The following is a 576,716-nucleotide window of genomic DNA, read 5'->3' as shown; positions in this document are numbered from 1 at the left end:
GTGTTTCCTGAGTTCTGTGACCTGCTCTAACAAATTAAACAAACCTGAGGAGGGCATCATGGGAACCTCAGATATGTAGCTGATCTATCAGATACACAGGTGATAACCTGGACATGTGATTGGCATCTGAAGTGGAGTAGAAAGGATCTTATAGGACTGAGCTCTTCATCTGTGGGTCTGATGTTATCTTGGAGTAGATAGTATCATAATGAGTTAAATTGTAGCACACCCAGCTGGTGTCTCAGAGAATTGCTTGGTGGGAGGAAAACACTACACATTGGCTGACCAGAGTGTCAGAAATCAAACATTTTGTGTGAAAGTTAAGGAGACATACAGGAGGAAAGACTGTTGCGGTTTTTTTTCTAATATACAAAGTTTATATTCAAAGGCAGGCCAGGGAACACATTAGGTAATTATGACCAACTGACATATAGACATCATAAAATATTAGGTCTTCTTTCTCCCGTTGTCTTCCCTTCTATATGAATAATTATTTTTAAAAAGACATAAGAAATAGGAAACCTGTGAAAATTCAGTTTGATAAAATATTTAAAATAAATTTTTGTTGTAACTTTATTACAAAAAGTGCATTTTTATGTTAAAATTTAGAAAAACTAAACAACAAAAAAAGAAAATTACACACAATCTTACCATTCAGGTAACTAATAGTATACGTAGGCATCTTGCAGTTTTTCTATGTTTTTCATTGAATATTCTTAAACCTAGTCCTAAAGAGACTCCCTCTCTTTCTGTTCTCTCTCTGTACCTCTGACACTACCATAAGAAGAACAGGTTCAGGCTAGCATGCTGTTCTAAGGCAAATGAGAAATGTGTGGAGCAGAGCTGTTCCAGCCAATCCAGGGACCTACAATGATGCACAAAAGCATGAGTGATAATAAATGATTTCTGTTTGGGGGTGATTTGTTATGCAGCAATAGCTAACAGATACAAAGTACATATATATGCGTGTCAGTGAGTATATGTATGCATATACATACACACACATATATTTACATATACAAATACATATATATTTAACAAAATCAGAAGCACAATGTCCTTTAACCTGTTTTTTCCAGTTATTATATGATCACACTTACCTCAAGTACAAATAAATAATTATTTTCATTTTTGTCTTACTGCTAGAACATGAGGTCTGCAAAAGCAGATATCACTGTACACCAGTTCCTGGCCAGGGTCTGGCCCACAGTAAGAAATAAACAGGTATGTACAGACTAAACTAAAATTGTTTATAATATCATTTTACTTATCACATTCTATTCCATTGTTTATATGTATATATTATGCTATTTCTAGTAAGCCTTCTATTTTAATTTTTGTTGAAATTTTTCTACAGACTTAGCGGTAAGTCTCCATGAGCATTTATAATCATTTCCTTAAGAAAAATTCTTAGAAATAGAATTTTGGAGCCGACTTTAAAGGACTGCTATTTAAATTAATTATTTATCAACATTTTAGCAATCCCAATTTCGCAAAAGATTTTTCTTTCTTTTTACTCTAGTTTACTTAATCCATAATGTGGCCTTTCTATATTAAGGTGAGACAAACAGTGGTCACAGATTGTGCTTAGTGCAAGAGAAGTTTAAAAATGGGCATTTTCCCCCTTAAAAAAAATTAAGCTACAATCACTTCCTATTCTAGCATTTTCTCTTTTCTGATTTTAGACTTCCTTTCATGTCCAGTTAGTAAAGGTCTATTGCAGTTCTCCTGTGTGTGGGGCACTTCTCCCCTCAATCTCTTTTTTAAAACAGTGCCCCTCCTCCTCTCTTTCACACTCAAGCCAATACATGGAGTAGCAGAGTGCAGAGAAGATTAAAAACAGTTTGAAATTCCAATGATAGCACTTCTGAAAGCCAGGAGAGTGGCAATCTTACCTGCCTAAGGACACACTTCCATTGTATGGCTTGAGGGGACCTTTCATTGTTTTTCGGTTTGGACAGGTTTTAATGCTAAGACCAAGGAGTTGACTAGCAGGGCAGAGAACAGCTTACCGACTGTAAGAGAAGGTGGGCATGCTCTTGCAGACGGACTTACACCCACCATTATATTGAGAATAACCTTTCCGATGGGCCCTATTGAACCTAGACTTCTTCCTTCCTCATCTTAGGGATCATTCTACAATACAGACTTCAGTGAACACAGACACTTGCTTTCCCACTTTCTGTGTCATACCTGTTCAAAGCATAACAGACTTGTCAATCCATGGTAATGTTATTCCCACATCCTGCTAAACACTATATTTATTATCAAACATAAATGATGGTAGGCTGACAGATTTTTTTCATACAGACACTAGATTTTAACTATACCCAATCTACTTTAATTGATGTGTATTTCTATAGTTTAAAAAACTTTTGTTGCTTGTTTTCGAAATGTGACTAATTCCTATTTAAATGTGGATATTATGTTCAGTTCAGGGCTGCAGCTAAGGAAATATAATCAGAAGAGTTCATTTTACCTTGAAATAAGTATATGGTTTGCAAAGATCAGGAAAGAAAAAGAGGGGGTGGATTTCTTTTAGTTTCGAGTAACTGTAATTTTGGCCCACTCCTGATATCAGAATTGTCTTGGACTGATTTGAATATAACCCTTTTTAACAGGGTTGAAACATTTTCTCCAGGATCAGAATTTGATTCTGTACTTAGAATAAAAGCTGAAAGGGTTTCCAACTATGCCCCACCTCTAACACACCCCCACAAAGAAGGCCATGGCTTGTCACTCTTGTGTAAAGTTGAGCTTGTAAGCACCCTAATTCAAACCAAAATTACAGTTGGAAGTACCATGTTTCAGTAAGGATTTTCCCATTTATCCACAAACTTCAATTTAATAAAAAACGTCACTAGATTTTGAAACAAATTAGAAGGGGAAAATGAAAAATAATACTCTTTATTTAGGTTGGAAAGATTGGAGACATGATTCAGAGCCTACCATCAGCCACCCCCCACCAAAAAAAAGACACACACAAAAAAAGACTAGATTTATACATATATTTAAAATGATATGAATAATTGGGCAATTATTCAGATATTTGGCTTGAAATATCCAGACATACTACATAAAAGTGTTTTGGTACTTTTGGGCTTGAATTATTGATGTAATTGGACCAATTCACTATTTCACTTTGCCTCTGTAAGTATAGCAGTACCTTAATTATAGCCTAATTTACAGGGTTTCTTTTCCTCCACAGACACTTTACAAATAGTGGATTGCAAATCAGGAGGCCTGAGCTAGATTCTCTTTCACCCTTATTAGCCATGTGACCTTGGACAAGCCACTTTCCCTCCTGGGTCTGTGTCTTCATCTAGATTAAGACTATAATGTATACCCCTACATACTTCATGAAGTTGAGAAAAAGCTAAATAACAATAGGAAGAGATAGCTTTATTGGTCACACATGACTTTATTTAATTTTCACAACAATCATAATTGTGTAGAAGAAGTGATTTTTATAGAAATTAAGAACATTGCTAAAGTCGCACAGCTAGAATTGCACAGAGCACAGACTCAGACCCCAGACTTGGATTCTAATGTACATGTTATATGGTCTCTCTAATGAGATAAACTCTTGCACATACAGAAAGGATTGTTTTTCATATGATTCCAGTAAGTGCAGTGAACCAAGCAACCCACAATGAGTTGAAAAAACTTCCATACCAGTGGGTATTTAAAATTTATGGATTTTTCACCTTTTTTTCAGCAATGATTCTAGGACACTTGAACAAATGGCTCTTAACAGTGTCGCTGTTAGGGCTGTAGCCATATGGTCGTGAAGGACATGTGAAACCTGTTAGCTTTGGCACCATCATCAATAATAACTTTGCCATTTCCCTCAGCTTGAGAATCAGTCCCTGGGGTTGGATTTGCTAACACCAGCATGAGGTCCCTTATCTAATCAGAGCTAGTCCTAGCCATATTTCAGTGCATTTGACAAGAAATGATGTAATGGTCTTAGTTGAAAATGAGATATGCGTTTGACATTTGAATATCACACAGTAATATGATTGTCAACTGAATTGCCAATAATAGGTTTAGTAAAAGCATAGTTTAAAATAGGGTAATGGTTTTTCTCTAGAGCTTTTTCTCCTGGTCACCGTGTTACTTACCCATGCACATGCATATATGTGTTGACACACTTATACACTCACTTATCTATGAAATAATAATGATATGCTTGTGAAAACAACCAGGTTGCGTCTGTTTTAAGTATGGAGAAGTCACTATTTTTCCACACTCAAGATTTTCCCACAAACTGATGAAAAAAATAAGAAATCATCCTGTTTGGTTTCCAGCAGTGAGAATTTCCCCATATGTTCAGCATCACTTTTCCCTTTAAATATTTTGAAAGTAACAAAATAGTACATTCCATTCTCTGCAAATTTCTAACAAACTTTCTTATCACAGATAATGATTTTGAGTTAATTAACCATATTCTACATAAAATATGCAGAATAGGCTAACTCCCACTTGAATAGCTTTAAAAGAAAAAAATATTTGCACTAATAGAAGGAATATTTGACCTTTCTAGAAATAATAGGTAAGATATAATATATAGCACAACTCCATGCAATATAGAAATGCTACATATAGGTTAATTTTACATTAAACTATTGCTATAAAAACTGCAAACGGAGGTCAATCTTTGACAGATCTAAAAATACAACCATGTGGATCAAATTTTCCAGTCATAGCTTCATCTCTGTAGATTTTCTTTCATTTGTAAAAATCTTGCTGTTTCTGCAGAGGAACTGATTAGACTGTCTACTTTAGTGCTGAGCAATGTATTTCTGAAAATGAGCTTCAGCCTACAACAATGCAGTCTATTTGCTGTGTGTTTTTTTTTAATCTGTCCAAGACCAGCTTTTAGGCCTTACATTTCAGATTTGACAATTTGCCGTCGGCATAAACTCTCTCTTAGTGGCAGCTCCTTGAATTTTCACATAAATAGTATTCCAGTTGAGAACTGTCTTTATATAGCCATGCCATTGGAACATACATTTTTAAGCCTCTTCAAAGCATTAACATACATTTTCATGTATTGCTCTCACTGATTTTGGCTTCTGCCTCAGAAAAAGAGAATACAGGGTGTCCCCCCAAAATGTATACACACTTTAACGGCTGATAGCTCAATTTTGAAAATGAAGTGAATTTTAATAAACACCACCTTTATCATTATTCGAAGTGTGTGTATACATTTTGGGGGGAACACTCTATATTACTCACTTTCACCTCAACTCATAAATGAATGTTTTAGAACAATTTAGCTTGAAGATGAAGCAGTCCTTGGAATATCTTACAAAAATGTTTCAGGGAAAGTTGTTACTATCAAGGATTCAGTTTCTCTGTAGGACCACAGTCACACCTCAGGGCTTTGTTTATCTGGGCCATTAGTTCAGCAAGTTAAAGCTCTAGTAATGCTAAGACGCTATTGGGAAAAGGTTTTAACTAAAAAATATATTTTGTCCCATACTATCATTAAATAATGAAATGTCCTAAATAGGTACATTTTCTATATAATTGAAGCCTATTCCATTAAGTATCCAAACTTTTTATGTTTAGAATTACGTTTTGATAGAATTTTTTCCTAAAAATTCCTGCTTCAACTGGAGGCCAAATGTAATAGATGGTAATTGCTGTATCTCGCTGGTTTATAATTTCCTTGCTTGGTCCGTCAGGGGTCATTTTGATTCTATGTGAACGCTTTCTCACGGAAACAACTGATTGTCTCTTTGTTAGACACCTGACCTAAACTAAGCAGGCAGAGTCCTTAACAATGATTTTCAAATAGGACTAAACCAAGGTGTGGTCCCTGGAATTTAGAGTGATGGGAACCACAGGAGGTAATGCCATTTATTCACAACATGGAGAAAGCTGGTCTGCAATAGGAGACGAAATGAGAGAGGCCAAGAACTATAGAAAGACAAAAGATGGAAAGAAGACTTCCTGGAACAGGTCAATTGCTTTGTTCACTTATTTCTGAGGCTTAGCTGGACCTCTGTCCTTCCTGTGGTTAGAAAAGTAGCCTTCTGATAAGTTTCCCTTATTGTCTAAGCTGGTTCCATTAGAATTTCTGGCACTTGAAATCAAATGATAATTATGACTTTAAGACATACCTGTATAGTACACAGCTGATTCAGGCAAACTTTTCAACTCCATCGCAGAATACATTAGAGGATTTTTATTTAAACCTCAGTCAATGCGATTTTTTGAAGGAATGAAACAATTCATGAAATTTTTTTTCTTAAAAATGGCGATGGCATTGATCTTACACATAGCAGACTCAAAACGTATTTTCTTGATGAAGTGGAGCTTGTAAACTAAAGTGAATTTCAGTTGTTATACCCTTATAATTCAGTGACACATTCAAGAGCTTTTTGAAATAGAAGAGGCTGTTTGTACCCACACTAAATAGCCCCAGGCAGCGGTGCTTTGGAAGATATTGGATCTGATTTAAAAGGAAGCTCTGTCATTCTTTCATTGACTAGTTTCTGGCTCTCATCCCCTGCTAGAAAGAGGTGGTTTGAGAAACAATGTGGCCATTACAAGTAGAGAGATTTGACTTGGGTAGATTATTTCAATATCAAAACTTATCTCTCCTCTTACAAAATTGACTTAATAATAAACTTTTTCTACAGAATAAATTAGGTAATATATGTAAAGCACATATTAGGAATTCTATAAATATTAGGTCATTTTTGGCAACTATGTCTCCCTACTTCTAATTTATTATTCATAAGTTATCCTGGGCTAGGAAGACAAATCTAAAGATGTGAAATCTGAAGGTCTGATAGTGATTAAAGGGGGCTCAGTTTTAAAAATCACTTTAAAGATAATTTATTTAAAGTTTACTTAACTAAGAACTACTTAACCATACTGAGTACTCTCTACAAAGGTTTTCCACCCTACTCCAAAGGATGCATATTTGTTCATTCCACTCTTAGTTATGATTATTAGAAAGTTCTACTTACATTGAGCTTACTGCATGCTGGAATTGGTTCCACCCATCATTGCTATATTAGTGGAAGTATGTATGTTTCTATATAATGGCAATTCAGATAATTGAAGGATACGGTCTTGTACCCAAACCTGAGTTAAAAATGTCTATTCATTTTACTTGATCTTCTCAATAGCATTCAGTTTATCATTTGTGAGCTAACGTGAAGAAGACACATTAGTGTGTTTTCTGAGTCATTTGGAGTAGAATAAGATTCCTCTTAGAACAGCCCCAGATTTTACTTCTGATAACTAAGCAGATAGCTTTCAAATAGAAAGATGTTTGTATTCTGAATTAGATTATAATTATGAACCTAAGCTACAGCCTGGTGTTCTTCCCATCAATTAGTAAGGAAATATTTTTCACTAACAATCAATGCTCAATCTAGTCTCTTTTTATTTTCCCATAAATATATACCTATGTACCAATTATAAACCCTTTATCTTGCCCATTTTTGAAACTAAATATTTGCATCTTTCTGTGATTTTTCAAGATTACCACATGATTCTATCATCTCAGTTATAAGTGCTTTTGTACATTGAGCTGAACTTATTTAGGGCATGTAGAATACTAGGTGTTCTTGTAATCATGATTGTCATTTTGATCTAACTCTAATCAGTTCTAATCTTATTCTATATATTTCAGTCTGAAAAACTTTCTACTTTCAGAGAATTGCTTTCTCTATGTCATTTATAAAAATTGTTCCAAGTAGAGATCCAATATTTTCTTGATTGCTTTTCTCTCAATATCACTGAAAACTGAAAAACTATTTGATACTGTGTGTGTGTGTGTGTGTGTGTGTGTGTGTGTATTAAAGGTAAGGTCATTTAGAACTTTAATCCAAATCACCAGTGTGAGAGTTTAAACTAATTGTGAAGGTTTAGAAGAAATAGTCCCTGCAAAAGACCACCCTCAAGATTGATAATTTGCTAGAAGAGTCTCAGAACTCATGGAAAGTGATCATACTCATGGTTATGGCTTATTACAAGAAAATGATACAGATTAAAATTGACCAAGTTAAGAATGGCATAGGGCAGAGTCCAGGAAAACTATCTCAATTGGAGCTTCCATTGTCTTCTTCGAGTGGAATCTAGATGTGTTACCTTTCTGGCACCAATGTTTGACAATACACACGCAGTAATGCCAACCAGGGAAGCTCACTAGACACCAGATACGCCAGCGTTGTGATCTTATACTTTCCAGACTACAGAACTGCGAGAAAGAAATGTTTATTCTTTAAGCCTTCCAGTCTAGGCTATTCTGTTCTAGAGGCCCAAGCAAAGGCATTTATCATTTGCTTCCACAGAATCTGATGTGAATATTTGTGAAGTAAATTAATGTATGTATAAAACTTCCTGTATTTACTAGGTTCTTACTAATTTCCTACATTGGACTTTCCTTATGTGCCCTTATCATTTTTCATGTGTTCTTAGAAACTCAGCTCATTTTACATAAAGCCAGCTTTCTATCTTCTCTTGTGAAATCAGAAGCCCAGGAAGAGTCCTGAATGGCAACATTTGTTAGAGCTGATGAGTAGCTATCCTCTTAAGACTAGACAATGTCCCCAAGTTCATCACATTGTACTTCCTGCTATCTGTTTTTGTGGTGGCCGTCTCTTTCTGATAAAAATGAGTTAGTGACCCCCTCATATGACAAGGGATTCTAACATATTTTAAGGCTCCAGAGATAGTCTTGCTGGGGTAATAATGAATAATAATCCACTTAGAAAAACAAAATGGGAAAAGAAAATGCATTTTAAAAAAGATATAAAAATTATGCCTAAAAATAAACTCTGGTATATTGAGAATATCTACATAAATGTAAAATTTTACTGAGAAACATACAGTTGGGTTTGATTATGTATAGAAATATGTCATGTTCCTGGATGCAAATATTATAAATGTGTCAGTCTCCTCAAATAAATGTACAAATTTAAAGCAATTCTGACAAAATGGATTCTAAAGCTCCTAGAGTGAAAATAAGTGAAAATAAGAAAAAAAAGTTATGAAAGAATGAACAGAGAACGAGCTTTCAAAATTAGATATCATGTTATTAAATCTAAAATAATGACTCTGGCTGGTACTAGTGTAAGAACAAGTGGATTAATGGAAAGTATAGGAAACTGAGAAAGTGACTCAAGACACATTCATCACTTTACTCAACCCAACTGTTGCTGGTCAGAAAATATTCTATGATGCAAATTTGAAATTTATGCCACATTTGAACGAACATAATGTATTGCTTTGCATTTAAAAGTCAAGTACCAAGTAAGTAGAATGAATTAGTAACCCAGGAAGACCAGAGAGAACATGTTTACTAATATGATAAAGAACTTATTTTAATTAGTGGCAAATAATGGTTTAATCAATGGGAAGTGGGATAGCATAATTTGTTTATTAATTGGAAAATATCAAGCTTTCTGTCTACCTCACAATACTTATTTAAAAACTGCAGATGGATTAAAATTTTAAAAAGGACATTGTTTTCAAAGTCATAAAATACGAAAGTATAGTAGAAAATGTATATGAAAATGAAATACTATTCTAGTAAAATATTATAAATAAAATAATATTGTTAAACATAATTTAAAAATAACAAAAATATAGAGCAACTGTTTTTATTTATGAAGAATTTTATAAATTAATAAGGTTCATTAATAAAAGGAAAATTGAGAAACTCACAGGCAACTCATCATACAATATATAAGCAATATTAAAAAAGTCTACATTACAAAGAATCAAAGCATGCATATTAAAATATTAATAAGAAATGATTTTTCAGATGTTACATTGGCAAACATGAAAAATGATAATATTCAGTATTGGCAACAGTGGTGGGAAATGCAGAGAGTCATAAATTATTTTTAGAAATGTAAGATAACACAGCTTTTTAGAGAGCAATATGAATATGATGTAACAAAAATCTAAAAAATATTCACACATAAGAGCCAGCAAGTTCACTTGTAGGAATGTACTCTAAGAAAACAATTTGAGATATTAAAAAAGATTTATGCTCATTTTTGTCCTTTGTAACATTGTTTATGCTGTCATAATAATATTCAGCAATAGAAGTATGGTTAAATAAATTATGGTCAGTGAATGAATTCTATATAACCATGAGAAAGTAAGTTGGACAAGTAGAGTATAACCAGAGTTTAATTTAAAATATACTTATAATTACACATTTATAAAAATAGAAACATTACCAGAAGTAAATACACAAAATATTAACAGTAACAGAATTTATTTTTTATACTTTGCCATGTTTCTCAAATTTTTACATTTCTTCTTTAATTTATAACAAATGATAAATAAATAAATACTATGCAAAAAAGTAAAACAAAAACCAATGAAGTGAAATTATCTTATAGCCTCACCTCATCCCATTCATTTTTCTAGAAGTAACTATGTATATGTGTGTATCTCTGAAGACTTTTTTGTATTAAGCACATGCTATTGCAATCAGAGGTAAAGGCTATTTTAATGAGTATTTATTCAAGCAGAAGAGAATATTCTTTCTCCCATATGCATACATCTAAATATTAAAGGCAGTCACTATGACAAGCCATATAATGATATAGGGAAACCATATAATGGACTGAAGCCATATGATGATATCGAGAAAGTTGTCATTTTGCATTATTGTCAGATAAATCACTAACCTTGACTATTCCTATCTCTCCACTCCTTAAAATAAACTTTCTTGGTTGTCACCAAACACACTCAGCACCTAATAAAATGCTCTAGCAGAGGTAGAGAGCGTGTCACAATTCTAACAATAACCGTGCCCGTTAGCAGGGAGAAGATGTATTCCCAGTCTTTGGACTATTGCCCTGAGTACAACAAACTTTTTACATAACTTTTGACTTGCTTTTAAAGAGAAGAAACACACTGCACGGAAACTGAGGCCTCGTTCCCGCCTTGCGAGGAGGAAGAGGCAGAGCACAGACGGAGGGTAGAGCGGTGGTGGGTCGTGCTGAGTGGCCTGTCACAAAACTCCACCGCAGGCGCTTGCGAACACCACATGTCCACAGGGTTTTGTAAATTAAAGAATGAGTGAGAAATGAGAAGATTACTATAATGAAAAAGCAACCGATGATACTTTCAAATTGACCCTTATAAAGGGCAGACTTGCCACAAGGAGTACTTGAACTATGAGATAGAAAGCTAAGCACGTGGCTCAGAATCTAATTTTGAAAGATGTGATTAACCCGTACATGTTTGTTAATGAGGGGAGAAAGCAGAATCCTTTACTTATTTAACCTTTATTGAGTGTTTTTAATGTAAAATGCACTGTGTTAGGTTGTGGGGGGTCTGGTCAGGAAGACAGAAAGTTCTTTGCCCTGGCAGAGCTTGAGGTCTAGGCGGGGATACAGGTTTAACGATTTCCAAAAACTTTTACCCTGGTAAATGCTATTACCGGGGTTCTGGGTGCTATGGAAACACAAGAAAAGTAAAATAGTGAGCAGAGGAAGTGATGTCTTAGGTAAAAACTACAGGTTAAGTAAGAAACAGGTAGTTTGGTGAGGTTGGGTCAAGAGGCATGTTGACTGAGGAGAAAATGTTCCAGAGGGAGATTTCTGTCTGTCCCACAGGTGAAACGAAACAGGCCACATTGTGAGAACTGGAGACAATTCTCTGTGGCAGCAGAGGCCAAAGATAGAATTGCAGAGTTAAGGTGGTGAGTGGCCCTACAGACCCATGTAAAGCAATTAGAACATAATCCTAGGGGCAGTGCGATGCCACTGGTGGGGCCTATGACAGATGAGATTTGGAGTTAGATGCCTGGGACTGAGAGAGGCTGGCTGGGGGGCTGCCTCTCTATGTTGCTCTCCAAGGGGAAATCAAGTGGTCTCCAGTGAAGGGAGGCAGTGCCGACGGAGAGAAGCAGAGACATTTCAGAGGGAGAAAAGTCAGGACTGAGTTGATTGCGGATTGCTGAGGTAATACTGTACTCAAGGGTAAAGCTCCGTGTTCTGGCTTTGGTATGTAGTAAAGAGATAGAAAACAGCGAATAAATAAGCAAACGTAGCATGAATGGAAAATTGTGATAATTTGAAATCGGATAAGTTGAATTTGAAGAGTTTCTGAGACATCCAAATTACAAAAATCTGAGATATACAGAAGGCAGTTGTATATAGAGGCATGGGAAAGAGGCATTACAAAGGAGGTAATAAGAAAATATATGGGTCAAATAATTGATTTAGAAAACCAACCTTTTCTTCTCCAATCACTAGTGTGCATATTGTAAATAAGAGAAACGAAATATTCTTTTAATTAGCTCTGTTGAGGTATAATTTATATACAATAAAATTAACCAAATTTGGATGTACAATTTGATGATTTTAATAAATTATACAGTTGTGTAACCACCATCAAAATCCTGATATAGAACACTGCCCTCACTCCCAAAGATTTGCCATAGCCCTTTGTTCTTACACGATCCCCCCCACCCCCCAGAGCCTGATGACCACTGATTTGTTCTGCTTGTGTCACTATATTTTTGCCTTTTATAGAATTTCATATAAATCATACCATACGGAGTATGTATCTGGCTTATTGCAATTTGCTTTTGAGAATTGTTCTTATTGTTGTGTTTGTTTTTTTCATTTCTGTGTAGTATTCTATTATGTGGATATACCACAACTTGTTTATCCATTCACCAGGGGATAACACTGGATCATTTCCAAATTTTACTGGTATTCATAAGGTTGTTATAAACTTTTAAGAACAAAACTTTATGTGAACATATGTTTTCATTTCTTTTGGATAAATATATAGGAGTAGAATTGTTGGGTTGTATACATATGAATGTTCTAGTTGTTCCACATCCTTCCGTATACATACTTTTCAAATTTAGCCACTCTAGTGTGTGATATTTCACTGTGGTTTTAATTTGCCTTTTATAAATCTTTTTTGCTAATTTAATTTTTCTTTTTTGTCTTGTTGAGTTGTAAGAATTCTTTACATATTTTTAATAGAGAGCCTTTATTTAAAAATTCTGCATCTATTTCCTCCCATTCTGTGGCTTGCTTTTCATTTTTTAAACAGTGTCTCTTGAAGCATAAACATTTTTTATTTTGCTCAAATAAAATTTATTTATTTTCTTTAATGGTTTATGCTTCTTGTGTTCCATCCAAGAAATATTTTCCTGACCCAAGGTCACAAATAATTTCTCTCTTATTTTCTTGTTAATGTTTATAGTTTCACCTCTGAACACTTAAGTCTATTATTCATTTCAAGCAAATATTTTTCTGTATGGTGTGAAATAAAGGTCTAGGTTTATTTTTCCCCCATGTGGATATCCAATTTTTATAGCACAATTTGTTTAAAACACTATCCTACTTCCCATTGAGTTGCCTTAGTACCTTTGTCAAAAATCATTCAAGCAATGTGTATAAATGTATTCATTTATGGACTCTATTTGTCTATCTGTGCAACAATCCTTGATTACTGTAGTTTCTTAATAAATGTTAAAATCAGGTAATGCAAGTCCTCAAGTTTTGCACTTGTTTTGGTTGCTCTACATAATTTCATTTTTCATACATATTTTAAAACCAGCTTATAAATTTCTAGCAAAGCAAAATGTGCTTGTGCAATCTTAAATTGAGATTTAGTTGTATCTACAGATCAATTTGTTGATAATTGATATCTTAACAATATTTAGTCTTCTGATCCATAAGCATGGTACATATCTCCATTTACTTAGCTCTTCCTAATTTTTCCTCAGGAATATTTAGCAGATTTCAGTGTACAGAAATTGTTTTGATTAATTTATACCTAAATTTTCATACTATTTGATAATAGTGTAAATAGGATGATTTTTTAATTTCAATTACTAAATATTCATTGTTAGTATGTAGAAATGGGATACATTTTTATTTATTTACCTTGCTAAACTCACTTTTTTGTTTGAATACACTTTTGTAAATTCCTTAGGTTTTTCTTTCTAGCCTATGTACATTTTCCTTTCCAAACTACCTGCCTTCTTTTTCTTTTATTGCCTTGCTGTGCTGTCTAGAATCTACAATATGACACTGAATATTGAATAAAAGGAACGGAGGGAAATATTTGCCTTGTTTTCAATATTTGTATGAAGATAACTATGTGTTTTCCGTTGATTCCTCTTACCAGGTTGAGGAAGTTTTTTTTCTATTCCCAGTCTCCTGAGAGTTTTTTTTTTAATCATGATAACATTTGAATTTTATCAAACATAAAAATATTTTATTAAATATATTTCTGCAGTAATTGAGTTGATCATATGTTGTTGTTTTATAGTATTTAAGTATAATGAATCTCTTTGATTGATTTTAAAAGATTGACCAAATTTCCACTCTTTGGTTAAAAACTGCATGGTCATAATTATATCTCATATATATTACTGGATTTCATTTGCTAAAATATTGTTAGGATGTTCATGAGGCTTATTGGTTTCTAATTTGTTTAATATTGCTTTTGTTTTTATATCAGGGTGATATTTACCTTATAAAATAAGACAAAAAGTATTTCTTCTTCAAATTTTTGGAAGAGTTTTTGTAGAATTGAGAGTCCTTCTTTATATTTTTTAGAATTTACCAGTAACGCTATCTGACACTGGAGATTTTTTGTTTAATTGAGTATGTTTTGTTTTCTTAGGGAAGATTTTAATTATGCATTGAAATTTTTTAAACAAATGTAGGGTTAGTCAGGTTATTTGTTAGTTTTTGAGTGAGCTTTTGTAATTTACATTAAAGGAATTTGTTTGTTTCATCTAAGTTCTCAAATTGATTGGCATAAAGTTTTTTTATTTTGGTTTTGCTTTTTAATGTCAGTAGAATCTGTCATATGTCCTCTCTTTTATTCCTGATATGGGTAATTAGTGTATTATCTCTTTTTTTTCTGATCAGTTTGGCAAGACATTTGCTAACTTTATTATTCTTTTCAAAAATATGAATTTACTTTACTGATTTTCTTTTTTTCTGTTCCCTCAATGATTTCTGCTTTTATCATTTTCATCCCCCACTTCTATTTACTTTGTGCCTAATTTACTCTTCTGTATTTGGTTTCTTAAAGTGAGGCTCAGATCATTTATTATAGATCTTTATTTGTAATGTAAGCATTTAAAGTTTTAAATTTTCTTCTAAGCACTGCTTTAGCTACATACCACAAATTCTGATATGTATTTCAATTTCCACATAATCAAAATATTTTCTAATTTCTCTTGTAATTATTTTTACACTCATGTGTCTTTTTAAATTTTCTATTATTTTGAGACTTTATGGGTATTGTTTTTGATTTCTGAGTTTTGTTTTTAATAGTAGAAACACCATATTATTTCAATACTTTTAAATTTATTAAAACTTAGAATATGACCTGTCTTGGTGAATGCTGCGTGCATATTTTTAAAAGTGTGTTCTGTTGTTTTTGGATGGTGTGTTCTATAAATGTAAAATGAACCATTGTTGGTAGTGGTATTTGAGTAACACTCTTAATTTTTCTATAATACTACTATTTTTTTTTGGTCCATTTCTGTGAATTCCTAATAAAGAGTGTGGAAATCCCCAGCCATAATAATAGATTTACTATATATCTTGTCAGGATTTTTCTTCAGTTACTGCCATGTAAGTTGAAGCTTTGTTACTGGGTGCTTACACATTTAGAAATGTTTTGTCCTCTTGATGAACTGATCCCTTTACCAGCCATCCCCCTTATTCCGAAGTCTATTTGCTTGATATTAGTATGGGCACTTCATGTTTTTTATTTTGGCTTTATGCTCTATCTTTTTTATCCTTTAACTTTTAACTTATCTCTGTATTTATATTTGTGATGGTTAATTTTATGTGTCAACTTGACGAGGCCACCGGGGGCCTGGATAAGTGGTTAAACATTATTCTGAATGTGCATGAAGGGTGTTTTTGGGGAGGCTGAGTAAAGCTGGTTGCCCTCTCCAATATGCGTGGGTCTTATCCAGTGAATGGAGTCCTGAACAGACAAAAAGGGAGATTAGGGGAAATTCACTCTTTTTGACTATTTTTGAGCTAGGACATTGGTTTTCTCTTGTACTTGAAGTGGAGGTGACACCATCGGGTCTCCTGGTTCTTAGGCTTTCAGACTCAGACTGGAACTATACCATCTTCGGTCCCTGGCTAGTTCATTCCCACCACCAATTATGAGCCTTCTCATGGTTTTGCCGTTTTATTGTATTATAAGATCTTGCCACTCGGGCTGGTGGGAACACAAACTACTTTCAGGCCAGTGTGAGCTTCAGGAGCTGTTCTGCCTACTCCTTCCTGGTGGTTGTTTCTCTGAACTTAGATCATTTTCCCGGTATGCACTGATTAGCACTCAGCCAAAAATGGAGGGTATCTTCTGCAAATCTTTGGAACTCTCTGTGCAGCAACCTGAAGCTCCCTCTTTCCAGTATTCTACACCTAAATTCTAGTTGCCTTGGCTTCCCTGGATTATTTTCTCTGTTTCTTCATGTCAGAGAGACTATAAGACACATTTTGGATTTTTACCCTCTGATTTGCAGCCTGAAAACTGCCTTCAGGCATTAAATTGGTACAACAAGGTTCACTTTGTTTTTCTTCTCTCAAAGATTCTAGTCCTGTGCTTGTGATGCCTATTTTTCAATGTTTGAAAACTGTGTGTGTATATATGTAATTCCCACCCCCACAGTTTTCTAGGTGTTTAAGATGGGAGGGTAAATGGTAAATCTGGGTCTGTGGCTCCATCTTGACTGCAAGTGTAAATCAATATACATTTATTTTTATGATGGAAAGTTAAGTTTTTTAAAACAAATAATCATCTACTAAATGAATTAAACTAAACAAGTTACCTAACTGATCAAAACCTCAATTTCTTTACACATACAATATTAATAATAATGCCTGCCTTATTGATGGTTAGATTGTAATTAGAATCCAATGTGACATAGGAAGCTTTTTGTAAACTAATAAGCTATGTGCAAATGACAATATTAAGGGTTGTGGTGGGGATGGGGGGATGGAAATGATGATTATTTCACCTCTATAACTATTCAAATACTAAAACTGTGTTCTAGAAAGATGTACTTACAAAAATCCTGTGAATAGTAGTAATAACATGTACTCTGGGTCAAGTTGGTTTTAAGCAATCAGGAATGTATTTGTTCATTAACTGGGAAGGCCAAGTGGAAGGCCAAGCCCAGCTAAATCCAGCGTTCCAATATTGCCAGTGTTCTCCCCCTCTCTTTATGTCTTTAGCTCTCTTGCCTCTGTTCTGCTTCCTTCTCAGACTTTCTCCAGGTGGCAGCAAGATGGTTGTTGGCAACTCTACCTCATATTCCAATAGCTTGGCAAAATGAGTAGACAGAATGAGTCTTTCAACAATCGTTCTGGCAGAGAATTTCTGACTCTTGTTTGGGTTATTTTCCCTTTTCTGAACCAATCACTGTGACTTGGAGAAAGTGATATTCTAATTGGCCAGGTATCTGAGATCAGGGACATTTTATTGGATGCTAGAAAGTCAAAGCTCAATAGGCTATGATCTTTGATCTTTCAGAGCTAGTAAAGTATTTACAGGGCACGATGAGTCACAAAGGAAAGTATGGTCAGTCCTACTCAGCTAGTGATCAGGGAGAAGGCCACAATATGTTTTCTATGTTTTGATACTTTCTTTAGCATCCTTGCTTGCTACTATAATATGCTGTGCTACTTTGCTATGTGGATTAATAAGAAACAGGCAACAGGCATGAAAGCAAGCTTTGACAAAAAAATCTTCACAGTAACAGAAAAACACTAAATCACTGCCTATATAAATTACAGGAATATAAGCAATACTAGCATTGACCCACCTCTGTCTTCTCTCCTCTTTATATAAAATATACTTAAGTGTTATTTTTTAAATACTATACGACATTGGTATTTTTATTTGTGCCTAAATCCCATACCAGACAGTTAACTTCTTAAAGGCAGAGAAAGACCATGCCTTTTTATCTTTACACTCTCATGAGTCCTAGGACAGTACCTTACCCACATTAGGATCTCAATGAATTATTTGTTGAATGAATAAAAAAGTGAATAGGTAGCTAATTATTTATGGTGTGTGAGGTATCATTCCAAGTGCTTTACATATATTTGCTCATGCTATCCTCCCCACAATTCTATGAGATACATTCTCCTTATTTCTCATTTTACAAATGAGAAAATTCATGTACAGAGAGACTGTTACTTGCACAAAAGCTTCTTAGAACTAAGTTTAAAACCCAGGAAACCGAATTCCAGACTGCTCTGGCTGCTGCCTTTTTTAAAAATAAAGTTATTGAAATACTTTTTAAAAAGTAGGAGACCAAAAAAAAATTAATCTTGTACATTTTAATAATTAACAGCCATTGGCCAGCTATGAAGGAAATAGAAAGATTATACTTGGCTTAGAAATTGTCAAAGCACAAGAGTGTTATCCATTAACTGGATGAGTCAAATGATGATGCAAGGAAAACCCTTCAATGGTGAGCTAAGGCGATCACCTGAGTGATTGTTAGTATTGTATGAGAACTTAGAAAGGATTGTCTCTCTGTTCTTAAGTGGTCATGTAGAAATAGAATTAAGTGACAGGTTGCTTCAACTCTTGGTGATGCTAAGAAACCACATTCTGAGTTTACTAGACAACAAATTACTTGACTCATACAATAAAGCTTAATAACCTCAACTCTTGTAGAGAAAACCCAAGTCTTTAACAATAACAACAGCAGCAGCAGCAGATAAACATAGGATCACCACTAGAGCATCTTAGGGCCCTTCTTTTCAACTGTATTTAGAGATTTTTATTGTTTACCTCTGTGATGTGCAATTATTGCTACTTACCTTAACTTGTATGTTTCAATAACTTGGGAAAGGTAGCAATCAATCATGGATGACTCCAAGAAAATTTTTAACTTAAAGAAAGTTTGATTCTGTCACTTCTTTTGTAAAAAAAAAAAAGTTTATTGAATTTATTGGAGTGGCATTGGTTAATTAAATTATGTAGGTTTCAAGAGTACAATTCTGTAATGCATCATCTGTCTATTGTACTGTGTGTTCACCACCCCAAGTCACGTCTCCTTCCAGCACCATTTACCCCCCTTCACCCTCCTCTACCTCCTTCACCCCCTTCCCTCTGCTAATCCCCATACTGTTGTCTGCGTCTATGAGGTTTTGTTTTATTTTTTATTTTGCTTAATCCCTTTAGTCTCCCTTTCTTTGAGTACACTTTTATCTCTGTGTAACTAAAACCCAAGCTTAAAGTAGCTTAAACAATAATAAAATTATTTTACTCATGTCATTCTCTCTTCCTTTGTGGTTTGATAACTTTCTTTTGTGTTATGGTTAGATTTCTTCCCCATTTTCTTCTGTGTATTTACCATATTTTTTTCCTTTGTGGTTACTGTGAGGTTCACATATAACAGCCTATATATGTAACAGTCCATTTTAAGTTGATAGCCATGTAAATTTGAACACATTCTAAAGCTTTACAGTTTTACTGCCCACCCAAGTTGTATACTTTATGACACTTTTTGCTTCTTTTTTTTCTGAATCCCTTAAATAATTATTGTAATTTTAGTTAATTTTACTACTTTTGTCTTTTAACCTTCAAATCTGCTTTATAAGAGATTGTTCTACTACCTTTACTATATATTTACCTTTTTCATTGTTTTTTTTTTTTTACCTTCATATGTTTTCTTATTATAAATTGATGCCATTTCCTTTCAGCTAAGTAAGTCTCTTTAACATTTCTTATAAGGCCAGTTTAGTGGTGATAAACTCCTTTAGCTTTTGCTTATCTGGAAAACTCTTAATTAATTTCTTCTATTTCAAATGATTACCTTGAAGGTAGAGCATTATTGATCATAAGTTTTTCCTTCCGGTCTGTAAAGTTTCTTCTGAAAATATTCTAATAGCTGCTAACAGGGTTTTCCTTGTACTTGAAAAATTGTTTATTTCTTCTAGCTTTTAAGATTCTCTCATTATCCTAACATTTACCATTTTAATTATAATTGTCTTGGTTAGAATCTCTTTGGGTTCATACCATTTGGAACTCTCTGGGCTTTCTGGACCTGAATGTTGGTATTCTTCCCTATATTACGGTAGTTTTCAGCCATTATTACTTCAAAAAATTTGTCCGGCCTTTTCTCTCTCTTCTTCTGGGACCTCTATGGTACAGGTCCCAGGGGTTGGGGTGCCAGGTTTAGGATACCAACCCCTCGCTCCTCCAGGAGAGGCACCACCCTGGTAAAATCTCTCTCTATTGTGAGACCATGTTTCTGCCTCTCCTACCTGTCTCAATGTGGACCTTTCACCCTTTGTTGAAGAGAGCAGTTCATCTAGTCTTCAGATCACTTCCATATGTAGCTGTAAATTTGGTGTGTCTGGGAGGAAAAAGTGACTTCAGAAAACTTTAGTGAAGAAGCTGAAATAGGTTTCAGGGGATATAAAGTGCCAGATTAGGCACCAGTCTTCTTTTTGGTGGGGGTGAAAGATGATGTCAGCAAAAATTATACAACCATCGCCATACAATTTAATGGCTATAAGTTTTATATAGTTACTCAGTTTATTGTCACCAAAGAGTTTGAGCCTATTTTTTAGTGAAAAAGCAGACTTTCCTGTGGTATTCAAGATTTATTTTAATAGTGATCTTCCAACTACTAGTGATTTGAATCATTGAGACATTAGTTAGGATGCCTATCAGTTTGTTGTAGGGAATTGTGTTTGTCCTATTATTAACAAATAACTTTTAGTTATTTGTTCAACAACCTTGTGATATACATAAATGATGACTACACCGTTCCTAATGACAAATCGTTAGGTCAGGGTTGAACATTTTCTTATTGAGTCAAGAACGTATTTTGAAAGCATTTTTCCTTATGCAAAGAAATGTACAACTAACAATTAAAATAAGTGACTTTACTAGGTTTATTTAAAAACACAATGCACAATTTTATTTCCTAGAAGTCTTCAGTATATCTCTTCTTATGTATCATTAGCTATGGTGGACAAAAAAGGGACACATACTAAACCTAACAAGATCACGGAGGCCTGCATGGTGAGCCTTATGAACCCAGAGACCAAAGTAACCACACAGGGTGGACTGAACTTAAAATTTTCGAATTAAAAGTGGGTTATGGTGGGTAGTCACATCTTAGGCCCAGTGCAACCTAGTGTCTCATTGTCTCTGAAACTCTCTCCAGTCCAGGTGTTTCCATAAAAGTCATAAATGGAAATAACTAATCATGTATATTTGGCATTAGCACTTAGGTTCACAAACAAACAAATGGGATTATTAAAATGGTATGTTTATCCAGGGTTAAAAAAGTAGCAATGATTAGATTAAAGTGTAAAAAGGGAGAGAAGTACTGTAAACCCATTCTAAAGACATTGTAGGGGAGCAAAATTTGCCACCCCAAAATGTGTCTCTTTAACATGAGAATTATTTCAGGCTGTTTATTTTTTAATATCTTTTTAAAATTTATTTTAGATAAAGAGGAAAGGAGAGAGAGAGAGAGAGAGAGAGAGAGAGAGAAAGAAACATCAATCCGCTGCTTCTTGCACCCCCCCCCCCCCGTGGGGATATGCCCTGACCGGGAATCAAACCTGGAATGTTTCGGCGCATAGGATGACACTCAACCAACTGAGTCACACTGGCTAGAGCAGGCTGCTTATTTTTAAGAAACCAGATACTCAGAAATTTTTTCTTTTTTCCTCCCCCTTTAACTGCCTATAAGAATTAAGACAGAGAGACTGTTCCAGAAAGAGCTACCCCCAGAGATAACTGCAATGGTCATAAGCGAGGTGTGGTGGACTGGGTCTGCTTATTCCAAGTCCTTTCTGTGTCCCTTTATCTCTGCATGGAATGGCAAACATTAGGTAAATAAACACTCTTCCCACCTCCCTGTAAATTGTCTTCCTCCCCTTTGATGTCTCAGACCACTACCTCCTTCTTCTTAGCTCAAGATGGCATATAAGCCCCAATTGCCTGATTGCCTGTGTGTCTCATATTCTTATGGGACCCTCAAAAGCACATAATTAAATTTATTTTTCTCCTGTTAATCTGTTTTATGTTAATTTGATTATTAGACCAGCCAAAGAAGCTAGAGGGTATTGTGAATTTTATAAAATAAATATTATAAAATATAAAAATATAAAATTTTATAAAATAAAAAGTATTATAAAAAATAAAAATGTAAAATGTAAATACACATAAAGTACAAAATATATAAACTATATAAACTATAAAATAAAATATAAATAAGTAAAAATGTTTGATGTTCTAAACTGTTTATAATTTTGAATCTATATCAACTTATATCTGTGATGTCTTTTTTTAAGAAATAAAGGAAGAATTTTATATTTCCAGGAAAGAAAAATCCTTTAACCAAGAGTCAAGTGCTTCAGACTATCAATCAATGGTGTCAGCAGCTATGGGAAATTCATAAGAATTAGAACATATAGTCCTTGCTCTCAAAAGTTTATAACTTAATGAGGAAGAAAATAATTAGGCATTTGAACTCATGGGAAAGCAGTAATAAAGTAAGTCACATTTTGTGAAAATGTTTACTAATTCCAAGGTGGCTTTTTAAAATCTAAAGTAATTCTGCCATGATTGTTTTACTTGCTTAATTATAAACATGAACTACACCAGGATATTCTTGAGCTTGAGTATTTTATTTAATAGTTACTTTCTAATATTTATTTCCTCTCTTGAGGCTAAGTATTAATCCCATACCTAGCCACCAGGGCAACCTTAGAAGTCTTGGAGACTTAAGAGGAAAATTTTTAGAATATTTTATACGCACTTGGCTTTTGAGATCCCCTTTGTTTAACCTTTGTTCCTATTGTGAGCAAAGGTCAAATATAACTATTCTGAACTTCTCATTAGGATTTGTCCTGTCTTTGACATTTTCCTTTAAATGTAAGTTGCTCTTAAAAGACTTGCAAAGAATATTTGTCTTACACCATGCCCTGTCCTCCAAAAGTTTTCTTTTTCAAAGGAAAAAAGGAAAGGAAAAATAAGAGAAGCCAGCAAGAATGAATAAGGTGAGCGCTTTGAAAAGGGTGAAAAGTCTGTTTTTTTTAGATGAGAAAGAAAAAAGAAAAGTTATTTGCTCTTCTTTCCAGGTCACATGAAGCCCAGAGCTCACGGTGGTGGTGAAAAAAGAATAAAGAACTTCTGGTTCTCCATCCTGTGCTCCAACCACTAGACTGCCATTTCCTGCTTAGTTTTCAGAAATATATTTTATCGAACCTAAACTTGTTTGATATATAGAATGAATTTAATAAACTTAAGAGTCATATAAAAATAAAATATGATTTATCAGTCAAAAGAATTTCCTGACCAAGGGCATTACCTTAGGAACATACCCCAAACCACACCATTTCTCCAAAGGTGCCTTTTAAAAATTCCTGACCTCCCACCACTACTGCTCTCGTGGATTTTTTCCTGTTTTAGCAGCACTCTCTTATTCCATCAAATAGCTTTCAGTGGCATTATTTATTTGGGTAAAAACAACAGGCGTGGAGATGAGGGACTCATCGATTCCAACTTAGAAAGAAAAATGACTGAAATTATCTGGTTCAGGAGTTTCTTTTTCACTTCATAAAACATCCCAAACATTCATCACAGATCAGCCTTCTGATTGCATTTCAACGTGACCATTGTGTTTGTCAGTTCAAATAACTTTCACAGCCCTGTGTCTGTTTGTCTGAAGCTGCTGGCGGTGGCTTGAGTTTCACCCCTTGGTCTTCTAACTTTAGCATGAGAAGCGGGGCTTCCCCACCACTCCCCCCCGGCTGCTCCATTTCCCTGTTCCTGGCAGTCAGAAGGGGAGGGGTTGGGGCTCAAGTGCATAGTGGTAGGTTTGGGGGGAGCAGGAAATGTGCCTCTAGACTGATCTGAGAACCTTGGATGGGAAATTCTGAACAAGACGGGCAACATCAGGACAGAGTGAGAAAAGCACTGGTCTGGAAGTGATGTCAGTGATCGAGTGATTACTTAGCCTCTCTAACCCTCAATCCTCTCCATTCATTAAAAACAACCACAACAATAACACAGAAGCAATAATGCCCACCCTATTTACCTCACTGGTGTAGTGTGGTGATCGAATTTCATGATGTAAGGCAAAATCTTTTAAAACTCTTAAGCCCTTCACAGATGATCAGCTTTCATTAACACAGATTCCCTGAACAATATGAAATAGTTTGCCCCAAGACTGACACTGTGGAGTTAGCTTCCTTGGATATAGTTACATGGTCCCATTTTTCTCCCAACTCTACCCTACACCAGTTACCTGTAAAGGTGGCACTTGAGAGCAATGTCTACCTCCCTACACTGCATTTCTGGATTAAAACAAAAACACATTTGTTAACCTTTCCTTCTTACTTCATTTTTTTAATCTGTGAAGCTTTTTGGGATAGTTTGGATCCTGGATCACTCTTTTTATAGAGATGCCAAGGTGTTTCTTTCATAACAAAAGAATCAAGACATCTGTGGATGACTCGCTTAAGGTAGTCACTGGCAACCTCTTTTCCGTTTCTGGGTTGGCTCATTGTTTACCTAATTGCCAGTAATAATATTTCATTGTGTAAAAAATGTTGGCACCAGGGGCCCAGGTTCCAGTTTATTGATGGTTCAGAGTTTATGAATTGATGCCCTCAGCAGGTTGCTGCCCTGATGAATGGCAATTACTGTGGCTCCCACAGAGGCAATTGTAGCCAGAGCATTTACTCCTTTCAAATAATTGCCCTGAGAAGCTGAACAGGTAATTGTAACATCTGAAAACCATGCTTTTGGCTCAGAATCAAAGAGTATTAATTTCCATAACAGACGTGTTTTGGAATGACCCAAAAGAGTTGTTAAAAAATGGTCTCCAGAGTGTTTAATTTTAAGATGAATTGGGGAAATCTTAGCAAGCCTCCCCTCCCTAATGCAAATTAAAATGTTGTAATGACACCCAGGTAAGAGTTAGGAGTGTGCACCTTTTTGAAGTTGTAATATCCTATGGTGATAGGTTGATCTTAGACTTTATACCTACCATCACCTCTCCTTAAAATGCTTTAAGCACCCTACTCCAGCCAGGCTAATCTACCCATTAACCCCTGAAATGTAGTGGGTTCCTTCTCATCCCCCTTCTCTTTAATGCCATTTACTAAATGCATGCAATAAAAAATGACAAACAGTAAAATATTTGAAATACAATTTAATTTTGCACTATGATTTAGTTGAGCCTAATTACCAAAGGCCATTCAATTTAGATAATGCTAAAATTTTAGATCTATGAGTATCTTCTACAGAAGCAAAAGATTACCAAAGTTAGACCTTCTACTCTATTTATTTTGGTGCCACAGGAGAAATAGAAAAGAGACACATGGCATAGCTTCTTTGCTTAAACTTTAATTTGGGGGAAAATATTGAACAAAATGGGAAAGAAATATAAACAGACCAGTCCTTCATGTTTTGTGCTTTTTTGGGGGTGGGTTGGTGAGAAAGTAGTATCAAAAATGATGTAAGTATAAAGCAACAGCTACAACTTGGAGGTCTTTTGTGCAAAATAAGGGTCAGAAATCAGAGATGACATTGCAAAAAAAGGAAGAAAACAAGAACAAAAAAAAAACTTTCAAAATACATAGGAGTGGTAGAAAGATCACAAACTAGTTTTAAATTCTGGAATAGTTCATGTTTAAACATTTATTTTTCTTGAATTATTGGAAATAAGTCTAGTGTGCTGAAAAAAGTCAGTTATGCTCTTCTGAAAGGCAATCTGAGCATCATCATTCAAAAGTGCCAGGGTTTCAAAAGTGTTTTGGTATCATGCTATTTCAGACTGATTATAATGCCAAGAGGAATGGCTAGGAGACTTCAGACTGAATTATGAGTCAGTTGAGAAATACTCAACAATTAGAACAAAAACTATAAAAAAGAGATTATGAACTAAAACTTTGAATATGGGTAAAATTAAATAGAAAGTAATTCTATAAGCACACACAAACACATGCACAGCTAGAAGGATCTAAAGGACACCCAGATAAAGATATAGTTATCCATGCTACCACAGACATAAATTATCTTAATCTTCATTTACCTTAAATATTCAGTACTCAAGAGTTTCCTCCTTACTTAATCGTGACCTTGTTCTTCTAATTAGATTATTGGGACCAAGGATTTTATAGGCGCATAGAACCAGACATAAATTTTAGAGAGCATGTGTTCCAGAGGCCAGCCTTGAAGGAGATAAATATCTGAACCAAGGATGACAAACAGGTTTTAATTTAAAGGTTATTTCTAATCCATTTGTAGTTGACTGGGTAGAGCACAGTGTGTTGAGGTGAATTCTGAGGCTGACTCTTGGTCCAAGAAGGAGTGCTAAGTGTAATTGGTAATGTGGGTGGGGAAATAATTTTACCTCTACTCTGCTAGGTTCTATTGCTGAGTCCCCCTTGCAATAAAGGACAGATTAGCAACAGAAAAATAAACAGAAGTTTAATAACATGTATATCTCATGTACACATGGGAGATACCCAGGAAAACTAAGTAAAACTCTCCCCCAAATGGCCCAAGCCACCACTTTAAATACTGTCTTCAGCTAAAGAAAAACAAAACAAGACTGTGTGTGTGGGATGGGAGAGCCAGTAATGAGAGGTTATCAGAAAAAGCATAACAAGCAAGGATAAGGTTGTTATACTGATTTAATTTAGGTACCATCTCTTTTGATTAGAATTTTTTGTGATTTAGAGTCATCCTTCTCTTCCTGGTACAGAGAGGGAGACAATAGTGTGAATGGAGATTTGTTACACAAAAGGGTAAATTGGACTGTTTTTAGAGTTTCTCCTGTATCTGATTTCTCTTAAAAAAATCAGCTGAATAATCCTTATAACAAAGAAGCATACTTTGGGGTGGCACAGGATCATCTTCCATGATGTCATGCAAGAAGCTTCTCTGGTCTAAATTGCTCAGGCTTAGTAATGAGAGCCCAGACACATAGTAGGGTGAATCTTGTCCTGAAAGCCATGCCCTGGTCCTCAGTCTAAATTATTTAGGTATAAGGAAGGTAGCATACAATACAGATACAGTTAATAGGTATTCTGGATTATAATTACATTATATATATATATATATATATATATATATATATATATATATATATATATTTAACTTGTAATTTCTTTTGCCAAAATTGTCTGACATATTACGGGTTTTAAAAATTGGTTTCTACATCCTGAGGAAACCTAAAAGCTTTCATACCACAAGCTTTAGCCCTTCATTTTTCTTTTTAAGAGTCATGTACTTTAGTGAACTGTGTATCACGTCAATGGCTATTCTTTACCCCATGCACTTGCTATTCAGGTGGCTAAAAATAGCCTAAGGCCTCTGCCTTGTTCATCATTTTTTTTCCATAACTACCTCTGCCCAACACTCAGTTAAGCCATGCAATGTAAATGGTGGTTATAATCATTTATCCTAACTACAAAGTATTTATACCTAATAACCACACAGCATACATAATAAGAGTTGTTCCTATTAAAATAGTGTCCAATTCATCTTGTTTTATGCTTTATACGTTCACAACAATGAACTCTGTTGTTTCCAGCTTCTTTTTCTAAAGAGGCTCACATCTTTGGCATAGTCTTCTGCAACAATTTAAAAACTCAGAGGATGTTGAAATCCTACTTTGATTTTCTTGACCCTGAACTATTGTTGCCCTGTTCCAATGGCCTGTTCACTCCTTCTCTGTGTCATTTCTTTGCTCTTTCCCTTCTACCTCAGCCCTAATGCATCTGTTCATAAATTCAGCAAATGTTCATTGATAATTACCTTTAACCAGTTGACTCATATGTGCAGACACTGTAGTAGGCATATTTTTATACTTTCTCTTGTTCTTCATTGCAATCAAAAGTGCTCAGCATTTCTATCTGCATTGTATGGTGGAGGAAACTGAGGATCAGAGATGTTAACTAACTTGTTCAACATCACACAATTAGGGAACACCCAGATTGGGATTGTAATTTATTTATTTTATTTTTTTAAATATATCTTTGTTGATTTCAGAGAGAGGAAGGAAGAGAGAGAGAGAGAAACATCAATGATGAGAGAGTCATTAATCAGCTGCCTCCTGCAGGCCCCTGACTGGAGATCAAGCCCACAACCTGGCACGTGCCCTGACCGGGAATCGAACCACCATCTCCTGGATCCTAGGCTGACCCTCAACTGCTGAGCCATGCCCAACAGGGCGGGACTGTAATTTAGCAATCATCTTTCCAGTGATCCTCTTTCACTTCCATATCACTGCTTAAATATTGTGGCATCTATAATGACACACAAGACATTATCCAAAATTTTGGAACTTAAAAATTAGAAAAATACCTAATTCATTATCTACCTATTCCATGTCCTTTATCTATTCTATCACGTGGTCCCATATTGTCCTCCATCACCACTGCCAATAACCTGGTTCTGCCCCATGTGACTTCACAGTTGGGACCAAAAGCCTCTTCATTAACACCCTAGACAGCATTGTATTATTTCTTCATGTAATCTGCATGCAGATTTTTTTTTCTACTGGAAGACCATGAGTGCTACTTTAGTTGATTTCTTGGGAATCAATTAAGTGGGTTATAAAGGCAAGTATGTAATTTAGAGTTTATTCCACATACCATAGATTAGTTGCTATCGTATCCATTCATTCAATAAGTAATATTTGGATATGTAGCCCTTATTAGCTTCTATCAAAGAGATAAAGAAGAATCATATTTGGCCCTTTTGGTCAGGATGCTTTTGGAGAAAAGTGAGAACCTAGAGCCCAGGCACCAAGAGCTATGTTACAAAGTAAACTATGGTTCTGCAAATGAAAGATGAAGACTAAGAGTTCATGAAAGAAAACAGCTGAATCAATCAAGAATCGTGAGGGAAGGGGCAGCATCTGGGGTAGAGCTTGAGAGGACAGGTTTTGGGCTTTTGGAAATGAGAGCAGAGGCTGAGAACACAGTGTCAATACATGGCCAGTGGAGCTGTATCGACGGCTGAAATGTCCTTGCTGGGGCACGGAGCACCTTCTGCTCTGGGACATGCTGGTGGAGGTCTGCACTGCTCTCTTTGGCTTTGTAACACGCTTAACTCACCAAACTCTGCTTGTTGTTTCTGGGGTTCCCTCAAAATGAAAATGTTCTCATTTCTTTTTTTTTTTAAACCACACCTAAGGCCTTTTCTACACTCTGGAAAGTTTGATTCTATTTGGTCTAGTTAAGGTGGCTATCATTTCTTGTGCCAATTGTTTCCTAATTGGATTATATTCCCTTCAAGGCCAGGAAAGTAGTCTTTCAAATTTCACAGAAAACAGAGCCTAGAGCTGAGCACACAGCGGGCAGTCAATAAACACTGACTGATTTATTGGGTCTTTAGCTAAGAATGAATGAAACTGTCCACAGAAAATGAGTTTGAAACATGTTAAATGACTATTTCAGATTTTCCCCAAATTGTTAGGTATGGAAAAAAACCTAAAAATCCTTTTTAAGAAAGGACACGATCAAAAAATTCGTGGTACACTCTGTTTCTGTTAAAGATGTTTCTTCACTCAGAAACACTTACGCTGTCTGGGTACTGTGGTATGTATCTAGCTTTGAAGATCTATCTGAGACAAATAGGAAAGAAAGGGAAAAAAATCTTAGTCATTTCCATTTAAAGCAAGCTTATATTGAAATGATTCATACCTCATTACCTACTCAGATTGGTTCATATGCTTTTTGACCAGAATTATTTTCACACATATAAATACATGTATTTTATTTCCCCCCATTGAAATTCAACTTCATTTATTGATGCCAAATTATCAGCAGGCTGAAATTCAGAATCTAAAACTGCTGAGTAATTTATACAAATTCTGTTATTTAAATTTTCTATGGGATCACCCTGCAGAATTAAACTCAGCCTGTTAAAAGAATAACCTATGGGGGGTGGGGAGAACTGTGAGAAAAGATGAGAACCGAAATTATGTACATCCATCTTAAATATATAGTATCTGAGCTGATAGTGCAACTGGAAAGTTTCATGAGTCTTATTATCTAAGAATGAAGAATGTTGTTTCTTTCTCTGACTTACACTTGGTCTGACATTGATTGCTGTTGCCTCCTGAGTTAGAAGGTGTGCAGTCCCCCCAGAGAATGATTACCTCTTGCTTTCCAACCTAGTAATCTGCTAAATATTTTCTCATCTAAAAGTTTTACAAACTACATGTTTAGTTTTCAGTTTCTCCTATCATGATTTATATTTTCATGCATATTTTCTGTTTTCCACTTTCAACTGTAACTTTTCTAATGGCAAAAGCTGGCACCTTCCTTTCCCCAATTTTCTCTGTCACAGTCTTTTGAACAAGGTTTGAAGAAAACAGTAGAGAATGAGATATAGCAACACAATCTATCTTTTAAAATGTATTTCTAATGAAAGTGATAGTTAATGGTTTTATAACTACTGACTTAGTCAAACATCTCAAACCATGGTCTGTCTAGAAGTGTGGCCCAGGACAAGATCAGACTACAATATATGGGCACAAATTCTGGGTAATGCTAGGAATGCCTACTATAGAACATACTCTGTTCAGCTGTTGGAAATACACATCCAGATGTTGGGTTTATGCCTGCATCAAAAATGCTCAATGGGTTAGGGTTATTTTGTTGTTGAAGAATACGTCTTTCAGTTAAATAAGTTCAATTCCATCTCCTGAAAACTCTATGTATGTGCTCCAAATTTTTTGACAGAGTGCTGTTCCCATGGTATAACCACATGAACCAAATCTGAAGTGTGGTGCCCACTCAGAGTTCCCCCCAAAACATAGTTATTTTGAGCCAAAGCAATCTTGCTGAACCATCGATTCCTAGCACTGTTCTTTTATACTTTCTATTTAACCTTGCAATTTTGTGGCAACTGCCTTTGCCCTCAGGCTCTTTATTCAAGAAGACACACATTAGTGGGAATATACTTTTTTTCTCACACACTTTGGTGACCACATTTAGTGAAATTAAATATACAAAAAATTGCTGGTAGTCAAGGGGCCTTAAAATGTTTTGAGATGATGCTAAACACATGTACATGCAATTCAACTTTTATATCATGAACTTAGTGCCAAATAAAGCATCTATTTGTGAGAAATACTTTTTAGATATTCTAATAAAAGAGTATATTTTACATATAAAATTATTAATTTGGCTATATATGGTGAAGGGAAAGACTTCATTAAGGAAATGTCACGAAAGCTGGATATTAAAGAATAAACAAGATTTTTCTGGAGGAAGTGGCTGGGCAGTTTAGTCAAAGGGATGTCATGAGCAAAATAAGTTCAGAGTGAACGTCTCCAAATCAAAAGGGTTCTGTTAGTTACACTGTATAAACGATGGGATAAGAGTTGAGGAAAAACACTAATAAATAAAAAGTGGTCTCCAACATTATAGTATAGTGGAAAAAACAATTTAAATAACTCAATTACAAAAATATAAACAGAATGAGTGAGCACTCATCTAACAAAGGTGAAAATTATTTTGGGGCTATAGAGAAGGGAGAGAACAGGGCAATTGATGTAGGAAGCGTTCTCAGATAAAATGGAACTCGAGCTAGCCTTTGAAAAGATGTGTAAGAAAGTGAGGGGGGATCCGGAGGAAAGAGCACTTCTGGGAGAGGGAAGTATGAGAGTGAACTGGAGCAGGGAGAGAATGTGGATAGACTAGAGCAGATGGCATTGCCACAGAAAGTGGGGCTCTTTGGTTGCCAGGAGGAGGTAATGACAGTGAAAGCTGGAATGGCAGAATTGTTCGAATCATGGATTGAGGATCTTTGACATTGGGATAGTGTCATGATTTGATTGGTGTCTTGGGTTCATCAGAATAGCCAAGGTTAGAGATTTGGGGGAGTCTGCCATAAAGAAGGATTAGTTAGAATTGAGTTTAATGTGAGGACATATGCCTGAAGACAGAGTTTGGGAAAGTCCTTCATACAAAGAGAAGGAAGGAACAGAGAAATCAGAAAAGAAGTTAAGAATAGGGCTGCACAGAGACGAAGAGTAATATCTTGTGCATCAAATTTTCATTCTTTTCTTTGAAAACACATTCAGACACATGGCCAGGGACTTTGTGGCACTTAGGTCTGTTAGACCTCAGCAAAGACCCGGAATATATGCTAAGCAACTATTTGAAGTGTTGGGATGCTGTAGGACTCCTCAACATATTCACCATGTGATTCAACCCAAAGTTCATTTATTCTATGAATCTAGAGAATTGTCGCCCTCCAAAAACTCACTATGCATAATTTAGTAACTAAAGCAGTTGTAGATTTTTGATATTTCCTTTTAGTTTCATCAATTTTGCTTTTACTAAGTAGAAATAAATTTAGAATTTTGAACAAAAAGAAATTCTTATTTTAGATCTGGCAATGATTCCTATAGTAAAGTCTATTTAATGTCTGATATTAGTACAGTAGTCTTCCCTTAAGTACAGGGGATACCTTCCAAGACACCCAGTGAATGTCTGAAACCGCAGATAGTACTGAACATGTGCTATGCTTTTTCCTATACATACATACATTTTCATTTTAAGGAAGCACTTAATGGCTTCTCTTGAGCATATCCAAATTGCCAGCATCACTACTCTTGCACTTTGGGGCTGTTATTTAGCATAATAAAGGTTACTTGAGCATAAGCATGCAATACCTTGACAGTTGAAATAATGACTGAGATGGCTACTAAGTGACAGTAGTAACTGGGCAGTAGCTTGTAAGTGTGGATACTCTTACAAGGGATGATTAATGTAAAAATATGATTTATAAAACAGAAAAATAAAGCCAAAAAGATGGCTTGAGATTTCATCATGCTACTCAGAATGGCACACAATTTAAAACATATGAATTGTTTATTTTTGATATTTTTATTTAATATTTTTGGACTATAGTTGACTGCAGGTAAAAAATTGTGGAAAGCCAAACCACAAATAAGAGGTGACTACTTGAACAGTCACACCAGATTTTTATGGCTTATGCTTTGCAAGATATGTCTTCCTGCCTTTAAATTTTTTTAAAAAAATATATCTTTATTGATTTCAGAGAGAGGAAAGGAGAGGGAGAGAGAGATAGAAATATCAATGATGAGAGAGCCATTGATCGGCTGCCTCCTGCACGCCCCCTGCTGGATCAAGCCCACAACCCGGGCATGTGCCCTGACCAGGAATCAAACCCCAATGGCCCGGATCCCAGGTCAATGCTCAACCGGTGAGCCACACCTGGCCCAGCCCTCCTTTAAATTTTGAACTTTTTAAATATTTAAAATGTGCCTCTTAAAAATAAGATTTTATTTTTGCTTTTCTTAAAATAGTTGGATATTTGTGTTTTATTGTAGCATTTATTTTACTTTTTAATATATTTGATTTTAAATCTCTCATCTAGCTATTGTTTTCTGTTTGTTCCAAAATTTCTGCATTCCTTCATCTTTCTTCTCTTTTAGTAGCTTAATTGTGCATTTTTATATTTTTTTGTTGGTTACCCTAGATATTAAACAACCGTGGTAGTGATTTTTATAATCTAATATTAATTGGCATTTTTTCACATTTTTCAAACAATGCAAGGACTTAGGATACCTTTATTTCATTTATTATTCTCATGCCTTTGATGTTGTTGTTGCCACATATTTTAATTCTACGTGTTTTAAATTCAATAAAACATTATCTTTATTATTTTAATTAGTTGTCAATATTTATTTAGAATAGTCCTTATATTTACTCTTACCATTTCTTTCCACATTTCTATTCGTTACTCTGGGGTCATTTTTCCTCTGCCTGAGAAAATCCCTCCAGAATTTCCATTAGTATGGGTCTGTTGGTGCTACATTCTCTCAGGTTTTGCTTGTCAAAAATGTCATTTTTTTGGTTTTTTGTTTTTTTTTTTTAATATATCTTTATTGATTTTGGAAAGAGGAAGGGAGAGGGAGGGAGAGAGAAACATCAATGATGAGACAGTCATTGATCGGTTGCCTCCTGCACGCCCTGGGCTGGGGATCGAGCCCGCCACCCTGGCATGTGCCCTGACTGGGAATCGAACTGCGAGCTCCTGGATCCTACATCGATGCTTAACTGCTGAGCCACACCTGGCCAGGCTGCATTTGTTTTTGAAGAATATTTTCACAAGGTATAGAATTTTTGGTTGGTAGTTATTTTCTTTCAACCCTTTGAAAATATCATTTAATTTGACTTCTAATCTTTATCATTGGCTGTTAGTATTAATGTCACTAACTTGTGGGGAATATGTTTATTTTCTTTGCATTATTATTTTTTAAAAATTTATCTTTATTGTTGAAAGAATTACAGATGTTCCCTTTTTCTCTTTGAATTATTTTAAGATATTCTCTTTATTTTGTGTTGGGGTTTCACTGTGATGGATCTAAGTGTTGTTTCTCTATATTGATTCTATTTGGAGTTCATAGTACTTTTGACTGACTAATGACATTTGTGTTAGGATTTAGAAAATTTTCTTTCCTTTTAGGACTCCAATTACAATTATGATAATTTTGTGTTTCCCACCCCATATTTTAAATGCCTTTTATGTTATTTTTCTGTTTTATAAATCATATTTTTGCTCTCCATACTTCAATCTGGATATAGCTTTTTCCCCCTGATCTGTCAGTTCAATAATTCCCTCCTCAGATGCATCTAAGTTGAAATTAACTTCATTTATTGTGTTTCTAATTTTGATTATATTTTTCGTGTGTGTGTGTGTGTGTGTGTGTATGGCTTTTAATTCTATGCTGAAATCATCTTATTTAATTTATTGAATATATTAATTATGGTTATTTTATTTTTTATTTATTATTATTAATTTGAGAGAGGGAGAGAGACTTTGATTTGTTGTTCCCCTTATTTATGCATTTATTGGTTGATCCTTGTATGTGGATCGAATCCACAACCTTGCCTTATTGGGATAATAACTAGTATACCTAGGTTCTTCGGAGTTGGTTCCTCTTGTCTTTTTGTTTTTTCAAATCTCTTTCTCTCTTTTGGGGTCATGCTAAGGTAGGGGCAGATAATTTTAATCCAATCAAATAAGCTCTAGTCTTTGTTAAGGCCAGTCTAATTCTAATTTATCCCAACACTTAAAGTGTAGCTTTTGGGGGTGTCCCAACTGAAAGACTGGTGTTTTTTCTAGGGATCATTGTTGGTGAGCCTTAAACTCCAATTTTTAGTACCCAGCCTTACAGAGAATCTGTTTAACCACTGAGCCTCTTAGCTTCTGCTTGTGAATCAGCAAATAGTAGGAAAAAATGTTGCAGGACAATGGGCTCACCTTTTACCTCTCTATACTTCCTTTATTTTAGAAATTTTGATCTTTGTTATCCTCACTGCCTTAATAGCTCCCTGATTCCTAAACGCAGAAATTATCTAGCTAGCTAGCTACTGAAATAGAGAGGTGTAGTTGTGTAGTATGTGTGTCTATGTGTTAACTTAGTTTTTCCTATTTTTAGTGGGAGGGTTCATCTAGAATAAGCGAGGTCGTCATTACCAGAAGATCCAAATGCCTAATATAAAATCTTAAACACTCCCTTTGTTTAATTAAAAATGATTCTCTAAAAATAACTTACAGGAAATCTTGACCTGCAATCCTGAACATGAAATTGTGTTCATAGAATTGGTTGCTAAAAACAAAAATAAAAAAGAAAGCAAGGGAGTGAGGGAGAAGACAGAGTTTTGTCAGATAAATTGAAGGCAGAGAAAGAGGAAGATGAAGAAAAAGAGGAGATGCCCAAGCAGAGTTGAGACAACAAATCATTACAGATCTCCACGTAGACTTTATTCTGAATCTGCTTTTTTGTTTTTCTGAATTGTTTACATCATCTTTCTCACCTCTGTCATTTCTTGTCACTTTATTCAACGTACCTGAAAAGTCCATGGCCAACCCAGTTACTGGATGCAACCCACTGTCCTTTATTAAGATTCTTTGTTGGCCTACGGATCTAAGGCATACACTGCCAGCACTTCTTGCATGTATTCCAGCTGGGAGTGGGACTGAACTCTCTCCTTTTTCCTCCCCCACCTCTGACCCTCTTTCAGGCCTTTCTTAGTGTTCCTGGCCATCTGCCTGACATCCAGAGTTGCCTGCATTCTGACAAGACAGACTGGTTCACCTAACTTCAGAACAACATCGGAGGTGCCAGCACAAAGTAGACCAGATCCACCATCCAAAATACCCCTCCATGGTTATTCCAAACCCAGGACGAAGCCAGGAATTGTTCCAAAAATATATCACTATATTTTGGCCTGAGTGTCACTTCCCCACTTGGCAAGCTAGGGCTAGAGAATTTGGAACAGAGATTTCCTTTTAGGCTCTTTTATATTCTCTCCTTTCAGATATACATCTTTTACTTGTCCCATCTCCAATATGACACAGTTGCCCCAGATTTTACAATTTTTTATAGCACATCAGAAAGGAGTGAAAGCTGTACATTTTGTCTCCTACCTTCTTCCAAAGAATTTCAGCCAAACTGTTTATTTCATACTAAATAAATACTTTCCAGTGAATAAATGATCAACAAAATGAATATTTGTTGTATGTTTGTACTTTCATATCATGGTTCACAGAGCTCCCTAAATATAAGTGTTTCCCCCTTTTCTTAACTTAGTGCAATCACACCCATTCTTTGGGGTCCCCTAAAATCCTGAAGCCTCTGCTCACTATCCCCCTCTGCTTGATGTTTTTTGTGAATACCTATTAAAGCAGATACTTTTTTGTGTATATTATATCATATATCACATAATATAATTTCATTGGTTTGTTCCCCTTCTTATTTTTAAATTAAATTTATTGGGGTAACTGTTTAATAACATTACATAAATTTCAGGTATATAATTTTATAATACAACATCTCTATACTCCATTGCGTGCTCATCACCCAAGGTCTAGTCTTCTTCCTCACCACATGTTTGACCACCTTTATTCTTCTCATCTTCCCCTCACTGCCCAGCCTCTCTGGTAGCCACCATTCTGTTTGTATCGATGTTTTTGTTTGTTTTATTTGCTTGTTTGTTGCTTCCTGCTGTATATCCCACATATGAGTGAAATCACATGGCCCTTGTTCTTTTCCATCTGACTTATTTCACTTTCAAAATCCATCCAGGTTTTTGCAAATGGTAACATTTTGTCTTTTTCATGGCTGAGTAGTATTCCATTGCATGTATGTACCACATCTTCTTTTCCAATCATCTGTCAAGGCAAATTTAAGTTGTTTCCATGTCTTGACCCCGTGCATAATGTAAACAGGTACATTTTTACTACTCATTGTGATGAATCAAAACTTTCTTTAATTAGCAGAGAAACCATTATATGTAAAGACACCTTGCCTTCAGAAATGAACGGGAAGCTCCTTTGAGGCAGGAAAAACATCCTTTTCTTGTAATACCTATGTCAAACCCATGTTTAGCTTGCAAAGGATTTTCATCTATTGTCTCCCTTAATTCTCAAAGACCAAAGTAATTCAAAATAGTGGCCTTATTCCAATTTTAAAAATAATGAGCCTGAACTATTGGGAGAATGATGATTTCTTCAAGGTCATATCATTGCTAAGTAAAGAAGCCAGGATTGGACTAAACATTCTTTCTCTAAAGTCTGTAACATTTCTACTGTAGCATACAGTTTTCCACTTTTAAAAAGACTCTTCAGCCTCCAGCAAAGTCATTCACAAGTTATAAGGACTCCACAAAGAATGAATAAGTGAATAGATGCATGCTTTGTTCAATTTACCATTGATATATCTATTTAGAAATAAACCGATTGATATTTGCTTCAAAGTAAAAGAAGAATTTCTCTGAGAGAATAGAATCCATACATAAAAATGTGAGCATTGATCAGTGTAAGAAATGACTGGCAAGAAGGAAAAGGTCAAGGACCATGTGATATCATTCCAATGTGGGATATAAAACCAAAGCAACAAATACAACAAGCCAGACAAACATACAAACAAAACCTCACAGACACAGACAATAGCATGGTTGGTGGTCACCAGAGTGAAAGGGGGATGGGCAGGAGGTAGAGGAGAACACAGGGTGTCAACTATATGGTGATGGAAGGAGACGACTTTGGGCGGGGAACTTCCAACGCAATATACAGATGATGTGCAGCGGGGCCTTGGTTTTCGAACGTCTCCGTTGAGGAACATTTCAGGTTACGAAGGCAGAAAACCTGGCAGTAAATGCTTCGGTTTTCGAACCCGCCTCTGAAGTCGAACAGGCCACGCGGCCTCTGCTGAGGGCAAGACCCTGAGGCCCAGCTGCGGGCTGTGGGTCCCTCAGTTTTGCAGCGTTTCAGAGCTCGAAGGGGCTTCCAGAGCGGATCACATTCGAAAACCGAGGGACCACTGTATTATAGAATTGTGCACTTGAAATCTATATAATTTTATTGCCTAAGGTCACGCTAATAAATTTAATAAAATTATAAAAATAAAAAAGAAAGAAATGTTTAAAATTAAAAAGAAGAAATAACTAGCAACAACCAAAGGTCTTAATGCAAAAAATGGGTTCCCTGGTGCTGTGCCAATGTCTCTCAGTTTTGAATTAGGCTGCTCTCAGACTTGAGTAAATGGCTCATTTACGAAGAGGCCTCATTTTGATCTTGTGCCTTAATTTAATCTTATCTTATTTAGACACTAATAGACCCTCTCTTGTGCATGTCACACTTCTAGACATCCAGAACACAGGCAGACAACACAGTCAGACTGACCACATGAGCACCTTCCCTGACCCAGTTCTCTTGGAGATGCTGTGAGGCATTCTGAGTAAAATCATATTGTGGGGTGGGGGAGTGGAGGGGGTGTTGTTTTTGCAGGTTGAGACCAGATCTTCTAGGAACTGCCTTCTCCAGTTCTTGGAAGGTTTTGCAAATGTTAGATTACCTGTACATTGCCTTTCTGACATGTCAGTAGAGATTGCAAAGTATTATCACCACCATTAATGTACTCTTCTGACCAAGAAAAGGTATCCTTTAAAAAAAATGAGAAAAGAGAGAGAAATCTTAATGATAGGTTCTTGAAGGTTATCAGCATTACTGTAAATTAGCTTTTGTGCTAGAACAGCCTGTTTGGTGCCAGGAGCAATTCAAAAGCTTTACAATACAAAACGGTGAGGTTTTCATACAATGCAGTCTAGACAGAAATTGTGTGACAGTACATTCAAACCATTATTGTAAAGTTAAGAAACCAAATAAAACGAGGGATGCAAAATTACTTTTAATTACTTTTTGGTGCCAGATCCCGCCCCCCCTAAGCTAAGCTCTTTTTTACATTATTTCTTCTGTCTCAGAAGATTTTTTTCAAGTAACTACCCTGGCCACCGGCAGTGATTTAAAACACAAGGGTTTTGGTTGCAGTTTTACTTGTGCCCAAATTCAGATTGGCCATCAAATCCTCAGCTCAGGTCTGCCACTGCCAGTTCTTCAATATACCTGTGTTGGGGAATTTAGGCCCACACCCTGCCAAGACCAGGGCCAGTGGTTTCATAAGTTGGCAGGCAGAGCGCTGCTGAGAGTCAGGACAGTGTCCTAGCAACCAAATGACTCACCCCTTAAATCATCTCATTATTCTCTTACCCTAAATTGGGAGAAAGCTCATAATTTCCTTCCAATATATTTTCCTGCCACAATTTAGTTTCTCTTTTAATTATATGCAGGAAGAGAGGCTTTCATTGTGGTGGTGTCTTTCTTTTTCTTACCATTTTGCATCTTTTAAATTGGAATACATTCTTCATGAATATATATGTCTATATACATACACACATAAATTAAAACTTCATCTGTTGCTTCCTTTAATCTCTATATTTTTAAAATATACATTTTTTTTCTGTTAGTTTAGGACCAGTTCCAACTTCCAATCCCCAATTTAGATTACATGCTCTGAAACTAACTCCAAACATTTACTGAGTTTGAAGGTCACAGTGCTATTGATTGATTTCTAGTTATAATGTATGTTGTCCTAACATGAGTTGTGCTTTTTTTTTCTTTTCCCTATAACTTTGGGCTGAGTCCAAAAATGCAAGGATCAAAGCATCTGGACTTGTTGCTTTCATGTTTGGCATATAAAGGGGCTGGCAGTCACCAATGTGGTCTTGGCTGGGCCCTACTTGTTTTCATTCTCTGATGTGAAACAGTTGGGAATCACAGACCCTCCAACAGCTAGAGTGGACTCAATAAAAATTGGCTTAATCTGCCAAGCATTTGGAAGTGCCAGTCTCCACAGTTTTTCAGCAGTTATTGGCCATGACATGTTTCTTTCTTTCTTTCTTTTTTAAGGAAAGAATTTGCTGTGAAATTAGTTTTGAGATCAACATTTGAAATAGGGAAACTATTCATCACAATAAACTGACTTTATCATCTTGATCTCATTTAATTCATTATTTTACATGTTTCATTGTTCTTATGTGATGGCTCCTTTTATCCATTTGCCTGTTTCTCATGAAAATCAAACATGAAATATAACAAATAATGGAGAAAGCTTAAACATGTGACAATTCTATCTAAAGTTTACTAATTTAAAAAAGTTATCTAGTCATCGTAATGTTTGAAGTTACTTAGATGTAAAACATCCCATATTATATAATTGAAATTTGATTCCAGTGAAAAATAGTGAACATATTGTTAAGCAGTATCATATATGTGAACATCTATTTTGATCAGGTGAGAAACTCTTCAAGTAGATTTTTATTACACTAAACTCTGGGGAAGTGCTGTTCTTTACATTGAACTTTATTACTATGAATAATATTTTTAAAAAGATAAAATTGTTAGCTAAAGATTATAGTTTCATCATTTAGAAATTTCATTGGCTTTCAAGATAGCTTTTATATTTATCACCATTTTACCTTTCTCTACTACCTTATTTTCTGCCCAAAAATGTTGTAGTTAACATACATTTTAGATGGGTTGTTAAGATCTTCCAAGAGAAGGCTGTACCACAGTAAACTTAATAGCATTGAGGATGGGGGTAGGAAGCAAAGTTATATTTGCAGTTAAACTAGAGCTCTAATTTGAATTTGAATGTCTACTCTAGCCATTGCAATTAGAAAAAAGGAAGAACTGATAAGTTTAAAAATTGGAAAGGAAGAAAATTATCATTATTTGCTAATTTTTGTTTACTTATCTGAAAAATTAAAGAAAATAAATTAAACATTTCACAAAAAGTAAATACATTTGGTAAGTTTGTTGGGGAAATGTTAATATTTCAAAATCATGTATAAAAACAATGGCAAGTTAAGACATAAAATGGACATCCTTTTTACAATAATAATAATAGCAACCAAAAGTGAAATATAGAAGAATATATTAACAAAACTGCATAAGCTCTACAGAAAGAAAATCATAAAATGCTACTGAAGAAACAAAATAAGATTTTTTCTTAAGCTATATGTTTAATGCTAAATTTATAACAAAAGGATAATTTTGGGAAATAGACATTCTGTTTCTAATGTTTATTGAAAAAATATACAAGCAAGAAGAGCAAGAACAATTCTGAAAAATGAAGATCATGAGAGACCAAGCCCAATGTTAAATCAAATTATAATGTGACAGTAATTAAAACAGTGTGATGCTGGCACATGACCTGACAGGTTGATTATAAGAATAGATCATAAAGGCCAAAACCAGACTCAGATATGGATAGGCATTTAGTATAGGATAAAAATGGAATTAACAATTAGTAATGGGGATGATTCTTTTCTAGAATATGTTGGAACAACTGAGTAAACATCTGGGAGAAAATGAAATTGAATCCTTACCTCACATGAAATACCAGAATGAATTCCAAAATGGATCAAACATTTAAAACCATAGGAGAATATTTTTATAATCTGAATGGGCAGGATTTTTTCAAGAAGATGTGAATCTAGAAGCCATTAAATAAAGTCAATAAATACAATTGTATAAATTTAAAAGTACTCTGCATGGATTTAAAAAAGTGAAATGTAATTTTTTTTAAAAAAGAATCAACATATAAAAATAAATTTTTTCTTAATATTTGAATATTTCCATTGAATAGGTAAAAGTGAGCTCAATGAAATTTGGGCAAAGAATTTCAAAGACTGCAGACAAAGAAAAGTAAATGGCTTTATAACAAAAAGATTTTATAATCTTATTTATAATGACAATTTTAAATTAAAACTTTATAAGTATATCTTTTATTTTTCTGTTTAGAAAACAAAATCTAAAAATTTGATATAGTACATTAATAAGAATGTGGAGAAACCTTCTTTTTCATAAAATGATGTCAATAAACTGGAACAATTTGTATGACAAACAATTTGGCAACACCTAAATTTTTAATAATTATTTAACCCTCACCTGAGGATATATTAACTGATTTATAGAGAGAGAGGAAAAGAGAGAGAGATCCATGTGAGAAAGAAACACTGACCAGTTGCTTCGCGTACATGCCCCGACCAGAGAGCCAACCTTCAGCCTGGGCATGTGCCCTGCCTGGGGATCAAACCTGCAACCTTCTGGTGCACAGGACGACGCTCCAGCCACCTGAACCACCCGGCCAGGGCAACAGTCAAACTTTTTATTTTATTTTATTTATTTATTTATTTATTTTTTTAAATATATTTTTATTGACTTCAGAGAGAGGAAAGGAAAGGGAGAGAGAGAGAGAGAAACATCAATGATGAGAGAGTCATTGATCGGCTGCAGCCCGCAACCTGGGCAGGTGCCCTGACAGGGAATCGAACCCTGATCGCCTGGATTATAGAATAATCCTATTATAGAATTATCTTTAATGGGAGTATTAAAACAATCTAACTGGACTTTTTAATGAGAGATAAAATAAATGATCCTATATCTACAAAGTAGAATATTATGCTGCTGTTAAAAGGATGAAGCATACATTAAGGATTTTATTTTTCTGACATAAAAGCTGTACGGTGCTACTACAGTGACACCCTTATAACAAAGACCTTTCTTGCTTTCTCTCACTGCTTCTCACCATGTGGTTTGCCACCTACTTATTGCAAGATGGTTGTTCCATTTCCAACATCTTGCTGCTATTCCAGGCAGAAGGAAGCGGAACTGTGCATTTTGTACCCTCCAAAGAACACTCCCCAAGGCCCCAGCTATCAGCTTCTGCTTTCTTCTCACTGCACAGAGCTGTATTAAAGAGCTGTCCAAATGGAGGGTACCTTCAAAATATTGTACCTTTCACCCAGAGCAGGGTGGGCTTCCGTTATAAGGGGAGATGGTTGGGGACTGGGTAAGAGAGAATGTGTGTGCGTGTGCATGTGTGTGTACACTTATTTACATAGTGGTATCTACGAGGAGTAATGAGGAACAAGTGGTTTTAGTTTTCTCTCAGAAGGAAAACTGAGGATTCTAGATGAAAGTAAAGATGTCCTTTGTACTATATAATCTTTTTGAATCTTTAAATTTTATATGGCATGAATATATTACTTAGTACAAATTTTAACTTAAAATTATACCTCCTTTTAAAATTTTTAATGAAATTCTTCAAAATTTCTAATTCACATAATTTCCATAATTAAAGGCTTTAATTTCAAAAAGGTAACTTCTACCATACAATTTGCACCGTTATAAAAGTCTATCAGCCTTTTCATAGACAGGTGTATTTAGGTTAAATCTTCATTTTTGTCACTTATGGGTAGAGCAAATTAATTGTAATTTATCTACGATTTCATTTTCTCATGCACTACACGAGGATAAAGTTATTGGTGGAGATGGAAGATGATTTGACTTTGGGGGGTGGGCACACAGAGCAATATGCAGATGATGTATCATAGAAATGTACACTTGAAACCTATATTACCCTATTAAACAATGTCACCCCAATAAATTTAATAAAATAAAAAAAGTTAGTGTTAGAACATTAAACTAGATAATGTATGTAATGCATTTAACATTGTTCCAGGCACAAGAGTGGGTGTTTCATAAATGGTACCTACTATTTCTACTATATTATAATAATTATCATTCCTGAGAGCATTCATATGAGGCTGTGTACTTTCTCTCTAAATAGCATTAAAAGGTTGGCCAGTTCAGAAATAGTTTAGTTACAGGAGACCTGCAATAAAAAAACATAGCCTATATTATGTCTTAACCACTGTCTAAGAGCATCATAGTTTTTACAAGCTTTGTATCATGTGATATGAGCAGTTAAGTCACTAGGCTCAATTATGCAAAATAGATATATCCTCTAGGTTGAATACTATTAATGTTTGGTTCTGGACATGGCAAGTGACCAATCAGTCTTAAAAACATTTCTGGCAGGTTAAAAGGAAATTAAATTTTCTGACACCCTAACTATCAGTGGCAATTTGTTGTAAAACTAACTTTCCAAAAAAATCAAAATGAGTCAAAATACAGAAAGGTGGCAGTTACCATAAATGAGAGGCATATTTGAAAAGTGAACAAAAGGCAGTAAAACATATTTGCTCTTTAACATTCATGGTGAGCCCAAATTCTGAATTGCACTATTGGCATATGTCCCACAACTCAAATGTAATGTTATAACTGAAAAAAAAAAAAAGAAAGGAAAAAAAAAAAGCCTAAAGGTCTCCATCAAGCTATTAATGTTTTTGTAAACGAAAGACCAAAGCCATTTAGTAAGCATTTGGTTTTCTTTTGCAATCTATTTTCCACAAAGAAACAAAGATTTTTATGTCACCTAAAGAGACATTTTTGCTTACAAAGGTGAGAGAAGACTATCAGCAGGACAAGTAGGTACTGGGTGATCAGTGAAGCTCCAACACTCTTTTTTCCTATCAGCTGCATGACATACCCATCGCATTTTTTCCTCAGGAAAAACAAAACAGATAAAATATTCCAAGTACTGGTTCTTAAGGGTTACCTACATATTGTGGAAACTTTCAATGGTATACTTTTGAAATCCAGGGGCCTGATCTACTGTTAGAGCATGCCTACTTTAACATTTAACACAGTTACTATTTGGGCATCTTATTGTTTTTCGTTTTAAATTAAATATATTTGAACTTGCAGAGTGTCTAATATTGATTTAATACCTCATGTATATGAAGTTTCAGAAATCTTTGTAAATGAACAATATATTCAAAAGTCCCACTTTTTTTGGAAATTGAATAGAACATTTCAATTATAGGGTCAAGACAACCTGAAAGAGATTTGATTTACCCCAAGGTTCTTGAAATGTTAGAGTGACAGCTGTAAAAAGTAACCATGTTTGCCCAGCCAGCATGGCTCAGCAGTTGAGCATTAACCTATGATCCAGGCGATCGGAGTTCGATTCCTGGTCAGGGCACATGCCTGGATTTCAAGCTCAATCCCCAGTAGGGGGCGTGCAGGAGGCAGCAGATCAATGACTCTCTCATCACTGATATTTCTCTCTCTCTCTCCCTCTCCCTTTCTCTCTCTGAAATCAATAAAGAGATATTTAAAATAAAATTAAATAAATAAAATAAAGACATATTTTTAAAAAAACACATGTTTTAGTCGGTTGTTCAGAAAGGTTGTCTCTAACTCTTGGCCAAAATATGCAAGTCTCGCTGTTTTCCAAGCCATTAACTGTATCAGTAACACAGATGCCCAGGGTGGAATGTTGAAACCAAAAGGAGCTGAATATGTTTCTTTGTGCTCCCTTATCCTGTGTCCTTCACCAGCAGGGCTGTGTCTCTTACATTTTAGTATTTACGATGGTCACTTAGTTTTCTCCTTCCTTCGCTCCAAAGCTGCTGGGGAGGGCTCTGAAGAGTGAGGGGGCTCGAAAGCTTTCATGTGGCACCAAGCCATAAGGAGGAAGCTGCTAGACAATGATCACTGTGAGCCTTACATATTTGTGTACTAATACCACTGTTTCTATAGTAAACATTTTTGGTATTCATTTCAGATTCTTTTATTAGGTAAAAAATTTAGGGTTGAAAGCATTTCTTTCATCATTTCTTCAAAGCACTAGGAAACTTTCAGGTTTTTCATGATTTGCACGTATAATCTTGAAAACTAAGGGAAGTACCTCTCTGAGGGAGCATATGTGAGAAATAGGGAGGGGGCTGGGAGAGGGAAGGAAAGAAAACAATGTTAGGTTATACAGCTCTTGTATCCTTAAAGACAGCTTGGAGACATGGAAACCATATGTGAACTTTTAGCTAATAAAATAAAATGCCAAAATGTGGTGGCTAAAGCTATTGCACCCAAAATCTAATTGGACATATGCTCATTTACTTGCTTATAATCAAAACACTAAAAAAACCCCTCTATTTTGAACTCAGGCTAGGTGTAAGTATTGGACTAACTTAATTCATGTAATTATCTCACATGGAAAGAATGCATTTATGCCATGGTATTGTTATTATATATTTTTTAAAGTAAACAATGTATAAGCTGGAATAGATAATACGTAAATAAAACCAAAATGTTCCTATTGCCTATGTTGAAGAAAGGAAAAGAGGTTATTAATTTCACACTAAAGCTATTTTCCAGTGAACGTGCTATTTGGCTAGTGCGCTTACTGTAGATTTATCATGTTCATGCAAATGAATGTCAGTCTGTTTAGGTAATCAATGCAAATTTCATTTCTTCGGTCAAAAATAACAGCTTTTACAAGTGTGGTGAAATTGCTGGAATGTCAGGCTTTGGTTGCTAAACTCGGTTTATGTACTGCATAAATCTAGATTTCTCATGCGAATTCGCTCAAGAATATCAAAATAGTATTGGGCTTCCTCTACCCAAAGGCTCTTTTTAGTTGGCAGATCTATTTAGATTTATTTATTTACTTATTTGTTTGCTGGTTGGTTGGCTTATTGAACACAGAAAAAAAAGCAGTTATTTAAAAAAAAAAAAAGATCCTGAAATAGGTCATTTACACAGGCATTAATTAAAGGTTAAATAGAGAAGGAAGAGCAAAAGTAAATCAGGATTTTCTTTTAATTTAAGCAATTATGAGGGATGATAAGAATTTGACTTAATTAAGCATAAGGAGCTAGTGACCTGTTTTTATTATTTCAGAAAACATTTGAGTACGAACTTTAAAGGAAACCAGATGACAGAATTAAATGGAAAAAAACTAAAAATCAGTTTCTTTCCTCAAAAGAAGATAGCATAAGAAACGTAACAAACATAAATGAAACATGCAGAGAACATCTGTAAAGCAACTTTTCAGCCCACGTAGGAGAACATAATCCAAACTGAGTAACGATGGCAGGACTTGGTATGTGGAGCCCACACGCTCCCATTGCCTTAGTTATAGGTACCTAAATATACCCTTAGCAAAGAATTCACAAGCTATCTATCTATATATAATCAATAGCTTGTTGACAACTTAGTCTATGCATAGGATACAGAGAATTATCATAGGGTGAAGTTTGTCAGCAAAAATATTTTTGAATAAGTAAATTTGAACATAGATCGATGAGGGGCCGTCTGGAGGAGAATGCATCCAAGATGTGTGACTACAGCAGCAGTCACAAAGGCTGGGGGAAACAGGTAAGAACCCGAAAAAGGGACATAGGTGGGGCTGGAGAAAGGTGTTCATGTTAGGAGATTATGTTAAAAATCAAGAAACATTTGAAGGTGCTCAAAAGAAAAATAATTTTAAATTAAACTGAAATTTGAAAATAAGGCTAATTGGCTCACTACTTTAAATTGTGTTGAAGTTTTGAAATTTATTTATTTATTTTTATATTCCTGGGAAGGAGTGAGGAATAAGTGGGATGGGGCTTGTAGAAGGCATGGAGAAGGCCCTGTGGTTAATTCTGAAGCTTTCTATTCCAGACGGACTTCCCATGACATGGCTAAGGCATGGTGTGGGTTTGAGTGGACCGTAGTGGAAGAAGGGGCTCTGCCTCCCAGCTGGAGCCACGGAGTTAGAACTGTCCTCAGGGCGGTAGAGCACAGACACTGCACCGCCGAAAGGTTAATGGACAGACTGATTGCAAAAATATGAATCCCAAAAAACATTAGGGAGAAGAATCATAAGACTATATCACTTTATAGCAAAGCTAAAGATGACAGAAGAAGAGCGGAAATGAAAAATAACTTCAATTTTCTTTTTCTATGAAAGAAAATCATATCCTGAGGAACAGAGGGGAAAAAAATCCCATCCAATATGGAGACCAATTCTAGACTATCTCTGTCATCTCTGAGTTTATGCTCAGTGTTCAGGGGGAAATAGAGCTTCCGAAATCAGCAACCGGTGTAGCTGCCAAATAAATCTCTAACAGCAAATTCTCAAAGCTTATTAATTTTTTTTTTTACCCGAGAAGTTTGCTGATTCTTGATCATAGTTCCAAAAACAAACTCTGAATATATAAACACATATACACATAAATATTTAAATGTGTAAATAACATATAACCATATATTGAAATGTCCCATTTATTAAATGCTGATTATATGCCAGACAATATATTAAGTGACTTAATTTTACCACAGGGTTAAAAATATGGATTTTGGAGTCAAACTGCCTAGGTTCAAATTCTCTCTTTGTTATTACTAACTTTGTTACCTTCTGCCAGGTGTCCTTTCTCTTAGTTTCCTCATTTTTACAAACCAAATAATAATATTTGCTTCATACTTCATAAGGTTGTTGTGAAAATTAAGTGGAATATTACACACAAAGTGCTTAGAAAAATGGCCAGCATATAATAAGTGCTCAGTTCATGTTAATCCTCACAACACTACAAGGATGTGAAAATTGAAGCCCATGAATTTTTAAGAAGTTTGTCTAAGTTCATCCATCTAGTTAGCAGTAGAGCTGGGAATTTTAACCCATGTGTGTTTGGCTAGTCTGTCTTCACACTGCTTTATTATTTAATATTCACAACTTGGACCTCTGCCTTACTCTTCAATTGGCCTACCAGGTGTTGGTACACAGAAATGGGTCAGCCTCCCAGAGCTCCATTTCCCTCCTGCACAGAGACTGTCAAACATTCTTTACTCTCCCCTGACCTCTGCAGAATTCAGTGAACCTAATCTACAGATCCAAAACGTAGCTCATTTAAAAAAAAAAAGTAAAAAAAAAAGTTCAAATTTCTTTAGAAAAACCAGAATGGCTCTTCAGTTTGTTTGTTTGCTTAGGATCATGTAACCTTCCAAAGAAAACATTTAAGATTTTGGAGAGAAGTTCCTTTTCAGTGTTGAAAAAAATGACATGATAACTGGACAGATTTGGCTCTAGAGGGGGCAACAGCACATTAAATCATGAGACACTTCAACCATCCTGTTAAAGTTAGAAAAATCCATTACCAAGTTGTAGAAGGAAAACAACTTGCGGAAATATCATCTAGGGCCGACCGTTTCCAATCACTGGTACTCCATTCATTATATGCTTGAGTGGTTCCAGGAACAACAGAAGACCGTGCACTGTTACAATGCCAAGGACAAGAAAGGCAACTCAGCCTGTCGGGCTGACTTCCCCTCACAGCAATCCGAACATTTCAGGCTTTGCTTCCCTTGCCCAGATGAGTTAGTCACTGGGGAAGTGAAGCCGTGGCCAAGGACTTCTTTCTCAGAGAAGACTCACTGCTCTCTTGTGGACCGTGCGCTGCTTTCAGTCTTCAGGCCTAACACACAGAAACTTTATTTGGAATGGGCAAGAATGTCATATCGATCCATCTTCATTCTACCTTCCCTTAGTTCCTTATTTTAAGAGCTACCATCAGTTGAACACGATCTTTGTATAGCACCTCTAATTCTTATATTACCCCTACAAAACTGTTTCATTGTCTAGAAGAGGAAACTGATGCTCATGAAATCAAGTTTAAAAGAGCAGGTACTAGCAAGTGATAAAAATGGAGCTTGTACCCAGGTCTGCTGAGTTTCAAAATCCATGACCTTTCATATGGCAAGGTGCAGGGTGGTTTGGAAGGGTGAAAAATGCATGAAAGAATACAGAGCCTCTAGTAGACAATAGGGAAAATGACAAAAGTTTTGTTTGAGCAAATCCAAAAATTTGGTGCCATTGGGAGAAATGGAAAAATTCAGGGAGGGTAGCATCTGGACAAAACAGGGGGAAAAACGTTTCCTAGTAAATGTTTTGTCATAAAAAATTGGGTGGGGCAAGGGAAGACAGAATTTTAGCTTGTCTAACAGTCCTACAAATTAGCTTTAAGCAGAGACATACTGTCAAGGGCCAAAATGAATAAATTATGCAGCCATACTGAATTGACATTTTAAAACTTTCATTTCACATGCTGACTCATTTGTATTATACTCAAACTTTTATAGTGAAAAAGTTAAATTCTTACTGAGCTGATGTGCACATGTTCTAAACTTGCTCTATAAATTTAGTTAGCGACATGTTTATGAGTTAAATCTTTCAAATGAGACCTTTAACTTGGTGGAAAATCTCTAAAAATCAAGACTAGATAATAAATTTTGATATGAAGATCTCTATTAAGTCTAGATATTAAGGCACACTTACCCAAAAATAAGAGAGCTGGTTGCTTAGTCTTGAGATAACAAGCTAGTTGCTTATTTGATTCGCATATCGGGTAATTATTGCTTTAATGTGTTGGAGATCCTTGTGAAAAGAATTAGCAACTGGAGTTTATCACAGAGATGCCTTGGAACACTCTCTCGCTACAGACTAGCTTGGAGATTTTACTAGAAAACTATGTTCTCATCACTGATTTGGGATTGAACTGCTGTGACTTCATTCCTTAGCCTTTTGTTCTCCTCTAAAAAAAATTGATAACTTAGTATCATAAAGTTGGCTTCACTGATTCCCTTTCTATTTTTCCACTGACTTTAGGGTTTTGTCCTAATATCTCCAGCTCAGGAAAGACTATATTTATGCAGGGCTTGAGTTAGGGAACAGCTGGTATTGAAAATGTTTCTCTTCTTTAAGCCCTCTCCCTTCCTTATCCAAACAGAGAGAAGACAGATCTGTTTTCTCCTACTCAGGAGGAGTGGAGTGAAATCCAAGTCCTCCAAAAAAGAGACGGAATGCTGTTCTACCTCAATATTCACTCCTACTTCAAACTTTAACTTTTGGACTCCCATCATTTTGAGAATGTTAAACCATTTTTCAAAGACAGCCTCCCAAGAGGTAAGTGAGGATTAGTTCCAGTTTAAGCAACATTTAAACATGCACATTTTAAAAAACAAAGTAAAACAAACAGGCTAGACACCCTTTTCTCTCCCTTTTTTAGACAATGAAGTTATAACATCGAAAACAACCCAGAGTGTTTGCAGCATCTCAAGCTGCACCCTCTCGACCTTCCAAATCCTCCAAAAAGAATCTTGGGAAGACACAAGCTGTTGAGACGTTGCCAGTTAAGGAGTCAGTTTGGAAGCCACTTTAAACCAAAGTTGTGTAATCAGAACTGTTGGTCTGAAGCCTATGTTTGAGTAATGTATTAAATGGCATTAACATGGACAGTAAAACACTTGCATTATTTTCTTCCCTGGGGACACATAATGCAAAACTTCATTGACTTGAGCCAGTTTGGTAAATGGGGCAGAAAATGCCTGTAGAACTGATGTAATGTTATGAAGAAAGTGGAGCATAAGATGGCATATAAACTGTTAATGGCATTGTTTCCTAGGCTCTCCATGTGCAGCAACGCGGATATTGTTGCTGCCTGTAAGGGAACAACCCAATTGCAATTAAAGCACCACCATGGAACGTTTCCTGGCACGCATATGACTATGGGGCACAGATTAGAATTCATTTCATCAAGCTTTAATTTCATGTTCGGCCCCTTAAAAGTTCCATATCTCTTAAATATTCTGCCAGCAACCTGTTATCTGGTGTAATGAAAAGCAGTGTAACCACTCACCAAATAAAATCCCATATAAAACTTAAACCTCAGTTTCACTTTTCAGGCACTGGTTTCATTGCTTCTTCCACCCACCCTTTCTCTCCACCAGAGCCTCTAATGAGCAGCCACTCGGGCCAAACACTGCCAAGAGCGAGCAGGTGGGTTTGATGGGATGTGAAATGTAGTTTGCCTACAACCAGACTACCATTTGCTGGCAGGAGCACATGGATATTTGAGAGCGAGGACAATTTATGTGGAATGTTTACAAATAAGAATAAAAATAAATCATACTGTTATTCATTTGAATAATACTGATTATATATCACAGCACATTTAAAGAAATATTTCTGGAAAGATTCTCTTTGCGCTTGTTAAATGTAAAATAAATGGATTTTTTTTTTTTTTTTTTTTTTTTGGTGGGTGCCGGGGACACATTTCATTCTGTCTTCACAAAGCCCAGAAAAGCAGAAGCTGTTTGGATGATCAAACCATTCATTCATTATTTCATACATTCTTTAGCTTTAAAAAAAAAACACAAAGAAATTACAAAATCATTATTTTTACTTATTAGACAAATTGGTAAATACAACCATTGGGTTTATAAAACAAGAACAAGATTATTTTATGGTTACTTTAATTTGAATATCTAGTAAAATTTTTAACAGAAAGATCTTATATTTTCATAGCTAATAATATGTTTGGTTTAAATTATGCTATATATGTTATGAGAAGAAAGAAATATGTTAAAGAAACTCTAGGGCGAATGTGAGAATCAAAACAGATGACGTGATATGGAAAGCATTTTGAAAGTGGTGAAACATTTCACAGACTTCCAAGCTTATTATTATCTTTAGAGGTAAAACAGGGTAGGGGAGAGAGTAGGCGAAAGAGTGAAAAGTCAAGGACAGTACAAACTCTGCAGCTAGCTGGTGTGTGGACCCCTGTAGGTCATCTATGCTCTCAAAGACTTAGTTTCTATTTATTCAAGTAGTCCCTCTAATAAGCACCTTATTCACCCACCCCCAAGCTTACTGTGAGGGTCAACTATATTTAAAAGCACTTTTTTGAACTGTAAAGCACAATAAATAATTTTGAAATTAGTAAAATGTGTTCTTGATTATAGTGACCATTTAGGAGAACTATAACTAAATTTCAGAAATAAGGAAATTTCAGAATCCTATTTTATACAAATGCAGGAATTCAGTTGCTTCAGAAACTTTCATTTATAAATGTGATTCGTGTCAATAAAAGACTCTATCCAATTAAATGCCTTTGAACCTAGAAGTATAAACACACATCAAATTCACAGAGTTTTTAAAATTATTTTTACTTTTCAATTACAGTTGACATACATTGTTATATTAGTTTCAGGTGTGCATTCAGTGATTACACATAATATAACTTACTAAGTGCTCATCACAATAAATCTCGTACCCATCTGACACCACACATAGTTATTAGAATATTATTGACTATATTCCCTATGCTGTACTTTACATCCTTGTGACTATTATGTAACTACCAATTTATACTTCTTAATCCTGTCACCTTTTCACACATTCCCCCAACCCCTGATCCCATCTGACAACTGTCAAAATGTTCTCTGAATCTATGAGTCTGTTTCTGTTCTGCTTGTTCATTTATTTTGTTTTTTAGATTTAATTATTAATAATGTGCATTTATTGACATTTTATTGTTCATATTTTTAATCTTTTCTCTTCTTCTTCTTAAGAAGACCCTTTAACATTTATGTATAATATTAGTTTGGTGGTGATGAACTCCTTTAGCTTTTTCTTGTCTGTAAAGCTCTTTATCTCTCTTTCAATTCTAAATGATAACTTTGCTGTGTAGAGTAATTTGGGTTGTAGGTCCTTGCTTTTCATCACTTTGAATATTTCTTGCCACTCACTTCCTTCTGGCCTGCAAAGTTTCTGTTGAGAAATCAGCTGATAGTCTTATGAGAGCTCCCTTGTCAGAAACTAATTGCTTTTCTCTTGCTGCTTTTAAGATACTCTCTTTGCCTTTAACCTTTGGAATTTTCATTATGATGTGTCTTGCTGTGGGCCTCTTTGAGTTCATCTTGTTTGGGACTCTGCGCTTCCTGGACTTTTATGTCTATTTGCTTCACCGCGTAAGGGACGTTTTCTGTCAATATTTTTTCAAATAGGTTTTCAATTTCTTGCTCTCTCTCCTTCTCTGGCACCACCATGATGTGAGTGTTGGCGTGCTTGAAGTTCTCCCAGAGGCTCCTTACACTGACTTTATATTTTTTCTTTTTTTTTTTTCTTTTTGCTGTTCTCATTGTATTTTTTGCTTGCTTATATTCCAAATCATTGATTTGATTCTTGGCTTCATCTATTCTACTGTTGGTTCCCTGTAAATTATTCTTTATTTTAGTGAGTGTATCCTTCATTTCTGACTGGTTCTTTTTTATGGTTTCTATGTCTTTTTCATGCTATTGAAGTTCTCACTAAGCTCCTGAGCATCCTGATAACCATTGTTTTATATTCTGTATCTGGTAGTTTGCTTTCCTCCATTTCATTTAGTTCTTTCTCTGGAGATTTCTCCTGTTCTATTATTTGGGATATGTTTCTTTGCCTCTGCTTTTTGTCTGCTTCCCTATGTTCGTTTCTGTGTACTAGGTGGAGCTTCTACTAGTAAGTCTCCTGGACTTGGTAGAGTGGCCTTGTGTAGTAGGTGCTCTGTAGGGCCCAGTGGCTCAGCCTCCTCAGTTATTTGAGCTGGGTGCCCCAGGTACACTCCTGTGTGGAATGTGTGCACCGTTCTGTTGTAGTTGAGCCTCAATTGCTGTTGGTGTCATTGGGTGGGATTGACTCCCAAATGAGAACTCATTGTGACTATAGCAGAGGAGCTGATGTGTAAGAATCAACCCTACTGAGCAAAATTTCCTTCAGGGGGTCGATGGTGCTCACTAAGTCTGCCCCTTGAGTGTGTTGCTCATGGAGGTATTAGGGCTGTAATCCAGTGTGGTCTGAATCTGTCCACCAAGTGCACTGGCTCTAGGGCCTCCAAGGAGTAGCAAGGTCAGCCACCCCCTGAACCCCGGCCAGGGGCTACCTGGCACAAACTACAGAGCAATCTGAAGATGGCTGCTTCTTGTGCTGGGCTTGGAGGTCCCCAAGAGAGGCCAAGCTGCAAACCAAGGCCAGCTGCCACTAGTGCCAGGTCTGGGGTCACTTAATGAGAGGTATGGGGTATGCAGAGATGAGATGCTGCTTGTTTGTAAGATTTTGGGAAAGTCCAAAGCATGAGGCAAGAGAGGCCATTTGTATGGAAAAGCCACTTGAAATGGCTTGGGTGGGTCCACAAGTTGAGTGCAATGGGGTTTTAGGGAATTACCAGGGCAGGGCAAACAGTGCAAATCAGGTTGATCAGGACTCAGATACGGCATCTGCCTGCCGGCTCGGTGGGGGGAGGGCTCTGAAAAGGAACAGTGGCCTCTGCCAGCACTCCTGTCTGGGAGAAAGCGGTATCCCCCAGCTCTCGCACTGACGCCAGATAATTCAGTTCCTCCCTGTATGTCTCCGGTTCCTTTCATGCTGGTGCCCTAACACTAGAGCTCAGAGGGAGGGGTGTGAGTCAGTCTGTGCATGGGCCCTTCAAGAGGAGCTGCCAGGGGCTCCAGCAGCCCCGTCTCACTCAGCCATAATCCCCCTGGTTTTTACAGCCAGAAGTTACTAGGACTCTTCTGGGCTCCTGAACAATGGGCTGGGGGGCCTGGTATGAGTCCAGGCCCTCTCGTTCCTCAGGGGGACCTCCATGGCTAGGATATCCCTTCCAATTCTGAACTGCCACGCATGGGTGTGGAACCAGCCTATTTGCATCTCCATCCCTCCTATCAGGCTGGATGTGGCTTCTTCTTTACCTCCCTAGTTGTAGGACTTCCTTTCAGTTCAATTTCAGGCTGTTCTGAATGATGGTTGTTCTGTAGTGTAGCTGTAATTTTGATTGGTTTAGGAGGATTCGAGTACCACATTTACCTATGCTGCCGTCTTGACTGGAGCCCCATAGATTTAATTGAGTTGTCACATTGATAATAGCCATATTATTGTTTAAACTTACATTTTTCCTTTTAATATATATAAAAGAAGTATCATATGTATTATAAATGATATAAAATGTGATAACCAATTTGTTGAAAAGAGCGAGATATACCCAACAACTATGAGCCTAAGAACTAGGATATAAGCCAAAATGTGCATAAGGGTGGGCAAAAGTAGGTTTGCAGTTGTTTGTATAGAAAAAGATGTGCAGATTATGATTATTGCAATAGCTTTATTAACTCTGTGGTTTGCATACTCACAACTGTAAGTCTACTTTTGCCAATCCCCATATATTAGATGAAATCTCGGTAGGAAAAAAATAAGATAATTATAATGGTTTAATTGAAAAGAATTAATACTTTGCAACAGCAATATCTGAGAGTTCCATATCTTCAATTATTGTGGTGTCAAATTCTTAGTTTCTGCCAATTGAGTGGGTAAAATGGTAGCTACGTAACTGAGTTTTATTTTTATTTCCCTTATTACTAATGAGATTGAACTTCTTTTCATAATTTTGTTTGACAAGATGTTTCCTCTTTATTGGAACTCCTGTTCATAACTTTTGCCCACTTTTCTATAGAGTAATTGTATTATTGACTTATGAAGTTTCTTTTTAATATTCGAGATAATCTTTTCTTGTCTATCATATTCCAAATACCTTCTCAGAGCTTGTGACTTGTATTTTCATTTTCTTTTGAGGCACAGAAGTTATTCACTTAAATGTAATCATAGTCATCAATCTTTTATTTTGGGGTTAGTGCTTCTTATGCATTAAGAAAGTATTTTTTACTCTTAATTTCAAAATGACCTCTCATATTTTCTTTAAAAATTGTATATTTCTAATAAAAATCTTTAAAACATTAGCAATTGATTTTAACATAGTAAGAAAAGAGAATTAATTTAATTTTTTAATATGAGTTGCCTTTTTTTTAGTTACATTTTTTTAAGTCTTTCATTTCCCCAGGGATGTGCCATGCCATCCCTGTATTATTAAGGTTTCTTCTATGCTTGAACCTGTATTCTGCCTGTCCTATGACTCAATCTATCTATGTGCCAACACCACACATTCTTATTTACTATGGTTTTATTTTAATTCTTAGTATTGGGTAGGTCAAATCATCCCTCCTATTCTTCTTCCTCATGAATATTTTAGCTACTCTTGACCCTTTTCTCTTCTATTTAAATATTAGATTCTTATTTTAAAATCCTACATAAAATTCAGAATTTTAGAATAACATTAAATCTGTCAATTGATTTGGGGACATTTGATATCTTCATAACATTGATTATACCTACAAAGGAAATATCGTTCTATTAATTTAGGTCTTAGTTAAATTATTTGGATAAAGTTTAAATTATTATTAAATTAAATCTTACACACCTTTTGTTTGATTTCCCCTAGTATAGTTTTTATTGCTATTACAAATGACATTTAAAAGTTTATATTTTCTGAATTTTTTGCTTATCTATGAAGATGCAATTGATTATTGCATACTAATTTAATGTTCTGATAACTTGCTACATATACTGATGTTATACTCAAAGATTCATATTAGATTCTATCGTTATTCCTTCCTTTGTGATATTTTAAATTTTTTTTGTTTTCTTAGAGTGCTAGCTAGAATGATTGAGACTTGCCTTATAGCCTAATATAAATGTAATTAATTTTTATAAATATTATAAATGTGTCTGAGAAGAATGTATATGCTGTATTTTAGGATATGGTGTACTATATATTTCTACAACATCGAGCTTACTGAATCTTTTCTATATCAATATTTTTTGTCTGCTTTGACCTATTAATAATTTAAAGTATGTTGAAATTCTCATTATGGAAATGGATTTATCAATTTTATCTGTAGGCCTATTTTTTTAATGTATATATTTGAGGCTATTTAATTGGGTATATGCAAATGGTATCTTCTATGTGAATTGAACTCATTATTATGTAATAATCATCTCTATACCTAATATAGCTTTTTAAGAAAATTTCAAATATATATACTTTTTAAAAACCTTAGTAATTTTTAAGTGTATAACTCAGTGGCATTAATATATTCAGAATGTTCTACTACCATTACAGCCATCCGTTTCCAGAATTTTTTCATTACTCAAAACTAAAACTCCGTACCCATTAAAGTTTCCCCCATATGCCCAGCCCCTATTCTACTTTCTGTGTCAATGAATTTGCTTCTTCTATAACTCTGTCTATTCCTCTTATAAGTGGAGTAATACAATGCTTGTCCTTTCATGGCTGGCTATTGCACTTAGCATAATGTTTTCAAAGTTTATCCATGTTATAGCATGCAACCTAATATAATATACCTTTTTGTCTTAAAGTTTTTTACTGACATTACATACATTACCTGCCAGCATTCTTTTAGCCAGCATTCTTTCAGGTGTCTCATTTCAGAACCTGTACTATCAGCCTTTTGTGAATTAGAAATGTTTCTTACAGACTACATATAGCTTTTTTTCCTTAATTGAATATGAAAAATCTGACTTTTGACTGAAAAATTCAAATTAATTATTGACATATTGGTTGATATAAATTTTGGTTTTTATATTCATATTTTATATCCTTTTACTTCTTTCTTGTCTTTTAAAAATTGAGGTAGAGAATTGCTAGTTTTTATTTCCTTTATTGCACTTTTCTGCACTGCTTTGGAATTTGCAACCCTTATTTTACCACATTTAACTTAACAAAATCTAACACTAAACAATATGTTAATCCCCATCTTCAATTAGAAATGTTTTAAAGAATGTTTCTTGACCATGGACTAGTTATTCTGTAGTCCATGTTATTTCTTTAGAGACATTTATCTAAGTCTCCTGTATAGACCAAACACATGTTATACCATTTATTTGGAGAATAAATGAGGAGTATTATGAACTGAATGTTTGTGTAACCCCAAAATTCATGTATTGAAATCCTAACCCCCAATTTGATGGTATTAGGAAGTGGGGTGTTTGGGAGGTAATTAGGTCATGAAGGTGAAGCCCTCATGAATAGGATTAGTGCTCTTTGAAAAGAACCCCAGAGAGGTCTCTTGCCCCCCACCCCCAGCCCTAACTCCCTTCTGCCATGTGAGGACACAGAAACGACCGTCTATGAATCAGGAAGAGAGCACAAAATCTGTGGGCACCTTGATCTTAGAATTCCAAGCATCTAGAACTGCAAGAAATAAAGGTTTACTGTTTAAACTACCCAGCCTGGTAGTTTGTTATAGCAGACTGTACAGACTAAGCCAGGAAGTAAAAACATTGTGTTTGCTTTCAAGAGCTAGAGACCATAGCATATAATAGCATGGATTTGGAGATTTAAAAATAGAGGTTCAGGTTCTGGCGCTACACTTATTATTTGAGTTTAGACAAGTTTCTTACTATCTATAATTTATTTCTGTAAGAAAGATGTATCAACGGATGGTTGTTGGCGCCAATTCAATACCAACAGCAATCCCCAATTTGGGGTGCAGTGAAAAAAACTTCATTCAGTGCAAAACCAGCTCAGTTGTGATACAGCATGGCTGTGAGGCAAGCCTGGGGCCAAGCAGCCCTGGGGTCAGGCCCCAATCCAGCTAGAGAGCTCTGCTCTGAGCAGGTCTGCTCCACCCCTTTCTGGGGAGACAGCTTGGTGTTTCAGCTCAGATAGGCAAATCTTCAGTCTCCGATAGAAACAGAAAACACTCTCTGAAAGCCACAGGGGAGCTGGCTTATATAGACAGCAGTCCCTGCCCCGGCTCCCTGAAGGTCTGTCCTCATGCAAATGAGGACTGCAAATCCTCCCAGTTTGATTAGTCCAAAAGGCACTGCTCTGATTGGTCAGAAGAAAACCACTCTGATTGGTCAGAGTTGTGCAGCTCTAATTGGATGCAGAAAGCCTCAGTCCTATTGGTTGAAATAGGACTCCAGAAACTCCTTTATAAGGGCTGGTTCAAGATGCCAGAAACAGTGAAGGCAGCAGATCGGTGTAGGTCTCTCGCTAGAGTGCAGTTTGCCGGAGAGGCCCCATGCAGAAATGCCTGCTAGGCTCTGTCTGTTTCGTTGTTGTTATTGTATCTTTTTCTTGAAGATTTAGCCCAGTTAGACACCAGGAGCCCTACTTAAGTAGGTGTCTTCTTTCTCAGGGTTCACAGATGGGTGCAATAATATTTACTTTACAGCTTTCATATATTTATTTTTTCATTTATTTGATAAATATTTGTTTTAACTAATATGTGACTGATTCCATACCAAATGTTGGGTGTGTAGTAATAAAAAGAATTTATTTTCTGTCCTCATAAAATTTACTGTCTTAAAAATACAGAGTATTTAAAAAGCATATAAATAAATACTCAGGAAAAAAATTTATGTGCAATAAGATGCTGTTCTAATGATATTGTGTGGAAAATATGGAATTTCATATTCACTCAATAAATGATGATAGTGTTATTAAAAACAAAAATTTTCCATTCATTGGAGTGATTAGTTTATTATAAATAAGCAATAAATGAATAGTGTGCTAGGTATTAAAAAAACTAAACTATGTGTTATAGGTGTAACATTTCTTTAATGATGTCTAAAAACTTTTTCAGAAGTAAAACTCAGTGCAACACAACATTGGTTACGTACACTTTTACTAAAATATTTTTATCATTTTCATTAACAATATAGAATTGTATTAACATGACAATCATCCTGCCTTTTCCAAAGGAGCATTTCCTTATCTAAACTCAATTCACGCCTGGTTGGGCATGGCTCAGCAGTTGAGGGTCAACCTAGGATCCAGGAGATCACAGTTTGATTCCCAGTTGGGGCTCATGCTTGGGTTGCGGGCTCAATCCCCAGTTGGGGACATGCGGGAGTCAGCCTATCAATGACTCTTTCATCACTAATGTTTCTCTCTCTCTCTCTCCCCTCCCCCCGCTCTCTGAAATCAATAAAGATATATTACCAAAAAAAAAGTTTAAACTCAATTTACAAATTTGCATATTTTATTGTGTTTTTTTTCATTGAGCATCATATTTGGTCATGCACTTAGTCACTAAGTGCATACTATTAAACCTTTACTATGTACCACACGTGTGTGATACTAGGAGTTGTGATATTTTACAGTGGAATTTGAGAATTGGGTGTTCAGGAAGTGAGAGTAGCCCCAAAAAAGGAATGTGAGACATTTTATGACATTTATCAGATTATGAATCATGCCATTTTGTTTTGTTTTATCTTTATAAAAACAGAATAGAAATAAATTAATTCATTTGTTCAGCACACATTTATCAAGTGTCTGCTATGTGTTAGGCATTGTCTAAGGTTCTGGAAATACAAAAGCTAATCAGATAGCCTCCGTGCTCTGATGTTAACAGCTAACAGGGAGATATTGATGGGTGTAATCCAGTGTGATAGTTAGAAGATGGATATAATGCAGTATTATGACATTTAGGATACTTTATTGCAAGGATTCTAAAATAAACTTTAGTCCAGGAGAAGTGAAGAGAGTTTTATCACATTCCACAGTGCTTTATTCCAACTGTTTTGTCTATTCTAAAAACTAGCGATTCTAAAATGGTCTCTTAAAACATAACAAGAAGAAACTATTGGAGCCATGCCACAGACGCCTGTTTTTGCAAGGGATTTGAGAAATATGCATTATCATGCTTATTATTTGAAGAAAGAAACAAAAGAGTTCGAAATCTGATACTTATTGGTACATTAAGTATTTTATATCCAACTCAGCCAGTATAATCTCAAATTTATCTATGGCTTCAGTTCACCAAATTTTTAAGAAAGAGTTAAATGACCAACTTTGCAGAGCAAGGGAAAGAAATCTCTGTGGATATCAAGTAGCAGTGAGAGTTTTAAAGTTTAGTACCTAAACTTAGTTGAGCCATGGCTTTATTGTTCAGAAATTAAAATTCAATAGAATATTTGACACTCAACATTTATCAACTTCACTCCTTAAAATGAAAATGATTTGCTGATCAAATAATAATTGGATGAGCCTAATAGCACAAATAATTACTGGGAAGATTGAATAGGCCAATCCAAAAGGGTAGACATCCATCAATTTATAATTATTTCTTGCATTTTCTGCTCTGTGGATGTCATGGAAGTTTTTGCTACATGGGGTTTGCTTTGGATCCAGTAATATATAAATTGCAGTTCTTTGTGGAATCAGAGAGAATTGACGGAATAGCCACAAAAAGTTTTAAATTGGGAAGAAATAGTAGGATTGATGATGCAATGACTATAAGATATTTTTACCTTTTAATTTCTGTCTTCATTGAACCTGCCTACACTTTTGTTTATTGTAGTTTTCACTAAAAACGAGGAGGTTTGTGGAGTCATAGAGACCTAAACCTTTTATAGCAGTTTTATTTTTTTCTCTAAATGAAGTTCTCATCATAGACAGGATTGATGGCTATGTAAATATTATACTTTTACTTCTCACCAAAGTAAGGTACTCCAGGAAATAAACTTTACAAATAGGATGTCTTCCATTCACTTTTTTTTTTTCTTTTTTTTCCTTAATCCTCACCTGTGGATATTTTTTCACTGATTTTTAGAGAGAGAGACATTGATGTGAGAGAGATGTATTGATTGGTTGCCTCCCACACTTGCCCCAACTGACGGGGCCAGGGATTGAACCTGCAACCTAGGTAGGTGCCCTTGACCCTTTGGTGCATTGGCTGACGCTCTTACCACTGAGCCAAACAAGCCAGAGCTTGTTCACTTTTCTTCAAGTGCTATTTGAAAGCTCCAATATAGTCAGAGTCCAAATAAATGAAGATTATTAAAATATGTTTCAAATAGTGCCCCAAATAATTTTTTGTAATGCTAGGTATTCCTCCCCATACCAAAACAATAATAATAACAAAATCAGTATTAATTAAAATGATATACACAAAGATATGTAAAAATTACAGGCTCCTGAGGCTGGGGTGAGAAAAATATAAGAATATAGGTCTGAAAAAATGGGAGTTTCTAGATGACATATTAAGCATTTGGAGTAATCTTTCACCTTATAGTTAAAGATATGGAGAAAGTTGCTATTTATTCACCAAACTGTTTATCTTTCCTAATAATTATTGAATGTTTTTGAAGTCTTTATGTTGTCTCAGGTATACATCTGTACTTAAAAATATTATCAGCCACAATATAGCTACAACTTTTATAAATTCATTGAGGTTAATGGTTCTCTGTCTACAAAGAAATTAAGTTAGAAACAACTAACAGAAAAATATATGGGCAAATTCCAAATATCTGTAAAATAAAGAACCACTTCTAAATATACCATGAGTAAAAATAAGTCATGATAGAAATTAGAAAATATTTTAAACTAAATGAAAATGAAAAAAGATACATAGAAATATGTGTGGGATGCAGGTCCAGCTGTCATTGGAGGAAAAACTATAGTTTCCAAAGCTTTTATAAAGAAAAGAAAAAGTTTCAAATCAATTATCTGAGTATTCACCTTGAAAATATAAATTAAAAAGAGCAAATTAAATTCAAATTGAGCAGAAAAAGGAAAATAATATAGCAAAAAGCAGATATCAGAAAAACATAAAACAAACAATAAATATACAATAGCAATTATACCAAAAACTGCATTTTTAAAATCTTGATAAATATTTTAAAGAATTGATTAATCATTAACTAGAATGATCAAAAAAAAAGAAAAGAATACCAAAATTACTAACATAAGCACTAGAACATGTGATATCATTACAAATACTAAAAGAAAATTAGGAGAATATTGTGAACAATTTTATGGTATTAAATTTAACAACTTCAATGGAATAGACAAATCCTTTTAAGACACAAAATACCAAAATTGACTCAAAAATAAATAGGAAATTTGAATAATTCTATATATATATTAAATAAATTAGATTTGTAATTTAAAACCTTCCCTAAAGTAAACTCCAGACCCAGATAACTTCTTTAGTAAATTTATGCCCCAAACAACACTTTTTAAGGAAAAAAATAACTGCAGACAAGTAACACTCATAAATATCAATACAAAAATGTTTAATAAAATTTTATCAATTCAAATCCAACAATTTTTTAATCGCTAACACAGCATGTTAGAGTTTATCCCAGTAGTGGAAGTTTGGTTTACCATTGAAAAGCAACCAATAAAATTCACTATATTAACAGAGAAAAAAGGAAAAAAAATAATTATCAAAGTTGATGCAGAAAGGTCATTTGACAAAATTCTACATTCATTTATTATTAGAAACACCATAATTAAAAATAGAAACTTCAACTTGATAAAGGGCAACTAAGAAAAATCTACACCAATTATTATACTTCTTGATAAAAGATTTAAATCTTTTCATCTAGAACTGAGACCAATCACTATACAACATTATACTAAAAGTTTCAGCCAGTTAAGTGTGGCAAAAAAAAGTCATAAAAATTAAAAAGAAAAATATAAAACTTTCTTCTGGCAAATTCTTAAGTAGAAATTCATAGAGAATCCACAAAATTGCTCCTAAAGTTAGTAAGAGAGGTTAGCAATGCTGCAGGATATAAGGTTAATAAACAAAAAAATTAATTATATTCCTATATACCTACAAAAAAAGTGAAAATTGAAATGAAATAGTGTTTACAATAGCATCAATAACAGAAAGCACCTAGGGGCAAATTTAATAAAATGTAGATATAATACTCATGCTCTGTAATGTAAAAAATATAAAGCATTTTTGAAAGACAATGACATAAATAAATGAATCAATTATACCATAAGCTGGAAGACTCAATATAATTCAAATTGATGTATAGATTCAACACAATCTAAATCAAAATCATAAGGGGCTTTTTTAAAAAAGTAGAAATTGACAAACTAGTTCTAAAATTCATATGGAAAGTCAAAGCACATAGGATTGTCAAAAGAATGTTATGAAAAAAGAGCAATGTTAGAGAACTTACATTATCTGATTTAAAGGCTTACTTATTATAATGCTATATTAACTAAGACAGTATGGTATTGGTTTAAAAACAGACAATAAGTTCAATGGAACAAAATAAAGATTCTAGAAATAGACCCACACATAAATGGTAAATTGATTTTGAACAAACATGCCAAGGTAATTCAATGGAGAAAGGTTATTCTTTCCAACATATGTTTCCAAAACACTGGATAACCATGTGAGGAAAAAAATTAATCTTACCCTTTAGCTAAGCCACATGGAAAAATTATTTCAAAATGGACAATAGATTTAAATATGAAAGCTAATATTATATAAAATTTCTAAAAGAATGCATAGAAGAAAATCTTTGTGACCTTAGAAAAGGCAAAGATTTTGGATAGAACACACACACACACACACACAATACAAACAATAAAACACTGATAAATTTGATATCATCAAAATTAAAATTTTCTGCTCTTCAAAAGTCACCGTGAAGAAAATTAATAGGCAATAATTTTTTTTTAAATTTAGAAAAAAATGAAAAGAAAATGAACAGGCAAGTCATGGGCCTACAGAAAGTCTTCACCATACATATATCTGAGAAGGACTTATATTTTATAATGCAATAACTAGAAAATAATACAATTAAAATGGATAAAAGACTTAAAAGAATATTTTACCAAATATATATAAATGGAAATAACTTCATGGAAAAATGCTCAAGCTCATTAGTTCTCATGTAAATGAAAATTCAAAACACAATGAGATACTATTACACACCAACTCAAAGAGCTAAAATTTATATGGAATCATAACAAATCCTGAAGAGTCAAAGCAATTTTGAGCAAGAAGAACATACCTAAAGATATACTTCCTCATTTCAAATTATCTTACAAAGCTATAGTAATCAAAACAGTATGGTACCAGCATAAAAACAGACACATAGACCATTAGAACAGAATAGAGAGCCAGTAATAAACCCAATTAATCTTCAAAAAGGGCACTAAAGATACAAAACGGGGAAAAGATAGTCTCTTCCATAAATGGTGCAGAGAAAACTCCATGTCCACATGCAAAAACAAAAACAAAAACAAAAAACAATTGGACTCATGTCATACACTATACATTAAATTGAAGTCAAAATGGATTAAAGACTTAAAATTAAGACTAATACCATAAAACTCCCAGAAGGAAACATTAAAAATATCTTTTTGACATGAATCTTGGCAATGATTTTTTGAAATGCAAAGGCAAAGTAAGCAAAAACAAACAAACAAGTGGGACTAAAGCAAACTTGCACGGCAAAGGAATCAACAAAAAGGTAACCTATAGAATGGGAAACATATTTTCAAACTACATATCTGACAGTGTTTGGGAGTAATATCCAAAATATGCAAGGAACTCCTAAAACTCAGTAGTAAAAAACTTCCACAAAAAAAAAACAATTAAAATGTTATCAAAAGACCTGAATAGATATATCTTCAAAGAAGACATGTAAGTGGCAAGCAGGTATATAAAAATTGCTCAACATCACTAGTCATCATGCAAATACAAATCAAAACCACAGTGAAATAGCATCTGTTAGGGTGGCTAGTTTTATTTATTTATTATTTATTTATTATTTATTTATTTATTTAAAATATATCTTTATTGATTTTCAGAGAGAGGAAAGGAGAAGGAGAGAGAAATAGAAACATCAATGATGAGAGAGTCATTGATTGAGCCCACAACCCGGGCATGTACCCTGACCAGGAATTGAACCCCGATCACCTGGATCCTAGGTCGGCACTCAACCACTGAGCCACACCTGGCCGGGCTGGCTATTTTTTAAAAAATGGTAACAAGTGCTAGTAAAAATGTAGAGAAAAGGGAACTCTGGTACACTGTTGGTGTACACGGCTGATTTAATCAAATATTAAAAATCATTTTATATTAAGGGAATGAAGGGAATGACAGAAGTACTTTATGGAGGGTGTCCAGTCTTCTTTGAAGCTGTGCTCTTTGAGTCAGTTTTGAAGAGACCAGATGATATCTACTTCCAACAGAATAAAGGAAGAGGTTTGCTTGATGAGCCAAATCTATAAACAATTGCTTGTGGATTTGGAAGTAAATCTGGGAAGGAAAAAGGACTCATTTGAATGGATTAAATTAAAAGTAAACAGGTTTGTTTAAAATAATGACTAATAGTTGTTTTGACAAGATTCATAGTGACAGAAAGTACTAGTCTTTATCCAGCTTGGGATCTGTCTTTCCTCTCACATAAGTCTTTTGACATGTAAGGGAATGTGGTAGATAACATCAAGAGAAGTAGCATGTAGAACACACCAGACAATCCACTATCTATTCTTTAATATACACTTGGACTCGGTTCTTGTTAGTGGGAAACAGAATACAGAAAGAACAAAGTCTCTCTTTACCCAGGAATCATATGCCAATTGATTTCATTCTCCAAACTGGTTCTTGTGGCCTTGTTTTTGTTCTCTCATCATGTGGGCGGCATCGCCAGACCCTTGTCTTGGTTAGTAATAGTCACTCTCAGCCTTTATTTCTCCCACAGTCACATTTATAAGAATCCAGAGGAAATAAAAAACACACATTCATCAAGAGAAAGTCAGCAATGTTGCTTCCGATGACGAGGACAGTCCATGCGTTAGCTTGTAGACCACAAGCACGGGGGACTCAAGGGCTCCGTGACTACACCATCAGTTTGTGAATTAGACAGACTTAGGTTTGCGCCCTGGCTTCCCTGCTTAGGACCTTTGTGATCTTTCAAAGCTTATTCCTTCTTCTTTCAAATAAAGGTTCTAATAACTACATTAAAGTATTTTGTGAGGATTCAAAAAGAGAAAGAATGTAAAGCACTTAGTGAAGTTTCTGGTACGCTGTTCAAAATACAGCAGCTTTGATGAGCATTAATAGGCTTGTTAGAAATGAAAACGCCTGCCCTCTAATGCCCATGGACAGCTACAGCACTGCACGATTCTTAACCTTTGCACCCAACTTTCCTCCTCTCTCAGTTGGGGAATAATAACCTTTCTTATCTATCCGATGGAATCATTAAAATGATCAATCGTAAAGGAACTCTGACAATTGCAATGGGCTGATCAATAAGGTGCCCAGTTATTTATGTTTGTAATAGGAGAAAGAGTGGGAATCAGGAAACAGTAAACATTTTAAATAACTTTGTTTTTTATTTGGATCAGAGTATTTTGGATAAGAAACATTTATGAAATTGCATAATTATGAAAAGTTGGGTAGGACAAAGGATGAGAAACATGATTCTAATAAAATCAGAACTGAAAATCAGGGATTATCTTGACAGTGTAAACAAATGGGAAGAATATTAGACTCCAGGAAAGTATTGCTGAACACTGCCAGGAAGTGAAACTCAGCTTGGTTCTTTTTTGGTGTACTCAAACACACACACACACACACACACACACACACACACACACACACACACACACACTCCATGTGATTAAGCAGATTTGCTCCTGTCATTTTCAACATGCCACTTCTTCCCCAAACTTGGAGAGGCTATGAAGGACAGGGCTCCCTGGTTCTCAAGTGTCCCTCCTTGCACAACTCTGGTTTTTGAAGAGGTGTGCCAGAGGCAAATGCATACTGTGTCATTTCCAGGATTTATGGGGAACCAAATGCTTGAGTGAGAAGTTGTCAAGTACATATTTCATTTTGATTTAAAAGACAGTTAATGTGTAAAATTGAAAATACAAGTGACTATTAATAAAAGTAGGTAATGGGAACAAACAAATGAGAAGTAGATCTTTTTTACATGCAGCCGAGGATGCAAATAGGGAGCTAAATCAGGCTCCTAATAAAACGAGAGACAGTTTTCTGAATGATCATATTCTGTGACTGAGCATTGGTTCTTTGATGATACAGAGGCAAATGGAGCATTTTGATATGTTGATGGAAAGATCATTTTCTCTCGCTGTACTATAAAGTTCTGTTCATACCCATGACTTCAATGCCACAAGAACTTGGCAAGAAGCTACAATGGCTCACAAATGGATGCTTACAGGCATTGAAATTGTCCAGGCTTAGTTGCAGCCTGGGGAAAATGAAGGGGCACATGGTTACTGTAAATGTGGACCTTTCCATTGAAGAGTCATACATAAGACTGATGACTAACAAACATACCCTACATGGGAAACATCTGAGTGATGACATCTTTTTTTCTTTTACCCTTTTAACTAGCTGCAATGGCTGGGATTTTACTTAAGAAATATATGGGAAACAGACTAAGCCTCAAGGCAGATCACCCTGGCAGCTCTAGAAAGAGAAGGCTATACTTTCCCATGTATGTTATCTGTATTTTTCTATCATTTTAACATCTGCCAGGGAGATCAGCTTGGTGCCCTGAGTGCTGCACATTGAATGCCCAGGTCTGGTGGACAGCTGTACCTTCTCGCCTTAAGAGAAAGAAGAGACTATTAGACTGTGGTCTCAGGGCCTCTGCCACCAGCCCTACCCCTGCTGCTTGGCTTTTTGGACAAATGCATTCACAAAGGTTCCATATAACCTCTGTTAAGTCATCTTTTTCTATGTGTTCCCAGTAAGGAAGATGCTTGCACTTCCTTGATCCTCATAGAGATTCATGATGCTCAAATAACAAGATGATTGTAATTTTGCAAGACATAAAGAAAAATGGAGAGTATTATATTATTGTCCAATGCCACTTTGAAACAACGTGAGGAGTTCTCTACAACCTCTCCATGTTATTTATTATGTTAAGACACCTAAATTTTCCTGCAGATATACATTTCTCAGTGCAAAATTAGCCTGGCTTGCCATTACATTCTGTCATATCACTGAGCATGTTCTACTCTTTTATCTACTTTGTTTTCTCCTATGTTGCTACGATTTCCCAAGTTTTTTCTAAATTAGTACATGTAGACCTGCCTCATTCTTTTTTTATTGAGCAGTAATTGACATATAACTTACTAGTTTTAGGTGTAGAACATGATTTGATATACTGTATGTATATATTGCAAAACAATTGCCACATGTCTAGTTAACATCCATTGCCTTATATAGTTACAAATTTATTTTTTTTTCTGATAAAAACTTTTAGTATCTCCTCTCTTAGCAACTTTCAAATACACAATAGAGTATTGTTAACTATAGTCACCATGCTATACATTACAATCCCAGGACTTACTACTTTTATAGCTGAAAGTTGATACCTTTTGACCAGTTTTGCCCATTTCCCCCAACATCCACACCCTGGTTTGGAAATAACCAATTTGTTTTCTGATTCTGAGTTTAATTTTTAAAAGATTACACATACAAGTGAGATTGTACAGTATTTGTACTTTTCTGTCTGACTTATTTCACTTAGCATGATGACCTCAAGGTCTACCCATGTCAAAAATGGCAGGATTTCCTTCTTTTATGGCTGAATAGTATTCCATTGTGTGTGTACATATATATGTATGACATTTTTTAATCCATCCATCCATGGACACTTAAGTTGCTGTCATGTCTTGGCTATTATCAATAATGCTGCAATGTGAAATAAACATGAGGGAGCAGATATGTTATCCAGGTAATCATCTGTTTCCTTAGATAATTACCCAGAAGTGGAATTGCTGAATCAGATAGCAGTTCTGTTTAATTTTTTGAGGTGCCTCCATACTGTTTTCCATAGTGGCTGCACCAATTTCCAGTCCCACCAACGGTTCATTTGTCTCCACATCCTTGCAGACATTTGTTATCTTTTTTAAAAATCCTCACCTGAGGATATGTTTTTATTGACTTTAGAGATACTCTTTTATCTTTTTGATACAGCCATTCCAACAGGTGCAAAGTGATATTGAGGTTTTAATTTGCATTTTCCTAATGATGAGTGAGATTGAGCACATTTTCATGTATTGCCATTTGTATACTTTCTTAGGAAAAAATAAGTCTATTCAGTTCCTCTGCTTATTTTTTTAATTGGTTTGTGGGTTTTTTTCCTACAGAGTTGTATGAGTTCCTTATATATTTTAGATATTAACTCCTTATCAGATACTTGCAAATATTTTCTCCCTTTCTGTAGGTTGTCTTTTTATTTTGTTCATGATTTCCTTTGCTGTTCAAGAGCTTTCTAGTTTGGTGTACTTCAATTTTTTAATTTTTGTTCTTAGTGTGAAATCCAAAAAATCATTGCCAAGACCTATGTCAAGGAGCTATCTCCCCTGTTTTCTTCTAGGAGTTTTATGGTTTCAGGTCTTACCTGAAGTTTTCAAGTCTTTTTCATTAAGATTTTTTCTTGTCTTTGGGGTAAGATAGGGGTCCAGTTTCATTACCTTGCATGTGGCTGTCCAATTTTCCCAACACCATTTATTGAAGAGACTCTCCTTTTCTACTGTATATTCTTGGCCCCTTTGTCATAAATGAATTGACCATATATGTATAGGCTTTTTTCTTGGCTCTCTATTCTGTTCCATTGAACCATGTATCTTTTTTATATCATACCATACTTTTTTGATTACTCTGGCTTTATAAAATGTTTGAAATAAGGGTTCTGTGGTGTCTACAGCTTTGTTCTTTCTTCTCAAGATTGCCTTAGCTATATCAGATCCGTTGTGGTTGCATAAAAATTTTAGGATTGTTTATTCTATTTCTGTGAAAAGTGCCATTGAATATGGATAGGGATCACATTGAATATGTAGATTGTTTTGGGTAGTACAGACATTTTAACAATACTAACTCTTCCATATATTTTGATTTATTTGTGTCTTCTTTAATTTCTTTCAGCAATGTCTTACAGTTTTCAGTGTACAGATATTTTCATCTCCTTAGTTAAATTTGTTCCTACTTATTCTTTTCAATGTAATTGTAAGTGGATTTTTTCTTAATTTTTGTTTCTGATAGTTTATTGTTAACGTACAGAATAACAACAGAGGGATCCAAGATGGTGGCAGACTGAGTGGAAGCTACACTGACACTCTCCAACTTTACAACTAAAACATAGAAAAACCATCTTGAAAACCAACTGAAGACTAACTGGAGAGCACCCTCATAACAAAAGAGGAAAAGTGGAGACTGCATAGAGACGGGTAGGAAGTGCAGATGTGAGAAGGCTGTCTGGGCTCCCACAGGCAGCAGGTGAAGGTCCGGAGGGATATCTCAGATGTGGGGGGTTCCCACCAAAGACTCTGGGGCCTAAACCCCAGACAGAGCTTCCCAGACAAGAGGAGACCTCAAGCCTAGGGTTGTTGATAGCTCCAAAGAGGGTATTCAGGGCCAGTCACAAACTGCATCTGACATTGGCCTGTACCAGAGACCCTCTAAAAAGACCGAGAGTCCTAGCAGATCTACCTAATACATAGAAACAAACCCCAAAAAGTAGCCAAAATGGGGAGACCAAAAAACAAGCTCCAAATGAAAACAAGAGATGTTTCCAGAAAAATACCTAAATAAAACGGAGATAAGCAAGCTCTCAGATATAGAGTTCAGAATACTGATTGAAAGGATGCTCAACAGCATGAAAAAAGATATGGAAACTATGAAAAATGACCAGTCGGAAACGAAGAATGACAGCAGAAATAAAGAATACATTGGAAGGAAGAAATAGCAGATTAGAGAAAGCTGAGGATTGGATCAGTGAATTAGAAGACAGGGTAGAAAAAAAATCACTCAATCAGAGACCCAAAACCAAAAAACAATTAAAAAAGAGGAAGACAGTCTAAGGGAGCTGTGGGACAGCATGAAACGTAACAATATTCGTATTATAAGAATGCCAGAGGAGGTCGAAAGTAAGCAGGGTTAGAGAACCTGTTTGATGAAATAATGGCAGAAAAATTCCCTAACCTGGTCAAGGAAAAAGTCACACAAGTTCAGGAGGCAGAGAGAGTCCCAAGCAAGAAGAATCCAAAAGAAGCCCATGCCCAGACACATCATAATTAAAATGCCAAGAATTCAAGACAAAGAGAGAATCTTAAAGGAAGCTAGAGAAAAGCAATCTTACCTACAAAGGAGCCCCCATAAGGCTGTCAGCTGACTTCTAATCAGAAGCTCCATAGGCCAGAAGGGAATGGCAGGAAGTGTTCAAGGTAATGCAAAACAAGCATCTGAAACCAAGACTCCTCTATACAGCAAGATTATCAATCAAGATAGATGGTGAAATAAAGAGCTTCCCAGACAAAAAAAAAAAAAAAAAAAAGGCTAACAGAGTTTATCAATATAAAATCAGCATTACAGGAAATGTTAAAGGGACTGCTATAATTAGAAGTAGAAATAGAAACAATGAGAAACATAGGCATAAAGAAATAAAATGGCAGTAGATAAGTATCTTTCAATAATAACCTTAAATGTAAATGGATTAAATGCCCCAATAAAAAGATACAGGGTGGCTGAATGGATAAGAAAACATGACCCAAATATATGCTGTCTACAGGAGACCCACCTCAGATCAAAAGACTCACACAGGATGAGAGTGAAGGGATGGAAAATGAAATGAAATGGAAATGAAAAAGAAAGCTGGGGTAGCAATACTCATATCAGTCAAAATAGACTTCAAAATGAAGACCATAATGAGAGACAAGAAAGGTCATTACATAATACTAAAGGTATCAATCCAACAAGAGGATATAACCCTGATAAATATATATGCACCCAATATAGGAACTCCTAAATTTGTAAGAAAACTTCTAGAGGACTTTAAGGGAGAGATTGACAGCAATACAGTCATACTAGGGACTTTAACACCCCACTGACTTCACTGGATAGGTCTTCCAGACAAAAAATCAACAAGGAAACAGTGACCTTAAACGACACACTAGATCAGATGGATTTAACTGACATTTACAGAACATTCTACCCCAAAGCTGCACAATATACATTCTTCTCAAGGGAACACAGGACATTCTCAAAGATAGACCACATGTTAGGACACAAAACAAGTCTCTATAAGTTCAAGAAGATTGAAATCATATCAAGCATCTTCTCAGACCACAGTGGCATGAAATTTGAAATTAATTACAATAAAAACACTAAAAAACATTCAAACACATGGAGGCTAAAAATAATGTTTTGAAACAATGAATGGGTTACCAAAGAGATCAAGAAAGAAATCAAAAACTTCCTGGAAACAAATGAAAATGAACACACAACAACTCCAAATCTATAGGACACAATGAAAGCAGTCCTGAGAGGGAAGCTCAGAGCACTACAAGCCAACCTCTAAAAACAAGAAAAACTTCTAATAGACACTCTAACTCTAAAACTTAAAAACTTAGAAAGGGAACAACAAGAAAAGCCCAGAGTAAGTAGAAGGAAAGAAATAATAAAGATAGAGCAGAAATAAATGACATAGAGATTAAAGAAACAATACAAAAGATCAATGAAACCAAGAGCTGGTTCTTTGAAAAGATAAACAAGGTTGAGGAATCTTTGGCCACGCTCATCAAGAAACAAAGAGAGAGGACCCAAATAAGCAGGATACAAAATTAACACCCCGAAATCAATGGCATTGTTATACACCAATAATGAACTCTCAGAAAGAGAAACTAAAAAAAAAAATCCCATTTACCATTGCAACTAAAATATAAGATACCTAGGAATAAACTTAACCAAAGATGTAAAAGACCTTTACTCGGAAAACTACAGGACACTGAAAAAAGAAATAGAGGAAGATATAAACAAATGGAAAAATACACCGTATTCATGGATTGGAAGAATTAACATCAATAAAATGTCCATACTACCCAAAGCAATCTATAAATTCAATGCAATCCCTATTAAAATACCAACAGCATATTTCACAGATCTAGAACAAACACTTCGAAAATTTATATGGAACCAAACAACACCCCAAATAGCCACAGCAATCTTGAGAAAGAAAAACAAAGTTGGAGGGATCACAATACCAGCTATCAAATTATACTACAAAGCCACTGTAATCAAAACACCCTGGTACTGGCACAAGAACAGACACATAGATCAGTGGGACAGAACAGAGACCCAGGAATTGACACATGCCGTTATGGTCAAATAATATTTGACAAAGAAGGCAAGAACATACATTTGAGTAAAGACAGTCTCTTCAATAAACGGTGCTGGGAAAATTGGACAGGTACATGCAAAAAAATGAAACTAGACCATCAACTTACACCATACACAAAAGTAAATTCAAAGTGGATAAAAGACTTAAATGTAAGACATGAAACTATAAAAGTCCTAGAGGAAAACATAGGCAGCAAAATCTAAGGCATCTCTCCTAGCAATAGGTTTGCTGATACATCTCCTAGGGCAAGAGAAACAAAGGAGAAAATAAATAATTGGACTGCATCAAAATAAAAAGCTTCTCCACAGCAAAAGAAACCATCAACAAAATGAAAAGGGAGGCCACTGTCTGGGAGAACATATCTGCCAATGACACATCTGATAAAGGGTTAATATCCAAAATATATAAGGAACTCATACAACTTAACAAAAGCAAAACAAACAATCCAATTTAAAAATGGGCAAAGGACCTAAATAAACACTTCTCCAAAGAGGACATACAGATGGCTAAGAGACATATGAAAAATGCTCAACGTTGCTAATCATCAGAGAGATGCAAATTAAAACCACAATGAGGTATCACTTCACACCTGTCAGAATGGCTCCATCAACAAATCAAGGAACTAGCGAGGGTGTGGAGAAAGGGCCCCCTAGTACACTGCTGGTGGGAATGCAGACTGGTGCAGCCACTATGGAAAGCAGTATGGAGGTTCCTCAAAAGATTAAAAATTGACCTGCCATCTGACCCAGTGATCCCACTTCTAGGAATATATCCTAAAGAACCCAAAACACCAATCACAAAGAACTTATGCACCCCTACGTTCATAGCAGCACAATTTACAATAGCTAAGATCTGGAAACAGCCTAAGTGTCCATCAGTAGATGAGTGGATAAAAAAAAGCTGTGAGACATTCACACCATGGAGTACTATGCAGCCATAAAAAAGAAGGATATTTTATTCTTTGGGACAGCATGGAGGGAACTAGAAAGTATTATGCTAAGTGAATAAGCCAGTCAGAGAAAGACAAGTACCACATGACTGCACTTATATGTGGAATCTAATAAACAAAATAAACTGATGAACAAAATGGATGCAGAGACATAGACGCATGGACCAGACTGAGGGATCTCAGAGGGAAGGTGGGGAGGGAGGAGTGGGTGGGAAGAGATTAATCAAAGAACTTATATGTTTATAAGCATAACCCTGGACACAGACACTGCTCTGGGGAAGGCCTTGGGGTGGGATGGATGAGGGGTGGAGGGGATCAATGGGGGTAAAAAGGGGACATCTGTAATATTTTCAACAATAAAGAAACTTTAAAAAAAAAGAATAACAACAGATTTTTGTATACTGATTTTCTATCCTGCAATTTTACCGAATTCATTATTTCTAACAGACTTTTGGTGATAGAGATTTTTTTATAAACTATTTTAATAACTTGCTTAATCCTGTTTCCTTACATTCTTAACCTAACTTAGATAAATTTAAGCACTCAGTCAAATTACTCCAATTTTCTGAATTCTTTCCACACTTTGCTGTTTGCTACTAGAAACAGTTTCTTTAAAATATGTCCCTGCGTAAAGGTCTGATCATTCGAGGACCACATTATTATTAGGGGAGGGAAGGAAAACTCTTCTTTGCTCACATATACAGTCCTCTTATGTCAACATGAATATAAACTATGTCAAAATGCCAGATGTCTAGAGTAACTTAAAGTTTATAACCTTCTTATTTTACTTTCGTTATATATGTCTCAAAGCAGCTCCCAGAGTTAGACTCCTGAGAACTGAATGGAAGAAGACCTTGAGGTCAGCATGACCTAACATGACTAGCAGGTCAACCTGACCATTTTCAGGACTAAGTGCTAATCCCATGGTGTGTTCAAAAATAATGCTGTCCCTTTGTCTTTTTTTTTTTTTAAATCACACTTGTTGCTAAGACAACCATGTATTTAGAATCAAGATTCCATGTCTAAGATGGTGTAGAAAAAGAAATTATAAAATTATAAAGTCAAAAGCTGTTGCCCCCTACTCTCCACTCCCTACCCCCATCCTGCCTAACTACATAAACATTAAAATACTATGTAGACATACTTCATTGTGAGCCTTAGGAAGGTATGTTTCTATTGGCAACTAAGCTCCTAAACATCACAGCACACCAACTAGGAAAGAATCGGGATTGATGAAAACACAAAGGTAAGATTTGTTCTAGATGATTTATTCTTCTGTAATTTCTTCCAAGAGCACCCCAACCCCAACACACACACACACACACACACACCCCTTTTTTCCCTTAAATAAATAACGAGCTTTGGAAGTCCTTTAACATTTTTTTTTCATATAGACATCATTCTAAAGGAAAATAGAGACCAGTGTATTCTGGAAGTTTATATAAGTTCCAAAAAAGGAGTCACTCTGGTGCTGTTTCAACCCTCCTACAGCAGGTTTCTTTCTGGTGAGTATGACAAAGGGCAGGCTGTGCTGCGAAAATGCCAGCCATCTCTGTGTTAGAAAACCTTCTATCACTCTTCTTGATTTGACATGAAATATTAAACACCAGTTACCAGCAAAAAGTTATTGAACACAGATGTCCACTATCACTTTCAAATTGCTAAAGTCAATTTAGGTTTATATATTTTCTTTGCTTAAGCATTCGCATGCAACACAAATGTTCTGTGACAGTAATGATTTCACAATATACCCTTTCAATTAGGAAAGCACATCGTATATGTGTTTTCATTTTTAAAATGCCTATTTTTTATTCAAAAGCTCTGTGTCCTTCACTAAAAATGGGACCTTGGATTGAAAAATAAATAAAAAGAAAGAGCTCCACCTACTGATTCATTTAAAAATTTTTTTTTCTGCTCTCTTTTTGAATTGAAAATAATCTTTGGCACAACAGGGATCTTGTGTGTATGCAGCTCAAACTGTTTGGTTGGGGGGGAAAAAATTACAGGGGTTGCCCCCATGGAAAGAAATAGATTAGAAAGGAGCTCTGTCTCGGTAACTAAAAAAGCCCCCACCTACCTTTCTGTGCCCCTCAGAAGCCCTAATTAATACGTCTGCTTCAGGTTTAGTGCTCCCCAGGGAAATGGTTAACTGTGGCATTCCCTTTCGCTGGATTTAACAGAATCCCGAGAAGTCATACATTTTCCTCCATTACAATAATCGTATTCATGTCACTGGCTCCCACTTTCTTCTGAAGGACTTGGTGGGCCCTCTTTGAACATATTTATAGGGCCATTTTTCCCACTGGTGAAGCTGAAACTGTTCAGCACCTACCATACTACTCCTGTGCCCCCACCGCTGCCCAGATTCAAGCAATTTCATAGGGGAAGTGAAGAAAAACATCCAGTGGGAACCTGGGGGTAATTGAAGGGGGCCAAGAGTAATGACCTGAGGAGGAACTGCTGTGCCAGCCTCCTGGGGGTGAGGTTGAGATCAGCAGCTGGAATGGTGGCTCTCAGTGACGTCTGCCAGCTCTCACCCTGCCACCTCTGTTGTTGAGAAGCTTCCAGATCATTTTTAATCCCTGCCTTGAAGCTCCTTTTGTGAAGGGTGTGTTCCCATGAGTGTTCCATTGTATGCCAACCCAGGCTGATTCTTCGGATACAGTCAGATGTGTCTTATTTGGGAAATATCCTGGCTGCTTGTAACAGTCACAGTGTTCTGGATCTTAGTGGCCTCCAGCTTAGACCTGCTTCCTGTATTACAGAATTTCCCTTAAGATGAACAAACATCAGACTATTCTTCTCATACATTTCAGCAGTGGCTATAGAAAATATTACCAATGGGCAACAAGATGATATCTGGAAAAACACAATGGGGCAATTTAGATGAAAGTCTCCTACCTTTGAATCTCTCTGCTCAGTCATGCATTTCTATAGACATGATTAACTCACCATAAGACCCAGGAATTCAAAGTCAATAGAAAATGTCTGTTCTTCCCCCAAATGAATCACACATCACCTATCACTGCAGAATTGCCAAACTCTATGGTTTTCTTGTCAAACATAAATTTAATAGCTGACCACAGCCAGGGACAGAAATTTCTTATAAATCAAATAACTACATACATTAAAGAGAAATGCAGGGGACCCACTGCCACATTTCAGTCAATCAAAAATATATGCAATGAGCGTCTACTGTGTTGAAGGTGCTGTGCTTGGTGTTGTGGGGATATTTAATGAAATATGACCTGGCCCTAACCCTCAAGCAAGGAAACAACTACTTCATGTTGCTCTTATGAGGATTGTATGTAATTACCTAGCACAGTGCCTGGCACATACTCGGTGATGGGTAAATGGACGCTATTATCATTACTAGTCATATAATATTTAGGCAATATTTAAAACACAAATGGAAAAGATGTCATATGACAAATGGGTTACCAAATGACAGACCCAGACACTAATTGTCCTGAGATCAGATTCAAGGGGAATTCCTGGAGTCTGAAGTGAGTGAGATAATTTCATGCAGATGATGTTAGCCCTAATTACAATCTACCATTTTTTTAGAAGTTCATTATCATCCGGGCACCAGGCTGAGCAATTGACAATTCCATTTCTTTTTAACTTTCATAATCAAATGATGTAGATATAGTCACCTCCAATTTACAGGTAAGGAAATGAGGTTCAGAGAGGTTAAGTAGCCTGCTCCAGGTCACAAAGGCCTGATACAAATGCTCATGGTTTTTCCACTTAATCAAAAGGTCTATGTCATAGAATTATAGACTATGAGAGCTGGAAGGAAATGCAGAGACCATGTTGTACTAATTGCTGACTTGACAGGTAAAGAAGCAGAAGTCCGGAGAAGAAAAGTAACTTGCACAAGTTCACACACATAATTGGTGACATAACTAAAATGAGAAACCAAGGCTCTGGCCCCAAGTTGATGCCATTTCCAACATTTTTTCTAAGTATTTTCCAATATTTATCCTAAGTTAATAGCACTTTTAAAATACAAATGTAAAAAGATTATGCTAAGAGAAATCTTATGCTTCAAGTCAATTTTACATTACCATTTTTCTCTGCTGAGTAGGTAATTAATGCTTTCCTGCTACTGGGAAATCATTCTCCACCTCACATTCAACCCCACTCCCCCCTCCCTCCCCCACACACTCAAAATACATACACCTTCCTTTTATTCAGAAGGTAAAATGAAAGCTAAATTTATATCACAGGATTTGGAGCTTCTATTTAAACCCAGGCTTAATGGAACCATCCCCTTCAAAACTCATCTTCCAGCAGGATTAGGAGCAAGTTTCTTTCTTGGGAATTGTATAATTTAAAACAACAAGGAAATATCTACTAACAGTGGGTGCTATGGCCTGAATGTCTGTGTTTTCCCCAAATTCATACCTAAATCCTAATGTCCTGTGTAATGGTATTAGAAGGTAGGCCCTTTGAGAGGTAATTAGGTCATGAGAGTGGAGCCTTCATGGATGGGTTTAGTGCCTTTATAAAAGAGGGCCCACAGAGCTCACTAGCCCTTTCTACCACGTAAAGACAAGAAACAAGGCTTTCGCTATGATCCATGAAGAGAGTCCTCACCAGGTGACCATACTGGTGCTTTGATCTTGGACTTCCCACCTTCCAGGACTATGAGAAAAAAAGTTGTATTGTTGTAAGCTACCCAGTCCGTAGTATTTTGTTATAGCAAGCTAGATGGACTAGGACAGCAGATACTAATAACTGATCATAGAATACTTTCTTTGGCTCATGAGTGGTTCCAATTTCAATCAGAGTACCTATCAATCAGATTGCCAAGTGAGATGAAACTTTTGTTCTCCCTGAGCATAGGCTCTTCTTCTTGATCTGATATTATCATATTGCTCTATGTCCCTTATTTGTTTTCTGTTGTAGTGCTTTACCCTGGACATTTATTATAAATAGTTAAGGACAACTCATACTTCAAAAAATCTCTTGAAAATTGAAACAATACAATATTTCTATAATAGATAGTTATTTATGATGGCCAGCTTCTCATCAATATATTTGCTACATACAATGGGGGGGGGGGGATCTGAGACAGCAATTTCCCCAAACGTGGTGACAGCCTAGTCATAAAAGAACATTCTGCTTCATTGTCATGAATATATGAATTATTCTTGTGGTTTACTCTGAATACATTTCGTTGTGGTGTTGTTGTTTTTTTACCATTTACAAGAAAACATCTGCTACAACTAGATGAATGATTAGCTGCAAAGTATATAGCAACTTTGTATTTAAGGATTGTTTTCCAAAGTGCCCCCATTTCACCCCTCACTTCATTCAGGTGCATGCATAATGAAACAGGAGGTCATTCCAGAATGTTCTGGGTCAGTGGGAACCAACTCCTGAAGGGGCTCATAAGATACAGTTTTTGCTTCTCTCAGAATTTGAGCATTTCTTTGAGATTACTCCACCTCATTTCAGAGTTCTATCCCTTGCCCTAGTTACCTCCCAGGACACTATCTTCAAGGTTAATGTTTAAATGTTAATTAAGTCTCACCACCTCTTAAGAGATAAGTAAGTAAATAGGCTAGCCAGGATAACAAGGTTTCTAAGACTAAACATAAAGGAATGTTAATGCATCTTTCATAATGGAAACAATGCATTTATAATCTTTGACTTAAAGTAGCTATGGTTACAAAGCTTTGTGCTGCTTCACCTTCACCTGATTCCTTTCACTGGGGATCCACCTCTGTCATCAGGAGAGAGTCTCCTTGGCTAATGGCACTCAGTTTGTCATCATGAGAATACAAAGATTAAACACCTAATGAATAGAGAGTGTAAATTTCTTTATCTGCCTCAGAAGTGTCTTTGCAAGAAGGAAGACTTGGTCAACAAAGAAGAGAGAGGTGTTCTCAATTTAAGCCAACTTTCTAAATAAAAACACCGGCTTTGTGTTGTAGCTGAAGTGTTCTGTTATCAACGATTACCTGGGGAAGTGCTTCAAGTCTTTATAGCCTTTGTCCCTGATGCTGACTTAAGTGCTTCAAAAAGAATTTCCGCAGATACTTAGGGTGAAGGGATCAGGAAGATAATTATCAGGATAGAAGTTAGAAGACCAGATTTAGGATGAATTGCTGCAGACATCCTCTCAAACAGTGAGTGTTCAAACCGTATCATTAGAAACAAAGCAGGACAGAAAATTATATACATTATTCATTTTATAAAAATGATATAAAATATATAAAGACAAAAGGAAGCACATGAAAATGTCATTAGTGGTTATCTCAGGGGTGGGATTATGGGTGCCTTGTTACAATAAACATATATAACTTAAATAATCAGGGAAAAACAAGTTAAACAATAGCTACAGCTTTGGCAATTATGAGAACTCATTGTTAATATGGAATGCTTTCAGAAGAGGTTGGCAAATGATATAAGAAGCTGTTAAAGCACTGAAGATTTTTCACCTGGAGAAAAAAGAGTAATGAAACATGAAAACTGGCTTCAATCATTTGAAAGATGGTCAGGTAGAGTACCAAGACTTATTTTCCAAAAACTAGAAGTTCTGTGGAGTCAGTACTTGTCTGAATTTAAGAAAGACATTTCTAACAATAAGGGAACAGACTTGATATTCAAGAATTACTAAAAGCTTTCAAGCAGAGGTTGGGTGGATATCAGATATATGGTTATAAAAATGATCGCTTCACTGAGTGAGAGGCAAGACTATGAGGTTTTTAAGGTCCTTTCAGCCCTCAGATTATATTATTTTAAACATTGCTCACATATTTGCCCAACACTCCAGAGGTCATAAGTCTTGGTTTTTCTTTGCCTCTCTTTTCCTCTCCTCAGCCCACTCCAACTTCCCTCCCATAATGACAGAAAATACTGACTTGTGCAAGGAGTCACTGGGCAAATTGCCCTTGAGAACAATGCTAGAAGAGGAGTAAATTCCTCATGATAAAGCATCTGATTTACATAGAATAGAAGTCACAGAATATAGTGATTTGTCTAATTTACCACAATGTGTCAATTATGTACCGTAAATACTAGGACAGGGTTCCCTTGGCTTAGGGTTTGTAGGGGCTGAAGGCAAATCACAAAAAATAAGATGGGCTTAGATTTTTACAATCTGCCTGATCATGCATTTACACATGACCTACGATATCCTTCTCTCTATTAAATCAGTTTGCATACCATCTTACTTGAAACTGATCAAAGACATTTTCTGATCAACCTTTCTAGATATCCCAGCCCTCTAGTTCAAGATGCCTCTTGTGTGATTTCCCAATGAGTGTGACATCCTCAACTCTCCTTGGACATAGGTAGGAAGCAAATATTCTTGAGACATCAATCTTTCAAGAATTAGTCAAGTAGTATTAAAAACGTTGTGCCAAATACCAATAACCATTTATCTTCCAATAAAAATGATAGAATATAGATATTTAGAATTCTGGGCAATTTAGCTATATAGAAAACTTATACTCAAAAGCATAAATACTAGAGGGATGATTCAGCCTTTTGGATATGTTTCTTTAATAAATAATGAAAATGTGTACTTCTTTTATAGTTGACCTTTGAACAATGCTGACCTCCTGCACAGTCAAAATTATGCATAAACTTGTCTTAATTTAAGAAAGACACTTCTAACACTCCCTCACAAGTTAACCATAGTCATCCCTAGATATTCTCTGGGGATTGGTTCCAGGACCCCTCTTGGGTACCAAAATCTAAGGATGCTCAAGTCCCTTATATAAAGTGGTATAGAACAGGAATACAGTAGGCTCTTCACATGTACAGATTTCTAACTGTGGGTCAAAAATAATTGATATAGCCCTCGCCGGTTTAGCTCAGTGGTTAGAGCGTCAGCCCACTGCCTAAGGGCCCAGGGTTCGATTCTGGCCAAGGGCATGACCTCTGTTGCAGGCTCCTGCACACTGGGGGCTGGGTGTGGAGGCAACCAATTGATGTGTCTCTCACATTGATGTTTCTCTCTCTCCCTCTTCCGCTCTCTCTGAAAAGCAATGGAAAAAATATCCTTGGGTGAGGATAATATAATAATAATAATAATAATTGATATAACTGGAAAAATCTATGAGTAAGTGGACCCTCACAGTTCAAACCCGTATTTTTCAAGGGCCAGCTATATTTTCCTTCTGGAATATAAAGACATGTCATAGAAGGAAGAACTGTAACTCTTAATTCTGAGTTTTATGAGATTTGAATTTCTAATTTCAAATATATCATGTTAAATGTTTCATTATCACTTCCCATGTTCTGGTTTTTGATACGGAAATTACTGTCTTGAACAAAACAGTACTTATGAGACTGCAGACTTGCTCTACATAAATAATGAGAGTAACTACTTCAAGGACTGTTATAGAAGTCATGAAGCTAAAATACATACAGTGCTTAGACCAGCTTTCTGCACTCAGTAAGAAAGCAAAATCTGTGTGCTGTTGGCATTAATGTCAATAGTTTTATTATTAACAGATAAAACTTATACTAAATAGTCCAGATTCCACTTATATTTATTACCTGTATTTTTAGGCACTGTGTTCTTTGTTTACATTTAAAATGCTTGGTAACTTTGGATAAAGAAATTTGACCCTCTCTATCCAGATGAAGTTTTAAGAGATTAAGTATTTTGCTTGGATCACACGGTTGCCCAAAGGTAGAACTGGGATGCTAAATAAGGTTTCCTGACTCTCATACTGAGGCACAGAATTTTAAAAATGCCTTAGAATATAATTACTCAAACAATATGCTTCATATGACAATATGAAAATGCCCACATTAACCTGTAAGATAGATAAGACCTGATTTATTCCCTGCCTGAGACAGACATGTTAAACTACTGTCCAAGATGTTTAATTGATACAGGGAAAATGCGGGCTTCGAAGTCAAATTTTTGCACAGTTCTCCATCCTGCTTCAAAGAATGATTATGTAAAGTATTAAGGAAAATAATGCATCTCAATAGAGACAAGCCCCAAATAACTCTGATTGTCTTGGCCGTTACATGATGCACATTACAATTAATTTTGATCAATATAGATTTTGTCGTTGTTGTTAACCATGGATAAGTTATATTTTAAATGATCCTATTAGTAGACAAGGGGGTAAAAACCAATCATTAAAATGGAAGTCCAAAAATGAAGAGAGACATGTTGGCCAAGAAAAGAAAGAACAGGTGTTTGCCCTTACTCCACACTCCTTCAGAACAACACTCTTGTTTTTGTCGACATGTGCTAAAGAAAACAGAAACATCCAGCCAAGTTGTGCAGTGAGTCTCATGAATATATGGAGAAATGCTTACTTGTCTTGAATTGAGAATGGGATTCTAGTCCCCTTAGACTCTGAGCCAGATTTTAGAAGGCCGACACAAGCTGACTTGAATTGTCTAATCATTCTCTCTTCTGGGAGCATTCTAATTTAGCTAAAACCAGGATTTGGATTTGGCCTAGCTATAAATTAAAAGAATACTACATTGCTCTGCAGCTCTGCTCTAGAGTTTATTTGCTCTTACATTAAAAAATAACTCAAGTTACTCTCACTGGATTCATTAAAAAAACCTGATTTCTCCACTTTATAGCTATTTTGCCTGGCAGATGGGATCTGTTTTTTTCCTTATGCTGCATTTTTCAAACTAAGTATATATAGTGGGATAGCAGTATATTCACCCGCCAAGAAAAAAGCCACATGCATATTTCAATAAAATTGCATTATTTGGCATCTACTGTCCACATATGTTCATTTGGCTATTGTTAGTCCAAGCCAATGATAGCCACAAGGGAAATTAGTGTTTGAAATTTAAACAAGGAGCTTTAAATTTTGTAAGAGAGAAGAGGGTTCCTGACAGGTAGATCAGTATCTAATTCATTTTTAATGCAGTTGACAATTTCATAAATCATTGTTTCTCTCCCATTACGTGCCAGCTTCTGTACTGTAGAAGCTGGAAAATAAAACTTCTTTATATTTGGGGGGTTGGGGGTAGGGCCAGGTAAAACTTTGAGTGAGCTTTTAAGGATGAATAATTTCACCATGAGGAGTGTAAATAGTATTTCCAGCAAAGAGAATAAATAGCATGGAGGTGTGGTGAGTTCAAGGGTAGAGCAAGTTCCCTGATATGGCTGGAGGGCACATGGTGGAGTGGACATAGAAACGTGTTGGAAGGGGTTGGAAGAGATAATGGATTTCTTGGTGCAAAGTGCTATCATCAAAAGTTTTTAAATGAAGAATGTAAGCTCTAATCCTGTGAATCATGAGAAATGGAGTATTCCTACAAATGTAAAAAGAAAATCTGATGCCCTCTTCCCAGCAAAGAATGTCTGTAACATAGGTCTGATGTTAAATGGACATATAAGGAGGGACAAAAGTTATCTGGAAGTATTGTTGTAAGCTAAGAACCAAAGACATTTAATACCTTAGTTAGAATACCCAAGAACTTTCTTTTTATTCTGATTTCTAAGAATCTGTTTGGGAACTGAAAGAAAACAAGGTACAGATAGAATCACTGTGAATGTTTTTGGTCTAAAGTTAAGGTCACCTAAAGATACCATCATTTTAATCAATACTTATATGCACATACCCCAAAAAGGAGGTACATACATGCTTTATTTATATGCCAAAAATGATGATTGAAAATATCACTAAACACATGTATCTTGATTAGCATCTGGAGTATGAGCCCACCCTCATTTGCATTTGCCAAAACTTTATCACGTTCCAAAATTTTCAGCTATAGATTTCATCCTATATGGTAGTTGTTTTAAAATTGCATGCATAGTATTGTCAAGAACTTGGTCCCCAGAACCAGGCAAACCTGAGCTCTTTCCCACTTAGGAGTCATATGACCTCAACAAGTTACTAAATTCCTTTAGGTCTCAACTTTCTCAACTGTTAAAAAGAAAAATCAGATGCAAACTCCTATCTACCAAATAATTACTGTGAAGATTAAGTAAAATGTTTGAAAACGCTTATGATGATGTCTGGTATATATTAAGAACTTGATAAATGTCATTAGCCAATTACATAATTATTATTATCACCGAAAGATAAACACACATAATCAGTTTGAGAAAAAACATCTGTAAAAACCATTTTATCTATACACCAAGGCAGTTGATTCCCTGCATTTTGTTTGATTAAATAATGATGAAAAGGGTAATAATAACATACATATAATTCTTTTGTGTTTAAGTAATATTCCCTCAGGAACAAATAATTTGGCACCAACCTTGTGAGTTAGAAAAGATAAAATATCCTTATTGTTCACGCAGAAGAAGAAAAAACAAAATCAGGATAAGACATCCAAGAGAAAAATACCTATAAATACCAGCATAGACCAAACAGATGAAGGAGAAAGAACAACCTTTCAAAATGATTGATTTGCCACAACAAATACTTTGAAATAATCAGAGTTAAAAAAAATCATATCAGTCAGTGAACTGATACTGTCAGATCAAATAATGGGGATCTAACAAATACCAGGCTTAACCTTTTTAAAATAGTTAGCTATTGATTTATCAAGTTTAAACAATTCATTCCAAAATATTTTAGTTATGTTATGACTTTGAGCATATACATAATCTCAAAGAAAATATATCATAAAAAACATTTAAAATAAGTTTTAAATATACAAGTTGGTAAAAAAAAAAGTGCATTATTGAGTAAAGTTTTATCTCAAAACAAAATTAATTCTCAACATTTATGAATAATGTTTTTGTCCTTTAAAAAATTGTACATTTATAGATTGAAATATAGTCTCCATTTTTACCTATTATTTAAATTATTGACCAACAAACCATAATATAAACTTTGGAAGGACAGTTCTCAAACTCTTTAATGCCATGCTGCAAACTGGAAAGTGTTCCACTGCTTAGTTGAATATGGCCAAACTTTCTCCAAGTTCAAGATTAGAGTTTCTTCAATATTTTGACTAGTTCTCCTTTAAAAGTCAATGCCCAATTATTGTTGAGCCTGACAAAGTGAATGTCCAAGTACCATAAAATATGTATTGATGGAATTTCTCAGAAAGGTGATTGTGCCTAATTGAACAGTTAATAAATTTTTGTGGGCATATATATTTGTTTAAGATTTTTTTATTATACACCAATAGTAGAGCTATAGTTTACGTAGTATTGATTCCTGTTCATGTAATATCATTAAATATTCCAATAATTCATATTCCACTTTGAGCACCACGGTTTTCAGATATTCTGTTTCCTCACTCAAGTTTAATAACCCTTGTTTTAGAAGTACATACAAATCCACATCACTCTTTTTTACTTAATTATTCAAAATTTTCTTTAATATGTCTTTGTTGAATAAGTAAAATACAAGGCTGTACACTTGGTTACTGCTTATATAGAATAGATTCATTGATATCTCCGGGATTTCCATCCCAGGTGCTCTCATACTAATGGGGTGAAAAATTAATGCAACTTTTCCTATGGCTACAAGTGGGGCTATTAACAAATAATGCTTTTCAGAGGTTTCTTTGACACTTATATTATAAACTTAAATGAAAAATTCATGTGTGTATGTGGCTTAAATTTAGGAATTGTGTTTATCATTCATTACAGAAATTGATAGTGGTGACAAATTAAGGTAATGTTAAAATATGTAGGCTAATCAGTTTTTTATAATGTAAAGTTTCAATAATATATGCCAAAGAAGATATAAAAACATTTAAAATTCAGATGATTTTTCTTGGAAAGCAGTAAAATCATTATGGGACCATGGACCTCCCATTGGCTTCAATTCCTTATATCCCTATTTGACTATTGCTCCCAGATATATTGTGGCTGTCTAATAAATGATGACACTGCAAGTTTGGAAGTTCTATGATACTAAAGCTAGAATTCAAAGGAATTTCTGTAAAGCATAGTTCATTGACCCTCCTCACCAAATGAATTTCTCACAAGTCTAAGAAAGGCAGCAATCAACAGGTAGAATAGGGTAAAGGGGGGATAAATGGTAACAGAAGGAGATTTGACTTTGGGTGGTGAACACACAGTATAATATACAGCTGATATATTAGAGAACTGTACACTTGAAACCTATATAATTTTATTAGCCAATGTTGCCCTGATACATTCAATAAAAATTTTTAAAAAAAGAAAGGCAAAAGATGAAAGATATGAGACCGGAGCAAAAAGACAAGAAAGTCTTGGTTCTGTCATTCATTCACTGTTGGACCTAATTCTCTGAGCCTTGCTTTTCTTGCTTATGAAACAAGAAGAATAGAGGGCTTAAAGGTCTTTTCCTGTTCTGTGATTCTAGTGTACAAAATGTCCTACTCCATAAGTGTTGCTCTCTTGTTTGTTAGGTTATAGAACACACAATGTAGCTAGGTTATAATAGCTCATGTTAGGACTAGAGGATTATTTTAGCTTGATCCTATATGAATTGTGATTCACATCACAATTTATAAATTTTTACGTTTATATATGTCGTGTAGAACTGGAGGTGTTTATTAGTGAGAAAGACCATTTTCCTGAATACTGTAGTGTGTACATTTACTTGGAATAATTTTTAATAAAGTTTTAACAGCAAGTGTCTTAAATGTATAATTCAAAAGGATATTCTCCACAAGCTTTCACCACCAACACATAAATATGTCTGTGAGTGTGTGTGTATGTGTGTGTGTGTAGAGCTGGGGATAATTTATTTTAAGCATTTAATAAGTAATATAAAGATCATTAACAAATCATACATAGATCATCATAACTCTGATATTATTAGAATCCACACACTTCAATTATGGCATACTACAATGTATGTAACCATTTAGGGATTCTCAGAAAGGAATGAATGTATAGATCCATTCCAGTGTGCTACTGAACATTCTCTCTTTGGAATTTTTAATGCACTAAACTTTGGTCTACTATTTTCTAACATATATTCCTGTATATCTTTTATAATATTTCATTTAAAACTTATACAAATTATTTCACATTTTCCTAATTGTCCTTAATGTATAAAGAAGTATTTACTCAATTTCTCATATTAATCAGAAAAGAGAGAAAGGCAGCTCTCCTTCAAAGACTTTGTCAACATTTTACTTTGCATTTCAAAAGCTCTATTTTGAGAAATACTTACTGACTCATGGCACATCCATGAGAAACTATAAAAGTAATACAGACCTTGCTTAGAATTCTCCCAGGCAATTACTATAAACACCATAAAAATGTGTGATCAGAATATCCAGACCAAAGATGTTTCTGAGGGCTTTACTCAAGTATACACTTGTTACCATTTTTCAAAAAAAGTGTTCCTTGGGACACTAGTTTTTCATAATGCTCTTCAAAATAGGAACTCCTAGTTTAACAATTTGGAATTCTTTATGTACTGTGTCTTCCTATTAGAAATTCACAAATCACAAGAGCATATTAGAGCTCCTAACAAGTATTGCAGTAAAATACACTATTTATCTCTGTTTAACCCCGAGTTTCCTAGTTGTTGGTGTTGTTATGGACTATTAGACCCAAGTAATTCTCCTCTCCCTTCTCTCTTTTCTCCTTTACTAAATACTGTGAATTTGTAATTCCATGGAATACTCATCGGGGAACACTGCTTGAGGCCTCAGGGCCTTGGCAGACTGTATACCATAGCCTGGTAACTGTGACTGCCTCAAGGCCACAGTGGAGTTCAGGGAGCAGATATTTAGAAAAAGGTTACAAAATCTGGGAAGTCCATGAGGGTTGATCAAAACAGAATTACAAGTTTGATTAATATTTCATAGAGCGCAGTAAGTTTGCTGACTGCTTACTGTTTTTCAGCATATTTAGAAACATGATAAAGTGAATGAGCTCCAACTGTGATAGTGAGAAATGGCTGTTCTCCTAGTCACATGATCCCCAGAAAAAGTATAACTGTTTAAATGTGAAAAAGTCTCTGTTTCAGAAATGCCACCACATAGGAAGAGACATCGAAAGCTTATTTTCAAATAAAGTATTCACAGAACATGAAAAATTTCACAGTACACGAGTTAAGCTATTCAGGTAGAGCAACAACTTGTACTGAGGAATCTACATGTTACTCAACTGGCATCAGGATGTTCTTCCTATGTTAAAAGGAATAATCCTCGGTGACTGTAGCAAAACAATGTGAACATCCTTAACGCCACTGAACTGTACACTTAAAAATGGTTAAGGTGGAAAATTTTATGTTACCTATATTTCATGACAATTAAAAAAAGAAATAATCTAATCTTGTTTTGAGACACCACTAAAACAGCAAAGTGTTTTCTTTACGCTTAAGAGAATTACTTGCCTTGTAATAAAACTAGGTTTTCAAAGATGTCTAAAATGCCTCTTCTTTCACTGGGAAACACTCATCTTGACCAAAAGAGAAAGGAGTAGTAGATGCCAAAAGGAATGTAATAGTTGCAAAATAACACAAATAGTGTTTTTTCCCCCTCTGCTTCCACTACCTCAATCCCCGTGCTATTACGGTTACAACAGATTTGAAAGTGAACTTTCCTTTTACATTGCAAAAAATAATATGGTTTTCTATAAACATAAAATAGTATTTAACAAATTAAATATATACATATCATTTCCTGTAGTGGCATTAAGAGTAAAACCTGCTATGTAGGATTTTTAAGGTTACATAGAATATATTTATCAGTTTGTATTCATATAAAAGAATTAACAGATTTATGAGAAATAGACTTAGGAAAGGATTAATAAACTATAAAAGGATGGATGAACTATAAAACTCACTGAAAAGCTAAGAATGTTTAAAAACACTGCACTCATTGGCTAATGCCATCTACTAGACTGTAAGTTTAGGAGGGCAGGGAAGACATACATCTTGTTCACACTACTTTTTGTGTGTATGCTTCCAACAGTATCTAGTGTTGTCAACACTTAATAAATATTTTTGAGTGAGTCAGTAAATTCAGGATAGAGTTAAAATACAGAAAATTGCTTTTTAGGCAACGGTTAAAAAGTGACACTAATGAAGGCATTTTTTGGTCAATAAGGGCCTTGAAATCTTACCAGCTGATCATTCAGATAGCTAATCAGTCACAAATTTCACTATTCATCAAACACATGTTCAACACTAGCTACCAAATTCATCCAAATTTTACATATGGAATTTTATTCACAAACCAATGCTCTACATTTCAAGAGACCAATATTGTCAACACTTAAGCACTTAATATCCAATTCTTCACATGAATCTTTTTGTCTGATGGGCTGTTGTTGAACTTTTCTCATAAAATCTGAGCAATAAAATTATGTTTCTTAGATTTCTTACATTGCTTTTAAGTAGAGGCATTATTATAAAATTTTCTATATATTTTTAAGATATCCAGTGGAAGCATATCAATAAAATGTTAATATTAGTTATTTGAATTAGTTAATATATTTCAAAATTTGTACTATTTGTATACAAATATTAAAATGAGGAATGACTACATGGTGTTTTATATATTACTGACAAAAAATTAAGAGATGAAAGAGTATGTCAGTATTTGGAAGAATATAAAAAGAGATATTTACTGCCTTTAAATATACTTCTTAGACTTTGATTATTGATTTTTGTGTTATTTTTTTATTTTGAAAAACTAAAATATAAACAGGAAAAGTACAAATAGTTTCTACAGGATTTGCTAAAAAGGGACAAAACTTTGGAATCACTTTGAAATCTATTTTAAAAGCTCAGCTACTTTGATTTTTTTTTTCTATTATAGAACCATGAAAAGTTATTTCAACTGAATTGCATACATAACTCCTAGAGTGCAGACAGTTGCTATTATTTGTTCACTTCATCAAAATGCTTTTTTAAATTCTTGCTACGTCTGTATTACCAGATCCTGGAGAAACCAAGGTGAAAGAGGCCCAGCAGAAGCCAAACCCTCTTTGCTATTTCTAACAAAGGAAATGCCATTCTTGCCACTAACTCTTGGAATGATTTCCAAGTTCTCTAAAAATAATTTAGCCTGTGTCAAATAGCTGTCTCATCTGGAAAACTCAATAAATGAGTGTAGAAGTTAGAAAGAGTAGGGGGAAAGTTAGGTGTTAAACTGAAATGGTATATCCCAGGCATGTTAGATGGAAACTCCAAATTAGCCAGCACACTTCCATACATCTGCTCAGTTTTCTTTAAACTTGAGCTATATTATTGCAGAAAAGCATAATAATCCCCACTCTGATCTTGTATTTCAAATGAAAGAGCCTGAAACATCACAGCATAGGCACCTTTGTAAAGGGGTATTATGGGTGGATGGATTTCTTTTGGGGTCAGCATTTCTACATTCAAAGAGCAGATTATATAGAGAGGAAAAGTAGGAGGAGTAATATGAAGAATTTCTACCCTATGGCAATGATTCTAATTTGACATTGGACTTTAGTTTAAAGAGGACCTGCCTATTCAATCATGCTTTACTTTTAAATAATAGTTGAATTTTTAAAAATTCTGTGCAAATTATTTTTGGTAGGCAAATAACACTTAACTCTACCTGAATAGCTGTTCACATGTAGAAAACTCAGACAAATCCTTATAAAAGTAAAAAGGGTGCTTTATTTATTTACTCAGAAATGTGAGTCACTGTATACTATTTTCTTAATTTGAAGCATTTTTGACATGGCAGTGATTAAAAATAATTTTTAGAATTCTAGTTATATAATTTTGCAAAGAAATTCTGTTTTATAATTTTCCAGCTGTTAAATTATTTAAGATGAACATTTATTGTATGTTGGTCCATGTCATTGCCTATAATCATTTTCAGACATCTGCTAGTGTCCTCAAGCAGAAGAACTGGAATATTTTTAGAAGGAATGACTTACCACATGATTATTAACTTTTGCAGGGTACCACCTAAGTCAAGATTTTTCAAGGTGACCAAATGTTAAATGGAAATATTCTGGATTTTAAACATTTTTCTATTTTCTTTTTTGATATGAAAGATAATGTATAAAATTTTTGTAAAGAAAAGTGGCTACAGTAACTGGCGTTAGTTCCTGTTGACTGATAAAAGGATGAAGGTGAAACTCAATTTGTCTAATGGGTCATGTGATAGTGCAAACACAGGTTTATGCTATGACTGTTCTTCCCCACTCCCATAATTTATTTTAGAGTTTGGGATGGAAAGAGGGATGAAAAGAGATAATATATGGACCATCAGCTTTTTGCCAAGAACCATGCTTAACATTTTACATAATGCTTCTCGTTTATAAAGAGTTAGCAATATAGTATAAGAAAAAAATTCACCCCAAGGAAATATCTTACTCTTTTCTCTCCTACCATGAAAAGTTTCTAGAAACTTTTTTCTAGAGTTTCTCATGTGTCTTTTTAGGAGACAAGATCTCGAGTAAGGAAGAGAAATCTGGTTTCTTGTTTTTTCTCCCTGTTTGCAGTCACTGTCCCCGCCGCCCCACCCCTTGAAATGAGGAGGATTTAGCAGTGGATCACAGCCCAAGAGAGATTTCTGCTTTTATATATTTTATTCCCTTTGCAAGTCAGATGGAATAGCTGAAAGAAGATTTAAAAATATGAGGTAAGAAAAATAAGCAAATATTCATAATAAAACATAGTTTTCAATTGATTTAATACAAGTAGTTTAAATGAATTTAAACATAAACATAAAACTATAATTCCAAATACTGTAGATGGAGGGGGGAAAAGATAAGTTGATTGCAACTCACTTTTAAGATCAAACCAAATTTAAAACATCTTAAGAGGTTATCTAATCAAGTCCTTTATGTCATTTAATACCATGAAATTTGGCATGGCTGTCTAGTATGCTATAGCTCTCTGTTAAATGTGCTGAAATATAGGAAGATAATTGTCAAGTAAAAATCAGAAACTATACTGAATGATAACGCCAAGTAGTTTTCATAAGTGCTTCAGTCAATTCTATCCTAGATCAGTTTTGATTTAAAAGCTACTCCAGACAGTATCCATTAGTCATATAACTTCAATATTCTCTATTTTTATCTCAATAAAGCATGAGTTAAATGAGTAACAACATTTCCAATCAAGAAAATGACTATTATCTAATGTGAATTAACCAGTAGTCTGAAATTTTAAATGCTTTTAAACTACTTGAGAGCAAAAATACAATTATATTTATTGCCACATCTTTCCTGGGCTCATTACAGTAGTCACGCTTACAGATGTCTATAAAACTGACCTAAATGATGAACAATTTGGATCAAAATTACCAATGTAGATTAAAAGCTTGATTCTGGTCAGGCCTTACTCTATGGGAAATTTATGTCCCCCAGAGCAGGCTAAGCACTCACCTTGATCATTTCTACTTACTTTTTTCCTGTCTGCTGACCAGTGATGAGGAGAGCACCACACAACATTCTGATGATTCATTGTAAGTGTGTACGTCATACTTTTACCCAGATCTGTATGTGGCTAAAGCTTTAATAGTCTCCAACACTAAAAGTCATGTTCGAAATACAATACATTAACAATCTGAAGCAGACTTAGCTGTGGAGCAGGATACTGAGAATAAATAGATGAAATACTAGACATTTCTAAAGAGGATCCAGCTACTTAATGACCACTGAGGTCTTCAGTGAATAGGTGTGAATACTTCAGTACAGTCCAAGCTGAACTGAGAGGCAGTTCTTGCTTCCAAATTTAAACACCGCCTGTGCATATAAAAAAGTTTCATTTGTTAGTCCAAAATGTTACTACAATTGGGATCTTGAAAAAATACTCTTTTTCTTGGGCATGTTCTTCAGCAAAAGAAAGTTGGGACGGGTAGGCTAGAGAATGGAACTTATGCTTGGAGGCCATAAAGTTGAGACGTCCTGTTTTTCACCTCACAACAGGCAGGCAAGGTTGGGCTGAAGATGGTTGAGTAAGTGCGTTTCTCTGCCAACGTTAATATGACAAACTATGGGTGAACTCCAGCGAAATTCTGTTCACCCACTGAAAAGCTGCTAGTATTTGGTTACTGAAGATCGTCCAAAACATTTTCCTCACAGGTTGGACCCATTCTCTTTGAGGGGCAAGTGCAGCTCCCATTGAGAGGGTTACACTGAGCTACGTGGATACACTGGCACATCAGAGCGCAGTTAGGTCCATACTGGCCTGGCCTGCATTCTGTGAGGGAAAAAAATAATGAAAGTAATTCAAATACACTCTTCTATCACATAGTATTTTTACTACTATTTCTTGGAATTGCATAAGATAATGATAGGCTTGCAAAGAATTCTGGTTAACCATATGGTATCTTTTTCCCAGGCTAGAATGCTATGTATTAAAAGTCAGGTCTTTAAGGGAAAACAGGAAGAGGCTCGGGAGTGTCAAGGAAGTCAGAGACAAAACTGAAAAGAGAAGATAGGACAGCAACTTAAATTTTTTAAGTGCCCTCTCAGAATTAAGTTATTCAATAGAGCTTATCACAGTAGCATTGTGAGGGACACAGGGAAAATGGGTTAGTTAATAAATTAGTTGTCTTGAGGTCAGATAAAGTCAACATTCACCCAGGATATACAATATATGAAATTTGTCTTTAGGTTGAAAACACGATTATTTGTGCTGATGTTGTTGAAAATGAAATGGCTTTACATCCAACTCTTTCACCTCTTAAAATATGTCCAAATGGTTAGAGATCCCCTGTGTACCACTTCTGTAAAATCCTGTTATATGTACTCAAGGGATGTAACTATCTTTAAATTGAATTATATTGTGATTGCAACCAGTAGAGAAGTGAAGAGAGGGGATAAAAAGTGTTAGCTTCAACAAAATAACTAAATGTGGACTAAAGATACCCTCAGGCATCACACTCAAGCCTGGGCATTTGGTTTTAGTCTGATATCCAGAAGATAATTATCAGAGAATTAATAGGCTCTGTTTCTGAAAGATTGTGAAAATAGGGAGAAAGCCCAGCACTGCTCATGGAAACAGAAAATGGGGTCAGATTTGGTCAGGTTAGGCAGGGAAGTAACTCAACTTACTACTAACATTTAAGAATTAAAGAAACTTAACTTTACAATAATAAGAGTCACCCAGCTCTGAACAGTTTACAAAGCGGGTTCCAAATACATTAATTCAGTTGGTTCTAGCAAGCCTGTGAGGTAGGCAAGACAGTGAGGTAAGCGCTCTCATTGTAGAGAGAGAAACTGAGGTTTGCTATGGCTCAAGGGACCTTCACAAATGTTAGATCCCTGACAAACAGCACAGCTGGAATTCTGAATTCGCATCTAGCGCTCGCTTGTCCCTCAGTCTGCACTGCCAGGTGGAAAGGCTACTGAGCACACGCAGATTAAAGCCCAAATAAGGAAGTGGGAAGCTGGAAAGTGGAAATTCAGGAATATCAATAGAAATATGGGATTTAGGTACGAGAATGAATTCTGAGCTTGTGGGCATAATTTTGTTAAACATTTCTTTATTGCCTCAAAATTCTCTTGGCAGGTTGGAGATTCACCCTAAATATTCCATAAGCAAGTGCACGTTTACTTGTTTGTTTGTTTATTGTTCTCTTGGAAAATGAAGGTAGGCTAAGATATGGTCTGGCCCTCTTGCCTTAACTAACTAGTTATATTTTAGATATGAGATAAATGGGAACTTATTCATCAATTTTGCAATTATTTCTTTTTACAGAGCAAACAATAATTCAATCCCTTCCAAGATGAAGGAACAACAGGTAGGTAAAAGGAGCTTTGGAGGTGATGCAAATGCTTTTCTGAAATGAATCTTTTCTTTAAATTATCAAACTTAATCAAAATTTTTAAAAAAATCTTAACCTAACAAATCCACCTCTGCCCAGTGTGTAGGAGGATCACTTAGTTTGGTGGTAAGACCTAGTTTTCTTGTTTGAAAAAGTTACGAGTCAGGATCTCTCCTGAGCAGTTCAGAATCTGATTTTAATTTATAAAAATACCACATTTTCATGTTAATAACGATGTGTATTTAAGACATCTGTTTGAATGTCTGCAAATGTTAATTTACCAAGGGGGTGGGGAAATAATCCAATAAAAAGCTGCTACATTCTTTTATGAATTAACATTATGGCTGTTTAATAGGCCCTTTACCAGAGTTCAAATTAAAATAAGGTCTTTTATCTTTATAGTGCCTACATAGACACAGCTGCTCACAGTTAATATCGCAGATGAACTGTGCCTAATTGAAAATAAAAATGCAAATAAAAGACCCTGTAGTACATCTGTGTAGGCTGTAGGTACCCCAAAGAGCTCATGACAAGAGGGGCCTTGAGGTGCCCACTGAAAATGGGCATGTTAATACATATGTTCCATTGTCACATGGCAATTTGTGGATTAAAAAAACTATGTGATACGAGAATTTAGTCCATAGAAAGTCCATAGAGTGAGGCTTTCACTTCCAGCCTGGCCATAAGCTCTCTTGGTTTAGTGGCTAATTTTAAGCCACTGCTGAATGCTGTCCAATAGAACTTTCTACAATGACGAAAACGTTCTATACTGTGCTATCCAAGACTACAGCCACTAACCGTATGTGGCCACTGAACAGTTGAAATGTCATGTGGGACTGAGGAGGTGAACTTTAAATCAAACTAAATATAAATTAAATAGCAACCTGTGGTTAATGGACAATGTATATTGGACAATGCTGAAAGATAACAGAAAACAAAAGCAATTCGTGTTCCTTTCTTTCCCCTGAGAGGCAGTATAGTGAGATGTTAAAAGCCTGGCTCTGGACCCAGGTTGCCTGTTTCAAATCCCCAATCTGCCATTTACAAGCTGTGTAACCTCGGGCAAGTTCCTTAAGCTTTTTGTGCTGCGCTCCTTCATCTACAAAATGGGAATGGTGATAATAGTAAAGGCACCTAGTATACATGAAAACGCCTGGTGTGTGATATGCACTCAATAAACATTAGTGGTTTTCTTCAGTATTTGGATGAAACCACTATAAGCATTCTGCCTTCAGTGAGCATTTCATTGGTGGCACGTATACTGTGGCCTCGCCAAGGTGTAGTGCTGATGTTCATTCTGAAGGATTTAGTGTAGCTATGACAAGGTTCAGGAATGTGCGTACCATGACTCCTGAGGAATGCTGAAAAGAAAAGCAAGAATTCCTTCAGCAAAAATTTGCTGAAGACTAGACCTTGTTCTAAGGTTTTTTTGATAAAATATAAATAAACATGGACCCAACTCTCAAGAAGCTTATAGTGCAGCGCAACACAATGATCAGAGCTTTAAATGAAGCAGCTTTGCAAAAAAGAAATGCCCATGTCAGTAAGCTTCTGAGTTGGAAGATCCCAAAGGATTCCAACTCGATATTCATAATCCACTGGCCTTATTTTAAAGGTCTATTAAAAAGGGAATAAGGGATAGGAAAGACTATAAATCTCTTGATGAATCCGTGGAGGTTCCTTACACTGGGCTACATACAGACATGCACAAATACGATATTGTCTACTAATAGCATCAGCAGCCAAGGGCTGAAACCCAATTGCCTGGAGTCAAATCTTGGTTCTAACTCTTCCTACTTTTCTGTGCCTCAGCTCCCTCACTTGTCAAGTAGGAATAAAATAGAACAACCTCACAGGTTTGTGGTAAAGAGTAAATTAATACAAGCAAAATGTTTAGGATGGTGCCTGGCATTCTAAAAAAATAGCTTTTATTGGTATTTCTCGGAGGCAAGGTGGCATGGAGAGATGGTGCTGGGTGCACAGCATTCTCCTGCAGCCTGGAAGGTTACTGTGGCTGCCTCAGCATTATTGAATTCCCAGGTTACAGAATCATAGGTTGGTGCTGGAAATGATCTTAAAAATATACATCCTCAACCCTTCTTTTTGGCAGATGAGGAAAGTAAATTCTGAGATAAAATGCTCTACTTTAGCTCATCCTCTGTGGCAGGTCAGTCCTTCAAGGCTGTTATGAAATATATGAAACCTTTTCATCTAGGAAGCTTCCATTAAGTTTAAATACTAAGTGGTAAGTCCACGATTCACTCAGTCTACTTTCTCCTCTTGTTAAGACAGTCCCTAAAGTTTTAGAATTTTACATTCTAGACCTTTCTTCCGGTGAGTGGAAAGGGAAAAATAAAAGTATAAATCACAATTCCCAAAGAATACTTGGAACTTGGTTCTCTAGAATAGAACCTGGACTGTACCTTAACTGCCTTAATTCTAGTAATTTTTCTGAATCATTTTTGTAATCAGGATATTTAATTGTATCACTCGAAGGTACCTTCAAGGTGTCCTCTGTCAGCCGTCGTGCTGGCTTTGGGTACCTGTTATGTAACAGCTACAGGCTCTGATTAATCATACTAAGCAAAATGACAAGCAGTGGTAACGTGATGTTCTTTAATTAAATAATATTCTTAGTATAAAAATGCCTAGAGATCTCCGCATAACCCATGAGTCAGAGGGACATCATGAGGTACTTGGCTCATACCAGCTTCACATCTGGCTCCGGTTCTCCCAGGTGGGCAGAGGCATCTTCCAGTTACTGGGTGGCAGGAGATTGTGCTTTCACAGTCACAAAGATGACGGCAGTTGTCTCCAAACATTCCAGGTGGACACTCTACCAAGAAAAAGGAAATGCTGAAAAATTAACCCCTTGAGCTTTCACTGATGCACGTAAACTGGGATTAAAGATAGAATTTCCTCAATATCAAGCCCCATGTAGCAAAGTGGGAGAATAAAACGAGATTTGTTGGTTAGAAGGAGAGTGGAAAATTTTGGAATTCTCAGAAAGAATCATTTTATACATGATTTCACACTCAGGTCTTAAAATTGATTTACTTTGACACTGGTTGGTACCTGTGAGAAGGTGTGTAAGCTTTTTGAAGATAGGAACTTAAAGAAAGAGATGGAGTCTACTAGCCAAGAGTACTTCTAATATTTTTCCTTTAAATGCTATTTATTTACTATTTCCCTAGAAGACTGCAAGCTCCTCTATATTCCCAGCACATAACACTAAGTAATAACTGAATAGTGAATAAAGAATGGAGAAGAGAGACTACATGTGTAGCTCTATTGACATATGAGGCTATGGTGTGGGAGTCTTTTTTAAAGGCAGTAACTCTGATTCACATAAAGTCAAATGACTGCTGTCATTATATTATTATAATGATTTTTGTAGCCCTCTGTACAGAGCATACATAATACAAGTGAAAGTGAAATTCTGAGTTGTTTACTGAGAACTAGGTAATACGGCCTTGTTTTGCATAGGCTTAACCAGTCTTTTTGGACTTTATAATATTCCATTTTAAACTAAGTAGACCAAATTCTCATTCAGAGGTAGAATCTTTGTCCCTTGAAGACTAACAGCTTCAGTGGTATTTTTAAATATTAAACAATTTCATTTAAGGGAGGGTACAATTTTTGAACAAGTGTCCACAAAATCAAAAGGATACATTATATTGGCTGTAGAGGGAATTCCTGTCAATTTAACGTCCAAGTCCGAAGCTTAGGTGATTATTCCATGTTTTTTATTTGGGTGTATGTTTGCCCTAAGATGGAAAGATGTCATAGTCACATAGAATTCCCCCATTCACACGCTTAAAAATGCTCTGGCTATACCTTTTTCACACTGGCTGCCATGGAAACCTGCTGGGCAAATGCACTGTCCACTCATTGCATCACAACTGGCTCCGTTTTTGCAGTCACAGATGTGAGCACAATTCAAACCATAAAATCCAGGAAGGCATGCTGGAAAATAAAAATGTCAAAATGCTATTTTGGCTTTAAGAATAAATACAGGGAGAATTAAAGGATATGCTCTAGGTCATTTGTTTCCCAGGACCAAAGAAGGAGATGAGAGCATAAAATTAGAAACAAGAAAACATTACGTGGAGAAGCATATTGACAGTTTAGTCCTACAGACAAGTGGGTATCTTAATGCCATTTTCTATAAGTAGTCTAGAAGAATCCATCAAAAAGTTAAAATATCTTCAAGTAGATACTATCTATTTGCTATGATGTGCTATAGTCTGGCGAAGACTTCACCAAAACCCTCAAGTACCCTAAACACTTAAAAGAGCAATGTTTTCAAAATTTAGATACAGGTTAAATTTAGTAAGAATGGCTTCTGAATTAAATTATTTAAATAAATAAGAGAGTACCTGTGGATGGTGACTTACATGGATGGCTCTTGATATTTGAAGTTTGGGGAATGGATGATAAGAGGTGAAAGAGGGGAGGGAGGAAGGAAAAGGGAATAAAAGACAGAATATGATGTATATACAGTAGGTTAACATCATATAAAGAAGTTAGATTTTAAAGTCAGTGAAATTTAATCTTGAAAATATTTCCATAGATAGCCCATAAAGTAGAATTATTTCTTAGTAAGTGCAATATAACTTGTTTTTCTTCCATGGTTGGAGAAGATAAATATTTTTGTGGCTGCACATCAAAAGAAGTAATTGGTTTAAATTCAGAGACCATGTAATCCAAGCAAATGCATTTCTTTGAATGCTAAAGTAGTCATCTGCTCAGGGAGATGATCACTCAGAAAGAGTATGAGAGCCAAGCTTGACTGCAGACAAATAGGCCCATTTCCTATCTGGAATTTCTCTAAGGCCATGCTCACCACTCGCCAATGGGAATGGGAGGGGGGGAGGAAATGTCCTCAACCCTCCAACTATCAATTATTTTCCCTCTCTCCCCCTCTATTACCCCCCCTCTGTCCCCAGCAGCCCCCCCCCCCTGTTTTCCAGGCACCTAGAGTTAGGTTCGCCTGTCTTCCTGTGTGTGACACTTCTCCATCATGTATGGAGTTACTCAGGACAGATTCAACATTAGGAAAAATTCATATTCAGGGAGCAGAAAAAGGAGGTAAAACCAAACGGAGGTAAGAAATGGATTAGTTTATATAATACATACTTTTCCATTTTTTTTAATCTTATAATTTAAAAAAATGAGTAACAAAGAAGAATTCAATGCAGGGTTTCTTCTATTTGTTCTTGTATAATTGTTACTGAGAGTGCATAGAAAAATCAAATCTTTGTTTCCTTTATTTTAATTATATGTAAAGCTAAGCTCATAAAGGTTGCCTTGCTCGGCCTTTCTATTTCTCTAAACAGAAGAATCTTTGTCTGTTGAAGATTAACAGCTTTAGTGGTGTTTTGACATATTAAACAATTTCATTTAGGGGAGGGTACAATTTCTGAACAATCAGCAACAAAATCAGAAGGATACATTATATTGGCCACAGAGTGAATACCTATCACTTTAATGTCCAAGTCAGAAGTTTAGGTGATTATTCCATGTTTTTGATTTGGGTTTATGTTTGCCCTAAGGTTCCCTGGCTCGGAACTTTAGAGCCATCTTTGGTTCCTTCGTTTTCCTCATCTTCATGTCCAAATTAATTGCCTAATACAGTCAATTATTCTTACAAAATATCCTGTTCATTTATTTCCATTCTTATCTTAGTCCAGATTTTAAAATCTTACCCTATCACTATAGCTTTCCATGTGGACACTACTGATGGCTCCTTTTCCTAACAATCAATCATGTTCCCACTTTACAGATTTATTTCATTAGAGTAATATCTAGTAATATCTCTTGCCTGCTCCAAATCTTCCTTGATACTCACCACATGTAGGGTATTAGAATATAGGATGTATGTATTAGGAAATTTATGGCCCTGAATAGATATTTTTTCTTCTTTTGTATCTTTTATTCCAATTTTGAAAACAAAGCAAACAAACAAAACCCACAAGGTGTTTGCTTCCACACTCCCTAACCCAAGAAACCTCAGAATGGTTGGCAAGAGTTCTAAACCTCGGAAGACTTAATAAAATTTGTTCTTGTGAAATGTTTGCCAAATCTTAAAAACAAGTTGAAAAACATGGAAACAATTTCTAACATTGCTATTATAACTTCAGAGGCTTTATAAAATTCCTTACTTCTAAATGATTAATATTAGTCAAGCTTTTGCCATGCACCTTAAGTGCAAATGCTTGCATGTATCTAATTTAATTCTCATGATAACATTTTAGGGTAGGTGTTATTATTATCCCCATTCTACAGATGATGAAACCAAAACTTTGAAGTTAATAGTTTAGACTTCTTTTATAAGGCAGAGCTAGACCATATGTAACTAACTCTAGGGGCTAGGATCTGACATCTTAATCTCTTAACTGTGTTTCACACATCAAGGCTCCCTGACATCTAAGACAATTATTGTATAATTTTCCCTTTTCCTAATTTTAGATGAAAATATTGAGAAGTGATATAAATAAATGTGTTTAAAGAGAACTTGAAGAAGATGTTTCAAAATAAGGTCTAGAATGATATGAAAGCAGCAGCTTACTTGCTTATATTTTGTGTAAGAAAGTAGAATGATTTTGTTCAAAAGGACTAGCAGCTGACTCCTTTGGGTGTGTCTACCTGTGTCTACTCCAGATGATCACAGAACATTAGAACCATGTGTGTTTTTAACAGTAGTTCCAAAAAAGGATACAAAAATACAATTACTTAATTATAGCAGTTGTTGACACCTAGACCTTAGATTAGAGCTATAAAATACATGGCAGGAATATACATTAATGCATTAACAGTTTATCTAATTTGATAGAATGTGAATGTATTACTTTTACTATTTAAAAAAAAGTTTTTAAAGCTTAAAACTTATCAACACCATAATATGCCCACTCATTTTCTCTGTTTACCATGTTCACAGTCTCTTCCATAGTAACCTTGGAGGCACTCGCAGCTTCCAGAAAACCTGTTGCAAACTCCATTGTTCTGACAGGTGCAATTAAAATGGCAGCCTGGGCCATAATACCCAGGGGAACATTCTGAAAAAGAAAACCCAGCATTAGTTCTACTTAAGACAATTGAATTGTAATGAGTTTGATGACAGAAAAAAACAAAACACCAGAAGAATTAATGAAAAAATAAAAATCAGGTGAATTATTAGCTAACACAATTGAGATAAAAGAGAGAAAGCACAAATATATACATTTTAAATAAACTGTGGAATGATCATCAAAAGGAATAAATATAAAAGGTACAATACAAATAAATATAAAAACCTAAATGAAATGGAAAAGTTATAGAAGACAACTTACCAAAATTATCCTAATTTGAGGCAGAAAACCTAGACAGGCTAATTATAATAGAAAAACAATAAAGAAAATAGCAAAATAGCTCCTGAATTAAAAAAAATCCCATAAGACCTATGTTTCACAGGAAAATTCTATAGACCTTCACAAATCAGATCCTCACCTTACTATTTACTCATGTCCAGAACACTGAAAAGGAAGGAAGCTTTCAAATACATTTTATTGAGTATAGCATCAATTCCCAAACCTGACAAAAATACATTAAAAGCTCAATTTCACTTATGAATATTGATGCCAAATTCATAAAAAATATAAGTACATAGAAACCAACAGCATATTATAAAGTAATATATCATGTCCAAGTCATATTTATTCCAAGAATGTAAGGTCATTTAATATTAGAAAATTCATTAATAAATCCACCATAATTATCAGCCTAAAGAGAAAAGTTATATTATTAATTCCATAGATGCAGAAAATATATTTAAAAAATAAATTCACTAAAATTCAGTGAAAACATTGAATAAATTAGAAAATTAATAGCTATATCTTAATATGAATGTTAAAATCCAGTATTTTACTTAATGGGGAAGAAATGGAATGATAGGCCATGTCTGTTCTCAGATAGGATGAGTTAATATCATAATTATGTTAATTCTCTCTAAAAGAGTAAACACAGAGGACCAAAAAACAATAAAAAATACCTGATTTTTAATTTTTTGTATCTAGACAATTTTATTATAAAGTTAATTGGAAAGACAAATAAAGAATAGTGCCTTAAAACCCTGGAGGAAAAAAAAAAGAGCAATGAAGGCTGGCTAGCCCTATCAGTATCAAATATATAAAACAAAGACTCCATATTAAAAATGGTACTGCATTTACACATAGATAGACCCATAGAACAGAGCATCCAGAACGATACAAAACTGCATATAAATGTTTAGTATTTGATGAAGGCTGAATCTGGAGTCAATGAGGAAGTTAGACTTGTCAAAGCTGCATTATAATAACTGAGAAGCCATGTAAGGGGAAAATAGATTTATTCCTCACACAATACATCAAGAAAAATACTTAAAATTTATCAGAGAATCAAATGTCAAAAAATGACATCATACAGGTAATTAAAAGAAAGTCTGAGTGAATTTCTCTAATACCTGAGAATGGGGAACACATTCCTAATTATTACTCAAAATGTAGAAAATAATAGAGGAAAGAAAGACATATTTTATTACAAAAACCAACCAAACAAGAAATCCCACTGAATCACGAAGAATCTATAATCTAAAGATGTGCCCCTGAAGCACATCCCCTGGGATTCATACCCTTGTGCTGACCCCTCCTATGTGGAACCTGCGCTGATCCTGTGACTTACTTTATCCAGCAGGATATGGTGGAAGTGACATAATGCCATTTCCAAGCCTTAGGAAGCCCTGACAACTTCTGCTTTGGGAAGTCAGCTGTCATGTAAGAATTATTCTGCTGAAGAATTAGTATGGTGGAACCATCAGGATGGGACAATTGCCCTTATAAAAAGAGATACAAGAGTGCTCTTTCTCTCTCTCCCCCCCCCCAGTCTCTCTCTCTCTCCCCCTCTCTCCTTCCCTCCCATGTAAGGTTAAAACAAAAAAAAGGCCGTCTGCAAACCAGAAAAGAGTCTTAGCCAGGCCCTAAATCTGCATGTACCTTAATCCTGGACTACCCAGACTCCAGAACTGTGAAAATAAATGTCTGCTGTTGAAGTCTCCTAGTTTATGACATTTTGTTATATCAGCCTGAGCTGACTAAGACAAGGAGAAAGAAGCCATGTGGAGGAAAACCTGGTTGGCAGATGTGTAAATGAAGAGGTTATTTTCTATATTCCAGCTGGGTTGAGTCTTCAGAGAATTCCAGCCCGAGCTGCCATCTGAGAGAAGGATCCTTCAGCTGAACCCAGTTAACCCCCCAAATCTGAGAGATAATAATAAATGGTTGTTTTCAGTCTCTAAGTTTTGGGTTGGTTTGTTGTATACCAATAGATGACAAATCAGGTGGCAAACATATTATAGGAAAAATAGAAAGACCAAAGATAAACTTACCCAAATATGGGTGAATAATTCACAACAAAGTTAGTATTTCAAATACATATAGAACTTCTAACATTAGAGAAGAAAAAAACAAGAACCTCATAGAAAAATGAGCTTGAGTTATAATTTATAGAGAAAAGAAATGCAAAAGGCCCTTACCCACTACAGAAGATGCTAAACATTATTCATAACACTAAAAATGAAAATGAAAACTCCACTGATATAACATTTTTTACAAAAGTTTTGATAACATACTCTTTTGATAAATCCCTGAGGAAATAGGTAGTCTATACTGGTTATGAGTGTGCAAAATGGAACAAACCCTCACAGAGGAGAATTTGTCAATATATTGTAAAATTACATTTGTATTTACCCAGTGACTCAGCAGCTTTTGTACATATCTGAGATAAGATAAACAAAAATAAATAATAAATAAGTTTAAATGAGAAATAAAATAAAAAGTTAAAAGTTTTAATGATAGAATAAAAATAAGTTTAATAGAATAAATTTTAATAATAGTTGAATTTAATTAAAATAATTTAATAAATAATAAAGAGTTTTAATGATAGAGTCCAAAGTTAAAACAGCCCACATCCCAAAATGCTGAAAGTTATCCAACTTAGAATTTTAAAATATCTGATATGAATATAAAGCTATTGTCTATTACTAAAGAACTGCTATTAATTTGATTTAGTAATTTCTAATATCAAAAAATTGATGAGCTGTCTCCATAAATTAGGGAGGATATTCATATTAAAAAAATTCTAAGAAAATGACCTTGAATGCTAGATCTAGAAGAGCTGTCATCTCCAAGTGTCATTGTCTTCATATTCATGTGGGAAAACCAAATCGCAGAGAGGCTGTGAACCTTCTGAAGGCACAGAGCATGGAATGAGCCAAGCAGAGTTGGCAGATGAGTGTGTCCACTCCCACTGCAAGGTGCTTTCTTGTACGCCACCCTAGCAAATTTCATAATAGTCAAATTCACAGTGAAGAGTGGGTATCACACCCACTGTAACAGTACGGCAGGGCCACAGCCCCATAGCTGAGAACAAGTAGGTAAAAGTTTACTGCCAATTTTTTTTCTTTTCTTTTTTTACTCGAGGTACCCCAAGTGTAGGCCCCCAGCAGTGTTCTCACCCACACTCTGCCTTCTGGCCAGAGACCTTTCTCTCTATGCTGCCAAAACACAAAATCATCTCCTATAAAGGTGAGCTCTAAGTAGGGCGCATACTCTCCAGTGTTGCACAAAATAATCAACTGTGGTTTGGAAGAAAAACTGGAACTATCAGTCTTTATTGATACCCATTCTTTATCAATGTAAACCTTTATATATGTTTTATGATACACATAATATCTTAGTTGAGAAGCACATGAATGTCATTTTATGAGTAAAAATACATTTATAGTGGTAGATGATTACATTTTTCCTGCTGAAATAAAGTTTGGAGCCCTCCGTTCCCACAGTCTTCCCTTCACCCTTGGCTCTGCCCAGGGCCCCTGCCTGCCTCAAGGACTCAGTGGTGGTTGAAGCCCTTCAGCCTCATGCCCAGAAACTCAGGGCTCAACAGATTTGCTGTCCACAAAGGTTTCGTGCTTAAAAAACTGACTAGAGGGAGAGTTAATTTAGGACTTAGAGAAGTTCTTTTATGTTAATACTATTCCAGTTACTTAAGTGTTTTAAATGCTTTCATGTGGTATTCTGGTAGCAAGGTAACAAAAATCCATCAGTATTAACAGAATCCTATTTTTATTGGAAATGTAATCATAATTACAAATGGCTTGCGTGAACTTATTGGGAAATCGTCTCTTGGGGGGCATCTCCAATATTTTATCAACCAGTGGCAGTATGCTCTAGATTTTCATTGAATGAAAGAAGGTAGCAATCAACTTACCTTTCTCACAATAATTTCCCATCCATCCAAGTCCACAGGTACAGCTTCCATCCACAGGATTGCAAAGGCCACCATTTTTACAGGTACATTTTCGTTCACAATTTGGGCCATACCTTGTCTGGGGACATCCTGTAGTAAAAATTAAAAATATCAAACTGAATAAAAATGTCACATGAACAAATATTTTTCTCTGCTTCAGACAGAGTAATCATATCTAAGTTGCAAAAGCATAAGATGCTCAAATCAAAACACTCAGATGTATCCCTAAGGTAGTAAGCTAACTGTCATTCATTCACGTTTTCATTCACTCCATAAATATTTACTGAGCTCATAATTATGTGCCTGGGAACTGGAGATGTCCCAGTGAACAAGCAGAGGTCAATCCCAGATTAGTGATGGAAGCCTTTTATGTATTTCGTCTCATAAAGATAAAGAAGACAGATGAGCAGTTTGTCTAATGTCCTTGTGCTGAAATACGAAAAGCACTGCAGCACACAATGCTGGTGACACAAACACAAATGCACGGCCAGGAGGAGTTAAGATAGCAGGGAGTGAAGCTGGCCAGGCATACGGAAAACTGAGACTTCACTGTCAGGGGACAAATAACTGAATGATGAATGACTGAAAGTGACACCAATGGGAGAGCAAAGGCTCCCTGAGGCAAGGCTAACTGCTACTCTCACCTAGTTGTTTTTTGCCAAAAGAATATGGGCCCGACACAGCCAGTTTATATAATTTTTTAGGAAAACTTAAATTCCATATTTTACGTAAGTTCATCCAATCTTTGAACATTGGCAACTAATTAAAATTGCTTTACAGGACTGTAGGAGCCAAAACTGTCAGCCAATTCAAATACATTTGTGGCTAGATTTGGCCAAGGGCCTGCCATTTAGACCCTCCAGTTTATAGTATTTTTACATAATGACATTTTCCACATGAATTATCTCATTTAATACTCACAAATATAATATCCCTCTGATGTGGGTACAGTATTCTTATTTTATACTTGAGAAAACTGATGCTCAGAGACTTAGGTCTTGCTCAGGTTTAAGCAGCCAGAAGAGATAAAAACCAAGCTTCAAGTCTGGAACTTCTGACTTCTCGTTAACCATTCGTTCTATTCCAGTTAGCAGGAGAGACATTAGAGAGTTTGGGGGTTTTTTACTTGCCTAAAAGCATTTAGTTAATACGTAACAGAGCATGTACTCGAATTTGATCTGTATGACACTTTTCCCCTTGCTTTTATTGGACTGAAGCAGGTGTGCTTCATTTTAGTACCAAATAAAAGAAGGGTTTTAATTCTGTTTATTTAGATAACAATTTTAGTTGTACGACAAATGGTTAGATGATCGTCACATGTGTAACAGGTTACTTTAAATTAGCTGTCAATTATTCTTTTTTAGTTTTTGCCTTTAAGGCAAATTAAGTAGAATCAGTGACACCCAGTTCTACACTATTAACATAAGCTTTCATCTGTTTCCCTCTCACCCATTTAAAACAACCTCATCAGCCAGGAGGCTTGTTCACCTTCCAACCCGAATGTTGAAAGACATTGATGAACCCGGTGAATCTGTGAAAATACCGGACTTGGTGATAATGCTTAAGACAAAAACATAATTGGAAAAGTGAGGAGGGCTTAGAAATGATTCTGTCCATAGGTCTAAGTGTTAGAACAATGTTTACACAGAACTGTTTATATGACCTTGTTGCTTTTTCAAAAGTTCATGTTATTACCTGATGAACTTTTCAAACACTATATGAAGGTATATTAAGGAAAAAAGTATTTCACCTGTGTTCCAGTCTCCCAGGTTCCCTTCCCCAAAACATCATTACTGCCATCTTTTTTCTGAACCATGGGTCTCATCCTGACCCCTCAATTAACAACTGCAACGTATCTCGCATTCTTGAGCCCCTTACCATGCTCTATTTTTATCTTACCATAGATTTTATTTCCTTTTAACATGCATATAATTAACTTATTAATTATGTTTATTGTCTCTTCTCCACAAGAAAACAAGTTGCAAGAGAACTGGGATATTGTGACTTATCCATACATTCTGTACACTTAAAACAGGCATTCAATAAATATCTGTTGAGTAGATAAATAACTGAATAGATCCAGGAATATTCCATGTCTAATAAGGCATATATATATCTCTTACTCCTTAACCTCTTTTTACCCAAAAGGTTAACACAGATAGATAACATTGTAAAACTTTTCTTCTGTAAATAAAATTTTCCAAGGTTTTTCTAAATTAGTACATATAATAGACCTGCCTCATTCATTTTAAAAAAAATATATCTTTATTGATTTCAGAGAGAGGACGGGACAGGGGAAGAGAGAGATAGAAACATCAATGATGAGAGAGTCATTGATTGGCTGCCTCCTGCACGCCCTGTGCTGGGGATCAAGTCCACAGCCTGGGGATGTGCCCTGACAGGGAATCGAACTTCGATCTCCTGGATCCTAGGTCGATAATTAACCACTGAGCCCCACCCAGCCAGGCTAAAATACTGATTTTGTTTGCTCTTTTTAGCCACTGATTTTTTAAGGAGATTTCAAAAAGCTAATGAAGTATAGTGTAATGGGATTCCCCCTTTCCACAACCCCACCCCTGATAAGAGAATTAGTTTTGTTATTAGTTTCTGTTTTATTGCTTTGTGATCATCGAATATCATGAATTATACTTTTTAGAATTGATTTTCTTTCTCAGTTTTTATGAATATTCAGTGGATACTTTTTTCAGGGTGCAGTTTTTCAGGGTTTATAGCAATTGGACATACCTTATTATGTTCAAGTTTCTATAAGATTATTTTTATGCGTGTGTGCATACAGTAATACGTGTATGGACTAACATAAATAAATTAATCTACTGATACGCTCTTGAAGTCTATTTCTTCTTCCAGCATATGGCTTTTGCTTTATTAATTTCAGTACTGTGTTATTTATTTTATACATATTGATTACACTTAAATCTTCAGTGTGAATTTTACCCTCTACTATAAGTGCCCTTCTCAAGATGCTTGTTGCCATAAAATTAACATTGTTTAATTCTGACGTCATGACCACTGCTTTATATTTGCTCATATAATTTGGTGGATCTGTACCATGTATTTACCTTAATTTTATTTTAGAGTCTTTTTTTCTAAGATAGGGTAGATGTTGTTTCTCTTTTGCTGCTTCAAGATTTTTTCTCTTTAAGTATTCAGAAGTTCAGTGTTGACATGTCTTCTGTAGATTTCTTTTAGTTTATCCTGTTCGGCTTTCACACAGCTTCTTGAATTTGTAGATTTATCTTTTTTGTCACAAAGAAATTTTAGCTATTATTTCTTTGAATACCGTTCCAGTCCTGCCCTTTCACTTCTCCTCTGAGACTCTGATGATATATATTAGACCTTTTTTGTGTGGTTCTGCGGGTTGTGAGGCTCTGTTATTTCTTATTTTGGTTGTTTGTTTTCTTTCCCCCATTTTTTTGTTTAGATTTGGTAACTTCTATTGTTTTATCTTTGAGGTCACCGATGTGTTTCTCTGCCCTCCACATTTTGCTATTAAGCCCATCTGTTGAGTTGTTTTTTTTTGGTCATTGTATTTTCCAGTTCTAAAATTTTCATTTGGTTTTGCTTTATGTCTCTTATTTTTTTGCTGAGCTTTTCTATTTTTTTGTTTCAAGCATTTTCGTAGTTGCTCACTGAAGCATTTTTATGATGGCTCCTTTAAAATTCTTATAATTTTATCATCAGTGTTCTCTCAGTGTTCATATCTGTTAATTATTTTTTATTAAATTTATTAGAGTTACATTGGTCAATAAAATTACATAGGGTTAAGGGTACAATTCCATAATATTCATCTGTATACAGCACTGTGTGTTCACCACCCAGAGTCAAATCCCCTTCTGTCACCATGTATTTGACCACTTTTACCCTTTACCACCCCCCCCCCCCCCCCCGCCAGTCCCGCAACCCTCTTCCCTTTGGCAACCACCAGACTGCTGTCTGGGTTTTTGTCTGTCTTGTTTGTTCAATAGTTGCTTTCAGTTTTACACTCTACACTGATTTGAAATTTTCCTGGTTGCTGATATGATGAATAATTTTTAAATGAAACCTGGACATACTGAGTATTATGATACAAGGCTCTCGATGTCATTTAAATCTCCTGACCTAGTATGTCCCCTATGACACTGCGTATGGTGAGGAAAGAGGTTCAGCAGATGGAAGTTGAAGTCCATGTTCCTCACCAAGTCTCCGAGTGGGAGGGGAATAAACATGACCCCTTCCCGCTTGGTCAGGGTAAGAGTTCAGGTTCCCCACGGGCTGTTGCTGACAGAGGGGCGGAGGTGCCTCCTTCCAGCTCCCACCTGACCTCCACTGACACTGCCTGAGGTGGCCTCACTGCTGCCTGGTGGCTGTGGAAGCCCGACTCTCCACTAGACCTCCTCTGATGCCACCCTAGCAGAGAGGAGTGTGGTGTCTCCTTATCATCCACCTAGGGTCGTGGGGTTCACACTCTCCACGTGGTTGACACTGATACTGTGGGGGAGGGGCTGGGGAGGGGGCGGGGGGGCGTTGTTCCTATTGGGAGGGATGAAAGTCCCAGCCCCACCAGGCCTTTCTTCACACCATCCTGGGGCAGCGGGAGGGGGGCCTCATTGTATCTAGGTGGAATTTGAAGAGTAGATTCTTCAGGTGGCCCGGGATGGAGCTGAGGATGCAGTTTTATTTTGTAGTGTCTGACTAGAGTAGACTGATTATTGGCTAAGAGTTTTTTTTTGTCTCCATAGGCTGCCTTTTTCCTGGTCTTTTGACCAGAAGAAATGGGCTTATCTTGGGCCTTATTTTCTCTGCACTGATTGGCCTTCCTGGGTTTCGTGTTGCTTGGGACCCAGTCCAGGATATCTAAGATACAAAAAGGAAGCCCCGAGAACTCATGGCCATGTTGTTCCCAAAGTCCCCACTGTTCCTAGTGAGTCTGCCTTCCCTCTGCATTTCAGAGATTCTTATGTTTGTTTTCTAGATGTTTACTGGTTTTGGAGGAAGAAATAAGAATACATGTATATACTCCATCTTTCTCTAAATGAAAGTCTTGTAATTTTATATAATCTAAGGAATCTTCTTTAGCCAGCATATAATATTACATAATATGATGATTTCTTTATTTACTACATATTGATCCTCTAGTATGAGTGCTGATGAAATTAACATGATTCTGCTTTCTCAAAATTTTACTCACACCTCTCTTGTACCTTATTTTAGCTGGCAACATTTTTATTCTTAAATTCTCAATTATAGCATTCTAAATTCCAGCATTTACCATTACACATTTAAATGTGCTTATTGAGTTGTCATATATAAATAATGTTTTGACACAGATCTATCCCTGCCACCCCATAACCACTAATAAAGAAATTTCATTGTATACTTATGCTCTTCCACCTTCTTTCCCCTTCCAGTATATGCTAAAGTTATGCTAAAAATCTCAACATTGTTATAATTTATAATATTTATATACTTACCTTATAGCACTTGACCATAATCCCCACATTTGTTTTATATTTAGCCCTAATTAAAATAGATTTAATACTCACTAATAGTCTGTTTACCAGAGATTTTTCATATATTACTTGGTGGCTCAAATGTATCTTTTATTAGTTTCTTCAAAGTATTTTATAGCTTCTATATTTCCAGAACCTTTTTTTATTATTAAAAATAGTCGTTTATTTTTCATGTCATACTGAAATGATAGTTTCACTGTGTATAAAATACACTAGTTATATTTTTCCCCCAAGAATTTCATAGGCATTGATTAACCATAGGCTAGCAATGAACATTGTTGTGAGGTATGAGGCCAGATTGATCCCCCCACTTCTTATGAGATCTCACAATTTTTTTATTTTCCCAATGGAGTTTCCCCTTGCCTATGGTCAACCCTAACTAGCATTTCCAGGGATATAATGTATTCATTCACCCTGTAGCATCAGATCTCCTTTTATTTCAGATAAAACATCTTGAATATATTTGATCAGTTTTCTGTTCCATTTATATATTAGTTTTCTTTTTCATTTCATTGTTTGCACTTTCCTCAAGCATATTTTTTATATGCCTGGCTGTCCCATCAGTAGATTCCATCCTTTTATTACCTGCCTTCAACGTGGCCTTTATTCATATGATGTGAGGTTTAATTTTCTTTTCCACTTTTTCCTGAGCTCTGCCAGCTTATTTTTTCATTTTCTTTTGTTGTGTTTTCATTTATTTTCACGAACCTTGTATCTCTGCATTGCACTCACATTTTATAGAGGACACTTTTTCATTATGTCCTTGAATTCTTGGAAGAAATTCTGGTTAATATTTTCAGGTGTTCCATAACAAAAAAACTTTTTTGCTCTATGTTGGTTTCATATTTTGCTTCCAAAATTAGGAGAGTTTGTTCGTTTGTTTGTTTTTTAGTGTGCCAGCTTAGTTTTTTATTATTATTAACTTAGTTTTTTATGTACTGGCTATTTGTGGGAGGGTAGTATGGATTTGGGGCTAGAAAGATATCTCAGCTAGTAGGAAGCCTCTTGGCACAGAGTAAAACACCATGTGACCCACCAAGTCCCCTCTATCTCAGCACAGAGTTGAAAAGATATGCCTGTTCACTTCTTGATTTTATCCCATTTTTCCTGCCGCTCTGAGATGTCCAGGGGATTCAAAGCAGCTCCTGCAGCCTTCCCATGCACCCAACCTCATGATTCCACAAGGGCTTGTTAGTTTTGCCCTTCTGTGTGAGCCATGGAGGAGTGGCTGCACTGCTGGACCCACCTAAGAGCTTTAGGGGCCCAGTATCCTCTCTACATGCCCACACTTCATTGAACTTGACAGTTCTTCTGTTATGATTATTGTTATGATAATAATAAATAAGATTTAGGACAAGAAAGTTTCACAGTATGAAACAGAGATCATGTTTTTCTTTCTGTCTCTTATTTTTCTTGCAGCTTTCAGTGGACTTCTGAAAGTTGAAAAAGATATAACATTCTTCAGTTCTTACAATTAGACATCTCCAACACACAATTTTTGGCAGTCTTACAAAAGTTTACCCAAGTTATTTAAAAATTTTCTCCCAGTCAAGAGTATGCAGAAATTATTCTTTGTTTTTGTTTTCAATTTTTGTTTAGCCTCCAGTAGACTATTTCGTATGTAGCTCTACAGGAGCATGTAGTTCATGTTATTAAAGCCACATTTAAGAAGAAAGTGTTGTAAACAAAGCTTAGTTAATTACATTCCCTGGCACCAAATCTGCCTTTAGAGTGTAGCATAGTTAGTGCCTGGATAAGCAAGGTAACCCTGCAGTCATTGTTACCTTGCTGACACTTGGCTCCCGTTTGGCCAGGTGAACAGTGGCACCCTCCAGTCACCGGGTCACACTGTCCTGAGCCACAGGAACACCGCTGGACACAGTCCTTCCCGTAGTGATCTGTAGGACAAGCTTGTGGGAAGGAGCAAAACAAAGCAGAGCAAAACAAAGGCAGATTTTTCTTATTAAAACCTTTCGCCAGTCAAGAGTTTTAAAACTTGTAAATACATTACCCTTTCTTTTAATCAAATAGATTTTCCTGATTTGTCCTCAGTTTGGATGTCAACTTAAAAGGTTACTTTGGAAAAAAAATCCCAAAAAGACAAAACAAAAAAAGGAACTGTTCAAATTGTTGCTTACTTAGTGTAATTTTAGTTGACAACTGGAATTCCAACCAAATATCTAGTGTCAAACACTTACATATAGGATATAAATGATTCTATAAATTCTGACTTTCTTTATCCCATAGCTGTCATGTGTGTGTGTGTGTGTGTGTGTGTGTGTGTATGTGTGTGTAATATTCTTGAGTATGTTTCCTCTTAAAGTCCACACTGGAATTTTAGCTTACGTTTATATATTGATTTAAGACTATTATGCTCACATCTCCAAATATTAATTTATATATTTATTACTTTATTTGTAAATTTATTCTTTACTTGAAACTAAAAAATCTGTTAAATTATTTTTAGTAAATTATATTATTACATGTTTATCAATCTGTTTGCTTGTTTGTTTAGCTTCAAATTTATTCCAAAAATTCACTGAGATGCTTACCAAAATACAGGAAACGCACAAAGATAAAATAAATATGTGTGAGAATCAAGCAGAGGGAAAATATGGTAACAACACATATAGGGTGCCCCAAAAATGTACAGACACACTTTGAATAATTATAAAGGCAGTGTTTATTAAAATATATTTCATTTTCTAAATTGAGCTATCAGCTGATAAAGTGTGTGTACATTTTTTTGGTTTACCCTATACATAAATGAATATGGTAATTCCTTGAACTTAAGAGGTAGATTGTAAATTTGGCTCAGCCCTACCTAGCTGCCAAAGTAAAGAAGAAAAGTGCTCAGGTACAAGATCACAGCTCTGTGAAGACAAAAATACTCTCAATATTCAGGGAAACCATAGCTTTTGAAGATGCTTTGGCCTGAGGAAATTAGAAAATTTCTCCCAACGATTCTCTTTGAAGAACAAACACAAAGGAGCCAGTCAGAACCTTTAGGAGATGTTTATGGGTTGGCTTTAACTCAAAGATAACTTGGCCGTTGAGGCCTCAGAGGCAGTATCCACTAGGTTTCAATTTTCCGCTACTAGGAGCCAGGACTTTGTCTTATTTGCCTTTTATCCTCAGAACAGCAGGGTACTGAGGCAGGGTAATTAAAAATACCCTCATACAAAGAAGACTGAGCAGCTACCTGCCTGAGGGAGATAAGCATTTTGGATATCTTTAGCACAGAACAACTGAGCACCATGCCTGATCACAAACTTCGTTATCATTCTTCCAAATAAAGAAATCTCTAGTTCACGATCACAGTACTTGTATCTTTAATTTATGTTCTCTTGATGTTTTTTTTACTCTTTTAATTATGAAGTATAAGATACAGAATACTGCAAAAAATCTAAATGTGCAGCTCAATGAAGGATCATAAAGTGAACATCCTCCTCAACAGCACAAAGAACACAGGCCAAAGAACACAAGGTTGGCAGGACCACCTCCCCTTCATGAGCTCTTCTACCCATTGCCTCCTCTCCTTCCTAAAGAGCACCTAGACCTTGCAAACTATTCAAATACTTATAAAATGGAAGGTCTAATAAAAGCAAAACATATTTGCTAAGGACATCCCCAAAGTGTTTAAGCCAGGTCATTGTTAAGGGATCTTTCATTTATAACTAGTCGCTTAAACTATGTCAATAGTTGTTTTCGTGATAAGTAGTTAAGGTCTTTGGATTTTAGGGAATGAGTTACTTTTTGATAAACAGGGGAACTGCTTAATTTTAAGCTGGAAAATTGCTGAGGATAAGTGAAATTGTGGAACTTTAGATAATGAGTTTGACATTGTATACACAAGAATCCCCAGTCTTACCTGATCTTGCCAGATTTTTGAATCCTAACCTGAGTCCAGCATTGGTAGGGCAAGAGAAGTTATGACCAAAGGGCTCTCTTTGGCTGCCTTCACTGACTTCAGCTCTCAATCAAACTCCTGATGTAAGTACTCCTCAAACTAGAATTTAGGTCAGTTGGTGTTTGCTGTTACCGCAGTAAATTATTAACTAAAATAATTGCAACAATATTTATTCCCTAAGCGTGGTTATTAAAAATTCTGCTTTAGCATATCCATTTCATAATAGGTAGAGTGACTTACTTTGACTGCAGTCAGCCCCAGTGAAGCCAGGAGGGCAGTCACAGGTGCCAATCATGTTGTCACAATTGCCACCATTCAGGCACTTACAAGTCCTCTGGCAATAAGGACCATAAGTGCCTTTTGGACATTCTGTTAAAGGAGAACAAACCATATGTGGTAATGTACTTGAAGCAATCAATATTTAAATTCATGTCCACAGACGTGGTTAACTCAATATTCCAGTTACTGGTTTTTGGTACTTTCATGGACTTACCTGAGGATATGAGATGAAAGAGATGGCTCAGAAATAGAGGCTGCTAATTAATAAGATATAAGAAAAACTTTGAGCTTCTTTGGAAATCTACCCACTTTTAGAGAATACTCAGAATAGGAGACACTTCACCAAACAAGGCTATTTCATTCCAGCCTACATAAATTTATTATTTTGGTTAATATTTAAGTGTTTGTTTTGCCTGGAATGATCTGGGTTTAATACACATAAGAATTCAAAATGGGACCAAGCATAGAGGAAGTGTCTTTATTTTGTTAGTTTCTCAGCTGTTTGCTGTCATATTCATGAATGTGTGGCCTGCCATGATGATACCTTTCATCGGAGTGGATAAGTACCCAGGCTTCAAGATAAACGGAGTCTGAACAGGAGAAAGAGCGAGCTGAAGACTATATTATCTGTGCAATGGCTGAAAGACTGGGGGTGTTTAGCTAAGAGAAGAATCTAGTTAAAACATGAGCAGAGGACCTGAGCAGGCACTTCTTCCAAGAAGACATACAGATGGGCGACAGATGCTCAACTTCACTAGCAATAAGAGAAATGCAAATCAAAACCACAATGAGACACCTCCTCGCACCTGTTAGAATGACTATTATCTATAAGACAAGAAATAACAAATGTTGATGAGGATGAAAAGGGAACCCTCGTACACTGCTGGTGGGAACGCAAATTGGTGTAGCCTCTGTGGAAAACTTTAAAGTCTTAAAAATCATAGAAGTTTGAGTTTCAAGAGACCTGGTTCAACTCTTATTCTAGGATGATGAAGTTGAGGCCTACAGAGTGAAGTGGCTTGAAATATTTATTGTACAAAAGTCTGTCCCCAGTTAGAGATAACCCTCTATTCTTGTCATATATTTAAAATATGATGCTGTAGCAAGTTTTGAATAGACTGTGATTTTAACCCTATATCTCTAACTTACTAGTGTTACAGCCTTGAGTAAGTCCTTTCTTTGAGCTTCTGGTTCTTCATTCTCAAAGGGTCTAACAACAAAATGACAGGACTGTTGTGGGAACTAAGGTGAAAAAATAGAGTATCTAACACATTACCAAACCCATAAATCACCCAAGTCAGCCGTAGCTATTATTTTCATTAATAGAGGCAGGATCATGGGTAGGTACGTAGCATAACCCTTTCCCTACCTGCTTGACCTGAGTCAAAGGCTTTGATATTTGCCTTAGGTCCTTTCTCTTGGAAAATCTTTTCCTTGGAAACAAAGCTCCAAAGGTGACTAAAGTAGACCACATGACTCTTTCTTCCTTCCCTTTTATTTTGTATTTTTATATAAGAATCAGAACATTTTTTAAGTATTTCACATATAGCAAGGTTTTAGAGGTAGAAATTTAAAAAAATGGTCTTTTATTGAGATTCAGATTGTTTATAATTCTCACATATATCCTGTTCTAAAACCCAGGGTTTTCACCTTGAGTCTAATTCTCCATGATGGAGATGTAAAGAAAAACACTTTAGAATCATTGATACAAAAGGTTATTTCTCTGTTATAACTTGTATTTCTTTATTCCTCTCTGTGAAAAATAATGGATTCACTTCACCTTCCCTTTTGTCATTCCCTCCTTCCCGAGGATGCCAGTTTTCATAGCAAATTAACCCTTTTTGGTACACAGAATTCTATAGCCCTCCTAAGAAGTTTTTTTTCCTCCCTCACAAAAATGCAATAGAATGCACCTACAAAATCAGTGATTAGAAAAGAGTCTCCAGCTCCTCTTCTCTTATTCACCAAGGTAAAAACCTTCTTCTTTCATGTCCACTGGGGTCAGTCTCTTAGAATGTAAACTTTTATAGTTTGTATCATTACTATGTGTGATGCTGTAAAAATTGTTTGGTTGCTTGATATTAGGGTAAATACAAAGAAAGCAAGCTGAAGGCATGGAGTTCGAAACAAGGAAGTCTAGTGTGTACTGCTGGCAGGTTGCCTCCACAAAGCAGGTTAAATTAATAAGAGTTGATGGCATAGAAAATTCTGGAGTCACATTACTCTGAAGTGAAAGGTGACATGGCGTTCTGTGCAATGAGGAAAAGAGCAGCCCCTGACAGAGTGAAGCTTATGAACTTATTAATGAGAAAAATCTTAAATGGTGAATGTAATTATGAGTATCAAAGAAAAAGCATCTCAGTCAAAAGGGGAAAAAGAGCTTATGTAAAATTATTTGATACATTTAAATGACTGATATATGTAAAAGTCTGTATTTTGCAATCACTTTTGTATGTCAAAATTACTTTGGAAACATAATTTCCCTCTGATATATAACCATTTTGCTAACTATCTTATAAATGGTGGTTTTGCATTTGATAGAATCATCTCTTTCTGTTCTTTTTATTTTTATTTTTAATCCTCCCCCAAGGATTTTTTTTCCCCATTGGTTTTTAGAGACAGTGGAAGGGAGAGAGAAACATCGATGTGAAAGAGACACATTGATTGGTTGCCTCCCGCACGTACCCCAACCGGAGCCTGGGACTGAACCTGCAACTCAGGGAAGTGCTCTTGACTGGGACTCTAACCCTTGACTCTTTGGTGCGCCGGCCAGTGCTCTAGCCACTGAGTGAGACTGGCCAGGGCTGTTCTTGTTGTTATACATAGAAAAAAAATTACTTCATTTTTAGTCTTCAACTTAATTATCCTTTTGAAATAGGGACAGTGAACTTGATGAACTTACTAATGAGTACACCATCTGTTGAAAGATAGTATATGTGCGAACCTCTTAGTCCCGCAACTCATTAAATTTATATCAAGAGTACGGTATTTGTTTACAAAAGTGCCCATAACTTTTTCTCCCTCAAAAATAAGTAATTTTATAAACAATTCCACTTTCTTGCATAACTGTAACTATGAAAAGTTTGACTTCTGGAATCATGAACGCATCCCTTGCTCAAAAGGTCAACACATTTTATAAGGGAGCATATGCCCAGGACACAATGATTTCATTCCACTTGCTTGAGTGAAATTTGGGCTCTTTGCCCTCATTTCCTAAAGTTCCATTTTGATCATTACTTGGCCTTTGCTCTGTCCTTTACAACTACTTCTCCTGGGAAATTCTGTCTCTCTGACAAGGGATGTTTAGTTATTTCCTATTAGAAGTTGACTGTTTTTCCCACTTTTGCTCCATCCCCTCTCCTTGAAGGAGCTTGACTAGGAAGAAGCTTGGATATGAGTTCACAGTTCTGATTTGTTTAGATCTGAAAGGCTACTGTATACTCTGATGATTTAAATGCCTGGGAACTTAGAGCAAGCAAGGCTGTGACTGTATCCTGAGACACTGAGCTCCGAAGCAGATAAAAATGCACAAATCTGTTTTTTACAGGGTCATTTTTTCTAGTATTTGACCAGATTACTCACACATACACTAGCCGTTATCATGAAGTTTTACTTTATACTTAAAAGAGATACTAAGATATGGTCTGTCTAAATTTTTATTGCTATGAGCAAGGGCATGAGAGCCAGGCTTCTATCAAAGTCTTGATACCTTTCTCCTGGCACAGGGAGCCTCTTCTGCGGTCCATGTTTCTCAAAACATTCTATACCAAGTGTGGGGGTGTTTTATGAGTACTGTCAACAGAACTGCCCATGGTGTGAGAGGACCTCAGTGCCTTAAATTCTCTCAAAGAGCGTCATTATAAATAGTGAGTATTGCAGGTTAGAAAAATAAAAGATTTCCAGGACTCATGGTACTTTACCATTTCTTACTGGTCAAAAAATACATAGCATGATGCGTTTACATCTACTAGGGAAGTTTGTCTTTACCACATGATACCCACACGCTGAGACTGACCAGCCCATGATAAATTATGGATAAGTAGTGAGATTGCTACTTCACATTTGTCTGCTTCCTCTGACCTCTACAGAGAGAAAATTTGGATTCTCTACTCTGAACTTGAGAACATGAAAGCCCAGTTGTTTTTGGCTGCTGAGACTTTTGCTTTTGAGCCAGCTGCACCTTTTATGAATATTTTCTTGAACCCTTTTTCGTAGTCCTGTAATTACAGTGGATGTTGCCAAGGAACCTTAGCAGCAACTTCCAACCACGTGTTGCCTGGAACTAAGCCAATCGGACTAGTCAGGCAGCAGCTCCCGGCCTCAGCCTTGCTTTTACAAGGGAAAACCACCCTCCTTCAACCCAAGATAGCTTGCCTTCTAAATAGAAGTGCTACAGCTATGTGTAACTTGATAATATTTTATTAATATAAAATATTATTGAGATCTAGAAGTAATTCTTCCTGAGCAATGTGACAGACTCAAATGTGAGGGAATCATTCCTTTCTCTACTACATTACCAAAAAATAATAATTGAAATTTTACTAATTTTATATTTTAGTTCTTCATTTTAAGTTTGAGTAACTGCAGTGGTTATGGGTTCCAAACACAATACTAATTGAAACCACTTCATACACGCTTAATTGTGTGTTTAGCTGGTAATGTTTAAAATTAGGACACACAAAAAAGAGAGGTAATATTCAAAATATACATTCTGTGGCTTGTAGAAAATTAAAATCAATAGCTTGATCATAAGTCTATGTTTTATAGGTGGCGTTTGGGGGGGTGGGGAACCCAGAACTCATCCACACACTGACAAAATTAGGAAAGGAAAGTAGAAGGAATCTGCCATGGGAGCAACTAGGGAGAAAAGAGTAGCAATGGCCAAGTTGGGGGAAACAATGAAACTGAGGCCAAATCATTTTATTCTTAAACCTATAAAAAGTACATTACAAATAATTACAAGCTTAAAAATTAAGTAGCTGACTGAACATTTTAACATGATCTTTGGGACTTTGGGTTGTGTGTTCTCCTATAACCATTTTCGATGTTAAAATTCCTAACAGATCAATACAAGGTGTTTGGTCTAGGGACTATTCTTTTTGTTGCGTAACAATGAGCCAACTGGCATTTTATCTTTAAGCAAGTCATTGTTTTCATTCCAGAAGAGCAATTTGTTTAATTTGATTGTTTCTAAGCAGATCCAGGAAATTGCTTTATGAATCACTGTAATATGTTGCCATTTCTGTATATTGATCTATAATAATCAGTTCATGTTTTCTTATTTCTTTTTATCTATTTCTTATCTCTTTTCAGGGGGATATTTTGAATAGAAAAGGCAAAGTAGAACAAGTTACTCCAAAAAGTTCAGGTTTCAACCATTCCAATAAAAACTCCCGTAAGATTTGCTATGAATTAGAAGCTTGAATTAACATTTGCTCTTTAGCATTCGAAGTGATGACCCACCTTACTGGTGTCTCCTCAATAAATGACAACTAAAGCAGAGAACACACTTACGGAGATGACAGTGGTTTCCATGGTAGCCGGGCAGACAGGTACATCTCCCTGTGACTGGGTGACAGTCTTCATTCTCGGCCGAACACTGACATACCTGTTTACAGTCCTTCCCGTACGTGCCTGGTGGACACACTAAGGGGAAGAGGAAATGTAAACCAAATGAATTAAATTTGTCTGTGTAAATATAGCTCTCAAAGTGAAAGCAGGGGAAAATTTATTAAATAAGACCATTGCCTACAGAAGTGTGCTGCCCTATGGGATTTAGGTTTCATTAAATTTACTTGGGGATTACTTCACTGTTTGATTTTGTTTTGTGCAGTCAATTTGTGACCAACTGTCAAGGGCCGGCTGCAATTTTCTTGTCACTGAAGAAAATCATAGGGTGATGTCAGGTAAAATCAACTAAAATAATAGTATAATTCATGAGGGACCACATATCTGGATAAAGATATTTTTTCTGGTGCAGCCGGTTTAAATTCTCAAGGTTGTTTCCCTCTGCACATTAGCATGGACTGTATTTGTGTCACTTGTCAGCTACTCTGCTGGGTTGTGCTGTTTCTTTTTACAGGCGAGCAGTAAAGGCTTTCGCTCCAACTTCTAAATAAGACTGTGCCATTTTGTTAAGAAAATAAAAAGGCTTTCTGGGTGTTTTTCAGCTAACAAAATGGAGTCAAGTAGACATTCTGAATTTCACAGTTGTGTCTACAGACAATTCAAACAAATTAGTAAAAAAAAAAAAAATCGACAAGTTTGTTATTATATATTCTGCATACTTGAAATTGAATAATAATTTCTAGATCAACCTTTCTATTTATCACCTAGATGGGTTGTAGAAGTCACTGACTGCCTTGCTTACTGCAGCCATGATTTTGTTGACCATCCCTGGCTGGCTGTGTTGTCACCTGTTTTCTTAGCATCCACCATCCTTAAGATTTCATCCTCCAGTTTTCTTTAAGTAAAAAATGGCAGCAATGGTGTAAATTCTAATTTTAAGGGCCATCAGTGGCTTTCTTAGTGTTAAAAACAAAGGCTAGTGAAACACAGGGCAATGAATCAAAAAGGAGGATTTGATTTTCTTGTTCTGACTGGGAGATGTACAGATACAAAAGCAGTAGCTGGAACCTGACTCAGTTTCTGGACAGCCGTTTATGTAGTCTGCTGTTGGTCTAGGCTTTCTTTTACTAGAATCAGATTTTTCAAATCCATACCAATAAAACATTTATTCTGAACTTGCCAGGTATGCTGAATATCGTATCTGGCTTTAGGGGCCGAAAAGTTTATTAACTCTTTTGTTAATAAGAGGTTAAATAAGAATAACAGCTGATCAGGGCATTTCAGAGGTGACTAGCGGTGGATCCGTGTGATATTCCTACTCCCTTCACCTCACTGTCAGTAAACACATGAGGGCATCATCTACATGCCACTGTGACACGAGGCAAAGAGCTCCCTAATGGGAGGTTTCTAACATGAAAGGCTGCAGACAATAAGAAAAATTGAAATATGTTTTATTAGAGGCCGCTGATAACTTTGGAAACCAAGAGCTGCAGTTATTACAAATTCTTCTCATAAGATTCTTCCCATGTCCGGGAAGACCCGGGTTTTTTTGCCACAGGGTTACATGAGCTTAAAGTGTGGCCGTCCCATGACAAATATGGCCACAGAACCTTGTGCTCTGTGGAGATGAATGACACTGAGAAGTGAAAGTGGCTGTGCTGAACCCAATAGGGTTTGTGTTATAAATTCCAGTACCCCAATCTATCTAGCCATTTTCCATCTTGAGGTATGGAGCCCACTGGCATACGGATTTGAGGAAAGGGACATTTGAACCTGTCTGCTTTGAGAACAGCCATCACGAATATCGTGCTGGTCTGCAAGCATCTGTTAAAGGTCGTGTGGTCTAGAGGAGATGGCATGAACTGTAGGTCAGGTTGGCCCAGCACTGCCATTGGCCTTTTCTCTGGCTTTAAACAAGTTATTTAAGCTCCAAGGCCCTCAATTTCCTTTTTTTGTACAATGGGATTAATAAAATCTATCTCATAGATTATTACAAGGACTAGCCCAGTGGACATATGACATATAGTAATTTCATAGTGCCTCAATAAAATTAATTTCCTTTCCATTGGAACTTGTATTTAAAATCAGAATCAACTATTTAACAAAGGTGATATATATGAGCAAGGATCATAAAAACATTGAAAATAATTATGGAAAAAAGTATCTAATATGTAAAGACTGTCTTTACATGTATCTACTATCAGGAAAAATATTTCTAAAACAGCAACAACAAAACCATTGCAATCACATGACATGAAGTTTTTGAAACACATAAATAAAATTTATCTACATTCTCATTAATCATTCAATGTTTTCAGGCTTCATAAAACCATTCAAAAATGTTAATCACTTCATCCCAAGAAGAGCTCAGGAATAGCTTTAGCTCGAGGAATCAAAATGGCTGAAAATAAAATAATGTACTCATGACCTTCTAAAGCTCTTGAAGTTAGTTCTCAAATAGATGTTTAAGATTATAGAAGAAATTTACAAGTGATATTTCAAAGCAATAAAATGAAAATGAAAATAAAGGCAAGAAAAAACATTCTGAATGTTATCCAAAAAGAATTTGGGGGAAATATAGTATTTCTTAGATTACATGACACTGACTAAGACTTCAGAGGAAATTATTTACTATAAAACCTGCCTCATGTCCTCTGAAAGAGAAGGTAGTGTGTTAGTTTGTTGCTCATGCTTCCAGATGGACTTTATTATGGGGCATTATTTACAAAACATGTAGAATTCTGGAATGTTTTCATTCAGCCAAGAAATATTCCTTGGATACCCTACTATGTGCTAGGTTCATAACAGTGAGCAGAACCAAACATGATTCTTATACCCACCAAACTTATAATAGTGGGGAGATAAACACAATAAAATAATCATTGAATTCAATATCTAATTTTAAAATGTTATAAGGGTGCAAGGTTCTAGGAGACAGAAAAACATCAGGGACCCCAACTTAGACTGGCAGGTGTGGGATGGGGGTGTTTAGTTCTACGTGCTCTCCTTGGGGAGATCACTATTTAACTGAGATCTGAAACACTAGAGAGTGGGAAAGGGAAGGGGGTAGAAAAATGGTAGGAAGAGGAAACATTTCCAGAGGGGAAGACTCATGTACTGCCAAGATTACTAAATAATACGTTGGCAATGGTATGCATGTATGTTAGACAATAGAAGGCTTACATTATTAAAAAAGTTTCTGCATTCATTTCCTATGGCTGCTGTACAGATTATTGCAATTTTAGTGGCTCAGACAACACAAATGTATTATGTTTCAGTTGCGGAGGTCAGAAGTCTAAAATCAAGGTGTTGGCAGGTCTGCGTTACTTCTGGAAACTTGAGGGGAGGATCTGCTTCCCTGCCTGTCCCAACGTTTAGAAGCCACCTGCATTCCTGGGTTTGTGGCCCCTTCCTCCATCTTCCAGCCTGCAGCTTAGCTGCTTCTTTCTTCTCTAATTGCCCGTTTCCCTCTCTCTTTTAAGGACCTTTGTGATTACATTAGAGTCACCCAGCAATCCAAGAAAATCTCCCCATCTCAAAATCCTTAACTAAGTCACTTCTGTAAAGTCCCTTTTGCCTTATAAGACACCATATTGACAGATTCCAGGAATTACAACGTGGACATTTTTGAGGGTCCGTTATTCTGCCTACTATAATCTCCGCACTCCTAAATGTTTCCAGTGCCTTCTGATTTATCCCTTAGAGACCATGTTATCATAGAGGGTCATGTTCTTAACAAGTCTCATGCACAACTCTTCATAGAAATCAATACAATATCACATTTTAAAAACTACAAGATATAAAAAAATATGGAAAAACTATCACTAATTTTTTTAAATAATCTTATTCAATATTAATGGATCCAAAGGACAGGTTTTAATCACACTGAGAAGGACTTGGGGTTCCTGGGAGAAGGTCAGAACCCAGCAAGAACCTGGGAAGCAGCTTGGGTACCCAGATACATCTATAGCGAGACTCAGGAAGAACAGGCTTCTCAACAGCTAAAACTCAGAGAAATGAAGGGCTAACAGCAGATCACAGGGGATGTTTCTAGATCATGAACTGCTTGTTCTTCTTAGTGCTCTACCTATTAACTTTATTTCCCTGTTTTTTGTTTGTGTGTGTGTGTGTGTCTGTGTTTAAAACAACTTTAGGGACTCCTCCTTATAAAACAGTGTTTGCTTTTATGTATAAGGTTGCTTTTAAGCAGGTGTTACTGTGCACATAGTAAGATAAGTAGATATTGAACCACTTGCCCAAATGATACGGTTAATAAGTGGCAAAATCAGAAACAAAACCACAGTGTCCTCAGGGTGGGCTCTGAGCTTTTCCTGCACTCTCTCAGGGTTGTTTCTTAGGACGTGAGGGGGACATTAATATTATATAACATTGAGGGGATTACAAAGCCGGACAACAAAGTTGTGGTTTACCTTGTTAGGCAGGAAAATCAGCCTGGAAAGTTTTATACTGAAAATTTCTTGTTCACTTTGTTTACTAATTAGCCATGCAGGCCACTGGGAGAACTAGTCAAATCAGTTTGAAGTAACTTAGCTGATGCTCCTTCCTACCTGAAATCATTCTGGACAACCACATGACCACAAAACTTAGTGTGTATCTTCCCTATAGATCTAAGCCACCACTGCATTTGAATGCTACAGTTTACTCTTTACATGAACCAGGGAATGTACTCAAAAATAAGAATAAATTGACAGGTACTATTTTTGATTTAGGTAAAATATATCACTTTGACCATGAAGCTATAACCTGAATATAGATAAATACCCAAAATATTTTGGAAGGGAAAAATTATATTTTTGACTTGATGGCTTCCTAGGCATTTGACTGCCTTTTATAAAAAATCAAGGAGTCAGCTTTGCTTAGATTCAAGCTGAGACTAAGTTAATTAGAGAGAGAGGCACCAACAACCTCATAAACACTGCCCCTCCCCTAGTTTTACTGTAGGGTAAATTTTCTAATAGTACTTTCTGCTTCTAAGTCAAGAATTATCTTCTTTAAGGTGACTTCTGAAAGGTGATTCATAGCTTCACTTTTCCCACTAAGATTTAAAGATAAATGAGATCAATTAGAAAATTTAATGAATTTTTTTTTATTTGTCTTATCTACTGCCTTATTTTCCATGAGCAATAAACCTGGATTGGCAAACATTTTATGAGATGACCTATAGAATTCAAATCATACATACAAGAAAATGCAATGAATAGACTTTTCTTTTGAAATCCATGACTGTCTTAGCATTTGACATGACATAAAATCACTTCTTATGGGAAGACCCTGTCCAGCTTGGCATGAAAATACATTGTGCAGTCCTAGAATCACAGTCTCTCCACTGTGACAGTTACAAACTTCAAGGCCATCTACAGCAGCACAGTGTCCCTGACAAGCTAAATAAGCATAGTAGAAAAGTGTTTTAGATTGCCACAAGTACCATCCTTTCAGCTTAAAAACAACAGCAAAAAACTATAGCTTTCAAGATAGGCAGAGAGGTATAGTCAAATTTCATCTAATACTTTGCTTCACACAAATTGGGGTTGACCTTCGGTAGTTTATGACAGCATATTTTGCTCAGGTCTTTATCAAAGGCCCAGTGATAGATCAGCTGTCATCCACCCGATCCTCAGAATGTCTTTGTATTAAACTAATGGTCCAGCAGAGCAGCCAGCCTGACAAGCAGGTTATTTATTTGCAATCTGGTAAAAGAACTGACAACTTCATTGTTTTAATTGTTCATTTTTCATGAGTTGATGCATTAGCTCACCCGGATCTTTGTGCCTCGGTCAGAGAATAAATATAGGGGAGTCAGGGCATCGGAGTGACTGGGTCCATTTTAAAGTTCAAGAAGCTGCACATAGCCGTGGTGCTGGCTGTGATTACCAGCATCCCACAAACATTTGGGAATTTTTTTTTGGTCTTATCTTTGTTCTGCATCTCTTTCCTCTCTTTCAGGAAGACCTATGATGTCAGCTACTGATCTGATTGTTTCTTGAAACAATGTTCCTGGTTCTCACAGCCTGTTAAAAGAGAAAAACTGGAGTGGGCCTAGTCTGCATGTCTCAGTCAGGGTGGGGGCCTGCCAGAGACCTCAGCTATCAAGATATCATCAAGAACAGACACAGCTCAGGTCAGAGCCTCTCAGAATCACTGACAAAGGTTTTTTTTTGCCAAAGTACTCATGGCCTGGTTTCATCTTGAGAGACCTGATTCTAATTCAGTAACATTTTGGTGAGAACTAAATATATATATTTAAATCCTATGATGAACTCCCAGTTAAGAACCGTTGATCTACAGTCTAGATGAACACACTCAATCTAGAGATAAGATATCCACTTGAATGAATCATTTGTCCAAGGTCATAGCTAATCAGTAGCAGAGTTCAAACCAGAACCCAGGGGCCTGTTCCCTTTTCACTTTCCATATCAGATTCCATTCTCCAGGAGCTACTGAGACACTTTAAGGAGGTTCTACGAATAGCTTTTGCACATGCCAAGGTGTCAGGGCACAATATGGAAGTGATCATTTGCACGCAAGGCTCATCTCAAATGCTGGCCCTCAGACAGCAGAAGACATCTCCACATTCTACTTATAAACATGAAAGGGTTTCTGGTTAAGCTATTGGTACTCAAATTATATTATTACTTTATTGTTTTTCCTTCACATTAAAACTGAGAGCACCTCTAGGAGAGGCTATGTTTTATTATTTTCTATGTTCCTGACACCTCATATAGAACTCAGAACATGGAAGGGACTCAATAAATGTTGGATGAAGCTAAGAAAGAAGGAAGAAAAACTTCTCTAGTCCAATATCCATAACTGTGTGAAAGGCTGATCTTACACAAAAACAGAACATTGGTTCCCTGTATGGTATGTTTATACATTCATTTACTTATTAAACAATTATTCAATATTTAAGATTATTCGCAGGGTCCTATGCTTGGCACTGATGATGGAAAACTGAATAGACTAGTTTATGTTTTCAAGAACCTAACAGACTGATTCAGGAAGACATGTAAAAAATTAATATAGAACAATCTGACAAGTGCCACTAATAGAGACATGTAAAAAAGTCTAAGGCATCTTAAAGAAAAGTTAACCCTATAAGGGGGGAACCGGGGTATCCTCAGAGAGGTGACATAAAACTGGGCCTAGAAGAGGAGTAGTAATTCATCAGTCAGAAGAAAAAGAATGAATGAAGAAGTATTTTATTGAAAGCGACAGACACAGTTGCTTCATGGCTAGCGGACAGGGTTTAGAAACAAGTATGATGTTGAAGAGTTGTGTTGGTCCTTAAAAGTGTTTTTAATATCACACTGAAGTCTTAATCTGGTGCTTGTGGGTTGCCATAGAAACATGATGATCAGACTGATGACAGAGTACATATTGGATTGGAGGCTGGGAGCCCAGTTGGGAGTCATTGCAGGCATTTGAGCGAGAGACAACATGAACTTGAACTAGAGATCTGAAAAGGAATGGAGATAAGGGATTGTACCAAGAGATTTTTTTTGAGATGGAATAAATAATACTGAATGAAAGACTGTAGAAGAGACCAGAGGAAAGGCTCTATCTGCTCCTAGATACTTCTTTGTTTGTTTGTTGCTTGTTTTTGCCACATGGAGTCTCTCTTCCAAAATGACCTAAAAGGCTGACATTCCAGTTACAAATGGGTTAAAAAATATTAAAATACTGACTTCGGAAGGCCACAGCAAATAGGCAAATCAGAATCAGCATGTAGCCATTCTTCTGTTTTTAATATAGGCCTCTTCAGCTTACCTTGGCAATCAGAGCACTGGCTGGAGAGGGCAGCCTAACAGCTCAGTGACATTGCAAGAGCTACAGAAAATGGGTATTCTAGAGACTCAGGATCAGAAAGAAGCATGGGCATGTGGGTCAGAAAAGAGTAATGATCCTAAGACCATGGGGCTAGGACAGGTCCTGAAAACAAGTTTCACTGGTTCATTTCTTTCAGGCTTGCTTTTTTGTGCATAGGTTTATATACAGCACAATCCCTAAGGAAACTTTTGGAGTATTTCAGTAAAAGTGATGATGTTCCTTCTTGGACATCTCATATACCATTGTCAGCATGGTATCCCACTAGGGCATTGATGATGGCTGATGTTCCTTCTGTAGGACTTGGTGGTTGCCATCCTCTAGATGTCTAATAAATATCTAGCAACAACATCTCGTCTTTATCAGTGCTCCAGATAAAAACCAAGCAAAAACCAATATCCCAGAACTTTAACATCTCAATTTAATGTTGATGGATTATATTAATGCCCACAGAAGAAACATATCCATTCTAAAAAACCATGGGTTAATTTATTCATGCCTGATTTTCAATCTTCTCTTGAGTTTTGTTCAGCTACTAAAAGGTGAAAATAAGTAGCATAGTTAAAGCTGTGGTTAGGTTAGTTTAACCTTCAGTAAATGTCCAGAATGCAGGAACTCAAGTGAGGGTAGGGGGGAGAAGTTTGCAGAAATAAGAGAAGGTGAGGATGACCAGATAGCAGGTATAAGAAATTAGTATCTTGGAGACCTGAGGAAAAGATCATGATTTAACAGCTGACATTTTCTGAGTACCTATTGTGTACCAGACTTGTTCGAAGCCCCCTACCTGTATTATCTTGATAACCAAAATGAACCTGTGAGTAAACAATTACTATTCTTTTCATTTTACAGAGGAAACTACTGTGAGTCATTTGCCCGAAGCGTGCACAGCGAGAGTCAGCACTGATGACTCAGTGTCATTTTCTCAGACGTTACATTGTACTTCTTCCCAGGAGTTACTGCCCGAACAGGGGGTATGAACACACCCTATTCATTTATGGGCTCTTACAGAAGGGCCTAGAATTCATGTCCTTATCTCATGTCACAGAATCAGCAGAGTACAGTGAGATCTGGATGTAGCATTGGGACTTACTGATTCTTACCCCTGCTGCTCTGGGAAAGTCACCTCCTCCCTGAAGGTCATACTGGATTTTGCTGTTTCCATAGCTCTACTTAGTTTTAAATTTCAAATAATTTCTATTGTGAAAATGATCCATAATGATCCAATGATTTTCTCCATTGACGGAAATCTGGAACATTCTACTTCAGTATGAGTGTATAATAAGTTGACTATGCTATACTCAAAACCACGGTAATTCATAAGATTATATCCTATATTCTTTTTGTTCATTTATGAAACAATTAGATATTAAGTTTGAGGCACTCTGTTACCAATCACGGCTTTCTTCAAGATCCACAGAATTTACAGGATAGGAGTAGAATTCAGAAAGAACACCACCCATTTCCAATCCACTGAGTTAGTGAATGGCACCAATCATACCTGATGCAAGAACTGTCCCTTGGAATGGCAAGAAAAGCCACCAGTATCATCCACTTAGAACTCACAGATTGGGTGATGAACGAGATAGAGAGGGTGCTTACTTAGTAGGCAAGAAATCCTGAAATCCAAAATACTCCAGTATTCGTGTTTCTGCTTGTGTGTGTTACTAATCCCTTAAGTGAAGATCCAAAATAAAGTTTATAGAATCCAGGAACAGCATAATTAATAGTAATTAATTCTTCTTTTCAGATTTGGTACCAGAAGAGAGGCAATTCTTTTTTGACTATTATCCTAGAGTGTTAATTTTGGGTATCCATTTAAAATGAATTCTTAATGAAAATTTTCTTCATATCCATATTAAGGTAAATGAAAGTCAAAAAAGGATAATCACATATACTAATGAAACTTTTGTATCAGTGGTCAAACTCTAACCTGACAAACAGGTGTCCATTTGGCCATCTTGAACACTATTCCCCCTTTATCACTATGGAAAAATAAAGCATCCAAAATAAACGCAAAAGAAGCAGTAATGTTACTTCGTGTGATGCAATAAAATCACATACCGTAGTAGAGTAAGTAGATTCTTTGTCAGTTCAAATCATAAAATCACTGTTTTTAGGTCATGGCTTGTGAAAACAAATACCTTTTCTTTTTTTTTTTTTAAATATGTTGTTTATTAATTTCAGAGAGAGGAAGGGAGAAGGAGAGAGAGAGAGATAGAAACATCAATGATGAGAGAGTCATTGATCGGCTACCTCCTGCACACCCCCTGCTGGGAATCGAGCCGCCCTGACCGGGAATTGAACCGTGATCTCGTAGATCCTGGGTTAACGCTCAACCCCTAAGCCATGACTGGCCAGGCAACAAATACCGTTTCTTAACACCAATATTTTAAAGACAGATATAAATATTCACTCATAAACATCCACTAAGGCTTCATTCACTTGATTAGCAAATATTAATTCAATGCTTACTATGTAGCAGGCACTGAGTTTATTTAGGAAAAACTAAAAGTTGACCAGATCTCAGAGGATTTTTCTTTTTATTTGAAAGTCACCACTTTGTCTGAATTTCTAAGCATAAAAACAACAAGATGCTTGAAGGAAACTGGTCTCCTTTATGAATTGTTCATCTCAACTTCATCTACTTTAACTGCCAACTCTCCATAACAAACTCCAATTCAATTAGTAATAAAATATTGCAACTCTCCATGAAGCTCTTTCCCTTCCTAATGGCAGTTTCCTTGGTCCAAAGTAAAGGAATGAAATGAACTACTTCATTTTATCACTCTCTCTTTCCATATTGTTCTGAATAAGTCCCATTTTTTTTTCTTAATAATTTAAAAGCATTTTCATTTGTGCCCTGGGAATGACTAGAAGAGCTTTTAATATTATTAAGTCTAGATCAAATCAACCCAGTCTAAATATGGCACAGGACTAATGCTTCTTTAACCACTCCTCCTTCTCACCAATTATTCACAACAATATTGGTGGCCTTGTTAGAAAATTCGTGACATCTACGATCAGAGGTTCCAGAGGCAGGCCACTTTCATACATTTTGCTGACAACCTTTGAACCAAGCTGCCAAGTCAAAGCTTACCCTGGTCTAAAACCCAAATGATGATTCATTGTGTGCAAACAGGGAGACAGATTACCATTGTTAACTTGACCTTAGCCTCTAACTCTGAGTTGAAACGCTTGAAGACATGGGCATCTTAACTAGAGCAAGATATAAATCAAATTACCCTCAACACTGCAAAGAAATGAATGGTTGGCATCTTACTTATTGTAACGTGCAGTGGGTTTTCCTTGGAAGATGAAGCTGAGACTGACGACAAAAGGCCCCATTACTTAATTGAGTTTAATAGAATATAGAGGGACAAACTTTGCCACTGTTCGAAATAGTTTAATGAATAAGTGGAGTCATTCTGAGAGCTAGCTAGCTGCACAGTTCAGGGGAGTACAATTTTTCTAAGATTACGAAACAACCAAAGGAGAACTCTCCGCTAACATGGGGGATGTGGTCTTAATTCCCTTGCTGTCACCAAATCAAATTAGTGGATTATATTGTTTTAATGGACTTATTCAGAGGATTTAGAGCAAGATAAGAGTGGAAGGGAGGGAGTAAAAAGGCTGCTACAGGGAGACAATGGGAAAGAAATTGTTCCAGAAAAGACAAACAATACTGGTAAGTGAAGAAGGTGTAGTGAGGTTAGGCAAGCGCTACGGCCAGGCCAAACATGATCATCAAGTAAGAATTTTATGAGCATGATAAATCTCATCATGCATGGGCTACACTGCAATTTTACTAAATGCTGGTTGAACTGACTTGAGGCCGTGTGGATCCACAATACAGGAAAAGAAAAACTTGGAAGTTTAAATAATAACAGATCGCTATTGTTTTTGGTATATGACACCCACTCTTTTTTCCAGCGAGTTTTAACTAGAAACTAGAGGTGAAAACCAAAGTGCATATATCATTTTTTAAAATGCTCATAAAATCCAGTTTCTAAAAACAAACTAAATTAAAATTAAACCTTGAAAAATGTCTAATATCAATAAGAGATGACACAGACCCTAATATTTTAGAAGGTTGTACTTATTACTTTCTGTGTCAGATCTGAGAGGGGGAGAACTTTCTATATCAGTCCAGAAATATGTGACAGTTCAATAGTGTTGCTCTTGATATCTCCATAAAAGTACTGATTTTTCAAAAGAAAACCTTTTTGAGAATTCTAGAAAAGTCAATTTTCTATACAAACAACAAATAAGCTCTTCGGGGGTTCTTTCCCAGAATGTTCTGAAATTCAGTGTTTCCAACAAAAGATGATACATCCCAGAAACACTAGAGATGTTTCTGCTTTTACTAGTTTGCCAAAGTGTAGGCCCTTATGAAATCTGAAGGTTTTAAACATTGGCACTAGCTAGTTCTTTAGAAACATATAAACATTTCTTCAGGTCTCTGGAGAATGCAACCTAATAGAAAGAGGCATTCACGTGCACCTGAGGATGCTAACAGTATGTGCGTTCACCTAAGGATGCTGGCAGGATACACACACCCCTAAGGATACTAACGCATTCATGCACCTCTTACTGTGACTTTAGCTACCTGCTGTCAAAAGTGCTGGATGAAACATGAAAAATACAATGAATCATCTGGTTACTTTGTCTACACTAACTGGTCTAATTTTTTTTCCTTTTCAATTAGTTGAGCTGATCAGCAGTATTTGTGTTATGAAATTGAAGTTATATCACCTTCAAGGATTGGGAACATATAGCTTCTTTCCCAAAATTACAATTTCAAGTAATGTTTTCAAAGTAGATGCTTTTACAAGTCAACTCTAGAGTACAAGAAATACCTTTATTTGGTTGTATGCTCATTAACCAGAATTTTATTTATTTTAAACTGTAGGAATCTACTGGACTTAAAAGATACAAGTGTGATGCTCAAAAACACAAGGCAGGGGGGTTGAACTGCTCTGTTCACCTCCATTGTCACCTTTGGTTTTAACCCCGCCAGGGAGACATTGGATGCCTCTGAGATAAACTGACAGCGGAACATGCTTGCTGACAGTTCAACCTCCAAAAGTCTATCTGGATAAACTAAAAATGGAAAATAACAAGTCAGCTTTTCCTCCCTCCCTCCCTCCCTCCCTCCCTCCCTCCCTCCCTCCCTCCCTCCCTCCCTCCCTCCCTCCCTCCCTCCCTCCCTCCCTTCCTTCCTTCCTTCCTTCCTTCCTTCCTTCCTTCCTCCTTTTCTTTCTCCCTCCTTTCCTTTAATTAAATTCCTGTTTCTATGTGCTACCCCAGTGCCAGGTAAATGAACCCACTCTTATTTCTAGGCTTCTGGACATAAACTGCAACCACTGGGAAAATTTTAATATTTTTAAAATAGTTTCCCCAATCATATTGAAAGCATTTGACCCTTTGTAAACTTAACCTGGAGCATGCTGTGTCTCTTACACAGAGCATGAAGAATTTTATGCACAATATCTGTTATGCAAAATATATGACAACTTTAAAATATTCAGTCCAAAGGTTATTTTATACAACTGATAAGAAACTACTGCATAGCTGGAGCTTTATAATCCAAAATCACATTTCCAATAAAGAAAGTTACAACGGAAGGCAGAAATAAATTCAATTTTATCTACACAAATCTCTGTCCTTTCTGGTTTGTATAAATGTATTTTTATTAAATTATTATTTTTATAATAACATTCACACTCAGGAATTCATCCCTTTCACATAACTCATTTTTCACAAACAAAAACCATATCCATGTACGTAACTCACTCATTTTCTTTATTCATAATGTAGTTTCCTTTCCAGCAACACCATATTTTTCAAGTTCATAAATTGGCAGCTAGTAATAACAATTCTGCCTCATTTCATCTTCTTTATTTCAAATATATTAGTTAATAACGAAAAATGGAACTTACACAGAACAACCTAAAAATTTACAGACCTCAAAGTAAAAAATTATTGAGGTACTTAAAGTCACACTGATTCTTATCTGGTTGGAGTAGGAGGCAGGGAGCAGGGGGCTGTTTCCTCAATTAGCACCAGCCACAGTCCAACAAAATTCCCCTACCCAGGAAGGCTGGAGTGTGGATTTTAAAACTTCTGTTCTAAAGCTTGAAGCATGGTGACCAAAACCGTAAGAAAACAACTGAGAAAGAGAGAGAGAGACAGAGAAAGAGAGAGGGGGAAGGGGGAAGAGGGGAAGAGGGAGAGAGAATCACTAAATTGAAAGAAACAGTGCTATTGCAGTGCACCTGATGGCTGCTTCCCATTCTCTTTCTACATGTGGAACTTCACATTTACACAGAGCCACAGAGGCTCCACAGCAGTAGGCCGAGAAAGCACTTAGGGAATACTCTGCGAAAATACAAGTCCTGCTCACTGTTCCCTAAACGATTCCCTTGAGAGAAGCTCTCCCTGGGGTCTCTGAATGTTTTCTCTTTACATGCACTCTCCACACCCTGGGAGACATTTTCAACGAAGGCTGAAGTTCAGAACATCTCCCTTCCTGTGTAGGTGACCCGGACAAAGCCACACAGCTAGGTGGAGGGGAGGAGGAGGACAGGGGTCCTCGAATGGGGCAATACAGCAAAGGGGGGGTGCGGGGGAAGGAGGGAAGTAGACAGCTGTTGCCTGCTTTGCAATTTTCCAAGGTAGGTTTGTCCCTTGATGGGATTTTTGGGGTCACCAAAAGAACCAGTTTTCAACTTTTGTTGTAATTATTTTCAATCTGCTACTTGGGTGTATATTTAACCAAGTAATAAAAATATATATATATTGTTAGAAAAAAATGTTTGACATTTCAATTCTGGGCATTTTGTTCTTTGCTGAAAACTAAGAAGAAAGGGAGGGTGTTGCAGTTTAGAATGGAGAGAAAAGAAAAGGCAGGTTATGATAGGCAGTCTCTCTGGAGAAAGGGAGCAACAGGCTTTGAAGGTGACGCACGATTCCTAATTCCTCACTGAAGTTCTTTAAACTGAGATCATAACAGCGATGAAGTCAAAAGTAAGAAGTTCAGAGATTCGTTCTCATCTATGTTAGAAATCTCTGTATGTTAGAAATAATATCTACCCACCTCCTTTTACAGAATTTTAATAATAAATTTTTTTAAAATGACATAAAAGTATTGTGGAAACATTAAGTATTTAGCACTGGTTTTATTAACACTAGTTTATAGGTGCCACGCCAGTTTGCCCAAAGATGTTTTTTTCTGGACCTATTAACAACTGACCATCCTGCTTCCATCTTCTGATAAAATCTGTAGAGCAAATTTTTACAAGCTTTTTCCCCCCAATTTTAAATTTACTTCATTAGTTGAAGTGATCATAGACCTAATTTTTTAAAAAAACAACTGCAAAAATACTATTTTTCCTTTAACAGAGTGGCAAAGGTTATAAGGTTTGAACATACCCACTGTTTGCCAGGGTCGGGGCTCAACGGCACTGTCACAGGTAGTGGGCCTGGAGACCAGGGCAGGCTTCTTTTTTCGGAGACAGACAGTTAGCCGTATCTATTAAAGCTCTACATAAGCAAGCTCTACAATTATGCAGGTAAAGAACTTACAAACTGTCATATATGTGAAAAGAACCAACTGCAAGCATTTTCACCAAAGCATTTTTTTAAATAGCAAAATACTGAAAACAATCTAAGCGTCCATCGATAGAGGATTTATCAAACATAACATTTTAGGAGCACAAGATAGAATATTCTAAAACCCTATGGAAGAAAAGATAGACCTGTGTGGATTGATAGGAAGAGGTGCCTAAAATATACGGTTTAGTGAATAAAAAAATAAACAAGACATAAAATTAATGTTTGATGCAATTACATTTGTTTAAAAACAACAACAACAAACAAACCTGAGGAGTGGGTTGGGAGAGAAAAACTGGCAGGGAAGCTTTTCATTTAATACACTTTTGCATCCATTATTCAAAAATGTTTACTTATCTATTTTGATATACATGAGATATATAAAACAACAAGTTTGAAGAAAAAATAATCACGTAACTTTTATTCCTCTCTCCCCTTTTTTTGAGCCCTGGTCCCGAAGCACAAGGAACAAGGGACGCATGGCCCTCTAGCGGGGCATTTTAGCAACGCACTGCTCTTACCAGCCCACATTCCCCAAAAGCTCACGTTTATGGGTAGAATCAACTAGAATTTCCTATTAGGTAATATCACAAGCTATATAAAAGGCAATGCCCTTGCATTTCATTCTTACTTTAAAAATCTTGAAGACAACCTACTAAAATTTGAATTCCTGATGCATTTTCTGCGTGCAACACGCCAGTGCCCACACACACGTGCATTTCACGGGGAAGGTGTGAGCGCGCTGAGAGTGTTATCTGCTAGCACGGGTGCTTCAATTACAGGAAAGGCCGACTTCTCATAATTACAAAAGCTGGCTGCTAATTAGAAAGTCAGCCGTTGCTTATGCCAGTCTCTAAACGAGGATCTGTGCAGGCAGCTGTCCCCTCGAAGCTGAATCATTGCATGTGAATAACGAAGGTGCTTATTTTCCTGGGTTAACCTAAAACATTTCTAAGGAGAGAAACTATTTCCAAACTATATATGGCTATGTCAACTGCCAAATTCCCTGGGTCCCGCTGAAGGCCTGCAGAGTTTCCTGTCAGCCTGCGCTCTGAAGCAGAACAGTCTCCAGCCCACCACTGGGCTTGCTCCACATTAAGCGCTGGCTACCTTGGAAATGCACCGTCTCTCAGTGCAAAGCTCCCCAAAGGGCAATTCAAATCACATTTAGAATTTCCTATTTACATTGCAACGGCCATGGCAGAAGTTTGAATGTCACAGTACAAATGTGGTACCAAACGCCGAGTGTGTGCAGCGGCTTTGGTTTCAGAATTCACTTCGCATGAGCGTGTTTTCATCGAGGGCAAGGGGGAGGGGTGTCACGGGACAAGTTCATGTTATGAACTCTGGGCTTAACTCTTTAGCATCTTGAACAAGTAAACTAGTGTTTTGGGCCCTTGCAAAGGAAGAATTTTACCAAGCGGCTTCATGCGGGGACCTTGCCTTGAAACGCTTACGCAAAAATGTTATCAAGCAAGTAGAGGTGGCTGATATTTCCAGTTTTAGTTCCTGTGTGAGAAAAGGGGGATTTCGTTAGGGCGGCCCAGCCATTAAGGCGATTTTCCTAAAGAGGCAATGGTTTTTCTAGACAAGGAATAAAGATCGCTAATTCTTTTTCTTTCTCAAGCTGTGTCCATCCAGAGGAAAAATGTATTGGGACATCACCTGTATCTTTTTTTTTTTTTAATATATGAATTTACAGGGATAAATTTTTCAGAGTAAATAATCTGATATAAATTTTTAATAAGCTGTTTTGTGTGCTGCGTTTTGCTCTCTTTTGTTGTTGTTACTATAAAAAATAATCATCAAGGAGCAAATGTTATTCCAACCGGACACAGTCACACACATGCACACCATTTTAATCTCCGGATTCCAAGTCCATCCAACTGAAATGAACTTGAAAGAGTTCCTGCAGACAAAGCTGCGAGGCAAAGCTGGCAGCCAGCAGTACTGTTTCATGTCACTATTTAATGACTGGGTAGTTGAATTCACATCCACTCAAGGTTCCCTATTTCAGACGTGAACATTTATTTCCAGTAAATGATGATATGCATAGCAATTTATTACAATCTAACACTGAAATAATTTATTCTCACCTGTCTATTCTGAAGTTTGTTTAAAAATACAGTGTACCTGAAGGCAATGTGTGTTATCATACACTTCTAGGATCAGAAAAAATATACTCTTATTATTTGGCCTTTGCATGGTTATGGAAAAAATAACATAAGCATCCCTTGGCTAAGGCTGCCTTTGAACAATACTGAATTGGAGACATACATTGCTGCCAAGTCGATAGAGCCCACTTGGGGCTGGGACTATGTGTTACCATCACACGAAACACAAGAATCCACCAATATTCTCACTCGGTTAGAAGAAAATAAGACACTGTTCGTTATTCACAATTCACTGGGGTGGAAATTATTTTTCTGGCAAAATGTTAAATCTGTTAAGAAAATTTGAGCCAGTCACTTACACTGGATTTTGATAATACATTAGCATGTCAGATTAACCTACTAGATTGAAACTCATACTATCCTAAAGAACCATGATTCATCTTTTTAGAGATCCAGAGTGCACTCCATAAACTTTGTTCAAGTACCAAAACAACACAGAAGCTGAATATTCAGAAATTATCTAAATTATAATAATTACTATTTCTTTTAAAAATCTTAATGCGGCCTTATGCATTATTCAAGTGCCACCTTGTTTTAATACTCTTGCCATCTTGTTAAGAGAAATCTTACAACTCCCCTGCCACACACAGCGGGCACCACGGTGCAAAAAAAAAAAAATAAAGGACTTGAACAGATTTGGCTTCTATCCAACTCTGCAAGATGAAGATGACAATACACGCCAGACATTGCGCTGCCAGGTATGAGAGATAATGTTTTCACAACAGCTGGCCCAGAGCCTGCATAACAATCAGTAGCTTTACTCCTGAGTGACAAATGAGTTTGCTAAGAGACAGAGGTCAAAGGAGCAGCCCAGAGCTGCCAGAGGAAAAAGTGTGGAAGTTACAGTTAGAACTCAAGCTGCTTATGCAAGTGCTAAACTTAGTTGCTCGCTCAAGCACAAGGAGTCATCCATTTCAACGTTCTCCAGTCTTGGTTGACCTATAGATTGTTCTCACAGGAAGACAAGGTTTAGCCATTATGTAGAAACTACAGTATGTAAGCCTCTGAGAATTGTATGTGGCTGGTCCTTTTATAACCAGCCAGATCACGTCACCTCTCTACGCAAAGCTCTTCAGTGGATTCCCCATTTCATTCAACCAAAAGCCAAAGTTTTACAATGGCCCACAAGGTGATACATAACGATCCCTCCGCTCTACTTTCCTGATTTCATCACTAGAGCTCTCTCCATCTGACTCTCCAGTCCTGACCCACTGGCCTTTTACTGTTCCCTAACTCTCTCACAGTGACGCCAAGCTTGTCTTGGTAACTTTGACTACGTTTTACTCCTCTGTTTTGCTTTCCTTGCATCCCCGATTCCATTGATTTTATCTGTTCTACTTCTTTTACCAATAGCACATATCACATTCTATCATGCTACAAAATATATTTTTTATATTTATTGCTTATTCTCTGCTTGGTCTTATTGGAATGTAAGCTCTAAGAAGGAGTGCTCTTTGTATTGTTCACAGGTGTGGCCAGGAACCGAGATCAGTGCTCGGCCCATAGAAAAAGTGGGCATGAGACACTGACCAGCACTTCGTGGAAGAGTACATTTGAAGAGACAAGGTTTTAAATGGTGCGAAACCTCACCAGTAATCAAAGAAATGCAAATAAAAATAATTACATTTCCTTTGAAAGTCTGACACAAGTTAGACAACAAAGTAACGCAGTTGCAACTCTTCATACTTGGTACACCTACTTTGGAGAGCAATCTGACATTATCAAACAAAACTGAAGGTGCCGTGTCCTATGACCCAGCAAATCCACACCTGGAACAAATCCTAAAAAACTCTGCCAAGAGTGCACAGGAGAAGCACGGAGATGTTTGTGGAAATGCAGTTGGTATGCTGAACGATGTGAAAGCAACCTATATGACCCCCTTTAGGGGAAGAAAGAACAAAGGTATGGCACATGCACACAACAGTGGGCTTTAAGCATTTAAAAGAAACAGATTCAGTCAACATATATCATATAAACTAACTTCCAAAGTAATACCGAGCAAAGAAAGTTGCAGGTCGAGAAGCACAATATGATGTTATTTGTTAGTCAAAGATGCAAAGCCTACAAAATAACTGTTATTAACTGTTATTAAGTCCTTAACTGAGTATAACACCCTGCATTTTATACAGCACCAAACTCCCTCCTTCAGCATCAAAACTTTCCCTCACCCCGTGTTTGACTCTGCTCCAAGTTTGGATGAAGTTCAGTGGTTCTGCCCCAGGTACAAAGAATAGCAAGTTGCGCCTCTGAACTGTTTCCATGTTGGTTTCACATAAACAGACCTGTTTTAGTCGACCATTAGGGAGGGCTGCCCTAAATCCCCAAAATTGCACACAATGTTTGCATTAAATAATCTAGGTCATAAGAGTTCAGCCATGACTTTTCTAAAGGGCTGTTTTCATAGACTTTATCTTGTTCCGTGTGACATATCTCCAGCAATAGACCTTTTTAGTTGTTATTTGTAGATACAGCTCTCAATTTTGGAGGAAACAGAGCCATACTGTGGTTCCTATATGCTAGATTATCAGAAAGAGAACAACATTTTTTAGATATGATCTAAATATGTGAAACTTTAAGTACATAAACAGTTAACTCATACACTTTCTAGAATGCCAACAACCTCATTTCTTATTTAAAACAGGACAAAACAATGTATCAGATCCTAAATGCTTAATAAATACCTTTTTTTTTTTCCTTTTGAAACATTCCAATTTTTCATCGAATGCTTTACTTAGGATAGAAATGACCAAGGAAGTCCCTGGCTCACAGCAAAAAGTCTTCTCTTTTAAAATGTGAACACATCTCTTTTAGAGCGAACACCAACAGAATGAGATTAGGTTGGCCCCAGACAAAATTGTTAATAAGAAACAGCTTGTCTGTATTCTTCAACTTCATCTAAAAGCCTTCCCTCATGGTAACTCCTAATAACAATGATTCTCATCTGACTTAATCCACATTAGTTATTAGTTAGTTAGGTGATAGCCAGCTTAGTTTCAGGGGTTATTAATTTGAGTCTCTGAGTTAATCTCACGGATTCCATGATCTCTCTGGAATTGTTAGTAAAAATGAATGTGCATATATATTTTTCTAGGGAAAATTTTCATAGCTTTTGACAGCTCCTCTAAGAAGTTGAGCACTGAAAAAAGTTAGAAAATAATAGAGAATTACTTCCAGCAGTGGTTTTCACAGAGTGCAAAAGATGCTAATCCCTGGTTCAGTCTCTGAGAGGTGAGCATATGGTATTTGTCTTTCTCTGACTGGCTTATTTCACTTAGCATAATCATCTCTGGTCCATTCATGCCGTTGCAAACGGTTAAGAGTTCGTTCTTTTTTATAGCCGTGTAATATTCCATTGTGTAATGTCCCACAGCTTTTTTATCTACTCATCTACTGATGGGCACTTGGCTATTGTAAATAACACTGGTATGAACATAGGGGTTCATATATTCTTTCAAATTGGTGTTTTGGGATTCTTAGGATATATTCCCAGCAATGGGATCACTGGGTCAAAAAGCAGTTCCATTTTTAATTTTTTGAGGAAGCTCCATACTGCTTTCCACAGTAGCTGCCCCAGTCTGTGTTCCCACCAGCAGTGCACGAGGGGGCCCTTTTCTCCGCATCCTTGCCTGCCCTTGTTGTTTGTTGATTTATTGATGGTGCCATTCTGACAGGTACGAGGTGATACCTCATTGTGGTTTTAATTTGTATCTCTGATGATTAGTGATGTTGAGCGTTTTCTCATGTGTCTCTTAGCCATCCGTATGTCCTCTTTGGAGAAGTGTCTATTCAGGTCCTTTGCTCATTTTTTAATTGGATTGTTTTTTTCCTGGTGTTGAGTTGTATGAGTTCCTTATATATTTTGGAAATTATTCCCTTATCAGACATTTCATTGGCAAATATGTTCTCCCACACAGTGGGCTCCCTTTTCATCTGTTGATGGCTTCTTTTGCTGTGCTGAAGCTTTTTAGCTTGATGTAGTCCTGACCTTTATCCCATCTGAAGCTACTTCACTGCTGAATAGAATATTTTTCCTAGGAATAGGAACATTGGATTTCCATGCTTTGTATATATGTATTTACACATACAGAAGTGAAAACGCGTAGGCACAAATCACTTAAGTAAATAAAAGACATGTATTTGTCATAGTGTGTTGAGGTTGACATCCACAATTTCCTTTAACTGTTCCCCTCTGAGATCAGAATCCAGAGGTCAGTAGGCTGAATCAAACATGTAGATATGTTTTCATTTTTTTAAACTAAACATGAAGTCAAAATTGAATTCACATTTAAATAATGAAATATTTCACATAAAAATTCTGATTTCTGGCTTTTCTTGAAAATAATCAGAAGTTCTGAGAGCCTGTGGCCAACTTTCCTGCATGGCTACAGTGACTGTCAGCATAGTAGAGAAATCTTCAGGCCATCCCACTATTCTCCTAGAGCCTGTGAGATTCCAAATTTTTAGCTTCCCTTCTTAAAAATGGTATTTTTAATGTCTGAAAAAGTGGCCTTATATATAATATCCACACATTAGATGGCTGCTTCTGTATGCTCCAATAATCCCCAAAGACTAAGAGTTATTTCTGATTTACTACAGCATCTCCTTCAGGTGGGGTGAAAAAGAAAAGAGCAGACACAGCAGTTGATGGGAACAGGACCCCTCACAGATGTTCACAGCTCTCCAGGGAGGGCTCAGGGTGCTGGGATACCACACTCATAGGAAGTCCTGGGACCCTTTTCTATCTTCTTTTGGATTTTTTTTTTCAGAAGTCAGAAGCAGGCACTGCTAAATTTAGCTCTAAGGAAATACGTCACTCTACACCAGGCAGTGGTTCTCAAACTTTAGCAAGCATCCAAATCACCTGGAGAGCTTGATAAAAAACAGATATCTGGGCCCCACCTCCAGAGCTTTTGACTCAGTATGTCAGATGGAGCTGAAGAATCTACATTTGAAACAAGTTCCCAGGGGATGCTGATGGAGCTGGTCTGGGAACTTCATTTTGAGATCCACTTGCCTATAAATATGCATAGAGAATTTTTTAAATATTCCTGGATACTGTAAATACCAGATTTATGCAGAAAAAGTGAATGAAGGAATTATCTCTTAGCAAGCATCTTGATGGCATTCACTGGGCAGAAGCTGAATCCCTGACAAATTGCGCAGAAATTATTAAAATGAGTATCTGTACCGCTATCTCTCAGTTGCTATCCCCTGGTCAACCATGGCGATGGCCCACAGACTATCTGTGGACTTCTAAGAGACGACACACAAACAAGAAAAATAGAGACACTACTTAGATTAATGTAACTTCCTTTTCGTAAGAGACTGTTTCTTTTGTTGTTTTTTGAAAAATTGAAAGGGATCTCTCACACCACACGGTGGCAGCATAATCACATGAGTAACAGATTCATGGGGTCGGCGGCGAGCTTTTGAATCCATTATACATCCGGAGATCGTTCTGAAAGCTAAGCATCTGTAATTTTGGCTTAACAATTATTGGCCCATAAAGTGTAAATGACAAGTTGTAGTCAGACACCTCTACAAAAAACCTCAGTGAGAGCTTTCAGTATTTTTACAATGCCTCAGCCAGAATACATTTCCCCCCTCTGCTGTTCGGTAGTGTGAGAGCAACTTCACAAGAACAAGCACCAGATCATTTCAGGCATGAGCTATGTAACGAACTCAATCCGAAATAACTCCTGCTTCAGTTTAGCAAATTATCGTGTGATAACAAATTCACATCTAGACTGTCATCATTTTTGAAAAGTGAATTTATTTTTTCTCTAGCATTGTTTAATTTTAGATATTTGCATGCCTACACGCTTCTCACAAGCAAGTAAAACTGAACTTTCCTAGATTTGCTCACTAAAGTGTCTACTCAGAACTTTTCTTTCCATAGTGATGCTTAAAGATGGCATTCAGTCTTTGGTGTCTTTTAATTCGGCTGGTTGGCTGTTAATCTGTACTTTACAAATCTATATAATCCCAACATAATATAAGAAAGAGAGGCTTCTTAGGAGAACAAGGCCTGTGAAAGCGAAGGAGATGTTACGTTATTATACCCCCTGCCTTATAACAAAATACTCTGTTTGGTCGGCAGAAATGGCAGATTCCTGGGGGTGAGGAGGGAAAAGATGGCTTAATATAGATTTTGAAAATACTCCCTTATTTGCATCTTGATATGGTGCTTCTGGTCACCCAAACCATGGAAATGGTCAAATAAAACCATTGCAAATGCCAATAGATAAGGGTGGCAACTGAAGGAAACAGAGAGCCTAGAAACTTCATGCACCACAGGGTTCAGTTCGTTTGCTAACAAAATCTGCCTTTGCCCAAAGATGACAGGACCTGAAAACATTAGCAACAAGACTAAAGTGGGGAAAAAAGGAAACATTACCTTCCCACAAACTATCCCTGAGCATCCTCCTAAACATGAGCAGATTTCTTACACCACCAGACATCCCTATTCTGGTTTTGGCTGCTGAGCTTACATTTTGGATCAAAGGTCCCCCCTGAGCATTCTGAATCAGACCAAAAAAAACAACACTCTCTGGGAAGTAGGCTGTGACACAGACTTACCCAAATGCAGGAGTGTGAGGGGGAAGATGTCTTAACCTAGAAAAAGACAAGACTCAAGGTCTAAAATGATCTCCCCAAATGCAGACTAGAGAAGTGGTTAAAATGCTATTTTGAAGATGGAGCTATCGCTCTGATGTGGGGAACACGTGCTGCACTTTATTGCCTCGTGTGTTGGGTGGAATGGGAGCTCAGAGAGCCCGGCCGCGCTGCAGGGCCTCACAGCACAGCAGCAGCAGCTACGGTTTCGGAGGTTACAACTCCCCAGGCCCTCATTGCAGTTCACGGGCTGCACACGCTCCTCAGAATTCCTTATGTGCCCCACGTCACTGGGCTTTTTTAACCTGCTCCCCTAGTTGACCTATTCTGTATTCAGCCAGCTTGTTTCATAGGGGTGTCCACATTTCATTCCCTTCTAGAATCTCGAGATCAAGTTTTCAAAGAATGGATGTTAAGATTTAGAAAAACTACACTCTGCGACAAAATCAGTCTCATGCATACATTCAGCCATATAGGAAGCCAAGCCTGTAGGAGGTAGGTATTATTATCCCCACTTTGGATATAAAGAAACTGAGGCTTAAGAAAAGTCAAGTGACTTGTCTGTGGATTACACAGTCATGAATGGCAGTGCTCGGTTTCCTAGGCAGGCTGGTTTGGAAGCTCAAAGCCTGTGCGCTTTCTTACTCATTAACAGGATTGGAAAGACTTGTCAGTATTACACTTCCTACCTTCAAAATAGTTGCTCCTTCCCACCCACATATTCCTCCCATATGAGGCCTAAGAGGAACAAATGATCTATTTTTTTTTTTTTGGCCAAGCATATATTACAGGCAGTTTATAAAAACTAGATTTTTTTTTCTGCCATGTAAATGCTACTTATTTTTAATACTGACACATATGTTAACATTTAAGAACATTCCATATAATATTTATATGCAGAATATGTATTAGCAATACGGTGCTGGACAGTTATAATTTTATCAAAGCTCAATTACTGGGATTCCTATATGAGCTATCACTCTTTTTGACAATTCAATCAGGCTCTAAAATTTCAAAAGAAGTTTAACTTGCCTCACTGATTTATTCATTATTTATGCCACGTCTAGTTCAAAAAGAGGATTTAAAATAACTTATGCAAAAAGGAGAAATCCATAAAATAGAATCATTAAGGCAAGGATGAAAGAATGAGAGCCATGCAATAAAATGGACAAGAGAGTTGTGCCAAAAACCCTAAAGAAAATTGCTATAATCAGACACGCTTGTATCTGTGACTTTGCAGATAGCTAAAGCAAAAACAAATGAATAAAAATATAGTTCTCTGATAAAAAGAGTATTGCATTTTTAGAAAAAAATAAATACCTTTGCACTCTTAATCTTAGAATGTTTAAATTTGTGTGTGTGGTGTGAGGTTTGAGTGAAGTTTTTTTTCCTATATAAATATTCAAAGGACTCAGTGCCATTTGTTGAAAAGACCATTATACGCCCATAACACTGTAGGATAATCTTTGTCATAAACTGATTAATTCTGTATTAGAGGGTCATTTTTCCTCAACTTTTTATTATGTACCATTGGTCTATTTACCTATATCTGAGCCAATACTACATTATCTTAATTACTATCGCTTTATCTAGTTAAGCCAGTTCTCCAGCTCTGTTCTCATTCAAGATTGTCTTAGCTATTCTTAGATCTTTACTTTTCCAAATACAGTTTAGAGTCAGTTCGCTCATTCCAAAAAACCTGCAGAGATTTTGATTCTGATTGAGGTAGAACTATAAGCGACTTTGAGTTGAATCTTCCAATCCACGACCATGGCATATGCCTTCATTATTTAGGCCTTATTTAATTATTCTCAAAAATACTTTGTAGTTTTAAGTTAGAGGAATTATATATCTTGCATATAATTTTTTAATATTCTGTAATATAATTGTAAATAGTATCTTTTTAAAGTTTTACTTTTTATTTATATTATATAGAAATACAATTAGTCTGTTCATATAGAATCTGTTGATAAAGTATCCAGTGAACTTGTTAAAGTTACCTATTAGTTCTAATAATATATATTTTATTTTAGGTTTCCTAGACACATAATCATGTCATCTAAGAATAATACATTTTACGTCTTTCTGTCCAGTAAGTGTTTTTTTGACTTCTTACACTGGACTGGACCTCAAGTGCAATGTTGAAAGAAACTGTGATAGCAGCATCCTTGTCTTGTTTTCTTGATCTCAAGGGGATAGTTTCAGCATTTTACCACCAAGTATAATGTCTGCTGCATTTATTTTTATAGATTTTTTAAAAATCATATTTAGGAAGTTCTCTTCTTTTCCTCATTTGTTAAGAGAATATGTGTGTATATGTTTGTGTGCTTTATTATGCGTTGAACTTTAGCACATACTTTTTCTGCATCTATAAATGTGGCCATATAATTTTGTTTTGTTTTCCCCTAATATTATAGTACTGCACTCTGATTAATCTTCAATTGCAAAAACCACCCTTGAATTTTTGTTTTAAAACTCCTTGGACAAGGCAAATTATTCTTTATATATATATTGCTAGATGGATTGCTGTAAAAGTTGACAATAAAGCTTTTAGAATAAAATATAAGTCAACATATTCATAACTCTGAGTAGGCAAAGAATTCTTAAACAGGGCTCAAAAAGGCTAAAGACAGCCCGGTTGGTGTGGCTCAGTGGTTGAGCACTGACCCAGGAACCAAGAGGTCACCAGTTAGATTCCTGGTTGCAGGCTCCATCCCCTGTAGGGGGCGGGCAGGAGGCAGCCAATCAATGACTCTAATCATCTATGTTTCTATTTCTCTATCCCTCTCCCTTCCTCTCTCTCTAAAAATCAATAAAAACATATAATTTTTTATAAAATGGCTAAAGACAAAGAAGAAAGAAAAATAATGACAAATTTCACCATATTAAAATTAAGGACCTCTGTTCATTGACAAAAGTCATTAACAGAGTGCAACTGTCTGCCACAATGTGGGAGAAGATATGTGCAGTACATATATTTTACAAGGGACCACACCCAGCATATAGGGAGGCTGTCTACAGACCAATAATAAAAGGCAGGCAGGCAACCACTTCAAAACTGGGGAATAGGGATTCCCAAAAGAGAAATTCCAAACGACAATAAGCATATGAAAAATGGATAAATATCATTAATTATTAAGGAAGTACAAATTAAAATCACAATGAGACACCATTATACACACTTCCAAATGGCTAAAATAAAAAATACGCACACTATCAGTGTTTTCAAGCTTGGAGGGACCAGAGTATTGTATAATTAATTTATAAAAGTATAATTTTCATAAGCACTTCGGAAAACTCTACTACTAGGCATATATGTCACAGGAATGTATAACACACAAAATATATGTAAAGGAATGTTCAGAGTAGCACTGTTCATATTAGCCAAAAATGGAAAACTATGCTAATAGCCACTGTGGTAGCCAGACTCTGAAATAGTCTGCAATGCCCCCACCAGCTGGTATTCACACTCTTTTGTAGTAGTTCCCTTTCACATTGAAAAAGGTTAGTTTCTGGTACCAACAGACTATAGGAAAAGTGTCACTTCTGAGGCTCAGTTATCAAAGACTGCAGCCTCTCTCTTGGACTTTCCTTTCCCCTTCCTCCTTTCTCCTTTCTCCTTTCTCCTCTCCCTCCCCCTGCCCCCTCCCTCCTCTCCCTCTCTCATAACTCACTAGGGAAAGCCAGCTGCCATAGCAGGAGAAATGCTATGGAGAGACCTATGTGGTAGGGAACTGAAGCCTTCTGCCAACACACACATAAATGAACTTGGAAACAGTTTGCCTCAGTCAAGTCTTCAGAGAGTGAGCTTGGCTGACAGCATAAACACAGTCTCCTAAGAGACTCTGAATCAGAATGCCCCAGTGGAGACGCTCCCAGGTTCCTTATGCTCTGAAACTGTATGAGATAACATTTATTCTTTTAAGGTGAAAGTTTGTTGAAAATCTGGGGTAATTTGTTATGCAGCAATAGATAATTAATGCATCCATTAACAACAGAATTGAAAATTGTGGAATAATCATAAAGTGTAATGCTAAACAGCAATGGGAATGAACAAACTAAAACCATATCCAAAATTATAGATGAATCTCAAAATATGTTTAGTAAAATAAACCAAGCACTAAAGAGTACATACATTGTGATTTCATTTACATAAAAATCAAAAGTCAGCTGGCAAAACTAGTCTATAGTGATAGAAGTCAGGATATTCTTCTATGAGTCATAAGGGGGCCCCTAGTTATATGGATGCATGATCTGACTGCTGGTCGCATGAATGTGTTCATTGTTAAAAATTTGTCATTCTGAACACTTATGATTTATTCACTTTTCTATATGTATATTATAATTATACACTTTAGATAGATTAAAAGGAAATGTTTCATGAACTTCTGTATAGAGGGTCACTAAACAACATATTGTACTACTGTTTGATGATAGTTTCTTAAAAATACAGAATCACTTTACATGTTGTCATTTCTTATACTGATTATTGATTAAAAGCAAGCACAAAATTGTGACTCAATGTACTATGAAGACAATTCTCTAAGGAATTAAATTAATGAGGTCCCAGTGTACAGGCTTTTAATATTCAAATTTGGAGAATCCAAGATAGTGGCAGAACATGTGCAGGTTACATTCACCTCTTCCCAGGACCAAACTGGAATTACAACTAAAATATAGAGCAATCAACCTAAATAACCAACTAAAGACTAGTGCCTCTATATTCACTGCAGCTTTATTTATAATAACCGAGATTTGGAAGCAGCCCAAGTGCTCATCAATAGATGAGTGGATGAAAAAGCCATGGTACATTTGCACAATGGAATACTACTTGGCCATAAAAAGGAAGGTGATCTTAGCTTTTGAGACAGCGTGGATTGACCTGCAGAGTATTATGCTAAGTGAAATAAGCCCGTCAGAGAAAGACAAGTACCTTATAATTTCACTTATATGTAGAATCTAATGAACAAAATAACCTAACAAACAAAATAGAAATAGACTCATAAATACAGAGAACAGATTGACAACTGTCAGAGAGAAGGGGGATTGGGAGGCTGGGTAAAAAAGGTGATTGGATTAAGCATAAAGCAAACAAACTTATAGACACAGACAGTAGTAGTATGGTGATGACCAGAAGGGAAGGGGGCTGGGGGGAGTAGAAGGGGGTAAAGGGGGGATAAGTGGTAATGGAAGGAGGCTGACTTGGGGTGGTGAACACACAATACAATATACAGCTGATGTGTTATAGAATTGTACACCTGAAACCTATACAATTTTATTAACCAATGTCACCCTAATAAATTCAATAAAAAGTAGTGATTCCAGTTTAAAAAAATAATCAAATTTAATTCTGAGATCAGCTTAGCAGTGTTTCTCAAACTTTAATAGCACAAGAAATACCTAGGTGATTGATTTAAAATGGAGACACACCACCTCTACTCCCAGTATCTGACTCAGCAGAACTGACAAAGGCCATGGAGTTGTACTTTTAACAGATATTTCAGTAAAACACTTTGTAAAATACCGAAATAAAATTGTACAGGTGGTTTTGCGAACCTTGGTGCATACTCACATTTCTGCGTTCCAAATAGAAACCATAGTTTAACTGCACATACATGTGGTATTTGATACTTTTTAAAAAATTCCTCTCAAAATGGTAGTAGGCAAAAAATAAAGCCTGCATGTGGAAGCTCATATTTTAAATGTCTTCGGAGAATGAAAACAATATTAACTAAAAGGGATCATATATTTTACTGATTCTGATGTGTAACTTCTGTTGCACGCAGAGAGGTGATATCTATAAAAGATTTGCACCTGTTGTTCAATAAAATGTCAGTTAAATGTGAACACCCCCCTCCCTGACCACGCACACACTTGAACTGCAGTTCGAATAGCCAACTTTGAATCCTCAATGAACAAAAAATGAATTTAAAAAAACAATAACCCAGCTGACATGGCTCAGTGGTTGAGCATGTACCCATGAACCAGGAGATCACAGTCCGATTCCTGGTCAGGGCACATGCCCGGGTTGTGGGCTCGATCCCCAGTAGGGGGTGTGCAGGAGGCAGCCGATCAATGACTCTCATCATTGATGCATCTCTCCCTCTGTCTCTCTTTCTCTTTCTCTCTCCCCTTTCTGTCTGAAATCAATAAAAACATATTTTAAAGAAACAACAAAAACAAAAACAAACAAAGCAAGTTTATCAGCAAGCTCACAAAGTTTTCTTAGAAGTTTATCTTTTCTTATGGTGTGTCCCTCACTGCAGTTCTCAAATCTCCACTTGGCTGTGGAAATGACTATGGCATGGAAAACATGTGATTCTGAATTGGGGGGGGGGGGGAAATCAATAGCTCTCCAAGGACAAATATCCAAATAACCTGTTTTCATGCAAATATTCTTAGAACTAACAAAGCAAGGCAAATGGAATCCTAAAGATATAGGGTGTGTAGGCAGAATTATTTATAATCTGTGTTATTCTGAAACTGCCCAAGAGACATCAGCAGGCCTTTAAAGGTCCCTTATGATCACTATTATAAGTACTGCTGGAAATAACATAGAGCAGTAATAAACCATGGGTAGCTACAGAAGCAGGCATACCATTTACTTTACCAAATGGGGTTTATTTTTCCTCTGTAGTCTCCTCTCAATAATATGAGCCCCAAAGTGAGCTCTGTGTGTAGATTTATGAAGTCAGTGAAAATGGGGAGGTCCCAGGTCTGTGTGCACACCAGTAACCCTGTAATCATGCAACAGCTTGCTGGGTAGGGGATGTGGATACCTCTGTGTTCTGAACATTAAGTAGGCCTGTTGGTGCTCGTTAAATTCTTAATGTGGATGACAACACTGTAACCGGTGGAGGATTATATATGCAGCTACCCAACGTGCAAAATTACGACCAGATTTTGAGCCCCCTATTGCTGAGGTTATGGATTTCCTATTAGAACTACCACATGAAGAGATGTATAAACCTGCTTATTAACATCTTCACCCTCTGTAGAGTAACTGTTTGGCCCAGTGAGACAGGTAATAGCTCCTCCTCCTCGGGGCAGTGACCTTTAGAATAATCAATAGTCAAGATGGTGTCTCAGAGGCCAAATTAAAACAAGGATGCTGGCATGCTGGCAGAAATGGCACAGGAAAGCGTGTGTATGTGTAGTGTGTGTGTGTGTACACATATACACACATATATATCTATACACATACATATACATTTATATGAAAAAGAGGAAAAAAGAAGAAATGCTTTCAGAACAGGCTATTTTTAAAATCAAGACCCATTAACAGAGAAATACATCTGCATTAAACCAAGTATAACAATGTATATTAACCAGCACAAACCAACCATACGGAGCTATCTAGTTATTTTTCTCAAATGCTAACTTCTCTGAGGGCTAGAGATAATTCAAAACTTCACATCCCACTTTTGAACTATGGAGCTTACTGTAAGTAAAAGAGTTGGTGAGATCTAGAATGGGAGGGGGTATCAATACTGCCCCTCAAAATCTGAGAAAGCAATTGTGGTCAATAGATTGTAAAAATGTCCCCAGTTCTCCTCCTGGCCCCATATCCCTGCCCTGTGCAATGTGATTCTCTTCAAGTGGCAGAGTTTATTTCTCCACCCCTTGAATCATGGCTGGGCTTGTGACTTGCTCTTGCTTGTGACTTGCTTTGTCTGCAGCAGAATGACTGTGTGCAAGTTCTGAGATTAGACCTAAGAGGCCACCTAGGACCAGCCAGCTGTAGCTGAACTGCCAGCTGACCACAGATTCATGAGCGAGTCCACTGAGTATGGCCTAAACTAGCACAACTGCCCAACTATCCATGCATCCTTGAGAAATAACGAATAATGAATAGTGACACCAAATAATGAATTTCGTGTCATTACATTTTGAGGCAATGTGTTACACAGCAATGGCTACCCAACCTTGCTGGACATCATGGTGAATAAGTTCCCTTTCTAAATAAAGGATTTTTTTTACATTCCTTTTTTGGTTCTAGATTATAGCCATTATTCTCATTTTTGCTATTCTCATGTGAAATAGAGTTCTCAATACTTCATACAATTAGGACAATTAATGGCTTTAAAAATCCAGATTTCTGATACAGTGCTTTCCCTAAATGCAAGATCTGGATCTAACCACAGAGACACTAGTTTCCTGTCATTGATCCTCTGCATTAGTTCAAAGGAACAGCAGCCATTACAGGAAAGCAGTGGGAAGATTAAAAGTCATCCAGGCCTGGGTGACCTGGACCCAGGTGAAAACTGGACTGCATCATGAATAGCCAGACTCTCTAGTAACCTTGTAATCCTCAATTGGCACTCTGAACTGAAATCAACCTCAAAAGCTAAAGCTGAAATGCATTTTAAAAAATGGTTAGTATCTTTAAATCTTCAGGTACCAATTGGGTCATTGGTCCCAGGATCCTACTCTGTATGTGAGCAAAGACAAACATCCTAACATTCTTTTTTCCTAAAAACCAAACTCTAATCACTGAGCAGACTGCTTTCAGGTAAAGAAATCTGAAAATAACCGGGTGTTCAATCTATTATATATTTGAATTCAAATGATAAACCATATAATTTTAAGCATGGACTCTCCAAAAACATTGGTGATCATGACATATTGAATAATCTACAGCTTGGAAGAGATCATAAAATACCATCAAGACAAAAAAATAAACATGTCCATTCCCTTGACTCCAGCAGATTTACTGCTTTGGCCCAGGGGAGGCTTCCAGGTAAAAACCTCTTCATGGAGACAGAGCAACAGCTGGGGAGGTCCCAGTTATCACTCTTATAAGCCCAGGTGCCCTCTTGTGCCCCTCAGTCCGCAAATACCAGCATCACCAGTTGCAAAGAAACACAAAATTTAAATGAGAATGAATTTCACACTTGAGGCAACAGGCAGCTTTACATTTGGATATGACATTCAGAGCTATGTAAAAATACTACTTTGCATACAGAGTACTGAACACTTTCCCTTGGAAACCAACTCATGTTCTGTGTGCCAGGACCAAGGGAAAACTGGCAACGTTGACTGGCAGAGTCTTTCATTTAAGTCACAGAATTCCAAGGAGGAATATAATTTCCCCCAAAGCATTTTGTATGAAGAAAGGAGAGTAAACCTTTGGGGATGGGCTACAAGCACCTACAATGAGAGAAATATACCCTTTGAAAGACGGAGAAACTGTAATTTTCCCCAAATTGGTAGTGAAAACGACTAAGAAAATTTGCAAAATCATACTAACATAGCACAATTCACCAGATTATCTTTTTTTTTTTTTAAGGTTCTTGGAAAGCAATATAGGGATTTTTAAAAAATGAATTGCCATAATAAGAGTTCCTAGTTATTGAGGATCTACCATACAAAGACTTGTGCAGCTGTTTTTACAGTCACCCTGGTCCTCACAACAATCCATCAACATAGGGATTGCTATTCTAATTTGAAAGAAGGAAAATTAAAGGAAATGGATATATAATTCACCAGAGGTCACATTCAAAATACATTTTAGTGATTTAAATAGTTTTGATTTAAACAATTTTATTGCTGGTTTTTGCTTTCGTCTACATTTGCTATTTTTCATTTTTTGCTGGCTCTGTGAACATATTTAAGTCAGAATTATTTAAAAACGAACACAGACTCCTCTAGACTTTTCTTATCTCCCCCATCTTTTTTCTTTCACCGGGTAATTCTCAAAATCCCTCTATTCCCCATTCAGATATTATTTTTTATTTATCTTCTTATTCCCAAACTCTCACTCAACCAAACTTCAAGGTCACGCTCCTTGAAACCAACATTTGGATTTTGGACAATGAAAACATCCTAAGTGGCACACCTCTGATTGGCTCTCCAGTTAGCAAGCTAATTTGCATAGATTCAGGAGGTAACCTGCCTTCCTTTGAAGACATCCTTCTGTACCAAATTTCTTTACCAGCATGCACACTGCCACCACCCTCTCATTTCACTGTTGTCAATGACACGAGTGACTGTTTATGTCTATCTGTTTCAAAAAACAAGAATTTAAGGTTGGTAAATAGGACAGAATTTTAATACTATGTCTTCTTTTCAGAGCAGATGCATTTTAATTCAGGTAACTAAAAACCAGTCAAACTCTTTGACCTCAAAGCTGACATGCAATTAATCTTAAATAAGTTATTAATATTCTTTGTAAAGTTTTAAAAGGCATTTCTAAGGACTAATAAAATTATTAAAATGTGAAAAATTAGCCCTGAACAGATGAGTGAGATATTTTCCTATCTTGTCAGGTGGATAATGTTCTTGAATACTAAGTGGGCGGAGATGTGCCATTTTGCAAAGGGTGGCTTTTGCAAACATTTGCATGGCATTTGTGAAACCATTCATCATCTAATGTATAGCCTTTTCCTTTGTTTTCAACCAAAATGGTCTTACTTTCATTTTCAAAAATCGAATATCGAAGAGAAAAAATAGTTTATAAAAATCCAAGACAGTGCAATATTAAAACTGCACATTAGATACCATAAAAACACATAATTGAAGATTGCTGGCAATAATAATTTAAGAGACTAAATATAACTGAGATTGGCTTTTTTACCATTTCCACAGTACTGTAATATTTAGGTGGAGATCACTGTTTCCCCTTAAAGAATTTTCTAAGTTTGAACAAGATAATAGAGGTCAATGCTTTGTAAAGCATAAAATATTAAACAATTTTATCAGGATATGATAATTAGAGCTGTAAATCAGACTGCTTGATCACATAGTTTAAATTACAGGCATTCTCTACAGAAATGCAAACATCTACATAATCTACGTAGGGGCATGTTAGCACTATCATATTGCATTCTCTTAAATTAAAATTAAAATTTAGCAACACACAGTTGAAATATACAGTGGAGATCTGTCAGATTCTATAGTATAATGTAATGTAATTTCTTGGTAATAGCTGACACACATTATCCTTGTGGGAATACATGAGCAATTTCAATGATATTACATAACTTCTTCCTCAAGATTTGAAAAGTTTTAGACTGAGCTTCCAAAACACATTAATTATGTGGAGACTCTCACAAAGGCAGACATGCAGGAAGTCTGATATCTTCGCTGCTGTGCTAAAGTGAGGCACGTTAAGTGGTCTGCAGGCTTCCTTCCCTTCTCTATTTTCAGACAATTGATTAATGATGGCACAGAAACACAGTAAGATCCACAGCATCTTAAAATAGCAGAAGGATTTTATCCCGCCAGTTTCTTGGGCCTGTCATTTTTATTACAGAAAAAAGCAAATGCACAAATCTCAAACTTAGCATCACTATTGTCTCTGAAGCCAACAGGCAGTCATTTATTCCAACTTGGAAGTAACTATTATGATCAATCAGGCATTTAAAATTGAGCCACTTCAAACTGTTGGAAAATTAATACACATATTTCATTTGATTTTACCTTCATAGTCTATCTCCTTTTGGGCCCAGGAGATAGGAATGATTAGTAATATAGTCACAGACAGCTTCCTTCAATATGTTCTTAGAAAATAGACTATGTTAGGAAGTTACAAGGTAATTATACATTGTTGTGCTATCATTGTAAGACACTTCCTAATTTTAAAGATGCTAAAGTGTCCAAAAACTGTGACTTAGAATATATAATAGAAATATTGTGTATATGGTGGGTGGGGGGGGGGGGCGAGTAGGAGACAAGTTAAAACTTCACAACAGAAAAATTCAGTGAGTGAACAAAGTTATTTCTCCAAGTATCTATCAGCACAATTATTTAAATATATTCTCTACAAGTTTTATGTGAAGGCAAATCTTCTAGGTATTTGACTTTATTTCAACATTAGTAACTCTCATGGATTCTGAATCCTCCTTATCATGTGAGTGAGAGGGACCAGGAGTAAGATTCATCAAGGGGCAAATGACAGGGGCTGGCCACCAGGGTGGATAATGTAACTTGAAGAGGCAAAGAATATTTTAAACGTTCTGTTGACAGGGGGAAAAAAGGGCTAATTAATTTGGTTCCTGCATTGCCAAGCTATAGGCTATGGGTGTTATTTTTACTTCCTTATTTTCCATTCATTCTTTAATCTCAACCTGTATGTCATCCCCTTTCCACTGAATGAGTATTTTTCAAAAATTACCAAGTTTTAAATCACAAGTTCTTTGCTTGCTCTTTCTTTCTTTTCCGTTTTAAGTAGCATATAAGACAATGATGATCCTGTTTCTCTGGAATTAAGTCTCTGAGCTCTCCTATTTCCTTTTCACCTTTTCCCACCTTTCTAAAGCAGGAGTCACAAGCACAGGTCCCAGAGCCAGGCCAGCTGACACACAGGAGAAAGCAGGCGGAGTCTCAGCACGGGAATGGCCAGGGTGTGGGTGGGACTGTGACCAACTGGAAAGTGGCTGCCCCCAACCCCCAGGAGATTTGAGCTAATTTATTCCCACACAGGAAAAGGGGCCCAGTGTTCCTACATCTTCTGATATTTGAAATATCTAATCACTTGTTTTAAAAGGAATTTACCTGCTCTGCAAAACACATCTGCAAGTCAAATTCAGCTCTCAGGCTGCCCGTTTGTAACAGCTGCTCTAAATAAATCTTTCTCTCATTTGCTGGCTTCCCTTTCTCTACACCCTCCTAAATGTAAGAAATTTAGCAAGTTTCTGCCCGTAGCCTCCGGGCTCTCACGTTTAGTGTCTTCTCAGTCATCTCATCCAACCCATCTCTGTGTTGATGGGTCTCACATCTATCCTACTAACTTGCCTTTAAGTTCTTAGGATGTGATTTTCCAGCAAATACTTGTTGGTGCTTGTCCTGCTCAGAACGCCTCAAGCTGTAAATACCAAATAACTGTGAAGCTTCAGTCATTCATTTCCCACATCTATTCACTAAAACCTGTGACTTGGGTTCCAATCCTAACTCCCTCACTTACTAGCATGTGGCCTTCGGTAAGTTACTTTACCTCTCTATGCCTCACTTTTCCTACCTGGAAATGAGGATAATAGTAGTCCCTACCTTACAAGGTTAGCATGAGGATTAAATATTGATTAGATAGCAGAATAAAAATGGAATTTTTTTTTTGTTTTCCTAAATTTGCAGAAGAGACCTTAAATCAATGTGTGATAAATAATTTATTCAGATCTTGCTAAAGGAGTGTTAATCTAGTTTTGTGATTCTTAGCTGTTCAATCACTTATGGGTATATAACAAGTGGTATGGATTAATTTTTAAAGATTGGTAGAGATTTTCTTTAAGGAGTTTTTTTTTTAATTGAGTATAATTAACTGAATATAATTATGTGCTAAATGCCCTTCCAAAGGTATAAGATGTATTAACCTATTTAATCTTCCTAAGAATCTGATGAAATAAGTCCTTTATTAGCCCCATTGTAGAGATGATGAAACTAAGGCTCATTAGGAACATACCAAACGTAACAGGGAGCCTAAGTGGAGAAGCCAGAATAGGAGGTCAGGCAGTCTGGTCCCGGTTGCAGCAATTCGTGACTGTCCTAGATACTGTCATTGGAGTTGTCGGGGACTGCTGCCTTCCTCCCCTTCTCACTGAATGCTTTCCCTGAACCTTAAGTCAAGTGTAGAGGGTGTTGGGAGAACCACTCTGAGATCTTGATATAGGCCATCTGGACATTGGGAGACTCATGCGCTGGTATCAGACCCACATTTGAAGATGAAACACCAGAGAGTGGAACTTCCCTCGGTGACAAAGTACAGGAGCACCTTTCCCACAGGTTACATGCCAGCCCCATAGATGGCATCTTGGAAGGGGACCGATGAAGAAAGGGTTAAAGGACAAGAGCAGCGTGGGGATAAAGTGCCCATCTCTGAACTTGAGTTAGACCTGGGCTTGGCAAGAGAACAAGCTTTAAACTGAATTTGAAATTAAAGTTTTGATTAGAGAGAGCGATCCTTATTAATGGGCTCATACAATAAAAATTGAGAGTGACAGAAAAGTCATGGGATCTTTCTGGGACTTCATCCAGAAGCAGGAAAAAAACAAATCAACCATGCGGCTGAGCAGAGCAGAGAGGCGATGATGTTCCGCACATTTCGGCTGAGACCACAATCATTTGCTTCTCAACAACTTTTAGATCCCCCCTTGTTACTTCCAAAACAGGGCTCCATTCTCTGATGTGGCACCCAGGACTTTTCACCCTTTGACCCTGATTCTATCTCTTTTATCTTCATCTCCCATCACATCCAAAGCTAAATCCAGTCGTACTCCAACGGTATACACAAAATGCATGTGTATCATTTCACACCATTAGGCCATTCACTGCTCACGTTAGTCACCCTGCCTGCCAGGAGCTTCATTCAAGCCCACCTTTCAAATTTCTCTCATTCTTTGAGGTTCAGCTGATATCCCACCTCCCCAATGAAGCACTCAGGGATTTCCCCAAATGGGGTTAATAGCAATTTCCTATCACATATCTGTTATCCTCTTTCAAAATATAATTAAAATCAGTGGTTTATAAACCTTGTCATCCACTAAATTGTGAATAAATTCCTTGAAGGTAGAAAGACATTTTCTCTTTGTTAGCATTCCATATCGCATTTAGCAAATGATATGTACACAGAAGGCTCAATAAACAATAGTAAAATTAAAATTTAATGAATATTGTGACCTAAAACCTTTTTTATCTTCAAAGAACTGTGCAAAAGTCTCAGGACAAGCTATACCATATGGACCTTTTAAAGGTGTAATGTGTAGTAACCTATTTAATCCTCATAGGAATCTGATGAGACAGGTCCTTTTTCAGTCCCATTTTACAGATGAGGAAACTAAGGAAAAATAAGAACTTACCTAATGTAGCAGAGAACCTAAGTGGAGAAACATAGATGGTCAAGAGTTGTAACATCTTTGCTTTAAACAAAATAATGATATCTGGACACAGTCATATCAAAAAGCAATTTAGAAAACTAAAATATTCCACATGTCATACTGATCCTTATATTTAAATATCAAGGAATTATGGCAGTAGAATGAATATATGCCAAACAAGTAAAAATAAGGATTAAGTCATGAGTAGATACAAATTTCACAGCACAGTGGGCCATGGCCCCAACCAGTAATGCACAAAGGGTATGTATGCACGTGTGTGTGTGTGTGTGTGTGTGTGTGTGTGTGTGTGTGTGTGTGTGTGAAAGGTGTGTGCACTGGGCAGTAGAACTTCTGGATGACTCAATTTCAGGAAAAACAATTTATTTTGTGCTCTGCCAGATATTCAGTTCAGGGCTCTGGAATCAAGCAGCAAGAACAGTCACGGATTGCTGTAGACAGGAAGAGGGCTATATTTACCAACATACAAAAAGAATTTTAGACAGTGAAGATTGGGAAGCCCTATAAAAACAAAAAAGACAGACCACTCGGCATCTGCAGAATGCAAAAAATAATTCTTCTGGTCATTATTTATGAGAGATGATGAACAGGACTTACAATCACCTACCAATTTACAGCATCTGTCACCAGGCTCGGTCCAGCTGGACAGGCAGGTACACTGGCTAGTCACGGTCCCACTGAGAACTATTATTACTGATGTGATACAGCAGACAGCTTAGGCTATGGAAGCAGGTTGGACAAGCTGCATCCACCCAAAGAAAAAGCACCCTCCTTCCATCTTGAAGTTGAGCATAGGCTGTTATAGCACTTGACATTTCAACAACACCCTTGGCTAAAATCTACAAATGTGAGGCCAAAAAAAGAACACCCTTAATCAAACTTTTTGACTATTCAGTTTTTCTTCCAATGGAATCTTAATTTTCTCTATTTTCTTTAAATTTTACACCAGGCAGCTACAATATTTAATATTAACAACGATTGCCTTCTTTCACGAATACGTAGTGTTTCTATGAACGTTACTGATTATCTAGTCCTCAATTACTAACTACATATGTTACCTTGGATAAGTTACTCTATTCTTTCCAGATTCAGTTTCCTCATTGGCAAAATGGGGGAAACCCAACTTAATTAACTGTCCTGAGGATTAGCTGAGTGAGTTGGTGGAAACCACATAGCACGGTGAACACAGAATAGGCACTTAATCACTCGGCTCACATGAGTGTTGGATAATGTATGGTCACTGCACAGCCTATGCCTACACTTACCATTTAGTGTTACCTAGTGCACACTGCATTGTATATTATTATATAAATATTACATATCACATATTACGCAGGTGAATCCCTTCCTTTTTGTTATAGAAACTAAGAGCCAGATATATTTATTCACTTTTCTAAGGCAGTTCTATTATATTTAAAAGAAAAAAACCTGCATACATTAGAGGGGAATACAGAAATACATATATCTATAATCCTGAGAGGAAGCTAAATAGTCATAAAACATCATCCTTGTCTGATGTTGTTAGTCTTCTATTCCTCTGAAAAGCTTCTTTTGAAAAGTGCTTTCAGAAATGGAATAGATACTAAGGAAGTTTTGCCACTGATCTTGTCTTAAAAGCCCTGACAATTCAATTCAGTTCAGTGTAGGCTACTGAATATTTTTCAGTACCATAAATTGTATTTCTCATGTATTTTTTTACTTGGTGGATTGTTTCTATGAAACTTTAATCCCAAACTTCTTTACTAAATTGTTAAGAATGTTCTTTAATTGACACTAGTATATCTTTAATGAGCATCCTTTGTATATCAAGAGCTGGGGAATGAAAAAACAAATGATAGCTTTAATCATGTGCAAACAGCAATTATATAACAGCATTATTGGCGGTGCTCTGGAAAGAAGGGATTTAGTATTTTTGGTTTTGGGTTAGTTTCCATATACTGAAAAATAAAAATCCCTGAAGAACTTTAACAGGCAATAAAAATGGACAGAGGAAAAAAATCATTAGTGGGAAGATTAATGAACAATAGCACTCCATTTAAAAGCACAGGGTGCTTGGGGGAATGACTAAAGCAAATGGGGTGTGTGTGAAAATAGTCAGTGATCTTAGGAACAGAGAGATGATGGGTCTTTAGGACCCAAAACTCTTTATAGAGTTTTGACTTCATCATGTAAAGCATTAGCAGGTCACTGAGGATTATCAAGTAAGAACAGGATTAACTTCAGTTTTAAAGATGTAACTGAGACATTATAGGTAATAAGAATTCTGGAAAGAGCAGCTCTTGGGCCCCTTTTCAATGGCTATGTGCCAAAAAAAGACAGCTAATTTGAATATTAGCTGTTTGAAAACAGAAGACAACTATCCTGAAGACCAGGTCCACACAACTCCTCAACTAAATGCCTCTCCATCACTGCTGCACGACTCCCTTCCGTTCCCACACACGATGGAGAGATGAGCTCATTGGCAATGACATACCCATCAGTCCTCAAACAGATCCCTATTTAAGAACAGAATTTGCACAATGGCTTTTTGAAAGGCCTGTCACTACTTCAGTGTCGCCTCTCCAAGGCACTTCTCTGTGGGAGCTGACATTTTGCTGACACTTCATCAGGCTGGACTGCCTGCTGAGAACCAGATTGGTGAGGGACATGCATCTCACTGCTGGAAAGGATGGGAGATGTATTATTTAAATACAATTTATCTTCCAGCAACTTTAAAAATCTAATCTAGGGTTGCTTCAGAGAGGTTCGAAGCTACTACTGCATCTCACCTCTTTGCGTTTGGTGATGTTTAAAACTTTTAAATATTCTTCTAATAATCTTCTGTTTGTTTTGTTTTGTTTCACATGTACTCATTTTTTTCTGCCTTAGATAACTGCCTTCTTTTTTACAACAGTGTGTCATAAAGAAAATGCCAGCCCTGGTTTATAGTAGGTGTGTTACAGGTAGTTGGAATACCGTTTACAGGTCATTTAAGGGAGCAAGTGGTTCCCCCAGGTTTGAGTCAGTGCTCCAACCATATGAATTACAGAGAGAGAGAGGAGCCTGTCTACAATAAAGCCTCCAACACTTTTTGTATATTTTTTGAATCTTGAAGCAGCTGAGCTAAACAATTGATTGTTTTAAAAATGAAATAGACTAAATAAATAGTGAACTTTTTGTTGGTTGGAACCATTTATTTCTTGGTTAATTTAATTCAACTCATTATCTGTTTAGAAACAGCTAAGTAAAAGAGACACCTAGAGAGTACGAAAAAAGAAAGTGAAATTAAGAAATCATTCTGTGTGTTCAGCATGCAATATGATACCAGCCAGTGCTAGACTGGAACAGTTAGTAACAGCTCAGGAAAACCAATTGTTAAGTTTTCAGGGACTTTTGTGAATCAGTTGACATCACATTGGTTACCTGAAGTCATCAAGGTGGGAATATTGCACTGTGGAAATTGGCAAATGCTACAAATGCAGGTTTTTATATTTCAGAGACCCAGTTGCTTAACATTTACCAGCTTACCTCTACAGAAGGTTTCCACCTGTGTTCAGTATGGTTTTATGATATTTAGTGATGGTTCACCATCCTTATTTCATTATGATTCATCATTTCATGATATTTGATCATATGATGTTTAAAGCATAAGCTGTATTTGTAATTAGTTTCTCCCTTCTAGTGTTTTCTCTCTTATTTCCTTTCCTTCAGTAGTGGAGGGGCCTATTTTGTAAATGCTCATAAAAATATGGCAGAATTCAGAGAAGTAATAACAAAATGACTGAGGGATAGAAAACGGAACTTCTGACGAGAGGGAAATGAAGTGTTCACAGAGAGCATTGCAGGCACACCTTGTTTTATTGCTCTTCGCTTTACTGTGCTTTGCAGATAATGCCTTATTTTACAAACTGAAGGTCTGTGGCAACCCTGCATTAAGCAAGTCAATGGACACTATTTTCCAACAGGCTCTACTAGTGCTTAGCATTTTTTAGCAATAAAGTATGAACATTTTTTAGACATAATGCTCTTGCACGCTTAAAAGACTAGTATAGTATAAACATAACTTTTATATGCACTGGGAAACTAAAAAAATCATGTCTTGCTTTATTAAGAAATTTGCTTTATTGTGGTGTCTGGAACTGAACCTGCAATATCTCCAAGGTATGCCAGTACTATGTTCTTTTACGTGTGTTTTTTAAGTTTTTTGGTGCTGCCAAGCAATGTTTAATATTCATATCATGTGAAACAGATGAAAATAACTGTAACAATAAAGAGCAACAAGTTCAATTAGACTGAAGGAAATCTCTTCCCTACTTGGGAACAGGTAAGCCCACCAGACAGTATTTTAAGGATAGACAATTATTTTACTTGGATATTTAATCAGTGATTGGTCTGAAGATATTAATTTTCTCCTTTGGATTGTTAAGGGGGAAAATGTAAAGTTGTAAATATGGGAAAGACCAAAATGTACAAAGGAGAAAACTACTCAGCCCCAGTCCAACCATCTAGAGATGGCACTGTTCCCAACTGCTGTCCTTTCTGATCAGTCTTCCACAGACACACACAGGTGCATGTTCTAACAAACTTGGAGCATTCTTTATATAGACCACTTAATGCCAATTTAATGTCAATTCTCCTGACATTACACATGAATCTAGATGGCCTCTGAATAGTCTACTAATGTGATATAGAATTTGTTAAATTATTCTCCTTCTGGTGGATATTTAGGTTGTTATTATTTTGTATTTTATTATTATAAATAATGGTGAGATAAAGAAAAAGCTGAGACCATTTTTCAAATTATCTGGTAAAACTCCTGATCTATAGGGTGAAACTGCCCTCTTCCGAGATGGCACTTTCTTATTCAGGGTGTGAGAGTGTCTATGAAGCCTCAGCCATTACCACCCTCAACGCTGGTTAGGGAGTGGGAAAAAAATACAACCTATCATAAAACAGAGAGTCTTCTAACAAAGTGAAATAAAACCCTGTTTTAAAAAAGAATTATTTTCCCCAAGTAATTGTATTTATAACTTTTAAAAATTAGAATTTACATAAAGCTATCTTTAGAAATTGCTATTTGATCCCTCCTGCCTCTAAAACATACTACCTTGTACAACTTATACACATTTTTACAGTTCATTATGCAGAATGACTAGATTTTAAAATTCTGTAAGCATCATAACAGGATATTTAGAGAAATGTATGCTTTTCTTGAAACATAAGCCCCTTTCAAATGCCATACATTCTTTGAGGAGTATGCATGAAGCATTTTTAGTAAGTCCTATCCTTTGGTTCCATTCATTTTATGAAATATATTATTATCATGATTATATAATTTGTGCTTTGTGCCTATGTGTGTAAAATTAGATAATAGCGCATAACACAAAAATTGAACTGGATGGACTAGGAGTTGGGGAATATTTTTGCTTATTCAATTCAATACATTAGCTCATATATCAGGCTGCCAACAAAATTAAGACACTATTACTTGTCATCAAAAATCTCTCAAGACTATCATGGTATTTTCTACTGAGGTTTTTAAAATCTAGAATGGAAGAGAGTTGTAACATAATTATTACATTAGTATTTTAAAGAATGAACAGTTTATCTTTCTCTTCACCAGTTTTTAAATAGTCTATTTATATCACGTTGACAATTGGAACAGTATAAACTTTATCAGTATCTGCTTAATAATTATTCCATTAAAGTTGAGTAAGAAAATGTCACTTCACTGTGGAAACAGTGAGTAACTACCTTTTGAATATGTAAATTCTTACCTTTAAGCTTTTTTTTTTTTTTTTTTAAAGCAAACAAGTAGGTTAGGGATAGCCAACTGCTACAGCAGCACACTTTTATACTGTTTGAAGTGCTTGTCAACAGAGCCAGAATGACAGTCCTAAAGGAAAAACTACTTAGTGATATCCAGAGATATCATTGGGCAAGGACCCTGTCCTATTGCTCGGGCTTGAGGGCTATCCCGAGGGGCAGCAATGCATTCTCCAAATGGCCAGATGATTAGCTAAGTGCTAAATACCATCCTGGCATTACATTTTATATGTACAGCTAGGCTTCTGGTTTTATTCGCTTGCTGGTTTATAGAAAGTTGTAAGCACTGAAAGCTAATTCAAGTCACTATTTGCCCCTCATAAAATCATAAGTCATCACAAACAATACTCATGCTAACCTTTATTAGACATATTTAAAATAGTAATGTAAAAATAATATTGTAATAACTATGGATGGTGTCATATGGGTACTACACTTATCAGGGTGATCACTTTGTAAGTTATATACACATCTATTCAATATATTGTACACCTGAAACTAATGCAATATTGTATGTCAACTGTAACTGAAAAATCACACCCATCCAGGCCACAGCTTCCCGGGAGTTCTCGTAGAGAAGGGAGTACAGGCAGGGTTAACAGAGGTAATGTAAGAATCGCAAGGGGGAAAGGAGCTAGCGGGGTATTATTTCTACTGGCTCTTTGAAACATTCATTTTAATTAATGACTTTTTATCAGTCTATAATCTGCTTCCACTTTGATAAGAATTAAAAACATAGTCTGATTCTTTAGAGTACCACTTTATAACTTTAAAGACTCTAGTAGATTTGTTGCAAAGGTGGCTGCAGCCCCATCTCCCAGCTTGCAGGTCTCTTGCAATGAGATTTTGCTCTTCCTCTCATCAGGAGGTAGAATCTCTCTCTCCTCGCCTTGAATCTGGCTGGCCTTGTGGCTTGTTTTACCCAGTAGAATGTGGCAGATGTGTGGCTTCTGAAGCTAAGCTTCTGATACTTTATGGCTCTTACCTTCACACTTTTGGGACACTCCTTCTTGGACTGTTGTCTTGAGACTCCCACGCGATGAGGAAGCCCAGGCTAACCTGTGGAAATGCTACGTGCAGGAAAGACTGGGTCCCCTGGCTGGGAAGGCCACTCAGGCCCACTTCCCAGACCATCTACCGGCCAGAGCAGCCGCCAGTGGCTCCAGCTAAGACCAGCAGGAGAACCATCTCATCAACCCCACAGGATCAAAAGAAATAATAAATCATTGTTTTAAGCCAAGTATCGGAATGGTTTGTTATACAACAATAGATAACTGAAAGATGGGCCCTAACAAAATAGCTCATAGAGCAGTTAGGGAAAAAAAGCATTTATAAAGCTAACAACTTTATTGACTCGTCGGTTACCTTCTCTAGGTTAATGACTTACGTATGGTGCAGGCTTTTCCTGTGTAACCAGGAGGGCAGTCACAGTTTCCAGTGTTTTTGTGGCACTGACCTCCATTCTCACAGGGTCCACAGGAGAACTGGCACTCTGGTCCCCAGAGGCCATCAGGGCAGGCTTGTGAAATAAAAAGAGAGAAAGAAAGGAGCTAAGGCTTGTAACAAATCAAGATGGTCCCAGATTTTTGCTGTTGCCTGAGTGAGTTGGAAAAGTGTTGCGTGTGTGTGTGTGTGTGCGCGCGCGCGCAAGTGCGTGTGGGTGTGTATGTGTGTGAGTGCAGGTGTGTGCCACTGGGCTGCAACAAAGAAACATGTGAGCAGCCTCCAAGGATTTATAGCACTTCCAAAAATATTCCCTGAAGAAATCAACATGATGCTGTATCTTGTCACTTTGGAACACAGATATAGAGGTGGGCTTTTTGCTGAAAATGTGGTTTTTCAGACAGTAACAATGGGAGCAATTTTGATATATGTCTTTGGAGGCAGTTGCACAGAACAAAACCAGAAAATGAGATGTAATTTGTAAAGGTAGCATAGGAGGCGCGGTGCTGGGGAAGCTGTCCCCAAATGGTTACCTGAATCCTGTTCTCCTAGTCTCTGCGTCTATTGTAAGCCGGAATAGCCACCTCAGAGGTTTGTAATTTGTGTATTTTATAAGAGCATACATTGTATAAAGAGGAGAAAGTGCTGCTTTGTTGAATGCCCTTTGAACAGAAAAGACGGCTGATGCTGCAGGGACCACTCGGGGCTTAGTTAGAGGCTTCAGCATATGTCCTACCATCAAAACCACTGGAATTAGAAACCTGGCAGAAAGCATTCTTTTAACCCAGGAACAACAGTGAAACTTTTCTAAACATATCACAATTGTGGGAAGAGACATCAGTCCAAGTTGGCCTAAAAGTATCTTCTTTCATGGGCAGAGTTTCAATGAATAGCAGAATTATTCAATTTTCTGGGATGTTTATACGTTTTCTGGCTATTAACTGTTGATCACTTACTCTGTGCCATGCACTTTACATACATTAGCTCACATTTGCATAAAAATTACTATGTGACACAAGCACAACTTTAGCTTCATTTTAAATAAGAAAGTGGGGCTTGGAGAGGTTAAGAGATTTACTCTGGGTCATGTAGCTCAGAAGGAGCAAAGTCAAACTGAACCCAGATCTCCTGGCTCCTGCAACTGGTGCTCTCGGGCACTACACCAAACTTATGCTGCAATACCAACTACTCAGCACCTGTCAAGTCAGTTAACCAGGAGACACACCACAGTTCAGATTTGAAGTTCATTCAGTGTGGACCTATTGTAACAGAAATCTGTCCTTATTACCTTATTATAATGACATACGGGTTGAATGAACCTCCTTAGAGGGACTCAGGGGGCAGCTGGGCCAGAGCCCTCCACATTCAGAGGTCTGCCTGCAGCTGGGGTCCAAAAATGCCCCAGGCTACAGACTAATCAAAACAAAAACACTGGCTGGATTTTTTTTCCCCCCTCTCTCCTTTTTGCTCTTTCACAGATTTTTCTGCTCTTAAAAGTCATTGCTGATGGGCTAAATGGGTCCTGGTGCTGATTGTGGAGAGCACCGTTCATTAGTGCCATTGAAACAATTTGCCGTCTTTAATTAACTATTCATCTGCAATCTAGACACAGGGATGGAGTCATGATTCTTGAAGATATGTCTGGTGCTAGGAGCACTTGGGCCACTTCACTCTTGAAAAGGAGAAAGAAAAACAGGCCTGATTTTCATTGTGCACATGTCTGGGAGAGCTCCTTTTGCCTTGATTTCAGCTGCCAATCACGGTGATTCCATTCATCCACCCTGGTCTGATTCATAATTTCATTCTGTGGCTAGACAAAATTATTAGAATTGGACAAAGTTATCTGATTGAAAAATAATATGTTTTCCTGAGATTATGGTGACCTCTCTATTTTTGCTGATTTACATATACTTTCAACTCATTTTCCTTCACAGTGGGAATCTCAGAAGCATTTCCCAATATATTCAGTGGCTGCTTTAAGGGAATGTTATCAGAATAAATTAAATTTACCCAGGTGTGTGTATGTGGTATTGTCATCTCACGCATTGCCTTCCAGGGCATGACTTCTCTAGTGGAGAAACGACTAAGGGGCTGACCCTAGCCTTAAAAATCAGTGAAAGCAGGAAGAGGTTTAGAGATTGGCATGGGATCCTCTCTTATACCATAGAAAATACATTTGTGTAATGTCAGGCTTCTGTCTCCCCAAGTTCTTTTCCCCATTGCTTAGAAAGTCACAGTCCTGTTCCCGAAATAGCCCTTGCTCCACAAAATCTAGATGGACATTGCTGCTTACACACTCCCGTTCCACAGCCTCAGGATGACCTGGCAGACCTAGAATACTCTCCCTCCCTTTTAGTCACCTCTCACAGGCCCTGCGACTCTCAGAAGATGATCATGCAAGGAGCACGTGTAACACTCAGGGCTAAAGACAACTCCAGACCCAGAGCCCGTCTCTGTAAGTGGACCCAACAGTATGAAGGCTTTCTTTCAAACCCTTCAAATCTCCTGATTTTAAACAAGATTGGCCTTTGGATCCCATCAAAGGCAAAAAGTTCACTTGCTGTTAGTTATGATCATTTTATTTGTTATATGTTCAGTCTTGCTATATATTAAAATTTTTAAATGCTGTGAGAATTTCCCCTGAGTAAAATAGTAACAAGTGCTTAATTCAAAATGATAACATGAGAAAAATCTATAAAGAGTAAAATTAAAGATTCACACTTATGTATTCACTTAAGAACACACTTATGGAGTAAGTCCTGTATGTCAGGGTTGTTCTAGGATTTGGGGGACACTTTGGTGAACAAAAGGAACAGATGTCCTCCTCTGGGGCTCAGCTTCTTGCAGGAAGGACAGGCAATAAGTATTAGACATAATAATAATTATAGGATATGTTTAAAGATGATAAGCACTTTGGAAAAATAGCAAAAGTTCAAAAAGACATGCAAGTTGCAGCTTTAAGGAGGGCGGTACTGATAAGGTTCAGTGAAAAGATGGCATAAGACTTGGTGAAAAAATGGAAGAGCTGTGCAGGCACTTTGGAGATTTCCACGAGTCCACAAGCAGAGAGAGCATTACTAAACCTTGGAATACCTTTGTCCACATTTTCTATGCACCTACACACTTCTATCTATATATGCTACTTATAATTGGAATTAGGATGTACATCAACTTTTATATTTATAGATTTATACAAAATTAATTATGTATACTTTGAAATTTGCGAAAGGAACACACTGATAACTGTATTTAAATTTTCCAAAATTTTTCTGTGGTTAGAGTCTTTCAACTGTATGTTTGAATGATCTATCTTTAGATGTAAAGAAAATTATTTTTTAACTCTTAAAGCTAGCAGTGCCCTTGGTTGATTCATTCACCTCAAAGAGGCGATTGGCCAGCATTAACCTTCTTAGAATAAGGTTCTCTGCAATGTGATCTTTCTTCCCTTCCTTGCTCAAGCTGGTAAGGGGACAGCTAACAGCAGAGGCTGAGATGACAAGGTTAAACAACTTTATTGCCCTGTGTCTCAGTTTCCTCACCTGCAAACAGGGGATTAATAAAGCTTACTCCTCTCCTGAGAACAGTGGCAGAATAAATAATTAATGATCATATGGTGCTGAACAAAGGCTGAGCATTGTTATTAAAGAAGAAAGAAAATTTATCATCAGACTGTACCTTGCTGGCATCTGTTGCCTTGGTAACCGGATTTGCAGGTGCAGCTGCCATTTTTGGCGCTGCATTCCAGGGTGTTCTCCTCCACACACTGGCATTCTGACGAGCAGCCAGCTCCGTAGGTCCCCTTGGGACAGTCTGCAAGCAGATGGAGGTGAACCATTACCTGAAAGCCACACCTTGTGTGTTTTTCACATTGTTAGTGCACAGGCATGTAGTTCTGCAGGGCCTGATTATGGGGAAAACAAGGGCTCATCCTAACTGCCAAACGAAAAAACCCCAAAAACAAAAACCAGGGAAAAAAATGTCTTTCAAAACAGGCAATTCATTTGCTTTTTGGCAACTGGATGTGAACAGTGAAGCCTGAACTACTTAAAAGGCTTTGGGGCTTCCCGGAGAGAAATTGCTTCTCAATGTCGTTCCATTGGTGCCTATAGTTAATGTTCTCCAAGGCCTGCAAAGGCCTGCCAGGCCCCATATTCATCCTGACACAGCATGGAGAAGATGGACAAGCATTGAGGTGAAGCTCACCATTGTTTTCCTTCCCTTTCATTATATGGTAATCGGAAATAATTTTACATCGTGTAGATAACACATAACTTTCATCGTAACAGCAGCATTATCTTGCCCACATCTTTGGCAAATGGTGCTTGCCTTTCCTTCACTATTTTTCCCCATGAAATTAGGTTTTACAGATGATAGTCAGCACAGGAATTATCATTTGAAAAAGTCTACCTTTGCATTCAGGAAAGCCCACCCTTAGGTCTCTTTTTGAGGAGTTACTTACAGTAATTCAATCCCCTTTCCAAAATACACCTCTGGCAATTTTTTGCCCCCTTAAGGATGTCCAAGGGATTTATCAAATAAAAGATCCTTCAAGTGCCCTCCAGGCTCAAGGTAATTGTACTATATAGGCTTTGCTAAGAAAGCTGCTTTTAAAGAACAAAATAAGCCATTTGACTTTCTGGTGAATGGAAATTAACATCTTCTAATACCTGCTATTATTAGCAGAGATGATTGAAAGTGGTGGCTACAATGCCACCCTATAGGGGGATTCTTGTCCCTGCCAGGGATAGACAGAGTTACCCCTAAATCGGAACAGAATTATTATCAGGACTCCTTGTTCACTGTTAATATTATTTTATTTGGATGATAAGTTATACTAATCCTTTTTTAAAATATGTCTTTATTGATTTCAGAGAGAGGAAGGGAGAGGAAGAGAGAGATGAAACATCAATGATGAGAGTCATTGATCAGCTGCGTCCTGCGCATCCCCTACTGGGGATCAAGCTCGAAACCCGGGCATGTGCCCTGACCAGGAATTGCATCCCAATCTCCTGGCTCATGGGTTGATGGTCAATCACCGAGCCACACCAGCCAGGCACACTAATCCTTTTTCACCTTTCCTGTGGCTTCTGAGTATTGAGTCCCTTCCCAGACCCACCATCCCCAAGGTCTCTCAGCGACACTGTCTTCCTTGGTGGAGGCCTCTCCTCGTTCATCCCAGAGGATTCCCTTCCCTGGATTGACTTCCATGCCCTTACTCTTTCTGGTTCAGCATGCAGAACAGTGGCTCAGGGGACAGTTCAGGCACAATGGGATGCTTAAATGTGACAGGTGGGTATATTAAGAACATATAACTGAAAATATGCTTAGGGAAAAAAAGGAAAAGTGGCAGAAGTAACTTCTTTTCAGTCCAGTGTCTACTCAGTGTTGTTATACATTGAAATATGTCCTCCAAAAGTTCATATGTTGAAGTCCTTACCCCTAGTATCTCGGAATGTGACCTTATTTATAAATTAAGTCATTGTCAATGTAATTAGTCAAAATGAGGCCATACTGAGGTAGTAGAATGGGACTCTAATCTGAAAAGACTGGTGTCCTTATAGAGGAAATATGGACACAGAGGTACTCATACAGGGGGAACACCATGTGAGGACTGGGGTTGTGCTGTCATGAGCAAAGGAAGCCAGGACAGAGGCCTGGAACTGATGCCTGGTGCCTTCAGAGAAAGCATGGCCTGCTGACACCTAGATCACAGACTTCTAGCCTCCAGAACTTTGGGGCAATAGATATTTGTTAGTTAAGGCACTCAGTTCATGTCTCTTTATTACGACAGCTCTAGAAAACTAATATAGAGTGGCAAACTCAAGCTTCTCAGGGGTAGGCAAGTGGCATTAATAAATGAAGCCACAAGTTTAAGCAAAAAGAGTCTTGAAAAAACTTATATGTGTATATTTTTTCTAAAGATGGTCACATTCAAAATGCTAACTACTGTTATCACCACCACCATCTGCTCTTTAAATATTTGACCAGATGAGTTATGATTTTAATGGGTTCTTTTGCCAAAATATCTAGTATTGCCTTATAAAATATTCAAAAGTTATTATTAAAAAATGGGGTGTATCTTGTTACTTTACAGCAGTGATTTTCAACAAGTGTGCTGCAAGAATTTTTAAAACATGCAATACCTAACTATTTAGTCAGGGGCACTGACCTCTTTTTCTTAGATTGTCAAATAAAAAAATAACAACAACCAACACAACTATCATCCAGTGTGAATGCTTATCTTGAACCATAAATATATAGGTTATATAATAGAGTTGCATCTTACTGGTCACATTGCATAATAAGGTGGAGCCTGATTGGTTAATTCAGAAATCCCTATATACAAGTATAGGCACCTGAATTTTTAAAAAGTCACTTTGGAGCATATTTTTTTGTAAATCAGTAAAAATTATACTTTTTTTTTTTTGGTCACATTGGCAAAATTATGTTTTTTTGGTGTCCTGCAGAATTTTAGTAATTAGTTTATGTGTGCCATGAGAGGAAAACGGTTGAAAATCACTGTCCTAGAGTAACAATAATAGAAATTATGCTGTAATTGTTTCTAGGTAAGCTTTCTTCTCTTGGCATGTTCTTAGAGGCATATGATATTCTGGAACACACCCTCTGCACCTGTATTTTTCTTTCTTTCTTTTAATCCTCACCTGAGTATATATTTATTGACATTTTTAGAGGGTGGAAGGGGGAGAGAGAGAGACAGAGAGAAAGAAAGTATGAGAAAAAGAGACATTGACTGGTTGTCTCTTGTACTTGCCACAACCGGGATCGAACCTGCAACCTAGATATGTGCCCTGACCCAGAACTGAAGCTGTGACCTTTCGGTGTATAGGATGATACTCCAACCAATGAGCCACACAGGCCAGGGCTGCACCTGCATTCTTCACATTTCCCCAGGCCTTCTCCCCATCTCTTCTACGTTGCTAACCCAAGCGAGATCTTTCCTCATGACCCAGATTCAGTTTTCCATGATGCCTTCACTGGCTCTCTCTTTGGAGTAGTCACAACTTAGATTGTTTTCTAGGGGTACACCTTTCATAAAATAGACAAAACCCATGGACATTCAACCAGAAATACAAAATAAAACTGTAAAAGATCTCTGTTATTAAGAAATGGGTCGCCCAGCTGGGCATGGCTCAATGGTTGAGCGTCGACTTAGGATCCAGGAGATCGAGGTTCGATTCCCGGTCAGGGTACATGCCCGGGTTGCGGGCTCAATTCCCGTTGGGGGCGTGCAGGAGGCAGCTGATCAATGACTCTCTCATCACTGATGTTTCTATCTCTCTCTCCCTCTCCCTTCCTCTCTCTAAAATCAATATACATTTTTTTTAAAAAAGGGTCATGGTATTACTGATGTCCACTCAGGAGGGATTTTCAGAGGAGAGCATAGAGAACAGGTAGAGGAGTGTGGTGGAGATTGTTTCAAGCTCACAAGTGGGCAACCAGAGATGCCCTTTTAGTAGAAATCCTGTAAGTTAGTTACTTAACAGGCTGAAGTACTTATTGGTGATTGTTTTCTCACATCTTTTGCAAAATATGATTGATGGTCAAAATGCAAAATAAGCAGCCTGTTATAGAAATTTTAGGGACTGATATTGCTATGCACTAGAACAGAAATAATGGAGACTTTTTCTATTCCTTTTGATATTCAACTCCCATAAAGTGTAAAGCCTCCTTCTAAATGAACTAATAACAAATTTTTCTCAATAATTAAGGTAAACACTAATGAGAAAAAATGTAAAGAATTCATTCACCCAAATCTAGATTCTCTAAAATAAGAAGGCTAAAAAAAGACTAGAACATAAATTATCAAATATATATAAAATATATTTCTTAGTCTCTTCCTTTGGCACTTTTCTGAGCCTCCATGCTTCACACAGAGAGCAAATGTAGTGTCTGTGACTTACTCAGATGACAAAACCTCCCATAGCGCCCTGGCTCACACACACAGGCACCATACACCCTGTGGCAATGGCCGTTGTTGGCACAGTTACATTTCCTTTTGCAGTTCTTCCCAAAAAGTCCTTTTGGGCATCCTAGAGGCAGAAGGACAAACAAAGCAAATATTAACCCCCACGCAAAACTTGCTAGAGCTGTTGTTACATGAAATAAGGAGCTTGGAAAAGGTGAGATGTTTCCAATAAGATTGAACTTAGGCTAGGGAGAAGTTTTAAAAACCACAAATATGATATATTCTCTGCCTAAAATTCTACAATGACTGGACATTGCTGTCAGGTTAAAACTCCAAGCTTAACGAATCTATGAGCCTTTATAATGGCTGACCTCATGTGGCACTAATATCTCCCTGGTGGACTTTTTCTCCACCACCGACCTTCTTTTGGTTCCTCTAATGCACCTCACTCTTACCCTCCTCAGAGCGTGGCAGTGCTCTTGCCTCACACTTTCCCTGTCTCATGCCCCAATTTGCAGGCTTCTGCTTCAGTGCCCCTTCTCTAGAAGTTGCTGTGGCTCACACTGTGTTTTCAACATGTTCTGACCACAAAGCACACATTACCCTATCATAATGCCTGCCTGGCCCAGTGCCTTGCAAACACTTTATACATTTAAATAAATGAATAAATATTATTCAGGGGGTAAGTAACTGGAATGCCAGCAGGAGCCTTCCTGTACCTCTCTGAGAGCGAAATAAACTTGGTTTCCATCTCCCCAGTTCCCTGATCTCTGGGAATCTAATAAACTCCTGATTTCTGGCAATCCCTAAATATTTATATCTTCGTTGACTCTCTGCCTTCAGCTCCTGGACCTCGACAAGCAGTTTCTTTTTTGGCTTTATCAACCCATATAAAAATGTAGCCTTTTCACAGGTTTCCATGAAAAATCCCTCACTGGCATTTTGTGAGTTTTCATCGACCATCTCTTCTCTCCTTTCCTCTCCTCTTTCGCTCCTTTTCTTCTCTGCTTTTCATCTCCTTTCCTCCTGGGTTTGTCCGAGGAGCTCCATTTTTCTTCATTTTATTATGCAGAGCAAATAAATTCTCTCCTGCTCCTAAACCCAAACCTGTACACACAAACTCAACTTTTGGCTCAGTGGAGGAAAATGGCTTTTTTTGTACCAGGATTCTCCCTGCTTTGATCATAGGTGGAGATATAAGTACTGTATCACTATTCTGTTCTACATGTCACCAGTCAAAGCAATTGTATTCTTGTATATCTATAGAAACAGCCTTTTACTTCTTCAGAAAAAGACTACCTTGAAAAATACAGATGCAACCTTAACTTAGTGTATGTCCCATTAGGAAGCTCAAGCCCTTAAAGAGTCCTCTCATGTGAGCAGCACCAGGCGTCCCTACCATGTTCACAGGTCTTCCCATGCAGCCCTGCAGGACACTGGCATTGCCCAGTCAGAGGATCACAGGTGGCCCCATTCTGACAGTCACAGACACTGCCACATGCTTTCCCACCGGACTCTGGCGAGCAAGCTGGGAAGAAAATGGAGAGGCTGAACAATCAGCATGTGGCATACTCACTGCGATACAAACAGGAAAAACAACCTTGTCTTCCTATTAGAATGGATATCGAGTAATTAAAATCTCTGTCATTTGCAGACCTGGGAAGTGTCTCTGGCATGCTCCCACTTTAAATGGCATAATCATTCCTGGGCATTACTGATGCAGCTACTTAAAATGACGGCTGAGGTACTGCTAGGAAGGGTTACGTACAAAATTTTACCTTGTTCCTTAAATTCCGACCCTCACATTTTCAAAGCTTGGAAAATGGGAAGAAAATACAGGAGGAAATGGCATGTATTTTTAACCAGGAATGAATGCAACTAAGACTGTCTTGAGGGTCCCAAGGGAATCTGCATTGTCAGAGCAAGATGAAGTCAAGCAAACAACTGTGTTGTTGGTTTGGGGGAAGTGTTTAGTAGTCCAATAAAAATAATAAATTGAGGAAAATGGCTGTAGCTTTATTTTAATTTTAACTTGGGTAAATACAGCTGTTTAGAAAATGTTAATAACCGTTTTAATTGACATTTTATCATAACTGGCTAAATATTATAAAACGACATTTGTATCACCCCCTCTACTCACCCACCCACACCATTCCAGATGCTAATATGTTAACTTGGCTTCTTAGTCATGCTTTTTCTTGGCTTTCAAGCCCTAGACTACTATGAAAAGGAAAGAGAAAGGAAAGAGGAAAACAAAAGGAATAAGAGAGAGAAAAACTGTCAACAAAAACTGGTTTAGGTACACATTGTTAATTTACATGTAGTAAGTCTTTGAATTCTTATAGTGACAGTAGAGGGGATACATTTTTTTTAATCCACCTGAAAAATAAAGCTGAGGAAGTTTAAATAGCTTGCACAGTATTTGGATTATAGCAAGTCATCAAATCCACATGGACAAACCAACACTATTATCTGCCCCCACAAAGTAGAACGTGGTATGAACAGTGCACCGATTTGCTAAGTACTTCATTAGCATCAAACAGAGCAATTACCCTGGAGAAACTTTAAAACAAATATGCCCCAACCATAGCTGGATGATTTGAAAGGGAGTCATGAAACCTCCCCTCTGTGTATAATGTACTCATTTGTCCTATGAAAATGCTCTAATCTCCCCTATTAGACAGAGTCTCATAATAACAAAAGAAATAGTCAATATGAAATCTCTTCAAAAGAAATGGAGTTCTGAAACATGCTATTAAAATTAATATGTGATCGTTTTAAAATTGTTTCATTATAATTACTTGGAAAATTCCTAAGACATCAAAGCAAATATTTTCATCATAGACCAATAAATATATTAAGCTAGAAGATCTACTCAATGGGAAAACTGACTTTTCAGTTCTCTGCAGAATGGTCTTTTTTTTTTTTTTTAATATATCTTTATTGATTTCAGAGAGAGGAAAGGAGAGGGAGAGAGAGAGATAGAAACATCAATGATGAGAGAGTCATTGATCGGCTGCAGCCCGCAACCCGGGCATGTGCCCTGACCGGGAATCGAACCATAATCTCCTGGATCCTAGGTCAACGCTCAACCACTGAACCACGCCCGGCCGGGCTGCAGAATGGTCTTTTTTGAAATTTCTCTTGCTGCATCTGAATAGCTTGTACTCTTAAAAATATGGGTGATGAATGATTGGTCACTTCCATTTACTGCAGCTTATAGGAATTTAAAAAAAATGTTCTCACTTCCTCTTTTTGTTAAAGAATGCGTGAACATTTATTTTTTCATTTGGATTGTTCTGTTTTCATTTTTGTAAAAAATTTTAAAGAAAGAGAGCAAGTGCAAAAAAGATCTAATCTGCTTTCAGGGACAGATTCTCGGGTTCAGGACCATGTGGAAACTTAAAAGATCCTCAAAGTTTTCTAAAGCCAAAGAAGGGGGCATCTTACCTTCATTTTATCAACAAATCCATTTTCAATATTTCTAAATTAATTTTGTAACAGACATGCTATACTCTAATAGATTTTTAGTTTCATTTCTCATGCTGCTGTGTTAGAAATGAAGGGTTTGGAAGATACATGTTTTCCAACAAAACTCACAATACAAGGTAAATGCCTATTTCCTTTTAGTCGTGCAATAATATTTTTTGATCCCAGTCAATGTAACTGAGTGTTTCCATACCAAGTTTTCTTCATTTGTTCATTCATGCACTGGGTGCCTCCAGTTTGGAGAAACATTAATAGGACCTTGCAAATGAGCTCTCAGTGTAGTCAGAGAAATGGAACAGGAGAATAGCTGACTCTAATCCGATGGAGAGAGAGAGAGAGACTTTAAATCTACCGAAATATAAATAGTTGTGTTTAGACTTTGTCTATTTCCTACAATAAGTGGAAATAGACAAAGATGGCAGTTTAGCAAAAGACACAAAAATGAAAAGTGCAAAGCAGTAAGTAGTGAGTGGTTTAGTTTGCTGGAAAGGATAAGCTGGGCAAAGAGTTGTGTTCGGACAAAAATCAAAAAGGACTTAGAAGGGCCTGATTTTAGATGGCCGCCAGTGAATAGATCAGAAGTATATAATTTATGTATCAGGAAATGGGACACTTTTATTAAAGTTTTTTGAGCAGAAGAGACCCACAAGGAGAGAGATGCTTAAGGAAGTCCTCGAGACCCTAACTAGTAATCTTGGTTAAATCACTTTGCTATGTGGTGACTCAAGGTTTGCATCTACCTCCTAATAGAAACCATATTTGTGCTTTTTTTTCCCTATATGCCAGGGATTCAAAAGAAAAATCTGCTCATATCGTCTTCACAAAGACTAAGAAAACCCTTGACTTAAAAATTTTATAAGGTAAATTTAAAAAGAGAAAGAGGAAACCAAGATAGTTAATATATTTTGTTTTTTATTACTTGGCAGTTTTAGTACCTGCAAGCATACCTCCATTTAAAATATAAAGAAAACATTTATTAGAGGTATCATTTTTTAATCTTTTATATTTTTTATGAGAGACATATAAAAACTTAAAGGTGTCATTGGCTGGACTAACACATTTTGAAAGGAAAAAAGAATAAAATAAACACAAGTGGAAAGAAGCAGCAGTCAGGCAACCCCATTAATTGCACTTTATAGCACAAATCCTTTTTTTATTTTTCTTCACTGGGAATAGCTTGCCTGGGCCTAATGACTTATTTAAATGGAGGAGTTTTTATAGGCCTAGAATATTAGGATCCTTTATTAACTTTTACGTTCCATGGATAAACAAGAAACAGTACATCAAGTTTCCCAGGGAACACACAAAAAAATCTCCCCTTTTAATCTCAGGTTCAGTTTAAAACCTCAGTGCTTTGTGGGCATTCTCTATGCACAACAAATATATTGGTTTCTCGCCCATATCAATTGGCTTACCTTGCTAAAACGTTTTAAGGAGAACACACATATAGAACGCATCACCAGTAGTTTAGCAGCGGTAAAGGAAAAGATACACCCTCTTACCAATTCTTCAGGGTATCACTTACTTTCATTACAAAGAATGCCACCCCAGCCAGCTGGGCAGGTGCACCCACTCTTTCCCTCCTGGCATTGGCCTCCATTCATGCAGTCCTCACAGCTCAAACTGCAATCTTGTCCAAAGGTGTGATCTAAACAGACTAGAATATGATATAGTTTTAGTTAGTTCAAATTGTCTAGGTCACTGAAAATGAACATGAAACACTTAATTACACACACACACACAATGGTCCTTCAATCCTTGAGCATATTTCCTAGAGTCCAAGAAAAAGACAATAGCAAAGAGATGTCTTTTAAAGCAGAGTTTTACACTTTCCAATGATACTATTGAAACATAGTCCTGAAAGAATATTTAAGAAAGAAAAAAAATATGAAGAGAAATTGCCATTGATTCCAGAACACAAAAAACAATTAGTATTCCTAGCATTTTGGTCTTTTCTTTTAGGCATTTTTTTATGCAAAGTTTTTTCCATGGAAACCTTTTTATTGAGAATTAATATACATGCAAAGAAGTGCACAAATCTCAAGTGCACACTTTATATTTTTTCCACAATGTAAAAAGGACCATTAAATGCCATCCAAATCAAGATATACCATATTGCCAGCACCCCCAAAACTCAAAGGAGACTTGTTGATTCTTAGTCATTAGCCTCACAAATTAAGCACTATCCTGATTTCTATCACCGTAGATTATTTTCCCTCTTTTTGAACTTTAAGTAAATAGAATTGTAAAGTATGTGCTCTTGGTATCACTCTCCTTTCACTCAATACGTTTGTGAGACTTCCCATATTGTACACGCACTAGTTTTTATGGCTGTATAGTATTCTAGTGCACATGATGCGTTTTTCTGTTCTATTCGTGAGGGAAATCCTTAACCTGAAAAAGGAGGGAGAGATCTGATTTCAGTTGTTTCAAGGATTGTTTCATTTCGCCTTCTGCCTGTTTCTAGGGGGTGGACTTCCCAAGTCCCAGGTGAAAGTCTGTTATGTTGCGCAAGCCCTCTCTGCTTTGGCAGATCCTGGGCTGCAGCTTCTACCTCCCCATCGCCACGACACTGCAGGGAACCGCTCAGCTTCTCGCGCTCCTAGCAGCTGTCTTTTCGATCCCTGGCTTCTCTGCCTGCACGATCCGCACATTAGCAAATGGCTCAAGGAGAAAAGCGGCAGAGATTGTCCATTTCACCTGTCGGGGTCTCTCTTCTCTCCAGTTCTGACTATCTTGGTAGGCCTGAACTCTTTCCATTCAGACTTTGAGTCGCCAAAGTATCAGGAGTTTAATTAAGAAATATTAAAGCATTTCTACTTTTATGCAGAAGTATTTATTGAGATGATTATTATGATTCGCCAGAGCATAAAAATATTTCTGCCGTTTTACTGAATGCACCCCAAAAGCAATCATCAAGCTCTGACACTGTTAAACTACAACAAATAGAGGGGGAACAAAAAGAGCAGCTCTGCTTGACAAAGGAAAGAAAAGGAAGCACCAGATTGGCTGCAAACTGTTACTTTTAAAAGAGGGTATGCTAATTTATTTTGATCAGAAGTGATTTGATGCTTCAGTTCTGTTACACGGATATATGTGTGTAAGAAAACGTGCTCGCCTGGCTGGACACGGCTCAGCAGCTGAGCATCGACCTAGGATCCAGGTGATCAGGGTTCGATTCCTGGTCAGGGCACATGCCCGGGTTGAGGGCTTGATCTCCAGTCAGGGGCGTGCAGGAGGCAGCCAATCAATGACCCTCTCACCATTGATGTTTCTATCTCTTCCTCTCCCTCTCCCTTCCTCTCTCTGAAATCAATAAAGACATATTTTAAAAAAAACAACAACACTGCTCACTATTTTAAGATATCTTCTTGGTCCACTTGGACATATTAAAGAATTGGTTCTTGGCATTTTAAAATCTGGGAAGTATCTAAACTTTAAGGCTATTTAAAGTAAAATTTTAACTATATAAAAGTGACTTCTAATGGAGTTTTAATAGTCAGAATTAAAAGGTCCCAATCCTTCTCCCTATTATGTTAATTTAAAGGTACTTTAAAAAACATAGTTTTCAGCTCCATTTCACCATACTGAGCTTGAACAGCCCCCAACACCCTGCACCCCCACCTCTACACATACCGACATAGCAACCTTTTATTGTGCAAAGGGAAGAAAGATAAAAGATGATGGATTTTCTAGGACACCCTGAAGAAGTGACTTTGGCCCCACTTTTCTTACTAACATCAGGTTAAAACATTTTACAGCACTAAATATGATAATAAAATAGACTATAAAAGAATTGATGTGAATTCTGTAACAATAAAGAAAAGGGGTAACTACAATGAGATAAACTCTTTTACTCACCAACTTCGGGCGATGCAGCTAGTTCTCCTGGAAAATCTTTGCCCACTCTGGACTCATTGCCTTCATCTTGGTAGGCGGGAGGCAGAGAGGCAGCCACATAATGAAGCAGTTGAGGCGGGCTCTTGAACAGAAGGCCTGCGAGCCTCACAACTTCTAATTCCTCTTCTCCTTCCTCTAGCCCATCATCATCTAAAGCTAAGACCACACAGGAAAATGCCTGCATTCGACATGCTGGTTAAAAGAAGGAAACACCGAGCAAGGGTGGATGAGAGAAAGGAGAGGGTTTGAACTAGACGGCCAAGGCAGGGGGCCACTGAAAGGCAGAACTCTTTGAGGCCATTTCAAAAAGTCCCCTGTAAAGGAAGGTGAGAAGCAGCCGGCACAAAGCTGAAACTGCAGCAGAGAGAACAAAAGGGAAAGATCTGGGTCTGTGAAGAGAGAAAGGGGAGGACAGGTTGAGTTAAGGAATATGTGGTCTCCGTGGCTCCCGAAGAAGAAAATGAGGGTGGAAGTCGTTTAGGAAAGACACAGTAGAATTCTTCACAGTGACTTACAGATGCAAGTTTTCCCATCACTTCCAATTCTGTAGCCTTCCCTGCAGGTACAGTGGTGCGTTCCCACAGAGTTAATACATACTTGGTCACAGACTGTGCTGATATCCAGACACTCGTCCACATCTAGGAACATTTAAACAAAGTCTGCTTTTAGCCACTGAGAGAGAAAATAGACTTTATGAACTCATGGGCATATTTGTGTTCCTCCATCACCTTTATCAACCATGGGCAATGTAATGCCATATAGAAAACATTGCCCTGGGCGTTTCTCAAGTATATCCTTCCAATTTTTCTTTTTTCTTTCACTCCTTTCTAAGTTTACTGCGGCTCATCCACGTAGACAAGGCCTTTCATGAGACCTTGTTCATGAGGTTTTGATGAAGAATTTAAAACTTAAATTCAATGGTCTCAGGCTGTGCACCGTTTTGCAAAATGTTCATTCATTCTTGAATTATCCAGTACCCGTGACGAAGCATTTTTTCACTGCATAATTGTGTACAAGGTGTGTGGGGAATTTTAGAGATGGAAGAACCCTACGCCTTGATCTCATGAGACTGCCCACATCTGAGCCTAGACTTTGGTCAGTGTGTTCACAGTGGTAAAGCTGACTGATGAAGCTGGGTTTCTAAGCTTTGCCTCAGACTGTGACACCTTTTTCATTTGGATGTATGCACCCAAGTACGTATATTCACACCATACAATAATCTTTTGGCTCACTCTGCATAAGAGCAGATGGTTGATGAAATTCAAATTTTTTGGACGCAGTTAATTGGATGGAATATGGTAAATGGTAATAAACTCTACTGTGTTTAGAATATATAGATATCATAATTGTGTGTTCTTTGCTGTTATCTACATACACTGCAAGGCTGAGGAGCTTGGCATCTATATGAAGAAACATACATACCATCCTCCATATAATTCAGGAATTTGTTTCTTTAAGCAAATAAACACTCTTTTTTTCTGAGGCATAATAGTCTTATATACTTTGACTATTATTAAAAAGATAACCATCATCTTGTGTTTTCTTTGATTTAAAGGAAAACGTGGTTCAAAATAATGGTAATAGCGATCATAAAATGAAAAATGTAAAGATTCCATGTTTTAAAAATAAACTAAAAAATAAATGATAGCAATGACTCATAATGAGCGGTTCTTAATGGAATGGTGTAATAAAAGGAATTAACTCGACTCACTAAATTCAAATTCTCCTATGAAAACAAATACATAATCTAGAAATCATCTCAAAGGTAAGTGAATCAATTTTGACAAGTTAGAAAATTATAAAATGACATCTGAAAACTTGCATTGGCTACATTAATATCAGATATACAAAAGATTCTGATACAGATGTGGACTCTGGCAATGATCTGGCAATCTTATTGCTACTGTTCTCTAATGAAAATTACTTTCACTCACCAACTTTCTAATTCCAGTCCAGCTTGTCATGAGTGATTCCTATGGTAGTGTCCTGTGACCTGTCAGAACCTCTCACGTGCCTACATAGATTAAATTAGGCAAAGGGATTATGGGCCAATGAGTATTATAATAATAATATCTACCTTTAGTTGAGTGATTTCTCCTTGTCAATCACTGTACTAGGCACTTTACATTTATTACTTTCCTTAATTTACTCACTAATCCTATTATCTTCATATTACTGGTGAGGATCTGAGGTCCAGGGCAGTAATTGCTGCCCATATTCGTACAATAGTAAATGGTAGAACCGCATAGAAATCCAAGTCTCTTTAGGATCAAGGCCTCCCCTTTTGCACCCTAACCCCCTTCCTCACAGGTTCCTCCTTCACGGATTGCCCCATCACATAACTGATTTCATGTTAGATCTCAGGAGCTTACCATCGCATCCACACCCTTCAGAACTGATCCGAAAGCCTTCCCGGCAGCTGCATTCATAGCCTCCTGAATAGTTGATGCAGAGCTGGGCACAGCAGGCTTCTCCACTCTCACATTCATCAAGGTCTGAAGGGGGAAAAGACATTTCTGTGGTTTAAGAGACAGGAATTTGCCCGGCCTATAGAAGTGCTGTTAAGCTACCTTCTAAATTAAAATTGTTTTACTAATCATTTCCTATTTCTCATGCTTCATAGTACAGATACCAAAGCAACTATAGCACAAAAAGAATGAGGCTCACATTGGGGTTTATGTTTCCTGCAGGCTTTTCCTATGCTGGCCATTTATTTAGAAGTATGTAAATAATCTCCAAATGCATTTATGAGCACAGGAAAAGAAATCTCTGCTGTTTTTGCAGTTTAAATAGCAATTTGACTAAATAAACAGAGAACCTGAAAAACAACAACAACAACAAAAAACCACAGCTTGGAAAGTGCCAGAAATTCCACTTAGTGAACATTTGAGAGCTGCAAAGAGGAGGCAGTCTTACACTCATTCTAGACCTTCAGATGACAAAGGCTTTGTAAGCAAAAGGAATTCACAAAACTGGGAAGAGACGTGGCAGCTGCAATTCAGAGAGAGGACAATCTATCTTTTTAAATGTTATGTCTTAAATTATAGAATATTTCAGAGCATTTGCTTGAACTCTGTGATGATGCTTTGACTGGGATGCATGGGGCATGGTTTTCTATTACCATCAGCGACAACATTACTCTGGTATGTCCTATCAGATACACAGCTTTCTAAGTGATGCTCTTTAAGTCTCCTTCAGCACTATTATTCCAGAATTCTACAATCCTGAATGTTTCTTCCACTTCCACAGGCATAACTGCCCTGGGGAAAGTAAAAATGCACCAGAAGATGTCAAATTGAAACCCTTTAGCCAAAGAATAATCTATTTGGCTCGAGTTTTGAGGTGGTCACTTCTAACATGATTGGCTAAGTTAAGCAGCAAATACTCTTCACCCACTACTTGCCTTAGGCTAGACACCTGGGAATTGCGTGGTCAGGGTTTTTGGCTATAGGCCCTCTGTTCAGTTCAACCCCTGGTGTTCATTGAGCTGGTAAGTTGGGTGGTTTGTCAGTGCTGAGTTTACAAAGTCCCCTTACTCCATAACTACATGAGCAGACACAGATATAAAAGGTCAATATCTCAATTAACCTTAGAAAGGGTACCAATGTAAGGAAATGCAGACAAGAGAGAGGAAGGAAAGAAAATGCAGTCAATTATCTAAGGTGAGAGGGTCACCATACAACATCTAAATGAAGGTCATTTGGACACAAAGCATTCTGTCTCCTGCAAAATATCATAAGCAGTGCTACTCACAAAATTCTACATGATATATTTTCTTCTATATTAAACCATCCTTTCTCCTTTGGATTAAATAGCATGAATATAGAGGGCAAAATTTCTTTTGAAATTCAGTTTTATTTCATCTAAAAAATTATCCTTTATGTTGTTTTATTTTAAAAAAAGTATTTTAAAGTCTTCTCAAATACCAGTAGAGCCTCAAACACATATGTCTCAGGATTCCTTGTTCTCAGCTACTAGGAGCACAACTGTATCACAACTGGAAAATGAGTTCCTCAGTCTATCGTTTTACGATCCATTTTGGATTCTTCAGATTATCGTTCCTCTGGGGTGATTTCTAGTTTGTCTCATGTAAACCACCTTCAGTGTGAAATTCATCTGAAGTCCCATCCTTCTTACATCACAAGCTTTTCTTAAAATGCAATGTCCCTTCCACCCTTACATCATGTGTTTCCTAAATTTCTTGACTTCTTTTCAGAGCTTATTTGGTAAGAACTTTACATGATTATTTTTTCCCTTTTTATTTTCCTCCTCTCCAATAATCATGTTTTTCCTACATTGGCCAATATACCATATATTGCAACATTGCAGAGAAATTCACATGTTCATAAAAAATTAGCTCTAATCAAAAATAGAGCTTCATTTGTAGCCAGGAAAAATAATTAAACATTTCAGCTCTGACTTCAGAAAAATATGAACATTAAACCTTGAAAATAACTGATCTTCTGTATGTGTCCCCCATACATAATTGTTGAATAAACTCAAAAGGTTAGAAATAATTTTTTTTTTGTAATATCTAAGGATTGTTAAATGTAGTGAGCTTACTGCTGGTCAGGCACTTGAATTTTGTATAGCTGTCTTTCAAGTTGTGTTAACACATCTCTAGGTTTTAGCCCTAATAAACTTTTGCACTTGGTCAAGACAGACTGACAATTTACAGACTAGATGACTTATTTTCACATTTTATTTGTATGTCCTCAAATATTAAAAAAGGTGATCCTAAAATAACCTAAAAAGAAAATTCTTTAATTTCCTTCAGACATGAATGTTTTTACACATCATCCATGGCCTTTAATCTGTTCTCAGGTAAATAGGCAGAAAACATGTATACGTACACTCCAAACAAATCATTCCCTTACTATACTGAATATTCGGTCTTTAGGAATGAGTGTTATTTATTTTTTGGGAAATGAAATAAACTTAAGCCATAAACAATATAATGTTATGTTGACTGCTGAAATCTCATAAATACTCAATTTTCTACATTTTCACCCTGGCAGATGCTTTTTTTTTCTAGTTATAAATAAGAATTTTACTGAATTGTACTTTTCAAAGAATAAGGAAAGATACCAAACTGTAGGTTTGGTGAAAAGAGAATTAAAAAGCAAGGAAATGAGAGAAGAAGAAAAGAAGGAACCCCTTTATTTTTTACAGAGATACAGACATTAGCATGGTAGAAAAATATAAGCATATTTTTCATTACATAAGAAGCAAGGAAAGCAATGAGTTTCATTAAGTTAACCACTATAGACTCAGGAAAGTGCAGGAGGCAATGTTGGGTCAAGAAATACAAGTAAAGACATTATTTTGGTTAAATAATTTATGAAATCAGAATACTTCAAAATCCCTTGAAGTTCACACTGTCACATTAAAAAAAAAATCCCAAATCCTTAGACCTTTGAAATTCACCTCTTTTATGATACTCCAGTTTGTCTCTAACCATACTGAGTAGCTTAAAATGGTCAAAGATTTTTAGTACTTATAATTTTTAAGAAAGGTGATATAAAGTAACACAAAAGAAAACAAGCAAACATGGTACTTAATTCCCGAATAATGTCAAATTGCTTTATAGGGGCTAGCAGATGCTCTCAGACCCAGAGCACATAATGATATAGTTTGATGCTCTGTCCCTGTTTTTAGTAGATATTCCCTTTTCTCAGAAGCTCTAGATTCGACATTTCATTATGAAGCAAGGGTGGAGTGGAATTTATTTTTCTGGTTGTCCCTAATGATATGAGTTTCAATATGTTAGAAAAGCTATTTATTAAAAATGGGTTTGAGCTATGATTTCCAAAGAATGATCTCTTTTAAAGTCTTCTGTTGGAATTCAGGTCGGTGTCTGCCACACCAAAATGGAACATGCATCGAAATCATCACCAAGCTGAAAACGAATGTCCAGGATTTAGCTTCTGCTTGCAGTTGAGAGAAGTAGGGTATGTGGTAGCATTTGTTGAATTACAAATTACATTAAGTGGTTAGATAGGCCTTGGAATATTTTCCTGAAATAAAACTAAGTCCATTTATGTTGTTAAAGTGTTTTAAAGCTCTTTAACTTCAAAGTAAATACCCAAAATAATGATGTCTTTTTCCAAGTAATATTTCTTTTACATTTATCCAATGGCCAGAGACACTGTTCAATTTATTTCCCCATGCAGTTTGAGAGATGGGGCTCACATTACAGCAAGCAGTATTAGAGAGGAAAGGGCTAAATGAATCTAGGACAACTCTGAAGGAAGGTGGCATTTACCATACATTACCTATGCATGTTTTCTCATCTGAATCCAGCCGGTGTCCATGGTTACAGGAACAACGGGGCCCACCAAGTGCATGTTCACAGTGATGAGAACAACCACCATTGTTCTTTTCGCAGCTATTGACAATTTCCAATTCAATCCCTTTCCAAACAAGCAGAAGAGGGTTATTAGCATAACAACAGAGAAACCTGAATGTATGTCAACAATAGGTACACTTGTTGAGAAGACTACAAATTTTATTGGAATTTTATCAATACTCTACACACATAAAAGCCTGAGGCTCTTAAGGATTGCAAACGTCTATACAATACCAAAATACTAATAAACCTATAAATAATGTTAAATTAACAAAGTGATGCAGAAAGGTAAATCGTCTACTAGTGGTTATTAAATACTTATCTTAAAGGACACTTACCTCTGGGAATTCTCAGTATTTTCAGGATATAAAAAAAATATGTGTATTGAATCAGTAATCAGAAAGCGTAGAGGTTGTTTGCCAGCTGACATTTCTGTTCTCAAGCTAATGGTATGTTATTATCTGTCCTTTTTAGAGGCTAGGAGTACATGAAAATACTGTTAAAAATAGCCTTGGACAAAAGTATGAACAGAAAACCAATGAATTAGCTGATCATATTTAACTAGTATCATGTTAATGTGCTAATTAGCTTTGAGGTATATGAGAATCATTTATTATACAAACATGCTATTACTCCGAAAACCAATTTGCTGATCCGGGTCCATGTTAATTTAGGGCATTCTGGGTGACATCAGCCTCACCATTTGGATGCCATTTGTACTGAGCACACAGGCATTATAATCAATCATTCTCTAAGTGAAAAAATGAGAAATTTAAAAATGTTTTGAATCATTGTTAAAAGTATGGAATTTAGATACTCTGCTATTTTTACCATTGGCTTCTATTGTTGCTTGGACAGACCTCTTATTAATGAGACGGTCTACACTGGTTCATTTTCTTCCATTCTTAATACCTGATCCAAATCTTTTAAAAGATGAGAAAGCACAGGGCAAGGGTACTTGGGATTACGGTTGTCTTTGAAAGTCTCTATCACCATTGAAGCTGCCTAAGAATCTGCTAAAGTTCCTGTACAGTTAGAGCACAGAAATGGTCCTCCCTCACCCCCGGCCTCTGGGCTATGGCAGGCAGCAGCCCTTTGTGTCCCAGAGCACCTCTCTCAGTGCCGTCATTATCATCTATTGCAAAGCTGACAACAGATGTTCAAAATAGGTTTTGAATAATTGAATAAACAAAAGAATTATGCTAATCAATTTACTGTTGAAAATAAGGAGTCCTTTGGATTTAGAAACAGCCATTTTAGGTTGGAGAAAAATAAAAAGCTAAAGGAAAGACTGCAATAATGAATGGAACTGATATTCCTCATGATATGTTAATATATACTCTTTAGGGAGACATCTTTCAAATTTTGGCTCCTATTCTTGTTATTTTTCCGTGATCAATGCAGCGATAAGCCTTCTGGTAGTAATTTACTTTAAATATAAATAATATTATTGTAATGCCATTAAAAAGTATATGAAACCAAAACCAGGCTATACTCAGATCTGTAACTGCCCACTAGAAGTAAGCTAAGATTTTTGCATCCTTGATACAGATGATGTTTAACCATAGTACTTAAAAAAGTTATACTTTAAAAAACTTTTTAAAATGACCCTGGTAGTTTCTCATAGGTAGAAAGTAATTATTATTTACTCTCTCTCTCTCTCTCTCTCTCTCTCTCTCTATATATATATATATATATATATGCATTAAATATGTAAATTTAAGTTCAATTATATATTACTTGGAAATTGGGGAGGAAGTCTTATTTAACCATGTTGAATCTTGTTTTTTCCAATTTCTAATCATAATATAGTGATAGTTTATTCACAGCACACTGTGGGGATTTGAGAGCCCCTGAGAAGAGATTATACAAATATAAAATATTGTTATCCTTGGAAAGTGTTAAAAAATATTTTTGCTAAAATATACTTGCTATATAAAGGACACATAATTCATTGTTAAACATTACCATGCTCTAAAAACATTTACTCCAACTACAGATTTTGAAATAATTCAAAATACCAGTTTTCATCAAGAAAGTTTTATATGTCAGTTAGTAAATATTGAGGTCTGGTGAGAGCTGCACTAAGAATTTAGCTAGCCAAATATTCACATAAGAAAAATAAAAAAGTAAAAACACACTTCTACCAATGTATTCAGCTCTAGGGAAAATTGCTTCCCCAAGTAAATTCTATAGAAAGCCTGTACCTCATAACTCGTTAATACTGGCCTCCTCTTTCATGATAACTGAGAATGTACCAATCAGATTACAAGAGATTTTATTTCAAATATTTGTAAAATGCTCCTACACCTCTGGACACATTAAAAAGCCAAAATATGAATAAGAAGGAAAAACCCATCCACATTTCTCTCTGCCTCAGGGCATTGAGAGAAAGGCTCACTTCAGAAGAAGTTGTATCCTAATTAGTAGCTAATTTCTCTCTCCCATTTATTTAGTTTGTTCTTTAAAAGACAAATAGCACCATAGCAAAACTGCACTGTCTTTAAGCAGAAGAAATATATCAACAGACCTTAAGACTTCACTGACGACCCAGGCATTAAAGAAACATAGAATTTTATGCAGCGGGGGAGAATGAAGAATTTAGTGAGCCTAAGAATGTCTGTTCATGAGAGCTTAGGTAAAAACACGAAATTATTTATTCCATTTATCATTATCTTTATTCTTTTCCAATTAAAACGTATAGAGAGATATATAATACATAAAAATATATGAAGAAGTTGAAAGGAAAGTATATTTGAAGACTAAAGACCCTAGCTAAAGTCCCAGTTCTGTCACTTACTAATTTTGTATCATTGGGGCTTCGGCTTCAATGTTAAATAGACAGTTTACTAAGATGTGGAGAAATGGGAAGAGCATCTTTGGAACTGAGGCTGGAAATCAGAGGTTTGTTTGGGGCCTGTCAAGTTTGCATTGCTTATTACTTAAGCAAATAGAGATGCTGAGTACACAGTTCGCTATATTCACATGTGGTTAAAGGAAACATTGAGACAAGGGCCAAAGATGGAGAGAAAAACCTGAAAAATGTGAAAACATGGAAGAAAAGAAAGTATTTCAAGAAGAACGGGGGTTAGTCAACTGTGTTGAAAGCTGTTGAGAGATGAAACAGAATAAAACCGTAGAAGTTAACAGGCCGTCTGGTAACATGGAGCTGAGGGGTGACCATGCTGAGGTAGAGGTAGTCTGATAATCTGATTAATCTGGGCTGATGAGAGAATACAACACGGGGAGGAGACACTGAGAGAGTTACAAAAAATTTGCTACGGAGGTGATCAGATGAACACTCTGGTGGCACGTAGGCTTATCAGAGGTACTTCTAAAACAGGAGATATTGGACCATGCCAATACATTACTGAGGATGACCTACTAGACAATAGCAACAGCAAAGATCTTCAGGTGATGAGAGGGAATGAAATCCAGAGTACAGTGGAGAAGACAGCCTTTGGTGGCAGCAGGGCCACTTCCTTCATATCCACAGGGGTGAAGCCTTTTCCCTATGATCCTATGAACTATTTCAGATCAGATGCTGGCTTGAATCGTAGTTTGCATCCATTTTGCTGATAACATCAGAGACAAGGTAAGAATAAAGCAGAAGGGGAGGGGATATAAAGATTTAAAAGAGAAAGAAAATATTCAACATTCATTTTGATGCGGAGGAGAGCGGACACACTCTCACAGTATAGCTTTGCCCAGCCATGTTGCTTACCCATTTGAGGCGTATGGATTTCAAGTAAAACCAGTTAATGTGGTTGCGTCTTAAACCTAGCAAAACTCACCTGAGGTAGAGATGTGAAGTGGAGAAGGAAGGGGAGAAGTCACTGAGAAAAGGTAGAGTCTGAAGGTGAGGAAGAAAAATGAACTGTTGATATACCAGGATCACCTAAGAGGCAGAGATAAAGAAATCATCCAAAGAAATAATAATTAATAAAAGGATTCTGTCATTTGAAAAAGGAAGGGAGAAGCGGACGGGGGGTGAGGATGGGAAATATTGAGGCAGAGAACATGGACCATGAAGGAATCTGTATCAGACGGTTTTAAGCTTAGTTAAGTAGAAAGTGTGTTCATCAGCTGATTAATCAGCAGATGAGTGGGGAAGACATGAAAGAAGGAAATAACTATAAGAGCTATTAAGCAGCTAATAATTCAGCATGTTAACATTTTAACATATTCATAATAAGGGATATATTTCACTGTATAACGAGCCTAGGTGGGGGAGAAGCTAAGATTAGGTGACATGGATCACAGCCGCAGAGGGATGAGTCAGGGAAAGGGAATGCAGAGTTGGGGAGCTGCTTAAAGGGGCATGATGGAAAGGGAAAAAAAAGTGGGGGGAAGAAAGGGCTGACGCGAAAGGTACTCTTCAGAGCAGCCAGCGTGTCGGCTAGTTTGCTCCACGCTGGAGCTGCTCCTGCACTGCTGGCTCCTTCCCTCCCGCCAGTGCCTCTTCCTTGAGCTTTATGTGGGAGTTACTAGTGCTCCATAAAACCTGAGGGCCGAGCTGAGGAAGGAAGGCAGGCTCTTCCCAAGGGGGCCACGGGTTCTAGGAAGCCCCCAGTCAGAGGAGTGAGACTTAGTCCTTGCCGCCTACACTGGGGGTCACTATACCGACCACTGTCTCTGGACTCCGGGCCCATTTCTCTCCATTACAATGAAGGGCTGAACTTCTAAGCTCTCATCCCGACTCCATCCCGGCGGAAAACATTCTCGGGAGCTTTGCTTCGGCGAGACAGCCAGCGTCCTGTTCTTTTATTACTCTTGTTCAATACTTGTCAGGTGCCACGCATTTCCAGGGCGCTTGCTGCCACTTACTGTAACACTGCTTCCCATCAGCTCCCAGCTCAGAGCCCGGGCGGCAGGCGCACGCGAAGGAGCCCGCCGAGTTCACGCAGCGATGGCCGCAGCGAGCCAGGCCCTCCGCACACTCGTCGATGTCTGCAGGGAGGGGCACAGTGGCTGTCTCTGAGGTTCAATTAAGATTGATGTGTAAACTATAAAAATAAACGAAAGCATTTCTTCCCCTTCAACCTCCAACATCCTGCGTAACAGTAAAATACCACACAGGCTCCATATTTGCAAATAAACCAACTGCTAATGACATTCATTCTAGTTTTGGTCTTATGCTCTCGAACACTTATTTCTTTTGCAACCTACTAGTATCTATTAATTGGGAGAAGGAAAAATAGCACAAGTTAAAAAAAATAGACATTATCTGTCCCCTAAATATGGGTAGAAGTCATTGTAACTTGTCTTTAGGAATATATATCATATTTGCAACCAAAAAAGGCATTTCCCTGATTTAAGGTAGTCAGTACTTGTGGCCATAGTTAAGGCAGACGTGGGACCTTCGTATGTAGCAACCCACTGTATATGTTGCACCCTTGTCACTGGCCCATGCTATTTAAACAGTGGTGCTCTATTCAGTGTCAAATCTATTCAGTGTCACTTCATTTTGTGACCCAGGTAGTCCCTGCTCCTTCCCTTTAAATGGAGAGGTCTCACCATTGCTCTTCCTGACTGAACACCCCCCTTGAACTGTCCTGCATGTCATCTTCACCCTTAAGAGAAATATTCATTCTTATAACGTATTTGTAAAACCCTAAGTAGTCAGTAATTTGGGGGACAGGCTTTCTAGGAAGAATAGTATTAAATAAAACTTTGAAAAGAGATTATACACAAGTAGATACAGGTATATGAGCATATCTATATATGTACACATTTGTCAATTTCCCACAAATATTGAACAAGAGCCTATTCTGTGCCAGGTGCTGCTCCAGGCAGGTGCTCCAGGCAGGACCAGAGCAGAAACGTTTTCTGTTGGAAGAGTGTGTTCACACAGTCCACAGAAAATTTTATCTTAGTTTTGGCTTAAAGGAAAAAACTAACAACACCAATTTTTATGTCTAATATTTTTTTCATTTTCTCAAAGTGTTTATCAGTCCCATAAGTCAGGAAACATTTTGGTATTTTCATAATTAATCCAAATGCACCATTTCTCATGTCATGAAAATGTCATGATAAAATGATGGATTCTGCGATTTCTCAGAAGTTATTAAAACAAACACTTTCCCACAGGAATAACTTCATTTATCAGTTCTGGTCATCAAATAATTTATCATTTTCATCTTTGAATTGAAATATGGCTGTTTTGTTATTTTTAGGAAACAGAAATATGCAACCTTGTATTTATTGAGTTTCTCTCTCTCTCTCTCTCATTTCAATTACCCTACTTCTGAGAACACTCATTTGGACATACTAGCTTTGCAAAGGTTCTCTGTACCTTCTGTAACCTATAATAATAAAAAAATCCCTGTGTGGTTACGGAGGTTCGTTCTGGAATTCACTTCAGAATGAGAAACAGAAAACAAAAAGCATTAATTCTGAAACTACACCAGATCTCTTTTTCATAATTAAAATTTTCTCTGAGTTTCTATCGTGTCATAAAATAACTTTCAGAATGATCAAATAAGAGTATAAATTTTCGTTTTTAAGCATAAATGAAAATGCCTTTCTCTTGGCTGTTCTGAATATTCAAATTACATTACCACAAAATTTCAAACAATTACATAATTAAGCTATCAAATTCAAGTTCCTACCTCTGCAGGCCTTTTTGTCTTCAGACAGCTGGTAGCCTGGGTGACAGGCACACCTGGCCACTCCGTTCTCACTCTGACAGATGTGGGCACATCCATTCCCACCTGTGCAGGGGTCCATCTCTAAAAGCAATTAAGCAGTGATAGTTTGCCATTAATTAGCTTTAGAAAGATATACTGAGTGGAAGGGTGGAGAAAGGTAAAGAGGGAACTGGGGCGACTGGGTTTCTCACATAAAGATGGTGAAGACTCTTGAAAATTCTTTCCCACTTTCAGATGCAACTAATTTATCAAAACGTTTCCCACTGTGTGATCTGAACTCCAAAGTCTGAACACATCTAAACATGGATCAAGGCCATAGAAGAATTAGCTTAATTTCACTCTTCCAGAAAGAATACCTGCTGCCCTTTGCTTCCACCCCACCTTCTCTCCTCATCTCTTCTACAACTTTGAGCCGCAGAATCACCCTTACACAAGCCTTTTTACCTCCTCTAGGTCTCCTCTGCCTCACTGTGTGAGGGCAAGGTCAACTGGCGAGACAGGGGAGATTCTCAGCTATAGCTGCCGTGAAAATGAAATAAAGAAGTTCAGATCCCACTGGAATTAGCCAGCTGGCCTCCTTCTTTCCCTCACTTGCTCCCATCCTAGTATTAGTTAGAGTCTCTGAAAGTCCAAAGTAATGTGAAGCCACACATCCTATCAGGAGTATCTCCAGACAGAACCCACAAAGTTTATGAGTTAAGTGATTCTGGTCTAACTCTCTGAATCCAGCCTTGTCTACGTGACAGGCTGCTGCAGTGGGACTGCAGAATTTCTACTCCTGCTCTCCCCCACACTTAAAGAATGCACAATACAGACAGCAAAACAAAATGTAAAGCTACCCTGTCCCCACACCCTCCTATTTTTAACGCAACCACTACCATACATAAATGCTTTCATTAGTTTCTTGTAAAACCTTTCAGACTATGAAAATATAATACAAATATCTATCAATCAATCTAGCTAGCTAGCTAGCTAGCTAAACATTATTTGATTATAATCAGTTACACAAATTTCAAACTTAAGCCCAGAATTTTTCCAGTAACCAGAATTTTGGTGGTTAAGGACAGGATTAAAGATGTCATGGGAAGAAATCACTTTCTCAGAAACATATGTTGGTAACTTCCATGCACATCCCCATAGGCCCCAGAGCACTCCTTAAAGGTACTTACTAGTCAGAGTCCCCGATTTCATTTCTCTTTAGATTCTAATTTCCTGACTTTCACACATGTTTCAAAACCAATGATATCCTTGTTTAACAAAGCACTCATGTGGCTAAAGAATGCTCATCTTCATATATGAGGGTACAGTGACATTTTTACCATGAAACCTGTTCTGGCCCAAAAAATATGTTCCTAAGAATATGTTCCTAAGAAAATATGTTCCATTATGGCTTGAATATATGGTAATAAAAATATTCACTCTACAATTCTGATAGCTTCTTTAATTCTTGATATTTGAAATATACCGGGCTCTCCATCTGTGCAATAATCATATAATATAGAGTGTGTCTGGGACCTTGGCGCTTCTCTTCTCTAGATCAGTTCCTATTCTTCTTTCAAAACTTAGGTGTTATTGCCTTTTTAAAGCCCCCTCAGCCCCTTTAGGCTGGCTCATGTGCTGTTCATTTGTGTTCCCCGAATATACTACACACATCATTACCACTGTGCTGCTACACTTGTCTCCCTCTCCAGACCCTGAGCTTCTTGAGGGCAGGGACCTGTGATTTTTGTATCAAAGAACTTCTCATTTCCAACCCCAGTGCTTGGCATGAATTAGGAATTTAAAAATGGCCCTTGCACGAAGGAAATGAATGACAACGCAATAAGTGACAGGATGGTGAGGAAAGTAAGTAAATTTTTTCTATCTGGTGAAATACCAAATGGCTCTTTCAAGCCTGAAATAAATAAATCCTCAAAGCAAAAATGAGATAAAACAATCATTTGGTACATGTTCTTTAAAAAGAGACAGAAAATCCCCCAAACCTTTAGATTTTCCTTTTTAAGTTTTGCTCATTACTAATATTATTCATTTCATACATTCACTATATCTGTTCAGGTCCCTCAGCGAGTCAAGTTTTATTTCTAGCACAGCATTATGGATCCCTTTCATCTAGTCCTAGATCAAATGCAAGAAATCTATTTAGTTCGTGGAGAGAAGTGTGGCTGCCTTTGGAGCTTCTACATGCTTAATGAACTGCGTGTTCCCTTTAAAGACTAATCCAAACCAACTAGCGTTAGGGTCGTTCTGAGGCTCACAAGGGCGGTTCAGACATGAAATGCTCGCTAAGAATCTAACTGAGATTCATAATCGACAGCGTCTCAGTTTATGGGACAGGAAGATTGTATTCATCAAAGTACAATGTAAGACTTTGTATTGACTGCACGGAGAAACCAGCCACATCTTCCTATACGGCTATAGTTTAGTCTAGCTGTCAATTTGGCAGTTCCTGGGTTGCAAATTGTGGACACTATTGCTTAACATTCATGTCTGGTTCACATCCCAGCGGTGGCAGTTCACCATCTACAATCATGTTTCCTAACTGCAGCCCAGCGCAGCTGGAGAGCCAATTTCTAACACAATTGCAGTTAGCTCTGACAAGAGGACTGGTAGTCAAATGCCACATTCCCAGAGGGACTTGGAAACTGCTTTGTGAAGCATTCATAGGTGCGATGAGAAAATCAATAGACAGGAACTAAACTTTCTTTTCAAAGTTAAATATATAATTAAAAAATTCTATTCCTCAGAATGGCTTTAATAATTATTGTCTAGACTATTCATGTTGACATTCAGCATGCTAAACTTTCAAAATGGCACAGAGAAAAGATCAAAGAGACATCAACGTGTAGCCTGACTCTGGCGATGCCACTAGCTCTGTGACCTTGGTACAATCACTTGACTTCTTAGAGCCTCAAGTCCCTTATCTGTGAAACAAGCATAATACTAACTATGGGATTGTAATGAATATTAAGTGAAACAATGTGTCTAAAGAAACTAATACAATACCAGAATATTATAGGTACTCAATAAATGTTAGGCATTATTAGTATAAATATAGTAAAGAGAGAAATTGATACAAACAAAAAATAATAAGCTAGCATCAGAAAGAGAGGTTTTAGAATTTAAGGTATTTGAAGTAAAGCAATTGTGAGTGGTATGAAAATCCAGAGTTGCATTCATTTGTTGATTTGTTGATGGGAGCCATTCTGACAGGCTCGCTTGTAGCTAAACCTGACTGGAGTTGGGGAAATAAAAAATTCTTATGTAGGGAGTTAAAAGGCTCAAGACAAATAGTAAAGCCAGCAAAGACTGACTAAATTCTTATCATGGGTTAGGTACTGGGAGAAAAGAGTAAATAAAGTATTCCCATGGCCCTCAAGGAGTTTACACTATGTATGAACAAGTACATACACATGGGAAAAGAGGTAGAAGAAGAAGGCCAAGTGCTAGAAGAAGAAGCCGGAACCAGGAAAGAGTAAGTCCTCAAAATCTGAAGGAAGAAACTTTCAAGATGAAAGTCAAGAGTAAACTGAGTCAATTGCTGAGGGGTGAAGGGTCAACACAAAGGCTAGCATTTTACTAGAGCTCCCCTGTGCTAAGCATAGCTTTAGGCACTTCTCACATAGTTGTCCAATACATCATTCAAGTAAGACGAGGACATGTATTTCATGGATGGTAGCAGGGAGCAAGGAGATGAATTTGGAAGAGATAATAGCTCTGAGCTACATTTGGAAATCTTTAACAAATAATGATGATTATTATAATTATTAAAGTTATGAATAATATTTATATAGTGCTTAATATGTTCTAGGCACTGTTGGAAGGGCTTCACATATGTTCATTAATTTAATCTTCACAACTCGATGAGGTAGGTACAATTTTTATCTCCACTTTATAGATAAAGAAACTGAGGCAGAAAATGCATTCAAGTTCCCAGAGCTAAAAAGTGACAGAATTGGGGTTTGTGGAAAAAGAGGGCTTTAAACGCAGGTGGCTGAATTCAGAACCCTGTCCTAACTCTTTCACTATATTGGAGGAGGAGACCCTGAGTGCTCTCTCTCATGATAGCTTTAGAGATGGGCTGCTAACAAAGATATCTTATAAAGGGTGATGTACTCAGCTGATGAGGGCTTCAGAAAATAAGTGGTAAAGAGAGAGGATTAAAGTTGGGCGACAATGACAAATCAAAGGGACAGAAAAGCTAAAGGGGAAATGGGACTTTTCTTCCTGGGGGAAAATGGTATGGAGAAAGATTTGGAGCATGTACAGAAATTGATTCCCAAGTAAGTAAGCAACGAGATCCTGTGAGGTGAGGTTTTTGGAAGGTTGACCTGGATCAGGCGTTTGTGGTTTGAGCATAGGATTGGTGTTGTCTATAAGTCTGAATTCCAGTCCCGACTCTGTCAAGAAACAGCTTTGTGACCCTGCAGCTGAAATGCACTCATTCTGCTTTAGTTTTCTAGCCAATTATTGTGAGTCTGGCAACTTTCTAAGCTCTTTACATGCATTATCCTATTTAATTTTCATTGACAACCTTATAATATATGTATGGCTATCATGCCTAAATCAGGGATGAGGGAATACCAATGATTTAAGAAACCACTCATCATCCCAGTGAGTGAGGGAGCTGGGACTCCAGCCCAGATCTATCTGACCCCACAGTTCTGTAAACCATTAGGCTGTACTGCTTCTCTAACAACCCAACAGGACCAATGGGAAGAAACGGGTTTTAGGATGTTGAACCAAATCCACAATTATGGTGCAAAAACATAGGAAGGCAGAAGACTGAGAACAATGGCAGCCATGGTAATTGAGGATCAGTTACTTGAAACCAAGTATGTGTGTAGCTCCAACCCCAAGGACCCATTTGCCATGCTGGCTGGGAAAAACTTGTTCCCAGTGTTGTGAGCAATTTTTTTAGCAGTAGTCCTTATTAAGTGGGTGGTGGTGGTAAGGGCTGTAATTTGGGGAGAATCCTATGACATCAGATGACTTCAAAAGTGAGAAAAAAATAATAAAAATGAATCTTCATTGTTTAGCCCTTCCTAAATGTGGAAATTATTTTATAAGAACTTTCCTTTTAATGATGCAGGAGGGATGCTAGAATACTGGTTTACAACTTGGGATACTAGATTTTCCAAGAAAAGTAAAATTTATACATATATACTTACATATATACATTTGCTAGATCTTCTATTTTAATTTTTGGTTTGGAAAATGTTAAAGTACAAAAAGTTCAAATTATTTCCAAAGTGCTACTGCAGCTTAATATCTGCCATCAATTATTTCCATGTATATAGGCATTTTAAGACACACTGATATTGAAAACAGGACAGTTGAAAATTCTGCTAAAGCAATGGTACCTATAATGCCAGGATGTATTTGCAAAAGGTATAGGTCAGTGAAGACCATTTACCTTAATCCTCCAATATGTCATTTACTCAGATTCAGATGATCTCTGTAATTATCAAAAGATTCAGACGAACATTTCCTTAGGTCAAATATCAAAAATAGGAAACACAGGACATTTTTCAGATCTGGACTAATAGTCCTCAAGGCCTTACTGAGAAAGCCCATTATATATGCAGGGTACCTGCCTCTTAAAGATTTTGTCAAATTTGAATTCATATGAACGACCTTTTAGACTGCTAAATTATTTCATAGCTTTAAGGTCAGGACAGGATTGTTAGCTTGTTTCCCACAAGATACACAGTGGTGATGTGATTTTCTAGAAATCAAGAAAGGATTTGAATTTAGTGTTCTATTGCTTCCTGCTTTCAGTCTGTGTCTGTTAGGCTGGATTGCCTGAAGATGTAAATTTGCATAAAAATTAGATGTTATAACTTGTGCCAATAACACTTAGATCCTAACAATTTTAAACACTAGAACTTATCTTAAAGAAGTGATCATGCATGGGAGGCTAAGATGTATTTATAACGATATTTTTTTATAATTTTCTTTAAAATAAATTAAAATGTGCAGATCCAAGTATCCACCATCAGGAAACTGGAATAGTGCAATTATAAAAGCAATGGTATGTTCTACATTATAGAGTCAGCATGAAAAATCTTGGGTTTAAGAGTTTTAGTACCTGAGTTCAGATCCTGGTTCTGCCATTTCCATGCTATGAAATCTTGGGCCAATTAGCCAACCTCTACTGTGTTTCATCTTCTCTTCTATAAGATTGGGATGGTAACAGTGCCTACTTTATACAATTGCTGTAAATTTAAATGAGATAATGCATATAAATTTACTTTTCAGCGGTGACTGACACAAAGGTAATTCTAAGTAAACATAAGCTATTATTATAATGCAGTCATTAAAAATATAGCAAAAAATTAAATTAGGATACTAAATCATTATAAAATATTTTAATAAACAAATTATAAAGTAGAAGATACAGTATAACTCTATTTCATAGAGGAATGTTTATTTATGCAAACAGAATACTTGGTATACACCAATATATTAAAAATGTCACTTCTATATGGTGATATGAGTGGTTTTTATTATTTTTCTTTGTGTTATTTTATTATCCATTTGTGTCAAATTTCCTTCAGTGAACATGCATTGCTTTTATAACAGAAAGTGTGAAGTCATAAAAATGAAATAAATCCCATGCATGCATTGATCCATGACAAAGTTAAAAGGACCTCAGTAGAAGTTGCTTCTATCAGTATGTCAATAGTTCCTGAGGCAAGAGATGCTATGACACCAAAAAGACCATGGAGAGGAGAGGTGTGGAAAGGGATTTGATGTATTCAATATAAAGTAAACGAATTTGAAGTTGATGACAGTAGAACCAAAAAATCAATGTCTGCTGAAAACAGGAGAGGTCCAATTTCAAAATTAAGATCACTACCACTGAAGTAGGGAATAAATATTTTTAATGATCTGGAAATAGAGTGACTTTCTTTGAGTTAAATACTTAAACCTGATTAAATTCTTAAACCTCTTTATGCTTTCTTTGGAGTTATTTTTATTTCTAATTCAGTTTTAGATGTCATTTCAGCGCCTGAGCAGGTCCACTCCCACAGTGAAAGGCAGGGGACACAATACTCGAAAGATGTCTGAGCTAAGGCCTGTTGCTAACATCTCATTTTGTATTTATACAACCATCTGCGTGGTGGTTATGATCAATGTCTGTCTCTTCCTCTTGGCTGTTTGGTCTTACTTGCTTTGTACTTCTAGTCCCTAACTGAGTCCCTGGCCCAAAGCAGGCACTCACTAAAAAGTCATTGAATAAATGAACAAATGGATGAGTTTAAACAAGTTATCTAGTCTCTTAAGACTAAATTTTTTACCCATTTGTAAATTTAGAATTACTAGGTTTCAAATCTTTTAAGGCCACTATAACCCCTTTTAAATAAAATCTTTCGTAAAAGCCTAATATACTAAGTGGCTAAAAGTAGAGTTTCTCTGATTAAATAGTGAATAAAAAACCTGGAGCAATTCCGCACATATTCTCTCCTCCTCCCACACATGCACTGACACACAAGTGCACACATGCTCAAGTGCACACACACAGTGTCTTCCAGTGACCTTCTTCAAAATCTTCAACCTCTTAAATTCCAGCAAGTTCCTATGAGCATTTAATTTGAATACTACTATACTAGACAATCTCTAAGATTCTATCTCTGATTCTAGGTCTCAATAAAAGCTGCTCAGCTATTCTTTCTACTCTCCAACAACTCAACCAATGATCAAATTACATTAAATTTTTTGAAAAATTTAGCCCATTGGCCTATTTCTCTTATACCTTGGTTGTTATTACAGAATTACAAGCATAATATTTATTTATGTTCTTTCAGGCACCTCATAGAGATATTCCTGAGCTCTCCCTTCTGCCCTGCTTGCCTCTTCCCTTTTAACCTGCAATGGGCCCTCCATGTGGATATTCCCGCCACCTCCCTAGTCCCCCATCATCTTAAACTCAGCAGTCTAATAGCCTTTTCCTTATCAACTTCCCTGTCCTCATAGTGCTATTACCATCATTCCCGACTCCCAAATAGGAAACCCTGAAATGTTCTTCTCTTTGTCTTTAATCTCTCATCACATCCTCAACTCAGTTATAACTCTTCCTGTTATGTTTGTGCTGAATTTTATTTAATAATACCTGAATCACTGTAACACATTAATCATCAAAGTGATTTTTCTAGAATATCAACTTTATTATATCACTTCCAAGCTGACAACATATAGACTCCTCTAATTTTTTCTACATCAAGTCTAAACTCAACTTGACATAAAAAACTTCCTAAAATTTGATTCCTCTACTCACCTTATAAAACCTTTACATTTGCAAATTAAAATTTAATAAAGTTATTTGTGTCTATCCACATGCAAGATAAAGAAGAATGACAATACCCTTTGTTAATAGATATGAAAGTATCAGCCCTCTAATACATTGCCAGAAATGTAAACTGGTTCCCTTTCTTAAAGACAGATTAGTAAATTGTTTCAAAAGCCTAAAAAACAGTACATATTTTACACTTAATAATTCTACATTTAGAAATTTATCCTAGGGAAATAATATGACAAATTTCCAAAGATTATACACCAGAAAGTTAATTGAAATTTCTATTTGGCAGGAACTGGTCTAATAAACTATGGCAATTGGGATATTGTGATATAACAAGAAATATATATATGGTCTTCATTCTCTGTCTCCTAGCCCCAAGAACTTCTAAAATCCTTAGAATTTCCTGAGTGATAGGAATGAGAGAAGCATTTCTTGTTATTCATAATAAGCTCCTTTCAATCATAACTGGTTTATGCTAATGAGGTGATTCTTGGTGGGTTCCTAGATAGCTTCAGGATATGACTGGTTGCCAGAGGAACCAACCCTGTCATTAGAGGGGTGCAAATTTTGGTGCCCTCCTATCCCCTCAACCTTTATACTCCAGGGACTGAAGAGGGGAGAGGGGCTGACGATTGTGTTACTCACCAATGACCAAGAATTTAATCAATCATGCCTGTGTAATGGAACCTCCATAAAAACACATAAAGAGTGGGGTTTGGAGAGATTTTGTTGGTGAACACATTGAGGGGCTGGGAAGGTGGTATAGCCAGAAAGGGCATGGAAACATTATGCTCCCTATTTGCAATACCTGGCCCTGGGCATCTTTTCCATTCAGCTGTTCCTGAGTTGTATCCTTTAAAATAAACTACTAATAAACTGCTAATAGTAAGCAAAGTGCCTTCCTCAATTCTGTGAGCCATTCTAGCAAATTACTGAAATTGAGGAGGGGATCATAGGAACCCTCAGTTTATAGCCAATTGGTCAGAATTATAGGAGGCCTGAACTTTTGATTGGCATCTGAATAGGGCAGTCCTCTGAGACTGAGTTCCTAAATCTGTGGGATCTGTGCTAACTCCAGGTAGTTAATGTCAGAATTGAATGGATTTGTGGCACACTCAGTTGGTGTCTGCAGAGAATTAGAGAATTCCTTGGTGTGGAAAATCTACAGATTTGGTGTCAGAAGTGTTGTGAGTAAAAACAGCTCATAGGAATCCATGCAATGGAACACTAAATATTAGGAGGAAATTATACTTTTATTATTCAGTAATAGGTTTCACATATTTGAAATTTATTATTAATGCTTTCACATTTTAAACTTGTAAAATATTTCAGTGTAAAATTCTATTTGGAGGAAAAATATGAAGGGAAAATATATAACACAAAAGAAAATACTCCAAAGTGGCAAGAAAAACTTTCATAAACTATGTAAAATAAGCAAATAATAAATTAGAAAAATACTGGAATCTATGTTAACTTTAAAAGAGTTAATTAATATCCATAATATATAATTATATGTATCTAAAAAAGGCACATGCCCATAGAAAAATGGCAAAATGGCATAGAAATAATATAATATAAAATGAATTCAAATGATCAAATACATAAACAAATATTTCATGTACAAAAAAATGGGCAAACAAAGACAATAATTAGATACCTTTGGACCTAGAAAACTGGTAAGGCTGAGAATAAATGATACTGACATTCCTGGTAGAATGAAACATGGTTTCATGATTGTAGTCCGGCTACATATGTAGCCTTATAATTTACCCCATAATTATATTTTTAAGAATTTAGCTTAAGAAAATAATTGAGAATGTTTATAGAAACAGAAAAGCGTCCCTGTAGCATTGTTTTAAAAAGTAAAAGAGTAAAAACTTTGTTATTTGATAATGAGACAATGAATGAGGACATGTATATTCACTCAATGAAATATTTTGCAGCTGTTGGAAATTATGTAGTAGAATTGCCTTAACTGACACAGAAATATGTTCATAAGATATTAAGTAAGAAAAAAAGTTAGGTTACAAAACTATATAACCAACCTGATCCCAGCATTCATAAACACAAAACAAGAATAAAAAGTACATATATTTCCTGAAAGAACCCATAATAGGACAGAAGTGAAACCACCGGTGTTGAGGTTGTGGGATTAAAGGTGAAGTTTATTTTTTCTTTTTCACCCATTGGTATTTTATAGTTCATCTGCTACAAATATTTATTATGTGCTTAATTTAAACAAGGTAAAGGAAAAGCAATGGTAGGAACATGAGGAAGACAGAAATACGTGCTGTGAATAATAGTTGAATGAGTGCATGCATGTGTAGAAGTTATCTGAAGAGTGTCTACGGAAGAGGTTTGTGTGTTTGCAAGTTTGTGCCGGGGGGAAGGGAAAGTATAAACTGGGTCCTGACGGGTCATGTGGCAGACACTGGTGATTGCTCTCTTCCTTTCTCTTGTGTCCTGGTGGAGAATGTAAGTCAATCGTGACAATCCTGTTTTTTCTCTGTGTCATCCTTCTGATCCTAGTTCCTGTCTCTTCTAGCCCATCTTCCTTTCAGCTTGGAGATCTCTGCAGTTTCTTGTTTTCAGTTAAGGGAGAGAAGTTTAAGATAAGTTGGTAAGGAGAAACTGAGGCACAACAAAGGATTAAATTAATAATAACAGGAAAAGTTTGAGATCTATAGAACAGGGAAAGCCTCTTCTGTTTTCCTTCTTGCCCTTTATTCCAAACCTCTAGTAATGAGCAGATAAAATGCCCACTTCACAAAGAGTTGGAACTACTTTGCCAGTAGAGAGGTCAAACCTTACACACAGCCCTCTGAAGCCAGTGTATCTGCATGTGGACTGGAGGCCAGTCGGGGGGCCTGTTATTCTCAAGTCTTTAACTCTGATACCAGATAGTGGCTTCAAACCGTTAGTGTTGGTTTCTCTTATGTATCTTTTTTTTTTAAATGTTTTTATTGATTTCAGAGAGGAAGGGAGAGGGAGAAAGAGACAGAAACACCAATGATGAGAGAGTCACTGATTGGCTGCCTCCTGTACACCCCATACTGGGAATTGAGCCCTAAACCCTGGCATGTGCCCTGACTGGGAATCAAACCAGGACCTCCTGGGTCATGAGTAGACACTCAACCACTGAGCCAAACCAGTCAGGCTCCCTTATGTATCTTTAATATTGACTTTTTTCCTGCACCCTTTTTATGATTCCGAAATGTTTGCAAAATCACTGCTGGGCTCTAAGATGTCATATTTTTAAAAACACAGCCTTGTTGCTTTCTCTCCACTGCCTTGGACAGCGACCCATTGTCAGCAAGCTCACAGCCCTGTTTTTGAGCACTGCAAACGTCTTTACAGCTGACACATGACTTTCGTGGGCTGCTCAGGATAAAATTTTAGGGGAATCATGAGTCATCTCACAGGAAGATTAGTATTTTCTAAATTCAACTCCTTTGACACAATTGTATGATTTTGGTCTTCTATGAAAATAATGTAGTGTTATCAGTGAGGTGTCCTCCATGTCCTCACTGTTTGCCGGTGAAAGTGGGCTTCTTTGCGGTAGCACTGTAATAAGAATTTCCAGAGGCCCCCATGGGAGGCTGAGGTATTGAGGAAAGTTTTATTTGTGTGGAATTAAACCCCTGAGCTTCCAAGGTCCCTTCATTCCACCAAGGAGAAAGTCCAATCTTGTCTTCAGCAGAGCTAGGATTAAAGCCACTGCCCAGAGCCTCTGTTCCGTATTGAAGCACAGTCCAGTCCATCATATGGCTAGAGGAGCTTGTTTTCTCAGCTGCAGTCCATTGTGTGTAGGGGCCACATGGCAATGGAGGGAACACGGGCAAGTGCAAGGAAGCAGAAGCAAAGCCAGCAGAACGAGAGAGAGAAAACTCCTTTGTCTCAGGATTAAGTATTCCCAAATTTTTGAGGGCCGCAGTGGCTCCACCCCTCTGGCCAATTATCTTTTGTTTCCAGGTTAGACTAACAAGAAAGCACCTTCTTTATGTCATCCCCACTCACTGTGCATGCACCCATCTTCCCCTTGGTCCAATCCCTGCCCCAAGAGATCTGCTGGGAATGGACCTGATCTGCAGGGGATGGACCGGTGGTTTCCTGGGGTGTGAAACTGCAGCTTCCTGGTGAAGCTGCCCAGACGACCATGCTTATAATCTGTCACCTCTCCCTATTATTAATGTTAATAACTAGCTAATTACAATGCAATAATAGGACAGATCAATGTGATTAAATCTCAACCATCTGATGATTTCATAACTGGAAACAGAGGTGAATGTAATCAAAGTAATTCCACTATCTTTTGATGGAAAAAATATGTGCAACAGCAAAGTCCCAAATATTAACTTGAAATAAATTGAATCATACTAAAGGAGTCTACGTCAAGTGTTGGAAAACGGCCCCACCTCCCTGTCCTGTCTTATTCAGTATTCTGTGGTCTACTCCCAGGAAAAGAGGCACTGCCACCAAAATTCAGTTTATAGTTGAACTAGCCTGTCAAGTAAATTTATAATGAATACCTTTCTAGGAGCAGAAAAATCACAGTCTTGCCTACTGCAAAAGAGAAAGGAGGTCCTCTGTAAATGTTTGTTGAACAAATGAAGAAAAGTCCATCCTTTGCTGGATTAAGATTAGATGACTGTACACAGAGAATCTGCGTATGTCAACACAGAACTTAATTAAGCAGAGTAATTGCTTATGTCAATAGTTGCTGGAAGGCAGCTTTTCTTTGGGACTATTTTCCTACTAAGTGTACCAGAATACCAGAGGAAAATGGCTTTGTGCCCCAATTTCATCCCAAGTATAGCAAAACCATAGTTTGGGAAGTTTGTGTACACTATCTAATACATCAAGTCAGTTTACCCACATACTTCTAAAAGCATAAAAACCTTCATATGTCAATGGTTTTTCTCCCATTTCCCCCCCAAATTGCCAGTTGTTACTTATTCATTGCTGGCAAACTGTATACTTCTTAGGTGTGAAACATTAGCCATCACAAGACCATGAACTTGCACTTGCAAATTCACACCCACCTCCCCTGATGCTCAGCAAAATGGCCTCTTTCTACTGGTTCCGCTGAATGACTGCAGTAGATTAACCCACAACTCAAAGCATGCACTGTTGCTCAGGTAAAACATATGTGATTTCCCTTGCAAAGGACACTGTTCTTTGTCAACTGTGTTAAAAGAGCTAGAGCATTTTTTTTTTTCAGTTTATAATGGGATCTTAGCTTTGCCCCACCACTTTGCACTGTTAAACTTAATGCCAATTGCGCTCTCTAGCATTTTGCTCAGGAAAGTAAATTCTAGGGTGCACGGGAAGCTTCCCTTCTTTTCTATAACTTCAAGTGGACTAAGAAAGATTCTTAATCAGGGAAACCCTAAAATATGTAGACTGAAGGGAGTTCATATCTTTGATAGCAAGGAGGCTTGGAGACTTAGGGAGAGAGGAGCAGTGATACAGTGCTAACATCCCAGGGGAGGCGCATTAGTGAGGGCAGCCTTGTGGCCAGGTTGGAGATATGTTGACGAGGAGACCAGAAGAAGAGAAAACACTGGGAAGTTAGGAAAAGAAAAACCCCCAAAGACATAACTTGGGGAGAAATAAAGCTATAACCATTTCATAAGTGAGCAGTGGTGGTCCAAGAATTTTTACACACAAGAATCCCAGGGGGAAAGCACTCTGTTTAGAGGAGAATGTGGCCTTGGAGCTGCATTTCAGAGAAACGAGCACACTCTTTATATTTAGATTGTATGCTAAAGGTTAATAAGAATATCAAAATTTTAGAGGATGGTTTTATTTACATTTTACTTAGAACTGAGAAAAATGTATTGTGCATATTAAAGAAGACACATCATGTGGGGGGTACCATTGGGGAACAGATGAAAATGATGGGAGGTGGGCTAAAGCTTCCCCTTGACAGCTCTACTGAATGAGTTGAGGTCAGCATGACAAGGGTTTTCAAGAATTGTAATTAAATAAATAAAAATAAAAAGAGATGTGCTTTTTCTCAAAAACAGGACTCTGAATATATAGAATTTTTTTCTATTGACCCTGCAGACCATTTCTTCCTGATGTACAGTAATAAAACACACAGTAGAGGAGAAATGGCCTCACCTATCCTGCTTAGTCTATGCATTTAAGCACTTGTTTGGAATTTTTTATAAACTCAATGGGATACTTAACATCACTTTAAATTCTTGATTCTGTTACAGCTCATCGCCACGAATCACAGGGCTATGGCTGGCTGCCCTTTCCTAAGAGCGAGTGAGTATGAACCTAGAGCCACAAATGGTTTTAGAGACAAAAAAGGCGACAGCTGTTTATGGAAAGCAATGTATGAAGTAGATTGTAGGGAGAAAAATGATTGTTTTAAACACACATTCTTGCAAAATGGTACATGGTGCTGGAAAAAGTCTTATTACTCTCAACATGCTGTTCCTTTGCAGCAGGTAATATGTGCTCACTGTGACTTTCTCTCACAGTGTTTGCCATCTCATTTCAGCTACCGGTGTGGAAGGCACCGGGGCCTGTAGTGTTCATCAGTGATCTGAATATACTCTGGCTCATAGGCCCCAATGTTAACAGAGCAAGAGCTGACAGCTTGAATGCTGGAGTAGGCAAGAAACAAAATAAAGCAGATGTCAAAAAATATTTTGCTTGTTTGGGTATAACTAGCATGCTGAGGAATCAACTGGTAAAGGAAGTCTATTTCTGTCTACTTCCCACCTACTCTGGAGGATCTTTGGCCGATATATTTTGATGTGCTCCCTCTCCCCCAAAGAAAACCATCCCGTATATATGTCAGTCCCAAATTCAAGACAAACCACACAATTATTCTACAACATTCACCCTTAGTGACAGGCTTCTTTTGGAGGACAATGTCCTTTCAGGGAGTCAGAGTAATGAGAAAATTTCCAGCTGCTACTACAATTCATAGCACATACATGCCCACTATAGATATGGGGGTAAAAAGCCTTCCATAAAGGGTCTTTATACTGCTTCCTTGGGAATTATTTTTAATGATAAAAACAAGTTTCTAATTCTATTTTATCTTCACCTAGCTCAGAGTAGGGTGTCTTGCACACAGTGATCATTCAACAAATTCTGCTAAATGATTATCCAAGTACATGGAAGTTGAAAAACTATGCTGGGGATTGGGAATGAGTGTAAAGTAATCAGATTTCTAAGACCAATTCTGAATTAGAGATGATAATAGAGAACTATTCAAGGATATAGATTGGCACTCTTCTGCTTTCATCTACGTTGAATCCCCGAGTTCCACAAAGGCAGTGACCATGTCAGTTTCCTCCTCGCTGTAACACCACTGCCCAGCACAAAGTATGGGTTGTGTGCATTCACAAGCCAGCTTTGTGGGTGTTAAACTTACACAGTTGCAAAGGGTCCCACAGTTGGCTGAATGCTTGGCCATCACCATGTTGGAATTCTTGATACTTTTTGAGCAAGGGCCCCACCTTCTCATTTTTGTATTTGTCCCTGAAAATTAGGTAGCCAGTACTTCACTCAGTACATATGTAAGTGAATAAAAACAAATAAACAAAAGCAATGACTATCTAGCTTTTTAATTCTGTGAGTTCCAAAAATTTTAACTGTGTTTAACACTTTTTTTCATATTTTCCTACCACATTGTGAAGCATTCTAGACATGACTTGCAATGTAGAGAAATCAAAAGCCAAGGGGTTAACACAGAAAGGAAATAATGATATTTTTCCTTCAACACTCAATAAATATTTATGCTGCATCATGTGCTCAGGCCTGAAATAGAAAATATAGGAAATTTTAAACAAAACACAAAGCTAAATTATTGTCTTCAAAAATTGACTGTAAGGGAAGAGGGGAAACAAGGAGAAGACAAGAACATGACACTTTCAAACTGCATTTGAAAGTGTTCAAATGACAAAATGCATGAACTCGTGGTCCGAAGTGAAGAAATATAGATGTGTCCATATAAGCAAAAAAGCTTTAAACATTTAAACCATAATCACCTCCTCCTGTATCAATAAACTGTTCACTCTGGTGGGTGAGCTCAACTGAGTAATAAACCATACAAATAAAACCATAATAATTTAAGCAATGAGTTTTTGACATAAGTAAGGTTGATTGATAAAAAGAATATTATATAGAGAAAACCTGATATGTAAAAGAACTTACACTTGATATATTACAAAGAAAGCATAAAATCACTGAAGAAAGGAAGGATTACTCCAAAAAGTGCTGGAGTAATTGTTGAACTCTCTGGAAGACACATATTATTTCAGACCTTGCCTCATGCCACAGAACAAATAAATTCCAAGTGGATTAAACATTTAAATCTACCACAATAAAGTTATAAAACTCCTAGATAAGATTATCAGAATCTGTCCATAAGCTGGATAAAAGACTTCTAAAACTCAAATGGAAGAAGAAATGCAAAAGAGAAACAAATATATTGTGCTATATAAAATTTAAACATAGACATATTAAAAAGCAAAAATTAAATATGAAAAATATTTGTAACATATGTGACAAGCAAAAACACATATCAATGATATATTATCTACAAAGAAAAATGGAAGAAAAAATATGCAGGTAATTTAAAAAAAACACATATTGTTAACAGACATCAAATAATACAAGTTGTAGTAATAATGAGGTACCATTTTAAACTCCTGTAATAAATACCATTGTGTTGCCCAGATTTCATTTTGAGACTGAAATGATAATTCCTTCAGCTATTGGGGGTGTTGGCAACTGACACAGTCCAGCTGAGTCTTTGTCTAGAAGTATCATTAGCTGAAGAAAGCCACCTTGTTCAAGGTCACATCCCCTGCATCTAAAGACAGTTCCAAAGCAAGAGTACAAAGTCCTGCTACCTTGCACACATATCTGGAAAACTATTCTAACTCTGAAGTTTCCACAGAATTAGCTGAGGCCAGTTGTAACTGCACCTCAACTCATTTCATCCATCTGCCCAATTCTGCTTCCCTCACCTCTCACATGTGTTGTTCCCAGTTGCACTCTTCAATAAACATCCTGTACGCACATCTCAGCGACTGTTTCTCAAAGAGCCCTACCTAGGACAGTTGGTCACGGAAGCAGTGTGTCAGAAATCTAGAACTGTAACAAGAAGGAGGTTGTTGAGTATCAGTTTCAGTCTCAAGACCAGCTACAGGGGTAAGAACTGTAGGTCATTTCACTAACCCTTACTCTTGCAAATTTTCCTGGAAAAGAAATCAACCAGAGTCCTGGAGGGGCTGTTCCCATTAATTACTGTACAAAGCAGGTAGATCTGAGTGGTATAAGGCATGCACAGCAGTAGCATCTCTGGCAACAACACCCAGTTTTTCTCTTCAGAAACACACTCATCCCTCAACTGCTAGCTATGTTGGCAGCACATGGCGCTTGGCCAAGGCCTTCCTCAGAAGAGTTGCTCTCAGCTGAAGAGAACCTCCTCATCTTAGGTCATGCACCTCCCGGGGCAGCCTGCAGTGTGTTACAAGGGGATCAAGTTTCAGTCCCCTTGCCTCAAGACCGGGCTATTTTGAAGGGACATCCCAACTCTCAAGTTCTCTGTAAAGATCTGTAGAGCCCTTGTTGAAATTTCAATGCATTTCAACCATATAGGAGGTCAGAATTGTTTCTCTGAAAAATTTCTTGGATGTCCCAGCTAGAAATACTCTGTGTTTGGTGGCCCTTCTGCAAATAATTGCTTCTGCACTAGCTCTGGGTCCCTGAGAAGAATCCCACTGTCTGGCACCACCTACATCAGGACCAGTGTAGTGTGAATTAGGGGATACAGAGCACTGGACCCTTTGGTTACCCTTTTCCCTGAACTCTCCTGCTTTCCATTTGTTACAATTCAAAGAACTGAGGAACAGTGATATCTGCTGAGAAAGGAGAACAGAAGCTCTTAAAATCAAATAGATGACTGATTCATAATAGATAGACAGACAGCAAAAGTGCTAGAAGTACATTGATCTCTGTTAGATTTGTTTCTAGTTCTGGCCCAAGGATTTATCCAGTCTTGAGCACCCAAATTTCCACCTAGTACAATAAAAATATTGGTATTGATGACTTTACTTTTTTCCATTTACATCTTCTGAATTGCTATAAACACATACTGCTTGTATACTCAGAAAAAAATTACGACAACATATTTGCAACAAAGATGATGAAAGATTATTATGCTTGCTTTATAAATATATATATATATTTAATGAAATTTTAATATACATATTCTTAATGAAAGAAGTATAAAGATGTACAGGGTTTTACTTATAAAATTAGTAAAGACTGAAAGGGACTATAAAATTTGGTGCCAGTGAGAATAAGGCAGAAACTGTCATATAGTAGTAGGGGATCAACAAATACCTTTTTGTATTTCCAAATATTTTTTTACCCTAAGGATGTAATCCTTAGGAAATCGGGGAAAAAATTAGTAAAAGGACAAACAACAATGAAAACAATCCAAGTTTCCTGCAGACCCTTTCATTAAGTATTATTAAACTAAGGAAGATACTATATGGTAATTCGCTCAATAAACTAACTCAAAACGCCTGTATTTCAACCCTCCCTCTGACAGCTTCTCGCAGCATGACTTTAGTCTTGCCTATTTATTATTGTTTGATAACAGGAGATTTATTTAATTCCTCTGAGCCTCAGTTTGCACATCTTTAGAAAGACTATAATGAGTATTTCGCAGGATCGCTGGAGGGATTAAATAACTTTAAAAGGGGACGCACCAAGCCAGGCGCCTGACACCCTCTAGGTGTCCATCGGTGTTTGTTGAAGGTAAATGAGCTGGGCGGTTCCAGACTGAAAGTCACAGCCCTGCTTCCCAGTTCTGTGTCACAGTCTCCTACCCAGACAAAAGAATATCTGAAAAGTATCTTAGCCTCCGGACAGTAATGAACTCAGCACAGCAATTGCGGTGGGAACATTAGTCTCAGCTTCGAATCCCTTTCTCCTTTTTATTTATTAAGCTTCATTTTCTTTTAATCTTTTTGTTGCTGTTTGCTTGCTTGATTTGGGGAATTACTCGCCCTGAATTATCTCCCCAGGTCTTATCCTATTCTTTACGTATGAATTAAGGGCGAGCGAACGTTCACTAATTCACATTTGAAGCAACATTCTATGCATTTTATTCGTATAAGAAATATTTTTTTCTTCAAAAGGGAGGAACAAGGAAATAAAAAAGGAGGGACATCTGTATTCATTTCTGGACATTTTAGACATGTAGTTCCAAAGGACTGCGGAGCAGAAATTAATCCCACTGCCTGTGGAGTTCTGAGGCTGAGCAGGGCAGCAGATCTCATTTAGAATCCTCCTTTGCCATCTATTAAGAAGTGAGCATGGCTGAGCTGGCCATGGGGGAGGTTTTTTGATTCTCAATTCCTCTGAACATTGTCAGTGTTTAATCAATAGCTAGTCCGGGTATCATTAAACATGTGCTCTTGGTTCAAGGTCCTCTGATGGGGATGGTTGATGGAATTGCTCAGTTTTGCTGTAAAAGTGCAAAAAAAGGGTGCCTACATTCAGGTTAGCCTACTTAAAAGTGATACAATTTTAAACCGTATTGCATTAAATGAGACCTGTTTTAATGGGTCACAGGGAATATCAATTATTCTTGATCTCATAATTTTTGCTTCCAATGCAGTATGTTTCCTACTGCATTTGAGATTCTGCACTTATTAATTTATGCTTTCTGCAAGTAGAAGGGTTAGCAAACATGTCAGTCACTGGAACGAAGAAAGCCCATTCTTCCACATCTTAAATTTTGTAGTTTGGTGATTCCACACAAGTTTAAATTGCACCATGGACTTAATCAATTGCATAAAAAGCAGGGCAGTCTGTTTCAAAATTCAGAGCAGGCTGAAGAGGCCTAATACACAATTTTTTCTTTCTAGTTTTAATCCATTGTTCTGATATGGATGTGATATGATACTTAGCAAAACTGTTTGGAGTTTCCTGGAAAGACTAAGAGGTGAAATAGTATAGTGCTTACACCACAGGGCCCCATAAAAGTTATAATGGGAAATAAGAAAGAGCATTAAATCATTTTCTTTTGGACACAAGGCCAGGTTGACAGACTGTTTTCAAACTTAAAGAATTTTTAAAAACATGAGTTATAGGAAACAGGGCATTCTCCCCAGACAAAAGAGAACTAATTAATTGACTTGGTATAAAAATAAATTTGCAGTCTTTTTGCTGGAATCCAGGAGAAATGTGGACATCTTGAATATTTTTACCAACAAACAATATAGAAAATGTTAGAGGCAGAAAATCAATCAAGCCACTTCACTGCAATTATTAAAAGTTTGAGTCATATACTTTACTCACTCTAAGCTAAATGAATGTGGGCACTGAGATTAGGGCAAAGCAGAAAGGGCAAAGGCTCTCTTCTTGCTATTGGTTTGTAATCTATGAATCTCATTTGGTAGCAACCAACATGACAAAGGCTTCTAGCAAATACAAAACCACACAATATAAAACCTTCGAATCAAATTTTAAACAATGTCAAACAAGACTAAGTCATGGAACACCTTTCTTTTTACTTTATTACAAATCCTTGCATTGCTATTAAATAATACAGCAAAATTTTAGAATTTGATGCAAATCCCCATGCACTTAGAGTGCATATTCAAATAATTTTGATAAAACTAATATTAAAGCTGTGAAAAATCAAACTACAATGTGATATGGTCTGTATAATTCTTTTGTAAAATAAAATTGATAGGGCTGAATACACATAGGAAAAAATACTGCAGCTTCCTGGCACTCAGTCCCTTGACTCTTATCATTGTCCCAAGTGTCAGGATCTCTCACAGGTCCAGCTTTAAAGTGATAACCTCTTGCCTAGTTCTCCCTCCTTCTGCATATGCTTAATCAATTTTCCAGACAACACTGTGATGTGAGTCCTTTAAATTTTAAATGATGTCTTTTCCTTCCATCAAAACAAACCCCTAACTCTTGCATAGACATGTTTATTCATTCATTTGTTTGTTTGTTTGTTTGTTTGAACACAGCTGGATTCAATGGATCAGCTATGCCCAAAAGGCATATCCTGGGTCTACTACTTACAAGCTGAGTGACCTTCCCCAAATTGCTAAAACTTTCTAAGTCTCATTTTTCCACATTGCTGACATAGTGATATCAATAGCACCCACCTCACAGGATTTTATGGGGTTTAAATGAAACAGTGAATATAAAATGCTTAACACTGTGCCCTACAGATAACAAGCAGTCCATAAATATTAGCCATTGTTATCGTTTAACAACATGCCCACGTTCACACAGCTAGTAGGTGCACAGCTGAGATGCTAACTTAGAGCTTTTTGGTGCCAAGGCTTATGATCTTTCTGCTATGCACTCCGTATGTCAGATGTCTTAAGGGAGATTTGGATGAACGCTGGCTCCCATTCAGGTCACAGTCAGACCCTCTAACACAGGCCTGTAGTGTTGAATTTCTATATTGTCAATTAAAGTGAGAGCCATAAGATTTAGACATGAGACACTGGGGAGGGGAGGCTGACATTCTGTTGTGAAAGCTTAAGGGTTTGACTTGTATTCCTGCCCAGACAGAAGGCCAACTCACCACAGCCCAGACCAACCAGTTGGGTGTCTACAGAATCAGCCAACTTTTTATTTTCTAAGAGGGAACACAGAGAATCTTCCAAAGCTCCCAAAGTTGAGATAAAATAAGACTGTAAATTATCATACTATATACCCTTGAAAACAGAAGTGTAGCAAAGGCCACATGGCAGATCTACTCAACTGTCTACTTGTCTTCTTCTCCTTCAAAAACTATAAAGCATACTTCAGTATCCGTCCCCATGGTGCTTACTGATTTCAGAGCATTATTCTACAGGGCTGTAACCTGAGTCTGTGATTCCAAAGCTGTAATATTAATCTCTGTGCACCCCAGTTTCAGTATCTTTAAAAATGAGAATAATAGTATCATCCTCTTAATAGTGTTGCAAGGATTAGAGATAATATAAGTAGTTATTGCTACTAATGAACATAGCCAAGATTACTTTCAAATTGCAATTACCTAGATTCTAGAATTTGAATCTCTAGAATAATTAATGTGTTGAAGACAGAGTGTTTGGATTATGCTTGCTCAGCCTTTTGATGACATGTCCAAACCTTGAGGAGATCTACATTTCTCTGGGAGTGCTCCATATCCCCATAGCCTTAATCCACCCAAACTAGCAAGACTGCAGGGCCAGGAGACATATGGTCTTGACTGTTAGGTCAAAGTTTATATTCTGTTTTATGGCTACTGAGGAGATGTTCCCTGCAAAACTTTCAGTGTCAGAGTTCAAAAGTCCATTCCTGCCTGTCTCCCTATCTTTGACTCAAACGTTAACCTTAACTTGAGTCCATGCTTGTAGATGCCACTTCCACCTTGCATTCAGAACTCTAATTCTCAGAATTGTATGGATTTACTTATGATTCAGAATTCAGCCTGAACTTCTGAAGAGTGACCCCAGCCCCTTCATTCAGGATTTGGGTCTTACTCCATGTCCCATCCACTGATTGGAAATGACACCCTGGATTCTCACCACAGCTTTGCCCTCAACTCCCATTCATCACATATGTATATCCTGTCTTTATGAAGTGGCCGCTTAGCATCAGGCTCTAGGCTCTGTGCAGCTTTAGGCAGTCTTCCCACCCCTGTGTTGTGGAGGCCAGTCTTTGTTCTCCTATCATGCTCTGCCTCCCTCGTGCCTTGGCACTGGCAGTGAGACGTGGGATTTCAAAGGACCAATATGCAAACCATCCAACTGCCACATATCGCTGCCACATCTGGGATTTAAAATATTGTCCATGATGTTTTTGCAAGGAGCCAGGTGATAAATCTGGGCTTGAATTTAGTTAGTTTTATTGCATTTATATTTCATCTACTTCCAAAGATGATTTTAGGCAGTGGACAGTCAAAAACATATCTATAAAATAATCACTGAGCCTAAGGTTTAAAAGAATGGGGGAAAATAACCACTGAAGCAAAACAAGAACCATGTTATAAAGTGGGGTAGAAATAGCTAAAATAGAAATAGAGGTTAAGTAAAGTCCCTGCAATTAAGACTTCAATTTAGTGCTGGGTTTCCAAGGAGCCAGTGGCATGAATTATTTAATTCTTATTTAATAAAAAGTAGTAGATCATAATTAAGACAATAATGCTCCTACTTCTAAACAAAGCATAATTTATTGTGAGGATCTTTACATTTTAAACACTGAATAGAATTATTGAATAAAATTAAACACTTTATTTCAGTCACATGTTAGGTACTCAGGATACAAAAGAGACTAAAGTCTAACAGGAGAGGCAGACAAGAAGAGAAATCTTTATAATCCACTGTGAGAGGTTCTATGTTACAGATGTGCCCTTGGCTCTGTAGGTGGTGGTATTATATAATATTTCACACAGCTGCCTCGACCCAGTTTTGAAGTCATGGCTCAAAACTCTCAGTTCCCTTTCGCAGTTTGCTAAGCTCCTACCCCAACGACATCCCTTATCAGGCTCTTATATCTCTGAGTTGCAATACACATATCCTTATTCTTTGGGCTTGTGGAATTATTTAAAACACCCAATCCCAGGAAGACAGTGAACCCAGCCTAACCCTACTGCACAAGCCATATATAAGCTGCATCCTGTAGTTCCAGCTTGTTACACTGTCTTGGGTGTAACCCAATGTGCAGCCCTGAGTGGCACCTTTCTTTCATTTGGGGCTGTAAGCAACAAAGAGTCCTGCCAGTCATCTATCTAAGTCTCTTAATATTGTATCCATAAAAAGATATTTAAATCTCATAAAACAGGTGGCAAATTTGATTTATAAGTATGGGGGGGAGATCTGAGAAGTTTTTTAAGAGGAGGTAATTCCACAGTGAGCCTTGAAAGACAAGTAGGAATTAGGTAAAGAGAGGTGGAAAGGGGAGACTACGGGGAGGAAAGGGAAAGTGTTGGCTTGCAAACCAAGGGACAAGCAGGGTGCGTTTGACAGGTGGAACTGCGCATTTTCAGGTGAGAGAGAAACAACCAAAAGTCAGACCCTGAAGCATTTTGTAAGCCATCATAAGGGTTTGGGGTTAATTCTGAAAGGTATGTAGAGACAATAAAGAGTTTTAAGCTTGGTAAAATATTTTTCTAATTACAGTTGCAAAAGATGTTTCTGGAAGTAGTTTAGATAATGGGTTGAAGGGGCAAGTATAGAGGATGATGCCAGTTAAGAAGGAATTGCAGTGAACCTTTCTGTAAGAGATTATAAGGGCCTGAATGAAGCAGTTGTAGTGAAGACAGCTCTTTAGAGGACATCATGAGGTAGAGCCTATTAGTCCCACTGGGGAATTAGATGTATGGAGTCAGAGAGGAGGAGCCATGACTGACTCCAGCTATATTAGACTGGCCTGGCAAATAGGTGGTCTGAGCTGTCACCACTCATTAAAAAGGAGGAATACAAGAGAAGAGGAAAATTGAGGATGGGGAGGGAAGGAAGATATTTTTAGTTTTAGGTCCACTAAGTTTCCAATGCTGGGGGGTAGAGGTGGACTCAAGCAGTAGCTGGATCGACTGGTCAACAGAACCAGGAGAGCGATCTGAGTTAGGAATACTGATTTGGACACCATTCACCTCCAGCTAACTGTAGTAGGGAAGGTTTGGAAGTGGGAAAGATTACACATGAGAGAGTAAAGACCAAAACAGGACCTTGAAGATCACCAAAATTTTGGAGGTGGGCGGAGGGCAAAGACTTACATGAAAAAGGTTAAGGAGTCATCATAGAGATGGAACAGAACCCAGAGAAAGTTGTGTCCTGTAACCCAAGGAGGAGAGGATGTCAAGAGAAAAAGGGGGTTATTACTTTCAAGATATCAAGCAGCATTGCCAAAAAGCACTCTGTGAACTTATCGGTCAATAATTTATGGATAACCCTGGAAAAACTAATTTTATGGAGGAGTTTTGTATTGATATATAGAGAGAGGTTGATGGTAGAGAAGAAAGGAAGATATAAAATTAGGAGCAAGGTTCTGAGGGGAGGGCAGGAGGGGATTAACTTGAAATACCAGCAACGCGCTTTTCTTTTGAATGAAGAGGAAAGCAGACAGAGCTGAGTTAATATTGAAGTTTCTGGCTGGAAGTAAAAGTGGGGAGGCCTCTTAGTTGAGGATTTTGGTTTTCTCTGTAAAATAAGAGACATATATTCAGTAACAGGCTATGAAATCACTGAATTCCAAAAAAAAATTGTCTCTATGATTGTTTGAAAGTGCAGATGCTGAAATCATGTGTCTCTTTTCTTATGAGCATCCAGAAATCTACACTGGGAAACTAGATTTGGATTTAAGTTGTATGCTTACATCACATGCAAGCACTTAATCTTCTGCTTCTTTTAGATGTAGGCAATACTAGTTTATGTTTAATGTCTTTTTGCATTTTGTACCCTATGAAAACACGTAAGCTACCTGAAGTTTGCTGTCTCCAGTGCTTTTGGAAAGAGGAAGATAAATCTTCAACCTAGTGATAAATGAGAAACGGGAACATTTTCCCATGCAGTGAAAATACAGTTGTGAATATTGCTCTACAACCCTAAAAGCACTAAAAATAAAGATAAAAAAGTGAAGCAGGGAGTTCTTAAAAGACTCATTGAATGTATGTTTTTTAAAAAGTTAGCCACAAAAAAGCCATATTTTGTCACCAAATCAAGTTTATACCTATTGTGTCTGACCTTCCATAATTTTATTTAGTCTTATGACTATATGACTACAGCTAACTGCAGGTAGAAAATTAATATTAGTAATATTAGCTAACACTGGCTGGGTGCGTGCTCTGTTTCAGACACTGCACTAAGGATTTCATCTGTTCTGTAACTTTTCCTCACTACCCCCTTCGTATGGAGAAACCGAGTCACCGAACAGTTAAGTGGCTAACTCAAAGTAGCTCGGCTTGTTTATGGAATAACTGTGGTAAAGTTAATACTGTTAACATTGTTTTCCAAGACATGCTGTTCTCACATTTGCACTGTTTTTCTCACACTCTTAAACCCTGTGCTATATTTTCATTAATGAGTAACTTAAAGCTCAACTCTATTCTACTAGTTGCACACAATACAGAATCTCCCATTCTCTGTATCTCTGAGTATTAACTGAGTGTTCTACTTGTAGGGAAATAATGTTAGAATAGAAATAATAATGATAAATTATTGATTCAAGCCACCATTTATTGAGCATCCACTGTGTGTCAGATACCATTTTAATTTTTTCATATTTAAGTTTATCCTACACAGTGGGTATTTATTACACTGTGAAATTATTTAGAAAACATTAAAAATTATTTGTTAATTAATATTAGGGTTTTATTATTTAATACAATACGCACTGTAAAAATCTTACTTTAAAAAATATTTTACAAATGAAACCAGAAAAAAAAATCCTAAAGACTACTCTGAAGGAAGGCATGTGAAGATACTTTTCACATAGAGATAAAGAAGAAAAGAAAAGGTCACTGGCAAGTACAAAGACCACTGTACCAATGTTTCATCATTTTGTTTTGTTTTAACTTTGGATAGAGAAGGACGAGTTGATCATACTGCTCAGTTCAAGGAAAATTCTTATCACTCCCTAGTCCTTGGAAGGACCTCCTTTGTTTTATTTTTAGCTCCAGAATTCACTCTCAGTCACTCCATTCCCCATAGGAAACCATTCTAGTGCATTAAGTACATTCCTCTTTTATAAGGTACGTTCCCTTGCACAATGTATAATATTGATTTTTGTGAATTAATGGTTTTATTAGGTATGGCTACAGACAGAGAGACAAAGAGAGAGAGAGAGATGAGATGAGTTGATATGAACTCTGTAGATCAGAGAGACTAAGAAACTGGGCCAAGATCACACAACTCTTCTATGGTGCAGTAGAATTCAGACAACTATCAGTTCTACTTTCCCAACCTTACAAAGAGTAGAAAAACTGTAGAGAAAAGGAAGCTTTCTAACTATATTCCTAATATCCAAGTAGTTGAAATAGTTTTTGAATTGGGCTAATAATCTACATTCTGGATAAAAACTTGAGACATTTATTTTTTGTAAGACCACAGACTGGAGATGAGGAGGGCAGAGGGGAAGTGTTCCTTAAATTTAACTTTGGGGAATGAAATTTATCATCTACCACAGAAAAGTGATTAATATTGCAAGAGTGATGAATTTGATAATGACTGAGAGATGCCACCAGCCTGACAAACTAAACAATTTTTTTAACCCGACATAGCCCTACTCACGACATCAGCTGTCATCTGAAATGAATTCTGTTTCTAATTTGTCTTCATAAATAATGCAACTAATTGAAAGGTAGTTACAATGAAAGTCTTTAACCTCTTTCATCTCCAATTTGAGGGCAATCTCTTTGCATTCCCTTTAAAGAATCTTCTGTTCCTTTTATCAAAAAAAACCCTTAGACATCACTAATCAGAACACTGAGATCAAAAACAAAAGAATCCATTGTGTGAAGACCATTACATCTAATGGTTTTTCTCATTTTTTTCTCTCTAAGTTTAGCATTACCTTGAAATGCGAAACTCATAAAAGTCTGATATAAGAAAATTTATTCAAGCTCAGTTTTGCTAAGAATATCTTTATTTAACCAAGCTTCTAGGCTGTAGTTCTACCCTCTTCTTGCTACCTAACTTCTGCTTATTTGGGATTAAAATATGACCTCTGACTTTACTATGTTGAACACTTGATCACACAGAAAAATCTTTGGTTGTCAGTTCCAGGTAACTATTCTTCCCTGTCCCCCTCTTCATTTGTGAGAATAAAAAGGGGCCATTGAACAAAAACAGACCCTGACCGTTTCCAGCAGCTGTAAATGAAGAATTCTTGTATCATAGACTGAAATAATTAAAATGTTGTTTATCTGAGGTTTCTCTGTACAGACATCAGTGATTTCACTTATTTATTTGTGAGTGCAGATGTTAATAAAATTATGTGCTGAAGGCAGGAAAGAGAAGTAAGAGAGCTATGCAAGCATTAAAACTTTCAATCATTTAATTATTTCGCCCTTCTGGGAAGGCTGATTTCAACAAATACATCAGGGTAAGGACATGATTATGAATGGAGATTTGAGCTGAGCGTGTTTCACAAGGTTGTTATTAAAAATGGAAATTCAAGAAAGGTTTTTTTGAAGTTTATCAAATTATAGCTAAAATATTATGAGATAGTTAAAATGCAAATTACACAGCTAAATACAAAAAAAATTGGGGTAATATAAATTATTCTGGTATGTAGCCTCAGGCTGTTAAAAACCGTCCACTGGTAATAGAAGGAGTATAGTCTACATTATCATTATTTATATTTAGTAATATCTATTAAAATCCACATCTCAACAATGAGAAAATCAATTAAAAGCTATCAAAGGATAATATAATTTGCAATAGAAAATACTGGCAAAGGTCCAAAAGCTAGAAATACTGTAACAAGTTTGAATATTTCCCCAACAAGCAAATCCATCTGGGTAAAGTCCTGATATCTTTTTATATTCTGTTATAAAATAGCTAACAATGAATACGTATCAGGTACTTTATATGCATTGAGCTATCTAAAAGGACAAAAGTAAAACAGAGATGGACCACAGAAGGGGTGAATAAAGGTGAATAGGTGAGTACCTCAGCCTACTCAGGCTACCACAGGAAAATGTCATGGACTGGGAGCTTAATTGACAGAAATTTATTTCCTCACAGTTCTGGAGGCTAGAAATTCCAAGATCAAGGTTTCAGAGGGTTTGGTCTTTGGTGACAGCTCTCTTCCTGGCTTCAGACACTCACCTTCTCACCTCATCCTCATAGGGTGGACAGCGAGAACACTCTCCAGTATGTCTCCTTATATGGCACTAATCCCATATGAAGGTGCCAACCTCAAGAGCTCCCCTAACCCTAATCATCTCCCAACGGCCCCATACACTATTACATTGGGACTTGGGGCTTCAACATATAAATTTGGGGAGACACAATTCAGTCCATAGCAAGGGAAGAAGATGATCAGAAGTCAGAACCCTGGTACAGGGAGGCAGCAGGTAAAGATGGAAACTGTGCTATCAGAAGACAAGGGGAAGCCCAGCCAGTGTTGCTCAGTGGTTGAGCATAGACCCCTCAACCAAGAGGTCACCGGTTCGATTCCCAGTCAGGGCACATGCCCAGGTTGCAGACTCGATCCCCAGTAGGGGGCGTGCAGGAGGCAGCTGATTGATGTTTCTATCTCTCTATCCCTCTTCTTTCCTCTCTCTATAAAATAAATAAACACTTAAAAAAAAAAAAAGAAGACAAAAGGAAGATATGTAAGCATGAGTGGTTACCAGTGTCAGAGGCCATCAAGAAAAGTATGGAAGACTCCACATAAAGCTGATAATTAGGAGGCCATCGGTGTCTTTCATTTGGTCTGAAGCCCAGTTAAACACATAGATATGCTATAATGTATCATTAAGGCAACACAAGATTATATGGTACTACAAGGAGGGGGGGGAGAGAGAGAGAGAGAGAGAGAGAGAGAGAGAGAATGCCTTTGGCTACGGTAACCAGAGAAAGCTTAACAGACCGACTGACATTCAGCATGGAACAGGGTAAGCAGAGTTCTGACAGGTGAAGACTTGGCAGTGAGCTAGTCTACTTAAGAGTAACAGAAGGTATGAAATGGAAAGGGCAGGGATTACTTGGAAAATTGAATAGCCAGGACTATTGGAGCATATAATAGAAATGCAGAAGAAAAGTGATAAATTTGCACTTATGGGCTAATAATATAAGGTAGATTTCTTTCATCAATAGCTATTAAAACACATTGTTTTAACCCTCAGTACTATGTCCAAAATAGGATGTGAGAATAGCACTTCACACAACACAGTGTGCCGATGATGTGCTGTAGAGTCATGCGCCTGAAACCTGTATAATTTTGTTAACCAGTGTCACCCCAATAAATTCAATAAAAAGGAAAACAAAATAAACATTATTAAAAATAAATTTTGAAGAAATATCATTTTACAGTAACTTTATGATTTTTGTTAGTCTTAAAATACCTATCAGACATTATTTTACAGCCTTTGATCAGGATTGAAATTAGCCAGGTTTCCCTGAAAACTACTTCTCTTTTTCAAAGTAAAAGTTACTTGATCTCTTTAGCTCCCAGACTGCTTATCTCTAAGGTGGGAGAGTGGGCTAGGTTATTCCTTGAATTTCTCCCTGATCTGATCCTTTAGCATAGAAAACAGTATTTTTACAAAAGCATCAAAGCATACTTCTTTTCAATGAAAACATTTAAGTTATGCACTCATTTTTATTAAACTGGACATAAAATTGTCACACTCTTGTTATGCTTGGACTTTCTAAATTTCCAGTTCTTTAAACACTTTTAAAAATAATTATTACACATAATCCAAGGGGGTTTAAAAAATACAGGTTAGCAGATGATTTATAAAGAAACAGTGATTATGGAAACTCAATAAAATTATTACACTTCAGAGATGCAATAACTTTAAGGTCACTTTGCCCAATTTCTACAATTTACACAGGAGGCATCTGGGGTGTAGAGAGATTAAGCGATTTAAGAGCTTAGGCTGAAGGCCACATGCCCGCTTGGATTCCATCATGCCATTGTCCCTAGTCCACAGGGACAAGATTTAATGCTTGAACGAATAAGAACATAAACATCCCTGGCGATTGCTAAAGTCTAGTTTCCAATTTTTTAAATCATTGGTTTCCAAATAAAGGGAAATTTAAAAGTGTATAAATTGCTTGGTAATATCTGTGCTAATGGAGATCACCAACTGCAAATCAGATCTGGCAAGAACTCCCCAATTCCCCAGCTGGGTCGGTGCCTTGCCACCAGCCAGGCGCAGTGCTTTTCACGTGCCGTGACCCTCCTCACCCTTGGGACAGCCTCAGACTGGCTTCCCTGACGCTGCCTTGCAGTGGGCCGGGGACTGCCATGCTTCTGGCCCGCGCAGCCTGCAGTTCTGGACCCTTCCTCCGGCCCCGCTTCCTGCGGCTCTATCAATCTGGCAGAGGCTGGCTGGTGACCGTCGGCCAGATACCACCACAGGTGCACAGCCCTGAGACAGGGCCTGTTCTTGAAACGAAATCATCTGAAACTCTGTGTTTGGGGTGCAGAGTTCACTCTGTTGTAGTTGTTTAAAAGAAAGTGGAAAAAGTGCTGGAGGCTCTAATTCAAAAAAATCACACTAGGGCAGGCTGATGATTGATGGGCAGAATGGAGCAAAGGAAAGCAAAGAAGGGAGGGGGAAGGACATGGAGGCAATTAATTTCAAGTGCTCCAAAGTAGCAGAATCATAAAATTCCATAACTCCATCTTCTCCTCGGTGACTCCACCATGGATCACGATGAATTTCTGTCTACTACAATTCTCAGTCTCCTGCCAGGTAAAAACTCCCAGAGGGAAAGTGAGCTAACTTAATTTTCTGTTTTTAAAACTATCTGACACTTCCTACAATATAACTCAAAACACAGACCAATGTGAAACTCGGTTCTCCCTTTCTTTCAAAACAAATAAGCAAAGGAACAATTCTTGTCCTAACACTCACTTTATTAATCTTTAAATACCAAGGGCTTAAACTGTTCTAATTGCATCAACTGAGATTCTTATGACCATTCTTTGAAACCAAAACTTCAGTATGTGCATATGAGAAAGGCATAAAAATTTCCATGAAGGGCAAGTGCTGGGTTCCCAGGCCACTAGCTTCTATAGAATGACATTCAATGGGTTAAATGCTTTAAAATGATTGCATTTTTTAGAAGCTTAATTCACTCCAGATATGTGTGTGTGTGTGTGTGTAAATAATTTAATTTTACACTATGTTGAAATTCTGCATAAGACCGAGATCACCATATGGAACTGCAAATAAGCCATTATCATCTTGTCAATGTATTTGTACACTAGAAATCTTTTAAATAGAAAAGATAAACCAAAATATACTTTCCCAACTACATTTTTGACCTGATGTCATTAAAACTAAAAGGGCAGTGGTGGTGAGGAACAAAAAAAGAGCTTAATGATTTTACTTAGAAATAGTTAATAACTGCCAGGGTTTAGAAAATTAATTTTACCTATAAATATAATTTTGTTGGCTAAAAAAGTATTTATTTTGCCTTATCACAAAGAACAGATATTATAGATTTATATAAATCATTACTTTGCAAAATACTTTTATATCAGACACAATAATTCACCAGCTCAACCTTTACTGATAAGTAGCACAATTGCATGTCTTGATTTGTAACTGAGAGAAGTGATGGTGGCTGTTTAAGGATGTCACTGGCTGAAGCCTTTACAAGTTGGGATGGGAATGGGAGATTCCTATTGCTAAAACCAGTAATCCTGCAAGAAGAAGGGGGTATCTGGATTATGTAAGAAGGCATCGCCCACCACCTCTGTGCCTGCTGCACACGCAATCACTCCAATCCTGAGTTCCCTGGATTTTAGGGTATGGCTTCTATCTGTACCTTCACTCAACTTTGCAGAAGTCATTACCTTCCTCTCAGAACCTCCATCTGCTCTTATCAAAATCAGACCTACGACTAGGACATCTTTAGCTGTTTCCTTTGGCGTTCTCTCATTTCCTACAAGATATTTTCAGAAAAACAAAGGGGGAGTATATATTATGGAACTAGGTCAAATTAAATTATTTCTACTTCAAGTTTCATAATTATAGAATACTTATAAAATACTAGTCATTTTGAATAGATGGACTAATTAACAAGCCCTAAATAAATTAAACCAGCAAATGTGCTGTTCAAGGTGCTACTTTTAAGATACTAAATATTTTTAAAAGGGACCTGCTGATAAAAATAGAGTGTGTCCTGATGCCATTTGAAGGTTATCATTCAATGAAAAGAACCACTTAACCACTTTTATGTAAACTACTCTGGCTAAAACAAAAACAGAGCAGCAATAAATCATACAGGAAGCACAGTATTTTAAAAATATATTCTGTGTTTTTTTAACTGTCTATAAAAGCACATACCTGTTTTTAAAAAAATTATAAAATTAAAAAACATACAAATAAAACTTAAAATAATAATCCTACCACACAAAAATATCTAAGAACATTTTGATGTTCTTATAGTAAACATATAGTAACCTCATTTAACGTGTGTAGTTTTAACTATTCTTGAGCAGTTCTAAAGTTGGCACATAATCTGTTATAAATTTTGCTTTTATAATCATGAGTCCAGTTCTGCATCTGGTCTGAAATGAGTGAACACTGTAGGTAGTGACTGTAACAGCCCAACATTCTCCTCTCATTGTGGCTCTGCGCTGTCCTTGCCTGTATACACAAACTAACAAATTTTTACTTACTGCCAATGGCAGAATGATTTGCTATGGAAATATTCACCCGCATGGGGATTCAAATTTTGTTTGTGCATGTTCATTTCCATAGTTCCCTCCCCATCTTTTTGTCTTTTAGTTTATTAATAGCAAAAAAATCCTTTTGTATTCTAAGAGATAGAATGGTACATGAAAACTGACAGCTCCTACAGATAGTTTTACAATAGAAAAGCCTTTCCCTCCTGCCCCTACGTGGGCAGGCTGATTTTTCACTGCAAATGGCTTCAAGCTGGTCCTAATATTTACTCACTTATGCAGGTGCGTTCATCAGCATGGAGTCTGTATCCTGTGTCACACTCACAGTGGAAGGTGCCCAGAGTGTTAATACAGCGCTGTTGGCAGCCTCCATTCACCACCGCACATTCATCGATATCTAGAGGAGGAAGACAGATGGCCGGGATTACAATGTCATTCCAATGTCAGCTTTGGAGAAGTGGCGCAATATTTCTTTGATTCACAATATGTGTTACGATGTACAAAGGTGCCGACTCTGTTGCCACAAATCTCTGCTTGTTTGATCCATTTTTGCTCCACAGTGTAAACAAGAAAATGTAGATAGAAACTTTATTGAGCTTTTTAAAGCCCTGCAACAATGAGACTAAGGATCGCCTGGCAATTCTCTATTCTTCACGTACTGGTTAATTAGACAGATCTGAGATACAGAGATTTCCTTGGGGCTGGAATACCGGAGACGAGAATTACAATGAGCTACTCTATCTGGAGCAGCACACATTAGTAGATAAACACCTATTATTGGTCTGATGCTGCTGAATGAAGCCAGTAATAAAGTTAAGACCTTGAATCTCCTTCTCCCGTGCTATGGGGGACATCACGGAAAAGACAGATACATTCAAATAAAACCATGGTTTGGAGTTAAAAATACACCAGCGCATCTGCTTCACTGATTCAGCTTGTCCCTTTTCAGTCAGAGTTTCATTTTCTACAATATTTAATGTGAGAGGTTACTTTCATTTTAGGAAAAATAAAAAGGGCTCGAGACTCACAGTTGCCTATGTCAAGGCCATAATAAATGAATATAATATTCACTTTCCTTTAGGAAAGGAAAATCAATTTATTTCTTATAACCTATACTTCCCTGTACCCTATATAATCGGTACTTATGTATCTGAAATCATGAAAAAAAGATAATCACAAATGTTGGGAAAGCTTTTCAGGTAATTAGGAGATTAAGGGCTTCTAAATGATCTTTTTAGAAGAATATTTTTTCTTCAAAATCTATGTCTTTTGGCACAAGTCAAAGTATGGGAAAGCACGTGTCTCATGCAGAGAATGTCCCTGACTTCCCATGCCCCAATCCCAGATTTTCAGGCAAAGAATGTTGGGTGTAAATATTTTTCACCAAGATATGTTGTTGTAATAGACAGTTAGCTTTATAGTGAGTGAGACTAATTTCACACGGCAAGATCCTTACTTGAGAAGACAGAAGACATCCACATTGAGAAAGAACACTCCTGCAATGCCTTATCATAGGAAGTTTTCATGCTAAAATCCTCTGATCTGTAACAAATGTTTTGCACTATAATAAAAATGAGAGTATAATAAAAACTAGAGTCTATGACACAAGGGAGGCAAAATAATTTTCTTTTACTTGGCATTGTTTTTATAGGAAAAGGAAAAATATGTAAAGAATATATTAACTCACAAAATAAGTCCCACATTTTAAAATTACTAGTTCACTATATTATACTCAGTTTACTCAATCTAGTCTTTTCCTTCTAAAATTATATATTCTGGAGTAATTTCAGACATACTTAAAAGAATCCTATTTTTGAGATAAGCACTACTGACTTTTCAAAGCATTAGAAGTTTTATTAAATTTTGGATCCTTGATAAACAAACCTCTAAGTCTTTTTCATATAAACTAATGTCAAATCAGAATTCCCCATTTCTTACTTGCACTTTGATATTTATGCTACCTAAATTTTTATCTGTCTAGTTTTAGGGTATTATTCCACAGGGTTGAGATACAACTTTGAATCCTAATTGCCAACCCCTGAATTAGTACCCTTCCCAGGTCTTTCACACTAGACACACAAATAAAACTACCAAGAGTCTATGTTTGGGATGGTAATACAATAAAATGTGGCATCATCAAAAATTATCATGATATACCATATCCATGTATTCAAATACATTTAAAATGTCTTGAAGGATGCATACGAATATAAATGATTCTTTCTGAGGAAGAATAAAGATATAGAGACTGGGTAAAGTGCAGGATGTGGGTCTGGGGGTATTGGACAGGAGACTTAAGCTGTATCTATAATGTTCTAATTTTTTACAAGAAAACATTTTCAGGTATTACTTCAAGATAAAAAGTAATTTTATAAATGAAATATAATATGATGGCTTTCTCTTGCTCCTACCCATCAAGCTTCAATAATTTTCTGACAAAAGAAACCAAATTAGTGTGAAAAAACACACCTCTTGAGAGTGGACACTGATTTTAAGAAGAATCTTCTTTCAGTATGTTTTAGTGTGAACATATTCTTAATCTGCCCCAGAGCTATAATTGAAGTACTATATTGGAAACACACGCACACGCAAACGAAAGCAAGCCAAACTTTCTCTGTACTTTGAATCAAATAGTTTTGGGGAAAATATCTTAGTGTTGAAACTTACTAGCCTACAGCCTTGCCTTTCTGAAACTCAGTCTTCTCATCTATAAAATGGGACAGTAATGACTACCATAAGTACTGTGCTGTGGTTTGTTTTTTCCTTTCCTATTTCTATATGAGATTTTGGACTAGACTGCTAATGCTTGAGATTTTATGAAGAAATTAAAAAACAGGGAATTTCATTCCACGAAGTAGTGGAACTAACAATGAAAGACCATCAAGTGTGAATGCATGATAGAAACAGCTGCAACATCTAAACTCAGGGGAGAGAACATCAAGTGGGCTAGAGTGATAAGGGAGTGTCTGGGGTAAAACCTGAGAACCGAGTGCAGTGGTTTGAATGTGCAGTGTCAGATTCAGCAGCTAGATCTGTCAGGTTGGAAAATAAGGTTGGCAAAAGAAAGGAAAGTTGAAAAACAAATCTAAAATCTACTTTTAATTAATATGGAGAGCCAAGTGTCCACGGTCTTGATTTAAAATACAATACACTTTTAGGCAGGTTGAGACATAATAGGCTGTGTTCACACAGTAGCTAAGCAAACATATTAACAGTTAAGAAAATCAATCATTTATAGAGTGGTACCAAATACGAAGTAATTGGTTTTGACTTCCCTTTTCCTTTTTCGCCTTTTCAGAACACACTGAATTTACTGATGGTTTGGGCATTGTGTAGCCCACAGAGTTCTCATACCTGGCAGCATATTAAAATCTCAGTGAGCATGATAAAATACCTATGCCTTGGTCCTGCCCTTAAAGAGTTTGATTTTACTGGTTTGGGGTAAGGCCTGAGAATTACTTTAAAAGCACCCTAAGTGATGCTAATGTGTAGCCAGAGTTGAGATCCATCCCCTTAGTTAATACTTTAATCACATAAGGACCTTGTTAAAAATGCATATACTGACTCAGTAGGCCTGGAGCTGGGGGCCAGATTCTGCATTTCTAATTGACCCGAGGTAATTTTGATGCTACTGGCCTGTACACCATACTCTGGGTAGCAAGAATATACTCAGTCCTTTGTTCAATCATTAATGTCACAAGGATCACAAATGTCATGATTTGGCTCAACTTCTCAGTTGTTTGCTCAAAGTAGACCAATTCAATACAAATGGATAAGTAATACTCTAAACAAAATACTATGTGTATATATAATAAATATATGTATTAATTATTTACCAAAACCTTCTGAAAATGAACCACCAGTATTTCCTACAATATTCCCTCAATAATAGTTAATAATTTTAAGACAACTTTTGCATCATCTGTTATTAGAAATGACTTGCTCCTGTAAAACATGAAGGGAACTTTAGTTCCTTTCTGATGGAATATCTCTGATGTAGGGTAAAATCAGGTTAAATTGCCAGGATATTAGACACTCAGGCTGAAGCTGTCAGAAGTGATTTTCTTTTCCATCAAGATGCTGCCCAACAAAGTTAAAAACCAGAAATGTCAATATTACATTAAAATGTTATTATCAAGTAATCTTCATGTGAAGAAACTACTCCAAAAATTCTCTGAGTTGCATCTTTATGTTAGATGCTTACAGAAAGCCCTGCCTTTGTAATTGGAGCTTCAGAGCACTGATGGAGATAATAATAAAGTAATTAGAATTTCTTCAGCATTGTCACTGTGATATGGACCAAGGATTTCATGATTTTTATGCTATAAAAGAATATCGAAGAAAATCAACCATGTCTGCTATTTTTCCTTTGTAATGTCCTTTCTCTAAATACTTCTGCTGTATTTATCCCCAAGTCTATCTCCCCAGATGATCACTGTATATAATAGCTTAAAAGAATTCACTTTATTATCAAATAGATTTGGCACATAAAGCTCCCCGAGACAACAATGATCCACTTTTGTTTCTAAACAAGAATAGTTACATATTATTTTCCTTAGACTGTGCAATCAGAGTATGATAAATTATCCCTCCATTTGCCTTTTAAAATACTGTTTTCAGAGTCCTGCTGATTGAAAGTAAGTGTTCCTGGGTTGCTTTATGTTGGAGACTGCATTGCGGAAGTGTTAGGTTTGAAGGAAATACTGAACAGTGTGATGGTGATTCCACTAGATCTTCCGTGTGGTTTTATTTTCACTCTTCTACTACACTACTTTCACTCTGATATACTACAGTATATCAAAACTGCTGACTTTTTGGCTTGTAATTCTGTAGTCCCTGATTGAATGAACTCCTTAAGGTCAAAGATCCTATTGTATTAAGCATTTTCTGGCATGAAGTCGATAGTCCATAAATGTTCTATGAACGAATAAATGAATATGTGGTTTGAGAGTCATCCACAGCATTCAGTCTTCTCTTCCACCCATATTTATCAATGAGATTTCTTGGAATTGTGTTTGACTGCACTTATTCCCTCTTTACCCTTGCAGTCAATTCTTGATGTTTGTTTTTTGATCATTTACAAGTAGCTTTAAAAATCTGGGACATAAAATAATGTCTAAGTTTGCTAATGAACACATCTGAACTGCCTCTGTAGTGACTGTCCACCGGTTGCCTGCTTGGGATTCACTCATCTTCTTCACATATACTAAATAACTAAGTTTTTCCTTTGGGAAGTCTTCTCTCCTTCATTTTAGAGAAGTCGTGTAGTTTCTGAGGGATTGATGAACACCACTCCTCTCTCAAATCGGAAGGAGACTCTACTGTTACAATCTCACCTCCATCCGCCACAGGGATTGGACCAGGTAATCTCTTCATTAGCATAAGGATTTCTCAGGAATGAGAGAACTAGTTCAGATGTGATCCAGTGAGTATGAAGCTCAACAAAAAGGTTGGGAATGCTGGGACACGGATGCCCTTTTGCTCTGGGAATTGTAATTGTGGGTATGAGACATTCTCCAATAGTCGTTTTGCTCCATGAGTGAAGCCACACTAGAGATAAAGCCAACAAACAGGACAAAACTGAAGGGCCCACAGAAAACAGCAGCTGGAGCCCTGACTGAACCGTGCCTGAAGTCCTCCTACCTCTGGGCTTCTCAGTTAAGTGATCCAATAACCTCCCTTTATTGTTTAGCTTTCTGAGTTGCACGATTCCATTGCTTGTAAGCAAAATCATCCTAGATGATGCATGTGTACTATAAAGACGGTGTGCAGGAGGAAGCCACCAAGTGCAGCTGAAATTCAGCATACACTTTTCAAAAATATTTATTGCCCTCTAATCAGTAAAATGGATTAATCTATATTTCATCACGGCTCAGGAAAAGTCATTTAGTTCTTCTGATTGCATTCACTGTTGTAATCATATTCCATCAAGATCCAAACAAAATTGGAGATATGTCACTCTTTTTGTTCTTTTTTATGACAAATATTTAGGGTTTAGAAAACTTCCTGTGAAAAGTTATGGTACGTCTGATAGTGCCAGAGAGGTTGAAGATGCCTTCTTGAATAGTTGCCTCATAATCCCCCTGTGAGGGATCCTTCCCTAGCTTTCCCCCAACCCTTGGCCTCTGATTTCTCCTTTTGTTCCTTTCATGGCAGCTAAAACCTCAGGTAGCTTGATGCTCAGTTCGTACAAAATAAATGCATGCTGGTAACTCTGCAGACACTATTGTTTCTCTACATTCTGCCCTTGTAAAAAAAATTTTTTTTCAATGTTACCAGTTTTCTAGCCCAGGCATTCACCCAGTAATAAAGGTGGGCTTTCTCAGCAAAAACCACCTAGCTCATCAAGAGGCAAACGGGACCATGATGTGTATCCTGGAAAGAATAACAGTACAAGGAAGAAACGAAGCTCCAAAGACTTGCGGTGAGGACAGGAGAGAATACGCTTTCACAGAAAATGGAAAGCGTTTCGAAAATGCTAGAGATGTGGCTAAGTCTGATGATGGACAGCATTTTCTGCCACACTAAGGAAGCATGACTTTATAGCCAATTGGCACCAGCAGAGCAAAGAACAGATAGAGGAGTGGGAGACTGATGGCAGAGAAGCCAGGTAATAACTATTGCCAAAATCCAGACGGAAGGTGATGAGGAAGGCGTGACACTGTAAACAGAGAGATGTGGACAGATATAAAAGGTGTTAGAAAGATAAGGAGGAACATTTGATACTAGAGAAATAGTTCCGTTTTGGACATAAATGATTTGATGAACAAGTAAGATGGGGAGCTGGGAATGCCCAGTAGGAAATTGAGTATGTGGACTAAAAGCAGGGGGAAAATATGGGCCAATTTTTCAGCTACCATTTATCTACCTGCACAAGCTTAAAAATTAGGAGTCATCCTTGAGACTTTCCTCTCCTTCACCCATATCTCATCGAATACCATATTTTACTATATATAACTTATCTGCTAAAACATAAAAATGGGTATACACTTGCCCGGCCGGGTGTGGCTCAGAAGTTGAGTGTCAACCTAGGATCCAGGCGATCGGGGTTCGATTCCCGGTCAGGGCACATGCCTGGGTTGCAGGCTCGATCCCCAGTCGGGGGCGTGCAGGAGGCAGCCGATCAATGACTCTCTCATCATTGATGTTTCTCTCTCTCTCTCTCCTTTCCTCTCTCTGAAATCAATAAAGATATATTTTTTAAAAATGGGTACATTTCTCACCTCCACTGAGAGCCCTCAACTCCCACCTGCATGAACGGCTGCAGTAGCCTCCTAAAGCTCCCTCCACATCCTCCAGTGGGCCCGCCATCATCTTCATGCTGCACCACAGTGATGTTTTCAAATATTTGATCACATCACCCACTCCCTCACTCCTGTCACAGTTTTACACCCTTCCATAGCGTCCCATTGCTTGCAGGATTCCCCTGAAGGCCAACATGATCCTCAGATCTCTCTGGGGCCTGGGTTTTGCCTCCGTCTCTAATTCTATCTTGCTATCCTTTGCCCTACTATGTTTTAGCAACACCAATCTTCTTTACTCCTTGAAGGCTCTGTACTCTCTTTTATTTCCACTTCCCCTCCTTTACTTAAGGAGTATTTACGCTTCTTGTAGATGGCCACCCAAGCACCACTCCCTCAGGGAGGCCTGTGTTGCTCCTTCGATCCGGGTCAAATGTATGTGTGATCCTTTCCTCGGACCGCCTTCTTTTCCTCTGGCGTAATCAGCCCATCTATAGCTGCAGCCGTGTGTGCGTAATTATCTGTTTGATATCTGTGCTCTCCACTATTGACTAAATTCCATCGGAGCAGAACCCTGTCGATTTTTGCTCAGAACACTAATCCCAGTGTTTGGTACAGAGAAGATGCTCTATAAATATGTGATAAATAACTAAATGAATGAGGTACAACTATTGGGCATCTCCATATAGACTGTAATTCAAGTCACGAGAGTGCATGATTTCTCTAAGCCAAAGCACGTGGATAAAGGAGTCTAATAAAGAACCCTGAGAAATACGCGAATTTAAGCCAGACGCAAAGCTGACCAGGAAGGAAATACAGAGGAGTCGGAGGAAAACCAAGAGCATCTGGCATTATGGAAACTGAGGGAGGGGGAGTGGCAAGAAGGAGAAAAGTGGCCAACATAGGGATGGATGTCAGTTAAAAACTGGAATTTAGCCTGGCCAGGCGTGGCTCAGCAGTTGAGCGTCGACCTGGGATCCAGGCGATCGGGGTTCGATTCCCGGTCAGGGCACATGCCCGGGTTGTGGGCTCGATCAATGACTCTCTCATCATTGATGTTTCTATCTCTCTCTCCCTCTCCTTTCCTCTCTCTGAAATCAATAAAGATATATTTTAAAAAAAAACAACAAAAAAACCAAACTGGAATTTAGCAGCAAGACTTAGCATTGGATTTAGCAACAAGAATCTCACCAATGACCCCGACGATGATAAGAATGTTAATAATGACGGACCACCTAATGAGTACTGAACACATACTATGGACCATGCACTGCTACTCAGAGTAGAGGCTTTAATGATGATGAATTGGTATTATGAATTTGGGGGCTGAAGTAATGATTTTATCTGCACAGGACTTTTTTACTCTTCTCTGTTTCCTGGTTATAGAGTTCCTCTCCCGCGGTCTGGCATAGAGTGAGGGCTTTACCACCCCTCTGCCACCACCAAACTACAGGTAGGTGCAAGACTCTGGCTGACCCAACCTGAGAATTCCATCTCCTTGGGTCATTTCACCCAATTCAGATGAAACAGAATCTTACCAAGGACATTTGCTCAAGCTACTAAGAAAGAAGTGGGCAGCACCATCTCTTCACAGGATGCTGAAGTTGCTCTTTATTTCTATTACAAAAGTTTGTTTCCTTTATATTTTTGTGAAGATAGGTAAATTGTGTGTCACTTCCAATGCCACCTTTCTTTTCTACTAAAAAAACTTTATTGTTATGCTACAGATCACTGATATATTCAATTGTAGAACCTGAAAGGACAGTAAAAGATAAATTAGTCCAAACTCCTACACACTGTATGAGTCCTTTCTCCAACCTTCTCAACAAATGTCTATTCAGACTCTGATTAAACACACCTCCAGCTTGCAGAAAGCTCACTGCTTTATTCTTTCTATGTCTTCCTCCTCCGACTATTTGTCTCCTCCCCCTTGGATTTTTGTATTTATGTAACATAACCACATTACAAAACATTTGAAAGGGAAAAAAACCCCAACAATTAAGTATTTTTTTCAATGAGAGAAAGCTATTTTAAAATATGAACACTATTAAACAAAATAGTGCAACTACTCAACATTTTGCTAATGCATTTATTTGGCAAAATTAGTACCTTTCTTTAATTTGCACTTTACTACTTTCAAGAATAAACACTTTATGTTTCAGTTATACTTCTTTTTGGCAAAATAACTGTTTATGTTTTTTGCTCATTAGTGAATTATATTCTACTATTCTTTCTCTGTACTTTTCCTTGTCTGCTATTTACCAAAACAGGTACCAATGATCATAAAATATCAAACAAAAAACAGAATATCTTTAATAATTTTTTTTTCTCTTTGCTAACAGCTTTTAACCAAACTTCCAAGAAAGACCAATTTATTTAAAGTGCACCTCTACACTATCCAGGATTTAGGCATTTAATTAGAAATCCATTAAAATAATTCTATTCCATTTTAATGTAGTCACTTAACCTGTAGTTAAATGTGAATTCTATTATTATGAAATAGCTCATATATAATCTGATGTTATATTGCTTAAAATTAGCTCAGAAACATTAGTATTTATAAATTAAGTATAAATGTGCTTAAGTCAAACTCTGAAGTTACTATTTACAAAAACTGGTGCACTGTTTATATTTAAAAGCTCCAACTGGAACAAAACAATATTCCCATTCTCATTTCTTTTGGAAAGCACAGTCAAATAAATTGAAACTAGGAGAATCTAATTTAGGGATCCTTCCTTCATAAAATTTAAGAATCATCTAAAAAGCTTTTTCCCCCAGAATTTATTACCTATGGAATTACTTATTCATGACTTCATATATTGTATATCTAGGAAAAAAATAAAGAAAATTAAACATAAAAATAAAAGAGTTATGTGGCCCATGTCTGGCCTTCACCTCTAGACCAAAACATTGAACCTGTTTGTTATTTGAATGTTTCTACACCATAAAACTTAGACTATTCTCCAATATCATTTCAAATTTGTTAAGTACCCCATTACTCTCAGGTACCATCATCTAACAATTCCTCATTCCCTCAAGACTTCCCTACCTGTCTCCACCCAGCCAGGACATCGTGCTGTTCCCACTGGTCTCCAGAATCCTTTCCCCCTGACCCCACCCCACAGCTCCTTTGCCAGTTCTGAGTGACACCCACTATCCACCAGGGACAACTTACCCATTAGGCACCTGCCTAGTACCCACAATACTTTCTAAGGCCCATAAATGTTTTAATATCTTAACTTTTTAGGTTGAAGAAAATATTTTTAAGATATAATTATTTATACATTCATCTTTGTATCACTGCAACACTAAATATACATTTTATTTTTTTATGGAGAGCCTAGGGCCCATCAAAATCATGATGTGGCCCTTCCATCCACTTACTCCACTTTACCTGCAAAGACACCAACCAAGGACAGCTTCTCAAACCCGTTCAACTCATGTGGATTCCCTATTGAATTCCACAATAACTATTAAAAGGTTTTTTTTATGACACACACACTACATATACACATACACACAACACACACACACACACACACAGAGTCGGAAGCAGCTTCATGGGAATGAGGTCAGTGCAATGGCAAAGGACCTCGGCTCAGAAGGGTCCTGTGCTTAGGGTTTAATGCTCTCTGTTCACCATCTTGAAATACCTAATATTTTATGGTAGCATTTGTGTTCTGTAAGTGAAGTCAGGTGGGACAATGGAGAATGAAGCAGGGACTTGGAGATTCAGCTCAGACATGTTGCCGTCCCCTACCACCTTCGCTTCCCCTCTGGGATGGCTCTTTCAAGCTGCCCAGCATCCCCTTCTCCATCTATACCAAGTGACCACTGCTTTTCTCTGCTGCCCACACCATTCGGGGCTAAGCACAGACTGGGAGAAGCTCAGTGTTTAGAAAACAGTATCTCTAGCATCTGGGTAGGTTATAGCGGCAGTGGGCTCCACTCCAGGCTGGCAGCATGCAGGGCACCTGAGAATGACTGTGTAGGGGTGAGCCTCCCACCCAGCTCTGATCCAGCACCAAGTGAGTCTAAGCTGGAGAACACTCGGGGTTTGCACATCCATTGTTTGTAGTGGTGTGAGCTGGTAAGACAGAGGGATTGACTCCCCCCAACAGCCAGGGCCTGTGTCTGTGCTCAGGCACACATGTTTTGCAAGGTGGCACTACCCAGCATCTCTGAGTATCTATTCTTTCCCAAGTATCCCCATGTCCAGGAACATAAGAGGAGAAAAGGGGGAACATCTGTAATACTTTCAACAATAAAGATAAACTTTTTAAAAAATGACAGGATGAAAGAGAGATACCATTCAAGAAATCTAAACAGTTTATATGCTAGTACCAATAACCATGCTTTTCCCCAGGCTTTGTGAACAGAGGCCACACATTTTCCTTTTGCAATGGGTCCTGGGAATTACATATCTATCCGCATGCACTTCTCAGGTTCCAAGAGCAGCTCCCCTTTCATCTCACTGTGAACCTTAGCGAGCTGATGAGGACTTCTCTCTGTCACAAAATGCCTCCTATTTCCAGTCCTTTGCCTCTTCTTCCTATGGGTTCTAAGTCTTCTCCATCATGTCCTTGATCCAATTCCATTTCCATCACTGTCTTTGTAACACTAGTTATTCCCTTCAACTTAACTCTTCCTCTCTCTCTCTCACTATTGTTTTCCCCCCATCTTCCATTTAGCACCCCTTTTCCCCACCACTGGGCTACTCATCCAACTTCAAAAACCAGTGGTCCCACAGTTACTGTCACTGCCTCCTTCTCCCCCCTTCCCTCACAGTTTAGCTGTCTCACTCATCACTCTGCTAAAACCGCCTGGTCAGAGGCTTCCCGAGGCTGCCTAATAGCCAAAGACAAGAGCCAGTCACAGTCCTAGCACTTTCTGTAGATGTGGATAATATTGACCAGGTTCCCTCTCCTAGTTCTCTCTTCCACCTCGGATTCTCTATCCTAGCAATTTAACGATTCTCTCTCACTTCCCTGACTGCTTTTTGCAGTCCTGGGCATTTTCTATTTTCTATCCTATCACTCACCAAATGGAAGTTTAACAGGATGTCCAATAGAGAGTTTAATATATCTGAAGTTGAAACATTCCATTTTCTGGGCCCAAAATTCGTACATGCTTTTAAAGGTAGAGACTGGAATTTTCCATTTGGATAAATGTTGCCTTATTTCTAAAAGAAATTTCTTTGGTGTACTCTTCTATTTAAGGAAAAGTCCAGGAATCTCAAAATCAGTGAGGTAACTCAAATGAAGATACTTTATTTATTTTTATTTATTTCTTGAATTTATTGGCATGACATTTGTTAATAAAATCATATAGGCTTCAGGTGTGCAATTCTATAATACGTAAACTGTATATTGTATTGTGTGTTCACCACTCCAAGTCAAGTCTCCTTCTATTAGTATTTATCCCCCCTAGACCCTCCTTACCTTATCCCCACTCACCTTTCCCTCTGGTAATCACCATGATCCTGCTTATGTATGAGGTTGGTTGTGTGTGTATGTTGTTGTTGTTGTTTTGTTTTGTTTTTGCTTAATCCATTCATCTTTTTCACTTTAGACTGAAATGTAAAATGTTCAGTTTAGGATGCAAATTTGATATACTGGCAGAACTCTATTTCCATCAAAACAATTATTTATGCGGTATAGTTTTATAAACTAATGTCTAAATGTTACTGCATATTTGCTGAAAGTTATTAGTATATTGGTAATTTCAAAAATTTTTAGTGTGTCCCTGATGCCTACAGGATGGAGTGTGAACTCTTGCCATCTGACTCCAGGTCTGCTCTTCTCCAGCTACGACCCTCCTTTCTAGACTTACATCTCACTAATTTGTTTTACGTACACAAGTTCCTAACCAAACGGTGTCACTCAGTATTGCAGAGGCTTTTTGCTAACTCCACATTCTGGCTCATTTCAATCCTTATGTCAGGAGTGATCGCTCCATGTTCTACAGGCTGAACTTCTACTACCTTTGAGATTCCAGCTGAGATTCCTCATCTTCCATAAAGACTGCCCTTGTTCCTCCACTAGACATAATTTAGTTCCCAGGAAAATTCCCATAGCATTTTTAGTTTCTGTCTTTCTCTCTTACGAACATTGCACCTTGCCTTATAGTTATTTGTAACTACGTTTTATATTCTCTGCCATTAAAATATAAGTTCAGTAAGGGTAGAAAACACAGACAGTTATTTTTATAGTTATCATTTTCATTAATCAATTATAAGGCAATTTAGCATTACTGAATTCCTGTGAAGTCAATGAAAAATCTATTATCAGCCCCATTTGAGATATGTACAAAAGCTGATGCTGAGATGAACAAAGTAATTTGGCCAAGGCCTGACAGGAACCAAATAACAAAGCCAGGATTCAAACCCATAGTTCTGGCACTAAATTCAGTGTTCTTTCTCTTTCATACTTTGTGGCCTACAACCATTATGACCCTGGCACTTAGCATAATATCTTGTTCATAGCAGATAGCCAAGAGACATTTATTAATAGTATAAATAAATGATACTATACAGAAATGTAAACAAAAGTACACTGAAACAAGATAACTTGCTTACCATGAAAGATCTAATTAAAGAAATCACTTATCAAAAGACATATCTTCAACCCCAAAGAGTCAGTGGTGCCAAGAATACAGTTGACCAATGTTAGAAATAGTTCAACATATGTCACAGAATGGACTCAGGTTTAAGTCATTTATTTTAGAGAGTGGGTCTGATTTAAAAAAAACAAAAAAACAAAAAAACAACACTCTGTTAGCTCCTGATGTGACAGTCTAAGGAAAACACATTTCCAGGTTTATCATTTAAGAGTTTCTGACTGCAGGCAAACACGACATAGATGAAGTTCTCAGTGAGAATTGAACAAGGAAGGGAAATTTGCAGCAGCTGAAGTGCTTTCATAAAGAAAACATGCGTTCTGGCTCCTATGCTCTTTCTTCCACCAGCATTCTGCCGTGATTTTGTGGATTCACAAAGGCAGCACAAATGAAAGAGATGGGAAAGTACAGGCTGGTAACAGTCAAAGGGAAGCAAAGGCTGTCTGGATTCAGGCTGATAACGCTGAATGTGTCCAGGGACAGATTCTCTTCAAATTCGCACTTGATGCTCAAGAGGCCGTACCAAGAATTATCAGCTTTAAGGAGGCACTCTAATTTAGCTTATGAAGCAGTCAGTGCTCTGGTTGAATGGACATTGATTAGACACTGGAAGAATGTGCTGTAGTAGGTCAGGTTTTTATAATGCATGTCTCAAAAATGGGAAGTTTAACCAAAAATACAAACTTTATTCAGAGGTAGATTTTAATTTCTAGGATTTCACCTATTTACAAAGAACCTGGCATTTGCAATTACTTATTACTGAATGCTGTACAGAACTTACGTTCTCAGAAAAGAGAAAAGCACGGAAGAGGCTGATTCAGAGAAAAGGAGTGCATGGAAGAGCAGGATTTAAAGGTGTTTTTTATAATATATATATAAAAAATTATTTTACAATTAATAACCTCCTTTTAAGAAATAACCAAAATGTGATATTTAAAGTTTTAAAAATTTAAGCATAAAAAAATACAGAAAAAATAGCCCTTGATTTTAGAGGAGAATGAATAAAATAAAACAAAACTATGCACCATTAATAGGAAAACTGCAGTCAATCAACTAAAGACATTTCCAAAGACCACGTTTACATGCTTGAAACTGGTTCAAAATATGGTAAGTCTACCATATAGAATATAAGGCAATGGTTTTAAAATATGAAGTTCTATTTAAATGTGCTGGCATGAAAACATGGCTACGTCCTAATGCTGAGAGAGAAAGTTTCTGAACAATGTACATGGCATATATGAGATGACATGGGAGTGTGTTGTGTGTGTACATGTTTCTAATCACAGAAGTATCGTAGACATATATATGTGTTTAGAATCTATGATTCTATACACAAATATATTTATAAAGATGCACACATGTATATGTTTTTATAAATGCTTAGAAGATTACTAAGGATGCACACTGGCGCCAGTGGTTAAGTCTGGGTAAAAGAAAGGATAAGTGCAAAGAATACAAAGGGTATTAAAGAGACAATTTTGCTTTCTTTTATTATTTGTACATATTATAATAAGAATGAATAACTTCTATGTTTTTTAAATTACATGCATTATGTCTCCAAAACAGGTAACTGAAATCACCAATGGCACCTGGCTGCTAATCTCTATTTATCAGGCGGTTAAATATATTACATATTCTATATATTATGTCATAACTATGACCATGTCTTTAATAGAGTTTCCTGTAACTCCCTTGGTAACTTAAGATGGACTACAGGCAAAGTCTAGTCACACATTTCAAAATCTGAATTTAAGGGAAGAGTGTCAATATTTACCACATATAAGATTTTTCAAAATTTTTATATAATTGGATAATAAATGTTACTTTTTCAAGATTTAATGTATTTCCAAGTAACTGCTACCAATACATGATAGAATAAGTTATATCTGACCACTATAAAACATGTAAGCTCTGGGGGGGAGTGACTCTTTACTACTTTTATTAAAGTTTTACCTAAAAATTCTATAGAAATTAAAAGAGCCAGAGAAGAATCATGACATGTAATTCAAAACTGATTACTGTTCCTTCAGTTTGTCTTTAACATCTGAATCTCAATGGATAGTTGGCTAGCTGAACATTCTTTTAGCTATTCCACAGACAATAATTATCCTTCCTCCTATTCTCAATCTTTTATGCAAACCATATGGCACATTTAGAAATTGTGCAGGCTCTAATTAAAAGTGTCCATTTAAATTAAACAAGGTCAAAGGAGAAACTATATTAAGATCAACTAAATATTTTTAGGGGAACTACACAGAGAGAACAAAACATTACAAAATCTAAGCATTGTCAGTTAAATCTATCCACCATCTTCCTGTTGATTTGTAATACGTAAAAGCTCAGAAAATAAAGCACATCACTGGTTGGTCTTCTAAATATGCAAAGAAAGCTAAAATGTCAGGGAAGCAGAGAGGTAGGAGAAGAAAGCAGCATCTGCTCAATGGTTTTGTGTGCCAGGGCTGGGAATGTTCCTCAGCTCAAAATAGCTTGATGCAGACTTAGTGGTCTAGGGTAGTGGACGCCAGGACATGCCACCCAGATTCCCATTTAGAAATAAAGGGCCTCTACCCCAAGTGCCAGGAGTGCTGCCCTTATACAGCCTTTAGCTGTCGTCTCTCTTTGGAAACTGCTTCTGCTGAAGATAAATCCAAGGATATGTCCCCTTCTTGGGGCAGCCCAAATTCAGACTGGTCCATGCACAGTATACCCCAAGTCAGCACACCTCTAAAGGGCCATCTCAGCTTCAGAACTTCCCACGAGATCCCCTGAAGTTTCCATGGGACCGCAGGACCCTTTTTCTCCTTCTTTCTGCCCATATCCTTTCCCTCTCTTCCTTTCTATAGCTGTTGATCCTAAGGGCACCTCTGAATAAAATTTTTGCACATTAATCTCTATTTTAGAGTCTGCTCCCTGGGAAGCATTGGGAGAAGCTGGTAAATTTCTTCCATGAGTAAAGCTCTCATGAGGTGAAAACAAAAACTGTTCATACTAAAGAGAGATAAATGTGTAATACGGGGTAGATGTTTATTAGGTGCAAGTAAAATTACCTATATTTGAAAATAAGAGCTAAGGTCATTCAGAACTTAGACAAAGCCACATAGGCTTCGTAACTGAAAAAGAGAAAAAACAGTGAAGGGAAGCAGAATAGGCCACCCCAAAATGTGACACTTTGGCATCTGGATTATTTTGTGCTAAGGAGTATCAAGACCCAGCAAACTCAAGAAAAAGTTTTACCTTTCCCTTAATTAAATAAAAGAATTTAGGCAGGGGGTTTGACTCAGACAGAGAGCTATTACCAGAGATAAGTTTTATCTGAAAGACCTATATGTATGGCAGGGCAAACATCTATTAACCAAACATTTACTCTTCTTACTGTGAATTACTCTCCTCCCCTCGGAACCCCAGGCCCCTGTTCCATTCTTTAGCTCAGGACGGCATATAAACCTTAACTGTCTGACTTGCCCTAGGGTCTTATATTTTTATGGGGCTCCAGTACATACAAAATTAAAAAATTCATTTTTCTCCTGTTAATCTGTCTTATGTCAATTTAATTATTAGAACAGCCAAAGAATCTGGATGGATAGAAGGAAATGTGGAAATGCTTTCTCTCCCCAAGAAAAGCTTAAGAGTGACAAGTTCTTAACCAAGAGATACATGAAACATAAGAAAAAATTATTTTTAATAGCCATAGTTTAGAAATTCTCCAAATAATCTGTAGATTATTTCACATCTCTTTTTCTTAAATAATTATGGCAAATAAATTTCTGGTTAACTGAATCAATAAACATATTTATTAATAATCACCAAAAAACTTAACTTAGAACTTAAGTTCTAAGTTTAGTATAGAACTTAAACTATAATTGTAATAAACTCTGAACATAACAGATTTAAAAAATGAATTAAAATAAGAGTAATAATATTTGGTATAAGTACAATAATTATAGAATAAGAATATTAAAGATTTATTTTTAAAATATACTATTTGAAAGTAAATTTCAACTGTCTAGTGCCATTTTCATTTCTTTATTAAAAGTCTAATAATAGGGCTTGATAAATTTAATTGTTAAGAGATATATTTTGAGCCCAGAGAAATATTTTAGATCTTTAATAATATTTTTACATGAAAATATATGCCTAATAGTCTCATGAATATTTTCATAGAAGTGTAATGCACATCTTTCCAACTTAAATCACACATTATCAAAATGTCATCTCAAAAATATATGTTGAATCTTTCTATTATCAATTTTGGAAGGTTTTCATTTTGATTAGGAGCAACTGGAATATTAGAAAGTTATTGTTTACTTCCTCATACCAAACTCACAAAGTTCAAGACCTTAAACTTAATTTTATTTTAATTATTATGGGCAGAAAGGGAATACTGTCATAACTGGTCTTAAAAACATTTGTAAACATAGAAAGGGAGAAACAAATCCATTTGCAATACAGTGAATATGGTTTAGGTTTAGCATGTTCATTAACATCGTATGCAAACCTCTCAGAATAATTTATTAAAAACCCTGAAGACATCCCAAAGAGACGGAGATAATGAGTCTTCTTATATAATCATTTCCTGAAATGTTAAGGATCAGCAGAAAGGGTTAATTCACTTTTGTCCACTTCTATTCCCACCTCCTCCAAAAAATGAAAGACAAAGACCACTCCAGCTGATAAATTTTGGGGTTATTTTCTTTTTGATGTTGTTGGTAATTAATACTCATCCAAAATCTACTTACTTTTTTTCCAATGTTTCAGCCAATAAGCTTAACAAGAGAACAGAGAAGTGAAAAAGACCAAGATTAGAGGTTGGATCCCAGAATAAAATTCAAACAAATTACTCCTGCAAAAGTACTGTCCAGAGACCATTTGCTATACTGTACCCTTAAGCAGCCACTATACATGTGGATTTTTGAAAAGAAAAGAAAAAATATGAATAACCTGGTGAAGCCCATAAGTGAAGGGCCTATCCATTCAAAAACTTTTTGCATATGTCATTGTGTGTCAGCCAGCACTAATATCCTATGAAAGGCAACAGAGAGCCCTCCCTTCAGAACGAAACATAGAAATCAGAATTTTAAAAACTAGAGCTTACACAGTCTTCTCAATTTAAAGATGTATGCTAATTCAAGTTTATCTCATACATAAACATTTAAAAATATTTTTATGATTATTAAAGTAATATATTACCATTGTTGATAAGGTGGACACTGCAGGAAAAAAAGGAAAACATTTTCAAAAGGAAATTAAATATCTCATAAAGCTACAGTTGGGAAAGAATCTATGTTAACATTTTGGTGCATTTCTTTCTAGTCTCATATCTTATCTGTACCTGTATTTCTATTTAAGGGTTCAGAACAGGCCTTCCCAAGATGTGCCACATCGGCATGAAGATTAATTTGAGCTAAAGCCAACTGAGACCCCGGGGGCTTTACCTCTCCTTTAAAAAATTTAAATTGGGGGCCTTGCTGATAATAAGAATTACTGCCAGAAACAAGTTTTTATGACTTATCTATACGGCAGGACAAACATCTAATTACTGAACATCTGCTCTTCTTATCATTCTGAGAATTACCCTCCTGCCCCCTGAGTCCCCAGACCCCTATCCCATTTTTTGGCTCATGATGGCATATATAGCTTATTTTACCTTTCTGTCTTCGAACCTCTCATACATGTGGGATCCCCATACCTATGAAATCAAATTTTTCTCCTGTTAATCTGTCTCATGTCAATTTGATTATCAGACCAGCGAAAAAATTGTTGATGGTGTGGGTAAACCATCCCCATGACACACATTGAATTTGGGTGGTCACAGCCCTTTAGGGGGCCTACATGTAGGTGAGGGAGAGCAAATGAGAAGAATGGGTGGAGAAGCCCGTCTTTCCTGGCTTCTGAGGTCATGGCAACAAGGAATGTATTATTGTCGTTAATGTTGCTATGTTTTATTTTTACTTCATATAATTTTAAGAGTTTCAATCAAAATAAAAATATTTTGTGCATAAACAAAAAAATAAAAATATCTTTCTAGAAGACTTTCGTTATTTTAAATGACTAGTTCACGGAGATATCAAGATTATCTTTGTGTCTCTGTATAATTTTTATAAACAGGGATACATTAACTGATTGCTTTATCCAAAGATACATCCCAATCACTCAGAAACACCACAAATAGTTCACTTGGCTAATAATATTCCTTAAGTCACAGCGTGCTACCATTTGCATGTTGTCAAAGATTTAATGAAAAAATTCATAGAAGACTCAATTACACTGATGATTTTGGTTATATTGGGCCTTTCTTAATAAACCTAGACAAAATAATGCTAATAAAAGTAGCTTACTTTTGTGTCATAGTTTACAATACTTTCAAATACAACCTGTTTTGTTTCAAGCATTTATGGAATGAGAATTAGACGACAAGATACTGGTAAATAACGGAAATAGATCAACTTAATACATGGCTTCAGATTTGAATTTTTTTAGCATAGTAGTGTTTTGTGCCCCTAAGGATCAGCAGCTAAAATACACTACACAACTGAAATACAAAAAGTGTTAAGGACTATGGTACTATAAGCAATACCCACTTACTCTATATTCTTCCTCTAAACCACAGTTGGCCATATGCTTGCCCTTGAAAGCACATATCCATGCACTTGGTGTACTTTGACCTATCCACATATTTCAAAACTTTCAACATTTCTTATTTCCCTTTTATCAAGCTGCTTGCACTTTCTCTGTCTCTTTCTCTCTCCCTCTCTGTCTCTATTTATTGCAGAATTTCTTTTTTATACATTTAATTTGCCTTTTGACAAGTAGTATTTTAATTGGTATGGTTGTTTTAGGTAGAGCTAAGGTTATACATTTGAATTTGTTTTTAGTGTTGTGCCCTTCTTATTTTTAAAATTGCATTATTTTTAAGGCTGTGATTTTATTTTTTAAGAAAATCATGTTATAATAAAAATACCTGTATATTATGGGGGGTTTTTCCTTAATAAACTAATGAGGTAGGTAGGCTTTTTACAGATGAAAAAACAGAGGCTCATGGAGCTTAAATGATTCATCTTCCAGCCCATGGCAAGTAGATGGCAGGCAGGATACTAGAAGCCTGGTCTGCTGCCTCCTTTTCTAGTGCTCTGCATATAATACCAGACAACAGCTTTACAAACTATCCACATATCTTGTTTTATTAATTATGACCTGCTTTATAATGTTGTTGCTTTAAATTAGCATTTCAAACTTTGATATTTATGTTTTACGTGTTCATGAATTGTCTGCAGGGAAACTTATTTACGACTCCCTGAATACCTAGAATAGAGCAGAAGGCTTCTGCCCTCCAAACCCTGCCCCCACTAGGTCAAAGTACAAACCAACAAATCAGTGTACTGCTCAGGCCTTGAGGTCTTAAGAAGAATGCCCCAATTCACAAGTGAAACCCCCATCATTTCACACTGGTCCTGGTGTCTCAGTAGCCTGGTATTTGCTGGAAAGAAATTACAGATCTTCCCAAAAGAAGAGAAAATACACCTTGTTAAAATGGGCTTGTTGCCCGGCCGGGCGTGGCTCAGCGGTTGAGCGTCGACCTAGGATCCAGGCGATCAGGGTTCGATTCCCGGTCAGGGCACACGCCCAGGTCGTGGGCTTGATCAATGACTCTCTCATCATTGATGTTTCTGTCTCTCTCTCTCCCTCTCCTTTCCTCTCTCTGAAATCAATTAAGATATATTTAAAAAAAAAAAAAAATGGGCTTGTGGCTTATTGGGTCATCTTGTTACCCTCAATAGAGCTACATAAGTGAATCATTACAGATGCGCCCACAACTACGCAGTGTGCATTTAGTGAACACCTCTCGGGACTCAGACGCGTTTTGAGGCACTGGAACACAAAAACAGGCATGACCCCTCCCGCCTGATCGGTCACACAAAGCAAAACCAACCCTTGTGAAAAGTTCCACTGCAGCGGCGCAGTTTAGGGCAGTGGCTCTCAAACCTGACTGCATGCAATCCACCTGGATGATTTGTCTAAACATACTGCTGGGCCCGCCCACAGAGTTCCTAGTTCTCCCTGTCTGGGGTGGGGCCTGAGAATTTGCATTTCTGACAATGTCCCAGGTGACTCTGAGGCTGCTGGTTACTTAAGCTCAATAAACTCTGATCTGTAAAAACGGAGCTTCATGATAGTGCTAACCTGTAGGACTGTCTGGAGGATTAAAGTAATGGAAGCATAGAGCCTGATACAGTAAGAAGTCAATAAATGTTAGCTTTGATTAGTAGTCTTATTATTGTCATCGTTATCAAGGGGTTTTAGGAGGATTCTCCCAAAGTCTCTTTTTCTCTCCTACTTTAGAATTTCTGAAATCTCTGAAAGCAAAGACCAGCTGTAAAAATTAAATATAAAATTCTCAGGGAGAGTTTACTTCTAGTAATGGTAGGAATTAAACCAGCACTATCACATCCTTCCCTGACTGTGCTTTCAATAAGGTGGGAACCGCCGGGGCTCCAACAGGTGTTGATAAAGGTGAAAATATCCTGAGGGGAACATGGAAGCAACAACAACAAAAAAGCCTGAAGTAACAAAGAGATGTTAAAAATTCTCCTGGGTCTGCTCTATTTCCATGTATCACACAAAATTTCCGTCCAACAAATAGAGTTTTATCTACTCTCTACCTTCTCTGCAAAACCCATGATTATTATAACAGCAAAATCATTAAAAAAGAAAATGTTGGACTCCTTTCCTTCAGTTGAAGGTCTACTCTTTCAAAACTCAAGCTGTGTCCAGTCCTTTTATACAACAGACCCCCTGAACGTTCTCTCAGCAGGACATGACACATGTTGAAAATAAGATTACTGAATAAGAAATACAGAAAATGATTGATCTCCCATGGAAAACAGCTGCTTCTTGTTAGCAGCTAAATAAACACCCCTTCTCTGGGTTTTGTGGAAGTCTTAATACTGCATGGAAGTAGAAAAATGTCAGCAAAGGCATATACAGTTAGAAAGAAACACAGCAAATGCTTTTTAAGACAATTTCTTTTAAACTCGAAGTACATAAAAACCTCTAAACAAGTAATACCCAAGAAAGGTGATGTCTGCCATAGGTCAATGAAAAAATGGATGCTTTGTACAGATGGGCTCTTCACATAGAGCAATGTGGGGAAAATCTAATCCTAAAATTATTTAAACATTAGGTAACACAAGCAGACTAACATAGCATCCATGTGATAAGTTATTCTTGTTTTGGTTCCTTGCTAAAGATGTGATGCCCTATTCAAGCATATGAAGAATACAGTTTCTTTGGATTTTAATGCCTAGATGAGATTTAATTTGTTGTTACAAGAGGGAAGACAGAATTAGGTTTCTGGGAGCCTCTGGTCAGAACATTTTCACCAATCAATCAATACATAATGTTGTTTTATGTGAGTGTCCGTTTAAAGATGTCATATTATATTTGGGGACCATTTTAAACGGCAAAATCACTAACAAAAGTACAAATATATTTTTAACAGTGGCTATAAAAAAAACTGTAAAAAGAACACTTCTTTACAGCATGAAAGCTAAAACAAGAAAGCCAACTGTTGCCTTGCTTGACCTTAGGTGGAAGCATGTGCACGGGGTCACTCAAATTATAAGCTGCTCTATCTGTGTCCACGAATGACTATGAAATCGCCACGAGCATGGATTTGGGGGTTGCCAACAAATGTCAGTGAGCAGGTGAATTTGCAAAGAAGTAAGTCACAAGTAACGAGGAGTGGCTGGTTCCATATCCTTTATCATTTTGAAGATCTGGCTCCATTTTTTTTCCTAGACTCTATGATGACCAGTTATCTGTAATTTTAGATAATCTACCTTTTCCACCCTATTGCTTTTAGAATTTTCTCTTTATTCTTGATGTTCTGAAGTTTCACTATAAGGTATTGAAGTATAAATTTAATTTTAATTATCTCTATAACAGATAGTGTTCATTTCCAGTCTGAAAATATATGCCTTTCTCTAATTCTGGAAAGATATTTTTTCAGCCATTATTTCTTCAAATACTACATCTCTGCCATTTCTCTCTTATTTCTGGGACTCCTAATGTATCTACATACAACTTCTCAATACAACATTTATATGCGAATTCTTTTTTCACATTTTTTATTTCTTCATATCATTTGCCTATGCGTATGCTAAAAGAATGTTCAACATTATGTTTCAATTCTAAGTTATATATACACCTATATCCACAATTACTGAGTTTTATTTTATGACCACTTTTTGTGGATTCACATCTGCCAGTTTGCGTTTCATTATTTTTTTCTTAGTATTTCTCCTTTTTCTCTTTGAGGATCTTGAACATTTATTTAAAAGCCACTTATGACTGATATATTATGTGCTTGTTGACAGAACAAAAGTCATCTTCTAACTACTTGAGATTTTTAGCTCTTTTCTTTAAGGTGGATTTTTTTCTATGTGCTTCAGAATTTTAGTTGGTAACTTTGATGAGCATGAAAATATTTTACTTTCTTTGCTGTCTCTGGGAGCTCATTCCTCTCCATGTATCAGTTGTGCAGTCGCCTGCACCAGACTCTTCAGAACAAGTATTGCATTAGATTAGGCAACATGCCCTCCTGCAACAGGGTCAACAGAGACAGGGTCTCTGAAAAAGCAGGTGGCTTAACCTATTTCTGACTCTTTGTCACCATCTGAGGCATGCAAATTAGAACAAGCAGTGTGAGTCAGTTTCCTTCAAAGGTGGGGAAATTCTGTCCTGGCCCTGCTTTCCTGCCATGTGTCTGGCCTTAATACCCTGCTGTTATGGGTTGAATTGTGCCCTCCCAAAACTTATATGTTGAAGTCCTAACCCCCCTGTACCTCAGAATGTGATCTTATTTGGAAATAAGGTCACTGTAGATAGAATTAGTCAAGATGAGGGTGGGTCTCTAAGCCAGTATGACTGGTATCTTTACAAAAAGAATGCCAGGTGAAGAGAAGAACACTTGGGGAGAATGTCATGTGATGATAAAGGCAGAAAGGGGCATGATGCTTCTAGAGGCCAACCAACACTGTCGATTACCAGTCAAGTACGGTCAGCTCGCAGAGGCCTGGCACAGCGACTTCCTGCACCTGCAGAGGGAGCAGGGCCCTGCTGCGGACTCTAATCTCAGGCTGCTGCCCATCGGACCTGGGACGATTCATTTCTCCTGTTTAAACCACCCAGTCTGTGGCACTTTGTTGTGGCAGCCAACAAACTAATAAACGCCCCGTTAGATCATTCCAGCCTGTTATAAGTCCACTTCCCGGCACTTTGCCTGTTTCCAGACTTGGAGCCCAATAGGTCTGACTTTTAGGCAGCTCCATCCCCACCCACTTACAACTCTGAATCTGTTTCTTTCATTTATTTTTTTGTCATGTGAATGCTTATCTCTTTTTACTTAAAATTTTCTTAGTTTGGCTTGACTTTAAAAATGAGTTTTATTTACCACGGCCATATCTCTGGAGAGGACAGAGTTTAATATGGGAACTCACCCTCCCATCTTTTCTGAAAATCTCTATTTTCTAAGCATTCTATAAGAAGTATGTATTCTTTTTATAATAAGAAAGGACATTTTAAGAAAAAAGTGAGACATAACAAATTGTATTCTGATCCATGGTCTTAAAAATATTGTACAAAGGAAAAACTAGAATTTTAAAGGAAAAAGAGTAAAAGTGAAAGAAAAAAAACAAAGAGAAGAAGGTACTACTTCTTCCCAGAGCATCAGTCAAGATTCCTCTAGGAGCAGACTCAAAGGAGCAGGTAAAATGGAAAAAAAAATTGATTAAGATATAGTGCCATCTCTATTTGCCTTTTATTAATATTAATAATTGTTTGATCCACTGTTCTAGATCCAACGTTTCCCTTAATTCCTCCACTGGACAGCTTTCACCCATATGTCTGTTTGGAGAAAAAATATACAACTTTAAATCAGGTCTCCATGCAATGGGTGTGGGTGGTGCCAAACCTCCCAGGTCTTCTGGGAAGCTGGGCATGATGACATACTTTGCTACAAACACTGTCATCCATATGCATTTGTGCTATTTTCACTGATGAACAGCTTGAGGAGGGCTCATTAATAGAACCTTTCGATGATTCCAGATTCAGAGTGTCTGCAAACATCAGCCATGACCCAGAAACAAATCAAAGCAGACCAGAAATTTTTTTAACAGACTTTAACTCAGTTTGCAACATGCATTAAAACATATCCAGTAAACCTGAGATCTAGGTCATACACAAAAACAGGCAATAACTACATAAAGTATATGCAATGAAATGGCCTCTCACCAAACTCTTACCAAATTTTTGTCTTAATTGAAGGAAGCATTTCAGATATTAGTTAATATATTTTCAACTTAAATTCTCCATTGAAGGGGTTATAAATATCTTTGTACAATATGTATATGGGGGCAGGTGGTATTGTGGAAAGTGTGTCAGATTTGGAGTAAAAAAAAAAAAAAATGCTGGTTTCACTAGTTACTGATCAGAAGCAAACCTTTTAATCTTTCTAAGCCCCATTTTCCTCACAACTGGAAATAGGAAAAATAATACCTTCTACTTACATAGTAGATTAGGCAAATTACTAAGTATTATTCAACAATAAATGTTTATTTACATTATAAAAATTAAGGGGGAAAAACAACTGAATGCAAATATAATTTGGGAGCATGATCTCCTTGCAGAGTAAAAACACACTGTGGCATTGTTATTTCTACCTGGGAAAGGTGCAAACGTGCTGGTCAGAATGTCCAGGAGACACGGGTGAGCAGACCGGGTTCAGAGAGCCTGGCCTTGATCTTTCTGTTTCATGTTCTGACTCTCAGCACGGTGGATTCGGAGGTTCGCACAGAGGGCCTGAGAGACCAAGGGCGTACAGGTTCAAATGAATTCCTATTTATGGATATATTAGTAGCTTAAAAATCTGGACTCGTCTTCACAGTGAACCATGTGCACGGGGAGCAGATCTACTCGGGACACCAAATTATAGATGAGCAGCTGGCCTTGGGATCTGAACAAAGGAGGTCCCGTGCCTTTAACAGCTGGTGCCCTCAAGCTCAACAAGCCCAGCGAACTGCCATCCTCTACTGTACATTATCTCTCTCTTTAAAGCAGGCTTTTCCTCGACCAGAGTCAGAAACATTCAATTAGGCAACACCTATTTTCTATGATCCAGCAGTGTGTTGGGCTCTAGGTATAGATACAAAGATGTATGGAAAGGGGCTGTGCTCAAATTTCAGTCTAGGAAGACAGACGTGTGAACTGCTAACTATAATGAATATAAAATAAAGTAATTCTTGTGTAATTGTTTTGTCAGTGTGAGGTGAATGCTGAAAAAAGAAGGTGAAGAAAGCTCACATTCTCGGGGCACTTAGATTGGCAGGACGGTAGGCATTGCCCACATTTTACCCCTTATTCAGGTAACACTCCCAACAATTCCATGTCGTGGAGATGTTACCCACACATCAGCTACAGGCACCAGTTCTCTAAAATTCCAGAGCAGATTGACTCCAATAGTCCTTTTGCTGTAGTGCCTGTGGACAGGGTGTGGATAAATAACCTAGGAAATCACAGGCTCCTTCATGGGAGGCTGAGGAGTCTTGTTGTAGGACTTAGAGTACTTTGATTGTCCTTGCTACTCTGGTGTTTTATTTATTATTATTCATTTGTTACAAATCACAAATATTTATTTTGTGGCATGTAATGTTTTTTAAGTTTTAATACTTATAAGCAATTAATTATTTAAATAGCCCCTCCACCCTTTATTCCCCAAAGTGTCCTAGTTTGGGCAATAAAAATAATGATTATCTTACTGTGATCCCAAAATTCACCTGTCTAAGTGTCCCTGGGCAGCTATCTACAGGACACTCCTAAAATCATTGCAACTGTCCTTGAAGTCCTACCCAACAATGGGGCTCAGACTTTTCTCTGTTGATATTTAAGTGGAGTGCACAATTGCCAACTAGTGTACCAAACTCAGCCAGGACCAGAACAGATCTGGATCTTCCACCAGGCCAAGAAACTTCCAGTGGCTCCCTGGGAAGGCTGAACCCATCATTGCATTAATCTCACTGTAAAAAGATAGTTTTTTGCCATTAAATTTCTAAAATTATTTTATTGTGATTATATTTCATATTGCCTACAAGCCAGAGAGGAAAAAAATATGGACCAAATTTTGGTACACATTAATGAAAAAATGTTTTATGTATAAATTTATTTATATAATAAATGTTATAAAATAAAGGTATATTTAGTAATGTCCTTAATAAATTATCTTCATTAAAACTAAAAAGGTCATTAAATCAATCCAGCTATTCTTTGAAAATCTGGGAAAGTCCTTAATTTATGCAAAAATTAATGCCTGGAGTAAGTGGTTCCAAATCATAAATCATTTGATGGATCCACCTAAATGATCCTAAATTTGCCTTCTCTAGCATTAGAAAAAGAATAACAACCTAGACATAAAAATAAATCCCCAAATCATTCTGAAAGGGTGTCATTAACCTAAAAGGGAGTGTTTCTGACTGTGTTCATATTGAAAATAGCAAACTAAAATTAGCATTAACTGAGCAACAAAATTTAAAAAAAGATACTACAGATTTGGTCATAGAGAATAACATGAACATGACAAGTGGGGGTGAGTCATGTACAAAGTATAATTTTAAAACTCCAGGTGCTGCTTAACATATAGAGATATCATATAAGCTGGTGTTTGAAATATAACAGTTGCAAGAATAACCCAGAAGCAATAAGCAAAACACACAGGTCCTGTAATTATTACCTTTCATGGTGAGTAGGGAACACAGCTCTTTCTATGAGTAAAATAAGTAATTCTTCCAAGGAAACTAGATTGTTTCTGCAGGGCAGGGAAAACTGTCATTTACTGAATTGTACCCAGGAGCCCAGGATGTTAATCGACCTCCTTCTTGTCTCATTATGGATGGAGCAATGAGGACAGCCACCGAAAGCCAGGGCACAGATGATTTCAAATATCATGTGTTTGTGACTTTGCCCTACATTTGGCCTAATGGTCTTTGGGAACTTAAAATAATTTTGGTTAAATGGTCAGATAAAATAAATAGATTCAAGAGCTAGATATATGTGACTTAGAAACTATTAAAAGTGAATAAGAATCTATTATTAATGTTCATTCTAATTCTGTAATTCTAAATCTCCCCTTTTGACTGCTCCCTCCTGTCCTCCCAGACAGACTCTGAAGCCATACTTAATAATTTACTGAAAATTCATCCAAATATCTTCAATACCAGTTCTAATACACATACTTGTGCACATACATGCAAGGATTAATACAGTGAGGACAATTTTCATTGCAACAAAGGTAACTCTCTCATTCTTTTTTATGATTGCCTCATATTTTAATTTACTAACATCTTTTGTTAAGGCAAGAAAGTCTAGGTAAGTAAATACTTTAGTAAAGAGGCCTGAGACCTAGAGAATATCCTCCCAGAGAGAGGCCAATAAAAAAAGACAATTGTATTTAAAAGACTACATGTCTTTGTAACAATGAATTTGCTCACTGTTTGTCCTTTCTGTGAATACTAGGTGGGGCAGAGACTCGAGCTTTTGTTTTATAAAGTATAGTCTACTGAGCGAACTCGGTGTGAGCATGGTGTTATTCACAACACATCTGTGTTTTAACATGCTGAGGGTTTTTTCATTTTAATCAACTATTGCTTCTCATGCAAAATCACTTAGAAATGTTGGCATTTTCAATGAATTACATACTTGTGGAAATGAACACAAGTTTGCATTTTGAAAATAAGAACAAAATGCAATTTTGTTTGTTAGATGACTGTAAATAGCAATCTAACCGGATTTTTGAATAATTGAACGTCCTTTCCCTTCAGCTAGTCTTTTAATATTAAACAACCTCACTAACATTTTACAGATAATCATGCCTAAATTAATGCTTCAAATGGGCTCTTAATGAGAGTGATGGCAGATCTGAGCTTCTTGCAAAATCTATTGTAAGTTGTTTTAAAACTTTATTAAGGGTAAATCAGATGGGTCCATAAAATACAGGGATGTTTCAATTCAGGATGTGACTTTTATTAGCCCTCTCATGAAAAACAGCACCAGTTTGATTCGAGATGGGAATAAAAAATATATAGCCTGTTCTAAGGACTCTATTTTCCAGATCTTGAGATTTGTGATTAGTAGGCAAAGAATTTATGTCACATAGCAGGCAAGGTAATGGACAAAGTAAGATTTACCTTAGCAAACATTTCCATTGAAAGTCAAATCTGTATAGCCTGGCAAACACAGCATTCCTCCTAATATTTCTTGTAAGCCTATTCAAGGATTATGTATATTTTTTCTTCATGCTTAAGATTAAGAATGAGGTTACCCATTTACAGGTAATTTATAGTTAAGTTTGCCCCAAAATACCAGAAAATGTTTGAGAGTTCAACACTATCTTTAAGACATCTAAAAAAAAAAAGTGAATGCCATGTTATAATTTAGAATATGTTCAACCCAAACAGGGTTATTGATGGCTTCAGAAGAAGGAGAAATTACATTTTTACCTACCCTTACATTTAAGGCCTATCCCAATATCCTGTGTTTCTTTCTCTAGTAGGACATATTTTGACGATTGCTTTTCTGATTAATTCCTACCCCCTTGTCTAAACTGTTGGTTTAATGGGATTTAGTAAGATATCAACATACCACCAATCATTTCATAGTATCAAAAACTTTCACATTAGCAAACACTTTTCCTATTTACGTATCTTTTTCACATTTCACTTGAGTCTCAAAAAAAAATCCCTATGAGTTTAGTAGGGAAGATATTATCCCCATTTCAGAGATGAGAAAACTGAGACTCTGAAAGTCCAGTGGCAGTGACTAGACTAGACTAGACCTTGTGGCTTTTTTCTGCCTCCTCATGATGCCTTTCATTCACCTGCCCAAATTAAGTTAGTTCTACAACTAAACATCATTATAGAAGGAGGGTCTGAAAACCCTAGCCAGTATTTTTTAATATATAAAGGAAAATAATATTCCTCATACTCAAAGTAAAGTATTAGAACTATTTAATTTTTCTTAGTTATAAATATATTTTACATGCCTGTTAGTGTTTGACCAATGCTTTAAAATACTCAGTGATAACATCAGAGCATGTAAATTCCTATGTCTAATTTTAATTAAAGTTTTTATTGAGTAACAGCATGATTTTTCAGCTGAATAAAGATTGAAAATCTAGTCCCGGATGGTCATGTGTATGTTGTGTGTGTGTGTGTGTGTGTGTGTGTGTGTGTGTGTGTGTGGTTGGGGGTGATTTCATATTACCAAACAGAATAATGGTTATAATAGCTATGTATTAAGAGATCAATAAGGAGTATAACAGTGAGTTAGAAAGTGATTTTCTCCTAATAAATCAATAAAGGAAGAGAAAGTCTATGTGAGGATGAAGTTGTCAGAGAAAAAAAGAATTGATACACACAGTTTATATATATATATATATATATATATATATATAAAACCTCCATAGAAAATTGTATAGAAGTCTACCAAGTCTAGTTAAGAACAGAAAGTGACCCAAATATAAACCACAACCCAGGATCCCAACTTATTTGGGGGACATTTGATTAAAATAAGGTAAAATGAAGTAAATGACAACAGTGACAGCTGATTATCAAAACTGGTAAAGAAAGAGCTGCAACAGCATTGTAGAGGGGCCCTTTGCATTAAAGAAAGAGGTGACTATAACATTTCCATCTCTAACCTTCTACTACAGTCATCTGGCAAATACCAGCTAGTTGTCTCTCAAGACTTCTCTCAAGGTGACTTTGCTGTAATAAATTTCCCTCAAGCCAAGGACAGGACTTGTCTGTCCATTCTGTCTCCTTAGTGCAGGTAAACGTGTAAACTCACTAAATAATATAATGATTTACACTAGTTTATGTAGCATGATCATAATTAGCCAAACAAAAATCAGTTATTTGTCAAGCATGGAAACAGTATTAGTCAGCTTTTGTTATCACAAAAAGCAACCAAAAACCTCAGGGATGTATAACCATCAATACCTTTTCTTCTAGAGGTTTACAGGTTGGCTATGATTCCACTTAGCTCTGTACCTCATTCTGGGACCCAGATGAAAGTCTGGGATTTGCTTTCTTCATGGCAGAGGACAAATATATGGGAGGTCATGCTGAACTTCACACTCACACTTAAAATTTCTGCTCAGAACTGAAGCTGTATCACTTTCACTCAAATGCTACTGGCCCAAGCAAGTCACAGGACCAAGCTGACAACAGATGGGGGAAATCAGGTTGCTTTCCAGGAGTACCCACGTCTACATGACAATGGGCATGTACTGAGAATCCTCTTATGGAAATTGTGCTGATTGTTGATTTATTACTTCGCAGCTCCAAACTCACTTTTTCACCATTGTGAAAACAGATCTGGGCCCTTGAAATAACTTTCCTGTCTTCACAGGCATGATGTTAAGCCTGGCCAGTAGAGGGCACTGGAGAGACACTGCAGACCGAAAGGTCTTCCTCCCTGGCTCCAGTGTGCTCTCCAGGCAGGATCCTGCTGCGGCTTCTCCAGGACCTGGTTCCCCTAGCACAGAAGTCTTCACCAGCACCTGGCTCTTGTAGTGCCACGTTCTCCTCCTACCCAGCTTCTGTCATGTGGGCTGTGTGTCCAGCATTCCGCTTCAGCAGCCTGGGCCGCTCCTCTAGCATTAGGCCGCTGCATTGGTGCACGGCTCCTCCAATGCCAGCTCCTCCAGTGCCAGCTCCTCCAGTGCCAGCTCCTCCAGTGCCAGCTCCTCCAGTGCAGGCAGCTTCTTAGGCTCGTGGCTCCCGCAATGACGGGCAGTCCCCCTGACACATCCTTTAGGCAGTGTTGTAGTGAAGGGACATCTCTCCATGAACAGTTCTCTCCAGCACCCTAGAGCAGATTTCTGGCAAGTTTCAGAGGTCATATTTCCAGCAAATTGTACTGGAGTGGTAAGACAGTGGCCCCTCTGCCCTTCAGCGAACCATGACCTGGGCCCTCCTCTCCAATAATGTCCAGAGCCTCTTAATGCTCCAGTTCAGCCTGGGGGGTAGTAGCTGTAATCCTATATTCTTTAGAGTATTTCTTACTTGCCAATAATTCCTCTTTACTCCAGCCTCCTAATACAGTTAACAATTCTTTGTATTAAATTTCCCATGTTCAAATTACTGTGTGGTTTCTATCTTTCCTAATTGGACCCAGGCGGATAGAGTTCATACTATATTCTATTACAGAGATCTAAGAAATGGAATTAGTTAGATAAAATTTATTGTTCAATAGGATAAATTAGCATATTTATTGGTACACGGGACTGGGATTCTCAAAGTTGGTGGGTTTAAGGTTCCCTTTCTCATGGGCATGCTTGGCGGGGCTCTCTTCTTTCTATGTCTCTGTGTCTAACCACCCTCGGATTGCCAAACTATTCTCAAGCTCTGTGAGTAACTTAAGGTTGTGGTTGGTTCTTCTATTTTCTCTGAGAACACAGTGAACTCTGTTTATTTTTACTCAGATTGATTTTGTGTTGACTTTCAGCAGACATCTAATTTTCTTTACCTCTTCAAATTCTTGATCTTTGTCTCACTGACCCCCCATTTATGCCAATATCATATTCACATTAGAGATGACCCATGAAGAGTAATTTTTAAAAAGGCACCATCCCCTTAAAACTACACTTGCTACCTTTCACTTCTGATACATTATTTAACCTGTGATAACTATTAACGAATTATATGAGTTTGTGTAAAGTATATCTAGAAAAGAAAGGATAAATTTTTTGATCAATAGTTGTGTTAAAACAGGAATCATATATCCCTTTATAATTTAAAATTTCTTTCTTGAGAACCAGCACAGAAAATGTAAAGCATGTTTTGGGCAAAAGGGAACTTAACCTTAACCTCTTATTTATTATTAATATATAATTTTTGTAGCTACTTCTTTCAATTTAAAACTGAGTAATTCAAAGGCTTATCTGAGGAAATATATAGTTGATTTTTTTCTAAAATTTGCCCCAAACTGCCTACTGATATATGTAATTGATGACAATAAGTTCAGCATAAGTATGTTGAATATAAGGTAGGTGTCTAATACTGTGGAGCTGTGGGGCTACAAGAGAATTTTTTTTTTGAGAGAGAGAGAGATACAGAAACAAGACTTATATGGAAAAAAGGTGATCTTAAAGCTATGCCTAAAAGGCAGGTGGAATCCATCAATAGCTTCTATACCTGATAAAGTTTATTGCTGCTTATGTTTGTCTCTTTTCCATCCTCATATTTTACTAATTATCTTAGGTTTTCTGTGTAGCCCCACAACTAATAAAGCTGTAAGGGGTCAGGGACAAAGTCTCTATGCTGCCATTAACCTCCAGAAATCTCTTCCAGGCCTCATTCACAGAATCCCAGCTTTTAGATTGCATTTAAAGTTGTAGGTTTGTGCTTTGTGAATTATGGAATTTACAACCTGGAAGAAGCTTTGAGATTTCCCATTCCAAATGTCTCATTTTACAGATGAGAAAATTGAGGCCTGGAAAAGGGAAGGGGTATATTCTGAGTTCCTGGTGACAGGATCTGACATGATCATTAAAGTAGTCTCTTAATGTCTACACTGATGAACTTCATACTGTTGGAGCTCAGGTGGAAAACAGGGAAAACCTTCACTGATATCAGAGAGCAACACTTGTGAAAATGAATGGAGACTAAACAGCGATAGTTGAAGAAAGCGAGCTGGCAAGGGGGCTTTCTGCATGTTCCATGTGTTAACACTGTCAATGTGTGGCCCTTAGAGATCTATAGTTCTACCTAATTTAAGAACTATCACCTATATTTGTCATGTGCCTCCTGATATAAACGAGAGTATATAATTAATCTGAGATTCTGAGTGTGTCTGCTTTAAGCAAAGGTTTTCTTTTCCTTTATAAGCGAACATTCTCTTTTCGTTTGTTAGCTTGTTTGTACATAAAGAATATTTTAAAAAATGTCATTGCTCACTTCTATTTGCAAACCATCTGGCAATTCCATTTTCCCATGGCATCTGACAAAAGAAAAGCAGTAAATATAGTAATAGGAACAAAAGTAAAGATAGGTCATCTTATTAAAGATAGCACTTATTTAACAACCAGATTTGAGAAGTGCTAAATATCGTGCCCCAACAACATAATTAATAATAACATTCAGGGAAAGTTTTCATCTTTGGTTTTGATTCTCATTAATTTGAAATTGACTTAATTTAGGATTTAATGGTGAAAAATAGGAGTCGGCAAAAGAGAGCCCAGGTCCACAATGAAGACAATAAGAAGAATCTGACAGATGGCAATATCAAAACCTATGGCAGAGACACACACACAAAGCAAGCACTGATTTTCAAATGAGAAATGATTTTCTTAAAAAGAGCTCGAATTTTCTTATAAATGATAGCAATTTTATATAGATATTCTGATAAATCTTTATGGAATGTGGTATCTCTGTTCAGTAACTTTTCTATCATATGACACTACTATCAATTTTTCCATGTTATTTATCATCTTATTTACAAAGAGTTGACATTTCCCCTTTCCCTTGAGTCCAGTTTGTCATTAGAACCTACTGGTTCTTATCTCCTTATACATCTCATGAATGTCAATAGCTGGGCAATTTCAATGGTCTTCCTGTCATTTCCATATCTTCTTGTCTTTCCATATTATCCTATATATCATGGCCAGAACAACATTCAGAAATCACATTTTCGTCCTACCATTGCTCTCCTCAAATATCTCCCACTGAAAACCACATCCTTGCCCATGTACAGATAAAATTTACCCCAAGTTGAAGCCACCTCTGTCTGCCCAAACAGATCATAAACGAGTTTCCTGAATATACTTTCTACCTCATCAAATAGGTGGTCTATATTCAAAAAACGCAATGAAACCATTTCTCAAAATGCATTCTACAAAATGCTAAATCCTTAAGTTGTAAATATCTCACTTTCAAAGATTTCCAAACATGTTTGGGAAACCTAGGTTAAACAAAATCAAATGATTCCTCATTCGCCTGGCTTTACTTTAGAGAATTCTGGTATGCAGTGTTGCTCAAAATCATCTGATCATGGAATCCTTTCCATGAAGACAACTGTGTGATGTCTATCTGTCCATATGTAAACCCATATACATGTCTATATTTTTACATTTTATTTATTTATTTAAATTAAAAGCTTCAGAAATATTAAACATAGAGTTACCACACGACCCAGAAGTTCCACTCCTAGGTATATACCTAAGAGAAATGAAAATATGTATATACAAAAACTTTCCCATGAATGTTTATAGCAGTATTACTCATAATAGCTAAAAGGTGGAGACAACCCAAGTGTCCAGCAACTGAAAAACAGATAAACAAATTGTGGTTTATCCATTAAATGGAATATTATTCAACCTTAAAAAAGAAGGAAAGTCTGACACATGCAGTAATATAAATGAACCTTGAAACTATCATGCTAAGTGAAAAAAGCCACATGTTATATGATTCCATTCATATAAAACCCAGAATAAAGAAATCTGTAGAGACAAAGAGAATTGTGGTTGATAGGTCTAGAGGAAAATAGGGGCATGGTGATATTAATGGGTATAGCTTTGCTTTTGAGGTGATAAAGATGTTCTAAAGTCAACTGTGGTATGATTGCATATATTTGTGAATATATTAAAAACATTGACTCATACACTTTAAAAAGATGAATTGTATGGTATGTAAATTATATCTTAATAAAACTGCTATAAAAAGGTTGTATAAATGTCTAGAACAGCAGATCATATTATACCATTTTGTAATCCCTCACTATGGCTGTATTTTAATTAGCAAGGGCTTAATAATTATCTGACAGAGGAACTAAAAGAAAAGGCTAATATAAGCCTTTCTATTCACTGTGGTCTCTGGTCAACAGCATCACACCCCCTGGGAGCCTGTTAGAAATGCAGATTCTCAGGTTGACTCCGCACCTGCTGAGACAGAATCTGCATTTTGACGAGATCTTAGGTGATTCGTATGCACATTCAAGCCTGAAAAAACGCTGGACTGTAATATCTTCTAATTGTTGAGAACACTAAGCTTTTACATAGCTATTTTAATTTCTTGTGCCTGAGGGCTTTTAATATAAAGGGATTAAATCAATTCACTTTTAATAAGGACAGCATCTAATGAATTACAATTAACCTAATTTTCTCAGCTGCAGTTTTAATGTTTCCCAGTGCTCAGTCAAGCTTCCAAACTGTGATGACTTTTTTGAAAACATAAGAAATTATATAAAAATAAATAGATAACTTTTTCAGGCCTCTCAGTCCCTTGGATGGTACAGACATACAATCTTTTATAATCATTGATTCAAATTCAAAAGCTTACAGTTAATTTGGTCAAAGATACATAACAAATTATTTTAAACCAACTTATTTTCTCATCAATATAAAGCAGTTTATAACCACTGCTGTTTCCTTTATCATTGTAATCTTTTTTTGGATGAAGTAGCAGCAGTCATTTTGGTCATGCTCAAAGAATATTAAATGTATATGAAGCAGAAAAAAGACCTTTTTTTTTTTTTTTGGCAGAACTCCATCGGATGATTTGTACTACTGCTAGGAATGCTGTAAAATCTAAAGCGCCTTGCTTCTATAAGCTTGTCAGAACAAGAGAACTTTATAACTGAGATGTACTTAATTACAGCATAAAATATATACATATAAAATGCATTCCTTTCGAGAATTATTCTTGTTTCTCCTTCTTCTTACCCCTGGTCTCTTGTGCCCACACAGAGAAACCTGAGGCATCTTGGTTCTGCTCTTCTCCATCCCAACCCTGAAATGGGGGTCAATAGGATCCAGTGGGAAACTCAGGCCAACTTGGGCTAACTCCTTTCCCCATCAAACATGTGCTCTTGGGAAGCTAAGGCCTCTTGCAATGAGCAGGGCAACTCAGTATTGTCAAATGATATATTATTAGAGTGCTAAGGAGGGTTTTAGAAAAATCCAATTGCTTTTCTCAGTCTGCAAGACAGACTATAAACAACAATTTATGATCAATTACCCTGAATATTTTGATAAACAATCACAGAATCCTATACTTTTATATAATTCCAGAGGCCCACCATCTCCTTAACAAAGAGAGAATACTATTTAGAAAAATTCTCCAGATATGATTCTTTAAATATTTCTTTTCTATTTAAAGGAATGGCAAAATAAATGAAAGTTTATGCTGTAATAGCATGAAGCACTCTACATATTTCCAGGATATACTATTCTTAGGGAGATATTATTGCCAATGAGACACTTGTATGGAAAATACGAAGTGAAAATACGAAGAAAAATGCATATTCTATGTGCTTGGTTTTACTGGCAATGCATGTAAAATATACCCATCAAATACATCTGCACTAAATAAAATGAGTAATATCCTTTTATGTTGATATTGATCATATTCAAGGAAGTGCAGACTTGGCCTGTTAGGAAATTAAAAACTAGAATAAATAATAAAAACTGAAACTTGAACTTATGAAGTGAGGTATACAATTATTTAAGAAATGAGTAGCTTAGTTCTTTCTGTGAGATCCTATATTGGTCTTCAAGTCACCAAAAACACAGACACATGAAAAGCAGTAGTGCAATAACATGTCAACCTTAACTAGCTTATTTTCTGATTAAAAATGAACATATATTCAGAGTCCCTCTTAATGGGTACTTATTGAGAGAGAAAACAATGTCTCTATTATGTAGAAAATGATGAAGGAATTTTTTTATAGCAAAAATATTAAGCAGTTATCCATTACAATTTACTGATAGTATTAGAAAATAATATGGGTCCTGCGAGGGCAGGCACCAACCCTCCGCATTTCAGACGTCTAAAGAGGTCACTCTGGAATACAGGACCATACAGATCCTTTGGTGGGTACAATCCATAGTCTAAAAGAATATCTAGAGGAAAGACACAAATCTGGGGTAGCAGGCCAGGTACTACAATTGGGGAATCTTCCTTGGAAAAAAATAAAACATATAACAATATAATCTTTCAAAAAGATCAGCTCATTTTTAAGATGACCGACTAGAGAAAACTCAAAATAACTGTGAATAAAACAAAGAAATTTTATTCTTAAGAATATTAAGCTTGCCCGGCCAGGCGTGGCTCAGCGGTTGAGCGTCGACCTGGGATCCAGGCGATCAGGGCTCGAGATCCCCGGTCAGGGCACATGCCCGGGTTGCGGGCTCCATCAATGACTCTCTCCTCATTGATGTTTCTGTCTCTCTCTCTCCCGCTCCTTTCCTCTCTCTAAAAAGCAATAAAGATATAAAATAAATAAATAAATAAAAATTTATATAAATAAAAAGAATATTAAGCTTATGTTATGCTTCCTGACATCTGGTAAAATTCAAGGCCCATGTTCCAAACTTTGAAAGAAGATCCCTGGCTGCCCACCAGTCCCAGGCAGGCCCACACAGCATTCGTCCTGACTGGCTGCTTCTGTGTCACTGTCTTTGTAAGTGGCCTGCCTGCTGAGGCAGTGGCTTTGCCTGTGGTTCGTTTTTGTCCTGGCTGATTCCCAACAAGAGGCGCCTGTGAAAAATGTCTTGCTTGTCAGCCACAGCCTTCTGGGACCTCTTCTCTCTAGTCTCCTTCTTTTGCCACCACCTACGGAAGCCGTAACGGCCATAAATCTGTATGTCCTTAATGAAATGCGGAAAGTGAGCCAGCTCATCTTGGAGAATTTATATCAGTAATGGTCTCTTCCAGCTGGCCTCACTTCCAAATACACTTTTGACTATAAGTGTTAACAGAAAGCTAAGATGTTGAAATGCTTACTCTGAATTATTGGGGGGAAATGATGGGCTTTATGTAAAAGATTAACTTAAAAAGAGATAAAGTGGATTTCTACTTTGGTAGCAGACTCCGATTTGAATTATATGTGTTTCCCCTCTAGTCTGTAAGGCACAGATACTTAATAACACAAGAGTTTCTACAAAGAATGATAGTGGGCATGACGGTGGCAGCCTTGCTGTTAAAATCTCCGATGGCTTCCAGTGCCAAGCAAGAGAAGTAACAGCAGGGCAAAGTGATATGAGGCAGTGTTCCAAGAGGGAAGTTTTTAAGAAAATTAAGGAAGTAGAGGGAAATTGTTCGGTCCCACGACTGAATGATCAGTGTCTGTCCCTGTTCCTTGAAGCCCATTTTGATTCAACAGTGCATCACTTATTCTCTGGTGAATTCTCACAGCACTCAGCTGGTGCCCGCCTTGTGTTTACTTACTTCTGCTATCTTATACTAAGGCTGTTTGTGTAACCGTCTTATCTCCTTTATTGAGCTGGACGCTCCCTGGAGACAGAAAGATAACCTTACACATATTTTTATCTTCAACCACATATTGTATAGGAGAAAATAAAAAAAAATGAGAAACACTTCCTGAGTATGTATTATACATTAGGCAAATGCAAGGTGTTAGTAGATGAAAGGGTACAATTACAAATTTGTGTTCCCTGTCTGACTTTGGAATTCACCGAGATCTAATCCAAAATAGGCAGATGTAGACAAAATATTGGCTTTATTTTTTGTTAAAGTTAGAATTGGAGGAAGGACTTAGGGCAGCAGCAATAAGGGGCTACCTCAAAATGTATGCAGAATTAGGCAAACCTGGTTACAGGTGTGGCTGGGAAATCTCAGTCTCCCCCATGTGGGGTCCTGCCCTGCTTGAATATACACCACAGCAGAGCAGGCCAGAATGAACACCTTCTGCAGATATTTACAGGTCCTAACGAGGAGAGAGGAAGGTGGGCTGAACTCCACAGGTCTTTCTCCAAACTTGCCAATGAGGTAATTTGCTCCAATTCCCCTGGGAAAAAGGGCGTGAGGGAGGGAGCAGAGAGCTGTCAGGATCTTTATACGAATGAACGTCCCTCCTCCTGCGGTTATAAAGGAGGGAAAAGAGGTTGAGAAAGCCCATAGATATTAAGTAACTCTCCCTAAGCTTGGCAGTTAGTAACTGTCAGAGTCAATATTAAAATCCATAGGGTGTGCTCTTTGTTCAACATGGCCCACAGTGTCTGGGGACTCACAGGTTTGGTGGGTGGGTAGATGGATGATGGGAAGAAAGAAAACTTTGCATACATTTATGTGTCAACTATGGTAAGTCCCAAGAATTTTAAGAAGTTCAAGCTTTTTAAATAAAATTAATTCCATATTATAAATGTCTTGATAAATTTAAAAAGTATAACTTTTTCTTTAGTATATGAAGATAAACGATATGAGAATTTTCTCAAATTGTTTCCCATTTATAGACTGTCAGTTCCTGGATGCCAGGAAACTACTACTACGGCCCTTACATGGTCCCTAAGACTGGCGGAGGTTCAGGAGGCTCTTTATAGTGAACTAAGAGACACAACACACAGGTAGAAAAATCCTTAACAATTATTTCTTCAAATGAATTTTACAAACTCTAACTTGAATATGTGTGTATTTATGTATATAGATAGATGAATAGCTAGCTAGCTAGATAAAATTTTCCTGAAGACTCCACCATTTGGCACAATGTTTTTATTAAGTTGAGGAGGGGCACAGAAGTGTGCTGAACTTGTGGGAAGAATTACTGTAAAGGAGGATTCTGATTAGGTAAGTCTTTCTGAACTGAGAAGAAAATAAAATAAAAAAGGCTTAAACTTCAGCAGGAGCAATATAGATAACACCTAAGGAAGGCTTTTCTGCTAGCAAGGGTTATTAAACAGACTGTGGAAAGGAGCTACAGAATCCTCCCTTGGAGATCTGTAATACCAGGATAAACAACCAGCTGGTTGAGAAACAGTGCTGCTTGGAGGCAAGAAGCTGGCCTGGGTGAGTTCTCAAAGCATAAAATATAATTACTTGTACTTTCATTTAAAATATCACACAATAATTTTATATCTAGGATGCTTGATGATACTGAAACCCGATGACAAAAGAAACCATGTGTACCACTCTGGTATTCTCAAATTACCCAACACTATGCTGAGCACACAGTAGTTATCCAGTAAATGTTTACTGACCAGATTGATTAGTCAATTGGGAAGAATGGCAACTGGGAAAAGAAAAACTGGATTCCATTCCTAGCTCTATAAATAAATTGTCTGGGACTTGGAGAAAATCAGACAATTTCTCCAGGTGTTAAGTTCCCTCCTCTGTGGACCGTGGTCTCTATGAGTTGAGGGTCTCTTGGCCCTTGTAGCTCTGTGACTCTATCGTTCTGATTAAACTCCTTTACATCCAGTTCATGCTGCCCATCAGTTAGCATTTTGAGCTTGTTTCATTTCCCTGGGATTCCATCTATAGGAGCCTTTTCAGCCAAAAATTCTATAATTCCATAATAATGGCGTACTGAGTTACATACTCTCTTTATCCACATTATAATTTCTAATGTGTTTCAGGAAAATATTAGGCTAAAAATATTATCAAAATTACTGTTAAATATTTTAAAGGTCAATTCATCAAGCAACATAACTTTATTTTCATTTATTTCTCCCAAATGGAAGACTTTATCTGAAATGTTCAATCAATGTTCATTATCTTTGTCAGTTCACTTAATAAAACACAGTAATGTTAGCTACTGTTTCATTTAGAAAAATTCCTTGACTCCCTGGGACTACCATTCTGCCAAAGTCACACTGGTTACACTGTTGCACAAATAATTTAGACAAGCCACAAGCAGACACTTCAGAAAGTTTAAGCTAAAACAAAACCCCTCTGATTTGCCCTCTACAAGGAAAAAATGCGTTTTATCTCTTCAAATAAAACCGACTTGCTACCAGAAAATATTTACATAGACCTACTGATAACCAATGGCTTAACTAGTCAGACTTTAAATAATAAATGCAATATTATTAGAATCTGTAGACAAGGAAATGAATGAAAGGTATACTAACTGTATGCTTATATGCATTTATGTTTGAATAGATGGGTATTCATCCATCTGTTCATTCATTCAATAAGCATTAAGGAATTCTGCTAGGTATTAGACACTGGTGAGCTGGGGATGGAAAAGTGATAAGACATAATCCTTTCCCAGGAGCTATTCCCAATCTAATACACAGTACGAATGTGTAAGTATAGTGTCTAATGGTCTAGATATAAGAAACATTAGATTTAGACTCCCCCACAAACACCACGGATTTGTGAATCAGACACAGAATATAGAATAGTCATATGTGAAATAATCAAAGAAACGGGTACAATTATCAAAATGAGCATATAACAGAAAGGAACTACATACAGATTTAAGAAAAATGGGACTTCTAAAGATGTAAAGTTAAATTGTTACTATTTGAAATTCAATAGACTGGTTGTGCATATGCAGTAAAGAAAGAAAATAGACTATATAAAAGCAGCATATGAGGTAGAATGTATAGCAGGGTAACAGAAGAGGATGTTTAGTGTCCTCTACCCATTAGTACCCCTTTCTCTCAGTGGTGAAAACTGATGTCCTCAGACACTGCCAAATGCCCCTGGGGGACAAAATACGCCAGCTGAGAACCACCGCCATAAAAACCATATGAGAAAAGCAAATGACTGGCCTATTTCATGGTTAGACATATAAAAATCCTAAAAAAATAACACCAAATTGAATTTGATAGCAAATAAAATGATAAAATCCAGTTGGATTTTTTCCCTAAAATGCAAAGATGGTTGCATACTTGAAAAGGTATAAATATTATAACCCACATTAATAAATTAAAGAATAACCTTACATACTTCATACAGATATACACACATACCATACATAAATATACACATAAACAGACACTATATATGGTGTGTGTGTGTATATATGTATATATATATACAGTATGTACTCCCCACAGTGTCCAGTGTTAGGCAGTTTTTTCCCCTGTTTATTTTCCCCTTAAACTACGCCCTATAATAATCTATCTGCAATGTGAATTAAAAACCATGATTTAGGTTCAGTGCTATGCCTGAGAGAAGATGACACTGATGTAAACTTAGCTAATCAAGAAGCCTTCTCCACAAGTTTATAGCTCTTTAGAGAAAAGGTTAAAGAATAAGATTAGCTAACGAGACCATTTACAAATGTTTCAATTCCATTGAAGGGTAGACTCTAGATTTATTTTAATTGTACTACAAATATCTACTAAAATGTCTATCTGTGTTTTAAAAAGCAATTCAAGCCAGTTAAATTCAATTTACATTAATGCAAAGAAAAAGCCTGTTCAAATGACTGTTTAAGTCTATGTCTGTAGCATTCAACACAATGGTCTTTGAAACCAACTGACCTTTACCGTGAGCATCCAGCAAATAAATATGAAGGACTCATTAGTGCACTCACATGAACTGAAATGCTCATTTGCAGTGGCGTTAGAATGCACTCAATTTCAAAATGACCTCTATTATTTTTTATTTAATTACCTATATAAGCAAATCTGAGATCACTGTATGTTCAACAATCAAGCACACCAAATCTCTAGCATCATCATGTCTACCAAATAGTCATTTAAAGATATGACAAGGAAAAGAAGCTGAGTATGAAACTGATAGACATGGTTCTTTACTGAGGAGTTGCTCTTGACCACCATCCCCAGTTCTGCAGCTCTGTAACTAGGAAGCCAATGTTAACTCAGTATCAAATTCTTGATTCTCACAAATACTGACCTTATCTGTATTCATTTATATAAATAAACATCAGTTAAATAAAGCCATAGAAATCACTTCTCCAAAAGTTTTACATTTATATGAAGAGTAACTGACTTCAATAAAATACTATATAATTGCACGTGAGTTAGTGGGTATAAAGTTTGTCATGGCTTATCAACCTAACAGCTATTATAAAAATAACAACAACTATCATACTTAATAGTGGCTAATTACCATGCTGGGCTGTTCAAATACATCTGTAATAATGATAATGATGATGGTAATGATACTCAGCCAAAAAGAAATGAAGAGAATGCTGCCTGTCAGGGAAGGGAGGGGTCGTGATGACAAACGATATTCTCATCAGGTAGACCATGCTTCAGTGGTCATTGTCCCAGCTTTCATTTGGACACCATGGGGTCCTTGACTCCTCTAGTTCTCTGATATTCAATCAATACTGGGAACTCCACTGCCAAACAATCTAATCAGAAATAAAGACTATCTTACTTTCAAGGAAAAAAACCTGGGTGAATTTAGGGCTTGCCTTTATAAATTTATACCCTTCCTGTCAAAGGACCTCGCTTGGGGTGAAAGCTGTCTTAGAAAGGCCCAGATGCAGCTGCACTTGAACATCTGGCTGCCTACCTGGAATCCTTCTTGTGGCTGCCTGCCAGAGCCTTGCCAGAAGGACTGAACCACGCTCCTTCCTGAAAATCTGATGAATTCTCCAGCATACTCGCATCTATAGCTTGTCTTGTCTTGACAGTCCCGATCAAACCCACAGCCCCAGCCGCCATCAGCTGAATGTCTTTTGTTTGTTTTGTTTTCTCTGATCAGCTTACTCACATACGCCCCATCAGGAATAGACACTGTCAGGTGAAAAAAATGAGTGTGATTTTGCAAGTTTGATAGGAAACCATAGTTAGAATAAATGAATTTCTAAGTGACCTAATAAAATGCTCAAGTATTTTGATAGTATGGATAGGAAAAGAAGTTAGAAAGGTCCAGGGATCCTTTTTGGGTCTATGTCTCCCCTCTTTGAGAACAAGAGAAGGAAGCAGTCTCTGGTCTCCATTACATTACCAATGTGGACAACAACTAGTTCATAGAGGAGAGTACAATTCATAGTTACCATCTGAATGCCTACCATACGCCACCACTCTGCAAAGTGCTTAAATGCATTATCTTATTTAATTCCCAAAGCAACTTTGGGGTTTTAGGAACTAACATTATCCTAAATTTTACAAATGAGGAAAGAGTTTTAGCAAGATTAAACAGCATGCCCAAGGTTACATAAATCATAAGTGGCAGAGCCAAGACTCAAACCCAGGCCTCCTTGAATCCACTGGCTTTATCCCCATGCCATTTGCCTTAAAACAGCATTCTGTAAGGTTTCGGCTTATGTTTCAATCTTTGTTGCTGCTAATCAGCAAATTCCTTCAGGGCAGAATTTATTTCTCATTAATTTTTATATCCCAGAGCATGGAATAATGCCCGATACAGAGCAGAAAACTCAATGACTGTCAAATGAACAAAATGATGAATTAATAAATAAAGGAAGGAAAGAACTAATTTTAAAAGGAGACAGAAAATTGAAGTTTGTGGGGAAAAAAGCTAAGTCTACACCAAGAATACAATCTCTGTGGTTAGTTTTGTGCCCCTCCATTTCTATTGTAGCAACATATGAGTATTTTATGATAAGCACCATTTTTTTTTACTGCAGAATTAAGCGAAATACTTTAAAAAATATGTACTTTTCAGGGATTTAAATGAACTACTGAAATTCCATAATCAGAACATGACACACCAAACTAGCATATAATCATACTTTTCCTATAATAAGCTACTTGAAGTGTTCTTAGGGCTACAATTTTGTAATCTAGACATGAGAGGAAGATCTGTGCTCTTGACAACATTGAACACAGGCACTTCAGCTGGCTCTGGATAAAGACAGGCCCTCTCTTTTGCATTCCACAGATGTACTGTTTCCTTATCAGTGCGCAGACAGTCCTAACTGTTACCTTCACATCTTCTGCCATCTTCCTCCAGCTTCTGGCCAGCTTGACACTTGCAGTAATAACTGCCAATTGTGTTACAGCATTGGTCCTGACAGCCACCATTGTCAATGGCACATTCATTTATATCTGCAATTAAATATTTAAACAGAATTAGCCTCTTATAAATAGACACAAAAAGGTTTTAGTGGCTCTCCTAAAAATGTACCATTACAGAGTGATATCGTTCTTTGACCTCCGATTAAATGAAATAAAACTATAGTATCTCATTTTAATTAGAGCTAATGCACGCTAATTAAATGATATAACTGACTTTGTCTGAAGCCTGGCTGTACAGCTGCTGGGATTGCTTTTGTTTGTTTTTAGTTAACTTTTCACTGAAGTGTGTCATATATGTACACTGAAAAGTATACAAATATTTATATGATTCAAAGAGTTTTCAGATTTAGACTATACCAATGACACCACAATAAACCCACATTAATAGCACCCAAGGAGCACCCTGATTGGCTGATAACCACTAACTTAATTGTTAATCGCTACAGGTTAATTTTGTCTTTTTCAACAAAAAATGTGTAAAAAGCGACCCCCCAGCCCTAGCCAGTTTTGCTCAGTGGTTAGAGCATCGGCCTGTGGACTGTAGGGTCCCAGGTTCAATTCCAGACAAGGGCACATACCTTGGTTGCAGGTTCAATCCCCAGCCCTTGTCAGGGCGTGTGCGGGAGGCAACCAACTGACCCCTCTCTCTCTCCCTTCCCTCCTCTCTTCCCTTTCACTCTCTGAAAAGCAATGGGAAAAATATCCTCAGGTGAGGATTTAAAATAAATGAATAAATAAATAAACCACCCCCAAACTAAACACTTAAAAAGGCAATTTATTTTCTTTCACATTTCTGAGGATTCAAAGGTTCAGCTGGGTGGTTTTCATTTGGGGTTCCACACATAGTAGCCATCCGGTGGCAACTGGGGTTAGACGTGCATCAGGCTTTTTCACTCCTATGCTGGGATCTGGGCTGAGACAGTTGGAACACCTGGGGGTTGGTTGGCCATCTCCATCTCACCCCCCTTGCCTAACTCTGACTTTTTCATTGTGGGGTGGTCTCAGGATAGATATATTTTGCATGGTGGCTGTCATTCTCCAGAGAGACCATTCTAAAGATCCAAACAGCAGCTGCAAGACTTCTTATGATCTAACCTTGGAAGTCACACAGCAGCACTTCTTATTAATCTACTGGTTAAAGCAGTCACAGGCCAGCTGAGATTCCCAGAAGTGGAGGAATTCCTTCTCTCAGCTGCAGTGTGGAAACTGCAGTGTCCAGAGAAGAAAGAAATTGATGGCAGCCTTCTTGGAAAGAGCGTATCACACTATTATGTTCATTTAAGGCTATGCATTTCCTTCAGAATAAAGTATTAGCTTCATCTCAAAGATTTCACTTTCTTATTTAATTAAAAATATTAACATACATTAACATTTGTTCTTTGGGTTATTTTGAGATATATTTTGGAGGTTTTCCAAACATTTGAGGAACTTTCAATCATCTTACTATGTAATGCTAGATTAATTCCTCTATGAACAGAAAATACACTCTGAGTTAAATTCTTCAAAAATTTTTTAAGGCTTGCTTTATTTTCCAGCACATGGTCAATTCTGCTACATCTGGACATGGGGGAGTTGTAGGCAAGGACTTTACTCCTAAAGTATGTGAATAAGTATATATCCTATGAGATAATATGAGAGAAAACTATCAATAAAGATGCCCAGGTTTCATTCTGAAATATTAAAATAATGGATATTATGTGTAAGAAATTCCTTTCCACATATGCCTATTTATCTTCTTTTTTTTTTTTTTTTTTTAAATATATCTTTGACTTCAGAGAGAGGGAGGGAGAGGGAGAGAGAGAGAGAAGCATCAGTGATGAGAGAGAGTCATTGATCGGCTGCCTCCTGCACGCCCCCGACTGGTATTGTTATACACATTTTGCTTAAAGTTGCAGAACCTGTTTATGACATTGAGGATTTACTGTAATTACGTTATAAGACTTTTGTGAGAATTAAATTACATAATACATTTGAAATACTTAGCACAGTTTCTAGCATAAAGTAAACTCTGTAAATAGTACCTATTATTATTACTATTAGCTAAACATTAGCTACTATATCACATACTTGAGAATTCAAACCTGGTTCATAGTAGACATTAAATTGCTTTCTTATTTTATTGGTTTTTAACATGAATTTAGTTTTTATATGGATGGAATGATAAATTTATAGTAACATATACCACATTTCTTGCTCTACAACACAGAAAGTTCAGAAACAATTTTACTGTTCCTCTGACAGCACTACTTTCATGCAACTGTTCTGTATTTATGTACAATATGAATTTTTTTTTAAATTGGCTGTACAAGCTAACCAAAGGATAGACTTCATTACTAGTGCTTGTCAGTTACATATTGACATTAATATATAAAAATATAAACATGTATTTCCACTTCTGTTGTTTTCCACTTTTCTTTTAAAAGTAGACCTTTCATGCCTTGACGTACTCAGAAAAAATCAAAAGATAAAGTTCTTGTTATCAATTGAAAATCAGTGTTCATAAATAAAAAATTTGAAAGTCATTGGCTTTGAAGATAGTTCTGAAAACCAAGTCAATACCTAGGATTTAAATTGCAGTTTTATAAGATACTCACTGCATGATAGATTTCAGGCTGTTTCATGTGTCCAATGTCATTCAAGGTTGCAAATAAATTTGGCTTTTCGAAAGCAAGATGAATGACAAAAGTTCTCTGACATATAGCAAGTCTTCCAGGTTAGGCATGACAAAAGTTCAATGATATCACCCAGGCTATCAATCCATCTGTAATGACATACTGCAGTCTCTCCAAGAATTAAATATGATATTTGCAAGAGCAGTGTTGCTTATCTGGTTGTCTCACAAATACAACAGAACTGCAAACACATTAAAGTCCTGTTAAATTAACTAACAAATAAGCTATATATTTCTGTCTTTAAACAAAATTTGTAAATTTTAGCTCCTTATATTTGTTTTCCTGAAGTGTGCTTCTATTCTAAAATCATGTGATGCACTTAGTCTGTGTTTATATAGTTTTAGTAACAGCTTACACTGCTTTTAGGAACATAGCAAATACTGAACAGAGGTGGCCACAATGCAGGGTAAAAAGGCAATATTAGAAGTGTTTTAATTTTACATCTTTCTCTAAACCAAATGTATTTGGCCCAATTTAGCATGTGTGTTTTTGTTTTAAAAGGATTGTGCATTTGCCTTATGAAAATTAGCCAAAAAGTGCACACGCCTCTTATGTGTTATAGTCATTTTCAAATCAATAGGCTTCATGAAGTGATGACCTAAGCTTGTTATTGCAATTAACTTTTATAACAAATCAGTCAATTTCTCTTTAGGTACCAGGCTCAATGTAATTCTCTATAGGTTAAGGTGAGGTACAGCATTAATCAACATGCCCAAAATATAATGAGAAAATGTATTAAATAATGTTCTGGGTTTTTACGACCTCATTTTGGAATTATAGAATTACACATGAAGTATACTAATATATATATAAATAATCTGAAGAATTTCGATAATGCCAATGGAATAACTTCTATACATGGTTTTAATTCTAGGATTTTCCTTATACGTTGTTTCATCCCAAGACTGGAGCAACTAGTTCCATTCCTAGTCACCGGGGAACAAACGAAGAACCTCAAAACAAAAATCTTGACCCCCTGAGTCCCAACCAAGTTCCTCCTTGTCCTGTTCATTACCGGCGGCGGAGAAAGAGAAAGCAGCAATGTGGAAATGTGTCAGGGTAGCGGAGGAAGCGTTGGTTACTGCCTTACGAGCCACTGAGCCACTGGCCTCTTCCTCACACGGCCCCTGTGCCAAAAGGACGCAGCGATCGCAGCTGCGAGGCAACCGTGTCGCTCTGCAGGCGCTGAGGACGGAGGCTGGAATCTCAGTTCTGCCACTTCTCCGAGATTCCACAATATTCACTTCACTTTTGAGAGGCTCCCCTTATTCATGTGAAAGAAGATATGATGATACTTCATAGAAATACTGAGAAGTATAACTATTATAATACCTATGAAAATGCCTCGTATGTTTTGAAACCCAACATGAATGCACTCTCAGGGACTAAATATAAATGCTTTATTTTTTCTTTTGTATGTCCACTAAATGACTTTTTCAAAAGATTCAGCAGAAATTCATCTAACAAGGGAATTATGGGAAAAACAAGTTACATTTGATAGGAAAAACTTTACATTAAACAATAATTACTTTAAATAAGAGGGATAAAAAAAAAAAAGAGCTATTTTATTATAGCAGCTTCTTTTAATGCAGCCTACATTTCTAGAGATATATTTATTTTTTAGGAATTTTGCAAAAGGGAACAAGAATGTTAAAAGTAAAGTTATGCTGACTTTAAGCATATGTCATAGCTCACTACATTTGCAAAAAAATCCGTGAAGTTAAATAACAACTCTAAAATTATCTCCATCTTACTATGGTGCTATCTGTTAATAACTGGGATATGTTTAAAACATTCTGGGGTATTTATAAAGTTTTTTTAACTGAAAATTTCAATTTAAACTAATAATCATAATAATTATTAGTTTAAAATGAATATAGTGATATGGTCAAGACTATGGTATTTGGACTCTATGTAAATATTGGATCTTTTTCTTAGTTGGGTAATTCACTTACCCTTTCTATTCTTTAGTTTAGTCATCTTTAAAATGAGGGTAATAACCATAGTACTTTCTCCATCAGTTTGCTGTGAAAATTAAATGAATTATTGCATGTAAAACGAATAGAACCATTTAGTCACATAATAAGGGTAACCTATTATTACTATTATCATTATTTCTCAAACGTTAGTTACAAATAAAATTTGTTCTTTTTTTCTTTTTGTCCAATTCACAGCAAGGTAACCTTCCAAGTGCAATTGCTTCCAATACAAATTCTCTATTCAATTGATACAGTATTCGTACCAAGTAGAGACAAAAAATAGCTCCACTATGTGATACAGTGGAAGGTTTCAAGTTTGTAGAAGACACAGTCTTACTGAATTATCAGTTCTTGTCCAGAAGGCAAACGGTTATAGACAAGTCTACAACACAACTAGCAAAAACTGATTTGTTTTTTTGGTCTATATTTCAGTAAGACAAATTAGTCATGATTAATAACCATAATTAGCAATTATATATTGATTCAAATAATTCACATTTACGTCGTATCCATACATTTAGAGTTACATTTGAACCTTCACAAAACAAGTAGGTAGAGTAGGCCTTATTGTTAATAATGGTAGAATTGAACTTTCTGAATTGAAGTAGACAGAGTTGAGAAAATTCTATCTCAGAAGAGTATTAAGAAATCACAGAAGCATCTGTAGTTTGAAGTAAAATGGCATATCCTAACTCTTTTAGCTAGATTCTCAAATCCTCTTTTATTCATGAATTATTACAGGACATTGGTAAGAACGCACCACATTAGTGCTAAGAGTGTTTCTTTCATACGTAACATTGATCTATTATCCTTCAACGTGCCAAGAAGCTAAATTTTAAAAGTAGCTATTCTTTTTTTCTTTTCTATGAAGTGTAGGTCCTTTCATGACCTAGGAAATTTCATGGTTCTTGGTATAACAAGTGCTGATAATTTCTGAATTGCAAACTCAACTGTTGGTTTACATTTCAAAATAAGGAAGCTGAGACTCTAAGAGTTGCATTTATTCCTTTTTAAAATAACTTTACTGAGATATTTTTGATATAAAAATTGTGCATATTTGTTATACAACTTGATGTGACATATGTATGTACTGTGTAAAGATCACCACAACAGAGGTAAATAAGTTATCCATTACCTCATAGTTTCCACTCTGTGTGTGTTTGTTGGGAGATTTCATATATAAGGAATTCTTACAACTCAACAGCAAAAACACACACACAATAACCATTTAAAAACAGGCAAAGGACCTAAATAAACATTTCTCAAAAGATGACACACAAATGACCAACAGGTACATGAAAAGCTGCTCAACATCACTAATCATTAAGGAAATGCAAATCAAAACCACAACGAGGTATCGCTTCAAACTGTTTAGAATGGTAATTGTCAAAAAGACAAGATAGGAAGTATTGGCAAGACTGTGGAGAAAACTGAACCCTTTGTACACTGTTGGGGGAAATGTAAATTGGTACAGCCAATTCTGGAAAGCAGCATGAGGGTCCTCAAAAAATTAAAAGTAGAACTACCAGAAGATCCAGCAATCCCACTTCTGGGTATATCTCTAAAGGGAATGAAATCTGGATCTCAAAGAGATAACTGCACTCCCGTGTTCATCACAATTTATTCACAATATCCAACGCTCAGAATCAACCTAAATGTTCATTCATGGGCAGATGGATAAAAAAAAAAAAAAGTAGTATATATACACAATGGAATATTATTCAGTCTTAAACAAAAAAGGAAATTTTGCCATTTGCAACAATATGGATGACTATGGAGGGCATGAATCTGCATGAAATAAGCCAGACAGACATGGAAAGACAAATACTGCACAATTTCATTTTTATGTGGGATCTAAAATAATAAAACTCATAGAAGTAGAGTAGAATGGAGTTTGATTGCCAGAACAGAGGATTGTGGGAAATGAGGAGATATGGGTCAAAGGGTACAGAGTTTTGATTAAGATGAATGGATTCTGGAGACCGTTTGTATCACATGGTGATGACAGTTAGCAATACTGGATCGTACTCTCAACCCTTCACTTAGTACATTATTTATTGAATGCCTTCTGTAAAGTGCCCAGAGAATCCAGGAATCAAACCCATTTTTTATCTATTTTTTTTAAAGATAAGCCCTCATTTTCATGGTAAGTAGGCTTACTAGCTAGTGTGGGAAATACAATTCAACAAGTTACTGTAAATGAACTAAAAGCAAAATTGAAATTCAAGCTCACTGGAATCCAAGGTTTCTGGGTTCCAATGTAGTTTCAGTCTTCTGCACTCTAAGCTACATATTCAGAAATCATTGCCTCATTAAAAATTTCACTGTTACCCCCCATCTAAATGGCCATGTCATTTTAAGAGGGTTGGAAGTCATTACTCAGATGATGTAACATATATCTACCCAATCACTGGACAGTCAGCTTTTACAGTTATGACCGTTGATGTGTTTATGATCCCATTAAACATTCCCTTATTCTTCCTTCATTTAATTTGCAACCATAAAAGAACCAGCTCACTATGCAAAAACACTTCCTGCCCCTCAGAATATTAATTTGAAGGAAAGGAGAGATTTTTGCAACACCCTCACGTAACAAGAAGGTTTTACTTAAACCCAAAGGAATGCCCATGAATCTTCTCCGGCTTTGTTTTCTGGTATAGGAGCCAGAGCGGGTTCAAATTCTGGCCCTACTGCTTCTTAGCTGTGTGACTGGGTTACTGTGTAACAAATCATCCCAGAACCTGGTCCGGCAGCTTAAAGACAACAATTACTTTGTTGTCTCCCGTTAGAGTGGATCAGCAAGGTGGGCCGGGCTTGGCTAGGTCCTACTGGCTCCAGACGTCACGGGGTTGCGGTCGGAGAGCATGGCTGGGCTGAAGGGCGGAGCGGGGCCGGAGCTGCTGGGGGCAGGCCAGGTACACCTCTCTCTCCCCCTCTGAGCTTCTCTTTCTCCCTTTCTCTCTCCCCCCTTGGTCTCCTTTTAATCTCAAGCTGCGCCAGGTGGCCTCTCATTCGGAAGGATGGCAGCTGGCCGCTCAGGTTTCCAGCACAAGTGTTCCAGGGATCGGGGTAGATGTGGCAGCTTCTTTTCTGACCTAGCCTTGGAAGTCACTCACTGTCATTTCTGACCCATTCCGTTGGTTTCATGCGCATTCCAACCCCATCCAGATTCCAGCAGGGGAGGTAGACTTCCCTTCTTAATGTGGGGATAGCAAGGTTTGAGAAGGGCTTATGGGAAGGGAGATCCTGCTATGGCCATCTTTGGAATATAAAATCTGCCACAGTGACCTCTGTCAAGTCTGCTAACTTTTCTGTGCCTCAGTTTCCTCACCTATAAAATGGGTATAATACATGGGACTTCATAGAGTTCTTGAGGTTTATAGGACTTAATACAGTCTAAGTGCTTACAACAGTGCCTGGCACAGAGAGCATCATTCCATAATTTTTATTTTTAAATTGAATTGAAATTTTATTAATATATTCAAGTCTCAGCACACAAATCACCTCTTCTGTGGAGCCTTTCCTATTATTCTCACTGATGTTTTATTCTCTCTTCAAGGTTAGCCCGGCTTTGTAGTTCCCTCTTTTCTAATGCACCCTTTCAGACTGTACTGTAATTGTACGTTCATGGGCCCAGATCCTCCATGTACTGTGAACTTCTCAGGAGCAGGAGACAAAAGGGTTGCCCAGGAACACAGGTTTGTTTATCAGCGAATGGCTCAGTCCAAATTATAGGCAGGAACAGCAGCAATGAAAGCATAGATTAAGGAAGATGCTGAAAACAAGGTAGGACAACTTAGGTTTACTCTTCTTTCAAAGCTCTGAAGGTCACAATTGCCTTAATAAAGGGTTGCAGGAGATGGTGGGATTTCCAGATGAGAAAACAGCCGGGAGTTGAAAGCTTTGCCCTCAAATTAACTTCTAGAAAGTAGATTAAATTTGTTGTAATAGGCTAGCTCAAATTTAACTAGCTTTTCTATTACTGTAATTTAACATTCACAGTGTCCATAATTAAAAACAGTTGCTGAAAAAAACCGCATTTGAGAATAAACATAAATTTTGAAACTGTAAATGAGGTAAATCTGCAGCATTCTATTCATTTTGGAAATCAACATTAATGTCAGTCCAATACAACAAAAATACCTTTCTTCAGAAATCTACCCAATCTTTAGAAATAAGAATGACTGCCAGCTCCTTTTACCAACAGGAATGTACCTGTAAATCAGAGGAGAATCCTACAAAAATCATAAGCAGGACTTGGTCTCCTGTACCCAGAAGAGTCATTCAAATTCAATAAAAAAAGAAAATCATGGTACATTAAAATTTCAAAAAGCCATTTGAGAATAAGACGGCCCTAGAATTTTCTTTTTCGTTTTTTTCTTCCAGAGCCCAGAGATGTTTAAAAATGAATTTTGCAGTTGAACTCTAGGAATGTCAGATCTCAGAAACAACAGATGAAGAAACTCTAATTAGCTGTGATGAACGCTGATTATAGAGCACGGATATAACAATGATTACAAAGGGGGAAAAAGAGGTGATGCATCGGTCCCACAGAGCGAGTGTGGTTGTATAATTAGAGAAATTTAATCACAGCAGGCAAATGTGATGTATTTGTGCTTGGACCATTTTGTGGATTTGCAGGCAGGTCTGTCCTCAAAAAATACAAAAGGAATAAAAACATTCCTATTTTAGATGCTTTATCTCCAAACCATTTAATTCATGAAGGTCTTTCTTGTTTTTTTCCCTACCTCCTCCCCACATTCCACAGAAATTTTTTTTTTTTCCCCCAGCAAAATACTCAGTACTATTACCTTAATAGGGTGATTTTTCAGGATAGCTCTAGCTCATTAGGATTAACAGAAGATACACATATGCTCAGAGGGAAAAACAGGCCCCGTTTTATCTGAAATGTTTTAAAGATACTGAGTTTTGGAAGAAAACAGAAGGTAACAGTTGCACCCAGAATGAAGCTAAGAGCAGTGCTCTCGGTTTCTGTGACATCAGATAGAGCTTTGCTGGTTCGTGAATAAATCCCAAAATATAACAAGTCACTTGGTTAGCTGAACTCCCACAGAAGATTCAGTAACCTGTTAAGGGTTTATCCTGAACACGAGTCTGTCTTGCAGCTTGCTGTCTTTTGCTTTTCTGATTAAGTGATGGGTGATGAGAAGAGGTCACCCAGGCAGTACAGGACCACAAAAACAAACCTCACAGAAACCTGGGCCGGCCTGCATTGGTCCCAGCAAGAGACTTCTGCTTTGCACTGATTACTCATAAAGCCTTTCCCCCAAGCAAATTTTTTTTTTTTTTTTTTTTTTTTTGCTAATGTGGTTCTATAATTAGGCATATCTGCTGGAATTAGGAGCAAACATGAAAAAGCTGTTCTTGCAATACATTTGTAAAAGGTATCTGAGTTGAGTTATCATGGGTGAAGTTGAATTAGACTATATAATTTATCATTATGACAGTGTATCTGTGTTTGCCCTGGAAACTCCACTTAAGTATAATAAAATAAAGAAATAGCATGAATCATTAGGTTACACACAGAGACACAAACACATACATCTTATACATTCATACTTGAATAGTTTCTTTAACATTTATATATAATAACTTTTCTAGACTCAGCCTGATACAATGCAAATACCTTCACCCATATGATAATCTTGCTTAAGATATTCAGGAGTCCATCATCCTACAATTTAAACTGTAGGAACGTTTCTCTTTGATGGAGAATAAATTTCTGTGCAAACATATTATGAAAATTGGAAGAAAACATACCCCTTTTCCACCTTTATCTACTAAAGATCTCTCTTTCAAAATGGATTTCCCAATTCCTTTCTGTGAGATATCATCAAAGAAATTAGATATCACCCCTTCTTCCTCCAACACATACATAAGCTACATCTATTTGATTGAGTTTGTGTACCTACCCTGGGAGTTTAAATGCCTGTTGGATAAGGCATTTATGAGTAAAGCTGGCACTGGATGCAAATGACCTGTTTATACTGGATAAGTGATGGGCAGGGCTAGGGCTGTTGACAAGAAGACAGCAGGCCTGAGTGAAAGATCTGCTGCTGCGTTAGGAGAAGCTATACATTTTTTAAATGTTTTTATTGATTTTAGAGAGAAAAGAAGGGAGAGAGACAGAGAGAGAAACATGGATGTGAGAGAGAAACACTGACTGGTTGCCTCCCATTGGCACCCTGACAGTGTACCTAACCCACAACCTGGGCATGTCCCGATAGGGAATCAAACCGGCGACCACTTGGTGCATGGGAAGACACTCAACCAAGAGAGCCACACTTGCCAGCACAAGAAGCTATACATTTCATATGAAATCTCACAGTCTTTAAATGTTGGCACAATGTATGTGAACCAAACACAGCATTCTTTCAGCTGATTTGACCCAACAGCTGCCATTTTGCAAACTCTGTGCTATGGCTGCTAAAAGTACCATGGAGTGGAGGGTGAATCCAGTGACAGGCTGTGGCCAGAGGATGACAGAGCTGAGCCAAACAGATTAGAACCCTACCTGCAATGGCCTCATAGAAAACCTGCCTGGTGTGAGGCACTTCAAAGTAAATTGAGCCAAATGAATGACTTGAAGATCACTGGATGGCCAAAGGTAGAGAGAGATTGTGGTGAAAGGGGAGTTGTGGAGAGGGAGGTAGCAAAGAAAGCTGGTGGTTCTAGAAGACATTGGTCAGCTGAGGGGCCCAAAGAAAACTGGTTTACTAAAGGCAACCAGACAGCAAGCATTATTCACAAGGGAGGGAGAAACAATAACATCCCAGGAATAGCACTAAGAATGAATAAACTCTGACAACGCTTATGCAGGAGTGAAAATCTTTAAGCCATCTACTTTGGCTTCTTAAAATCAAAGGTTCCAGGATGGGCCCCAGAAAAGGGGCCTGATGGAACCTAAGACTTGGTGAAAAATGTAACTGTCATAGCAAATGCCTATTTTGTTAGCTGATAAATAAACACAGGAACAAGGTTTATAATTTAAGAGTTGACATAAATTACTGTGCAGTAACATGGCAACTGAAGTGTGTAGGAGTCTTCTCTACTATTCTGCAACTACCCACTTTACTGGTGGCCCCTGGATACTTAAATATGAGAATGAAATTAAAAACCCTCTGTTCCATCTTAATGTCTTCCATCATTCTCACCCTCAGCTATAAGAATATGGCATACATAAAAGAGAAATGGCATAAAACCTTCTATGCAACTGTTAGAGCCAACCCACTCAATGTGAAGAGCATGCTTTCAATAACTTGAGAGCTTGTCTTGAGGCAGAGTTTCACGGCCTTGACGATCAGAGAGGGCTGAAGAGGACTGCTTGGCGAGAGAGGAATGCTCAAAAGCAGGCTGAGCATGAATGAGGTCACCAGGAGGATGGGTTGGCAGAGTGACTGTATTCAACTCAGAAGACAAGCTGGAGCAAAAATAACCCAGTGGCTATCTCCAAGGTAAGAGAAAATGAGACTGTTTTTTTTTTTGAAAGACTGCTATTTAGAGAGTAAAGAAGTGAGTACTTGGGTAAGAAAGCAAGGTCGAGCTAATAAAAGCAGTAAGTAGAAATTGTCACTCTGCCTAAAAAATAGATTTCAAACCAAATAAAGGGTAAATTCTAGTGCTACCTTGCAAAGCCTGAACTATAAAGGAAGGAAGAAAAATAATCGGATTCCCCATGGCTCATCTCTAGCTACCTTTCATTTTCTTCCACAGCTCCGCATAATGTGGTTTTAAAAATAAGTGGTATTCAAAGCACTGTTTGCACAAGGATTCACACTTTCTTTACCATAATCCTGGCTGGCTGGTATGATCTAGATATTCCAAAAGGGAAACTCAAGCTCAGAGACACAAAGTTTCATCTCATGGTCACCTAGCTGGCAAGTAGAAAAGTCAAAATAGGAGGCATTGTTTGCAAATATCTTCTCCCATTTAGTTGGTTGCCTTTTTGTTTTGTTGATGGTTTCTTTGGCTGTGCAGGAGCTTTTTAGTTGGGGTGGGGAGGAGGTGGTAAAAGGGTAAAGGGGGTCAAATACATGGTGACTGAAGGAGATTGACTTTGGGTGGTAAACACAATGCAATATACAGATAATGAATTATAGAATTGTATGCTTAAAACCTACATAATTTTATTAACCAATGTCACCCCAATAAATTTAATTTTAAAAAATGCAGCATCACTGGCTCTCCCCAAATGCACTCCTCCCACTAAATGAAACCAAATAGGTCTTCAGACACTTACTGTAATGACAGTTTAAACACAGTCACTGTGGACATCACTCATTCATAGGCTTGCCAGAAGTCAGAGCTGATTCCGCAGCACATAACACACACACACACACACACACACATTCTTTCAATGTTATTTCAACTGCTTGTTATGTTGTTGAATTGACTTGGTATGATTTTTTATTGACTTTTAGAGTGAGATGAAGTGAGAGGGAGACAGAGAGAAACATCCATCAGCTGCCTCCTACAAGCCCCCTACTGAGAATTGAGCCCACAACCCAGGCATGTGCCCTGACCAGGAATTGAACCAGCAACCTTTCGGTGCAGGGGACTATGTCCAACCAACTCAGCCACACAAGCCAGGGCTGAGTTTTTGTTGTTTTGTTTTGTTTTTAAAGCTCCATCCATCCCTGTCTGATTCCTCTGATCTTGTTGTATTGAGTAATTGTCCCCCCACTCTGCCTAAGGCACCTAATACAGCATTATTCAATGGTCCTGTTATTGCAGGGCCCAGTTACAATGGACTGTTAGATTTGCTGGCTTGTTGGCCCAAAAGTATAGGGCAGAGGCCAAAACAATAGGAACAACAATGAAAACAAATTCTCAAAATGAGGAAAAGAAAATGTTATACTGCCACAGCAACAGGACTGGAGAAAAGTTGAGGTGGAAGAGATAAGAGTTAGCGCTGAAGACCAGAAAAAATAAAAGCTGAAGTGCTGAAATTTAAAAGAAACCAGTGAATTTCAGAGAAAGGGAGAAAAACTTACCTATAATTAGAGTTACTTTCCATTTACTGTACTCATGTCTCTAGAGGAGCACCAGGGAGAAGAAGCAATTTGACAAATGTATCATTTGTGTTTAAACACCAATTATGATTTGTGATAGATGCTTGTCTTTGAAATATTACATTTTCCATAACTAGAAAAGATCAGAAAAATAAACTCTCTAAGCTGTTTATGAACTAAATTCTATTTTGACTTCTAAAATAGGGACTTTCAATAAGAGTAAAGGCCTTCAATAAAAGGAAAAAATAAACATTTTTTTAAAGACCAGAGTCTCTCATGAACATGATCAACTAGAATTTTGCATATCATAGTTCCAAATATAAATGATCCTTAATAAAAAGGAACAAAACCTAGAATAAACACACATACACACACACACCACTAGTGTAGCCAGCTAAAGACTGAAGAATAGACTTGTGTTTCTGAAGCTTAGGAAGTGAGAAGTCCCTCTCACCTTTCACCTGCAGCCTCATCTCCCAAATGACAGAGCTGCTATTGATCATGATCTGCTGTCTGGAGCCTGAAAGCTAAAATCCAAGGAACTACTGCTGGTCATTGAAAAGTTCTGTTTTCAATGTAAAGGAAGGGAGCTAGATTGAGATCATACTTACAGTTCCTTATAACGGCTGGTGAACCTGTATGTCTTTGAAACTAAGCATCTAAAACATTTAAATTGCAAAGAAAGTCTTGGTGTAAAAATCAGCTACTGGTCTGTAGGCAAATTAGTTCAATTTGCATACAAACTTCAAGTTCCTTTCCCTTCGATTTCCTCCTCCTGTCACCCCAATTCCCAACAGCTGCTCATACTATGAATTCCCTTCCCGTCAAGGAAAGCGATGGCCATAAATCTTAACTCGTGAAAATACGAATAAACTTTCTATTTTCCCTTCATGCTTTTCTTCCAGTTTCTTTATGCAACAAAGAACTGGTTCCCGCCTGCCTTTAGAAAGGAAAACCAAAGGATCTCCCAGTTTACCTCTGTTATGGCCCTTGGGAAACATCTGTCACTTGGGAAAGTGAACTCATTCACAAACTTTATCATCAGGAAATAGAAATATTGGCTGAATCCAAAAATATAAAATATGCCTACACATTTAATAGTGAACTCCCCAGGCTTGGGGGCTACTTGGTTGAGGAGCTGACTTGTTTGGATCTCTACTTTCAGCAATTTGAATTCCTCCCCAAAGCCACCAATTTCCTTGTTGACAAACATGCTCATTGTGTGTTACTCTTTTTACTATAGTGAATTCTCATGCCTTTAAAAAAGTTAGAAATAGCCCTGGCTGTGTGGCTCAGTTGGTTGGGTGTAGCCTCATGCACCCTGAAAGGTCGCTGGTTCTACTCCGGGTCAGGGCACATGCATGGGTGGCAGGCTCACTCCCTAGTAGGGGGTGTGCAGGAGGCAGTCAATGGATGTTCCACTCCCACATCCATGTTTCGCTCTCTCCCTCTCCCTTCCCCTCTCTCTAAAAAATATATATATATATAACATTGCTTCTTCCTCTGTGACTTGTTCATTTTTTTTTCATTTTCTTCCTTAGCTCTCATTCCCTACACCCATTACATCTCTTTATATCCCCAGAAACTTCTTCAAATTCTCTCTAAGCTGGCAGCTGTGTCCATAATTTTCTGAAAACTACATTCTTAAAGGCACCAAGAGTCCCCTTATTGTGAGCCCAATGGCCTTTTCTACACTGTAATTTGCCTTGAGCCATACATACCAGGTAAAAAAGGACGTTTCTGACTTGGTGCCAGGTCCTCCATGGGATACAAACACTGTCTCTTTGTCTCCATCCTTTCAATCTGTCTGCCTGCTTTACTCTCGGTTTCCAGACTAATTGTCCTGAAAAGGCATTTGCATAGTATCATTCTCTCGCTCTGATACTGTCAACAGCTCCCCCTCTAACGCTGCACCAGGCCTAATCTCGCTTGCTGCCTCACATGGGCCTCCATCAGTTTGTGCACAGAAGTTATTTGCTGAGAGCCAAATTTAAGCAAGATCGACCTGGCAGCTTTTGTGCTGCAGCCATTCCCCGTGAAGAATGAGAATAGGTGGAATATAAGAAGGGAAGAAAGATTCCTTATTCGATTTCAGTTGTATTCACATTTAATCTCAAATTTCAGGTTATAACACATTAGAACTTTAGTACTTGTAAAAGAAAATAAATTGCTTGGAGGGGGGGAAAAAAGTCTTATGATAGCTGAGGGATTTGTAATCTCATACTGATAAAATTATTTATTATAGTTTCCCCTAATCGCCTTTATTTTTTAGGAATGCATTGATGGCTATGAATGATCAGATGCAAAGCTCCAAAGTACTCATACCTAAGTCTACGGTTATCACATATAACATAGGGAAATGGTTACTGTTATGAATTCAATTTATTTGTTAATACTTCATTAGTTTCACGTTAATATTTCTTTCTTGAAGCCTAACCCACAGAGAATTTCATTACCACTACCATTCAGGTGTCAAATCTCTTTCTAAAACAAAACAAAGGAAAATCTTTCATAAAAGTGGATCTTAACGTTTTGTAGACAAAAGAAACTGAAACAAAAAAGATTAAATCTTCATCAGTTGAACTCACGCAGCAAATGCATAGGGAAATAGCATTATTCACCGTTTAAACTGCCTAATTAGTCTTGGGAAATGTTTTCGTTTGTCCAAGGCAAAAAGTTTCTATACCCAGTTATAATAATGCTAAGTTTATAAATAGTAGACTTAAGTAAATCTTCCATTGATAGAAATAAATCACTTCTGTGCGGGGGAAGCTCTATTAAGGTACTATCTGAAAGATCTATTGAGCCCTAAAGTGAAATACACACATTTTTAAAAGGATAAACGTAGAAAAAAAATATCTGTCATGCTTTATGGTGAATATATCTATCCAAATGTTCAAGAGCTCTCTGAGTTATTCTCAAGTAACAACCTTGACTCTTTAAATATTGTTTATGATGGTCATGAGAACATACACAGAGCTTCAATACCAGCTATCTGCTAGTAGACTTCCTTCTGAGAGTAAAACATTCTTAAAGCATCATTTACTTTCACAAACAGCATATGCTCACCATGTGGCACCATTCTTGTTAACACCAAAGTAGCAATTTGAGCTTAACAGCTTGGGAGCTCTGTTTATAATAAAAATAGTTATGTGATATCAAGTCCTCAGAGTCTCAGATGTCAAAGGTGATCATGAACATAAATGCAAATTCCACAAATCTGCTCTGCTGGGAAAATGATTCTTGCAGAGGCTAAAGAATCCAGTAGAAATATAAATGCTTGATTTCCAGCTTCTAATAAGCCCAGGAATTGTCTTTCCAATTTCACTGCATCACCTTCATCTGGTTCTAATGTGTATGCATGTCTAGTGAATTAGTTTCCCTTGGGGGAAAATTTTGTTGTCTCAAGAGCTTGAGATTTTCAATGAAGTGCCAATGATCTGATACAAATTGTTGAAAGTTTTACATTACACTGCTCTCTTCCTTTTATAGGTACCGACTGTTTACTTTTTGAGCCCCTTCAAACCTTCTAGCATTGCAGAATAATGTTTAAAACATGGCATTATTAAGAAACTTTAAGATTACAGCTGTAAAAACAGACCTATGTCATTACAATCAGTAAGAAAGTCCCTTAACTGAGATTTTAGAATATAAAAGGAGCCCATGCAGAGAATTGGCAGGGTAAGAATCAAAGAGAGAAAAGAAAGCAAGAAAGAGGGGGGAAATCTATCAAGCAAAGAGAGGGGGTGTTTCCACTCTTGACAGCCCATTTGAAAAATTAAAAGTAGTTCAGTATTTGAGTACAAGACTTCTTTTTTGGGAGAGGGAGGTGTAGTTCTTTACTGCACTGGCTTGTAGAATCACTTTCTCTATCACATCTATTAAAGCACCTATGATTTTCTACTTTAAGTGGTTGTTTACCTATCTGTTTTTCCTACAGACCGAGTTCTTCATGTGGCAGACCTATGTTGTATGTGTCCTACAAACTAGGACCTAGTACACTGCAGATATTCAGTACTTACGGTTAAATAAATAATAGAGACTAGAAATACTGTAGAAAACATCTTTGGGTCAGATTAAGAGTTAGAGGTAGAAAAATATTTGTGGGGGAATAAGTATTCTCTATTAGCATTGTATTAATGGAAAGAAATGTCTGATATACATGAACATGCTACGGTAACATGACCGCAAAGAGTAGGCAAATTATGCAACATTCCTTTGGAGAGAATGCATCCCCCAGGATGGGCTGCAGTCCAACAGTGTGTGTGTTCCCTGCAGGCACCGAGCTCCCTGGACTGCAGGAACAGGGAAGGCAGGCAGACGGTAGTATATTATTCACGTGATCTGGTTTTGTAGAATTGTGTCCCGATAAGTGAGGATAATGCGACATTCAATGTTCCTCCAGAAAGAGTAGTTCAGACAAATCCAAACTGGGTAAGAGAGATGAGATCCCAAAAAGGGGCTCTGTGGGCTGATGGATTAGAGAAAATGGTGCCCTATTTCATCTGGGCGCCAGGCACGCATTGCCTCTCAAGGCAGGCACTGTCTCTCTTCTCTTGCCCCTTAGTATCTATAAGGAATCATCCTCTTTCTGCTCAAGGTCTATCAGCAATGTCTGCAACTCTTACCTTCTTCTATCTCTTCCATCCTAAGAAATGCCTTCCCTTTAGTCCGTTCCCTTCAAAACACTGTTGTTTCCTTTTCTTTTCTTCCCTTTTCATGCAAACTTCTTTATCTCCACTTCCACACCAACCTTTCACTTCTCCCCTCACTGGACTACCTTCCAGCTCCACCGCTCTGCCTACACTGCTCACTGAAGTCGCCAACGGCCTCCTAATTGCCCTGTCTATGGACACGTTCTGCCCTCATCCTACTGAAGGTTTCTGTTGCATTTGACACTGTTGATCCCTCCTTCAAGCACTGTATAAAAGAGCTGACAATCATAGGCTAGTTATGAGGATGCATTTAAGTAAAGTGCTTAGGATAGCTTTTTGCACACAGCATGGACTCTAAAAATGTCTGTAGGTGTCCCTCACCCAGTGCTCCAATCACATACTCTTGCTGGGTAATCTTATCAGTGTTTTTATTTCAACAACTATTGTATAGATCTAACTTCCTGAGGGAGACCCCCATCTCGATTGGCAATGAGCCCTGGTGTGGTAAAATCATCTCCAGCTGAGAACTGATGGTTAACTTATATATGGTTATTTGTGTCTTTCCTGGGGTGATTATAAATTTCCTGAAAGTGAGCACAATGTCCTATTTCTCCCTATGTCCCTCAGACACAGCACAGAGCCCCCCACACACCGAAGCCACAAATCCATCCCTACAATTCTCAATTTAGAAGGACTCACCTTAATGGGATAACATATTTATACCCCCTCCCCACAACAGTCCCTGTACAGACTGTTACATTTAGTCCTGATTTCTGTCACAAGGAAGCATGTGGAATAATTCAATAATGAGAAAAATAACATGTTAAGTGAATGGTGACTGAAATTTTGAGATAAGAACATACTGTTAAATTTAAAAATCAGATGAAACTTTATTTCAGAAAAGGTTTGAATAATAATATACTCTATTAAAAGAATGACTTGCTGGTTATTTTTAAAGTAACCCAAGGAAACAGGAACTTCTAAAAATTTCACAGCAGCCTAAGTTTAAGACTTAAAGAAAACAATAAAGTACTGGGCTGCTGTATCTGAAGCCATCACATCTATGGCTCCATGTCAATTTATAATGGTAAATGTGCCACAGAAACAAATTTGTCACGGGAATTTTCACAGCAATAAATATCACAGTCTGGTGGCAGTAGATGGAGTCATGGATCACACCCTCACAAGTCTTAGGCCTAGTTTCAGGAATGTGACATGTGTAAAGCACATTAGCTGAGACCTTCAAAGCTTTTCATGCTCCACAAACCAGACCAGATTGGCTGAATTTCAGAATATATTTGCTGAAACACAATAAGTCGTCCTCTCAAACCACACCCCAGCTGATTATGGAAGATAGATTTCCAAAAAAAAAATCTTCAAACCAAGGTGATACAGTGGGAATGAGGATCAGTCTTAAAATCATTTTGATCTAAGAATTATAATGTTCTCCATTGTCGGAAGGCATGGAACTATTTAAAAGGAATACAATTTACTAAGAATATCATCAATTAACAGATAAAGTATTAGAACTTCTAGGTTCCCAAAGTGGTATATCACTGGCCTTGAATTTAAAAGCTTTACAATTGTGGCTCTTATCGAACATCTTTCTTGTGCTTCTTTCTCTTGCCTCACCTTTCCTCAGCAACCACCCCCTCCAAAAAGAGCAAAAACTTCATAATCTTGTCTTCTTTTTATAAGTTTTCTTCTTCTTTTGACTTCTTAATTTAACAAATATACATATTCTAGACAACAGGTCATATACCTCAGGGAATCCTAAAAGTGTCAATAATAAGTTTGTCTTTAAGGAATATCTATTGTTGGAAAACACAGTAATCAATGATCATAAAACCAAGTAGAATATGAAAGCACCATAAAAGGGAAAAATGAAGTGCCATGGAGGTTTCAGAGTAAAGTGAAATCACATCTGATAGGAAGACACCAGGATTTTTAAAGAGAGCGGTATCACAGCTGAGGTGAAATTGGGTTGGGATATGTTCGAGAACATAGCAAGTCAACCATTTTTTTAACTTTTGTGAAAACATAAAACAGTGCTTGACTCATGGTAGACATTCAACAAACATCATTCTCTTCCCTCCTATAGAAATATTATGGGCTAAACTGTGTTCCCACAAATTTTTATGTTGAAGTCTTAACCCCCAATACATCAGAATGTGACTATTTGGAGAAAGGGCCTTTACAGAGGTAAAATGAGGTCATATATATGGGTCCTATCCCATAGAAAAGGAGATTAGGACACACAGACAAAGAATCATATGAAGGCACAAGGAGAACGTGGCCATCTATAAGCCAAGGAGAGAGGCCCTCAGAAGAAACAATCCTCTTGGCAGGCTTATCTTGAACTACTAGCCTTCAGAACCATAAGGAATTAAATTTCTGCTGTTTAAGCCATCCAGTCTGTTACTTTGTTATGGCAACCATAACAACCAATAGAAAGGGTCAGTGACTATAGGACTGAGAAGATACTTTGGATCTGTACTATGAAGGAGCTAAAGTTTAGGGACTTGATTTTTTAGTCAGTAAGAAGTCAAATGTTTGTAAACTGAGAATGTCCTGGAGACCTGAGTTGAGATGAAAATGTTTGGCTTTTATGTTTGGATTGTGATGGTGGGGGAGAGAAATGTGGAAGATCAGTTTGGAGAGTTCGGTCATTGGATTGGCCCAAGTATAAAATCATTGAGGCCTGAACTGGCTCATTAGTAGTGGGAATGTGAATTGAAGTAAAGTGTATTTAACTTAGCAGCTGATTCCATAACAGAGAGCCAAGAAATGAGAAAACTCAATGGTACCAAGTGTTTAGCATGATGAAGATATTAATAATAAGGATGTTAGTATAATTTTTAGAAAGTTAAAAAACTGACTCTCCTATAAATAATGAATATGTTAAAGATTTTATTTAATTTATCAGTTAATGAAAAACCATAATATATGCACACACACATACCCTAGACGTGGGCAATCAGAAATGCAATGCTGAAATGAATTTGCTAATAAATGCTGTTAAAAAGTGTTAAAGAGAAAATCACAGGTCCAAAATGGTGTCACTGGTGCAAAAGCCCATAATAATACCAAACCTAGATTTAATACCTGATCTAACTGCAGTTTCAATTTCTTCCAGAAACACAATCTTAATGAACCAGTCTGGAATTTTCTGGTCAAGTGCCAGTAAGGTTATCTGTTACATGGGCCTTCTCTCTCCCCCACAGAAAAAGAGGAAATCTGCATGATAAAAACCTACCCCATTTCCTTTCCTCAATAAAAAGATGCTCCCCCCTCCAAAAAAAATGCCCAAATTGCTTAATAAAGCCAATTAGATCTTCAAATTTACTAGGTTGAATTTTGTTTTTTGACAATGACAAACTGGTTAATATTATAAAGGACAATGTAACTAGTTGGGTTATCTTTTCAATGGAGCACTGATCAAATGAATGTCTATGAGATAAAACACTTTTGTACTGCCTTGGAGAAGAATCACTTGCATGACCATCAGTTTTCTACAACTTAACTTCTAAGCCTTCTGAGTTATAAAAGGATCTGGTCCACAGAAAGACAATCAAAGGTGTACACTTCTACAGAATTATACAATCCCCAGAGCCCCCTAGACAATGCCCAGCACCACTGAAAGGACAGATACCATGTAATCTCTTTTGCCCATTTCCAATTCTTGCACTATTTTTACTGACAATAAAAACAGGAGAAGCTATTTTTCATTTTAGATATGCTAAATATTCAGTGCCAAGGAAATGCTCAGGAGAGAAAGTCCGGCATGCAATCAGAAGCATAAGACTGCACATCAGGAGAGGAACAGGTTTGAATAAATTTGTCAGCTCTGCTTGATCTTTCCCTGTACCTCATCAGTGAACTTATTGAATTGAGATGCAATCATAGGCTGGAATTGGAGGCAACTGCTCAGCACTCCCACCTTCCCTTTCTCCTCTTTTGTTAATAACCTACTTTACTGTGATCCCTGTGTCTAACAGGTGTAAGCATCTTGGTTCTGTGTTCTTTACCTGGCTTCTCTTTTTTGGACTTTTGATCCCTGTTGTTTGTGTTTCTTTCAGGTATCTGGACCTCAGCTTTTCTCTTCGGCTATGCTGGCCCCTCAAACCCAGCTTTTAGCTGATACTTCTGGTAGTAAATGCTTGCTCCAGTATAGACTTAACAAAAACGAACCCAATTCTCATCTTAGTCATTTAACTGGTAATTGGGTGAGCCTTGCCTCAAAAAGAGAGGAGCCAGAAAAGTAGATATGAGTCAGAACTGCACAAGCATAAACTTTTTCATATAAATGTCAGAATTTCCAGTTTCCTCTCTGGCCTTTAACAACTTCTGCAGTTCACTGACAGCATCTCCTTTTCTTTCCTATGTGCTGGGTTTTTGCCATGTGGTTTATAAACAGCTCTTGTAACCTCTAAGTAAAAATGAAGTGTTCATTCATTCGCTCATCCATTCTTTCACTTATTCTTTCCGCAAAAATTACTAAATGCCTCCTATGTGGTAAGCACTATACTAGGTGCTTAAAGATACATAGATACATAAAATATATCCTTGCTCTCTAAAAACTTAGCCACGAAGGGCTATAGAGCAATGCAGTTTTTACCTTTCCAAGCTGATTCCAGGTCTGCACATGCTCCTGCAGAGGCCCTGTGTATAAAGGAGCCATCTGGCAAAACAGACCAGGCTGTAACTGAACGGTGGGAATCAGAGCTAAACCTCAAGGAGTTCTCAACTCAAATCCAACTCAGGACTTCCACACAGCCTTAATGGAACTTCTTTCTAGTCATAAATATTATCCCTCCAGTTTTACCTCGAAGATCTCAATATCCACAATAGCTGATTAATTTTTAAAAATTATTTGATTGCACTTGTGATATAATTAAACGTTATAGTAAAAAACAAATGTTAATAGTTTTAGTTCTCAGAAATTAAAAAAAATACTTTATTTATTGATTTCTGAGAGAAGAAGGGAGAGGGAGAGAGAGAAATAGAAACATTAATGATGAGAGAGTTGTTGATCAGCTGCCTCCTACATGCCCCCCACTGGGGACTGAGCCCGCAACCTGGACTTGTGTCCTGACTGGGAATCAAGCCTCAATCTTCTGGATCACAGTTTGATGCTCAACCACTGAGCCACGCCAGCCTGGCTCTTGTCATCTTTTTATTGGGGAAAGAAAATAGGGTGGGTTTTTATCATGCAGATTCCCTCTTTTATCTATGGGAAAGAGATAAGGCCCATGTGACAGGTAACCTTACTGGAGCTTGACCAGAAAATTCCAGACTGATTCTAAAATGCTCAATTAAATCTCTATTTATCTATTAATTTCTAGGAATCTTTAACAAGAATACATTTGTCCTAATTTTATAGACCTTTATTTGATCAAAGATGTTAAGCAACATCACCAAACTAACCAGGAACTTAGTACAAGACAAGAAAAAGCACTGATGATTCCTCATATTTGATACATTAATTAAAGAAATATAAATTTCTTTTCAATGGAGGTAATTGATGTGTTTCAATATGAAGAACTGAAAGTCAGAATCCGTTAATGGAGAGACAGAATTCTGTGGCCAGTGAAGCTGCTTATAAGTAATTTAAATTTTGAAAAACAATAGATAATAATATAGTTTTCTAAGCCCTCAAAGATACTGGAGATACCCAACAGCTCCTTCTTGGTAGACCTTTATTTCTTCCAGAATTCCTTCCAGTTCAAATATCTTGATCAAATGAAACTCCAGAGAACCACGTAATAACTGCATCTGAGGTTTCTATGCTTCATCTGAGGCTGCTACAGTAAGGGCAGGATAGAGCCTGCTTGTGTGTTCCTCTTCCACCCGACTATCACCCACCCTAAAGAAACCTACAGATAAGGTACAAACAGGAAAATAAATATAGAGATATAGATGAATAGATATTTCCCATGTTTAATGGGGATATATATAGTGTTGCCTTTGGTTGTTACACATTTTGGGATAAGCCAATGAAAGACTTAAAAAAATTCTCTTTCAACTCACCCTGTTAAGAAAACAGTGATGAAATATTGTCACCACTGAAACAAATAAGCAAAAGCCCTGTTCTGTAACCATATGGGTCTGATGAGGAAGGCTTTGGGGTATAGACTCTAAAGATGAAAAAAAACAAAAAAAGCACAAAGGAACAGCCATATTTATTTTGAACAATGCCCTTCTGCCCCTTTTACTATAGGTATCTTTTAACTCCTACACCAACTAATTACTGTTATGGTTGTAACAACATTAAAAAAAACATATTTTCTAAATTTTATTTTTAAATTATCTCCAAGTAATGGTGGTGTATATATGTCATTCTATCCTTTAGTGTGCACAAATAACTAGTAGCTCTTAAAAACATATAATCATATAAAAGGGGGTGCATTTTCAAAATTTACCAAGGTCATTAGTGTACCAAATATAAAGTCCCCAATTTATCAAATGCCCTGAGAAAATCAGGAGATAATTGAAATGATAGATGAAGAGATGAAACTTTAGGCTAATGGGCTGTATGTCAATGAATCAATGTCACACTTATGAAAAGTTTTGGAAAACGATTCCTATTCTTTGTTTATTTCTAAAGATTTAAACTGTAAGCTGTAGGTAGACTAAAATCTAAGTTAAAAAGAAACCCCACTGATCCATCAAAAACATTTTTTCTATGCTTTTTCTCAGGATAATTTGCATTCCCCTACACTGATTTAGGCAGAATTTATCATCATCTCCACTTTTGTATTTTCATGACCTCTCTTTTTCTTTTTGTGAAATCATCAGTTCATAAATTATCTCACCTAGATATCAATTCTCCTACTTCCAGCTGACAAAGTTATAGAGACTTTATATAAAGGGGATAAAGATTAGCATTCTCACAAAAAGATTTAATAAGAAAAGATTCTTTCAATTTAATAAAAAATAAAAAATTCTTTATTGCCAAAAAAGTCATTATAATGAATTTAGGCTGGGTGACAATTTAAAATATAAAATAAGGTGCAATGAAGGTGCATTTGCTTTTTGGGATATTGCTGGTTAAAGTACATACGGTTACCTAAACTTTTGAAAATAAATGTCAATATGAATAAAATGCTATAAGAAATACATATACCTTTATTTATTAAAAAACTAATAATAACATAAATAGCCAAAATTATTGTGCACATTTGAGTACACCGATGTTAAATGAGGTTTCAAAAACTGTGAAGCCACATAAATGCAAGTATATAGTATAAAATCACATTAAGTAAAAACCAGTACCTGTTCCCATAGTTGGCTAGCCCAGTGTACCTATCATGTAGAATTCATGCAATAAGTATTTGTTGAATGAGTGAAATACAAATCTATTTTAATAATAGGAAAAGAGAATCCAGAAAAAAAATGAGAAAATGCACCAAAATATCAAAGCATTTGTGTTAGTATAGTAGAATTTGTGGATGATTTATGTCCCTAATGTCCTTTTATTACTTTTTATTTTTACTTAAATTGATTTTTTTTTAAATTATGATTCAGTAAACATGTTATCGCAGTTTAGACATTTCCAAGTTCTGCTATTTAACACCATGGTTTGTTCTAATCCTGAGAATGCTCCTTCTAGAAGCCTTGGAAAGGTTGCTTTATGACATATTTTTTCTACTTCAGTAAATGAATCCCATATCTTAGGAAGTGGGGAACAAAATATTTGTGGAAAGAACTTTTGGAAGAGGTAATGTTTGAAAGATGGTTAACATTTCTAAATATCCACAGTATTCTTGTATTAATTTTAGTTACATGCAATTACACTTAAGAACAGCCACATCAAAGCCCAGAGATGCAAACAGATCAGTGTTCTGAAATCAATGACAGATTTGCTAGAGTTTATAGTTTGTGCAGAGTGGTTGGTGGAAATACAGATTGACTTTGACAAGCACAGGGAAAGCCAATGGGAGTGTTTGAGCAGGGGAACTGGAGGAGCTCAAACCTATGCATTTGATAGTGCTCTCACCTCCTCTCCCAGGTTGCCTTCATGTTGCTCCTAAAAAACTCTCTTTTTATTCCCAGTCCTTTCCTCCCAATGCCTTTAAAATATAATTGATTTCTATTTTTATTCCCTTGGTACTATTCTCTTTGTCATTTAACAGCTGGTTAATCTGAACTAACGTGTCAATAAGTCTCCCTTTTCATGTAACAAGCACATTTTAACAAAGGCCTTCTGGGCATAATACCTAATTCAAGAAGAACAAAGGGATTTTTATGTGTCAGCTCCAATAGATTGAATGTGGCTTCCTAAACATTGTGGGGAGACAAGATGTGATACCATTTCTGGTCTCAGTAGTAAAAATGACCATGGATAGTAAGTTTGTCATTGGCATAAGATAGCGTATTAATGGTATACACAGTACTTGCCTTGTCCCTGAAGCTAGACAATTAGCTCGAAAATGGAAGGGCAATAATATGCCACACACAACTCACTCCATGCATGTGACTGATTATGAACTGCAAATATTCTTACAGAAGATGAGAAACACAAGCAAAACTCAGATACTCAAAAATCCTTCACAATGGGTCAGTGGTCCATAAGTGATCATCCCTTGACTGGTGCTGATCTGTGACCAAGTTTCTGTGCTCATTTGTATCAAAATGAAAAGGAAAAAAAGAGATAGAGAGAAAAGTATATATTTTTTTCATAAAGTTTAATTCTTCCTCAATACAAAGACTTTTTTAAATTCTAAGATTGTGTTCTTCCCTTTTTAGTTACTAACACGGTCTTCTATATGAAATGATGGCAATCACAGATGGATTTTTCCCCCCTCTAAAGACCTCACTATGTTAAGTTCTCACTAAAATAAGTAGAGACTCACAATATCTAAAAGTCTTGGGAACTTTTCTAGTTCATAACATATTTCAGATTGTCTATCAGAGTTTTTGTCTTTACATAATGTTACATTTTCAACTATGAACACACAGACGACAAATATTTCTTCTATCTCCTCCTTATGAGAAAAAAATACTCAACATAATTTCCCTTGAGAACCCAAAGGCCATTGTCACACTCATTATTCATTGTACTCTACTATAACAAAAAGAAACTTCTCATGTCTATTCTAAATGAACTCAGGCTACCCCATTACTTGAATACTCCTATAGGGCTTTTCTTCTAATATTTCTTTATCTTTCAGTTTTGGTTCACAAGCTATGAGTGCTCTCTGTCAGAGCTCGCAACAGTTCATCTGTTCTATCTGCCTCCTCATCTGGCAACAATTCTGGTAAGAGCTAGACAACGCAATTGACAGATGAAAGTGAAGTTCCTTACTTTCAGCGTTTGACCTGCACAAATATTTGAAATTTTATGCTAACACCTCCCATTTTATTAGTGAAGGCTTGAGTAGGTGCACCCTTGACCAACTGAAGGAATCCCTCACTCCTCAGAGGCAGGCTGCCTGCACTGGGTAAAAAGGACAGGCCTTGGAAGTAAAATTAATAAATCTCTCTCCTTCAGAAGTCAAAGTTGAACCCAAAAGAGGTTAACTGCCTTAACTTATCTCTTATTTAGCAAAAATCTTTGAAAGTACTATCAGAAATGCAAAATAACCATATTGGTTTTTTATTTTTAATTAATTAAGCTTATTAGCCTGACATCGGTTAATAAGATTTTATAGGTTTCAAGTGTACATTTCCATGATACATGATCTGTACCCACATTGTTTTAAGAATTAGACAATAGAAGAAAATCAGGCATAAAAGCCTTCCAGCCTCAAAAAGCATAAATGCTATTAGCATTTTTTCTATTTTCTTTGAGAAAAATTTCCTTTGCTTCTTTTGTCATTTATAAAATCATTCTGTATATATAATTTTATATCTTGCTTTCTGTTGATGTCTCTTAAGAATCTCCTTGTTGTTGCAGTCTTTATAATCATCATTTTAATGACTATATTATAATTCACGTTTAATATAGTATAATTTTTTTACTTATCTTTGGGCATTTAAGATTTTTACAGTACTAAAATGTTTTGTTTAAAAATACTACACTAAAAAATAAAGTCATATATCATGTTCTCTATTTTAGGTTCTTTCTTTAGAATATATTTTCCAAAGTGAAATGACTGGGTCAAAGGTTATGAACACTATGATGGCTCTTTATATATAACTGTCAAATTACTTTCTAAAATGGTTGTAACGAAGACACTGCATCATAAATATGTGGAAAGTATTTATTAGGGATTGATGCTAACAGAGGGAATATGATATTTTGTACCCAAGCAGGTTGGGACTACCCAAATGTCTATTTTTACAATAGTATTTCTTTTCCATAGAGTATTCCTAGAAATTCTCATCTCCACTGTTGCTTTCTGAAAGGGGTTTTGGTGGAAAAATATTAGGAAAATACCCTGTCACTAACTTGGCTCTTAGAAATTGGCTTTACAAAGTAGTATATTCAAGTTTTATGATACCCTATCAGAAAGACGACTGTTTAACCTTGTTTAACCTCGTACTGAGTGACCCCGCCTTTTCATAGCACCTGCTCATATTTTGACTTATAAACATGATCTAATAAACATGCCTGTAGAAAAGACAAAGCACACATCCTATGCATTTGTTTAGTACACACAACCCCCTCCCCCAAATCTGGAAAATTCCTGCTGCAAAATGATGACAAGACTAGTCTAAGGCAGCTTTACAAACGCCTGGACATTAGCAGATCTGCATCAACCCAAACCTCGTCTGTGTCACTCCAAGATTTCGGATTCATTCAGGCATTTGGGGAGGGCTAGAAAAGGAAGCTGTTGCTCGTCAGCTCACAGAAATAATATTTTTCCACTCTTTCTTCTTTTTCTCTTTGGTTGGTTTAAGGCACTGCCAATTTACCTGATTCTTCTTTTTTTGCAATGAAGCTGCTGCTGTGTGACAGTAAGAACATAACTAGGGAAGAGAGAAGCCCTGGGCAGGGCTAGGGAACGTCCAGCCCCAGGCCATATTCCCCCGTGAAATTGTTTGGTCTGACCCTGCAAAGGCAACTGCGGGTGGGACTCAAATTTCAATACATCTAGGAGCTTTTTCCATAGCTAATTTTTAAGTTGATAATTCTGTAACAGCAACTTTGATAGAATATTCCACATGAACCACTTGGCACATGGTGGAATCCCATCACAGTGAATGGTACCACTTGTTATTAATAGTAGTGTCTACACTTGTTCCAGGTTAATAAAAGGATTAAACAACTTCCCTAAAAGATAAATTGGCAGTTTCTTAGAATTTTCTTTCCATTTGTATTGCCAAGTTAACAAAAGTTAAGTACCATTTTCAGGTAGTAATTTTAAATCACTTGTTAACAACACTGACTGACACAGATTCTTAAGTTTGGCAACTGAGTGAACTACAAGGAACAAAGAGAAACAGATCAAGTCCAAGGCCATTAAAAGCGGAAAACAGAAAATGTCAACAAGAACAGAACTGACGCAACAAAACTGAGCAAAGACAGAAGAATAAAACAGAATGCAAATGGATTGCCTTAAACAAACGACATCATCCATGAAGTCCATGACTTGCTGTGAGGACCTGGGTCCCATATGCGAAACAGCATTTGAACCTAACATGAAGATTTGCTGGACTACCAGAGAGACGTCTTCAACAAATATTTTGCAATGTAGTTTGGAAAGCCTGTTATTTAAATTTTCAACCTTCTCATGTCCCTCTAACAAATAATCTAACTGCTAAAAGAAACACAGTCCAAACAGTTCTAATAGCAGTATCAGTAGTCTGTTTCAAAATGTGCTCTCTGAAGCCAAACAGGCCAGGATTCCACCATTTCTAAACTTTCAGGCTCTGAAGAAGATGCTTATTTTCTCTGGAACTCAGTTTCTTCATATATAGAATATTACTTGCATGGAATGGTTGGGGGATTAAATGAGATTGTGCATATGACATACTTAACACAATGCCTTGCACATAGTAAATACTCAATAAAAAATGAACTATTATTAATTATGTATTTTATTTGGAGACGCAAATGACAAAACACAGGACTAATTTTGGTTGAGTCCCAGACTAAAGTAATAGCTATGGAAAAGAAATACTGAGCTCCCTTGTAGGCTGAGGCCCAGAGAGATGGTATGGCTTTCTGAACTGGTAGAAACCACATATTTTAATTCCTAATCTGGAGTCCCTTGACATGACTCAGCATTCCTCTTCCTCTGAGAGTTGAGACTCTGTTAGACCTGACTTCTAATGACAGGAGCAATTTCATCAATGTCATCTCTGAGCCATACTTAAGACGGCAAGGCCGGATCTCCAATACATAATAAGATCTCTAATGAAATCAGTCCTCCAGGATTAAAGTGTTATTTCCCAATTTTCTCCCACCAGACTTACACTGAGAAGGGACTACCACACATCAAAAAGAAAGTTGGTATAATGAGCTAACACGGGAAGTACCTGAAGAAATGGCAGTGACTGATTGAAAAGACTTCTTCAGGTTTCCTTTGTATTACCGACACTTGGCAGTTAGACTACAAAGGCTAAAACAGATTTCAGTCTGTATTAGATATTTTTCCTCATGGGTATTTCCCCTCTTGTTTAAAAAAATAAAGGAAAGAAGGGTCCAAAGCCATGTGTGTTTTTTAAGTTCTGAATCATTAAACACAGTTTTTCACATAAGATACAGTATTGAGATAAAGAAAGTAATCCAAGGATAAAACAACCTGTTTTAAGTGTAACAGTCCCAGGGAGAGGAACCAGTGAAAAGCTGGCTTTACCTAGAACCAACGCAGTTTTGGGCTGAACACTAAAGAAAGTCTATGTCCTTTTTTCTAGAGATGTCCCAGCTGATGTTACATTTCTGTCATTAATATGATGACTTAGGGCCCAGCCTACAGCTTGTGCCATTTCTCCTACAGATGGAAACAATGAATGAAAAGAGCTGAGCAGTCATACAGGAGGAGCCATTTACGTCATAGTGAACCACACCCATCCACAGTGCTCACGTATGTGAGAGGAAACCAGGAACACAGGAATGGGGAGCCAATGATTGGAACCTATCCAACCTTATTTTTTTGGCCCATAAATCCAATAAATAAATATTGTTTAAAAATACCTGCTATTCAAGCCCATTTATTGCAATTAAAACATATGTGTGGGCTGGGAAAACTTTAATTTTTGGAATTACCCGCATAATTCATTCTGCATCACTTGTTCTTAATGGGAATTCCCAAGATGTCATTAAAAATGAGTTTCACATGTAAGACTCAAAGGTGGAGAACAATAAATCAGATATGTGGTACTTAAACAAGGGATGTGCTTATTGAGCAACAGCAGGGGGAATGGAACATTGACAGAATCCCTAAAGCTAAAAGACAACAGTCAGCAGCCTTGGCCTCGAATTAATGGATCTGTGTATCTATGACAATTTGTCATGAGAGTTTTCCTGTTGCTCTGGAATTAGTGGCTAGCACCGAAACTAAGACCAAGTAGATACTGAGTGTCCTATGTTCTAAAGAAAACTGCCAACAACTGGGGCTCCTTAAGAGGTTGTGACATTAGCTTTGCTAAAAGTTGCCCCCAGTCTTTATAAGCAGAAGGCTGAGGGTGGGTGGAGCAACCTACATTCCCTCCACTTTGCACAGAAATAACGTGACTATGGAAAAATAGCTTCCTGGTTATATGGTCAGTGCCTTCCCAGGACTGTGGCCTGCCTGCTGAGGAGACCCCAGCTATAGTTCACCTATTAACAGGAAGTAGAGGAAGTGTAAGAGAGTGTCAATGATGTCAAATAGGAGCCAGAATCTACATGAAGTAACTATGCTTTGGGAATTGCCATAGCAACTTCCCCCAAGACCACATGCATTTGCCCACGAGAGCGCCAGGTGAGAGCTCCTGCCATAACAGTTCCTGCTTTCCTGCTACCTCCTACCATGTCAGGAGCCCAAGTCTGGCTTTGTCACGGAGATTCTGGACTCTTCCCCCAGAACCCAAGTGTTTGTCTCAATACCAGAAGAGTTAGAACCTAAAGGAAGACTGAGACACCGCCTTCTTCTTTCAAAAAGTGCCTTTTAAAGAGTCAACCCTAAGTAGAAGGAAGAGAGAGGATGTAAGATTAGAAATTTTAAAAATATTGGATTGAAATTTCAATAGCTGAACATGACTGGGAGAATATGGAATTTGACCGAGATAATCCTGCAATCACATTTATTGAGTGTACACTATGAACTAGGCACTTAGATTTAAGTAGAGCAATTCAGTGTACTCTCACAACAGTCCTATGAAGTACAATTATAACACCCATTTTTTAGATGTGGAAACTGATGCTTTAAAAGTTAACTGACTTTCCTCAAGTCACACAAGTAGCACATGGTACAACCAGGCAGTTCAGGTCCTCATTATTAATCGCCACATTCTTCTACCTTTCCTAATTAAGAAGGCCATAAAGGGAGACACAAAAGTGTGCTTGAAGGAGAAGATTGGGAAAGCAAAATCATTTTACATTACTATTCTAACGAGTTCAGCTGCTCAATAAACTGGTTAAATATCCACATGAGTGGCTTAATAAATATTTAATGAAATTGTTTAATTTTGAAAGGACTAGGGACCATCTATCCATCATACCGTTTTCAGATATTCTTGTATTTCTAAACATAAAACATTATCACTAGCCTTATCCTATGCACTGTATTAATGAAAAATAATATAAAGAAAATATAGCACACACACATTTCCCGTGTTTCCTAAAGCTCAGTAATTTGTAGAAAAACTTTTGTTAGTTCACCGAATTTTCTAATGATAAGCCTATGTTTATTACTAAGACATGAATGCTTGATTTTGGAAGAAAGAGTCAAGCTCCTTTCTTAGAGTGAAAAGAATTTGATTAAAGGTACATAAGGTACATATTTGCAGCACCTACTACATTTAAAATCACGTACAATAATTTCATCTCCAGCTATTTGATAATATGGAGTGAGCTCTCCCAAAAGGTTTCCAAAACTCTGAGTTGTGGAATTTTGTCCAAGTCCTAAGAACTCAGTAAAAAACCAACAACAGCCTTCAGAAAGAATATTCTTGTCCATCTCACTGATTACTGAAAGTAATCTATGGCATTTAGCTAAAATGAGTAAACTTACTTGCTTGGTATTTCCTTTAATGGCTCTCAGCCTTTATCTGTGGGGTGATTCGCATTGTAGATGCTTTCTTCCTTGGTTATAATCTAAAAATAAATTGCTATAAAACCTAAGCCTTCTCTGTGTCATGTTATTTGTTTCCCCGCCTTATTAACTGGGGAGCCTGTACTTCCCTTCGCCTCGCCCTTGTTTCAAATGTGTTATGAAAGGCTTGTTCCCTCTCCTTGGTGACCTGCTCTAATTGGAACTCATTTTGTGCCCTGGCCTCTCTGACCGCCCTGCAGGCTTCTGATGTTCCCTGACTCTCGTCCTTGCTGATCTGCCCTTGCTCTATTCAGCAGATAATTGCTTTTTGCATTTCAGATCTTAAAAAACAGACCATGCTTTACCGATGGCAGCCACCTATGGTTTTCTTATCCCTTCTTTTCATCATCATGGTTATCTCTGAGCTTTGCTTTTAACATTATCATAGTTTTGACTTTTAACAAAAATTCCCACCACTTTTCCTCTGAGGGTCAGCGTGCGCAGGAGAGTCCCCTGAAATATGCTAAGCTCGGGTGCGGGGCCTTTTCATCCCTCCACACATTCCGCTCCTCCGCTCCTTCCCCTTGCTCCGTGTTCTGCCATTTCCTCCACAAGTGACTGAAACGGTAGCTCAGAACTATAATTACTCTACTTGCCATGTATTGAATTACTGGTGTGCTTCTGGCTCTGTAATGGCAAATCATTGCTGAACTTTAAGCAAATATTATTCCCATTGTGATGAGTCTAAGAAAATAAAATTAGATTTATATACTCCAGAACATTCCCAATGGCTGCACCTTCTAAAGTCTGGTTATTTCTTCTCTCATAAAAGTCCTTTTAGAAGAAAGAGTCTTTTTTCTGTATTTCAGTTCAGCTAATCATTTCATTTTTATTTACATATTTATAAGGAGCTTTAGGCACTCACAGCACTTTCAAAGCAGTCAAGAGAACCAAAATTAAAACATTGTCTTTGCCCCAAGAGCTTGCAATCTATTTTCACACTTCCAGTATTTTTTAGAACTGCCCTAAATTAGTCTTTTACGAGAAAGCTTCACTATACAATAGTAACTGCAGTATCTGCAGAACCCAGACAACTCAGAAATAAATTTATTTTATCCTATCAGGGTTGTGAATATGAAAATAGGTTCCAGCCTTTCACACCTGAATGGAAGGATTATATCCTGCAGAAACCTGCTTGGTTTGGGAGATTTAATTAAGACAGGAATGCAAAGGTTTTCTTGGGACAAACAGGCTTACAGTATTTCATAGACAATATTGAAAAATTTGTGAACATGTCACAGTCACTAAACTTAACGTTAGTTGGTTGGATTTTCTTGCTATACTTCTCGGTGACTTTTGAATACAGCACTGAGCAAAAATCACGATAGTGATGAAATTCTTTGGCAGAGGAAATGGTAGTGCACAAGTTAGGAATCTTAGAACAAACAGGTAACTGAAGGCCTAGGATTACACTTCAGTGAAGCAACTCAGGGCTAAAACTACTGTATCTTCAAGCTGGCTGCCTGTAAGACATGCACTGAAACTAAGGGAAACAAGAATCGTTAGCTCCCTGAGGGCAGAGAACATTTTCTATTTTAGGGAGGACTGTGCTTCTGTCACTGTCAGGCGCTCACCCTCTCGCCTTCCATGTGGTTCTCATGTAATTTGGACTTACAGCCTGCACCGCTCGCCCGCTCCGTGTGCTTCCAGATCCCCGATTCCCTAGCATGGCACTCACGCGGCCGCTGGCTACGGCAATCCCAGCTCTGTCTTTATCACAAGACTATGGATTCTTTGATGGTGTCTTTGATCCCTGGATCCCCAGGGCTTTGCACAGAGCCTGACACAAACTAGGTTTTTCAATAAATGATGGTTGATTGAATAAATGAATTAAGGGATGGATAGATAGATGGAATTAATTGAACTGAACTAATCATAAATGGTAATTTTATGTTCTAAGTTTAATTACTGTTCACTCTAACTCTCTCAGGAAATCTATTCATGTTCCTCATTTCTTTTCTCCCTAAATATACAAGCATCAATTGAATGACTTTAAAGGGTGCTGCACTGATTAGAAATCCGACTTTTGCTCCCAAAATAGCAATTTCAAAAGTCCTTCTGTCTGTATCACCAAATATTTTATTGCGAAGTGTGAGTCACTGCTATGCCACTCAAGATTAAAAATAAATAAATGGGCAACTTTGGTTCTGCAGTAATTATCCAGATAGCTTTAATATCTTTTAAATATAAAAATGTCTTCTATCAAAAGAGAATCATCTTTCAAAACACTCTGGAATAACTTAAAGTATTTCAGAGATTAAAAAGAGAATCACTGAATTGCATTTTGCATTTAGAGAATATTTCTGTTTGTATTAATGGTAAGTTTATTAACAGCATTTTTCTGTGCCCCCATGCTAGGTTTTGTGCCAGATGAGTGAGATAAAAGGGAACAAATACAAAGGAGGGGTTAGTCTCTAACCTTGTGGATCTCACAAATCCAGGGAACCTGGATGGCTAGATGAGGTTTTTCAGTCCAGGGCACAGCCTGTATCCATCCTTTTCTTCCTGTGCCTCCCTGTGCACTGTCTGCTGCACTGTTCTGACACTCCTAATTGTCTGTGGAAGCCACCACCTCCAATTAACTGCCTTCTGCTGCACATCGAATCTTACACAGAAGGAAAAATTAAGCTCTCATTCAACAAATGACTAAGTAACTGTTAAGGTAAAATGCAGAGTGCTAGAGGCATGAGGTGGTTTTTCAACAGTCTTTTCATGTCTTCCTGTCAAGCGACAGGATGGAAATGGGGCTGGAAAACAGGAAATAGGGGCTTGTCAGGAAGAACACAAAGTCAGAAAACAGAATCAACTATTAAAAATAATTAAGTCAACAATTTTTTTATGTTACAAGGAAAATCATTCATGCTTTCCCTTCCTTTAGAAGAATCATCACAATGAAAACAAACTTATAACAAGACAGAGATAGACAGTTAATGAAAGACATGCTTTCCATTTTTTTCCCTTTGAGGCATACATATGAATTAATTGTACAAAATCAATGGTGTCAAGAAAGGAGCAAGTGAGGTGATTTTTTTTGCAAAATTACAATTTGCAAATGGAATCAATTATAGTAACACAAATGCAATTATCAGCTAATATTCTAGATAACTGAATCATAGTTTAATTTAAAAATGTATATTTCCATTTTGTCACCAGCCATAACTCTCTTCTTAAATATAGGACACACTGTCGTTTTGGTCATTAAAGAAGTAAAATGGACAGATGTGCTCTTAGTATTTTGCAAAAGGCAATTTACCAAAACTCTTAAAGAAATAAAGCAGTAATCTGTAGTAAAGTGTCATATTTTAACACAAGACCCAGCTGCCATAAATGGGTAAATTTATCTAGCTTTAAACCATAGATTATCATGAATTCATTTTCATCAAATGACATCCACAACTCTCCTCAGCCCTCCTGTGGGAAATTCAGCCGAAATGAAATCAGTCACTGACTTCCTTTTACTCAATTTCTAAAACTTCAAGAAAAGGTCAGATTCTGAGGGTCTTCTTTAAAGGTGTATGTGAAGCTATAAAAGAAAGCGTTTCATTTGAAACTTCCAAACTGGGAGATGAGGGACTCACAAAGTTAGTGATGGTATAGCAGCTTCCCTTAAGGTTCCTAATTTGAATTCTGCCTAAGTCAGAAGTTATCAGAATTGCTACCAAGCAGTGAATCCATGCAAACATCTAAGGAAAATAATCCACTCTCACATTGCTACATTATTGGCACACGGGGCAGCATAAATGGCAAATAGAGAATCAACATGCGCCCAAAGAATGAATTAATCTCTCTGAATTTGTTTTCTTCTACAACATTTAGTGTTGGTAGAATAGTAACAGTACAAGGATGCTGTCCATCCAAAATGATTAGATAAATTTAAAATTTCTATTTCTAGACCTGAATTTAACCAGTTAAGTGCAATCAACCTCTTAAGTAGTAGGATTGCCTGCCTGAAGGATAAGTGAACTTAAGAGAAAAAAAAAATGGAAAGAAGAGGAAGGAAAATGAAAAGTTCAGCAACACTAGACTTGAGAAGACCTTTGCTCAGAGGCCTTGAAAAGGGAGCAGAGCCTTGTGAAGGTAGTGGACAAGAGCTATTTATTCCCATAATTACAAGTTTTACTTTTTCTATAGAATATAACGCTGAGGCTCCTAGAACTGAGTAACCTTGTTAAGACTGAAGGGGATCAGAATACACCATCCTAAAATATACCACTTTGGCAGAGGATTACGTTGAGCTGAAGGCAAATGAGAAACAGCGGACTCACAAAGAAGTCTCTGCTTTGCTCTCCCCCTATTTGTCTACACTGGAGATGCCTATAGACTCTTATCAGTCCAGGGATGGCACTAAGGGGTATCTACATAACAAACCTTACTAGACATCCCTCACCTCTTATTAATTTCCCTATATATTTACCTCCCCACAGTTTATCTCCCCTAAAACCCTAAAGATCTTTTCTTGTGTCCTGTTACTTTTCCACAGATTTATTGTTGTTTGTTAAAATGGTATATAAGTCACAGGTTCCATATACTTCTTTGGGTTTTCACTATTTGTCTATGAAGGCCTCCACATGCATATGTCATAAACCACTTATCCGGTTCATCTTTCCTTTTTCAGTTAAATTCACAGTGCCCTGGATACTGAAGCTAAGAAGACACAACAAAGTATTTTTTCCTCCCCTACAAGGTCATACTGCTGGTAAGAACAGTGTACAAGGATAGGGCAAACTGATTTTAAACCCAAGTTCATCTCTACACCGAGTCTTCCATTTGAATGGGCAGGGAAGTATGTGGTGTGTGCTGTGGCTGGAGCGCAGGGTGAAAAGTAGAGTCGGAGTATGACTAAGAAGGGGTCAAAATCAAAGTCAGAATATCTTGGTAAAAATAAAAGCAAGTATTTCCAGGTATAAATGAGGTAACTCATCTTCAACCAACATCCTTGGAAAGGAAGAGAATTAGATCCCAAAAATCAGCAATAGGAAATGGTGTGCAAAGTGGTGACTTGAGTCACATAATGGAGAAACCAAAGGAAGATTCCTGGGATTATAGTGGCAGACAGGCCTTTTGCATTCGTGCTTCAAAGCTGGGCATAAATACCCTCTGCTATGCCATTCTGGGCCCACTATTGCTGGTTCTCCGATGCAGACTCTGCCTCCACAGCTCTGGCACCACTCTGCTGCCTGCAGTGATCCCAAGACGATGTATCCCAGACCTGCTTTTCTGGTAGCAAAACAGGAGGATCGCACCTGCCCAGTGGTGAAGCAGTGAGTACAATAGATGCATTATTGCCTAAATGAAGCTTTTTTTTCTCTCTCTAAAGTAACCAGAAGAAATAGGGGAGCAGATGGAGGTTGAAGGAGGAACTGAAAAAGAGAAAAGTCAAGAAATCCACTACTACAACTGTCTGAAGCACTTTGCAAAAGGCATGCCCACACCTAGAATGTTTTTTTTAAATAATATTTATAGGGAATTGTAAAAGATATCCTAGGAATCAGGAGAGCAGCCTTTGCAGTAAAGCTGCCTTACTTCCATCTCAACAAGTATTGTCCTAGAATAAGGGGAAGAATGAGTATGTTTTAATGTTATTTCTTCTGTCTTTACCTGTTATCTTCAAGCTCACTTCTTGGAATTTACTGACTTAACTTTGCTTATGGCAAAGGTTCAATGTCCCTTTTACTCAAGCTGAAAAATTCAGAGCTTAAAAAGAGACCTAAGAAAAACATTTCATAGACTATTCCTGAGAGAGCTTGGAATTAAATTGTTAAATGTTCTACTATAATGAAATTTTATATAATCAGCAGGGAAGTAGCTGCTGGCCATTTATCAGTTTTTCTAGTTGCATTTTCTTATGCACAGAAAGCATAATTAGAAGCTTCTACAGGTGGAAAGTCTTTGTAATAATAGCACATTTTATTAGAATGGTGCTCTTTAATTTGCAAATTTTTGAGCCTTTTACAGTGATGATTTGTTAACAATAATAACTGTCACATGTTTAAATATTTTAATATAAAACTGTATGAAGAAAAGAGAAAGCACTTACAAAAATTCACTAGACTTATGTAGGGAACCTTGTACCCATGATCTCAATTACTTCTAAATATGTGCAAATAGGTCAACATGTAGATCTTAGATGTTAGAAGGCACCCAAGGATGGGAAAACGAACACGATAAAATGACTAGAATAAGTAAAGCTACTTTACATTTTCAAAGTGCTTTTTAGTCTTACAGAGACATTTACATGTTTTCCATCCCTTAATTCTCTTTATAGCTCTGTCTCTATTTTAGAAATGCAGCAACTCAGACCAAGACAAGAGGGTTTTGCTTGAGTTCTTTGATCTGGTGACTGTCAAATGAGGCAGTGGTTCCAGATAACTATTCACCTTCTCCTAGAGCTGTAAAAACTCTACAAAGTTTAAATTGTACTCTAATCAGGAGGGAAAGGGCCTAAGTTGCAACATAAGCAAAATGGGTGCTTTGTGAGAGAAAAGAATTATGACTTTTCTAAAAAGTCCTATCACTTTACAGAATGCTGAGGTCCCTGGAGACAGAGGGCTGAGGTTCTTCCTTCTCTTCTCCCTCCTTCCCATCCCCCCCCATGAGCATTTTATTTTAAAACAGAGAAAGAAACTCACGTTTGTCTGGCAGTGTTTGGGGGTGTTCTATTTGTACACTGGACTGGTATTATTTAAACTGAGTTGTGACTTACTTATGACATAGGAAAATAATTTAGGGAGATATACCGGCTTTTACAAATAAAACAGAACACAATCGAAAATATGAGAGTGCATCCTATTAAGAAAAATTAACCAAATTTGGAAGAAATGAGTGAAAACAGTTGGGCATCAAGTTTTCCCACATCATATGGGGGTATTATTTAAGAGCCCCAACCAAGAATTATTCAGAAAAATCAACTTCGTTTGACTCTAGTATTGCTAAAGGATCCCAAATTTAGTGAAAGTACATGTTAGCTTACAGATTTTTGTATCATAGATACATAAATAATTTCTGTGCGGTAGAAAAAGATAACCCTAAAAATTATGACTGATTTTACTGGAGCACATTAACCAATTTTGTGTCAAACCCAGCAATCTTAACACCTTTTTATTAAATTTCATATAAATACCCTGCTCCTCAAATGATCTTTTAACCAATCTTAATATCTTATTGCTCCCCTCATTAATAAGTTCAATAAAATTTTTGACATGTTTATTTTTTTATGAAAAATCATATTTTTAGCTTTAAAAAAATTATACCTTCACAATCCTATCTAATAAGGATAAGAACTGTGTTACAAAACTTTGGTTTCAATTATAGCATATATATGACTATAAGTCACATTTAAAATGGTGTTTCTCATTGCGGACATTGTTCAAAAGAGTTTAAAAGTCTCTGAATTAGAAAATTTATCCTGCAACCTACTGAAATCCCCTCTATTTCTCCCATTCAAATGATCCTGCTTTATCACTTCTCATTTTTAAACATATGCTTCAAACAACCAATATTTTTTTCATGTTTCTCCAAGAATTACCTGCAAGCAGTCTAAATCCTAGGAGTAATTTTTAAAATAACCAAAGTGTCAGCTGGCTGATAGCAAATCTCTTCCCAGGTGGACAAGTCCCCCAGGGTGTGAATCGGTGGTTAGGCCGGAGCAGCAGACTGTCAGTTGCTGAAAGGAAGCGCTGCTCCATGGCCAGCTGATTTGCAGGGAGAGACTTGGGAAATGTCAGGGAAAGGGTAAAGCACAGAGATTACGGACCCAAAGTAAACACAGCGGTGGCACGAGGCATTTATTGACTTAGCACAAAATATCATGCGGCATTTTACAATAACAGCAAGAGAACTACATGGGAATTCAGTTCATAAATAACTGAGATCCGGGTAATAAAGACAGTGAAATCAGGGCACCACCAGGCTATATAAAGCGTTCAAGCCACAGCAAAAGGCCTGGCTCGGAACTGTCTCATTTAGACTTGGGTTCCATCTGCCTGTTGGCATCATTTTTAACTCTGGCTTCTGCATAAAGCCTTCCTTGTGGCCTCTCCACTGGGAACACAGTTTCTCTTCTTTGATTCGGAACCAAAACAAGGGGGATGCAAAAGGTTGGTGAAATTTTGATTGGAAACTGGGTGGCTTTTTCAACTATAATTTATTTTGAGAATCTGCAATGGTGGAAATTATACTGTTCTCCTAAGGGAGAGAAAAAAAATTAATGTAGGGAATTTCAATTGGTAATATGGTAGATGCTTTAGAATTTGTTCTGGTCTTAGTCACAGAAGAGCATGTTAGTCATCGAATATTTCAGTGGAAATTTGTTGTTGTTGCTGTTGTTTCAGAAGTCCTCGTTCACATTTTTTCATGCAGTAGCACAGAATGCTGGTACCTGAGAAGGGGCAGATTCCACACCTGAAAATTTGGGAGAGGACTCCTAACAGACATTATTTGCAAAATTCTTTGGTGACATGATTCATTCATGTTATCAGAAAGCAGTAAATAACCAAAATTATTGGAAAAGGAAGCTTGATATACTGCACAAAATACCACTCTGATAACAGAAACTATGTATTACTTCTGATGTATTATAGTGAAGTTATTGAACTATATCTGCGCTCCAGCCTTTGTTTTGCCCCTAACTAGCTATATGACCTTTTCTTGGTCAAGTCAACCTCCTCCCTTCAATCTCCTCAATTCACAAATGCGACAAGCGAGAAGTTGTACAACTTCCAAAATGAGACAAATAATAATGTGAGATAACAATGTATTTTACAGATTACAATATGCTAAAAATATAAAACATTTTAACACTCTGTATCTTAAAAACATATGTGTATATTCAATGTTTGAATTAATTTATGATTTATAACATTAAATTTCAAGATTATAAGTGATATCTATCAAAAAGTTATTAACATGACAACATAAAATTTAAGCAAAGATTCACTAAAAATTGGACTATTTGGGAGTTAAAGGTCTCAAGGGCAGATTTAATAAAATGTACATCTAATCAAGTACCCTATATATGATTCCCCAAAGTCAAACATTCTTAAGAGAAGAAAACTGACAAACTTACTAGCAAAATGAAGTCTCTCCCGAAACTGGGAGATTTTGCCGTTTTCACAGGTTACACAAGGTGGGGCAAAAGTAGGTTTACAGTTGCTTGCATGGAAAATAATACTATAATGAATAAATAACAATACAAGAATAAACTCTGTGGTTTGCATACTCACAACTGTAAACCTGCTTTTGACCCACCCTATATAATGTGGCTAAAGAACATGTGAGTGCATGGAATTTAACATAATACCTTTCATTATAACAAAAACCCTGAGAAATTATAGATTATATCCAATTTATTATCTAATGGCTTGGAGAAATGACATGGACAGTTAGTAGTGTGACAAGACACTCCTTAACTCTGAAAACAACCAATATAATGGGATTAATGCACTCGGGTGGCAAGCAATGGCTTGGAACTTTATAACCTATGGAAACAACCAATTTTCTACCTCTCCGAGGACAGAGCTTTCATTAGGTCAACAGTGCATGACTTCTACAGATGCCCACAACCACTCTGATCAGATGGCGGGTGTCTGCCACAACTGACTTATGTACAGCAGGACGCTTTAATAAAAACAGGAGATTCCAGGGTGCTTAGAAAGTATGGAGTGTGGCAGAGTAGCTCACTCAGCTCCTGATCCCTAGGTTTGCCCTAGATTTATTGCAGTTTCTAGAATAGTGATTAACTTCACTCTACCAAGCTTTGAAATGAGCACCACTGACCTGGGACTGCATTTCAAAAGCCAAGAAATCATATATATTAATATCTCTGTAGATGATAGTTTTATTGAAACTGGGTTGAAGTGCTAAGAAAACAAAGATTTATAACAAAATCTTTAAGAAATTAATCTTGTAAACATTCCTTTGAAAGTTTTTGTGGTGCTTTAACGAATAACTTTGACATCCTTAATTGTGGCCCTTTGAGATAAATCAAGCAGGTCTTATTTGTTTCTTAAAGCAGAATAGAAAGTCCCTCTCTCAGGAAAAAATTGTATATATAGATATAGATAGGCATAGACATATAGATAGATATAGATATAGATATAGATATAGATATAGATATAGATATAGATATAGATATAGATATAGATATAGATATATAGATACATGGTGTCCCAAAATAATCTATACACACTTTACAGCTGATAGTTCAATTGATGTTTTTTTTCTTTCCAGATTTAACCCATTAGAATTAATAATTATTCAAAGTGTGATACATTTTGGGGGAAACCCTGTGTGTGTGTGTGTATATATATATATTACTTTTGCTTGTTCAAGTAGATGCCAAAACCACAATTCTTTAAAGATATCTCATAATAATAATATTTACATGACTGCAGATAAGCATCACAACACACAATTCTATGAACTGGGTACTACAGCCATATCTACCTTATATATGTCAAAAGTAAAAATTCTAAAAGGTGCGACAGAATTCTTTATGATCAATTATATATACTGGAACCAGCATTCTAGTTCAAATTTCATTCAAAAGCAAATGAGCTTTTATTTAAATGGGACTTTTGTGTATATTACTCTGGATGACTGTAGCTGCAATATAGTTAAGTGGGGTAATATTTCAGGGAAAGTAATGTTAAACTTCCTTATTTTCAAATATTTTTCACCCTACCTCAAAGGCATATGCATGTTTCTCTGGCAGAAATATTTGAAAGCAGTACACATAGCCTGACCGTTAATCCCAATGAGGCAAAGAGTTTGTACAATCATATAGGAATGTATCAGTGGCCAGATGTAGCCAAAAGAAAACCTTAATTTAATGAAAATCAGTTTTCGTCCAGCTTCTCCTCTCTGAAGGTATGAGAAAGGTCTTTCTTGTTTCATTGTTCCCCTTCTACAATAACCAGAAAGCATATCAATTATTTTTGCTGGACAGGCTGTCTGTCACTGCCCCTGGTAAGTTAAATACATTTTAGAAGGTTTCATCTAAAAAGAAGTAAAATGTATGTCACTTTCCTAATCAGCTGTCAGGCATCTTTTATTCCAGCATGTTTTCAGAGAGGAAGATAGAGTTGCCATTTTAGAAAAGTGATAAAAACTTTGGGTGTTTTCTGAGAAAATTATTCAAGAAAAGTTGGTCTTCAAACATATGGCAAATGAGACAAAGAATTATTTTCTCTCCCAAAGAATAATAAAAGGAAGGAAAAGACTTAAAGGGGATGTCTAATTTACTCTAAGATAGAAATAGTAAATAGTAATAGAAATAGTAAATGGTGAATCATGAAGCATCTGTGATTTGGTAAAATAAGAGATGACCAAGAAATCTTAATAAAGGGCTCTCATGTAATTAACAGCTGCATAGGCAAACATTATAAATTTATGGTTCTGGTTCTGAGTAACGTTTCATTCAAAAAAGGCAGGCTTGAGCCAGAAGGTCTCATGAGGCTCTTTTATGCTCTGCTAGCCTGAAGACTAAACAGACAGATAAAAACAAGCAGTCCACTTCATGTCTCTGGACCAGTCCCTAAATTTTGTTCTATATTTACATGCTTAAGAATGAAACATAAATGTGTTCCTAAGAGAATTCAGAAACCCAGAGACCACCCAAGGAAACAGAATTCGCACAGAATTGTTCCTCTTGATCAATCTTATTAGCACAGAGCAAAATGAGAGCTGACAAGAAAAATATTGTTAACAAATAGTGTTTTTTGTACCTACCACATTTGGTGGTTCATCATATATTTAACAGAAAACTCAGAATTACTAGGTCATTCTGGTCAATTTAACACACAAAACAAAAAGCAAACATAAAGAAAGCAAGAAGGAAAATGGTAAGTATGAATTTAGAAGCATTTTCGCCATTATGGTTCCCATTCACACTTTGTAAAACAAAACTCAAAGTTTGTTATGATCCTGGTTTCTTCCCAATTTTGCTATAACTCAAACTATTTTAATAGGAGAATGAATTCTTATACTAATCAATGGCGTGATTAAGCTTGTAAAACTGCAGAATGTTTCCTCTCTGATCTGACTCCTTCCATGACTTTAAAGTGATGATAAGCTCTCAGGAAAGTGGGCTAAAGACAAATGCAATTATTTTAGTTTGACATTCATTTCTCAAACCAGAAGTATAATTTTTTTCTTTACACTGTCAGGTTGGTTTTCCTGGATTTACCCAGTTTAATCATTGATTTCGTTCTATTCTGGACAGTCACAGATGTCAAAAATACTCTTAAAACTGTCAATCTTTGGTCAAGATGAAAATCTCAAGATTAATGAAAAAAGCTCAACTATATTTTTAAATGGAAGGAGGAAATCATGACTACTCTGGGGTCATGTTGTCAATATATTTAAAGGACATTATAATCTTAGTGGGATCCAACAAAAGGATAATACCAAGATACCAAACAACTAGGTTAAAACCTTTTTTAGAAAAAAATCTTTTCATGCTCCAAAGAGCTAATACTACACATACACACTCATTAACATAAATCCCCTAATGCATTAACTTAACAGATTAAAAGAAAAACTAGAGTAAAATACTTTGATGAATAAAACTTGGGGTAATAGTAATGAGATTTTTAAAAAATAAAGGCTTTGTCTTTATTGACATTTTTCCCAGTTAGGCTTGTTAACTGACTTTAGAAATCAAATTAGGTTTGGAGAAAAAAGGGCCCGACAATTTTATTGCAGATTTAAAAGCTATATTGCTATTTTTAGGGAGTCAGTGGCAACAGTTAATTGTCTGGCTTAGCATACTGGTCCACCGTGCAGCTGGCAACTGGCACATAAGTAATCAGCGATGTTAGGATTTTATGTTTCCAATTATGTCAGGGCGCTGACAGTTCTGGGGTCTTCGGATTGCATGGTGGAAACATAAGCACAGAGAGAAAGTAAAGCCACAATAGACTCCGCCACTAACCCTGCACATTCAGAGTGAACACACACCTTTTCTTTTTCATCGGCGTGATCAGCGGGAAAGCTAGTTTTGAGTTTCATTCGCATCTGCAAAGCCAACACCAAGCAACTCTACTGGCAAATGGACGATTGTGTGTAGTGAAGGCTGCCTCTGATTGTTGTTTAATCAGTAAGTAACATTTAACGGCGTTTTCTAACCCAGTAAAAGAACTTCGCTTGCTGGAGGAAGCCTTCACCGACAGACTCCCTGGAAGGGCACTTAGCAACAGCGACCCAAAGGCGGCCTGCAATGAGGCTGTGACACCGCCCTCGCCGCGGCCAAGGGGCTTGGGAAAGATCGATTCCCTCTCCTGATCCCAGCTGGAAAATCGTTCCGCAGCCTGCTTCATATCAATAGGCAATTTTGTGCAGTATATCACGTACAAAAAAATTAAGTCTAGAAACAGTGGAGAGCCTCAGAAATCTGACTTCCAAACAATATTTAAAATGGATTTCTGTCGGGTGATAAAGGATGAGCTTAAATAGAACACAACGTCAAATGGAAAGGTTGAGCCTTTTAACATAAAAACAATCAATGAATTTCTTGTTTAGTTTCTGTATGTGAAATAAAGGGGAGGCCTGTTTTTTCAGAAGGGCTGTGACACAGAACTTGGGAAGGCTTTTTAAATATTTTCTTATCAAGGAAAACTTTGCTTCCGCTCTCTGGGCAGGTTTATAATGTGACCGTGTGTATGTATGTGTGGGCATGTGCACACACACACCTATAACAGCAAACAATTAAGTACTGACATCAAGAAACAACTTATGGTTGATATGTTTCTTGCTTTTTAAAAAAAAAAAAAGAAACCAAGTTGAATTTGTTGGAGGTGACTAGACATAGTCGCAGAATATACAAACAAATTATTTTCCACAATGCAGTAAGGAGAAATACATCAGGTGTCCAAGTCTATAATCTTAACGCAATCAGTTAAAAATAGGTATCATATGCATTTATGTGGAGAGGATTCCCTAGTTATTACCGTACAAGCTACAAATAAAATTGAATCACACCATTGCTGTTCCAAGAAGAACTGAGCAATCAGTCATAATTACCACCCAAATAAAGGAATTAGAAAATAGCTGATTTAAAGAGGTCACACATAGTCTGAGTTTTAACTTGAAATTAGTAACAGCATGACTTGTGCTTGGTAACAATTCCTTATTAAAAATGAATGAAGGCAGTGCCTGGAAGTAAATGTTCCCTGCTTCATGGCTTCGTTCTCCTGACCATTGCTAGGGGTTTGAAGAGGCTGGGAGTCATGGTTGTGGCCCGCTGTGGCCCGTCTCCTACTACAGGAGAAGGGAAATTTTACGAGTAGGTAATGGAGTGGTAAGAGGTACTGAAATCCCAAGGTTAGTAAGTTTGGAATGCTTTATTCGGCTCTCTCTTCCTCCCAGGAGAGCTTGTCTACTGATAGGCACATTCTACAGCCCCCATTATCTCAAAGCCTGGATATAAGTAGTTATGGTCTCTTTGGGAATACTTCAGGAGTGTCTACCCTTTGGAAAAAACAAGTTTCCCCTTTAAACCAAGGGGTACCTGAGCCCCCCAGCCCCTGCAAGGTATTGTCTTTGTGTTAAAGTACATCTCCTCATAAAGAACTATCCATGCTTTGAGCTGTTATAATTGGTGTAAAATAATGTGTCACTGCCTTTCCTTTATTATATTTTCTAAAGTAGGAATGAATGTCATAACTAACTCTCCCTTATAAAGCCCACATCTCATTCACCTTCTGATTAGATACTCAAAACAGTAATCGAGGAATTATGTGCCATATATTGTTCTTAGAATGGATGTATCATAGAAACCACTTTCCAATAAATATTTTTCAAACACCTGATTAGTTTTAAAATAATTATCATCTACTCTATTAAATATTAACGAGAATATGTGTTATAGGATTCTCCCCTTCAGTTTGGACAGTTAGTTACTTCTAAATTATGATACCTTTTCTTTAACACTTACTGTGTTGTATTTCTATTCTGTTTGTTTAAGCCTCTGACACTATTTCAATGTCAGGAGCAAATGGAAGACAGAAGTTGTAGCTATCGGTCTTCATTGCATCAGCACCCAGGGTAGAGTTTACACATAGTATCCTACCACTATATACCTGTTGAGTTAATGAATAATTTTACTGTATCATCCAGCTATTCACAGTACAAAAAAGTTTATATATCACCTGTGGTTCCCAGCCACCTGTAGGCCCCCCTTCAGGCATACTTCCTTTGGAAAATTCCAGTAATATTATTTGCTTTTCACCCCAGTTTATATCTATATTCTCTACTCCCCACTTACTCTCCCAATGCTACAACATGGTGTACCTCCTTTCTGTCCAGAAATAACACTGAAATCACTGGAAAGGTATAATAGTGATACTAAATCCTACCACAAAAAAAGAGAAGGGGGAAAGGGGCCATCTCTGAATGAGAGCTCTCATTACAATTCTGGAGGCTCTTCTGAAGAGATGGAGAAAACGTAAAAGAGGAGTGGAAGTCATAACTTAGATGGTCACAGAAGGGAAAAGGCCATAAAGGAGCCAACTGGCCACAAACCTGAAAACATTTGGAACTTGTAGAATCAGATAAGAGTGATGACTGAGGTGCAATATGAGCTAATAAACAGGGATTAACTGAAAGCTTGCCAACAGAACTGTAGACCCCACATACACACGCTTCCATCCCACAAGCAGCACAGCAAAGATAAAAAGCATGCCATACAGGGAGAAGTCGGAAACAGAGTGTAAGATCTTGGAGATCAGCTGGTACCTCTCCCTCACTGTTATCATAGCCTTCTGGAAGTTAGCTCACTCACACCACAAGTTAGCATCAGTGCTGGGACCAGAGTGTCAAACTCCAACCTCAACTCCGCTGTGCTTTCCACTGCACCACGGGGCTTCTAGTTCAAGAGGCCACCCAGTCCTCAAACCCTGACATTTTTCTGAAGAATGATGAAAAGAATGATTTTGACAGTCTCCTTGCTACAGGAACAATTCATGTGAGATGAAAAAGTTATTTTCTACTTTCCTGCAGAGCTTTTTAAATAGTCCTGATTCACAAAGCCATTCTCATAAGGCCCTTCTGTAACTTTAAAGAAGAAAAAATACTGCTACTTATAGGTGTAAGTACTGTTTTTAAATGAATACATCAGTTTTCTAGACATTAGGATGGTATACTGAAAGGTATATGGGCTGGGTTATTTGGGACAATGTAGTAACTCCCCAGAGTTGCAATTCCTCAAATAAACTGAGAAGCATTCCACCTACATGAGAGCATAATTGAGGATTAATAGTGAAAACACACATAAAATATTTAAAAATGTCCTTAATACACAGTGTGCTCTTAAAAATGTTAGCTTTTCTGCTTCCAAATAAATGTGTATTACTTTATAGTGCTCTGAGGTTCCTTATATAGGGAGCTTATTTGATAGAGTAAGACTCACTTTATTAGATTTTTTTTCTTAGAGACCTTGGATCTTTATCTCAATTTTGTTAGCTTGAGATCTTGGACAGAAGCAAAAAAAATTTCTCTTAAAAAAACATTATACATGATCTAGTACAGCTCCCCCCGCAGCCCCCTCCCCCCAAATATACAGAAAAATTCCCCAAGAGGTAAAGTGTCTTATCTAATGTCATACAATCAATATGGGGCAGAAATAGGGCTTGAATCCAATCTAAGTTCAAGGGCAGATCTCAACATTGCCTCAGTTACATTAACTAGGCTTCAGTTTCTTTAACATTAAAACAGACAAACAAACAAACAATAACTTGGGCTACACCCAAGTTTCCTTCCATTATAAAAATTCTAGGATTCAGACAGAAGAAAAGGAACAAACGTTTTCTGAGAACTATCAAGTAGCAGATATTTAGGTCGGTAAATTGGAAGATAATTTTACTCCTGTATGTGAATGTTGATCCTGCTGCTCAGACTTATATAGTGATGTAACCATAAGTTATACCATATTTTCTACGGGAAAACTTTGGCTGTTTTGAAATCCATCTAAATCACATCATTAAAATGGTAATAAGGAAGACAATATGGCAACATAAAAATGCTGATAGCTTTGCCCAGCCGGAGTGGCTCAGCAGTTGAGCATCGACCTACGATCCAGGAGATCGCGGTTCGATTCCTGGTCAGGGCACATGCCCGGATTGTGGTTCAATCCCCAGTAGGGGGCGTACAGGAGGCAGCCGATCAATGACTCTCATCATTGATATTTCTCTCTCTCTCTCCCCCTCTCTCTGGAATCAATAAAAAAAACAAAAACAAACAAACAAACAAACAAACAAAAAACGCTGATAGCTTAATATTAAGTGAAAAACTAGTACATAAAATGACATTTTCTATAATTACAACTTTAGGTGCTGATCTAAGAGTTCCTTTGGTGCAGAAGCAAGTCTTCATCTTCCCCCTCTGTGTGCCTGTGTCTAGTCCAGCGGCATTTGTTGAATTAAATTACACTAAATTAAAAATAATAAAAAAACCATAAGGCTGAGCCTAGTAAAAGCTTGAACTGATACACAAACAGGATAGTTCTGCTGCTGGGTTATCATAGTAGATTATGAATATGTTTTCCCTCTGTTTTTAGTTTTTTACTAAATGAGAGGTGTAAGAGAAGACTGACCTCAGTTCGATCACTGAGCTGTTTAAGAGACTAAGAGGTATGATGCTATCAAATCCATATTTCCATACAGAGAAGTCAATTTTTCTTAACTTACCAACTATAGTAGAAATTTAGTCAGAAGAAGAGTGGAAAACCTATGCTTTCTCTCCTGTCCTGCATGCTGTGCATTAGCCTCAATTTCTTTTCAAGAATCGTAAGTGTCAATCAGGAAAAGATACAGTCAGCTGAGAAAAATATTGTCCTCTAAAAATGGAATGAAACATTCTTTAAAATGGTCACAGTGACAGATTATGTATGTTTTAACATTTTTTCACCATTTCATTTTAGATTTTTAAAAAAACTCAAATGTAAGAAAGCAACCACAAAATGAAAGACTGGGACAAAAAAAGTAAAAACAAAGCAGAGCTCTAGGCTGGCTGGCAGTCTCACAATATCTACTTCCACTAGGCATACTCAGAATATATATATCAAGAATGTATAAAAAACAACCACCTTGTTTTGCATGGTTTAGAAAAATAACCCAAAACTTGGAAATAAGGCAAAAGGATGACTGTGGGTTTTTTAATTATTGTACTGGAGCACTAAAAGGCCCAGCAAATGTTATTTCATTTTCTAGGGCAGGCAGAGTTTCTTCCCTGAAACACCACTGAGACTGGGGCCGCTTGATCCTTTCTTTTTTTATGTCAATCCTCACCTGAGGATTTTTTTTCCCCATTGATTTTTAGAGAGAGTGGAAGGGAGGGAGGGAGAGGGAGACAGACGGGTGGGGGAGAGAGAGAGGGAGAGAGAAACATCCGTGTGAGAGATTGGCTACAGCCCAGGTACGTGCCCTTGAGAGGGAATCAAACCCGTAACCCTTCTGTGCCTACGCTCTAACCACAGAGCCAACGGGCCAGGGCTGGATGATCCCCTCTGGAGGGTGTGAGAGGAGGCAAGGAGGGCTGTTTTGTGCATTGTAGGATGTTTAGTGGCTTCCCCGGACTTTACCCACTAGATTCCAGTAGCACCCTGCAGATGGTCAAGACTAAAAATGTCTACAGAGTTTGCCAAATATCCCCCAGGGGACAAAATACCCTGAATTCCCAAGAAATACTGCTTTTGGGAAATGTATCATTGTTTGATTTACTATTGATAAGTGCCAAGAGTCAGTCAAATTACTAAACTTTAGTTTTTTGTCTGGTAGAGATACAAATGATGCCTCTCTGGTAGAAAAGATACACCCAAAGGTTATTTTAGTGACCTGCTGAACATTAACCAGTATTTTCTCTAACTTAGCAAACTTGTTTCATTACACTTTTCCCAACTAACTATATAATCTCTCTTCCTCAAAGGCTCTTTTTTTTTTTTAAGGAAACCTTTTTTTTTTTTTAAACAGGTTTAAAAAAAAAATTTAATGATTTTAGAGAGGGAGGAAGGGAGAGAAAGAGAGAAACACGGATGTGAGAGATATACTTCAATCAGTTGCCTCCCTTACCCACTCGAAACCTGGGAATTTGCCCCAATGAGGAATCAAACCCACCGCCTTTGGTAGAAGGAACAATGCTCCAACCAACCTAGCCACGCTGGCCAGGGCCTCAAAGGCTCTTTAAATCAGCTCCATCATCTCAAGGGTTCTCTCGTTAATGAATTAAGTAGACGACGATGTACCCTTACTGGATATTCCTGTGAGAGCCATGTTTATAAGAATTTTAAAACTATACTTTGACAGCCCTTTCCATCTTTGAAGAAATATGCATGTCACTTTCCCCCTAATAAACCATTTCCATAAACCACAGAGTTACCTATGGATTCCTGCCTGCTCCATCAATCAACCATAAAAGGTTTTTTTCACTTAATAAATGGTAAGAACTATACTTTTGTGCATGTATATATCATCTATCTAAATTCTGTTTAATTAGCATTAAAAAATAACTTTACTTAATTATACAATTACTTTTCCTGTAAAGAACAACAACAAAGCAACAACAACCTATAGACCAAAAGAGCCCTGCTTCAGATAGGAAAATAAATCAGAAAACTTACACAATTATCATATAATTTGAAAAAGTAACCACCAAGAACCCCACCCCCAACCAACACAGACACACAAATTCACGCAGACACGTGTGTGCTGGGTGTAGAACGAAGGGCCCTTGGCTAATTCCTTCCCGAGGCCGTTGTAAAGCAGCCGCAGAGGGGCCAAGGAAAGCACTCCATTCAGGAGCGAGACCTCATAAACCCCCCTGTTTTAAAACCGGAAGGGAAAGAAAGACTTTCTTTTTGTAATAACATGGGACCACTGCATCTAACGCTTTCCAACACTCAGTAATCTTCTCTATAAGAAAGTGAACATGCCTCTGGCTTAAGCAAAGTGTCTGGCTGGGAATTTAGAGCATAGTGTAGCTTTTGTTTTTCATTTCTCAGTTACCTTCTGCTTATGACAAATGATACTGGTTTTTCATTTTCCTTGTAGTAAATTTAAATTTAAGAGAAGAGAACATACAGGTACATACAGGTGGTAGAAGGATATAGTAAAAATTATGAGTACATTAAGTAAACAACTCAAGTTTGGGTCTGCTAGAGAAAAGTGATATTTTAAATTAACCATTAACTTGGTTTATACTTGCTTGATCTCAAGTTTTCTTTTAATCAATTGTTAAGAAAAATCTCCTTCAGGAGACAGTCTTAAAGACACACTAGTGAAGAAAGACCAATAGATTGATGGCCAGGAGAGCCTTCATTTATGCTGTAGACATGTCACTGGCTGGTTGTGAAACCTTGAATGGGTAAGCCCACTGAACTACAATTTCATAATGCTTAAAATTCAGGGGGGAAAAATATTTCTAAGGATCCTTTAGAACTTTAAGTGTGGAGATTGGCTACTACGGTCATCTTCTACACTCCTATATTGCCTAATAGAGTTTAGTTAGCACTGATTGATTTTTGATTATTTCATGCCTACTAGTTTTTTTTCTTTCCAGCAAGACTATGAGATTGTTGAGGACAGGAATTACAGCAAATATTTGTTATGCAGTATTTTATGCAATGCTGACCCGAGTAGCACTCAATCACTGTGTGGTCATTGCTTAATAATTGGTCAGCTCTTAGCTTGCAGCAGAAAGCTGATGAGTGGGTTTTTTTTTAAATAAAGTGCCATCCACATAAAAAAATTAATATTCGAAAATTTGTTTTGTTCCACTGTTTTGTGTACAGTTTATTATATAAAAACATGGTGAATAATTAAAACAGTCCTAAAATATATAAACTTGCACTGCTGATCAAAACCTACCAAATTCATAAGAGAACCCAGAAATATGCATTTGGTGAATTTTTAACCTAGAATAAATTGTCTAAATGACTAAAGTACTCTAGAACAGTACTATTGAATATAATACAGTGTCCACTAACCACATTATGTGGCGATATAAATTTAAAAATTTGTTCCTCAATTGCACCAGCCATGTTTCAAATGTTCTGTGGCTACTGGTTATCATTTCAGACCTATAATATGAGAGGCCACTTCCATTACTGCAGACAAACCTACTGACAGTACTTCTCTAGACCATCCAAGAGAAGTTCTTTAATTGAGGTAACAGATCAAAGGAAACTGAGTTTCTCCAATCATTTCCCAGCACAGGAAAAGTCTGGGTAAAGAATGTGTTTAAGTATCAGAGCCTAACAGAATGGGGATGTGTCCTTTAATAATTTTGCAAAATTATAAATTAAACTATCTTAAGTGGAACATAAGAATACCATCTATAACTAAAAAATGTATTAAAACAGTGAAAGAACACAGAAGAAATAAAGAATAAGTCTTCATTGGAAACAACTTTTATATGTCTCCAAGTAAGCCTACCAAAACCCATGGCCAGGAGGTACATAATATGTACTTGGCAGAAGTTGCCTTTCTAGCTTAAGTTTTAAAACTTTTTTCCCCAAGGATCCAGTTCTTCACAATTCTGGTTGAGAAAATAAAAGCAATTTTTAAATGGTTCCTCTGGCCTAAGAGATGACAACACATATCATGACCACCATGCCCACCCTACCTTTCCAGCAACATTAAAAAGTATAAAACAAACAAAAATTAATAAATATCAGCTCAACAAATATAATCTATAAATTAATTATCAGCAAGCATAGAGTATATGCAGCTAAGTATTTCATGATATATACCTTATTTACTTCAGTTTCTTTACTTCTCTTCATCCTACCAGATGGGTTATTTGAAATAACTCCAATCTCCTACACAGAAAGTGAGATTCTGGCAGGTTACTAACTAAAGATGTTTGGCCCTATAGGCAAGCAGCTGTGAGTGGAGATGGGTGTGTGAGAAAAAAAATGTTAGTAAGAGCGGGTAGAAGCCAAAGCATAAATGAGGGCCCAGCAAAATCCACACTGCCGTCCTTGCATCTCTATCCATCTGTGTTTACAAGGAAGCTAGCCCAGGACCGTGGGGGTGAGGAGGGGGACAGGTATGCCCTTGAGGAAGGAAAAACATCATTTCTGTACAATGTTTTCACAATCATTCACAGAGGGGTTAAATCATTATCTGTCCACGTGGTTCCTGTCATTTAGTAAGTTCTAAACGATTTCATTGGACCAGAGATGTAAATTGGTCATGAATTTTTATCTCTGTTTCTTATTTGTTTCTGTCTGTAACAAAATAAGGTTTCCTGAAGTTTTCATTCTCCAGAAGGCCTATATGAACATAAATGGCATTCTCACAAAATCGTAGGTATTCTCGCAGCCTCTGAAACCAAGTATGGGTCGCCTTCCTGTTCTGCACCAGGTCTCACCCACGCTTGATTTCATGGGCCAGGAGAGCAAATCCAGCAGATCTTACAGAGGTCTGAGGTCAAGAGCATCAGCAGAAGGTAAGAGACAAAGCAAGAGAATACATAGTAAAACCATTGGATAAATAACATTTTACAAAAAGAGCCGGTAAAAATGGCTCAGAGAAAGGCATTTTCCATTCGGTGCAATTTTCCATTCAGATTATCTGTACTGTCTCCAAGATGATTTGTAGTGACACGTAAATATCCAACAACTCTTGAAATGCATTTTGTACATATTTCTTCACTGCCTATTTTCTGTCATTTGGGAAATTGAACTACACAATCTTATCCAATGTACTTTACACCAATCATTCTAGACCTAAGTGCTTAACTTTCTTCATCATCAAATTGTATTTACAAAGCACCCACTTCTGTAGTCCTTTTAATGTTCGCTTGCACTTGCAAGAGCTACTAAAAGAAAAACACAATCTTAGATATATTGCCAATACATAAACCCACTGAATTCTTCATAATACCTAAAGCTTCACCTGACAATTTTGATTTTAGAAAATGGAGCTTTCAAGAAAAAGCCTACTATATAATTTTAAGAAATTCTAAAGATTTGACCAATTTCTGTTAATTTAGGATGTTATAAATGTGTATCACAATCTTTCAATACTAAAAGGAAAACAGAAACTAAGCAAAAGAGAAAACCCCCACCAGGATGACATTTCTAAATTAGCAAAATGCAATTATGGTTCACATAAGATTATCAAATAAAAATAAAATTTAAGTCTAGTAGCACAGAACTGAAAGATACCTTGGAAATAAGTCCCTAATGCAATCCAAATCATTTAGAGGTGGCAAAGCAGTCATTACTGGCCTTCATTTTAATCTGAGTTTGGAAATGGGACATTAGAGGTGGCTGAAATCAGTGGCCTGTGTCAATCCAGCATGCCCAAGCTCCATGCTCCTGTGAAACCTCCAAAAAGAATGATAAGCTAAGGACATTTCATACCTGATCCTGACAGTGGCCCAGAAACCTCCCTGCTCCATACTCTCCCTGCTCCTATTCAGTTCTATGTCTACGTGGCTCCCCAGCTCAGCTCCATCTCATTGTCATAACCCTTGCGCCACGGTTAATTCTGTTTGCATTTTGTGTCTTAGCTTTCACCCTCAGCGCTCTCTAAAGATTCTATCTTATACTAGCCTCTTTGGCTTTTTCCTTTCTTGCTTTCCAAGACAGAAGGAACCATCTGGTCTGGGTCCACTCCCCGCCCTCTATAACCACCATGACCACCATCTCTCAACACCACATACACATGAGCTCAGCTCCTGGTATAGACACTGTGTCTCTCAAACATGCTGCCTTGAGAGATAGCAGCTTTGTAAACAGTTTCTAGTTCCTAATAAGGTCATTAGACTACTTCTCCAAGTACTATGCTATAATTCCCAAGTCACATTTTACCCACATTAACTTCTTTGCAGAAAATGTCATGTCAAGGTAGCGTTTGCTTACAGGGTACAAGCCACGTAATAGGTATATTCTATGGGACCAGGATCAATACATGATGTGGGATGTGGGGTGGAGGAGTGGAACCAGTGACACAAAGGGATTTACCAGTGGACAATTAAAATAGAAAAGGCCTTCCAAACGCAGGAAGAAGGATGCGTCAAGGCAAGATCTAAGGAAGATTCAGGAGCTCCTAGAAATCTGTCATCAGGGAATCAATAAGGGAATCAATAAGGGGGGGCGGGGGCTTGGGGATCTGATCAAAGATTAGCTTGCAAGGGCCACGCTATGAAAGGCCATAAATTCAATGGCAGAGAATTTGGATATTTTACCACTAAGTGGTGAGATTCTAGAGACTAGAGTTAGAAGGCTGTTGCAATGCGTAAGTGAAAAATGAGGAGGGCCTACATTATGGAAGGAAAGGTTAAAAAAACAGCAACAACAAACAAACAAAACAAAAAAAGCCCACACTGAACATCAACAGAGCTTGAAGGCTGGATATTGTGATGCAGAGAGAATGTACGATGACACTTCCCTGAACATGGGCTGGTGATGCTATTTACTGAGAGCATAAAAGAAAACATTAGGAGATTTAAAGAATGCAGATCATGAGCTAGATTCAAAATATTAAGTTAAAAGAGATTTAAGAATCCTGGCTTTTAAAACCAGAAAAATAATTAAGACAACACAAGGCCAACACAGAAACAGAATGATGACTGGAAGACAGAAAAACAGGTCCCCCACATCTAAGGAGAAAGTAAAGAGGGGGAAAATCAAGAGAAAGAACATAAGCCACAGCAAGTGATATTATCTCACTAGAAATATTTTAACACTGACAAAGTTTTCTATATTGTTTTGTCAAGTCTCGGTTTTTAACTATATTTGATATTGACATAGACGATATATACCTTTTTATTATTTTGAAAGCAAACTTCAGCATAGTTTATACCAACAAAGAGTGCAATCATTTCCACCATTTCATAAGTGAAATGAATACTGCAATATGGTATTATATTGATTTCCATGTAGTATAATTAATTTGAGGACCTCTAGTAATCATTTATTTTACTTTACACTAAGGCTTAGTGTAAAAATTGCTTTTCCCACTCAATAAGATTCCTCCATGAAATCAATTAGGCAAATAAAATAAATTTGTAAAACTCATTCACGCATACACATCACAGAAAAAGAAACGTCTTCCATGTTCTTATTTATTCATCATCTTTATTTCGGGATACAACACTTTGTCCATAATCAGAATTGTGTTTCAGTATAATTCTCCATAAATATAACTGGGTAGATATCTTACCTTGCCTGGGGCTCCATTCTCCTCACTTCATCACTATTTACTGTACTGCATAGTTTACATGCAGATCAATCTCATCAGTTTCTGAATTATGCTTTGAACCCTTAACAGAACCTCCAAGAAAGTTTGATACAACCTTTTTAAAGAACAGGTGGCTGCCATACAGAAAAAGAGCTTTAATATAAACCCCTTCCCCACAAACACACATAAAAGACACCCCAGGGAGCTGTCAGTATGTGAAAAATAATCAGTCTCATAATCTTTATTAAACACAGCACACACCTCACCTCAAAGGACTGGAAATCCTTAAACAAAAAAGGCCTTTGCTGCAGATTACTTTAGATTTAGCTTCAGGATCAAAGAGGCAATTTTATTTTATTTTATTTTAAATCCTTAGTTCTGACACAAGAGTGTTTCCCTTAGATGGAATTTTTCAGCTCAGTGCTGATTTTTTTTTATCTCAGAGGCTTGAGTTGAAGCAAACAATCTCAACAGGGCAAGATGCAGAGATGGTTTCACTGAATTGTTTTTCTGGATCCTCTGAAATAAATCAACTTTTATGATTCTTAACTCCAAAGATTTCATTTGATCTTAAATCTTTGAATGCCTGAATGTATTCTTTACTCCACCATTAATTATATTCCAGAGGGGAAAATAAATATTACCTACTTGATGGTTTCACCCAGTCTGAGACATTAATCTCTTACTTTGGGTACAGTATTAGATCACTCTCCCCACTCACAGCCAAGTCTTGATTTGGGACAAAAGTACTGCACCATCAAGACACTGATTTTAATCAGCCATTTTTGAAAGTCAACAAATGAATAATCCAATTATTCCATTCCTTGGTGAGTAACTCAGGTACAAATACTTATTCCATTCACTATGGAAAATATTAGTGAGGAAGGAGCTTTGCTAGTAGCAAGGAAAACTGCAGTGGCATCGATATACAAGCTGCATTTCTATCCCTCCCAGATTACTCTAGAGTCTTGTAAATTCCCCAGCTACAGTGGGTAACAGTTCTCTCCAACACAAAACAACACAACTGGACAAATGGTTTTCATACCACTTGCAGATGTGTTTTTCTATTTCCTGGTGGTAATATACTTAAAAATATATATATTTTTAAAGTAGCATAGTCCTTTGCTCCTTTGAAAAGCCTCACTGACTTTTAAACAATATACTTTTAACTCTAGCTATATGTGAGTTAAGAATAATCTCACTGGGGAATTATAAATTATATATCAAATTCTAAATCTCTAGCTATGAATTTTGTTCTTTTAAACAGAGAACATAAAAATGCATTGCTTATATGAAAATCCTATTACCATTATTTTATCTCTAGCCATTCCGCTACCACAGTTTTGATTACTTAGCTTAGTTCAAAATAATGTATTGTCACTGATGTTATTTTGCCCTCTACAAATATATTCAAAAATTAGGAGCCCCATCAGAAAATTCAGACACTTGCTCTCCTATCCAATCAAAGAAGAAGGTTAATAATTTTTCTACCTTAAGGCACCGCCAATTTATCAGGTCTGGCTGGAGGCCCTTGCCCAAACCCAGCCTGTCTATACTGTATCCCCAAACCTCATTATTTCAATCCATTTCTCCAAATCTCCAACCCTTAAAGCAGTGAGTGGTCCTCAATCTTGGCTGCACATTAGACCCTCCTGGGAAGCTTTTACAAAATATGGATATCTAGAAATTCTGATGTAATTGGGCTGGGATAGGACTTGAGCACCAACATTTTTATAAACTCCCAGGTGGTCAAAGGTGCAGCCAGGTTGAGAATCATTGCCCTAAAGCAATCAACCAGTAGTCCTATCATCCATTTCCACTCCTTATTTCCCCAAACTATAGATCTAACTACTTTCCCTTCACAAACACATAGAGCCAGAGATCAAAGCTGTGTGGTTTTCAATACATTTCTACCATAATTTGAACAATCTCACTGCATTTTATATATACATACAGACTATTTCTATATTCAAACACATAGGTAAAAGAAAGTGATTAGGGGAAAAACAATAGCAAGAAGAAACAATGCCCATTATATATGCCGTCTTTGTTTTTCCCAACCAAATTCCCATATTCCTTCCCCTCGGGCCTACTATTTCTCACCATTAGTCATCATTAATATGGAGAGGAAAAAAAAAAAAAAGACTTATTTTGTCTGGGTAATGACAAGAAGTGGAGATTGTGAGCTTTAGAGATGTGCGGTAGACGGTTACACAAGTGTTCCCTCATGAGCCCTACCATGCTATCCCCACATCCTGCATGTGACCACACCCCGCCTACTGAGAAGTGGACTCTATTTCTCCACCACTGGAAAATGCCTGGGCATGTGATTTGCTGTTACCAAGAGAATGTGATGGAAGTACCATGGTGAGACTTCTCAGGTGGAGCCTTAAGAAAACGCTGGCTTCTGTTTTTGAGCTCAGCATCATCTGAAGAAACCTAGGTTTGCCTACGAGAAAATGAGAGGGAGCGTAGAGGATCACGAGGGCGACACAGCCAACAGCCAGCATCTGCTGGCAGGCATGTGGGTGAGATCCATGTGGACAGCTTGGCCTCAGCTGAGCTGGCAAAGCTCTACAGCTCCATGAGTGAGCCCAGGCAGGATCCTCTGCTGGACTGGGACAACTACCCACCAGCTAAGCTTGGTCCGAACTGCAGAATCATAAGCAAATAAATGGTTGCAGTTTTATCATGGTGAGTTTGGGGGAGGTTTGGTGCGTACCAAGAGATAACATATACAGACATCTACGTAATTTTGAAAATAAACGGTGAGTACTGTGCTTGACTTCATATATGTGTATCGTGTGCAATTTATAAGTAATACTTTTTTAAAGATTTTTAAAGTTGATTTTTAGAGAGAGAGAAACATCGATGTGAGAGCAAAACATCGATCGGCTGCCTCCTGCAGGCCGCCTACCTGGGATGGGGCCCGCAACCTGGGCGTGTGCCCTGAACAGGAATCAACCCGGCAACCTTTCGGTGTGGGACGTAGCCCAACCAACTGAGCCACACTGGAGGGTATAAGTGACACATTTTTAAAGTTACATCTTCACAAAATATTTTGCAGTTCAACCTCTCCCTATTAAATTTCATAAAAATCATACACTTGCTTCTCATTTTCTTCCTTGATCACTTGTAGGGAAAAAAATTGCCATAGCCATCTCTAAAAAATCAGGAAACAAATTCGCCTGAAGTTCCTCTATAATTACTAAGTTATATAATTCACTTCATTCCCCCCTAGAGAATAAGGTAGAAAAAAGAAAAATTCTAGGAGGGATTAAAACAAAATTGTTCTGTTGAGAAACCTAAGAATATTTCCAAGCTGGCTACCTCTTATAACTTTTACAAACCATTTCACTAAATATTCCACCTAATGTTAAACCGCTGCGGAAACCTTTCTACAAAAATAGTGGTAGCTGGAACATTTTGCAAATATTTCCTTAGAATCTTTCTATCACATGGATCTACGTTTTGGGTGAAGGAAAATGTAGCCATGTGGCTTTCTTTTCCTATTTTTGGTTTTGTATTTTTGTGTAGTGATTTGGGGGATAACTAGCTGTATTAGTTTCCTATTGCTATTATAACAAATTACACTTAACACAAATTCATTCTCTTATAGTTCTGGAAAACAGAAGTCTGAAATCAGTTTTACTGAGCCAAAGTCGAAGTATTTTAAGGGTCACGTTCCCTGTGGAACTTATAAGAGAATTCTTTTCCTCACCCTCCCCAGCTTCAGAGCCACACTCCTTACATTCCTAGGCTAATGGCCCCTTGCTCTGTCTTCAAAATCAGCGCAGCATCTTCAAGCCTCTCTTTGCTTTCATCATCACATAGCCATCTCCTCTTCTGTAGTGTCATCTCCCTCTGATTCCCTTTTGTAAGGACACTTGTGATTACATCATTGGGCTCACCTGGATATTCCAGTATAGCCGTCCCATCTCAAGGTCATTAATTTCATTATATCTGCAAAGTCCTTTTTGCCATATAAAGATAACATATTCACAGAGTCCATGGGTTAGGATGTGGACTTAAGGGACATTCTAGCTAATCATATTGACCTGAGATGCTATACTATTTGCTACTACTCATCCTACACAGAATAAACTAAACTTCCTGTTTAAACCAGTGATGATTAAATAATCAATTAATCTCAAGTAAAGCCAAAATTGGACTGGTTAAGGAGAATAGCAAAATCAGTCATTGAGGCAGAGCTATTCATTTTTCCAGCAATTTATTCTACTTAAGAATATCGTTGTCATTATTTGTTTGCCAAGTTCAATAAAAACTTCACCTGGCATGGTTGCTTCAGGAAATGCTGGGCAAATATTGCTTTTTGTTTCAACTTGAACACAAACACAATTCAGTGGCTTCCTATTTAACTATCATTTTTTAATGTATTCTTACCTAATACAGTTTCATTTTATTAGCACCATAAAAACAAACTCACACCATAATTTTTCCACTGACAATGTTGCCTACTTGAAGGCATCATAAACTTATAGGCACAGATTTATAATTCATACATTATTTAAAAAGAAGACACCCTTAATATATTTTATCTGGAAGAGAAAATAATACATTTCAATGGAAAACTATGTTAGTAGAGAAAACAATTCAAGCATTTATTCAAAAGTATTCTGACCATATAACTGGGTTATAAAATTTACATGTATAAAATCTCATTGACTCAGAAAATAAATAATAAACTACTTCTAATCTCTGCTAAAGGGAATTTTCATAAGGTAAATCAGATTAAAAAAAATAAAGCATGAAATGCAGATACTTGTGAGAATGACAGGGAATCAGATGTGCTTTAAACCCTCTTATTATAGACCAGATAAGATAACCTTAAGAACATAATCTAAATTACAACATTCAAAAGCAATGGTGTGCAAATTAACTGTTTTCATTTTATTACAGCTCGTATTCTTTAGGTTATAAAAATAAATGAAAAAGTGTTCTTTTGGTTTTAAGTGTATGAAATTTGGGAAAGTTAATATTTAAACTCAAAATGCTGTTAACCCAATGTGAGAACTGATAAATTAATACCAGTTACTACACAGTACATTTAGTATGTGCTGTATAAAACAATTATTGAGCAATTTCCTCTACTAGTGAGAGAGAAAAAACTCACAATCTTCATCCTATTCCCTCCCTAAATTTCACTTGAAAATAAAAAAATTCTCAAAATGAAAATAAAAAATTAAATATAAGCACAGAAATGCAGAGAGAACAGAAGATGGGATATCAGCAGACAAGACAGAGAAATCAGACTGACTGGGGAAGAAAAGTAGATTTACCAGCAGGATGGAAAACAAGTTCAGATACATAATCCCGCTAGGTTTAGGAATTAGTTACCAGGGATGTAGGAAGTCCAGGGTGCAGGACAGGACTAAAAGCAGGAAGAGTGCTTTTAAATCTATATAAGGGAATCCCGATGCTCAGATTCCATAGTGCACTCAAGCAGCTAATTTAGGCAGGACAGTAAGAAGCTAGGGAAATTCCTGGACAAGTGGAATGGGGAAACTGAGACAAGAAAATTAAACAAGGCCAAATAACTTGAACATTTTTACAGCCAGCTGGTGAATCTCAAGACCTTATCTCCCCTAACCAAGGACACTTGAGAGCAAATGGTTTATACCTCTCCTCCCTAATCAGAGAATACATATCTTAAATCAACCTGGTCAGGGAAAATGGAGAACAGAGACCCAATTAATGCCATTTGTGCCAGCCAAATCTAAGGAGAAATGAAGTCTGGGGAACAAATAACAAAACCCCATTAGAGCCAGACAGGCTCAAGATAAAGTAAAATAAAGCAGACCAAGTGATGCATCAACATATTAAAAATGCACTTGGAAAGCTGACGAATATTCTGCTAAAACCCTCCCCTAAAATTCTCACCTGCAGAAGATAAAACTCTCAAAACAAAGGATATCAATGTAGGCTCACTCTAGAGTATGCCCATGCCCCTTCCTTGGCATGAACTTTTCATTTCTTCCTAAACTCTAAGGGTTCCCACCAGACCTGCAACCAGGGAGCACTGTGCGGTGGCCGCTCCACCGGGGCTCACTCCCTGATCCTGTCTCCAAGGCCCCCTTCTTCTCCGACTTCCCAGTGAGTTAAAGTGGCCCCCCCTTGGCTCACTTCTCTCCTATAACCTTCATAGAGTCAAAGCAGAGCCCTGCTTAGGCTCTCCCGTTGCCTCGTCTACCCCAAGCCCTTCCTTTGTCTCAGCACCCCCAGCTTTAGTGAATGCACTCAGCGTCTCCTGGACTCCTACTGTGAAACTTTTCCTCCATGAAGTCAAGAGCCCACATACTACAGGCCAGCCTGAGGCAGACTTGCTCCAGGCCCCCCCTGATGTGTAACATAATTAACTGCCCTTTCCCCACCCTCATGGAAGGAAGTTTATTTCCTGAAAAGATTCATGGACCCCAGCTGGGGGTGGGAGTGGAGTACCTCGCTAAAAATGGGGGCTAAATATACTTTTCCACATTGAATGAGAATGGAGGATTCTTTTCTGGGGAAACCAAGTGGCCCAAGCATAAAAAGACTAGAGATTCTGACTCACATTTGGATGTCCCCCATAAAAAACAAAACAAAAAACAGTCCTTGTTCCTGTCTATTTATCCAAAGATGGCTGCACGCACACACACACACACACACACACACACACACACACGCACACGCACACACACCTATTATACTGATTACCATCAACCTTTTCTGTAGTGTTTGGTACTGAAGTAAAGATCAAAAACAACAAAAAACTGAGGAAGCAAACAAGGCAAGAAGAAACTAAATAAGCCTGTGTGTGTTTGTGTGTGTGTGTGTGTATCCTCAGACATGAAAGAAAATATATTTCAGATATTGCACCTAATTTTATCAAGGAACTATAAACAGAAGCATTTAAAAACAGGAAAAACTCCTAGAACTTAAAATGATGATTGTCCAAGGAAACAATCTAAAGGTTGAAGAAACTTCTGACAGAGTATAAAAATAACCCAAATGAATGGAAAACAGGAGACCAAAACCAGGAGATCAACATCTATTTAATGGTGGTTCCAGAAAGAGAAAACAGAGAGTCAGAAATGATCCAAGAAAATAGAGCACAATTTTCCAGTGCTGAAGACATGCATTTCTGGATCAAAAAAGCCGGCCAAATGCAGAACACAGATGAATGAGAAAAGGCTCACATCAAGCCACAATATTGTGAAATTTCAGAACACCAGGTAGAAAAAAACAGACTGGAAAAGCTTTTAAAAATAATCAGTCAGATACAATAGATTGTGAATCTGAAAGCTATCAGACTTTGCAAACTGGAAGCTAAGACAAGAACAGAATGGGGAATTGCCTGCAAAATTCTCAGGGGCAATTGTTCTCAACCTAGAATTCTATAACCAGTCACATGATCAATTACATGTGGGGGGTGTAAGAAGCACTTTTTGAGAGAATGAAGATTTCAAGAAATTTACCTTTCAACCAGTCTTTCTCAAGAAGCTACTGAAAGGTGTTCTCCATTAGAAATAGTTAGACATAAGATTCAGAAAACGGGGTACCCCATACAAGAGAGAAGCAGAGGCAATTCCTGAAGCGATGATGAAGAGGAAACTGTCTTTTCATTTTATGAAAGTTGTGTATGTTCATAGTTTTAAAAGCCAAAGAATTATACAAGGCTTGTTATTTAAAACACACACACACACACCTCTCTACTGATCCACCAGCTCTCCTTGGCTCAAGGAGAGCTGTCTCCAAGTCAAAATAAGGACTGTTATATCACTTCATGGCTGGGACCTTATTGAAAAGAGCCTATAAGTTCTCGAAAAAGTTTGCCCTGAATTACTATTAGTTACAGAGGAAAATAAGCAAAGGTGAAAAACACTGCAGCTATTGGCTCCATGAAAAAAATCAGAAAAGAAAAAAATGTAATCATAGCACGCTAAATGGATTATCTATGATCAATATTTATATAGTGATTTAAATACTGAATTTTGATTTAAAAACTTTTAAAGCCTAAGACAAGTTTCAAAGGATAGAGGAGGAAGAAAAATGTATATAAGAAGGGGTAGAGACAGATAGGAAGTGAGAGGGCTCAGTGCTTGTTTTCTATAGTAGAAAGATAGACCATAACTAGAATAGATACATCAGAAACCAGCAACATGATCATATTATTTAGAAATGTAGAAATACCTATCAGAAGAAACAGCTATGAAAGAGTTGAAATTAGGTCCTGTCTAGGGAACAGAGACTGAGGAACAGAAATGGTGGCTCAGTAGAGATGTAGAGTGTGTGTGTGTGTGTGTGTTTTAAATAAGACGTATAATTCTTTGATTTTTAAAACTATGAACATGCACAACTTTCATAAGATACAAGTGCATTTTTATTGAAAGCAAATACCTAGTAAAAATCCTATAATCCACTAATGACAGCTCTTTACTGTGCTTATATTCAAGGGAGTAATCCAAACATGTTTTGACACTGCACACCAAATGTCACTCCATTCATTTGATTTCTAACATTTCTATGACTGCAATGGCAATTTACTGTGGCTTCGAGATGGCTCTAAGATAATTCCAAAGCTTTCAGTGAAAATTGGTCCTCTTAACTCTGTGCATAAATTTTCTCAGGCTCAAGCTGACCAAGTGGCAATCAAAACGAAACACAAATAGGATGTTAATATTGCCTTATTGCTCAGAGAGCATAGGAGAAAACAAAGAAAATACAACCGCCACTTATAACTTTAGAGGGAACAGTTTCCTACTGGGATGATTACGTGTTGTCAAAATGTATGTATTCATTTGAATGAAAAAAACAAATGCTTATATCTACTATATGCCAGGCACTATGCTAGGTAACAGCAAATATAAAAATGCATAAGACTTATGCATTTGCCTTAAATTCATATGAATGCATATTGAATTAAACTCATTCAAGGAATTTATAATCAAGGACATTAAACACTAGAAGCTCTCTTAACTGACTCCATTTATGCGACTTGTTAGACTAAGCCCCACTAGCCATTTCCTCTTTAACACAATGACTGATATCAGTCCACAGCATGTTGAACACTCAAGCTCGTGACTCTTCTTTCACCATTAGCTTCTTCACCCACCAGCTGAGTTGTATTCCTATGTAGGGGAGTAAAAAAAATTCCTCTACCCTCTTAGGTTCAGTAGTTGAGCCTGTGAAATAAACTGGGGAAAAAAAAGACAGCTTAACAAGAGAAAAACAAAGAATATATTAATGCATACATCATGTGTTCACACAGGAGAACTCAGTGATGGGTACCTCAAAAGGACGGTAAGAACCTGATGCTTACACAGCATCTCAACACGTTCCTTCACTTAATGCGGCCAACTGTGTTCAGCAAAACCAACTGATAATGTGCATTTCCATAGTGGCTGCCGATACTTTGCAAAAACTGGCCCAATTGGGGGATTTCAGAAAAGATCTCACCCTTTTGATGACTATTTTCTAGAGCAATCAGTTAACTATTAACATAGCAAAAAGTAATTTATATTAAAGAAAAAAATTGACGAAGGTCCTCAAGAAAAGGAACATGAAATAGATTAGAATGTTAGAACGCAAGGGAAGGGTCTTAGATGCCATATGACCTATCCAATTAATTAAGAATAGAGATATACTTGAAGTAGAAGAAAAAGGGTAAATGTAGTTCTGAGTGGTCGTGGTAGTAGTAATTAATTTCTGACAGAAATTGAAAATACGTCATCTCAAAGCTTTACCTACTAGGTCACAGGCTTTAATTTTAGCCATCATAAGGCTAAAATTCAAGCAACAGTATGTGCCATGTGACAACTTCGTTTTCTCTGAAATGATTCAAAAAGAAAAAGTAAAAAATATATTATGGCAGACAGCTTATATTTAACTTTGAGTCTTATTTGTGTTTAGTTAAGTTAGGATATAGTGACTCAGATAATGCTTATTAATTACGTTTAAGAAATGTCACAATCTAGTCCTGAGACATATAACAAGGATTCTTTAATTTTATAGACTAGGGTGGGACAAAACTAGGTTTATAGCTGTGAGTATGCGAAACACAGAGTTTATTCTTGTATTATTATTTATTAATTATTGTATTATTTTCCATACAAACAACTGTAAAGCTACTTTTGTATACCTCAGAAAACTGGGTTATAATTCTCATTCTCTATTCATTTTCATTACAAACTCAAAGGCACAGTCCCACTATGGTTCATATAAATATACACACACACACACACACACACACATATATATATATAAATAGATGGGCCTCATGAGAGCAGAAAGCTAACCTAACAATTTACCTCACTTTCGGAATATGGTTTTACCAGCATCTGAAAATCCATCTTCCTTATCAGTCATTCTTTCTTCTAGGAGACTCAATCCTCTCCCAACACCCATCCTATGATTCCAGATTTTGCTTTTTCCTTTTTCCCCCTAGGAGCTGGCTAATAGTACATTAAATAACATAGTCTAAAAATTCTTAAGTTTGAGATGATGAGTTATATAAAATTTTCAATTCTGTAAATTTTAAATTCTGCATATTGGATTAGAGAATAGGAGAAACAACTTTATTCTTTTCAAAAGAGAGAAATTTATATTTATATCCTGTAACTTAGTTTAGCTGATCTGGTGTTTTATAAAATTACACCCTTGTAACAAAAAATATAAAGCACAGAAAAAATAAACAAAATCATAACCAAAGAACTTATATACAATATGCATAACCCATGGACACAGACAGTAGTAGAGTGAAGGCCTGGGGTGAGGAGCAGGGGGGCTGGTGCAGAGCAGAAGGGCTCAGTGGGGGGGGGGGGGGAAGAGGGCATGTAATACTTTCAACTATAAAGATAAATTTTTAAAATCATAAAATATAAGCTTGAAAGGAAATTTAAAAGTCATCTAGTCCTATCACTTCTGCTTGAACCCTCTTTACAGTTTTCTCATCAAGAAGTTGTTCATTGGTTTCAACATTCTCCCAAAACAAGGAATTCTACGTTCTGATGAAGCTCCATTCTATTTTTAGAAAAACAATGACAGGTACTGTGAGAGGAATCTTTCTATTTTTTTTTTTTTTAAATATATCTTTATTGATTTCAGAGAGAGGAAAGAAGAGGAAGAGAGACAGATAGAAACATCAATGATGAGAGAGTCATTGATCGAGCCCACAACCCGGGCATGTGGGATCAGGGAATCGAACTCTGATCGCCTGGATCCTAGGTCGATGCTCAACTGCTGAGCCACGCCCGGCCTCTCCCATTTTTTTGATTGCTATCCTGAGGCCAAGTGTGTCTTAAGCCAAGGCTCAGAAATTCAAAGGCAACCATTTCTTTCCAAGCCCATTCTCTCTGTTCCATTGTCCCAGACATACTTGAAAGAAGCAATGAGACCTCAAGTCATGCTTCCAAAATCTTCAGTTTTCTGCCTACATCTTTAGAAATACCAAAGATGCTTTTTTATAATTTTCAGATATCATTAGTGATATTAGTTAGCCCCACTACATAAATATGCATTTCAGCAAATTCTACTTTGTAAAGTTACCGATTTTCTTGTGCGTGTAATTATCATGAGCCATTTTTGTTCTATGTATAGTTGCATCTATGATTTTCACTCAAAAGAGAATCTCCAATTATAAAAACCTGTTATTAGCTTTGAGAAAAAACAAGATGTCACAAGGACAAGTTTTTGAGTCCTAGAGCATGCTGCTAATGATTTAGCAGTTGGTTTTTTGTTAAGATATATAAAGGCAAACAAATAAGCAAATCTATATTCTTTACCATACAACCAATATAGATGGTTACCAGGGTAAGTGATTGCTAATAAAGTTAGGCCTACTAATGGAAAACATTCTAACAAACTGAAATGGATGACAGTAAAAAGCAACAATTAGTCTGTCCTTAATAGAATTTCTCTTCTTCATCAAGTTTTGCATTAAAAATTATCAAAGTTCCTATGTCAAGAATTAAATCCAAAATGTTATGATCTTACCAAACGTATGCATTTCATATTAGCGGAATCACATTCATTTAAATAAGAAACAGCAAAGTTTTCTTTTCTAGGAAAGATAGAAGTCTTCACTTTTGTGACATTATGATAATATTTTAGGAAATGTTCTCTCTGAACTGTAATATAGATGATGAACTATTCAATTATTACTATTAATGTCTCTCAAAATCAATCTCTCCTTATGTTTGACTTTGTTTTACATCTATGATCAGTTTGCATTTAAATCTTCCATCCTAGTAAAACTCAAAATGAATTTGTTTATTGAAAGTTCAAGATGCAGCAATTTGTTCTCCAGATTTGATACAGGGGTTTGTCATGATTAATTTGCTTCAGGCTTTTAGTTTTGCTGATTTGGATTCATTTTCTAGTTCCTACTCCTTAGAATGCACTCTGTTCTGTCCTTTGTGGATCGATCTACAGAAACGTGCAGCACAGCAACTACTCAGGTTTTCTACCTGTCATTGCACAAGTTGCTGAAGCAAAACATGTACAGGTTGAAAATTTGATGGAAAAAATCTTACATTTTTTTCCTTCTCTCATCCATAAAATAAGAGAAGAGGCATTCAGCTAGAAGAATGCCAAAGTAACTGTATCAAGTAGAGGCACAGAAATATCCCTTTTTATAAGGAGGGTGATGCAATCTTTTTGATGGAGTCAGCCATCGTCTGTGTGCAGATGTGTCAGTGGCCTAGACAGCAACAAGCAGTGTGGACAATCACGGTCATGAAGAGAACCTTAAACTCTGTCTGAATACAAACTCGGGTTACTTTATTCCTTAGAATATATCCCTATATTTTTCTTCCTGAACTTTTCATTCAGTGAAATGGAATATTACACCACAGTGGCATCTCCTAATTGGAGTTGACCATAAAGGCCAAATAAAAGAAACTTCACATTTTTGAGAGTTGCAGAAAGTTGCCACTGCCTAAAAATGTTTCTCTCTCTTTGAATTATTTATGAAAATTATTTCCTTACCTGAGTGGATATGACATTTTCAGCTTTACTGTTAAGAGCACAGGATACAATTCAACAACCCATTTTATGAGGCTTTCAGAAAAATAAATATGCAGATGTGGTTCTGCTCTCATGTAAGATGTAGGGAGGGGAATCTACTTCCCATTATATGTGTAATATGCCTATACTGTAGCATAGAGAGAGAAATAATGCATCAGTCTATTAGCATCTGGACCAAGCTACTAGAAACAAATGACAGATTTGTACTACAGAAGCAGACAGGATGGCTCTGTCCAAAGATGATGGGCTTTGCATTCACGTAAACCTGAATTAGAATCCCATTTCTGCCTCATGCTAGTACGGTAAATTTAGATATGTCGGTTTTCCCATTGTGAACTGGGGACAATGTACACTTCATCAAGTTATCAGGAAGGCACTTATGGTGAGACAATGAAGGATACAAAGAAACCATCCAAGCCAAGAGTCTTCTAGGGTGAGAGACCAGCAGGTGCAAAGGCCCAGTTTCAGGAGGCATTTGACACGATGGAGTAGAAAGAAGGCCACTGTGACTAACAGACTACAGGAAGTGAGGAAGGCGAGTGTGGGGACACAGGCAGGGTGAATCCTACAGGACCTGTTGCTCACTTGCTCATAGTTCACTAGAATCTGTCAGTTTACTGGGACATTAAGTCTAATACCTTTCAGGTACGAAAATTAATGTATTTAAAAAAAAATCAGAGCCATCTATATTATTCAGCGTCCTGATCTTTTCTCTCTCCAGGGCAGAGCTAAGGCTACTTGACCCTTAGCTTCCATTCTACCCAAATCTGTAGGATCAACCTTAAAACCTAACAAGTTTGTTAATAATTTCTAAGAAAAGGCTTCAGGACACAGAAAATCAAGAAGGGTGACACTTTGCAGGGCTATAGATTGCAACTGTGGACGCCAGCATTCCACCTGAAGGTCCAGGTGGACCAGTCTACCACACAGGTGCCAGCACTAGGAGCAGACCAGACTGGCCACGCTGTGGTTCATAAGCTATATCACCACCACGAGAAAAAAAGCTACATGTGCCCAGCTGGAGAGGAGCAGGGTCAGGATGGAGAAAATCCAAAAGATTGAACATTTTCCTTAGAGGTACCACGTCATCCAAAAGAGATCATCGAAACTGCCAGCATCAGTGATGCTCCAAGTTGACTAAAGTCTGTTCCCTAGCCCATGCAGGGGTTCAGAGTATGCCCTGTGAGTATGACTTACTACTCTGGCATAAGGATTATTTTGAGCTGAAGGCAATTTAGATAAAGCAAACACAAGAGGGGGGTCTCTGCCAGCCATCACTACACCCTGCCCCCCTTCCGCGTTGGCCAGAAAGCAGAACATAAATACATAAATCCCTCTTGTGAAGGTACACACGCCCCAGCTTCCCCTATTGGGAAGGGTATAACAACCTTATTACCAGAGACAAAACGGCACCAAGAAAGAGTCTGCACCAAGAAAGAGTCTACACCAACAACCCTTGCAAACTGGCCCTTACCTACAGTTAGTTTCGCCATATAGTTACCTTCCCACAATTTGCCACCCTTAGAAATTGAAAGACCTTTTCTTTTGTCTGGTCACTGCTCTACATATTTACTGTTCTTTTATTATGTTGCTACATAAGCCCAAGTTCTAGCCACCCCTTTGAGCTCTCATCACTGAGTTCTGTGTGTTTGCATGATGCATACACTGATTAACTCTGTTTCTTTTGCTAATCTGTCTTTTGCCACTCAAGTTCTTCCTTCTCTATACCCATCTACCTTATGTTCAGTAAGATGAAAGCTCATTCATTGTTGAAAGTAAAATCACAAACATAATTCTAATTATGTTTGTTAATAATTTCTTTCTAATACAGGCATAAGACTTCAAGTCATTTCCAGTTGTATATATTATATCATATAACAAAATAAAAATATCATGTATGTGTGACTAAGCAGAATTCTAAGTTGGGAATCCAAACACAGAAAAGGCAGAGCATATTAACAAGGCACTACAAGCAGACGATTTGCATTAAGGATTTTCAATCAAATTTTAATTTCAGCTGCTTATTTGTAACCAAAACACCTCAAAAATCACTTAGGTGTAAAAACAGGAAGAACTGATTATTTAATTGTAAATGTTTCAGACATGCAAACTTACATAAAAATGGAGTAAAAGATTTCTTAAAGAATAAAATATTTATTTCAGTTGATTTCTCTAACCAATCCAATACACCCTTTCCCCTCTCATTTTTAACGTTGATATTAAAATTGTTTCATTTTCATTTTCTTTCCTTAACTTCTTTCCTCTGAAGCAATCTTTTTCTGGGAGAGGAAAGATAACCTAATAGATTTTTCTCTTTAATTTCCTGCGTTTTGTGAATTTTTAATGCTAATGCTTTAAAGAATTCCTCTTATTTAAATAAGATATTTGATAAAAAGTATTCCAGATAATCTTTCTACTAAATCTTTAACAGCAAAGCTTAAAAAAAAGTTATTACCATATGCTCTTTAAAGCCTAAAGCAAAGATCTGGTATGGAATTGAGAATCATAATGAGGTCAATCTCAATTCCATCAATGTTATGTTCCATTAAAATCAAATCCCATCACATTCCTCATTTCAACCCAGCATGGCTTGGCTCTGAGGTTTGTTCAGAATGCACTTAAATTAGAAGCGAAACATTAACATTTTATCATATGAATACCACTAATGGCTCAGAAGATTAGCAATAACACATTTCAGGAGACTTCCTCTACTGAAAATGTACTTTTAATAATATTCCCACAGACCTAACTGTAACTGTGGGAGGTGTGGTTTCAACTAACAAAGTTCAGGAGCTCTTGTTAAAAAAAGGAAGAGAGAAAAGTCACCATCAGCGAAAACCCTTTAATGAAAAATCCAGTTCCATTTGCCATTTCACCAGAAAATAATTCTTCATTTAGACCATCCCCAATTAAGTGAAATAAAGGAGGTGAGTAATCAATCATCCTAAATAGAGTATTTGTGACTTATGAATCTGTTAGTTTGGGAGGGTGTTGGGTGGGTGGGAGGAGGGGTTTAGGTTTTCTCTACTGCCTAGTAAGAAATGGTACGAACTCATCATGATTCCCTTATCCTCTCTATCCTTTATCTGAACATCTAGTTAAGACCATCTTTCAGTCTGCAGTCTGAAGAAGGCTGGCCTCACCATAAACAGCTTTAGGGTTGCCCCTATTGTGTGCCCAGCAGCACATCACCAAGAAGGAGGAATAAAAGATGGTCCTTAACTTATGGCAGGAATGGAGTCTTTCAGGGCCTTGTTTCCTCTGAATGAATTCCAGGTCTTCAGCGCCTAAATTACAACCAGCGCTGTTCTAGATGCCTCGGATACAGGAGCCGCGGCCTCGTGGAGACTGTAATATATACCGAAAGACCAGAAATGCATGGAATTAAAGACCTTTAAGCTAGAAGTTCTCTCCAAGGTCGTGAAGAAGGAATCGTTTTACATTTGTAAGAACTAAATCCCAAGGAGTTGAAGTGCCTTTGTGCAAACCACAAAGCTTGTTAATATTCTGCTGGGACTAGAATGGGAAGCCCGACTCTCAGCCGAGGCTCAACCTGAATATGAACAAAGAGAAGAGCAGCAGGGAGAGGCTGCCAGGATACTAAGTTTGCAGGCATCCGCGATACAAAGACTCCAAGTGCGGAAAATCCTTTTCTCTCCAAATTTTCATTACTGCTGAACTCACCTGTGCCTAGAGTATTAATCTGTAACAATCTAATCCAGAGCAGATGTCTGTTAATCCAAAATATGTTGAATATGGGTTTCCACTCATATACATGAACGGAACCAAACTATGTCACCCCAAAACAAGCATGTTTGCTAAATTATTTTAGTGAGCTGAAGGCCATGAAGTAGCGGCAAACTTAGGAAAAGCTCTCTCTAGCCTCCCCCTGTTCTGCCTACAGCAGGACATAAACTCCTCTTTTACTGGAGGCCAACTCTCACCAGCCCAGAGATGACACCAGAGGAATCTGTAAACCAAACTCACCTCGTAGTTCCCTCCCAAATCTTCACCTTCCCACAGTGTGCCCTCCTTGGAGGCCTAACACTGTTTGCCTTTGTCTGATCATTTCTCTACACATCTGTTGGGCTTTGTAGGAGATGGTATATAAACCGGAGCTCCGAGTCACCATTTCGAGTGGCCCTTAAAGGCTTCCCTGTGTGAAGGCTGTGCCATGTGCTAATAAACCCTCTCTCTCTCGTGACCTGTCCTGTGGTTTACAGGTCCTAGCTGAATATCTAAGATGGGAAGAGGTAAAGATTGGCCTCTCCTACACACATAAATGCCTTCCCAGGCTTAAGGGAACTCTCACTATCCTTAAGCTCCCTGGAGCAGTGAGCTAAACAGAGAGGCACTGAACTGGACACTATCGGAACACGAGGCTCCGTCCTGGCTGAGCTGGGGGCTCTCTGTGCATCAGTTCCGAGACCCTTAAGAGTGTCTTCTCAGAGAAGTCAGTGCCATCTGCGGTCCCACCTTGGCCATGAGATTCCATGTCTGCTTTATGATCTGGAAACAAGTGGAGATACGCAAAGAGAAGCAGCAGGAAGAGAGGAAGCCAGAATTAGGGATGCTACAGATGGAAGAAACTTCAGGTGGGGACCCCTAAGTTTTGGCATCAGCAACAAATTTTTAAACGTATTCTTAAACCATTGGTTCCTTGTTATAAAGGTTAATCTGTAATGTTAAAAATATACACCGCATATTACGCCTAACACAATTAGCATTTTTCTGAAACTATCATTTTTAAGAATTCTAGAGAGTAAATTCAGCTTCTTTATTTTTATTAGTACACAAGCAGTATACTAAATCTGTTGCCAACCAGTTCTTTACTATAAATTCAAGTAGTGTATAAGTGAATTTACTTTTAAATATTTGGTCAGTAACTATAAAAAATGGTTCAAATATGCCTAAATGCTCTGTCTTTCCAATTGGGCACCCTCACTAAAAAAAAAAATAAGAAAAGACAGTATAAGAAGTTTAGTTCCCTGACTTCCCCACATACCTGAAATCTTCGAAATATATATTTCCCAAAGAAACAGAGACAGAGACGGAGAGTTGGAGAGAGTGAAGGAGAGTTGGAAGGTGGGAGGGGGGAGGGGGGAGGGAGGGAGGGAAGGAAGGAGGGAGGGAGGGAGGGAGGGAGGGAGGGAGGGAGGGAGGGAGGGAGGGAGGGAGGGAGGGAGGGAGGGAGGAGCTAGATAGTAAATACAGACCCATAATGCCTGGAAAAAAGTCTCAGTAACTGATTCAAAAAGGACCCATTAAATTTTCAGAAGGTGGCTAACACAGCCATAACTGCATAACTGAAACAAAGCACACCATGTTTGAAAGTAATTTCTTAAAACAGTGGATGAAGGTATTAAATATTTGCTGTGTGAAAAGGACTGGTAGATGGGAATTCCTAAATATAGTAAAAAATTTTACTATTTTTAAGGCCTATAAATTGCATTAATATGATGTATATTTAGTGTGCTGCTTTAATTGCTTTATTTTAAAGCTAATAAAATACTTACGTAAGACATTCAGTGGATTATTCCTCAACCCTATCCCCCAATTCTATTTTTTTCTCATTAGATCTCAAATAACTCAAACTCTAATTTGGCTACTTGGAATTTTTTTCAGAAACCTAATCATTATGACAAATATATCTCACATAATTTCTGCTTTGTAATTTATCATTATTTCCTTTGTTGAATTCTTTCTGAAATCTAACCATTCTATTAAATTTTCTTTGATGTATTAAAAAATTATTATTTTCCCACCCTACTTAAGAAACTTCCATGACTCACCCTTTACTTGCCACTATCTGAACAACACTCATTTGTTTTAATCTTACCTTTTATAAGTTGTGTTAATATTTTCACCATTTCATATATGGCCTGTGCCTAAGTTTGAAACACCATCATATTTTTGTCTTATTTAAGGTAGCCTTTGTTAACCTAATCATACTGCGAATGTCCAGGTTAATGCCACACAGCCTGTGGTGTATTTAATAGCACATAATTATGCCAATTAATAGTTTTCTGTCCATTAATGTGACAAAGTTATAAATTCAGTGCTCTGTATTATTTTCCTCCTATTCTGTTTTTAGTTTAATACCATCTATTATAACATCTTACAAAACCCTACAGGACCGAGGAAATCACTTGCTAAACACTTCATGAGTGTCATTGCTTCTGAAGGTTTGTGCCTTTCCATTACCCATGTCCTCTAACCTAGACTTTCACAACCTAAGGAAAGTGGTCATAGGGCCAAATCAAGGAAACATATAACCTTTAATGGTAAATTTTTAACAAATGATACATAAGATGATCATGTAAGATTCATTTAAAAATAGCCCAGCAGGCATGGCTCAGTGGTAGAGCATCGACCCATGAACCGGAAGGTCATGGTTAGATTCCAGGTCAGGGCACATGCCTGGGTTTCAGGCTCAATCCCCAGTAAGGGGTGTGCAGTAGGCAGTCAATCAATGACTCTCTCTCATCATTGATGTTTCTATCTCTCTCTCTCCTTTCCTCTCTCTGAAATCAATAAAAACATATTTAATAAATAAATAAATATGCTCAATTGCCAAAAGATGATGTTTTACTCAAGGACACGTGAGCCACTGATGGGAATTAAAATATAAAGGAAAGAAAAGTAAAAGAAAAGATAAACATGTTTTCTACATCACCAAACACATGTTCCACACTAAAATATAACAGGGAAACACACACACCTATGCACCCACCCAACAGTACACAGTTTTATGACCTTTTCATATTAATTAAATGCCCCCGGAATTAATTTTATGACACAGTATGTTTGGGATGGAAAAAGGAATGGAACCCTTCAATACAATAATCCACTCTTTGCTGAAATTTTAAGTAACACCTAAGTCTTCAGAGCCAGGAAGCTTTGCAAATTTCATTGATTACTTTGACTGATGTAAACTGCAAGTGACTGCATTGTGTCAGGCGACTCTCAGCCAGTTCCAGCTGACTCTGCAATGAGCCGCTACATGGTCAAAAGCACCGTAAGGAACATATCTCATCTTTAACTTCAAGCAATAGAGCTCAGTCTGCCTTGTTTTAAATTAAACACCCCCTAAGTAATTGTACTCAAGATTTGAAAAGTTTTTGCTTCCTTAAGCAGCACGAGCATGCACTAATAGCTTTCCCTTTTATAACTTTGAGAATAATAACCATTTGGCAGACCTGAGAAGAAAGGTAGCCTTCAAGGTGTAGACCTCAAAGCAAGGAATGAAAACATAAAAGCTGTTATGGTCTGCTTTAGACATCTTAGACTAGAGAATAATGGTCTCCGCTCCTGTCCTCATTCCTCCTGTGATCAGAGCTCCATTTGCCGTTAATGGCGATTCCTTCTATAGGAGGCCTTTTAGAGGACGTGTGGATTCTGAACAGAATCACAGAACTGAAAAGTGTCACTGAATGTAGCCTCTGGACTGCTCACCACTTGTAGTTCATAGACAAAGGAGAAAAGAGAAGCGATACAATCAGCAGGTATTCCAAGAAGCAAGCAGGCCTGAAATGGTATCTAAGTAGCACAACGCAACACACAAAGATGCAATCCACATGCCGTAAGGCTCATATCCAAGCAACCTTGCTTACTAGCCACAGGAACTGAAAGAGTTTCAGTCTCTCTGAATCTGACTTTTTTCATATGAGAAAGCATGATAATATAATTCCCACATTGCATATCTACTGTGGTTATTATGTGAGATCAAATCTGTGGGACACCTAGGGCAGTGCCAGGCACCTAGAAAGTGCTCAATAAATGGTAACTTAAAGGTGACAATGGCAGTGAAGATGACAAAGAGGATGCTGATGTGTGATGGCCACTATTATTAAGACTATGGTCCAGTGTGTTACGCTCTTTATTGTCTTGGAGCTTTTATACACTCCATTCACTCCCCTTTTGACTGACTGTCTCCTGTCCTTTTCACCAAAATGTCATCATTCTGAAAAATTAGCCAAAGCATTAATGCCTCCAGGGAGACTGCCCTGAATCCATCTGATTTGGGCGCTCCCCTTCTGCTCTCCACATCAACCAGAGCAAACCGTAGATGGCTCGGTAAAAGCCACTTGGAAAGCTGAGTTCTAAAATGGGATTTAAAGATGCTTAGGTTTCTACACATTCCAGATGCTGTGCTGAGGAGCGAGAGTAGATGAATAAGTGAGATATGATCACAGGCCATAGGGATGTTCCCAGTCTAGACCTAGAGCTACACCAACATTGTGACAAGAGCTGCAACAGAAGCATGTATATAATTCTGTGAGAACACAGGAGGGAGAAATTAATTAAATCAAAGCAAGACAGAAGGAGAAGTTCTACAGAACATTTCAGTTATAAAATAACATCTTAGTTGGACCTTAAAGGGTAAGGTACAAAAAGATTCCTAAAAGGATCTTACCACAACAGCTTGTCCTCGTATTTATACAGACAAACCATCTCTAAGGAGTACTGGGGACACAGACAGCTCCCACTGAAATAGCAATATATTTTTCCATTTATGAGCAAATAAAAGACAAAGAAGTAGGATGGAATAGCTTATATTTAGCCTTTCGTTTGTTCCAAGGGTGATTTTTAATCAAAGCAAGGCGCTACGATGTGAGCTCAAAGGTAATTTGGGCACTAGTATCAGCTCAGGTGGTGGGCAGGTTACATTTGCTCCTCAGTGATGAGACTGCTGGGTGGTTAAATGAATTGATGATTGCATATTGCTTAGAAAATACACAGTGCTGGAGCAATGCCATAAATTACGGTTGTTCAATATACTCAGGAGACAAACTTATCTCCAAACAGAAGGTCTCCAAAAGATGGACTACATTTAAGCACATTTAAGAGCTTTCTTTTCCACAACAAAGATGAAATTTTTAGCTAGATTTATTCTAAAGCCATCATAATATCTAAAGATAATCTTTTAAAAATGACATTATAACTGAATAAATCTGAAATTGCTCATAAATTCCACTTACAGGAAACTGGAAGGAAAAATGCATTAAGCTAAAACATTTTTGCCATCTCACTTAAAAATAAATTAAAAGACATGGAAAGCTTCCCATGGAATTTGTAGCTGTATAGGGGAGAGCAAACAAGAACCAAATTAAAGCTATCTAACGCATATAAACATATAGAGAGGGTTCTTTTAAAAAAGGTGATGGAAGAAAGTGCTAGGAGAAACTTACATCTGACTTGAAAGTCAACCAGTCCTCACCTCAAATGGTTTTCAGCAAAGTTTGTTAGTCTCCATTACTCTATCCAACATTTATAAAAGATTAAATGGAAATGAGATTAATATAATGATGATAACAATATTGATAATACCTTACATTTTTATTATACTTTCTAGTTTACACAGTAAATTTAACTATCTAATGTAGTACTCAAAACACTGTGAGGTGGATAGGACAGGTGTTTTGGTTTTTTTTCTTAATATTTAAACAAGTGAGGCAAAAAGAGGTTATATGGCTAGAAAGGTTGGAATCCCAGAGTTGATAGGTGTCAGAATCTCGGTGACAGCAAGTTCTTCTAATTTCTAGGCTAGTGACCTAATGACGTTATTTTCAAATATTGAGAAGAGTTTGTAAAAACCTTTATCTAAATAGCAAAATTTAAAAGAAATAACAAAGCAGATTTATTTTCATATTAAAACACAATTAATATTTATACTATTTAATTTTTAAATTAACAAAAATTATTTTAAGAAAAATATATCTGCACAATAAACTGGAGAGGTAACAATGAATTAGACAAGCCTTTCCAAAAGATGCTGGTGAGTGAGCTATGGGGAAAAAAGTTTTATGGCAAAACATATTTGGGAAATGCTGCTTATTAGGTCTATTTTTTCTGACTCTATATAAATACACAAAAAAAAACTCTAAAAATATCTCCAGTCAAAAACCCATGGCCTCCAAAATCCACATTTTCCCATATTCTATCTCCGTGTTCTTAAACTGGGATGTGCGCTCACTTGAGTTAAGGGTAGACGACCATATGACAGAAATACCACGGACTACAAAGGAAGTCTCGCACGTACCTCTGGAGTGGGAATTACAATGTGATTTCACTAAAGAACAAAAGATATAGAACATCATTTTTAAATTAAAACAAACAAAAGGCTGTTACTTCAAAGTGCTTTGGCTTGTGGGCGGCTGCTCTCCCGGCCTGAAGAAGCCTGGGAGTGGGAGTCCCCTGCCCTCTGCCACCCCAGTGCCCTCGCTAGAAATGTTTGGGAACAAACGGGATCTGAAACCTGGAGAGAACTGGTATGTTCAATATTCAAAACAAGATATACACCTTCTTAGGTCTGGATCCATCAGTTAAAAAGGAAAAAGAGGAAAACAAGAGAAAAACATGCCTAAAGGAACACTGTTAAAGGACCGCTGCCGGCCCACTGCAAGTTCTGCCGGAACCACGTTTTGGTGTCACTGTGAATGCGAACTGCAGTCCTTGCTGTCCCTGCTCAGACAAGTTCAGGTGGGGACTGGCCATCATTTAACTGTCTCCGTGTCGCTAGCGGAATCATTACAATATTTGCTGAGCCTCTTTCCTGGAGTTTCCTACTGAGGGCTGGCAGCACACAGACGCTTGCACGCACACTCCTCAAATCTAACATCAGAATGCAAAGCCCAAGAAAGAGACAGCCCCTAAGACCTGGATTTTTCCATTCTATGACTCTCAAAGAATTAGGACTCAGAAAGTATTAAGCTGTGTCTCACACACGACAGGCCCTCAAATGAAAAACCAGTAGTCGAACTGCTACGGGAATGAAGAAAGAGGCAGATATTTTTAAAGGAGGCGCCAAATCAAAAAGGTGAAAGAAATGGGAGCTGGCAGGCACGCAAAAAGGACAGTCAAGGGGCAGGGTAAGTAGAGATTAGAAAGAAAATGGAGCGGGGCCTGCTAATTGCTGAGAGGACTCGGAGAGGACACAGAAACTGTGTACAAGCAAGAGAACCCTGAGGACGTCAATCAGTGTCAGGGGATCCTTCAACATTAATAAAGATATAAGTGTAAGGACTAAAAGGGGGGAGGAATTCTTGCTTAAAGAAACTTAAAAGATTCCATCAGAGGAGGAAGGCAGATTTATTTTTCCACAGATAAAGTTTTGTGTACTGTTTGAAATATTACCGCATGTGGGAACTTCTTTTCTTGCTTCTTTCCCCTCCCCTCCCTCCCCTCCCCTCCTGTTCTCTTTCTTATTTAAAATATGTTCTAACAGAACAGTTTTTTAAAAAGAAAATAGATTTTTAAGTGTTACAGTCCCAGTCGACTGGTTTCTTTAAATACATTTATCTTAATAAACTTGAAAAATAATTAACTTGGGGGTAAAGTCTTGCATACATATATCAAAATTGAACCTATCATTAGTTTCTTTTACAAAATAACTTACATGATAGGAACAGATAAGGAAATAAATAACTTAGGATTTCGATATTATATTGATTCAAAGTCCAATGAACAGTACCTAGTTGTGAGAGTTTAGGCCAATTCTTGGGAGTTTAGGCAACTGAAAAGTTAGAGGGCGCAGTCCCCAAGGCTGTCCTCATTTCTGACACTAATTGCAAGTTTGGGGTATTTCAAAACCACCCTCAGGCTCTATAATTCTCTAGAAGGACTCACAGAACTCATTGAAAGCTGTTGTATTTGGTTAGGGTTTATTACAGGGAAAGGATACAGATGAAAATCAGCCAAGCGAGGAAGCACACAGGGCAGGAACAGAAAAGTACCAAACTCAGAGCTCCCATCACCATCTTCCTGTGGCCGTGTTCCTTTCCTGCCACTATGTGACAACCCGCACAGTGCTGCCAGCCCGGGAGGCTCACCAAGCCTCAGTGTTCAAAGATTTTACTGGGGCTCCATTATATAGCATGATTGATTGCTCACATGATTGATTTCCATCATTGTGTTGACTGGTACCATGTGACTCAAAGCCCCCATCCTAAATCACCTGTCATTCTCACATCACAATTATGACCCCCATATTAAGTAATAGATATAAAAGTACTTCAAAATGTCATAATTGCATGACAAATAAAAGTATTAGTTTTTGTCCTGTAGGCTTTCTTTTTAAAAAATCAGACAAGTCCCGCCAAAAAAAGAGACGCATCTATGCTGTAATATAATTCAACAGCGCCTTAAAATGCAGAAATTACTTTAAATTAATTATTTACAGTAAATTGAAAGCTTTGCAATAAGATATTGTTAAATATTAACTCATAAATATTAATAAAATGCATCACATGATGACATAAGTTAATAAAAGCTATTTTTATACCTAGTGCTTGACAGTCCAAAGAAAAACCAACAATGTTATTGTATAGGACATAATGAATTCAGCCTACCACCTCTTCTCTTTAGAAGCTACCTTTGGCTATATATATTCTATTAATTAACAATCTGTGAAAACTTCTAAGTTTTAGGAATAAAGAGACAGATCTCACTTGAGAAGAAGTAATATGGAAAACATGGGAGAATTTTTTCCTTCCTTCCTTCCTTCCTTCCTTCCTTCCTTCCTTCCTTCCTTCCTTCCTTCCTTCCCTCCCTCCCTCCCTCCCTCCCTCCCTCCCTCCTTCCTTCCTTCTTTCCTTCCTTCCTTCCTTCTTTTTTTGGACCACCTTCACCCTTTTTGAGAAATTTCAATTAAATATTTAGTTGGGCCCAGCTGGCATGGCTGAGCGGTTGAGCATCGACCTAGGATCCAGGCGATCGGGGTTCGATTCCCAGTCAGGGCACATGCCCAGGTTGCGGGCTCGATCCCCAGTCGGGGACGTGCAGGAGGCAGCTGATCGATGACTCTCATCATTGATGTTTCTATCTTTCGCTCTCCCTCTCTGTTCCTCTCTCTAAAATCAATAAAATATATATATTTTAAAAATTTAGTCAGGAAGCATTATAGGACAGTATATTAGTTTGAACACATTTAAAGGTGATACAAAAATGTTGTAACTTCCAGTTGTTAAATCACACATAGAAGTAGCTTTTCGTGTGTTAACAGCATTCTTTTAGAGCTGGCAACTCTGTATTGTCATCCATTCCCTTAACCTGCACTGAAAGCCAGTAGATGCCACAGAGATATAAAAGCTTACAATAAAACCGCTAACTAAAGAAAAGCCACGGGACGATCTATAAATAATTGAATGGTAGGATCGAGGACATGCATGTGTGCTTGGGTAAGAAATGTAAAAGAAACAACAGTGGAATGAAACAAAGGACACTCAATGGGCTGGCAGTGCTATTGCTGCTCCTTTAGGCAAGTGGAGTCTGGAGGAGCACGTAGTGAGAAGGAGGTTTTAGAGCCAGGGCTTTCCACTCACGACAGTAACACCGATCCACAGCCCACCCTTCCTTGTTCAAAAGCTGAGCATAAGACCTGAGTTCAGCTCTAGAAACTGAATCTTGAGCCAAACAACACAAAGGCCATAGAGTTTACCCATTAATAACAGTTACATGGAACCCTAGGGCTGCCCTAGGTTCTGATGTTTCTAACACTAGGTTTTCCATTGTTCCTTCAATTTTTCTGGGCAACCCTGAATAACCTTTCAACAGGTCCCAACAACATTCTCACTTACTCCTAAGTAAGTTAGAAGTGGTTTCTGATGCTTGCAATCAATGAGCCCTGACTAAAACAGACCCCGTATCCAAGAATGGGAGACAGTCACAGTACTGACATCTCTTGACAAGAACCTCAGTTCTGGCAGAGATCCAAAAAACATATGAAGATACGATTCCCACCCCACCCCCACCAGTAAGCGATGAATAAAGCCAGGGAGACAGAAATCACATACGGAAAACAATTACGGAACTATGAATAACTGAGTTACTAAACAGAATTCTATTTTTCCTGGGAAATAGTCTGGATTTCCGACTATTCCAAGGATGAAATAGAACTAAATCTCAAAGGCTTTCTGAAAGAAGATCAAGATTCAATAAAAATTAGAATCTAAATAATGGCCCCTGTGATTAGGAGTATAAATAAATGAATGTAGATGGAAAAAATACCTAGTGCATACATTTAAATGAGACTAAATCCATACTGTCAAGAAATGTCTTTGGAGGGGGATATTGCAAGAGTCAGGGTCTCCACTGATAAAATGCACATTAGTAATGCTATGTTCAGGTTTGCTAAAAACAGTGCAAGTAAACGATCCTACCTCTGTTCATCACCAGACATACCCTGTCCACAAGTCTCCACCTAGTCTTCAAAAAAATGGGTGAGCTGGAGGCCAGCATGGAAAAGAAACAGGACAGATCCACAGGGGGGAGTAGATGGAAAAGAAGACCTACAAGAGAAGAGTGAGAGTAATGTCAGGATGAAGGAGTTAAAGGTCAGGAAGAAAAGTTTCCGGAGATCCAACAACAGCTTAGAGAGGTAGTATTTCAGAGATTTCAGAAATGACCGATTTGCCATCAAAGCAAAATATGAAGTAAGAAAGACTGACAAACGAAAACAATTAATGATTAAGAAAACTATTTCATCTTGGTTTTTTAAAGTAAGTCAGACCTTTTAATTTGACAAGATGCTTTCTGCTTATTTGTTTTGTGGGTCCCATCAGACCTAAATTTCTATGACTCGGAGATTTTATGAATAGCTTGATTGGGGGATGGGCCACTCCCCAGGGGGAGTCTGTCTACAAAGGTTAAGAATTGGACAGAAAATCTAGGGAGACTGAGAAAACTTTACTTACCAGATTTTATACTGTATATGATCAGAAGATATACACTGATAATTAGGGTGACTATATAATGTATTATCCAACCTGGGACTCTTTTGAGGGTCATATAGGGGTTACTAATAATTATGTAAAAACAAGGCATGAACCACATAGATATATAGTCCCCTTATTGATAAGCCTCTCAGAGGGAGAAGGGCTCCCAAAAAGCATTTCCCCAAGAGTAATAGCGATTTGGATAGGTATTTTTTAGCTGAGTATTATGCAGGTCTGGGGCCTGAGTGATTGCTCAGACAGCTGCCAAAGAGGAAAGGCCCTTCCCTTGTAGCCCCCAATCTTTGCCTCAGTTTATCCTGTCAAATGTGCTGAACACATATTTCAAGAGTATTGATTTGAAAGGGCACTGAAAATTACTAGTCTGAATTTACAACATCAAAGACAATATTGAATAGTAAGAAGGGATTCTAGAAAGGCAAGACAGTTTCCTCTAAATTTCCCATCTGCATAACTCAGCTTTCCTTCTTCTCACAGATTTCTCCTTAAACTCTTGCCCAAATCTGTCTTCCTTGAGATCTTATCACACTTGCCATGCCCTCATTTTATTATGGCTCCTAAATCCTGAAACAACTGAAGAAAGCCCCTTATATATTCAGAGCTACCCCCAAGCAAGACAGAGCCTCCTGGAGCCTATATTATATTAACCAAAGAAAACATCAGACTGTGTGTCTGGTTCCAATCGTCAGTGAGCTGGGGTAGATGTGGGGAGTAGGGGCTGAATAACCCAGTTGGGTTACAGTCACCCAATGGTGCCAGGGCATTTCCAAACCATGACTGGAGTTGATCTTTCTATATTTAGCCAGAGACAAAGAGATTGTGTGTGGAGACACATAATTTGCCCCATAAACAGAGTCCTGAATGATCAATGTGACAGCAAAGAAATGTCTGAGGGGAAGGTTTAAAACTCTGCTTGGCTCTAAAGCAAGGCAGTGATCACCTTTCATTAAGAGATCAAGATGTGATGAGATTTCCTTTCTCATCTCTCCCCTTTGAACAGAAGGGCCAATGCGTGATAATCGGGGTGGGGAGGCTGATGACGGGGCTGCTATCACCTGAGCATAAGCAGACAGAGGACTTGCTCCTGAGCCAGAACAAAGCACACGGCAAGGAGACCTCACATACTGGGGGCCTTCGATTTCACTAACAGTTCTGTAGAAAACCCAAGTCAGGAATGGCAGAGGTCGGATTGCTGGCTCGCACCCTCCCTCGGTGCCAGCTCCAGGCAATTTTACCATCCAGCTGTTCTGTTTTTCAAAACTAAAGTAATTGGAATTGAACTACAGAGCTTTGCTAAAACCCTACCAATTAACAGTGCGATTTCCCAAATTGCACTGTAATGGGAAAGTGTCCATCAATCAACCCAGTGAAATAACACATTTTCTCACCAGATGTGGGATTTAATATCTTCATAACTCTCTGGATTTACCGCTTACAAACTGTCAGCCCTGCCTCGAGCTCTGAGAATTAATGGACTCCATCCCTGCTATGCAAGGATGGTTTACAGTTGTAAAATATCCCCACCTTCATTTTAGATATATTTACCAGAATGTTCTCTAAGATGTAAGCAGAAAACATGCTACGTGGGAAAATTATATTTCTATTTATAAGGTATATATTATCATTGTCTAGATAAACACAGTTTCAAGAGTCTGAGCACAGTGCACTCTTGTAACAAGAATGACCAGTTTATCTCTGGCAGTGAACAATGAAATACTGAGCAAAGACACAACGGCTTTAAATTTTAGACTTTAGGGTATTCTCTATGGTTTTCTGAATAGAGACCAAAAATATTTTAAGTTTCTCATTCTGTATGTACGTACAGGTCCTGCTGCTCATCCTGGACTAAGAAGAGAATTTAAAGAATCCACATATGCTCAGCTTGTCATCACAGTTATCAGGTACTTTGGTTCTCATTTCAGCTTTCACTCCAATCTCAAACATTTGAGCTGTGGCCAGGATAAAACTGTCTCTTGAAAGCAACTCGGGCAGATTCCTGTGATGCCAGAACCTCAAACTTCCCCGGTGTGGAAACTTATTCTCGCCTCTGCCACACAGGGGGTGATATTGTCACAGTGAAGGTCACTTCACAGGCCTCGCAGGGACTGAATTCATTTAATAAATTCTTCTTCTCCTACTGTGTTGTTCCAGGGCATGTGTGGTGATATGTACAGGGTCTCGGGGCAGAGAGGGGGAGCCAGGAGAGCCTGCAGGAGATTTGAGTGTAGAGTCTTGTGGTGGGAGGTAGGGAAGGTCCCCAGACAAGACAATGTCTGAGATTGTCTTCACAGCACAAAGTAAATATGTTGTCAGACATTGGGGCTGTCTAAATGATTTTAGTTATTTCAGAAAAAACAAAAAACAGTCACAGAACTTCAGCATTTTAAGGAAAGTTAGAGACCACCTATTTCATTCCCTAACTTCAGAGACTCAAAGAATGATTCAATGGAAACTTCACACCCACCATTGCATCAGCTGACACAGCTCACCAGGCATAATGTGTTATCCTAAGTAATGTGTCATTCATTCCCAACTGATAACACTTAATTCTTCCTGAACATATTAGTTGGTTTTAGAAGTTAAAGCACTTTTTTTTCTTCTGGCAAAAGGAAACATTAGAGGACATGAAGAAGTCACCTTGTCTAAATAATAAAGAAATTTTATATATCTCTGTATAATTTATTCTATCAGAGATTAAAATCACAAAGCAATAATTATACATGAAGAAATCATTCAAAACCCATAGAAAAAGACTGAAAAAATACAATTGAGAGTGGTAAAATAAATTCAAATGATTATAAAAATCTCTAACAATAGAGAAATAAATTACTATGTAATAAACAGCATTGAGACAATGTGGTATCAGTATAGAAAAAGTTACGATAGCATTATTCATCATACCACACACTGTCTTAATCCAAGATGAGTCAGAATTAAACTTTTATTGAAAACTAGAGGAAAAACAACATTTCCTCTCCAGCTATGGAGGAGAGATAAGTTCCTGATACTGAAAGAATGGAGTATATTAGGATCTTATCAGAGGCAAGACGGATGAGCACAGATATGCAAAACTAAGGCATCCGAACTATAATGAAGCCATACAATAAATATATCTGATTAAAATACACTATCACACACACGTTTGTGTGTATGAAGAACTGATGTGTTATGCAAATCAGTATCCAGACTGCCATTCACATATAAAGGAGATAAATTTCACATGAATAAAGAGAGAGAAGTGTCATAAGGAAGGAAAGCGCAGAACCTACAGACAATTAAAGATGATACCTAAAGCAACACAGAGGCACCACTGCATACCTACTGGCCTGGCAAATACAATAAAAATATGATAACATTCAATGGGGGGCTTTGGGGAATTAGAATATAAACCTCAGAGGTCACCTACCAGAAGCCTCTCCATGAGCCTGGATCAGGCCAGCAGCATTTTTTTTCCTTACAGTTTTCAAAACACACTTTCAAATATCTTGCCAATGCTTGAAAGTTGTGAGATTTCATGTAAAACTTGGATTTCTAGATTCTCCATAAAAGTGAAAAGTTCTTTATCAACACTGAAACTGTATTTTTCTCAAGGCAACATCCAGGCAAAGCAGAGCAGAGCAGAGCCCACTGTCCCTTCCAGATGCGCCCTTGCTCTCCTCACCACCCCCTGCGGCCACTCACCTGGTCAGCCACACTCACTTATTTTACCAGTCTGGAAAAACAAAGATAAGCTCACATATTCAGAAAATGAGTTTGGGATTTACAATTTATATATTGCTAAAGTTATTAAAAAGTTATTTGTTTTCTTTAAAAATCTATCTGTAAATATTTAATAAGAGTTAAAAATCTATTAATATCTTTTGATATAATAATCCCACTTTGAGAACTTTATTTCAAAGAAACCCACATATATCTTTTGAACCCACCCTGCCCCTCCCTCAAAAAAAAAAAACAGAAAATGCTCACTCAAAATAGCAAAAAGCAGGGTAATAAATCTGAATATCCATTATTATAGGGCGGGGCAAATGTAGGTTTAGAGTTGTGAATAGGTAAAACAGAGTTTATTCTTGTATTACTACTTATTAATTATTGTATTATTTTCCATACAAACAACTATAAACCTACTTTACAGGTTTACCCTGTGTACGAACAGCTGGGTAAGTTAAGGCAGAGCAGCAGGAGACATTTCCATGTAGCTATTACGAATTAAACTAGACTACTACGTGCTTAGTTCTAGGGCAATGTGAGAAAGAGATTAACAAAAGAAGTGATCATATCAAGCAATGCCAACTCCGTGAAGGCCCAGGAGTGAGATGAGAAGTGAATGTGGAATGATGTTGACTGAGCTTATGTATGAAAAATCTTCCACATAAAGGTATTTACAATCATAATAAAAAAATCTCTCAAGGGAGATACCTGTACAATTCCTGATGTTCTCTAGAGGACTGACTTATACAACTGTGACAACATGCTTCTTAGAGACTTCTAACTCAGAGCCCACATAGCCCCTGTTGTGGTTCTTTCCCTGTTCTCACACCCTGAGGACCAAGAACTTCTCCCATGCATCAAATCAAAATCTCTGGAGTTTAAAGAAAATGTATTTTCTCAATGACCTTAAAATTTAAAAGGATGGAATAACTGATCTACACTCATACAAAAATATTGCTTATGTTTGAAGTCATTAGCCCAATTCTAATATTTTATCCCCTATAAGTCAATGAGGCAGGGATGTAGAATGGTGAAAGGCATAGGCTTTGGAACAAGACACAAGCGGCTTTAAATCTTACTTCCAAACCCAAGCCACTTAACCTTTCTGGTCCTCAGCCATCCTTCCTGTTGACAAGGGGGATAACGATTTCGGTCATTAGGAATGTTGCCAGTGTAAATGAGCTAATAAATATGTAGTGCTTAGTTTAGTGTCTAGCCCATAACAAGTTATTATAGCAGTAGGTATTATTTTTATTAAAAACATTCAAGCTTTAGTTTTGTTTTTCTTATGAGCATTCTGATATCAGTCTTAGTTTTCTCTCTATAATAATATTTTTCTCTTCTTAGAACCCTCTCGGGATTTTTACGCCTTTTTCTTTCAAAGTGTGACTTTCGCTATGGGGTGGAAAGGGTTCTGCAATATTAGCTACCAACAGAGTATTGGTATCCTAAAAGGTGAGGCAAAGACTCCATAATAATAGTTGTTATGATCAAGGCATGAAAGGTTTTACTATAACCTTCAGTAATCTGTCCTATAGAAACTATAAACTACTCTAAAGTCTACCAGAGGAAAATCCAGACACTGGAAACTACAGGAAGAGTTTCTCAGTAGAGGAACATTATAACTCCATTTACAAATCAAACAAGTTATAATTTTGCCCACATATACTCCAAACCTTCTAAGGCTTTGAAAGAAAATTCATAACTAGGAAATATAATCTGATACAAGTGCTAAAGATATAAGCATGAAATGGTCAATTAAATTCCCTTTATTTATTTACTGACAACTCAAAGTCCATTTTTAGTGAAACTGATAGCCTAACATTTTTCTCTAATGTTTTAATAATTAACGTATATTTATTTGCATCTGATCTTAAAACTTAATTAGTTTTTTTAAAAAAATTAAATGATTTACAGACTCCAATTGAGGTTAGCTTAAGGTAACAAGAATATAATTGTGACATTTCACATCACCAAAGAGTAAAAAGACCCAAGGCTTGTTTGGAGGTAAATAAGCTTCTGGCTCATGTCCAGATGGAAGTATCACGGAGATGTTTTTCTCCAATGCAAAGGTTTAAGTGCACTTACATTTTAAAATAATAATGATAAAAACAAAAGGGGAAAACATTCTGGTTCTTTTTACTATTCATTTGTGTTTTAAGTAGTTTATATTCCATGGAGACTTTAGTAGAAAAATTTTAGAAGGTTAATGTGAATTTCATTATATTTGGGAGAGGGAGTTCGGGAAAGTATCCTCCTAATACTCAGTGTCTTCAAATCCAAACAGAGCCTTAGACGTAAAATTGCACTCATTACTACTAAGGGTAAGAAACATAATGGAATGTTTTTAAAATACTTGAAACAAACTACATTTGATACATAAACCAAAAATATATTTGTTCTATGACTGTGGAGGGGAAAATGACAAATTTATTTTTGTCAATTGAAAAAAGGAAAAGACAAAGACAGAGACAGAGACAGAGACAGAGACAGAGACAGAGACAGAGACAGAGACAAAGACAAAGACAAAGACAAAGACAAAGACAAAGACAAGACAAAGACAAGACAAGACAAGAAAAGGGAAAAGGTAGAACGCGCTCCATCCTGTGGAGAGACCTACGCCTACCACATCCACTGTATCTGTGCCCTGAGCTTATGAAGACTCCCTTTTGCCTTCATCCACCTTGCTCTATGCTTAGTATAAAGGAAATACTTTATTTTTCCAGTGGAAAGGGTACCGTGGGTTGGAGTATGCTTGGAAATATCAATACAGTAGTCAGGACAATGTGAAGAAAGAAGTCCTGGCTGGAATGCTGGGGCACTCAGAGTGATGTACTTTTGACAACCCTGCATACAACTGCCAAAGGAGCAATATTCATTCAAAAGAGGCACATCCCAAAGGTGTGAAATGATTGTGTGTGCCAATCTGGGTCCCTCTAGAATCTCATCTGTTCTGTCATATTAGAGAAACTGAGTCAACTTACCTGATTTGGCATTTCCAAATTTTATTATCATGGGTTTATCATACCAATGCATTCAAAGCCCCACTCATTTGTTTTATATTGGATATATATAACCTGACGGCTTCATTAGAAAGGAGTTTATTTTCAGTATATATTTTAAGGATCAACTGCTGAATAACAGAACCAGTAATAATCTCTGTGTGCATGATACTGGTAACAATTCTGGTAATAATAGCAACTACGATTTACTGAACATAGCATGACAGATACTTTAGATACGATACAGAACCTTCTTAACAACCGTCCAAGGAAAGTACACATTCTTTTTACAGTTAAGGAAGTTGAGTCTCAGATAAGTTAGGTAAATTGGTCAAGATGACAGAGCTAGGAGTAGCAGAGTTGGGACTGGAATCAAAGCTCACAACTCTCCTCCACAATGTGAAATTTTTGAGACTTCAGAAGTAACTGCAGTCACAAACATAACCATCTTGAAAAACAAAAGCCTTCTAAAATATGGCCTTAAATCACATTTTAATTATTCTGGCTATGTACTATTTTCCCAACATCCCAGGCAGGACTAGACTTACGAAAACCACCGTCTGCTCCACTGAAAAACAGTTTCATCAGCACAGAATGCAATCTAGTGGTTCCTCAGCAGGGGACAAAAATCACCCTCAGTTATAAAAGCTTGTTAACTAGAGATTGCTTTTCAGTTGACTATCTCTATTCAACATTAGATAAATCCTAATTAACTATAAACTATGAAATGATTCAATGTTGACCTGTACCCCGAAGCAGAATTTTCCAGGTTGGAAGTTCTGTATCTGATCATGAAACAATTTATTTTTTTAGAATGGAAACATTTCCTCCTTAAATTTTTTTAAAAAGGTAAAATTTTAATAACATAAATGGAAAATGTATTTTATAATTCTAATTATTTCACCTTTGCTGGAAGCGTATGTAAAAACTTGTTTTTGTTATTGTCTCTGTGTCTTTTTCTGGTTCCAATTATCTAACAATTTTTTTTAATCCTCACCAAAGATATATTTTTATTTATATTTAGAGAGAAAGGAAGGGAGAGAAAAAGAGAGAGAGGAGAGAGAAAGAGGGAAACATCAATCAGTTGCCTTTCTTACACACCCCGACGGGATCAAACCCACCACCTTTTGGTGTAAGGAACGAAGCTCCAACCAACTGAGCCACTGGGCCAGGGCTCTAGCAATGTTTAATAATATTTAATAATAGATCACATATTTTGGTAATTAACACAGGAAATTATTAAAATTACAAATATTATTCATAGCTATAGCATATTTTCTTATCTAGTCCCAAAAAATCTGTAGATTCCAGGAAAATATTCACCTAAAACAAACGTATACATTTCCATCCTTTTGAGCTTTTTCCACTCATCTCAAGGTATGGCTATCAATAAAGGCAACTTAGGTCATATATTTTTCTTTATTCATACTCCCTTCATTTTTATTGTTTAGTTTCTAACTATTTAAAAGATTAATTGAAGGATCCCTTTTGGCTTTATTTTCCTCATCTGACTGAAATAGTAATCTTCAATATTTTTGAGTAATGTTTTCCAACTTATAAGTTATAGGGCACTAGAGATAATAGAATGATTGCAAAGAGTCTGGGAAATCTTATGTGTAAATATTTTTGCAGATTAGATATGTGATAGGTCATATGCTCTCATACATATATGTAGATAAATACACTACTAACTGTGTTTTTGCTTTTGATTAATACAATGGAAATTCATTTTAGAGTTTATTGGCCTCTTCATTATCATGATTCCATATATTCTTAGTTAAACAAGACTAAACATACAACTATTATAGAGCGGGTGACAGGGTTTCTTTTTCCCTGATGGTCATCATCTCAGTGTCACTCAGAACAAACGGATGCCCAGGCTGCCCACGGTGCTTGCTAAAGAGGAGAGGAATGAGCTTGTTTCAACAGACAGCAGTGGCTCTTGCCTGGTTCACTACTTTCCGATTTCTTCTAATGATCTGAAGGTCCACCCAGGTCAAGTACCACAATTCTAGGTCACGCAACGTGGTAGCGATTATGGATTAGGAAGCAAGCCCAAGTGCCGAGTAGCCCAATACAGTTTCTGCTGCTTCCACACGATGCCCCAAACTAACCTCTGGAAACTTTTCCTAAAGAGAAGAAGAACTTCTCTATTACCCTCAGCCTCTTTCTTCCTCACCGTTTTTATAAATCATGGGCTTTGGGGTTATTTCTGCCCATTATTCAGGAAATGATCAGTGAGAAAGGAAAGGAAGGACCAGGGCAGCTGCCGCTTGGTTCTTGGCAGGAAGGCAGAGCTGGGCAGCCGGGCATCTTCGGGGTGGAGGCGCCCACACCACTGAGCCTTCCTGCCCCCATGAGCGGGCTCAAAAAGAATTTCAACGTAAAAGTTCAGTTGGTTGCTCTATAGTGAAATAAATTATTTCAGCTGCTACATTTTTGAAGTTACTCTATGAGAATTTAAAATCCTTTTCCATACATCCCCTAAGGGCGTGTGAGCTGAACCAAGCTCCTTTTTGTTTTATGATTTCCAGGCTGACGGGAGTTCACAGCAAAAAGAACTTCCGAACATCAATCAAGCCCTGTCCGTCTGCTCTTTTATTTGACATGCTTCCTTTTCATTGTGATAACTCTATTTTTACATTTAAAGCATGGCATTCAATATAAATCACTTGTTAAGAACTTCATATGAAATGCACACCTTACCAAATGTAAAAAAAATTAATAGAAAGCATGGAGGAAAAATGAAAGGGTATAATATAGATTCAGCGGAATTATCTTTTATTGTATTTGAAGAGATTACAATACAATTCCATGATGCATTTGAGTGCTTTTGTACTCTTATTTTGAACAAAAGTATGTGGAGTGCCTTTACTCAGTTTGAAAGGAGGAGGGGCATATGGAAAATGCTCAAAAAGTTAAATCTTAAGATTATTCTAGGTGTTTCAAACAGTTCTTTGGTTTTACTTTGGAAGGAAGTCAGAAGTGAAGTGTTTACATTTGAAATGAAGTGTTTATCTACCTGCATGTTGCAACATTTCAGTGGGTTGTGGAACTAATTTAGTAACACTGGTTTATGAAATAGAACAGATCAGAACATTTCAGAGGACACTGCACATGGCAAAGGCAGAGCTTTTGTTGTTGCTGTTGTTGTTGTTAAGAATGTTTGCATGTTAGCTAGCAATATGAATAAGGAAAATAGCCATGTTTCCAGTATATCCTTCCATTTGTGGAATTTATGTTAGATGAGGGCAGCCATTTGTCTGTTCATTGCTGTATCTCGAGCACCTAGAAGCGTTCCTGGCACAGAGTAGAACTCAATAACAGTTTGTTGATCAAATGAATGATTGCATATGTAATATGTCTACTAATTTCCATTTTGCCTTTTCCTAAAATACACATTTTTGTATATAATACAAAAATATCACATATATATTTCTGCTCCCTCTACAGAATAAAACATAAACCGCTTCATTTGATCAATTACCTAAAAGCAATGAAAGAGCACATTTTCAGTACTGAAAGAAGAAATTCAGTACCATGCATAAATCAGTATTGACTGAACACATTACACTTACACTAACAGCCAAGGAGAGTCTGAGATATTTCTAATGATTTCTTGTGATTTATGTCTTAGAGTTGACTGTGGACCTCAAATCAGCAGGCAAGAGATGACAAAATTTAGGAATCTCTGGAATCTCTAAATCTACGCCTCATTCCCTCAAAACACGTGCACTGCTTTTTTAGACAGCTTATTGGAATCACACAAGAGAAGTTTCACCAGGGTCACTGCACTTCTTAAAAAGGCAGAGAGCCCCAAATGCTTAGCTAATGTCTGAATTGATTCTGCCATTCAAACTAGGCACTGACTATTTATGGGCCCTCTCTAAATATTTGAAGAGTTGACCATTACCTTGAATTCCTAGTAGTCTCATTGAGTCATTTGTCTCTTAAGTTCACTCTTCTAGGCTTTTTATTTTTAGCTTCCCAAAACAGCTGGTGCAGCTAGACAAATTAAATGAATGGCCCAGAAGTTAACCTGGCCACCTCATACTTACACACTGTACCGCCCAGTGGTAGCCTGGGGAAATTTGAAAGATATTTGTTACAAACTACCACTTTTAGGTCTTTTCCAGATCTTATAATAAAAATTAGCATTTCCTAAAAGTAATGCTACTCTGTGACCTTCAATCCGGTATCTTATTTTCTTATCTCCCTAATAAAAATAATTCTTTATTTTAGAAGTAATTTTATTTCACTATCTACCCAGAATCAGAAAAGCCCTATTTCTCTCAATCTTCTGCTCCCCAGAAAGCTTAATTATCTTGGTGTCCATTAACGTTTCTGAAAGAAATTTCATCTCAAATTTATTACATGAACTATTCTCTTAATTCATAAATGCTATTTTGAATGAGGACTCTTCTTGCTTTTCTTACAGAATTTGAGGTTTATCTCTATATAAAGTAGTATGTTTTTCAGTATAATCCTCCTTGAAGGAAAAAAAATAAAACCTCATCACCTAAATTATTCTGTTATTTCAAAAGCTGACAGTTCAATTCTCTGCAGAGAGACGTAGGGTCAAGCTGCACAAGCAAAAGTAGCCGATTTCGACCCAGTGTCATTTGGTGAGGACAGAGGGGACAGGAGCAGCAAATCATTCCAGCAGCCTCCACGGGGACAGGCCCGTCTGCCAATGCTGCGAGCTGCGCTTCTTTCAAGGAGACAAATGTCCAGTGGACGAGGGTATCATTTTACATTCAAAGCAAAAATTAATAAGCAGAAATTAGGGAATTTAAGAAATGGGAGCCCCAAATCAGGAAGACTTAATAGTGACACACAGTTAGAAAAGGTATGGGAGCAGGCCGGAGGGAGCTCGTGAAGGCAGTAATGGGAAAATAAGAGAACAGGGCATATTAGGTGGTGGGCTGTCAGAGTGAGACTAAAAATATTTTCATTGTTTTCTCTCTTTGGAACAGAAATATATTTTGAGGGGGCTGTTAAAAAGGCAGTAATTTCAAAAGTACAAAACTTTAAAAACAGATTTTTAACATAATTCCCAAATGTTATTTAAAGCAGATGTCTGGGGGTTTTTTGGGTTTGTTTATTTTTTTACTAAATTACCTGTGTTTAAATTATTGGCATTATATTAATCTAGACAATAAATATTCCCGTTATTTCATTAAAGGGCTTCCTCATTTAGCAACAAGAAAATCAGAGCTAAACCTTGAGATATAAAATGAAAATGTTTACCAACTCAAATTAACTTATTGTATCTATCAACTTTTTTCTCATACATATAATTAAAATTATTTCATGTTTTTAATATTTTTGTGTAATTTATTATCTTCTTTGACCTTCCGTTAGTTAAGGGTGCTGCTTTTTCTTTGACTTAAATGGTTTTCAATATCTGGGAGCCACTAAATGTCGCAGACAGCATCTGATTGTCTATGCCTAATGAGAATGTGGCTGCATTTTTCAGGAAATGGCTTTCTGAGTTTTGCTGAATCCTGCTAAAATTTGCTGAGTTATTTAATTTGTGAACAAATGTTTTCATCTACCTTGAAAGTCCTAATTGACAGAGTTGCAGCATTAGCTCAGTAAAAATAGGACTATTTTTGCAAAATGTCCTTTTGTAGCTTTTTCTGTTTATCACCAGGTGACAAAATTAGGCACTTACGTGGGGAAGTAGTTTAAATATGGTGCCAGCTGTGGCATATGACTGCCTCGGGCAGTTAGAAATGTTTCTACTGATGCCTCAGAGAGAGAAAATCATCACTCAATCTACCCATAAAAGCTACATAGAGACAAAAATCAATCACTCTAAAAGAGCAAAGGAAAATATCATGTATCATAAATATACACTGGCAGCTGCACATTAATAACGGGTACATATTTTATCTTAGATTTATAAAGCATTATGTCTCCAAAGAATATGCATGTATAAGTGCTAACCAATAACAAATAATTACTAAGTGAAAAATATAGAATCTTATATTCTAAACCCTTTTGTAAATGAGAATAACAAACTCGGAGGCAAACAAAGTTGGTGCTTAAATGCATATAATCACAGCACACTGTGTGAGTCTGCATTTTAATAAGATGGCTGAAGACTCGAATGTTTTGCAAATTGGCTCCAGGGCCCAAATCCTAAAATTTTATGGAAATATTCACTTGAATTTATGTACCCAGGTCCTGTTTCAACTTTTTAGGTGTTTGCCTCTGTTTTTCTCCAAAGGACAAAGACTTTAGATTGGCTAAACTTCCACTACATCACCTTATAAATCATAATTCAGCTCTCAAAAGTATTTTAAAACTTAAGTAAAAAGTATTGTTATTCTACATCTGTGCTTCCTAGATATCTGATTTCAATGACAACCATCCCCCATTTTCTTTTTTGCATTGGATAAAGTGATATTTCAAATATTCAAGTTATTTCTGTAATTTAATATGGTCAAAAATGCAAATAAGCAGAACCACTAAATGCTCATAATCGTGAAAAAGGCAATCACACTACATAGCAAAAAGTCAACCTTGGCAAACCAACATCAATGGGGATGGGAAATACATCCATGCATACATACATACAGGCATGCATATATGTAAATACACATATTTGTTCATGTCAGAAATTTTTAGCAGGTAACTTTTTTTCCCTCTATCACAAAACCCAGGCTTGTCATTATTAAATAAACAAGCAACAACAATAAAAACAGAACAGATCATTATTTTCAGCCAAAGCTGACTTTCCTTTTTACTTCCTAGTTATCCAGAAAGGCACCTGAGAACCTCTAACATCAGAATGATCGTTTCTCATGATGATAATTCCTTTGTCAAGCCTGGTAAATACCTGCTCTCAAAAGCACTTCTATGGGCAGGCTGTGTCCCCCTTGAGATTTTTACACAAAGCTGAAGAGGAAAATGAGTTAAGGATGCAGAGGTATTAGGCCATTCTATGTGAGTTTTATTACCCAAAACATAGATACTTCTTAAGCAACTTTCCATGGGCTCTGAAACGGGTGATCATCCCTTATTTGTAAGGAAGAAGGCAGCAAACTAAGAACCCTCCTCCCCAAAGAAGAAATATTTTCTTGGTTCAATAAGGTCACAACAAATCTAATAGTGAAAATAGTCCCACTAAACTTAGACACTACTCTTAAAAGAAAGTCCTACTGAACTTAAGTGGACATGTCCATAATTTTCAACCATTAGAAATAGTTACTTCTGCTGAGGAGCAATGGAAATGCATCAAGTCAGACTGAGGGAACTACACTCCGATGGTCAGCATTTACTCTTTCCTACCAGCGTTAGGCACTCTTACAGGTGGCTATCATTCCATATTGTCTTCTCTATTAAATATGGTTACTTGGTGATAATCTGCTGCTCAGTGCTGCATAGTTCATGGGGGGAAATATGCATGCAATAGAGCAGAAACATTTCACCTTTTCATCACTAAACCCACGAGTCTCTCTGCATCTGTTGCCACATCCTTTGCCTGCCTTCCGTGGAAGAAACACCCTGCCCCTGCTCAAATGGACATCTGTGCCCCAGTTCCTTCCCCAACTCCCCTCTTGGGGACATCACTCCATTAATTGGCCCCTCTCAATCCTGCACCTTCACTTCTCTTTCAGCTGGAATATTTCCACTAGCATACAAACTGCTCTGAGGTCTCTTCTTTAGAACCCATTTCTGGTCTTCTCATCCTTCCTTACTGACCACTGCCCTCTTCTGTTCCATTTTCTCAGTAAAGCCTGTCAAAACACTGGTCTACTGGCATTTGCATTTCACTGCCTCCCGTTCACTCTTCTGCAATCAGGGTTCAGTTTCCTCTGCATCTACTATTAAAGGGCCTACCAGTGACTTTCATTATTACCAGCCCTCACATTCAGTAGGAGCCAATGCCTCTGACCATCTTCTCTTTATTGAAACTCTTTTGTCTTGGTTTCTATGACAATGCACTCTTCTGGTTTTCCACGTAGCTCACTGCCTAATAGAAAGTCATACTTAGACACACCTGTTCCAAGGGGGTATAAAATGCATACGGTCTTTGTTGGACTCTCCTCTTCTGCCAGACCTCTATATGCCAGGCTGCCCCTAGCCTTGGTCCTGGGCCATGTTCTTTCTCCTTTTATTTACTATGATGCCGTCTGGTCCCATATTATTAATATCTATCCATTGAAGACTCCTAGATTTATAACTTAAACTCAAACTTCCCTCCTTTATCTTCAGACAAAGCCCAATAACACCTCTGACATCTCCAGAAGAGAACATTTGGTTTCTTTTTGCAAAACCGTTCTTTCCAGACTTTCACTTCTTATTGCGCTTCCATTTCTTATTCAACAGCATCCCCTCCTGTTGTTCATTAAAAACTGGAGAGTTACCTTTTCCATCACTTCCAGATCCAAGCTATGAGCAACACTCATTTGATTTACCTCCCAAACGTTTTTCACATCATTCTTTCCCTCTCCACTCCTACCACCTTAGTCCAAGTCACAATCGTGTTGTTCCTGTCGACTGCCAGGTCCTCCTAAATAGCTACCTCCTGCTTTACCCATTTCATTTAAAATCCTTTTTCCATACCAGCAGAAATGATCTTTTGGAAACAGAAATTGGACCGTGTCACTCAGCTGCTTATGTTTTTCAGTGACTTTCCAGGGTTCTTTGAATGACAAAGCTCTTTCCATGGCTTCCAAGACACTTTCAATCGACCTCTCTAATTTCATTTCCTGGTGTTCACCCTGTCACTTACTTATGCTTCAGCATAGCTGGTCCTCCTTTTACCTCTTGGATGCTCCAAGCTTGTTCCCACATTGAGCACGGAAGTTTTCTCTTCCACCTGCCCTGAAAAGATCCCAGAGGTCTTCACAGAATGGGTCCTTCATACTGTTCAGTTCTCAACTGGCCTGTCCTCTCCTCAAGGGGACCTTCCACATCTGCCCTATCACACCTCGCACTCCCCAGCACACCTAGCACTCACCACCACATTCCCCTTTTATTTTTCTCAATGAAGCACTATCTGAAATGATCTTAGTTAGTTACTGTCTTGTTTATTGTCTTTTTCCCCTGAAAAGACTATAAGCTTCATGAAAAGCTCAGGGGCCTTTTCTGTGATATTCAGAACTGTATCCTCCAGCATTTTAGGACAATATCTGGAAAATTATAGGTACACAAAAAAAAATACAGCTGAATGAGCGATTGAATGAAAAGGGATATTTTGCATGAAGAATATCCAATGTAATAGGCTCCATGCTAAGACATTCATATGGAGTATCCAGAACCATCTGCAATTTTGTTCTTGTCATCTTATGCAGGTGCTACAGAATACAATGAAGCCTCAGAGAACAAACATTTCTGAATTAATACAAAATCTACATTGTTATGTTGTGTCGTTTCCCTTGTAGTTCCCAATAATGACCCCACTGTTTTTCAGGAAATGTTTTATTGATGGGAAGGAGAGCTGTGGAGTTGTAAACTACTCCAATAGAAGTGTGGTTTATTTGTATTTTGGTTTATATTAATAAAAATACTCCTGCATAATAGCCTTCAGAAGCCTGTTTCTTCCTAGTATTCCCTATCCTGCACCGCATTCACTCAGCTGCTGAAGCCAGACATGTGGAAAGACACTCTCGATCCCTCCCTCCCACTGACTCGACACTGACTCAATCCATCACCAAGTTCTGTTGATTCTACATTCAAATATATTTTGAAAATATATACTTTTCTTCATATTTATTTTTACCATCGTATCTTAGCCACCATCTCATTTTCCTTGAACCATTGCAAAGTTCTGACTTTTCTTTGTACTCCTACCAACCTCCTTCTTCATACAGTGATAACAGTCTCACTGGCACTCTTAGTTATGTCAATAACTCACGCTTTATGCCAATTCAGGGCTTTTGCCGTCAACGTTTTATCTGCCTGGAAAGTCCTTTCCACGCACTTTCACTTGGCTGTGGCTTTCTCACTCCTCAGGTATTAAGCTATAGTTAGAGTGGATGCTCTGGTGCGCTGCCCAGATTCCTCTTTGGAACTGAAGTGCTTGTCCCCACGCTGCTGGGAGTGCTGGTGACTGAGGGATCTCAGCTGGGTTCCTACCCAGGCATTGTCCTCATTTGACGATAGTGACCTTTCCCAAGATCACACTCTCTCTTGAGAGGCAGTTCATACCCATTGCCAAGTAAGGGGTGTGTGTTGGGGGAAATGTCATATCAAGGCCAAGCCAGGGCCCCTTGCTCCAAGGCAAGGACATCTCTGAAGGACCACCTCAATTCCAGAGTTATGGGTAGGACAGACTAAGCCTCTGTTGCAACTGCACTATAGTTCAGCTTCTGCCCAATTCTATTTCCCACATCATGTATCCTCCCAAGTGCTTCCCAATCAACCTCTAGATCTCAAATCTCAAAGTCTGTTTCCTGGAAATTCAATCAATGACAATATCTGTTCAGAAAGTCCTTCCTTAACATTTGTAACCAAATAAAAACACCATCACTCCCACTACCTCTACAAACACCATCATTTTCTCTCATAGCATCTTGTTCTTTTCCTTCCTAAACCCTAATCCCAACTAGCAAATCTGCAAACTTAAGTCCCATAATGGCAAGAAATCTATTATAGGGCTTGGTATATGTGGTTATTAAGTTTAAAAAATACACCCATTTTCTTTTAAAAAAAAAAAAATGGTTTTATTGATTTCAGAGAGAGGGAGAGAGAGAAACATCAATAGAAAGAGAATCATGGATCAGCTGCCTCTTACACGCCTCCTACTGGGGATTGAGCCTGAAACCCCAGGCATGTTTCATGACCATGACCTCCAGGTTCATGGGTCGATGCTGAACCACTGAGCCACATCAGTGAGGCAAAAAATACACCCATTTTCCATGGTAAATATCAAGACATCAATAAAATACACTGTGTTGAACTGGTCTCCGATCTCCAGATTACTCAAAGATGCCAAGGAATCATCGCTATAGAGCAGAGGGTCATCAGAGTTGCAATAATTCGAACCCTAGTAGAATGTTACAAAGTCAGGATTCACTGTTCCAAAGTGATCAGCTTAATAAAGATACTTTCTTCCCATTTTTGTAAATTAAACAAATGTTTAAGATAATTAATGATTTAATGTTACACATAAAATTATCCCCCAAATAAGGAACATACTTAATTTTTTTCATCTAATTTCTTAAAAATGCCAGCTGCCAAAACACAGGTGAATTCTGCCCCTTACACTTCAGAATATAGAATATACAGTCCTAGGGTGAGGGTAAAATAGTTCCATTTCAGTTTCTTAAAAAGATAGAAGGAAATAAAAGCACAAAGCATCTCCCACTCACTAGATGATTCAAGTAAAGATGCTTAGTGTATGTTCTTTAAGATTTCAGGCATAAAGGTAATATTCTTGCTGAGCAAAGTGATTTTATTCCTGACCTTGATCCAAGCCTTAAGTCTAGCCCAAAGCTTCTGGTGAGTCACATTTCAAAAGTTTTCCAAGGTAATTATTATGAAAAGTCCATTTTAGGCATCATCTGAAAGAACAGTATCATACTAGGATAATAACTTGAATTTTCCCGTCTCTAGGGAATTTCACAGAGTAAGGTCACTGGGTCCACTTTTTATAATTATCATATAATCACTGGAACTGTGAATAGCATCTTCTTTCTATTCAAGCATCTCAAATGCCTTATCCTCATTAAGTTTAATTAATCAAAAATTTTAGTCCTTGACCCTGAACTTGAAATATGCTCCCGATGTTTGTGAGTACATGTTTGACTGTGTGTGTGTGTGTGTGCGTGTGTGTGTGTGTGTGTGTGTGTGTGTGTGTGTGTGTGTGTGTGTGTGTGTAAAAGGGTTGAGTAGATTTTCTGTAAATCACACATATCTTGAAAAATAAACTGGAGATTGAGGATTTTAAGCTGTGGTAAATTCTAAATAAGGAGGACAATTTAAGCAGCCAGAACACAAACTCTGAAAAATTCAGAAAACACCAACACTTGAATCCACATAAACTATTCTCAAATCAAAAAAGAATAAAATAAGAGTAAAATTCAAAATATGAGAATAAAATATGAACAACGTAATTTCTTGCTTAACAAAACGCACTAGAAAACAACCCTATTAGTTTCCATTTTTTTCTTTAAAAACAGTACAATTCAAAGATTCCTAGGCAAATTAGTGCCTTCAGTTTAGACACATTCCCCAGATGGTGAGAAAAACAACTATCTAAAATTCAGTGTTCACAAAATCCTGCTAATCATTCGTTCATGAAAAAAATAATTATTAAAGCTTCATAACATTGAAAAAGATAAAAACAGTTAAATGAAACTCTGGAGTAATCATTTCATTTAATATTATATTCATTTTTAATATATTAGTGCTGAAACTAAATATTAATAAAATATTTATAATTTTATATTCATGCAAAACACAAAGAGGAAAAATGGACATCTCCTACCCATATGTAGTTTAAACCAGTGGGTCAAAATGCTTCACGACTGTGGCCTAGAAACACATAGGTTCCTTCAGTGCATTTTAGATCCAGTGGCTCATGCCTTTTACAGATAATAACATATGAATCATATCTACAAAGAAATAAATCTGGAAGAGTATACGCTAAAATGTTAACAGTGATTATTACCATGCACTTGAACTTGCTACTTTATCTCTGAGGGTTTATATTTTTTACATTAAACAAACATTAAGGAAGCAGAAAACTAATAAAGGAAAGTTTTCCTTTTTGAAATGGATAATCGAAACTATTCAGATAATCTCTGGGCAAACAATCTGGGGAAATTTATGTTAGTATTTGTTGTAAAGTAAAAATTCCTCTTCAGCTTTTTTTATAGAGTATGGGTGTGATTTTGCAGTGTCTGCGTTAGGTTTTATTAAAATCTCATCTGAAGAAAAACCTGCCAACCAAAAGGAAAATCCTTAAATCATAAGAGAACACTGCCAAAGCCAAAGAGCATATGTGAAGTATATATTCTGCAGCCAAGCTGAAACGGATCCAGCCTGCGCTCTATGTCATAGTCCCATCACAGCAGACAAACTTGAGATGTAAAGATGTTCCCCCTCTTCCCCCTCTTCCTATTTCTTCTGGAATAAAATCAGAGATGCTGTGCCAAACTTCTCCCTCGTCAGTATAAGTAGCAACAAAACACAATGACAAAATTGGTAAATTTTAAAGGTGACTATTACCATCTTTAAAAGAATCAGCCATATATATATATGTGTGTGTGTGTGTGTGTGTGTGTATATATATATATATATATATATATATATATATATATATATATATATATATATCCACGTACAGACATACACTATAGGGTCCTAATCTCAGAAATGTGAGCATTGTCCTTCAAGGCATAATTTGGTTGACTAAGAACATAATAAGTAACAACTTTTAGGGACATATATTTTGCATGATACAAAGATACTTATATATCACTTATATTAAAAATTTAGAAAATATATTTCTAAACATATTAGAAATATATTTCTAATCAGTTTTCCTTTGATCTTAGCTGTTATAAAGGAAGTTATAATAAAAGCCTCCATCGCCAGCAGTGGATTTGTGGTGTTGGAGAAAATAGAAAACATGTGAAATATTTATATGTTTACTCACTCATTCATATAACAAATATCTATTGAATATCCTCTATATTCTTGGCATTGAAATGGGCAATAAGCAGAAAAAAATTGTCAGGATCTCAGATGTACAGATACAAACTTATAGAAAGGCTGTCTTCAAGAATGAATGACGATTCATCAAGCAGGAAAAGCTGTCATAGTAGCAGTTCAACATGTCCAAAGGCAAGGAATCATGAAACAGCAATCCTTATACAAGGAAAAGCAAGTATTTAGGTTGAACCATGGAAGACTGCTCAAATTTTATGTAGCTCAAACGGGTTAGAATATTTGCAGTTTTAAAAGGCTAATCTTCGCAGGTGGGAATGACTGGGGCATAAGGAGGAGGCAGACACAGGGAAGAACTGCTAGGTTGAGCCGTGTGTGACATGCTTAGGTATTTGGATTTAACCCTCTGTATAAGTGCCTCTCAGACTTTAAGTGCACACCCATTACTGGGGCCTGTTGCTAAAATGCAGACCAGGATTCAGTAGGCGTGGGCTGGGGCCTGAGATTTTGCACGCCTAGCAATCCACCCAGACGTGAGCAGGCTGCTGGTCCTAGGACTGAGCCGTAAGTAGCGAGGGTCTAGGGCAGTGAGTCTGAAAATTTCTTGTGCATAAGAATCACCTGGGAAACTTGTTGCAATGCAGATTTGCGGGCATTTACTAATTCCAGAGATCTGGAGTAGATACAAGAACCTACTTTTTTGTGTATTTCCAGTGGTATTGAAGGAGGTGGTCCTTCATTCAGGGACACACTGAAAAGTTAAAAGTAGGACAGCATTCATTCTTGTATTTTAAAAAGTCAAAAGGATATTAGTATGAAGGAAGGGTGAAAAATACTGATTGCTTTTTTTAAAAAGGGCAAAAAAAAGACCATGTGGTGGTGCACAGGATGGCCCTCAATGAGAAAAAAAATAAATGTTCAAAATGATGAGATTAACATATCAAAGTGTATCAGCAACTCTGTATTTCCAGTAATTTCATGATTCTCTCCTATGGCTGAAACTTATACATGAAATGAATGTACCAACTTATACTTTAAGACTGGCCTATATGATCTATTTCAAGGACTCTACTAGCAATTATAGCTCATAGTTCTTAGAAGAAAAAAATATGACAAATGTAAATTTACCTAGGATAAAACAAATGCACAGATGCTTCTGTAGCCTGCATTTATTACTGTTTAGTGTGCTCTCACCAAAGATGAGTGCTCCTTAGAGTCGCATAAAATATCTATATATTATGTGTACTATACACTCGGTTTAGGTTGCCTAAATGGGTTTAGATTGCACAATAGATATACTAAATATGCTGAATGAGAAAACTTTATGTTACTGTTGTCTAATTTTGGTCAAATGTTCATAACTCAAAACAACACATTGTTTTGCACCTAAATGGCTTTCTCCATAAAATTCCAGAACATTACCATACCCAGGAAACACCTGAAGCCAGGCAGGTGTGGAAAAGCACCTGTTACCATATGAACCCAGTGGCTTGGCTGAATCAAGTTGGACAAAAGATTAACGAGTATCTTAATTCAGGTGGTAGATACCAAGAGGTGGTGCCAAGCTAAGGTTTGATAACATTTAGGCTTTTCAGTATTCTGGGGGTTTTTTAATATACAGATATAAAAGTAAAGAGTTGAATTGAGTGTCCTTCCAAATCCCAGATTTTATACATTGCCTTTACTGAAATAGGTCTGAGAGAGAAAATGTAGCAGCATAAAGGGACTTTGTCATTTAATTTATCATTGATTTCATTTTTTAAAGAATTCAGCAGTGTTCTTTTATCATCACAAACATTTTTTAAATGATAGAGTTTTTACAATCAAAGTTATGAACCACAGGTTGGTAACTCTTAAAAGCCTAGCTTATGAATTAAAAAACAATTGAACAAACCACATGTTGGGATATTGCCTCGATTTTTTTAATGTTGCAGTTCTGCCTAAAATGACTTTAAAGAATCCATAACCTCTGCAGCAGACCATATTTCCGAAGATAACTGCAAAGATACTTTACATCCTACATGCTTTTTTCAAATGTGATCTTGACATTCCACCAACAAGAGGTGGAGTCTAATTCCTCTCCCCTTGCATCTGGATTGGCCTTGGTGACTTGCTTGACAAACAGAATGTGACAGAAGTGATGCTTTGTGGTTTCTGAGGCTAGGTCACAGGAAATCTTGCAGCTTCCACCTGAGCCTCCTAACATTTTCTCTGAAAGACTCCCTCTCGTAACCCAGCTGGCAGGCTCTGAGAAGGCCAAGCCCTCTGGAGAGGCTCTCAGTAGGAGCCCTGGCTGGTGGCCCCAGCCCACAACTAGCACTAGCCCCTTCCTACATTCCCTTTTCACCCTCTGCGCTTTTGAAAAGCAACAGTAACCAAGCTCTCACCTCCCAGTCAATTAATCAGAATTTCTGAGTGAAGGGTACAAGCATCAGTGTTTATAAAATGATTTCCAGGTGACTGCAGTCAGCAGCCAGCATTGAAAACCACTGACTTACAACATGGTACAACCCTCAGATGAAAAAGACCAACTTTCTTATACTCTTTCTGTCCTTTAAATCTGCAAGGTGATATAATACTCAAATAGATATTTTTAAAAAGGGATACATAAATGTCCCATTCCTGAATTAAATAAACTAGAAGATACGGTTTAAGTAATATTCCTTGAATCTTGCATTTTTGTTTCTTTTGCTTGTCCAATTAATAAACTATGTGCAGGACTGTAGCTTTTCATATAATAGAAGGAATTCCAAGAAAGTTACCACCAGGCTGCTCATTAGTGCATGACCCCATGGGGACAAGTGTTTGTGAATAAATATTTGAAACATTAAGCAAAAAAAATACAGTAACTGAAGTAAGTAGCTCACAACAGAAGGAGAGATTATCTTTCAGGGAAGGCTTCAAGGGCATGTATACAGTGCAGTGCAAATGGGTTTTAATGCTCTGTGGTTGCCATCTTGAAATTCTTAATCATTTTATCTTTGAGTTTGTGTTTTGTAGGTGAAGTCCAACAGGCCAATGGAGCATGAACCAGAAGCTTAGAGCCACAAGTCACACGGTGTCCTGCATCCTCTGGACAGGTTCTCACCTCTTCCTCCCACCCCTGGCCCTGCCCACCTCCAAGGGACTACTGGGTTGATCCCTTCCAACTGGAAAAGAGCCTGAGTGTGGGCACAGGCATGTGGCATGTTCCAGTGCTCAGGTGGGTGCCAGCCCAATGGTGCCCTCAGCGTCCACCGGGAAGCAACGTCTTGCTCCCTCTCAATGTGCCTCTTTCCCACAGAGGATCCAGGTCTCTAGTGCCAGAGGTGCAACCCTTTGAGAACCACCTGTTCACCCACCCAGCTGACTGTGGGAAAAGGAGATTCACTTCCTCACCTCAGGTGGAGGGTCCTGCTTTTCAGTTTGTTTCACTTAGCTCCATAAATTACGTAGCTGGCCCTAGTTATCTTTGTTTCAGAAGAAGTAATCCTTAATGAACTCTCTGTAAGAAGAGTTACAGAAGCAGGAACCCAGGTAGGTCGCTCTAACATTTTGTTTCAATTACGTACCTGTGATGTGTTAGATAATAGCATAAAATTGGATTAATCACTCATTCACATTCCCCAATGGAGATGACAAACAGAACTGAAGTGCATTAACTGGATGGTGGACATGTGATGAGAAAGTAGAAGTCAGGCAGTAAGAAAATAAATTAAGAAATAATTTCTCCTGTTTGGAAATTCCTAAACTTTTTCAAGTGGGAATTTGACCTTTAGGTTTTTGCAAGATGGATAAAAAATAATAAACCCCAAGCAAATAATAGGTGGAAAGGATGGGGTAATTGTTTTAAAAGGTCTAAAACAAACTGCAAGTCAAATAATTAAAAAAACAACTTGTGATTTTAAAAGCCATCTTTAGAGTATTGAAATTCGGCATCTCATTTCTGGTTTTAAGAATATCCATCTTGTGACAAATGACCCAGTTACATGACGAGTCTCATGATTAGGATTCCCCTTTATCAAAGGTCAATAAGAAGTCTGATGTAACAACTAAAGTGAGATTGATCTTTGATAAGAAAATGGTGTTAAATATTTGGAATCTTTTATCTGATTTACCCCAAGATGAAAGTTGGTATTCTAGAACTCTGATTAACTCTGGAAACATTTCAACAGTTTTTGTGACTTGAAGACACTCATTACAAGACAGTTTCACTTACCAGGCCAGTGTGAAATTGAGGTGTCAGCATATCAAAATATTTCATTAACATCATATCACAGAAGTCTGGGACTGGATGATTTTTTTTCCAGTTCTCTTGACAAGTTCCCACTTTTTACATGGCTGCCATTTGTGGGATTAATTTGGAAAGGAAAATAGAGCGGAAAAAGAAGTTAAGAAACATAAGTTGCATGTTTCTCAGTATCACAGCCAATAAACTGTCTCTAAAACAGACTGGCAGACATGCAGAAGTGCGACTAAAACAGGAGGCAGGGGAACATGAGAAGCCATACAAAGAATGCTGAAACACTTAGAAGGGGAGAAGCCGTTTATTGCTTTTCTCACTCTCTCACTCTTCAATGTGAACAGCGAGTAAAGAAAGATAAATGCCTTCTGAGACACATTTCCTAATGTGTAACAGAAAACTATCAGTCCCTGAGCAAGGAGATGGCTGCCCTTGTCTTTGATTAATTAGGTTATGAATCCGGAGAGGATAACCTGTATATTCAAGGACTGCTCAGGGCTGCGGAAGAGAGAGTAATAAAGTTCAGAGAATATAAGGCTCTAAAAACAAGAAGACTCGAAGGTCCTCTGTTTATCCTGATATCAAATGTCAAAATCAGAAAGAAAACCAAAAGGAGTGTCCAAGGTGTCACTGAGATAGCTTCCTTGAACCTGCAAAATTGCTCTCCCTAAAAACTGGGGCAAGAATAAAGGTCTTTAAAATGCCTTTATCAATGTCAACTCTTGCAGTGGAAAGAATGTTACAACCTCAAAAAGAACATACCACATCTAATCCGTTAAGAGTGCCTCTATCTCCTTCCCAGTCTTACTTTTTGGAAGTTTAACGACTGAGAACATAGCATGGGATTTCCAATCCGATTTACCACTTATTAACTGGATGGCTTTGGACAAGGCGCCATATTTCGTGAAATTTAAATTACCATTGAATGTAAGATATGTTAGTATTTTATGTATCACTCAGAAAAATAAAACAAAACTGACAGTTGTCTTCATAAAATACATCACTTGTAAGACAGCACAATTTCAGAGATGTTAAAATGTGAAAAATGACTGCTATGGTCTGAATGTTTGTATTCCCCCAAAATTCATATGCTGAACACCTAATGCCCAAGGTGATGGTATTAGGAGGTGGCACCTTTGGGAGGTGATTAGATCATGAGGGCAGAGTCCTCAGGAATGGGACTGGTGCCCTTATAAAAGAGCATTAATTTCCATAGCGGACAAATCTCCAGAGCCCCGCCCCATGTGAGGACACAGTATGCAAAATGGAAGAGGGCCTTGGCCAGAACCTAACCATGCTGGCATGCTGACCTTGGACTTCCAGCCTCCAGAACTGTGAGAAATAAACACCTGCTGTTTATAAGCCACCTAGTCTGCGGTATTTTGTTACAGCAATCTGAATGAACCAAGACGGTGTGCATATCAAAAGTGATGAAATATGATCCTTGATGTTCCTAAGCCACAGCTTCCTCACCTGCAATACGTGGTTAGAAGCTAATTTACGTTACTGAGAATTTAATGAGATGCAGCAGACTGCACAGCAGCTGGCATTTCATAACATTTCAATCAGGTTTAACTATTATTGTTGTTATTTTTAATAAATCTACTTTGACTGAATGTCTAAAGATTCTATCCAATAGAGGAGGCAGGATCTCTATGCACTGACCACAGTAGACTAGTAACAATCTTGTGGAAGTTTCTACTAGAAACCCAGGGAGCATCCATAGCCTCCTTGAGAAAAGCAGAGCTGAGAACTGTCAGAATGCAGTGTCACAAGCAAGCTACCAGAAGTGCTTCTGACCACCACCTGACTCTCCCACAGGCCTCAATGTAAAAAATGCAGGCAGCTGGGCCTCTCAGATAGCAGATCTGAGATGATCACAGCCAAAGGTAGTATGACTTCAGGTCGTGATTAATATCGATCCTTTCTTTTTTGTGTGATACAATTGTTCTCTGAAACTCCTCTTTTCACTTGGGTACAGGGTGAAAAGGGAATGTGGGGATGGATTGAAAATGCAAGTACTTTTATAAAAGTTCTTAAAATTTTTGAGTAGCAGTCAAATTAAATCAGCTACATGAATCTATACTACAGGTACAAAGGAATGATTCAGTGTTATTTTCCTGTGAGTGAAACACTAGAGGCTTAGTGCCTTTGAAATGCACTTGCAAGAAGCAAGATTGGCATCAGCTGTGAGGACAGAGTGACCAATACAGAAATCATGAGAATGGGGGCCTGCAGGCAGAAACACCATGAAGACTATGATGAGTATGTGCATGACTGAAGATCAATATGTTCACGAGACGATGGAATGGCTTCCAATGAGGGGAAACAAATTGATTCAGATAGCTTGAGTGTGTTCAGGAAGACCAAGGACTGAGAACCTAACACCTGCCAACACTGGCATGCGTGACATGATGGGAGAGAAGAGAAGGGCCTCTCTCTTACTCACTGGCTGCTTTTCAGTGCCCGGGGAGGCAGGGTGTAGGTATGAATGAATGAATGTGTTCTTATTTTTAGAACCAAAGAGTCTGCATCTTCAAACTCTTTTTAAACACATATATCAGTTCTAAAGGGATGGCTAATTTGTCTCAGGTCTGTATCATGAATCTAAAACAATCAAGTCTTGAGAATAATCATTAAGCTTACCACCTCTTTTATATCTTAAAAATCCAAAATAATCTGTGCTAGACCTGAACCACGTTCCTAGTAACATCACTATAACACTTCCTTCTTATGATCAAAGGTCTCTGGACTTAGTCTGAAGATCTCCTTGCATCAGAGGGGTGGGCATCACTTGTCACAGTAATGGGCTTGAAGACCTACTTGGAAAGGCTTCTTGATCCAAAGTTTGCAAGAACTAGAAACTACTAGTATAGACTAGTCAAGTACCCAACTCATTCTATGAGACGGCTATATTTCCTCCTTTGATTTTATTATCACATTTACACTAACTGCACATTATAATCCTTAACAAAATTTCTGCTAAAACAAGTCAAAAATAATCAGAAACCTTCTGTCTCTTCACTCGCTTCCCATATTTGTATTTAGAAGATTCTAGACCCCTAGAAGTATCACATAACATTTTCAGATTGTTTTTGGAAGTAATTGTTATTAATAGTTAAAGAAAGCAACACCTTTCCAAAATAAATCTAAGTAAGTTATTTTAAATACTTCATATTTGTAATGACAAGTTAAATAACACACAATCTTAAGTTCTCATGATGTTGCAGGGATCAATTCTAAATTTCTACTCAAACATTTCTGGGAAGAGCTGTTCTAATTGTGTGAGACTTCACTTACATGGCAAAATGGACAAGTGTGAGTCTCCACTGGGACTGTAGGAACTGTTCTTTCAACAAATACACATGGTCCCTGACTCTATAGAGCTTCAAGTCTAGAGGCCGTTACAGACAACTACGCCCACAACTTAAATACAGTATAATAAATGCTGTGATAAGGGACATTCTTATTGCAGGAAACACTGAAGGGGCAACTTACAGTAGTTGTTCAAGGAAGGCTTCTAATTAGAAGTATACCTGAAACAGAGGCTAGAACTAATCATAGCGTAAATATGAGGTTAACAAAGTACATCTACTGTTTCTCTAGTTTCCCAGACTTTTCACTATACCAATTCTCTCCACTTCCCTGTTACTGGAGGAAGAGGTAATAGTGTTCTAGATTAAACTTTCCCTAGTGTCTTATTCATGGCTCTTATGGTTAAAAGCAACAGAATCACTTCAACCTAGTTTAAGCAAAAAAACAGAAAATAATGGGATAATCACAAAAATCAAGGGGAAGAGGGAAAATGTCACCAAGAGCTCCAAGGAGGATCAGGAAAGCCGGTAGGAAGGGAGGCAGTGCCTTCCTCTGGCCCACCCCTCCTTGCTCGCTGCCAGCTCTCTCTTGCTTTCTCTGTCTCTCCTCTAGACTGATTCTCGCTGCTGCAATGTACATGCACACAATTAAAACGCATAGTCAGATTCTGAGTTTACATGTCCTCATTTCATGTCACCCACAGAAATAAATGATGCATTTCTCTGGCTCAATGGCAAATTTCTAGAAAAGAGATTCTGACTGGTCCAGCTAGAATCATGTGCCCATGTCCTTTCTCTGAAATATAGGTTGCGGCCAATAGAGTGCAGTCATAGAGTAGACAAGGGTCTCCTGGGCTCACCCTGACGGTAGAACAAGCACAGCTCACAGAAGCTGATTGTGAAGACATTTCAAAGGTGTACTGCACCTGCCTCCTCAGGAACATTGCTCCCCACACTTACACTGGCCTTTTTCTATTTTGTAACTACTTCAAGACTAACAAACCTGGGAATTCATCTTCTCACCCTTAACAAGCATTTTCTTTCTGTCTCAAATTCCATTGCAAACTCAAATGAACAAATTTTCTTTATCTTGCTCTCCCAACTTCCATATCAAACAATTCTCACACTGAAAAAAAACCTGTATTTGCTATCCTGGAATCCCCTCTTTTCCTACCCTAAGACTTCTTTCTTCCATAGGTGTTTAGACACTGTGTTATGACAATTCAGCTCTTCTTCTATTCCCTCACCTTCTCCCAGCTACTCTAATGTAGGCATCTCTTAAAGCTTGGTCTTTGGCACCACACTCTTTTCCCTTGGACAAAAAAAAATATGCATCTAAATCAATGATTTTAACTACCCAAATCTACATACTAAAGCCAATGATTCCATTGTGCTCCTAGTCCCAATTCTTGATATCTCACCATTACTTTTATGTCATAGCCCTGCTGAAACTTTCAGATTTTTTCTTGCAATGTCTTTCAGATTTTTTTCAACCTACATTGTGCACCCTAGTATAGGTTTCTCATTATTACATACGTGGATAACTAAAACAGTCATCTCTTTATGGTCTTCATGCTCTCATTTCTGTTATGATAACTCTCAAAATAACTTGAGAGTTTATCTGGCCCAAGAACCCAAACAACAACTACCGCATCTCAAAATAAAGCCAAACTCTAAAGAAAGTCCTGAGTCTGAGTATTAACTGGGCCACTGTATCATATAATCTATGCCCAGTCTGGTCCCTCCTGCTCCAGCAAGGCCAGCTTCCTGGTGTGTCCATGCACACCCTGTTCTTCCCATGCCTGCTGCTGGCAGCATTGTTCTACCTAATCAGCATATCTTCAAAAGTCCCTTTTTCCAATCCAGATCCATCATATGTTTTTCAAAACCTATCTTGCTTCACCCTACAATGGTCATTCCTTATGCCCCTACATAGTGTTCCTTTTAATGCTTTACAGATTTTCTTAAATGTTTGCTTCATCAATTAGATTGAGACACCTTGAGTAAAACATACATGATGCTTTGCATACCAACAGACATGCAAAAGACCAGTCAGTGGTTGTAAATGGGCAGCCTGCAGGCCAAATAGACTTACTGAAATGCTATGTATCTCATAAAGCTAATAAAAAAATTATATTACTTTTAAACACTTAAATATACAGATATTTCACCTAAAACCCAGATAACCAGCTTATTTTAAAAATGAAAATACATTCTGTAATAAGCAGACTAATTGCCCCACCAAAAAAATGCATGCCCTAATCCCCAGAACCTGTTAATATTATTTGGCAAGCAAGAATTAAGGTTGTAGGTGGCGTTAAGATTGCTAATAAACTGATGTGGAAATAGCTTATCCTGGATTATTGAGACGGAGGGGCAACATAATCACAAGGTGCTCACACTTCCCAGTTCACCCCTATCACCTCTTCTTACTACTGATATCATGAGCGTTTGACTTCATTACACCTAAAGCAGCCATTCCATAACTAGATGACCATAAGGAATATTAACATTATTAGACCTAACATTAAAGGCTAAAGGTCATTGTGTGTGTGTGTTTTTAAATAAAAGGTAATGGAAAATGTGTTCATAATTGAATAAGAATTGTAGAATATTATGTCTTCATAACATGGTCCATAAAATGGTAGTTTAGGGTATGGTTCTGGCTCTCTGTGATAATTTTATTGCTGAGTAGAAACATTTTGATGGACTACAGCAGGATTTCAGTAGAGCTAGATAATTTTATTAAAGCACAATGTGCAAGCATTATACACTATAGCAAATTTCAGAGAGAATTTCCAAGGCATAATAAACTTGAGACTGAAAGAAAAGTTGAGCATCACCACAGTTATCCACAGACAATTGAGCTAATTAAGCATGTGTTCATCCTGTTATTTAAGAACATCTGACAGCAAGTGTTCTGCAAAATGAACAACTCCATATGTCCAATACTATCCACTTCTATGTGCTTTACAAGTCTGAAAAGATATTACACAGTGCTCTTTTCCCAGACCAAATTCAGATCTTTAAAGCTTTTTATGGTCACAGAATTGCTTTGTTTTGTAGGGTAGCCTGAAAACCTTGGAGAACATATTCATTGCACTTGGTGAAATTATTATTTCAAAATTATTGTGACTTGAAAACAGATAAAAGAAAATCTAGGGCTGCAATGATTTTAAAGCAAAATGAACTCAAAAAAGTAAGATTAAATATCAATAAGGTTCATCCTGGCTAGTGTGGCTCCAGTTGGTTGAGTGTAGTCGCATGCACAAAAAGGTCACCGGTTCGATTCCCAGTCAGAGCACATGCTCTGGTTGTGGCTTGATCCCGGGTTGGGGTGCAGGCGGGAGGCAGTAGATCAATGTTTCTCTTTCTCCCTCTCCCTTCCTCTCTCTCTAAAATTCAATAAAAACATAAATATTTTTAAAAGTCAATAAAGTTCTGCTTTTATAAACTGAATTAAACCCTTGGGTCACTGTGACACCAGAGGCCCTCACTTCCCTGTCTTAGTTGAGTAGATACACCCCCAGAGACATGGCTAAGTCCCCATGCTGCCCTATCACTGAACTCTTTGGATAAAGACACAGATAACAATCACCATTCAGAGTCTACTGAATTGTTTATATAATTTCATAAAACCGTTTTAGCATTTCCTTTCCCCTACAACAATTATTCTTTTGAAAAGAGAGCTAGAGTTTTTTTCCTGAGGTAAAATTATGGAAGTTAAAATAGATGTCATGATGATAAAATTCTAACCTAATTTCCTTATTCATTAGTTCAGTCTTTAATTGCCACAGACTTGTTAATCTACTTCTGAATCTCTCCCTTAGAATGGCTGTGCATCCAGTTAACCTACTGAATATGAATTTCCTAGGATGAAAACCCAACTTGCTCCCCATCTGAAAGAACCTCTGCACTCGTGAACTTATCAAAGTCAAATGTGAATCCAAACAAATGAGAGAAATTTGAAAACTCACTCTCCACGACTGTTTGGTACTAAATTGAATAAATGAGCCCAAGACCTGGTCACAGAATTCTGAGAAAGAAGAACTGCTTGAGATTTCCTCCCTGCTGTGAATTCACTCTCTGAAATGGCTACTTTAGAAGCCATTAGCCTTTTCAATAATTAAATTTGAGTCACCAAGGGAGACTACAAATTCAAACACAGAGCTAATATTCATAGAATCACTGCTATCTGGCAAGCATTTTCCTAGTCACTTTAAATGTGCTTTTTACTTAACAACTTTAAAAGGTATTATTAGTTTCTCCAATTTTCAGATCAGAAAACCAAGGTCCAAAGAGGTCACACAGCCCCATGAGGGGAACAGAAAGCAATTCTGACTCCCTGTTCTTTCCAAGACCACCAGCCCAACCCTCTCCCCACTACCTGCTTCAATATACACAGTGCTATGAAGAACCTCAGCCTGTTTCCCCACAGACTAAAGATGGCTTTGTTTGCACGATTTTCTGTTATTTCATGAAATATTTTATATTATAAATATTTTGTATTACAAATATTTTAAAACATAGTTTTTACACACAGCAATCCAGTCTCATTTATTACTTCTCAATAATTACTGTCTGATTTCATTTTCAGGATAAGCAGCTATGTGGATTCAATCAAACATTTTTCATGCCTATACACAGTGATGAGATGTTTCTTTTTTTTTTTCACAGCTCCATGTTCTTGGTCATTATATGTATTCCCCTTAATAAGGTCTTATTTGCAGAGAGACTTCCGGAAGGCTCAATTCTTGGAAATCATGTACTACAGTTGGATAATTAATTAGAAATGAACTGGAATGAGCTTTTCCTTCCTGCTTTCTAATTCATTTTTGTTTATAAGTATGTCTACGTTTACACAAACACACTCTTTTTAAAGTTATTTATGTATCATTTTCCTATAATCTTATTATGATTACTTATAATTCATATGTATTAAAAGTAATGAGAACAAATACGAAGAAAATTTTACATCCCATCATGAAATATTTATTAATATTTTATGCATATTCTAGTAGTCTCTTTCAATTCACATAGGGAAAGATTTCTAGGAATATTCAGTAGTATTGATACTTAACAATACTGCTGAATATTCCTAGGAATAGATGGTTCACAAGTGGCAAGATGGCACCCAGCACATCTCCTGACTCAAAAATCAAGTATCAAATGTGTATTATACAACAGAACACATTTTTCTAGTTTCAAAAGACTTAAACCCATCTTGAATTACTTATTTATAATCTTTTCACTTTCTGTATCCCTTATTACCAGCCAACCAAAACTTTATTCTAACATTACCTCAAGAGAGAAGAAGAATCTTACATTGGTGATATTTTAGATACTATGGAGAAGATACCATAAGTCCATCAGCAACATATATGCAACTTCACCTTGTAAGTGGCAATATGTCTGGAGATGTACATTTCATACATTTTTAATTAATTCTTATTAACTTTATTACAGGTCACAATTTTTAACCCAGTCTATAAATTCTATGGCCATATCTACAGTGCTCAAATATACTGAAATTTCCAAGAAAGCTGACTGCAAAATTTCTCCTCTTCAATCTTGTTCCTTAACTCCTTCATATTGGAAAACACAATGTTTTTTTAAAAAACAAAGCAAAACCCTTCTCTAGGACTTGTTGTTTCCTTTCTGATCATAAAGTTGCAAAAATCAAAAAATGACAGTATGGGTAACAAAAACCCAACGCCTACACTAGACCAAAGTACGTCTATGGCACTCAGTCAAAAGCAGGTGGACTACAACTGCAGAGCAAGAGTGTAAATTAATCAGTAGATACAACTTAATATTTTAAAGTTTGTCACAAATTTCACAAAAGCCAAAATTAGTTTCTCAGCTAGTTCTATTTTATTCAATTTGATAATTCAGTGCATGCCAGTCAATACAAAGAAATCTCAAGCAATTGTATTTAGGACATTTTACCTGCATACATTAGATATTTTGGATTCTGGTGAACAGAACATATTAGAAGCTCTTTATCTTTTCAAATGAAATACTTCCCCTCAGAAGAACATCTTTAATAAAGATGTTTTTTGTTATAATTATTATTACTAAGAACATCTCTCAGTGGTCTGGGGAAACATCTCCCCTACAAATCAGTAAGAAAGGACTCGTCTTTTATATCTTAACATCTGAGTCCCTGAGCTTGGCAAAAGGAACATAGGAAACTTTCAAAACTTGTTACCAAAAAAAAGTATGGTTAGAGTTTTCTATAATAAATTTTGATATTAAAATGCAAGACAAAAACTCTGTGAAGTAAGCAAAATATGCTTATGTTCTAAAGAATTCAATGGTTACAAAAGCATCTTAAAAACTACTTTATCTCTTAAATTTTACTAAACTCTTTCAGGATGCATTCAAGGTTTCCTCCTTTGTAAAGTAGATATAAACCTTATAGTCTCAAATTTCAAACAATTTCTCCTCTTTGACATTCATCATGTTTACTAGCAAACTCAGCAACTGGTTTTCAAACATGACCTAGGTTTGGGCACAGCAGCATTCTTTAAATTGGGCTTCCCACCTTCCACTTCTGACTTAAAAAAGAGAAATGCTCCTTCATGATTTTTTTCCTACATCTTCAGAGCATAGTATCTTGGGTCTAGAAATTCTCCACTTACGTCCTTCAATTTTGCATTAAAAGTTTGTGCATACTTTTGAGGCACACTGCGACCCCCTCCACTAGCTTGCCTTAATGGAGAGGGGAGTCTCTCCTCAGTTACCACAGTGAGACATAAGGAAAACCATATACAGGTGATAAGAAAAGATCTCCCTTCATGTATAGCTTAGTCAAATATTTGATATCATTAAGTATTACCCTCTCTATTCCTCCCAAGTCAAAACTTCTGCACTTTAAAATTTCCTTGGAGCACCCATCATGTCAGATCTTGCTGCTCTCAATAGGATAAGACAGTCGCAGGTGGCAGGAAGCATATGCAATTCATCTTGGAATAATAGTTTTTAAGTTACTCTAAAACTGATACCATTGTACTAACCTGGTTATTAGTTAACAGGAAAGGAGTAAAGGGAAGACTAGATAACATAGGCCTGCCGTTCATACAGCTCTGCCAGGAAGCTAAAGATAACACTCTCCAAGTCTGTTCCCTACAGGCCACTGGGGGAAGGGACTGAGAAAGGCAGTTTAGACACATGTCCAGTAAGGTCTGAGTGACATGGGAAGGCGCTTACCTGTCTGTCAATCACACCTGGGAACAGGTAATTGCCCAGAATAGGCATGACCACTGCAAGGATGCGAAACGTGAAGATTGAAACTCCTAGACAAGGGGAGTTTCTCTCTGGACTCCTGGGCCTCTCCTTGGCTGCTTGCGCCTGCCCCCTGCTGCAGGGCCCTGATGCCCTGCGTTTGCCCACTTAGCCCACAGCCACGTGGGCTCCACACAACGGACTAATGGGCTTTAACCAGCCGGCTGCTCTTCCGGACCCAGTTCCACCATGGAGCAGACCCTGGGACTCTGGCACTCCTTTTGGCTCTACTGGAACCCCGGCTGCACCATTTTCAGGACTTGCTTAAGGGGCATGCGACTTTATAACCCAAGAAATGTGATCCCATGCCAATGAAAACCATTCATCCTCCCGTGCGAGTTGCAGAAAATTCATTTTCTCAAGATATCACAAGAGCCACCCCACGCCCACTAGTGTCAGACAAACTGGACCCCTTAATTTGTCCAGCAACAAAATTGTTGCTTTGAAACTAATTGAATTATTTTTCCCAGATATTTTCTCATAAAAATTAATAGAAAAAATTCAGGGCTTTTACCTAATGAGCAAACTTGTGGGAAGGTGACACATGAACAGCTTTATTACTATCAGGAAAAATTGGGAAAGACTTGAAAAGGGTAAAAAGACTGCTGATGTCCTTTCTAGTGCATCCTTTATGGTTACCTCTGACTTTCATTATCTTTGAGCTGTTTTCTAAACCTGTAAATTGTAGAAAACTGAAAACAATGTGAATCATTCTTATCTATAGAAATGCAAATGAAATACAATTTCCTGTGAAGCACAATTCATTATTTCCTTTTTGACAGAGCAGTTTTTTGTCTACTTGTATATTCATTTCAGCCTTCTTTATTACTCATATATATGTTTATTTGAATTTTCCCTTGAGCTAGTTGGAACATCTTACTGGTTTCCTCATTAATTAATGAGTCAACTAAAATCTGACATGTTAATTTCATATTTGTATGAGAGCTTCGATTTTATCTTTTTATAAAAAATTATCTTTTAACAATACACTTCTAATTTTTTTCCTACCCAGATCTTTGAAGTAAAGTGCTGCCACAAACCCAATATGTCATCTTAGGAACTTGATTCACTTTTTCAGGGAATAGTGAATATATTTCCTGGCCTGAGCTTTTTAAATGATACCAGAGTATAATAGTTTTATATATATATTAAGAAATCAAATTTATAAAATAATAAAGTATTCTTTAAAATTTATCCCTGAAGCTACAAATGAGAGTCTAGGAAGCAGTGTTTTTAAATCTTAACACCAAACACCAGAGGAAAATATTCTACTTCCATTCATGATAGTTGGAAGGACATTTTTCAGATTCATCTCTCCTAATCTAGCTAAACACTAACCAGAACTGGACATTGTTTACTTCTTATTTGCCTCTTCTAAATTAAGAAAAGGTTTCTAAATTTTGTTTTAGAAATTGGTTTTAGTGAAAAAAACAGAATTCTTCAGTGTCCACCATTAATGATTTAGCTGTGAAAATCTGCATATTGAGAAAAAGCCTGCATGATAAGGGAAAAATCTATTTTTTTAAAGATCTCCTGTATGGCAAAATGTTATTCATCAGACCCCCAAACCATTCTCCATACAATTATGTTGACCATGATACCCTGGAAAATTTACAAAAGAGGAAATTAATACCCTGCTCACCACTGCTTGAAGGATACTCTCTTTGGAGCAGTTAACAGGGTCTATTGGGGTGGTAGAGCTGGTGTGTGTGTAAGATACTCATGCAGCTGTTCCCTCAGGTCCAGTTTTGCCATGCTGGAAATAAACTCATCATTGGGAATTGTTTAAAATTGGAATACACTTTGCAACTTAATAAAGCACCTAGAGCACAGAAAAGCTGCTGCTCAAAACTTTTTCCAACCTGTTTCATTAAGCCAAGAAGCCATAATGGTTCTTTAGGATATATCAAACTTTTTTGGATATAGTAATAAAACTGAAGACAACAGGCGTTTAAAAGTGTGCATAAAGCACTGGCATCTATTCACTCTGAAAATACCTATAAAAGTTCAAATTATGTAAAGATTCTAGCACAGGCACATAAATATTGAACCATAGAACTGGCTGTTTCTATATTTTTATTGCTAATTTCATCCAAAGGAATTTTTGAAGGTCTCTTTATCTAATCCCTAGACAATGAAATTACCACAATTAATCTCTGCACTAATAAACTATTTCAAAGCATATCTGTGGATGGCCTAGGGAACCATAATTTAAAAAATAAATTTGATGAATTATTAATGCATTTCAGAAGCCAGTCGTTAAGTCAATGGTAGTGTTACCTGCTTCATTGTCTAACAAGATGTATTAGACGAAAACCATGAAAAACAATAACCTTGCAGGAGAAATGGTGAGTCATAGATGTATAATTTCCACATAACATTCTAAGAAAAAAAGAAGAAAAAAAAGATGATGTTTTCTTTCATCGAGAGGTGGGAAAGGCTTCTCATTGCCTCATGTGATCTGTTTTAGATGGACAGTCTCTCTGAATAGCTAAGAGTCGTGAGGCACTTCAAAGAGGCAGATGACCTCATTCTCCAAAATTTAGAGGAGGTACTAATGACTCAAGAGATGAATGTTCTGGGCTTCATTTGCTGGAATTATCGACTTTAATTAACAGAAATTATCCAGCAGAATAGGTAGCTACCTAATGCATAAGAAGGTATCTAGGGGGGAAAAATCTAAGACAATGAATTCACTTCTTTTGCTAACTATCTATGCATAGATAATTGTAAAATGAAGACAGGGATTATAGTTTTGGGCCAAATATATTTCTTCTGTAAGAAATGGGCTTGTCCTCTGCTAACTAATATAGGCAAATTCAATACTGTATTACAAAAATTATGTGCATTTTAATGGATACAATTTCAATTTGACCTGTTTTCCAATTTCTTGAAAGCAAAAAAATAAACATATGTAGTTTAACTGTTCAAGATTAAAAGGAAAACTCTATTCTTATTTTCAAAGATGGTCTTTGCCTGAGTTCAGAAGCTGTGTTTGCTGCCCTGTTCCCCCATTTGAGGTAGGCTTTCTTTCTGGTCAATAAGGAGTGACATCAAAGAGCACAGAAGATTTAGAGACAGAAGAAGAGATAAATTTAACTATTCCTTCCTTGATGTACTAGTTTCCTGATAATTATCAAATAAGAGAGCACTGTTGCTTTGTTCTTATAACAAAAAGAGACATTTACGAAGGTCAGTAAAAGGATGGGTAAGTTCCATACTGAAAAAGAAAGTAAGAACATGAAATTAAGAATTATTTAAAAGTAGGAAGGAAGGTAGTGAGAGTCCAAGGGAAACAGTGCTATGTGAGTTGTTTTAAAACACCTCAAATGAATCAGCAGATCTGTGACTCTACCCACTGTTTCTAGGGCATTGATGAAACAGCTGTTTCATTGTAGACAGAGGAAACACATTTTGATTGAAGCTCAATATTCAAAACTACATGGTTTATATATATTTCATAACATGAACCAACAAAACATTACATTAGTAAAACTAAAAGATAATGAAAATAAAAATAAAGTGTCTCTGAAGGGTTTTATTTTGGTCAAGAAAAGGGGATGATAACAGCTTCCCAATCAAATCTATATTACAAAAAGGTGTTTTCAAAAATGTATAGTGGTTTCTGGACAATCTCATGAAATTATCTACTCCAGACTAACTGGAAAGAATACTAACTAAATCAGCAATATTTTCAGTCCTAAAGTGAATATTTGTCACATTACCTGGAGATATATTTTAATTCACAGAAATCCTATAAAACTAGTTAACTAACCTCCTGGCATTTCAAAGCAGAGGATTCCATTCATATGCTCAATTTGTTTAATTATTTTGCACTTAAAATTGAATTAAAGTTTCTTGCTTATTTGGACCACAGTCAAGGGAACTGAATTTGAAACTAACTAGAATTGTATTTGCATATATGATCAATTGGCTCAAAAGTTAGAGCTGAGATGATAAACCCAAGATATAAATAATTATCATTAATAATAACATGATATAATAATGTCATTAATGCCAAAAATGTTGCTGACCTCAGAGCCCATGCCATAAAATTGTCCATGGGTTGTCCATGTTTTTATTGTGGCTTTTTTTCATTGATTTCAGAGAAAAAGGGAGAAGGAAGGGAGAGGGGGAGAGAGAGAGAAAAAAACATGGATGACAGAGAAACATCAATCAGCTGCCTCCTGCACGCCCCACCATCAACCCATGTGCCTTGACCGGGAATCTAACTGGTGACCTCTCAGTGCATGGGACAACACTCAACCAACTGAGCCACACTGGCCGGGGCCATGGGTTGTACTTTAAAGGGGTTCATTTGGTAGTTCAGGAATTAAACCCATTTGGATAGAGCTCTCCCAACCACCAAAACAGAAATACACACACACACAGAAAATAAAATTAACCTCTTCTCAAGTTCCAAACAGCAGTTAATGATGTTCTGATTTAATTTGGGAGGAAATGGGATTTTATCTTGTTTGTTACTTTTTAGGAGTTTGATCTCTTTTCTTAACTGCTATAAATTATGACTGAAATTCTTATGAACATAATCATCTCTCCACTAATAGAAGCATCTGGTTTTCTTCAGAATGAGAAAATTTCATTTCAATTAAAACTCTACCAAGTCAATGGTGTTTAAGCCATTAATAACCTAGCTAGGAAAACAAATATTACTTACTGATAGTAAATGAAGGTGAACTCCAATATAGACTTCTTAAAATTATTTCATTTTTAACATGTTCAGCCCAGAAAATTTGGAAAATATAGATAATTGTGAAAAAGTACAATCTTATTACGCAGAGATAATAATTGTTCAAAAATGACCACTGACAACTGTAACTTACATTATTTCATTTCCAATAATCATTTTGGTGATTGTAAGTAGTTTCTGAATTTTAGGGTAGAAAAATAAATTTTCCCTCAAGGAAATTTCTCTTCTGTATGGGGCCACTTTTGCACTTTCAGTTAATAAAGCATTTGGTTGGTAACTTTCCACTGTTACTGGGAAACTTGCTTCAGACTGAGGCATTGAGAGTTCTTTTCAGTATTATAAATTAGTTCTTTTGGCAGTATTGTACCTTTGCAGAATTAGAAAATATTTTGTCTTCTAAATCCTCATTTGAATTATATGATAAAATTTATCTTTAGTCCATGGTGTCTGTGCTCCCATATAAGCATTTAATCACAAAGAAATGGGGAGAGTCAATCATGGCAGGAAAAATATGTCTTCCTGATCAACCCATCATTTCATACTTTAGGGGCTTATGACCTGGATGGGGCTGTTGTCCTATATAAATGTTATTTAAAAGGCTGAATGACCTAGATTTGGAGAAATGTATTGTGGACATTGTAATTATCCATAGAGGTCATGGGACCCATGCATCTTCCTAATGGGAAATAGTTCCTCTACAGGAAATGAATGTTTTCATCATCACCCATTCTAAATCAGGACATTCAAGGGGGACTGGTTTTGAGGCAGAAAAGTCTCTCTCCTTTCTCTATGGCTGCAGTGCATTAGGACCCAGACTCTATATATGAACCTGACTGGAAATTCCTGTTTCTGGAAGTCAAGCTAGTACATGGAGACCTTCTGATGAGACTAGATATGCAGTTACATTTTGGTTATAAGTGCTATGAGCCACCACCGACTAGAAAAAAATCTGTGCTCCATTTCTATTACTTGTGTGCCGTTAGTAAAGTCTGAAAAAATTGTGCTGCGGGGTATCAGGGAAAGAAGAGTCCCCACTTGAAGACTGGAGCAGCAGCAGTGTTGGCCACAAGAATCAATCATGGTAGCCAGTGTCTGTGAAATGGAGATCTCACAAGGTCCACCAGCAACAAGGTCAAGACATAAAGGCCAGAACAAAGGCCAGAGAAGCGCCTGTTACAAAGCAGGGATAGGCCTGCTTGTGAGAACCTCTCAGCGATGACTAGGAAAACTTGAGGGCCCTGCTTTCTGGCAGGTTGGCTGTTAGATAGGAATAACATATCACATCTTAGAGATCCAGACTGGTGAGGCTGATGGCATATGGGAATACATATGTAAATGCGTATCGTATCTACTTCCAGTTTTGTACTCTACTTTTGCTTTTAGCTTAATCCTATAACTTGAGCATCTGTATATGTAACTGGACTGTCACTGAATATATATTTTTATTGGTTGCATAATATTCCTCTGTATGAATATAATTTAAACATTTTTTATTGAGGACTTGGGGGTTTCTTTCCTGTTCAACAATTTGGTTATGCATTTTTTTGTACATAAATACTTTCCCACATCAGTAACAATTTTTACCTGAATCAGAAATTATGACTCTAAGAAAGTAGTCCAAGTCTACACCTAAGGAATTCTGATATCCAAGGAGAAGACACAAAAATCAAACTATTAGTTATCCTCCCAAATATATTCCAATTGAATCACTGTCATCCTCTCTGCTCTGACCATCCTACCCCAAGGCACTGTTATTTATCACCCGAGCTACTGGCATGACCTCCTAACCGGCTTCCCTTTCTTTCCAACTTCCTTTCCCTACAATCGAACAGAGCAGCCAAGGTGTTCCTTCTAAGATGTGTGCCACATCAAGACCCACTCCTGCTTATCATCATCAAAAATCAAATCACTAAAGTCAGAATCATCCACAAGGGAGCTAAGGAAAGAAATCTAAAACCTACTGAACGGCAAAGCTATGAGTTGTGAAGCACCAGCACTATTCTGTGTAGGAAACTTGCCTCGAGAGAAGAGATCCCTCGGTCAAAGGAGGAAAGAGGGGAATGGAGAGAATTCCAGTATCACTTCAGTGCCCTCATCTCTGATGTTCCTGATGCCAGAGGTGCCTCTTCCTTACATCATTTGATTTCCTAGGCTAATATGATCTGGAGTTTCTCTCACTTGCACAGAATCTCAACTGCTCCAATCAATGTGTACTGTTCTGGGCTGAATTCTAAAATCAGACAAGCAGAGCTACCTCCTTTCCTCTTCTTGAGTAAAATCTAACAAGTATTAGTTTTTCATTAAGATATAATAAAACCTATTTTGGATAATACATATAAGCAAAACATCTAGATAGTGTCTTTATTTCTAGTTCTGGTTCTTTACCCAGGATCAGCCCCAGCACTGTTCATGCTCCCGGCACCTACTGACGGGGTAGCGTAAGTGTAGCAGCAGCAATAAAAATAGCCAAGGAATGAGAGCACTGGCCACAGGTTCTCTAGGGCTAGCAGCAGGTCCTCTAACAGCGTGACCACAATAATGACAGACGTTGGGGGCAATACTTAGAGCTGAGCGTACGAAGAACAAAACTGGGCTGGAATTGAGGCAGACACGAAGAAATAAAGCACAAACCAGAGAGCTCAGGAACTGATCAGAGAAAACAGGTATAGACTGAAGGCTCAATTTCAACCACAGTAAACAGAAAGGGTGACAATATGTACATCATTAAGAAATATTCTCAATACGGTTTTAGAGAAGTTAACAGTTCTAGAGAAGCACATCCCGATTTTATCTATTTAAATATTAACTAGAGTATTAAATACTAAAATTTAATCTTTATTAATAAGAGTCCTAGTTCTGGACTTTTAGAATTAGGATGGCCTGACTGATGCAAAACAGCCTGGACGGTAATTAACGGGGCCTTTGATGTTGCATTCATAGATTAATTCTGTAAGGCTGTTCATCTGATCCTTGGGCTTAAATGACAACAAAAAGAATTTAGGCTAATGATGAAAGAATCTTTTTTGACAGTTCAACTTATTAAACACCGAAATAATATATAAGAGCGATTACGGAATCCTTTTCTCTCAAAGTCTGAAAGGATTCACAGATTCCCGTCTTACTGGGATGACTTAATAATAGAGGCTTTTATTGGGGCAGACGGAGGACTGAATAACTGCCAAGTCCTTCAAATTTGATGATTAAAATTGTGTGAGCAAGTTCTTCATAGGCACTGGGAGTCTACGTCTGAACGCCACCCAGAGGACTGGCGCTCATCAACCCTGTGTTTTCATTTCTAACTCAGAACTGCATTTGTGGTGGGAAAAAACAAGGAAGGAGGAAGCAACAAAGGAAGAAGAAATAAAATAAAATTTAGTATATTTTCTTTATTTACCTCCTTGAAACTATATACCAGAATTAGAAGTAGTATTTTATGAGCACAAATTAGAAATATAATATAGGCTCCCGTAATTCTGCCAATGGGAGGCTATCATTCACTATATTCTTCCACATAAAGCACTATCATTGGGGCACAATTTTATTTTAAATTAAATAATAAGCAATAATTTTGTCATGTGGGGAAACACAGAAGGAACTCTAAGTAAATGTGAAAAAATTAAAATATCTTAATCTTACACTACAACATAGATACTTAATGGTTTCAGGTCCAATGCCAAAAACCTGGTAAGTAAAACCACCTAAGACTATACAAAAAAATTTTTTAAGGTATCATTTTAATAAAAGGCTGCTGTAAATGTTTACCTAAAACATTTATAAGAAGTTTATGCGTTCTTCTAAAATGGAAATTGAGAGAATTATTTTATGAGTTTGTGGAGAATATTAGATTCTCCTAGCAGCAATTATTTTTTTCTCAGACCTGGCTTTTTTCAAAGATAAACTAAGTGCTTAGAAAATTTATTCTTAAAGAAATCTCACCTCTATAACTGAGCTTTTGATCTTATCACTTTAGTGATTGGATGGGGGGGAGATAAAATCTTAGTTTAATAATACCAATGATGAGAATGCTTGAAACCTAGGAATTGCTTTGAGACTTACATATTAAGTTGGGCCATGGAGACAATATAAATGCAAAGGCAAAAACTGGAAGAAAAAGGATTTCTAAGAAAAATGATTTCAGGTTCTCAGTGAAGTTATACAATGAATTACAAAAGATATATTGCTTTTTGGAAGGAAAAAAGAAGGGAAGGGGGAAAGAAAGAAGAGTGGAAGGAAAAAAAGAAGGTGCTGATGCATCTTAAATCACAGAAGTTTTAGGCAAATAAATATAATGTGTTTAGCATCGTTAATATAAGTGCCGTCACAGATGACTTCTTGGAAGCAAACAAATGACATAAATCTTAAGTACACCAAGCTGCCTGCAAACATGCAATTGTAGTGAAAATACATAAAGCACGGCAGAGTAAATGGTGCATCACTCAGATTCAGTGCTTGCTGTCATTTTCACAAAGATACATACACAACCAAAGGCAACGTATGAGTGATTCTGGAAGGATATTGAAGAGACGCTGAGCATATATACACAGCTATATAAATCCACTCTCCTCCGTAGATAATTTAGAGGCAGAAATAAACCATGTTATTATAACACAATGTAGCTACTCTTGGTACCATAAAGACAATAAACATCAAAAAGACACTTTGAATGGTTCTATAAAGTCATAATGAAAATGACTTTCATATGGAAAAGGCTCAAGCACTGTTTTCAAAGATTAATTCACTTGAAATTGATTTGTTTAAAACCATTTCCAACTCCTGCATCCTGACATGCTTGGTTCTTGGTCATTAAGCAATGAGTCCTTTTGATGTTAGACCACATAATCACATTAGTGTAACTGAAATGTACAGCAAAGAATTTTATTTAAAAAGCATAACTGTCAAAAGAAGAAGAAAATTAAAAGCATTTCTACCCAATCACTGAAAATTGTATTCTCAGTAATTTCCTGGTTTAAAGTGCCCGCAACTATAATATGTCTGTACCAGTATTTAAAATGAAGCAAACACCATTCTATTACCACTAGCTGCTAGTACACATAGAAGTTAATTAAGTAAGAGAACTTTATTATAAAGAAAGTTGATTCAGCGCTGTGGAATATTATCTTAAAACTGTAGCGGTGGCCAAGAGCAGAACTCCAGGTCAGGCCAGTGTAGGTGCCTTTGTTCTGCCACTTCTTCCCGGTGTGACTTTTTGGGAGAGTTACATAAAGCTTCGTAGCCTCGATTTCTTCATCATAAAAATGGGAGATAAAATATGCTAAGGGTACAAACTTGGAACTAGTACATAAGTAAGTCCTGGAAATCTAATGTACAGAATAGTGATTATAGACAACAATAACGGATTGCAAACTTCAAGGTTGGTAAGAAACTAGATCTTAGTTGCGCCCACCACTAAGAGGAAATGATCATTATGGGACCTGGCAGAGGTTAGCCAGCACTGTGGCGGTAAGCACATGGAGTATCTGTCACATCAACAGGTTGCGCATCTTAAACTTACACAGTTACATGTCAATTACAGTTCAATGAAAATAAAGTAAGAGAAAAAACATGGGAGGAGATAATCATGCCTCCATTATAGATTTGGGAATTAAAGATGATACTGTGTATGAAGTGCGGATGGCAGAAAGCCCCCAATAAAAATTTTAAATATTACTATTATTATTATGAACCAAATTTTTCTATCACATAGGAAAAGTAATAGGGTTTCACTGGTCTTCTCATATATTAAATAAGAACTAAAATGCAAAATTCCATAGAGTACTTTATAGTTTCTTTCTTCAACATTACTTCAATAACCTAGGGGCCAAACTACCTTACAGAAAGTGGGGAGAGCTGAGGAGGGAGAAAAGAAAAGACCTAGGTGAGGAAAGAAATATTTATCAAGAATCTGTGCAGCCCCCCGTGTCTAGCACTTATACATTACCTCATCTGATCCTCGGACCAGTCTGGTGAGACATTCATTTCATCCATAAGGAGTCTCCAAGAAGAAGGTCCAAGATATTTAACCCATATCCCTTTGTCTTTTTTTCTTTTTTAAATATACCTTTATTGATTCCAGAGAGAGGAAAGGAGAGGGAGAGAGAGAGAAACATCAATGATGAGAGTCATGGATCAGCTGCCTCCTGCACGCCCCCGGCTGGGGATCGAGCCCGCAACCCGGGCATGTGCCCTGACCGGGAATTGAACCCCGATCACCTGGATCCTAGGTTGACGCTCAACCTCTGAGCCACGCCTGGCTGGGCCCCATATCCCTTTTTCTACCCCATAATGCTTTCAGGAAGGAACCTATAAATATGTAATACTAATAGAAACAATAAAGACTATATATCAAAGAAATTTCTGAAGTTCACAAGTTTTACATTTAATATCAGGAATCAATCCATCCCCTAAAATAGTCATAATTCTAATCAACATTAAAGGCCTCCTCTAAATAATTAACTTTCGGATAAGATTGTAAAAAGAAATTCAATTTGTGAAAGTAGTGCATTCTAGAAAGAGAGGAAGTTTAATAACAACAACAAAACAAAAAGGTAGAAGGAATATACTAGAAGAGTGTTATTTATACAAAGTATGGTCCACAGATCACATGCTAGACTCCTGGGGTACCTGCCAGGGTAGATTTGCCAAAAAATTAGTCAAGTTTAAGCTTCTGGGATACCTACTATGACATCATACCTAACTTTATACTTTGTAAGTCTGTGTTATTTTCGTTCAGAAGAACCCTCCCAAAATTGTATTACATCATATAAAACTTGAATTTTCCCCCCTCTGCCCGTCCAACTGCAGATTCCTGGGTCCCATGCGTGATTTATTAAATCTCTGGGAGTAGAGCATAAAATGTTTTAATTTTTAATACGATACCCGAGCTGATTTTATGTAAGCATTACATTTGGAGAATCAATGTCCCAGAGACATAATATAAATTATAAAATACTAAACATTATGTTTATTCATCTCAATACAAACTCTCTATTATTCATATTACAGCAATGTAACTAAGCCCTCAGACCTACTTTCATTTATAGGTCACTATTTGTGTTGGTACATACATTTGAACACGAATTTGTCTGTTGTAGTGCATTTAACTGTTGCCTCCCCAGACGTGTCCACCCGAACCTGTGATTGTGACCTTATTTGGAAAAAGGGTGTTTACAGATGTAATTAAAGATTATGAAATGAACTCACCCTAGAGTAAAAAGGTGGATCCTAAATCTAATGACAAGAGTCCTTATAAGAGACAGAAGAGAAGACATGAATTGCAAAGAGGGAAAATCCATGTGAAGATGGCACAGAGACTGGAATGAGGCAGCCACAGAGAATGCTGAGAGCCATCAGAAACTGGAAGATTCTCCCCAAAGACTCCAGAGGGAATGTGGACCTAACACCTTGATACTGTACTTCAGACCCCCAGAACTGTGATAAATTTTCTAGGGGCAAAACTACCTTAGAGAAGCTGGGGAAAGGTGAGGAGGGGGAAAGAGAAAACCTAGGTGAGGAAAAGAAATGTTGACCAAGAATCTGTGCAGCCCCTGTGTCAAGCACTCATATATTACTTCATTTAATCCTAGGAATAAGCTGCTCAGTTATTCATTTCATGGATAAGGAGTCTGAAACTTTTAACCCATATCCCTTTTTCTGTCCCATGAGAGGATATATTTCTGTTTTTTCAGGCCACAAAATTTATGGTAACTTGTTATGACAGGCTCAGTAACTGACGCATCTGTGCATTCAATATTTTGCAAACACAGTCACATTATGAAAACCTTAACTTTCCCTCTTGAATTACTTTCTCCTTAGTTTGGTTGACACTCTTTCCGCCTAATGATGTCTGCCTCCTGCAGACAGGTCTTCCCCATTAGTGAGGGCAGTCTGGAAACACTCTGCTCTTTGATGTACCTCCAGAAAGAAAATAATTCCTGAGCCATACACATAGCATCAAATCCTTGACTCCTCCTCCAGTGTTACCCTCCCAGATTGTTGCTCCTTCTAACTGGCTCTTCTTTTAGGACCTCGGTACTTCTTAACTCAGTCATACTCTTGAGGGTTGATGGGGATGGATACAAACATAGCCATTGGAGATTACTGCCGTAGGTCACATGAGAAATAAAGAGATCCTGAACATAGGTAGTAGGAGATGGAGAAAAATGTTGTGGAATAAAAAGGGCTTGGTTACTAATTGTTGTTAAAGAAATGAAGAAAACAAGAATGACCCTGGGCAGGCCACTTAATCAATTTGTGCCTCAATTTCTCATACATAAAATGGCAATAATAATAGTACTTATCTCATAGTGTTATGGGAGGATTAACTTAATAACAACTACCATTTATTGAGTGGCCAACGTGTGCTAGAGTAGACCTGGTATACAAATTATCTTGTTGGTATTAATACCCAAGATAAGAACTATCAGAGTAATAAATGTGCAGGGTGAAAAAAGAAGATAAGTTTACTTTTAGACACATTGAATCTGGGGAGACTGGGAACCCCACATGTGAATAATTCATGGACCAGGAACTCAGCAGAGATATGTGGCTGAAGATACAGATCTATGAGACTAAGATACATAGAACATGCAGAATGAGCAGAAAAGGTGCCCAAGGCCAAACCCTGTGGACAGCTGTCACTTTGGTATGGGCATAAGAGGCTTACAAGAAATGGTAAGAAAATTAGGAGGACTACCTGGAAAGAAGCATGTCCAGAAACTGAAAGAGTAGAGAGTTTCAAATAGAAGAATGTGGCCACAGTGTAAATCCCAGAGACAGGTCAAGTCCAATAAGATCTGGTGATTAGGAGTGAAGGCATACTTTGAATGCTGAAGAGCAAACAGCAGCTGAAGAAGTAAAGGCAGAAGTTGTCAATGAGTCTTATGAAAAGGATGTCTGGGAGGGAAAGAGTGGGATAGGTCATATCTAAAGTAAGTCATAGGGTTGAAGAGTTTTGTAAGACTGAAAAGATTTGAGCTTGTTATAGACAGTAAGGAATGAGCTAGCAGTGTAATGTAGTCCTTTCCACTTGCTTGTTTTGAATCCTTAAATAGGTTATATGAGGATCATTTTCTCCAACTATAAAATGGAGATAACAATATCTATCTTACAAGGTGGTTGTGTCAGTTACTGTCAATATAAGGAGCGTCCAGACTAATACATGCTGGTAACTCAATAAATGTTGCTAAATATTAATCAGTACAACAACCTTATGAGCTATGTATACATGGGGAACTGGGGCACCAAGAGTTGAAATGAACTTCCCAGGGTCATTCAGCTGGTAAGAAGGAGCCAGATATCATATCCAGCAGGCCAGTGCCTGGGTATTTGATCATGACAAGAACTTCCTTAAGCAAACTTTTCTCAGGCTCCTCGGAGCCCTCTTTTCAAGTAGGCCTCAATCTGACCCCTGTCCTGTTGAGTCCAACTGTTTGTTTGTTTGTTTGTTTGTTGATTTTTAGAAGAGAAGAAAGGAGAGGGGAAGACAGAAACATCAATGTGAAAGGGAAACATTGACTGTCTGCCTCCCAGACACCCCCTACTGGTGAGAGAGCCCTCAACCTGGGGAATGTGCCCTGGCCGGGAATTGAACTGGCAACCCGTCAGTGCACGGGAAAATGCCCAACCAACTGAGCCACACAGGCCAGGGTGGTTGAGTCCAGTTTTAACAAATAATTCTGTTAAGCCAGTTTATTAAGAATCCCCTCACCTTTGACATCTAAGTGCCTGGCCTGCCTTTTGCAAGAATCCTGTTAAGCCAGTTTAACAAGAATTCCCTTGATATCTAATCAAATTCCTCTTAGCAATTTTTCATCCATTGACTCCCTGACTTTGCTCATTGGCCATAAAACCCCAGCTGTCTCTGCTATATTCCGAGTTGAGTTCAATCTCTCCACCCTATTGCAATCGTCTTGAATAAAATCTTCCTTGCTATTTTTAGCAAGTGTCTGGAACAATTCTCTTCTTTTACAATCACTGTGCTGTATTACCTATGAGACATGATGAAACAGCAATTTAGTTGTAATGCCATTAAACTCAGTAGAAATGCAGCATAACACAATAGTTAAGGACACCAGCTTCTCTCTAGGCTTGGATGAGGCTCTGCTACCTCCTGCATTTGCGACCTTAGGAAAGTTGCCTACATTCTCTGCTTTGCCAGCCTCATCTATAAAAAAAAGAGATGATGACAATAGTATTTACTTTAAAGATATTTTCTGTGGAAATTCCATGTAAGCAGAATATAGTAAGGTCTTTAAAGTTGCTATCTATTTTAAAGCTATCGTTGAGTAAGAAATTTATTGTTATATATTAAGTGGAACAAACCCTATTTATTCTGCAAACCATCCTCTACTCCCAACACCCCAAGTTCCCATTATTCTGCCATATATATATACATATATATATGTATGTATATATATATATATACACACACACACTTTTTCTAGCACTTATCATCTAGTATACTACATGATTTACTCATGTATTGTTTATTGGGTTGGGTTGGGGCTTTTTTTGCCTCCTCTCCTAGGATGTAAATTTCTCAAGAGAAAGAATTTACTGTCCCAGGCCCAAAGGAGGAAATCAAAAACAATATTTGTTGATTAGATTAATAAAATATTAGCTCTCAAGGAAAAACTGGTAAGGAAAAAGAGGATGTTAGTGGAGATTCAGAAAAGCACTTGGGGGGGGGTCAGGGCTGAAGCAATGGTTCCTTCATATGCCTAATTTTCGTTCAAATTAATGATGTTCTTCTCCCTGGACAGAGAAGAGTCAGGTATAGGGTTATTTTCTTACCGGGAAGTAGAATGAAGAGTGGGTCAAATATAGAAGAGAAAGGAGGAGGGAAGGAGGTTCATCTGAGAAAGAGCAAGAGAACTGCTAAACCAGACTCTGCATTATAACAAGATCCCTAGGTGATTAGAATACATCTTAAAGCTTGAGAAGCCTGGATAAAAACAGCATTTCTCCAAGGCTGGATCTCCTACAACAGAATCACCCTAGTGGGACACTTAATAACTTTCAGACACAAGGACCTACTTTGACCTCACCGAATGAGAACCTCTGAATTTGGAGCCAGGACTCACAATTCATCAACAGCCCACGTGAAGCTCATTCACAGTAACATTTGAGAACCACCATTCACTACAATTCAGAATCTGAACGTTAGATCTTAGTGAGTTAGATGGAGCAAAAGAGACAAAAAAGACTATGAGTTTTAGTTTTTGTTTTTTGTTTCTTTTAATCCTCACCTGAGGATATGCCCATTGACTTCACTGATGTTAGAGAGACGGGAAGGTAGGAAGAGAGAGAGAGAGAGAGAGAGAGAGAGAGGAGGAGGAGGGGAGAGAACATCTGCTGGCTGCCTCCCACACCCGCCCTGGCCGGGCATCAAACCCAAAACTTAGATATGTGCCCTGACCAGGAACTGAACCTGCAACTTTTCGGTATATGGGACGATAGTCCAATCAGCTGAGCCACACTGGCCAGGGCAGGCTGTAAGCATTAAAACAAAATACTGACTATTGGAACGTTTGCTCTCAATGTTCTGGAGAGCTGGGGCAGATCAGAGCTAATTATCAAAAACAAGCAATTAAGCAGAGGTTAGCTTCAGGGAAAGATGATTCGCTGGATCACTTAGAATCAGTTTTCCCCAGAAGTTGACAAAAAGGACTCCCAGGGGAGCTATACACGACAGTTTTTTAACAGACGACCTGGGAGATAGGGCCACTGAAGGAAAACTTCCAGTGACCAGGGTTATATTTATCTTCCTGCCTAAGGCACTCACCAATTACGTGCACTATAAATGTGAGTTGGCCTCCCTGCTAGAAAAGAAGGCACAAGGGTAGAGCAATGCCTCTCTGTCTTAGTTTATTAGAAAGGAACAGATCTCAGAAAAACTTGTGAGCAACAAACCACAAACAATGTAGGGAGGGAAAAAGACTCTAAGCAGGTGGTATGAATTTAAACTGGCATTAAAGTTCTAAAGAGCGCAAGAATATAACAATGATGGGGGGAAAATAAAAATTCTGCCCTGGTTGGCATGGCTCACTTGGTTGGGCAATGTCCCATGCACTGAAAGACTGCCCTTTTGATTCCTGGTCAGGGCACATGCCTGGGCTGCAGGCTCGATCCCCCTGGTAGGGGGCATGCAGGAGACATCAATGTTTCGCTCTCACATCAATGTTTCTCTTTCTTCCTCTCCTTTCCTCTCTCTCTAAAAAAATCAATAAAAATATTTTAAACAAAATAAAAGAAAGAAAGAAAAATAAAGAGAAATTCTACATGCTTATTGCTCACAGTGTGGTCCATGAACTAGCAGCATCAGCTTCCTCTGGGAGCTTGTTAGGAATGCACACTCTTAGGCTCCCATTTAAATACCCCTTAGAAGGAATCTGCATCTTAACAGAATCCTCAGGTGATCTGTGGTCACACTTATGTTCCAGAAGCACTGAGCCACATCAGTGGTTTTCAAAGTTGGCGTGTACGTTACAATCATGTGGGAAGCTTTTTAAACTGGGATGTCCAAAATTTTATCTCCAGACCCTCTGAGAATAGACCCCAGGCATCCCCGTTTTTTAAAGCTCTCTATGTATAGCCAAGGTTGAAGACCATTGCTGTATATCCTTGTAGTTCTGAAGTTATAGTTCAGGTATAAGACTCTGGCCTTTTTCAAAGGTGGCCACAGACTTTTTCGATTAAGCCGCAGCATTCTATATACCACAAAACTTAAGATGCTAGCAGATGGACAGAAGTCTGGGTGATGATTTAGTGAATTGCTGCTAAATATAGGGAAAGCACCATGTATTGATACATATTTGATGGCTAATAGAGAGGTTTGCTCTCCTTCTGCCCAGTGCATGAAACCCATCATATGCTCATCAATTCAGGTAATCCTCTGAGAATAAGTAGAAAAGCCTAAAGAAATCTAAAATGCTATTCCAATGGCTTAAGTATTTGTGAGAACAAGTGGTATTTACATCTCTTCTTCCAGTTAAAGGTCATGACATTATAAGAGAACTGAGGATTTGAGATATGAATGTGTTTTAATAATCAGATAATCTGGGTCTAAGGTGAAAGGTCTGTCTTTGTTCAAATCTACAACACATGTTTTAACTACTTGTGCAATAAACATACACTGACACTTTTACATGCTGGAAAGCACGTTTTAAATATGTGACTCCTTCATATACTTTACCACCAAAATGTGCACCCGAAGCCAATAGAAAATAATATTGAAGATGGACTGTAATTGGAAAACAAAATAGAAAAGAGATAAATATTTGAATTCTTAAGGTAATTCTAGTGTGTTCTTACAGTTAAAGCAATTTAAAATTCAAAGGCATGTACTCATAAAGGAGACATTCAGTAGGATCTTGTAAACTGAAATGTGGAAGACTGATACAATGCTCAAAGAAAACTATACAATTGGATGTTACGAAAGTCAGCACACACCGCCTAAAAAGAGCAAGCAACTTGGAAGAGAAACTCCTCCATTCTCAGTCATAAATAACTGGAAGGATGGTCAGATACAATCCTTAAAACTAAAAGCAAGAGAATGAAAATTTATAGAATAATCAATGGAATTACGTTAAAACTTAATGCTATTAGTAAACAAATTCTCATTGGTTTCCCCAACACTTTAGAGAGAACTCATGACTCAATACAGTAATAAGAAAAGGCACCTTTTACAAAATGCTATGACATACAGAAGACAGTCACTGAAATCTGCAAACCTGAGGATAGGGCATGGAGGAAGCACACGGGTAAGAATAAGCAGAGAAAAAGAAGAGATCTAGTACATAAAAAGGTGGGATCGAATCCATCATTTACTGCATTTTTCAACAAAAATTTATTGAACAGCTATTTCTCAGGCAGTGTACATACAAGGCTACAGACAGTTGAAAAATGGTTAACCAGGAGTTAGTGTCAATGTTGCTTTCCTAACAGAGAAGAGAAAATGAACTCAGGCACAATGCCAAGTAGAAAAAGCCTTTAACTAGCTAGATATTTTCATCCAGCTAAGAGTAGAAAATCTAATTAAGTGCCTTCCTTACCTAGCTGACAAATAAATCTCTCAGGAAGTTGAAAAACCAATGAGACATACCTCTCACAACATCATTATGACTCAATGGTTGATTAAGGAAATGATTGAGACCTTGAAAGAAAATGATAATAAGGCAGGATAGTAAGAAGCTAGGAAAATTCCTTGGCAAGTGGAATGGGGAAACTGAGACAGATAACAGAAGGCAAAGCAATTTACAGCCAGATAATAAATGACAAGGCCTTATGGTCCCTAACAAAGGACACTTAGGAGCAAATGGTTTACACATTCCAGACCATGCAGGGGCAAATCTGCCTGGGTCCCAGTCCCTTTTCAGTGACATTCTTCGAAGGTGCAACTAACCAGAAAATGACCCTGATTTCTCTATATGCTCATTTTGATAAATCACACCTGGAAAGCTGATGCATACACTTGGAAGGACACATCTGGAAAGCTAATGGATATTCCACTGAGACCCTCTCCTGACACTTCCCCTAAAATTCCCACCTTCAGAAAACAAGTAAACACCCTTACGACAAAGGACTCAGTGTACTCTCTCTTGAGTAGGCCAAGCCTTCCCCTCCTTCTTTCCTCAGATCTGTATATTTGCTCTCTTTCTCAAGCTCTAAAGGTTCCCAGGAGACTTGCAAGTGGAGGAGCAGGGGGCAGCAGCAGCTTGTCCAAGGTCAGCCCCCCCAAGCTGTCTCCAAGGGCCCTCCATTTGCCTCTGTAACTTGTTTCCTGAGTCCACACAGCCCAGCCGGCTCACTTCTTCTGCCTCTGTGACTTTCTTTCTAAAGAGCCATGGCAGCTCCGCTAGGCTCACTCCTGTTGCTGTGACCTTAAGCCCTTCCTCTGTTTCACTGTCCCCAGCCTTAATAAACATACACTCAAAATCACCTGGACTCATATCATGAAATCTTTCCTGCACCATGTCAGGAACCCACACGTTCCAGACCATGCTGGGGCAGAACCACCTCAGTCCAGTCCCTTTTCGGTGACAATCACACCATTGTACAAGATAATAAGTAGTTGTATATAACACTATGGTACTTGTAAGTCCCAAAATTAAGGAAAGTAAAATTCAAAGAACTCAGAGGAGAAGGGGAAAACTATAAAGGGAAAGAGACTCAAGATTTTCCACATCAGACCTTAGATAATAATGGAGGTTTTCATATCGAGAGATTACGTGCACTTCACAAAACTAGTAAAAAATAATATGACAAGAAATTCAAAAAAGAGATTAAAATTCTGAAATTAGAAAACAAATTAGGTGAAGAAAAAGACAAGTACCTAGGAAAAAAGAACACATAGAATATAATGGACAATAATGAACAAGCAGGATTAACAACAGGAAACAAGAGGTTGCTTAGGGTTCTATATATTGTCATCAAACTATCTTTAATATGCAAAGATGGTACTTGTGATATTGTGAATAATAAAATATATATATATTTGTTCTTCACCCCTAGCTTCTGGCATAGAGCTCCTAAATGCCTTGTAATTTCCTGGATGAGAGGGGTGAGAAGAGCATCTTTGGTTATTCACAATCAGACCCTTTCAATGGTATCTGAGTTTATGCTAATGAGGTGGCTCTTGGAGGATGGGGGCTGGTTGCCAGAGGAACCAACCATTGATTTGAGGGTTGGAACTATTCTCCCCATCACCCAACCTCAGGGAAGGGGAGAGGAACTGGAGATTAATAGCTAATGATTTAATCAATCATGCCTACATAATAAAACTATTTTTTTAAAAATGAAACAAAGGGGTTCAGAGCTTCCAGGCTGGTAAACACACGGAGGTACTGGGAGGGTGGCACACTCCATCCAAATGGGCATGAAAGCTCTGCGCCACTTCCCATATATCTTGCCCTATGAATCTCTTCCTTTGGGCTGTTCCTGAATTATATCCTTTATAACAAACTTGTAATAGTTAGTAAAGCACTTTCCCGAATTCTTTGAGCTGTTCTAGTAAATCACCAAACTCAGGATGGAGTCACGGGAAAACCCCTTTTATAGCTGGTCGATCAGAAGTAAAGGTAACAACCTGGGACTTGAGAACTGTGTTTAAAGTGAGGGGCAGCCTTGTGAAATTAAGTCCTTAAACTGGAGACTCTGCATTATCTCTGGATAGTGTCAGAATTAAATTGTGGGACACCCAATTGGTGTTCAAAGAGTTAGTTAATTGGCTGGTGTAGGGAAAACCCCCATGTATTTGGTGTTAGCAGAGTTGTGAGTACAGAAAGAGTTTTGGGTTTTCTTAGTAATGTACATGATAAAAATTTCTAAAGACTCACTATCCCAAAAACCTTTCTCCTCCAGAAACTATAGACACTTATATTTCCCTGAATTTGCAGTGATTTCAACTCTACTCTCTTAGAAAAAGATAATTCAGAGCCTATTACACTGAACTATAAGATGTACCTTCATCCAAAATGTTAATACTCTTGTTTTAAGGGGATTCTTTTTCATTATCTGTATTTTGATGAACCCAACAAGACCCAATCTACTGATTTTTTTTTTTTTTTTAGTTTTTTTTTCTCCCAAGAGACTTTATTTGCACTTTAGAAAGTATTTTGGGAAGTGGTTAGACTGAAGAGTTACCATAAAAGATGGATAAAACCTGGCATTTTAAATTTAGGTACAACTGAAATACAAAAATAGATTGAACTTATATTAACTTCTAAAGGTAGACTAGGCAGACTGGGTTTCTACAGCTTTCATTTGAGAGGAATAATGCTTTGAGTTGTCATTCTTCAAATTTATTCACTCAGCTGTCCATGGCCATTCAAATGACTTGTCAATACATATTGAGCCATCTCAATTTTAATATACTTTAAAATGTGATATTTCATAATCAGAGTAAAATACCAATTGAACAGTAAAAGGAAAACAATGTTCTCTGATACACATAAAGGTCTTCTCACAGGAGTGCTATGTAAAATATCTATTTTTAGACTCTTTGAACCAATTCCTGAAATGCAGATCATTTAGAATTGATCACCTTCTAATATGAAATGATAAATAGTATTCTGTTATGGTTTGACTTCAGTAGTGTCTAGTGCCTTTTGGAAAATCTTTTAATCTTATTTTGAATCATCCATTCAAAAATCCCCAAATTGATTCATCTAAACTTCAAAAACATTAGGTTGACCAAATTTTTTGAATAAAATCCACATTGAATTTATTTGCATTAATAACTGTTTTATCTGGTAAGTAAATATAATTAATTTCAACTATTTCCATATTTCTGTCAAAATGAAAATGTATAGAAATGTAAATAATTCTTTCTAGAGAAAATAAGATCCTCAAAAATATCTAAAATAGCAGGAGTGGGGGAAAAGCATGACATAGTACATGTAAAGTTTATTTTAGAATCCACATGGGTCACTGTTCTTTTCAAATCTGAACCTGCTGGAACCTCATGTTTGTAACAGATCATGAATATTAAAAAATAATTTTTCAAAACCAACCCCCAATTTAAACTTTAAAATATGTTTTAAGAAAACAAATTAATGAATCCACATGTACCCCATCCTTAGATTTATTTAGACTGATGGTAGATAATTCAACTGTTTCAAGGGGCAAATCAAATACACTTTAACAACAAACTTGTTTTCCCGATCAGATAGCATTAAGCAACTAGAAACACATTTTTTAGTTTCCTAAAAAGCAAAATACTATTCCTTTCTTTATACTTTCCTTTTAAACCCTTTATGAGAGAAAAAGAAGAGTGCAAGAACAGTAAGTATGGTATGGGCACCTAATCAAGGAGATTAGAAGGGCTTGGTAAATGGGAGATTTGCCACGACATATCAAGAGGACACCTGCCATTCAGCTCTAACCGTTTCCTAGCAGCGCTTGGGGAGCAATGTTGTCAAATCCTCTGATTTAAAAGAAAATCCCTATCTTTATGTGGATTCTTCTAAAATGTTAATGTTTGCAACAGCATGAGTCCTGGGCTCCCAGCCTTCAGGACACATAGCAAGTACGGCACTCCCTGGTCCTCCTGTGGCTGGATGGGGCCATGTGACAAGTTCTGCTCAATGACTTGCAAGCCAGATTTTCATCGTGCAGGTAAGACCTTCCAAAGCTCTCTCCTCTCTGCTATGGAAACTATTAGTATTCCAGGTAGTTGCTGTTTTATCACTGCAGGTCCAGAGCAAAGATACTTCAGTGCAGTTGTCCTCCGTGATGTATGTGCTACATGAGTGAGAGGTAAAATGTTGTTATTGTAAACCCATGAGGGTGTGTGTGTGTGTGTGTGCGTGCGCATGGGTGCGCTATAAAAATCTCTTCCTGGCTGGTATAATCACTAACACAAATCCACACACCAATGTGGGCCAGAATCTACCCACGGGCCATCACTTTACTGTCTAAATCACATAGCTTGCTTAATATGAGAATGCATGTGCTTTGGGTTCAATAAATAAAATAATCTTACATGGCTACACAGAATGTATGATTGTGGCATTAATTAGTGAAGAATGGGAGGAAAGGAGATGAGAAGGGGGGGAGGGGGGAACGGCAAAAGAACAGAATAAAACCAAGTGGTCAAAATTTTTAAAATTATTAGGGTAGCCAGACCTAGTTAATATTCTAAAACAGTCAAGTCTGTCATAAGCTCTTCTTGACACCCATCTTACTTTCCACAATTCCCTTTCCCAAATGTACTTAGAGCTTTCCTGAAGCTTCTCACTCCGCCTAACAACCTGGGTTTAAACCTTTCTGCCCCTCCTTCCCTTTACTGTCTGGGTCTCTGGTAGCATCTGGGAAAGGCTATCAGCTCTTCACAAGACCTTCACATTGGAGTTTAGGAGTCATGTGTGTGTGACTAGTAATATATTGTTGCTCCTTAGTACATTGTTTTTGCCTTCAAAATACGGCCTGTATGCATAAACTCTTAGCTTGAAGAAGTAGAAGTATTAGCTTAGTAGCAGAAAGTTCAAATTCTGAAGCCAGACTACCTGAGTGCATATACTTATAGTGTGTGGCCCTGGGAAAGTAATATTTTGTGACTTTGCTTCCATTTTCTCATCTGTAAATTAAAGATGATAAGAGTACCTATCCCATCAGGTTCTCTTAAGTACTTAGTGCCTGGCATTTGGTAAGTGCCACATAAATGTTTGTTAAATAAATGTGCCAACACTTAAGTAAATATATACACATTAGAAATATTAGGCTTCAGATTGCTGTGAAATATTGGCCAGGAAAAGAGGAACTAGAATAACTTCTAACATCCTTCAAGTTCCATGGTATACTACTTCATGCCTGGTATTCAACTTATTTATTATTTTCAACAATAGAAGTCAGAGTTGTTGTTTCAGTTATTGAATACTCCTACAAAGCTGACACTTCTGGTGGTAAGAACCGACTGACTGACAGCCATTTCCCTTTACAACAGACAGGAAAGAGTATTTAACAATAACACATAAAAAGAGAGAAAACCTACTCAGAAGCTAAACAAAACATCTGTCCCGTGCTATTGTCAATATACTTAAAAAGCTTTAACCCAACTCTCTGAAAGCCCTGTCTTGTTGCTTAAACTCCAAAGGAGAAAAAAAAAAAAATGTGTCAACTCAGTAAGTCTTTGCTCTTAACTTAGAAAGTGACTTGGTCTTTTAGTTTATCTCTTTTTATATAGTCAAGCATAAAGTTTAAGGGATGCCTTCCATCAAAGATGCTTTCTCATAAAACACCGTTCCCAGTGTGTTCTGTACTCACGTGCCATGCCATAAAAGTGCACGTTGCCTCTTTCTATGCCCTGAGTTGTATTTACAGACTTCCACTGAAAATCATCAACAAAAGTAACAGAAGCTTCTCTGCCCCACGCCCATCCTCAGCCCCCTTGGATTTCCGGTGTGCTTGCTGTTGTTCTTTTAAGACTGTGATAACCGATAAAGGGTGGTTCACAAGCCTATGCAATAAATCTGTGCTTTTGAATCCTAATGTCTCCCGGTTCCATCTTTTTCCAGCAGAAGACAGAGAGGTATACAGACAAAACCTGCAGGACTGTTCGATATTCCCAACAGATTTAGAAAACAGATTCTGTTTGACTCTTCTAAGCTTAAGACTACCTGGGTGGTCAATTCAAGAAACATATTTACAAGTAATGAAGGAAGCAATTCTGAGACAACCTGTAGAAATGTTCAGAATTGAGAATTAGTTCAGACATTCAAAAAGGAAAGCCCTGGAGCAAATTACAAACTAGTACTCAGCATATTACATTTAATGCAGATGTCTTCTGTGTCAGTCTGTGGGTCTCATCTCCTGCAATCAACAGTCTCATTATGAAAGTTACTACTTTAAATTTTTTGCTTTCATTTCCTCCAGACTTGACCTTATTGGCAATGTCTGAGAGAATTGGTAGGCTTGAAAACCTAGTCATCTTTCTTCAAATTACTGTATTTAAAGCTGAAATCAATTCTGCAGGGTAACAACTTCCAATCCTTACGATACCACAGTTCTCTCTTTGCTTTATGAAACAGATTTCCATTTGTTGTCTGAAATCTTTACAAATGTGTTTAATCCATAAACTTTCCAGCAATAAAAGGCATGGGAATTACAGCTTTTTGTTGATAAAAACTAAATTACATAATCACCAATGTAGTTGTTTATTATGTCCATTCAAAACACTGTATGAAATATCTAAAAAGCTAAAAATTTTAAGTTATTTTCTATACTCATGCTAATCAATATCCAAATACAAGGAACTTTAAAGCTACCAACTGAAACTGAAATGACCAAAAAAAGCAGTGTTATATTTTTGGTAGATTGATTAACAGACCAGTGATACACTGGAAGTAGACGCCTCTCACCTACATATGTTAGACAATATTTCACATTTTATGTGTGTACAAACCTCTTCTGCCTTAAATACATTCACTCTTTCATTCCACATTTGATAGGACTGCCCTGCTAATTCTTCCTCCTGACTGAAAATTTTAATGAAAGGAATTGGAAGCCCCATGGGAGATACTGAAATAAAAAATATTTTCCTTACAAGGGAAGCAGATGTTTAAAGAAGTGATTCTAGAGGTACACAGTGGTTGAATTCCTATATCACTATACTCCCCTTACTTTTTAAAAGTCTAACTAGTAAATTTGACTGTTTATAAGGAGAGTCAGAAGAAACTAACAGAAAGCTTATAAAACTGTTTGGACTTGTCTTTGGCCATTAAGGAACAGCCATTAAAGAGGCAAATGTTTCCTTTCCCATTATATCTATTTGCAGAGAAAAGCACCTGCAGGGCTGCATGGAATAATAAGGCTGCAGCATGACTATGGGGCACACTCAGAGCCCTCACAAGTCATAGAGTGAGTTCAAGTCTCCTGGCCTTTGGAGATCCGTCTAAGCAGCCATCCTTGCCAACTCAGGGGCAAAACAGCAAGAATAACCATGAGAACTGGAGAGAAAATCAACTAGCAACTGTCAGGAAAGCAAATGTAAGGAAAAAGGACCACCAGCATTGCGTATCAAGTACTTCATACCATCACTAGCTGTAAGCATGGGAGAGCTGGGTCAGAGGAAACACAGGCAGAGAATCTGAAACACAGACGATCTGAGGGTTCTTGGAATATGTGCAGTAAAATAGAATTCATGCATTTGTTGGACATATTATTCAGTACCTGCTATTGTACAGAGTGCTGAGATGACAAAACAGATGTGGTCTTAAACCTTAAAGAACTAACAGGGAACTGAGAAAGTCGGGCTAGTAAAGTGACACTTAAAATATAGCCCAATAATACCTACGATAAAAGAAAGTACAATGCTTTAGGAACCAAACCAATTCAAACTGAGATTATAGAAAACTCTTTTCAAGGGCTCAAGATGACACAAAGAAGAAAAAGATGTTAGTTTTATAATACATGTTTATTTGTTTGCTGCACAAGGAATTGTAGTAGAATTTAGTCAGACTGATACCATTGTGATTAGGAAGCTACTAATAATAGGAAGAAAGCAAAGAGAAGGTTAGACATTATAAGCATGGTCATCTGGCAGCTTCACTAGGAAGCTGCAACTTTACAGTCCCCAGGGAACCACCAGTCCATTCCTTGCAGACCACTGGGGGAAGGGACTGGGCAAAGGGGAAGAGGGATGCATGCCCAGTGAAGTTGGGGTGATATAGGTAAGGTGCCTGTCAGTCAAACCTAGGAACAGAAATCATTGGCCAGAAGGGGCAAGGTGACTACCACCAACCTGTGAAAGTTTGGGGATACATAATCCCCTAGACAAAGGAGCTCACTCTCTTGGCTCTTGGCTCTCTTGTTTTGGCCATGTTCCCTCCATAGCCATGTGGCCCTGTGAACCCCACATGCAATGGACTGACAGACTGCAGCGGGGAACACAAACTAAACCACTCTGATGCTGGAATGGACCTGCGCTCTAACATGGAGCTAAAATTCTGGACATTGGCTATGATCTTAACCCTGTTGAAAATGAAATGGGACTTTTTTCTTGGAGAGATGAAAGAAATGGGACCTTCGAAATCAGGGGTGTGATTCCACAGAAATAAAGCTTTCTATAATATCTCATCCTGCCGTGGGGGCCTCTGGAAATTCTTACTCCAGTGGCACCCCAACAACCCCACTCCCACCAGCAATCGGTGGGGACCAGAAGCTCTCGCACCTACAACAAGACCGCAAGGGGCTGAGAGTCAGGAGAGTCTAGGTAAAGGAATCTGACGTGAAGATGTGACGGTGAAAATACCCACAGCTCATCTGGGACCTCTGCACTAGGCCCGGTAGTTTGCATTTTATTCTGCAGACTATGGGGAAACATTGAGGGAGTTTAGGCGGTGGAATGATATGATTAGGTTTGTGTTTAAAAGCAACTCTTCTGGCAGCCTCAGGAAGAACAGATGGAGGAAGGAGGGATGACGTACAGAGTGATAAGTTAACAGGCTACTGCATGGAGAGGACTTGACAGCTCAGACCAAAGCGCTGACAGCGAGAGTAGACTGAGGGGACAGGTTCATGATGTTCAGAAGGCTGCATCAATAGAGTTTAGTGATGGATGGTATAGGGCAAAGAATGAGCCTGGTATGGCCATTGGATTTCTTATTAGGAGGTGTCATTCACCCACTCAGAATGCGCAGGAGGAGGAGCATGTGGGAAGGAGGAGAATGAATGACTGATTTAGGAGTCCCTGTGGGGATTCAAAAGACCCCGTACTGAACATTTAGATTCAGAAATTTAGAGCCCAGAGCAGCAGTGTGGGTTGTACATTTGGATGGGTCTCTAAGCCCTGGATTTGTATGAAGACAGAAAAAAGAGCATGAATACAAGGAGAGCAGAGGGCCTTCAACGGAGCTTAGCAAAACAAGAGCATTTGCAGGCAGATGTTGGTGCTGGCCTTGCCTGGATATTGGTATATTGTGAAGCCAGCTGCTCCAGGCTCAAAATGGCATGAAGGGGTTAAATGTAGAATTACCATATGAGCCAGCAATTCCACTCCCAAATATATACTCAAAAAATTTTAAAAATTTGCTCTTGCAAAAAAATGCACATGAATATTCATAGTAGCAATATTCCCAATAGACAAAAAAGTTGAAATAATCCAAATGTCCATGAACTGACCAAAGCTGAGTAAAATGTAGTGTTTCATACAATAAAATACAACATGGATAAATTTTAAAACATTATGCTAAAGTGAAAAAAAGCCAGCTACTTATTATGTGAATCCACTGATAGGAAATGTCCAGAATAGGCAAATCTATGGAAATAAAGTAGTTTATCAATTTTCTAAGGCTGGGGGTGGCAGAGAGTGGGGGATGATAGATAAAGGGCTTAAGGTTTCTTTCTGGGGTGATAAAATGTTCTAAAATCAACTGGGTTAGTGGCTGCACGATTCTATGACTGTACTAAAAGCCACTGAATTGTACACTTTAAATGAGTGAACTGGATGGTATGTGAATTGTATTTCAATAAAGCTGTTAAAAGTGATATGAAAGCACACTTGAAAGCATAGATAAGATAAATGCAAGCACAAAGGCTTAAAAGTTATTACAATCTCTCTGAAAAGTTTATCTAAAGGAAAGTAATCTTCAATCCATTGCAAGGGACATTAGAAGATGGGTGATAGGTAAATATTGGGAAAGAGGAACAAAGGAGTCTGTTCAGTACAATAGAGTCCCCATCTGTTTGGTGAAAGCAAAATTCAAAGTGTTGGCGGGAGGCTACTTGGAAATGCATATAAGTAGTCAAGCAACATTTTCAAACAATTTAGGTAATTTCACATGTAAAGAGAAAGTATTTCAGAGGAAGGCCTTTGCATTTTTGTACATGCTAATTTATGTGGCAAAATTCCACATGAGGCTACTATTCATTGTTTAAGCTCCCCACTTCCTTCCCTACTGTAAAGGTTGCTGTAAGGAATAGAGGAAACAGGCATTGATTTCCAAATGGGCCTAATTTACAAATTTACTTGTTAGGATTTCCGTAAGAAATATAATAAAATACTTATCAGAGTAGCCACTCAAAAAAAGTGGTGGGTTATTTTTTCCTTTTATTCCAGTGAGGCAGTATCATGGACGCTGTCTGGTTGTTTTTCCCAAAAGGGCCTTATTGGTGACCTGTCAACTTTGCTTGCGATCAGCACCGCTCCACCTGCCCTCTCCCTCACCGCATTCCATACTCCTTAAGGAGCCAATGACATCAATCCCATGTCGGTTTGGGGCCAACAACAATATCTCCTCTGCCAAATGCCTACTGCAAGTCCAGGTGGACCCTCACGACTGGGTGCTCTCTAACTTGTGTGTGTGTTTTATTTTTGTAGCGAGGGCCTACGTGGCTCCACAGCAGACAAGATCCTTCTGTCTGTTCTCTATGATGTCGAGCATACTGCTATAGAAGTAACAGATTCTTATTAAACATCTAACCATGGCACAGGACACAATAACTCCAAAATAATTATTAATGTCCCCAAATTATTTCCTAAGTAAGTGAAAAATATTTACATATGCTTCAAAATGCATTCTTGCTCTTGTCTTAATTAAAAAGTTGCTGAGTACTTGCTGTGTGCAGAGATTTTGCTAAGTTCTGTGAATACATTATCTAATTTTAGCCTCTTAATAGTCCTACAAGGTAGTTATTCTTACTATCTTCACTTTGCAGATAAAAAAAAATAGAGAGGTGTGGGGTGTTTAAGTAATTTGCCCAAGTTCACAAGTACTTCCCCTCATTAAATGCAATACATTTGCTAGAACATTTGTTCTTTTACCTTCTAATATTGGCCCAAAGACTCTTAATGAAATACTGGAAGATACAATGGCTGAGAGTCTGGAAAACCTGTGTTTAAATCCTAAACTCTCAGAATCACAATGTACTCAATCATACAATAAGGCTAATAATACCTGATTCACAGAGGCACAAGAAATTAATACAATCAAAAGCTCCCAAGCAGAGCAAGAAAATAATACTATTTCATTCTCAGTCTATGTGAATTATTCATGTTTCCAGAAGCTCACCATTATTTTTAGAAGGAAATATATCAGCAATTCCAGAGGGGTAAGGCATTTTTCAGGATCTTAGTGCAAATATGTATTTGCTACAATCTTAAGATGTTAAGCTTTTCTTCAAAGAGATGATAAGAGCATTCCAATTATGCTATCTTATTCTTATTAAAGGCCAAGTTGAAGATTCTACCAGTCATTACATATCACTCCTGATTTTTTCCAACAAATGAAGAATGCTTCTCAGTATCTTCAGCAGTAACTCCAAAATGGGAACTTAAAAGCAACAAGGTAAGGTACAGTATGTAAAATGTTTTGTGAGCATTGGCCTGGCCAGGTAGCTCCACTGTTTAGAGCATGGTCCTGATACACCAAGGTTGCGAGTGCAATCTCCAGTGAGGGCACATTCAAGAATCAATAGAGGAATCTATGATGAGTAGAGCTACAGATCAATGTTCCTCTCTCTCTCTCTCAAATCAATTGATTAAAAAGTTTAATGTGTTGTGAGCGTGTATGTGCCTCTTTGTGCAGGTACATGCTCAATAGTGATGAAGGAGGCTCAGCATGCTGAAGGCTCTCTATTAATGTAAATAAGCTACTTGAAAAGTCATCATCCACAAATGCATTAATATATAGTACTTGAAAGGAGTAGTTTAGCAACTGACCAGGACAAGTTTATTGTGAGGGTGTTGAGAGTGCATGTGTGTCATGGTCTGAGAGGATTGTGTCAGGAACAGTTTAAAAATACCAAGAAGCTGGAGAGAGGGGACAAAAAAGAACCTTCAGAAACATCTGCAGTAGGAAATCCAATTTCTGATCCATTAATAATTTTACTCCAGATGGCTCTACATTAAATTATACAACCCTGTATGGGAGAAGTAAAAGCAAAGCTCCTGAGCTTTAGGTTCTGTGACCGAATATCTGGGTTCATATTACCTGATAGGCAAGATAGGTTCAGGGTGTGGCTGGCTTCTTCCAGAAGTCTTCAGGATTTCTAGTACACCATCAATAGGTTTGATTGGCTATCTGAGCAGAGACCATAGTTTACCATCAAGTCCTTGGCCCTGCTAAGGGTCTTAGACACTCAAGACAGTTCAGTCTGGAGACCAAATACTCCCACCATATGTCATTCCCAACCTTTTCCTTCCTATTGTAACACCATCTATCCTCTCCTAAATGCTCACCATGTATTGGCTGCCAATACGTATCAGGGGTAGGGGATTCTTTATAATACAGATTCCTAAGCCACCTTATTTCTTCTATTTTGGAATCAGTAAAACTGGGGTGGAACTAAGTATCTTAATCAGCTCAGGCTGCTATAACAAAATACCCTATAGATTGGATGCTTAAACAACCAAAATTTATTTTCTTACTGTTCTAGAGACTGGGAAATCTATGATGAAGGTGCGGACTGACTTGGTTCCAGGTGAATACTTTCTTTCTGGTTTCCAGAAGGTCCCTTTCTCACTGTGTCCTCATATGGGCTTTACTCCATTCATGTGGAAAGAGAGATCTCTCTCTTCCTCTTCAGGTAAGGCCACCTATTACTATCAGATTAAGGACCCCAGTCATGACCTCACTTAACATTAATCACCTCCTAAAATCTCAATCTTCCAATAAAGTCACATTTCGTTCATAGTACCAAGGAAATCTGCATTTTCAGCCTGAATCCTAGGTGAGTCCACGAACCTCACTTTGAAAGGCCCTACTTTATAACGTATTCCCGTGCATCCACCCTAAACAGAACCCAAAGCAAATTATGGCTGATTGTAATTCTAAAATATAAAATCAAACACCATACATGTAACTGCAGTGTGTATCAGTGCTGGTAAGAGTACTGCACATCACCTAGTGCAGGCCTCAGACAGATGAGAAAACTGAAGCCTAGGACGTTGGGTAATTGAAAAATGTTTTCCCTTTAGTAGCACATTTAGATAACCTTTGAGAGGCACTGAGGTGTGGCAACATCATTAAAGTTACTTTCAAAAGAAAAACATACTTCCAAACATTTACTTAAAAAAAAAAAAATTACAGTAGCAGAAACCGTTGCTAATTAAATGCAAATAGTTAATGTGCACTGCAATTATCTCTTACTCAAAGAATTACATATGGAATACTGCATGCATCATTTCCTTCTTGAAGGAAAACAAATTCTGTAAAATCCACCATCAAATTATCCAACACAAATGGTTCAAGCCTTTTGCCAATGGGCAAAAAGCCAGCCACCCAGCCCACACAACCAGCTACCTTAGCTATTCCGCACACTGTGCTTCAGCATTACCGCAAATGTCTGTGTCACCCAATTAACAATGTCATCATATGCTTTCTTCTTTGCTCAGTATGTATTATCAAGCAAACAATTTAACACATCAATGTATCTTCTGTTATTTTTATCAGAAAAGACTGGATGGTGTCTTGGTAGCCTTCAAAACTATAAAGCACTGCAGGTTGGAATGTTGTTTGCAATTAAGCAGCCCAGCAGTGACTGGGCGCAATGAGTAATAAAAAGTATTTCTAGGCTTAATCCAGAATGTGAAATCTAACAATTTTTAGGAAGAAGTATCTTTCTATGTAAAGAAAATGTGTGTCAATATATATTTTTTTAAATGTTCATCTAGGCCCTGCTCAGGTAGCTCAGTTGGTTAGAATGTCATCCCAATATCCCAAGGTTGTGGGTTCAATGCCCAGTCAGGGCACCTACAAGAATGAACCAATGAACGCATAAATAAGTAGAACAGAAAATCTCTCTGTGTCTCTGTCTCTCTCTGTCTTTCTCTCTTTCCCTCTGTGTGTGTCTGTGTGTCTGTCTCTCTCTGTCTCTCTCTCTCTTCCTGTCTCCAAAAATCAATAAAATTTAGGTAGCCATCTAGTTTAAACTGATGGCCACCTGTCACTGAGGAGACTTCCTATAGGAGGAAAAATCTGTCTGATTCGGAGAATTCTTGGATAAAAGAGGAAACATTTAACCGAAGAGTGCTAGGGATGGAAAGAGGACCCTCTAAATAAAACCACCACCATGAGAGCATTCTTCTCTAAATGTAACACTTTTACCATCTTTATTAGAAATAAGTAGGAATTCTTTTGGAAAATAAAGATTCCAGGCCCACACCCCTTTACTGAACTCCAACATCTCTGGGATCAGAGTCAGACACAAATGCCTGGATTGAGCATTTTACCAGCCCTACAACTGGTTCTTATGCAGAGAAGAGCTTTACTCAACAGAGGAGGAAAGTGAAAGAAATGCACATTATCATCTCTCCCCACCATGTCACCCGTGATTCTGTAGCCCAGGAGAACCTGAGACAAGACAATGGATCCAACAAAAGTAAAAATAATAACTATTTTAACTTAGATCCTTCATCTGCCACCTCATTTAGATCCTAAGTCTTTTCTTCTCACTAGCCCCAGATGGCTCTAAGGCACCATGGTGATCTTTTAAACCACCAAATAATTCTCTAAGTCAGATCTTTGACTACTATGAGGCTCTCCAAATAGCTTGAAAGTCAACCCAGGAAGCTTGTCTCAAAGGAGAAGACAGTCTCTCTGTCTTTCTATTTCTCTGGTCTCTTTTTCTCTCCCTTCTCTTACTCACAGAGAGAATGGAGCACCGTTCTATCAATTTTCATTTTTCTATGTGACCTAGTTGCCTTTCAACATTCAACACCCAGTGACATCATAAAGCTCCTACTTATTGCACTATACACACACATCTGATTTCCTCTATTCTAAGATGTGCATTTTTTTCACATTTCAATATGTCTGAAATCAGAGTGCATCTTACAAACATTTGGCCTTTTCCTGCAACTGTAAATTGCTCTGTCACTGCTTCCCCATTCCTTCCCCTGGGAGATCTGAGCTGTTCCTTCTTTACATCCTTCCCTTTCCAAGCCAATCCTGAGAGCCCCTACACTGTCAACTTGGGAGTTTTATGCCAAGCAAACATGCTGCAGAACAGGGAAGTTTCTCTGTGCCTCTGCCTGGCTCTGATATCTGCCAGCTGAGTTAGTACAACCATTATGGACTCTTCTTTTGAAGATGGTAAGACAGAGTCAGGAAACTCACCTGGCACTCAGCCCTTTAAAGAGCTCTTTTAATGCATGTAAAATAAAGTGATAACAAAGCCTTGGTTTACTTGGTATATTTTTCTTTCTTGGTGATACCTAAAATGATGGCATGCCCCGCATTTAGTGGCATGTTAGTTCTGATAAAACATAGAAGATAGTGGCAGACATTTTTTTAAATTTTTCAATTACAATTTACATTCAATATTATTCTGTATCAGTTTCAGATGTACAGCACAGAGGTCAGACAATCATGTACTTTACAGAGTGGCCCCCTCGATATTTCAAGTACCCACCTGGCCCCATACATACTTATTCCGATGTTACTATCTTTTTACTATGCTGTAATTTACATCTCCCCAACTATTCTGAAACTACCAATTTGTACTTCTTAATCCCTTGGAAAACTGCACTAATGGAAATTGGATCAGTGGGATGGGAGAAGAAAAAGGGTCTTTCAGCCCTCTTAAGTGGGCTATGGCACACACAAAATTTAAGATCATTCAATTTAAATTTTTCCTCTTATCTCTGTTGGTATCATACCTGAGGGCTCCCACAGAAGCTACTGCCTTCAGACTGGGTGGGCCTGATCTCATTTCTGGAGTATTGTCTCCATAGCCATTAATCCAATCATGCCACTTCCATTTTCATCCTGGCAGCGCTCCCTGAAAAGAGAACCTTCTGTTTCTCCCTGTGGAGCAGCTCTTCCCTTAGGGTCCCAGAGGCCGCCACTGCTGATGTTGCCTTTCTTTCAGTTATCTCTCCTGATAAAACTGGACACACTGCTTCAGAGTTAGGTTTGGAGGGCATTTTGAGGGGCATTATCAGGAATCACATCAAAATATCTGTCAACTCTGAAAACTGACATGCTTTTAATTTTTTTAATTGAAATAACACAGGTTTATAACATTCTATAACTGTCAGGTGTCCAACATTATAATTAGACATCTGAATATACTACATCGCACTCACTACCAAGAGTCCAGTTTCTATCTATCACCATACAATAGATCCCTTTACTTGTTTCACCCTCCCTGCACCCTCCTTCCTCCTGGTAACCACCAACCTGTTGCCTGCCTCTATGAGTTTGTGTTTTGATTATTTTTGTTGTTGTTGTTTGTTCATTTGTTTTGATTTTTTGTTTTATTTTTATATTTTACATGAATGAAATCATACTGTTTTATCTTTTTCTGTCTGACATGTTTTTGAAGATAAAGGTCAGGCATCTATTTTATCCCAGGAGGAGTTCTTGCCTATTTTGAAAACTCCCATAAAAAAGGATCCCACAGCCAGAGAGTCAGACCCTAAATCTTTTTCATTTGTCTTTCTAGAAGACCTCTGAGGTCCTCAGCCTGAGATACCTTCTTAAACAAGTATCCCAGATGTAGGCAAGCAGATGGGTCTTACCCAGCATGTGCCACACGATATTACAGTCCGTTATTTACTTGTCTTCTCTTCTAGGCTGTAAGCTCTTAAAAACAGAGTTTGTTGCTACTCATTTATAATCTTAATTGGTACCAGTATAGTAGGCAGTAATAGCAAAGTCCTAATATTCAGGTGACTAGGAATTTTGTCAACAATATAGTAATGAATGATTACAGTTAATGATCATCAAAGCATAGAATGTTAGAACTGAAAGTGATATTAAAAATTATTTAGAACAAAAATTTTATGGCGTAGAACAGGCAAATATATTCCAGAAGTTAGACAACTCTCATGTTCACATAGCTAAGAACCATGAAGAGTCAGGCTAGGTCTACCGATGACAGTTGCCCAGCTCTTTCCACTATAAAACACTAAGATCTGCTACATTGTCACTCACAATTTCAATACAATATACCTATAAATGAGGGTATTAAATCAATACATGTATTAACCACCCTGCAGTAATGATGGACAAGGAGCTAAAAGACCCCAATTTTTTCTCCCTCAAACCATCAGATGCAAATAATGAGGTTAAATCTTTACAGATCTTTTATTTTTATATCTTTATTATAAACAAAGCAGATATATAATTTAAAATAAAGTTTTAATACAAGCAGGAAACAAGACACACAAAACTGCAGTGAGATTAAAATGTATCTCCTCTTTCTCATGTCTCTGAATCAGAGGGTGATAGTGACTCATGCCAACATTTCTAGCAAGAGCAAAACTGACAAAGAACGACATAACACCACCCATCATCGTTGGTACCATCATCGTTGTCGGTTTCTCAGTGGGGTGTGGTGGCAGCAATTCCAGAACGCTGACGCTGAGCACCAGCTTTTACAATAACTGTTTATAGGTCTTCAGCACCAACTTCTAAATATCATTGCCATCACCTTATTATCATTGCAAACAGTAAAAACGCAAGTAGTGATAGCCACAATTTTCCATCATCGCACAATTTAGAAAAAGAAAGAACTTCCACTACATGCAAGAACATTTTCTCCCTGAGGTTCCGCACGGCAAAGAATTAAAATAAAAGTGCTGACGGTTACCTGTTCTATAACTGGCTGCTGTTCACATGGTGGGAAGCCTTCAAAATGTAGCTCTGCCGTCTCTGCCCTATATTCACCTGATTCGTCCTCAAGGCACTTATCTGACAGTGGGTCTTGATTTGGGGAGGGAAGGTTGTAAAGCAGAACATTAAGGAGTTATTACTAAGTCCGAGCCTCTCAAACTGTGAGAAAGACACCGATTTCCTCGCAAAATGAAATGCGCAAAGGCGTGACAGGAGCATTCACTCCAGCTTCATTCCTGGTAATTGATCACCCTGCCCAGAGGAAATCAGCCCATTTCCTTTTCACCAGCCAGGCTGGACAGAGGTCACTGTTCACATCTCTCCTTTATAATGAAATAATTATCAAAACAACAGGCACTTAGTGAAAAGCACGGTCAAGGAAACATGTTTGTCTTCATTCATTTGAACTTTCCAACTGTACGGAGATACGAAGGCCCTGATAATTTTCTCTGCTAATCCTTGTTAAACAAAACTAGGTTTTCACCTTCATCCTAAATGTTCCTCCAAAAATTGATGCTAAAACTGTTGATCTCACTTTCCACAATATAACAGATGCCCACACCAAACATTAAAAGTGTCCACCCCTTCAAAACTGTTCTAAGAGAACCTCCCTGTAATTGGTCTGCAAGGCTTGCAAAGAAAACACCAGCACACGTACAAACAGACTGACAGGTTGTCTGATTCCACTGTGACTCTTGCAAGTCCCTGTGTTGGGTGAGCTTCCTGCACATCCTCCGGCGATGCTCATTAGGAAAACACAGCTGATACCTCAGCAAGGGTAACTGGCTGGGGGTAGGGTGAGACGGAAAGGGTATGTCTTTTTTCTCCTTGGATCCAAAAGTCCAAGGACTGTAAAATGCTATATATATCTCAACAGTAAAATACCCAGAATCACTTTTTTTTAAAAAAAAAGGAATAGCAGAAATTTCACTCTACTAAGAGAAGTTTGGTAAGGCAGTTCCTACCCCTACAGCTAATGTTTCAGATCTCATGTCCTGCTTGATCCATGTGAGAGATAAGGGCCAACACACATGGCACTCTCCCAGGCACTGACTACTCATATTAACCCATCGTCAGTGATGACCTCTTCCGACAGATTTTAATATACTGACTTCTTACAGACTTCATATGCTATCGATTACCCTATCCTCAAGGGGTTGTGAGATTCATTTAGTTACAACCAATTCAGCATGAATCCAGTATATTCTGCATGTTCCGAGTGGCTTATGGCACGCGGGAGTGTATGATTATTTTCTCCCAGCCACTCGGTTTTGCTGACGGATCATAATTGTGTAGACCTACACCCTACATGACCCCAGGGGATCTTTCAAAGCAACACATTTTGAAAAAAATATTTAATGAGAAGTTTTGTGAAAATGACAGTAGTCACAGCCAAGAGCAGAACACTTAAGCTACCATTTGAGTTTTGTAGAAGGGATGTGGGGATGGAGTAGAAAGAAAGAAGAGACATATTTTCATATCCTATACAGCTTATGAGAGTAAAAGGATAATGCTGCCTATTGTGATTCTCTGAATTTTCATGTTAATTTCTAAAAAATTTATTTCCTTTTGTAGGAATGCTTTAAATATCAAAAAATGTCATACAGAAAGAGAGAGATGTTATGTATTAGACTGTTATTTACCTTGCTCACTTCTTCCCCCTTCTCCCTCCCACACTGTGACTTCCAAGGTTATAAACAAGTCCACAGAAATGTCAAGAAATAGGCTGGAAACCTGTACAAGTCCCTGGAGAGCAGCGGTGGACTCATCACTCACAGCTGTGACTGCTCACTCCGACTCTCCTTCTAGAAGGATTTGCTAAACACTTAACTCTTGTGTGTCCCAGTTTCATATTTTGGAAATAAGTTTCTGCCATGTCACTTTGTCAAAAATCATTTATCAATTAAAATAATCTAAGCTGTGGCATAAAAATCACTAAAATGAGCCATCTATGCGCACTGGCCGCAGAGGGAGTTCCTGAGCCCTGTAGAAGACGTGGTTGTGGAGGAAAAGAGAATAAAGGAATAGGTTTCTTCTACAAATGAAAAAGCAATCATAAGAGACCAATAAAGAGGAATAAAATATGGCACCAAAAAATGAATTTGGCCTATAAATTCCCAGCACAATAGAACAGTGTGGACAAGATTCAAAGCCCTCTGCTCCAGTCATATACATCTTTATACACATTGGTGCCACAGCAATCTCCACTAGGTCTGTGTCCTGCAAAGTACTTCTTAGTACCCCTTTCTTCCTTCCATGATACTCCTTCTAATGACCAAGCAGGTTGGGCCAAATCAGAAAGACTTCAAGGGGAAACCATCTTCTGAGTCCACTTATCAGAAGTCCAGCTGGGAAGACAGTAATGCCATTGGGTGAGAAGGGAACCTGGTGGAATATTTTATGTGTCCCATAAAAGGCAATTTAGAATTATCCTATCACTGGCCCAGATGAAATGAGCTTATTTCATTGTAGCTGATTTCCTGTATTTTCCCTGGACTCTACAGGGTCTCTATAACTATTTCCACTTTTTATTACATCACTCTTGTTCTGTTATTATTTTTATATTTCTGTGCTTAGGTATCTGTTGGAATGAGGCAGAGCATAAAATAAAATGGAGTAAATTAAGTCATCAGCTTGAGTTAAGGAATCTCAAAAACAGAAAATAAATAGGTTAGTATCAAATAAACTTACCCTAGGTATACTCACAGCAAAATGAATACAACATACAGCTTATGCCTCTCAGTGGACCATGCAAAACGTAAACTATGACAGACTAGTCACCATTCACTATGTAATTAATCATCTATGAGTACCATTTCATCAGGGAAGACAAACTTTACCCAGCATATTTTCAGATAAATTTATCATGTGGATCTTTATTTAAGAATGCGCAGGGAGAGAGAAAATGGGCAAGGTCTTCTCATAGGCTACTAATAAAAGCTGCAGGAACCTTCTTCAGATAAACAATTCAGTGAGGTCAAAAGCATTATATTAAAACCATTTCTATGGGGACCTGGGGGCCTGACTCTACCCAGGACTGAGAATCCAGAAGAACTGTATTTGGCACCTCTATATTTACATCTAGGAATAAGCGAGATGTAGCATAGACTGCCTACAAGGAAGTCTGTAAGGGGAAAATTTTTTTCAAAGAAAAATTTATATAAGGGAAAGCCACCAGGCCTCCAAGTAAGGATAATGTTGCCAGTGCATCTCCCCATGGAAATCTGCCAGGCGAAGAAATCCAAGTTCAGGAGGCTAGAAGGACAGACAGAACTGTCAGGTCAAGAAATAACCAACCGGGAGGGGTCCCCGGGTAAGCAAGGGTTGAAAAGCAAACAAATGCATCAGAGTAAAAATGAGAAAAAAGATTCCGAGAGAGTACACAAATGATGGTCAATCCCTAAGGACATTCATTTTATTTAGGCTCCATAGCCTCTCTCTGGACTCAATTAAACATAGCAAAATGACATCCAGAATTTTGTTGTTGTAAAAATCTGGGGAGCAGGTAATTTGAGACTAAAGTCACAAGGAGTACTGAATGCTTGAAACAGTAAGCTACTCTGTATTGAAGTAACACAACTTCTTCTAGAGACCAGATATACAAGCGGTGAAGGTGATGTTTTCCTTTGAAAATTAAAGAGTATGTTTCGCATTCTTACCCAGAATGTGGTCTGGGCCTGTTTCAGGACCACATGTGTCTTGAAGAAGGAACACCTTTTTCTAATTATTACAAATGCTCTAAGGGCCAGCAGAGCTTTGGGGGCCACAAACGGGGAACTGAACCAGACTCCAAGCCAAGGGAGGGGTTTGGCAGGAAGAGAACAAGTGATCCATTAGAGCAGATAAGCTGTAGGAGATAAATTCCCAGAAGAGCCAGCAGTAGCTGCAGAGCTACAAAACTCATGGTTTGGGAAAGAAGTTGTATCCGTAATTTGCCATGTTCTTATATGAAAGCTAAAACTATATGCAAGGGGGAGCTATACAGCAAGACACCGGAGACTAAACTGTTAGAATGAATGCTGTATTCAGAATACTGAAATTTCAATACCAATTGTTAATATTGCATGAGATATATAATAATCATGATTAGTAGCAAATTATACAAGCTGCTTAACAATACCTGTTTTACTTGTAGCCTACAATAGCAATTGTTAACAGCAATTTTATTAACAATATGCTAAGAATTGAGAACACTGAAATCTGGAAGAGACAAAGAAATGAAAAAATAGAGAGTCTGGAAGCCTGAATAGGCACAGGTGTGCTAACTGCAAGTCAACTCTATGTGAAGTAAAAATGGTTGATAACTGCTGGGGATGTCAAGAATATTTTAGAAACGTATACACCATTTCTCAAAAGCACTACTCGTAAACACACTCCATCATTACTCAGAACCCACTGGATGCCAGGCTGATTAAAGTGACAATCAGGCAAGAAATTCTTTAGAATGAGATATTGACAGAGATCTGAAGAAGCCCACTAGCTTTCAAAGACTGAATGTAGAAACATTTAGAAGAAGGGCAGACATGGAAGCATGGATCAGAGTGACGAATGTCAGAGGGATGGAGGAGGGCGGGTGGGTAGAGGGGGGAGAGATTAACCAAAGAACTTATATGCATATATGCACAACCCAAGGACACAGACAGTGCTGGGGAGAGGGACTGGGGAGGGGGATGGGATGGGGTAGAATGGGTCATTGGGAAGAAAAAGGGACATCTGCAATATTTTCAACAAAAAAATAAAAAGAAAAAAAGAAAAAGAAGAAGGGCATTGGAGCAATCAGATCTTAATGCAAATCCTGCCTCTACCCTCTAGTAGCATGTTGCTCTGGGCAAGTCATTTTATAATGAAAATAATAAGTTAAAAGAAGCTATGGAAATACTGTTTACTCCTTTACACATTTAAAGATTATTAAATAACTGAAAGAGTTTCTGACCATGTGGGTTATATTTATCAGTATTCACCATATTAGAAAGTTAAACTGAGAATTTAAAGGATATTTAGTACTTATTTAAATATAACAATAATGAACCCATTGCATGTTATAACACACTTTTAATAAAAATTAACTATATTGTCCAAAAATAGTGACAATGCTGCCATGTTTTATATTTTTGTAAATATCTTGAATGTTCTGGCTTAGAAGACAGTAGGATTCTTTTACCTGCTTCTGCATTCAATAGGTTGTTTTGATTGAAGTTTACAATAAAAATCCAGCAACCTATAGATATGCTGTTAATAAAGGGAGAAATATTATAACAGTCTTTTAATATAATTTGGGGTGCTGTTCTCTAATACTGTATCAAAAGTTGACAAGTGGTAGTTTCTTAAAGGTTAGCTGCAATATGCAATCTGAAAGTTTATCACTGAACTTTGTATAGTCTGTAGTCTGTATAGTCTGTTACACTGAAGTCCTGACAGTGAAGTCCTCTGGTCTACCTTGCACTTGAAATGGATCTTTTACCAATGCAGCAGAAGTGCTTTTTGCAAACATCCCTTTTTATCACACAGAATATTAAGAAGTCATCTATTCAAAAGTCATGATTAAAACAATTAGTAAGTTTACAGTCTTATCAAAGACGCTATTAAATGAAACTGGCAATTTTTGTTTAACCATGAATGTGTGGTGAAGAATACAATGACTATGAGTACCAGTCGATGCTACTGCCTACATTTGTGTTAAGGCCCCATTTTACCCGTTGCTTTGCACACTCAGTGCAATTGTTATCACAGTGAAAAAGGCCAATATTAAGGTTTAGCCTTAGTATCACTATAAAAATAGTTTGCACTCAGATTGCCAGAAAATGTGCTGGGACACCCAGCGGTCCACAGACCAGAGAACTGCTGCTTGTTACTTCAGAAAAACCAAAGGTTGGAACAGATATGGGGACAAAAACCAAAAAAATCTGGGAACCAAATATATGCTAAATACCATTCAAAAAAGAGTAATACTAATCCTGCATTCAACAAACTTACAGTCAAGTTGTACTGGGGAAGAAAAAAAGATAATTTTGAAATGATTGTGATAAGTGCTCTTACACTACACAGAGATACTGAGAGAAGTAAAGAATAATGGTAAGATTTTGTTTTTAAGGACCAAGCATAGAAGAATAAAATTTATCTTTAGAATCTTTTTAAAATTCATCACTATAAAATGATACAGGTTCATCACACAAACTAAAAAATATTTTTTTAACTACAAAGGAGAAAATATAATCAGTAAGACCCCACTCAGATTTAGCTACAGCTAGTTGTTTGCCATATTTGATTGTCTCTTTCTATAAATACACACAACCCTTTATTTATATATTTATCATATATATATACACACACACGTAGCTTTATATGCATTTTTATCCCAACATTATGTTTTAAAGATTTTCCATATAAAAAAACCTCAGAGACATGACTTTTAACGATATCATGATATGCTGTTGGATGGAAAAATCATCCTCTTAGTTGGATTATTTTATCTTACATGGAATTTTTTAATTTGATATAAACATACTGCATATCAGCTTATACTTCTCAGAATTTGTTCCCTTAATTAGAATCACTGGGGAAAGGGTAAGAAGAGTTTTTAGGTTCTTGCCACATAAAGACAAATTTATTTCAAGGAACATTATGATTGTCCAGTTTAAGATGCAGAGCAAACACATACCACCTTCCTCCCCTCTAGCACAGGTTCCTTTGAAAAGACAGACAAGATAGTTTTGAAAGAAAAAAAATCTGTAACATTTTTGAAAAATGGAAGAAATGGTGTCAACATACTCCATATATGTGAGGAATTCCTGAAACATAAAAATCGGATGTAATCTGATTAAAGAATAATACAGAGCAGAGAAAACCACAGTGTCAAACACCAGTGCTTAGCAGGGTTCTCCCCAGGGGAGCTCTGCAGAAGCTACAAGCTCAATGTCAGTGAGTACAATAACAGAAAGGGGCCAGGATACATCATACGAGTAGATTAATTAGAGCACTATATTTAGGACAGCTAAACCGTATCTTCCTTTGCAGATAGAGGCTCGGTGACTGTTCCCTCAGGATTAAGCCCAGAGAACTTTCCTCCTAAGAAAATGGGTCATCTCCCAGAAGAGAGTTCCATATATGGGTGTTGAAGCCTGAGAAAAAGAAGAACATGGCTTAAGGTAATGTCAAAACTCTATAATACATGGCAAGAAAGAATACACTGTCTGACTCAGAAATGAAACCCACTGAGTTTCCCACCCTCCTTCCTTGGCAATGGCGAGCCGCAGGGGAGAGTATGCTCTGCCCAGCAGGGCCACTTTGAGCACCTCCTATCAACAAATGGCGCCCTTTGGAGCTGAAATTAGAAACTCACATTCAAGGGATGTTGGGAAAACAGACTAAGAAAACTGCAAGATAATCCCAAGTCAGCTAGCTATACTCATTAAACAAGTCCTTTATTCATAAATCTAAGTAGTCAAACAAGGATCGCCAGATATTGGAGGAATATTAAAAGCATAGAAACAAGAAGTCAAAATTTACAAGGTGTACAGAATATTTAACTCCACTAATGGTTATCTTTAAACATGTAAGCTATAGATGCCAAATAAGCAATAACCAAAAGACACTGTGTATGTAGCCTGACACGCCACCATACAAGACAAGGAATTTTGGACACTTTTACTTCTCTTTCTCCTCTATACTTTAAGGTCTTAGTTAACATGACTTGTGGGTATAATCTATTCTGAATTAAATTTGTTTACATTGACCACAGTGCTTTAAAATTTTTTAACTTTTCCATTAGGGTTTATTGGCAAATTTAAAACAATCGCTATTACTTAGATTTAAGTCCTTGTTTAACTAATTATATATTAAATTTATCCCCTTTATTGAAATAAAGATTTCCTCATTTTTACCATCTCAATTTTAGGTCATCTCAACTGGCAAGAGTACTCCTTAAAGTGATTAAATTTTTCAAAACAGTTATTTTTTATTTATCTTTTCAATTAAAAAATTTGACTAGTGAATAGCTGGATATAATGTCTTCTCAACAATTTTCAGAATTGCTGTGAGTCCTTTCAAGTTAATCTGCTTATTTTTTCACCTCACCAGTTATCACAAATGTCCCTCTATTCTGGCAATGGATTGATTTCAGATCTTGGCTTTCAAAGTTATGAGTTGTGTGTGTGTGTGTGTTTTTCTCCTCTGTGTCCTAGTGGAAATTTTAATGGGAATTCAGGGACTCCTCACAAGATGTCATTTTACCCCCAAACTTGAATATTTGCTTCTTATTTGACAACTGATCCTGTTGCTGAACATTTACTTTTTTCTTTTGAAAACAAGTTCAGGCAGAAGTAGAAGAAGTAGAGAAAGCAAGTAAATACCAAGCAAAGGAAATCCAAACTTAAAATCCAGATGAGAGTACAACTAAATACAAATAATAAGAGCATGAGCAGAGAAAGTGAATGTGGTGAGCCCGGGTGAGAAGGACGTGGTAAAATTATCAGCTTGTCGGCTTGGAAAATATTTAATTTGCACAAGAATTAACATTTCCAAACAAAATAGCTTACTTCCAAATCTCATCCATTCAGTTTAAAATCCAACCCCCAGAACTTTCTTCAAAGTTCTGTTTACTGAGTCTGATCATAAAAAACATGTACAATTCTCTCTAACCTCATTTTGAAAGTTAACTCAAACACTTGGTCAGTAGTAGAAGCTCGATGCCCTTCTCTTGTCTTCTGATAGAGCTTGAGCTTGCTGGTTGCCAGAGACTCTTTAATATATTTTCCTAAGCTGTGTGGATAATGCGATAAGATATTCGGGGGAATTAAAATGTTAATTATGTGTACAGCTTAGTAAATAGGCTCAGTGATTTGAATTGATTCATTATACGAGCTAAAATTATTATTGCTACAGTGAATGTCAACCATTCATGATACATACCTTCATCACAAAATATTGACAACCAAATTCAACCATGTACTTTCCAAAAATAAACAACTAGAACATTATTATCGATGCTCTTAAATAATGTCATAAGAGTTCTTCCAACACTGTAAGCATTCCCCAAAATACTTGCACCCAGTTTTTCTTCTATCTAAACAAATCAAGGAAAACTTCAAATAATATAACATTTGAACTTAGTGACTATTTGCTCAAGGTCACACAGCTAATAAGTGGCAAAACTAAAACTTCCAAATGAATGTACCTGTTTTCTTTCCGTTATGATTTTGACTATATCCTATATAACAATAAATAACTATAGTTACCAAGAATTGAGTATTCACTGTACTTTATCCATTCAATCCTCGTTACTTCTCACAACCCTTCTAGATACATTTATTTTTCCTATTTTGCAGAGAGGAAATTGAGACTCAGAAAATTCTAAATGTATTGTATTAGCAACTATGAAAGAAAAGAAAAAATGTGTAGCACTTCAAATCTCTACTTGCTTAGACAGTAAGCATGAAATCTGTCTTGAAATATCTTAAAGAACAGCGCTATTGTTTGGAGAATTTGGGATATGAAAAACCAAGTCAGAATTCTTATTTCAGAAGGCAACAAAACAAAAAGGAAAAGAGAGCTCTTCGGGTCACAGGGACCAGGCCAGGGTGGAACGAACACAAGCGGGTGGTTCTGTGGGTTATTCCGGCGTGGCTCTGTCCTTGGCCGTCGGGGAGGCAGCAGGGCGTCAGCACTTCCCACTTATAAATCCTGTGAATCTCTCCTCTCTGTGTGGCTGTCTTCTCAGCTGCCCTCAGCATTTCGGGAAGTGGGGGGTCCCAAAGGGCCAGTTACAGCTTTGCTCAGGGCCAAGGACACATTCTTTATAGCCCTATCTACTTGTCCACTGCCTGTGATAGGTGCCAACTTTGCTCATGTGAAACACAAATAACTCCCAGGATTCAATTAAAGAGCAGCCCCTAAAACAGAAGACAATTAAACTCACACCATTCTGAGAAAATGGTACAGTGAGAAACTGCTACACCTTTTACTGGGTATTAGGGATAATAATGGTAACCCTAAAAGATATGTTTCAAGGTATAACTTTGTAGTTTAATTTGAAATGCACATGTGGAAAAACAATTGTTTTAATCTGTATACATATCAATTTTTGAATCATATATTTTCTGTTTCTGGTTAATTATATATGAGATACGCCTTGCCCACACATCTAACTGTTTGTTCACTTCCTTGATCACCAAATTTTATTTCAGCTGACCTAACTGGAATGAACAGAATGCCCATCTATTTTCACTGGTTGCACAAGGATAGTATTATTCTGTCAAAGATTCTACTCTACACATTTATTAATTTTATGTTATATTCAGTCTCAGTCTTTAATTGGTAACTATCTCCACCAACACCAAGACCTCACTGAAACACCACCACATAATCCATGGCATTGCCATCTACTCTAAGCAGAGACAGAGTTGTACATATTGCAACGAGCACCACCTCTATCTTAAACCCTTCTAATGATGAGGGCACTTTCAGGGAACAAGCAATTAATTAAATATCGAACATCTGGATTAACTGTCATCTAAACTTCCTGATTTTGTGGCATTGGATCAACATCTTGACCTCTCAATTCCTTGATAGCAATGGGGGGAAAAATTATAAATCAGTCCTTGCCTGCCCCACAGAGTTGTTTTGCCAATCAAGAGACCATATAAGGCACGCTTAAAGATGAGAGCAGAACATTATTTATAGTGCTTAAAAATTGAAACCAACAAAAAATAATTTGTATAAGGTTAATGGTTTTCTAAATATTAATACATTCGTATGATGGAATATGTTTATTGGGACTTTCATTAAATTGAGTGTTAAATAATATTATTTTTAAAGAATACAATATTATTTAAGTAAAAAATATATTTTTTACAGCTGCACAGTATTCCATAACCCATGGACACAGACAATAGTGTAGTGAAGGCCTGGGGAAGGGGGAAAGTGGGGATGTGGGAGTCAATAGGGGGAGAGGGGATATCTGTAAAATTTTCAACAATAAAGATCAATTGAAAAAGAAAATAAATTATATATTTTTAATTTCTAAAAGAAAATAAAGCATAATATTAATAGTAGCTGTCAGTGAATAGTAAGATAATAGTTGGGTTAAAAATAAATTTTTGAATAAAGCTAGAAAAATAAAAAATAAAGTCACACGCAACAGAAATCACAAAAATTTTCTTTATTTTACTTTTTTAAAATAAATGCATATTTTATAATTATAGAAGTACCTAAAATACATGCAAATACATGCAAACACCATAATATGCTACCTAAACATATGCTAGTTAATATAATTACTTGAATAAAGATAAATAAGAAAGTCTATTTTCTGTAGTTTTTTTCATTTCCAAATATAAGTTCAAGTTTCTTAACAATCTAGGGTAAATCAAAGTGCTGTTCTTCTAATCTTGCAATTTGAGATATCAAAGCATTAATATATATCAAGCATAAGGTAAGTATAATACAGGTCTAGTTCATTTAATTATCTTAGATGTTAGCATGCAATTCTGCTGATAAAATCAGAGTTCAAAATAAAAGCTACTTAAACATGAATTTGTTTATACAAGTGTAGTGATAAAAATTACTTAGCATTATTAGAGTTTTATTTTCTTTATGAAAATATTACACACTACAGGGAAACTTCATTAGCTATTAATTCATATTAAAAATTCTTAAGTAAGACTACAAAACTAGTAGAAAATCGGGATTATGTGATTATTTTAAAATACTGAGTATCAAAACATTGTATCTGTAGAAGATGTCTATTAAATATTTTGGTTCCACAAATGAATAATTTAAAAACTAATTAAAGTTAAGAGAACACTCTAACAATTTATTTCCAAAATGTTTTCAATGAGCTATTGCTTAGGAGTCAGAAGAGTCAAAATTGTGAGAGGTAATAATTGACCTCATTTAAAAAATTTGACCATAGTATTCATATCATTATAGTCTAATTTTTCTCAAATAAATATTTAAAATGTCAGAGCTACATTCTGAAACTATTAATTTATCTTCAATTAAGGCACCAAATATGTATGCATGCACATATTTATTTTTTATTATAAATAAAAAGAAATATGTTTCAATATCCTATATCATTAGTCAATTTGGGATAAAAAAGCATTTTGAAAAACCCTGAGTATATTTCTCATTCCTCTTCACCACTAGGGGATGTGAGCCTTGTCCAAGTTCATCAACCCCTTAAATGCCAGTCTGTCTGCAGTCAAAGCCAACTCACTTCCTACTACTTCACACAACTGTTGAAAATACTGCAAAAAATATAATCATTTTCAGCATGTCCCCGAAAAAGGACATTCCTTATAGGGGGAAAAAGAAATGAATTAGTAATGAAAAACTACCATATCATTAATTCTAAGATAACAATTTCTTCACATTTTATATTCTAAAAGTAAGACATATATTAAAATTGAAGTATTTAACAACCAAAGACGTCTTATAACAGTACTTCTCAAATTAGCTGTGGTGAAGAACGAATGTTTGTTTGTTTACCCCCAATTCTTTTATAGCTCTACCCTATTCATTGAGAGTCCACTATTCATGCATGTGGATGTCTGAGAAAAGCAAACTACTATTGCAGAGGTAAGGTTTCATTATTTTTTATGGTTTAGTAGTATTCCATTGTGTATATGTACCACAGCTTTTTTTCCACTCGTCTTTTGATGGGCACTTGGGTTGCTTCCATATCTTTACTATTGTAAATAATGCTGCAATGAACATGAGGGTGCATATGTTCTATAAAATTAGTGTTGCGCATGGATTGACCCAGAAGGTACTATGCTAAGTGAAACAGAAGGTACTATGTTAAGAGAAACCAGTTAGACAAAGACAAAAAACATATGATTTCACTTATATGTGGAATCTAAAGAACAAAATAAACAAATGAACAAAATAGAAAGACTCATAAATACAGAGAACACCTGATGTTTGACAGAGGGGTGAAGGTTTTTTGGGGGGTCTGAGTGTAGAAGGTAAAGGGATTAAGAAGTACAGATTGGTAGTTATAGAATAGTCAAAGAGATATAAATAACAGCACAAGAAACACAGTAAATAATATAATTACTATGTATGGGGCTAGGTGGGTACTTGAAATACTGGGGGGACCACTCTGTGTAGTACATGATTGTCTAACCAATATGCTGCACATCTGAAACTAATATAGAATAATATTGAACATAAACTATAATTGAAAAATTAAAAAGCAAATTGCTATTAACACTTCTAATATCTTCTCTCAAACTCTTTTAATGCAGGTTAGAACAGTCTGTGAACCACATTTTCAGTAACACTGTGCTAGATTTGATGAAATATTGTAGTAACCTAAGTTAATTGCATGTAATTTTGAATCCCTCATAATCGATATTTTATTACATATAATTTTGAATCACGATTAATCAATATATTTTCTTAAATTGGGACAAGTAGTAAAATTGACTATTTCACTATCTTTGCCAGAAATAAATTAAATGGCTGAGGGCAGGGATCAAGAAGAAAGAGAAAGAATATTGGATAATCCACAAATTTGAAATAATCAGAAATAGCTGTGTCAGTCAAATTAAATATTTCTTGCTTCTAAGTACAGTCATTTATCTCCTTTTATTCTGGGTTCCTTTCTTTCTTGAGTTATTTTGCCACTGGTGGAATACTTGCTTTTCTTCTGGAGTAAAATGTGTATGAAAAATGATTTGGTCACTCACTGAAAATAAACTGTAATTGATGTTTGCTTCCTAATGGTAAAGCTGAATAACTCATGGCATAGAAACAAAAGATGCCCCATCTCACTCTGTGCTCAACCTATAAAAAGTAAAATATAACAAATCAGGCAGAAGATGTATTTAGAAATGAGGGGAGAAGTGGATTGATGCTAAGGGCATAGGTAAAAGCCAAACTTAGCTTATTAGTCATAAGATCTTTCAGCTTAAATTATTATTCCTCTCTCATGCATTTTTACTATGACAACTTTCGCAAACAATGTGTTTTTAAAATTCTTTTGCATGAGGTGACTCAAAATACTGTACAGGTCTCTTTATTGAAATAGTTCAGGATTCAGAAACTGATATAAGTAGAGATTTACTGCTTTCTCAAAGTGACAGCCTTGTTCATTGCTGCATACCTCCCCACCCCCTCTGGTAGCCTATAGATGCTCCATCCATTTTCTCATTGACTTCCCAATGAATGACAACGAGAAATGCCTTTGAGGAAGGAAAAGAACACACTAAATACCCTGACTGCTTCATTTCCATACAAATCTGGCTTGCGCCAATCACAAGGAAAGGAAAGAATACACCCCTTCCAATCCAAGAGGGCACTAAGGAAAGAGCAAATGAAAACTCAGTCCTGGCAACCTGGTCAAAACAAAGGTGCGTTTCCCTATAACATGTCTCTCTCCACATCAGGCAACAAGACTGAAGAATAAACTCTCCTACCTTTTAGAAGAGACATACATTTGATTGGCCTGACTGGCTAATGGGAATCCCAATTATATCTACAACACAGTATAACTCACAGCTAGGAATGTGCTCTGGAGGCTCATTATTTAATTAACAGCAGGAATTACAAGAGCACTAAATGCAATGAAGCAGCACAATTTGCAAGGGCTCCAAATTTATGGTTTTCATTAATTAACATAAAGTAGTGTAGGCAAGTGAAATCAAGTGATCTGCTCAGCTATTAGAATTTTGAGAGTTAATTAATATAATAGTACAGATCATTGAGCTCAAAAATTATGAGTAACATATAGAATTTTAAAGAGTATCATGATGATGTATAATTGCAAGATAACTCTGCTCCTCCAAATTGTCTTCTTTTGACTTGGTTCCTTAACTCAATTCAAGATCAGCTATGGCTAAATCCATATGAAGGGCAAACAGTTAGAAAATGTGTGAATTCAATTCTGCAAACTCTTCGAATACATGATTTGCTTATTTACTTAATCAGCTGAGATGATTACAGACCATTAGTGGCCGTTTAATAAATAAAACTATTTGCATTTCACAAATGTATCTGAATTTCAGACTTCTCAAATTTCTCACTAGGGAAAGAAACAAAACAACCATTCCTATGACCACATATTAAAATGCAGTGAAGCAAATTCTCATTTCTCCTCTGGAACTGAGCTAAACAAGAGGGAAACAGCAGGCTGTGCAAATTGCCACCATTGTCACTATACATTCTGCACACCTTGTGTTTGCTCCTCATTGGGCTTCTTAATTTAAGGGCTCTAGAGCATTGAGAGCTATTGTTCCTCTTCATCTGAGTGAAGGGCTGTATAACAGTCAAGTCTTGCCATTTCCATAGAATTTAACTTGTGAAAAACAGACTTGCATTGTAACCTTATCGCATTTTCCATGATGTCTTCATATCTTAGAAAATTTTAAATTACAGAGGGAAAATCTTGCACTTATAGTCAGGACAACAATGATCTAAAAATCATTTTCTCTATATAAGCACCAATTTATGTATTTATTTCTGTTACAATAATTACCATCTACTGAGTACCCGAAATGTGCCAGATGCTTTACTATTGCTTTATGTAGAATATCTCATCATTGGGGAAATGAAGACTGAAAGGCAAGTTTTCATTTTCTAAAAAAGGAAACTGTTATGGGCTATACTTCATATGTTGAAGGCCTAACCCCCAGTACCTTAGAATGTGACTGTACTTGGAGATAGGACCTTTAAAGGGATAAGAAAGGTGCAATGAGGCTATATGGCTAAGCCCTAATCCAATAAATCCAGTGTCCTTACAAAAAGAGGGAGTTAGGGAACAGACCAGGGGGGGACTCTATGACAGGGGTGGGGAAAGTTTGGCTCACAGGCCATATACAATCTGGGAAATCATTTGGTCTGGCCCTGCCAAGGCAACTGCAGGCGTGACACAAAATTCAATAAATCTAGGTGTTTTTTCATAGCTAACTTTTAAGTTGATAATTTTGTATGGTCCATGAATGATGTTATTAATATCCAAATGGCCCTTGGCAGAAAAATGGTTCCCCATCACTGCTCTGTGAGGACACAGTGACAGGGTGTCCATCTGCCAGCCAAGGAAAGACGGCTGAGAAGAAACCACACCTGCTGCCACCTTGATCTTGGGCTTCCAGCTTCTGGAATTGTGACACAATAATTTCATGTTTTTTAGGCAACAAAGTCTGTGGTGTTTTGTGATGGCTGCCTTAGCAAACTGATACATAAATGATTATTTTTAATTTGGTAACTTTCAATTCTAATAGCTGAGCATTTTACTTAACCTGGCTTACCAAAAAGACTACTATGTAAAACATCTAGGATATAGGTGAGAAAGATGGAGATCCATTCCTCTCTGCTCAAAGAACAAGCTCTTTTCATCACTAACATGATTTTTAAAAAAAGGTGTCAAGCCCTGCTGGCATGGCTCAGTGGTTGAGCATTGACCTATGATCCAGGAGACTGAGGTTCGATTCCTGGTCAGGGCACATGCCTGGGTTTCCAGCTCCATCCCCAGTAAGGGGTGTGCAGGAGGCAGCCGATTAATGACTCCCATCATTGATGTTTCTCTATCTCTTCCTCTCCCTTCCTCTCTCTGAAATCAATAAAGACATATTTTTTTTAAAAAAAGAGTGTCACGAGAAAATTTGCACGAAAGCAGGATATTAAAACATATATAATTCTATTTTGAATGAAGCATGGATAAAGTTTGGGAAACCATCACCCAGCAGGCTGGTCATGCCCTGGACACTGCACACTGACCCTCTCTCCTTGGTGGCAGTTAAGGAGGGACCCATTTGGAGAATTACTGCAGGACACTGTGCTGCCTCTCTTAAGAAGGCTCATCTTGTTCCCTAATTTGGGTTTTCAAATATTAAAGATTTTCTGTAACAATCTGATTTTCTTCCCAATCAGTAACAATGTATAAGTAGAGAATTATCAGTATACTAAGAACTTCCTAAGAGCTTGAACTGTCCAAACTTATAATATACTCCTGTTAAGGGGTGAGTTTCCTGTTGGAGCATAGCTGAAATAGGGCACCTGGCAAGGTTATTGCTGAGGTTGTTAAGGTCTCATCTGTGCCAGGGAATGAAAACTGGATTTGCAGATTTTTCATTGTTACAGAGCCACTTCCAAAGACGAAGAGGGTTCCACAGAGAGTGTGGCTGCTTGGTACTAAGCAACATTGATTACACATCTTTATGTATTTTACTCTTAGTTAAAATTGTCTATTTGGGAAGATGCTCCCTAAAAGTTGGCAAAGGCCCTCACGACTAGCATTTTTTACAGTGTTATTGGGGTATGCACAAAAGTATTTAAGTGTGCAATTGTGCATGCTCCTGAAACCCTCATCAAAATCAACATAAATGAATATGTTCATTACCCCCAAAAGTTTCCTAGTTCCTTTCTGTAATTTCTCTCTCAAACCCTGCTCCACCATTACCACACCCCCGCCCCTGCCAGCTCCGCCATTCAAAAACTGATCTACTTTCTGTGACTGAATATCAATCTCCATCCTGATTCTGTATATAATAGAATCATGCAGTTTGTTCTCTTTTTTGTCTGGTTTCTTTCATTCAGCATAATTATTTTGCTATTCAGCCACGTTATGTGTGTCAATAGTTCACTCCTTTATATTGCATTGTATGAACATATTGCAGTTTATCAAGTCATCTGTTGATGAACTTTCAGGTTTTTCCAGTTACAGCTATTATAAATAGGCTACCATGAATTAATATAAAAATCTTTGTATGGGCATATGCTTTCATTTCTCTTGGGTAAATGTCCAGGAGCATAGCTGGGCAACATGATGTGTTTTTAAAATTCTTAAGAAACTGCCAAACTGTTTATAAAGTGATTGTATAATTTTACATTTCCATTAACAGCATATGAAAGTTCCAGGTCCTCCACATTCTTGCCAATACTGTGTTTTTAATTGTAGACACTTTTGCTTAGTGTGTAGTGATATTTCCTTTTAGTTTTAATTAGCATTTCTTGAATAACTTATAATGTTGATCTTTTCATGTGCTTGTCTGCCATCTGTATGTCTTTTTTCATGATGTGTTTGTTTAAATCTTTTGCCAATTTTCAGAATTAGGTTTTCTTATTGTTGATTTTTGAGAGCCCTTTATGTATCCAGGATACATATTCTTTATCAGATGTGTTTTGTAAAGATATCCTCTCATTCTGTGATTTATCTTTTCACTCCCTTAATACTGTCTTTCTGACAGCAAAAGAGCTTTTAATTTTGGTAAAGTATAATTTATCAAAATTTTTAAAGGATTGTGCGCTTGGTTGGTGTCATCTCTAAGAAATCTTTGCCTAACTGAAGATCACAAAAAGTTTCTCCTGTGATTTTTTTTTTAAAGAAACTGTATAGTTTTCATTTTACATTTAGGTTTATAATCCATTTGAATTAATATTTTTCTGTCCTTTTTGGTTGCATATGGATAGCCAATAGTTCCAGCACTATTTGCTGAAAAACACACACGCACAAAACCCACAACTATCCCTTATCCACTTAATTGGCTTTGCAGCTTTCTAGAAAATCATCTGTTTATTTGTAGGCATATTTCTGGGCTCTCTCTTCTGTTCCACTAATATATTAATGTTTCTTTATGGCAGTACAATACTGTCTTGATTATTGCAGATTTACAATAAATCTTGATATCAGGTAAAGTTGGTTCTCCAATTTATCTTCCATTGCAAATCTGACTGGCTCTTCTAGGTCCTTTTCATTTCCACGACTTTAGAATAAATTAGTCAATTTCTATCAAAACAACATCCTACTCAGATTTTTACTGGGGTTGCATTGAAAATAGATCAGTTTGAGGAGAACTGTCTTCTTAACAGTACTGTGTCTTCTGACCCAGGAACAAGACCCATCTCCCATTTGTTTAGGTCTTTTTAATTTCTGTCAGCAATGTTTTACAGTTTTCAGTGTCAATTCTTTTTAGAACTTTGGTCAGATTTATACCAAACTATTTCTTTTTTTTTTTTTTTTTAATTCTTGTAAATGGTACTGCTTTGTTAGTTTGAATATCATATGGTTTGTTGTAGTATAAAGAAACATTTCACTTTTGAATATCTTATACCCTGTGACCTTCTAAACTCACTTTTCAGTTCTAGTATATTTTTCATAGATTTTATCAAATTTTATAAATCTGCAATAAGACCAGCTGCAAGAGCAGTTTTACTTCTTTTCCAATTAGAACACTTTTATTTCTTTTTCTTACCTGATTTTACTGGCTAGAACCTCCATAAAATGTTGAACAGAAGTGGTGAGAGTAGACATTCTCTGGTGCCCTCATCTTACCAGGAAGACAGTCAGGTTTTTTATTTCACTATTAATTATGATGGTAGATACAGGTTCTTTGGTAGATGCCCTTTATCAAGCTAAGGAGCTTCTCTTATATTCCTACTTTGCTCAGAGTTTTATGATAAGGAATATTGAATTTTCAAAGGTTTTTTTGCACCTATTGAGATAATCATATGTTTTCTTCTTTAGTTTGTCAATATATGGTGAACACCTTACATTATAGTCCTGGGATGAACTCCATTTGGTGATTATGTATTATCTTTTCTATATATTGTTGGATTACATTTTCCTGAAAATTTTATTTAGAATTTTTGTATCAATGTTCATAAAGGTCATTATTGCTTCATGCTTGTTTGATTCTTGGAATGTCTTTGTCGGTGTTGGTATCAGGGCAATGAGTAGAAAGAATGAGTAGAAAAGTATTTCTTCAAATTCTGTTTGAAGAGCTTGTCCAGAATTGGCATTATTTCCTCCTTAGATGTTTGGCAGCATTCACCAGTAAAGACCTAGAATTTTCTTTATTGGAGGTTTTGAACTACAAATGCAATTTCTTTATATATAAAGGGCCTCTTCAGGTTATTGCTTTCTCATGAGTGAGCTTTGGTAATTTATGTCTTTGAATGAATATGCCTATTATATCTAAGTTGTTGAATTTACCGGCATAAAGTTATTCATAATATTCCCTTACTGTCCTTTCAATGGGTGTAGAATCTGCAGTGGTTTTACCTCTCTGGTTTCTGACATTAGCAATTACATCTTCACTCTTTCCCTTATCAGTCTGGCTAGGAGCTTATCAATTTCATTGATTTTCTTCAAGGACCAGTTTTTGGTTTCAGTGATTTTCTCTATTGTTTTTCTGTTTCCTGCTTCACTAATGTCCTCTCTGATTTTGTTATTTCCTTTTTCCCGCTTACTTTGGGTTTACTGATTTGTACTTCTTTTCTAGTTTCTTACTTTGGAAGCTAAGGTCATTGATTGGAGACTTTTTTCATTTCCAATACAGGCACTTAGTGCTAAAACTTTCTCCCCAAGTACCTCTTTTACAGCATCCCATAAATTCTGATTATGTCATGTATTCAGTTGCAGTCAATTCAAACTACTTTTGAGTTCCCCTTATGACTTCTCCTTTTGCCTATATATTATTTAGAAGCACATTATAATTGATTTCCAAATATTTGGTGGATTTTCCAAATATCTTTCTGTTACTGATTTCACAATCCATTCCATTGTTGTCAGAGAACATATCTGTATGACTTGAATCCTCTTAAATTTACTGAGATTTGTTTAATAGCCCACATATGGTCTATCTTAGTCATTGTTCTGAGTCACTTGAAACAATCAGTTACTTGGTGAGAGTTTGATTCTTTCAGGTCTTAAATGGATTCAGAGCACTGTTTCGTCTAGAGTTAATTATCTCCCACTGTTATTTTACCCAATGATCTATTAATTATCTTTTTTTTTTTTTTTCCAGTCTGGTTGGTAGAAAGAGACCTTTTACTCTGCAAGCGTCAGGCACTGTTTCTTTCTATCATTTCGGATTATTCTTTTCCCAATGACCCTGGCGGTCAGTACTCCAGCTTGAGTGGGGATGTCATCCTCCGAGTATCTCCAGCACTCACACTGCGCAATTGTCTCCCCTTTCTAGTACCGTCCTGGGAACCAGACTGCTGAGTCTCCCTGTCGCTCAGGACTCTCACCTCTGTCTTCTCAATCCAGAGCGTCCGATGGGCTCCAACTGGGTTCCTTCTCCCTGTGCAATGGCCTGGAAACTGGTTCGGGGCTGTAAACTGAGACAGTCAGAGACAACACCTCATTTGTGCTGACTCTCAGATTACTGACTGGATGCCCTGTGCCTTAAAAACCATGGTTTCGTATAGTTCATCTATCTTTGTGGGTGTTTCAGACAGGATCCTAAATCCCCTTTCAGCTATTCTATCTTGACCAAAAGTGGAAGTCACTCACATTAACATTTTTAAATGATTCAAAATACATTTATCCTTGGGGGGAGTTATTTACAATATAGCATGGACAGCAATTACAGCTTTTTTTATTTTGAATAGAAAGTATGAACTAAGATGGTTTTGGGTGTGAGGCACTGCAACGTTAAAGAAAGCACTAAACTGAGATGGAACTGGTGCCAGCTTTTACTATTAAGAAGTAAGACCTTAAGTAATTAACAACTTAAAGTCAGTTTGTCAATGGAAGGCTTAAGGTTAGATATGATCTTTAAGGTTTCTTATTAAATTTTTGTAAGAAAACATTATGTATCTGGGAAGATCAAGAATGGGAGAATGGGGTAAACAGCGTTGGACATGAGACAAAATAAAAGATATTGGTATCTGGAAGGCAAGAGGAGGTGCAAAGTGGGGAAGAGAAGTGAAGGGCGCTCAGGGCACACGATGGTACCTGCTGCCTCTGCGCATTATGAAAAACCATCTCCGCCCTGGCCGGGGGCCTCAGTGGTTAGAGCATCAGCCTGGGCACCAGAGGGTCCCAACTTCAATTCCAGTCAAGGGCACATGCCTGGGTTGCAGGTTTGGTCCCCAGCCCTAGGTCAGGGCACATGTGGGAGGCAACCAATCGATGTGTCTCTCTCCCCCTTCTCCCTCCCATCTACTCTCTCTAACAACAACAACAAAAATACCAAAAAAAAAAATCAATGGAAAAAGCATCGTCACTGTGTTCCATGTACTCACAACTGTAAACCTACTTCTGCCCACCCTTGTATTTTTACAAAGTGTGTAACTATTTGTACACCTACTGAAAAATCATTGTTTAGGATACAATTCCATGTATTTTTCAATATCCTTTCTATCTAGAAAAACAAAATCATTTTATAATTTGGAACAAGAAAAAAAAATCAGTCTTTCTTATAAATGTATTTCTTGTTTTAAAAAGACAATGAACGTAACCCACTGTGTTGAATGCTTCCCTCAGACGCTGGAAGCTGAGCGCGAGTGTAATACTGGAGGACCGTGCGAGGCACCCGCCCGCTCCCCTTCCAGACGCCGTTAATCAGGCACCACAGGCGCTCCCAGGCGAGCGCACCTGCACTCGCAGCTTTCCCAGCGCTATGTTCTAGGTGCCCACGACCAACTGGGCAGAATTTACCTATGATATGAAACGGCTTCCACCGGCCTAGATGATATCAATTATTTGCTATCCCTCCTGCATATGATTTCTTAACGTATTCCTCTGTCTAGTCGACAGATTTCCTGGCGCATGTGTTTTATCATAAATATAATCAAATTAGTTTTGGAAATTAAGGGCTCCCTAAGCCCTCAGGACTGATAAAGGTTTAACTACACTTGTGAATGTACATGGAGAGGTCCCTGAAGATAATTAGTACTTTTTTTAAAAATTCATCTTTATTGTTGAAAATATTACAATGTCCCCTTTTTTCCTCATTAACCACTTCCACCCCGCACCCACTCCCCACCCCAGGCCTTCACCACACTATTGCTTGTGTCCATGGACTATGCATACATGCATATAAATTCTTTGGTTAATCTCTCCCCACCCACCCTACCACTCCCACATTCCCTCTGAGACTCGTCAGTCTGATCCACGCTTCTATATCACTGAATCCATTCTGTTCATCAGTTTATTAAGTTCTTTAGATTCCACATGTAAGTGAGATAATGTGATGTTTGTCTTTCTCTGCCTGGCTTATTTCGCTTAGCATAATATTCTCTAGGTCCTTCCATACTGTCCCAAAGGGTACGAGATCTTTCTTCTTTACAGCTGCATAGTATTCCATGGTGTAAATGTCCCAGAGGTTTTTTATCCACTCATCTACTGATGGGCACTTGGGCTGTTTCCAGATCTTAGCTATTGTAAACTGTGCTGCTATGAACATAGGGGTGCATAAGTTCTCTGTGCTTAGTGTTTCAGGTTCCTTAGGATACATTCCCAGAAGTGGGATCCCTGGGTCAAAAGGCAGCTCCATTTTTAATTTTCTGAGGAACTTCCATGCTGTTTTCCATAGTGGCTGCACCAGTCTGCATTCCCACCAGCAGTGTACCAGGGTTCCCCTTTCCCCACACCCTCGCCAGCACATGTCATTTGTTGATCTGTTGATGGTGCCATTCTGACAGGTGTGAAGTGATACTCATTGTGGTTTTAATTTGCATCTCTCTGATGATTAGTGACGTTGAGCATTTTTTCATATACCTCTTGGCCATCTGTAGGTCCTCTTTGGAGAAGTGTCTATTCAGGTCCTTTGCCCATTTTTTAATTGGTTTGTCTTCCTCTTGAGTTGCATGAGTTCTTTGTACACTTTGGAAATTAGCCCCTTATCAGATGTATCCTTGGCAAATATGTTCTCTCATACTGTGGGGTTCCTTTGTATTTTGAGTATGTTTTCTATTGCTGTGCAGAAGCTTTTTAGTTTGATGTAGTCCCATTTGTTTACTTTTTTCCTTTTTTTCTCTTGCCCTAGGAGATGTATCAGTGAAAATTCCACTACGTGAGAAGTCTGTGACTTTACTGTCTATGTTTCCTTCCAAGATTTTGGGGCTTGGTATCGTGACTTACATTTAAGCCTTTTATCCATTTTTAATTTATTCTTGTGTGTGGAGTAAATTGGTGGTCTAATTTCATTTTTTTGCATGTACCTGTCCAATTTTCCCAACACCATTTATTAAAGAGGCTGTCTTCACTCCATTGTATGTTCTTGCCTCCTTTGTCAAATATTAATTGACCATAATGGCTTAGGCGGATTTCTGGGGCCTCTGTTCTGTTCCATTGATCTATATGTGTGTTGTTGTACCAATACCAGGCTCTTTTGATTACAGTGGCTTTGTAGTGTAGTTTGATATCTGATAAAGTGATCCCTCTAACTCTGTTCTTTCTCAAGATGGCTGTGGCTATTTGGCGTCTTTTTTGGTTCCATATAAATTTTTGGAATATTTACTCTAGCTCTGTGAAATATGTTGTTGGTATTTTAATAAGAATTGCATTGAATCTATAGATTGCTTTGGGTAGTATGGACATTTTAATGATATTAATTCTTCTAAGCCTTGAACATGGTATATTCTTCCACTTTTTAAAATCTTCCTCTACTTCTTTTTTCAGTGTCCTGTAGTTTTCTGAGTACAGGTTTTTTACATCCTTGGTTAAGTTTATTCCTAGGTATCTTATTTTTTTAGTTGCAATGGTAAATGGTATTTTTTTTAGTTTTTCTTTCTGAGAATGCATTGTTGGTATATAAAAATGCCTCCGATTTTCAGATGTTAATTTTGTATCCAGCTACCTTGCCGAATTCATTTATCAAATCTAGTGGTACTTTGATGGAGTCTTTAGGGATTTCTATGTACAATATCATGTCATTTGTGAATAATTTCAGTTTTACTTCCTCCTTTCCAATTTATGTGTCCTTCCTATCTGATGGCTGTGGCAAAAACTTCTAGAACTATGTTGAGAAATAGTGATGAAAGTGGACAACCCTGTCTTGTTCCTGTTTTTAAGAGAAATGGTTTTTGACCATTGAGTATGATGTTGGCTGTAGGTCTGTCATACATGGCCTTTACTATATTGAGGTATGATCCCTCTATTCCCACTTTGCTAAGAGTTTTTATCAGAAACGGGTGCTCGATTTTATCAAATGCTCTTTCTGCATCTATTGATATGATCATATGATTTTTGACCTTCATTTTGTTTATATGATGTATCACATTTATTGATTTGCAGATGTTATACCAGCTTTGCATTCCCGGGATAAATCCCACTTGGCCATGGTGTATGATCTTTTTAACATCTTGCTGGATCCGGTTTGCTAATATTTTGTTGAGGATTTTAGCATCTATGTTCATCAGGGATATTGGTCTGTAATTTTCTGTCTTTGTTTTCGAATTAGGATAATGCTGGCCTCATAAAAAGAGCTTGGGAGTCTTCCCTCCTCTTGAATTTTCTGGAATAGTTTGAGGAGAACAGGTGTTACTTCTTCTTTGAATGTTTGGTAAAACTCACCTGTAAGTCCATCTGGTCCCGGACTTTTGTTTGCTGGGAGTTTTTTGATTACCAGCAAATTCAAATTAAATGAGGTACAAAAATGTCATACTTCTTTACACTAAAAATTATAAAAATAAGTTTACAACTATACACATATACATATATATGCACATATACAGTTGTAACTGCAGCTGTGCACTAGTTTTAAAAGCAAACAATGACTAGATCAAGCATGTCAGGGGTAAGAGGATAATGTTGTTTTTCCCAATAAAATTGATTGTTAAAACTATACTTCTTAATTCAGGGCAACAGAAATTGAGAACTGGTCTGGTGCCAGTCCACAGACAATTTTTCCTGGCCTACAACAGCATATGTAAAGAAGTGAGAGTAGGTATTTAGAAACTTTTACAGCAATTTCCATGATATTTTTATTGCATTTCACAAAAGTATTACTCTATTGTTTGAGAGGAAAAAAGAAAACATCTAGTCCTTTACCACAGAAATTTTTTAGAAACACTGGTATTCCATTTGATGTTTAAAGCAAGATCGTATCATAACAAAGGTCATATTTGCAAAAATATTTAAGGAACTCCCTGACTTTGGGAAACTATCAAACCTTTCCATGCCTAAGATATCTTATCTATAATACAGGGATTATAATGGCACCCACTTCATAGGATTATTATGGGGATGAAATAAAACAACCTCCAAAAAGTACTTCAGGAAGATTAATCATTGTTAAAAACAAATTAGAACAGCTTCTCATGTCTCTGACACTCCCACTTCTGGTCACCTCTCATATTCAAAACAAAGGCACAGAGCTTAAGGCCCACAAAGAATGCCTCAGCTCTGAGCTTGGTTAGAAAACAGTCGTTTTCCTCTTTAAGACAGTGTTCTTCAAGTGATCTCTATAGAAACCTGAGATAGTGAGAGGTGATACCAAAGAAATTCTCCCCATCTCAAGCACTAGTTTAAACAAGCACTAGTTTAAACTAGTTTGAACTTCTTAGAGTCTTTAACATATATAGCAAGGGAGTAGGAATTTGCCAAAGCAGGTACATAGTAGGCAGCATTTCCCAAGCTACTTTTGACCATAAATATCACAACCACCACCACCGTCATCACCACCCACCATTTTTCTCTAGAGCATCTACACTTCAGGAAATTGCGGACTCTTAGACCTGAGCCCACAGACGCAGAATTGTGTGTAAAAATCAAGAACTGATTTAACAAACTTAGGTTATTTTTTTCCTCCTAGAAACCTTTGGTTCTTCTTAGAGTATGATGGCTGTTTAGATGTAGAGAGGAAGAAAATAGGAAAGATATATAGAAATATAACAACTGAGGAAAAGAAGACAGAATGGCAACAAGGACATCAAAGTTGCCTCATTTACTTTTTCTGAGGGGCAAGGTAATCTCAGGAAACTTCAATGGCCCCTTGGAACATTGTGGCATTAAAACTAAGCTCAAATTATTTATATCATAAAGGTTGCCTTGAGGTCACAATACAGTATATAAAAAGGCATATTAGTTTCCTATAATTTTTATGACAAAAGTGCCAAAAATTGGGTGGCATTAAACAACAGAAATTTGTTCTACTACAGTACTAGAGCCAGAAGTCCAAAATCAAGGTATCAGCAGGGTTGGTTCCTTCTAGAGGCTCCAACGGAGAACTGACTCCATACCTCTATCCTGGCTTCTAGCGACTGCTGGCAATTCTTGGCATTCCGTGCCTTGTAGATTTTCCACTCCAACCACTGTTTCTGTCTTCACATGACATTCTCCTTTCTCTGGGTCCGTGTCTGAATTTCCCTCTTCTTTAAAGGACATCAATATTGGCTCACTATAGTGGCCCATGATACTCTAGTAGGACCTCATCTTAGTTACATCTGCAAAGATCCTATTTCCAAATAAAGTCGCTTTCACAGGTTCTAGGTGGACATAAATTTTGAAAGGCCGCTATTGGATGCAGCACAGAAGGTAAAATATATGTCATGCATTTTAGAACTATTTCCACCAAAATGATTATCTTTTGTTAAGTAAAATATTTTGGTTTAAGGAGGAATGACTTCAAAGCAAGTAAATGCACTGAGGAAGCTTATTTTTAAGTATTTTTAATAAAGGAAAGGTTTCTATAATTATGTGGAAAATTATCCCTGAAATTGTTTCAAATGTTTTGATTCCCTATAATAATATTCTCAAAGGAGACGTGTGATAGCAAACACTTAACAAAAGAAGAATGAAAGAAAACCTCATCTTGAAAGTAACACATTGTTCCATCACTACGGGTACCCCTTTGGAAAACACTGCATTTTATATTCCATGCAGTCTCGGAGATCTGTCACGTAAAGGCTCAGCAGCGCGCAGTGAAAGTCTGACATTCTCCTCACTCAGAATCACACAGAAAATGAATGCGGCATAAACCTCTTCACCTAGCTGCCACTGACATTTTATTAAATGATTCTACTCTGGAACTCCACACATCTCTTTATTTTTTCCCTTAAGTAATTATAATTAATACTGAATGAAGGGTAAAAAGAAAAACAAAATATGGGAAGACTGAAAAGCTGTGTTAATCCACACTCCTCTGTTTTAACAAAGGAGAAAGCTGAGTGGTAAGTGCATTTAAGGATTCTGATTAGGCTGCTCTGATGGCCCTGAGGATTCAATAAATTGCCCCCACCCCACACCAAAAACACCCTTTTATTTCTCAGAAAATATTTTTTAAATTCAAATGAAAGAAACTAAATCAAAATGAAATATCTGTAATTTGTAATAAGAGAAGGATCACCATATGATGAGTCAGAGGTTTAATCTCATTTAAATTAAAGACTTTGCCTTCTTATCAGGACGGACTTGTGACTTCAGGTATAAATATTCTCTGCTTCAAACCGATAGTAATGAGAGAGACACACACACATATATTTATAATTTTTGTTACATAACATATAAATTATTTTAAAAGACAAAACTGGACTCAGAAAACTATAAACACCTTGGAGCAGAAACACAAACAGTAACAGTAACTTACTAGGCTCCCAGGTAGAAACAAGAAATTTCAAAGTGGAGCGAGAAAATAACAGGAGCCCAAAGTGCTCCATTTGTCAGGGGACCGGGGCCACAGGGGCAATGGAACCAGGTTGGGTTTAGTTTCCCTGATTTATGAAAGGAGCCTCGACAAAACAGTAACCATTGCTCAGGCTGAGACTCTTATCAGCTGCAGTCAGGGCAGTGAGTGGGAGCCAAACTCGTTTTCACTCTGACCCTGGGTCCAGCCATTCTCTGATTCAGCAAAAACGTTTGTAACACACCCATACCTCTGCAGGACTGGAGACCCACCATGCCAATATGTAACCTGGTACTGAAGAGAGAGCTCCAGGGAGCTAGATACAGGTCATGGCAAAAACTGGAAGGCAAGGCATACATGCTCAGAGAAAAGGAATATTAAAAAAAAGAACAGCAACAACAAAACTCCTACTCAAAATGAGTCAGTAAACAAAAATTTCCTATCACATGAGGAAACTGCCACAAATGACAGCTGACATTCCAAACAACTGAGATAATTCATTTTGGAGGAATGCAAAACATAAAACTACTACCTGAAAATTATTTACAAATAAGTATTTTCAAAATACTCACAGAAGTAACAAAAATAATATATAACTCAAGTACAAGAGGTTATAAATAATTGTTATCAACCAAGAACAGATGGCTATGCTGAAGAAAGAGTTGTAAATGCTGAAAAGAAAAGCACAGTCACTAAAATAAAAACTAAAAAGGGACGGGTCCTGAGCTGCACATAGTTAAAGAAATAATTATTCAACGGAATGGCTGTATCAGAGGAAGAAATAAATGAAAACTATGAAGAGAATTTTAGGAGACATGCAGAACAGATTGAGAGGCTCGCTATTTTATTAGAATAGGCTAGACTACATTGCAGTAACAAACTCCCCAAAATCGCAGTGCTTAATAAAACTTTACTTTTCACTCATTCAAGGTCCTCTTCCATAATTGCTGAAGCAGAAGAGAGGCAGGAGAGCTGCACAGGGGCAATGCCCTGACTCAGCCTGGAAAGACCACTCACCACTTCTGCTTAATATATCCTGCGTTACTCTGCTTGGCCATAAGTTACATGGTTCTGCCTAAATGCAAGAAGGTAAAGGTATAGTCACCCACAGGCCCCTGGAGGAATAAATATTCAGATACTGGGGAGCACTAGTAACCACACTCTGTTCCCACATATTGCTGGTAGGAGTTCCAGAAGTCATAAGTAGCAAGTCGAGAGAATGCTTAAGAAGCAACATTAAAAAAAAAAAAGTCAGAATAGTGCCTGAGAATTTTCAAGAATTGAAGAAAACTGGGAGAAAGCAGGATAAATTAAAAATAAATTCATATTTAAATTCATCATAATAAAACTAGAACATATTAAAGATAAAGAGAAAACTTTGAAAGCCTATTAAGACAACAGATGAATTATCTATGAAAAATTAAAATTAGACTGACTGTATATCTCAACAGTTACAATAGCAGGAACCAGAATTCAAAATACTGAAAGTAAGTAACTATCAAGCTAAAAATTACACACCCAGCAAAACTAACAAAGAATCTTCCAGACATGTAAAGACTAGGAGATTTTACTACCAACAGATGCTCCCTGCAAGAATTACTGAAGGGCATACCTCAGGAAAAAGAAAGGCATAGAAAGAAGGAATGGTATGTATAAAACATTGACAAAGTAACTACAAAACATAATGGTATTCTAATTAAATACTGGGTACAAAAATTGATTTGGACAGGTTTAAAAATATTAGTGGAACTAAAATTTCAGGAATCAAAAAGATAGTAGGAAGAGACAGCTGGGACTAGATCAGGGACAGAGTTCCTTCTCTCATTCTAGAGGAAGATAGAAATCCAAAATTAATTTAGATTTTGCTAGAAAAAAAATATGAACTTAAGTATGTATACTGAATTAAAAGCTTTTATTTATTAATACCCCCTCCAAATCTTATTTCTGCGTTTTTATAACCACCACAACAAAAAGACAAAAACAGAAGTTTCCTTTGTGTTTAAGCAATCAGATGCATCTAAAGACTTGTTTGACTGAGTGAAAAACGTGTACAATTCTAAGTGCTGAAAAAATAAAAAGTGAGTTAGACTCTGCTGTCAATAACAATATTTGTAAAGTTAACGTTACAAGTTGGTCCACAGAGTAATAATATAGCACACTGTGTTCAAAGGAATGAAACACAGCATTCAGTCATCGCCATCAAATAGCATAGATGGGCTCCGACCGAGACTGGCAGGGCAGTGGGGAGGCAGGGGGAGGGCAAAGGGGGTCAGTTCAGAGGGAGAAGGGCACCAGCCAGAGCAGCGGCCTTCAGGGCCGAGTGGGAAGCAGCCCTCTGGACACACGCAATTAGGTAGCAGACGGCCTGTAGATACTCAAAACAGACTAACCATCGGTCAAGGTTTTATCATCACCATGCAACTACAATTTAAAAACAGTGACAAAATATACTCTTGGTCTAATTTCTAAATAATTGCAGTTGTTATTGAGTTTTAATAATATACGTAGATTTCAAAATCATATACTTTTATTATTTATCCTTTCATTAACATTGGATTCTACACACAGGTTCAGAGATCTTACAGTGTACAACTAATTTTCACTTATACAACTAATCCCTAATAGGTAAGGACTAAACTATACACACTCCTTTAAATTGTAATTTTATAACAGTTCAGAATGGTTGGAAATTCCTTCAAGGTACAATTTATGTCTCCAACATATAAGGTACCATGTGGTTCCACATTTAAGCAGTAGATTCCAAATAAGCAATACAAGAGCAGTCTTTACAGACAAGAAAAAGAACTTGAATTATTTTAATTTTGTCATACTATGTAACTACTTGGAATTTTATTCGTGTTTAAAGTTTAAAGCGGTAAAAACAGTACAGACTATAAGGTGTAATATTTCCATCTGCTAACTGAAAATTTTATTCCATTTGTGGACTGTTTTAAAGTATTTACATTAAAATTTAAACTTAGAAAGTATTTCAATTTAATTGTTTTAAAACTAAAGAGCAAATCAAGAAAATAATTACATGACTGATTATCCCATGATTATTACTAAAAACAATCTTGTTGTCAAGAGGAGAGGGTGTTAAAGTACCAATCTGCTGTGCGGAGTATGCGCATAGGTATGCGAGCCGTGAAGGCGGGAAGGCCCCGTGGTGTGTGGAACAGCCAGTCATATTTACTTCAAATAGCTTTAAAGCCAAGGCTTTGTAATTCAAAATTCTGTTTCATGGTTTATCTGTGTAAAATAAAAACAAAACACCTATAATATAAATAAATGGAAAGTGACACGTTTACTCCTGTTGGAGTCCTAATAAATGTCTGAAGAACCACAGTTCCTCAAAGCACTGAGCAAACAGAGTTGCGGTGAAAATTCTTTAACGAGATCCCTCAGGATGTCTCTGTCACGGTCCCCAAACCAGCGGCTATGTCAAGCCGGCAGCCCCTGGGCCTCACTGGCAAGCGGGCACAGCCCGCACCCCCTCCAGTCTGCCCCACATCCAGCCTGGGCGCCCCCCTGCAGGACCCTCCTGCGCAGGCTCGGCCTCCCTGTCCTCCCCGCCCCCCCCCCCCCCCCGATCCAGAATGTGTCCTCATTGCTTTTCAGAGAGAGCCGAAGGGGGGGAGAGAGAGAAACACTGACGTGAGAGACACATCGACAGGTCGCCTCCGGCACTTGCCCCAGCCGGGCCAGGACGAGCCTGCAACCGAGGGACAGCATGCGCCCTGGGCCGGAATCGAACCTGGAACCCTTCAGTCTGCGGGCCCCGCTCTACCCACTGAGTCAAACCAGCCAGGGACAGAACACGTGTTTTCTCACACACAATTGTTCTGTAACACCCAGAAAAGTCACTCCTTCCTTCACCCTACAGAGCCAGGACCTCACGATGTGATCACAAGAGAATTTTATCAGCAGCGCAGACTACAAGGGCCCTGGGGCCCATTCTCCACCGCAGTGGATGGCTGCCCACAGGCCCTAAGAGCCATGCTTTCTCCCGGGGAAATGACACGATGGCACCTACCTCACACAAAGGTGAGGGGAAAAGGGGATGTGACAGTGCTTTTAAAACTGCACCACCTTCATGTTCCACTTCTACCTCTCTCTGGTGGCACCTTGATCTTACACTTCCCAGCCTCCAGAGCTGTGAGGAATAAGTGTTTGTTGTTGAAGTCACCCAGTCAATGATATATTCTGATAGCAGTCCAAAACCATCAGAATCATTTTAATTCTGACTTGCAGAAAAGTTAATGCCTGTCTCCTGCAAGGCACAGGTCTACCTCCCTTTATCTTTTTCTCCCCTGGCCCTTTTCCCAATCCCAGTACTATCTGTGGCCCTGGGGAAGAAATCAACTTTCTAATGAGAAATAAAATGTGATTCCTTAGACTACCAGGTTTCTCACAATCTAATTACCCAATATTTCCTTGATATATTTAAAACTTCTATTCTTATATTCAAAGCTTTTTATCTTAACATCTCTCCCTTTTTCTCTCAACTATAAGCTTGAGAAGCACAAAGGCCAAAACTAGCTTCCTAAATAATAAAAAGTAATATGGGGCTGCCAATCAAAATATTCCCAATTTACCTGTTTGACTCCTCTGTGGAATACTACTAACTCTTTGGCTTTTCTAAACTTTAGGGTTAAACCAATATTGCTGCTTTATATTTTACTCCATCTGAGTCCTGTAAATACTGAGTACAGATTGAGAGCAAAGTATGTTAATAATAACAACCACTCGTTATGATGGGAACAGAAAGTTAAATCCAGAAAGAGAACTGCCTGTCCCCAAAATGAAAATTAAGTCCAGAGTCTGAAATTAACAATTTGTCTCCCTGTGCAACTGGGATGGTAAGTGGAAGCAGGAGGCAGGAGCTCCTCCTCTAAACAGACAGGCACTCAGATTCACCCATCACCAACGCTATGCCACCTTGAGCAAGCTGCTTAATGTCTTCAAGCCCCAATTCCTTCTTAGCAAACTGGGGATAATAAGCACCTCGAAAACTGGTATAATCATTAATTAAGTAATGTAATTCTAACCCTTGAAGCTATGTCTAACATGGGAGATGTGCTCAATAAATGATTATCATTACCATTGATAATAATTCTGGACAACGTTGAAAAATAATTATCTTGCTTTATGGTTTTATAAACTTTTATTTTTTTAAATATATTTTTTAAAATAAATCTTTATTGATTTCAGAGAAAGGAAGGGAGAGAGAGAGTTAGAAACATCAATGATGAAAGTCACTGATCGGCTGCCTCCTGCACGCCCCCTGCTGGATCGAGCCCGCAACCAGGGCATGTGCCCTGACCAGGAATCGAACCCCAATCGCCTGGATCCTAGGTCAATGCTCAACTGCTGAGCCACAACCGGCTGGGCTTGTAAACTTTTAAAAAGAATAACTGATTTTACCTTAAAAGATAATTCTTTTTTTTTTTTTACTTTTTCAGTTGAAGAATGGTATTCAAACAGAAAAGTACACAAAATAATATCAATATACAGCTTGATAAATTTTAGCTAATAATGTAACCATTACTCAGATGAAGAAAAAAGAACATTACTAGCATCTCAGAATCCCCTACTTTGCCCCATTTCCAGGTACTACCCCAAGGGTAACCACTAACTTAATTCCTTAGACCATATGCTAGTTCTCTCTGTATTAGAATTTTATGTAAATGAAATCAAACTGTGCCTACTTTACGTGTATGGTTCTTTGATTCAACATTGTTCCTGACAGTCATCTGAATTGTTATGTATACGTGGACAAGTGTTAATGAGACATTCTCAATTATATACTCATGAAGCGTAAATGTTTCAAACCATAGTCCTCTGGGAATATCATTATAGCTCTCTATTACTTACCATTAGCTACTTGGTTAATAAGCAACAAAAATAGTCCGATCAAATGTTAGATATGTACTAACATTCTTTGGCTTTCACATAAAGTAATTTTTTAAAAATCATCTGTGATACCATCTCTTGTTGATTTTAATATTTACGCTGTACACTGGGACCCATCTAAGGGAACATGGAAACTCATGAAACAGGAGAACACCACAAGGAAATCCACACGAGCAGTAACTGCTGTTCAAGTACATGGAACAACCAGGAACAATAAGACCTTTGGGTTTTGTCTTGCCAAGCATAACAAGTACCTCCAATGTCACCAGTTCCATATTTGACTCTGACATGGGACAGAGGAGACTGGTGACAGATGGGCAAAATTTAGCATTCCGCTTCGACGGTCTTTGAATAGAAGTCTTGTTATCTCGAACTTGCTGCCAAGTCCTGCATGTTGCTTTGTAACCGACACCACTGGGAAACTCTTTAGCCTCAGCCAAAAACACAGACGTGAAAGAACCAGATTCCTCACTGTTGGTATTTGTAACATCTCACCCACACCAGGCTCTGCTGCGATGATGAAACAGTCACGAGTATGAATCTGGATAGGAAACAGCATTTTGACACACCAGACTGATTTTTTTTTTTAACTTAAAACAGTGGCTTTTTAGACCTGAAATGTGACATTCCTAAACCAATTCTTCTATAGTCTACTGAAGTATTTCAAATTCATTAGTTTTTAGGCCAAATCTTGCCCCAAATATCTTATCAGAACCAGCTTTAAAGAACAGTGTAGACTCAAAGTTAACATAGTCCTCCCTGCCTATCTGCAGGGGATTGGTTCCAGGACCCCATGGATACCAAAATCCCCTCAGATCCCTCATTTGCAAATGACCTACACACATCCTCCTATATACTTTAAATCATCTCTAGATTACTTGTAACACCAATACAGAGTGCATGCTATGTAAATAGATGTCATACTATATTGTTTAGGCAATAATGACATGAAAAAAGCAATCTGTACATGGTCAGCACAGACACAACCATTGTAGCCTAAGGACAGAGTACATGTCAGCAACAACATGATGTTTTTTCAAATATTTTGATCCTTTGTTGGCTGAATCTGTGGCTGAGGAACCCACAGATATAAAGGGCAGCTTGTACCTAAAATATGTTCTCTCTTTCTCATTTGCTGGTCCATGTATCTCTGTCCATTACAGTAACCACGATACTTTGCCTTTGGCAGTCGAGTGTCGCCCCTTGGCCCCTGCCACCTCAGGACCAATTACTCCCACTGCATTTAGGTCTACCCTACAGCGAAGAGGGGATCACTGAGTTCTTCAAGGATCTGGGTGTCTTCTCACAAATTTATTTCTCAAAGTTTTGGTGAAAAGCATGTCTTCTGAACCCTTCCAGTCTGGATGAGTAGATCTTAAATAACAAACCCACTCTAACATTCCAGTATCCCTAAGACTCTGAATCCCTTCCTCCACATTAAACCAAGGGAGGCTGGACATTTCCAACTTGTTCAGAGTGGGCCATCTTTTCTGGTCCATGTGTTAGCCAATCAATCAACCAAAGAAACTCTTAGAGCCCCTTATAATGCCCCTGAGCTCAACATTAAATGCAGAATCTCTGCTTAGTAAGTCCATGTCAATAAATTCAGCCCAATTCAACTTTATGCTCCCTTCCACCATTATCTCATATCCTTAGTAACCATTCTCACACATGTTCCCTGGATTTCAGCATGCATATATTAGAAAACTCAAGTAGATATTTTGGAGTGTAGCACACCTCCTCACAGGTCATACTTTGTACCTCACTTTTTGGGGCCTGCTGGCCTGTGAGTCTAGTTAAAAGTCAAGAAGCAAAGAGGGGTAGGGTAGTAGGGGTTGGTGCTGAAAAGAATTAGCATTAGCAACTGCCTCAGGGGAGACCATTACAGTTTCCTCATACAAGGCAGGGTTAATACCTTCACTCAGATGTAGAGACGTCTCTACCACTGGAAGTGGGGAAGCAACTACCACTGTGTCTGTGGCAGCCACTTCTACTGGCAGAGAAGGCCCATTAGAATTTAGAGGCTCAATGTTCCCAGCTTAATCAGGGTCTTCCCACACTTCCTCAACCAACCTTACAGGATCCCATTCTTTACAATTAATGTCCTAACTTTAACAGTAGACACCCCAACTACAGGATGTGGTTCTAACGCTGATTTTTAGCAAATTCAGCCCTGTAGTTACAGGAGATAAGGTTCTCCTCCCTCAGGGCACAAATAGAAGCTCTTCTATCACTTATGCAACCAGTATTTGAGCTGAGAATTTGAATCCCTGAGCTTATTCTTTCTTTCGCCACTTTTCCCAGGGACATTAAGAGCAACCAATCAATGTCATAATATCTCTTAGTTTTCCAAAAATGTTCAAAAGTACCATATACAAAATCACTTAGCTCTTTGCTTCTTATAAGGGGCTGGTTAGGAATATCCAATGCAACTATTTTACATATCTCTATAAACAGTTCACACTATTGACTGTCCATGCTCTCTTTACTACCTGAATCATTAGTGTCTTTAACTATAATCATATTAGAGAGCCAATTCCAGAAACAAGAGAACCAATTCAGAAAACTCAGCCTTAAATTTCTACTTCCCTATAACCATTCTCAGTACCTGAATCTGTTTTAGTCAGGGTTCTCCAGAGAAACAAAACCAGTTGGGGGGGGGGGGATTATAGAAACTGACTCATGCAATTGTGGAGGCCCAGAAATCCCACTATCTGCCATCTACAAGCTGGAGAATCAGGAGCCAGTGGTATAATTCAGTCCAAGTCCAAAGGCCCAACAGACAGAAGAAATGATGATGTAAGTTCCATTCCAAGTTCCAAAGCCCAAGAATGGGGACTGAGCAAGGGGAGAGGTACCGATGGTGATGTCCCAGTGCAAGTTTAAAGGCCCAAGAGCCAGGAGTGCCAATGTCTTCTGAGAGTAAGAGATGGATGTCCCGACTTAATCAAAAAGAGAAAATGCATCCTTACTCTGCCTTTTTTTAAATTCAGGCCCTCAATGCATCACATAACGCCCACCTGCACTGGTGAAGGTGATCTTTTTATTCAGCCTAATGATTTAAGTGCTAATCTCTTCTGGAAACACTCTCACAGACACACCCAGAAGCAATGTTTTCACAACTATCTGGGCATCCCTGAGACCAGTAAAACTGACACACAGAATTCACCATCACACATAATATCAGCCATGTTCCAACACTAATATTTTACATATAGTTCACTATGTCAGACCAGTCTTTATGAATATTTTATGAATACTATATACCAGCATTGTATAAATAGCTCTCTACGTGTCCTATCAGATTTTATAAACAGTTCACATTTCAGGAGACCCTACAATTACCTCCACTATCCCAGGTTCTCTCTGAATCCCTAGAGTCAACTCAGACAGAGAATGCATCTTTAAAATGTTTCTTAAGCCTGCTGTATTCCTACTCCACACCCTGAGGGCAGTTCAAAAGGTCAATGAAGTTAACTCAGGGTTCAGTGGCAACCAGCCAGTGAAAAACATCATGTGATGCTGGTAGCTCCCAGCATCCTCCAGAGATGGCTGCATTGACGTGAATCCATTACCTGCTAGAATAATCTAATTATGCCTAAAGGTTTCCACTCAAAAAGGCTCTACTCCAGGTCCCTGTCACTTTCCCTGTGGGTGAAGTCAGCTATCCAGTGACTTTCACTCTCTGCAGGTGGCTTTGTAACACATGAAGAAGTTCCCTGAAGTGTCAATCCTAAGGGACAAGTGTTCATGTCACCAAAGCAATATATCATAACCTCTGCACTTTCTGGATCTTTCAGACAAAAGCTGAAAGTTATGAAGGCCACAGTGAAATTATTCTTGCTACCCAAGAGCTGATATTTCCAAAGAGAAATATATGTATGTTAGGAGAGTTACGGGGACGAATTTGCACTACAGTAGCTTTTGCAAAGCCTGTCCTATGAATAAAAAGCCTTCAGTTTCTAAAGCCTGAAAATCTGGTAACATTCAGAGCATATGGATATTCATTTAAATAGGGAAAAAAATGTTAAAATGTGACATTTCTTTTAACCCACAATTTTACAGCTGGAAGAAATCTTTTCCACTCTTAGATGGCGTAATGTGACAATCCAAGTAACCAAGCTTAAGGTCTGTAAATTCGCCACTTTTCTTCTACTACCAAGTTTCAAGATTTATTAAACATCTTCTCTCACACTACTCTAGGCTTTATGAGCAAACCAGATTTGACCTTTAAAATGGTAGAAGCATCTGGATTATTTCAAATGATTTTCCTACTGGCAGGTTCTTTAGTTCCTCATTTTATTTTTACTTTCTATCTAACTCCACACACAAATTTCAGGGGCAGGGGGGAGGGAGTTCTGAATGATGCATGCATTTCTAATCTTTAATATTTGAAGATATGTTTAATTAAAAACATCTGGCCTATAAATATTGGTGTATTGCCTTCACAATATATTGCCATAGATTTCAAAATGCTCCTTTACACACAGCTGCTGAATTTATCTCACTAGTCCTGACTTCATTTCATACTTCTCAATCTCTGTCTCTCTCAAAAAAATGCTCTTTCATACCCTAGCAGCTGTTCTAAGACATAACTCCATTTGGGCCCAGACTCAGATCATTAAGATAAAAGATATATAAAAGAAAGCATGACTTTGGCCCAGTGTTATAACTCTTAATGATACATATTCAGGGGCTTTTATCTCAGGCTCTCAAAGGGAATCTTCTTAATGGGGTTCCATAATTACCACAGGTCCAGTGGAATATAAAAGAGAGGCAGGGCACTGTTGGAAGGTCCAGCTCAGAGTTATAAGGCCATCATTGACTCTGAATAAATGGGATAACATTGTTACTTTGGGGGAGAAGCACCTCTCTCTGAAACAAAGTCACTTCTACTGGACACTAAAAATTGGTCTGTAATCCCAGGTCATCTATTTTCTCTTCACATTTTCTGAAACTATAATAGGAAAACTAAAGCTCATGCCCCACTTGGTACTTGAGATTCTTGCTATGGATAAGTCAAAAATGTGACTGTATCAGGTTTTGTGAAGTCGCTATAATGCAACATGTCCATGAACTTGTGTCACTGTAAAAAAACAGATTATAGAATTACGGAAAATGCCGATGTAGGTGAATCTGTATACTGGCCCCTACTCAATGATTTACTAGTGTTGCCTTGAGTAAGACATTTTGTTCCTAGTGTATAAAGGACCCATGATCTTGAGGAAATGTTTTTCACTCAGTCATCCTGGCACTCTCGTGCTCATCCATTCAGCAAACATGTGGCGGGACTGTTGTGTTTACTATGGTGCGGATCGATGAGGGTGCTGATATAAGATGGCTTTTCTGTGCTATATTCCTCTGCCACCAAAGAATCCTGAAGGGCCGCTCTTGACAAATGCATGACCAGAACAGACAGAAAATACATTTATTTTCTCCTAATCACCAAGTTCCCTGGCTTCTTTTGTAAGATGAGGACAAGCATTTCCTCTAAGTTGGGAATATCTAGGAATACTTTTCCAGGTAAGTAAATTACCTAGTTTTATGCTGCCTGAAGAGTAATGACTAATACTTATCTTGAGCTTATTACATTCAGAACATATGTGTTTAAGCACCTTACATTGGTTATCTCGTTTAATCTTTATAACAGTTTTCAGAATAAGTAGTATTTGTATCCCCATTTTATGTATTACTCCACAGAGATCAATTCAGAGATTTGGTAGCTCACCCAAGGGGTAAAGGGTTGCACCTAGGCCTTTCTAACTCTGAGGCCTAGTTTCTTTAATTTGGACACAAAATAATGTCAAACTTTCTGCATTTCTCAGAAAAGCCTCCTTTAGAATCTGCACATATCCATGTTAGTATTCAAAGCATAGATTTAGAAGGCACAGAACTGCAGAAATGGAAGAGATTTTAGAAACCATCCAGTCCAACCTATTTGTTTACAGGTACATTGCGGGTCTTGAAGTGAGGCGTAAAAACACATACTGAGTGAAAAACTCCAAGAAGGAGCAGCTGAACGGGAGAAAGGGAATGAGGAGTCTTCAATTACCCATCTCTGTATTCCTAGCACTTACCACGGTCCTTGGTGACTAGTGAAAACTCAATATATACTTGGTCAAATGGATTACATGTTATAGGTTTCTTAAATTAGAGCCTCCCAAAATTCAAAAGAGGCATAGGATATTTTTATTTGTTTAAGGTTTACACTACAGTAAAAATAAAAAAACATAGTGAACATTTTAAATGTTCAATCCTATCAGTTGATCTTTATAATTATTCCTCTAACTTCATCTGGATGTAAGGCCTAAAGCATGGGCCTGATGTAAGCCTTACAACAACCCCATTGTCTCGATATAGCATTACTCCAATTACAAAGCACAGAGAATTTAGATAACTCTTACCATGTTCGCACATTTGAAAGTGACGTAACAATTTTATATTCTATCCCATTAGACTTTTTAAAAGCACAAAAGGTTGTTATTTAAGATTTTTTTAAGTTAGCAAACACTAAAACACACTAATTTCAGAGACATTAAATTGTCATTATAGTAAACCAATGAAACTGAAGTAAAAGTTAAAATTTTTTCCCCTGTAGAGTTCTGAGTTCACTGATTCTAGTAAACATGTTTAAAGAACTGTAAGGCTCATTCTTTTAAAATACACTTAATAGAAATAGTACTAAGCTATGTGGATGCTTAGAGAGTCCTCGTGTGTTGATTACCCAGATGCATGTTAGATTTTGCAGGAATTAGATGTGATATTATCTCCTTATTATGCAAAACCATGAAAAACATTTAATTAAAACTTAATTAAAATCTTCATGATGCTTCAACCCCAAAGAGTCCATGTTTCAACAGCAAGCAGCAAAGAAAACCTTCAGGACATTTGAAAAATGGTGTATAGGAACTCACTTTTCTCAGTACCCATAACTTTCTAACAGATCTTTCAGCTTCACAGTTTTTTTCCATTTGCATCAGCCAATAGAGTGACAGATTTATACTGAAATTGATGATCATCAATTATAAATAAATACACTGGTTTAGATCAGTTACTGATGCTTCAATTCTTCTAGAGCTTTGCATATGAGTTCAAAACATAAGAGAAAATTCATATAGTAGCATGTCTGCCACACAGTGACCTCCAATTAAGCACTTATTTAACGGAATTAATCAATATTAGATATGTGTCGATTAAAAACTCTAAGACCCTGATACAATTTTTTTCTAAAATATTTGTGGCAAAATATGTGAGGTCACTGTGATTGAATAATTTTGTTTATATAGAAAGCGTTTCTGTAAACTACTATAGTAAGAACCATTCTACACAGAGGAGAAAATATTGGAATGTGTCCTTATTCTATAACCTCTAAGACAGTCCATCTTTCTCATATAGTTTTAACTTATGTCATAAATACAAGAGCTAGGAACAAAAGCATTCATACTCAGCAATAAAAAAATGAGGTGACAATACAGGCAACATCATAGATGAACCTCAGGAAACACGATGCTGAGGGAACAAAGCCAGGCACAGAGAGAGTGTACTTTATGATGCCATTTATATGACATTCTGGAACAGGCATAACTAAGCTATGGTGAAAGAAATTGGGACAACTGTCGCCTGGGTAGTGGTGGGGACTCAATTCAGGGATGATCGAAAGGAGCGGGGAAAACCCTATGGTGACTGGGACTATTCTATATTTTGGAAAGGAGATGGGTTATACAGGTGTGTGCAATTTTTAAACTCATTGAACTGTACATTTATAATCTGTGCATCTTACTGTGTGCAAATTATACTTCAAGTTTTAAAAAGTAAATTAGCATATGTACTAGACATAATTGATTTAATGAAGATTAGTCCTTCAAATAGGATGTTGCTGTGGCTCAGAATTTTTGAACTCCTCTTTTAGAATTGCATCCAGAGACTACACGCATTTCTTTGTTGTCAATGGCAGCAGATCTCCTAAGGGTGAAATTAACTTTCAGAAATAAACAGCATCACTCAGGGTCAAGTCTGTTCATTACAAGTGATTAAACCAGAAAATAACATTTTTGCGTGTCAGGCTGGAGTAGCTACTAATTTAATGAACCTGATTTTTCTCACAAACAATTACACATAAACACAAACATAAACAGTTACTCACAACTGATTGGTATGGTAAATTCAATATAAGAATTCTAAATACTGTTTGGTTAAATGTGGAGTCCCTGAAATAAGTGCCAAAGCCGCCCTAAGTCAATACTTTAAAGGGAGCAACTTTAATCACATTCATTAGGGAAGGCAGAGTGTAATTGCTCTGATAAGTTAATTGTACCTATTTTGTGATGCACTACATTAGAAAAAAATACCTCATATTTTCATTCATCATATAATGTCTGAAAGACATAAATATTCTCTGATGAAATTTTAATTTACAGTTATGCTTAAATTTAATCCCTACTAACAGGGAAAAGGTCTTCTCTCTTAATTAAATTTATTTACTATCTAACAGGTAGAACACAGTAATCACATTTGCCCTGTTACTCCTCCTCAGTAAGAAGGTACAAAGATAGAATGCATCTTTAACTCACCATAGGAGATAGTAGTACCCTCTATCAGGCTCTTATTTTATTCCATTATTGGGATGGATAGCACAGACGTTCAGAATACACAATACATATTAAGGAAATAAAAGAAGCAACTACCATAATGACAATAGCGCAGCCCTGGAAAAGAACTGGGTATTTAAACTTAAGCAGGCTATCCATAATGATAAATTCTTTGGCTAAGAAGATCTATGAAACCTGAGTTTACTGTCATATTATCACTTCCTTTTCAGCCAAAAAAGCATCCCAAATTGAAAAAGCTAGTTCTGTAGACTAAGCAATATATTTGAAATTCTAGTTCTTTATCAGGTGTAGTGAAACTATCATTAAATATGAAAGATTTGAACTATGACATCCTCCAAAGTCCCTGCCATTGCTGTAATAACCTTTTTCTATGAATCTGTTTGATATAAATGAGATAATAACTGGAAACCAATTACAGTTGCTAGAGTTAAGGTCTTAAGTTAGTGACACACCACATGACCAAATAAGCAAATGAAATTTAGATATATAATCTTGATTCCTTCATCAGAAAATCAGTTTTCTGCACAGGTAACTTAATAGAATGGGTCCATGTATTCTGGGGATTTCAAAAGAACTTAAGGATAATCTGTTATGTGAAGTATTCTATCTGTTATTTCAAATTTATGTAGCATTTCACAATCATTAAATACATTACTAATAATTTTATTAGATGTTAATCAACCATGTTCCTTGGAATACTGGGCACTTCAGAGATCAGTAAAATGGTTTTCCAAAGTCCTTGCCTATAGAACCAAAGTGCTGAGTACTGATACCAAGATCAAAATTCTGAATCTTTGGCCTGTGTCTGTCCATTCCTGTTGCAGTGTTGTTTTTAAAGAGAGTCCTACATTCCAAGTTGTCCACCTCCCAGGAACTACAGATTATCCTGTTCATATTTCTACAGAAATCCATCTCAGAAAGATGAAAATTTATACTATTTTTACAACCTTTCAGGGAGAGTCTGCAAACTGCCTTAATAATTCATTCTAAAATGTAACCACTGTCACTGTCAGGAAATCATCTTTTATGTCAAACATAAATTATGTCACCCAGCAGCCTCCTGGAGTTAAACAATCCCAGACCGCTTTTCCTCTGGGTCCTCTTCTCTAACACCTCCGGTATTGGCATTCTATTTTAATCTTTGTGATTACTCTTCAAGATTTTTAAGCCCCACTTAAGGCCAGATTCCATATTCTAATGAGTACCTAGCCCAGAGGTTGGCAAACTGCAACCCACAGAACCAAGTCTGCCTGTCTTTAAAAAGTTTAATAGAAACACAGCCGTGATCATTCATTCATGTACTTATGCGTTATTTAAGGTGGCTTGTGTGTTTGCAACAGAAACTGTGTGGCCTGCAAAACAAAAAATATTTATTTACTCTGTGGCCCTTTACATAAAAATTTGCAGACCTCTGACCTAGTCAATAAAGTTACTTAAAATGCACTGTCAGCTTTCATCTTACTTTTAAACCAACATCGCCTAAGAAGTTTTATATCTTTTCCAACTTTTTCAGACCCCCTCTCTACTCTAACTTGGGATTTATCAAGCCTGATACAGCATAACATCCTAAAATACTGGTGGATGCCAAATGCTTAAGCGTGTCATATGAGATGTACAAGTTGGTGATCAGTTTCCAGCATTTACTCTAGCAGGAGAACACTTTTCAGTAAATTGTTTAATATTCCTCCATAATCAGGGCACACACAGGAACCCAGGGAGCTTCAGCATTCTCTCAGTAAAAGCACACTGAGGTCATGCATTCCTAACATTGTGTCACCTCCCTATATGTTCCTTTCCCCAGCAGAAGAGTATATGGTTAGTATGCAAGGTCAACATATTAAATGCTTCCAGGGACAGGAAAACCATAAAAATGAGTGGAGCAGGCTGGGATGAGACTATAGAGCTCGGTAGGGACTACGGGGAATCTGAAGGCACTCATCTGTCTAAATGTGTTAGTTCCAAATGATCTGCTCCAAATGACTGCTGGCTATAATGTGGGCCCACAGCACATAGGTCTTCGGATTTCTCAAGGAAAACTAAAAATCAAGTCTCAAATTTCTAAATACACTGTGAGGGCCCACACTGTAATGGCCAAAACCCCTCATCTGAGGTTGTGAAAATCTTTAAGATCTACAGTATGTGTCAATTAAGACACATCTACGGAGGAAACTTGATTTTAGTTAAAACTCTTATTTTAGAAAAGGGAAAAGAAGGAGGGTTAGGAACTTCAATCTATTGGTCTAAGAGTTCATTGAGTATAACTAGTCTAGGGCGCTAATTCTAGGCTAGTGCTTCTTTCAACAGACCACTCCACAAACCCTTCTTGATTAAGAGGGATTCAAGGGACGCCTTGAGAATCTGATAAAAGCTAGGGGCCCTATGAGAGTAAATACACATAAGCATAAACTCACAAAAATTGGTTTATATACTCATGAACTTTATCATTGCTCATCCCCTCCTCAGGGAGCCATGGACACCAGGTTTATAATATTTTTTTATTTTTCAATACAAAGAATCCATAATCCTCCAATTATTTTATATAAAAACAATCAAAAGCCCTTATAACATTCTACATATGTTTCATTTACTATTTCCAACCATTTGTCTATCACATCAACTCATTATACAAGAGTAAATTTTACAGACAGAACAAGTTCAAAAGCTCCTAACAGTGGTTATATAGTACTCCTTGCTGTGATTTAAAAAGGATCAGAACTTTTGTTCAAATAAATTATGGTCTCTTTTAGAATAAAAATTATCATTTGGTATCAACCATTCTAAAGGACATTGAAAAAAATCTCTCCCTTCTTGGGCACACTAAATTGCACTTGTTTTCAAAAGCACCCCCATAACCAGCTCCCTCTGGGTGAAGTGAGGACCTCTCTTTTCCTCTCAGAACAGCTTCAACACTGCCCTTATTGCCTTGTTTGGGGATTTCTCTGCTTATGTATCTCTCTAACTACACTGTGAGCCTTTTGAAGATGGACAGTAACTTAGTAAGCTCTGGGCACAATGCCTGCCACATAATAAGCACCCTATTAATGATGGATGGGTTAACATTGTCCTCCCATGAGATTTTACCAGGTTTGAATTAAGTTGTGGTTTCATTGAAAATATTACATCAATATATAGTAAAGAAAAGAACAGTATTTTGGCACGTGCTATTTTGTCTCTTGACTTTCTATTTTTTTTATGTTGATTTTTGTAATTGATTTCAGAGACAGAGGAAGGGAGAGGGAGAGAGAGACAGAAACTCCAATGATGAGAGAGAATCATTGATCGGCTGCCTTCTGCACACCCCCTACTGAGGATAGAGCCCAAAACCTGAGCATGTGCCCTGACCAGGAATGGAAACCGTGGCCTCCTGGCTCATAGGTCAACATTCAACCTCTGAGCTACACTGGCCAGGCCTGACTTCCTATTTTTTATAAAGTAAGAGGTAATTGATGGAAACATTCTCTATGGAAGGAGAGTAGGGAATTAGTGTAAAAGGGAGAAGGGAAGAAGGTTGTATAAACCATTAGGGGTGTCAGTCAGGACAAAAATTAATCCTGGCAGTAAATGTGTACTGTCATTCTTCTGGCCCAAAGTTTCCCAACACCCCTTAGAATGCAAATAAACAGGAAACACACAAATCATTTTGTCTGAATGTTATTTCAGAAAAGGGACCCACTCATGTACTTACTACAAATTTTGCAAATTATCTTACACTAAGTAAAATAAATAATATATATGTATAATTATTCAAAAGGAGAAAATCAGATAAAGTTAGGAAAATACAAATCCATTGTTCAATCCATGGTATCCTCAGTATGAGAATAAAACACAACTTTGTATATTTTTCTGAACTGATTTCTTAGGAAAGTTTATTTTATGGGCAATTTTACAAAAGGTTAAAGCTGAGGATTTTAGAGGAAATTATGCATTTAAATTGGCTAATTCAATATAGATATTAAGCACCTGTTCTACGAAGTTCCGTGCTGTGGGGAATACAAAATAGTATCTTTCTACCTAGGAGAGGCAAAGTATAGAGACCCAGGGGAGCCACTTAAAAAGGTCAACATTGTACAAATCTGGGATAATTTGAGCATCAAAGTAAATAAATGAGGGTAAAGAATTATAACACAGTCAATAAGCATCCAATGGTCCACCTTATACAAATAAATGAACAAGCGAAGAAACCAACAAAGTTCTTCCATACAACAGAAATCCAAATAATAAATATAGAAGAAATTATCCAATTGGAAAAACCAGTATTTGGCAAGAATTATCAATAGATGTTAAAATCAGTGGTGAAACCTACCAGACAACACCATAAGCAGTGATCAAAGTTAACATCACCAGCAATAAGAAATGACTTCATGTGCCTCCTGAGATGATGCATGGAGAATATATCATTTTTGTTATCCTGCCAAAAGCATTTAACATAAATCTATCCTTAAGGAAATCTATCAGCCAAACCCCAAATGTGGGGCATTCTACAAAGTAACAGCCTATATTATTAAAAAATATCAGTATCTTAAAATATAAAGAAACACTTTCTTTCCATATTAATGAGGCAATATTTCATGTTACAAAGACCAGAGACATAACAACAGAATACAACACAGGATCTGGAATTTTCTTTTGCTATAAAGAACAATTGGCCAAATGGTGAAATTTGAATGAGGTGTAAAGATTATTATAGTATCGCATCCATGCTAATTTCCTGATTTTTATAATTATCCTGTGGTTTTGTAAAGAATTTATTCTTTTTCCTTAATTTTTTTAAATCTTCACCTAAGGATATTTTTCCATTGATTTTTTAGAGAGAGTGAAAGGGAGGGAGGGAGGGGGAGAGAACAGAGAGAGAGAAAAACATCAATGTGAGAGAGACACATCAACCAGCTGCCTCCTGCACTCGCCCCAGCCAGGGCCGGGGAACGAACGGACCCCAGGTACATGCCCTTGACTGGGAATCATACCCACGATCCTTTAGTCTGCGGGTCGGTGCTCTAACCATTTAGGGAAACTGGCCAGGGCAAGGATTTGTTTGTTCTTAAGAAACATCCACTGAGTGGGTCAGGGACATCAGGCCTGTGACTGACTATACATACATATACGTGTACATGCCTACATCTGCCTATGTTTTAATCAATGGTTCCCTTTCATCCTAACCTGATCTGAAGTAAGGAAAGCATACACCGCCTTTTTTTGTCTACTCTGCCTCCTTTTTGTTAGTAATTTAGGAACAGTGGTCAAGGAAAAAGCAGAGCATTTCAAGTAAAATTCAAAACAACAATTTTGGTTCTACAGTACTACAGAAAAATCGCAAGTTACTATAGGCAGAAAGTAAATTTTTTCTGTATCAGGTCTTCTTTAATTTTCATTCTATCCCACAACCTCTTTTCCACAAGAAAAAAAAATCACCATATGGATGGATATTTGAAACCAATTTATGAAGGGTTCAAGAATCCTTAGCCCCTCATTGTACCAGTCAGTTCAAAGAAAGCAAAGCAACAAACAATAAAATACCCAAAGTAGCATATATTAGTCATTTGGCTCTCATCCAACCTTGCTTTCCTTCCCCATTTCCTATGAACACTGAGGTCTCTCTTTGGGGGAAATTCTCCATTTGGCACAGTCCTGGCAGTAGGACCTACGTTATACTGTGGCCTCCCACTAAGAAATAGGAGAGGACAGTTTTTCATGACTCACTACCTGGTAGCCTACCAGCCACTTGCTCTGGAAGCCTGAGTCATAAGAAGACTTCTGGAGGCCGGCTACCTTGCCCTGCACAAACCAGGCTTCTGCTACTGACAGCACTGTGCCCCTCTTCTCCCGCACTAGCCTTCCAGGGAAATCCTTTGGGGCTTAAAATAACCAGCCAGTGTGTGTTGATTGGAACCAAGAATCCTAACTGACAAAAAGTTATTAGAATTTCTAAAATTTCAACTTAAAAAAAGTTACTCTGAGCTCTCCTAATAGGAACCCAATAGGGGTCCTGTTTACATGTGAGCAAATCTCTTAGGGGCACTTGCAAGTGTGGCGAGGAGATTGGCTTCCCGTTTGGGCATGGCCTCTCTGGCTACTTAGAGATAGGCTTCCGCAGAGATTAATTCCTATAAGAGGCAATTAAAACTAAATTTTTTGATGGGCTGGAAATAGAGATAAAGATGAAACCCTACCTGATTCTCACTAAATTTGCTAAAATAGTTTAATTGAACATGTGGCCATTTCCAGAGAGGCTCCCCTTACCTGGAAAAGTACAATCACTGTTGGCAACCCAAATACTCTCTCTGAAATACCATCCTCCAACACTTCTGCCGAAAATAAAATTTCTTCCTCCAGGGCCTATTTCCTGCCACTAAGAAAAGTCTTTGTTTTCACAAAGCAAGTGGGTTTCACACTTAAAACTTTTAGTCAGTTTTTTCTGTATAAATGTAGAATGAAAAGTAATTGAAATGCTGTTAACTAAAAGGAAAGTTATTATTTGCCCTTTTGCTGCAAATAATATCAAAGCAAGTTCAACAGCAAGGTGCAGTAATAACTAGCCTGTTACAATGTTAGGGCAAGAACATCACATCCGTGGGACAATATTCCTAACACTGTACTAGGGTCCAAAGGCATTTATTTTACTTAGATCACAGAAGCTCTTGTTCATGCTCAGATGTGCAAATGTAGCTGTATCTGTAACTTTGATCCAAATTTATTCATGTTGTAATCCTTTCTGAGTAGTTTCCTGATAATTATGTTGTGAGAAAAATCATTCTCCATACCCTCTATATATATTTGCGGAGCTCACAATTTTTAAAAGAATTTGCATGGCAGTGCTCTTCTTTTCTGAAATGCTAATCTGAGTATGTCAACCCCTGTGTAATCTTTTAATGATTGACCACTGGGCACAGAATACATTTGAGCATCTAGGTATGATATTCAAGTATCTTGATAACCTGTTTGCTGTTAACCTTCGAATGTCCTCCCACCATATCCTTTCCTACATTCCTATAGCCCTTCAAACCCCAAGTCTTCGCACATTGCTCTCCCACTTCTCAATGTTTTTGCAAACTCTCTTACTGCTCCCTGAATGCCTCGTTTCTCTCTGTCAAAGTCTACTTTTTTTTTTTTTAATATATTTTTACTGATTTCAGAGAGAGGGAGAGAGATAGAAACATCAATGATGAGAGAAAGTCACTGATGGGCTGCCTCCTGCCCGCCCCCTGCTGGGGATCGAGCCCACAACCCAGGCATGTGCCCTGACCAGGAATCGAACCCCGATCTCCTGGATCCAAGGTCGACGCTCAACCACTGAGCCACGCCTGGCTGGGCTCAAAGTCTACTTCTGAGTGAAGACCTAACTCTTATGTCAAATGGTCTCAGGATGGAAGTAAGACTTTATTCCAGTGGGCAGAAAATAAATGAGTGGTTGTTGTTTAACACGCGCTATGTGCCAACCACTATTCTAGGATAGGAATATGACTTTCAACAAAACCAACAAAAATCCCTGACTTCACAGAGCTTGCATCTTAGTAAGTGATGACAGGAAATATAAAATAAGTAAATGGGATAGTCTGATAGTCAACGGTAAATGCCAGAGAGGGGAAAAAACCTGAAGCAGAGTAAGGAGAATGGTGTGTGCCAGGGAAACAACTGTAATTTTAAAGTTAGTCAAGACATCCTCATAGGAAGGAGTCATTAGATGGGGGAGCCCATAGTGTAGAAATTTAGAGAAAGAGTAGAGAAATGACAGAGTCCAAGCAACAGCCAGTGCTCAGCCTGAGGCAGGAATATACCTGGCATATGTGAGAACAGTGAGGAGGCCAGTGTGGTTGGAAAGGGGAGAGGGAAGAAGAAAACTCAGAAGAGCTGGCTTCAGAGAAATAAGAGGGTGGCAGGGGCAGATGCCATAGATTCTTATCCGCAGTGCAGCAGCGGGGACCCACTGCAGCCTTTATCAAAGGAGTGGCATGCTCTGGCCATGCTGTCACCAGGATCACTCTGGTTATTTTGTAAGAAGAGAAAGGACAGCAAATGTGGAAGCAGCAGGCCAGTTAGGAGGCCACTAAAATAATCCAAGCAAAACAAGGTGGTGGTTTGGATGAAGGTAGCAGTGGAGGTGGTGAAAAGTGATAGGTCTGGATAAAATTTGCACACAAACCAAAAGGATCTTTTTGAAAGATTGGGCATGGACCGTAAAAAAAAGAGAAATGTCAACAAGGATGGCATCCAGATGTTTGGCCTGAGCAACTGGAAGTTGTACCATCAAGGAGAAGGGAAAGCCCTTGGAACATAAATAGCTTAGTTTGGGTCATGTCCAGTCCTCTTTAAAAATCAGGGGTAGGGGAAATAGTCATTGAAGACTATTTTAGTTTCTAAATTTCAGGGGCTTAAGAAAATGATAAAACTGTATATTAACTATCTTCAAAGAGCTTATTACATGAGTGCAATCATTCCCACACAATTAGCAGGAGACAAGCTTTAATTAGAATGATTCTAGAATAAAATGAAGGGCCAGTATTAAATAAATAAATAAACCACAAAGCTGGATACCAAAAAATGTAACAAAACCATTTTTAGGGATGTCTGGGAAGTAAAGATACCACTAACTTATCTTATGATACAAACCTTTTAAATTAACTCTTCCACTTAAATACATGAAAAGGAGAATTTCGGACTTTAAAAGATCATCAAGATTGCAATAGAAAATATGATTCAAATCTACTCACAAAAACCTTTTTGGACAATACTAATACAGTATCATACAGTGAGAGGATGCCTATGGGACAAAGGAGGGAGCCCAGAGACCCTTTTCTAGGATATGCCGTAGTGTAGGTGAGGGATAAATGTTAGAATTCATGTGTAAATACCTGTCCGACAAGTCCTATACTTATTTTCTGCCCCCCAGGTGATTTACACCTGGATTCAAGATGGTCTCCTTGGGAAACCTCAGTCTACTTGGCTGTCGATCAGCAAGTAGCTCTCGCCTACAGAGCAGATCTTATGTTTACTTATTCGAAAAGCCCTCCATCATGTCTCAAAATGGCAATTCATTACAAATATGATGTTTTCTGCTTTTTTTCAAATCTCTAAGCTTGCAGAGGTTTTTTTCAAAATTCTGAGTATATTTTATTTTAAACATTTAAATTTAAAGATAGTTACACATAAAGGTTTTAGGGAGTATGCCTTAAGACTGCATGCCCTCACACGCACAGGGCCCTACCTTTTCAATGCTATCAGTGCGGACAATCACACAAAGGGTGGAAACTAGATGACTATATCAGGAAGCATCATTTTTTACTGAAGTTTAACCTTATCAAGCCTTAAATTTCAATGGATTTTACTATATAGATCAAATCATAGGTACACTATTATTTTCAATCTCCTAACCCACTGACCACCAAATTTCAGAGATTGAGGTCTTTCAGGAGAAAAAAAAAAAACATGGCTAAGTGCATAAAAATATTTTGATTTGTATCTACTTTAAAAAAGGACACAAATGTGCTTTCTCAATTGAAATCAACTGTTTCCACCTCCTTCTCTCACATCAACCAACACACACACACACACACAAGCATGTATACCTCTCGGCAGGTTGAATGGATGAGGAAGCATATGGGAAGGGCTTCCTACGCATCTGCTAAAACTCTACCACAACCAATAAAAAATTAAAATATGTATCCCCCAGGACTGAAAAGCAGAATTAAGGCTGGAAAAACACCATTATTAATGCAAGGAGTAAAGCACAAAGCCAGTATAAGTTGGGTTCTTTTTTTAATATAATGTGACATTTCCAATAACCTCTGGACCATGAGTCTGTATGTCTGATACAGATCATTTCTTCAGCAATTGAGAACACCACATTTTTGTGGAATTGCAGTAAATTGGGGTCAAAAATGAGGGTTCCTGTTTGTCTCTGAATCAGTTCTGCAATGTTCCGATGATATTTCCATGCATTGCCCCTTAGTCGGGTATTAATAGGATTTTCTGACAATTATATATGAAGGATGCAAAGCAGCAGCCACAGTCTGACTGATGAATATTGTCTTTTCAAACTCTGTCAGCTTCCTAAGCTTGAAAACAGCACAAGATTACTGTCAAGGCAAACAGATTCAGGTCAGCAACCCTGAATATAAAAGCTCCACTTTTTATATTTGAAATAGTGAGAAAAGCAATTGTCCATGAATTCTTGGTGAACCAAAAGCAATTAGATTTACAAAAAAAGGAAACCATTAGATATAAGTTTTCCATAAAAAAAAAACCAAAAAACTCAGTACGGACACTATTCCCATTACTGAAGTACATCAGAACTCAGAGTGTTTGTATCAGAATCGTCCAAACTTGTTAAAAAGAAACGACATCATTTTTATTCAAGGTGACTAAAATATCAAGTTGGCGCTTCCAACTTTGCTGATACTGTGGCTGTGGCTTGTAGGAATGCATGTAGGAGGTGAATTCAAAGTCTGTCGGACAAGGTAGGGCTTAAATCTCTCAACAAAATGAAATCTAATACTGTTCCTTTAATGCAAGCTGGGAAAGAGAGTGTGAATAACTGTTTAATCAACCCCCAACAGCTAATGGATAGATGAGAGCAGACAGGAGAAGCGGAGTTGCCTGGCACAGAGAAGAAAAAACCTGAGTAATATCTTGTGTTAGAGTGCTTTTCTTCAAGGCTTGCAAAACACTTCAAATGACTCCTCTAATTAATCCCCGGCACATTCCATGGAGGGTTAGCTGGGGCAAGGTGAGAGGGGTTATTTCCTATTATATATAAGAAAACAGGAAGAGTAAATCCCAGCCTGCTCAAGGTCATACAGACGAGAAAGCCAAGGACAGAACTCAGATTTCTGGGTTCTATCTCCTGCATTCAAACTGTACCAGATCTGTGAGTTCCCATGCTCTTTAGGTGGGAGCTGCAAGATGAGAATTAAAATATATAAGCAAAAACAAATTCATCCACATGGGCTTAAGAGGGCTTCTTTCCTTTTGAATACTTTTCAAAACAAGCAAGTCTTTAATTATTCTTTCGCTGTATTAGTCAACACAATGCAGGACAAATTCTCTCAAGATTTTTAAACCTCAATCTAGTAACTAAGCTACACGCAAAGGGAGCTAATGTTGTTACACTTAAAAAAATGTATTTATTGAATTACACAAAGAAATTAAGAAAATGATTACCAATTATCTTGGCAAGGATCCTTTAATTAATTGCCAGCACTAATACCATGTTATATTCCCCATTATTAAAACAATGTGACTTCTATTAAAAACTATTCATTAAAGATTCATTCGTTCCTTATTGCATCCTGCTGTTTCGTATCTTATGTAGCTAAAGGGCTGCCTCCTGGAGTAGGAGGCACTGCTGTGCAGACAGGCAGCACCAACTACGGGATCTAAGCTGAGCGACATTATGCTTCTGAATGCTTTGTCTAGATTCTAGAGTATCATAAGAATATTACTTATGAAAGTAAACAGAGCTAATGTAGAGTGGCCGGGGGGAGGGGGTGTGGGTGTGGGTGTGTGTGTAGGCACTCAAACTCTAAGATGTTAGTGTTTCCTACAAGTACCCCATTCTCTTGGGAAATACTAAGCACAAAAACTACCCTCTTATGGACGAGTAAGCTGACCACACCAAGAGCTTGCTAGAATGAAAAAATTGTTCGGCCATCCAAGAGTAACTTGCCTATATTCCTCTCATAGATTTATAGCAGTGGTTCTCAATGAGGGGCGGTTTTGCTTCCTATGGCACTTTTGACAATATTTGAAGACATTGTTTGGTCTTCACCACGAGGGAGGGCATGACTAGCATTCAGTACACAGGGGCAAGAGATGCTGTTAAATATCCTACAATGCACAGGACAGCCCCCACAACAAAGAATTATCTGATCAAAAGCTGTCAATAGGGCTGCTGTTGAGAAACCCTGACTTGGAGGGAAAATATTGGATTTCTGCTCCCAGTAGCCACTATTGCTCTTAGCCAGCTCAGTCATAGCCAAGACAGAATTTAGGCTGGTACTTAGATAATGCCACTAAGACAATTAGAACCTACAAAATGTTTTCTACATATCTCCCCATAAATGAGCCAAATAAGGGATAGAGTAATTGGCCAACTAAGGATTTCTATGATTGCCACTTAAAGCCCCCACCCTCATCCTCTCCCCCAACATACTTCTAATACTAATGGCTTACATTTTATGAAGTTAGAAAAAATAAAATCCTGTGTCTCTGACATATTTGAATTGAAGCCAAGGAGACAAAACCAAACCTTAGTCTGCAACCTCCCTTGGGAAATCTTTGTTCATTTTAATACTTGTTCAGTCAGCTGTCTGCCTGAATGACAAGGTTTTTATCTCTAATGTGACTGGCTTTGAAGGCTACTTGCATTATCCATTCCTCAGCAATTGCTGCTGAAACCACAAAGTTGCAAATAGATAATTAAATTTAGCTGCCTCTACTACAAATTCAATCATATCAACATTAGCAGCAATCTTAGTGGTTGTTGGTGGGTTTCTTTTTCCATTTCTAGACAACATAATTAACTCACTAGCCTTCTTAGATCAAACAAAACTCAGAGCTGAAGAATGCTATGAATTAAACTGTTATAAGCACTATTCATGTAAAGGAATGCAGTCAGATCATTACAGCAGTGTACTGCTTACTTATCTACCCATTTGACCTAGTACACATTAATATTATGTTCAACCTATAGGTATAGTTTTGCATTTCACTTACAAAAGCTCATGTTAACTGACAAGTTAGCTCATGAAAAATTAACTCCAGAACATATAAACCAGGCATAGTTACAATGCAAAAAAAACACGACTTGTCAAACACTAAAATGTTAGACAATATCAAAATACTTTCATATCATTTGAACTAACAGTACAAAAGAAATATGTTCTCATTAACTTTAAAATAATCTGTCTCAGTTCAAATATTTCAAAACCATCTGATTTTTAAATTGTGATGGCACCATTGGAGTACTTAGCCCAAAATGCACATTACTGTCAGCCATTTAATTAGTATTTGGCATTATTGGCAGGAAAGAAAATGCTCTGTACTAACATGCTTACTTCCACAGGTGCAACAATTCTTTTATTTTTAGACTAATAGTTTTAAAATAAATAAAAAGACAAATATCACTACAACCTGTTATAACTATAGTTTATTCAACAGTGACAGCATTAATTTGTTATCACTGCTGAAACAAATTACTACAAAATTAGTGGCTTAATACAACTCAAATTTATCTCATAGTTCTGTAGGTCACAGGTCCTGCACAGGTCCCACCGGTCTAAAGTGAAGTTGTGGGCAAGGCAGGGTTCCTTCCAGAGGCTGCAGAGAAGAATTAGTTCCTTTGCTTTTCTCCAACTTCTAGAGGCAGCCTGCTTACCTTGGCTAGTGGCCTCTTCCTCCATTTTCAAAGCCAGCAGAACAGCATCTTCAAATTGTTTTATCCAACCACACCTGGGAAAAGTTCTCCACTTTTAAAGATTGATGTGTTTAGATCACACACACACAGATAATCCAGGATAATCTCCCCATTTGAAAATCCTTAACCTTAATCACAGCTGCACAGTCCCTTTTGCCACATAAATTCACAGGTTGTGGGGATTAGGACATAAATATCTTTGGGGAGCCATTATTCTGCTTATCACAGTGACTGTTTACTGAATTTTTATTTATTTATTTTTTTAATATATCTTTATTGATTTCAGAGAGAGGAAAGGAGAGGGAGAGAGAGATAGAAACATCAATGATGAGAGAGTCATTGACCAAGCCTGCAACCGGGCATGTGCCCTGACCGGGAATCGAACCCAGATCACCTGGATCCCAGGTCGATGCTCAACTGCTGAGCCACACCCGGCCAGTGTTTACTGAATTTTTAGATCAAACCAATTACCAATTCAAAGATGCATGTCCCTCAATATAAGAATATTTACCTTTAAGAATTCAATATAATTTTTCTTTTAGTCACATATTAGGAAAGAAAAATGTATATTTCCTAGTTAACATTGGCAATGATGTCTAAAGTATTAATAGCATAACTGAAAATAATTAACTGTCACAGAGCAAAGTGACAGAGAGAAATTGTCATGGACAGCCCTTTGATCTGGATCCCACAAGGCTGTTTCTCCTTCTCCTGCCATCACAGGTCTCGTGAGTCCTAAGATTGAGAGGCATAAACAGAATGTTGCCAGTCTCAGAATGCTTGATGACAAAGTTGACATCCAATAATCATCCTCTAAACTATTTGGAGTGTCCTATGATTTATAAGCTAATTTTCATACTTCTTCACCCCATGAAATGTATATGGTTTGTTACTCTTTATACATTGTCAAGGCACGTTAAAATGATGTTTTCTCCAGATGACATTCAGTGGAAGGGGCCTTTGTCTGGTCTACCTACTCGGGACACAGGATCCTTTGCTATGAGCATCAGGCTTTGATACACCATTTCTTCTTCTCGATACTAAAAAGAACTTTACAAGGTCAAAAATAGACTTAAATTGACAAAATAAACACTAGGCGATGAACTGTCACAGTTTGCTTAAGTGGAATATACACTCACAATAACTAAGAATTATGCAAATATAAACTGTAAGGGTCTCATTCATTCAACAAATATTCTGAGTGATTCCTATGTGCAAGATACTATTCTAGGCACTAGGATATCAACAGTGGGCAAAAGAGACAAAAATTTTATCCTTAAAGAAGTTTCCATTTTGGTGGGCTACACAGTGAAAAAAGATATAGAGTACATTAGACAGTGTTAAATGCTAAGGAGAAAATGAAGTTGAGTAGGGGACAGGAATTACAAGCAGTATCAGGAATGGGAGGTGAAGCTTTAGACAGGAAGGGCTGGCAAGCCTCACAGAGAAGATAACAGGGTTCAGTGTGGACTGATATCCTCACCTATTAAGCAAGACTAGCTCAGGGGAAACACTTCTGTTTGGATGTCTTCTGATTCCTATTCTTCTACTGACATTTTGGTCAGGTGTCACCTGCTGGTGGTCTTCTGAATCCTACAGTGGAATAAGTCCCATTTCATCCTGGCCCGTTCACATCTGGGTGATTTGATTCACCAATTGCTAAGACTTCTCCCTCACTATCAGTAGTTTTAAAAAGCTTAGGTTTTAAAGTCCACTCTGTCTCAATAACGTTGGCCATTTCTATACCTATTTACCAGAACTTAGATGCACACAAGTGTAGGCATTTTAAGGAGGCACAACCCTCTCCCACTGCATGCACTTCAAAAGACCTGCAGTCTTTTTCATTTCCTTTCTTAGCAATGGGAGAGTTGTGTTTTAACAACATGGTGTGTGGCATGTTCACTCTAAATCATAAGAATAGCTACCATTTCTGAGAGGCAGCACATGATAATAGTTGGTGCTCTGTAAATACTTGTTGAATATGTGATCTCTCATATATCAGGTATTTAGCATACAGCATAATGTTCATTTTAACTGTACATGGTGGGACTCATAGTCTCCATTCTATATTCAACAAAACAGGCCGAGAAAAGTTAAGTCATTTTTCTAAGGTTACACAGATGATAAGCATAAAGACAGGAGCTCTGCCAAACTCTGGGCCCCCCTGCCCGGTAGGATACATCTGGGGTTGATGGCTGCATTCATCTCCCATCCCCCAACCCCGATTTACAACAACCATCAAAGGATTATCACAGTACTTACTTGGCCACAGAATAGCTATAAGATAAATCATGCCCTTCTGTCTTCCTGGGTATTTATTTTTTTTGTGATTTAACTGTTAATCTATACTACATTTGGATGTTAAAATAGTAGTACAAGTTAGTTGGAATTTTTTGAGAATGAACTATTTTAAGTAAAAAAAAAGATTTCTAAATAGCTAAGTTGTAAACTTTCATACTCTGAATGTAATTTTTAAATAGAAATACTTCTAAAATATACCACAACTTTTCCCTCTTATATATAAGGCACTGAGTGGACATTAAGTAGTATCACCTTCATTGGATCGTCACTGGGTCATTAATTATTTGTTATGGTCAGTATGTCCTTGTAGATATAGATGCACATACAGTTTTGTCCTATGAAGAATGTGCCTGGCTGCCAGACACTGCAGCATAGCTGCCTGTCTGCCCAAATCAGTGATGATGACCATGATAATGATGGTGATGACTACGATGATGATGATGATGATGACGATGACAACAATGTTTATTGGATGCTTGCTACATGTCAGGAATAGTATCAAGTAATTTAAACAGATTTTTCTCATTTAACCAAATCAATGATCTTATCAGGTAAGACCTGTCTCTTTTTCCATGTTACAGAGGAAGAAACTAAGGTATAGAGAGAGTAAGTAACTCCTCCCAAGTCACCAACTGGAAATCTGAAGAACTCACTCATGGTTGTTTCCAGGATACTTCTTTAACCACACTGCACTCTATACTGCCTCAAACTCAAGGATGAAGTAGTCTATATGGGATGCTCCCTTTCCAGAAAGTGTACCTTCTGTTCACCACCATTCAGAGCAGCAAAGAACATTAGCTAGTGCTGATTAGCTAATAAAGCTAAGCCCTCAGGGACTTGTACTCACCTGAAAGACAGAGTACAGTGCTGAAGTGCTTGGACTATGGAGCCAGGCTGCCTCTGAATCCACGCCTTTCTACTTACTAGCTGTGTGATCTTGGGAAAAGAACACAACTACTCTGTGCTTCAGCTTTATGAAGTGATACCGAGTATTTACTTCATAGACACAGTGCAGGGAATAAATATGCAGTTTACATGCAACGTGCTTTAAACAGTGCCTGCAAATATTAAGAGCGCAACAAATGAGTTATTAGTGTCTCATCTGTACTAATGAGGAAGAAAAGACTCTGTCATTTAAAAAGCTCATGCAGTAATATTCTGGGGATAGGTTTTCCATCAAATTCAGCAACTGGAAAATTCCAGCAGAAGGAAATCAGAACACACCTTTCCTGGGATTTCAGGAAGCTAAGACTTGAAGTTAAGCAACCTGAGATCCCATCTCAGCTCTGTCAATAACCCCAATCATAATGGGTACTCACATGTGCCAGAAGGTACTGAGATTTTTCCGTGGATTTGCCCTTTGTTCTGGGGCACATGTGCCTATCTGGACACTAGTAAATGACTTACAGCACTCCACAAATCACCATGTTTCTCTGTTGATTAGTCTGTTCTAATAATATGCTCAGTGTTCAAAATAGTCAATGAAATATACATTATAGATCATTTCACTTTGGTGCTAAAACTTTGACTTGAACTACTTATAAAAACTTTACCAAAATTGGTCACATAATTTTCTGAATTAAACAAAATACAAAGATACAGTCACGAATAAACCATGAACTTTTCGTGTCGAGTATATACTGTGATGAAAGCAAAGAAATGTAAGACATGACCTCAGGCTGAAAGAGTTTACGTCTAGCTGGAAGGACAAGACACAGACCACAAATAAACTACTGACCACAAAAGGGGCGGAAGTGCCAAGTAACTGACAGACATTAAAATGCTATAGGATTTGAGAGAACAGAAAAATAATTGTGACTTAGTGAAGACAGAAAAACTGGCACTGAAGCCTGAAAAGCTCACCACTTATGAACTTGAACTCATTCTCTAATTCCAAACTGCAATTTCAATGTGCTGATTCCTGTTGACTCGTGGAATTCTGTGTTCAGAAGGATCCTGAAGCCAAATGTGGGCTCAATGGGAAAGAATTCTACAATTGATATTTACATCTGCTGCAGGGAGAGGAAGCAGGAATGAAAGAGGTCAATTCTAATCCTCTAATCCTTTTTGACCAACTCTGCTTCCATCCTACACTTTCGATCCCCACTCCTTTTCCTCCCTTTGAGCCACTTTGTTTCCTCTCTTTGTCCTTCTCAACTTCTCTTAGTCTTCTCAGTTTCTACAGCAGATCAACAAAGCTATCATGACCATGTTTCATTCCTTTTTTTATTTTTGGTTAGTGAACCAGCTAAACACTATGTCCCATTCCACCCTGAAGCTTCAGATATTCTTGGCTGTGTTTTTTCTTTAATCCTCACCTGAGATAGGTTTATTGATTTTAGAGAGAAAGGAAGGGAGAGAGAGAAACACTGACGTGAGAGAGAAACATCAATTGGTTGCCTCCGGTTCAAACCTGCAGCCTAGGTACGTGCCCTGACCAAGAATCAACCCCGCAGGCTCCTGGTGTATGGGAGACGCTCCAGCCAGCTGAGGGCCCTGGACAGGGCTTCTGGCTGTCTAACGACCAGTTCCCCCTCACCCCTGGTTTTGTACTTTGAGAACCCAAATGTTTATCATTCTGATCACCAGCAGGTCAACTACTTAGGTTTACTTAGGATGGGTTCTCAGCAAGATGAGAGGAGCATGAAAGCTGCTGCTTCTGGCACAGCGAACGACCTGCACTAATGCCTGCCTCTCTCGGATCCACAGAGCCCACAGAATATGAGATCAGGAAGCGACTTCAGAAATCAAGTTTAATTTCTTCCTTGTCAGAGGGATGATAATGCCCAGGAAATCAAGTCAGCTTCCCAAGGAAAATACAAATGTTTTATAACAAATAGGGCTTGAGCTTAGAACTTCTAAACCCATGCCCTTTTGAATACACTGCTCTAATTGACTGCCCATCCACCCATCAAAAAAAAGTATCTGCAAAAGATATTTCTCTTTGCTGGTCTCTGCAAAAGATATTTCTCTTTGCTGGTCTCTGCAAAAGATATTTCTCTATGCTGGTCTATGCAGTCTGCATTTCTTTTGCCCCCTCTTTCACTCACTCTGCTAAACAACTTCTGGTAGCTCTTGAAATAAATTTGTTTATCCATTGGAGTTCATTTCCAAATGCTTCCTAAATTTCTAACACATTTTTATCCAAGCATTGCATGTTCTATGTGCCTACTTCTTGGCTCTTCAACACCTGGCACGAACCAGATTATACTATTGGTGAAAGAAGCCTTCACTGAAACCTGAACTATCTGCTACCGCGCAGTGGGGCATGTCAAATTTCTGAGGTCCACAAAACCATGTCAATGGTGGTGTTTTCATTCATTCATACCAATGCTTCAAAGTCATGGTTGTTAATGCAGGTATTTGTTGGAGACTCCTGAAAATAACAACAACGGGCACCACTTATCGGGTACTCACTACCTGCCAGGCCTGGGTGCTACCCATACATTCTCTCATTTTACCCTTTCAACAACCCTAAAACTAGGCGTCACTGCCTCAACATCACATACAGCAAAAAGGCAGAAGCAATGCAAGAAGTGTGCAGCCCCTTGGAGTAAATCTGTGAGTGAAGTAACAGATTTCCTAACTCATTCAAATGAAATCACATGACAAAGATGCCCTGAATTGTTTATTTCATGTGCGTTCTACCATGCTCAGGTTCCCACGTTAAAAACAGCAGCTCTCTCCCTTCCAAAATGTGTATTTTATTAACTTCGACCTGTTGAGATACAAAGGATGCACCTGCCATACAGTTCAGGTGGATTTCCTGGGAAAGGGATTTTAATTTTATGTACTCCATCCTCTTGAGAACAAAGAAGCCAAGCCGGTGACGCACAGCCTCAGAGATGCTCGCTGGGCCATGCTAGAGGCTCCTCTTTGGATGAAATGTACTGGCCCAGACCATGTTTGAACCTGTGACCTACTGTTTCATTAGTCCTGGCTTCTAACTGTCCCTGAAAAATTTACATAATTACATGGCTGCTGAATAGATACTTGAAAAGCCTTCAAAGAAAACAGTTTACTCTCTATAAACATCAGTGTTTACACCTCAAAACCATTTCCTAGACCCTTTAATCCAAATAAAAATTGCTTGAAAATGTATACAGGACACTTAAGTGGTTCTTGTTGAGGCTCACAATGGGATGTTTATGTCTATTTACAAATTTCTGCCATCAGAAATCTTGGTGCTACTGTGCTACTCACACAGACTTTCCCTTCAATTTTGATTAGGAGGAAAATGCAGACTACTCTCTTCTCTGTTCCACTTTTACAAGGTTAGCTTGCACTTTGAGTCAGTCGCACTTGAAAGCTAGCAGCTAGGAAGTAATTTACTTCGAGTTTTACTCTTCAGAGCCAATACAATCTGAGCACATTTTTGCACCAAAGACATTAAGGGAGAATTCCTGTTCAAGTGGTTACTCTTGAATTCATTTACTTTTGACGCACACAATGAAATCCCAATTCTCCTGTAGGCTGCAGTGCCTTTGTTTGCTATTTCGGGCAGTATCTCCCTGAATCTTCGAATGAACAGCGGCAGAAGCTCCAGAAACTTGTGAATGCTTCTTCAAGATGGACTATTACCGCTGGAACTTTGCCAGCTGACAATCTTTCAATCACCATTTTGCTGTTTCCTTTTTGGAAATGGTGAAAAGTAATAGAAGATCCTTACTTTTAAACAGGCTCCATCAAGCATTGGAATCTGGGGCAAGTACACTTTCAAGTAATAAAACAGCTTCTGATAAATGGCACGAACTACAATTTATAATGTGATAAAAGCCTAAAACATCTCTTTAGATCTACAGAAGACATTCCTGTTGGCTAGAAGTCACTTTAACCTCCAAAGGCAAGAGAAAAACGAAATGTTTCCTTCCATGAGGACTGGGTAAAGAAGCTGTGGTACACATATACCATGGAACACTACTCAGCCATAAGAAAAGACGAAATACTGCCATCTGCGACAACATGGGTGGACCTTGAGAATGTTATGCTCAGTGAAATAACTCAGAAAAGGCTAAGAACCATATGATTTCACTCATTTGCGAGATATAAAAATGAAACTCATAGACGTAAACAACAGTATGGCGGTTACCAGAGGAAAGGGGGTGGGGGGACAGTAAAGGGTAACAAGGACCAAGTATATGGTGACGGAAGATAAAGAGTTGACTTTGGGTGGTGGGCACACAATGCAATATATAGATCATATATCATTTAAATCTGCACTTGAAACCTATATAATCTTAGTAACCAATGTCACCCCAACAAATCAATTAATTAAATAAAATGCTTCTTTCATAGAACCGCTATGGAGGTACATGCATTAATGTGTCACCGGTCTGGCTTTTCCATTTTCATTAAAAGAAAAATGCAAGCTAATTTCTTCTAAAATGCTTATACTATTGCACAGCACATAGTAGATGCCAAATATATTTTAACATTAATACGGGTACGAAACTGGAGGGCACCTAGAGGTTTACATTAAAATGAACGAGCGCCGTAGCCTGGCCCTAGTGCATAGGTCCTGTGTGCATGCCCAGTAGCCACCCATTTCAATACAGAAAATATAAAGCCACTCCGCGCGATTAATCAGTCCTCTTGCAACTGCTACCAGCCTGGAGAAATACCTTTGAAGAACAACAAACAAAACTGGCAGGCTTTTTCCCCCTCACATCTTAGCCTTTTTCAAATTAATCTCTCTCAGTTCCTCCTTTTCATGTCAAATGTTTTACCTTCAAAATATGTCTGTTTCCTTCTTGTTCTCAAATATAAAATTATGTTTCCAGTATTGGATAAGGCCTGTCTTATAAAGCACATAGCCAGGCTAGAAGATTTCTGCCATTTAAACTGGTATCGTCATACCAGTCTATCTTCAAGAATCAGATTAATTATAACCTCGGTCTTTCAGCATTCACATTTTAACCTGAAAAGTGTCAGTAAAGATGACAATAATGTCATTATGTCAGAGTAGTTGGAGGAAAAAAAATGCTTTAATTACAGAAATTTGGTGTGAATTTAAATTGCCGACAGAAACTAGCAAATGCTTTGTAGTTATGCCTCTTTGATGAGAGGCCCCCTAAAGGGGCAGAAGTGAAAATGAAGAATGCCACTAGGGCAGTCTGGGCATAGATGCTTTCTGAAGGCTTATGCCCGCAGACACAGGCATGACATTAAATACACGCAGGAGTTTGGGAGCGGTATCAAGCAGGGGCATCTGTTAGACCAATCCCTCCCCTCCAACCCCGAGTCAAGCCAGCACAGGAAATGAAAATGCCTCCCCAAACACCAGTGTGCCAGAGCATAATGAGAGAGATGCACATTTAGACTATGAAACCACGACATCAAAGGCAAATTTATACTAAGAAGATTAGATAGGAAGATTTGCATCCAACTAGTTTCAGTCTGAAATAAGCCAATGTGGAAAAAGGTGTCATTTTCAAATGTCCATTACAATTTCATCTAAGTACCAAGGTTGCCTCTAGAGAAATACAAAGGAAGCGTGAGCCATAAATGTATATTCTTCTCTTCTCTGAACCCAACAGTTTCGCTCTAAAATCAGTAAAGAAAAATAAGGCAAGTACCACAGATTCTTACTCTCATTTATTCAAAGGTATACACTGAGCTCCTACTATGGAAGAGAAATCATTTAAGATTATTATTTAGTAATCTGTAAAGTCTATATTTTAAAGCTTAATTGTATTCTGCTTAAATGTTTACAGGCACAAGGGAAATCAGATTTTTTTTTTTAAAAATTATGCCTTAAAACTGCCCATTACAACTGCTATAAACCTGTAAGAGTTGTGAAAATGGAATCTTAACTCAATGTACAGTAATTTCACAACTACTGGCTAGAAAGGGTTAGGGCTTAGGCAAGAGAAACAGGTCAGGTGGGGTGAAAATGCTAACATGGGGGACTCATAGGAGAGACAACCAGAGGGATGCTGTAATTCTCCTCCGAGTTACTAAAACCAAGCACATAATGTCAAAAAAAAAGGCTTTTTCTCCTTGGGAGAAAAAAAAAAAAAAAGTTGCAGAATAGACAAAGAAACAAGAACAAAATTGGAAGTCCTCCAATGGCAAATTATTAATGCCTTCTCTTTGCGAAATTGCAAGCAGGCAGAAAAAGGTCTAACCTGAAGAGAAAGATCAAAGGCTGAAATAAAAGCTTTGATGCCCAAGTTGCTCTGTGGCCCCAAAGCACTGTAGAACCACAAATGCAGCTGGGAAGATTGTTAACTCCAAGAAAACTGTGGAATGAATTGCTTACTTAATCCCCGGGAAGATACGAGAGTGGGATTAGGCAGGGATTAGTTGCTTCTGGAATTTAGTGATGGCATTTCCCTCAAAGCTAGATATTTATATTTCTTTAGAATTTGCTCTCAAGTTTTTCCATCTTTAGAAACATACGTCAGTGTTTAATGATTGATTGACATGAATGTTTTATTTGAGTAAAAAGTTTATTTCTCAAAAGATAACACTATTGATTGGGTCATCTGGTATAAAGGGAGACTAAGCTACCTATTCAGGGAAAAGCCCAGCTGGGCGGATGAGACAGCCACAACCTTGCTGTACTGTTCATTCTGAGACAGGGACCTAAAATGCTGGCATCATAACTCAAAGAAAAGTAAACTGCCTTTGAAGCCTAACTTGGTAGCCTCAAATGTAAAACTACACAACAAGCTAAATAAAATTCAGATCAATCCATTAATTCACTCATTCAACATGCACATTTAAAGCTCAGTTTGTTTCTGGCCCCTTGCTGGGGGCCAGATACAAAGATGATAGTGTTCAGTTTTAGCCTCAAAATCACCATCTAGAGATCATAAAACCTTAGACAGTGAAGTAGTCTTAAAAGCCATTTTTTTTCTCTACTACTTAGTCTATCTTTGCAATCCCCTTTATACCAATCCTATCACGTGGCCGTTCATAATCTAGGTGTACCTCTTTAATGGGAGGAAACTTCCTGGGAAGAAAGTTCTTTTCTTTTGCTAAAAAAGTGATTAAAAAGTAGGCTTAATGTCATGTCCAAAAAATGAATAACCTGAAGAAGTAGCCACTTTAAGCCTCTGAAATTGGATTTCATGCATTTTCTTTTTGCTTAGCGAAAATGTTTGTGTAACTCCGTAAAAAACGGCACATGTACAGTCTCTTTGTTAAGGACCAGATCTCAAGAGACTGTCTTTAATGTAAAAGACGGATTAGAATCACAATACTGAGTCTCACCTACCGATCCCCAGCTGGTTCCCACAGGCAACATTTCACAACTAAGATCAATTGAATGCAGAAGGACCACGTTGTAGTTTAAAGCCACAAAGAAATTTCCTGCGAGCCTGTTTTTGGTCCAGCCTGATTACTCTGCCCAGGACTCAACAGCTCCAGGATAGTATATTACTGTACTGTATTTCTACATGACAAGGTAGGAAAGTCAGACAATACCTTTTCAAACAAAGGGGGAAGATTTTGAGTACAGTGGACATTTGGGTACAACAGAGACCACTTTCTTGATTTTTGAAAGGTTGTTTGATTGTTGTTATTGCCATTATTTTTCTGGAACTCCACCTCTACTATTCCATTATAGTGAAATACAATTGATCTATAATGAAGAGTCTTCTTATTCTCAGAAAGATATGATAAACTTAAGGTCATATATTTTAGAAATACTTCAAAATATTTTAAAAGTCAATGAAATACTGACTACTAAGTTATGCTTAAAACTTCAGAAGGCACTTAACCGGTTATTTTTCCTGATCACCAAGAACATTTCTTAACCATTAAGAGTATTTCACTTTTGTGGTCAAAAGATCAAACTACATATCTGGCACAATGATTTGTTGAATGAATGAATGAATGAATGAATGAATGAATGAATGAATGGACATCTTCAATAGCGTAGCAGAGCTATCGTTTAAGTATCATCGTGTCAGTGACTTCATTAAAGCCGCCTTCATTCTTTTTCAGTACATAACAATTGAATCACACAAAACGTCATCTATCATTTCCTGTTTACTAAATACTGGATTTATTCAACTTTAATTTCCTTACTATCTAACTTTTCTTATTTATTAACTAGCTATGAAAAGCCTTCTTAACCCTAATGTATAGTTTTTGCCCTAAATTATTTATAAAATTTTAATCACTGCTTGTCATAAAATAATTGTTTCAAGGGACACTAGTAGCAAAAACGTTTTCCTTCCTCAATTGTGCCACAGTCATAATGTCTAAATGAAAGAAAAAACTGGAAAAGAAAAAAGGATTTTGCATCACATTTTCAAGATATGCCCACTATGTTACCTTTTCTATTTCTTACATTGGCACATTAGTGTTAATTCCCATCATGTCCAGTGTGAGTGCTTCATCCGATTTGCTTCCTTTCCACTTTAATTTCCACCTTGCTCGCTCTTTCTCTTGAATCTTGTTGCAACGTGGTTCCCACCATAGTTGCCATCAGAAATTATCCATAATTCTCTAAGTCAACAATGAAGTTACCATTGAGGTTACCTGACGCCCAGACCTTCTCTAGCCCATTACTAACCATACATATATACAGTTAAGGCATTTAAGTTTTCATTGTGCTTTTTTTTTCAGGATAAGTGGAGATCATCACAGCTGATGCCTCATCTGAATATTTCCTCTTCGTATATGTGAGTAACCCAAGGCCAGCAACCACATGCCTTCTCTACTCTATTAGGGGTGCTCTGTCCACAGAGGACACTTACCCAAATTGGGACTAAAATGAAGGACAGTATTTCTCTACTGAGCTCTAAGTAGATGGAAAAGGAGCCACACCAACTTGTGCGCTGGCTGTAGGGGAAAATAGTTTGTGTTTTCTCTTTGGGTATTCCTGACACGCTCTTCGGCCATCTGTAACATATTCATACTTAATTCACAGATTTATTTTGACCCTTCTCCAAGGTTAGATGTAATATAAGCATCTCAACACTGCAGCAATCGTAGTATCCTTGAGAAGATTATTTGTGATAAATGAAAGCTAGGCAGGGGTCACTAGAACGCACAACAGAACAAAACATATCATCTCTTCTGTCAAAATGGAAAAATAGCCTTTAAATTACATAACTAAATCTCCAGTTGTTAAGTATTCTTTAGCATACTGTCTTTAAAACCACTTTTAAACCATTACAATGACTTCAACAAATGTGCATTCAGAATTCTGGCAGGCTCTTAAAACTTCAGGTTCATCTACTTTACTCTCCTCCCCCTCAACCTCCCCCAGTCTCCAGCGTTGTTTGGAACTAACATTATGAAGCTGTTATTTTTGCACTAGTCTTCTGTGGTTTGCCATCTCATTCAATAAATGGGTGGGTTAAGCCACTACTTTCAAACCACTTAGGCAGTCTAGACACTATTGCTCTTCATCAATGATAAGGAAAGCTATCGTCCAGTACCACCCTGCACAACTGAGCAGCCACAGAGTGCTACTGATTTTCCCTGTGCCCATACTCAGTAGGAAGCAGAAGAGAGACCCAAAGCACTTTATTCATGAAGCAGAAGAAAAAAGAGAAGAGACTTCCTTCTGAGAGAGTTCTGGCCAGCTGAGAGATTAGAGGAGACAGTCTGCACAAAAGACCACCCTTATTTCTGATACCAACTGCAAGTTCAGGAGGTTCCCCAAACCGCCCTCATGTTCAGTAATGTGTTAGAAGGACCCACAGAAATCACTCAAAACTATTGTATTAAAATCAGCCAAGGAAGTAAGTGCACAGGACAGAGTTGGGAAGTACTAGAGGTGGACCTTCCCCTGTCCTCTCCTTGTGGAATCAGAACATGTCCCTTTCCTAGAGTCAGTTTGTGACAGTGCACATGGACTGCTGCCAGTCAGGGAAGCTCTGCTGAGCCCTGTGTTCAGTTTTTATTGAGACTCCACTATATAAGCATGATCGATTCAATGATTAATTGCCCACTTGGTTGATTTCAGTCTCCATTCTCCAGCCCCCACCCTAAATCATATTGTTAGACTATCCATTGACCCAAGGTCCCTAGCAAATGAAGATGTTCCTATCAAACATGCTATTCCAAGGGCTTAGAGATTACCTCCCAGAAGCTGAGGCCAAAGGGTAGAAGACTTTTTGCATAAGGTTAAATTCTTTATTACACATCTTCATTTTCTCATACGCCTTTGATTTAGGGCACTTACCTCATACTTATTATGGTTGTAACTATGCCCTTAGGCACTTTGAACGTCAATAAAATAGAGATTAAGGAAGCTAGTTTAGTAGAATATGTGTGGAGACCAGGGAAGGAGGGCGGGAGGTGTTAAGTGCAGCAGAATGCCTGGTCAGAACCCCAGACCTGGGCATTACGGGCCTGGAACAAACATAGCAGGGGCTCTTTTGCTCGCTGGTAACAATGACGTGGCCTGCCGCCAACATCAGTACTTGCCTGAAAGGGGCAGAGTTCTGCTTCTCCAGCTGAAACGGGAGTAAACAGTAGCCTGCACAGGACGTTGAGAGGGATTCCTCAAAGCTCCCCTACTCAACGAGATCGCCCTACCTGCTGACTGCCAGACTCAGTCACCATTAGGCTATGCTTCGTGTTTTCACTGTTACATACAAATATGTTAAATCAGCAGTATCTATGAATACTTTAGTTTGATGTTGTTTACTGGGAATAGCAATGGAACTAAATTCTGATGGATGAAGGGGAAGAAAGAGAAAACTACGAATTATGAAAACTTCATGAGGGCCTGAATAGAGAAAGATGAGAAAGAATTCCCCAACCCCACTCGCTCCATCCATTCCATAGCCCAGAAACTACCCAGGGCAAGCCTTGCTTATCCCCAGGTGGCTGTGGGACAACACCATAAAACACTGCAGTAAAGACCTGGGTTGAAGTCTTCTTGGCTCAGCTACTAACATGCTGTGACTTGGGAAAACCAATTAAGCTTTTGGACTCTCTGTCACCTCACTTCTAATTTGGGAATAATATGAACTCCCTCACAGAGTGGGTGTGAGGCTTAAATAAGATAACATATGGGAAACCACCTTGTTAAATGTGTTTAACTACTATATAAATAATTATTAGTTTAGCAGATTGGAAAATAGCTTTAGCTACATTATATCTAATTTTGAGAATATCTACATGTATATATTTAAATTTGAGAATTTAAATTTATTATATATATTCCCCAGAGCAATTGGTTTCTACAAAATAATAATACTTCAAGAATATTATCAAAAAACACACACCACTTCAAGATATCCCATAAAAGAGGCTATGCAGTTACATGGGTTTGGAATACAGAGGAATCTAGATATTCTTCTGAGGGAGTCACCATACACATTAGCACAGTGAAGGTTCTGGAAAGTCCTGCAAGAATAAACACAATGTAAGGCTACTTAACATAGACTTTCCCAAACTTATTTGAACACACAAACTTGGTTTCAACACTTCTGAAAGTCCAATGGGGACAGTGATCTAGAGAATAAATTTTGAGAAATACAGTAAGGCAGATTAAAACCTGCACATCCAGCTTCTTAATGTATTTGACCAGTAAGGAAGAGGGTGCCCTGCACAGATGCTAAGTTTGTACTTTCAATATCACCTAGTATCTCAATTTTCTCAACTCTCACTATTCTCCCTCCCTTTATTGTACATAGAATTTGACTTTTGGCTTTGTCTTTCAGGAAATACACTCTTAAATTACCTTCCAAAAGCCCAAGACCCTCCTGTGACAGGCCGGCCAGGTGCTTCCTCCCATCTCCTACTCCCACCGAACGAAGTCTCACCAGACTGCCCTGAGCCCTAAGAACAGAGAATCCTGGAGAGAAGATTCATCAATCTTTACCCAACATAAAACACCCCAATCACTTTGGGAATTTTAATGACTGATTATAATACTACTAGTTTCTAACATTGGCCAGGCTAATGTCTAATAAACAAGAATGGAATTTTCCATCCCATCCATAGCCATTACTGGTAGGTTTTTGCAGCAGGTTAAGAAATGTATGGCTTCAAAAATAACTAAGAAATGAAAATGCACTGCCCACACCAAGAGATACATCCCAAAGGCCATTGCTGGCAGTGGCCTTAGTGTAGTTCACCATACCCAGATATAAATAAGCGTAAGATCTCACCACACACAGGCACATACCCCATACACTTCAAATTTATATGAAGTATAAACCATTGCAAAAAATACAGAAAAATATTAATTTCTGCAATAGAGTATATAACTTTTTAAATCCAGGATTTCTTCTTTCAAACCATGTTTATCAAGTTCCTTAAGAGAAAACAGACTTATAGTAAAACGCACACACACACACACACACGGCCATTTTAAGTATTATTTTGTACCTGACAGAATAAGAGAAGTCTGATATTAAAAAACAACTTTTGTCAGCTAGCAATAAAAAAGGAAAAATGGCTACATGCAAAATTTGGCCATTTCAAGGGCATAAGATTTTCTGTTCCTTTGGGTTTTCAGCCTCTTTCCATTGGATTGTAGCTATATCTTTAAAACACACTTTTACACATAAAATGCCCATTTACCATCTCCAGTGGCACGATATATCCAAGGAGTTGAGATCCAAACTATGTATCTTGGCAGGAATGAGTGGCATGGTACCTTATTTGCCACAACTCCCCAAGTCCAGCTCCCCACCATGACCTGGTTCCTGTGCCCCTTTTAATATATTTCTGAGAACACCACTCATCACATTATAATGATTTGTTTTCCTGTCTCTATAACCAGAATGTAGACTTTTCAGTAGCAGAGTTCTATATTTTTTACACAGGTCCTAAGCCATTACTCAGTACGTATATGTATACTGAGCAAAACTTTAAATGAAGAGAATCATCTAGCTCATCTTTTTTGTAGGAAGATTTTCTTAGAATACTGACCAGGTTTAAATACTAAAAGTAAAGCATAGGTACCTTATGTCCCTTTCAGGAAAATAGCATCGAGTACATTTTTCATAAACAGGAAAGTTCTTATATTTTAAAGTAACAGCATCACGTAGAGGTTGAAAGGATGACCTAGGAAGCCGCACTGCCCAAGTTCACACCCTGGCTCTGTCATTTACTACATGTATGACCTCAGGTAAGTTACTTAACATCTCCTTACTTCAGGTGTGCCATCTGCAAAAGGGGACTATTAATGGCACTTACCTTATAGGATCATTGTATTAAATGAGCTAACATACAGAAAGCATTCAGGACAGCACCCACCATGTAGAAAGCATGATTTATGAGTAAGCTAGTTATTGTATTATTATCAACCTCCAATATTTTCTAGTTCATCACTAATTATACCCTGTGGAATCAAAGAATTCTGGATGGTGCTGGGTCATTCTATTCTAAGTTGTCATATTTGCAATATCAGGCAATTCTCATGCAGTATTTTTTAAACTGCATCTATGGTTGCTAATACTGGCCAAGCAAAGCATACCTGGAAGGGTATGCTAGTAAAAGCACTCCTAAAGCTTCTGTTTTCAAGTCACTTTCAGGCAGTTTATCTTCTACATGGATTCCAAACGACAGGATGCCCCTTCCCTAGGCTCAGGGGAAGATATCACGTAGTTATTGCTCCATTTTCCTCCTAAAAGGTCTACCTGTCCCTTTATGTATTTGTCCCAACTCCTGTCAATACTGCCATATCCTTCTGTGAAGTTATGGAAAGCAGAATGCAGTTGCCTTGATATGAACTTGCTAGAACCATGGTGAGGGTTTAAGGCACTAATGCAATGTGTATCTCCATGCAACGAACAAAACAACACTGAATTTTATACTGTTTTTCATGCTATGAATGCATAACCATTTATCTCCATAATATAACCTATGTTTCACTTTATACTATCTTCTAGTAATGCTCATTTAGGATTGCAGATTAATAAGCGTGTGCAATTAATGATTTTGCATTTTTCCAAATTAATTCTTCCCACACTAATCTTATAATTCAATTAAAATAATCCATCAAGTTTTCTTAGCATGATTTGCTCTTTATAAACCCCCTGCTAATTTTTCCCCATTTTCGCTGTCTGAGTAGACCCACTGCTGAAATGAAGTGAGTATAAAGAAAATGTTTTCTAAACTTTCAGTATCAGTTTGCCAGGGTTGCTGCAATAAAGTACTGCAAACTGAGCGGCTTAAACTACATTGGCTTATTGCCTCACAGTTCTAGAAGCTAGAAGTTTGAGATCAAGGTGTCAGCAGGGTTGCTTCCATTTGAGCACTGCAAAGAAAAGTCGTTTCCATATCACTGGTGATAAAGCATTCCAGCACCATTCCATTTTTAATGTGCATAAGCATCACCCTTTGAAGTAACGGAGATGCCTGGGGAGTCCAGCACAGGACTACACAGTAGCAACCAGTTCGGTTGCACCCTCAAGGAACCCCGGCTGCTGGACTGTCTGCTCAGGGAGCTGGACTTAGAGAAAGCAAAGTCCTTGCAGAATCGGTTAGCCACCTCTGCACAAGGCTTTGGAGTAGCTGGTTTGGCTGGAACAAAAGCTAAGGAATTGCTGCCCTGGACATAAAGTCACATTTTTTGCCTTGTCCCATGTGTACCTCTTATTGCAACCAAGCAAACTACTTGTATTATTATTAGTCCTTGAACTTGCTGTGTTCTTCATGTCTCTGGAAAATATTCTATTTCCTATGCTCTATTTCATATTATTGTACTGTTTACCTTTAGGAATAAGTTGTAGTTTGTACTTTCAAATCTTCTGAGAAACCTTTCCTTATATCTCCCAGCATGGCATAGGTAAACCCTCTCCGGTTTTCTTTTCAGACAGAAGCTCCCTCCATCAGATCACTTGTGAGCTACGTTATAATCACAGATCTCTGGTCTCTATTTACCATTACGCTATGAATACCATATTTGTTTTGGTATGTACAGTACTTAGCATACAGCCTGGTGTATAAATATTTACTGACTAACTGGAAGACGATGAAGATGGAGGGGGAGGGGGGATGGGGAGGGGGAGGGGAGAGGGGAGGATGAATAATAAAAAAAAGAAAACCCCAGTGTCTTAGCATCCAATCATTAGGCACATTATTTACTTGACTTATAATTTAACTGGCCAGAGAAAGGGAAGATGGAATAAATAATGAGCAAATAAGGTGTGATTTGTGTGTGATATTAATCAGTTAATACAGTTAATAAAGCTCTGAGTTGTTCTGCCTGGATCCATAAAATTAAAAAAGAGAAAATTTCACCACCAGCTGTCTAGCCTGATTTGCATGTGTTCAAATCTTCAAAGCACTCCTTTTGATTCCTTTAATCAATAGCTATTTTAGGAAGTTCTTCACTACTTCCTAATTGTCAAAATTCACTTTCTTCATTTTTCCTTATTAGAGGGAGATTTTTCAAATGACTTAAGTAGATCAGCAATTTTATAATCATTATTAGCTTCAAGCATTTCTCTCAGTTACTAGCATGTCCCTTCTCTCTCTAGGACGAGATTTTTTTCTCCATTTTTAAAAGGCCATCTGCTTCATTTTCTAGACTTCTTTATTCCCCAGTATGTCTCAAATCAAGTCAACTTGACCCTATACTAAGAGCAATCCATGTTTACAATAACTGATCCTTGGTACTTTAATTCATCAGATCTCTGGTTTGGGATGAAGTTCCAAGTCATTCCTTATTATGCTAGCATGCCAGAAATAACAATTAGCATTCACCTAGATTTTAATTCACCCAAACCAAATAAATGAGTGAAGCCATTACCATGGCCCACAAAACATTTTACAAATAACTGAAATGCATATTTTGGTCCTTAAGTATATTAAACTTAACACATACTCATTGACGACCCCAACAATCTCACTACTAGGAATCTGCATCACAGAAATAGAAGCACCACATTATTGCACCCTGATTGTTGTACCAAAAAGCTGAAAACACAGTGAACGTCCATCAGTAAATGCTGGTTAAAATTTTATGGTGCATCAATACCATGGAATGTTATGCAGCTATGTGTATGATTCCATGAACCCACAGAAATACAAAAGAATATTCAGCAGATTGTTTCTGGGGAGGGGAGGGGAGGGGAGGAAGTTGGAGAGAAAGGGGAGGGTAAGAAAAAAGAGGGGCTTGCCCGGCCAGGCGTGGCTCAGCGGTTGAGCGTCGACCTACGATCCAGGCTATCAGGGTTCGATTCCCGGTCAGGGCACATGCCCGGGTTGCGGGCTTGATCCCCAGTCGGGGGCGTGCAGGAGGCAGCCGATCAATGACTCTCTCATCATTGATGTTTCTCTCTCTCTCTCTCCCTCTCCTTTCCTCTCTCTGAAATCAATAAAGATATATTTTAAAAAAAGAAAAAGAAAAAAGAGGGGCATTCATGACAACAGTGTATAGAAGATAATCTCATGTAAAACTGCATGTGTGTGTATGAATATAAATAAACATACACAAAAGCATTACTACATGGTATCTGAGGGAACCAGGACCGTACATTTTTACTTTCCTATATTGTATTACTGTTAATTTTTTATATTTGAATTACTTTAGATTTGAATTGTTATCTATATAATGTGAAAAACAACACTGGAAAACCGAGATTAGCGGTAGTATCTTCAGACTCTAATCAACCTGCTTGATAGAGTATGTGTCCTATCAATTATATCCTTTTTAAAAACAACCTTTTCTGACTTTCATTTTTAATCTACTTTCATGACTCAGCTAATGTTACCCCTTTTTAATTCAGTTCTCCACTTGTCTCATGTATTTGATTTCCTAGGAATTCTCCAAAATTCCTCCATAAAACCCTCTTCAATTTATATACTTCATGATATCTCATTTTGCTGGATGAAATGTGATACCTTGTAGGAGATGCCTGAACTCCTACTTTAGGATGTATATCCATCAGGGCTCATCCATTTTTCTTTTTAAATTCAACAGGAGTTCCATAGTGACCAAAATAAAAAATGTCAAAATCTAAAAACACACTTGGAAGACAATACTAAAAATGCACTGCAGACTCCTGAGAGGTATTTTGTATAGCTGGTCTTCTCTCATGACTCCTAGAACTTTGTAGAGCACAAACAAAGTTATGGAAAAGACATGCTGGTTCTATATTTGAAATAATCCAGTATTGTAACCAACCCAAAACTGAAATATATTAAGTCTAGCTACTTCAGTTTCAGAAAGCATTTTAATTACTTTGGTAAATAAAAGTTTTTTTAAGAAACTGGAGTAATCAAAATATTCCAGTACTGATGTTGAAAATAAAAGATAAATTAGCCTAGGTATAACATCTAAGCCATTATCATTACCACATGTTTATTTAATTACTTTTCCCCTCAGGGACTTGATGTTTTGAAAGATTTGTTCTACCAAAACAAATGAATTAATGAAATAATAATTAATTTTTAGAAATTCTTAGTGAATCATTGACATATGTAATTGCCCACCACAGCTACTGATCAAGATGAGGAAACCAGTGCTGCACATGTAGTTGACACCGTTTATTTAGAGGCAAATGATTTGTTGTCATGGATCAATGTATAATTTCTGCTAGCTTCTTAAAAATAAGAAAACCGTTGAAGATACATCCTAGAGCTCAACATGTCCACTGACCTGTCTCAGGATCAGAGTACTAGTCACAGAATAAACTGGGGTTGAAAGTCAGCTATATTTTAATTCACATATTTGTTTGTTTGTTTAAAGCAAAGGATTAATTTACAGGAAGAATAGCTGTGAAGTAACCCATGAAAATCTTGAGCCTTAACCTTACGCCAAGGACAGAGGAGACAAATGGACATGAGTGATGAGCTTTCAGCAACCTTTCAATTTCACTTACAAAGATTCAAGTAAAGGACAAGAGGAGGCAAACATATCAGCAAAAGCTAATGAGTATAATCTTTTCATTAGCTTTTTACACCTTTAACTTCTGTAAGATCAGTTTTGTTTTGTTTGTCCTGCCCTGAAAAGACAAATGCAGATGCACTCAGATTCCCTGGAGACTAGAATCAAACAACCAAGTCAAAACAAATCCTTTTGGAATGACCGGCTTTCATGGCAGATGCAGTAAAGCATAAATCACTGGCCATTGTGAAAATTACCTACACAAGGAAAACCTGAAATGCACATGTCCAAAATTGGCAGTTGATAAAATTACCTTATGGACTAGGTTATCAAGTTTTAAAATGTTGAGAGTCATGCAAGTGTTGTTGTTTTTTAATACAGGGTACAGAAGTAGTAAATATCACACTAAATTTGCATTAATCCCCACTTTGTTCATTCACAAACCACAGAGATCTCACAGGAAAATACTGTCCCAGCACTTTCAAACCGTGGCCCCATTAAAGATTTAACATCTGAGGTTAGAATGAGGTTTTCATATTAAGCTGCCATTTCCTTTATAAAACAGACCATTTTGTACTTACTGCTACCCTTTGAACTCTTAGAGTGAATATTAAAACTGAACTGCAAAGCATAATTTGTGATGCTGAGTATCCTGTAGCTTGGAGGTTTTTTGCTTAGTGGCTCATTTTAAATGCTCACCAATCCCCATAGGTACAACCCAGCCATTAGTCTGCATCGACAAAATTGGCTGGTCCCTGAAAGCAAAGCAGACAACTCCAAATCACAATGCAGACGATCTCTGGCTTAGGATGGCTCGATTTGCAATTTTTCAGCTTTACAATACCCATTCAGTAGAAACCGTACTTCAAATTTTGAATTTTGATCTTTTCACAGGCTAACAATATGTAGTATCATACTCTCTTGCAATGCTGGGCAGCAGCAATGAGCTACAGCTCTCAGTCAGCAATGAACTCACCAGGGTAGACAACTCATACATACAGTGCAGTACTGAATGCATTTTCCACTTAGGAGGGTTCATGGGGACACAACCTCATCATAAATCAAGGAGCATCTGTAAAATGGTCTTGATGGTGACTCACCATACTGACAGTGGGGCCCCTGAAAACCCTCGGAACACTGGCACCGTTGGGCTTCACTGTCCAAGCATCTTCCATTGAAACATGTCCCCACGGCAGAGACAGCTAAAAAGGAGGGTAGATGAGGGGGAATGAAGAACATTGTTGAGAGAAAGAAAGAAAATCCCCAATGTAACCACCAAGTTGCTAATATAAATATAATCTAGAAATTTCCACCGGCCCCTCCATAGCAAGATTAAACACTGTTTTCATTACAAGTTAAGGCCTTGCTCTCTAAAGCCTTGTAGAACTCTTTATGTGGCAGCATCCGCCTCACCAGAAGCTTGTAGAAATGCAGAATCTCAGGCCCCACCCCAGACCTAATGAGTCAGAATCCACATTTTTAAAAGATACAAGGTAATTTGAATATATGTTCAAGTTTGAGTAGCACTAGTGTAAAGAAACTCCATGAAGAAGATGATCGTGTGGCCAAAACAATCTAAAACTCAAGCAAGAAATACCAGTATTTCCCGGAGGCAAAGGACTGTGATTGGTGTCATACAAGAATTTAAAGAGTTTGTCTCACAGTCATTATTTCCAGGAGTTTATAAAATAGTTGAAATGGCATCGTGGGCAGATGCTTGCAACTGAGCTTAGACCAGCCAGCTGCAGTGGCCTACCTAGGACTGCATGCAAATGCAGTGGCCATTAACACTGAGCCTGCTTAACACGGTAGGCCTGAGGCACCTCACTAAGCTAGTTCAAGAGCAGAAAGTACAGTGGGAAGGAAGCAGGATGCTGACAAACTCCCTAAGGTACAGGGTAGCAGGAGAAATAAATTACTGCGCTGTGGTGCTGCACTGATTGCAACACACTGAAGCATTTTAAGTGCCTTTGCAATATCCATAAACACACAGGTAAAAGGGTCGCTAAATGGAGCCATTTGTCCTGGCAAGAATGAACGACATAATGCCACCAGTTCTGCCGTGTGAGTGCTGTCAAACATACTTGAGGGTTCTGGGAGACTCTCCCCACACATTTGTACAAGGACTGCATAGCTCATCTCAAAAAGTAAACTGCCTCCAGAGTTCTGCAATTAATCATGACATGTACAGGTTGAGAAATCCCATTTAGATTTAGTACGGTGATTTCCCTCTGGACTCCTGAATCCACTGTGGATTACAAATTTGATGATATGGGAAAGGGGCAAATGGAAAAGTGTGATGGAAGTCAAGGTGTAACTGGCTGGCTTTAAATAAACTGTCTTTTAAATAAAGAGACAGAATGCAAAGTGGCAGTTCTATGGGGCTTGAGTTCTGACCTATCATTAGAAGCGTTTATCGGAAAAGCTTTTTTGTGCATTTTGCACATGTCACATGTGAATTTTCAGTCCAAGGAGATGCTCTGAGTCTGTGGTGATTCTAAAGATGCCTAACACTTGACAGGCATGATATGATTGAAGCCCCAAAAGGAGTGAAACCATTACTTCAAGTGACAGAGAGTTAGACAGGAAGAGTTATAACTTACAGCACAGGCAGCCAGGTTCACCGTCCTGCCGGTGCCAACCTGGGCAGCACCTGTAGACAGTCTGTCGCTCCATGCTATATGCCTGTCTGTACATGATGTAGTACCGGGTCCTAAGAAACACAGGAATCTAGATCATACTTCCTCTTACAGCAAAGTTGTCATCTTAAATCCAATAAAAATTCTCCGAACAACCCAAATCCTGCCATTTATACACACAAAATACATATATACTATTTGTATATATTATATATGCATGCACATGTGTGTGTGCACAAGAGAAACCCTCACATCCTGTGGTATAAACTATTCTAAGGGTCACTCAAGCTATCAAGGATGAAACCCAAAATTAGGAAGTGAATAATGAAATTCTGAAGGATAGTCAGTTACGTGTTTTTTCAACGTGACAGTGAAGGCCCCTCCTAGAGTGGTCCCACTATAGCACGCATTCTCAACAGCGGTGATTCACCCACAAGGGGGCGACAGCTGGTTCTTGGGTGGGAGGGGTAGAAAAAAGCTTGCTAATACACTGGTTTGTGGTCCTACAAAGGACCACAGTACACAGTATACCTGCGGTATTGAAACTTCATGGGGGCAGGGGACAATTACAAAAATTTTTTAAAATTTACAAAGGTTCCTCAGGGGGACAATAATGAACAAAGGTTGAAAACACTAAACTATAGATATTCGTGCCGGCCTCTTAATACACTATAATACCAAACATCTCTAAACTGTCTAATTTCCTTTCTATCAAATCAGTGTCATATTGTTTCTTTATGTCAAAAGTATTAACATATTCTCTCCCCTTTATATACCTATCCCCAAATCCCCTTCATTATTCAAAACCAATTTCAAGTTACACTTCCTCAAACTTTTCTTTCCCCACCATGCAATGTATTGCTCCCTCGAAAACAGGACTTACTGGCCATACCACTTTTTGGGACAGTTATGCTCCATCCTGAAGTATAACCTAATATTTTGTATGTGTAGCTCCCCAGTAGGGACATAAGTATAAGTTTGCATACTTACCTACAAACAAAAGGGGTATTAATGTGGCAAAGATGCCAAATATCCTTGAACACTGCCTCAACTCCAAAGCCAATGTCATAAATATTTATTGAATTAAAAAATATGTAAAACTGCTAAGCTATTGAGAATAAAAATATAAAATGTGTTTTTCTTATTTATGTTTGTTTTCCCAAGCCTGAATGTCTATTGTAATGAACTTCTTTGGTTGTCTAATATCAACAATGATTAAACTTCATGGGGCAGTACATGAAATCTAAACAAAAAGGCATTTTTTTCAAAAACAACTACTCTAATGAACAAACATATTGAGAACCTAATGGGTACCAAGCATTGTGCCACATGTGTTAAATATACCATACCATGCATGGTATTATTTTTTTCTAACTTTACAGTCTGAGGCACACAGAAATATAAGAACTTTGCCTAGGGCCATACAGTTAATAAGACCCAGGGGAAGTTTTCCAATTTAAATTTCATTTAAAGGTCCTAAGTATGAAGTTTAAAAAGACCATATATATGAAGGTTACACACACACACACACTAGTGTGCACATGCAATGTATATGTAAATATCCTTAACAATAAAATACTTAATCCTATAATATCTTATTTAGTACTATATTATTAGTGCTCTGGTATTTCTATACAATGGCAAATCCAGTTATTTATAAATGTCCCCAACTTTCCTTTGGCAGTAGTAGTAATAATAATAACAAACTCATTAATCTAAATCCATACTTTAAATCTTTAATTCAGATGCAGTTGATTCATTTACCTAAAACTTAACCCATCAGCAACCATTTGTATTAAGAGGTACTTGGATATTTTGTAAAACTATTTTAAAACTTTTCAAAATCCATAGGAAGCCTTGAAGCAGAGAAAACACTGTACTTGCTCTTCTCTCCCAACCTGCTGAGTTAATCTTAATTCAAAGGCCATCCTCGAGTCAAAGAAGCTCTGGGTTTCAAAGTGTGAGAAGAGAACTAAGGACAGGGCAGATAGCCCTTCACAACCTCAGGCACCCCAGATCCAAGTCCTGCTAAATTCAGCAAACCAACACAATATTCCTTGTTTCTGTCTGTCTTCTGATCTTTAGCTTTCAACACTCTGCCACATCATGTGATAAAATTAGTAGCATCTACCCCAAAGTACCTCACACTTAAATGAGGCCAGAAGTAAATTAATAATATATCTTGTCTCTCAGATTTCCTGGTGGATATATCTTATGCTTGTTTAGTTAATTATATAATGATTCTCTAAAATTTATTGGAGAAAATCTTTAGGTGCAGTTGAGGCTTTTGAGTTTGATTTTGAGAGTCAAAAGGAGTAGCAGAAGCACCCTTACCTTCGTTCGTAGCCCACACACCAGCTCGGGCCGGCGCAGCCCTGTCTCCAGAGCCTGACGGTGTGTGTGACAGCTCGGACACACGGGCGAGGAAGTCCCACCACGGCCAGCTGCTGCTCTTCACAGACATTGGGCCTTGAAAGGAAAGTAGTAATGCAATCAAAATAGATTGTTTCTCAATGTTTTATACATGAACCATTCATTCCTCCACTTTCCACAAAAAGCTCGTGGTGACTTACATAAGTACATAAATTAAGAGAGAAAAATACAGGCAATGTAAAAAAAAAAAAAAAAAATCAGGCCGAGAAAAAAAATAGATTTTAAAAATAAAGGGAAATTTAGAAGATAAATATAAAAGCCATAAGTTTCCATGTGCTTAGAAAAACTGAGCTGCAAATTAAGTTCGGAGCTCTTTTGTAGACAGAGGTACAAAAACAACCAGAACTGCACACTATTCATGAAATTCTCGAAGTCCATGAAGAAAAGCAGGCCAATTCATGAAAGGAAGTGGAATGTTTCCTAGGAATTAGTTCTCAACAGTCATTTCCATCATATTTAGTTAGTTCAGCTTCATACACAATGCCTCTTTTAACACAAATATTCTGCCACCAGCACCATTATATTAATATTTCCTTATAGAAAGTTTATTCAAATTTACAGAATTTTAGACACATGATCTTTAACGTTTTAATTATAGAGCTAGCTAACACTGATCACCTGAAGTGTCAGAATTAAACCCTTTTGTTATTTGAGAAATGCTTTACTTAATGATAAATAATTTACTAGTCCATATGAATCACTTTGTATTTGAAAACAATACTAATTATAAAGCAAACTGGCCCAACCACTCATATTTTCCACGATTCACAGTCACCTGCCTGCCATGCAGACATCACTGGGGTCAGACTTTGATGTTTTTTCTTGCTATCAAGAAACCCAGTTTAGTCTCCATATTCATGATCTGCTGAAAATATAAATGCTTTCTGACTCAGGCGTTCCAGTCGGCTCCCAAATAACTCTGTGAACTTGTCCAATGATGATAAAAATCTCTAACAAGAATCTCCACACTAAAGTCAGTTACATCCGTATCACCTAGATCACCTTTCGTGATCACTCCTTTCTGGGGCTCTGACTAAATCTCACCAGCTGATTTCACTTACAGCCCCGTTCTCACTTCCAGATATATATGAAAGGTGATTGTTCCGACTGTTAATGCCACCTAAACTGAAAAAAAGAAGATTCATGTCGAAGGTTACATAAGTGTTTGCACAGCACATTTTAATTCTTTAAGTAAATACCATAATATGGCAATAAATTTAAAAACTGCACATAAGTCAGGCATCCATAAGATAATCAAGAATTGGGTCTAAAGAAAACCTTAGCTATTAAAATTGTGGCTAAGATTCTCTGCAAACTTTAATGGGTTTACATTTTTTTTGTGAGCCAACTAGCCCCAGTTAGAATGAGCTCACGGCACCTTTGTTTTTTCAGTGAATAGTTCAAAAGCTTACCCCTCATCCAACCTGGAACTCCATTCTGTAACCTACTCTTCACTTATTATTCCATCCATCCACCCACCTATCCTTCCATTAACTCATACACTTACTATCACCTACACGTGATGGAAATAGTCCACCCCAACCCCTGCACAGGATCTGAGTGTAAGCCGTTTATTTGGGAGTGAGGAATTCAGACTGGGACACAGAGTTAGCCAATTTAGATGCATTACTGAGCCACCAGCACTTTAGATGACTAGCTCCCCAAAAGGGTGCAGAAGCCTGGATATTTATACTCTAATTCCCATCAGTGACTGGTTGAGGGCTACTTTCTTTTTAGCATTTCAGGTGGAAGCACATGTACGCAGTGTCAGCCTCCAGAAGACAAAGTCCACAAGCAAAGCAATGCACATGCTGGGTGCTGAAAGCCTGGCAGGTGGGCAGTGGAGAGGGACATGGGTGCTGCTCGGACAGTTTCAACTGCAGGTGATACAAACAAAAGAAAGTCCATATTCACTCAAGAGTGACAATCTAAAGAGAAGAGAGGGAGAAAGTGAATGCACTTTAAGTAGAAAATATGAAGTGCTAAGAAGCAATCAGGAGGCTAAAATAGAGAGAAGAGAGGCCTACTAAGATTCATTAATTAGGGAAGGCCTCACGAAAGAGGTGACACTGCGACTCAAGAGAAGCCACCCACAGAAAAGCCAGGGGATGCCATTCAGGTGAAAGAAATAGAGTGAGCAAAGGCTTTAAAGGGGGAAAACGCTTGGCCTCCAGAGAGTCTGAAAGGCCAAACTGGCTCAAATGATGAGATGCTTGGTAGGGCAGAAAGGGCTTCTCAGGCCAAGTGGTTTTGATGCTATTCCCAGGGCACTGGAAACTGCAGAGGGTTTTTAGAATTCTGATTTCTGGCCTCATTTTCTACAGCCAGGACCTGGTGATGGCCTTGTGATACTCTCTCTCTGACACCAACTTGGCAATAATTTAGGTTAAATCTACACATGGACACTACGTAATAGCCCAGCCTAATCCAGCCTGGTCCCCAAATCCCTAAAATCCCCCATTGCTCCCTCAGGGTTTCCTGATTCCTACAAAGAAAGAAGTCCTCAAGGGAAACCTGTACCTTCAGTGAAACCCAAAGCCAGCAGCACCAGTGGGCATGGAAAGGCACAGCACAAGTTTTAGGCATTACAAGAGAATTGTACTAGGCTAATATTTCTAGAAAACTATCTGTAATCCAGATCGTCACCAAGTAATTTCTCTGATAACATCATAAGAAATGTTAATGTGACTCCAGAATGTCACACATTACTCAATTATAGTTAACAAGCAATATAATTTTGGTTGAAATAAGTTTTTATCTTAGGTTAACTCATCCTAGGGAATGTTTAAGCACATGTGGATAAATAAAGGCAGCCTCGTGATTATTCTGCAGGTGTCCTAAGTATATTTTAACAAAGAAATTAATTTTCTTTCTTAACTATTAAAACTATAAATGCTAGTAGTAAAATAACCTGAAAAACGGATAAATATATAGAAAGTCAAGGTTGCCCCCAAGATGCTCCGATATAACCACTGCTAACAGCCTAATGTATTTATATCCAATATTTTGGGGTGCACAGAAACATATTTTTGCACAAATAAAATCATACTGTTTACTATTGTTTAAATTATGTGACAAGTCTTTTTTTAATTTAGGTAAAACTGGAATATAGAATTTCATAGGTGTCAGGTATACAACCTTATAGTGTGACTTCTGTATATACTACAAACTGATCATCATCAAAAGTCTAGTTACCATCTATCACCAGACAATTGACCCCCTTTACCCACTTTTCCCTCTCTCTCCAACCCCTTTCCCTTCTGATAACCACCGATCTGCTCTCTGTATCTATGAGTTTGTTCTTACTTTGCTTATTCGTTTATTTTGTGGTGTGTTTTTTAGACTTCACATATGAGTGAAATCATACAGTATTTGTTTTCTCCATTTAACTTATTTCACTTAGCATAATACCCTCAAGGTCCTTCATGTTGTAACAAATGACAAGATTTCCTTCTTTTTTATGGTTGGACAGTATTCCATTGCATATGTATATATACACCAGATCTTCTTTATTTTTTAATTTATCCTTATTGTTGAAAGTATTACAGATGTCCCCTTTTTTCCCCATTGACCTCTTCCACCCCGCACCCACTCCCCAGCCCAGGCCTTCACCACACTATTTTCTGTGTCCATGGCTTATGCATATATGAATACAAATTCTTTGGTTAATCTCCCCCCACACACACACTCCCCCACCCACCCCTACCTTCCCTCCAAGATTCATCAGTCTGATCTGTGCTTCTGTCACTGCATCTAGTCTGTTCATCAGTTTATTATGCTCTTTAGATTATGTGATGTTTGTCTTTCTCTGCCTGGCTTATTTCGCTTAGCACAATATTCTCCAGGTCCATCCATACTGTCCCAAAGGGTACGAGATCCTTCTTCTTTACTTTATTCACTCATCCATTGATGAACACTTAGGTTGCTTTCTTATCTTGGCTATCGTAAATAATGCTGCAGTGAACATATGGGTGAATATATCTTTTCTAATTAGTGTGTTGGTATTCTTCAGATAAATAACAAGAAGTGGAAGAGCTGGATCATACGGTAGTTCTGTCTTAACTTTTTAAGTAATCTCCATACTGTTTTCCATAGTGGCCCCACTTACACTCCCACCAACAGTGTAGGAGGGTTCCCTTTTCAACACATCCTCACTAACACTATAACAAGTTGTTTTTTAATTTAGCAAACATGATATGAATATTTTCCCATTTTGAAATATATAGAATTACTTTAACTCTTTTGTTTTCTCTCCAGAGTATGGAGTTATCAGAATAGTTTAACAAATTAATTTAGCCAACATCCTATTGATAGACATTTAGTTTTTTCTAATAGTTTGTGACTATAAACAATTCTGATGTCAGCCCTCCTATATAAAGAACAGAATTACAGATTAATTTTTTTCTTCTATGATTTTCTTATGAAATATTTATTTCCTGAGTCCTTTTAGTTCAGGTTTTCTTTTTTTGTTATTGTTAGCCTCTCTCTTTTATGTTTTAGGATTTCTCAAGTATCAGGTTATCATTGCCTGTCTATATTTAATCAGAGGTACTAGAAGCTGCTTGGAAGCTATGTGTGATAGAAAGGGCTTATAATTGGTGGGCTCACTGTCAGGTGATTAGGGTGATTCTTCGCCCCAGGGTCATTTAATTTTTCCAGGAAAGTAATCCCAACCTGCTGCCTGGGACCAGCCAGGGAAAGGGAGCCCTGCTGTTTTTAGCCCAGTTCACCCTAAGCAGTGCCATCTGCACTCCTTCTGAAGCTCCTCTGGTGCTTGTTCTCCAAAGGAAAGAATCAATTCATTCATCCCCACCCCTTTTCTCTTTTCCTCCCTCCCTCCCCCTCCCTCGCTCCCTCTCTCTCTCCCCCTCCCTCCCTCCATCTCTCTCTCTTCCTCCCTCCCTCCAGAGAATGCAGCAGGGCTATTTATTTGTCCAGCTCTGCAGTTTGAAGGAAGAGATTTAGAGATTGCAACAACTTCACATACATTCTTTCAAACAACTCTTTGTCTCCAGCCTCACACATCCCCCCTGAGCATTCCTTGCCTCCACTCTAAATGATAAATGTTGCACCTCTCCAGGGTTCCCTGTGCAGGGACCAACAACCTGCCAGAATGGTATAAAGATTACATCAAAGTGAAAACATCTGAGCTACAGATGCAGAAAGAAATCTTATCGGAACTTCCCCTATCTGACTGAAGCAGAAGTTTACTAAAGTCATCTGCCACAGCTGCTCCTTCCCATCACCCCCCCCACCACCACTCCTGGGAAGTCTCATCAGGGAGGCAACAGACCTTGCGCACTGGGACATTTCAAAGCAAATTTATATAAACAAACCTCATCAGTACCATCCATCCTTTAAAGCCCTGGCCACTCCCAACCCCTGATTAACCTGGAATTATGAACACTTCACCCTAGCTGTTCAGCGAGGTACTCCCTATAAAGTACTCTTATGTGTATAGTACAATATTCTCCTGTTAATTTTTCTATTGTCAATTAACTTGTAGGCCCCCAAACACTCAACCCTAAATTAATAGAAGAAAATGTGTTCCTCTCGACAGTTTTAGCAACAAGAATGGATGATCAGAAATCCTCACTCATTCCAGAGACTGCAGCTGAGCTCTTGGGACTTCTGACCAAGCTGGCTTAAGCTTTCTTACTGGTTAGACTCCCAGATCTCTGCTTGGGGTGCACTTGAGCAAAAATGGTAAGAGCCTCTCATCTTTAAAAAAAAAAAAAATTCCAAAATTTAGATTTGCAAGAGAAAATTTTTCATTAGAACTAGTCTTTTGGGAATTGTGATTCTGGTTTGGATCTCCGAGGGATAGCCATTGTGTTCTTTCTGTCACTGTTTGTGCTACTGTTTTGTGTTGTGCTGTCTAGAAGTGTTGCTTGTAATAAGGAGAATCACAGGATGGAACACAGGCGTGGGTCCCATAAGCCTGTTGTTGGAGCCGGCCTCACAGACTGGTGAGTGTGTGGTTTTCACAGCACTAGTGTCTGCTTGGAAAAATTTGCTGTGAGTCACCAAAAAAACCAAATGAGTTTCTCTTTCTGTCTCAATGTTGTGTCCTGAGAGCTTGACTTGGAACCAGAGAGAGCATTCTCTTTCTCTGGTCTTCTGCTTGCCAGGGGGCACAGACTGTCAGGTCTGGGCTTAGAGGTGGCCATCAGATGGGGGGCCTGGAACGTAAGGGGCACGAGCAAAACTTTCTGTCAACTGTTGCCAAACCTCAGGGATGTCATCTAAGTCTAAATCCTAAAGGGGCTCAACCTATACAACTCTTTTCATCCCTTTTCCCATTGCCTTTGTAGTGCCGAGACTTCCCATGTCAGTTCTGCCCACCAGATATGACAGATTGGCAGGTCCGTGCTGGTTCATCACTCTGTGGGAGGATTGGAACCAAGCATTCTTTGTTTTCTTTTTTTTTACTTTTTAAATTTATCTTTATTGTTGAGAGTATTACAGGTATACCATTTTCCCCCACAACTGACCCCCTCCACTTCGCTCCCACCCCCTCCCCAGGCCTTCACCGTTATTGACTGTGTCCATGGGTTATGCATATATGCATATAACTTCTGTGGTTAATCTCTTCCCACCCTCCAACCCTTCCTTCTTAAATGTGATCGTCTGTTACATGAGTCAATGTCTCTGGATCTATTTAGTTCATCAGATTCTTTTTTTATTAGCTTCTTGTTAAAGAAGGCCCTTCAACATTTCCTGTAGTGCTGGTTTGGTGGTGATGAACTCTTTTAGCTTTTCCTTGTCTGAGAAGCTCTTTATCTGACCTTCAGTTCTAAATGATAGCTTTGCTGGGTAGAGCAACCTTGGTTGTAGTTCCATGTTTTTCATCACTTTGAATATTTCTTGCCACCCCCTCCTGGCCTGCAAGGTTTCCTTTGAGAAATCAGCTGGAACCAAGCATTCTTAATGCCTATGACAACTTGATTTCCTTTTCTTCAGCTATAGGTGGGAATGATTTTGGATTATGGGGGGCTGCACCTTCTGCACCCTCTTCACAGATGCCTGTTGAGTTCATGACTAAGCCATGAAAGGCTTATAGGTATACCAAATGGGTATACCTATGCCAATCCTAATTGTGAATGATCAGATGACGGATTTGATTTGTAAAACTTTTATATTGAAGGGTTTTTGGAGAGCTTTCATTGTGAACAAATGCCTTATTATTACCTATAGGAGGATTAAAGTGAAAGAAAATAAAATGTATCATGGCTAGTCTAAAATACCCCCTTAACAAAATTAAGGAGCAGACAGAAGTCACTCAAACTTCAGTCCCCTTGCGCCCACCAAGGGCTCTCCAGAGACTCAGGGACCTCCAAAAGCAACCATCTGAGACCAAAAAGGAGCTAACTGAAAACAGACTGGGTATTTTACCCACTCAGATGAATTCGAAGACACTCAGACGACTATGTGATGTCTCTTCAATCCTTCACACAAATGTTAGTCTATAGCCTCCATAAGATAACATATCAGGGCAAAAGAAAACTTTAACAATCTTCTCTGTAAATATTGGTGAAAAGCTTTTGCTCTTAAAGTGAGGAGATAACAACTTGTTCCATCTGCCAGAAGCATGATTAGGATAAAAATATAAAGCTGGGCAAAGACAAGAACCAACTCTTACATAAACTAGTGAATTCTGCATTACTGTGTCATGCCTAACTCAAGGCTAAAATTTTAGAATATAAGTCCTAAGATCTTTATTTGCATCTGTCTGAATGTTTATGTTTGTTCTAGGTTATGATATATAGTATTTTGCTACCTCTGCACTGTATTACAAAAATTAATTTATACCATTCTTTTAAAGAGCTCTATTTTAACTGGCTTAGAGTAAAAAAGCTCTTATATAAATTAAATATTACTAAACCTCCCAGAAGTATAGAAACTAATCCAAATGTTTTTCCAATTCATATGATTTAGGTAAATCTTTGGCAAATAAGACTAGTATAATAGCGTTATTGGTTCAATAAAAATGAGTATGTCTTCTGCGATGTCAGCATTCACTGTAATACAAGCATAAGTTTTATTTTACCTGGATTTACTAGTCAAATAAGCTGATATTATATCTACTAGATATTTCAAAGCATAAAAACAATGAATTTGATTTGAATCAAATTAAGTCATTATTTTGAAAACTTTATTTCAATAATAGTGACATATTATAATATGTCTGCCTAAACAATAGTTTCTAAAAACTTTTTGGTAACTTGTAGCCCTCAAGTGATGCTAAATTAAATAATAGATATTCATTAAATAGCTAAATCATTTATAAATAAGAGCAAATGCTGACACAGTCATTATTAAGCATAAGTTAGAGTATATATGTTTTTGGCTTCTTATTTTTATATGGTGCAGAGAGGCTAAAGATATGAGCCTGTAAATAAACATAATCTTTTTAGCACAATAAGAAATTGTACTATAATGAAGCATATATCTTTAAAATTGTGAGGGGGTATATTCATCAATTTTCTAATCTGCTACAATTTGCTGGAATGTAACAGATAATTTACAACCGTCCACTCTCTAGTTTTCTCTGTGAAAGAAAGTCTTCTGTATTAATCAGCTCAGGCTGTCATAACAAGATACCACAGACATTCATTTTCTCACAGTTCCGGAGACTTTAAGTCCAAGATCAAGGTGACATGTGTTTGACTGAGGCCCCTCTCCTGGCTCTCAGACAGCTGCCTTCCCAGTGTCCTCACAGAGCCTCTCCCCGGTGCACACGCGCACACGCAGGTCTCTAGTATCGCTTCCCCTTCCTAGAAGGACACAAGTTTCATCAGATTTGGGTCTCATCCTTAAAACCTCATTTAGCCTAAACAACCTCCTTAGGGACCCTACCTCCAAATAAATACACTCACATTGGGAGTAAGGGCTTCAACGTAAGAACTGGGTGGCTGGCATAATAGTCACGAATTCATAGTCACTGACCATAAGCGTTACTAGTGATAAAAATAAATTATTATAAGAAATGTGAATGGAAATAATAGAAATAATAAGGGTAAAGGGAAACAACTTTGTATGAAAAGTCTGCAAGAAATATAGGATGTATTGTTGTTAAAAGAAAAAGGAAAGTAAATTTACCCTAAAATAAAATGTGACTGGTTGTTGCACAATGAGAACAAAGAATAGGGCACAACCTGAACAGATATAAAGCTGTGGTACAATTACACACTGGGATACTACTCGGCCATAAAAAGAGAAGGAAATCTTACCTTTTGCAACAGCCTGGATGGACCTGGAGAGCATTACGCTAAGTGAAATAAGCCAGTCAGAGGAAGACAGATAGCATGATTTCACTTGGAATGATATTCAACAAAATCAACACACAAAACAGAAACAGACTCATACAGAAAACAGGGAACTGACTGGCGGCTGTCATAGCGGGGGCGGGGGGGATGGGTGAAAAAGGTGACGGGATTAGGAAGAAACAAAAACACAGACACAGACAACAGTTATGGTGATGACAGAGGGAAGGGGGCTGGGGTGGCAGGAGAGGGTAACGGGGGTAAAGGGTGATGGAAGGAGACTAGGCTTTGGGTGGTGAACACACAATACAAGATACAGATGATGTGCTATAGAATTTTACACTTGAAACCTATATAATTTCATTAACCAATGTCACCCCAATAAATTCAATAAAAAATAATAAAAATAAAAGCTTAAACTAAAAAAAGAAAGTTGTAGAGGTTTGCAAAAAAGGATTTTATGTTGAATGGTCAAAGCTGGCTACGGTTGGATGGATTTATTTATAGGTTTTATTCTTTTAATGAGCTTTAGTATTAATAGTACCTGAATACAAAAGTAGAGTTTGGTTTTCTCCCTCTATTAAAATAACAAAGTTTTCTTGGGCTATTGGTCTGCCCTTAATAAGAGATTATAAAAGGTTTTCTTTACCCTTTAAGTAATTCATCGGAAAAAAAAAAATTCTGTGTCTCATCAGAGTAATTTCCTTTGTTGTCTTCATCAAGCTCTGGACTACTTAAGAGAACCCAGTCTTCTCGCTATTGAAATAGCTAAGCTTTTTTTATAAACATGTTACTCTCTATAATTACTTTTACAGTATTTTATTGTCACTTTGTTGAATAGATAACTAGATACTGTTTCATAGTGACCTGTGATCCTATTTAACCAAGTACTCAAATTTCTTCACATTTTGTCATCTTTGATATTTTGCCTTCTAAAATCAAATCTTAAATAAAATCTTGATCTTGAACTGACTTTGAAATTTCCCAGATTACTCATGTAAAATCTCAAAGGACCTGTTCTTTATCTTGTAAAAAGAGAGATGTTAAAAATTAATCAGGTATGTTGAGTTGCATGAAAAACATTATCAAATAAGGAGAGAGGCTTAACCTTCCCTAAGTTATATTTGTATGGGTAACTATCATTAACGTAAGTATTCAGAAATTGTATGACGTTCCTAGACATTTATCAATGCCCTCACTGTCCATGATATGCCCTGGTACTATTTTTCCTGACACTAGAAAACAACAATAAATGTTATCAGTCTTATCTCCGATTTTCATTTAAAAATATTGTATGTCACAGAAAACAACCAAATGTCCTTGTCGATTGCATTACTTTTATAATGAGCTCTCATCGGATCTTTAACCACAGCTATTTGAAGTCTTCTGTCAGCCACAGGTGGTATTTTACTGATGGTTTCCTGAAAATTTCTGCAATCAGCTGTAGGCCACAGTGTTTATCTTCAACAAAAAGGAATGTTCTCAAAGACCCATGAGAAAGGACTATACCAGGGACTCTAAGGAACAGGTTTGTAATCACATTGCTCAAATAACTTTAGATCATACCACTGAAATGAGTTAGGATGTACAGAATTCTAGTGGAGAAGCTGATAGGTTCCTGAAACTACGAACCCAAGATCAAGCAGAACAAGAATTATATGGGACTGAATGAACTGAGAAGGGATGATCATGGCTTTTGTTTGGAATATTGCTGCTGAACTTAACACTTTTTTCTTTTCTCTTGAGCTATCTATAACTTACTACAATTTTGTAAATTACACTTCTGTAAACAGAAAGGAAACATTTAAACATGTATATTTTTCTCCCTTCTAATTCCTCCGGAATTCAGAAACTCTCATTAGGTATTCTTATTTTCATGGCAATCTAGTTATTTGCATAAATATGATAAGAATCTGACCTCCTTATAACAGGACATAATTGGAAACATTGGTTATATAACCAAGACTTTGACTGGAATGTCATATTTTAAAATGATGCATAAAATTACATATGATCAGACAGTTTGAAGGAACTAAGGTTGATTTTACGGAGCTAATACTTGCAAAGCCCTCTTGGGAAAACTGGCCTGGTAGCTGGCTTATGGGGTTCAAGCATACAGGTACATAAGGAAGGTCACTTCTTGGCAGGCTGGGAACAAAGGAATTCACTCAAATCTAGACTATGGGTGAAGTCTAGTGACAAGTTTTTGGCTTGGCTTCCCAGCCTTGGGAGGTTTTAAAGTCCATTCTGAGATTCTTTATAAAAGTTCCAGTTTTAAAACGACCTATAAGGTCAATTATCATTCTTGCAACACTTATATAAATAATCAAGCCAAATATAATGCACCAGGAGTGTTTTGTAAACAAGGCTAATCTTATTTCCATTATTTTTTATTAAAATGGAAAGGACTATAGAGAAAAATGTGATGTTTTAAGTGAAAATTATAGCCCACCCTCGTGGGTTATCAGATCTTAGTCCTGTTCATTCTTTGAAGTTTTACTATCTAGCTCTATATTGGACTGGATCCTGCCATCTCACACATTTTGTGGGTCCTTACCAAATCCTCGATTATTCTAGTTCAATATCTGGCTACATTCCTCCAAATGGCCATTTCCAATTTTCCTCCCACCCTCCTGACATGAAATCTCTGAGAATTACAACCTGAATAGCCGGGACAAGTCTCGGTTGTCTTGTAGCTGCCCTTTTCCTCCAGGAAAAAGGAAGCCCTAGAGTTGAAGCTGAATAACTGGACACAGATTTCAAAGGGCTCAGCCCCACAACAGGTCCTGTGGGCTGTCTTTGTGCCTGGAGCTGATGCTGTATGGACTCCTCAGGAAGTTCACCAGAATGCCTTCTACTCCAGGAAGTAACCATGACTCTGACATTGATAGCTGTGCCATCACCAACACATTCATACTAAAAACTAGGAAACCCACCAGATTCCACTGGCATCCTCACTCCACCGCTGAAATATACTTCAAAGCCAATGTTTAAAATATTCTCAACGGGCTGCATGTAGCCTCAGAAACTGGGTTTATGGTCTGCTCCAACCATCAATCTTTGATTCTCCGCCCTTCAATCTAATCTGTACTCTTTTCTCCTTTTTTAGATATCTTACCTTACATTTTCTAACCTGAGTCTTCTCTCTAGAGCAAGCAACCCGGCTTCTTTCCAAGAAGTTCCACATGGGGGAAATGAAGCATCCAACATCCCACTAGAATGGTTTAAAGATGACTTCAAACTGAACACACTGGAGCTACAGATGAAAAAAATTTTATATAAAGTTTCCCTATCTGACTGATGCAAAAATTTATGTGAGTCATCCACCACAAACCTACCCCTTCTACTCCAGAGAGGTCTCCAGTGAAGGATGCAACTGACCTTGGACACCAGGCCATTCAAAAAACATTGTGTAAACAAACATTATCAGAACCTACCATCCTTTGAAGCCTTAAGTAACCATCCCCCACTTATTAAGCTGGTATATAAACCTTTATCCCCAGGCGTTTTGGTGTGATGCTCCCTACAGAGTACTCCTGCATGCAGGAGTAATGAACTTTTCTCCTGTTAATCTGTCTGCTGTTAATTAACTTGCAGGCTCCCAGCCATCCAACTTCAGTTGGTAGAGAACAAGTTTTTCCTCCCAGCATGTGGAAGAACTGAGTATTGTTGCTTTCTAATTAAATTATACAGATGTCAAAGATTATCCTCTGGATGATAGTAATTCTTCAAAATTTATAAATATAAAAATATCTATCATATAGTATATGGAAAATTTTTTTATGGTTGTGTTTACAAGTGTTTTGTACGTGTGTACTCAATAATATGTATTCTTCGTTAATAGGAACATGGAGATGTTAATGCGTATGTACACAGGTGCACACATTCAAGCTTATGTATTTTGGTGATCAAGTCTCTGTACTTACTAAATGTTTTACTCTGCTTGGTTTGGGGTCATAAAAGATGTATATTGAATTTTCCCATTAGTTTGACATTACTCTTTGCAATTTTGACAGTTTGGTACTTTATATATTTTAAGGCTGTGTTAAGTTTATAAGTTGATGATTACTACATCTACTTGATGTATTTATTGCTCCTTTTATCATTATGTAGTGAGTCTTCTAACCCATGATAGTGTGCTTTGTATTGTTTTGTTTTACAATCTAATTGTTTTTAAAAATCAAATTGTGAAACATTAACATTTTTATACCAATTTTCATTTGGTTACCAATTTCTCAGTCATATCTTGTTCTGATATTTTATTTTAAATATTTTTATATATACATTCCTTTATGTTTATGGTTGCATTTTTTTTTAAATATATCTTTATTGATTTCAGAGAGAGGAAAGGAGAGAGAGAGAGAGAGAGAGAGAGAGAGAGAGAGAGAGAGAAACATCAATGATGAGAGTCATTGATCGAGCCCACAACCCGGGCATGTGCCCTGACCAGGAATCGAACCCTGATCACCTGGATCCTAGGTCGATGCTCAACCGCTGAACCACGCCCGACCAGGCATATGGCTGCATTTTTTAAATCTAATTTGTTAGTTTCTGTCTTTTAAGGTAAATACAGTTACATACATTTTCATTACCAGTCTAACTGTATGTATTTTTGCTGTCTTATTTTGTGATGTCTGTATACCAGCAGTCTATATTATTACTCTTTTCCTCTCTCTTCCTTATGGCTGTTGGACAAAAACATTTTCTATATTGTCTGTTCTCCATAAACTATTTGCTAGCTCTGAATTATATTTCTAATATTTTAGTAGTTACCTTTACACTAGTAGATGCATTCTTGGAAGTACTTAGCATAGTCCCATGATGTTTTGGAGTTTTATGTAAATGACTGCTGATTCTGGTCCATAATGTGTGAACCAAAGTTAGGACACCCTGTTGGAAGAGCTCATAAAGTAAGGCTTGCTGGGACTGAGCTGCAGTAAGCCCAGGCCATCTCAGTTCTCCCCCAAACTCAGGAAGGTTACTTGGCTTCAGGCTAAGGAGCACAGTGATGAGAGGAAACAGAGAAATGGTCGGGCTCCATGTGGCTACTGGATCGAGTACTCACATATCCAACCAAAGAAGCAGTTGGGTATATGGACCATTAGCAGAACCCAAAGGAAAACTGTGCAGCCTCTCTCTGTGATGATCCTCAGAGACAGACTGTGTTACAGGTGAGTATTTTCCCCAAGAATACAGGGCACACCACCTAAAATAGGGAACACCCATTTCAGACAAAATCCAAGTAACAGGCACTGCCTCCATGATTAGAAGGAAGTCAGCCTCCCTCACCCCTTTTCCTTACCCTTCCAAATCCAAAAGGACCTACTGTTGTTAGAGGAAATGGGAGAAAAAGATATCTCAGAGCCAGACCACAGCTAGCTCTTGCCCTTGCCTTCAAGCTACCAGAGCTACAGTTCTAGCCTGTGGTGGCAGGAAGGAGGAGTCCGATTTGGAAGACTAAAGTTTTAATCTGAGCTAGAATAACTTAATAAATGAAAGTGACTAGACAATTTTGGAATCAGATAGCAACTTGTTGTAGGGATGGGAAAGAAATGAGGAAGTGCCCTAACATAACTGACAGTAATGATTAGAAAAAACTAAAAATAAAAACAGTCCCATGTTATACCCAGCACACTGAGACTTCTTCCAAATCAGTAGCTTTGGTTAATCTGTAGTTCCTGCCACCTGTCCTCCTGAACACTCTGCCCAGAACCACGTGTCATATCTTCTTAGCTCAGAGTTACTGCCCTATGATATGTTTGGGGCTTCATAGGCCCAAAAACCAATACAGCAGGTGACCTGACGCAGGTCCTGGACATGGGGTTGATTCTGTCCTCACAATGCTAAACGCACAGCTTCCTGGAAATCAGTGTCCCAGGCAGCAGTTGTGGGAAAGGGGAGGGCAAGAAGGGACAGTTCCTATCCATGTCTGGATTTAGGGCACTATTACTCTCCTCTACCCACTCAAGCTTCTAAGGTACCTCTGTCTGCTTCCAGACCCAGAGTCTAGCAAGTCCACACTGCACTTCAGCTCACAACTTCTTGGTATTTCTGCTTTCTTTCCTGGTCTACCTAAAGGGCTCATTTTAAATTTTCACATAATGTTTTTTAGGTTTTTTAACTATTTTATCTAGCTTTGATAGATACTCTGAGCAGATGGGGCCCCAAAATATGAACTTACATTACCACATTGGCCAGAAGTCAAACGCATTTTTTATAAACTCTTAACTGTTATCTTTTCCCTCCGCCTTCCTCTGTAACATTAGTGTTTCTAGCCTAGATCAGTGGCTGGCAGAGAGACGGTGCTGAGCAAATAGCGCCTGGGTGAGTGAGCACATGACTGCGGGAAAAGGGCTCCAGTAATCAGAATAACGAAACTGAGAACACATATAATGCATTTAGAATAGTGTCTGAAGCATGGTATATGCTTAGAAAATATGAGCTATATATTTTTAAATACATTTTTATTGATTTTAGAGAGAGAGGAAGAGGGAAAGAGAGAGAAGCATCAATGAGAGAGAGAAACATCAATCAGCTGCCTCCTGCATGCCCGCCACTGGGGATCAAGCTGGCAACCAAGGTATGTGCCCTGACCGGGAATCAAACTGGCAACCTCTCAGTGCACGGGACAATGCTCGACCAGCTGAGCCACACTGGCCAGGGTTAGCTATATCTTTTTAAGCTAATAATATCGGAGCTTAGATTGATCAAAGAAAAATTATTTATCAAATTTAACTTCAACATCGCAGCCAATGTGTAGTGCAGTGAAACAAATGAAAGTAGATAATGTGTTTTTGTTGTTTTAAATCAGAACCTAATCTGACACTTCCTAATGAAAGCACTAATTAAAATTAATCAAAGGCACCATACTGGCACTGCTGCTCTTTGACCCGTTAGCCACCTAGGCATGGATAAGCTTCCACTCTCCAAAGTTATGACATGATGTAAAAACAAGTATCACCTTTTCTGTTCCTTAAGCTATGAGTATAATATTCTGGAGTCAACAAAGGAAACTGTGGTAACCTGAAGGGTAACATAAGGTATTGAGGAGTACAGGGAAATCAAAATGAGGGCTTGAAAATGAATCCACCTTTATGTTCCAAATGTTTATTACTATATGCCACTTCCCTCTTTGTTTTAATGTGCTAGATCCCACCACAGCTGAAAATTAATTTTCTCTGCTCCCTAAATGAATTACACGTAACTGTTTCTATAAATGACTACAGACATGAAAGTCATTTTCACTTAATAACTAACTATTAATCTCATATTTCTTGGTGTCACTTTAGTATGAAATGCAAACGAAAATTATGCTAAACATTGCAAATTTATCGCAAATACCAGCCCTTGATTTATATTATTATAGATGGCTTATCACCAGAAGCAATCTAAACAAAACTCCATCAGATAGATGTTACAATTTGTATTTATTTCTCCCAGCAATAAATGGTTCTTCAATTTCAGAACTATCATTAATTTCTTACAGACGCAAATCTTTGTTTCTTATTTTAATCTACAATAATTTCTCTACATCTTCGGAAGATTAGCTTTTATATAAAATATTCAAATAGCAATTATAAATGATACTTTGTTTTCCCTGGGCAATCTCTTAGCTATTATGCATAAACTATTTAAAAGGAATGGGTGATCTATATTGATCAGGGATGTAATGGGCTAATCACGTGGCCCTCCTTTCTTTTAAGTGATGTCGTCATGACAACAAATCAAATCAAAACCTTTTCCATGTTTAGGACTATCTTTAAATTGTTTTGCCTACTTCCTTAATCCTCTATTTTTAAGTTTTGTTTCAGAAGCTCTGGTAAGACCTATGTCACCACATTGACCTTAAACAAGAGGAAGCTAAAACTATTTTTCCTTCACTTATTTTTTATAGCCATCTCAGAGCAGACACACTCGTGAATCTTCACCTGACCACACGCACACACACACACACACACAGGTACACGCACACACACAGACACACGCACACACGCACACAGGCACAGGCACACAGGCACACGCATACACACACGCGCATGCACACAGGCACACGCACAAACACAGGTGCACACACAGGCACAAGCACACACGCACACACACACACAGGAGGCGCACAGCTCTGACTGCGCTCCAGGGTCAGACTGCACGTGTCCTCCTGCTGTTACTCTGTCCTCAGCTGAACCCGGCCTCCCACACCCAGGGTCCAGGAGTGACCAAAGCTCTGCTGAAATCATCCTGATTTCCATGCAAGTTCTCCACCATTCAAAAGCTTCCAGCCCTGTCTCGTCTAAAAATCAGAAGCTATAATAATACAGTCTTCTCAATTCCCACCTGACGAGCCTGGCGCTGTTTGCCAGATCCATCCAGCTAAGGGCTCCTGGGCCTCAGTCATTCATCACTGTTTTGTCTTCACCGGTCATCTCCTTACCTTATGATAGGAGGCTGCTTATGAATAATGTTATTGATTCTACATAGAAAGACAGTGGTTGATTTAGGGCTTGTGTTTTCTCTCTAAAAAATATCTTAGTACTAATATATGTTCGACATCAAGTCATGGATAGTGACAGCAATAGCTCAAAAATAATGGAATTCACATGCTTTGAAGATACTGTGATGTAGAATTCATGAATTCACTCCACAAAATTTCCTTGAGCATCTACACTGTATCAGCAATTGTGTCAAGGGCCTGTAATACAGTCAGACGGGAACTCTCCTGGAAACTAATGAAACCTGAACTTCAGGGCCTCTAGCATGGGCTGCTTCCAACCCTGGCAGAAGTTAAGCAATATTTTCAAGTTAGTATATGTTTTTGTAAATTTTGCAAATATAAGATATATTTGTAATATTTAAGAGAGCCTCCCAGATTTTATGTGTCAGGCTCCATAAAAACTGGAATTTACCCTTGATGTCCAAGGAAAAGTTGCACAACTATTCCATAGGATAGGTGTTACATGGGTCATTAATTTACTAACTGGAAAATACACATGGCACCGAAGTGTACCCAATAAATCTCTGCTATAAAGCCTTACTCAAAAGAACTTGCTAAATTAAAGTCACTTCTACCTGTCATGTCCGAGTCAGATAAACTTCCTTCCAATAACTTGGAAGTCTTTTGTTAAATATTTCTTGTACAGGTTAAAAGAGTTCAGCCTTCTCTCATCAAAGATAATCAGTCTTACTATTCAACATCCTTTTGTTTATCAAAATTAAATGAAGGTCAGTACTAAGGTACTTAAGTGATATATTACTTAGACTGGGGATACGGGGTGAAAGGAAATAGAGAAGATTGATAATATCTTCAATTACTGTATGATGCCACCTTCCAAAAGTCAGAAGTCTAAAACAAAGGTGAGCTAAGTTTCAGGTACAGAATTTACAATATTTTTTTTTTCCATTGAAAACCTATCTGAATAAGTTATGAGGAAAGCTACTGTCTCCCTCCTTGAAAACATTAAAACAAAGAGCAGATTCTCTAATCTTCCCCAGGATCGTTATTCCAATGACAATCCATTCTCCAGTAGTTTTTTTTTTTCCTTTTCAAATCTACATTTTTAAAAACTAATAATAGTTTTACACAGTAAGGGAATCTGCCAGATCAATGGTTCTCAAAGTGTCATCTCTGGAGCAGCAGCATCAGCATTATCTGGGAACTTGCTAGAAATGCTGAATCAGAAACTCAGAGGTGGAGGCCAGCCATCTGTGTTTTAACCAGCCCTCTAGGTGATTCTTAAGCATACTAAAATTTAAGAATTGCCACCCAGAGATCTACTGAAGATCTACCCAGCCAGTAATACACACACTGTCCTCCAGTGGTCATAAGAGAACTAGCTGACTTCTACCAATTTAAAATGTTTATTTTACTCTAAAAATGCCAAAAGCCAGACCCGGTTTTGCCGACAGTGGTAAATCACCTTGTTGTACAATTTACAGTCATGAAATAGACATTTTATTGACATGTGTCCAGAATCCATCTGTAGTTATAGCTTAAAGGACCCACTGATTCTCCAACAGTGACAAGGATCTCATTATTTGGGGAGCCTGACAAATACCAAAGGTGGAGAACCATTGCTTAGTTTGTCTATCCCATGTCAGAGTCCCAGGAACCTGGCTCAAAAGATCATTAGAGGAATAATGAAACTGGTAACTTCTCACATCAAGTTCCTGGTTTACTGGACTATAAACGAGATAAAATGTTGAGTTAAGGAGAAAGCAGTATGTCAAAAAGACTATTCCAAGGAAACCACACTGTAAAAACAGTACACACACAAAAAAAAGACAAATGTATTCACTCAGGTTTCAAAACAGAAGTAATAGCATGAGAAGCTCTGCACAACTGAAGTTATGTGCAAAATTCAGCTTTTGATAAAAGGCTGTATTAAGTAGGTAAACATAACATGTAATCATCCGACGATCATTCAGGAAGTCCCTTCAATTCTCATGGCTAAGCAAACAGCATGACCCCTCTACTGCCTCCAAGATTTATATAATTTCTTTATAAATATAATTCTGCAAATATTGTTTCCTGGGGACAAGGACCATCTTTTAGTCATTATATCCACAGTATTCTGCACAGTATCTGACACACAGCCGGTGCTTAATAAATATATGATGAATCAAGTATTTGCTCTCGATCATCCAATATAGGATGACATAAGTTTCGTGGACCACCATGGGCGCAGGGACATTGCATGGCCGCCCTAGTCAGTTCAGGTGATAAAGGACCTTTCCTCAAACAGAGTGGTTCTTGGGCTTCAAAGAAATCATCAGGAAGGGCACCAAAGAGTGGCTGGGAGAGGGTGCCTTTATTGGCCCCCACCTCCATAATTTCCGCCAGATTCCCCCAAACGATCCCAAATAAATACGTATAAGCAAACCAAAGCAGTTCTAGGATAAACAGCTTGTCTTCCTTCCCAAACTCGCTGCCATCCTAAACCTCCATCTATATAAGCTCCAGGCCACCACAGTCTGACATAAATGCATTCGGTCACTTTAACACTCAGAGAAGACAAAATAAAATGATGACGGTAAAAGCATTCTGTCTGTCGAAAAAGCTCCTTAAATATTTTCTCTCCTCCTGCTTCTGTTTCTGGCCACTTTCAGGTCACATCAGGTTTCAACCAGTCACTCAGCTTTGGCATGGACCTCAGGACATGTGCCAATTAACTCAACTGTTTTCTGCCTCTGCTCCTATCTGGTCAGCCCTCCAAGAACCTCTGAACCAGCCAGCTGCCAGGATGAATGTCCTGACCAAGCAACGGCCCCCACAGTCTGCCCTGCCAGGCACAGAGGGGAAGCTCCTCCCAGGCCACTCGCTGGCCTTCCACACTTTGAGGGATGACAGAGGAGGAGAGAGGAGCCTTGGCACAGAGTTTTCAATCAGGTCCAAACACAGCCTCTTCTCTGTGGCCACCTCAGGACTAGCGTGAAAGGGAATAATGACTGTAACCTGGGTGACACTAAAAATCTGTGCAACCAAATTCAAAAACTATGGTCCCCACTAAATGTAATAACTATATTATAAATAAGCATAAAAAGACTAGAAACACTCGAAAACATGCTAACAATAGTTTCTCTGGCTTGTAGAAAACAAGTCTTTTTGTTTGTTTGCTTATACTTTATTTCACAGATTATCTACGGTAAGAGTGCATAATTATATAATTTGAAAAATTATCATTTACAAATAATACATGAAGTTGTCTTGAGTTCAGTTTTTAATTAAATAAGGATGAGTTAGACTGGCTGTGGAAATTTTTTATCTGCTTTAAAATGGTTAAAAACAAAAAAATAAAAATAAGTTGATAAGATAGAAATATCTTTTTCAAAAATAATCTCCATATTGCTTAATAATATATGTGATTTGCCCTAGATGAACATGCACTTTTTAATCTGCTTACACTGTTGTCTTCACTCTAAGAAGTTCAGAGTTGCTCAGTAATAATTGACCCAGTCACTGTAATATTGAGACATTGGCAGGACTGACCACTGAAAATCAAATTTCAATAGTCACTAAAGGCGTGGATCACTAAAGACCTGTGAAAAAGGTGGGGAATGTGCTAGCACTGTCCTTGGTACTGAACATACCTGATCACCGAACTAACAGAAGGATCCAGAACACAGGTTTAATGTCTCTTCAAGGGAAACTCCCTAAACAGCTAGCTCCTCTGTACTTCTGTTCTCCTATTCTTTACAGTGGAAACATTTTTCAACCAGATATGCCTGATTCTATGCCCAATGTCTTAGAAGTATTAGCAAAAAGAAAAAGAAAGGAATGGAGAGGGAGCAAGGGAAGGAGGGGAGAGAGTCGATGTACCTGATGCCTGATTTATATATGTACACGAACTGAGTACGTATATATGTATATATATGTGTATTTCCACGTGTATGCATGTGTATCAATTAAATGCATCAGCTATAAATAGATTTGTAATTCTGTTCATTTTTTTAAACCAGGGTCAGAGAATCAAGAGTCCACTCAAAGGCTAATTTCAACGTGCAAACTCGGATTCCTGTCCACCTCTCTCTCACAGAGTAACTGCTAAGCAAAAAAAAATACTGGTATTGTAATTTATTTCCTTCTGAACCTTTCTTGTACAATTCTTACCCGCACTGATCACTTTTTTCTGACTTCCTATTTCACTTAGGGCCTAACTCACACTACCTAGCAGTCAATTATATACTATTTCTGGTTTTTCTTGCTCTCTATTATTTTCCATATTTTAATGTTCTCTTTCCTACAACAATACATAGTCTTTGAGGACCAGGGCCACATTATACTATCTTCCTTCATGCACAACTCCTAGACATCTACCTAGGTAGTGAGTCAACTGTTACATGAGCCTTATAACTGCCCCCTCCTAATGTCCCTCAGTGGTGCATTGCTTCTCCCACCCCTACCTCATGTGCAACACTGGGCTTTGTGTGTCAGCAATGGGCACTGGTTTGTCTGTTCATGACCCTGTAAACACTTCAAGGGCAGAGAAGGTGCTCTTTTCATCTCTGCAGCCTCCTCTGGGTTTCACAGTGTAACCTGTACATTATAGGTACTCGATATATATTGACTGGCTTAAATAGATTAAGGATGGACTTCTGATGTGTCCCAAGTCAGCTATGTACAAGCAGAGTTTGCTAGGTCCAAAGGGAGGTCAGAAGATTCACCATCCTCCTTTTAAACATTAATCACACAATTCAAAAGGCCACACAGTTTAGTAGAAAAAGCACAAATGTTGAAGTCTGACAGTCCTGGTTGAAATCAGAGCTGCCACCACTTTCTTTTTTGATGTTTCTATTTTCAAATGTTCATTTTAGCAGCAAAAGTCCTTTCTTGATCTTGAAGTTTGTAATTACCCAAGCAACATATGATTTACAGATTTAAACAACATGAGAGATTACTGAAAACAAACTTGAAAATACTGTCCTACTTCTCTTTCCCCCTGCTCAGCTACATCACATAACCACTGTCAGCCATCTAATGAGCTCAGCCCTGGTTCTCTTTATCTGCATTTGTGTGTGTGCGCACGCACGTATGCACACTTTTTCTTTTGTATTTTTCACATAAATAGGTCCATATTCTATACATATTGCCTTGTTACACTTTTTCGCTTAACTTTTATCTCATTCAATATTCAACGTTAATTTTTGTGGTTTATCTGGCGTTTTAATAGCACTAATACTTTGTAGTTATGTGCCTTTGAGAATGACAATAAATGCTCTGGGCCTCAGTTTCCTCATTAGTAAACTGGAAATAGTATCTACTCCAAAGAGTTGAGATAAAGATTAAATAATGTATGCAAATCTAAAGGTCTGGGGCTGAATAAAATATAGCCGTTGTTGTTGTTACTGTTATTAACTTTGAACCACAGAAATTAGGCTGGGAAGTTCCCAGTTTCCTGTCAGGGCTGATCCTTCGTGGGGTTTTAAAGAAGCAACAACAGTAAACCAGAAGCTCCAGTACCCTCAAGGCTGTATTCAGTGCGTTCAGGAGGACTTCCTTCCCTCCCTTAGGAAATACGGGAAGTCACTGGGCGTTCGTGGGAACTTGGACTTGCTCATGGTACCTCTGGTCCCATAGGGCTACAAAAGTGAAAGGGTAAGGAGAACTATCCCGCTCCTAATTGCCTCCCAGGGAAACAGCAGTGTGAGTTCACCTTTTCATTAACCAGAGCCAAATCTACAAAGACCTGCTCACAGCAGTAGCCGCCTGACATTAAACTGTGACAAAAACAATACCCAGTGGCAGCTCCAGTCTACAACTGTTCTTCCTTCCACATCTGCTTTCCTGCTCCAAGAAGCTGTGCACTGCATGCCTAACAACTCTGTATTTAAGACAGCATCTCAATACATACATTTTAAATAAGACCTGAATTGCTGATCAAAACTGTTTGAAGTTTTCCAGATGCAAGTACATTTCTCTACAACACTTCTAAAAATAAGGGGGAGAGAAGCCCAACCCCTGTCAAAGTTAATTAGATTCATACAAAAAGCTTAACAGTCCCATGCAGTGTTTTTACTCTATTACATATAAATGTACAATAATTCTATGAACACTGGGTTTAATTGCTCATAATATTTTAATTAAGGTTATGCTTTGTATAAATATCAACTCATCATTTACCAAGACTACAGTCCTATTCAAATGATGAAATCAATCTGACAGCACATTCATGGAAAAGAGAGCCTTTTAAGAGTGTTGCTCTTATGTGGTCTGGAATACTAATGGAGGTTAATTGTCCAAACAAGCCTAGAGCAGACTTCAAAATTATATTCACACTTTAGTGATAGAACAACGTAACCACATTTGTATGTGACCTGCTGACCTAATACCATGAATAACATAATGGCTATTCTAAGTGTCCATGTCTGCTTCCTAAAAACCAGGGCTCCTTTTTAATATTTATATTGTGCCACTGCCCTTTAAACAGACACCCTTTAACTACTGTATTTGCGATTCAGATGATCAGATAATTAGATGTAAGATTAGATGCGCCAGAAGAGATGGCTGCCTCAATTAATCTTACAGCCTGTGTCTCTGAGAGTCACTACTTGGTGTGTAACAGAAAATATCAAATTAAGTTTTCAGCAGCAGGGCAATTTCAAGTCTGCAGTCATTTTAAATCCATCTGAGGCAAGGATATAATTTATTACTGTATTCGGAATTCATGTCCTCTTTTTCCAAAACACCAATTTTAATTAGAGTACAGAAACCCGAAAGAGTAGGAATGGGGGGAAAAATGCCTCTTAGTGTTCCACAGGGATCACTACCTACTCCTTCTATAGGCAATACCTGTTGTGAAGTCCACGGTCACCCTGAGTAAATAGTGAAAGATTCAATACAGCGAGCCTTTCCCTATCGAGTGGACCTCACCAGCCTTGGAAAGAGCCATGAGGCGTCTCCCATTGGCAGATACCCAGGTTGTGTTTCTTCCCTTTGCTACTGGTTTTCATAGTTAAATTTCACAAATCATTTTGTCCTCTAAAATGATCTAGTGGTTTGTCTCATCAAATACAAGAAGATGCAAAAAAAATATCCTATTGCCAACTATCTGTACTTTTTATAAATAGAATAGAGTTTTGAACAGAATAGAAACAAGGCATAAAAATAGACCTAAAAACTAGAAAACAGATGGCAACAAAAGATATCAGTATTTATCTCTGGGTGCTATTAAGAGGGAAGTGCAAAATAACAAGCCCATTAGTTTCTTTTAAGAGTTTTTAAGTAAAGTAAATTCTTAGAGCTTCCACTGAAGTGACAGAGCCTTTCAAGAGAGGGGTGTGTGGGTGGTGCGTCAGTTTTCCAGTTCACAAATCCCCGATGTGAAATCGAAGCTTGAATCCGATGTTAGGACTTCACCACAACAAATCCAAACCTGAAATCATCTGAAGGCTTCACTTCACCTGGGATTGCTGTATTTGAAAGCTGGAGTTAATTAATTTAAAAAGTCACTCCACATTCATTCAACAAATATTTATAAAATACAGGAAAGCTTTCAAAAAGCAGCAGCTGCAAAATAATTCACAGGGGAAAGAAATCTCCATAAATAACAAGAGGGCAGGAATAGCTTGTCATAAACTTATTTAATATTCCTCTGATCTCTGAATTCGAGGGTGACAGCACATGGAGACATGCTAACGTCTTCCAGGATAACCAAAAGAGAAATCTGTTAACAGCAACCTGGATCCAGAACCGATGAGCTTGACCCCATTTATCGCTTGGTGCCCCACTACAACAGAGCACACTTTGCATATGCACTTCTAAGCCTAGCTTCTGCGGGACAGAGACCACAGCCCGTCATTTTTCTCTTTGGCATTCGCACAGCAGGTACATTATCTTTAACCGTGTGCTAATATTTCACACATATAGATAGATCTTGCTCCCCAAACTAGACAGCGATCATTTAAAGGGCAAGGAGGGTATCTTTGCATGTTTTTATTTCCCTTCACTACTTTGGGTTGTGCAGAGCCAGCACAAAGCAGAGGCTTATGCAAGGGATAGAAGGAAGGATGGGCAGGAAGAAAAGCAGCCAGAAGAAAAACAAGCTTTGGATCCCAGACTTGCTTATCAGTATCCTTTCCTTCTCTCCGGTGCTTGTCAATGGCCTCGAGATTCTACCAGTCATCCTCCTTGGTTCTCTCTGAAGTCTCCCTCTTCGCTGACTTGGGTCCCTCTGCAGAGTTTCTTCCTCGTGGCTCCATCCCTTCATTTCCTCAGTCTCTTAGCCAGGACAAGCAGTCATGCCCCGAGCTGCCTAACTGGCCTCCTTTGTCTTCTCTCTTGCCCCAAGGTTATCTCCTAGAGCTCGAAAGGTGCTCGTTCCTTCTCAAAAGTCTTCGCTGGCTTTTAGAAAACATCGCACATTACACGTGAGCTTCTCTGTACCACTTACTGTTCTCTGTGCCTGGGAGGCCCCCCTACTGACTACACACCTCCGTCGGTCAAAAGCTCCATCTCCCCTTCAAGGCCCAGCCCAAATGCCATCCCTCCGGGAAAGCCTTGTATGTTCTCATGTAGCCCAAACTCATGTCTGCCAGCTCTCGCTCTGGTTGAAATGTCTGTGCACCTCTCAGGTGGCCCCCACCTGGGGATACTGCAATCTTTTTAAAAAACGCGCCATACTTTGTTAAACTACATATCCCATGCCTTTTCCCACAGTAGTTGCTCAGTAAACACTTGCTTAATGATGCCGTGTAATGATGACACACTCCACAACAACAATCGCAACAACGAGCAGGGAATCATAATTTCAGAATTGGTTCTGGGAGTCTATTGATTTTACCATTCTATCTGAAGGACCATAAATATCTCAGTCATTTAAAAGTCTATTGTTATTTAATACTCTTCGAAAATGGTAACTCAAAATGTTTTAAAGTGAAAATACATATGTTTATATTCTATACATATTTCTCAGCCACCAAACCAAAATATTTCCACAAGCACATCACTTTTCTTTGTCTTTTACTCACAGTGTGTTTGGCCCGTCTAGACATCTCCTTCTGTGCTTCTGTATTTTGATGTGCATTAGCACTGCCACTCTTCCAAAAGTCCCTGAGATGACATTTTTTGGCCTAGGAGTGATTCTTTGCTGTTCCTCTTATTTTCTAACAAGTCCTGAAAATTCTTTGTAGCCACGGCAGTGGCTTCTCACATAGCCTTTGCTGACAGCTCTCTGAAGACTGTTTCGGTAATGCATTCAGGGGCCAGGTGTGCCTACAACTCCTCCACTCCTCTTTCAGGCCTGCCCTGTCTCTCGTGTTACCCTTTCCAATGTTTAACAATCCTACCAGAATGTTATTCCTTACAGCCAACCTAAATTTCTCACACTGCAGTTTAAGGACCTCTCCTCTCCTTTTCTAACCTTGACGGATGTGGAACATGGTAATTTTCCCCTGTTTAATTCTGGAGAAAAGCCTTCAAGGTATGTCCCAAGAAGCTCTTTTGATATTATTTTGTTTTTCTCTCAGACAATATTGCCTTTTTAATTATTTATCCACCAGAAAGAGTGAGAATGTCATATTTCGTCTCTGCCAATGACATCCTATTTCTTTGATCCTGTCTGCACAGTTATCTTGTTTGAGATAATGGCTCCTATTTTAAAAGTCTATGAAGGATTGAAAGATTCAGCTTTAAGTTTGGTGATCTGTGGCTGCTAATCCAACCTCCACACAACATGGTAGTGCAGCCAACTCCCCTTAAGACATGCATGACCTTAATGAACGAATGGAGAAATCCACAAAAGTTGATTAGCTTACAGGATTTACATATATTAGCAGCACACTTAAAGTGTCTGATTCATACTGTGTTCTCACATACAAAGCCCTAATAAAGTATTCGCTCACCTGAATCTAGAGGTTCTGCCCAGACAACCCTAGACACTGTACCCCATGAAATATACACAAAAGACAGGAAAAGGGTGAGAGAGAATGCACTCAGAAAAGCCCCTGGAAAGTATGGTGGAGGGTCTATAGCTGAGTCTGGAGGCCTTCTTGCCTTCTGTGCCACAAACAGGACAAAAGGCCCATTTTAGAAGAGTGGACTGCTCAAATCACTTTCCTCAATGTGAGAAACAAGGAAAAGTTAACTAGAACTGGGATTTTTCTCAACGCATTATTTAAAATATAGTGAGAAGGAACTTTGCTGATAACGTAAATTAAAAATTAAACAAACAAACAAATAAAAATCCTTATGGGGCAGCCTAAGATCTACTTACAGCTCCAGAGATACATTAGAATGGAATACATGCTTTATTCCCTTTTTGTGTCTTGATCACAGTAGCCCTTAAAAGTGAGATCCTATAATCGTCCATCCATCTTCTCAATAAAGAACAATGCCAGTTTGATAGAATAAGCTCCTGAAAAATAACCCGATTTATCTTCTCCACCTAAGCAAAGAGATTGCTCCCTAATTTAATGTTGTCCTCACATATTAAACTGTTCCCTCACCCCATCTGAAATGTCCATTCAAGGTAGAGCCCTGATATTCACATCAGCATCTCACATATTCCACCTGATTGGCACTTAAGCCAAAAATACTCACTGAACACTTAAAAACCTAATTTCTTTCCATTTTAAACCTACTCAGACATGTAAGAAACTTCTGTACATTTTTGTATCTTCATAACAAAACCCCGACACATCGCTTGTCACTTCATAAAAACACTAAGAGATTAAAATAAAAGATTTCATGATATCTCGGAAGTTAATAAAGCAAAGGGCATCTCAATGAAGTAATTATTTTCTATTTACTTACACATGGCTATTTATGAGATATGTCTGGAAGAAACTACACACACACATGCGCGAACACACATATATTTTATTTCCATTTAGGTACCGGTGTTATGGATGTTATATAATAAGAAAGTCAACCATCTGGGGCAATCTAATATATTGCTGGTAGCATTTTAGGGGTGTACTTTTACAGAAGGACAACAATTTGAATTACACACACACACACACACACACACACACACACACACATCCAGAGCCCCACATATTTGACTCAGTAATTCCACTATCAGGAATTATCTTTATTCTCAAGACATTACGGTACTTCCACTCGAAGACTGAGGGGCAAAGATGTTCATCTTGAGATTCAATTCCCTCTAGATACTGTTCTTCTCTCTTTCCAGTCCGAATATCATTTTATTTTAATGGTAACTGTAACCTCTTAGCAATCACTGAGCGCTCACTGTGTGCCAGGCACTGTTCTATCTCAGGTGACGCACCACTCAACTCCCACGGCCAGTGTCGCCCAGTCTTAGAGCCGGGAACACCGCGGAGCCCAGCCAAGTCGTGTGCCTCACGCAGGTCGCGCAGCAGTAAGTGGCGAGGCCGCGAGCTGACCCAGCGCCGTCTAATCCGCAGTCGTGACTTTAACCCCCGTTCTCTGCTGCTCCTCCTGAATAGGATGTGAAACGACAAGCTTGAATCTGCTCTAAGAGATTACCTAAAATATTAACAGGAAAGTTCTAGCAGCATGATTTATTATCATGTTTGGGAGGAGGAGACCAGGGAAGTTTTTGAAAACAATTTGAACGGCTTCTGCAATCAGGCAGCGTTTCATCTTCTCATGGGGCGGGCACGCCAAAGGGCCCTCCCTGCTCTGTCACTCTAATTTTCACTCTTTGGAATGACAGAAGTTTTATGTAAATGATGGCAATTCACAAGCCTCTGCTTCTTCAATTCTTGTTCTATGTAATCTTTGTAAATAAGTAAGGATGGTTACTATGGCAGATTATAAAATATGATTACTATTCAGATGCCATTTTGGGCAGAGGTTGGGGAAGCAAAAAAGGAGGAAGGGCATTCTCAAGAGATCATACTCTTTTGAACATATTTTCTGCCAGGGAAAACACACTGGCACCCAAAGGAATATGGGAAACTTTACACTACATTTAAGCACGAGCACATTTTCTCCTTCTTAATTTAAAAAAGGAAAAGAACAGCATTAAAATGCACATACAGATAAACAGGCCATTTATTTACTTCTACTAATTAACATCTCTTGAGATCCCCAGGTCTCTTAACATCTCTAGGGCCCCTCTCAAAGGATGTTCTCATGGCAGGAGAACCAGCAATTCAAAAACTTGCTGAGTCCAGAGGGAGAAATGTCAGAAGAAAAGTCACCCTAAAAACAAACATGTTAATTAAAAACCCGAGATAAACACCAACATCTTCCACCTCAACCTACTCCCCCGGGAGGCCGGGGAAAAGTCTTTCTAGTTAACACTTTTAAAAGGCCAAATTATGAATTCTCCAGAAACAGTTAACATTTGCTCCACACGGTCATTACTTCCAAGAAAGGCAACTCATAAAACGAGAGCTGAAAAGCGGTAATTGAAATCTCTAATTGCTCTGATTTAAAATATATGAGACTCAGTGCGTTTAACCCCAAACATGGTCTGGAAATTCCCTTGGCTGTTTATACTAGTTTCAACAGGAATAAACTAAGACAGGTGGGAGGCCTCCAAGAGGGTATGATCAAAACTGGGAGAAGACCAGTAAGGACCAGGAGGGGAGACTAGATGTGGCAATATTTGATTACCCACCAAAACACAGTCTTAGTGGAAATACGATACTCAGTGATTGAGAATTGAAAGTGATGGGGGTTCAGTACACATGACCTCAAAATATGGCACATTGGCATACTGAAGATTTTAAGCTGAAGGAGTTTAAGGAAACAGCAGAAGCAAGAAAGGTCTCTCTAATCTCTTCCCTCACCTTCCCTTCTCCCTGAAGCAGGTCATGAGACCTCCTGTGAGAGGTGCCCTCCCCATACCCAGAGGAAAGGGGGATCTTTATCTCCAAGACTGAAGAACATGCTCAAAACAATCTGAAAGAACAGGCCTTCCTAAGTGTCCCCAGTTTACTATGCTTACCTTGTACTCTCTGCCCTATCATATATTTCCACTACTGTCCATTCTTCAAAAAAGCTAGCATAAAAACAAAGGTTTAACCATTTCTTTGGATCTTCATTTCCTTATGAAGGCTCCCATACCAAATAAAACTGATATTAAGTAAATTTGTACACTTTTCTCTTGTTAATCTTTGTCAGTATAATTTTTAGACCCACTCAAGGACCCTAAGAGAGTCTAGGAAAACTTTTCCCTCCCCTATAAAAAAGCATGGAGAAGGACAGGGGAGGAAAAGGAGGGGAGGGGAGGGGTTTATGAAGTACAGGGGGAAATGATGGTGGAAGGAAAATTAAAGTTGAACAAATTAATTCAAAGAAAAATATTTTTATGGTACCATTCTGGATTTCTTCTTATGTTTTCTTATATGTATATTTTAAATGTAGAAGCACCATTATAAGTTTAGTATAATGTGAAGGCATGATCTTGGGAGGCAGACAACCCTGGGACCAGGTCCAGCCTCCGTCACTGAGTAGTTATGAGAACTTGACAAGTTACTGATCTGTAACATGTTGATATAAGAGTAATCAAATGGTTACCATTTTGCCATAAATCTAATTCATATACACATCTATAACAAAAATATAACAGTAAGTTATCTAAAATTTTATCTCATAAAATAATTTTTCACCTCACATCATATAAAAGCAGTTTCCATGTTGCTAAGACTTCATAAGCATAACTTTCAATGCCGCAAAAATTCTGTGAAGTGAATAAATCGTGTCCTATAGGGTTGTTTTCAGTTTCTCCTTTTTATAAACACAGCAGTTATGAACATCTTCATGTTGATGAGAAGAGCTTCTCGGTGAAGAAATCCTAACTCAGCAGAGGGCATGAGTCCTTCCTTCTCTTTTAACAAGAAAAAGAATAAGAAATCTAGTTTAGCTGTTACTAATCAAGAGCACAATTGATTCACTGGTTACTGATATTATTAATTACCATGATCTGAAACCATTGTTTCAGTTCATGTTCACATCATTTTGTCACTTTTTCATTGGCTCCTATGCTCTTAATGTTATTTTGAGTGATTTCCAGATTCCAGATCAATAGTTAACTGATGAATCTTCTAGCACTCTCACCGTTGCTTCACAGATAAACATGCTTTCACACACATAGTATGGATGGAGTTTCTCTAGAGTGCTATTTTCCACCCCTATCTCCAATCAATGTGAAGTGAAAAATTGCAGCCCAGTGTTTTCAGGCAAAATTCAACTATGAGATGTTTGTTCATGGCATCCTGTATATTTTTTTAAATATATTTTTATTTATTTCAGAGAGAGGAAGGGAGAGGGAGAGCGAGATAGAAACATCAATGATGAGAGAGAGTCATTGACTGGGCAGCCTGTGTATTATTTAATCGAGACCTTTATAACAACTTTTTTCCACTGCAGTCTGTGATAAATGCAATCAATCAGCAAATATACACAGATCGATCATTTAACTACTTTGAATTGTCTGGAACTTAGTTAAAATGCAATGAAAAATAAGAGCTATAATCAATCTAATTGGTAATACTGGAGGGAAATCAGCCCTGGATGGTGTAAGTAGGCAGGTGTGAAACATGATTCCCTATCCATTCTTTATTGTCTCTGCAGACTTGGTATATTATCTTTAAGTCAGAAGTTCACTTGCTATTTTTTAAGGAAATTATCATATTTCATACTAATATCTGCTGCTTCACATTACTAGTACTTATCTGCAAAGATTACATCTACTTCCTGTCAGATATAAATCTCATACTAATAGCTTCCTGGGCAAATAACATTGGGAGTGTATTACTCTGGGTTCAACCACAAACCTTTGAGAGGTCATGATCTGCAAAACAGGACTCAAAAAAAAAAAAAAAAGAACATAAAACCACCTTCTAAACTTATAAAATAGTTTTACCCATCCGCATTTTGTAAGGCATCTATTCTAAAGCACTTGAAGTTAGTAAAATAGAGAAGTATAAACCCATTTTACAGATGGAAGAATAAAATATAAAATGTGATTTAATATGCATTTGAGTCTTATTAAATTATAAACCAAAGCATTTCAGAATAGAATAAAATGTGAAACAATAACTCATTTTTGCAGACACCATGAATGAGGAAGATGAGTCAGAGTCCTACATATTCTTAATGACACAAAAATCTTGTCTTCTGGAAAGAACATGGTATAGTGGGAAACGTCCAGGACTTGGAATCAAAAATTTGCACGTGGACTCCATAATTTAACTCTGTGACTTGGTCAAGTTCACAGTTACTCTACCTCTCTGAAGGTTCCTTTGAAATGAAACTATATCTTTCTCATTGAGTTTTGTGATAATTAATAATACTTGTGAAAGCATTTCATCAATTATAAAGTAATCCATAGATTCTAATTATGAATCATGTTTCTTTGACTTTCTCCAAAAATCATTGGCATTTCCACTTTAGAAACCAATTTTTCTACATCTTGTCACTGTCCAGCTCTATATGCATTGTTCAAATATCACATGATTTTCCTTTGTTCCCAACTCCTGTGATATTATTTGGACATTAAGAGTGACCAGATTTGGAGTATTTTATAAAATGTATTGGGGTGACTAGTTAGTAAGATTATATAGGTTTCAAGTATACAATTCTATGTTACACCATCTGTATATTGCACTGCGTGCCCACAACCCAAAGTCAAATCATCTTCTGTCACCATATATTTAGAGGTTGAATCATGGATTCCTTCTATGGCCACGTTTCCTCAAACATTTTCAGAGGCACTGGGCATAGGGAGATAAAACAAAAACTCCACCTTTAAGGCAATTCTCCCATCTCATAAAGGTAGATATCTAAATAAACATGCATTTACCCAAATCTCTCATAATTAATAAATATGCAAGTGAGTACCATGGGTTCATAGAAAACAAAGCATTTCAACTTTGCCTAGAGGTCACAGGGTCTTCACAAACGACCCCTGAAGGATGAGCCCCTAATGTCCCCATGCATGAGGGTTGTGTTACACTATTTCAGAATGTTTAACAATTAGAAATAGTTTGTGAATTTACACAATCTCTTTCCTCTTAAAGGCTAAAGACCTTTACATTTAAGTCCCCTAAAAGCACACATTGTCACCTGCATCTAGGACCAACAGGAAAGAAGGAAACAGGCATTTGTACAGAGTTAAACATATCTCCCCACAAGGCAAAGTGACCTGTGCTACATAGCTTGGGCTTAAAATAGCATTAACATTCTAACCTGCAGGTTGTATGAACTTTGTAAATTTGTTTCAGTTACCATACTGAAGCTGAGTTTCCTCATCAGAAAAACAGGAGAGTAATGGTGAGGGTACTTGGTACATCATAAATTCTGGATAAATGTGTATCTTCCCCTGAAAGCCACCTGGGCTCACCTCTACCATAGCACTTACCACCATGTCCTGTAACTGCTGACTCCTTCCTTGACTGTGAGCAACTTGTGGACCAGCACCTGCTCCTTACTCATCTTTGCATTCTAGTGCCTGGTGTTAGGGGAGATACCATCAACACTGGGACAGAAATGAGATGGCTATTTCTAAAAGTAATGGATACTACTGTGGAAAATATGCAAACCAATATAGCAATACAATTGATGTTCATATGGAAACATTAAATTTATTTGGTTTTTTACTCAACAAGTATTTATTAGCAACTCCTGCATGCTAGGTACTTCTCCAAATGTTGGGGATATAGTGGTAAACACAATGGACAAAAAGTCCTGCACTCGTGGAGCTTACATTTTAATGCAGGAAATAGACAATAAATAACAGAAGCAAATAGACAGGACATGAGATCATTATGAGTGCTATGCAAGACATGGGATAAGGAAGGGGCTGAGGGAGGGTCAAGACCTTGGGGAGTTGGAAGTTTTACTGAGAAAGTGGCATCTGGGCAAAGACCTGAACGAGGTGAGAAAGTGAGCAATATGTGTAAGTATCTAGGGGAAATGCATTCTAGGTGGAAAGGACAGCAACTTCCAAATCCCGGAGGCAGAATTCCCTGCAAGGAGCCCAGTGTGACTAGAGTAGTCGAACACGGGAGAGATGAGTCCAGAGGAACAGGCTGCGGGGAGCCAGTGGGTGCTTTAGCACATGCAGCCTTGTGGGCCACAGTGAAGACGCCGGCTTTTATTCTTGGTGAGAGGGGAACCAAATGCAAACTGACATATTCTAACAGAATCGCTCTACTGAGAGGGCAGACAAAAGGCAGAACGACATAAATAAGGACGCCAGGTGACAGGCTCGCTGTATCAATAACCCGGCTAGGATATGATGATGGCGTGGCCCAGGCTGGGTACAGTGAAGGTGGGGTGCTCCACGAAGGGATACATTTTGACGGCAAAGCTCCCAGGTTTGCACATGGGGTGCAAAATAGACAGGAGTCGAGAACGAATACTTAGGCATTTTGAATGACAACTAATTTAATGAATGAAACACGAGTTATTTCAGGTTCTGAAAATTAAAAGGTAGGTGGTGACTTTTGAAGAATAAAGGATGACTACTGGCTAGGATCTAAATGAGCAAAACACGGCAATCACTACAAAGAAACAGCCCTTTGGCCACAGCCTGAAAAGCATGAAAGATACACAATGGAACATGCACAGTATTCAGTACCATTGGCGCCCCTGCCCCCTTAGAGAGGATTGTAAGAAGGTGCTCATCTCAGATGAAGACTAGTATCAAGGGTGGTAGGAGGGGCAATAAAAAGAGTCAGGGTGTGACTGCTAGAAATAATCCTAACAATCCAATAAATGGAAGCCCAGAGTTCCCTGTGGTGGCTGGACACAATGTCCCCCGGCAGTAAGGGCCAAAAGATGAAATAAGGTAATACAAAATGCCCTCATCCTTGGCATGGTGACCAGTGACTCTGGACTTTGGACGCAAAAGGGGTCTTGCAATGTTCTTAGGAGAATCTCAGGGAAGCTGGTATCCACACCAACCCCAAGCCAATAGCAGCATACAACATTCCAGAGGGGGAAAGTACAATTGAGTATAATTAAACATCAGAAGTCCCCATAAAGTGTGAGATTGATAAAATGAGAGAGAAAACCTAAAATGACAGTGTAACCATGGGAAAACAGTTAATTTTTCATTGAAAGAGGAAAGGAAACTGAAAAGAGTTGTAATCACATCAGAGTAACCTGCTCCTCTCTCAGCATTTAGTTACTCTTTGCCAATGGGAATGAGAGCATGCAGAGGCACAATGGATGTGAATGAAATAAATGACTGAAACGTTACATCACACACTCCACAGACCACCTAACAAAGGTGTATATTTCACTGTAACATAAATAGATGAAGAAAGATTATATTTCTTCCTTCCCCAAATGGAACACACACACACACACACACACACACAGGGTGTTGCAGTCTCCAGGACCTAAAATATACTAATTTTCAAATTTCTATAATCCAGTTCCCATAGCAACCATAACTCAGTCTTTTGAAGGACACACAGGAAGGATATTCTGGCTGGAAACAACAACATTCTTTGACCACAGAGAAAAATAAAAGCAAAGACAAATCATAGTAACCCAAGATGGCATTGTTTTAAAGGCCCCAAGTTTCTTCTCTTTGACAGTATTAATGCTAAAGTAGGCAGGGTATCTGCATGCTAAGGAAATCTTGAATTCCAAGGAGAGCTCCAGCATAGAGGGGCACTGCCTGGCCAGTGGCAGGGAGCCTCCCTGCTGTGCCAGTGATTGTCTATCGATCCCTTGCAGAGCAGGCCTCCTGTCCAGACCGGATAGGTCAGCAGTGAATTTGTATCAAGCATTGGCTATGCTCTTTTGGGCAATCCTATTTCCTAACAAATGCAGCACAGTGCATTTTCACAGCATCTTTCATCTCGTTCAGAATTCAAACGCACATCAACAGATCTAAATTTCCACACACTCCACTTCAAATTATTGCTAGAAAACCTTCACATAAGATTTGAGTCTCCCCTGATTTGCTCAGGAATAACTGAACTAAAGAATGTGAATGTCTCTTTCTACGATACCCCAAGCAGAATACTGGAAACTGCATACATTTTTTAGCATTCACAAACTGGCAATAAAAATGAAATAGACTACATCAGCTCTAAAGTTGCTAGAAGAACAGCATCACTTGTCAGACATGCTTTGGCCAGTCACAAACAACACTTTGGATTTCTTTATTAAGCCAAGAATGCACACAATTAAGTCTATTGAAAAGAGCATTTATTAAAGGAAAGTTAGAATTCAATCAAATTGGTTAAAAACACTCCCTTCTACAATTTCTTGACCCAAATGCATTGAGCTCTTTCTCTGGTGCTGTACTTTTTGTGTCTCTTCATTGGCTTTCCAGGGCCTGTCCCTTGCTCTGTCCTCTAAAATCTCTCCCTTTGGAAATGCAGTTTATTTTTATCATTTCACGGTGATCCTTCACAAATGAGCCACGTTCCAGAAATCTCTGTCATTTCAGCCCGGCGTCTCCTGCTCTTGAGTAAACTGGTTTGTTCTTCCAGCCCACTCCTTTCTCCATTCACATTACCAGTGCAGAGATCTCATCAACAGGTAACTGCCCAACACACCTCCCTGATTCTAGTTTCGCCCTTGCCCTCCCTGCACCCTAATCCATCCTACTTATGATCCTCACAGTCATTCCTCTCATACCCTGTTTTCATCTTTGTATTCTTTTAACAGGAGCTACAGGGGCATCCTTCTGCCCACTTCTGGCCTTAAAGAGAAGATGGAAGCTGAGAGTCGTTGTTGCCAGTATCACCTAACCTCTCAGAGGGACAGCACTCCCCACAATCCAGCCTAACCAAACTTCTGTCAGGTCCTGGACAGTACCAGACTCCAGACTCTTTCAAAAGCCCAAGGCTTCCACATATGCTGTCTCCTCTATTTAGGAAACTCCTCCCCTGTTCCCTTCCATGGCTAATCCCAACCTATCTTCCAGCTCTGTCTTGGTAACACTTTGCTCTTTTTGGCAGACACCCAACCTCTCATGTCCCCATGGTAATTCCAGCCCACAGCATATTGCTTGGCATACAGTAGGTGCTCAGAGGATATATCTGAATGAATGAAAGTTAGTTAGTTTTCTGCTATCTAGCTTCATGTTCTTTCCAATATACTCTTCTGCCTTTGAAAAAGAAAGTATTCAAATAAAAGTTTACCAATGGTCACACAGGGAATAGCTTGGTCATCATGACTACAAAATAACCAAACTTGCAGGAGGGTTCCCTCACTCAGGAGGGTCCCTAAACTGTGGTCTGACCTGCTGAAGAAGCTACTGAGCTGACCTCATATACTTCAGGCCAACACCATGCTTTGCCACTCACCCAGGGGTCCTACCACCCCTATCCCAGACCAATACTCTCCTGAGAGAGTCAGGGCCCCTCCCATTGCTGTACTTCCTCGTCAGCCAGAACACAAGGATGGAAGAGTTACGGCCATGCCCCCTTCACACACAGTCTTGGACTGCAGTTCCTTGAGAGTTTACTCAGCCCATGGCCCAGTGCCAGACACAGGATATACTGAGGGCAATGTGATCAATAATTGATGGGCTCTTTTAATTCTATGCCTAGGTTCTCTCCCTTGTGCTGGATCTTCCCTCACTAATATAAAATGCTTCTGACTCATCCATACTTTACAGTAACCACAAACACTCACTCAGCCCCATGTCTCTCTCTTACCACTGGCCCAACTCTGACTTAAGTCATGACTCCTGAAAAGGTGGGCTGCACTTGTTCACTCCAGTCTCACCTCTTGTTCATTCATTCCTCAGACCGCTGATCAGGGCCTGGGCCCCCTCCCACGAAGGCTACCAGCCAACTCTAATAACAAAATATAAAAGACACTTTCTAGCTCTTACTTGGCTTGTCCTCCCTGAAGCATTTAACACAACTCACATCCCCTCTTGAAATTCTGGCCCTCCTTAATCTTTATGACTCCCTCATAGATGTTCTCCTTCACCCCTCTGCCAACACCTATTCTGTACTCTTCACTGGCTCTCTTGTTTGTTTGGCCAAACTTCCCTGAATCATCATAATATTATAGTAAACCTAAAGATAAATCTATTGAACTTCCACTACAAGCCAGTCCTATTATATATACTTTAATTTATGAACTTATTTTATAGCTCACAGCCACCCTATGACTCAAACATGTGTCATCTCCATATTATAGATGAGGAAACTGAAGAACAGAGAGAAAAGGTAACTTGCCCTAATAACTGGTAGAACTAAGTTCTACCCAGACAGCAGAGCCCACACCCTTAACTATTATCCTGTACTGATCCCTTAAATGGTGGTGGTCCTCTAGGGTCCCTCTGAATCCACAGATATTACCTGAGTGATACTACCTCCTTCCCTGTTCTCATACATATATACCCAGACAACCCCTAAACCCTGCACTGCTTACTCCCAGCTCAGAATCCACATTCCGACTGCCTGCTAAACACCTCCAAAACCAACCCATCATCTTGGACCTATCCTCTCGATGTGCTTTATTCACAGCATTCTTCATTTGCCGAAGACACCGTGCACGAACCCATCTCACCCAGAATGATGATTTCACCTTCCCCCCCCCCCCCGTTTCTTTGCCTCCCACATTCAACAATCATCAAGTTCATCAGTTCAGCTTCTTCCTCTCCAACATCTTAGTTCAGATCCTGATCATTTCTTGTCACAACTTAGAGCCTCTTCACACAGCTGACAGAGTGATTTTTCAAAACTCCTGTTCTCCTCATGGCTCCACTGGCAATATTTCCAATGATTCCTTATCCCTTCCGGATAAAACCCCAACTCCTCAGCATGGCACACGATGCCTGCTTGATAGGTCACGGCTATTGCTCAAGCCTTGTTCCATGTTACACTCTACTCTCCATGACCCTAGCCACAGCATCCTGTTCTCTAGTCCCCAAAACCTTCATACATGTGGCCCTTCGCCCTGAAGCACACTTTATCACCCTCCTGCCCACTCCCACTCACCTATCTTCTCTGGCTCACCCTCACTCTACTTCGCGACTCAGGCATCTATGTTCAAAGAGTTTTTCCCTGACCCATGTGCTCCTATAGCCCCCTAAGCTCACTTCTCTCCCTGTACCCACCATTCTGAATTGTAATTACCGTTTTTATTTTTTCATCATTAGACTGGACTTCTCTGAGGACAGAAAGTACATCCAATAGCTCTTTGCATTAAATAAGCATCTAATATGGGACACACACAAAGGAAGTGCTCAATAAATCTTGATCAAGTGAACTGGCTATGAAAACACAGCTCTTGGAAGCTGGTTCCGCCCCTCCTTCTAAATTACATAAACTGATGCATTTCAAGTAAAAGAAGCACCTGGCTTTAAATCATATCAGCTCCAGCTAGGGGTTACATACTCATTTTCCATTCAAAACCTCCTGAAATGATCACTTTCATTACTGATCCTTTCTTCTTTAAAAAAATTACTTTAAAATGTTTAATCTAAGTAGAGGAAAATAGTAAGAGTTCTTTGGCCTGAGAGAAGTAAAGTGCACTAATGCCTCACTGACACAGCATCATTAAGAAATGGGCTGAGTCACATAAAATAACTACCTGGATTAATATGTATTTTTCCTAAAACATCAAATAAATGTTTTATTATCCTTTCTGGAAGAAAATCATTTTCAAATATATTATACACCTCTCTACTTTTGTAATCAAATACTATTTAAAAATATGCTCACAGCACAGCAAGTGAAGGTGATTTAAAAATTAAAGCATGGTCCCACTTTGGTAAGACAAACATAACTATTTACATTTATATTGTATAACATTTCCAAAATGTTAACAGTGGATATCTCCAGTGTGAGATCATGAAAAGGTTTTATTTTGTTATTTTATTTCATCTCTATATTCTAATCTTTCTACAATAAATTGTATAAACTATACACTAAAAACAGGAATTTGTATAAATTAGGACTATGTTGAATCTAACATTTTATTGACAAAATAAATTCACCATCATCAAATTCTATATTTAATTATTGATACACTTAGAAGCTAATAAAGTGAGCAAGATGCCTTTACCTAATCAATCCAGAATATAATGCTTTCAGGATCCTTGGGAATCTAGTTTAGCTTTTTCAGCCCCTCTCACTGTCAATACGGAAATATCTTCTCTTCTATCAATTCCTGCTTCTAGATGTTCCCTTTCCCTGTTTAGAAGTACGCTGTCTGTAAATATGCTAAAGTCATTTGAAAAACAGAGTGATCGTGACATGTAAAGCCCAATATTTTTTGAGCACAGCCTTGTAACATCTGTTTGATTTTTTAATTTACTGTAATAGTTAAGAATATTTTTGAGCTTTAGAATGTGTAGCTCAACTTCTAGCTCCAGTGCAATTAGCTATGTGATATTCGACAAGCTACTCAACTTTCTGAGCCTCAGTCTTCTCATCTGCAAATTGGGACAGCAATAAAAAACTGCATAGGGTTGTTATTAATACTAAATGAGATAATGAAGTAAAGCAGTGATTTTTAACAGTTGTGTCGCAAGAGTTTTTAAAACATGCAATACCTATTTTAGTTAGGGGCACTGATCTCTTTTCCCTTAGATTGTCAAATAAAAAAATGACAACAGCCAACACAGCAATGGCCGTCCAGTATGAATGAATCAAAATTATACCAACTTTTTTTGTCAGATTGGCAAAAATAGACTTTTTTGGTGTGCCACAGAATTTTAGTAATTAGTTTATGTGTACCATGAGATGAAAAGGGTTGAAAATCGCTGAAGTAAAGTACTTCGGCAGAGAGTTTTAAATAATTGCAAGTAGCCAATAAGTGTTAACTGTTGTTATTTATGTTACTATTATGGTTTACTTCTTGATTCTCAATTATCTAGCAGGTATATAGGCTGCCAGATAACTGAGTTCTAGGTAAGCAAAATATTTCTCTATGTAAGCAACTGTTTACAGAAAGAAGAGTCATCATAAAAGCTACATCAGGTTAATCTCACCCTTAAGAATAGAAAAAAAGGTGATAAACTTGTGAAAGTATTTAGCAATTTGCAGCACATCTAACATCCAATAAATTAAACACAACACTGTAACTCTGAATCACTAACTAGAAGTCTGAAGAAGGTATGTCTATGGCCTACTTAGTCCTGAATGTGCTTATGTCAGTTCATCTGGAGCCAGATCACAAGCCTGGAGTTCATGTGGTATGGCTAACGCTTCCCACCCCTGCTCCAGGGTGCTTCAGGAACCTTTAAGCCAAGGAAATTGCCCTTATCTTTTTTTTGGACATCACTGGATAGAGAGTACATTATGACACATTTTTACTGAAAAACAAATGAACTATAAAGAATCTTATCAGACATAAAGTTTGGTGACACCAGTGGCCTCAACAGTGGTCTTACAAAGTCATCTTCAAGTGTTCTGGTCAGTAATATACTACAGATCCAAAAACTGTTTCAGAAACAGATAGAATTTAAGAAGTATTATTTAAGAAAAAAGTAATAGATGTTTATTATAGAAAAGTTGGCAAAAACTGAGGACTATAGATGGGAGAATAAAAATTACCCGTAATTCACCACCAAGAGATAAACACGATTAAAACATTTTGATGCATTTCCCTTCTTTTGTGCTTATTGTCTTTATATTTATACATTTATATATAAAATCATGCTGTTATAGGCATTTGTATCCTGCTTCTTTTTTTGACTTACTATAATGTAAGCATTTTGTAGAGCATTAAAATTCTTTGTAAACATCGCTTTTAATAGCTGCATAAATGTTCCATTGTTAAGGATATACCATAATTTACCTAACTGCTTACTCATTGTTGGACATTTAGGCTATTTCCGATCTTTTGCTAACACACAGAAATTTTAAAGATGGTTTTCAAGAGAAAACAAGTTTTATTTCTTAGGCAAATGAAGTACACAATGAAACAGACAGTGATGATATGTTAGTGTAATAGATTCACTGCTAGCCTCAGGTTCAATCAGAGCAGGCATTTATCTTTCCTTCAAGCAATAATTCATTTTAATTCAGACTTTCCGTTCCTAGCTGCTTCCTCACAAATATGTTTTCCATCTCACACAATTGCAAAGACTCAGCCACAAAGCTTACTTTTTTGACAGGTGGCATTTAATTTGTCTGCAGGTCAAAAGCCCTACTATCTCCTGTTGCCACACCAAACAGAGGCAGAAAGCCTCACTTAGAATCCTGCCCATGTGTAGCCCTCCTCCCTTGAGAGAATATTTACAACTTCTCCAAGTTCAATCCTTGCCCTGTCTGTCAGATGCAAAAGTATCTTCAGTGGGCTTCCAAGGTCCTTTAGAATTAACTTTTATTCCCAGGCTCTTAGGTTCTCTTTAAACGGGAACCAGAACTCCCTATCAAGGGACTCCAGCCCACCTCAATAGGACCCTGTTTGCTTCAGAATAGGCCTCTTTCCTGCTACATGCCAGAAACATAAATGCTCACCTAGGCCACCAGATGAAGAGCTTAAACTCCAAGATAATTAAAGTAGTCACAGCAAGAAGCAAAGCCTTGGGGAGGCCATTAATAATGCAACATGTGGTCATGTAGATTCCACATACAAAAGAGAATATTATAAGCATACTTAATGTGAAATGCAAGAAATACAGCAAAGTGAGTTAGGCATTTTAGTTGACTCTCCTTGGAAACGAATCACTTACCAGAGTTGCAACAGCTATAGGTCTGTAACAAACGCAATCTAAAAAATATATAACAGTTTGTTGGTTCAAAATAAGGGCGTCACAAAACAAAGTAAAACTTATGAAAAGAATTAAATAGGAAAGTTTGTGAGGCGGAGGAGAACAAAAGTACTTCAAAGTTTTCTTCTGTTAATACTGAATCTGGTACCTGGGGGTCCAGCAGACTGATCCTAACCAGACCACCTTACCCGTCAAACCACGAGCACACTCTCTAAACTTACGCATTATATAAAATAACCACAAGTAAGACCATTACAAGTATTTTCCTTACTTCACAAAGAATGGAACGGCAATGAATGAAAGACCTAAACTGTAGAAATGGGGGTCTCCCCTTATCACTATTCCTACATAATAGTTTTTCACATTAGAGGCATGGTACTACGGCACAGTGTTTGCTGTTCAGATGGAATAAATAGTATAGAAAGCTCTTGCCATGTTGCCTGGCATGGTGATCCTGTTCAATGAATATCAACTGATTTTGTTTCTTCTATAGAGAAGCAATGGGCTTAACAGAAGGACAACAGAACTCATTTGCATGTATTACTCTTAGTGGATCATCTAATCTCAATTTTCTGACTATTACAATGAAAACATTTTTAAATGATGAAATTTGATTTTTTTTTTTTTTACTTTTGACAAGGCATGTTATAAAATGTTGAGAATTCAGATTTTAAAAATCCATTAATATCATGATAAAGCTATTTTTTATTTTTTGAGAACATGGGAAGCTTAACTGTTCTTGCTTTCCACTAACCAACATCCAGAATTTAAACAAACAAAAGTAAATAGGTACTTTTTACTTAAAAGCAATTCCTCATCTTATAAAAGAATTCTGTTTAAACTACCATTTGAAAATTGGTACATTCTTCAAATATAATATTTATACCTATAGGTTAGAAGAATCTAAATTCCTTGGGGCCAAATTGTTTGGAAATTCAGAATTTTTCAGATTTAAGAAAGGCAATATGGTGCATATGTGCCTAGAAAGTCACATCCTAATCAAACACCTTAATATTCTTCAGGGACACTTAAGGTTTTTCATACTGAATAAAATGAAGTCTATAATTAACTCCTGTCAGCTGAGTGTAGGTTTTGCCACCAAATTAATTTGTGACAAATAACAAAAGTTATTTTGTTTAGAGCTTTTCAGATTTCAGACTTATGGATAAGGGATCATGGAACTATTTTTGATTTGTACATATACTGTTAGGTAACCCAGTCTGCTGTGTAAATTTAAGAAGGGTAAATAATTTAAGAAATAAAAAGGACAGCTCGTATGCTGGTATCATGTAGACAAAACACTACTGGAAATGAAAAGAACTTTGATGAAAACTACAAAATAAGTAATAATTGGTGAAACTGAAGTATGTAGCTCCCAAAACTAAAGGATCTCAAGGGCCTCTTGTGCAGATTTGGCCTGTAAAAGCCCCATCTTGCCAAGATACCTTAAAATCTAATGGCTATTTATCACCACTAACCAATATCCTCTGGCTATGGGTCCAAAACCACATTTTTTGAAGGCAAAGTAGAGTTTTTGAAAACTGAATACAATGTGTGGGCAAGGCCCATAGGAGGCACTTACAGAAACTCACAACCACAGAAACACAGTTCACTTCACTCTTCAGGTTTACAAATGCACAGTAATTACATGCTAAAGGGAACAGCGAACACATGCTCCTGGCTATTACTGCTTTTGTAAAATTTGCATCCTATTATCACACCCAGTCCCAGGATTAAAAACAGACCCTTAGCCCAGCCGGGCATGGCTCAGTGATTGAGCATCGACCCAGGATCCAGGCGACTGGGGTTCGATTCCCCATCAGGGCACATGCCCGGGTTGCGGGCTCGATCCCCAGTCGGGGGCGTGCAGGAAGCAGCTGATCAATGACTCTCTCATCATTGATGTTTCTCTCTCTTTCCCTCTCCTTTCCTCTCTCTCAAATCAATAAAGATATATTTTTTAAAAAAAGAAAGAACAGATCCTTAGCACCCCCAAATAACCATTTATAGCAAGATGATCTCGGGTCTCCCTGGTTTTTAATGCACTTTGATGACATAAAGCTTTTGATCGTTGTGTTAGTCTATCTCTCTCCCCAGCTGTTTTCCCATAGAAAACCAAATTTTCTCGCTATAAGCAATTGAAAGGGTTTCATTATTATCCACCTGTTATTCAGAAATAAAGATCCTTCCTTAACTACATCTTATGAGGGCAGGCTTAACATAGGCAGGAACCAACCAGAAAATCTTTTGTCTTGGGCAGAACTTCCCCTATATTTAAGTATTCAATCTTAAATAATTGTATATAACAAGACACATTAGGGACATATGTTTAATCTGGTTAATGCTTCAAGCACTTGTATCTGCTGAAGCATACCAGGGTTTAAACACACAAAATGGGAAACTAGAGACCAGAGAGGTTACAGTCTCACACAGCTAATTTGTAGCACAGCCAGAACAGGGACTCCCAAAGCTTATAGATAATTCCAGTTTGAGGCACATTATTTTACCTAAGGGGAGCAATATAGGGAGTGCAGAAACGTGGGTTGAAGTTCAATTATCAGTGACTAATTTTAATGCAACAATTATTAGGCTCATACTTTGGCCTCAATGAAATTAAAATCTAGCTGTAGAATTAATGTGGGCAACTCAATAAAAGTTGGCAGAAAATGCTCAACAGGACTTTAGGAGACTCTAGAATTCAGATGAGGGAGCAGAGGGAGTTTTCTGGTGGGACTGAAATGAGCAATGCAGCAACTTACCTGGGAGCATACTTAGCCACTACAGAGAATCCCTCAGTTGTTCAGTGAGCCAAAAATATATTTAGAGCCTTTACAACCTTCACTAGGTCATTAGAGTAGACTGTGAACTCCCTGGTCCCTTAAATTTTAATGAACCTGAGCCCTTTAACAGTGGCACAGAGAGCAACTTTAGCTGTGAAACAATTAAAATGTTAATGGGGTTTCTACTGTAAATAGATTTATGAAAGAAGGAGAGTGCTGACTGAGTTGTTTCCTGGCCCTGACTTGTTACTGTCAGTTGAATTCAAGCAAAATGTGCCTTACAAAAGATGTAAGGCACACCTTTCAATGGCTGCTGCCTCCGTGCTTCCTATTTCAAAATTCATTTCAGTATTGCACAGAACATGCCTAAAGCCCAATACAAATACAATTCTGTTATCACAGAATTAGCCGGTGTGTATTGCTGTGTCGCTTTTCCTTGTTTTATTTTGCATGTGGTATACTAGCGCATTAAAAGGAAACCCATGTTCGTTTTTGCTCATCCTGATACAGGGAGAGTTCAAAAGTTCAAAAGATAAGAAGTGGTTCTCAGCATGAGTAAACCGTGAAGTGCTTTGGAAAATAAATTTTTGATGTCAAGATACATTCCCAGTTTATTCATGCTGAGAACAGTTTCTTATCTTTTGAAATTTGTAAGCCAGCCTAGACAAAATTTGTGTAAACTCCACAATAAATAAAGAATACAATTTGACTATCATTTTATTATCACGTACTTTTGTCTATAAACCAAACTCTTCGTATTCAAAGTACTGTGAATGAATATTAGTGCTCTGGGCTCCAGAAAGAAAAAACTATTCATAATTAGGTTGTCTTACCCCCGGTTGGAATCCACTACATTAAAACATGAAAAGAGTTTTCTCAATAATTCAGAGAAACCAAACCTCAAGTCTCCTGGGATTGCCTCTTTCCTCAAGAGCAAAATCCACTAAAGCTCAGAATTACTGTCAATTCTTAATTAACCGTGTCAATGAGGAGGAACATTAAACACCACTGAAGACTGTCCACTGAAGAGTGACAGAAAACATTTCCTAGATCATGAGTTGACAAGCCACATAATTTATATCCAAGGAGCCGATTTTACAAAGAGTCGGCAGGAAACGCTTTTACTAATTCCAAACATGTCCTCGTCACCATCACATGGTTATCAAATAGATTTCTTTAAAGAAACTAGAGATCTCCAAATATCATGTCAAATAAAAATGCCAGTTTGACTGCTTACACAGACAGACATGCAATCAATCCTATCTGAGGGGCATGGAAGTATTCATGAAATAGATGACTTTTGTGTTGGGTCTTAGAGACTGACCTGGAAGAGACAGAGGAGGCAGGAAGTTCACTGAGAGCAAAGGCCCCACAGCAGGAAAGTGTGACCTGCATTTGGGGACTCTGTGGCGTCCTGATGAGGGGAGAGCTGCAAGTGCATGGGGACAATGACAGCAACAACAGTTACAGTGTGTATCGTCCCCAGGAGATACTCGGCTGCCAAAGCCTTGCCATGCTCTGCTCTCTTCCTGTAACGAAAGCTCTTCTGCTCCCAATCCTACACCTCACCTTCAAATGCCACCGCTCCCGTGAAGCTGCCCATGATTTCCTCTCCTGAATTTGGTTCCTCTTACCTTTTAAATTACAGTCATACTTTGGACTAAGTCCTTTATGGTACTTAACTATCCTACAACAAAAGCACAGTATTTGATTACAAGCTCCTTGGGAGTGGAAACTTGATCTTACCAACATCTTTACCATCTCCACAGAACCACGGAAAACGTCTTGATTACTGTGAGTTGATCTTAGATTGTGTCCCATCTGTAATTAACTCTGCTGTAGCAGTACAGCAGGCAGCCTTTCTCCTGTCATTTCTGGCGATGGGAATAATGAGGCTGAAAATGATGGCAGATACATAGTAAATGTTTAGTCATGCAAGGATGCAGACCGCCAACACACGCAGCCTCTCTCCAGGAGCTTCCACTTCTTGTCAACGTGACCGAAAGTGAGGGCTGCTAGAGCTGACTTCTCAACTGGAACAAGCTTCTTCCATCAGGTTTGTTTAGGTAACTCAAAGTCAATTCTTTTTCAGCAGTGACACTGTCTACGTTTCTCTTTCACTTCCTGTTCCTGAGGCTTCCACAGCATTTGCCTTTCCTTCCCTCCTTCTCAGGTAGTTTCCTAATCTCCTCCTTACGCCCTTTTTCATCTGCCTCCGCCCATATACTAAAATTTCCCAGGTTTCCTTCTTAAATAATATTTTCTCCTCGGTCTTTTTTGCTTTGTTTTTTAAATCCTCACATGAGGATATTTTTCAGAGAGAGTAGAAGGGGGGGGAGAGAGAGAGAGAGATAAAAGCATTGATGTGAGAGAGAGACACTGATTGGTTGCCTCCTGCATGCACCTTGACTGGGGTGGGCCTGCAACCAAGGTACATGCCCTTGGCCAGAATCGAACCCAGAACCCTTCAGTCTGCAGGCTGACACTCTAACCACTGAGCCAAACTGGCTAGGGCTCTCCTCCCTCTATGTATGTACTAGTCTCCTGCCACTTCATCCAAATGTAGCTCTAGCCCAGACCACTCTCCTGGCCTCAGGCCCTTATGTGGAGCTCCCCAGAAAGACTCCATCGAATCCCCCAAATACACAGGTGTCCAATGGTCACCACCAAAGCTCCTCCTTCTACCCTGTTTCTGATTTTCTCCATTATCCAGGGGTCACCCTCAAGTCTTCTTTCTCTCTCACTTGCTCAATTCCACTCACTTATCAGCTCCTCTTGATATTAAAACTTTAAACCTGTTCCTTCCTTTCATTACCACCACTACTCCTTTATTTGTTATACTCACACTACTTCTCCCTTTCCTACTCAAAGAACCTCCTTACTGGGCTTTCTGCTCTGGCTTCTTCAAGCACAAATCTGATTATCACTCCCCTGTCTTCAGTCAGTCATTTCCTTGCTCCTCATTGGTCCACTGCAAAATCCAAATTCTCAGTTTGATATGTGGGACCATTCCTGAGATAGCCCGTCTCAGCTGCCCGACTGCGGCCCCTTCTTCCCTCCAATCCCACCATTTAGAAAGTTATTTATGGTTTTCCTAAAGGGCAGATCTTGCCTTTCTGTACATGCTCTTCCCGCCAACTGAAAACATCACCACCACCAGCACCATCTTTACCACCCATCTAACCTGTACTCAAAAAATCAGTTAAAACAAATAAAATCTTGGAAACCTATACTGAGGCCCTGAATCTGTTCTTCCCCCCAGCTAGGTTACACATCCCATCTAGGCCGGTGCTTTGGGTAGGCTCTGGGCGGTTTGTCGGTCTTCCCCCATGTCTATGAGATGCTAAAGGACAGAGGGTCACCTTATCTTCTCTGTAACCCCAAAGGCTAGCAAAGTACTGGCCAAATGGAACTAACAAGAAAAGAAATCGGACATACATTAAGCAACTAACTTGTTACCTTGTAGGGAGACTGAAATCTAGACACTGTATATAGTTCTTGACAAGGAGAAAGAAACTAAAGGCAAAATGAAATGAACAAAACAGACTGAGGAACAAAATAGATCCAGAGACACAGAAGCATGGATCAGACTGAGGGGTCTCAGAGGGAAGGCGGGGGTGGGGGGGGAGTGGCGGGGAGGGATTAATCAAAGAACTTATATGCATAATATTCATAACCCATGGACACAGACATTGGTATGGGGAAGGCCTGGGGGTGGGGTGGATGTAGGGTGGAGGGGACCAATGGGGGGAAAACGGGGACATGTGTAATACTTCCAACAATAAAGATAATTTTTTTAAAAAAAGAAAAGAAAAAGTGGTGGCGAGAAAAAAAAAGTGCTTGCCCTAGCCGGTGGCTCAGCTGGTGGGAGCATGGTCCCACGCTCCAAGGGGTTGCGGGGTTGCGCACGTACCTAGGCTGGGAGGCAACCTGTAATGCTTCTCTCTTCGCCTCAATCTCTCTCCCTCTCCCTCTCCTTCCCCTCTCTCTGAAATCAATAAAGAAAGAAACATATCCTCGGTGAGGTTAAAAAGGAAAAAGGGAGTGCCGAATAAATGTTCACAAGATTGAATAATGCCAGGAAGACGGGATCTTGAACACAGTGCAGTAGTTAACAGCACAGATTCTAGAGCCAAAAGGCTTGGATTCACGTCCTAGCTTTTACAGTTATTAATACATAAACACCCCCGAGCTCCACACTCTCCCATGCAATTACGCCAGAAAACGTTAACGTCCCTGGATCTCAATTTCCTCATCGCGAAATGTAGACGCTAGTATAACCTTCTAATAGGGTTGTTGTGAGGATTAAATTATTTCAAATATGAAAAGTACTTAAACTGTTCCTGATATATAAGAAGTCTATTTAAGAATAAAATTCTGATGCTTGAAGTTTTTTGCCATGAATAATCAAAGCTCTTCAGAAAAGAAATGATGTTAGTAGGTCTTTGCTTTGATGAGAATTAAATCGAGTCTATAAAAATAAACAGGACTGAGAGAATATGAAAGAGAAGACCAACCAAGAGACAAATGTAATAGTCCAGGAGTAAAAATAGCATGGCTGAGCTTGAGTGTTGGCAGCAAGAAGGTGAACTAATTCAGGAGGCATTTCAATGCTAGTGTTTGTAGGATTTGGCAACTGATAGGAATATAAATATTAATTTACAAGTTACCCAATTGTCACAAAGGCATTTCCACAATCAGCTTACCAAAAGCTCATAGAGACAAAGTAAACTGGGAGAAAAGTAACATATAGCATTTCAAGTAGGAAGGAAGGGAAAGATGAGCGAAGTACCTAAGGAAGAGGAAAGGTAGAGACACAATAACAAGAGACGACCTAAGGGCATTTTGAGTCCAAAACCCACAGGGACCATAAATCTATAGCTGAAAATACAAGTCTGCAACTCTGGAAAGATTGGGGCTTAGATGTACTGGTCTGGGTCTCATCAGAATAGAGCATATGATGAAAGCCAACGAAAGGAAAGAGATCAATCAGGTCAAGTGTACAGGCGAGAGGAACACGGGCCAGCAGGCGAGAACTGCAGACGATGCTGAGTGTACAGAGCAAAAGCACGAGCGAAGAAGTGGAAAGGTGGGGAGCAGGGATGGGCAGTCACCGCAGGCAACCGAAAAAGGAGAGCCCAGTGAGTGCTGGACAAGAGCCAGCCTGAGAAGGAGCTTTCGCACGCATGGGCAGGCTGACTGCAATGGGTTAAGTGGTCAATGATAAGGAGGGAAGCAGCGTCAAAGGGCTGCTCTGGAAAAACTAAAGGTGAGGGAGCGAAGCAGCAAGATCAAGCCAGCTTAGAATACAGACACGGACTAAAACATGGGACAGAAAGAGACGTGGGTACACTGGGGAGGAGAGGAACAAAGCCGTAGACAGGAAAGAGCTGGTAATAAAAGCAAGAGAAGACTGATAGGGCAGAAATTTTAAAGATGGGATCTAGAACATACAAGGAAGGGATTACCTTGAAAAAAGAGGGGGAAATTTATTCCCATGAGACACAGAGGAAAGAAGTAAAGATATAGAAAAAATACTGAAGCCAAGGACAGGAAGCCTGACAAAGTTCATATAATACAATGTCAAGTTCATCAGTAAAGTATGGATTAGTGTTGACTGCTAAAACTACATGGCAGAGGTGAGGATTAGTTCTACTTGGGGCAACAGGGGAAAGTCAGCTATTGATGAATATAAGTAAAAAGACCCAGACTGAGAGAAAGGCCAGAGAGGCTGGAAACAGAGGGACCACCATAGAGAACAGTGATTAGCAACAGGGCTCTGGAGTTAGAATGGGTCCAAAGCCCACCCCACCATCATCCCTCAGCTATGAAGCTTCAAGCAGGTTGCTTAACCTCTCTCTGTCTCAGTGTCCTCTTCTGAAAACTAGAGACGATGGTATTGTCTACCTCATATGACTGTTGTTAGGATTAAAGATATTAATAAACACAAACTGCTATAAATAATGCCTCACCCTCAGAGAACGCACACAGCCTTCTCCAGGTCACTTCATGCCCATTTAATGTGGTTGATCTCACAAGAAAGAAAAATATTTTTGAACTAATTTACACTCATGTGTAAATGACAGACCACAGGCCATACTTAAATTATTTGTATTTTAAAAGACACCTCTAACTGGCTTAATTAATTTCAGGCTTTATCATAAGAAAAGTGAAAAACAAAATAAAACAAATTCCAACGTGGTGTGTGGTGCAAGAAACAACTTTCTCAGTTCCCTTTCAAGATTCTGTATTATTACAGCCCCTTGCCTTTCTCTACTTCTCAATTTATCAACTCTTAAAAAATCAAGATCTCTGCCACACTGACCACAAGTTCCTATATCAGCTACAGAAGACTGAGGATAAACATATTTGTATATATGTGGGGTGGGGTAGAGGTGGGCTGGGTAAACACTATCTATCTTATTAGGCATAATATTTTGGATTTACATGTCAAACTGCCTGTAATGGATACCAGCATTAGGGAATGGATGTAAGATGTCCTGACCAGTCTAGGAGACTGCTGAGTCACAAAGTGGCCACATCTCTTTAAATTTTCCTCCAAGTATTAGAGAAATCCAAGTGTCTCAAGCCCCAGAAGCTTAAGCTACGGCATCTGTCTTTATGCACTTCTGCCTGTAGGATATCTGCAACACTTCCATGTTTACCATTTTCCATCATGTTGTATGCAATAATTATGCAAGTGTTTGCAAGAGAGCATCACAAAGGATACATTTTAATAGAGTGTGTTACAGCCAGTCATTTTCCTTTGATGTCTCAAAGATCTGGAGGAGAGTTTATTTCCTTCTATTTAATCCTTTAGAAAACATTTGCAGAGTACCATTAACATAAGTAAACTCTTCAATATCCCTTTATCAAAACACCATTACCAGTTACTACACTCTGACTCATAACGCAATTGCCAAGGTGATCTTTCCCCAGTCCACAATTCCCAGTTTAAGCCTAGCCCATCATTTTTATACTCAAACACCTATATAGCCATGAGAGAGCAGCGTCATTTCTTCTGAGGAGTCTCAATGAGGAAGAGAGAAATCAGATATTCCTTACGAGGAACTACCTTCCCACTGCAGGACAACTGGCATCCCAACCTCTTCCACACCCAGCACCAAATTCCAAGAGAACCCTGTAGCTTTTACAACATCCAGAAAAACATCCATAGGTTTCTCAATACTTACTATGTAGAAGGTACCTGCCCTGCTCCCACTGAGAACCTCTCTCAGTGATTTTAAAACATACATGTTTTTTAAACAGAAGCTGGTCCTGGGTGTTCTGAAATGGACCATATTTTTTAAGAACTCCAGCACTGAAATTCAAACCACCTGGACCCATATCTTGTGACTTCCTGGAGTATGAACTTAACCTTACTGTGTCTCTTTCTTCATCGTAAGTGGAGATGAAAATAATGTCTACCTCGTAGGGCTTTTTACAAGATAAGATGAAATAATACATGTAAAGTGGCTCGAAATTTGCCTGGCATCTAAGTACGAATTCAAATGGATTAAGTATTAACTATGATTTCCAATGTCAACTTACACAGTAGGTCCTTAGGCATTCTTTGTGGAATACTGATTTTATGAATCTGCCTAACTTTGTTCTACAAGGTTCCTTAAATGTAATAAGACAAGGTCATCAGATCAATTATCATTAGAGTTGGAGTATCCATTAATAAAATTCCTTTGAAAATGAGCTTGCCTGTGGAGGAATGTACCATAAATACAATGCATTAAATTTAGGCTGACCTTTATTTAGCTACATAGTTATTTCTTCTTTTTACTTGTCACCCCGGCATCAAAATCTGTTCAAGTATAAGATCAGCTACATAAAACTTGCACCTGTGTTAATAACCTTTAAGTGCCGGTCTGTAAGTTGATGCATTCCTATTAGTGGTCCTCACCTCATTAGAAGCCTGCTTTCACTGATAAAGGACCTCAGAGGTCAATAAAAATCTTAGGAAGAATTCTTTTTAATTTAACAGACAGGCGGTGTGTGGAAGCCAAGGGCTATACATGGTTGTATTCCACATGCCTGTAACAATTGCAAAGGCATCTGCAGAAACCTAGCACTAAATCCCAACATGGTTCCTGCTGAAGAAACTATTAATTCTAATGCCAGGAAGAACTAAATACACATTTGATTGGATTTTTTCCCATCCAGATTTCAGAAAGCACTCAGAGTCATCAGAGTCATCTCAATAACTCCCGCAGAAAGAGCATCTCTATTAAACATCCAAGAATTTATACTGGTTTTAATATCCAATCTCATCTCACCTGATAAATAAATGAGCTGTCAGCAGCAGTGTCCTTTAAAAAAAGAATGCAATGTCATCCTTCCAACCTTTTTGACAGAAGTATCAATATTGAAACCTGAGATAAAACAGTTAAGCAATGTAAACAGTGATGTGATATTTCTGTTATTTTTCAGTATCTCCCAAAGGGATTATTTGGTCTTGTGTGCAGGGGTGACTCTATGGCTAATAAACCAACCCAGGGTCCACTTTAATAACAGCCCTTGTAAAGGTAAGAGTGAGGCTAGCCAGCAAGCTTGTTAAAAAGCAGCTTCTAAGAAAGGAAGGCTTATGCAAGCACAAGCTATCCAAAGTAAATGTGTTTTCTGAGATAAACTGGAGAGGGAAAGTCTAAATCAACCTTCTCTTCAAAAATAAGCAAGACACATCTTATCAATGCAAGAGAAATCACCTCCCCAGGAACTCCCTGCATTTCTGCCAAACATGTATTTACAAACTATGTGGCCGAGAAGTTCTGTGATGCCACCAACACCCTGGCCATGTCTCGAGATATAGCGTTGGTGCCACTTGCCATACCAGGCAGTAAACTGTGTGACAAGAATGAAACATAAAAATGCAGTCAACCCCAATAGAGCATTTTTTCCTACAAGAAAAAATAAAGTCCTGGAAAGATATAGATGGCTTTGCGTACTTATCTAAACCATTTTTCTATTATAAAAATACTAACATTTCAGAAAATAAAAGATGAAGTAAAAAACTAGCCAAGGAACAACGATGTTTAAATGTTCAAAATCCCCTGCTCTCTATTCCTAACTGCCTAGAGGAGAAAGGAAAAGCAGAATTAGCTCTGAGCAGAATTAGCTCTGGTTTCTCTCAGACAACTGGGTGATGATCCCCCTGATACTACAGAATTCAGTGCAAACTTCAGCCAGTCAAGGCGACCAGGCGATCTGCAAAGGCTCAGGCTTCCCTGGGCTTCCCACCACGCTTGACACCGTGACCAAGAATTAGCATCTCCTTGCCTTCATCACCTGTCACCTGGAAATGAAAGCATGCCCCGTCCTCAGAGGATGCCTTTCGGTCAGCTCCCCACTCTCCATTTCTCTCCTAGGGAGGCCAGCATCTGCGCGGCCCTGCATTCGGTCTCTGACATCCCCACCCTGGTCCCCCCCAAGCTCCTCACTCGGGCAGATGAGCCGGGCTCACCTCTCATCAAACCTGTGGAATAATCCACTCCCTCGGACTCAGAGATACTTCTCAAAAAAAGGAAAAAAGAAGGAAAGAAACACATGTACTCAAACTCATCCTCTCTAGGAAGCACATGTCACGAAAACTCGCTGTTCGACATGATTTCATTCAAAACCCTTTCAGAAAAGTGGGACTTATTAGTCAATCGCTCTTCCAAACCAGGGTATTCACTGAAACACACGCAGCCACACGCACAGGCACTCGCACACTGCGCACACACGCGCACCCCCAAATCCGGGGGGGAAATTCTTCCCGGCGCTGAGAAAGTATTAGCCAGGTGGCGAGCACACAGCCCCGGGCCCGATGGCGCGCTGGGGACCTGGTCCTGCCCGTTCCGCCTCGCGTCGCCCGCCGACCCCACTGGGTGCCCTCCAGCAGCCCAAGCCCCCCGCCCGTTCCCGGAGAGCACGCTCGCGCCGCGGGGCCGCAGCCGGGCCGGGCGGGGCGGAGGCGCAGGCGGCCCGCTCTCCCCACGTGTGCGGGGCGCACCGGCTCCACTTACTTACATGTCTGGCCGCAGCTGGACGGCGCTGCCTGGAGGCCAGCCGGCGGCCGCCCAGGCGCACACGCACCAGAGCCACAGTCGCGAGGTCATCCCCGCGGGGCGGAGCCGCTCCCGCCGCCGCCCCGGCGGAGCGCCGAGCGCCACTCCCGCTCCGCAAGTCCGAGCCCGCCGCAGAAGTTGGGCTCGCCGGGCAGAAGTTGGCGCGCGGGGCTCGCGAGGCTGGCGAGGCGGGTCTCCCCGCGGAGGGCGCGGCGGCACCTCGGCCTCGCCGGGCAGCACGGGCTCCCGGGAGCGCACCAGGGGCGGCCGGGGCAGCCGCCGACGCGCCGCGGCCGCCGAGACGCGCGCCCCTGCTCGGCCGGGAGCGACTGGAACCGCGCGAGCCCCGCGGCCCGGCAGCCCCCGCTGCCTCGGTGCCATGGAAACGCGTCAGCCGCCCTCCCGCCCCGGCTCCTCCCGAGCGCTTAAAGAGACAGCCCCCGGCCACGGCAGGCTCGGAGCGCCGCTGGGCGTCCCCAGCCCCCTCCCCTCCACCAGCGCCCCCCTGGGGGGGCGGCCGGACGCTAGGGGGCTGGGGGCGCAGCTGAGGCGCGGAGCAAGGGGTTAGCTCAACAGTCCCGCCTAACTCTGCTCCCCCTCTTCCTACCCACCCACCCCCCAACACGCCCACCCAAGAGGCGAAGGAGCAGTGGCTCTTCCCCTCCTACACCAACCTGCTCACAACCGAATCAGCTGCGCATCAGCCACGAGCGGAGACCAAAAAAAAAAAAAAAGGCTGACTTTTTATTCTGTCTGGCTCTGCGCGCTCCCACCCGAGTCCCGAGAGCCGATCAGAACGCAGGCTGGGGGAGGTGTGTTTAAAGTGGGAACCAAAAGGCAGTGGAGTGAGGCAAATCTCCTGCCAAATCGGCAGTTGCAGGACCCGTCCTGGGCTCACCCAAAAACCCTCTTTACTCAAAATAGGACAATCAACCTTCATTTTATTTGGCCGCCACCTCACCCACGCCAGGCACCAGAGGTTTAAGGAGGAGCCAACCTTTCGCAAACCTACTCCCTCCTCGCCTTC

The 576,716-nt window shown here is 37.6% G+C and overlaps 1 protein-coding gene across 1 annotated transcript; it reads right to left on the bottom strand.

Moving 5' to 3' along the window:
• Positions 1 to 92,213: 92,213 nt before the first annotated feature.
• LOC308557943 (uncharacterized protein) lies at positions 92,214 to 576,070 on the bottom strand (the record flags this gene model as incomplete). Its single annotated transcript, XM_081138834.1, has 25 exons — positions 92,214 to 95,716; positions 99,994 to 100,122; positions 101,124 to 101,252; positions 104,216 to 104,344; positions 108,570 to 108,698; positions 115,903 to 116,028; positions 118,269 to 118,397; positions 123,822 to 123,953; positions 170,135 to 170,266; positions 173,866 to 174,000; positions 178,113 to 178,241; positions 179,517 to 179,645; positions 183,132 to 183,263; positions 185,468 to 185,662; positions 186,022 to 186,144; positions 187,879 to 188,001; positions 191,782 to 191,919; positions 196,683 to 196,805; positions 198,467 to 198,586; positions 232,438 to 232,560; positions 278,679 to 278,801; positions 515,541 to 515,642; positions 517,044 to 517,153; positions 519,414 to 519,548; positions 575,652 to 576,070. 25 exons carry the CDS (start codon positions 576,068 to 576,070, stop codon positions 95,565 to 95,567), a joined length of 3,546 nt encoding a protein of 1,181 aa, XP_080994960.1. The 3' UTR covers positions 92,214 to 95,564.
• Positions 576,071 to 576,716: the final 646 nt, after the last annotated feature.

Source organism: Miniopterus schreibersii (assembly GCF_964146895.1).
Source record: "Miniopterus schreibersii genome assembly, chromosome: 5".
NCBI lineage: Eukaryota > Metazoa > Chordata > Mammalia > Chiroptera > Miniopteridae > Miniopterus > Miniopterus schreibersii.
This window is presented reverse-complemented; position numbering and strand designations above follow the sequence as displayed.